This window comes from Trachypithecus francoisi, unplaced genomic scaffold (genome assembly GCF_009764315.1).
Source record: "Trachypithecus francoisi isolate TF-2019V2 unplaced genomic scaffold, Tfra_2.0 Lachesis_group9, whole genome shotgun sequence".
Taxonomy (NCBI): Eukaryota; Metazoa; Chordata; class Mammalia; order Primates; family Cercopithecidae; genus Trachypithecus; species Trachypithecus francoisi.
The window spans coordinates 55,665,334-56,164,008 of NW_022681474.1; the positions used below are offsets into that span (position 1 = coordinate 55,665,334).

The following is a 498,675-nucleotide window of genomic DNA, read 5'->3' on the forward strand; positions in this document are numbered from 1 at the left end:
AGGCTTGAGCCACCATGCCCGGCCAAATTTGCTTATTTTTAAGCTTTTTGATGCTTTTCTGTTTTGTTTTGGTTTATTTCCTATTTATTAATACAAGTTCTTTAGGTATTTTGGATATTTGTTAAAAAGCTTTTCAATTTCTTCATTGCTTTCTTTGCTGTGAAGGTTTTCAGTCTGACATAGTCCCATGTTTAGTTTTGCTTTTCATGTCTCCACTTTTGTGATTCAGTAAATTACTGTCAAGATCCATACCTAGAAACTTCTAGACAAAAACCTAAAAGAAAAGTTTTCTCATCTCAGGTTATTTTATTTTATTTTCCAAGACAAGAGTCTTGCTCTGTTGCCCAGGCTGGAGTGCAGTGGTACGATCTCGGCTCACTGCAACCTTCGCCTCCGGAGTTCAAGCGATTCTCCTGCCTCAGCCTCCTTAGTAGCTGGGACTACAGGCATGCGCTACCATGCCTGGCTAATTTTTGTATTTTTAGTAGAGACAGGGTTTCACTATGTTGGGCAGGATGGTCTCGACTTCCTGACCTTGTGATCCACCCGCCTCTGCTTCCCAAATTACTGGGATTACAGTCGTGAGCCACCATGCTTGGCCACATTTAAATCTTTAATAAATTTTTATTTTAGTTTGGCAAACTATGCCCTCCCCCCAACCCACTGTCGGATTTTGCTAATAAAGTGTTATTGGAACACAACCATACTCATTCATTTACTTACTTTCTATTGCTGTTTTCACCCTACCTCCAATGTAACAGTTGAGTCATGAAGACAGAGACCAGATGGCTCACAGAGCCTCAGATGTTTTCTATCTGACCCTTTTATTTTATTTATTTTTTTGAGACAGAGTCTTGCCCTGTCACCTAGGCTGGAGTGCAGTCATGTGATCTCAGCTCACTGCAACCTCTGTTTCTCGGCTTCAAGCGATGCTCCTGCCTTAGCCTCCCAAGTAGCTGGGATTACAGGCGCCTGCCACCACACCCAGCTAATTTTTGTATTTGTAGTAGAGACGAGGTTTCACCATGTTGGCCAGGTTGGTCTTGAACTCCTGACCTCGTGATCCACCCACCTTGGCGTCCCAAAGTGCTGGGATTACAGGTGTAAGCCACCATGCCTGGCCCTGCCCCTTTACATAAACAGTTTGCTGACCATTGCTCTAAGGCATCCTGTTCCATTCTTGCCTTGTGGAAGTAGCAGAATGAATGTAGGTAATAGCAGGGGGAAGTGCTGAGGATGGAAATGTCAGCCTCTAGAGCAGCACTGCCCCATTGAACTCTGTGGGAATGAAAACGTTCTTTATCTGCATCGACAAAGGCAGTAGCCACCAGCCACCTGGATTGCTGATCCCATTCTAGTCTGTGCTTTTTGGTGCTCTGTCGTCTTGCTGCTATTCAGCCTGTCACCACGGCACAACCTTGTATGCAGCCCAGGTTGGTCTCAGCGATCCTGGAGCTACTGAGTACTTCCTTGGGTACTGTAAGATCAGATGAGGAATTACTCATATCCAGAGTCAAGATCTTTTACAGCTCCCACAGGTCAATCATTTGCCCAAGTCTGCTATGAGAATGACATGATGACAGACGAGGGCACTTGCTAGTTGCCCACTCCTTTCCCCTATTCATTTTATGCATCTTCCTTCTGTCCTTAGGTTATTTGCGCACATAGTTTCTTGCTCTAGGACCCAGTGTGGGTCAGAGTCAGCCTTTGTTAAATATGATGATTTTCTTTTGGAACAACTAAATCTACTCATCAATCAGTAGGATTGATTTCAGGGGATTCAGGAGACAATAAGTTTAGAAAATACGCAAACTACTATTTTGAGAGGCTTGAAAGGGAGAGAGAACTTACCTAAAAAAAAAGTTCCTATGGTAACAACTTTTAATGCCGTTTTATTCAGTCTCCATGGTCTATCAGATAGGTTATGTAGTAACACTAATTTTACAGATGAAGCTAAAATCTGGAAGCGATGTGGAATAATGGAACGAGTTTGGATTTTTGTATTGTGCCCTAGATTTAAATCTGGCTTTCCGACATAGCGCTGTTTGATTATAGGCAAATTGTTCTACTTTAATTAGCTTTTATTTACTTCTTTGTAGACAAGGGGTTTCAATACCAACCTTGCAGGATTGTGATTGGGAGAGAATATGTAAAGACCTTTGTCAACTATCTGGCACTCGAAAAATGGTAGATGATAATGATGAAGATGTTGTAAAGAATGGATGACTTAGCTAGGTAATGGAGCTTCCAGTATTGAGAGCCAAGGCTTTAAACACACCTGCCTGACTCCACAGTCCATGCTGTCAATTCTCCAGTGTGAACGGTTTTTACTCAGTAAGTCTCCTTCACAGGCCCTATTCTAGGCTCAGGAAGGCAAAGATTATTACCAACATAACTGTCCTCAAAGGGCTCCAATCTATTTAGCATTAAGCATATGTAGAGTTTCAGAAGGAACCAGCAGCGAGACTGGTGAATCAAAGCTTAGTGCCTCACCATATTTCCCCAGTGTATGCTCAATAGTTCTGTGGAGATAAGTTGGTGGGTAGGGTCTCAGAAGAATGAGAGGACAGGAGACACAGCTTAGGTGTTTAGTTTCATATTAGACCGGCTCCTCTGAGCCAGAAGTCGAGGATGAGTGAGCCCGCACGGGGAGCGAGATGACATTCTTTGTCAGCTGAGTAACCCACTTAGTGAAGGAGGTTCACGGAGTTGGAAAATCGGTAGGCGGAACGAGGCAGTGGGCTCCCATGTTAGGTTGAAAGGCAGGTGTTGGCTTGAAGCCAGTTACTGTTTACGCCGCAGCTCACTAGCTTGGAAACTGGAGCAGGAGGCCTGGCTGGGCTTACCCAAAGCTGGGATTTGGGCCCAGGGTGCCTACTCCATTGCCTGGCCTACAGTCCTCAGTAAATTGTACGAGGACTACAGAAAGTTATCTGTTTTCACCCTTGTCTTCAACCAAGCACGGTAATGCCCCCATTTTCCAGATGACGCAATTGAGGCCAGAAACAATAGGGGATGGTGAAGCCCGAAGCGGATTTGTTCAGGGCAGGCCGGCCCAAACGCACCAGGAGTGCCCCTGGCTCTGGAGAGGCCACCGACTGGACAGCATCTGCCTGTATCACCTACTCCCAGCAAATCAGGCGCCTGGAAGAGGATCCCCGGTGGGTCTGACGAAGAGCACTCCGGCAACCCCGCCGTTCCCAGCAGGCCGTGCGGCCGCCCTCAAGACGTCCGCGTGGGCAAGAGTCAGGGGTGCGGTGTTGCTAGGAATAAAAGATCAACATCCGGGCCTTGTAACCCACAACCTCCAGGGAATGCCAAGAAGGCCCCAGCGCCCTGGCGCCCCTGCAACTGCCCAAGTCCGGGTCCAGGCCCGCCCCGCCAGCGCTGATTGGAGGGTAGCGAGAGCGCCGTCCAGCGATTGGTAGGTAGTGTCACAAAGGGGCGGGGCGCGGCGGTCGCGGAGCGTTGTCGGTCAGTGCCTTACGTGGAGTTGTTCGTGGGGTGGCTGGGCCCTGTCGACCTGTGGGCGGGCGAGCGAGCCAGCGGACAAGACTGCGGGTGAGGCTGAGCTAGCGAGCGGCCGACAGAGTGGGTGCCCGGGCTGCGAGCCGCTGAGCCCAGCAGCGCTGCCGCCGCCGGCCGTAGTAGGGCCGGAATGGCGCAAGGCCGGAGTGGTGTTGCCGCTTGGCGCCTCACTGCCGGGTAGCGTCCGGTCCCCGCCCCTCGCCTTGCGGCCTGACGCCGGCCGCGGCTGCCCGGGGACCGAAGCGGCGGGTCGCCTTTGCCCAGGACACACGCTCTGGCTTTTGTTCCTTTGGGCGTGACGCCAGCTTCAGCGGGTACCCAGCTTTCCCGACGGGTGCTGATCTCCGAGTCGCTGTTGTCACGCGGTCTGCTGTGCTCCAGATTCAGGACGGTAGGTCTGGGGAGCCCGGATTGGTCTTGGAGGAGCAACGGCTGCGCAGGTGACTCCGTGGCCTCGGCCTCAAGTGTATAGGTATCAGTATGGCGCGAGGAGATGCTGGCTCTGAAATATTTCCCAATTCCGCTTGCAGATCCACTCCGTACTTGAGCTTAGGCTACAGACAAATTAAGCGGTTGATGTGATTCTGTACCTCGTATTTAGAACTTTAGGGATGTTTTCACATATCAGTAAATGAAGATCTGTGTCACAGTTTTAATGGCAGCTTCACATTCTGGATATCTTTATGTTTGGGAAAATATTTCAAAGGTGACTGCTCTTCTGTAGCTAAGCTTTAGAGCAGAGGATGGAGCAAATTCTGAGTTACTGAAAAACAGCGCTATTGCCTGTTTACTTTTAACTTCCATTTCATCTTTGGAGTTGTAATTTTGGAACTTTTTCAGAAGAGATGAGAGAAATGCTTTGGGAATTGATTTTTTCTTTTTTTCTTTTCTTTTTTTAAGTTCTAGGGTACATGTGCACAGCGTGCAGATTTGTTACATAGGTATACATGTGCCATGTTGGTTTTCTGCATCGATTACCTCATCGTTTACATTGGGTATTTCTCCTAATGCTGTCCCTCCCACAGTCCACCTCCCCAGACAGGCCCCTGTGTGATGTTCCCCTCCCTGTGTCCGAGTGTTCTCATTGTTCAGTTCCCACCACTGAGTGAGAACATGCAGTGTTTGGTTTTCTGTCCTTGTGATAGTTTGCTGAGAATGATTGTTTCCAGCCTCATTCATGTCCCTGCAAAGGACATGAATTCATCCTTTTTTTAGTATTCCATGGTGTATATGTGCCACATTTTCTTAATCCAGTCTATCACTGATGGACATTTGGGTTGGTTCCAAATCTTTGCTATTGTGAATAGTGCTGCAGTAAACATACGTGTGCATGTGTCTTTATAGTGGCTTGATTTATAATCCTTTGGGTATATACCCAGTAATGGGATGGCTGGGTCAAACGGTATTTCTAGTTCTGGATCCTTGAGGAATCGCCACAATGTCTTCCACAATGGTCGAACTAATCTACAGTCCCACCAACAGTGTAAAAGTGTTCCTATTTCTCCACATCCTCTCCAGCATCTGTTGTTTCCTGACTTTTTAATGATCGCCGTTCTAACTGGTGTGAGATTGTATCTCATTGTGGCTTTAATTTGCATTTCTCTGATTGCCAGTGATGATGAGCATTTTTTCATGTGTCTGTTGGCTGCATAAATGTCTTCTTTTGAGAAGTGTCTGTTCCTGTCCTTTGCCCGCTTTTTGATGTGGTTTGTTTTTTTCTTGAAAATTTAAGTTCTTTGTAGATTCTGGATATTAGCCCTTTGTCAGATGAGTAGATTGCAAAAATTTTCTCCCATTCTGTAGGTTGCCTGTTCACTCTGATGGTAGTTCCTTTTGCTGTGCAGAAGCTCTTTAGTTTAATTAGATCCCATTTGTCTCTTTTGGCTTTTGTTGCCATTGTTTTTGGTGTTTTAGTCATGAAGTCCTTGCCCATGCCCATGTCCTGAATGGTATTGCCTAGACTTTACTCTAGGGTTTTTAGAGTTTCAGGTCTAACATTTAAGTCTTTAATCAATCTTGAATTAATTTTTCTATAAGGTGTAAGAAAGGGATCCAGTTTCAGCTTTCTACATATGACTAGCCAGTTTTGCCAGCACCGTTTATTAAATAGGGAATCCTTTCCCCATTTCTTGTTTTCATCAGGTTTGCCAAAGATGGTTGTAGGCTGGGTGCGGTGGCTCGTGCCTGTAATCCCAGCACTTTGAGAGGCCAAGGCAGGCGGATCATCTGAATTTGGGAGTTCGAGACCAGCCTGACCAACATGGAGAAACCCCATCTCTACTAAAAATACAAAAAAATTGGCCGGGCATGGTGGCACATGCCTATAATCCCAGCTACTAGGGAGGCTGAGGCTGGAGAATCGCTTGAACCTGGGAGGCCGAGGTTGTGGTGAGCCAAGATCACAACATTGCACTTCAGCCTGGGCAACAAAAGCGAAACTCGATCTCAAAAAACAAAACAAAAAAAAATCGGTTGGTTGTGTTTTTTGCACATTGATTTTGTATCCTGAGACTTTGCTGAAGTTGCTTATCAGCTTAAGGAGATTTTGGGCTGAGATGATGGGGTTTTCTAAATATACAACCATGTCATCTGCAAACAGGGACAATTTGACTTCCTCTTTTCCTAATTGAATACCCTTTATTTCTTTCTCTTGCCTGATTGCCCTGGTCAGAACTTCGAACACTGTATGTTGAATAGGAGTGGTGAGAGAGGGCATCCCTGTCTTGTGCCAGTTTTCAAAGGGAATGCTTCCAGTTTTTGCCCATTCAGTATGATTTTGGCTGTGGGTTTGTCATAAATAGCTCTTACTATTTTGAGATACATTCCATCAATGCCTAGTTTATTAAGAGTTTTTAGCATGAACGGTTGTTGGATTTTGTAGAAGGTCTTTTCTGCATCTATTAAGATAATCGTGGTTTTTGTCGTTGGTTCTGTTTGTGTGATGGATTATGTTTATTGATTTGCATATGTTGAACCAGCCTTGCATCCCAGGGATGAAGCCGACTTGATCATAGTGGATAAGCTTTTGGATGTGCTGCTGGATTCGGTTTGCCAGTATTTTATTGAGGATTTTCGCATCGATGTTCATAAGGGATATTGGTCTAAAATTCTCTTTTTTTGTTGTGTCTCTGCCAGGCTTTGGTATCAGGATGATGCTGGCCTCATAAAATGAGTTAGGGAAGATTCCCTCTTTTTCTGTTGATTGAAATAGTTTCAGAAGGAATGGTGCCAGCTCCTCCTTGTACCTCTGGTAGAATTCAGCTGTGAATCCATCTGGTCCTGGACTTTTTTTGTTGGTAGGCTATTAGTTATTGCCCTCAATTTCAGAGCCTGTTACTGGTCTTTTCAAAGATTCCACTTCTCCTGGTTTAGTCTTGGGAGGGTGTATGTGTCCAGGAATTTATCCATTTCTTCTAGATTTTCTAGTTTTTTTGTGTGGAGGTATTTATAGTAGTCTCTGATGGTAGTTTGTATTTCTGTGGGATTGGTGGTGATACCCCCTTTATCTTTTTTTATTGAGTCTATTTGATTCTTCTCTCTTTTCTTATTAGTCTTGCTAGTAGTCTATCAATTTTGTTGATCTTTTCAAAAAACCAGCTCCTGGATTCACTGATTTTTTGAAGGGTTTTTTGTGTCTCTGTATCCTTCAGTTCTGCTCTGATCTTAGTTATTTCTTGCCTCCTGCTAGCTTTTGAATGTGTTTACTCTTGCTTCTCTAGTTCTTTTAATTTTGATGTTAGGGTGTCGATTTTAGATCTTTCCTGCTTTCTCTTGTGGGCATTTAGTGCTATAAATTTCCCTGTATACATTGCTTTAAATGTGTCCCACATATTCTGGTATGTTGTGTCTTTGTTCTCATGGGTTTCAAATAACATCTTTATTTCTGCCTTTATTTCATTATTTACACAGTAGTCATTCAGGAGCAGGTTGTTCAGTTTCCATGTAGTTGTGCAGTTTTGAGTGAGTTTCTTAATCCTGAGTTCTAATTTGATTGCACTGTGGTCTGAGAGACAGTTTGTTATAATTTCTGTTCTTTTACATTTGCTAAGGAGTGCTTTACTTCCAACTATGTGGTCAGCTTTGGAATAAGTGCCATGTGGTGCTGAGAAGAATGTATATTCTGTTGATTTGGGGTGGAGAGTTCTATAGATGTCTATTAGGTCTGCTTGGTGCAGAGCTGAGTTCAAGTCCTGGATATCCTTGTTAACCTTCTGTCTTATTGATCTGTCTAATGCCAACAGTGAAGTGTTAAAGTCTCCCATTATTATTGTATGGGAGTCTAAGTCTCTTTGTAGGTCTCTAAGGACTTGCTTTATGAATCTGGGTGCTCCTGTATTGGGTGCATATATAGGTAGGATAGTTAGCTCTTGTTGAATTGATCCCTTTACCATTATGTAATGGCCTTCTTTGTCTCTTTTGATCTTTGTTGGTTTAAAGTCTGTTTTTATCAGAGACTAGGATTGCAACCCCTGCCTTTTTTGCTTTCTATTTGCTTGGTAGATCTTCTTCCATCCCTTTATTTTGAGCCTTTGTGTGTCTTTGCACGTGAGATAGGTCTCCCAAATACAGCACACTGATGAGTCTTGACTCTTTATCCAATTTGCCAGTCTGTGTCTTTTAATTGGGGCATTTAGCCCATTTATATGTAAGGTTAATATTGTTATGTGTGAATTTGATCCTGTCATTATGATGTTAGCTGGTTATTTTGCCTGTTAATTGTCGCAGTTTCTTCATAGCATCAATGGTCTTTACCATTTGGCATGTTTTTTCAGTGTCTGGTACCAGTTGTTCCTTTCCATCTGCTTCCCTTCAGGAGCTCTTACAAGGCAGGTCTGGTGGTGAGAAAATCTCAGCATTTGCTTGTCTGTAAATGATTTTATTTCTCCTTCACTTATGAAGCTTAGTTTGGCTGGATATGAAATTCTGAGTTGAAAAATCTTTTCTTTAAGAATGTTGAATATTGGCCCCCACTCTCTTCTGGCTTGAAGTTTCTGCTGAGAGATCTACTGTTAGTCTGATGGGCTTCCCTTTGTGGGTAACCCAACCTTTCTCTCTGACTGCCCTTAACATTTTTTCCTTCATTTCAGCCTTGGTGAATCTGACAATTATGTGTCTGGGGGTTGCTCTTCTTGAGGAGTATCTTTGTGGTGTTCTCTGTATTTCCTGAATTTGAATTATGGCCTGCCTTGCTAGTTTGGGGAAGTTCTCCTGGATAATATACTGAAGAGTGTTTTCCAACTTATTTTCATTCTCCCCATCACTTTTAGGTATACCAATCAAATGTAGATTTGGTCTTTTCACATAGTCCCATATTTGTTGGAGGCTTTGTTCATTTCTTTTTACTCTTTTTTTCCCTAAACTTCTCTTCTTGCTTTATTTCATTCATTTGATCTTCAATCACTGATACCCTTTCTTCCACTTGATCGAATTGGCTATTGAAGCTTGTGCATATGTCACATAGTTCTCGTGCCATGGTTTTCAGCTCCATCAGGTCATTTAAGGTCTTCTCTACACTATTTATTCTAGTTAGCCATCCGTCTAATCTTTTTTCAAGGTTTTTAGCTTTCTTGTGATGGGTTCGAACATCCTCCTTTAGCTTGGAGAAGTTTGTTATTACCGGCCTTCTGAAGCCTACTTCTGTCATCTCATCAAAGTTAGTCTCCATCCACCTTTGTGCCATTGCTGGCGAGGAGCTGCGATCCTTTGGAGGAGAAGAGATGCTCTGGTTTTTAGAATTTTCGGGTTTTCTAAGAATGATGGTTTCCAGCTGCATCCATGTCCCTACAAAGGACGCAAACTCATCCTTTTTTATGGCTGCATAGTATTCCATGGTGTATATGTGCCACATAACCATCATTCTTAGCAAACTATCACAAGAAGAGAAAACCAAACACCTCATGTTCTCACTCATAGGTGGGAACTGAACAATGAGATCACTCAGACTCGGGAAGGGGAACATCACACACTGGGGCCTATCATGGGGAGGGGGGAGGAGGGAGGGATTGCATTGGGGAGGTATACATGATATAAATGATGAATTGATGGGTGCTGACGAGTTGATGGGTGCAGCACACCAACATGGCATAAGTATACATATGTAACAAACCTGCACGTTATGCACATGTACCCTAGAACTTAAAGTATAATTAAAAAAAAAAAAAAAGAATTTTTGGGTTTTCTGCTCTGGTTTCTCCTCATCTTTGTGGTTTTATCTACCTTTGGTTTTTGATGTTGGTGACCTACAAAAGGGGTTTTGGTGTGGATGTCCTTTTTGTTGATGTTGATGCTATTCCTTTCTGTTTGTTAGTTTTCCTTCTAACAGTTAGGTCCCTTACCTGCAGGTCTATTGGAGTTTGCTGGAGTTCCACTCCAGACCTTGTTTTCCTGGGTATTACCAGTGGAGGCTGCAGAACTGCAAATATTGCTGCCTGATCCTTCCTCTGGAAGCTTTGTCCCAGAGGGGCACCTGCCTGTATGAGGTGTCAGTCGGCCCCTACTGGGAGGTGTCTTCCAGTTAGTCTACATGGCAGTCAGGGACCCACTTGAGGCGGCAGTCTGTCCGTTCTCAGAGCTCAGGCACTGTGCTGGGAGAACCACTGCTTTCTTCGAGCTGTCAGACAGTGTTGTTTAAGTCTACAGAAGTTTCTGCTGCCTTTTGTTCAGCTATGCCCTACTCCCAGAGGTGGAGTCTATAGAGGCAGCAAGCACTGTAGCCCTGCGGTGGGCTCTGCCCAGTTCGAGCTTCCCAGCTGCTTTGTTTACCTACTCAAGCCTCAGCAATGGCAGACACCCCCTCCCTGCCGGGCTGCTGCCTTGCAGGTCAATCGCAGACTGCTGTGCTAGCAGTGAGCAAGGCTCCATGGGCATGGGACCCACTGAGCCAGGTGCGGGATATAATCTCCTGGTCTGCTGGTTGCTAAGACTTTGGAAAAACCACAGTGTTTGAGCGGGAGTGTTGCGTTTTTCCAGGTACCGTCTGTCACAGCTTCCCTTGGCTAGGAAGAAAGGGAAATCCCCTGACCCCTGGCTCTTCCCAGGTGAGGTAACGCCCCACCCTGTTTTGGCTCGCCCTCTGTGGGCTGTACCCACTGTCCAACCAGTCCTAATAAGATGAACCAGGTACCTCAGTTGGAAATGCAGAAACCACCTGTTTTCTGCATTGATCACGCTGGGAGCTGCAGACCGGAGCTGTTCTATTCCGCCATCTTGGAACAAACCAGGAATTGATTTAGAAATCTTTTTGGTGTCGTTACTCTTAATAGCTAGATATATAATTATAAAAATTCTGGAAGTACTTTTTTCTCTACCTGCCCCCAATTTTTTTTTTTTTTTGAGACAGTGTCTGTCTGTGTTGCCCAGGCTGGAGTGCAGTGGCATAATCATAGCTTGCTCAAGCTTGGAACTCCAGGGCTCCAGTGATCCTCCCACCATACCCTCCTGAATAGCTGGGACTACAGGTGTGTGCCATCATACCCAGCTAATTTTTTTTTTTTTAATGTTGTAGAAACAAGGGTCTCGCTATGTTGCCCAGGCTGGTTTCAACCTTCTTGCCTCAAGTGATTCTCCCACCTTGACCTCCTGAATTGCTGGGATTATAGGCATGAGACACCGTGGCCAGCTTTTTTTCTGTTTTCTTTGTTTCCTGTTCCCCTTCTTTTTTGTTTTTGTTTTTTTTTAGCTGTTTTTCCATCCCATCTTGAAGTCTTCATTGCCCCCTCATTTTCCAAGATCACGAGTCCCACAGTATACTCAGCTAAGCATGACCACACACCATTTCAAGAAGCCATTCATGGACCTCGCTTTTAGTACTGGCTGGGTCTTTGACCTGCTGCAGCTTCCATTTGCGCCTCAGCTACCCTCTAGGCATCCAGTCTGGCTTAACCAGATTTCATGGCCTCATTTTGTCCTCTGCTACAGTGATTTCTACTCCTGAGGAGAAGCATAACTATTTAGAGGGAAGCATTTTTGCTTTTGGTTATCAGCCTTGGTTCTTTTGGGATATTGGAAATTACCCCACTGACTGGACCCAGACTTACAGTGGAAGTTCCAGCACAATTAATGCTATTCGGGGTTGTTCTTTTTCTTCTGGCTTGTAGTTACATTATCCATTCTCATTATAGATGAAGAACTTCCAATTATGTTTGTTACCTTCTACCCTCCCTCAGCCTATTATTTTCAGGGTCTCACTATGGAAGAACACTGTGGTGAAGGAAACACTCTGAATTCCTTGGGCAGGCATAGTCACTCATGTCTTTATTTCTGTCATGTTCATTTTGCAGTCCTGACACCTGACTTCTGTTGCTAGAGCTGCAACTATGTAGGTAGGAGTACTGTTGGCTTCGGGGATACACACACTGGCAACTCTATAGTACACTCTTATTTGATATAGCATAAGTATGTTTTTAATAATTCATGTTATCCAAAATTATAAAAGCAGTTGCTTAAATGAGTGAAAGAAAGAGGATTAAGGTTAGAGAGCTCCATACAAAGTCATATATAAGCAATGCAGCTTTTTAATTTAGCTTTTATTTAAGAGCAATGACCCTTTACCACTATCACCAACAGTATTATTGGCCTGGTACTTTGTGTTACTCTATTTATTACCCATCATTTTGAAACATGTGTAACAACACTCAAGAGCTGTGCAGGCGAGGCATGGTGGCTCACGCCTGTAATCCCAGCACTTTGGGGCGCCAGTGCAGGCGAATCACGAGGTTAAGAGATCAAGACCATCCTGGCCAACGTGGAGAAACCCTGTCTCTACTAAAAATACAAAAATTAGCTGGGCGTGGTGATGTGTGCCTGTAGTCCCAGCTACTCAGGAGACTGAGGCAGGAGAATCACTTGAACCTGGGATGCGGAGGTTGAAGTGAGCCGAGATGGTGCCACTGCACTCCAGCCTGGCAACAGAGCCAGACTCCCATCTCGAAAAAAAAAAGAAAAAAAAAAAAAAGCTGTGCTACAAGCAACAACTTTCTTTTCTGTAACTCCATCTCTTTTAGGATCATTAACAGTCTGTAAAATGCAATTCAAAAATCCCAAATTAATTAATTGTATTTCCTATTAGTGTTATAAAAACTCATAGTAGATTCCTGTATGTGCATGTATGTTATGAGTTGGATAAACGTTGGTGGACTTCATTTGGAGTGGATCAGAATGGGATTCCTGTAAAAGCCAACATCCCTCTAAACAAACTTTTGGAGCATGACATGGCTTGGGTGTTTTGTCCCCTCCAAATCTCATGTTGAAATGTGACCCCCAGTGTTGGAGGTGGGCCTAGTGGGAGGCGTTTGGATCATGGGGGTGGATCTTCATGAATGTCTTGGTGCTGTCCCTGTGGTAATGAATGAGTTCTCACTCTGATTTCACAAAGATCTGGTTTAAAAGAACTTGGGGGCTGGGCGCGGCGGCTCACGCCTGGGCGACAGAGCAAGACTGTGTCTCAAAAAAAAAAAGTTGGCTGGATGCGGTGGCCCACACCTGTAATCCCAGCACTTTGGGAGGCAGCGGATCACGAGGTCAGGAGTTCGAGACCAGCCTGACCAATATGGTGAAATCCTGTCTCTACTAAAAATACAAAAATTAGCTTGGTGTGGTGGCGTGCACCTGTAGTCCTAGCTTACTTGGGAGACTGAGGCAGGAGAATCACTTGAACCCGGGAGATGGAGGTTGCAGTGAGTTGAGATCATGCCACTGTACTTTACCCTGGGTGACAGAGGGAGACTCTGTCTCAAAAAAAAAAAAAAAAAAAAAGAACAATATAAAGAAGTCATATTATGTAGAATTGGGCCTTTCTAGGTCTCGTGGGGTTGGAAGAAAATCCAAAATGATTGACAGATCATTTTGAGTGACAGCATGAAACGTGGTACTCTTTACCAAGATGGGGACTACAGTAAAGCAGGAGGTTTGTGGGAAAAATGATAAGTTTTGAGTATGTTGGATTTCAGATGTTTGTGGCACATACAGATTTCAGATGCCTCCGGAATATCATGCTTATGAAGTGGAGATTACTAACCAAACCACAATCTTTAAAAATATCTGCTTCTTTAAACATGCTTATATGAAAATTGTAGTGAGTTCAGTGATATCTCATATCCTTTGGTAGAAAAAAATGCAAAAAATGTGTGTATGACACATTTCTATGACTCTTGCACTTTCACAGTGTTCACTTTCTGTTTACCTAGATTTACTTACTGATATTCTTCTCCTACTCTCAGGCTTTACCTGTCCTGAAATACATTTAAAAATTTACCCGTTTTGGGCGTGCGCAGTGGCTCACGCCTGTAATCCCAGTACTTTGGGAGGCCGAGATGGGCGGATCACGAGGTCAGGAGATCGAGACCATCCTGGCTAACACGGTGAAACCATGTCTCTACTAAAAATACAAAAAAAAAAAAAATTAGCCGGGCGTGGTGGTGGGCACCTGTAGTCCCAGCTACACGGGAGGCTGAGGCGAATGGCGTGAACCCAGGGGGCAGAGCTTGCAGTGAATCGAGATCGTGCCACTGCACTCCAGCCTGGGCAACAGAGCAAGACTCCGTCTCAAAAAAAAAAAAAAAAAATTTTACCTGTTTTGGAAACACTTCCCAACTCTTATGGCTGGTATTACCCTGATACCAAGTCCAGACAGACATAACGAAAACTACAGATCATCATCTCTTATGATATAGACACAGAAATCCTGAGAAAATGCTTTCAGACCAAATCCATTAACATATGTAAAGGATTACATACCATGTACAAATGGGATTTATCCCAGTAATGCAAGATTGATTTGACACATAAAAATTAGTGTAATATGTGAATAAAAAGGAAAGAAAACCAAATGATTATTTCAATAGACAATGAAAAAAGTGTTTGACACAGTTCACACCCCTTCATGATTAAAAAGAAAACCCACCTAAAGCAGGAATAGAAGGGAAACTTATCAACCTTATAATGGTAATCTATGAAAACCTCACAGTTAACATTTTACCTAAAGACTCAATGCTTTCCTTCTACAATCAAGAATAAGACAAGGATATTCAGTCTCACCACTTTTATTCAATCTTGTACTGAAGGGTCTAGAGCAGGGCAATTAGGCAAGAAAGGGAAATAAGCCCAGTGCGGTGGCTCAGGCCTGTAATCCCAGCACTTTGGGAGGCCGAGGCAGGTGAGTCACCTGAGGTCAGGAGTTCGAGACCAACCTATCCAACTTGGTGAAACCCCGTCTCTACTAAAAATACAAAAATTTGCCCAGTGTGATGGCAGGTGCCTGTAATCCCACCTATTTGGGAGACTGAGACAGGCAAATCTCTTGAACCTGGGAGGCAGAGGTTGTAGTGAGCCAAGATCATGCCATTTCACTTCAGCCTGGCCAATGGAGTGAGACTGTCCCCCACCAAAAAAAAAAAAAAAAAAAAAAGAAAAGAACAGAAAGTTTAGAAAGGGAGAAGTAAAACTCTATATGTAAATGACGTGATCTTGTATATAGAGCTTTTATAGAGAGCATTTGTTTAGTAACTAAATGAACTAAATAAATAGTTCAGCATAGTTGCAGTGTACAAGATCAAGATATTAAAATCAGTTGTGTTTCTATATACCAGCAATGAGCAATCTGTAAATAAGACAGTGATTCCATTTATAGTAGCATTTAAAGGAATAAAATACTTAGGAATAAATTTAATAAAAGAGAACAAAACTTGTGCTTTAAAAATTATAACATTGTTGAAATAAATTAGATATAAACTGAAAAATAGTACGTATTTATGAATTAGAAGACTTAGTATTAAGATTGCAATACTCTCCAAATCTATAGACTTGATACAATCGCTGTCAAAATCCCAGCTGACATTTTTGCAAAATGGGCATACTTAAAATTCATATGGCAATTCAAGGAGCCCAGAATAGCCAACAATCTAAAAAGAGAAGCAAATTGGAGGCCTCACACTTCCTGATTTCAGAACTTACTACAAAGTTACAGTAATTAAGATACGGTGGTACTGGCATAGGTAGATCAACAGAATAAAGAGTCTGGAAATAAACCTTCACATTGACAATAAATTGGTTTTTAACAAGGATCCAAGACAATTCAGTTGGGAACAAATGGTTGTTCTGACAAGTAATACTGGAACAACTGGTTATCCACATGCAAAAGAATAAAGTTAGACCCTACCTCACACCATACACAAAACTAAATTGAAGTTAGACAATAGACCTAAATATAAGAGCTAAAACTGTACAATTCTTAGAAAAATACATAAGTCAATCCTTATTACCTTGGGTTAGGCCAAGCTTTTTAAGTATGATAAAAGAAAAATAGCCAAATTAGACTTTAACAAAATTAAAAACTTTGGTGTTTCGGAAGATACTATCAAAAGACAACCCACAAAATGAGAGAAAATATTTGCCATTCATATATCTGTTAAGTGTTTTTGTCTAGAATATGTAACATACATACATATCAATACAATATCATACAACCCAATAAAAAATCCAATTAAAAATAGACAAAATATATGAATAGGCATTTCTCCAAAGAATGTATGCAAATGGCCAATAATCACATAAAAAAGATGTACAATATAATTAGTTTTTAAAGAAATGGAAATCACAGACACAGTGAGATACTACTTCACACCCACTAGGATAGCTTTAATCAGAAAGACAGAAAGAAGTATTGGCAAGGGTGTGGAGAAATTGGCACCCTCATTCATTGTTGGTGGGACTCTAAAATGATCCATACCATTTAGAAAACAGTTTGGTAGTTCCACAAAGTGCTAAACATAAGAGTTACCACATAACCCAGCAAAGCTACTTCAAAGAGGAAGGAAAACTTATGTTTACACAAAAACTTGCAGTTGAATGTTCATCTTAGCATTATGTGTAACAGCCCCAAATTGGAAACAACTCAAATGCTCATCAACTGATGGATGGATAAACAACATGAGATGTATTGCTACAAGGGACTATTATTCAATAGTAAAAAGGAGCGAAGTACTGATGTATCTTAGAACATGATGAACTTTGAAAACATTATACTAAGTGAAAGAAACCAGTCACAGAAAGTCATATGTGATTCTATTTATGTGAAATGTCCGGAATAGACCATTTTGGAGATAGAAAGTAGATTAGTGGTTGCGCAGGGTTGAGTGGGGAACTGGGGGAATTTGGGAGTGATGGTTACAGGGTATGGGGTTCCTTTTAGAGGTGATGAACATTTTTTAAAGCGAATATGGTGATGGTTGCACAACTCTGTGTATATAATAAAAACCATTGAATTTTAGACTTTAAATGAGTGACTTTTATGGCATGTGAATTACATTTCAATAAAGCTTCTTTTTTTTTTTTAAGATGGAGTCTTGCTCCATTGCTCAGGTTGGAGCACAGTGGCGCAATCTCAGCTCACTGCAACCTCTGCCTTCTGGACTCAAGCGATTCTCCTGCCTCAGCCTCCCGAATAGCTGGGACTACAGGCATGCACCACCATGCCCGGCTAATTTTTGTATTTTTTTAGTAGAGACGGGATTTTGCCATTTTGGCCAGGCTGGTCTCAAACTGCTGACCTCAGGTGATCCGCCCACCTCAGCCATCCAAAGTGCTGGGACTACAGGTGTGAGCCACTGTGCCTGGCTCTCAATAGAGCTATTTTTAAAAAGGCTTACTCTCCTCACCAGAAAGATGTGTATCATTTGTCCTAGTTTAAGTTCAAGGCCCTCCTGTATAGAATTTTCACAATTAATAGCAATAGCAATTTGATAATTTTGTGCTCCTAGTTCTGTACTTGTCATTTAGTTTACTACTACTATTTGTTGAGCTTACCACTCATACTCATTAGCCATTGTATGTATGTGAGCAGAGATTGTCTAATATTTATTACCAATTTTAATGTCATCTTAATGCTATGATATCCTCTGGAAACTGTTGATGATTTAGTGAGTACTACTTTATTTTTTTGAGACGGAGTCTTGCTCTGTCGCCCAGGCTGGGGTGCTGTGGCATGATTTCGGCTCACTGCAAGCGCTGCCTCCCAGGTTCATGGCATTCTCCTGCCTCTCCCGAGTAGCTGGGACTACAGATGCGTGCCGCCACACCCGGCTAATTTTTTTTGTATTTTTAGTAGAGATGGGGTCTCACCGTGTTAGCCAGGATGGTCTCAATCTCCTGACCTCGTGATCCTCCCTCTTGGCTTCCCAAAGTGCTGGGATTACAAGCGTGAGCCACAGCACCCGGCCTAGTGAGTACTATTTTTAAGCAACCTATTATGATGGTTGGCATTCCTGTTATCTAGTATGATTCAAATATACAACAGGAGTAGGCATGGTGGCTCATGCCTGTAATCCCAGCACTTTGGGAGGCCTAAGCAGGAGGATTGCTTGAGCCCAGCAGTTTGAGACCAGCCTGTGCAACATAGAGATACCCTGTCTCTACAACAAATACAAAAAAATTAGCCGGGTATGATGGTGCATGCCTCTAGTCCCAGCTGCTTTGGAGGCTGGGTGGGAGGATCGCTTGAGCCCAGGAGGTTGAGGTTGCAGTGAGCTTAATCATTGCCACTGCATTCCAGCTCAGGGCAACAGAGCAAGACCCTGCCTCAAAAAAAAAAAAAAAATATATATATATATATATATAAATATATGTATACGCACACACACACACACACGCACATATATATGTTAAATGACTGGGCACGGTGGCTCACGCCTGTAATCCCAGCACTTTGGGAGGCTGAGGTGGGTGGATCATGAGGTCAAGAGATCATCCTGGCCAACATGGTGAAACCTTGTTTCTACTAAAAATACAAAAATCTTCTGGGCATGGTGGTAGGTGCCTGTAATTCCAGCTACTTGGGAGGCTGAGGCAGGAGAATTGCTTGAACCCGGGAGGCGGAGGTTGCAGTGAGCCAAGATTGTGCCACTGCACTCCAACCTGGTGACAGAGCGAGACTCTGTCAAAAAAAAAAAAAAGTCAAATGTACAATGGTTGTGAAGTTCTGCTTTGTATGGTATAGAAGACATAATTTGTATGTTTTAGAAAAGGATATGAATAAATTTTTCAAAGCCTTGCAAAAATGTACTGATGTGTTTGTTGAGTTTGGTTTATGTATCATTTAACAACGAAAGTATTTGTTGAGCATGTACTATATATATAGGTAACTGTGCTGAGCTCTCGTATGGTACATTATAATATAAAAAATATACCTATTCTTAATAATCTTATGGTCTAGATAGGAGAGTGATTTCGGAGACAAATGTGAAAAGTTCAGGATTAGACATAGTTAAAAGCACTAAAGTGAATTCTGGGGCTGTCTGGAAGATTGATATGGACCACAGGTACATGAAAAATCTTTATGGACAAATACGACTTTCAGATAGGCTTGTTAAAAAAATTCTTGTTTTTTTAGGTACAAAACTCAAAACATGAACAACAATATATATTACCAGTCTTCAAACCTGATTTGGCTAGAACTGGAATACAGTTGCCTACGACATATTTTAGAAGAACTAGAAAAGTCAAAGTAATGGATAACAGAAAAGAGCCTCCATTCTTCAATGATGATAACATGGGACCATATTACTACAGACTTCATTTCTATGATACCATGGAGCTCTTCATTGAAACATTAACTGGAACATGTTTTGAGCTGAGAGTTTCACCTTTTGAAACTATTATTTCTGTGAAAGCAAAAATTCGAAGATTGGAAGGTACTCATCTTTCTTTGTTTTTAGGATATGAAAATTAAATTTGTTCATCAATAATGTCTAGTAATTTTTAAAGTATTTTAATGGAGACAATTTCAAACATATATGATGTTAGAAAGAATAAGATACTGAACCCCCTTCTACTCCCTCTCTCCGACATTTATCAGCTTATGAACTATTTTGTACCCGTTGCTGTGTTCACCAGATTCTTTGGAAGCAAATCCCTGGCATCATGCTGTGGTGTGAAATAATATTTTAGAGTAACTTTCAGCAGGTTATGGTGACATGCAAATTCTGCCTTAACTATTTTATGGTTACTTTTAATGTTACTTTATATTTTACTTTTAATGGGAAATAGTAATTATATTCCCTTCTAGGGATCTTATTTCCCTTTTTACACTGCTTTGCAACCACGCTTTTTTTTTTTTTTTTTTTTTTTTTAATGCGGAGGTTTTCCGAAAAGAGTTTTTGGCTTACATTTATATACATTCAAAGTTCCCTTAGTATAGCAGGGGTGCTGAATAATGTGTAACGTCTCTTTTGTGGTTTGTATATTTGCAAAAAGTGCCTAAAAGTGCACTTTTTAAACATTAAAAATTAAAATTAGTCTTTTTCTTTTCATTTTGCAGATTTCTGCAATAAGTAATGTTTGCCATTTGTAGTTGTTAAAAATCCAGTTTTAAGTAGAAAATTAAATTGTTCCATATAACAGTAAATGGATCTTTGTTGATGAAACCAGCTGGAACTTGCTTGTAATATAAAGGTAGTGACTAGGGTTGCCCTCCAGCTGGTTTAAGTTCAGAATTGTAGAAGGATGAGGAGGGTTAGAATGTTTCATTTTCGTGAGGTCAAGGATTCTGATACGTGAGCTCCTGAATATTTGCTATTTCTCTAGCCCCAGGAGACATCCTACTGAAGTAAGTGGCTGGCCGAGTCCAGTGACCACATCAGCACATTCAGTAATGGCTCTTGAAGCTTTTGTCTGCCCTAAATGATTTGGTGAGGTCTAGAGTCATAATAGTCTATTTTGACTTTGTTTTGCTTTGCAATTTATATCATAGTTTAGAGGATACCGAGCATGAAGATGAAATCCTCTTGTATTGTAAATTATCTCTGTATTTTTTATCTCGTTCATGAATTTTAAATAACCTCTATGCAGCAAAAGCACTTTAGAGAGAATTCTGTTTCAATCTTTTTATGTCAGAAGAGTCAACTTGGGTTTAGAGGAGATTAATAACTCATCCAAGGGGAAATATTTAGTTTCCACGAGTCAGAACCAGAGCCAAGTTATAGATTCCTTGTCCTCTGTAGGAGGAGACATTGTGGGGACAAAAGCAGTGGCTTTGTGGTTATTAGACAATTGAATCTAAGTTTAGATGTTTATGAACAAATACAGATATTAGGAAATTAAGTAAGGTAATATGTAAAATACCCTACTATCTTAGTCTCCTGGAGCTGTCATAACAAAATACCACAGACTGGTGGCTTAAACAACAGAAATTTATTTCTGTCTGAAGGCTGAATATCAGGGTACCAGCATGGGCAGGTTCTGGTGGGGGCTCTCCTCTAGGCTTGCCCACTGCATTTTCACTGCATCTTCACATGGCAGAGAGAGAACATAGTTTTCTTTTTTTTTTTTTTTCTCTGACACAGAGTTTTGCTCTTGTTGCCCAGACTGGAGTGCAATGGCACAGTCTCTACTCACCACAACCTCTGCCTCCTGGGTTCAAATGATTCTCCTGCCTCAGCCTCCCGAGTAGCTGGGATTACAGGCATGTGCCACCATGCCCAACTAATGTTGTACTTTTAGTAGAGATGGGGTTTCACCATGTTGACCAGGCTGGTCTTGAACTCCTGACCTCAGGTGATCCACCTGCCTTGGCCTCCCAAAGTGTTGGGATTACAGGCATGAGCCACCGCACCCAGCCGAAAAATACATTTTAAGCCCTTTCTGGGTGATCTTTATACCCTGGAAGACATTGGGGGTCACACAGTGTGAGTCAGACTCTCCAAGTTAGAGGGATATGGAATACGGAGGGCAGAGGTGAGGCTGCTTGAGTTTGTCCTGCCGGGAAAATGATTATTCTGCCAGACTGCTTTTCCTTTAGGGGAAGTTTTTGGTGAGTTGAGAACTAGAGCCTGGTGGGGAGAGTGGGGAGGATGGAGGGGCTAGTGGAGAAAGGGCTGAAGGAGTGTGCTGCTGTAGGAACAAGGAGGCTACAGCAAGGGAGGAGCAGGGCCTGCTCAGGGACTTGCAGTGGGCCTCGAAAAAGGGAACTGGAGTGCCGAAGCCTTGCTGCTCGGCTTCAGATTACTGGCTGCCCAAATTACTTAACCTCTCTTTATCTTAGGTGTCTCAGTCTAAAATGGAAGAATAATAGTGTTTATCTCAAAGGGTTGTTCTCAGGATTAAATGAGTTAAAGGTGAAGTGCTTAGCAGAGCGATCCTCCTGCCTCAGCCTTCCAAAAAGCTGGGATTACAGACATGAGCCACCATGCCCAGCCCTCTTCCTTTGTTTATGTAGATCTGAGTTTCTGACCTACATCCTGTTTTCTGTGAATAATGTCTTTTAACATTTCTTGCAATATGGATCCACTGGCAACAAATTCTACCATGCTCAGCCCTCTTGCTTTCTTTATGTAGATCTTAGTTTCTAACCTACATCATTTTTTCTGTGAATAATGTCTTTTAAGGTTTCTTGCAAAAAACTCTAGATTTTAACGTTTCTTGTTTGTCTGAAAAAGTATTTCTCCTTCATTTCTGAAGGATAATATTTCAGGGTATAGAATTCTAAGTTGGTGTTTTTTTTCTTTCAATACTAAATATTTCACTCCACTCTTTTCTTATTTGCATGATTTCTGATGATAACTCCCCTGTAGTAATTATCTTTGCTTCTCTTTAGGTAAGGTGTTTTTTTCCCTTTTCTGCCTGATTTAAGGATTTTGTCTTTGTCTTTGCTTTTCTACAGTTTGATATAATATGTTGAAGGTGTAGATTTTTTGGTAGTTACTGTGTTTGGTATTCTCTGAGCTTCTTGGATCTGCGGTTTGGTATGTTTCATTAATTTTGGAAAATCGGGCCATTATTTAACTATTTCTTCTGTCTCATTTTTTCTTCTGATATTCTAGTAGCACCTTTTGAAATTGCTACAACTTTTGAAATTGTCCCACAGTTAATAGATGTTGTTTTTGTGTGTTCTTTTTTCTCTTAACAGTCCATTTTGCCAAGTTTATTTTCTTTTCTTTGTTTCTTTTATTTATTTATTTTGAGATGGGATTTCCCTGTGTTGGCCAGGCTGGACTCAAATTCCTAGACTCAAATAATCCTTGTGCCTCAGCCTTTCAAGTAGTTGGGACTACAAGTGCATACCACTGTGCCTCTCCTAGGAAGTTTCTGTTGCCATTTTTCAAACTTCCCGATTCTTTTCTCACCACATCCAGTCTGCAGATGACGAATCAAAGGCATTCTTTATTTCTGTTAGTGTTTTCATTTTTAACATCTACTTTTTATTCTTAAAGTTTCCATCTCTGCTTGTATTATCAATCCGTTATTTCATGTTGTATACTTTTCCATTAGATTTCTTAGCATATTAATCTTAGCTATTTTAATTTCCCTGTCCGATAATTTCAAGATCTCTGCCATATCTGAGTCTATTTCTGATGATAGTTTTCTCTTTTCAGACTGTGTGTTTTCATGTCTTTTAGCATGCTTTGTAATTTTTAGTTGAAAACCAGATATAATATATCAGGTAATAGGAATTGAGGTAAATAGGACATTAGAGTGAGGTTTTATCTTCAACTGGCTAGAAATTGGGCTGTGTTTAATGTTTGCTATAGTTGCAAGTGCTAGAGGCTTCAAATTCCTCTCATTTTCTTGTTTTGTCTCCCCTGATGCCTTTGAGTTTCCCTGAAGACTCCTCCTTAGAGTTTGTGTCTTACAATTCTTTCAGTTGTAATCCACTGTTGCTATACTGGAGCCTTGTTAGTGTGGTGGTGAGATATTGGGAAAAGGGGAAACATTCTGTAATCAAAGCAAAACTGAACAAAAGGTAAACCAAAAAACCCCACTGTCATTTTCGTTCTAATCTTACGATTAACTCTTTCAGTGGGTCTGTGCCTCTGGGCTGGGACCTTCAAAATGTGTCTTAGCTTCTCTTCTCCCTCAGCTTCTAGTAGTTCAAGTGAGGTAGGGAGGCTAGAGGGGCCTGGTATACTGGCCCTCAGTAATTTCCCAGTGTCATGCTAGTCCACACTCAGCCTCTATGAATTCATCAAAATTACCATGTAAGTGTTCCTTCCAATTCATGACTGTAGAGGCTTCTGCTTCACGTAAACGGATCTTGACTCTGGCTCTCTGGGTTTGCCTATCTCAACAGATTTTTTTATGGTAGTTTACCTTACTACCTAATTTCTCTGATGGCACCAGGAAAAGTTGTTGGTTTTCAGTTTGTTCAGCTTTTTTTCTTGTAAGAAGTGGTGAATTAAAAGTTCTCCACATATCAGAGCTGAAACTAGGAGTCTCAACTTCTTAAAAACATAACTATTTATTTTAAAATTCCAATAACTGTGTTAGCTATATCCTATAAGTTTTTGGTAAGTTGAATGTCAGTGTTACTAAATTCCAAGTATTTGTTTTGCTAAAAATATTTTTTTGTTTAAAAAATTGTAATAGTTACTTAAGGGCTTTGTAATCACAGCAATGTATACGATTAGATAGCTTTGATCATTTTTTGTAGTTTATACACATTGTTAATTTGCTAACTAATAATACTGAGCATGTTTTCATTTGTCTCCAAATTCTAACAAACCATGTTTTAGGAAGATATAATTTACATATCATACAATTTACATATTGTATTAGTTTGCTAGGGCTGTCATAGCAAAGTATCACAAACTGGGTGACTTAAACAACAGAAAGTTACACAGTTTTGGAGGCTGAAAATACGAAATTTAGCTGGTGAGTGTCAGGTCCTTCTGAGGGCTGTAGAATCTGTCACATGCCTCTCACCCAGCTCCTAGGGATTTGCTTTCAATCTTTCTAGTTCATTGGCTTATTCAAGGCATCACCTTGGTCTTCTTACGTGATAATCTCCTTGTGTCTATGTGTATCTGCCTCCAAATTTCTCCTTTTTATGTGGATACCAGTCATATTGGATTAGGGCCCTCCCTAGTTACCTCACTTTAACTTGAATACATATGTCAAGATTCTATCTTCAAATTAAGGTCACATTCTGAGGTATAAGGGGCTTAGACTTCAACATAAGAATTTTGAAGGGACACAGTTCAACCCATAACAAGTATATCGTTCTGTTGGTGTTGGCAGACATTTACTATCATACAGTCACCACTGCAATCAAGATATAGAACAGTTCCATTACCCATCAGAATTCTCCTGTACCTTTTGTGGTCAATCCCTTCCTCTATTCCAAGCCCCTGTCGTACTCACTGATCTGTTTCTGTTCCTGTAATTTTGCCTTTTTTAGAATTTTATATAAATGAAATCATATACTTTATAGTCTCTTAAGTCAGGTTGTTTTTCACTTACGCATAATACATTTGAGACTTATATTGTTACATGTATCAGTAGTTCATTCTGTTTATGGCTGAGTAATGTTCCGTTATAAGGAAGTACCATAGTTATTCATTCCCAAGTTGAGGGACATCTGGGTGGTTTTTAGTTTTTGGTGATTACAAATAAAGTCATATAAATTTTCACATACACATTTTTATGAAAGCATAGGTTTTTGTTTCACTTGGGTGAATACTTAAGAGTGGAATTGCTGAATTGCATAGGAAGTATATATTAACTTTATAAAACTGCTAAATTATTTTCCAGAGTGGCTGTTACCATTTTGTGTTTATATGAGTAATACGTAAAAGTTCTGGTTGCTCTGTATCCTTATCAGCACTTAATAATATTGTCTGGGTTCTTTTAGTTTCAGTTTTTGTTTCATTTTTGCTATTATAATATGAATTGGCAATATTTCACTGTGGTTTTAATTTACATTTTCCTAGTGACTGATGATGTTATGCATCTTTTAATCTGCTTGTCATCTGTCTTAATAAGTTCAGGCTGAGAGGCTGAGCCAGGTGGATCACTCATGTCCTGGAGTTCAAGACCAGTCTGAGCAACGTTGCGAAACCCTGTCTCTACTAAAAATACAAAAATTATCTGGGCATGGCGGCATGCCCCTGGAGTCCCAGCTGCTCAGGAGGCTGAGGTGGGAGGATCGCTTGAGCTCAGGAGGTGGAGGTTGCAGTGAACTAAAATTGCGTCATTACAGTCCAGCCTGGGCAACAGATGAGACCCTGTCTCAAAAAAAAAAAAAAAGTTCAGGTTTCTGTCACAGAATACCATAGATTGGATGGCTTAAACAACAGAGTTTTATTTCTCACAGTTCTGGAGCTGGGAAGTCCAAGATTACCCACAGGTCTAGGGTCTGGTGAGGGCACTCTTTCTGGTTTGCAGACAGCTATTTTCTTTCTATATCCTCTCATGGTAAAGAGACTGAGAGAGGGAGATCATCTCTCTTCTAAGGACGCTAATCCCATTCTTGAGGACCCTACCCTCATGACCTAATTACCTCCAAAGACCTCCAACCTTACCTCTGATGCCATTATATTGGGTATTTAGGCTTCAGCATATGAATTTGAGTGGGGGAATACAAACATTCAGTCTGTTGCATCATCTGTATCTTTTCTGGTGAAGTATCTATTCAAATTTTTGTTGTTTTCTTGTTACTGTGTTTTGAGTTCTAGTGCTTTTAACTTTTCCATTACAGGTTTTTTTTTGTTTTTGTTTTTGAGACAGGTTCTCACTTTGTTACCCAGCCTGGAGTGCAGTGGCACGATTACAGCTCACTGCAGCTTTGAGCTCTCAGAGACAGGGTTTCAACATATTGGCCAGGCTGGTCTCAAACTCCTGACCTTGTGATCTGCCCACCTCAGCCTCCCAAAGTACTGGGATTACAGGCATGAGGCGTGAGCCACCTCGCCTGGCCAATTCCCTCTTTTTCAGTCTTTTGAAATAGTTTGAATAGGATTGGTACCAATTCTTTTCTTTTATTTTTTTTTGAAACGGAGCCTTGCTCTGTCACCCAGCCTGGAGTGCAGTGGTACGATCTCGGCTCACTGCAACCTCTGCCTCCCAGGTTCCAGCAATTCTCCTGCCTCAGCCTCCCGAGTAGCTGGGACTACAGGTGTGTGAACCACACCCGGCTAATTTTTTATATTTTTAGTAGAGATGGGTTTCACTGTGTTAGCCAGGATGGTCTTGATCTCCTGACCTCGTGATCCACCCATCTTGGCCTCCCAAAGTGCTGGGATTACAGGCATGAGCCACTGAGCCTGGCCAGTACCAGTTCTTTGAATGTCTGGTAGAATTAGTCTGTGAATCCATCCAGCCCTGGGCTTTTTTTTTGTTGGCAATTTAAAAATTACTGATTCATTGTCACTGCTTGTTATTGGTTCAGGATTTCTATTTCTTCCTTACTTAAGGTAGGAGGATTGTATGTTTCTAGGAATTTATCCATTTCATCTAGATTGTCTAGGTTGTGTGCATAAAGGTATTTGTAGTAGTCTTGAATGATCTTCTGTATTTCTGTGGTGTAAGTTGTAATGTCTCCATTTTTATTTCTCAGTGAGTTTATTTGCATCTTCTGTTTTCTTTTCTTGATTGATATAGCTAATGGCCTGTGGATTTTGTTTATATTTTCAAAGAACCAACCTTTTGTTTATTGATCTTTAGTATTTTTTTGTTTCAATTCAATTTAGTTCTGCTCTGATCTTTATTTCTTTTCTTCTGCTAGCTGTGGGTTTGGTTCATGCTTGTTTCTTTAGTTCCTTGAGGTGTGATGTTACACATCAAACTGTGATGTCAGTTTGTGACCTTTCAGACTTTTTGATGTAGGCATTTAGCACTATATAAACTTTCCTCTTAGCACTGCATTTGCTGTATCTCAGAGGTTTAGATAACTTGTATCACTATCATTCCTTTGGAAGAATTTCTAAGTCTCCATTTTGATTTCAAAATGTTAACCCAAAAATTGTTCAGCAGCAGATTGTTTAATTTCTGTGTATTTGGAGTTGATTTCTAATTTTATTCCACTGTGGTCTGGGGGCATACTTGATAGAATTTTGATTTTTAAAAATTTTTTGAGACTTTTTTGTGCCCTCTCATATGATCTTGGAGTTTCATGATGAGAAGAATGTATATTTTTCAGTTCTTTGGTCGAATGTTCTGTAAATATCTGTTAGGTCCATTTGTTCTAGAGTGTAGTTTAAGTCCATTGTTTCTTTGTTGACTTTCTGTCTTGATGACCTGTCTAGTGCTGTCAGTGGAGGGTTAAAGTCCCCCAGTATTGTGTTGTTGTCTATCTCTTTTCTTAGTAGTAATTGTTTTATGAATCTGGGAGCTCAGGAGTTAGGTGCATATGTATTTAGGATTGTAATATCTTCTTGTTGGACTGATCCTTTTATCATTATGTAACGACCTTCTTTGTCTTTTTTTTTTTTAATGTTGTTGCTGTAAAGTCTGTTTTATCTGATATAAGAATAGCTATTCCTGTTCGCTTTTGATTTCCATTTTAGGCCTTAAATATTAAACTCTTCAGGCCTGATTCATGATGTCTTTTTTTTTTTTTTTTTAAGAGATGGAGTCTCACTCTGTTGCCAGGCTGGAGTGCAGTGGCGCAATCTCGGCTCACTGCAACCTCTGCCTCACAGGTTCAAGTGATTCTCCTGCCTCAGCCTTCCGAGTAGCTGCGACTACAGGCGCCTGCCACCATGTCTGGCTAGTTTTTGTATTTTTAGTAGAGATGGGGTTTCACCATGTTGGCCAAGATGGTCTCGATCTCTTGACCTTGTGATCTACCTGCCTTGGCCTCCCAAAGTGCTGGGATTACAGGCATGAGCCACTGCACCCAGCCCAAAACCTTTTTTTTTTTTTTTCAACTTTTATTTTCGGTTCAGTGGATACATGGGCAGGTTTGTTACATGGGTAAATTGTGTGTTACTGAAGTTTGGTGTATGAATTATCCTGTCACCCAGGATGTGAGCATAGTACTTGATAGGTAGTTTTTCAACCCACATCCCCTTCCCTCCCCATGTAGTCCATAGTGTCTATTGTTCCCATATTTGTGTCCATAAATACTCAGTGTTTAGCTCTTGCTTATAAGTGAGAACACATGGTATTTGGGTTTTCTGTTCCTGCATTTGTTCTCTTAGGATGATGGCCTCCAGCTGCATTCATGTTGCTGCAAAGGACATAATTTTATTATTTTTATGGCTGCATGGTGTTCTGTGGTGTATATGCACCACATTTTATTTGTCCAGTCCACTGTTGTGGGGGCGTCTTGATTGATTTCATCTCTTTGGTATTGCGAATAGTGCTGTGATGGACATACCAGTGCATGTGTCTTGCTGATAGAACGATTTATTTTTCTTTGGGTATATACCCAGTAGTGGGATTGCTGGGTTGAATGGTAGTCCTATTTTAACCTCTTTGAGAAATCTCCACATTGCTTTCCACAATGGCTGAACTAATTTGCATTCCCACCAGCAGTGTATGCGTTCCCTGTTCTCCTCAACCTTGCCAACATCTGCTATTTTTTGACTTTTTAATAATGGCCATTCTGACAGGTGTGAGCTTGTATCTCATTGTGGTTTTGATTTACATTTCTCTAATGATTAGTGATGTTGGGCTTTTAAAATATATTTGTTGGCAACATATATGTCTTTTTTTTTGAGAAGTGTCTGTTCATGTCCTTTGCCCATTTTTTAATGGGATTGTTTTTTGTTTGTTGAATTAAGTTCTTTGTAGAATATAGATATTAGACTTTTATCAGATGCATAGTTTGTGAATATGTTCTCCCATTCTGTAGATCATCTCTTTACTCTGTTGATAGCTTCTTTTGCTGTGCAGGAGCATACTATCTTGCCTTTTTAAAGGGCTTTCTATCTTATACCTTGTTTTAGGACCAGAGAGTTGTTGCAACACCTGTTCTTTTCTACAGTGAATGGATTGGACTATATCTCCTTTTAGGCATGCCTTCTGTAAATTTTAGCACCTAGCATTCAATTTAGAACAATGTTTAATTTATTAGTACTCTTAGTTCCTTAATGAAATAGATTTGTATCATACTCTTTTGGAGATGCTATTGAATTCTTTTAACACTTTTTTTTAAATAACTTTCCCTTAAGGTATTCCCATCTGTCGACAGCACTTAATTTGGAATAACATGGAACTTGAAAATGATTATTGCTTGAATGATTACAAGTGAGTGTAATTGCATATTGGCTGTTTTGTAGGCACTTAGTATTATGACTCCATATGCTAATATTTGTCTTTTGAACTCTTAGATCATGTCTCTTTTTCTTCTGAATAGTTCAGATTCCTAGATTTCATCATACATCCTGAACTTTAGATGCATTAGTTTGGTACTCTATACTACTTAACCTTTATCCTCTGATACGTTTATGTTCCCTTTTCATTTTTCATGTCAAGCTGTTTATCTCTTGCCTTTTGAAATCCTCCTATTATCTTCTTGCCTACTTTGCTCCTTTCTTTGAATATTGAACCATTCCTTCCTGGCCATGTTCCTTTTCTTTCTGTTTTTACAAGAGTTTTGGATAAGAGAGAATTGTTCTTCCCAAAGTCTTTCCTTTCTCATTAAGCCCTGCTTTTGTTACTAAGCAATGCTGTGTGCACCAGTGACTACCAACATACTTTCTGACACTTTGTCTCTCTTATTTCTCCCCTCTTTCACATAATTCATCACTCCTTTCTTAAGAAAAGGGCAAAAGGATAAGAGGCAGTGTGTAATAGCCGTAAGAGCACTGAGAGTCAGGAGACCTTGTTATTGTTCTGTTTTCTATTTTATTAAATAGATTTGCTATTTTCTACACTTTGGGTCTTGGGCAAGCCACTTTTGTTCTCTGGGCCTCCTTTTCCTTAACGTGAAATGAACAAGCTAAAACGCATAATCACAGAGGTCTTTTCCAGTATGTTTATTCTTGGATTTCTTTATGGCTTATGAGAATTTGTTTCACTTCTTTTATTATTTGTACCAGTAAATACGTTAACATTTTATATGTATTTATATTGCTATATTTTTATATTTTAGAGAGTAGGCACTCTGCCTGATAAGCCGGCATGTAATTATGTGTACATTTAGCACTGAATGCATTTTGATGATTATGATTTATTTTTGTGTTAACTGTCCACAGCATTTCAGAAGGGTGTACCTTGAAGCTAGTTTTGGCTATGCGTGGCGGACCTATAAATACTAGAAGAGGTAGGCATATATATATATATAAAAGCAATTTGACAGTAACATTCTTTATGTCAGTTAATATTTTTATAGCCTCAGGTTTCATTTAGGTTTCCTTTCTGCTATTAGGTCTTAGAAAAATCACATTTGGTTCTCTAGGCCTTGTTCTTTAAAACCTAATGCCTAGAGGCTGAAACTCTAAAATACAATTCAGAAAAATCACCTGATTCCTGATCCAATTCAGGGAGATTTAAAAATAAACCTTTTGCCAATATAGGGAACAGAAATGGAATGACTTACTGTAAGTATTATGTTACCATTGTGTTTAGTTTCATAGGAATCTTGTTTATTTTTAAATCTACCAGATCTTCAATTCCTGAGACTATGATTGTTTTGCAAAATTCCAACGTTGCCTGTTTACTTGGTTTGTGATGCATCTGGGTTTCATGGATATTATCATGGCCCTGTTGCATCATTTCTCAGAATATAAGTAGTTCTGAAATCCAGTCATTCATTCAACAAATACATATTGAGCATCTACTAAATGGTCAGTGCAATGTTCCAAGTATGGTAGACATGGGAGAGAAAGTCTCTGCTTCATGACAGTGCCTACAATAAATGTGTAAAGAGTCGACGTAACTCCTAATGGTTGTAAGTGCTATGCAGAAAACAGGGTAGGAAGGGCCCTCAAAAAAGATGACATTAGTGGAGACTTGATTGATGAGAGGGTTTTATTAAGCATAAGAAGAGCAGGCAGTATTCATATTGGTCCCTGAGTCAGGTGTGTCACATGAATTCCCATCAAGTGGAGGAGACTAGTCAGAGTGTCCTCTTCTGTGGACCTCATTTTGAGGAAGGCCTTCAGATTTATTTGATCCTTCACTAACCAGAAAACTGGAGGATAAGTATTGATTCTACTCCTGGCTTGCTTCCACATGTCAAATTATATCCCTATGTTTCATAATTTTGGTTAGAAAATAGGATTATTGCCATCTTTTTCTTAGCTACTTCAAGAGGATTTAATGAGATATGCTACTTTGACTGTTGAACTGCTTTTTATAGGTTAGAGAAAAACAAAGTTAGTAATGTTAGGGCCTGTTAGTGCTCCTGATATCAGAGACTTTTAAATAATTTGATTTAAGTAATTGTCCTATGTGACATTTACGGTAATAACTATGTGATGTTTATAGGAATAACTCTTGAGAGTAGCACAAGAACCCTATGTTTACTGAGCCATTATATTAAGAGAGAATTATATACTGTTTAATGCCATGTGAATGCTATTGTATTACATTTTTGAAAGTTGGTTATTTGTGTGTAATACTACTTTAAACCAGAGTGTCTAATCAAAACACCTTCTTTTCTTATTAGAACTAAAATTGTTTTATATGTTTATGAGGAGTGTGATACAGACTCTGAGGTAAACTTTTTTTTTGAGATGGAGTCTTGCTCTGTTGCCCAGGCTGGAGTGCAGTGGCTTGATCTCAGCTAACTTCAACTTCTGCCACCTGGGTTCAAGTGATTCTCCTGCCTCAGCCTCCTGAGTAGCTGGGATTATAGGCACTGGGATTGAGGTCAGGAGTTTGAGACCAGACTGGCCAACATGGTGCAACCCCATCTCTACTAAAAATTCAAAAATTAGCTGGGCATGGTGGCGGGCTACTCAGGAGGCTGAGACACAAGAATTGCTTGAACCTGGGAGACACAGGTTACAGTTGAGTGGAGATTGCGCCACTGCACTCCAGTCTGGGCGACAGAGCAAGACTCCATCTCAAAAAAAAAAAAAAGAAAAAATATGTTTGCCTCAGAATCTGTATAACACTCTTCATAAACATATGAGTGAGTGAGTGAGACTCTGTCTCAAATAAAGAATACAAATAAAAAGATAAAAATTGTTTTTGAAATAACCATTATCAAAGCAGCATAGAAAGATTAAAATTAGTTTCTTTTCTAAAACTAAATTGTGCCCAATGCATATCAAACTTCATATACATTGTTTTATAGCTGGTAAAATCTGAAAGACTTTCTGTTGTGAGAAGATACACACATACACCTGCCTGAGTAAGGCGCCCTGTGCTGGTTTAGGAAAGGCTTTCATGTGACTGTGGTAATGGCTATAGCAATATCTAAAAAAATAGGCATCATTTTTATTTCTTTTTTGTTGTATTTTGTTTTTTTTTTCCCCCAAAGGTCTGCCCTCTGATCCAAATTTTTATCTCTGGATGTAATATGGAAAGTGGAACATTAACTTACAAAGGGCAAGAAGTTGTTTGAAAAGTGTTTTTTAATATTTATACATTTTGGGCCTATGAAAGTAAATAAAAACATCCAAATAACTATTTTCATAAAGCAAGCTAAATCATAAGATTTTTGTGTTAGTAATAGTGTTATTGAATTTAGGCTATGGAAACATCTTTGATGTTTTTACCTTACTGCTTTCCAAGTTTAATACTTTCCTATTGCTGCAACTTCTTTTTAAAGGATTGTAGAGCACCACGATTCTGTTAATAAATAAATAAAAGTTATGCAGCTTGGGAAATCTTTGCCTCTTTTAGGAGAAAGCAGATGTTTCTGCAGTGTGATGAGAATGTCTTTGGGAGAGAACTTTTATTTTTTCCTGGAACTGTTGCAGTTTTAGTACATTAAGTGACCCCCTCCTGTTCTGTTATTATGTACTTTTAATTACTTACTTTCACGTCAAGAAACAGCTCTCAGAATCAGCTTTTATATAAAACCAGAAAGAAAGAAAAAAAATACTTCTAATTTCTTAGATATGTCTCCTAATTATGTATTTGTGTGTGTGTGTCCCTTTTTTTTTTTTTGAGGTACAGTCTCCCTCTGTCGCCAGGCTGGAGTGTAGTGGCGCAATCTCAGCTCACTGCAACTGCCGGCACCTGGGTTCAAGCAATTCTCCTGCCTTACCCTCCCGAATAGCTGGGACTACAGGTGCACGCCACCATGCCCAGCTAATTTTTGTATTTTTTTAAGTAGCGACGGGGTTTCACCATGTTGGCCAGGATGGTCTCGATCTCTTGACCTCATGATCTGCCTGCCTCGGCCTCCCAAAGTGCTGGGATTACAGGCATGAGCCACCACACACGACTGTGTCTGTGTACTTTTAATCTAAAGTAAGTGGGATTTATGTTGATTTTAATTATTGTTGGAACCAATATTTGAAAATATAGGGAGTAAAAAGTATATGGTAAAAGAATTGTTGATAGTAATGTCATAGAATCAGCAAATATACAGACTCTAGTGGCATAGGGAAAAAAATATAGACTATAATGGCATAGGACAAAAAACCCTCATGTTTTGGTTTAGCTCTGTCTTTTAACATAGTGACATAATCATGCATTTCGTTTGTTTCTTATTAATACAACATGAAGCTATATTAACTCTAGAAAGATCAGAAACTTATTTAAAGAATATCATGTTCATATTATATGCACAGGGCTGTTGTTCAAATTCAGTACATTATATCCTGTTACTACTGTGCCCAGATGCATAAAACTTGATCCAAATCGAAGACTTATCAATTTTCCATTTGTAGTTCCTACAGAAGATCCAGTTAGGAAGATGGCAGAGTACTTGGATTCCAGTCGAGTTGAGGTCTGGGAGAAGACCTCCTGCAACAAACAAGTTACATTTTTGGTGTACCAAGAAGGAGATCAATTGAATTTCTTTCCTGCAGTAGACAGGGGAGATGGCACTTTAACACCGTTATCTGACTCTTCAAAGAAAATAGGTTTTCATTTGCATGTCTTACGGAGAAAAGGAGAACATCGTATGAGGTACTGCATAAACTTTTGTTTACCTTGTGTTGTCAAAATAATCTATATATATTAACAAATGTCATGCATCTTATTCCTACTCCAGCCCCCAATATATAAGTCTGAAATTGTCCTTCATATGATTAATATGATAAAACTGAGATTTTTTTACAGAGTGGGATGTTTTCATAAAAAGATTTGTTTCTGTTACTCTGTGAAACTCTAAGATGCCTAATAGAGTATAGAATCCTGTCATAATAGTGTGTTATTATACAACCTTAGCATAATAGAAATGGTTAAACCTGAAGTTGATACCTTTTTTTCTAAATTTAAGTCTGCTGCTTAAAGGCGCATAAATCTCTTCTCTGATCTTGTTTTCCTATTCTATAAAAGGGAGAGAAATTGTAATATTCTAAAATCAGGACGAAAAACCCTACAGATATTTAGCTAAGCAATAGACAAGGCAACCTCTCAGTTAGTTGCTATGCATTCTGAGTTACTATGATTATCTTCTTTCACTTCAAGTTATTAAGCATTCACTCAGTGAACTTCTATGGCCATTCATTGAGCAAGGCACTGATGTTGTAAAGATGATTGTTCCTACCTTTATGGAGCATGCAGTCGGCTATAAACAGTATCGGTGATATAATGTTGGTGATGTTATAAAAAGATATCAGGATTTCTGGGAGAATAGGTGAGAGGGCCTTTATTATGCATGAAAAGCAGAGAGTTAGACACAACCTCTGAGAAGCTGTGACCCTAAAAGGAGAGTGGAGTTTGCCAAGCAGACAGAGAAAGGGAAGGTGTTACAGGTCCTGCAAAATAAAAAGGTAGTGGTGAAATCATTTAAAGAAAAAACAGCTTGTAGTTTGGAGAACAGTTTCTGTGGGTCAGGAGTCCAGGCACAGCATCACTGTGCTCCGAGTCTCACAATCTGGAGTGAAGGTGTCAGCAAGTCTCTTATCAGGAGGCTTGATTGGGGAGGAGAATCTACTTACAAGGTCACTCTTATTGCTGGCATAATTCATTTCCTTTCAGTTACATGATGGAGGGCCCAGTTTTTTGCTGGCTGTTGACTAGAGGCTGCCCTCAGCTCCCTCTTGATGAATTCAAAACCGACTGATTTAGGGCCTAAATTACATCTGCAGCATCCTTTGCCATATTCAGTTGGCTAGAAGCAAGACGTCCATCATGCCCAGGCTCAAGGGTAGGAAACCATATGTGATGTGAACACCAGGGGTCAAGAGTCAGAGAGATTTTCCTCGGATTCTGCCCACCACAGAGTGTTATGTGAAAGAAAGATTAGACTCAATTTTTTGTGGCCTCAGAGAGCAGACTGTGACACATGGGTGTTACCTGTTGACTTTAATATGTCAGCATCTGGTTAGCACTGCAAACTTGGCATAAACCATGGGCAAGAAATGGAGGAGGTAGCAGTGAGGGTTACAGCCTTAGGCCATTAATAGAATGTCTTCATACCACTTTTGCCATGTGCTGGCTCACTGTTTAGTTTTCTTCCCTAGTACACACTCTTTTGGCTCCCTTTTCCTAAAGGAAACCCAAGCTCCTCAGCTTAGTGTATGAGTCCTTTGACAACCTGTCACCATAGTTTTCCAGGTCTTTTCATTATGCTGTGTTTTTATACACCTTTTCCCTTTGTCTTAAAACGTCATTTTCTCCTCTTACTCCGGCTTCTCCTCAGCCAACTTCTATTTGTTTTTATGACTCAGCTCAAATGTCATCATGGAATTTAATTAGAACTGTCTTATTGTTCATCACAAGATAATTTATTTATTTTTTCTTCCTCTGTATTCATTTACAATAATTGGACAAGGAAAGGGATGGATAAATGAGAAAGAGGAGTAGAAAACGATCTGGTCATACCATGAAGGACATTTATTTTTCCTGTTCTAGAAGAGGCTTTCCTAGTCTACAACAAAGGTAGCAAACTTCTTCTGTAAAGGTGTGCAGATAGTAACTATTTTAGGATTTTTAGGCCAAGATACAGCATTAAGGATATTAAATAGGTACTTATGTAACAAGAGAGAAAACAAATCTCCACAAAACTTTTACTAACAAAGTTCAAAATATAAGACTAACAATTGGGTACTTTTCTTCTGTTTGTACCACAGAATTCCAGAGAAGAATGGAATTCTTTTTCATGGGAATAATGTTTTACCTAATTGAGGTTGAAAGTTAGTGTTGCCCATCAAATTTGCAAGGTCAATTGCAAAAGTTCACTTGTTAATACTGATCTGTAATGAGATTTTGTGTATTTTATCTTAGAAAAAATTTTTTTCACACACATAGGTACTGTCAGATACTGCTATCAGTCCATGAGCACATTATTTTATTGAGCATATTGATCATTGGTAAGACATTTATAAAATTCTATCAGATCTTCTCTTGCTGTTTGCCCTGGAAGCTCCTCAGTTGCACATTTAAATGAATTTTGAAATAGGACATTTTTTGGAAATTGCCCTGAGGTATAAAATCACTGCTAGACCTATAGCTTGAGCTCAGAAATATATCTGCTGCAAATTTCTATGGGAATAGAGATATTACCTAATTTCAACTTTTGAAAGCATGGGAATGATTGCTGCTTGCTATTACATGCAATTCAAACATTAGTTGTTGTTAACATGACATTATTGCAGTATATGTTTCACATATAAACATCGTTTTATTTTGTAATTTTAGGTTAAATTCATTACGAAACATTATGAAGTCCACAGTAAAAATTAATTTCCAAAGACAATTAAAAAATTTAAAAAGTGTTTTATAATAGTAGTTAAGGCCAGTTCTTCTCATTCAGAGTTCCTGAGCTGAAAAAAGTCATAATAAAACTTTATTACCAGTAAGCCACCAAACTGATGATGGATAAGTCCATGAAACAATTGAAGTTTACCATTAACACTACTGGTTTAATAACACAGGATAGATTCAGATATTTACCATGAAATACCTGCTGATGAATAACTGTATACTTTAAAGACCTTACATGTTTAAGGGGCATGGTGGCTCACACCTGTAATCCCAGCACTTTTGGAAGGTGGGTGAATCTCTTGAGTCCAGGAGTTTGAGAAGCCCAGGCAACACAGTGAAACTCCATCTCGAAAAAAATTAGCTGGGCTTGGTGGCACACACCTGTAGTCCTAGCTACTCCAGAGGCTGTGGTGGGAGCATTGCTTGAGCCCAGGAGGTAGAGGTTGCAGTGAGCCGAGATCGCACCACTGCACTCCAGCCTGGGTGACAGAGTGAGACCTGTCTCAAAAAGACAAAAAAAAAAAAAAAAAAAAAAGGCCTTACATGTTCACTAACTCTATAAATTTGTCCAACTAAGTTTTTTTTTTTTTCTGTTCCACACATCACCCCATCAGTCATAGCAGAGTTCACTTAAAGTTATACTAAATTAATGTTTTAGCAATTTATTTGAAAATATTCTCACCTGTAGTAGCTTCATGCAGACTATTCATAGGGGCCAACTCTTCAGTCACTTCAAACTTGGAATGATGCCCTCAATAAACAGTAACACAGAGCAATATGGGTGATATATGTCAGCCCATCAAAAAACAAGGAAAATGACTCAATCATTTACCTTATTTTTAAATCAGCTGTTGACGTTGCTTCCAATGCTGTCAACTTTTTGAGAAATTGTTCCTGCTGAAAAAGTAACCTTTAAACAAGTTTATTTTCTCAGGACATACTTCCTCAACTGCTATGATCAGTAGTGAATTAATTCACTATTGATAAGTAGCTTTCCTTGCTTGGCTAGCAGATATAAACAATCGGAAACTTCTTTGGTTATAGCTTCATTTTCATTTTTTAATTTTTGTAAAGAAATTCTGCTGTGATGTAAATTGTACTATGATGTAAATTGTAAATTTTCTAATTTTTCTGACTGTTGCTTTCCTGCAAGTTGGGAATATTGTGATGAACGCCTAACTTGGTAATGCTTATTTATGCTGTTTTCCTTTAGCATAGCTATAGTGTCACTCAATAATAAGCATCATGCTTTGCTATCTAATTGCTAACAAATAATCCACTCTATGGAACCTTAAAATGGCAACATTTGAAGTCTACTTTTCTTGTTTGACAAGGTTGGGTATACACTACTAATAAAAAAAGTTACAGAATAGCAATATACATGGCAGTCAAAATGCTGTTGAATTATGACTATGTCACAATGATTTGTAGTTTCCCATATCACAATGTAGAGCAACGAGAGAACCACATAAAATCTGTCATAGCTACTGAATTCTGCCATTGTAGGCAAAAGCAGCCATTTGTAATACATGATTGGGTGAATGCGGCTGTGTTCCAATAAAACTTTATTTATGAACACAAATTTGAATTTTATTTACTTTTCATGTGTTATGAAATACCCTTATTTTGAGTTTTTTCGACTAATTAAAGTTCATAAACCATTCTTAGCTCATGGGCCACACAGAAATGGAAATAGGTGGTGGGGCAGATTTGACCCACGACCATGGTTTGCTGGCTCCTACTCTAGAAAGGAAGAGGTAGAATTGAGTGTTAATTTGTTTCATTCTGACACAAAATTCAGCATCAGTCTTTTCTTAGTCTCAAATCTTTTTAGTGGATCATGCCACCTTACTGGGATTTTTTTTTTTTTTGAGACGGAGTCTTGCTCTGTTGCCCAGGCTGGAGTACAGTGGGGCTATCTTGGCTCACTGCAACCTCCACTTCCCAAATGGAAGCGATTCTCCTGCCTCAGCCTCCCGAGTAGCTGGAACTACAGGCACATGCCACCACACCTGGCTAATTTTTTTGTAGTTTTAGTAGAGACGGGGTTTCACCGTGTTAGCTGGGATGATCTCGATCTCCTGTCCTGGTGATCTGCCCGCCTCGGTCCCCCAAAGTGCTGGGATTATAGGCGTGAGCCACTGCGCCTGGCCTGGGATTTTTTAAAGCAGAAAGATAAGGAGACAGGTAAATTGTGAAAGTTAAAAGAGGTCTTGGCTTTGGGATGTACAGATTTCATGTTTGAATAATATTACATTTGCCCATCTTGTATCCTTTAATCCTATCATTAAATCAAAAGATTTAAATATGATATTTAAATATAAAGAAAGCCATTTCAGATTAAATTTATAAATTACCATGTTAACCTAATCTAGTTACATTTTTCATCTGAAAAAAATTTGTGATTGGCTTCTAACTCATCTCATGAATCTATACTTCATGGGAGAAAACACAATAATGTGGTTCTTTGAAAAAAAAGGTGAACTTAAAAGTGCTTTTATGCTCTAAAATGAGTCCAGTGATTTATCATTATTGTTCTTTTATATATGTATATAATACATATTATATATATAAAAGATATATATGTATATATGTGTGTGTATATGTATATATTCCATGAGAGAATAGGTCTTTTCATGACAGTAATGTTGAATCAGAAACTTTTTTCAGTATTCAATAAAGATACTGAAAATGCCACAGGGTAACTCAGAAGTATTTAAGATTAAAATATTGCAAAGTAACTGAGAATAGTGTATACTTGAGTTATTCCTTCTAACTCCACAGGGTGAAATGACAAAAATCTTCATGCACCCTTCCTCTTCAGGTATTGTGTAGTTGGCCTTGAGACAAAAGCCTTCACACAGTAGAAGTTCTGGCACTCATTTGGGTGCACAAGCATGATGCAGTAAGGCCTGTCATTTGGTGCCTGGGGAAGCAAGGAGTGGTAGTAGGAAGAATCAGCTTGGGAACCAGACACATGGGGGATTTGAATCTTAGGTCTGCTGTCGATAGCTTTCTGATCTTGTGCCAAATCACTTAACCTCTCTCACCTGGAGTTTCTTCATTAGTAAAATCAGCTATAATATCTACCTTATGTAGTTTTGTGAGAATTAGGAATAATGTGTGGGAAGTGCCTGGCAGAGCAGGCATTCAGTAAATGGCAGGCAGTGTTATTACTTCAGTGTTGTACTTGTGTTGGTTATCATACTGTGGTAGCCATGCTGTAGTAGGTAACTGTGACTTTCACAAGTCAAGCATCACAGACTGAATTGGTTGTGGAGACCAGTCCTACATTCTTCCTTCTGATGCTACCCATGCGTGTAGTGCGTGTAATTAACTCACAGTTTCAGAGCATTTCATGTTTCACCATATAAAATGTAGGAATGGGGCTGTCTACTCTCTTTTTTGCCCTTGTGTGGCGATAATATGTGCTTCAGAAACATCCTATTAAGGCTATCCTAAATTGTTTCCATTTCTTACAACCATATAAAATGGGAAATTTTATTAACCCTCATACTTCCATAGTGTGGATAACCTAGTTTTCCTATAAGTAAATCTGCATAAAAACTAATATGTATTCTTATTCTGCTTTCTTTAACGTTTTAATCATTCTCCAAATGTGCTGAGCTTGTATTTTATCAAATCCTTGCCATTCTAATTTTCCCATTATAGAAAAGATAAATTAAATTTCAAAATCTTTGTGTTCAGTTCATCAAACATTTATTGGCTATGTGCCAAGCGCTGTGCCTGGAGCAGACTAAGAAGATAAAATCTAATATCTGCTTTCAACTTGCTTACATATGGGGGAATAAGGGGCAAAACAAACATGTAAATATAAATATGAGAATAGTGTGATACATCATTATGCAATCAAAGAGGAAGGGTTCCAAATATTAATTACATTGAAATATGAATAACATCACTGTGGTTGATCAGTAATTAAAATGTTTAACCTGTTTAATAGCTTGTATCATGACTTGACTGGATGTCTTTTTTCTTGTTAAAATCTATGCTATTCTAGGTTTTTACATTTTCAAACATACTTAGACAAATTTTAAGTTGTTTCTACTTAAGAAAATTTATTAGCTGGGTGCAGTGGCTCACACCTGTAATCCCAGCACTTTGGGAGGCCGAGGTAGGTGGATCACGAGGTCAGGAGATCAAGACTGTCCTGGCTAACACGGTGAAACCCTGTCTCTACTAAAAATACAAAAAATTAGCCAGGTGTGGTGGCACACACCTGTAGTCCCAGCTACTCGGGAGGCTGAGGCAGGAGAATCGCTTGAACCTGGGAGACAGAGGTTGCAGTGAGCCGAAATTGCGCCCTGCAGTCCAGCCTGGTGACAGAGTAAGACTCCATCTAAAAAAAAAAAAAAAGTATCTATCTCTCTCTCTCTCTCTATATATATACACACACACACACACATACATACACACATATATATATATTTGCTTTTTAAGAATATTCTTAAGAATAGAAAGTGATGACACCTGTGCATGAATTCTTTTTTTTTTTTTTTAAGTGAGAATCCCCTCAGGATGACTAAAAATCTGTACTTCTCTCCCGTGCCAATTTTTTAAAAATTCTGATTCATGGAAATCTCATCAACCTGTTGTCTGGGTTGTACAATTATCAGCCTTGCCTGATAAAATGAAATCAGACATTCTCAGGGAAATGGATTTTGCTCTTTGGGAATGATATAACAGGTGCCAAAACATCTTCATTTATGATATGCTGAATTCGGAGAAGCTCAGCTATACTAGATTTTCAGTAATGCTAGATCATAATATTTATTCCCATTTCATTTTTTCTTTTAAGAAGTACATTATTTGAAATATATTTTCCTTGCATTGACATTTACATTGACAAAATGGAAGTAGTGTTTTATCATTAGTAACTTCTATAGATTGCTGTTTCATATAGAGCATTTTTTTTTTTTTTTTTTTTTTTTGAGACGGAGTCTAGCTCTGTCGCCCAGGCTGGAGTGCAGTGGCGCGATCTCGGCTCACTGCAAGCTCCGCCTCCTGGGTTTACGCCATTCTCCTGCCTCAGCCTCCCGAGTAGCTGGGACTACAGGCGCCCGCCATCTCGCCCGGCTAGTTTTTTGTATTTTTTAGTAGAGACGGGGTTTCACCGTGTAGACCAGGATGGTCTCGATCTCCTGACCTCATGATCCACCCGTCTCGGCCTCCCAAAGTGCTGGGATTACAGGCTTGAGCCACCGCGCCCGGCCTCATATAGAGCATTTTTAGTCACTGAGCAGGTATCAGAAAAATTTCAAGTAGTTATTGTTTTCTTTTCAGTGGTGGTTCTGTGTATAGTTCGGATACAGATGAGGATGAAGAAACTGAGCCTTCTTCTACTGGGCAACAGATAATTGAAAATTCAATAACTATGAATAAGATGAAGCTGCTGAAGGCTAAGATGAAGAATATGAATCTCAGCAAAAAGGTGAAGCTGTTGGCATTTGGCCAGGCTTATGTCTCTCTTACCCCTGCAGGGCACTCAGCAATGAGGTCTGTTGGTCATTGTGAAAATATTTTAAAGTATTATTCCTTTCAGGTTTCTGGCCTCAGTTATTTATTAAACTTCTAAAAGGGATAAATTTTTTTTTTAGATTAGAAGCACACCTGAAGGGATTATACTGCACTTAATATAATTCATCATTTTAAAGATCATTCTGGGTCTAAGAAGGATAAAAAAAGAGAGCTTAATCTTTTTTTTTTTTTTTTTTTTTTTTGAGACGGAGTCTCGCTCTGTGGCCCAGGCTGGAGTGCAGTGGCGCGATCTCGGCTCACTGCAAGTTCCGCCTCCCGGGTTTACGCCATTCTCCTGCCTCAGCCTCCCGAGTAGCTGGGACTACAGGCGCCCGCCATCTCGCCCGGCTAGTTTTTTATATTTTTTTAGTAGAGACGGGGTTTCACCGTGTAGACCAGGATAGTCTCTATCTCCTGACCTCGTGATCCACCCGTCTCGGCCTCCCAAAGTGCTGGGATTACAGGCTTGAGCCACCGCGCCCGGCCGAGAGCTTAATCTTAACCTTGCAATAATTACTTTTTAAAAATATGTTAATAGTTATTTATTATGGATAAAGATATCTACTATTTAGTAGATAGTGCCAGTTTTCTAAAGTGATTGAACCGTTTACATTCTTTACAACAGTGAATGAGAGTTGCCGTTTTCCCATATTCTTCCCAGTATTTGGCATGGTCCTTTGTAATTTTTGTAATTCTGCTTTGTAGTGGCACCACATTGTGGTTTTAATTGCATTTCTCTGATGAGACCTGGAAGGTTGAGCACCTTTCATATGTTTATTGGGCATTTGGATACGCTTTTTAATAAAACACCTATATTTTTCCATTTTTCTATTGGGTTGTATGTTTTTTGTTACAGAATTTTTTTGGAGTTTTATATATATTCTAGATAAAAGTCCTTTGTTTCATATTACCACTTTATTGCTTTCCTTTTTACTCTATTAATGGTTCCCTTCCTTTTCATATATAATAAAATTCAAAAATCTTTAATATACCACATGATGAATTTTTACATTTATATACACTCATGTAGACACAACCCAAATTAAAATAGGACCTTTCACTCCAGAATGTTACCTCATAATATTTCCCAGTTAATATCTACCTTTTCCCACTCTCAGAAATAACTACTATTCTTACATCTATTACCATAAATACGTTTTTCCTATTCCTGAAATTTATATAAATGGAATCATAGAGAATATGGTCTGGTTTCTTTTGTTCAACATATTTGTTTGATTTATCCATGTGGTTGCATGTATCAGTTAATTCTTTTTTATTGTTGTATACTATTGTACTATGTGATTGATTTACCTCAATTTGCTTCTCTCTTTTCCTTTTGATGGACATCTGAGTTGTCTCTAGCTTTTGGCTTTTATCAATAAACCTGCTTTGAATATTCTCATACATTCTTTGGTGGACATATGCGCTTGTTTCTTTGGAGCATATACCTAGCAATGGACTTTCAGAGTCAGAGGAAAGATATGTGTTTAACTTTAGTATTATGCCAAACAATTTTGCCAAGCATTTGAACCAATTTACACTCTTACCAGCAATGTGAGAGTTCTAGTTTATGCCACATTCTTGCCAACACTTGATATTGTCAGTCCTTTTAATTTTAACCATTCTGGTGACTGTGTAAATGGTTTTCATTTATATTTCTCTAATGAGGAATAATGCTGACTTTTCATGTGATTATTGACCATTAAGATATTTTTTTGTGTGAAGTGCCTGTTCAAGTCTTTTGTTTATTTTTAAATTGAGTTCTCTGCCTTTTGCTTATTGATTTCTAGGCATTTTTGTATACTGTGGATACAAGTCCTTTGTCAGATATATGGGTTGCAGATATTTCTAACACTCTTTGGTGACTTGTTCTTTTAGTTTCTTACTCTTTTGGTGAATGTTTTTAATTCTATTCTAATTTATCAGTTTTGCTTTTGTTTTTTTTTTTTTTGAGACGGAGTCTCACCCTCTTGCCCAGGCTGGAGTGCAGTGGTGCGATCCCTGCTCACTGCAACCTCCACCTCCCAGGTTCAAGCAATACTCCTGCCCCAGCCTCCCGAGTAGCTGGGATTACAGGCGCGTGCCTCCGCGCCTGACTGATTTTTGTATTTTTAGTAGAGACGGGGTTTCACCTTGTTGGTCAGGCTGGTCGCGAACTTTTGACCTCGTGATCCACCCGCCTCGGCCTCCCAAAATGCTGAGTTACAGGCGTGAGCCACTGTGCCCAGTTTGCTTTTGTGATTATCATTTTTGATAACCTTTTCATGAAATATTTTCCTACCACAGGTCTTAAAGCTTTATGATTGTTTTTCTCTCACTTAGGTTTAGTCCAGCTGAATTATTATTATTTTTTTTTTTGAGACGGAGTCTTGCTCTGTCACCAGGCTGGACTGCAGTGGCACAATCTTGGCCTACTGCAACCTCCACCTCCTTGGTTCAAGCAGTTCTTCTGCCTCAACCTCCTGAGTAGCTGGGACTACAGACATGTGCCACCATGCCTGGCTACTTTTGTATTTTTAGTAGGGATGGGGTTTTGCCATGTTGGCCAGGCTGGTCTTGAACTCCTGACCTCAGGTAGTCCTCCCGCCTTGGCTTCCCAAAGTGTTGGGATTACAGTCGTGAGCCACGCGCCCAGCTGAAATTTTTTTGATATAATGTAAAGTGGGGTAAAGATCTTTTTTTTTTTTGTTTCAGTTGGAGAACAATTGACCTAGCTCTATTAAGAAAAAAAATCCTTTCTTTACAGTCCTAAATGTTTATGCACCTAATAATAGAACTTCAAAATACATGAAGCAAAATCTACAAAGAAATAAACAAATACTTTTGTTCAAAGATTCCTACATCCCATTCTCAAGAATCGATGGAACAGATAGAAAATCAGTGGATTTAGGAGACTTGAAAAACAATATCAGCCTACTTGACCCAACTGCCATTTACAGTATACTCTACCCAAAACAGCAGAGTACACATTTCTTTTTAAGTGCATGTAGAACATTTACCAGGGTAAACCATATTGTGTGCCATAAAACAGGTTCAATTTTCTTTTCTTTTCTTTTCTTTTCTTTTTTTTTTTTTTTTGAGACAGAATCTTGCTCTGTCCTCCAGACTGAAGGTCAGTGGCACAATCTTGGCTCACTACAATCTCCACCTCCTAGGTTGAAGCGATTGTCTTGCTTCAGCCTCCCGAGTAGCTGGGACTACAGGCTCATGCCACCACGCCTGGCTAATTTTTTGTATTTTTAGTAGAGACGGGGTTTCATCATGTTGGTCAGATTGGTCTTGAACTCCTGACCTCAAGCAATCCTCCTGTCTCGGCCTTCCAAAGTGCTGGGATTACAGGTATGAGTCACTGCGCCCAGACCAGTTTCAAATAAATTATAAAAGATTCCAAATAATACAAAAATGCACTCTGATTACAATGGAATAAAATTGGAAATCAGTAATAGATATGTGGAAAACTGTCTGATATTTGAAAATAATACACTTCTAAGTAACTGATAGTCAAAAAGTCCAAAGAGAAATAAGAATTATTTTACACTGAATAAAAATGTTCTGATACTGTGATGAATTGATTTTTTAAAAATATGAAATATTCTTGCATTGTTAGAATAAACCATTCTTGGTTGTGATGTATTTTCCTTTTCATTTCTTTAGATTTAAATTATTAATATTTTCTTTAGGATTTTTGCATTAAGATTTTGTTCATGAGAGAAATTTTGATCTATATTTTTATTTCTTTTCCAATATACAGTAAGGTTGAAAGAATTTTACCATGAGCATTTATTTATCTAATACCTAGATTCTACTATTAAAATTTTTAAAATTTTGTTTAATTGTGGTAAAATACATATGACATAAAATTATCTTGACCATCTTAAGTGTACACACAGTTCAGTAATGTTAAGTGTATAACACGTTGTTGTGCAACCAATCACCAGAAGTTTTTTATCTTATAAAATTGTCATAATGTGTCAGAATTTCCTTCTTTTCTAAGGCTGGATAATATTTCATTGTATGACTGTATACCATATTTTTTTAATCCATTTATTCCTCAGTGGACACTTGGTTTGCCCCCATCTTTTAGGGCTATTGTGAATAATGGTGCTGTGAACATAAGTATACAGATATCTCTGTGAGACCCTACTTTCAGTGTTTTCTTTTAGTAGTTTCATAGTTTCAGATCTTAGAGTTAAGTCTTTAGTCCATTTAGATTTGATTTTTGTATATGGTGAAAAATAAGGGGTCTAATTTCATTCTTCTGCATGTGGATCCAGTTTTCCCAACATCATTTATTGAAGAGACTATCCTTTTCTCAGTGTATGTTCTTGGTACCTTTATCAAAAATAAGTTCACTGTGGGTCTGTGGACTTGTTTCTGGGTTCTCTATTCTGTTCCACTGGTTGTGCATCTATGGTCATGTCAGTACCATGCTGTTTTGATTACTGTAGCTCTGTAGTATAATTTAAAGTCAGATAATTGCGATTCCTCCAGTTCTGTTCTTTTTGCTTAGATGGCTTTGACTATTCTGTGTCTTTTGTGGTTCCATGTAAATTTTAGGATTATTTTTTCTGTTTCTGTGAAAAATGTCATTGATATTTTGAAAGAGATTATGTTGAATTTGTAGATTGCTTTGGGCAGTATGGACATTTTAACAATATTAATTCTTCCAACTCATAAACATGGAATATTTTTTCATTTTTTTGTGTCCTCCAATGTTTAATAGCTTTCATTATAGAGATCTTTCACTTCTTTAGATAAGTTTATTCCTAGGTATTTTATTTTACTTTATTTGTAGCTATTGCAAATGAGATTACTTTCTTGATTTTTCTAGATTATTCACTGTTGGCATATAGAAATGCTACTGCGTTTTATACGTTGATTTTGTATCCTGCAACTTTACTGAATGTGTTTATCAGTTCTAATCGTTTTTTGGTGGAGTCTTTTGGTTTTTCCAAATAGAAGATCATATTATCTGCAATCAAGGATAATTTGACTTCCTTTTTTCAAATTTGTATGCCCTTTATTTCTTTCTCGTCTGATTTCTCCAGGTAGGACTTCTAGTACTAGTGCTTCCATTTAGGGTTCCTGATGATATTTTCTCTCAGCATTTGTCCGAAAACTTATTTTTACCTTTTCAATTTTGAGAAATGTTTAATTCTTTTTTTTTTTTGAGATGGAGTCTTGCTCTGTTGTCCAGGCTGGAGTGCAGTGGCGTGGTCTCGGCTCACTGCAACCTCTTCCTCCCAGGTTCAAGCGATTCTCCTGCCTCAGCTTCCCGAGTACCTGGGACTACAGGCATATGCCACCATGCCCAACTAATTTTTGTTTTTTTAATAGAGATAGGGTTTCATCATGTTGGCCAGGATGGTTTTGATCTCTTGATCCCGTGATCTGCCTGCCTCAGCCTCCCAAAGTGCTGGGATTACAGGCGTGAGCCACTATACCTGGCTGAGAAATGTTTAATTATTTAGAAATGTTATAAGACTAGATTCATCAATTAATATTTTCCCACATTTGCTTTCTGTTTGGATTTTTTTTTAGCTGATCTATTTGCGAGTTATCATGACACTTCCCCCAAATACTTTATTTAGCATGTGTCTCCTAAGAATAAGTGCCACCTTTTACATGATTATGATACAGTTACCATACTCATTTATGATTGATACATATTATGTCATCTATATTCATATTTCTCAGGTCTTAATAATGTGCATAATAGCATTTTATATTGTTTTTGATCTGGGATCCAATCAAGAACGATGCATTGCATTTCATTGTAATGTTTTCATCGTTTCTAAGCCTTATTTGGACATTCATGTAAAATATTTTTGAAGAATGTAAATCAGTTGTTTTGTAAAATATTCTTCAATTTGGAGATTTGGCTGTTTCATTATGATTAGATGGAAGTTGAACATTTTTGGTAGGATACTCACAGATGATTTATTCTCAGTGCAACACATCAGAAGGCACATAATGTTAATTTGTAGTAGTTTCTTTTTCTTTTTCTTTTTTTAAAGAAAATTTGCAATTTTAGTTGGTGTTTCCTCATTAGTCCACGAGTAGTTTAATATAGTTTGAAAATGTTCTGGTGGTAGAGGCTTTTTGGTTTTTCTTTTTCTTTTTCTTTTTCTTTTTTTTTTTTAAGAGGTGGGAGTCTTACTATGTTACTGAACTCCTGGGATCAAGGGATCCTCCAATTTCAGCCTCCCACATGGCTAGGACTATGTGTGCAGAACCATGCCGTGCTTGATTTTTCATTGTTTTTAATTTCTAGTTTTATTGCTTGGAACTCAGAGAATATTGTTTGTATTTCTACTTTATAGCATTTTATTCTTTGGGATCTAATAGCACTTTTCATGAATATATACCTCAGAAGACAGTTTATTCTCTATCGTAAAGGTAAAAGTTCGCTAGATATTTATAAGATAGACCTTATTGATTGAACTTGTGCCATGTTGGTGTGCTGCACCCATCAACTCGTCAGCACCCATCAGTTCATCATTTATATCAGGTATAACTCCCAATGCAATCCCTCCCCCCTCCCCCCTCCCCACGATAGGCCCCAGTGTATGATGTTCCCCTTCCCGAGTCCAAGTGATCTCATTGTTCAGTTCCCACCTATGAGTGAGAACATGCGGTGTTTGGTTTTCTCTTCTTGTGATAGTTTGCTAAGAATGATGGTTTCCAGCTGCATCCATGTCCCTACAAAGGACGCAAACTCATCCTTTTTTATGGCTGCATAGTATTCCATGGTGTATATGTGCCACATTTTCTTAATCCAGTCTGTCACAGATGGACATTTGGGTTGATTCCAAGTCTTTGCTATTGTGAATAGTGCTGCAATAAACATACGTGTGCATGTGTCTTTGTAGTAGAATATTTATAATCCTTTGGGTATATACCCAGTAGTGGGATGGCTGGGTCATATGGTACATCTAGTTCTAGATCCTTAAGGAATTGCCATACTGTTTTCCATAATGGTTGAACTAGTTTACAATCCCACCAACAGTGTAAAAGTGTTCCTATTTCTCCACATCCTCTCCAACACCTGTTGTTTCCTGACTTCTTAATGATTGCCATTCTAACTGGTGTGAGATGGTATCTCATTGTGGTTTTGATTTGCATTTCTCTGATGGCGACTGATGATGAGCATTTTTTCATGTGTCTGTTGGCTGTATGAATGTCTTCTTTTGAGAAATGTCTGTTCATATCCTTTCCCCACTTTTTGATGGGGTTGTTTGTTTTTTTCTTGTATATTTGTTTGAGTTCTTGGTAGATTCTGGATATTAGCCCTTTGTCAGATGAGTAGGTTGCAAAAATTTTCTCCCATTCTGTAGGTTGCCTGTTGACTCTGATGGTAGTTTCTTTTGCTGTGCAAAAGCTCTTTAGTTTAATTAGATCCCATGTGTCAGTTTTGGCTTTTGCTGCCGTTGCTTTTGGTGTTTTAGACATGAAGTCCTTGCCCATGCCTATGTCCTGAATGGTACTACCTAGATTTTCTTCTAGGGTTTTTATGGTATTAGGTCTAACATTTAAGTCTCTAATCCATCTTGAATTAATCTTCGTATAAGGGGGTTTTTTCTTTTTTAGTACTTTGTTTTTTTTGGTTTATTTTCGTTTTTGGAACTTTTTTTTTTTTTTTTGAGATGGAGTCTCGCTCTGTCGCCCAGGCTGGAGTGCAGTGGCGCGATCTCGGCCCACTGCAAGCTCCGCCTCACAGGTTCACGCCATTCTCCCGCCTCAGCCTCCAGAGTAGTTGGACTACAGGCGCCCGCCACCGTGCCCAGCTGATTTTTTTGTATTTTTAGTAGAGACAGGGTTTCACCGTGTTAGCCAGGATGGTCTCGATCTCCTGAACTGGTGATCTGCCCATCTCGGCCTCCCAGAGTGCTGGGATTATAGACGTGAGCCACCGCACCCGGCCTTTGGAGCTTATTTTTTACGTAAGTTAGAACGTCGTTGTCGTCGTCGTTTTTTTTTTGTTTTTTGTTTTAGAGACAGGGTCTTGCGGTGTCACCCAGGCTGGGGTGCCATAGCCTGAGCTCACTGCAGCCTCCAACTCCTGGGCTCAAGTGACCTTCCTGCCTCAGCGGCATGAGATACCCTGCCTGCCCTGTTAGAACTTCTATGTCTAATATACAACCACCTTCTCTCTTATCCTTTTACATTCTTTATTTTTATTCTTTTGGCTGTTTTCATACCTTTCTTCAGTATTCTTTCTTAAATGTTCAGTAGAATTCTAGTCCTCTGTGGGCACCTTGTAATTTAGTCTTCATTTCTGAGATGATTTTGTTTTCTGCAGAGTATTTCTGGGTTTGCTCACCTCTCATTTCATATCTTCCTATTACTTTTATCCATTCTGCCTTGAGTTTTTGCATTTGTGATTTGATGAGATTTTAAAAAATATCTGCAAATACTAACTTAAAGATACTTAATTTAAGTTGGGATATTGTGATGTAGTTTTCTTTTGTTTCATTGTTTTAAGGAGAATTTTCATTAGCTCAAATGTCTGATTCTCATTTTCTGTTTTATTTTTATAGCAACTTTACATGGATTTGGTCTGCCTTTTTCTGTTTATTTTCTAACTGTATTTTCCATAATTTTATTTACTTAGATGAGTATTAACAGTTATATATTAATACACAGAAGCGAGGATTTTGTATAGGGAAGTTTCTTATTTCAAGAGCACTCTCTTCCTTTGGTGTAGTGAAATGCAGGTTTTTAAAATCAATGACACACTTTTGAGATGGGGTCTTGCTCTGTCACCCAGGCTGGGGTGTAATACGTGGCATGATCTTGACTCATTGCAACCTCTGCCTCCTGAGCTCAAGCTATCCTCCCACCTCAACCTCCCAAGTAGCTGGGACCACAGGCTCCTGCCACTATGTCCAGCTAATTTTTTTGTATTATTGGTAGAGATGGGTTTTTGTCATGTTTTCCAGGCTGGTCTTGAACTCCTGAGCTCAAGCGATCTTTCCAGCTTGGCCTCCCAAAGTGCTGGAGTTATGGGTGTGAGCCACCATGCCTGGCCCAAATCAATGACACTCTTATTGGAGGGCAGTGTCAGTATGTTTTCTAAGTTATGATTCACTATTGTTTTTGTAGGATCCTTACTTTCCCTTTCCTGCTTCTTTCTTTACTTTTACTATCAAAGTCTCAATGGGTGCCTTTTCCTTTCAATTTACCCCTTCTGCCTCCAAAAGTGATGCCTTCTTGAAGGTACCTCCTTTATCCTGAACAACTTTAAGGCGGGGTGTGTTGGCTCACGCCTATAATCCCAGAACTTTGGGAGGCCAAGGCAGGAGGATCACTTGAATCCAGGAGTTTGAGACCAGCCTATCAACATAGGGAGACCCCGTCTCTACAAAAAATACAAAAATTAGCTGGGCGTGGTGATGTGTGTCTGTAGTCCCAGCTACTCAGAGGATCAATTGACCCTGGGAGGGCAAGGCTGCAGTGAGCCATTATTGTCCACTGCACTCTAGCCTGGGTAACAGAGCCAGACCCTGTCTCAAAAAATACACATAAAAATAAAGTCAATTCCTTTTAATTTCTCAGTAACGTGTGTTTGATATCCCATATCTTAGTCCTATTTTTAGTATCTTCATAATCAAGTGGGATTTTTGTCTTTTGTGGATTTTTCTTTGTTCCATCAGCTGTAGGTTATGCAAACCTCTCCTTTTCTTTCTTTTTCACTCCCCCCCTTTTTTAAATTTTATTTTGGTGAAGCTCTTACTCTTGCCTGTCTCTCACCACAGGCATAGGCTTTGCAGATGAGTTTCTCGGATTGGGAAATATTTTGAAGTTCATATTATATGTCTCCCAGTTTTTCTGAGGCATGGGTTATGAGTGATTTTATTTGTGTATGCTGTTGATATGTGTAGTTTTTCTGGATCATGGAGAAACTCAGTTTTAGGCAGCTGTCATTAATTTTGACAGCTCAGATGTCATATCCTTCATTTTTGAAGAATTTTTTGCTAGATAAAGAATTGCAGATTGGGCCAGGCGTGGTGGCTCACACCGTAATCCCAGCACTTTGGGAGGCCAAGATGGGTGAATCACCTGAGGTCAGGAGTTCGAGACCAGCCTGGTCAACCTAGAGAAACCCCATCTCTACTAAAAATACAAAAATTAGCTGGACATAGTGGCGGGTGCCTGTAATCCCAGCTACTCAGGAGGCTGAGGCAGGAGAATTGCTTGAACCCGGGAGACGGAGGTTGCAGTGAGCTGAGATTATGCCATTGCACTCCAGCCTGGACGACAGAGTGAAACTCTATCTCCAGGATAAAAGCATCTACAGGAGCCAGCTCATCTTTCTAAGGTTCTTCTTTCTTAGCTCCTCTGATTTTTCTTGCCTCAGTTGGTATCCACTGAAGTCTCCAGCTCTTCTTATATTTTCATATATTTTATATTTTCTATAAGTGGGAGCATTGGTATGTCATAAGATATTCCATCCCATCCTCATGCCTGCTTGCTACCATTTTTGCTTACTTTTAAGAGCTGAGATTTCTTATGTTTAGTTCTCAACTTTATTCATAAGATCTTGAAGCTTTATGGTACTTTTATTAAAATCTACTGTGCCAGAGGGCCCCAGGACCCACCCCAGGTGTGATGGTTTGATAGGAAGATTCACAGGACTGTAGTATGTTGTTGTATATAGTTGTACCTATTGCTAAGATTTATTACAGCAAAAAGATACAAGGCAAAACCAGCAAATGTAAAAGGTGCATAGAGCCACGTCTGGAGGAAACCAGGTACAAGCTTCCTAGAGTCCTCTTTCAGTGGAGTCTCATGAGATGTGCTTAGTCCTCTATCAATGAGTCATGACAACATATGTGAAATGTTGTTTACCAGGGAGGCTCATTAGAGACTCTGTGCCCAGGGATTTTACTGGGCCTCTTCATGTAGGCACCCTCTGCCTAGCGTTTGCAGTTCAGACTCCCAGAAGGAAAGCAAGTGTTCAGCATGAACTGTATTATTGCATAAATAGTTTGGCACAATGAGCCACTCTTATCAGTTAGGTTCATGGGAACCCTCCTGAAATAGATGTTCCCGGAAGCCAGCCAGAGGCCAGTGTTGCCAGCAAGTCTTTTCAAGGATAGCAGTTTAGGCCTTTTAACTCTTTCTTTCTTTCTTTTTTTTTTTAGGGTTGATAACTTTTTTTCTGTATACCAATCCAATGAAACATAGTAGGAAAAATTGTTGGAGATCTAAAATAGGTCAGCAATGTCATATCTAATATAATCAGTTCATTTTCTTTATAGTAAAACTCTGAGAAACAGTAGTAAGCAAAATAGAACAAAATTATTTTTCTTTAATATTACTGGAAAAGTATACTCAGTGAAGGAAAATAGCATCTTCCCTACCATAATCTTAAGATTTTATTCTTCTTAAACATTTTAAATTGAGATAGTAAAAGTGCCAGTATGTTATGGTAAGTAACGTTTTCTTCCTTCACTAATTTTTGTTAATGGGCAGAGAAAACGACTGTATAAAGAAACTGTATATTCATTCCTTTTAGCCTAAGAAAGCTGTCAAGATAAAACCTCACCCACCTATAGCTCCTCGACCTTCTAGTGGTTCCACTGCACCATCTTGCCACCGATTGTTAAGGGTCCTCCCCAACATTGGTCAATCTTGTTTACCTGCTTTTGGGAATGCATATCTGCCCGAAATCTCTAGGAATGGAATTTCAAGTTTGGCAACTCAACTCCCTGCTGAGAGATCCATATCTTCTATCACTGGTGAATTTCTTAAGGAAAATAATAGCTGGGAGAATAACACACTGTCTCACTCCAGTAGCAACGTCAAACTACCTCCTCAGATACCCCATTTGGAGTTGGGAAATGACCAGGAGCTTGCTGACTCTGTTCTCCATCTTGGATCATCCCTGCCTACGCAGACAAAACACTTTTTAGGAAACTTGCCATCTAGTAATGAGGACACTGTCTTACCTTCAGAAGAATGTGTAATCGAAGAATCACTTCTACCTGAAGTGGGCTCACTGGCTTCATTTGCAGATGGAAATGCTGATGAGCAGAGCAGCGGCTTAGAAGATGCATGCAAAGTGAATCCGGAGTTGTCACTCACTAATGCTGATAAAGGATTGAAAGCTCCAGAGCAGCATCTTAAGCATGTTGCGGGAGTGCTGAGTGGGGAATCAGTAGAGACTTCAGTTCTTAACTACCGGGAATTAAGTCCTTACAAGAATAGACTCTTGTCACCTCTTCGCTGTTCTGCACCAATGTCGCTACATAATTCTCTGGTGAAACCACAGAGACAGTCCAAATGTTTTGAATTTGGGAAACTACAGCCTTCTTCTCGGTCACTGGATGTTCAAAACATAACTGATTGTTCTTCCTCTAGGACTCTTCGCTTTCAGGGTGTTAAAGTTGATTCACCTGGGAAAAGATCTGATGTTATTTCCAAAGTTGAGGCTCGGGATATCACAGAAATGGCTAACAAGGCTTCCAAAGAGCCTGTTGATTGTGTAAATAATATCAGTTTTCTTCCTTCACTGGCCCGGAGCACAAGCAGAGATAGATTACAGAGCACACGTGGGGCAGGCAGGCTTCAGACCTCTGGAATTGGGCTGTCTACAAACCTCCAGCATTTTCAGGAAGAAAACCTTAGGAAAAGTTCTCCCCAGTTAGAACATCCAGAAGTTTTTTTGGTCAGTATTTTCCTTTCAACATGGTCTAGTAGTTATGCTTGTAGTGATCCAACTTACTTAAAGTTTGGTTTTTGTTTACATAAATAAGGAAGGCTAAAATTAGATTTTTTCATAAGTTTATCTGAGAATGTTTCTTTAATTTGTATAAAATCTTCTTGATGGTTGAATTTTGAATGCTGTTTTAGTCCTGAAATGAGAATAGTAATTTGAACATAAATTAATGTAAACAGTTTATCAGATATGTATGTATATGTTGAACTCCTCGAACTCCTGGGCTCAAGCAATCCTCCTGCTTTAGCCTCCTGAGTAGCTGGGAATATAGGGACATGCCAATACACCAATATTTTTAAATACATATTAAAAATATGTATTTTTAAATGCTAAATCTTTTTAATGTTTTTTTCCATCCCAAGTAAGAACTTTTTATTTGAGTCATCAAATTTTACTCTCTCTCTCCCTTTTTTTTTTTTCTTTTTGAGACAGGGTCTCATTCTGTCACCCAGGCTGGAGCACATTGGCATAATCATGGTTCACTGCAGCCTTGACCTCCCGGGCTCAAGCAATCCTCCCACCTCAGTCTCTCGAGTCACTGAGACTACAGGCGCATGCCACCATGCCTGATTAACTTTTATATTCTTTGTAGAGATGGGGTTTCACCATGTTGCCCAGGCTGCTCTCAAATTCCTGGAACACAGTGGTGCAATCATAGCTCACTGCAGCTGCGATGTCCTAGGCTCAAGTGATCCTCTTACCTCAGCCTCCCAAAGTGCTGGGATTATAGGCTTGAGTCACCACACCCAGCAAATTTTACCCTCTTAAAGATAAATAATAAGCATGATATTGCTAGATGTGGAATCAGGTTCTGAGTTAATTTAATTAAACAAAAATTGGATTAAATAATTTAAAATGAAAGCCCAACAGCATGTTAGTGATAAAATACAAGTATTTCATGTTTGTTGATCATTTCTGTTCTTCATTGACCTCTATAGATGTTTTGTGTTTTAATTGTAGTCTACCCATGGTGTTGGAATGAATGGAAATAATGCAGCAACAGGGAAAAGTGTAGGTAAGCTACAGATAATTTTGAAAACAATATAAGGCTGATAATTACATAATTATGCATCCGGTTGAATTTTCAAAGAGAAATGGGAAGAACCTTCTCTGTGGCATGTAAAGAGTAAATTCTCTCCCTAAATGTTTTTTCCAATTAAGAAAATAATTACGAGAACGGACTGTAGGACACATATAAAGAACAAAACAAAAATTGAAATGGAAATATCTTGTCTTGGAAGAGGTGTCATCTATGTCAAAAACCCACAAGATTATTGAAGAATGAACATGTAGTTCCCAACCACCTTAGTTACTGGCCACTCTACAGCCATGTGGGTTTTGAAGAATTACCCTAGAAAGATGTCTTTCAACATCATGGCCAAACATCAGAGGTGGTGGTAAGAATCTCTTTTTGATGATCTGGTCATTTCTGGATAAAAGAAAGGGACCGTCTCTAGGGCCAGCCCTTTCCACGGCATACTAGTAGAAGTGACTATAACATTAGCACTTCTTTCTACCAATATAGACAAACATTAAAGATGCACCGGCTGGTCCTTATTTTCAAGGAGGAAGGAAACCATCTTTTTAAATGTTTTAATACCCAGACCAGGGATGGGAAACTCGTTACCAAAGATGTGCCACCTTTGTAGCCCCAAGGTTTTAAAAGATATTTGTTATGGTTGTCATGTGAGTTTTATGTTTTTATTGAAGACATTTAGGGTTTGTTTTTCATTCCTATGTAAGGCCCAAGATTATAAAGTCATAGTCTATTTGCATATTTTTTCAATTCTTTTGTACTGTGGTAAAATAAACATAACATAAATTTTACTGTCATAACCATTTTTAAATATAAAGTTCAGTGACTTTCACATTGTTGGGGATCCATCACCACCATCTTTCTCCAGAACACTTTTCAAACTGAAACACTTTTCCCCCTCCCACCACCTTGGCAACCACCATTTCATTTCGTAATTCAATGATTTTTTAGGTACTCTAAGTACCTCATGTAAGTGGAATCATACAGTATTTGTCTTTTTATGACTGGCTTATTTCACTTATCAGAATGTTCTCAAGATTTACCCATGTAGTAGTACATATCAGAAATTTTTTTCTTTTGGGGGCTGATACTCTATTGTGCGTGTGTGTGTACACACACACACAATATACACATACACACAGAGCACATTTTGCTTATCCATTCATCCATTAATAAACAGTTGTATTGCTTCCATGTTTTAGCTATTGTGAATAATGGTGCTGTGAACACTACTTTCAATGATTTAGAATATATACCCAGAATGAAATTGTGGGATCAGAAGGTATTTCTATTTTTAATTTTTTGAGGAACCATCATATTGTTTTCCACAGTTGCTGTACCATGTTTCATTCCATCAACAGTGCAAAAGGATTCTAATTTCTCCACATCCTTGGCAACACTTGTTATTTTCCTATTTTTTTGCTAGTAGCCATCCTAATGGGTGTGAGGTGATGTCACTGTGGTTTTGATTTGCATATCTGTGATGATTAGTGTTACTGATTATTGATTCCCTAATTAGTGAAGTTGATTTCCTAATGAGTAGTTTCATGTGCTTATTGGTCGTTTGTAGATCCTCTTTGGAGAAATGTCTTTTCATGTTTCCCCCCCAAACCCAAACTGTATCCAGCTTTATTAAAGATACTTTCCATAAACAATCATGGTATTTCAGGCAGGATGTGGACAGACAGTCGTTAACAGTATACAACAACTTTCAAACTCCCTTCTTCAGTGGAATACCAAAAATCAGAAAGCCACTATAAAACCCAATGAAATATCTGATGTTCTGAACAGGGGAAGTTTAGAGTGAGGGTTGACATTTCACATTTAGCATGTTGTTTAACAACTTTTCACAAGCCGACCCTGACTTTCAGGAAGTACAGTAAAAATGGCAGAATTTATCTGAAGATACACAATCTAGAAATGGAACCACTGCTTTTTTGACAGGTGCCATCTCAGTGGCATCACTGGAATGTCCAGAATGCCTGACACATTAGGAAATCCAGTTTGTTTATTTTCTCCTTTTGTTACCTGTGCCTTTGGTGTCATATCCAAGAAATCACCACCAAATCCAGTATCATGAAGCTTTTCCCCTAATTTTTCTTCTAGAAGTTTTATAGTTTTAGGTCTTATGTTTAGGACTTTGATCCATTTTGAGTTAATTGTTATATAGAGTGTAAGGTAAGGGTTCCACTTCATTCTTTTGCATGTGAACATCCCATTTTCTTACTAACTTTTGTTGAAACACTATCCTTCTTCGTTGAATGGTCTTGGCACCCGTATTGAAAGTCATTTGATCATGTATATGAGGATTTGTTTCTGAACTCTCTACTCATTGGTCTGTGTGTCTGTTTTATGCCAGTATCACATTGTTTTCATTACTGTAATTTATTGACTTTTAATGTTATAGTTGTTGTTTTTCCTTGACACATAACTCTGTCCTGCCCTAACACACAGCTAATCTTCTTGGAAATTTGCATTACACCCATCCCTACTCACTCAGCTCTAGTTCAGTCTTCAGTGATGGTTCACGTCTCGCTTGCTACTCTTCTGAAACTGCTATTGCTGTGGTCACTGACGATCTCCATAATTTCAAATCCATTGGATGCCTCCGTATCTTTATCTTGCTTGATTTTTGTGTCCTTCATTCTTGAAATAGTTTTCTTTTTTGTTGTTGTTGTTATTCTAGGCTATCACATTGTTATAAATTCTTTCTTTTGTTTTAATCTTTTTTTAACCTCAGTTTTCTTCTGTCCTTTTTTTTTTAACCAGCCCTCTGCTTGTCACCAGATACATGCTCTTTTTGTTTGATTTCATTTAGGTTTGAAGTATCAGCTGCTAGCTGCAGTAGAGCTGTGTAACTTGCTTCCATTTTCTCTCACCATAATAACTATCATTCTGAATTATCTAGAAGAGTCTGTATACATTTTGATGCAAATTTCATTTAATTGACCTCCTAGATTCCTCCATTGGTCCTCTCTTCTTTTCACTATAAGGTTTCCCTTGGAAACTGTATCAATTATTGTAGTTTTAGCCATTGATTTTAGGCAGATGACTACCAACCTTGCGTCTGAAACACTAATTTATTACTTTTTGCTGCCTTTCTGTTGGGTCAGTTTTTGTAGATTCTGTTAGATGTTAGATCAAATATGAGACTAGGAAATGGCAAACAAGTGCATTACCTCAAGTACCTTTCATCTTGTTCTGAAAAGCAACTCTTCCCATCAATATGATTTTATGGATTTTTTTCTTTATTCATCTGTTCAGTACACGTTTGAGAGAAGGCGTCAGAGAGGAGTTGATAAATTGATGATGTCTTACAGGACAAGTCAAATGCTACTGGGTTGACAGGTAGAGTTTATTTTAGAAGAGATTGCAGATGTAGAAGGACTTGGTACCTCCTTCAGGGTGGGTTTGGCATGGTAAATTACGATGTCTCTGGATAGTTAGAAAGGCATTGTATTGGACATAATAATACCTTAAATGCTAGTCCAAGGAATTTATATTTTTCCTGTTTATAGTGGGGAATCAATATGTTTAGTGATGGTTCCTAGCACACAGTAGTTGACTAATAGTTTTCTCTGAATGGTAGAAGGATGTATGGAAGCTGCTCTCATAGAATACTGTACTTATATTTTTGTGCTGCCTCATTACTGTCACTAATGTATTCTCTGTCTCTACACATTCACAAGGATTTTTTTTTTTTTTTTTTTTTGGCAGAGTCTCGCTCTGTTGCCTGGTTAGGCTAAAGTGCAGTGGCATGATCTCAGCTCACTGCAACCTCTTCCTCACGGGTTGAAACAATTCTTCTGCCTCAGCCTCCTCAGTAGCTGGGACTACAGACATGTGCTACCATGCCCAGCTAACTTTTGTATTTTTAGTAGAGACGGGGTTTTACCACGTTGGCCTGACTGGTCTCGAACTCCTGACCTCAGGTGATTTGCCAACCTTGGCCTCCCAAAGTGCTAGGATTAGAGGTGTGAGCCACTGTGCCCGGCCTCACAAGAGTTCTTGAATGAAAAAAAGTGTGGAGAATACTGAGTTAAGCATCCCCTAAGAAAAGAAAAAAATGAAAATGTGACTACAGTGAATTAAATTATCAGAGATTCTTCACCATTGTTTAAGGAAGAATATCCTAAGCCTGAATTTTAAAGATAGTTTCGAGTAGATAAACTTCCATTGGGCATCATGTAATATATGCCTTTCTTTGGTGTCCTGTGCAAGTGCAAGTAAATATCTTTTTACAAATATTTTAAATAATGGAATTACACCATCACCTTTGTGAGATGTTCTTGGTATCTCTAAGTGCACTTGAGAAAGAAAATGTTTATTAACTGAGTTGGTACCCAGGCACTATTAGGAGTCATTCCAGTTGTTTCAAATTTTGTTTCTAGTTTTGGCAAGATCTGGGAATGTATTTTAGACTGGTAATAAAGAAGATTTAATTTTCCCGGGCTTGTGTACAAATTACCTAATCTCTGTTGTGACAAAAGACATAGAACCAATTAATTGTAAATCCAATTTTTTGAACCCTTTAAGACATTTCAGACTTTTAGCTGCCAAATAAATACCAAACTTAGGCCCCCCAAACCTTTTTCAGTAGTGGAGAAAAGGTCCCAGCACTATTGACACTACCAGTTTTTACTCACTCCTTCCACTTGTTCTTGCATTTTTTCTTTGCCTCTTGCTTCTTAGCCTTTGAGTGACACCAAGCACATGTGTACTTATGCTGTTACTTTATCAACTATGGGCAGGAACTTTGAGTCTCTCTGCTTATGACTGGGGTTTGTTGGCATTTTGATCAGTTCTAAAAGACATTTCACTTAGTAATTAAAGAAATTGATTTGGCCTGGCACAGTGGCTCACACCTGTAATCCCAGCACTTTGGGAGGCCGAGATGGTCGGATCATGAGGTCAGGAGTTCAAGAGCAGAACAGACTGACCAAGATGGTGAAACCCCATCTCTACTAAAAATACAAAAAAATTAGCTGGGCATGGCAGCGCACACCTGTAGTCCCAGCTACTCGGGAGGCTGAGGCAGAAGAATCACTTGAACCTGGGAGGCGGAGCTTGCAGTGAGCCGAGATCTTGCTACTGCACTCCAGCCTGGGCAACAGAGCGAAACTGTCCCAAAGAAAAACAAAAAACAAAAAACAGATTTAATTCTTTCTTATGTAATAACAGATGTGCTCTTATTTTTAAGGTAAAAACTCAAGTTGATACAGTAGTACAGAATTCAGTAAATATTTTTGGAAAACTAGTAGTACTGTGAAATTGATCTGTGTACTGTGTTAGTTACTTTTATTAATATGACATTTTATGTAATTATAACATGCCTAAAACTTTCAGAGTGCTTTTTACATATGTGGACTGAACTGACCTTAAAGTGCTTATTAATCTAGAGAGAAAAATACATGTTCTATTATGTTAAAAATAAACATATTGAAGTTTTGAAAGAATAAATGACTTGCTCGTGGTTTGATGAACTTACTGTCTGTGGTGTAATAGGACTAAAAGGCATGTTTCATGATACTCTGGTACTCCTTTTTGGTGTGAACAAACAGAATATTTGTATTGCAATCATGTTCTCAGAGGATTCATCAAATATGATTTTGAAGCAGACATTTTTCTTTATTCTCCGTCAAAATTTGGTATACTTTATATAAACTGATTACCATTAGAAATAATCAGAAAAGTGGTGTGTGTATAAAAAGTTCTAAAAATATAAGTGCTAATCAGTGGAAACCTACCACATCTTAAAAAAAAATAGTTCCACTGCAACTTGACCTGTAGATTTTATAAATAATTTTAGATATAAAAATAGCACAAATTAATTTTTATGGCATAGATATTTACTTTGATAGGACTATGTTTTGGGTTTTGCTTAATAGTTTCATGTTTAGGATTTTATGCCTGTGTTAATCAAGATGTCCTTTCTCTAAACAGGAGAATGTACTACTCATCACTTCCCACCTGTGAAAGCCCCGCTTCAGACAAAGAAGAAAAAAACAAATCATTGTTTTCTTTGTGGAAAGAAAACAGGACTGGCTAGTAGCTACGAATGCAGGCAGGTTGGCCAGCTGGAGAAGCTGAGATGCTTTCTCTGTGATAACCCAGCTTGGGGATTATGCAAAATAAAATATTTAAATTGCCTATTTATAACATCATTAAGATGATGTTCAAATAGCTGTGTTCAATTGAACTTCTAATTGGCTGAAGTAAAGAACAAGTAGATAGCTCATGGGTTTCCAAAAGATAAAAACAGATCCTTCCTTGTCCTTTAAGTTAGGAGGCTTAAACTAATCTGAGAGTGTACCTTTTTTGTCTTATGGTGAACCTGCTTGGATTTTGTTTGAATAGCACCTTGGAAGAACCCTTGCCTGAATATTCTATTAAAAATTTAACAAAAAAATTAAAAGTTAATATAAAATAGATGAATAATATATTTCCAAAAATTATGAAATTTTTCTTTCCGTAATTATTTATTTCATTAGTATTGATGGATATCCTCCAAGGATGATATGTCATATTTTCTTGGATGTCAGCCCTTAGATTGAGGCTAGGCTTGAAAATAACTGCTGCTGCGGCCTTTTTTTTTTTTTCAGTACTGCGATCATAGCTCACTGGAGCCTTGATGTCTTGGGCTCAAGCGATCCCCCTGCCTCAGCCTCTCTAATAGCTAGGACTATAGGCATGTGCCATTATGCCTGGCTAATTTTTTAAATGTTTTGTAGAGACAGATCTCACTATATTGCCTAGGCTGGACTCAAACTCCTGGCCTCAACTGATCTTCTCACCTTGGCCTCCCAAAGTGCTGGAATTTCAGGTGTGAGCCGCCACCACACTCAGCCCAATCCCTGCCTTTTAGAGTGTATTCTGTTCAAATGAAAACAACTTATCTTGCTACTAGAGATATTCTTAAAAATTCTTTCATGGCATAGTTAGATTTTACTATTTTAATTTTATCATGAGACTGAATTTCTCAGAAATTCAGAATTCTTTGAGGTTTACTAGGTATAAGAGAAATGATGGGCATATTTATCGGCTTTTTGCAGTTTTACTACTGATAGAGTTCTACACCCTGTTTCATTCTTTTTTTTTTCTTCTTTTTGAGACTGAGTCTTGCTCTGTCACCAGGCTGGAGTGCAGTGGCATGATCTTGGCTTACTGCAACCTCCACCTCCTGGGTTCAAGCGATTCTCTTGCCTCAGCCTTCCAAGTAGCTGGACTACAGGTGCATGCCAGCACGCCCAGCTAATTTTTGTATTTTTAGTAGAGATGGGTTTTCACCATGTTGGTCAGGATGGCCTCGAGATCCACCCGCCTCGGCCTTCCAAAGTGCTGGGATTACAGGCATGAGCCACCGCACCTGGCCTACCCTGTTTCATTCTATAATGACTTCTTTATCATAAATTGTCATATTCATAGACAATTAACTTGTTCTTTTTGGGGGGTATTTATGTTTGTTTACGAATGAAAGGGACATGTCAGCAGTGAAACTGCTAAAAAGAACCAAAGGGCCCCTGTTGGACTACCTGAAGTCAAGCTCCTCTCTCCCAGAGAGATGAGCCTTTCATAGAAATACAACTATTCACGTAAACTTTTTTTGTGCTTTAGATGTGGAAACAACTTCTGTGCATCTCATCGTTATGCAGAAACTCATGGCTGTACCTATGATTACAAGAGTGCAGGGAGGAGATACTTGCACGAGGCAAATCCTGTGGTTAATGCACCAAAACTTCCAAAAATCTAACTCTTCCTCTACATCTTACTGTTCTGCCTGGGAATCGTATTATAATGACAGAAGAAATATTGTTTAGACTATTATTTTTGTTTGACTCTAAAAGATTTGCCTAATAACAAAAGCATACAATGCATACTGTTGGAGAACAAGAATGCTACTGTATTTTACATCTTTATTTCTTGGTGAAACAAAAGTTTTAAAAGTAGTTTTAAAAACTTTACAGTGGAATGATTTAGCTTTGTTATTGCATGTCTTGTGTTAAGTGTTTTATATATGATATTGCAGTTTTACTAGACAAATCTTCAAAAGATGCACTTGAGGAAACGAAATATTTCCTAAATAACCAGCCTTCCACATTGTACAGAATGAGCAGTCATGTAATGAATGGCTCTACTCAAATTGACCATATGGTTTTTTTTTTCTTTTTCTTTCTTTTCTTCTTCTTCTTCTTCTTCTTTTTTTTTTTTTTCAGAGGTGGGATGGGTGGAGATTTTTAAAAATTCCCATACATGAAAGTTTACTGGGTTTTTAGCAAGTTCCTTTTTACTTCAAGCTACTTTTTTAAAAAAGAACATTTTTCCAGTGTGGTTTTTAACAGATATATATTTCTTCCACATTCAGATTAGTATTCAGACATGTATCCATTCTAGAAAACACATAATGTTCATGATAGTGTATATTTTACTACTTTTTGAATGTTAATTTTAAAATAGAAGATGTCCCACTTGCCATTAAATATAGAAGCCAACTTTTTACCTTTTGAAAAATGGCTACATTTAAAACAAAATCTCACAGCTTGATTTTTCTTACTTGTTGAGAGCTATTACCAGGAGAAATTCAAATAAATATTCAATTTCATTATGAGTTTTATTATTTATTTATAATAGTTTTTCTTTTATAAATAATTTTTCTTTTATAAAATCATTTAATTAAATGAGTGATTTATTTTACGTGGATAAAATAACTATCAGTATAAAAGTATTCTTTTAGGGGATTAAGGATCCTGTTCCCCAGGTGTAACCAGAAACCATTAAGGCATTTGGGAGGCCACTTGCTGTATAGAAGCTCAGTTCAGACTGATGCTGAACCCTGGTGAACAACTAGCACCCAACCCAGGTAGATTCTGCAGCCCTGGGGTAGCAACTCTGCTAAGAGTACCAGAAGCCTAACTTAGGAGCTGTGAGGGGCCTCTTCCTCCACTTAAGGTTGAATGAACCAGAGAGCTCACTGCCCCTGCTCCTGTAAGAAATGAAATGTTGATGGAGACAGATGCCTTCAGACAAAGAGGGCAGTAAATTTATAAGAGGTAATGGCTAAAAGTTAGCAGAGGAGCTATGCAAATGGGGGTTGAAGGCATGCTTTTTAAGAAGGGTGGATATAAGTAGATGAAAAATACTTTCATCTGTGTTATGAATAATTCAGTATTTCCTCACGTATCATGTGTTTTAGACACTTAAAATATTAGAACTACATTACAGAGATAGACTGCTGAGAAGTGGACCATAGCATATTTATTCTGCAAACAAATATGAATGCTTAGGGCATACTTGATGTAGTGTACTATGCTTTTTAAACCAAGACTATAAGTAGAAGTAAGTCTCATTCTAAGTTTTACTAAAGATTGTGGTGAAAGTTAAGTCTTTTTACTAGTTTTAAATAACTGAGAGCTGAACTATTTTAATTCAACAAGTTATATCATTATATTGAGGGGCATTTATTTATGCTTTAAATTCTTATACAGACACGTTCCAAATTTTAGAGACATTGTATCTGTCTTTGCATTTCCAGTAATTAGCAGAGTGGGGAGTGGGTTGCATATAGGTACTGGTTAAACATTTTTTTAACCATGTTTTTTTTTTTTTTTGAGATGGAGTCTTGCTCTGTCACCCAGGCTGGGTGCAGTGGCATGATCTCAGCTCACTGCAACCTCTACCTCCTGGGTTCATGCGATTCTCCTGCTACAGCCTCCTGAGTAGCTGGGATTACAGGTGCCCACCACCATGTCTAGTTAATGTTTGTATTTTTAGTAGAGATGGGGTTTCACCATGTTAGCCAGGCCAGTCTTGAACTCCCAACCTCAAGTGATCTGCCTACCTCGGCCTCCCAAAGTGCTGGGATTATAGCCGTGAGCCACTGCACCTGGCCCATGATTTTTTTAAAAAGGCATTTATGTTGTTTTATTTAGCTAAGCCCATTTTATATGACGAAGTTCAGTTCTGGATTTTTTAAAAACAGCATTTAGTTTCACAGCACTAAATGTTTAAAATTTTTAACTTTTGGCTATGTGAAATATTTTCAGGTTATATTTAATGTAATCATTCTAAAAGGGGAAAATCCAAATACTCAGATGTTCTTAAAATTCTATCAGTGTACGTGTAACTTGTAGAGAGAATTATTTTTTAAAAGACAGGAATTCATTTTCTCATATATGTTATTAGGTTTTTCTTTTTTTTTTTTTTTTTCAGACAGAGTCTCACTCTGTCACCAGGCTGGAGTGCAGTGGTGTGATCTCGGCTCACTGCAACTTCTGCCTCTGGTTCAAGTGATTCTCCTGCTCCAGCCTTCCGAGTAGCTAGGACTACAGGCACACACCACCACGCCCAGCTAATTTTTGTATTTTTATTAGAGTCAGGGTTTCACCATGTTGGCCAGGATGGTCTCAATCTCTTGACCCCGTGATCCACCTGCCTTGGCCTCCCGAAGTGCTGGGATTACAGGCGTGAGCCACCATGCCCAGCCTGTTTAACGTTTTTAAGCCATCAAGACAAATAATCAAATTTTGTATCTAGTCATGTTTTTCAAAGTGTAAGCCTTCTACCACTCCTGGAACGTGAGATAATTTTAGGTATTATATGGGTGAACATTTGTAATAATTATATATGTTTAATGTATTGGAAAATATAAGTATAAGCAGTTTAAGTTGAAAATAATGTAAAATAAATTGATTTAGGTTAAAAACGGTTTAAAATTGGCAAGGATTAATATAGCAAAAATTATAAAAGTAAAACAGAATGACTGAAATTTAAGGAATGAAGGCATGATATTTTAAGTTTCTTTGAAAATTAAGTTAAACTTTTGAAATGGTTGATGAAACTAATATACATGGTTTTAGTAAAACTAAGGGTTAAAAAGTAAAATTTTATCATTGACATCCCCCTCCAATTTCTTCAATAATCAATTTTAGTTTTTCTAGTTGTTACCATCATAACACTAGCCAGTATATTTTAGACATTATTTTATTCTACTCTACTATTAAAAATGAGGAATTAGCTTAACAACACATTACCCCAATACTTCCTAATTTTTATCAGTGTATTACTCTGTTCAGGCTGCCATAACAAAATACCACAACGTACAGAAATTTTTCTGAGAGTTCTATAAGCTAGAAGTCTCAGATCAAGGTCCAACAGGGTCTGTTTCTGGTGAGGGCTCTCTTCCTGGCTTGCAGATAGCTGCCTTCTTGCTATGTCCTCACATGGCCTTTTCTCAGTGTGTACACACAAAGCGGGTTGTGGGTGGGAGAAGAGCATGAGTGCTATCTGGTGTCTCTTCTTAAAAGGACACTAGTCTTGTCAGATCAGGGCCCCACCCTTATTACCTAATTTAATCTTAATTGCTGTCTTAATCCAAATGTAGCCACACTGGGGGTTAGGGCCTCAAAATGGGAATTTTGAAGTGGGGAATACATGCATTCAGTCTATAACATACTGGCCGTGGCCTGCCAAAATCTATGTTCTTGTCACATGTAGATATATTCCATTCTATCCCAAGAACACTAAAAGCCTTAACTTGTTTAAGTATCAACTCTAAAGTCTAAAATCCAACGCCTAATTTAAGCATAAATCAGGTATGGCCAAGACTTTTGGTACCATTCAGTCTGAGGCAAAATTCCTCTCCAGCTGTGAACCTGTGAAACCAGACAATATGCTCTTCCAAAACACAATGATGAGATGGGCATAGGAAAGACATTCCATCTCAGAAAGGAGAAAAAAGAAAGAAAAAAAGGATGACAAGTCCCAAGCAAGTCCCCAAACCTGGCAAGGCAAATCCCATTAGCTCTTAAGGCTGTAGAATTATTCTTTTTGGTTTGATGCAGTGCTCTCCAGGCCCACTTAGGTGGCATTGGGCTTATGGCACTGGGCCTCAGCCTTGTCCCTGAGACACTGGTCAGTAGGATCCTGGCCTCCCATGAATGAAAAGGCCTCATCCTTTGAAATGGAGGAGGAACAAGCCCTGCGTCTTAGGCCTGTGGTGACAGTAGCAGGCTGTGGTTCATGGACAATATTTGAATCACTTTTGGGGCCATTCTTCACTTTTTAAAAGGATAGCTCATGCTCATAGCCAGATAGCTCTGTTGTCTGTTTCTGTAGAATCTGAGAAGTCCTACAGCTTTCTTTCATTCCATTCTGATTTTCCTGTCCCCTTTAGTCCCAGCTGGCAATATCTCTGTTGGTACAATCCCATCTCTATTCTTGGCTCCTGCTCAGGTGGCTGATTAAATCTGTGGTTCACACCCACACTAATGTTATCAAATGGTTGTTCAGCCACACCTTTAATGTTCTCTTCAAAACAGGCTTCTCATTTCTTTGCAGTGTGGATAGGCTGAGAATTTTCTGTATCTTCAAATTCTAGTTTCTCTGCTTAAAATTCCTTCAGTTTATCTCCTTGCATTTTAAGTGGTAGAGAAACCAAGTTTCTCCTTCAATATTTTGCTTAGAAATCTCTTTAGCTAAATTTAGATCCAGTTTCATTGCTCACAATTTCCGCCTTCCACAAAACACTGGAACACAACTCAGCTAAGTTCTTTCCATTTTATAACAAGAATCTCCTTTGTTTCTATTAACCTGTTCTGCATTTCTACCTAAGACTTCACCAGATCGGGCCTTTAAAGTCCATCATGCCCATGAACATTCTGTTGATGATGATATATATATATTCTGTAAGAATATGGAGACTTTCTCTCTGGCTCTCCTCTTTTCTTTCTGAGTCCTTGTAAGAGTTACCTTTAATCCAATCACCTGTTGGACCATAGCTATCAACAGTCCTTCAGGACACTGTAGACTATCTTTTTTTAGCATGCATGTTAAAACTACTCCAGCCCCTCACCATTACCCAGTTCCAAAGCCACTTCCATATTTTTAGGTATTTGTTAAGAAATACTACACTTTTTGGTACCAAAATCTGTATTTATCTGCCCAGGTTGCCACAACAAAATATAGTTGGTCCTCCATATCTAAGGGTTCCACATCCATAGATTCAACCAACTGGGGATAAAAATATTTCAGCTAAAAAAGGGTATATTTGCATCTATGTTGAACATGTACAGACTTTTTTCCCCTCTCATTCTCTAAATAAGGCAGTGTAATTACAAGAGGATGTGCAGCAGGGTTGGGGGCAGTGGGGAGAGAGCAAGCTCTTCAGTGTTCTTTCTTATAAGGATATCAGTCCTATTAAATTAGGGCTCTACTCTCATGACCTCTTTAGCCTTAATTACTTTCTTACTCCAAATACAGCCACACACAGGTTAGGGCCTCAACATAGGAATTTGGGGGAGGGGGGACACATACATTCAGTCCATAAGTCAGTTATTTCAAATTCCCTACTCTACTGCAGTTAGACTAGTCCATGTTACCAAGCTTTTACCTGAGCTATTGCAATAGGTTCCTAACTAGGCTCCCTGAATTACTTCTATGCCCTTTACAGCCTGTTTCTACACTTAGCCAGAGTGAGCTTACAGAAACAAAACTTTGAGCACATCAGTGTTTGAAATATTTCAGTGACTTGCTTTGTTCTTAGGATAGACCCTGTGTTACTCTGTTTGGCCTGCTATAACAGAATGCTATAAAAACTACAGAAATGTATTTCTTACAGTTCTGGAGATTGGGAAGTCCAGTATCAAGGCACTAGCAGATCTGTTGTCTGGTGAGGGCCTACTTCTTCATAGGTGACCATATTTTCATTGTGTCCACGTGGTAGAAGGCACAAGGGGCCTCCCTCTTGGGTCTCTTTTATAAGGGCTCTAATCCCATTAATGAAGGCTCTGCCGTGATTACCTAATCACTTCCCTAAGGTCCCATCTCAAAATACCATCACACTGGGAATTAGATTTCACCCTAATGAATTCAGTGAATTTTGGGAAGACATAAACATTCAGTCTGTGGCAGAGCCAAATCTTTAAACTTTCCTCTTCCTAGTAAGGCTTCTTCGGTGTAGCCCATTCTTACTTCTCCAGCCTCATCTTGCACTATTTCCCTAGGTTTCCTGGGATTTGCCTAGATTCACTTTCTTTTAGCTTTTCCAGCCTGTTTTCTCTTGTTAACACCCACTCTTCTTTCAGATGTCAAATCCATCATTACTTCCTGAAGGAAGCCTGCCAGGATATATTCCTATCTAGGTCAGTGCCCTTCCTCTTTAAACCATTTTCCTTCCCTGAAAGGAAATCCACAACAGGTTTAATTGTGTGAGCCTTTGAGTTGCACAAGATGGCAAGTCCATGAGAGCAGGAATTGCTCTCCTGCCCATCTATCCATCCTTGCTCCCAAGCTATCACCAGGCATTGTGCTTAAGCCCTCAATAAATATTTGTTGAATGAATGAAAATGTTTTCAAGAATGTACTAAGTCTCGGCTGGGTGTGGTAGCTCACGCCCATAATCCTAGCACTTTGGGAGGCAGAGGCAGGTAGATCACCTGAGGTCAGGCATTCGAGACCAGCCTGGCCAATGTGGTGAAACACTGTCTCTACTAGAAATACAAAAATTAGCCAGGCGTGATAGTGGGTGCCTGTAATCCCAGCTACTCAGGAGGCTGAGGCAGGAAAATCGCTGGAACCCGGGAGGCAGAGATTGTAGTGAGCCAAGATCATGCCACTGCCCTCCAGCCTGGGCAACAGAGCGGGACTCTGTCTAAAAAAAAAGAAAGAGCCAGGCGCGGTGGCTCACGCCTGTAATCCCAGCACTTTGGGAGGCCGAGGTGGGCGGATCACAAGGTCAGGAGTTCAAGGCCAGCCTGGCCAGCATGATGAACCCCATCTCTACTAAAAATATAAAAAATTAGCCAGGTATGGTGGTGTGCACCTGTAATCCCAGCTACTTGGGAGGCTGAGGCAGGAGAATTGCTTGAACCCAGGAGGTAGAGGTTGCAGTGAGCTGAGATCATAAGAAGACTCCATCTCAAAAAAAAAGAAAAAAGAAAAAAAAGAATGTGCTGTCTTTTTAGTGATCTATCCACTTTAAGTAGTATCTGTTAGCCCTAAAGCATATTACATTCTATTAAATTATAGCCTTTTCTGCCTTGTTTTTAGAATTGACTTAAAATCTGACACTAATAAAGTTAAAATATTACATTTTTGGACATATTTACTGAAGATCTAATTAGTATGAGAGTATGATATCTTTTCTGTAATCCAAGATCACTAAACCTGTGATAGGCAAAGGTTCATTTTCTAAACAGAGAGATAAAACTGATTCCCCGTAAATTCCTTCATTTACCTAAAATTATGCCATAGTTTATTTTGCTTTTTAATTTCTTTTTATTGTGAAGCTCATGGGTTTTTGTTTTCCCATTACTTTTCTTGTTTATTAATGTCAGGAAAAATATCCTGGATCTTATCATCAGATTAAGACTGTCCTTATTAAGGCTACTAATCATATAATTAATATATTGAGAATTATTCTTCTTAAAGACATTTTTCACATAATCATTTGACTTTTGTCTTAATTTAGTATTCTTATAATTTATTTTGAAATACTTTCAACTTTATAGAAAAGTTATAAGTGTAGAAAAAGAACTTTCTTGGTTCCCAGCTATTAATATTTCACCATATTTGCACTCTCTGTCAACACGTTTAGCAACTACCATTAGCCTTTTTCTGAACCATTTGAGAGTAAGATACAGACATCATGCCCATCCATCTGTATGTATTTCTAGTATGTGTTTTCCCTGAACAAGGACACACTCTTACCTAACTCCTCCTTTCTTTCTCTTTCCCCCTTCCTTCCCTTTCCCTTTCCCCTTTTCCCTCCCCCATTTAGTCCCCTGGGGACTGGCTTTTGTTTATAATTTCTCATATCCTCCTCCACACCTCAGGTTCCCTCTCTACCAGCCTCAGAGTACCCTTCTTTTGCAGACTTGGGGGTTGCGAGGTAGAGTGGGATCCCAGTTTTGGGGAGAAGAGGGTCTTCCTTAGGTGACATTGAGCTTTGACTTCTGTCTCCCTGGCTTTGGGAAGCCATGGGAATCAAAGTCACACTACTTGGTTTGTCACATGCACATAGGACACAAGATTTCAGTGCTCTGTGTACCATTTTGGATGCATGCTTTCACTTAGATTTTATCCCAGTGATTCTTGAGAGTTGTCCCAGTTCTTTGATTCTTTAAGCATATATACTTTTAAATTTTTTTATCCAGCATTTTCAGTTTGAGGAGTGGCTCAATTAACCTATTCAGCCTTATTCCTAGAAACGGATGTTTTATTTTAATTGAATTTTTTCCAATTCATTCTCTTGAATTCTTTGTCAGTCATAATTTCTTTCTTTTGTACTGTTGACTTTTCTCAAATGTTTGAGAATTTTGTACATAGCAAGGAAGTAAGAATATGACCGATTAGCATGGGTGGGGCCTAAGGATAAGAGTGGAAGTATTGCTTAACTTATATACTTGGTAACTATGCTTTATTTGGTAATCTTTTGCAAATTTATTCATTCAGATGTTTATGGAGTGCTTCCCAGGTGCACGGGACTGTAATTAGTGTTTGGAATATAGTAGTAAATTAGACAGGTGGAGTTTACATTGCAATATAGGCAGGCTTTAAGCAACTAAGTGTGTCATTATATAATTATAATTTTGATAAATATTATAAAGGGGAAGTATGTGGAGCTATGCAAGTATGCAACACAGGCACCTGACCTAGTACAGGACTCTTGAAGTTGAAACTTCTGAAAGAGTAATGAAAATTAGCTAGGAAAGTGGTAAGGGAGGTGATGGGGGAGAGGCCTAGGGGAAAAAATATGTATAGCCGGCCCTTCATATCTGTATTAGTCTGTTTTCACGCTGCTGATAAAGACATACCCAAGACTGGGCAATTTACAAAAGAAAGAGGTTTATTGGACTTACAGTTTCACGTGGTTGGGGAGGCCTCACAATCGTGATGGAAGGTGAAAGCCACCTCTCATATGGCAGCAGACAAGAGAAGAAGAGTTTGTGCAGGGAAATGCCCATTTTTATTCATTTATTATTATTATTTTTGAGATGGAGTCTTACTCTGTCACCCAGGTTAGAGTGCAGCGGCACAATCTCAGCTCACTGCAACCTCCCCCTTCAAGATTCAAATGATTCTCCCACCTCAGCCCCTCGAGTAGCTGGGACTACAGGCATGCGCCACCATGCCTGGCTAACTTTTTTGTACTTTTAGTAGAGACCAGGTTTTGCCATGTTGGCCAGGCTGGTCTCAAACTCCTGACCTCAAATGATCTGCCCACCTTGGCCTCCCAAAGTGCTGGGATTATAGGCATGAGCTACCACGCCTGGCCAAAACTCCCATTTTTAAACCATCAGATCTTGTGAAACTTACTATCATGAGAACAGCAAGGGAAAGACCCACCCCCATGATTCAGTTATCTCCTACAGGGAATTATGGGAGCTACTAGATGAGATATCTCCAACAGGGAATTATGGGAGCTACTAGATGAGATATCTCCAACAACACATGGGAATTATGGGAACCACTAGATGAGATTTGGGTGGGGACACAGAGCCAAATCATATCAGTATCCATGGGTTCCATGTTCATGGATTCAACCAAGGATTGAAAATACTCGAAAAAATAGATAGTTGCATCTGTACTGAACATGTATAGACTTTTTTTTCTTGTCATTATTCCCTAAACAACACAGTATAACAACTATTTACATAGCACTTATGCTGTATGAGGTATTATACGTAATCTAGAGAAGATTTAAATTATACAGAAGGATGTTTGTAGGTTATGTGCAAATACTATACCATTTTATATAAGAGACTTAAGCATCTGTGGATTTTGGTATCTGTAGGGGATCCTGGAGCCAATTGCTGACAGATACCAAGGGACAACTGTATATTCTGAAGGACTTTTTCTTAGTCAAACTTTATTCCCTTTATTTAGGAATGGGTGCCCTGCTGAGAGACTTCATCCTATACTTCATTTATCAGAATCTGTTAAAAGGGTAACCTTTCCATTATAGCAGTTTCAATCAAGGGAGAACAAGTTTGGAAAAAAAGATTGAGCTAATGATCTACAATATCTGCTACAGATGATGATTTGATTCCAAAAGAGTATTTAAGGTTTGTTGAGATGGAAGGAAAATGTAAAGAACAAAATCCTAATGAAGAGAATGTAGGAACACTAAATCAGCCCCAAAACTCATATTCAATTTGCCCAAGAAAGAAATGAAATATTTTATTAAATGCATAGAATAGAAAAAAAAAGAATAAGGTTGAGGTTTTAGTCTATATAGTATTTTTAAATTATAATCATATCATTAGTATTTAATGATACTCAGTTCTACTTTACCACAACTAATATCAATAGAATTACTTATAAAACAAAGACCTTAAGGGGAGAAAAGGTTGATAAAGGATAGAATAAATACTAATAGACTTTAGTCTTTAATAAAAATAAACAATTACAGATAGGATTAAAAAAATAAAATCTGGTACCTTGCTGCCTGTAAGAAACACCTGAAGTAGAAAGATACAGACAAATAGTAGGCTAATCTTTTACTGTTAGCTCATTTCTTTGTACTGGTAAATCATGTTTTTTTTTTGTTTTTTTTTTTTTAAGTTTGAATGTATATTTTGAAATAAAAATGGAAAATAACAACTAGTTTTTTGTATTTTTTAGTAGAGACGGGGTTTCACCGTGTTAGCCAGGATGGTCTCGATCTCCTGACCTCGTGATCCGCCCGTCTCGGCCTCCCAAAGTGCTGGGATTACAGGCTTGAGCCACCGCGCCCGGCCAAATCATGTTTTATTATGTGAATATATTTCATTGTGATGTCAGCTGAGAGGACCTAGACACAGCAATGAGCACAGGTAGTGCCCATATCTTACTTTCTAATACCATTCTCTAAAGAGGGCACACGCCTCCTTGGAGAGATGCCTGCTTGTGGAACTGGGGCAGGACTTTTTTTTTTTTTTTTTGAGATGGAGTCTCACTTTTGTTGCCCAGGCTGGAGTGCAATGGCGTGAACTCGTCTCACCACAACCTCCACCTCCTGGGTTGAAGCAATTCTCCTGCCTCAGCCTCCCAAGTAGCTGGGATTTCAGGCATCTGCCACCATGCCTGGCTAGTTTTTTTGTATTTTTAGTACAGACAGGGTTTCAACATGTTGGCCAGGCTGGTCTTGAACTCCTGACCTCAGGTGATCTGCCCGCCTTGGCCTCCTAAAGTGTTGGGATTACAGGCATGAGCCACCGTGCCCAGCCAAAAATATGTCTTAAAGTGCCAAAAAGTAAAGAAGTACTGAAAAAAAACCCCAAGATAGCAAAAACGTAAGAATGATGGGGTATGCCAGGGGGACACAGGAACCAAATGAAAGCATTCTCAATGGCTAAATCTAAAACAATTTGAGCAACAAAATACAGTAGTATTGGTTTATAACTCAGTATAAAATAAATATCCACGATTCTATACTGGTATAAATAAATAGATTAATAAATAAGGGAGAAGGGCCGTATTCTCCACGCAGAAGAATTCTGTAGATACTCCACTCTCAAGGAGGAGGAGGAGGAGAAACGCCTCAAGCCTTAGGTGTGGGCTATGCATAATGACTTTCTTCCAAGGAGTACAGTCTGGAAATGGGGAAGAGTAACTTTATTTTATTTTTATTTATTTATTTTTTTGATACGGAGTCTTGCTCTTTGCAAAGATAGTTGAGCTCCCATACATCTCACACCCATGCTCCCCTATGAACATCTTACGTTACTATGGTATACTTGTTACAATTAATGAACCAATAATGAGACATTATTTAAAGTCCATGCTTTCTTCAGATTCCCTCAGCTTTCCCTTTTCTGTTTCAGGACCCCATCCAGGGTACCACATGATATCTGTCAGCATGTCCCCGTACTCTTGGCTGTGACAGTTTCTCAGACTTTCCTTCTTTTTGATAACCTTGACAGTGTTGAGAAGTACTGGTCAGGTATTGTGTAGAATGTGCCTCAATGGACAGTGTCTAATGTTTTCCTCATGGTTACACTGGGGTTGTGGGTTTTGAGAGGAAGACTACTGAAGTGTCATTCTCACTAATGGTATCAAGTGAACACACTAGCAACATGATTTATGCCTGCTGATGTTGACCTTCACTACCTGGCTGAGGAGTTTGTCAGGTCTCTCCATTATAAAGTTACTCTTTTCCGGCCGGGCGAGGTGGCTCATGCCTGTAATCCCAGCACTTTGGGAGGCCGAGGCGGGCAGATCACGAGGTCAGGAGATGGAGACCATCCTGACTAACATGGTGAAACCCTGTCTCTACTAAAAAATACAAAAAATTAGCCAGGCGTGGTGGCGGGCACCTGTAGTCCCAGCTACTTGGGAGGCTGAGGCAGGAGAATGGCATGAACCTGGGAGGTGGAGCTTGCAGTGAGCCGAGATTGCACCACTGCACTCTATCCTGGGCGACAGAGCGAGGCTACATCTCAAAAAAAATACATAAAATAAATAAAGTAGTACCTATTAAGTTGTTGAGAGCACCATCAAAGCTGTCATTACCAAAATATTTATACTGGTATATTCTTTGTTCCAGAAAGGATTGAATATGGAAATGTCCATGTTACCAAGAGAGAAAAACTATAATCTAAAACGAGAAAAGACGTCAGAAAACCAAAATAAAGGAGGAAATGGAAATTAGAAAAAAAGTGAATACTGGAAAATGAATAAAATTGCAGTTGTCCTGAAATATTTCAACCAAATTCACATCAACCTTACCTTAAGAAAGAAAAGCAAACTAGCAAAATTAGAAATGAAAATAAAGTTCAATGCAGAGGAGTCTAAAAATTTATTGGAGAAAGTTAGCAAAATGAGTACAGCCCCAGAAAGATTTTCTTTGAACTTTTTCATTAAAATACAGTATTCAGTCATTTAATAGATATTGATTAAGCCTCTGGTAGGTGTCAGGCTCAATTAAGTACTGTGGATACAGTGTTGGAACTAAACATCCTTGCTTTCATCACACACTTACATTCTAGAGGAAATAAAACAAATATGCCAGATGGTGTTAGGATTCTGCATTCATTTGTGGGGCTGCCGTAACAAAGTATCACAGACTGAGTGGCTTCAGGGACAAATTAATTTACTTACATTTTTGGAGGCTATAACTCTAAGATCAAGGTGTCAGAAGAGCTGGTTTCTTCTGAAGCCTCCTTGCCTTGCAGATGACCGTGTTCTCCTTGTGTGCTCTCATGGTTTTTCCTCTGTGTGTGTCTGCGTCCTAATCTCCGGGTTTTTGTTGTTGTTGTTGGTTGTTGTTTTTGAGATGGAGCCTTGCTCTGCCGCCCAGGCTGGAGGGCAAAGGTGCTATCTTGACTCACTCCAACCTCCGCCTCCCAGGTTCAACCGATTCTCCTGCTTCAGCCTCCTGAGTAGCTGGGATTACAGGTGCACTCCACCACGCCTGGCTAATTTTTGTATTTTTGGTAGAGATGGGGTTTCATCATATTGGTTAGGCTGGTCTCGAACTCTTGACCTCGTGATCCATCTACCTGGGCCTCTTTAAAGTGCTGGGATTACGGGGATGAGCCACCACACCCAACCTAATTGCCTTTTCTTCTGAAGACATCTGTCATATTGGATTAGGGCCCACTCTGATCTCCTTTTTTAATCTCCTCTTTAAGGACCCTATCTCAAAATGCAGTCACATTCTGAGATCTGGAAGTTAGGACTTCAACAAACGAATTTTGGGGGTGGAGGGACATAATTTAGACCATATCAGATAATACATTATGCTGCGGTAACAAATGAATCCCAAAAGCTCAGTGATTTAACACAACAAAGTTTATTTTTCCACCGTGGAAAACTCACTGAGCCAGGCAACTTCCCAGGACAGCTGACCTAGTCAGTGACTCAGTGATTCAGGCTGTGTCCACTCTGTGACTTCGCCACTGCAACATGTGGTCTAGATCACTGCAGCAGGCCATTGGTTATAGGGCCTGACCTAATTGCAAGGGTTATATGAAGAGGGCTGGTAGCAAATAGATACTTAATTTGCTATAAATATCTCTGCCAGAGATGGCAATAAGTGCTAATAACAAAAACCAAGCAGGGGAAGGTGACATTGATAGGAGTGCTGTTTCACAAAGAATGGTCAAAGGCAACCTGAGAAAGTCACATTTAAATAAGCCACAAAGGAAGTGAGGAAATGGAAGGAAATGTTCTACTCTTGAGGAAAGTAAGGAACAGCAAGGAAGCCAGGTGGCTAGAGCAAAGCAAGTAAGAGGACGATGAGAAGTAGGGGCTAGATCATGCAGGACTTTAGAGCCAAGCACTTTTGGATTTTATTCTGAATTGGGAAAATATTGGGGTTGACATGCTCTGACTTAGGTTTTGAAAAGTCACTTTGGTGATTGTGTAGAAAAAAAAAAAGACTGTAAGGAGGCAAGGATGGAAGTCGAGAGAAATATACAGCAGACCCACGTGGGAGGTCCTAGGGCTGGGTTTGGCTGGGCTGTAGCACGCTCCTGGATGATAGTTACATGTTCTCCTCCTTTCTCAAACCACCAGCACCTCTCTCCCTCTCCTCACACTCAGCTTTTATTTTATTAAACTATCAACAATCAGTAGAGAAATTCCACGTGCATCCGTTACAGAAACATCAGGGGTTCTGTCTACGTCTTGCAGGTTACTGCTGAGGAAGAAGAGTTTAATCACGTGTTTTAGCCAAGGAGATGGGGAGGTCAGTCTCAAATCCATCTCCCTGACTGACTAAAATTTAGGGTTTATATAGCAGGGAAGAAGTATAACCATGTGTTAGAAAACAGGAACTATGGAGGGGTAAGGAAATAAAAGTAAGGGTCTGGCATCTCATTGTCTGAATGTGGTGATCTGGTAAGTTTCAGTTCTTTGATACTTTTTGAGAGGCCAGGAGTCCTTTCTGAGAAAGGAACTCAGATAAAACAAATGTAAGTTTTGAGCTTTAAGAAAAGAAGGGTCACTTTCTATGTTTGGCCAAAAGAACTGTCTGTGGGACTACTGGGTCAGTTTCATGTTCAACAACAAATCTACCAAGCTATCTGTATCTGTGGCCAGCCATTCCCCTTCTCTTGTTTTTTCCTTATCTTAGGATGACTCCTCCAATCTACTCAAGATTTTCCTTCCTACAGTTGTCACTCTCTTGTACATCCAGTTACTACAGCATTTGTATTAGCATATAAATATTTAAACAGAAAACCTTAATCCCACATCTCTTACCTGCTATGATCCTATTTCCCTGCTCTCCTTTACAGCAAGAGAACAATGATTGTATTTACTTGTCGGCACCATCTATTATCTCAAGAATCAGGCTTTTAACCCTACCACTTTATCTTAATTGCTTCGTTCCCAAGGTCTCAGTGATCTCTACACTGCCAGTTCAGAGGTCAATCCTCATCTGACTCAGCCTCTCAGTGCAAATGACACCTTTAGGCACTTCTCTCTTGAAACATTTTCTTCACGTGATCAGGACTCCTCTGTTCCAGTTCTCCTCTTACCTCTGATAGCTTCTTCTAAGTTTCCTTCTTATCTCTACAGTGCCACATGTCTAGCCTTTCAGTCTCTTTTGCTGCAATTATGCAATTCGGACCTGTGAAAGTCCTAGATCAGTAATTTTCAATGATTTTCAAACTGTAGGCCACAATTATTACAGGGTTAAAAAAAATCAATAGAGTTGGGAGTGAAAAATTTAAACAGAAGAAATCATGCATCACACGTAGGAATGGTAAATTTGTTTCTGGAAACTTTTAAATTATATACATGTATTCGGTTAACATGTAAAATGTATTTTGTATTTTGGGTTGAGGTCAAAGATACGAAAATTACTGCTCTGTGTGATCGCATCCAATCATGTGGCTTTTTGAATACCACTGCCTAATCTTCAATTTATATCTCTATATCTCTCCTCTGAATTCCAGTCTGGTGAACTGGAGTCTGGTGAAACTGTATCTTTATAAAGGTTATTAATAAAAAGGAAAAAGTCTTATATCAAGGCAAAAAAAAAAAAGGCATTTAGATTTGGGACCAGGAAACGTGAATTCAAGGTTGGCTCTACCACATACATAGCTTTTCAACACTTTAGTAGGTTATTGCTAGTTTCTTTCTTTCTTTGCAAGCTCCCCATTAGTCCTTACATTCATCTATTCTAGTGGGAACACTAGTATATCTGCTGTATTAGATTGGGTGCCTTTATACAGCCATGCACTGTATATTTATAATCTATTTTGTCATACATAACACATTTTATTTTTTGCAATTAAACTCTTTAAGAACTAGAACATGGCTGGGCGCAGTGGCTCACACTTGTAATCCCAGTGGGAGGTGAAGCTGGCTGGATATCCTGGCTCCAGTAGGGACTTGGAGAACTTTTTTGTGTCTAGCTAAAGATTGTAAATGCACCAATCAGCACTTTGTAAAAGGGACCATTCAGCACTCTGTAAAATGGGCCAATCAGCACTCTAAAATGGACCAATCAGCACTCTGTAAAATGGACCAATCAGCAGGATGTGGGTGGGGATACATAAGAGAATAAAAGCTGGCCACCCCAGCCAGCAGAAACAACCTGCTTGTGTCCCGCTTCCACAGTGTGGAAGCTTTGTTGTTTTGCTCTTCACAATAAATTTTGCTGCTGCTCACTCTTTGGATCCATGCTACCTTTAAGAGCTGTAACACTCACTGCAAAGATCCGCGGCTTCATTCTTGAAGTCAGTGAGACCAAGAACCCACTGGAAGGAACCAACTCTGGGCACACCAGCACTTTGGGAGGCCAAGGTGGGCAGATCACCAACGGTCAGGAGTTCGAGACCAGCCTGGCCAACATGGTGAAACCCTGTCTCTACTAAAAATACCAAAAATTAGCTGGGTGTGGTGGTGGGCACCTGTAATCCCAGTTATTCAGGAGGCTGAGACAGGAGAATTGCTTGAACCTGGTAGGCAGATGTTGCCGTGAGCTGAGGTCGCATCATTGCACTCTAGCCTGGGCAACAAGAGCAAAACTCATCTCAAAGCAAAAACACCACACACACACACACACAAACTAGAACAGGGTTGAATGGGTTCATGTATTTAACCATTTGGTGGGGAGTCAGTGTGACTGGCTCTGGAGATAACACTGGTCATTTGGCTGAAGCCTGAATTCTTATCTCTTCATGTCCCACAAACTCTAGGAGAGGGTAGGTAATTTCCCTATGTCGGTTAAGGCTCAGGAAAGGCAGTGTATTAGGAGTCCCCATTAACACAAGCAGGGAGGATTTGGAATTAAGCTGTTGCCACAAGGCCAGGATGCCTCTTGGAGTGAGTACCTAGTGCCCTGTGAGCAATTCCCTTACTGGCTGCCTTACATTCTGAGTGCAACAGTTTTATCCCAATTGTGCTTTGTTTCCTTGCTGGCAATCCCTTCCTTTTTTTGGAGACGGAGTCTCACTCTGTCACCCAGGCTGGAGTGCAGTGGCATGATCTTGGCTCACTGCAGCATCTGCCTCCGAGGTTCAAGCGTTTCTCCTGTCTCAGCCTCCCGAGTAGCTGGGATTACAGATGCCTGCCACCATGCCTGGCTAATTTTTGTATTTTTAGTAAGGAGGAGGTTTCATATTGGCCAGGCCATGTTGGCCAGGCTGGTCTTGAACTCCTGAGCTCAGGTGATCTGCCTGCCTCAGCCTCCCAAAGTGCTAGGATTACAGATGTGAGCCCCCACACCTGGCGGGCAATCCCTTCTTGAACTGCACTCCAGGTGGCAAGAATCTGGACCCAGGACCTGGACATGTTCAAGTTGTCAGCTCCCTTTCCCTCAGGACTCTGACCTCCTATACTAATACCCGTTGCCAAAGACTATATATGGTTAATATTTACCCAGCACTGTATGTGTTGGGCACTTAAAAGTGTTATACAGGCATTACCTCATTTTGTCTCATAACCACTCTATTCAGTAGATGTTTTTTAGATAGCCGAAGAGAGGCTCGGAAAGGTTAAGAAAATTGCCTAGACAGTAATGGCTGAGCCAGGACTCACCCTATCTTTGCCTCCATAAGTACTGCTTATCAGCCCTGCTTAGCTCACAGATCCCTGTTAAACTACGAAGGTTCTGCCGCTTCCTGCAGAAGGATGATAGGATTTCATATCCATAGATCAGTCAACCAATTCTTTTGCTCACCAAGACTGGTCTAGGCATAAGCTATACCAATGGAAGATATTGGTACTGCCTTCATGGAACACCTGCTGCCAGAAGCAGTAGAGTCAACCAGATTGTGGCAACGGGCCTTGATAACCTATTTTCCATAGTAAACGACAAATGGAGAAAATTCATCATTTTCTGCTCTTTGTAATACTGTATTCTAAGTGTGTTACAGCAATGAAGATGTTTTGACCTTGCTGATCTAAAGGATATTTTGAGCACACTGTTTTGAACCTGACAATCTGCTCTTTACTTAGCCAACAATGCAAAGTGGTCACAATTGTAGGGAGGAATTGATTAGCTATATAGATCACTCCTGGACAACAGAACTGTGGAATATTTGAGAGGATTTGCTTATAATTCACTCATGAATTTACTAAGAAATACAAATTAGTCATATTTTATGCATTATTATGGGACAAATAAAATTAGCAGTGGTTGAAACTATTTCTGGGAAGTTTGATCTAGGAAAATTGGATTTGGTAGACAATGATGAAAGTGACAGAGGAATAATAAAGTTTTATGTGGACAAAAGATGAATGCAGAATCAAATACTTAGACGTGTATGTACACAAAGATGATTCCTGATAAAAATTAAAATACAATTTAAAAGTAGGAAGTCGTATAAACCTCTTTCACACGCTTTCTCTGGCTGAGAGGGCTATGCTGTGGGCATCTATCCTTCAGTCCAGATTAGAGAGCGAAAGCAAACAAAAATCTGTCAGGGCAAAAACCGTTACCACTTATTCCTTCGCTTTCCCTCCCGTTTGACAGCCTCAAGTAAGAAAGTATTTTCCACTTTCTTCTCCAAGTACAACGTCCTTTTGCCAGACAAAATTTCCTTTTCCTTCCAAAACACTAGTATTAATAACATATGTAGTCAGGCCCACGACACACTAAACAACAAAGGCAGAGCTGGGGAAGTCTTCGGTTCCAAGCCTGGTGGGTCCTCGCCTGGGCACAGCGAAGGGGTGGAAGCACAGAGGTGTCGCGCAGCCGCACCCGCAGCAGCCGGCCCCCAGCGCGCTGTGGCCGCCCGGGAACGCCTCCACCCAACCCGGCCGGACACGTGACGCCCGCGTCACGTGACCTGCCAGTCGGCGTCCTCACGCGGAGGGGCGTAGGGTGTACACAGGCAACGCGCTGGCGGAGGTTCGGCCCTGCTGCGTCCGCGTCTGGGGCATGCTCCAGGAGGGCCGGGGCCGTTGCGCCGCCAGCTCAGAGCCCACCTGAGGTAACTCTTGCGGCTTCTAGGCTCGGCTCTTCCAAGCCGCTCGCAGCTGTCCCTGCTGGCCGCCAATAAGGGCGGCCGAGCCCCCGGCCCGGGCAGGGGGTGTGGCTGCCGGCCGCGCGGTCAGCGACAGGTGGGCCGCCAAGGCGCCCGCCCTGCGCTGCCCGTGGGCTGGGGGCCCGGCGTGGAGCCCGCGGAGAGGCAGCGCGACTTGGGGCCGTGGGTCCTTCTGCCCTGGTGCTGGCGTCTGCCCCTGGGGCCGGGCCGAGTCGAACCAGGAACGCAGAAGCAGTCTGTGCCAAGGGCCCTAGGCCGGCCGCCCGGGGTGCCAGGTCTTTTCCCTGAGGGCCTGTGAGACCTTGAGCCCGTCAGCCGTCGTCCTTGGCCTGAGTTTGCGCATCTGTAAAATGGAAGCTCGGACTAGTAATCCGTGAGGACCTTCCACGTCTGACGTGTGATCTCGAGAGACCTGCGTGCATTGGGAGTGCCAGAAGGAAAGCATAGGTATCCTTTAGTTGCTAACTTTTCGTTGATCTTTAAATCTGTTTTCATCTTAAATGATTCGTATTCCCGTTCACCTGGCTGAAGTTTCTAATAGGAAACTTATTGGGTGGGGGTTATAATGGTTTATGTTACCGTTTTCATGTTTCTTTAATGCAACAAAACCTTTTTTTTTCTTAAAATCTATTTGGAAGCCCAGATTGTAAAAATAAATGGAACCCTTTTCTGCCTCATTATCACTATTCTCACGACCCACCCCCACGCTAACTACCCTTAAGGACCCAGGGAAGTCATAGGTTGGGGAGCTCCGTATGGAGTTGAGGAAATGTTTTGTGTATTTTTTAATTTGATAGGATCTGGAAAATGAATTCTTTGCATATGTGTTTTCTATTATCTTTCTCCTTATTTTGTTCGATTGCATGCTATATAATTACAGAGACAATTAGCATAACCCTCACATACCATACTTCGGGGCCTTTTTTGGCCCCGAAATTTCTGATAAAGACGTTTCTCGAATGGTTCCATCTTTCCTTGCATCCCAGTCCCTGGGGAAGTAAGTGTATGTTTATAATAGTGAGACTTCATGCCTCATTGCTGATTTAGTTGCTCAGATACAGAATGGGAATGGAAGACTTTTGAGACCAACCGGATAGGTTAGGACATACCAGAAAAACATGAAAACTCTAAAAAATATGAAAACTGAAGGAGTATATGAACTCAAGTCGTTGAGAGTCATGGAATAATGTGAACATGCCTTCGTGTGAAATCTTGAGACCCTGGAGCAAGAGAATTTTGGATTTTGAGAAAACTGAGTTTAAGAGAAAAAGATGTCCTGTTTCATATGGTGAGTGAACATGTAAACAGTGTGAGGTGGTAGTGTGTAGACAACATTTTCAGGATTTTTTTTTTTTTTTAAAGAGGAACACATAGTTTCCTAATGGATTTTGGAGACTATGGTTTTAAGAGATGTACTGAAACTTGAAGTTTAATGTTAAAAGAGGGAAACGATACCCTTTTACAGTTTGTCTGCTTGATGCTTCTGTGAGCTGAGCAAGAATTGGAAGTGGAATGGACTATAAGTGGTACCCAAGGTGACCTAGTGGAAAGGTTTTCTCTTTTCAAAGCCAACTTACTTCCCTGATCTTTGGCTTAAGCTTAAGCAAGTCATTTCCTTTCTTTGGTTCTCAGTTTCTGCTGCAAAATGAGGAAATTGGATTGATTACTCTTCTACCTTTTGGCTCCAGCTAGGTTTGCCAGATAAAACACAGGATGCCTAGTTGATACGAATTTCAGATAAAGTGAATACATTTTTACTATAAATACTACATGGGGGCATACTTGTACTAAAAAAATGATTCGTTGTTTGTCTGAAATTAAAGTTTAACTGGGCTTGCTGTATTTATATTTGCTAAATCTGGCAGCCTTAGCTCCAACATTTATGTTTCCTTTAAGTTAGTGCCAGCTCAAAGCAGAGCTGGGAATGAATTGATTTAAGCAGCCAGGAAACGCTAATTGTTGTCGGTAGTAGCGTCTGGTTCTTGAGGAATGTCGTTGATTCACTTGTGGTTTGTTTCTTTTTCCCTTATGTAGCAGTTCCATTTCTACCATAATCACATAATGTTTAGGTTTATACTTTTGGTGGTAAGTAGTTTAAAATATCTGAAAGCAAGTTAAAAATATTGCTGAAATTTCTAAAAGTGGCTTCATTTTTTTGAGCCTTGAAATGGTATGTGTTTTTTCCGCCTCCTGCCACCCCCCGTAAAAGATGCTTTACAACCCTACCTGTTCCCCAGGTTTGTGGTTGATTAAAAGACATTTTCTAAAGCCGTGGACTGTTCTGATGCCAAGTAATCAGGAAGTTCTTCTTATGCCTTCTAATTTTGTCCCCTGTGAATATGGAAAATTATCAGTATATACAGTATAAACATTTTATATTTTATCTGACGGTTGTCAGCTTTGTCTTTGCTGTATTGAAGGATTTTCAATTTTGAACTTCTTTTTCAAGAAGTGTAATTTTAAACTTTTCATTTTTTGTTTTAAATAACTAGACCAGATCCAATTTCTTAACTCACTTGGAAATGCCTGAATTTTCTAATTCATTTATTCAATCAATAGTCAATAAAAAATTTGCTTTTGGAGAGTCAGTTTGATGATGTGACCAGTGTTCTAGTTCTCCAGGTGCTTATTTCTGATAGAGGAGTTAAAACGTGTAATCTGAGGATAATATGATGAAGGCTTTGAAGAGGTACAAGTGCTATGGAAATTGAGAGGAAGGATGGGTGCTCATCAGATTGACATATTGAAGAGAAAAACTCTGGAAGAGGTAGAAGTGGATTCAGGACCTGGAGGTAAAGGTGGGATCAGGAAGACAGAGGTGGACACAATGGTGGAAAGAAGCGGATAAGGGCAGGGAATCTGCCTTCTCAGTTCTACAAAACATACACTGTGTTGGATTTAAAATACTTTATAAATGTTGTGTATGTGTGGTTTTTGGTTCACTGTGATGTTCTCATCTGCTTTATATTTGCTTTGAACTGCTTTGGTGTCTTTCTATATTAAAAAGACCTTCAGTTGTCTGTGAAGCTCTTTGAAAAAGTGTTTATTAAATGTGTCACGCGTATAAAGTATGTATTGAAAAAATAGAACATTACCAATAGCATTGAAACCTCCTGTGTACTTCTTCCTTCCTCTCAAAATAACCAGCATGCTGAATTCTGTGTCTATCATTTCTTTGCTTTCGTTCTTTTTTTTTTTTTTGAGACAGAGTTTTGCTCTGTCACTCAGGCTGGATGGAGTGCAGTGACGCCCTCTTGGCTCATTGCAACTCTGCCTCTTGGGTTGAAGCGATTCTCCTGCCTCAGCCTCCTGAGTAGCTGGGACTATGGGCACGTGCCACCATGCCCTACTAATTTTTGTATTTTTGTAGAGACAGGCTTTCACCATGTTGGCCAGACTGGTCTCAAACTCCTGACCTCAAGTGATCTGCCTGCCTCAGCCTCCCAAAGTGCTGGGATTGCAGGTGTGAGCCACTGCACCTGGACTGCTTTCTTGATAATGTTATTTTACTTTATACATGTATATCTCCCCAAAATACTGTTTGCTTATGCATATTTTTAAACTTTATATAAATGGCATCATGCTATGTGGATTTTTTTTCCTGCAACTTTTTTTTTGAGACGGAGTCTCGCTCTGTCGCCCAGGCTGGAGTGCAGTGGCCGGATCTCAGCTCACTGCAAGCTCCACCTCCCGGGTTTATGCCATTCTCCTGCTTCAGCCTCCCGAGTAGCTGGGACTACAGGCGCCCACCACCTTGCCCGGCTAGTTTTTTTTGTATTTTTTAGTAGAGACGGGGTTTCACCGTGTTAGCCAGGATGGTCTCGATTTCCTGACCTCGTGATCCGCCTGTCTCGGCCTCCCAAAGTGCTGGGATTACAGGCTTGAGCCACCGCGACCGGCCTCCTGCAACTTTTTAAATTAGTTACTAAGTTTCATCCATGTTTTTCTTCAAAGGTAAGAATTTCTCTGGAATATACATCTAGGATTGGAGTTGTTGTTTGTCAGGTGTGTACACCAGTAACTTTACTAAATACAAATTGCTTTCCAATGTAGTCGTACTGTTTTACTGTCCTATAAGCAGTGTGAGAGTTAACTGTTTTTATCCTGTCTACATGCTCCCCAGTGTTTGGTATGAGAAACCGTGTATCTATTAAAGGTCTAGTATCCAGAGTATTTAAGGAACTCTTATACCTTAGTCATAAAAGGAAAAATAACTAAAAAAAATGGACAAAGGATTTGAATAGACAGTTTTTCAGACAAGACATACAAATAGCCAGTAAGCACATGAAAAGATGTTTTACATCATTAGTCACCATGTAAATGGAAATCAAAACCGCAGTGAAATACCATGTCACACCAAGTAACTAAGACAGTTACTAAGTGACCATCTAAGTAACCATCTTAGTAAACTAAGATGGCTATGTATAATAAAAAAGACAGGTAATAATAAGTGTTGGTGACCTGGAGAAATTGGAATCTACATGTTGGAATGTAAAGTGGAGCAAGTGCTTTGAGAAAGTCTGGCAGTTCTTGAAATGGCTAAATATGGGATAAGGCATGACAAAGCAGTTCCACTCCTAGGTATATACCCAAAAGAAATGAAAACATATCTATGCAAAAATTTGTATGTACATGTTCACAGTAGCAGTAGCCATAATAGCCAAAATGTTGAAACAACTCAAACGTACATCAACTGATAAATGGTTTAAATAATGTGGTTTATCCATGCAGTGGACTGTTATTCAGGAATAAAAAGGAATTAAATACTGACTCATGCTACAAATGGATGAACTTTGAAAACTTTCTAAGTGATAAAAGAAAGTCACAAAAGGCCACATATTGTGTGATTACAGGTATATGGAATGTCCAGAATACAAATATAGACTCAGATAATAGAATACTGGTTGCCTAGAACTGGTGTTGGGGTAGGGGTTGGGGAAAAATGGGTTTGACTGCTAAAGAGGACTGAGTTTCTTTTTGGGGTGATGAAAATATTCTAAAATTGATGATGGTGATGGTTTTACAATTCTGTGCATTTGCTAAAAACTATTGAATTGCACACCTGCAAAAAAGCCATTGATGGAAAGAAGGAAATTTTTTTGAACAAAGATGCCATGTTGTATGCCTCTTGGAGAATCCCAGGTGGTAGGGACTGAGACTTGCCTATAGCCATGTGAGTGAGATGGGAAGCATATCCTTTTCATACATGGAGGCCTTCAGAGGATCCCACAGCTTGGCCAGCAGCTTGAGTGCAACCCCATGATAGACTTTGACCCAGAAGTACCCAGCTAAGCTGTGCCTAGATTTCTGGCCTGTGGTAACTGTGAGATAATAAATGTCCATTGTTTTAAACTACTGAGTTTTGGAGTAACTTGTATGCAATAGTAAATCACTCATACATAAGTAGCAGCATTGCAATATATATTTTTTAAATTTTAGTTTTCTGGAAAACTGGTGGCTAAACTACTAAAATTATAGAATTATAGTATAATGGATTCTTTTTCTTTTTTTTTTTTTTTGAAACAGAGTCTCGTTCTGTGGTCCATGCTGGAGTGCAGTGGTGTGATCTCGGCTCACTGCAAGCTCCACCTCCCGTGTTCACACCATTCTCCTGCCTCAGCCTCCCGAGTAGGTGGGACTACAGGTGCCCGCCACCGTGCCCTGCTAATTTTTTGTATTTTTAGTAGAGACGGGGTTTCACCGTGTTAGCCAGGATGGTTTCAATATCTTGACCTCGTGATCCACCTGCCTCGGCCTACCAAAGTGCTGGGATTACAGGCATGAGCCACCGCGCCCGGCCTATAATGGATTCTTTCGTTCCTTATTTTGTTAACCACAATTCATAACCAATAGGCAATGATACACACATTTATTGAGATATCGTGTAAATTGTTGGGGATAAATTATACTTAAAATGGCTAAAATTCCTTTTATTACAATTTTAAAAGTGTGTTATCTCTGTAAAATACATTACAAGTCTTTATCAACCAAAACAGGCAATTTTAAGACGGTATAGCAGTACATAACATTTCACATATTGTAATGGTTTTCTGGTAACTGTTTTATATTTAAAACTTATAAGTAGTATTAATACTTATAAGTTGGGAGATTTATTTACAACTTCAGCAAAGGCACTCAAAAAAGAATCATCGAGGCAAAACTACAATCTCATAGAAGCCAACCCATTCTTATAGGAACTATATGAAAGGAGGTTAAAAAGATTTTTGTTCTTTTCCTTTGTGTATTTCTGTTCTTCAGTTGAAGAAATGTTGTATGACCATATGAATAAGGAAAGCATTTCGAAATTTCATTTAAGAAATGAGATGTTTTCAAAGTTTGTAAGGATTTTCTCCTTTTCTTCTTACCTTTGACAAAGTGAAAAAAAATATTTATTAGCATGTAAGGATAGCTGAAATGTTGTGTGAAAAAAAGCCTGCTGAATTTTCTCCTGTGTTTTATTCTAGAGGTTTTATAGTTTTAGCTCCAATATTAAGGTTCATGATCAATTTTTAGGGGTTGATAGAGTGTTTGGTATGAGCTATGGGTCTAGGTTCTTTATTTTCCTTTATGAATAAACAATTTTTAAATTTAAATTTAAATTTTATTTTTTGCCTGAGGAGGCCTTGGGCTCAAGCTAGCTGGTCTAATATACATTTTAAAATATCATTTGTTGAAAAGGTAATTCTTTCCCTATTGAGTTTCTTCCCCTTTCTGTATTCTTTGCCCATTGAGTTCTCTTGGCATTTTTGTTGAAAGTAAACTGGTGATGTATGTGTGGATGTGCTTTTGAACTCTCTCCTGTTGCTTTTGCTGTCTGTTCTTATGTTGGTACCACATTGTCTTTATTTCTATAACTTTATGTAAAGTTTGAAATTGGTTAGTATAAATCCTCCAATTTTGTTCTTTATTTTCAAAAATTTTCTGGGTATTCTAGGTCCTTTGTGTTTTCAAAAGTATTTTAAAATCGGCTTGTTAGTTAAAAAAAAAAAAAAAAAAAGAACAACTTGCGGTTTCAATTGGGATTGCCTTGACTCTGTAGATCAGTTTGTGGAGAATTGCTATTTTAATGTCATTGAACCTTCCACTACATAAACATGTTATAGCTCTCCATTTATGTAGTTCTTTAATTTCTTTCAACATGTTTTTTAGTTTTGCAGTGTACAGGTCCTGTGCATATTTTATTGAATTTATATCTTAATATCTTACATTTTTAATGCCATTGTAAATGGGATTAAAAAATCATTTCTCAAGTATTCCTTGCTAATATGTAAAAATACAGCTGATTTTTGTATATTGTCTTTGTGTCTTGTAGCCTTTCTAAATCCACTTATTAGTTCTGGTAGTCTTTTGGTTGGATTTTCTCCACATACAGTCATTGAATGAAGACAGTTTTACATCTTCCTTTCCAAACATGTGCTTTCTGTTTCTTTTTTTACCTTATTACACTTGTGAGGACCTCAAGTCCAATATTATGATAGAAGTGGTGAGAGCAGATATCCATGTTTTGTGGTCAATTTGAGGGAGAAAGCATTTAGTCTTATATATGGTACAAAAAGCACTAACTACAACATTTTAAAAATGTTAAATTAGACTCAATAAAATTAAAAAGTCTGCACTTTAGGAGACATTGTTAAGGAAAAGAAACAGTATACTATAGACTGGGAGCAAATGTTGACAATTGATATATCTGACAAAGGACTTTTACCCAGCATTATATAAAAAACTTCAATAAATTAGTAAGAAGTTAGAGAACTCAAATGGCAAAATTGGTAAAAAAAAAAAAAAAAAAAAAAAAAAAAAAAAATTGTGGAGCAACTTATTAAAAGAAGGTATTTGAAATTCCAGTAGACATATTAAAAATTCTTGACATATTTAGTTATTAAAGAAAATTATAATTATGAGCAACTTTTTGCCTACAAGAATGGTCAAAATGAAAAAGACTAACAATACCAAGTGTTGGTGAGGACGTAGAGCAATCAGAATTTTACATAAATTGCTGATAGGAGTGTACAGGCACTTTGGAAAACTGTTTAACAGTTTCCTATTAACTTAAACTTGCACTTACTGTATGACCTAGACATTACACCCCTGGGTATAAAATAAAACCTTAAATTCACAAATGATTTGTACAACAGTACTCAGTGCTCAACACTGGAAACAGTATAGTCTATCAACAAATCTGCAGTGGAATATTAGGAGAAAAAAGGAATGAATTTGCACAGTGTCACTCTATGAAATTAAAAACATTATATTGAGCAAAAGAAGCCAGACAAAAGACTACATTCTGTATAATTTGATTCACATGTAATTCTAGAACCACCAAAACATTAAGAAAGCAGATTAGTGGTTGCCTGAGGTTATAGGTGGGGGTGGGGATTGACTGCAGAGGAGCAGAAAAGAACTTTCTATGGTGATGGAATTACTCTGTATTTTGATTGGGTGGTGGTTATACTAAATATACACTTTTTATACACTTTTATCAGAACTTAACATTATACTTAAGATGGGTGCATTTTGTTTTATGTAAATTATGTCTTAATATGGTTGTTTTTCAAAAGGGTCTAAACATTTATAGACAGAATATATACCTATGTGTATATATACTGAGATTTTATGTAAAATATTTAAATGTATGTATACTCATAGGAAATGCTTAGAAGGATGTTAAGCAAATTGTTACGGATTATGTCTAGGTGGTGAGAATTTTAGGTGATTAAAAAAAATGATTGGACTTTTTATATTATTTGAATTAGTCCTTTCAATGAACACATCTTTGCAAAAGAAAAGAAGAAAGTTTTTTTGTTATGTAGAAGTTTGATTATCTAGATGTTTTCATCTTTCAAATATTGAGTAGATATTACAATATTTATAAATTATGTATAGAATGTAAGTGCTGTTATTTTGTGTGGTTTTTTTTTTTTTTTTTTTTTTTTTTGAGACGGAGTCTCGCTCTGTCACCCAGGCTGGAGTGCAGTGGTGCCATCTCTGCTCACTGTGAGCTCCGCCTCCAGGGTTCACGCCATTCTCCTGCCTCAGCCTGCTGAGTTGCTAGGACTACAGGCACCCACCACCATGCCCGGCTAATTTTTTGTATGTTTAGTAGCGACAGGGTTTCACCGTGTTAGCCAGGATGGTCTCTATCGTGATACATCCGCCTCCGCCTCCCAAAGTGCTGGGATTACTGGCGTGAGCCACCGTGCCTGGCCAAGTGCTGTTACTTTGTAATCACCAGTTAGGAACAATGTACATTACTTTTGATGCCCTTGGTCTCTCTTCTCTGATCCCATTCTGTTATGTCCCCAGAGACATAACTGCTACCCTGAATTTTGTTTTTATTGTTTAATTGCTATAGTTTTATCACATTTGTATCTTGAAGCTGTGTTGTTTTGCCCTGCATGCTGTTGAACTTTATAACTAGAATTGTATTGTGTGTGTACTTCTTTCATTTGCTTTTTTATTCTGTATAATGTGAGATTTGAGACTCATTCATATTTTTGTATGGCTGTAGTTCATTGGTATCTCCTTGTCTTATTGTGTTGCATTATGAATATTCCACAGTTTGTCCTTTGTAGTATTGATGAATGACTGGATTGTCAATTTTTTAAAATCTGTCATGAGCAATGGAGATGTGAACATTGTGCATGTCTTTTTGTGCTCTTGGGCAAGAGTTTCTCTTTGTGTATGGTCAGGTGTATAGCTGCTGGGTTGTAGGATAATGCATTTCTTCAACTTTTCTAGAAGTGGTAGTTTTCTGTTGCTGTGTAACAAATTACCACAAACTTAGAGGCTTAAAACAACACACATTTTAAAATCTCATGGTCCTATAGGTCAGAAGTGCAGTAGACTTGGCTGGTTTATCTGCTATGAGTTTTACGAGGCTGAAATCAAGTTGTCAGTAGGGCTGCATTCTTTTCTACAGGCTCTGGAGAGAAATCAACTCCCACACTTATTTGGGTTGTTGGTAGAATTCATTTCATATGGTTGTTAGGACTGAGGTCCATGTGTCCTTGCTGGATGTCAGCTGGTGGTCATTCTCAGCTTCTACAGGCCACACATTCCTTGCCTTGTGACCCTCTTTCTTTCTTCGTCTTCTAAGCTGGCAGTAGGAGGTTGAATCTCTCTCATGCTTTGAATCTAATATTTTTTTCCTTTTCTAGATGGAGACCATTCTCTGCTTTTAAGGACTCATATGATTTGATTGGGTCCACTGGGATAATCTAGATTACTCTTTCTGTTTTATCTCCATGGTCGTTTCACAGCTATACTCAAATTAGTATTTGAATAACCAGGGGCAGGAATCTTGGGGGACTGTCTTTAGATTTCTGACTACCACTCTATATAATATGTTGTTTTCCGCAGTGGTGGTGCCAGTATACATTTACCTTAGCAGACATTGGAGTTCTTGTTCCATGTCGTTAATATTGTCACTCAATATTGTCAGATATTTAGGCTGAGAAGTGGTATCTCATGGTGTTTTTAATCTATGGGTCCATATTTATAAGTAAAGACAGTTTTGTTTTGTTGCTTTTTAAAAAGTTTTACATAAATAATTTTATTCTGTATGTACTCTCTAACATATGAGGTTTTCCCTCAGATTTGTGCTTTTGTGGTTTGAGTTTTAATAACTACTGTATGGTGTTTCATTGTATGAATAGATCACAATTGGTTCATTCTTTCATTGATGAAAATTTGGATTGTTTCTTAGTTCTCCTTGTGAATGTGTGAGAGAATTTCTTGAAGATATATATAAAGACTGTATATACATTGGTAAAATCTAGAAGTGAAAATCATGTGCATCTTCCCTGTTTTACTGTATAGAGAGACTTACAAAAAGTAGATTCTTTCCTTCCCTCCATTCTTTTTTGCTTTCTTTTGTTACTGCTTTTATCCAGTCTGACAAGCAAATGTCTTTATTGTCTTTAAAGAAGCTTACACAGGTAATATTACAGTGCTAAAAAATTCAAATACTGTAAGTACATAAAGAAAAAGTCTCATCTAGTTATACTGGGTATTTTAATAAAAGTGGGATCATACTACATATAATATTTTGAAGTATGCTTTTTCACCTAGATCAATACATACAGATCTGCATTCTCCATTTTAATAATTAGGTAGTATTCCTTTGCCGGTTGACTTTTGTTTACTGTTCTATACTTAGTACCTAGCAATCAATAAATATTTGTGGGGTGAATGAAGAATATACGGGTACATATATTTGTGAATTATTCAACCCTTCCCCTGTTAGTGGATATTTAGTGTGCTCTGATTTGTATTTTTTAAAATGGTGTCACAGTGATCATTCTCATATATATGTTTTTGAACATTTATGGATGTATTCTTATAGTCTAGAGCCCTAGAAGTGGAATTGCCTGGTCAAAGGAGATTTAAATTGGATAGTTGGTTGTCCCATTTTTATTTCAATCTGTACTCCGACTAATGGTGTTTTGGTGCTCTTTCCCCTGTTCACCTGCCTACAACATTATCTATTACCAATCCCTTATTTTTCTGTATCTTAAAATTAATGTTGAAATTTTTATCAAAATAATACTTGGACATTGTTTAAAAATAGGGAGCATAAAGTCTTACAATGAAAAATAGAGGCAAACTTTTCTTGTTACAGTATCTACTTTTAATATTTCTAAACATGTTATTCCACTGTTATTTATTTATCCACTTTAAATATTATGCATTGCCTTCTTATTTTGATAGTTGAGGATTTGGACATCTTAAACTCCTCGTTTGCCTTTTCCCACTCTGACTATAGTTACATCCCTATTTTTAGTGAAATCAATAAGAAATATTTAGTGACAACTATTCATCTGCAAATCAGGTAGTAGTCTGTGACTACATTTCCTTTCTTATGTAATTTTTAAGTTAAATTACCTAGTTTTTTTCACCTGCATCACTTTTTAATACAGATTCTTGCTAGACTGATCATCTTTTCTCAGTCTGTATATTTTCATAAAACAAAAACTGTCAGTCCTTACAACATCTGTACAACTTGGTGTACAGTTCTGAGGGGCAAAAGAGTTAGGAAACTTGAATTCTGCTTCTGACTTTTCTGAATAGCTTGACCTCTGACAAGCAGCCTTGCTTCTCTCTGCCTTGTTTACTCATTTTAAAAAATGGCATTGGGTTTGAACTGGTTGGTCTCTGATTCCTTTCAGTTCTGCCATTCTGGTTTTTTTGTTCTCCTATTGAATCTTAATTGTATCACTTAAATAGCTAACTGTAACAGCTTGTGGGGAGAGTGCATTTTACAACTTGGAGAAGAAAAAGGCTTGGGTGAGAAAGACAAGATAATATGGAAACTTGAAGGGCTGCTGTATAGAGAATAATTAGGCTGGTTTCACGTGATTCAAAACTAATACCTGTAGTTGAATGGGAGGTTCTCTTGCTTCAGCGTAACAGACACACTCTTAACAGTTAATTCCTGTCCAACATTGAAGTGGGCCACCCTAAGTGATGGGTATTTCCTAACACTGAAAGGACAGAGGTCAAGGTAGATAGGCAAAAATGATGCTTTAGAGACAGGTTGAAGTTATTTAAGCCCCAGCCAGCCAGGGATACTACCAGATGACTTCTCTAACCTTCTGGCCTCCCACAGGTGGAAATCAATGGCATAAGGTTGTTAAAATAATTTTTAAAAACCTATTGTGGCTTGACTCATTGGTCATGACTTTAACCAAATTATAGTAATGATGATTCATACACTTTTAAAAAAAATGTGCATTTTTTTTTTTTGTTTGAAGTGCCTAAGTAGTGTTCTCAGTTTTAAAATGTTACTCTTCTAAGTCTTGTGTAGTTCTTGATGATTCATCTGGGAAAGCAGCCCTTTTCTTCTTCTTGAGTGATCTTTGAAAACTTGACACTTTCCACTTAAACTAAGCTGGGAACTTTGAGTTTGAGTTTTTAGGTCCTGTTGAGATACACAACTAAATTTGTCATTGACTATGTGTGTTGCCAAGTTTTCTGGAGATGTTTACCAGTCTGGGCAATTTTGATAGTATTATCTTACAGTTTTTGCTGTGAAGCAGTCTTTAAATATAAGATATTTATAGGAGCAAGCCCTTGGGGGAAAAAAGCATTCTTACTAGTTTTATTAAATTAATTAATTAATTACAATGCCCTCATTCCCAATTCTTGAGGTAGAATTTTGGTCACCTTAGCATCTGAGTGAGGAGGTAATGTGTGTGTTTACATTTCCTGAACTACCTCAGGTCTCCTCTAACTGCTGGGTGTCTTGTTCCTGCTGAACTGTACTGTACAGTAGACTGCACTGTACTAGTGAATGCATCAGTCTGTGGTAGGATTTCTTGACCTTAGTTCTGTTGAGAGTTGGGGTTGGATAATTCTTTGTTGTGGGGAACTGTTCTGTGTATTGTAGGATGTTTAGTCGCATCCCTGGCCTCTTCCTACTAGGCGCCATTGGCACCCCCACAGTTGTGGCAATTAAAAATATCTCCAAGACACTGGCAAAATCCCCTGGGGTGATAAATTGCCCCTGTTGAGAACCACAGACTTAGGAATGCCGCTCAGTTGGCCCTCTGCCACGTTAAGGTCTTCCTACTCTTACCTGGTTTCTCCATGTTCCCAGCGTTGCTCACAGCCTCGTCTCGCCTGACTGTGCTCTGCTCAGCTAATTAGGCAGAAGTTGCCAAGTAGAAGGTGGAATCAGTGGGGAATAGGGTGGAGCTGGAGTCAGGTGTGGCCCTGGGTAGTGGCTGAGCACTACAGCACACAGATGGGTGTGTGTGTGTGTGTGTGTGTGTGTGTGTGTGTGTGTGTTTGTGGTAGCTAAGATTAGACTGCTAAAGCAAATGTTCTTTGACATGAAAATAAACCGACGACACCACTGCTGGTCCTAGCGCACAATACTAATCAGGTATGTGGTATCTTTATATTGTCTTAAGCCTGCCTTGGATTCTGTTGTTAACGAAAGAAAGCTCCAAGCATGTTTCTTCTTTAATGTTTTTATTTGAAAGAAGCAGAGAAAAGTGAAACCCGTTCTTGACGAACTTCATGTTCAATATAGTTTCAATTTTCAGGTGACTTAAATAGCTAGATCCATTTTTTACATGTATGAAATGAGGTGGGAGAGTTTGTAAATTTGAAGCAGCAGCAGTTTACTGAATGCAGCCAGGTATGATACTGTGCCCTCAAGAAATACTTGGAGTGCACAGGGAGTGAGACAGGCACCGTCATGTAAGCAGTGGTAGTTCACAGGTGGTGAGGGCTAAGATCTCATAAACTGGAGACTGGGACAAGTGTTCACATTCCCTGCTTATATTCATTTTCAAACAGTCACTGTTTATAATATGTCTGTTCTGAGCTTTATGAATTTTTTTTTTTTTACTTAAGATCATCCTAACTGCCCATTTTGTAAACTTTATTCTCTTAACATTTATTATGTCATATTTTCTGATTTTAAATAACTTTTAATGACTGCATATTGCATTTTGTGGTTATATCCTAAGTGGTTTACTTAATGATTTCTGTATTGTTTAACGTGGATTGTTTTAAAGAATTTTGCTATTATAGTTATCATTTGATGAATATCTTCAGCATAAATTTTAGTCCACAGTTTAGATTATTTCTTTCAGGTAGTGTTATTAACTAGAATGGTGTGGATTTTTTTTATTTTTATTTTTATTTTTGAGGGGGACGGATTCTTGCAGGCTGGAGTGCAGTGGCATGATCTCGGCTCACTGCAACCTCTGCCTCCCGAGTTGAAGCAATTCTCCTGCCTCAGCCTCCCGAGTAGCTGGGATTACAGGTGCCCACCACCGCATCTGGCTAACTTTTGTATTTTTAATAGAGACAGGATTTCACCATGTTGGCCAGGCTGGTCTCGAACTCCTGACCTCAGGTCATCCACCCGCCTCTGCCTCCCAAAGTGCTGGGATTACAGGCGTGAGCCACTGTGCCTGGCCTGGTGTGGATATTTTTAAGGCTATTGATCCATATTGCTGAACTGCTTTCCTAAAGGATTCTAATTAATGCTTCCACTAGCAAGGTGTTGAGTGGCCATTTTAGGGCATCCTTGCCAGTGTTGATGTTTTCTAAAAAGAAAACATTATCTGTTTAGTGGGTGGAAAACATCTCATCTTTCATTGACTTTTTGTTTTTGTTTTCCTTTAAAAGTTCATTAGCTTCTTTTGTGCAATTGACTGTACATGTCCTTTTCCTATTAATCTTTTGGAGGTGTTATAGTGTTTTTTAAAAGCAATTTGCTTTATATAGCTTCTTTATATATGAAGGGTAGGGCTTTTTGTCTATCATTTTTGTAAAAAAAAAGCTTACCTAGTTTTCCGCTTATGTCTTTTGCTTTATGTGTAACTTACAAAAAAAGTACACAGGCTGGGTGCGGTGGCTCACGTTTGTAATCCCAGTACTTTGGGAGGCCCAGGCACGCGGATCACCTGAGGTCAGGGGTTCAAGACCAGCTTGGCCAACACAGTGAAACCCTGTCTCTACTAAAAATACAAAAATTAGCTGGGCATAGTGGCAGGCTCCTGTAATCCCAGCTAGTCGGGAGGCTGAGGTAGGAAAATCGCTTGAACCTGGTAGGTGGAAGTTGCAGTGAACTGAGATTGCGTGTCTCAAAAAAAACAGAGTATAGGGAATTACTACGTATTATTTACTAAGATTCACCAGTTGTTTGTATTTTACCTCGTTAGCTTTATCACTCTTTCCCCCTTTCTTTATATGCATATATTAAAATGCATTTTTTTGTGATTCATTTAAGTTGTATAGGTCCTAAGAACACTTCAACATGTATTTCTAAGAGCCAGGGTATTCTCTTGCGTAACCACAGTAAAATTACCAGTCAAGAAATTTAACAATTGGTACAGTGTTGTTATCTAATTTATAGTGCAATTTCAACACTATAATGTCCTTTATTGCCCTTTTGTTTTCCATGTCCAGTATCCAGTCCAGAATCACTGTGAAATTAATTGTCGTATTTTAGTCTCCTTTAATCTGGAGTACTTTGTTAACCTCTCATTGTCATTCTTGACATTGATCTTTTGGAAGATTACAGATCAGTTATTTTTTTAGAATGTCCCTCACTTTTTACTTGTCTGAAATTTCCTCATGGTTAGATTCAGTTCATGCATTTTATGCAAGGATAACAAAAAAGTGATTTTTATTTTTCTCAGTGCGACATATTAGGAGCAACCTCATGTCAGTTTGTTCCAATATTGCTGATAACATCAAACGGTTGGTTAAGTTGGAATCTGCCAGATTTCTTTACTGCCGTGATACTGTTTTCCTCTTTGAAGTTAATATGTATTGACACTGTGTTAATATCGTGTTCCTCATCAAACTTTCACCCACTAGTTTTAGCCTCCAGTGATGACTTTCCAACTGCATGCTTCCTTCTGTAGCTATTGATTGGCATTCTACTGTAAGGAAGACCTTTCCCTCCTCCCTCCACGTCCCATTTATTTATTTGTTCAATTATTTATTTGAATGATTCATATACGTATTTAGTGGTCTGTAATTCATTACTGTGATTATTTTGATACTAAAATCGTCCCAAATTTGGTCTGTGTAAACTCTTTCAGACTGGCTTCTGTGTTCTTTTTATATGTCTCCACAATTCTTTGAGTACTTATTTACCTTCTGGTGCAAAAAGATGCTTTGGGCTCATTTTGTATGACCCACCCCTCAAATCAGCTTTTCTTTTTATTTATTTATTATTTTTTGAGAAGGAGTCTTGCCCTGTCCCCCGGCTGGAGTGCAGTGGCGCGATCTCGGCTCACTGCAAGCTCCGCCTCCCGGGTTCAGGCCATTCTCCTGCCTCCGCTTCCTGAGTAGCTGGGACTACAGGCACCTGCCACTACACCTGGCTAATTTATTATTATTTTTTTTTGTATTTTTAGTAGAGACGGGGTTTCACTGTGTTAGCCAGGATGGTCTTGATCTCCTGACCTCGTGATCTGCCTGCCTCGGCCTCCCAAAGTGCTGGGATTACAGGCGTGAGCCACCGCACCCCGTCTCAAATTAGCTTTTCTTAGAGGAGCATTGTTACTATTAGTGAGGAATGAATGGTATTTGGAAATCAAGATCTGGATATATGACGTGCTTATTGCAACTGGTGTGTCATTATTTCTAGGCCTACTCAGTGGCCACAGCTAGGATATGTTTGTGTGTGTGTAAATACATATATGTATATCCATGTTTTAATATTTTATTAAACAATTTTTTTAGAGATAGGGTCTCTAAAGAGGGAGCTAACTCCCTCCAGCCCTTTTTTTAAATAATATTTTTAATTTTTAAATTTTGTGGGCACATAGTAGGTATGTATATATTTATGAGGTGCATGAGATGTTTTGATACAGGCATGCAATGTGAAATAATCATATTGTGGAGAATAGGGTATCCATCCCTTCATGCATTTATCCTTTGTGTAACAAGCAATCCAGTTACACTCTCATTTAAAAATATATAATTGTTATTATTGACTATAGTCATTCTGTTGTTCTATCAAATAGTAGGTCTTATTCATCCTTTCTATTTTTTTTTGTGCCCATTAACCATCCCCACCTTCCCCACAGCCCCCCATTACCCTTCCCAGCCTCCAGTAACCATCTTTCTACTCTATGTTCATTAGTTCAATTGTTTTGATTTTTAGATTCCATAAATAAGTGAGAACGTGTGATGTTTGTCTTTTTGTGCCTGGCTTATTTCACCCTCTGGCTCTTTTATGAGGTCCCTAATCCCATTCATTAAGGCTATGCCCTCGTGATTTAATCACCTCGTGAAGTCCTCGAGTCTTAATATTAGCATTGGCAATTTAGTTTCTTTGTTTTTCTTTTCTCTTTTTGTTTAGAGACAGTCTCACTTTATCACCCAGGCTGGAGTGCTAGTGCTCACTGCAACCTTGACCTCCTGAGCTCCAGTGATCCTCCCGCCTTAGCTTCCTGCATAGCTGGGACTTTTAAGCTGGGATGCTTTAAGGTGCATGCCACCATGCCTGGCTAGTTTTTTTTTTTTTTAATTTTATTTTTATTTTTAGTAGAGATGAAACCTCACTGTGTTATGCAGACTAGTTTTGTGTTCCTGAGCTCAAACAGTTCTTCTGCCTTGGCCTCCCAGAGTGCTAGGATTACAGGCTTGAACCAGGATACCAGACCGTGATTAAGTTTCAGCATGAGAATTTCGGGGGACACATTCATACCCTAGCAAGATCTATGTATACACACTTATATATTAACAACTATGAGTTCATATTGATTCTACCCGTATTAATCTAACACCATGAGGGGGTGGTACTTCTTGCATCTTCCTTAGGTTGAATTTCGTCAAATGCTTTTCTTGCATCTTGCCCACACTCTGTGCAAATATATACTATACTTATTTCTAGAAGTTTTATAGTTTTTGACTTTAGGTTTAGATCTATGATCAATCTCAAATTATTTTTTGTTAATAGTTTGAGATAGGGGTTGAAGTTCATCATTTTTCTGTATTGGATATCCAACTGATCTAGCACTGTTTGTTGAAAAGACTTTTCATTCCCAATTGAATTGCTTTGATGCCTCCTCTGAAAATCAGTTAACTGTATATGTGTGAGTCTGTTTCTGGACTTTGTATTCTGTTCTCTTGATCTGTTTGTTTGTCTTTAGGGCAGCACAATATTCTCTTGATTATTGTAGCTCTGTAAGAAGCCTTGAAGTCAGATAGTTTAAGTCATTCAACTTTGTTCTTTTTCAAGATTGTTTGGCTGTTCTAGGTCCTTTGAATTTTCATATACATTTTAAAATCAAAAGCCTAATTTCTATAAAAGTGCCTAGTGGGAATATGGTTGGAATTGTGATTTAGGCAGAATCAACATCTTGACAGTGTTGAAAATTTCAAATTACAAACATGGTATATATCTTCATTTACTTAGGTATTTAATTTCTTTCAGTAGTGTTTTGAGGTTTTCAGTATATGGGGCTTCCATGTCTTTTGTTAAATTTATTCTTAAGTAATTTGCTTTTTGGTATTAAGAAATGTTTTTAAAATTTCATTTTGTTGGTGGAAGATAGAAATACAATTGTTCGGCTGGGCGCGGTGGCTCAAGCCTGTAATCCCAGCACTTTGGGAGGCCGAGACGGGCAGATCACGAGGTCAGGAGATCGAGACCATCCTGGCTAACATGGTGAAACCCCGTCTCTACTAAAAAATACAAAAAACTAGCCGGGTGAGGTGGCGGGCGCCTGTAGTCCCAGCTACTCGGGAGGCTGAGGCAGGAGAATGGCGTGAACCTGGGAGGCGGAGCTTGCAGTGAGCTGACATCCGTTCGCTGCACTCCAACCTGGGGGACAGAGCGAGACTCCGTCTCAAAAAAAAAAAAAAAAAAAAAAAGAAATACAATTGTTCTGTATATTGACCTGCCATCCTGCAACTTTGCCAAACTTACTTAGATGAATCTTGCTAGACTGACATAATTCTTAAGAATTTATTTGTTAACAATTAGCCTCTGAAAAGAAAGTTTTATAATTTCCTTTCAAATATTTATTCATAGTATTTCTTTTCCTTGCTTATTACATTTAATAGGATCTTCTGTATACTATAATGTTGGGTAGACTTGGTGCAATTTCTGTCACCATCTTTGCCATCTTGCCAGTCTTTGAGGGAAAGTCCTCAGAATTTCATTATGTTATTTGCTGTAGGTTTATATGATAGAGGAAATTTCTTTCTGTTTATAGGTGTGCTAAAATTTTTATTTTTTTTTTAACCCAGAGTGGATATGGAACTTTGTCAGGTGCTTTCATCACATCTGGTATTATGGTAAATGAAATTGCCTTTTGTACATGAATCCTTTTATATTCCTGGAGTAAATACTGCAGTATCGTGATATATTATTATTATTTTTGTAAGTTAACTGATTTTGATCTTTCCATTGTTTTGCTGAGGATGTTTTCATCTGTGTTAATCAACTATGGTCATGTTTTATAGTTTTTTTATAATTAAAAATGTTTTGGTAATGGGTTTATGCAGACCTTCTAAATGAGTTGGGAATTGTTTACTCCTTTATTTTCTTCCACATGTGTCTGATAGACTTCACCAGTGAAACCATCTGAGTTTTGAGTTTTCTTTTTGTAAAAGGGTAGGCTAACCATTTTAACTTACTTAATAGATATATGGCTATTTAGATTTTAAAAGTTTTATCTTGTGTCCGTTGTGGAAACTGTTGTGCTTTTCAGCCTATTATTAGTGCTGTGTGGTTTATCTTTCCATCCTCTTTATTTTAACCCGTGTCTTTATATTCAAAAGATATCTCTTGTAGACATAATTGGGTCTTGTTTTTTTCTTCTCCCCAATCTGAAAAAAAGCTACATTTTAATTGGAATATTTATTTAGTCTCCTTAATGATACACAATTGATCCTCATTATTTGAGGATTCCATACGTGTGAAAATTGCAAAATTTATTTGTAACCCCTAAATCAATACTTGAAGTGTTCCTGTAGTCATTCACAGACATGCACAGAGTAGCGAAAAATTTGAGTTATCTTGACACATTTTTCCCAACTGAGGTCAAATAAGGTGACGCTCTGCCTTCTTGTTTCAGCTCTCATACTTTGAAAAACAAGGGTCCTTTTCCACACATCAAGAAAAGAAAACTGCAGGCCAGTATCTCTGAATATTGAGACAAAAATCCTCAGCGAAATACTAGCAAACTAAATGAACAATACATTAGAAAGATCATTCAACATGACCAAGTGGGATTTATCCCTGGGATGCAAGGATGCTTCAGCATATGCAAATCAGTTTGTATGGTACATCATACCAACAGAATGAGATAAAAACTGTGTGATCATTTCAATTAGTGCTGAAGAAAACATTTGATGAAATGTAACATCTCTTTATGTTGAAAAACCCTCAAAAAACTGGGGATAGGAGGAACATACCTCAACATAATTAAAGCCATATATGATATACTCACAGCTAGTATAATACTGAATGGGGAAAAACGGAAAGCCTTTCCTCTAAGGCAAGTTTGTCCAATCCATGGCTCAAGGGCCACATATGGTCCAATACAAATTTGTAAACTTTCTTAAAACATTATTTTTTTTTTAGCATTTTTTTTTTAAAGCTCATCAGCTATCATTAGTGTTAGTGTATTTTTTTTTTTTTTTTTTTTGAGATGCTCTGTCACCAGGCTGGAGTGCAGTGGTGCGATCTCAGCTCACTACAATCTCCGCCTCCCGGGTTCAAGTGATTCTACTGCTTCAGCCTCCTGAATAGCTGGAATTACAGGTGCACACCACCACACCCAGCTAATTTTTGTATTTTTAGTAGAGATGGGGTTTCACCATGTTGGCCAGGATGGTCACGATCTCTTGACCTTGTGATCTGCCTGCCTCAGCCTCCCAGAGTGCTAAGATTACAGGCGTGAGCCACTGCATCTGGCCTAGTGTTAGTATATTTTATGTGTGGTTCAAGACAATTCTTGCAGTGTGGTCCAGGGAAACCAAAAATTGGACACCACTGCTCCAAGATCTGGAATATGACAAGGATGCCCACTGTCACCACTGCTATTCAACGCAGTACTAGAAGTTCTAGCTAGAGCACTCAGACAAGAGAAGCATATAAAGGGTATCCAGATTGGAAAGGAAGAAGTCAAATTATCCTTGTTTACAGATGATACAATCTAGTATTTGGAAAAACCTAAAGACTCCACAAGAAAACTATTAGAACTGGTAAATTCAGTGAAGTTGCAGGATACAAAATTAACATACCAAAATCAGTAGCATTTCTGTTTGTCAACAGTGAACAATGTGAAAAAGAAATAAAAAAGTATCCCGTTTGGAAGCCACACATAAAATAAAACACCTAGGAATTAACCAAATAAATGAAAGCTCTCTATAATGAAAACTATAAAACACTGATGCAAGAAATTGAAGAGGACCCCCCAAAATGGAAAAATATTACATGTTCATGGATTGGAAGAATCAGTATTGTTTAAATGTCCATACTACTCAAAGCAAATCCTACCTAGATTAAATGCAAACTACTCAAAGCAAATCCTACCTACATTAAATGCAAATCCTACCAAAATATGAATGACATTCTTCAAAAAAAAAAAATCCTAAAATTTTTGTGGAACAACAAAAGACCCAGAATAGCCAAAGCTATTCTAAGCAAAAGAACAAGACTGGAGGAATTACGTTACCTGACTTCAAATTATATTACGGAGATACAGTAACCAAAACAGCATGGTACTAACATCAAAACAGACCCATAGACCAATGGAACAGAATAGAGAACTAAGAACCCAGAAATAAATCCACACATGTACAGTGAGCTCATTTTTGACAAAGATACCGAGAACATACTCTGGGGAAAAGACAGTCTCTTCAATAAATCGTGCTAGGAAAACTGGATATCCATATGCAGAAGAATTAAACTAGACCCCTATCTCTTACTGTATACAAAAATCAAATCATAATGGATTAAATACTTTAAGACCTCAAACTATGAAACTACTACAAGGAAACATTGGGGAAAATCTTCAGGACATTGTTCTGGGCAAAAATGCCTTGAGCTATATCCCACAAGCGTAGGCAACCAAAGCAAAAATGAACAAATGGGGTCACATCAAGTTAAAAAGCTGCTTCTGCACAGCGAAGGATACAGTCAACAAAAGGAAGAGACAACACGCAGAATGGGAGAAAATATTTGCAAACTACCCAGCTGGCAAGGGCTTAATAACCAGAGTATATAAGGAGTTCAACTAACTCTATAGGAAAAAATAATGTAATAATCCAATTAAAAATGGGCAAAAGATTCTAATAGACATTTCTCAAAAGAAGTACAAGTGGCAAACAGGCATATGAAAAGGTGCTCAACATCGATCATCAGAGAAATGCAAATCAAAACTACAATGAGATATCATCTTACCTAATTAAAATGTCATATCCAAGAGACAGGCAATAATAAATGCTGGTGAGGATGTGGAGGAAAGGAAACCCTCATACACTGTTGGTATGAATGGAAATTAACCACTGTGGAGAACAGTTTGGAGGTTCCTCAAAATCTAAAAATTGACCTATCATATGATCTAGCAATGCCACCGCTAGGTATACACCCCTCCCTGCCATAAAAGAATGTCAAAGAGATACTTGCACTCCTATTTTTGTTGCAGCACTTTGCATTAGCTAAGATTTGCCAGCAACCTAAGCATTCATCAGCAGATGAATGGATAAAGAAAATGTGGTACACAGTGGAGTACTTACTATTCAGCCGTCAAAAAGAATGAGATCCAGTCATTTGCAGCAATATGGATGGAACTTGAGATCCTTATGTTAAGTGAAATAAGCCAGGCACAGAAAGACAAGCCTTGCATGGTCTCACTTATTTGTGGAATCTAAAAATCAAAACAATTGAACTCATGGACGTAGAGAGTAGAAGGGTGGTTACCAGAGGCTAGGAAGGGGAGTGGGGGGCTGAAGAGAAGGTAGGATTGTTAATGGGTACAAAAGAATGGAATGAATAAAACCTACTGTTTGATAGCACAATAGCGTGGTTATAGTCAATAATAACTGCACATTTTAAAATAACTTAGAGTATAATTGGATTGTTCATAACTCAGAGGATAAACTCTTGAGCGTATGGATACCTTATTCTCCATGATGTACTTATTTCACATTGCTTACCTGTATCAAAACATCTAAAGTACCTCATAAATATATACACCTACTGTGTACCCACAGAAATTTAAAAAAGGGTTCTTTCCCAGTCTGTTCAGTGCCACATTTTCCACATTTTTATACTTCTTTTGGGGTGATTTTGCTGTTTAAAATGACCCCAAATGTAGGGCTGAGGTGCCACCTAGTGATCCCAAGTGCAAGAGGCTGTGATGTGCCTATGGAGAAAATACATGTATTAGATAAGCTTCACTCAGACAAGAATTGTAGTGCTGTTGGCCATGAGTTTAATATAAGTAAATTAACAATAGATATTAAATGAAGTGTTTTAAACAAAAACACATATAAAACAAGATTAGGTATTGATCAGTTGACTAAGGTAGCAGGACCAGAGGCTTGCCGGGACTTAATACTATTTTCTTGAGAGCAGTGGTTCCATATTTGGTAACTCAGTGTTCATGATGACTGCTATGAATAATGAGAATTCACTGTAGTTGGGTTTAGATCTACTAGTTTACTGTTTGTCCTCTGGTGTCCTTTTTTTGTTTTTTTTGGGCTAATTGAGTATTTTTTAGTATTCCATTTAATGACTTTTTTTTTTTTTTTTTTGCGGTTGCATCCTTATCCTTGCCTACTTAGAATTAACATACTACTTCTCATAAAATGTAAGAATTGAAATAACACAGTTCCATTCCCTACCCGGTCATTGTGCTGTTGTTGTCATAAATATTTATATTTATTTTTGTATTTATGATGTAGGGTCTTACTCTCTCGCCCAGGCTGGAGTGCAGTGTCACAGTCTTGGCACACTGTATCCTCCACCTCCTGGGTTCAAGCAATCCTCCCACCTCAGCTTCCTAAGTAACTGGGACTACAGGCATGCGCCACTATGCCCGGTTAATTTTTGTGCTTTTTGTAGAATTGGGATTTCACCATGTTGTCCAGGCTGGTCTTGAACTCCTAGGCTCAAGTGATTCACCCCCCTTGGCCTCCTAAAGTGCTGGGATTACAGACGTGACAGCCTACTGTCATGTATTTTATGTACACCTACATTATAAGCCCCGTGATACAGTGTTGTTATTGCTTTCAACAGCCAGTGAGTGTCTTCTAAAGAAATTAAGAGAGTAAATTGAAAGATAGTTCTTTACATTTATCCACACATTTAACACTTCTAGTACTTTTTTTTTTTTTTTTGGTGGATCCTAATTTTTATATGTTATCATTTGCTGGAGATTAATTTCCTTAGTTTTTGTTTATCAGACCATGTCTTTATTTTGTCTTCACTGTTGAAGGATGTTTTTGCTGCATGTGGAGTTCTGGGCTGATAGTTCTCTTTGAGCATTATAGATGTTGTTGCATTACTTCCTGACTTGTTTTTCCGATTAAAAAAATCAGCTGGCCATCGTGTTACTGTTATTGTCGTCGTTGTTATTGTTTATTCTTAGTTACTTTCAAGATTTTTCTCTTTTTGGTTTTCAGCAGTTTATCTACAGTGTGCTCAGGTGTATTTCTATTTGCATTAATCCTACTTAGTGTTCACGGAGTCTTTTGGATTTATAAGTCAATATTTTTTGTTGAATTTGGAAAGTTTTTGGTTATTGCATCTTCAGATATTTTCTCTGCTAAAGTTTCACTTTCTTCCCCTCCACCTGCATTTCTGATTATATACATGTCATAATGATTGATATTATCTCAGAAGTGTGTGAGAGTTTGTTCATTTTTCTCCAGTCTTTTTTTCTGTTTTTCAGTGTGGATAATTCCTACTGGTTTGTTTTCTAGTTCATTGTGTCATATTCAGTCTGCTGTTAAGATCATAGAGTGAATTTTTTGTTTTAATTTTCAATCTTTTCTGTTTTTGAATTTATATTTGTTTCTATTTTATACTTTTTTTTGTTTTTTAATTTTCTTGAGATGGAGTCTTACTCTGTTGCCCAGGCTGGAGTGCAGTGGCACAGTCGGCTCGCTGCAGCTTCCGCCTCCCAGGTTCAAGCGATTCTCCTGCTCAGCCTCCTGAGTAGTTGGGATTACAGGTGCCTGCCACCACATCTGGCTGATTTTTGTATTTTTAGTAGAGACAGTGTTTCACCATGTTGACCAGGCTGGTTTCGAACTCCTGACCTCAGGTGATCGGCCCCCCCATGGCCTCCTGAAGTGCTGGGATTACAGGCATGAGCCACCACGCCTGGCCACTTTTTATTTCTTTGCTGAGATTTCATACCTGTTCCCTCATTAAGACCATGTGTTGTTAACTTTCTCTTACTTTCAGTGGGTAACAGCTGAAATAAGCCTTATTCTGATATGGTAATTCTCGTTTACTTTTGACTGGTGCTTACCTAACCTTTTTAGTCCTCATTTTAAACTTTTTGTGCTATTCATTGGGTATGTCTTATGTAAATAATATGTAACTGAAGTTTATGTTTTATAAAATAATCTTATTTGTCTTTTAATTGGCAAGTTTAATTCATTTACATAGATTATGATTATTGATATATTTGTAATGAATATTTGCCGTTTTACTTTGTGCTTTCTGTTTACACTTTCTGTGCTCCTTTTCTTTTTCGTTCTTTTTAAGAATACAATTAAGGTTTTTTCACTTGATTTTTTTTCTTATGGTATTTTTCCTCTGTATTGGTTTGGAAGTCTTTTTGTGGTTTATTCTTGAGATATTGTCATAGAGTTAAGTTAACAAAGCTGAATGAACCTTATCTTAATTGCCTGCCAAGACAAAGACTTTGTCATCTCTCACATATGCAGAGGATTGGTTCCAGGACCCTCGTGTATACTACAGCCTGCATGTATTCATATCCTGTTGTTGACCCAGCAGAACCTGCCTTTAAGAAAAATCGGGGCTGGGCACAGTGGCTCACGGCTGTAATTCCAGCACTTTGGGAGACAGAGGCAGGAGGATTGCTTGAGGCCAGGAGCTCGAGACGAGCCTGGACAACAAAGTGAGAGAGTGTCTCAACAAAAAATAAAAAAATTAGCCAGGTATGGTGGTGCAGGCCTGTAGACCCAGCTACTCGGGAAGCTGAGGCAGTAGGATCACTTGAGCCCAGGAGTTCGAGGCTACAGTGAGTTATGATGGTGCCACTGCACTCCAGCCTGGGTGGCAGAGTGAGACTCTGTCTTGGAAGGAAGGGGAAGGAGAGAGGAAGGGAGGGAGGGAGAGAGACTTTCTATATATATGTGGGTTTTGCATCCCTCATCTGTGTTTGGTTTTAAAAAAAAAAAAAGCCCACATTTAAGTCGGCCTGCACAGTGCAAACCCGTATTGTTCAAAAGGTCAACTGTACTTTAATGACCTCCCCTTCCTCATGCCCTTAGATTAAACACTGATTTTTGAGATTTTTATTTTCTTGCTGTTGTTTAAATCCTGTTGCAAACTATTGTTATTTTTGCGTGGGGAATGTTTGCTGACAGATACTTTAATACTTGAACGTCATTTCATCTGACATCTCAGATCTCCATTCTGAGCTCATTTTCCATTTTTCTACAGTATATTCTTTTGAAGTTTCTTTTTTTTTTTTTTTTGAGACGGAGTCTTGCTCTGTCACCCAGGCTGGAGTGCAGTGGCACGATCTCGGCTCACCACAACCCCCGCCTCCTGGGTTCACGCCATTCTCCTGCCTCGGCCTCCTGAGTAGCTGGGATTATAGGCACCCGCCACCACGCCCGGCTAATTTTTTGTATTTTTGGTGGAGACGCGGTTTCACCGTGTTAGCCAGGATGGTCTCGATCTCCTGACCTCGTGATCCACTGGCCTCAGCCTCCCAAAGTGCTGGGATTACAGGCGTGAGCCACCGCACCCGGCCTAAAATTTCTTTCTTTTTTTTTTTTAAATAAACTTATCTAAGCACGAGGTTTCTTTGGTGATCGTCTGCTGATCATAAACTCTGTTATTTAGCTGGGAATATCTTGATTTCATCTTTGTTCTTGAAGGATAGTTTTGCTGTGCATATGATGACACTTGACAAGTTTCCTTGATAGTTCGAAGATAATATTCTACTGTCTGCTGGCTTGTTACTGGTGAGAATTCTATAGTCAGAGCTAACTGTAGTAGTCTGTCTTTGCTCTCTGTGCTTTAAAATATTTTCTTTGGCTTTATTTTGCGATTTACCACAATGCCTTTGAGTCTAAGGGTGGATTTCTTTTTGTTTATATTGGTAGGTGTACGTTGTGCTTCTTAAATCTAGATTTGAGTCTTTTATCTGTTTTTGAAAATTCTCAGCCCTTACCTCTTCATGTATTGCTTCTCTTCTATTCTCTGTATTGTTTCCCACTAGGACTCAAGTTAGTCATGTGTGAGTCCATCTCAGTCTATTCTCAGTATCCCTTAATCTCTTTAGTATTTTTTATTTCCCTAACTGGGTAATTTCTTCCAATTTGGCATGTAGTTTGGTAATCTGTCTTTAGCTGTGACTAATACGCTGTTTAATTAACTCATTTGGTTTTCATTTTAATACTTAGATTTGTAATTTGTGAAAGCAATGTTTTATTGTTTCAAACTGGCTGTTCTTAGTACTTTGTTGTTTGTTCATTTCAAAATGTCTTTATTTACATAATTTGCTATTTAATAATTTGTTTTGGCTGGGCGTGGTGACTCACGCCTGTAATGCCAGCACTTTGGGAGGCCGAGGTGGGCGGATTACCTGAGGTCAGGAGTTTAAGACCAGCCTGGCCAACATGGTGAAACCCCATCTCTACTAAAAATACAAAAATTAGCCGGGCGTGGTGGCACACGCCTGTAATCCCAGCTACTTGGGAGGCCGAGGCAGAAGAATTGCTTGAGCCCAGGAGACGGAGGTTGCAGTGAGCCGAGATCATGCCACTGCATTCCATCCTGGCCGACAGAGCCAGACTCTGTCTCAAAAAAAAAAAAAAAATCTGTTTCATAATTACATTATCTGAAATGGTAGTGAAGGCAGTATCTGGTATTTGGTATTTGTTCTTTCTGCTTGCTCTGGCTCATAGAGATTTACTTCTCTATGTATATGGTAATCTTTTTATTGTAAGCTTATTTTTCCAGCTTTATTTTCATTCCCTTTTTGACATATTTTGTTATTACCATATTTGAATGCACTAGACAGGTGCCCTGCCATCATAGAGAACTGAAATTCTTTTCCTGTATATGGAGATGACATGGTTTTATCATAAAGAACTGGGAAGGGACTGTTACCTTTTTCATACTCCTTTTTCTCTTTGCCTTATTTCCCTTGCATATTTAAGTATATCTTATCCTTGTATGTATCTTATACGAGGTTTTTTTGATTTTAAGGAACAGAAACTCACATCAGTGTTCTTTAAGAATAAAGCGTTTATTTTCAGATTACAAGGAAACTGGAGCTGAATAGCTGTAAGGATCCAACACAGTTCTAGGGAACAGCTACACTTACTGCTCATTGCATTTCTGCTGTTCTCTTCTTGTCTGCTACACTCTTCCCATGAGGCCAGATGCTGGGTCTGACCCGCAGACCCTGGCTGAACAATGGATGAAAAATGCACTCACGCAGGTATCCAGTGAAAGAATGGGCTAGCGAAGCGGGCTAGGGGACTGGGCCGCTCACAGACCCCGAGGAGGGTGCTGTAAAAAGTCAGCAGCCTCGGCCATGGCAGGCTGGCACTGCGGGCATTTATTCAGCACAGATTTAATGACAATGGCTTTGAGTCAGCACACTTGTGGGTAATCAACATGGTCGCCCTCCCCGGGGAGAGCAGTCCTGTGTGAGGATGATTAAAGGCCAGGTTCCGAGGCCTAAGTAAACTAACTTACCTAAATCAGTTTATTTACATCCCCTTGTTGTCTAACCTAAGCTTTCAGGCACTGGATAAGAGAGTCTGGCTGCCTTCCGCCAAATCCTTTTCCAAAGCTTTTGTAAAACCTCCTGGCCTTCCAAGAAAGTTTGCATCTTTCTACAATTGTTCCTACCACTCTGACCTGTCTTCTACAACCAGAAGGCTTCCTCATGTTCACATTATTTTTTCTCTATTTCATATCTCGTTTTTCTGGTCCTCAGCTCCCTCTCACCTCATCCTTGCTTGTGAATCTTTGAGGATCTTCCTTCACTCCATGTATTCTTTCAGCTTCACCTCCCTTTTAGTGCCTAATTTGCCAGCTTGCCTAACTAGCCTCTTCCCCAGCCAGCAGATTGGCTCTACTTGGAGCCTGTCTCTGTGTTGAGGGGAGGAAGGATTCTGTGTTCAAATCTCACTGCCAAGGCCCCCTCCCTTGGAAGGGTGCTGTGATGTATACTTAGGGTGTATACTTCTAAGGTATTTAAAATTATTTTTGAAGCCACAAAGGTTATAAAATAAAAGGCCTCTAACTTAGAAAATGAATGACCCAGTTGCAGAAAGATGTTTGGTGAATTAAAAATTTTTATACCATTCATTCTTGTGTGAAAACTATTATGAGTCTAATGCACACTTGGAATTTTTTTTTGTTTATGGGTTTCTAGCCAAGAAGGAAATGCAGGTTTCCAGTTATATTTATGGAGGTTTTAATCTCAAAGATTTAATGTTCATGTTTCTTGAAATATCAGTATACATAAGAGCATCTTCAGTTAAATGAAAACAAATTATTATGTGTATGAATTAGTAACATAAGAAACGGCCAATGAAACCCCATCTCTACTAAAAATTACAAAAATTAGCTGGACGTGGTGGTGCATGCCTATAATCTCAGCTACTCAGGAGGCTGAGGCCGGAGAATCGTTTGAACCTGGGAGGCAGAGGTTACAGTGAGCTGAGATTGTGTCACTGCCCTTCAGCCTGGGCAACACAGTGAGACTCCATCTCAAAAAAAAAACAAAACAAAAAACAACAACAACAACAAAAGGGCCTAAGGGACCATTATATTTCTTAAAAATTCATTATATTGTGTTCTGTATTATAAAGTCAGATCAAAAAATTATAGCACATTTGTGATGGTAGACACTTAACTATCATCTGTATACATACCACCGTATAGTTTACAAGTGATTTTCACGTTTGTTATGGCATTCATTCTTACCCAGAGCCCTAAGTTGAAAAGCATACAGGCAGGTTAAATTTATAGTATGTTTACTGACTTCTAATTTCTGGATGATGACAGGGCTAAAGTTATTCATTCCTTTCCTAAAATTCATATTCCTCCTGAATAATTGAAATTGGCCTAAATTGCTACATTTTAAACTATACCTTTTCTATTTTTAAAGATGTATTTACTTGGAATATTACTCAGTTTAAAAGGCAAGAATTGTCAAAGCACAAGTGGGACTTTATTATAAATTCTATATTAAATTTTTCTGATTTTACTACATATTTTTTCCCTTTAGGCCTCGATGTGTTCTATTTTATTCAAAATAGAAGTTTTATTTGTGGTACTACATAATTATTTTAAAAATCAGTTAATATTGAAAAGGTGAAAGATCATTTGTACTTCTACTCCCATTTTCTCTCCGTGTGCTCTCCGGTCTGACCGTCAGTAGATGTATGTGTGTTTGTATGCACACACAGCCTGCTAGTGCTGGAGGCAGAACTGAGAGCCACCACCTTGTGCCTGGCACCGGAAGTGCAGCCACTGTTGTAGTGCAAAGGTCATTGTATTGATAGGGCAGCTGTCATGGCTGTGGCCATCAGGATGTTCCTTATTACCCATGCTGCTGTCAGTCCTGTGTCTGACAGCTGCTGCTTTCCATGCTACTGATTCCTTGAAGTTTTACTGTTCTTCAGAGCCTGTTGAGAATGTCTTTAATTTGATTGTTTTTCTTAGAATGAATCACACAATACCACTCTATCATCCCTTGCTTTTATGTAGGATAGTGTGAATGACAGATACCATGTTGTTCTCCAAGCCACTACTCTGTTCTCATGGTCTGTGGCTTTCTTTAGATTAAACCTGGACTCTTGCTGTAGAATGAGTGTCCATTCCCCAAGATCCCTGCCCCTGGAGATTTCTAGGTGCTTTTGGTAAACAAGTCGTTGTCTGCCTTGACCCTGCTAGTATCCTCAGTCATGTACAAAATCTCTGTCTTTCCTGGAGTTGTCCCAGTGCAGACTCAGCCTGGGAGTCATGCTTCTGAAGAATAATGTATGAAAGTGATTTTTGAAAAAGGAGTGATTGACTAAGAGTTCATCTATTACCAAAGATAATTCGAACTTTAGTAACACATGGAAAAATATCAGTGATCACTGGTCACTGATACTGATCATTGGTATTTCTTACATAATATACTAAGTTACTACCAAATTTATAGCCAAGTCATTTTTTTGTAGACCTGCATAAGCATATTTAACTAAAAGTCTGTTGAATTCGAGATTTGCATAGTGCTTCCCTAGGTACCTGACCTAAGGCCCATATTAATTTGATTCTATGTGCTTACCAGAGGCCTTTCCATCATTGTTACGGGGCTGCCTAAGCAGTGATAAGCCTTTGTTAAATGCAGACATGGAATGAGTCCTTCTGCAGCCCATGCAGCCTCCTCTTAGCTGTGGGCCTGCCTCTTCCTGTCTTGGTTCATCACTTCCATTTACAGTGACCCTGAAACCACATTCCAGCCCTATCTTCCTTTCCTCCGCACAGGAGGTCATATGGTCTTCTGTTCACAGTCAGACTTCACACCTTTCCTATTTTCTTTAAGGACTGGTTGTTTTCTATTTGATGTTATTGTGCTGGTGATCCACAATGTATATTGTCAGAAAATAATACTTTGAATGCTTGTGGTAGCTAGAGGTCTGTGTAGGATAGAGTAGACAATGGGTAGGAAGTATTAAGAATAAACACCTTTTGGGCCAGACGTGGTGTCTCACACCTGTAATCCCAGCACTTTGGGAGGCCGAGGCGGGTGGATCACCTGAGGTCAGGAGTTCAAAACCAGCCTGGCCAACATGGCGAAACCCCATCTCTACTAAAAATACAAAAATTAACTGGGTGTGGTGGCACACACCTGTAATCTCAGCTACTCGGGAGGCTGAAGCAAGGAGAATTGCTTGAACCCAGGAGGTGGAGGTTGCAGTGAGCTGAGATGGTGCCGTTGCACTCTAGCCCAGGCATCAAGAGTGAAACTCAGTCTCAAAAAAAAAAAAAAAAAAGAATAAGCACATTTTGTTGTTTAATGGTTATAGTTTTAGTTTCGCAAGATGAAAAAAATTCTGGATATCTGTCTCACAATATTGAATGCTGTACACTTACAAATAGTTAATTTGATAAATTTTATGTTTTGTATTTTTTACCACAAGAAAAAACAAGCATTTTTTAATGGAACATAGACTTAAAAGCTTAAGTATAGGGTTTTGGATTTTTTATCTTTTTAATACTTGGTTCTATTTACTCATCCTTTACTACAAATTGGATCAATAGATTAGGATTTTGGAAAGTTTAGCAGAGCAGAGAAGTATAGCAAACAGAATGCATTCATTTAACATTTATTGAGCACTTCCTGTGTAGCAGGCCCTGTGCTTTTAGTTGATAATTCAGAGAAACAAGGGACATGACCCCCAGATGTCTCTTGCGGAAAGAACTGGAGAAGCCATTTGAACTTAAAGCAGGAAATCCTGAAAAATTTTGTATGCCATTAACATTTTATTATTAAAGCATACAGACGTACAGGCATACATCAAAGTTTCAAAACTTTTATTATGGAGAATTTAAAACATACACAGAGGTAAAGGAGGAATACAGTGAATTGCCTTGTGCCTGGCACCAGCTGGCGTCCACTCATAGCCTCTTGTTTCTTTATATTCCTCTCCCAGTCCATTTTTGAGGGTACATTCTTGTTCTTTTCATTTTATCTGTAAATATGTTAGTACTTTCACTGAAAGATAAGGGCTGTTTTTCTTAGAACAAATCACACAATACCACTGTCATCCCAGAGTTATTTCACAATTTTGTATGTGTGTTTGTGTGCACTGTGATTTTTGCATCAGGATCTAAACAAGATCTACACATTACATTCAGTTGATAGATTTTCTTTAATATCTCTTAAGCTATAGGTTTATTTTCTTTGTTCTTGAAATGTTATTTACTGAAAAAATCATGTCATTTATCTTGTGCACTTGCTCATACTGTTATATATGAATTTTGCGGAATGACTTTTTTGCTTTGAAACAGTAGTGACCACTTATTCTTCACTTGGATCCATTATTTAATCATGGGCATGCAAGATGTTACAATTCTAATTTCATCATTCCTTTTTCATTTATTTGCTGGAATACTACTATAGAGAAGTTTCTTTTTACAAACTATTCAGTTACCCAGAGGTATAACTTATACAGGGAAGTCAGGTTAAATGAGTGACTCTTTCTCTTTACTTATAACTCTTGGAGGGTCCCTAGCATTTCCAAAAATGGCCAGTGTTTTTTCCTTTATTTAAAAAAGTATCATTATAAACAGATGCTCTTTTCTTTTCTTTTTCTTTCTTTTTTTTTTTTTGAGACAGGGTCTTGCAATGTCCCTCATGCTGGAGTGCAGTGGTGTAATCATGACTCATTGCAGCCTCAACCTCCTGGGCTCAAGTGATCCTCCTGCCTCAGCCTCCCAAGTAGCTGGGACCACAGGCATGCACCACCAAACACAGCTAATTAAAAAAGAAATCATTTTAGGAGAGGTGGAATCTCACTATGTTGCCCAGGCTGGTCTTACACTTCTGACCTCAAGAGATTTTCCCACCTCTTCCTCCCAAAGTACTGAGATTACAGGTGTGAGTCATCACGCCCCGCCAACATGTGAATTTAATATATTTGATGATTTCTTAAGTTCATTGCAGTTATTCTTTAATGAATTAATTACATTAATGACAGTCTCACTGTGTTGCCCAGGCTGGTCTCAAGTGATCCTCTCTCCTTACCCTCCCTGGTAGCTGGGAGCTGGGACTATAAGGCACAAACCAGTGTACCCAGCCGCAGGCCGCTGTTGTTCTTATTAATGATCAAATGGTCCTGTTTTTTTTTTTTTTTTTTTTGAGACCAAATTCGTTCTTGTTGCCCAGACTGGAGTGCAATGGCATGATCTCAGCTCACTGCAACCTCTACCTCCCAACTTCAATCAGTTCTCCTCCCTCAGCTTCCTGAGTAGCTGGGATTACAGGCATGCACTACCATGCCCACGTAATTTTGTATTTTGTATTTTTTTTTTTTTTTTTGAGACAGAGTCTTACTCTGTTGCCCAGGTTGGAATGCAGTGGTATAATCTCGGCTCACTGCAGCCTCCACCTCTGGGTTCAAGCGATTCTCTTGCCTCAGCCTCCCAAGTAGCTGGGACAACAGGTGCACACCACCACGCCTGGCTAGTTTTTGTATTTTTAATAGATACGGGGTTTCATCACGTTGGCCAGGCTGGTCTTGAATGCCTGACCTCAGACAATCCACCCACCTTGGCCTTCCAGAGTACTGAGATTACAGGCATGGGCCACCACACCCCGCCCTAATTTGTATTTTTACTAGAGATGGGATTTCTCCATTTTGGTCAGGCTGGTCTCGAATTCCTGACCTCAGGTGATCCACCTGCCTTGGCCTCCCAAAGAGCTGAGATTACAGGCATGAGCCACTGCACCTGGCCCAAATTGTCCCTTCTTTGGCCAACGGGAGTGTCTTTACATTAGCTCCTGGGTCGTTTTGGCATGAGTGCCTCTGATGGCTTCTTGCTTTCTTGTGTGACAAGATGTCCAGGTTCATCTTGTACATTAACAGCCATAGATCTGGAATTATCCCTTTCTTCAACCAGCCCTGGTTCCTTTCAGAGGGAAATTGTATTTAGTGACCACAGTCTGAAAACTACAGATTGGTTGTTACTTCTAGGTCTTTTCAGAGGATGGGGCTAGGAAATACGTTGTTTTTAAGGTAAAATATTTTATGAGTTTCATACTGATTTTTCCAGTATAAACTTAGGAATAGATGATTTTGTTGAATTTCTTTAATTTTATATTTGTCTCATGCTAAAAATTTTGGTTCTTAATCATATTGATACCATTACTTATCAGTGTTACTGCTAACAATATGATTACTGAAAATAGTTTAAGAATTAAAAGCACTTTTCCAAATTCTTTTCATTTTTATGATAGATTCCTCTAGGGATGTCTGGTAAAACTATTTTAAGTCATTTGAAATAATTCCTTTTTGTATGATTGTACCACTAATTTAATAAATATTTAGGTTCATTTCATGTTGCTCTTGAATTTTAGAGATGATAGTTTTTCAATTATTTTTTAAACAAGTAATTGTGGAAAACATGTACATGGTTCCAGAGCTAAATGTGTAAAACAAGGCAGAATCAGAAAAGTCTAGCTCTGATTGTGGTTCCCTCTATTTTTCTTCCCTACATTCCATTTAAAACATATGAGCAAGAGTGTGTGTGTGTGTGTACACATCCATGCATGTGCACACATATATAGTTTCTGCCTCCTAATCCCATCTTAGGTGAATGGTAGCACACTACACATAATTTTCTTCTTGCTTTTTTGTCTTCTTATTATTTCCTGCTGATTACTCCATAGAAGTATATAGGGGCATTCTTTATGCCTTTTTTCTATTTCATTGTGTGAATTTACCATAGTTTATTGTCAGTCCCATATTAATGGACATTTGGATTGTCTTTAGTGTCTTGCTGTTAGAAACAGTGCTGCAGTGAATACCTTGTACATACATACTTAATTTTGTTGTTGTTGTTTTTTAGAGGGGTATTTCAGTTTTAAATAAAACAACTTGACTTCAGGAGGTATTCAAGTGTAATGTTACTGCTACTGATGGATTGTTCTGGGAGTAGTGGAGGATGCAAAACGCCAGTCTTGTAATCTAGGGTAGTAATCTTTCTTTGAGTATTATGGGTCCTCTCAGTTCTGTATTATTGTTAAAAGCCACATTTATAGAGTAGCTTTTGTGTTTTCTAGTTTCACTCTGTTTAAGACTTCAGGAATGTTTGAAGCAATTGGAGCATAGAATTCTATCTTTTTTTTTTAATGAAAATTTTTTTTTGTAGAGATGGGGTCTTGCTGTGTTGCTCAGACTGGTCTCAAACTCCTGGCCTGAAGTGATCCTTCTGCCTCAGCTTCCCAAAGCACTGGGATTACAGGTATGAGCCACTGCACCTGGCCAGAATTCTGGTATTTTAGAATTGTTTTCTAGTCTTTTATAGTTGTTTTATATATAATCAGTTTGTCAAAAAATTTTAAGGAAAGTAATATGCCTGGGTGGATGCTTTCCAAAGTATTCAACTTAGGTTTTATAGAAATAGTAGCTTCTTACTTTTGTAACCACATTTTTGTCCATTTGTGATCAGTTTATGTAGTATTCAATTATACCATTGCAGAATGAGTACAACTGACATAAACAGGTTTGGAGATTAAACGATAGGTTTTTGATAATGTACACAACTGGTAGTAGCAGAAATATGCACATTGTAAGAGAGTAGCTTAATAAATGTGAGCATTCTTTATTTTCTGGGCATTCACTAATATATTTTAAGGGAGGAACGATAGCACGAGTTCACTTCTAAAATTTTCCAGTTCCTAGCAGGAGCCTGGCACTTAGAAGATGCTTGGAAAATGATGGATGAACCAATTCATTGTTTGGGTCAGACTATGAAAATACATGCTTGTCCATTTGTTTGCTTAGGATAAATGAATGAAATTTTCTAGGTCTTCCCAAAGGGATTTAAAATAAAGTGAAAATCTCTAAGACGTGGTAGCTGACTTTAAAAACCATTTCCTGATTTACATTTATATTACTTTAAATTTGGTCTTGGGTTATTATTTTGATGATCGACTACAACTTTTTTTGGCTTTTATTATAGTTTTTTCACTAAAAGGTGTTTTCTAGGTGGAGAAAATTAAAAAGAATGGATTCCAGGATCATAAAGCAAATAATAGTTTGTAGTTTTTTTGTTTTTAAACATTCTACCACCTGTGTGCCAGTTAGTGATAAAACTACTAGTTTTTAATAGACATTACCCACCTTTGGGATTTCACCATGGGAAAATGGGAGCAGTATTCCTTTTCTTTCTTTCAGCTTCTTTAGTATATATACATATCACAGTCAGTGGTGCAGAAAGGTTAGGAAACTGGAAGGATACAAGGTTTAGTCATAAGGAAGAACAAATTAAAGTTCCTGGAATATTTTACCCCTGCTCTGTATGGAACACCTTAGGGAATACTAAAGAAACATGATGGTACAGAAGACTGCAGGGATTGCTAAAAAATATGCAACAGTCCAGGGAGCATATAGCCTTTTAAGTAGGCCAGGCTTTACACCCTGCAAGGAATGATCTAAACTGTGTGATATATTGTGTCAGAGTTCTCCAAGGAAACAAAACCAATAGGGTGTGTGTGTCTGTGTGTGTGTGTGTTTGTGTGTGTGTGTACAGATATACCTGTATATATATATAGATAGATAGAGATCGGGAGAGAGAGAGAGAGATTTGTTTTAAGGAATTGATTCATATGATTGTGGAGACTGACAAGTCTAAAATCTGTAGGGTGGGCTGGCAGGCTGGAGGCTCAGGGAAGAGTTGATTCTGGAGTTGAAGACTGAAGGCAGTCTGCTGGCAGAATTCCCTCTTCTGGGGGAGGTCAGTCGTTTTTATATTAAGGCCTTCAACTGATTGGTTGAGGCCCACCCACATTATGGAAAGCAGGATGTTTTACTCAGAATCTACCAATTTAGAAGCTGGGTGTGGTGACAGGCACCTATAGTCTCAGATACTTGGGAGGCTGAGGCAAGAGGATCACTTGAGCCTAGGAGTTTAAGTCCAGCCTGGGCAACATAGTGAATCCCCATCTCCTAAAAAAAAAAAAAAAATTGCGTCTCTTAAAAAAATGTTGAACTCAAACCAGGGGCAGTTGACCGAAACTCTTGGTATCGTTTCTGTGTTATCTTCCCACTCCCAATCTGCACCATGGTTTTATGTTCCTAATAACAGACTTCTGACTTATGGTAATATTATGTGCACAGGGCCTGGTGAATATTTACTTTCCAGTTGTCAGAAGAATTAGAATAAAACAGTTTTCTTGTACATATCTGTTTTGAGAAGCAGGTCTGGCATTACTCCCATTGTGTATACATCTAGGGGAGGAAATTTCAGCTGAGTCATGTATTGACTTGAGACCTAGAGCAGGTGGATCACTTGACCTCTCTGAGTTTCTTCACCTGTAAAATGGGAATAAATCCTGTCCTGCCTTAAAAAAAAGTCTACCAATTTAAATGTTAATCTTATCTAAAAAATACATTCACAGAAACATTCAGAGTAATGTTTGACCAAATATCTGGATATCATGGCCTAGTCAAGTTGACATGTGAAATTAACCACCACTTATATTGAAAGACTGTTTTTATATGATTAATGTCCACCTGTAAAGAAATTGGGTAAGTGCTATAGGTAGTAAGGAAGGGAAAGGGGAACGTGTTTTGCTTGTAGAGAAGAGATACTTTGAGGTATGGTCTGAAGGCCAGAGAATTTTGGGCCTGATAGGCAAAGAGGGAAGAACATCCCAAGAAGGTGGGACAGAATGAACAAGGGTAAGTTTGACCATGGCATGTACAGGGGTCCTTGAGAAGATTTGTCCTACCTGGGCAGACATATCTCGGATGGTCAGGGGATAAGGTGAGTAGTGAGGCAAATCCTGTTCTGGTTTTTCTGGTTTACTGCAGTATGTAGAGAATATGCTTGTTCCTGCCTGAGATGACAGCTGGCTGGTGCAGAGCAGTGTATGCCATTGTCTTTATATGCTGCGTTGTACAGTGGCATGCTGAGAATTCTTTCTGCAGGAAGCACTTCAAATGGAGTATAATTGCCTTCGATTTTTCTATTATAAACTTTGGCCACAGTTTTTCCTCTGTCAGCCTACTAAAGATGCTTCACAAGATCCATGTGTTTGTTAAGGAACATAAGATCTTCAAGAGGTATGGATTGCTAGAGGGAATTCTAGTCTCTAAACCTTGGGAATATTTTTGGATCTATTTATTAATGTTATTCTGTAGTAGAAATAGAGTTGAGCACCTTTTCCCCCATATTATAAAGATCATAATTAACTTTGAATATATAATAGGTATGAAAACGCCTGAAAAAAAATTCTACTGATAAAATCTATTATTATCAGAGGCAAAAGTAGGGAAAACAATATGTGGTAAATTGTTACAAAATGGCTCCTAATGAATCACCACCCCCCAACCCGCACCGCTCCCAGCTCTGCCTGTTGGCAGTGTGACTTCACTTGTTTCTCCCATTGTCTTAGTCCGCATTGTGCTGCTGTAACAGAGTACCTGAGATGGGGTAATTAAGAAAGTACAGACATTTAGTTCTTACATTTCTGCAGCCTAGGAAGTCCAAGGTTGAGGGGCTCACATCTGGTGAGGGCTTTCTTGCTGCATCATCCCATGGTGGAAGGCAGATGGGCAAGAGAGCACGTTCATGGGACGGAGAGAAGGGAAGGAGGCTGAACTAATTTTTCTATTAGGAACCCATTCCCATGATGACTAACCTACTTCCTCAATAACAGCATTAATCCATTAGGGAGGGCAGAGCCCTCATGGCCTGATCACCTCTTACAAGTCCCACCCGTCAACACTGTTGCATTGGGGATTAAGTTTCCAATACATGAACTTGGAGGACACATCCAAACCACAGCACCCATCAAGTGGTAGAGTCTCTTTTCCCCCTTCTTGACTTTGGTCTCAATCATGTGACTTGAATGGGACATCAGCGGACACAGTGTAAGCAGGGGCACCATGTGTAGTGGGTGAACTGTCTTGGGATGCTGCTGCCACAGTGTGAAAAAGCCTAGAAGAAAAGGCCACATGGAGAAGGCCCTGCCTTGCCTGCTGAACCCAGCGAAGCAGCCTATGTAAGTCAGGTAAGGGCAGCAGAAGAGCTGCCTAGCCAATCCATGGAATTACGAGAAATAGGAAATCATGGATGTTCAAGCAACAAAGTTTTGGGTAGTTTGTTGCATAGCAAGAGAAAATGGAACATCTTTTGATAAGTGGCTGGAATCCATGCCTCCAGTTCTAATCATGGCTTCATTACTGAACCTTCAAGGAGGGAGGCAGAAAAGTAAATAGCTTTCTTCTCTAATGGTGTGGTGAATACCCAGGGAGAACTCTGGGCTGCTGGAGCCTTGATCTCTCCTTCCCTTTCCTTATCTATAGGGATCAGACACTGTTCTCTGCAGGGCAAGCACTGAGGAGCTCTTGGAGGAGTTCGAGAAGGTAGACTATTTCTTTTCTCTCTCTTTCTTCCTTTCTTTCTTTCTTTCTTTCTTTCTTTCTCTCTTTCTCTCTTTCTCTCTTTCTCTCTCTCTTTTCTCTCTTTTCTCTCCTTCCTTCCTTTCTTCTTTCTTTCTTTCTTTCTTTCTTTCTTTCTTTCTTCTTTCTTTCTTTCTTTCTTTCTTTCTTTCTTTCTTTCTTTTCTTTCCTTCCTTCCTTCCTTCCTTCCTTCCTTCCTTCCTTCCTTCCTTCCTTCCTTCCTTCCTTCCTTCTTGAGATGGAGTCTTGCTCTTGTCACCCAGGCTGGAGTGCAATGGCATGATCTTGGGTCACTGCAACCTCCACTTCCCAGGTTCAAGCAATTCTCTTTCCTCAGCCTCCTGAGTAGCTGGGATTACAGGCGCCCGCCCCCATGCTGGGCTAATTTTTGTATTTTTAGTAGAGACGGGGTTTCACCATGTTGGACAGGCTGGTCACACGAACTCCTGACCTCAGGTGATCCACCTGTCTCGGCCTCCCGAAGATTATAGGCATGAGCCACCGCACCTAGCCAAAGGCAGACTATTTCTGTGTTTGATGGATTGAAGGTGTTTTTCAACTCCAAAGGCAGTTAGACTCATACTTCTGTTTCTCAGAAGTGAAATGCTAAAAGAACCCTAACAAATCTTCTCTTTTCCCTTTTCTTAACTTTGAGTGTTTTCAGTATTTTTGTATTCTATTACCAAGGGAATACTATGGCTATTCCATAATTTCCCTGAGATGCAAAATCTTTCAGAAAGCCCAGGCATTAGTCCAGGCCCTTTTCCCAGTAATCACACCTTGTTTACCTAATTCACATACCTGCCAGAGTGGTTGTACTGAGGTCTTCCCAAGTTGTGGAAGGAGTCCCGATAGCATGCACTGTCTGGAGCTGAGTCCTGCCTGCCCCACATTAGCATCTCACTCTCACGCAGCTGTGGTCTCTGTTAGTCTGGGGATTCTAAATTACATACACTGCCTTTCAGTCTACAGCCTGACAGCTCTCTCTTAGCCAAGCACTTGCATTTGGACAAGACTTCCAGCTTTAGGCTTTGTTGTTTTCCTTAGGGGCCCAGTTTTTATGGAATTTCTTCCTACTGGGTAGCATTGTTGGCACACCTGGAATTCATTCTGTCACTCTTCTTGGCTTCAACCTCTAAGGTTGTGTGTTGGAAATACCTCGCATAGTCTACTAGAATAAAGATGAAAGAACATAAGGATATGGGCTATAGTTTTTAAATGCAGTGTTTCTTTTCTGCGGCTTGTGATACAAATTTGTAAGTGCATTCAAAATGATACAGTTAAATATCTGCCATGAATTAGACCTAACTGCTTGAGGCATATCTTAGTGCCTTAAAATAACCCACTTTTGAAATATCTAATTTATTATCTTTGCCAAATTTTAGGCAGATATAACCATTGCTTTAGTTAAGTGTCCCTCTGTATAGACAAAAAAGGCAGCAAAAGCCATGTCACTCTTTAATACTTCAAATGTGAATTCCATGTTGTCTTCTATATCCACAGGGATTATAATAACTCTTCTTTACTACAACAAAGACAGGAACATACCATGTTTTATCTTAGTCCTTCCCGTAGCAGTGCCACTGTGAAATTAAAAAAAACAAAACAAAACCACTACATATTTTAGGTTCACCTGATAGGTTGCTGCACGCTATCTTATTTAGTCAAGCATAAGTTGTGCATTTTTATCCATTCTAACATCTCTGAAAGTGGCACCTTGGAATCCCAGGTTAGTCAGGGGCAATTACGGTCTAGTTGCATAAAACTTTTTTGTTGGCACCTTCTGTAAGATCAGGCAAATGCTAGCAGCTGAGAGTCCTTGAAATATGATTGTGAAAACTTGGGCAAGTGGATTAATTTCTTTAAGCCATGCATGAAAGGGAGATAAAATTTTGTTTCTCTCCCTCCTAGCACTGCTGTGAGATTTAAATGAAAGATGCATGTAAAGTACTTACGATTTGGAAGTGCTTTCATCTAATTTTTTCTTCCAGCATTATTACTCACAGGCAGTATGTTGATACTTTTTAGTTTTTTCAGATACTTTTATCTGTTTAAATCATTTATGTTTTGGATTTTATTTTCTACTTATCTTCAGCACTTCTTATTTATTATTGTTTTAACATTTATTGTACCCTTTATTACCTCTAGTAATGATCTGAATTTTTTTGGTGGGGGACAAGGTCTTACTATGTTGCCCAGGCCAGTCTCGAACTCCTGGCCTAAAGTGGTCCTCCCATCTCAGCTTCCCAAGTAGCTGGGACTACAGGTGCAAGCCACTGCACCTGCTAATGCTCTAAATTACTCTAGGAGAGTTAAAAACTAACAAACTTCAGTCTTTTGTGTCTGGGTAAACTTTAGTCTGTGGGATGTATTTGTCTTATGATTTCTTCACTCTTGGTAATTGTATATATTTTTTATGGTAGTTACTTTTTTTTTTTTTTTGAGACAGGTTCTCCCTCTGTCACCCAGGCTGGAGTGTAGTTGTACGATCTTGGCTCACTGCAACCTCTGTCCCCTGGGCTCAAGTGATCCTCCCAGTAGCTCCCTGTCTCCCAAGTAGCTGATACCACAGGTGTGCACCACCATGCCCAGCAAATTTTTTTGTATTTTTAGTAGAGATGGGGTCTCACCATGTGGCCCAGACTGGTCTCAAACTCCTGGAGCTTAAGCGATTCACTCACCTTGGCTTCCTAAAGTGTCAGGATTATAGGTGTGAGCCACCACTCCTGGCCTGCTTTATTCTTGTTGCATTAAAAAATTTCAGTTCATGGCCAGGCTTGGTGGCTCACGCCTGTAATCTCAGCACTTTGGAAGGCCGAGGTGGGCAGATTGCCTGAGGTCAGGAATTCGAGATCACTCTGGCCAACATGGCTAAACCCCGTCTCTATTAAAAATGTAAAAAATTAGCCAGGCGTGGTGGCGTGCGCCTGTAATCCCAGCTACTCAGGAGGCTGAGGCAGGGCAATTGGTTGAACCAGGGAGGTGGAGGTTGCAGTGAGCCAAGATCGCACCACTGCACTCAAGCATGGGCAACAGAGAGAGACTCCTTTTCTCAAAAACAAAAACAAAAGTTAATTTTTATATTTTAAAATGAACTCATTGTTTTTAAAGCTAATCGTTTTAACAGGCCAGCCCACATAACAAAATTTGTATCAGATTTGTTTTTAGTGGATAACATACGGAGACCTTGTGGTGTTTCTCTGTCATCTTCCTGAAATTTCTCAGAGCTTTCAAGTTTAATTTTGGTCTTCATTTCAGTAAAAGGCAGGAGCAGAGCAGTCTTTATAGCTTTATAGCTTAAGGCTAGCCTTGCTAACCAGTGGTTAAGTGATAGTGAGACAGAGGGTGAGATGTGATGTGGCAGGGGGAGCCTTCTTTCCTGGGTGAGTGAAGGGAAGAAGGCTTTGAGGTGATACTAGTGCAGTAGCATATTTGGGCTCTTGTTCGACTGTTTGATAGCAAGCTTCTGTAACTTGCTATTGTGTCCGGAATTGGTGGGTTCTTGGTCTTACTGACTTCAAGAATGAAACCACGGACCCTCGCGGTGAGTGTTACAGTTCTTAAAGATGGTGTGTCCGGAGTTTGTTTCTTCAGACATTCAGATGTGTCTGGAGCTTCTTCCTTCTGGTGAGTTCGTGGTCTCGCTGTCAGGAGTGAAGCTGCAGACCTTTGTGGTGGTATAGCTCTTAGAGGCAGCGCATCTGGAGTTGTTCGTTCTTCCCGGTGGGTTCGTGGTCTCACTGGCTTCAGGAGTGAAGCTGCAGACCTTCGCGGTGAGTGTTACAGCTCATAACTGCAGCGTGGACCCAAAGAGTGAGCAGCAGCAAGATTTATTGCAAAGAAGGAAAGAACAAAGCTTCCACAGTGTGGAAGGGGACCTGAGCGGGTTGCAGCTGGTTGGCTGGGGCAGCCTGCTTTTATTCCCTTATCTGGCCCCACCTACATCCTGCTGATTGGGCCATTTTACAGAGAGCTGATTGGTCTATTTAGATAGAGTGCTGATTGGTGCATTTACGATCCTTGAGGTAGACACAGTCACAGAGTGCTAGTTAGCTAGATACAGAGTACCAGTTGGTGTATTCACAAACCCTGAGCTAGACACAGAGTGCTGATTGGTGTATTCACAAACCCTGAGCTAGACACAGAGTGCTGACTGGTATATTTACAATCCTTGAGCTAAACAGAGTCACAGAGTGCTAGTCCTCCAAGCCTCCACTAGGTTAGCTAGATACAGAGTACCAACTGGTGTGTTCACAAACCTTGAGCTAGACACAGAGTGCTGATTGGTGTATTTACGATTCTTCAGCTAGAAATAAAAGTTCTTCAAGTCCCCATCCAGTTCAGGAGCCCAGCTGGCTTCACCCAGCGGATCCTACACCAGGGCTGCAGGCGGAGCTGCCCCCCAGTCCTGAGCCACACCTGCACTCCTCAGCCCTTGGGCTGTGGATGGGACCGGGTGCCCTGGAGCAGGGGCGGTATCTGTAGGGGAGCCCACCGCAGCAGGGGGAGGAGCTCAGACATGACAGACCATAGGTCTGGAGCCCTGCCCCGTGGGAAGGCACCTAGGGCCTGGGGAGAAATGGCTGGCCGGCACCGCTGGGGGACCTGGCGCAACCTCCGCAGCGGCCGGCCTGGGTGCTAAGCCTCTCACCGCCCTGGGCCAGCGGTGCTGGCGGGCAGCTCCGTGTGCTGGGCCCTCCCAGCCGGCGCCCGCCCCCGCCCCAGCCAGAACTCACACCGGCCCCCAGCTGTAGCCTTCGTTCCCACCCGCTGCCTCTCCCTCCACACCCGCAAGCAGAGGGAGGAGGCTCCGGCCTCAGCCAGCTCAGAGAGGGGCTCCCAAGGTGCGGTGGCGGACTGAAGGGCTCCTCAAGCACCGCCAGAGTGGAAGCCAAGGCCGGAGGCGGAGGAGGCGCTGAGAGTGAGGGCTGCTAGCACATTGTCACCTCTCACTAACACTAGCAATTGGGTTTTTGACTCAAAGGTTGAAATTTCTCATCCATAACTTAGGAAACTTAAGTTTTCCTCTGTCTTAAAATGCTTTGATCAGTAATTCTAAACTACTTATACTTGTCATCTTTTAAAATTATTCTTAAAGATACTTAGACTACATTCTGCTATATTTGAATTCCATTTCAATTTTCAACTAAGTGCAGTGTGGTCAATCTGCTGCAGATATTTAAAGATCAATGGGTTTCTTCCCATTTGAAATGAATTGTACTGGGTTGACAAATATTGAATTTTTGTTAGTTATTTTCAAATCTCCACTAGGGTACTCGATCAGGATTTGAGACAGAGAACAGTGTTGCTTAATAGTTTGAGTTGCAAATGAAATTCTCAGCCATTTTTGGCTGCTGTCTCAGAGAGATTGATCCAACCAGCATTTATTGAATAGATCTTATGTGATAGGCCACAGAGAGAGAGATACAAAGGTGAGCGAAATGAGATATGCTGCCTTGGGGGAGCTTACAGCTGAATAGGGGAGAAAGTCGTTAATTAAATAACTCAATAAATGTAACATTCTAACTGTGAACATTGTTAATGAAGTAGAGGTTCTTCATTAATCATATAAAGAACTATGAATGTGGAATTTCCTCTGTCAGGATGGTCAGATGGTTGAGGAAGAGTTAGTTAGCCTAGAAGGGGAAGGAAGAGTGTTGCAGGCAGAGAATACCATATAAATAGGCTGTGGTGGGAAGGTGCTGGGAGATCTGAGGGGACTGAAGAAACACTGCTTTTGCTGGACTATAGAGAGAGGGGTAGTACAAAATGAGGTGGGATAGATACATAGGGCCTTGTAAGCTGTATTAAATGAGTATCTTGAGGTGTAATTTAGGCACCATAAAATTCACCTGTTACAAGTGTACAATTCAGTGATTAGTAAATTTGAAGCAGTGCATCATCATTGTAATCCAGTTTAAGACATTTCCTTTGCCCCCAAAGTTCCCTCTTGCCCATTTGCAGGTCATATCATACCCACAACTACACCCAACATGAGGCAATCACTGATCTGCCTTCTCAGCCTTCTCAAGACACTTTATAAAAACAGAATTGTATAATATATAGTCTTTTGTGTCTGACTTGTTTCAATTTGCATAGTCTTTGAGGTTCATCCATGCTGTAGTGTATATGATTGGTTTGTTCCTTTTAATTGCTGAATAGAATTTCATTGTATAGATAAGCCACATTTTTATCTATTCTTTAGTTGGTGGACATTTGGGATATTCCCAGTTTTGGGCTATTATGAGGAATGCTGCTATGCACATTCATATGTTTGTCTTTGTGTGGACATATGTTTTCATATCTCTTGGATGAATTCCAAGGACTGCAGTTCCTGGGTCATATGATAAGTTTATGTTTAACTTTTCAAGAAACTGCCAGACTGTTTTCCGAATATCTATACCACTTTATATTCTCACCAGAAATACATGAGAGATCTAATTTTTCTATGTCAAACAATTAGTATTGACTGTCTTTTTGATTGGAGCCATTCTAGTGTTTTTGGTAGTAGCCATTCTAGGGGGGTATAGTGATATATTATTGTGGTTTTAATTTGCAGCATCTTTTTGTGAGTTTATTAGCTATTCATATGTCTTCATTATTTTATTTTTTTTTTTAGAGACAGGGTCTCACGCTGTTGCCCAGAATGGAGTATATTGCTCACTGTAGCCTGGAACTCATGGGCTCAAACCACTGTATTGCCTCAGCCTCCCGAATGACTAGGACTACAGGCACATATATATGAGAGCCTGGCTGTCATATATCTTCTTTGATGAAACGTCTGTTAATATATTTTGTTTATTTTAAAATTATGTTGTTTGTCTTATGTAGGAGTTCTTTATTCTAAATACAAGTCTTTTATCAGATATATGAAATTGTCAAGTATTTTTTCCCCAGTCTGTGGCTTATCTTCTGTTTTATTAATGGTATCTTTTAAAGTACAAAAGTTTTGAATTCAATAAAGTCTGATTTATCAATATTTTCTTTTTAAATAACATCTGCAAAGGTGGGCATTCAAGCCAAAGTTATGGATTAAATCACCCAGGAAAAGGGAGCACAGAACGAGAATCAGAGAGGGTTAAATGAAACTTTGAGGAATCTCTGCATTCAGTGTCATACTATAGGAGATAGATCTGCAGAGGTGGAGATGGAGCAGGACCACTAGGATGGTGTTATATCATTTAAGTCAAAAGAGTATTTTAAGACTAGGAAGAGAGTAAAAGTATCAAGTCAAATAACATGAGGGCTGCAAAACAATTTTTAGGCTTAATATGGAGAGCATTAAAGACCTTACTGTACGGAAGCCAGATTGTAGTTAGTTGAAATGTGTATAGAAAGTGAGGAAATGTTGAATGTGAGTGTAGACACCTTTTCCTGGAAGAGTAGTGTAGATGGGACAGTAGTGGGATATGAATGAGGAGTAAAGTAAAGTTTTCTTGCCTTCTTTTTCAAATTTTTAATGAGACAAGGTAATCTTTTTATTTATTATCTAAATAATGATCCAGGAATAATGCCACTTTTGGAAAGTGTGTGGCATTAGGTGTTGATCCCTTTAAGGTCACATGAGTCTCATACCTGTTATTCTTTTTATACTTTCTCTCCATTGAGTTCTTCAAAATATCTTCAAAATCTAAAAAATAAAAGTAATATGTGTACTAAAATACATGTAATAAAAGGAATACATTTCATTTTGAAAAATGAATTGTAAGCCCAAACTCTCTTATTCAAAACTCTAGGATTAGAAATATTTTGGAATTTAGAAATTCTCAGGTTTTTAGACAAGTAATCTGCTACATATACTGTAAATTATCAGATACTCCTATCGAGGCTTGGAGTAAGATGCCTTACTCAAATGTGTTATTTCTGCATTGAAGTATATATAATATTTACACTAAGTAGCATAAGTATAGTTTTGAGTAGCTTCCTGTCAGTTCAGGTCAGGTTTCGGCCCCAAGGATTTCAATAAAGTTTTTTTTTGTTGTTGTTGTTGAGATGGTGTCTCACTCTGTTGCCCAGGCTGGAGTGCAGTGGGGCGGTCTTGGCTCACTGCAAGCTTCGCCTCCTGGGTTCACACCATTCTCCTGCCTCAGCCTCCCAGGTAGCTGGGACTATAGGTGCCCATCACCATGCCCGGCTAATTTTTTGTGTTTTTAGTAGAGACAGGGTTTCACCATGTTAGGATGATCTCGATCTCCTGACTTCGTGATCCACCCGCCTTGGCCTCCCAAAGTGCTGGGATTACAGGCATGAGCCACCGCGCCTAGGAGTTCAATTAAGTTTTAGTGTTAAATAAGTAAAGAAAGGGTAGAGTGGTTTTTAAAAATTTTTAATTTTTGATAGTTTTCTGAATTTTAGAACTGTGATTAGCAACTTGGTGTACCTAATGTCCTAGAATGAAAAACAGTAGTCCTTTGCTCTGGTCCTCCACAGTCCAAAGCATTGTTGTTGGAATGGGCAGAATCTTCCCCATAGGCAGCCGCATGTGTCTTCTGAGAGTTGCTTCCATGTTTCCAAATAATATGTTCATACTGTTTCTTGACTCACAAACATTAGCTATTATCTGTTGACTTCCTTTTTTACCCAACCTTCCCTCTTCCCATCCTCCCAATTTGGTTATGTCAGTGTTGCTTATATCATTGTAATGTTTACACTGTTGTCCATGTTGAAATTTGTAGTGTTCATTTTAAAGCCAAATTATTACATTTTCTTTCTTCTATAGTTTTTTTTGTTAGTAATTGCTTTATATTTTCACTTGCATAATTTTTATTATTCATATCATTAGTTCTTTTTAGGTATCCATGATTGTACATGTCACTGCATCTTTGCTGTTGAGCTACCATGCCTGGCCCAAGATAGAGGTTTTCTTATGTTAGGTATTGATATTGTATTTTAGCATTTATTTGTAGTACGTAGTGACATAAATGACTGATTCTACAGGTTCTACATAATATCATAAATGACATAAATGACTGATTCTCTGTCCATGTATGTTCATGTGTCTTGATATACTGGTGACTCCCAATATGCATTTGTGAACATGTCTTTATTTTCTTTTTTTTTTTTTTGAGATGGAGTCTTGCTCTTGTTGCCCAGGCTGGAGTGCAGTGGCGCATTCTCCGCTTACTGCAACCTCCGCCTCCCAGATGCAAGTGATTCTTCTGCCTCAGCCTCCGGAGTAGCTGGGATTACAGACCACCACCACCACGCCCAGCTAATTTTTGTATTTTTAGTAGATACTGGGTTTCACCACATTGGCCAGGCAGGTCTCAAACTCTTGACCTTGTGATCTGCCCGCCTTGGCCTCCCAAAGTGTTGGGGTTACATGCGTGAGCCACTGCCTGGCCTATGTCTTTGGTTTCTTAAAGGCATGTGAAGCTCGGTCTGTCCACGTTGAGCTTACCTCCTTCCCCTGCTGCTTTTCTGTGCATCCCTGTCGTGTGAGTACACAGCCAGAAACCATGGGACAGTTTAGATCCCTCACTAGGTTATGTTAGTCCTGCTTTTCAAATGACCTCACTTCTCCCTCCATATCCACAGCCTTAAGTCTGGCTTTGATCATTCAGTGCTGATATCTAGAATTGATCTCCTCACTCCTTTTACTGCTTTTTCTCTTTCTGTTTCTGCTAGCTGCTGTGCATGGACTTCTCATTTTTTACATGAAATTTACTCCTTATAAAAACAGGCTTAGCTTCAAATTGTTGATTCTAACAATGCCAGTCAGGATGTTAAGATACAATTTACAGCAGGGAGGAGCAGGGTGCTGCTGGAGAGTCTGGCACCCTGCAAACAAGGGTACAGGGAGGCATGTGAATGCTTCCTGGGGTGGCCGTTCCTCTGAGATGCTGCAGCTGGCATTTGTCTTCTCCTAGCTCCCCACATTGTTATCTGTATTTGTCCAAAGCATTGTTTTTGGAATGGGCAGAATCTTCATTTATGTTAATCATCTGGAAAGAGCATAGAACAGTTTGACTATGAAGCCATACTGGTTGTCTTCAGCATTGGCCTTTCCTACCACTCTCCTTTTAGGAAGGGGATTGTCAACCTTGCTTCCTCTCAGAGTCAAGCTGCTTATGTATTGTACATAAATGTTAGAAAGGATTCACGGTCCCAGTTGTGTAAATCTGTGTTTGACTGAGGCATAGGGGGTCAGAAAATAGTTCTGGAAAAACAAAGCAAACCTGCAGGTTTTTGTAATGCAGTGAGAGAAATCACTGCAAATGCCTGGAAAAGCCTGCCGGCAGATGTGCTGATGTTAAGAGCATCTATGTTTCACTCTTGTCACCCAGGCTGGATTGCAATGGCATGATCTCGACTCACTGCAACCTCTGCCTCCCGAGTTAAGCAATTCTTCTGCCTCAGTCTCCCAAGCAGCTGGGATTACAGGCACCCACTACCACACCTGGCTAATTTTTGTGTTTTTAGTAGCGATAGGGTTTTGCCATGTTGGCTAGGCTAGTCAAAAACTCCTGACCACAGGTGATCCACCCACCTTGGCCTCCCAAGTGCTGGGATTACAGGCGTGAGCCATCGCACCCAGCCTGGACACCGTCTTATTTGATCTTCACAGAAACCCTGTGAACTGAGTGGACATGATTACCCTTCTCTTTTACAGACGAGGAGACCAAACAGCTTAGAAATGCATCAGTTTGCCCAACATCCACAATTAGAGCCAGGATTTGAACTTAGGTTTCTGATTGCTGACTTTGTACTCTTTCTATTGCCTTCTCAAAACTGGAAGGGTGAGTGAGATAGGGCAACAGTAGCCATCTCCTACTTAGGAGGCCTACTTAGCATAATTTTTTAAAGGTTCATCCATATTGTGGCATGTGTCAGTACTTTATTTCTTTTTATTGCTGAATATGGTTCTGTTGAATGGATATAGCTTATTTGATTTATCCATTCATCATATGATGGACATTTAGGTTGTTTCCACCTTTTGGCTATTAAGAATAATGTGATACATTCATGGACAAGTTTTCGTGTGAGGAAATGTTTGCATTTCTCTTGGGTGTGTATACCCTAGGAGTGAAGTTCTTGGGTCATATGATATTTAACATTTTGAGAAAGAGCCAGACTATTTTTCATAACTGCTACATAGATCCCCACTAGCAGTATATGAGGGTTTCAGTTTCACAACATCCTTGCCAACACTTAACTGTTTGTCTTTAATTATGAACATAATTAAAGTAATATCTGATAGTTTTGATTTGTATTTCCATGATGGCTAATGATGTTGATTAACCCATTTTTCATTGGGTTATTTGTCTTTATTATTATTATTATTTTGGTGGAGACGGGGCCTCGATATGTTTCACACACTGGTTTTGAACTCCTGGCCTGAAGCAGTCCTCCCACCTCAGCCTCCCAAAATGCTGAGATTATAGATGTGAGCTACTTGCACCTGGCTTTGTCCTTATGTTATTGAGTCGTAAGAGAGTTCTTTATGTATTCTAGATACAAGTCCCTTATTACATATATGATTTGTAAACTTTTTCTTCTATCAGTTGTCTTTTACACTTTTTTTTTTTTTTTTTAAATAGAGGTTGAGTCTTGCTGTATTACCCAGGCCTTTCTTGAGTTCCTAGCCTCAAGATATTCTCTTGCCTTGGCCTCCCAAAGTTCTGGGATTATAGGTGTGAACCACTATGACTGGCTGTTTTTTCCCTTTCTCAGTGGTGTCTTTTGAAGCACAAAAGTTTTTATTTTGATGATGTGTAGTTTGTCTATTTTTTCTTTGTGTGAGGAAGAGATCCAAATTTCTTTTGCATGTGGCTATCCAGTTGTCCCATCACCATTTGTTGAAAACAGTACTCTTTCCCCAAGGAGTGATCTTGGCACCCTTCTTGAAAATCAGTTGACTATAGATACGTGGGTTTATTTCTGAAGTCTAAATTCTATTCCATTGATATATCTATTCTTATTCCAGTACCACACAGTCTTGATTACTGTTCCTTTGTCTTAAGTTTTGCAATCTGGAAATGTGAGCTCTCCAACTTTGTTCTTCTTTTTCGAGATTGTTTTGGTAGATCTGAGTCCCTTGAATTTCATATAAATTTTCAAATCAGCTTGTCAAATTTCTGTAAAGAAGTCAGCTCAGTTTTTGATAGAGATTGCTTTGACTCTCTGTATCAACTTGGGAAGAATTGCCATTTTAACAATATTAAGTATTTTGATCCATGAACATGGGCATCCATTTCTAGTTTCTTCAACAACCAGCTTTGGCAGTATCTCTTCTAGATGTGGATGTTCATGTTAGGTGTGCTGTATTTTGCAAGTTAGCATTAGTCAAATTGAAGCCCTCATGCCTGGATTGTCAGGCATAGTGCTGAGGTTTAACTGTTACTCTTATGTAAAGATGAATTTAGTTGATATAAAAGATGTCTGGAGATTATGCAAAGAAAATAATGTGAATAATATATGATTATACTCTTCATGTAAATCTTCACATAAAAAATGGCATGGCCTGTTTTATGGTTTGTTTGTAAACTCATTTTTATCCTAAATATGTCTGGCATAGGAGAGAGATTGTTTCAGGCAAACTTGTAAGGCTGTTGCCTTGTGGTGTTGGTACATATCAGAAGACTAACTTCAGTGGCAGTGAGGAGGGATGTCCTTCAAAACCGCAAAAATTTTGAGACCCTCTTGCATCTGTGTTTCCGTGCCATAAATAGCCCTTCTCAGGCTTGTCATGGGCATGTACCAATGATGTAATAATGATGATTATATCAGAAGCACCACAGGTAGCTATTGGCATGATAGGTATAGGGCTTTGGATATGGTCAGTTTGACTAAGTATTCCAAGAGGCCCCATGGAGTTTGTCATCTGTAACAGAGGACTTTAGTGCATTAGTGATGAAAAAACTGCTTACCACTGCTATTGTGATCTCTCAGGGAGTACAAGGCAGCTCCGCAGTAAGTGCCTCTTGTCTTGTGTGATGTGCTTGAATACAAACATTCAGACTGTTTCTTGGGCACAGTAGTGCTCCATCTTGAAGCACTGAAGTAGTGCTCCATCTTCCTCATCAAAGGCTTGAAATAGAGTAGATGGTGTGTGATATCTAGACACTAACATCACCTGTTCTATTTTCCTTTTTTTGTTGTTATTATCAATGATCACTCACCCACTTACTGTAAAACTAGACTTTATGAACAGATTATTGTTTTAGCTAATTTTCTTCTATGTGTTGTTCCCTCCCAGTTTTGTTCCTTTTTGTTGTTCATTGATTCTAGAGTTGTGTGAAGGAAGCCATTTTGTGAGTCCTGGTGCTCCTCTGCTTGTTTAGGGACACTACCAAGAGTTGGCACCAGTCTTACAAACGCCTGCCTTTGATCCAGAGTAGAGTTTTGGGAGAGGTAGAGTAAGTGACTGCTTATCAAATGTGACCTTGGGGTTGTCAGGCCCTGTTGTTTACCCTGCCTTTTCCTACTGCCTCACTTGTCCCCACCCCCTACCCCACCACACGGTTAATAAATGAAAATCTCCAAATTCAAGATTCATTCTTTTGGTTGAAGGCTTCCGTTTTCTGTTAAAATTTGAACAAAATGAAACATTTTACTACATTAAATCTTCTGGATAATTTACATTTAACTGGTTTTGTATACAGAGTTGGATAGATCTCAGCTGGTAAGTGGGGAGAGAGAACAACAGACAATTCAATTATTAGACATTTTGGGGGATGTGTAAGAGAAAACCAGAAAAAGGGCAGGGGTACCTGGAATCACTGAAGACGTCTTATGCATACACTGTTATTTTACCTAAAGGCAGCCTTTCTCATGGTTCTCAGGCATGTCATGGTGACCCTTCATATTCTCTAGGAAACCCTTTACAGCAGTGTTTGGCAAACTACAGTCTTGTGGGCCAAATCTAGCCTGCTGCCTATTTTTGTAAATAAAGTTTTATTGGTACATAACTACTCTCATTCATTTACACACTCTCTCTCTCTCTTTTTTTTTTTTTTTTTTTTTTTGAGACAGAGTCTTGCTCTGTTGCCCAGGCTGGAGTGCAGTGGTGCGATCTCGGCTCACTGCAACCTCTGCCTCCTGGGTTTGTGCCGTTCTCCTGCCTCAGCCTCGTGAGTAGCTGGGACTACAGGCGCCTGCCACCATGCTAGGCTAATTTTTTGTATTTTTAGTAGAGATGGGGTTTCACCGTGGTAGCCAGGATGGTCTTGATCTCCTGACCTTGTGATTCGCCTGCCTCAGTTGCCCAAAGTGCTGGAATTACAGGCATGAGCCACTGCACTTGGCCCATTTACACACTTTCTGTGGGTGCTTTCATGCCACAGTGGCAGAGTTAATTAGCTGGAACAGACTTGGACCCCAGTGCCTAAAATATGTATCTTGCCCTTTATAGGAAACGTTTGTCAACAGCTCATGTAAAGTCTATACTTTTGGAAGGTTAATTATGGATCATAGATATCTTGAATTTAATTTGGACTTCCTAACCTCTGATCTCACCATTATGTGGACTCACAGGCAGTGGTTTTAAGGAAAGATCACTGCTTATTTCAGGATAAATGCTTGGTCATGATAAAAAAAGTTTAACTTCAAAAATATTCTTAAAATAAATGGTGTCACTGCCTTGTTTTAAACCTAAGTAGCCAATGGAAGATTAATCTCTGATTATACATATACATCATCCACCTGCCTCTTTCAGGTGGTCCCATCTTATTATGAGAAATGTTAGAATTTTCCCCTTAGACATTCATCTTCTATTGTTTTTGAAGACCAAACATTTATGTCACCATAAGTTATTTAAATATACATATGAATATAAATATAAAATGGTAAGCTCACTCTTGGAAATTTAAAGTGTTTTAGCTGAGTTATGTTTATTCTCTCTTCATTTTCTCTCAGCTTGAAATCCATGGCCCAAAATGACTCTACCAGTGGAGATTCTCTTCTGTGAAGACAACGACCAGATAGGAGGTTGGGATGAGCATGCCACTGCATCAGATCTCTGCCATTCCATCCCGGGATGCCACCTCTGCTAGAGTCCACAGAAGTAAGACCAAAGAAAAGGAGAGGGAAGAACAGGTACTGGGAGAATATCTTTTTTAGTTTCATTACTTTTATTAAATTTTTATTAAAGATGACCTAGAACAATGCTTAAACTCTAAAGGTCAGGTTTTCACTGTTAATATGCTGATAAGCACACAAATAGTTGTACTCAGAAGGAATTGTCTTTTTGTAGATTTCTAGGTTTTCAGATTTTGGTGTAAACTATTATGCTTATAAATGGTTATAAATGACTTATCTTCATTGATTAAATCTGCCTGATTATTTTTGATTAATCACTGTGACTAAGTTCTTTGGATTCTCAGAACATGATGCTGCTAGGTCCCTATTCATTGTAGTGTGAAATTTGGACACCAGATGGCTGGAATTTCTTAATGTGTGTCTTAGTCTGCCTTAGTGGCTGTAATAAAATGCCATAGCCTGGGTGGTTTAAATAACAAGCATTTATTTCTCAGAGTTCTGGAGGCTGGAAGTCTGAGATTAGGGTGCCAGCATGGTTGGATTCTGGTGAGGTCTTATTTCCTGACTTATAAACAGCTGCCTTCTTGCTGTGTCCTCACATGGCATGGAGAGAGGAAGGAAGCGAGCTGTCATGTGGCTAATCATATAGGAGAACTAATCCCATGGAGAGGGTTCCACCCCCAGGTCCTAATTGTCTCCTCCAGGCCCCACCTCCAAATACCATTACATTACGGATTAGAGTTCCAGCATAAAAATTTTGTGGGAAACATAAACATTTAGTCCATAGCAGGGTGTATATGAGGAAGCTATGCAAACTTGTTTGGAATAGAAAAAGGAAAATGTCCAACGGTGAGGCCAGGAAGGGAGATTCTTTCTGATATACACCCTCACTGCAGGTTTACTGTAGGTGGATATTTAATAAAGCCTTATTGAATTTATCTGTTTGATGGGATTTTTAAAGTCTAAATAAATAGCATTAATCAATTATTTGTAGAATGGGGATTTTGATTGGTATTGGGAAGAAAGAGAAACTATTCTGTCTCACCTTAGTGTGGGGATATTTTGAACATCCAGTGGCAGCCTGACAGTTCAGGGTGTCATGGAGCTCAGATGAGGTGGCAGAAGTGGAAGAGCAGTTGAACCAGGAACTTATAGGACCCCATGAGAGCTTCAGCAGCAGTGGCACAGGATGAAAATAGCGGTTGTGTTTCTAGGGTCTCAAATGTGGTATCAGGATTGATTTGAAAGGTAAATTTTTGTCCAGTGGAACCTATTTTTATTTATGCAGCTTTTCCTGGCACAGGTTCAACCCAAAATCTTTTGCTATGATTTCTGATCCTCCTCTGCTTGGGAGATTTTATTCCTTCTGAATCCCGTAAGAAGAGCTAACTCTTGCATTTTACGTAGACGCAAATAATCCACCTGTTTGCTTAGTCTAATCTGTTAATACACCCTCGCTGAAGCCCATAACTGTAATCTTCTACAGAGGGTTAATGACTTTTATACAGTTGTCAATACAGTTGATGAATGAATGAATATGAATTAAGTTTCAGTGATATGGGATTATGTCACTGTGGAGATGATCTATTATTATTATTATTATTATTATTATTTTTGAGATGGAGTCTTGCTCTGTCCCCCAGGCTGGAGTGCAGTGGTACGATCTCGGCTCACTGCAAGCTTCACCTCCCGGGTTCACGCCATTTTCCTGCCTCAGCCCCCCGAGTAGCTGGGACTACGGGCACCTGCCACCTCGCCCGGCTAATTTTTGTATTTTTAGTAGAGACAGGGTTTCACCGTGTTAGCCAGGATGGTCTTGATCTCCTGACCTCGTGATCCTCTGCCTCGGCCTCCCAAAGTGCTGGGATTACAGGCGTGAGCCACTGCGCCCGGCGAGATGATCTGTTATTTCAAATACAGTATGAGAACCTTACAATAGTATACTTTCATTTCTTTCCTTCTGGCCTTTTCATTATTGTCTTTTAATAAATTTTAAACCCTAGAATATATTTTTAAAGAAATACTTTAAATAATTTTCTTTTAAATAATAGTAGATTCATGTACTCAGGTAATTACCATTTCTCGTGTATTTCCATCTATCATTTTTCTTTTGTCTAAAGGACTTTAGCATTTCTTACAATGTGAGTTGGCTGATAGTGACTTCTTTCAGCTTTATTTAAAAAATATTTTTTATTTGTTGCTTGTATTCTGAAGTTGTGTTTGTGGATCAGTGGGTTTACAGTTTTCGTAGAATCTGGAGCTTTTTGGCTATTCTTCAGATACTTTTTCTGTCCCCTCATTCTTTATTTGGGGACTCCATTATACACATTGACTGGCTTAAAGTTGTCCACTGCTGCACTTTTAATTTTTTAAGTTTTTTTTTTCCTGCATTTTATTTTGGATATTCCGATTACTTTGTTTATAATTTCATCAATATTTTCTTTTTCCATATCTACTCTGCCAGTAATTCCATCTTTTGTATTTTTCATCTCAGACATGTTTTTATCACTAGACATTTGGCTTGGATCTTTTTTATATCTTCCATGTCTCTATTCAGCTTTTTTAGTATATGAAATAACAGCTATAATGACAGTTTTAGTGCTCTTTTCTGTCATTGCTGGCATGTGTGACTATTCTGAGTTTGCTTTTCTCCCTCACTTGATAACTTCAGTCAGTTTTATTTTCATTTTTGTTATTATTTTTTACTTATTTTTGAGTACAGATCTTGCTCTGTTGTCCAGGGTAGCATGCAGTGGCATGATCACAGCACACCGCAGCCATGAACTCCTGGTCTCTAATGATCCTCCTGCCTCAACATCCCAAGTAGCTGGGACTATAGACCAGCTATATGTATATGGCCTGGATAAGTTTTTCTTTCATTTTGTAGATTCGGGGTCTTGCTATTGCCCAGGCTGGTCTTAAACTCCTGGGCTTAAGCAGTCCTCCCATCTTGGCCTCCCAAATTGCTGGGACTGCAAGTGTGAGCCACTGCACCTGGCCCAGTTTCGTTTTTAAGTAAAAATTTACTTTAGTTTTAGATTTATAGAAAAATTGTTAAGCTAGGATGGAGTATTTTCATATACCCAACACCCAGTTTCTCATATTATTATTTATAGATTTAGTACAAGTACAGTGTTGTTACACAGATACATTGCATAGTGGTAAATATCACCTTAATAGTGTACGTAAACATCCATGAGGTAATTTCTCATCCCTCACCCACTCCCATCCTCCCACCTTTCTGAGTCTCCAGTGTTATTATTTCACTCTGTATGCCCGTTTACACATTTTATTTCACTTAAGATGGTTACCTCCAGTTCTATCCATGTTGCTGCAAAAAACATGAGTTCTTTTTTTTTTTTTTTTTATAGCTGAGTAGTATTCCATGGTGTGGATTACTTTGTCCAGTCATCCGTTGATGGACACTTATATTGATTTTATATTTTTGCTATTGTGAGTAGTCATGCAATGAATACTTGAGTGCAGGTATCTTTTTGATATAATGATTTCTTTCCCTTTAGATAGATCGCCAGTAGTGGGATCACTGGATCAAGTGGTATTTCTATTAGTTCTTTGAGATGTCTCCATATTTTTTTTCCATGGAAGCTGTACTCCTTTACACTCCCAACAACAGTCTATGAACATTCCTTTTTATCTGCATCCTTGCCAACATCTGTTACTGATTTTTTTTGACACTTGAATGATAGCCATTCTGACTGGTGTGAAATGGTATTTCATTGCTTTTATTTGCATTTCCCTGGTTATTAGTGATGTTCAACTTTTTAAATGTTTCTTGGCCATTTGTATGTCATCTTTTGCAAAATATGTGTTCATGCCCTTTGCCCATTTTTTAATAAGATTATTTTTTCCTTGTTGAGTTGAGTTCCTTATAGAGTCTACAGATTAGCCTTTTGTAAGATACATAGTTTGCACATATTTTCTCCCGTTCTATAGATTGTCTGTTTTCTCTGTTGATTATTTATTTGCTGTGTAGAAGCTTTTTATTTTAATTAAGTCCCATTTGTTTGTTTGCATTTTTGTAGCTTTCTTTTTGAGGTCCTAGGCATGAATTCTTTGTCTTAGACCAATGTCCAGAAGAGTTTTTCGCAGGTTTTCTTCTAGAATCTTTATAGTTTCAGGTCTTTCAGGTCTTTATACTTTCAGGTTTTTAATCCATCTTGAGTTGATTTTTGTTTATGGTGAGAGATAACGGGTCCAGTGTTATTCTTCCAATTCTCCCAAGTACCACATATAGACTAGGGTGTTCTTCCACTAGTGTATGTTTTTGTTGACTTTGATGAAGATCATTTGGCTGTAGGCATGTGTCTTTAATTTTGGGTTCTATAATCTGTTTCATTGATCTACATGTCTGTTTTTATAATAGTTTTGGTTATTATAGCCTTATAGTACAATTTGAAAGTCAAGTAATGTGATGCCTCAAGTATTGTTCTTTTGCTTACCATTGCTTTGGCCATTCAGGCTCTTTCCTGGTTTCATATGTATTTTAGGATTGTTTTTTCTAATCCAACTATGTTAGTATTTTTATAGGAATTGCATTGAATCTGCAGATTTCTTTGGGTAGTATGGTCATTTTAATGATACTGATTCTTCTAACCCACGATCATGTTTGTGTCATATGCGATTTCTTTTATCAATGTTTTGTAGTTTTTCTTGTAGAGATTTTTCACATCCTTGGCTGAGAGTATTCCTGGGTATTTTGTTATTTTTTGGTAGCTATTATAAATGGGATTGACTTCTTGGTTTGGTTCTTGATTTGGTTCTCAGCTCGATTATATTATTGTTGTATAGAAATGCTACTGATTCCTCCTCTCAACAACAAATACAAAAATTAGCTGGGTGTGGTGGCACGTGCCTCTAGTCCCAGTGACTTGGGATGCTGAGGTGGGAGGATCACGAGCCCAGGAGGTCGAGGCTGCAGTGAGCTGTGACCGCGCCACTGCACTCTAGCCTGGATAGCAGAGTGAGACCCTGTTTCAAATACAAACAAACCTCAACTAAACAAAAGAAATACTACTGATTTTTGTAGGTCGATTTTGTATCCTGAAACTCTACTGAATTAATCAAATTTAGGAGTGTTTTGGAGGAGTCTTAGGGCTTTCCGGGTATAAAATGATACCATCAGCAAACAGAGATAGTTTAACTTCCTCTTTTACAATTTAGATGTCTTTTCTTTCTTTCTCTTGCCTTACTGCTCTGGCCCGATAGAACTTTTAGTACTGTGTTGAATAAGAGTGGTGAGAGTGGAGATCCTTGTCTTGTTCCATTTCTCAAGGGGAATGCTTTCAACCTTTCCCCATTCAGTATGATGTTGGCTGGGGAATTCTTGTATATGGGTTTTATTATTTTGAGGTATGTTCTTACTACACCAAGTTGTTGAGTGATTTTTATCATGAAAGGATGCTGAATTTTATCAAATGCTTTTTCTGTATCTATTGAGATAATATTATGGTTTTTGTTTTTAATCCTGTTTATGTGGCATATCACATTTATTGATTTTTATGTGTTAAACCATACTTGTATCCCTGGAATATAACCCACTTGATTGTGGTGTACTATCTTTTTTGATGTGCTGTTGGATTTGGTTTGCTAGTATTTTCTTGAGCGTTTTTGCATCTGTGTTCATTAGGGGTATTGATTGATTCTGTTTCTGTTTTTGTGTGTCCTTGCTTGGATTTGGTGTTATGGTGATACTGGCTTCATAGAATGAGTTAGAGAGGATTTTCTTCAATTTGGGGGAACAGTGTCAATAGGATTGGTACCTGTTCTGCTCCTGGTAGAATTTGGCTGTGAATTCATCGGCTCCTGGGGATTTTTGTTGTTGGGAGATTTAAAAAAAATTTTATTACTAGTTAAGTCTTCTTACTGGTTATTGGTCTCTTCAGGTTTTCCCTTTTTCTCGGTTCATTCTTGAGAGGATGTGTGTCTTTAGGAATTTACTCATTTCATCTAGGTTTTCTAGTTCGCGAGTGGAGAGATGTTCATAGTAGACTCTGATAATCTTTTGTGTTTTTGTGGGTATTATTTGTAATGTCTTTTTCATTTCTGATTGTGCTTATTTGAATTGTCTTTCTTCTTGGTTAGTGTAGCTAGTAGTCTGTCAATTTTGTTTATCTTTTCAGTGAAGCAACTTTTTGTTTCTTTATCTTTTGGGTTTTTATGATCTGAATTTCACTTAGTTCTGCTCTTCATCATTTCTTTTCTTCTGCTAGCTTTGGGTTTGGTTTGTTCTTGTTTTTCTAGTTCCTTGAGGTGCTATGTCAGGTTAACTTGTGGTCTGTTTTTTCAATTTAGGCATTTAACACTATAAACTTTTCTTTCTTGAATCCGTTTACAGTCAACATTATCAGCTTTTGCTGTATTCCAGAGGTTTTGGTGTGTTGTGTCTCTACTTTTATTTGTTTAAAAAATTTTTAGACTTCCATCTTAATTTCATCACTGACCCAAAAACCATCCAGGAGCAGGTTAATTTCCATGTATTTGTATAGATTTGAGAGTCTTTCTTGGAATTGACTTTAGGTTTTTTCCACTATAACCTGAGAAGCCACTTGAAATGATTTCAGTTTTTTAAAAATTTATTGAGACTTGCTTCATTCATTAAGATAAAGTCTGTCTTGGAGAATGTTGCACATGCTCATAAGAAGAATGTATATTCTGTGATTGTTGGGTAGCTTGTTGTATAAACATCTGTTAGGTCTATTTGTTCTACAGTCCAATTAAGTCCAGTGGTTTTTTTTTTTTTTTTTTCCTATCTCAGTGATCTGTCTAGTGCTGTCAGTGGGGTGTTGAAGTCCCCTCTTGTGCTATGAAGGAATGCCCAAGGCTGGGTAATTTATAAATAAGAGATGTTTATTTGGCTCACCATTCTGTAGACTGTACAAGAAGCACAGTGCTAGCATCTGCTCTGGTGAAGCCTCAGGATACTTTTACTCATGGTGGAAGACAGAGAGGAGCCATTATATCACTTGACAGTAGAAGGAGCATGACAGAAGGAGGAAGCGCCAGACTCTTTTAAACAACCAGTTTTTGTGTAAACTAATAGAGCGAGAACTCATTCCTTACTACAGGGATGACACCAAGCCATTCATGAGGGATCTGCCCCCATGACCCAAACACCTCCCACTAGGCCCCACCTCCAACATAGGGTATCTCCTTTCAACATGAGATTTGGAGGGGACAAACATCCTGTATCTCCCACTATTATTGCATTGCTTTCTAGCTCTTTTCTTAGGTCTAGTAGTATTTGCTTTATGAATCTGGGTGTTCTGGTGTTGGATATATACATATATAAGATTGTTATCCTGTTGATCTGTTTATTACTATATAATTACTTCTTTTATCTTCTATTACTGTTGTTGATTTATATTGTCTGTTTTATCTGATGTAAGTATAGCTACTCTTGCTTGCTTTTTTGGTTTCTTTTTGTGTGGAATATCTTTTTTCACCCCTTTGCCCTGAATTGATAAGTATCTTTACAAATTAGATGGTTTTTTTTTTTTTGGTAAGCAGCATATGATTGGATTATAGTTTTAAAATCCATTTAGTGGATCTATATCTTTTTTTTTTTTTTTTCTTAAGAGACAGGATCTTGTTCTGTTGCCCAGGTTGGAAACTCATGGGGTCAAGCGATCCTTCTGCCTCAGTCTCCCATGCAGCTGTGACTACAGGTGTGGCACAATGCCCAGCTAATTAAAAAAAAACTTTGTCACTGTGTTGTTCAGGCTGGTCTTAAGCTCCTGGTCTCGAGTTATCCTTCCCCCTTGGTCTCCCAAGGTGCTGGGATTACAGATGTGAGCCACTGTGCCTGGCCCCAATCTGTGTCTTTTAAATGGTGCATTTAATCCATTTACATTCAAAGTTGATATGTAAAGTTTTGTTTCTGTCATAATTTGATCTAGTTGCTTTATAGTCTCATGCATGTAATTGTTTTTTTTTTTTTTTTTTTTTTTTTTTTTTTTTTTTTTTTGAGAAGGAGTCTCGCTCTGCCACCCAGGCTGGAGTGCAGTGGCCGGATCTCAGCTCACTGCAAGCTCCGCCTCCTGGGTTTACGCCATTCTCCTGCCTCAGCCTCCCGCGTAGCTGGGACTACAGGCGCCCGCCTCATCGCCCGGCTAGTTTTTTGTATTTTTAAGTAGAGACAGGGTTTCACCGTATTAGCCAGGATGGTCTCGATCTCCTGACCTCGTGATCCGCCCGTCTCGGCCTCCCAATTGTTTTTTAAGACCCATGTGTTTTATACTTTTGTGTATTTTATGATGGCAAGTATTAACCTTTCATTTCCATGTTTAGAACTCCCTTGAATGTTTCTTGCAGATCTGGTCTAATGATGACAAATTCCCTTAGTGTTTGCTTGTGTAGGAAAACATTTATTTCTCCTTTATTTATGAAGTTTATTCTAGTTGGATATAAAATTTGTGGTTGACTGTTTGCTTTTTTCTTTAAGAAGTCTGAGAATAGTACCCCAGTTTCTTCTGGCCTGCAAAGTTCCTGCTGAGAAGTCCACTGTAAGTCTGATGTGATTCTCTTTATAGGTGATTAGGTGGTTTTTTAGGATTTTTCCCTTCACATTGACTTCAGATAGTTTGATGATTATTTTGGTGAAGTCTATCTTGCAGTGCATCTACCTGGAGTTCTCTTAACCTCTTGTAGGTGATTGTCTAAATCTATAGGAAGACTAGGAAAGTTTTCCTTCAATTATTTCCTCAAATAGGTTTTCCAAACTTTTTACTTTTTCTTTTCCCTCAGGAATACCTAGCACTGATAGATTTTCATGTTTTATTTAATCCCATACTTTTTGAGGGCTTTGTTCATTTTAAAAAATTCGTGTTTCTTTAGTTTGTTCTGACTTTGTTAATTTGAAAGACCTGTCTGCACTCTCTGAGTTTCTTTCTTTTGCCTGGTCCAGTTTATTTTTAAAGCTTTCAACTGTATTTCATAATTTCCTCAATGAATTTTTCATTTTTAGGAGTTCTGTTTTTTCTTTTTAAAGAAAAATCTATTGCTTTGCTAAATTTTCATTAAAATCCTGAATTTTAAAAAATTTCTATGTGTTGGATTTCAATTTTCTGTTGGATATCATTGAACTTCTTTAAAATCAATTATTTTGAATTATTTATCTGCTGTTACAAAGATCTCATTTTGGTTAGGATCCATTACTAGAGTTAGTGTGATCCTTTGTGGGTGTTGTAACAGTTTTTTCATATGTCCAGAATTATTTGGTTTCTTCTCGTCTGGATAAACTATCTTTTTCTTATTTTTGAAATTACTTTTATTTGGACAGGATTCCCCCCCTTGAGGATATGACTATAATTTATGTCGTGTAGGGTCTTCTGACTTTGATTCTGTGTACTTTCAGGTGGCAAAATATTTCCTTGGTTATAAATAGCCTTAGTGGGTTGACTTTCTCAAATGCCCGTTGTAGTAGCAATGTACTGGGTGTATGAGCAGGTTCATAGTCTCCTGCAGAGCTAGGGTGGCAGAGGTTTTGATATACTTATTCCTATGCTGTTTGCTTATGTCAGCAAATTTTGTATTGGGTTGTACAGTTGGACCTCCAGGCTAATAGGTGGTGCTTGCAGGTAAGAGCAAGCTGAGGTGGCCACAGAAGTGTTTATGCTTGATCTTTTAATTTTTTTAAAAAGAAACTGCGTCTCACTTTTTCACCCAGGCTAAAGTGCAGTGATGCAATCACAGCTCACTGTACCCTTGACCTGGGCTCAAGTGATCCTCCTGCCTCAGCCTTCTGAATCACTGGAACTACAGGCATATGCCACCTTGCCTGGCTAATTTTAAAATTTTTTGCAAAGATGGGGTCTCACTTTGTTGCCCAGGCTGGTCTCAAACTGTTAGCCTCAAGCAATCCTGTGTTGTGGGTCTGCCACCAGGAAGAGTAGGCTCCTCTCAATGGGAGCAGCTAGGTAGGCATCTGTGGGGGAGGTAGGCAGTTGTATGGAGTGTGATTTGCTTACATCTCAGTACCACAGCAGCCTGGAGCAGCAGTGATGGTGGCATCATTTGCCCTTGGGTTGTGTAAAAGTACCTGGCCTTCTCTCTTCCAGCCTGACTTGCTTTCTGATAGCAGCAGCTTCTCAGGGCCCGGAAACCTGTGTACTCCATGTGAGTTTGAGCAATGCCTCTGTTAGTCTGCAGGCAACTCACTCTGTTAGGCTGGAGACCTGTGAGGGTCAAGGGGGTCTCCCACAGCTAGCATTGCAAAAGTCCATGGTGAGAATGTGGAACCCTGGGAGTCTCTCATCTACCCTTTACCAGCATCTAGAAGCTTCTTCCATCTCTCAACAATCCTGACTGAGCACCTGCTTTGCTTCCTTCTCCTTTGTGATCAGTGATTCCTGTTACTTTTCAGTTGAATTCCAGTGTTCTGTTTTGGATTACCTATTTGAAGGGTGAATATCTACTTGCCGGTTTGGAGCTTTCCATGGAAGAGGCATGTACTAGCTGCATCTAGTTAGCCATCTTGAACCGAGCTTCCAGTTTCTCATATTATTAACATCTTAAAATAGTGTGCTGCATTCATCATAGTTAGCGAACTAATGTGAATACGTTTTAGTTTTAAAGTCCGCACTTTATTCAGAGTTCCCTACTTTTTAACTTTTTACTTTTTTTGTTCTAGGATCTCATCTTAGGATGTAGCATATTACATTTTGTTATTGTATCTCCTTAGGCTCCTCTTGGCTATGACAGTTTCTCAGATTTCCTTGTTTTAGATTACTCTGACAGTTTTGAAGAGTACTGATCAAGTATTTTGTGGAATGTCTTTCTGTGGGAATTGTCTGATATTTTTCTCATGACTAGACTAGGGTTATATGTTTTGGGATGAAAGTCCCACAGATACAATGTACCAGTTCATCACGACAAATCGTGTACACTATCAACATGATTTGTGACTGATTTTCTTGACCACCTGGCTGATATAGTGACTGTCAGGTCTCTCCACTATAAAGTTACTCTTTTTCTCCCCTTTTGTACTTTATTCTTTGGAAGGAAGTCACTATGCATAGCCCACTTTAGAGAGCCGGGATTTGTGCTCTCCCTCCTTGAAGGTGGAGTCTCTACATAAATTATCTGAAATTCTTCTACATGTCTGGAACCCAAGTTGTAAGATTGTCCAAAAAAACACATTTTTCAACTTTCTGCCCTATACTCCTTGATAATGAGATCCTGAAAGAAATGATCTGTATCCCAGGATTCCTGAAAGATGATAGGCAAGAAGGTAATTCAGTGATTAATTTATTTTAAAGTAAGCTACATAGAAAATAAAAGTGGTATTTTATATATTTATAAACAGTCCTATTTTGGCCCTGTTGTCCTACTACTAAGGTTAAAAGGAGATTTTACCATGCAGCATCAGGATGATGGTCATGTAAACACATTTCATATTTGCCCTAAAAATACATGAGTGTTGACAGATCATACTGTATTCATTTGTACCTAACATCTTTTGAAAAAATGACCTCACAATGTTCAAGTGATAACAATATTTTTAGACAGAATCACCACACTTTTACTATTAAAAATTATTCTCTTTTCTCTATTAAATTCTTCCCTTTTAAATAATAAAAACCTAATATAAGGAACCTGGAGAAAACCTCTTGAATTTTAACATTGCAGTATCTCCAGAGCCATGTGGACAAACTCCCAGTTTAATGCTTGAACCTACTCTGTACTGTCATGGCCAGTTTGTTTTTAGGGCACCAGTAGGGCATCAGCCCTGATGCTAACCCCCTACTTCCAAAGGCAGTTGTTTTGTGTCTTTTTTTTTTTTTTTTCCGCTACCAGAGATTTGAGATCCAGTATAAGAACAAACTGTCTATAGCTTTCTCTTACTGACACTTTTACTTTTTGCTTCCAGGAATTGCTAGTCTTATTCTGCAGGATAAAAATCCTTTATGTCACGTATTATTAGTTGAGTCTCTCAACATTCTAGTTACTGTCTTTTAGACCATTTCTAGCTTTTTTATAGAAGTATGTTTACATGAAGAGATAAATATGCAAATAAACCTGTTGCAGATTACTGTCTGGTTAGGGATCACCATCTGTGAGATCATTTGCGTGGCTTCTTGAATCATCCATCTACCTTACCTGCAAAGGCCGCAAGAGATTAATATTCTCATACTTGGAAACCAGAATTTCTTTGTCACCTGTTTACCTCTCCTTGGTCCCTGGAGTGATTCTTTCACTTCTACTTCCAAGCATGTCTTTCCTGTTTGGTAATCACAGCTATCACTGAAACCCCTTGGGAGTATCTCCTAGTTGGCTCAAACATGTATACAAAGTTGTAGCATGCTTAACATTTAAGAACCAAAGATGACTTCTTTACTAAATGGTCATTTTCTGCTTTGTAAGCTTGTTTTCTTTGAGAATAAAGATAAGTTTTGATGTTTTTCTAGAGATTAAAAAAGAGCATGCTATTATAAAACATTAAATTCAAGTTGACCCATTTGAGCAGCTACATCTACATTTTCTTTTGCATATGTAGATTTTTGAAGCTTAAATGCAGATAAAATTATGTGCAGCTTTGAGGTCCTGCAATTTTAAATATTCTTAGTAAAAAACCAACAATATCAATTCCAGCTATTTTATATATTAGCAGCTTACCTATCTCAGCATAAAACTTGAGAACTGGTAATGGTTTGCTGTTTATTTATTTAGAGTTTAGAGATGGAAGGAATGCACAGAATAACTGTAGCTGACTTCTGTGGATGTTGGTCTAGTGATAGTTTGCTAGTTAAGAGATCACATAATCTAGGTAAAACCAAGAGTCTTGTCTGGTTATGTGGTAAGTGAAGCATTTGCAGTTGGTTTCAGTATGTTGCATATAAGTTGAGTCAAGGTGGTATATGAATACGTTTGTCTAGGTATCACTGTAGGACTTGATGATTGTAATTTCTTGGTTGTCACTACTGTCTTGTAGCTGTCCTGTGTGAATTGGACAGCTAGGTGGCAGATAATTTTTCACATTGTCTATCAGTAACTTGAAAATAAGAAAACCACTCAAATATATTTATTTTTCACTCTTTTTTTTAAAATTTAGTTTAGAGACCGGGTCTCACTCTCACAGGCTGGAGTGCAGTGGATGATCATAGCTCACTGCAGCCTTGAACTGCTGGGCTCAAGTGATCCTCCCATCCTAGCCTCCTGAATAGCTGGGACTATAGGCATACGCCATCACGCCTGGCTAAATTTTTTATTTTGAAGAGATGAGATCTTGCTATGTTGCCAAGGCTGGCCTCAAACTCCTGGCCTCCAGCCACCCTCCCACCTTGGCGTCCAAAGTGTTGGGATTATAGGTGTGAACCACCCTACTGGGCCCCTAATTTATTTATTAATGCAGAGATTGCAGTAAATAATACTACAGTCCTAGTATCCTGTAATCATTGTTAACGGCTTTCGATATGTGATGTTATTGAGATGACTTCCTTATTTTACACATGAATAAAACAGCTCCAAAGATAAATGCCTTATTCATGGTCACCTGACTGTATATTTTTTTCCATGTTGTTTTGTTTCCTCTAAAAAAAATGCTTGCACATGAATATGGTCTGCACACACATATTTTTTCATTCATTTGTGCATCAAATAGTTCTGTGTTTTTAAGAGACGGGTCTCATTCTGTTGTGAAGTGCGGAGGTGCAATTATAGCTCACTTGGGAGGCCAAGTGTTGGGATTATAGACACGAGCCATCACACCTGGCTTGGAATGTTTCATATCTTCCATACCACTTTTGCATAGGGAATGAACTGTCATCCCTTTCATCCAGTCATCCTAATGCTGAATTTATGTGTTTTTCATGTTTGTTTCTGAATAACTCAATTTTCCACATTTCAGAAGCCTGTTTTTTTAAAAGCAGAGTAGGGGACTGCTGTTGGATTCACACTGTTCAGGTAATACGTGAACAGTGGTTGAGTTACAAGGACATCTTAATAGCATCTTTTGCCTCAGGGCTTTGGTTTTGAGTTAGGCTTAGGCTGATTAAGGTGTAGTGTTTATGTATTACTAGCTGTGTACATAATTAGCACTTCTAAGCAGAGTCATACACCCACACTGGGAAAGATGTGCTCAATTGATTTGTATTACACCCCAGGATTGTTAACCAAGGTGTGTAGATGTCTGTTCCCTGAGAGGAAAGGCCTTTTCACCTAATTAGCAGTGTGACCTCGGGTTCTTATTGAACTTGGAGGAGGCTGCTTATTTTCTGGAAAGTGGAGATGAAATGGTTACTTTGTGGTTACTCTCACAGTGTGTCCACTCCCAGGTAGTGTCCTTCTGGCCTCAGTGGCCCTCCCACACCAATCCACTGAGAGTTGTCACGCCAAATCTAACAGTCACAAGGCTAGCGTCTTTTACCAACAAAACTTTGATAAAAACTGAAAATATTATTTTGTAAAATTAATACGAAGAGTTTTTTGGGGGAAATTTGAAATTTGAACTCCTGGCTTTGAAAAGTTGTTTATCATTAAAAACAGAAAAATGTGGGAGGACTATTTTAGATTATAAAAAACTAAAAAGACAACCAGTAAATATGTGTACCTTGATGGAACCTGTTAGAAAACATAAATAACTATAAGTTGTGTTTTTTGGACAACTGGGAAAGCTGAATATTTTCTATATATTAGATGATAATGATAGAATTATGGTTAATTTTATGCATCAGAATATGTATATCAGAGAAGGAAAAAGTAAATGGGCAAATTTTGTAACAGTTGATGCTTCTAGGTGAAGGACAGACAGGTATTCATTATACTATTCTTTTAGCTTTTCTGTAGATTTAAAGTTTTTCAAATCAAAAGTTTTGGGAAATAAAAGAATTTGCTTGCCAAATGTGAGCTGAAGAAAGAGCCGCAGTAGACAATAGTAAACAGCAAATTATATGAAACAATTTAAAGGCCAATGGGCAAGTTATCTCACACTTCCTAGGTATTCATATAATTTTAAATCTGATTCCAAATTTTTTGTTATCTTATGTAAATGTTGGTTTGTGCCGTGTCTGGGAGGCATAGGCAGACTTTCCAAAAGGAGCAGAAGCATGGGCAGTTTTAAGGAATCCAGTTTCAGATCTTTACCTTCTGCATACACTTGAGCCTAAAACTGTTCATGCACCCACATTTCTGAGCAGCGAGTTTTCCACTCTGAAGAAGGAAAGGCCCCTACGTTTTACTTTGTCCCTGAATTTTACTGCGCTGCATTGTCCTAGGGAATAAAAATCAGGTCATCAAACAAAGGAATACTTGGAATTATTGGTTTTGGGTAATCTTTTTACTGATTAATCAAATCATGATATACCTGCCTAGGCAATTTATCTTTTCCTGTCTTATTCAATAGGCTTCAAAACGAAGATATTTGGGCACATTGTGGATTCAGGTATATCATAGGTAGATTGATAAAAGTGACTTCATTCCCCATCAATTGTTCTTCAGTGAAGAACTTTTGGGGGAAATGTCCGGAGCCATGAGGCCCGGAATTAGCCGACCTCGGCAAGATTTACAAGACCAGGTAGATTCTCTGGCAGAAGTAGTGCTCCAAAATAGAAGAGGCCTAGATTTACTAACTGCAGAACAGGGAGGCATCTGCTTGGCTTTACAGGAGAAGTGCTGTTTCTATGCCAACAAATCTGGGATCGTCAGGGATAAAATCAGGCGTCTACAAGAAGACCTAGAAAAACGACGAAAAGAAATAATCGATAACCCGTTTTGGACTGGGTTCCATGGACTCCTTCCCTATCTTATGCCATTCCTGGGCCCCCTGCTTTGCCTATTGCTCTTACTCTCTGTAGGACCTTTGGTCTTCAATAAGCTCCTAACATTCCTTAAGCAACAAGTCGAGGCCATCCAAGCGAAACCTATACAGGTCCATTATCATCGCCTAGAGCAAGAAGATCGTGGTGGTTCATACTCACACCCATTATGACCACCTTCCGAATGCGCTGAACTGGACAGCCAATGACGGGTAAGAGAGTGTCATCTCTCACTAACCTAAGACAGGAGGGCCATCATAAGCTACTGCCTAATCCCATGACGGGTACCAGTGATGAGATGTATTACTCCAACCTAAGACAGGCGCAGTTCCCGAGGGACAATCTTCTAGCCATAATTATATATAAAAAAGGGGGACCTGTCCGGAGCCATGAGGCCCGGAATTAGCCGACCTCTGTTGCTTGATCTCCGAAAAGCGGAGACAAGACGGCACATTTCTGGGTTCTTTATTGCGGACCCTTCCCGCGCGCGCCTAAAGCTTTTCCCGCGCGCCTAAAGCTTTTCCCGCGTGCGCCCAAACTGTTCCCGCGTGCGCCTAAACGGTTCCCGCCCGCGCCAACCTTTCCCGCGCGTGCGCAAACATTTTCCCGCCCAGGAAGATATGCAGCCTAGGGCGCAGGCGCGATCCCGTGCCCGGGAAAAGTACAAACCCACGGCGCATGCGCGATTGTAATTTGAGAAGAACCGGCCCCCCCGTCACCGCCCTGGCCCAACCTCTTCCCCTGCCAGCCTATATAAGGCATGACCCTGCATTCAATAAACGAGACTTGATCAGGCTATTTGTCTTGTCTCCATTTCTCGTGTTTTCTTGTCTCCTGCATTCCCACTCCCCCTTCCAGGGCCTGTTCCACTGTCCTGTGGGTCGGGACAGGGAAAGACCCTTAAAAGCAAAGCAGAGTGAGTTTCAAGTGATGAAAACAGTTTTCTAAAAAATGTAACGTAATTAAAGATAAGTTGATTGTTTTTAGCTGTTCACAGGTTTAGTTGCTAGGATGGGTAATTAGAAAGCAATATACCTTTGAACAGCAACTTTTCAAGATATTACAGATAACAAAGTTAAAAATATGTGATTTTTGTGATTTCTTGCAGTTGAAATGTGTATCATTCAACAAAGTAGTTAATGCTTTTTATCAAATCATATGAAATACTCCAATTATATTTAATCCTCGTAAAATATTTTGTATTTCTATCTCCTAATAAAAAATGTAATTATATTCTTGCTGTCAGACTGATTTGTTTTTAGAAGTACAGTAATTGCAGCAGGTTTTAAGCTCACATTGGTATTTGCTTCATGCCCCCTCGTGTGGCAAAATGGAATTTGTAGACTAGGTAAGTGCTTAGAACATAACAAAAGTGCCTGATGGAGTCACCCAGAAATCTGGTGACTAGCCCAGGCCAGAATTGTACTTGTCACCTGTTTTAGACCCTTGTCCAATTCTAACTCTCAAGACTGACTTTGCTTTGCCCTGAACCACACATACCTTTTTTTTTTTTTTTTTTGAGACGGAGTCTCGCTCTGTCCACCAGGCTGGAGTGCAGTGGCGTGATCTCGGCTCACTACAAGCTCCGCCTCCTGGGTTCAAGCCGTTCTCCTGCCTCAGCCCTCCCGGGTAACTGGGACTACAGGCGCCCGCCACCGCACCCGGCTTATCTTTTGTATTTTTAGTAGAGACGGGGTTTCACAGTGGTCTCGATCTCCTGACCTTGTGATCTGCCTGCCTCGGCCTCCCAAAGTGCTGGGATTACAGGCGTGAGCCACCGCGCCCGGCCACACATACCTTTATACAATTTATCCTGGCCAGCACTACTTCAGCATTGATTTTTTTTCCCCCAGTATGAAAGGAACTTAATTTGATATTTAGCTTAAATGATGCTGTATACTATGTCAAGTATTCACAGGTGGCTTAAATGCTTAAGAATGTTTATTACTGTGAATACTGTTTTTTACTGTATTTAAGTAGGCCAACATACAGTATTTATAAATTGCCTCTATAACTTATATTTATGGATTAAAATTTTTTTATTTCGAATAATGGCTAACACTTACATATCATTTACTGTGAGCCAGGCACTGTCCCAAGAACTTTCCATATGTTAACTCACTAAATGGAATCGTCACTGCAACCCTTTGAAGTAGGCATTACTGTTGTTGTCTCGATCACTTTATGGATTGATTTGGAAGCTGAGAATCAAAAAGGTTGGGTATGTGGTAACTGATGGAGGTGGGATTTGAGTCTTGGGTCACTGCTGCTGAGTTTGCGTAGTTCTCATCACCTGGGCAGTGAGTGGTGTACTCCAGGTGCTGTTGTCCTCCTCAGGTGAAGGAGAGCTGGTGCTCTCATTTGTTCATGACATCCTCTGAGTCACCTGGGCTAGAAACTAGGGACCTCCCTTTGCTGTCTTTGCTCTTAACGCCCCACTCATCAATAAGTTTTACTGATTCCACCTCTGAAATGTTTTCTTTGTCCGTCCTTCCTCTCTGCCCTGGTGCTACTGCCCTATTTCAGGCAGCTGTATAGGTCGGGGTTGGCAAATCATAGCCCATGGTCCAAATCCAGCCACTGCTGTTTTTTATGACTTGCCAGCTAAAAATGGTTTTTACATTTTTAAATAGTTGGAAAAAAGTCAGGAGATTAATATTTTATGATACATGAAAATGATATGAAGTCAAAATTTCAGTTTTCATAAATACAGTTTTATTGGAATAGAGCCATGCTCATTTCCTTGTGGCTACTTTTTTCTGACAATGGCAGAAGTGAGTAGTGTAATAGAGAATATGACTTTTAAAGCATAAAATATTTACTCTCTGGCTCTTTGCAGAAAAAGTTTGCTGACCCTGGGTCTAGATTATTGCAGTAGTCTACTTACTGACTTCCCAAACCTTCCCTTACGTCTCCTTCCTTTCTGTTCTCCTTCTGGTTGGATGGGTGGTAGTGGGAGGATATGAGAAACTAATATCTATATCTCTGATTTGGTGTTTATTTGATTTTGCCACATAGTCATACCTGTTAGTTGTTTACATGTTTCTCTCATGGAATAGAGTAGGAACTCCTTATTGTACGGATATCTTATTCATGAACAAAGGGATGGTATCCACATGATACCCATGCTTGATAGAAGATTTATTCAATCCTTTATGAATGGCACTTTAAATTTTTACTCACATATTTTATATTTTCATTGTAAGAGCAGATCAAAAAAGACAGCAGTTGGTAAAATCTGTCAGAAGTTTTTTGTGTGTGCAGACACCCTTCCAGCATATCTTTGAGAACTTTTATAGTGGTGGGATCCTTGTTACTTATTTTGTAAGACTGACAAAAGAAGTGTTAAGAAGGAGTTACTAGGTCCTCTGACAAGTACAGTGGTTTAAAAGCTAAGCCATTTTGATTGGTATATAACACATGCTTTATTAGAACCATTCTGGCCTAGAACAATGATAGGCTACTGGTAGCTTTGGGAATGCTCTTGAAAGTTACAAGAGGGCTCTAGAACCATACCAGTGTCCAAGGGTTACAGTTTGCTGCTAAACTGAGATCAGCAGGATTGGCATTACAGAGATAATGTGGAAATGGATTTCCATTCTACAGGACGCTCCCTTGGGCAATCTGTTAGGAGTTGAGGAAGTCCCAATATTCTGGAAGGACCAAACAGATGTACAGTAAAGGTCAGAGCAAACTGGATGTCTCGTCTAGAGTATTAGGCAATGTTTGAGGAGGCAGGTTTTGAAGATCATGGAAAGCAAAAGTTCTTCAGGTCGGAGTCTTTAGAGCAGTGGTCTAGGCAGGGAAAATCTGGGAATGAGTGAACTGCAGGCAGATAGGTTGTTGATACTTTCCTACTGCCTCAAGGACATACCGTTGTTGTCTTAAGAGTTCTGAGGTCTTGGTTGTAATGTCAGCAGTGCGAGAATACACACGTCATCAAGCTGCAAACTGCATTCTGTGTCATCGGAGCTCTCTTTTCTGTATTGATGTGGCACTGTGATCATAGAATCACAGATACTTGGGGGGTGTCCAACTTGAATGCAGAGTTCTTCTGAAGGTTGGAAGGACTTGCCTGATAATCATCACCTTGCCTTCATTGGTAATTCTTATGAAAGCCTGCCCCTCTAGTCATCAGGCCTCTTACCTTAGACAACCAAGAGCAACCAGAATTCTTTATGAGACACCTGGAATATGATGTGCGCTCATCACCTTTTGTATTAGCTGCCAGGAAGGCTAGTCTCTGGGAGAAGTACCTGATAATGCAAAAAAATTAAGTTTTAACTTAAAATATTCAAGAAACATAGATTGTTAAGATCATGATTATCTTAAAATTGGAGGGTTACTTTATCACTTATAATTAATATTGCCTAGCAGTCCCTTATGTTTGTTTGCCATTTGTCATGAAAAAACATTGCAAATCCTTGCCCATGTTATGTATTTAAGATTTGTTCACCCAGACATCAGTCTGCTAAGGAGGACATGAAGAATATAGACTTTCATTAAGGTATACAAGAAAATGTTAAGGGCACTGTATTCGAGAGTCTTTTTTCCTGAAGTTTTAGTAATAGCAGTTATAAGCCCTTAGGTTAGGCTGTCTTGTTGCTGTAAATAAATACCTGAGACTGGTTAATTCATAAAGAAGAGGTTTAATTGCCTCATGGTTCTGTAGGCTGTACAGGAAGCATGACACTGGCATCTATTCAGCTTCTGGTGAGGCCTTGGGCTGCTTACAGAAGGCAGAGGGAGAGTGTTGTCTCACATGGTGAGAGCAGGAGCAAGAGGTCAGGGGAGGTGCCACACATTCTTAAATGACCAGATCTCCTGAGAAATCACTGTATCATGAGGACAGCACCAAGGGGATGGTGCTAAAAACCATTCGTGAGGGATCAGCCCCATGATCCAATCACCTCCCACCAGGCCACACCTCCAACATTGGGAATTAGATTTCAACATGAGATTTGGTAGAGACAAATATCCAAACTATTATATGAGCCCTTTTTATAGAAGAGGTTCTCCTTTTACATTATATTCATATTACTACTCTTGGGATGGGGAATGGAAGGAAGCCCTGAAACATCGGTAGAACTGTTCATGTGTATAGTCCATAAGAAAAGTTTTTAATAACTTGGTTAAGTGCTAGTAGATTTACAACTCTTCTGTCAACTAGCTGATACTCCAGGGAAATTTGGTGTCTATGTTTTGACTTGTTCATGTTGTACTACTCACCACTGTTGCCACCATTGTGCCAAACTGTCCTTTTAATTTGCTTTTACAAGCCAGTATTCCCATACATACTGCAGGCCAAAAAGGATGAGCCTGACTGTAATAAGGAGATACATATATATATCTTAGCAGAGTGAATAGATTTAGCTGCCTTGGCAGGTGACTGGAGAGCTGTCTGGGAGTGCTGAGAGAAACAGCTGGGGCTGCCATTTTATAGGATTGAGGCTTTGGAGTGGGTTGGACTAAATGATCTTTATGTCACTGTTAATGTCTGTGGATTTTTTTGAGCACTCTTGGCCACACTTGATTCTTTTTTTTTTTTTGAGACAAAGTCTCATTCTGTTACCCAGGCTGGAGCGCAGTGGAGCGATCTCAGTTCATTGCAACCTCCGCCTCTCAGGTTCAAGCGATTCTCCTGTGTCAGCTTCCTAAGTAGCTGGGATTACAGGCGTGTGCCACCATGCCCAGCTAATTTTTGTAATTTTAGTAGAAATGGGGTTTCGCTATGTTGGCCAGGCTGGTCTTGAACTCCTGACCTCAGGTGATCCACCCTCCTTGGCCCCTCAAAGTGCTGGGATTACAGGCCTGAGCCACCGTGCCTGGCCCACACTTGATTCTTAATCAGTTTGAGCCAGGCACGGTGGCTCACACCTATAATCCTACCATTTTGGGAGGCTGAGGTAGGAAGATCCCTTGAGGCCAGGAGTTTGAGACCAGCCTGGGCAACATAGCAATACCATGTCTCTACAAAAAATAATTAACAAAGTGAAACACACTGGAGATCACTGTTGTAGTGATCTCCTGTGTCTAGGCTGGGAAGGAAGTAGAGAAGACAAGAATAGTGATCAACCTTAGAGCTGATTATCTTCATCAGGAAACTGGGAATTAGCAGAATGTAGGGCAGAAGAGAACATCAAGGAAATAAGTCTCTTTAGAGAACAGGAAGTGGAAGAAGGGACACGTTGTGAGCCTCAGGTGATAGGCCCTCTTATCCTCTCATTCATGGGATGGGGTAGGGGAGTGGGTGGTCAGGATTGGGAGAAAAAGGAATGTCACTTCAAAAGGGGAAGAGAACAACTTGGGCTAGACACTTTCTGGTGGACGTGAAATCTCATAAGACATTGAGGGGATTATAGAATGTTGAGGAAAAGGGTATCCCTGAGAGAAGAGAGCAGAGTTAGGGCTTTCAATAGAGACTGGTTCCTTTGTCTCTTTACCACACTCCATGAACTGCCCTCTCCCCAGCACACCTGCAGAAAGCTGCTTGAATGCGGCACCAGCTCCCAATAGCTGGAAGAGGAAGGGTTCCCCTAGACAACACAGCATCACATACACACAAGCCAGATCAAATGTCCTTGTGAAGTGGAAGGCAATGAAGGGGACATGGCGAGGCCTCTGTACACACGTCAGGACGGTGAAAGGCTCAGTGCGTGTGGAAGGTTGCAGAGTCTGTTCTGGAAGAAATCGTGATTTCCCTGCAAAAAAGGAAGGGAATTCCCAACTACTGTGGAATAGTATAGTAGGAACTAGAAGTTTATAAAACATAAGTTCAGAAGTGATAAAATAACAGAAGGATATGAAAAGGGAAAATACAAGGCCAAGAAAACAGTTAGGGAACTTACTTGTTGCAGAAGAAATAAATTAGAAGCAGCGAGGAACAGAATACTCATGGCTGAAAAATTACCTTACTGACAGCAGAAGCTTGAGATGTTTACAGTGAGTTCAGAAGAAAAACATTGCAGCAGTGAGAAAAAAAGGACGGCTATGAGAAACAGGTGGAGAACATTACAGGTGATTGGACTGCCTACAGGTGCAGCTGAGATGATAACCATTATGGGCTTTCCCTTCTCTGGTTGAAGTTTGTCTTGGAATGATGATTTTAAGTTGCAGAAAATTGACTTCTTTAGATACGATTCATTTGGAAATAGGTAAGCATGGACAAATTGGTGAAAATGAATATTCATGTACTTCCTAGAAGAATACCAATGAGACTAACGATTTATTTATAGCCTGAGACCAGGAAAATTCCCCCTTGAAGCGGTTTGTTTCCTGGCATTGATACGCAGAGCTCCCTTCCCCCACCCTGTGATGATGGTCTGCAGGAACTGATCTTTTGCTAAATGTAAATACTGACCTGCTGATCACAGGGCAAGCATTTTGCTGCTTTTTCTGCATCCAGAACTCATTGTGTAGGGTGGATTTTATGGAGAAAAACATTTTTGTTTCGTTCTGTCAGACATCTGTGGTTAATCATTTACCTTTTCTACATTAAAAAAAATTACAAGTAAGTCTGGGTGACAGGTTAGCATACAGGAAGAGCAAACACATCCTGTAACATTTACTGTCATTGACGGGAAACTGAGCTTTCATTCCTTGTATGGCACCAAGTAAGTCTTAGAATCTTTACATTGCAGATTGCTATGGAGAGACTATAGGCAGAGGCGAAATTGGTTGCTGGAATGGACTTGTCATGAATTATTCATTCACTACCTCGTTCCTTGAAAATCAGCTGGAGGAAGTAGTCCAGTTTGATGGCAGGAGTAGTATGCTGAGGGCTTCAGCAAGCCCTCACAAGTCCAGCTGCGACGGCCAGCCATGTGCCACTGTTGGCAGCTGTAGGGTAGCAGCTGCTGTGCAGGCAGCGCCTGTCCCCTGGCGTCAAGCACAGGGACCATGCTGTGGGGAAGCGCTGCACTGAGCACACACCAATGCATTCTTGTTGGAAAATGAAGCTTCAGGTAGGAGACATGCCCTATCAGCTGTGCCTGGTTTCTCACTGATTCAGGGATGCCATTAGGCTTTATGGAACAGATGTGTAGAACCTGGAGTTGCTCAAGGATGCCTCACTCTTGAGGTTCCCAGCCAGAAAAACTTAACAGTTTAATTTTAATTTCATTTTCAAAGATATACTTTGTTTCTAACAAAACTGTTTCTTGAAATTGCGAAAAGTATTCTTAAGCCAGTAAGCATTTAAATATATAAATTATAGCGTTTAAAAATGTATCGTCTTATTCTTGATGTAAAAAATTTTTTTTCATTGATATAATATTGCACACTTAAATTATGGAGTTATGGCTTTGAAAAACCCCGAGAAAGACAACTGAGTTCATAATTAGAATAAACACAGCTTCAGGCTCTATTGCTATTTTCTAGAGGAAGTATTGTTTTCAGAAGTCACTCCAATTCTTTCTGCTGGAGCATTCATTCTGGGAAGATCTTTTAGCTTCTCATAGGATGGAAAAATGCATAGAAGACAGAACAAAGGGTCTTTGTTCTGTTTGGTGGTATTATTTCTCACATGTGTGTATAAGCCAGACATGTAATTTCATTTGGCAGGTCCGTTCCAGTGTTGCCACTCGCTCCCTCTGTCTGATTTTGTGTGGATGCCGTCTCTGTTAACTTTGCTGAGGCTATGAGATGTTCTTGAGCTGTGGGGACATGCAAATAATGAAAAGAGCCAGAGTATGAAGGAATCCAGGCCAAATTGAATATACTGTTTCGTCAGTAAATATATCATTTATAGTTTTAAAAATCTAACAAACGTCCTCTGAACACATAAGCTCTGAGCTCTGAGACAACCAGAGAAAATGGACAGTCTCTTTCTACACTGTTTTCATAAGCTCCACCACAGCAGGGATCTTTGTTTTATTCACTCACCATTCCCAGGGGCTGGACCTGTACTTGGCTCATAGTAGGTGGTTAATAAATGTGTTCCTGAATGAGTGCATTCTGCACTAAAGACCATTAACTGTCTTTCTAGAAAGGTTACTTGCTAATATAGCACTGTATGAAGTAGTTGCAGTGTTATAATTTCTATAATTTTTACAGCAAATGAATTCTGACTTGTATTGACATAGATTATTTCAAGGTTTTTGTGTATTTATTGGATACATTATTTTAAAATGGCAGAAATTTGTTCATTTTACTAATGTATAATGTATAAGATTTTTAAAAAGTCAGCAGTGAATACAAAGACCTTTGTTTTCAGCAAACCCTTATTTCATATTCAGAAAATGAAAATGAAAAATACTTAATGGAGAAAGCATTTGAAAAAGATTGTATTCTTCAGTACATTACTAAAAGATTATGATTCTAATCATATGTTATATGTAACTTTTAAAAAGCATTTATCAGTCTATATCAGAAAGGCTTGGGGAACTACAAATCCATTTATTCATAACTTTGGGGGTGAATTTTTAGCTGCAATGTGTGGTGCTAGGCAGGGCAACATATTCCCCATAGATATTTAACTCTCAGAGAAACCAAAGGGGTCATCTTCATTAACTACTCCTCTCCTCCTTCCACTTCCATGTAGTCCACTTTATAGAGGAGAAAGCTGAAATCCAGAGACTCTAGATGAATGGCCTAGAACAAATGGGTGGCTCTTATGGTCTTGTGCTTGGTTGTCTCATATTTTCTAGTTGCTTGTTACTTTGCTATTGCCACAGTAATGTTTAAAAAAGAAAGCAGTGGTGGAAACGGATAATCACATTACTATAAATTTGGACTATACTATTATACTGAAGACAAATATTGATGCATTTTGACGTTACTTTAAATAAATTACCTTAGTTTGTTGAAATACAGTTTTGTAAGAACTAGATTTTCCTGTCTTAACTTCCGTGATGTAATTGCTTTTTTCCTGAGTTAAAATTGTAGTGACTCAAATATGTACTAAATTTTATTTCAAAATTGAACTTGTAAGAACTTGCCATTTTTGTTGTTCCTTAAGACGACTTGGCTTTTGCTTTTATATTTGAGATAGATGTAGATTATGTCATAATTTTCCTGAATTCATTTTACTAACTGTATTAGTCTGCTTGGGCTACCATAAGAAAATACCACAGACTGCATGGCTTAAATAATGGAATTCATTTTCTCAAAGTTCTAGAGGTAGGGAAGTCCAAGATCAGGGTCTGGCAATGTGCAGTTTCTGGGGGGGCCTCTCTTGCTGGCCTGCAGACAGCTGCCTTCTCTCTGTGTCCTCACATGGCCTTCTCTTTGTGTACAGACTAAAAGCATCTGCAAGCTGAATAATTCTAGTTTCCAATCTCCCGATGTTAGAATTTGTTTACAAATTTGAGAGACTGTACTGCTGTCTCACATTCCGTCTTCTCCCTAGCCTACGCTTCAAGTCAGGCATGTGTGAGATGTTTAGTCTTCTTTCCCCAGAATCACTGGTTACAGGTGATATTCAGCTGGGCACAGCAAGAATGTTAAAAGTTCCTTAAAGTTCTTAAGTTTACTGTGCTGCACATTTTCTAAAGGAATTTCAGATTGGATTTTTTTTTTTTTTTTTTTTTTTTTGAGACGGAGTCTTGCTCTGTGGCTGAGGCTGGACTGCAGTGGCCGGATCTCAGCTCACTACAAGCTCCGCCTCCCGGATTTACGCCATTCTCCTGCCTCAGCCTCCCAGGTAGCTGGGACTACAGGCACCCACCACCTCGCCCGGCTAGTTTTTTGTATCTTTTTAGTAGAGACGGGGTTTCACCAGGTTAGCCAGGATGGTCTCGATCTCCTGACCTTGTGATCTGCCCGTCTCGGCCTCCCAAAGTGCTGGGATTACAGGCTTGAGCCACCGCGCCCGGCCCAGATTGGATTTTTTAAAGCCTCTTGTTACTAGTGATCTTAAGGCTAGGAAGCCATGCCAATAAGTCTATATCAGATTTCACCTGTTTTATTTATAAGAATTTCTCACTTCTTGAGGTCCCTAAAATATCCTAAGACTCCTGGGCCTCCCAGGAAGTGGCTTTTCTTACTCACTTGCAAGGCTAGGAACTCTGTAAGCCAGTTTTTCCAAAGAAGGCTTTGTAAGCATGACTCTGTAAAATCAATCTTGGTTCCTTAGTTCCAGAACACTTTCCTTAAAAGTGTTTAGTCATATTTGATTGAATGAGCATCATTTTCAAACGTGAGTTTAGCTGCAAAACCTGTATTTCCACTTAAGTCCTAGTAAAAAGGAGGACAGATTCTTATTTAATCCATACAAATAACTTTCTTGCCCTGAAAATAGATATTTATTAAGTTTCTGAACTTTGGAGGGCTCAAGCAGGGAGAATAAGATGTTTACAAGTGTTTCATTTCAGTATACAAAAGCACAGTCTACTCAATTATGAGTTATACATAGCTTTAAGAAGAAAGAGAAAAGGCTTCGTTATATGTCTGGAAAATACATTCGAACAGTATCAACAATATTCCAGACAAAAACTACAGTCATCCCTCATTAGCTCATTCAGCCATATCTACTTAATTTTTGTTCCACTGGATGTGGGGTTAGTAGTATTATCAACCAATTGGCTTCCTCATAAAAGTCCTGGAAATTCTGACTTAGGCCACGGGTATGGTCTGAAAGTTGTTTAAGCAGTGTCATTAGAAGCCTGTGCCCCGAAGTACCTGGCATAGTCCTTTTCCATGGGTTCTGATTCCTTCTAGCCTGTAGCTGATTGAAAAGGCTCTGAGGGAAGCATCAGAGTAAAATAGCAACAAATAGGTGTCTGTGGATAAAAACACTTAAAATGGCTGCAGTTAATTTTTTACTGATCATTTTCAAAAATAAAGGATCTGATGAGAGTTTATTTCGAGAAAAATGTAACTGACAAGGAAATCTGGTTTCTGTGACATGCAAGACAAGATAATAAAGTCAATCAAAAAATTTTAGGCAATTTAAAATGTAATAACTCTATAAAGGATGTAATAAACGTTATATCTGATTTATAAAAGCAGATGAGCATAAACTTTACAGAGAAATGAATCTTGAAATATAGCAAAAATCCTAGATATTACGTACCAATAATGTATCCAGAGTATCAAGTGAAAAGATCTAGTAAGTCTGGAGTAGGTCCTAAGCTTCTGTATATTAATGAAACTCCATCTCCGTAGTAAATTATGTGAATGCCTAATTGAAAACCCCTGGCCCATAAGATGATGCATTCACGTTTAAAAAGTGAAGTTGTAACCAAGTTAACATTTTAAAACATAAGACTGATAACAGCTTTACAGTGCAGAGTGTCAGGGCTTTGATAAATAGAGACTAATCATGACAGTGAGAGCATTGACAGATCTCTTCTGATTTGCTAATTCCTCCCATGCAATTTCATCAGTAGTAACAAACACAATTGTTTCCAGTACTTTTTTTTTTTTTTTTTTAACTGTGAAAGAATAAATTTTTGTCATCTTTCATGGGCCCTCTTAGAAATCTCAGAGTTTTAGGCCCAAAAGTATCTCAAATTTATTTTATTTTGCATTTAGGATTTGAATTTGTAAAGACATAAATGAAAAGTTATCAGGAGATTTCAACACTTAGGAATCAGATCACAGGTGCCTGAGAAATACTTGCCTACTCATTTCAAAGTGACATCCAAACATTTGAGAATAAACTGAAGGTTACATGATTATAAAGCATTTGACTCTTTCATAAGTGAGAAATATTTAATCAAGGACATTGTACAATCAATGTGAAAAGCACCGAAAACTACTTTGGTAAAACACAGAATCTTTGTTATTTAGACAGCAGATATCTTACAGTCTCTTACTAAGGGCGGATCAATAATTGAAGAAAGTTTTCTAATTTCTTTTTTTTTTTGAGACGGAATCTTGCTCTGTCGCCCAGGCTGGAGTGCAGTGGCCGGATCTCAGCTCACTGCAAGCTCCGCCTCCCGGGTTTATGGGTTTACTCCATTCTCCTGCCTCAGCCTCCCGAGTAGCTGGGACTACAGGTGCCTGCCACCTCGCCTGGCTAGTTTTTTTTTTTTTGTATTTTTTAGTAGAGACGGGGTTTCACCGTGGAAAATTTTCTAATTTCAACTGAGAAAACCAAACTTCAGTTTTGTATCAGTGTAATATTTGATACTACAGGAACTACAAGCACTTTTATAAAATCTTACGAATTAGCCCATCAGAACTGAGCTAACTTTGGCCAAGGCAAGTAAAATCATCTTTTCTCAAATCTTCTACAACTTTCTCTATCAATTTAAGTTTTGTCCTTCACAGCTGATGTAGTTTCGATATTTGTGCCCTCCAAATTTCATGTTGAAATGTTATCCCCAGTGTTGGAGGTAGGGCCTGCTGAGAGGGGTTTGGGTCATAGAGGCGGATCCCTCATGAATGGCTTAATGCCCTCTGGGTAATGCATGAATTCTCACTTAGTTGCTGTGAGATCAGGTTGTTAAGAAGAGCCTGACACCTCCTTCCTTGCTCTCTTGACCTTTCGTCTTTCTTCTCACCTTGTAATCTCTGTTTTCCTTAAGATCACTAGTAACAAGAGGTACATCCTGTACCATGAATGGGAAGCTTCTTGAGTGTCTCTCCAGAGGCAGATCCTGGCACCATTCTTGTATAGCCTGCAGAACCATGAGCCAAATAATCCTCTTTTCTTTATAAATTACCCAGCCTGAGGTATTCCTTTATAGTAATGCAAACAGACTGAGACAACCCTCTTTCTCATTCTGGAACAACCAGCCCTTTTGTTTTAGGACAAAACTATTTTTTTTTCCCCTTAATAAACAAAACCCATCCTACTACCTTACACAGAGTGTTTGTTGTACCTGCCTGCCACCATTGTTCTAGTAGTCTCATTCACATATTATTGATAACTTTTAGCCAAAGTAACTTCTATTACACAGAGAAAACTAGGGAATGGATAAGTGTGAGCTGTTGCATGCCACTGTTTTAGCAAACTGGCAGAGCTAACATCCAGAGCTAACACAACTTTAACTGTGTGTGTACACTTTCATTGTGTACAAGTCTCAGAGTGGCAAAAATGAACACATTTTACTGACTAAAAAAGCCAAAGACACAGCCTCTTTGTAGCATATAACAATAAGAAACAAGTGTATTTGTCAGATCTCTGAGCCGAGGCCTGCACGTATACATCCAGATCGCCTGAAGCAACTGAAGAATCACAAAAGAAGTGAAAAATTTCCACTACCTACCCAAATCCTATAAAACTGCCCCATCCCTAACTCCCTTTGCTGGCTCTCTTTTTGGACGCAGTCCATCTGCACCCAGATGATTAAAAAGCTTTATTGCTTACACAAAGCCTGTTTGGTGGTCTCTTCACATGGACGCACGTGACAATATTAACTTAAATTTATGCTTAGTTATAAATGTCTCAGCATTCAGTCTTACTTAGAAATGAACTTGGTATTGAGTGCATATTCATTAGTTAATTCAAATTAATGCCAGTTCAAGCTTTTAAGTTTCGTAAAGATCTTGGAAATTTGTCTTCAAGCTGATATATTGCAAGACATAATTACTATTGAAATACAAGGTCATCAGAATAATGATTTTGTTTGGTTGAACACAAATTGCCTTTTCCATAATCTTAAACATTAAGTAGAAATAATGCTAGTTTATTCAATCAGTAAACCTGTATAGGTTTATGAATGACATACTCAAATAGAATGAAAAGCTATGCTTATACTTAATATTGATAAATCAGTAAAGATACAACTGTTTGTATTAAACTATAAATATTAAACTGGTCCCATTTCCAAAGATTTGCTTTTTTTATGTGAACTTGATTTCTTACCACAGCTCAATAATTGGTTTCTTGAAAGAGTTAGATCTTCAACCTCCTTATTTTCTGGGAAATTTAGGAATATTCTGTTTATATATGTACTTGTTTACCTCTATGAGTAAATCAGAATATATTACTTTAAGAGATATCATAATGTAATAGATTTTATAATCTAATATGTTAATCCCATTCTGAGGTAGAAAATTATTGCACCTTCACGCAATGAAAGACAACAGCCTTTCTGAATTACACAGACACGCAGATGCAGAAAGAGTTTATGACTTCAATTCTGAAATTTCAACTCTGGGGCCATGGCAAATACAGAATTAGAAAACTCATCAGTCCCTGTCAAAGAGCTGCTCTCTTCCCAGTGGGCATGAATTCTTAATTGATTGGTGGTGAGAACAAATAGACAAACAGAAAAAACTAACCAACCAGACTATAGTTGCTCACCCATTAACCCATTCACAAAGATTAGAGATTTTTATATAATGGCCAGACCATAAAACCAAATCCCCATTGGGAAATAATCTGTTGGAGGTCCCAAATTTCACAGCCATGTGGTTTGAATAGGATAGAATCACCTGTAGCTCTAGGAGATGTCTCTAATTGGCCTGAAGCAATTAGTGTTATCCTGTTCTTCAACCAGTCACTGTGGGAAAAAGTAGGGGTAGAATGTTGCTGGGAAACAGAAGTTTTCTGGCTCAAACAGAAACTAGATCACATCTGGCAATTAATTACAAGCCTGTGGTATTGATTAAAAACAAATAAACGGATAGCAACTTAACAGTAACAGAATTTGGCAATAGCAACTGGGTAGTTGGAAGTAACACACCATAATATGTGAAATTGGCTTCATAAATATAAGTGAAGTCAGGCAGTCTCTTGCCACAGCGATTGTTTTAGGATAGTGTCTACCCCTAGAACTGGGAGTGGGGACCCAATCCTCCTGAAAGTCAATGCTGAGAAGTTCAGTGCTCTTCAGGGGAAGGTAAAGGAGAGAATAGTGTCGGAAACTCTGATTTGTGATATGGAGAAACTGAGCCATGGAGGGAGCCATTGAGGCAGGTCTTGATCCTGGGCTGTGAAGTAGGCAATCCTTGTTTCTTCTTCAGGAGTAGCTGTATTAATAATATGACTTAGTTTTTGAACAGTGAGATCTTGATGAAAGGCAAGAAGGCATAAGTGCTCAATTGTATATATAATTAACAGCTCAAAAGCAATAAAACAAAATGTATGTCTCTTATAAAAGTAGAAATGCAGAATATAGAGCCACCTTTGTAGAATGTCAGAATTGTTAGTGATCTCTGGCCACTCAGTATAAGCTCCTACTCAAGATGAAGAGGGACACAGTAAGGGAAATACTTGTGCTAAAAGTGACAGTATTTTCACCAAATTGGCATATTTTTCATTTAAACATGCCAGATACATGAACATGAATCTTGACATCCTTAACTATGATTATAGCCATTAGTATCCTCTTTAAATTTAGGAAACACCATCTAGAAAGAAAATTGGCTATATTTATTCACCATGTTTACAGTATAAGAATGAAATTCATACTGTATGGTGTTTTGTTGTTAGATTCTGAGTGTCCATTCACTTAAATTTCCAATATCCACTGCTAGCTTTGTGCTAATGGCTTATAATTAGATAGCTGATGTCCTGTATTGATTAGCTTATATAGAAAAAACACTGGAGTTATTTACTCAAGGTGTATAGCACAGTGTTTTATATATCATAGGTTATTTTTTGGATTTTAGTTTTTTTTTGAGACGGAGTTTTGCTCTTGTTGCCCAGGCTGGAGTGCAGTGGTGCGATCTCGGCTCACCACAGCCTCTGTCTCCCGGGTTCAAGCGATTCTCCTGTCTCAGCCTCCGAAGTAGCTTGGATTACAGGCATGTGCCACCTTGCCCCCTAAGTTTGTATTTTTATTAGAGACGGGGTTTCTACGTTTTGGTCAGGCTGGTCTTGAACTCGCAACCTTAGGTGATCTGCCCGCCTTGGCCTCCCAAAGTGCTGGCATTACAGGCGTGAGCCACTGTGCCAGGCCAGATCTTAGTATTTTTTAGAAGTTGAGATACAGCTTTCATACCATTAAATCACCCTTTTAAAGTGCCCAATTCGTAGATTTTTAGTGTATTCATAAATTTGTACAGCTGCCACCACTGTGCCAGTCCAGAACATTTTCATCACCCCAAAATGAAACCCTCTAGCCATTAGCAGTCAGTCCACATTCTCCCATCCACACAGTCCTTGGCAACTGCGAATTTACTTTTTGTCTTTGTGGATTTGCCTATTTTGGACGTTTTATATAGATGGAATCATACAATATATGATCTTTTGCTACTGGCTTCTTTCACATAGCATAATGTTTTCAAGGTTCATTCATATTATATATATCAGTGCTTATATCCTTTTAATGACTGAATAATATTCCATTGTATGGATAATACCACATTTTGTCTCTCCATTTATGTGTTGATGGACGTTTGAGTTGTTTCTACTTTTTGGATATTTTTATTTGTGTTTGCTTGGTATATATTTTCCCATTCCTTTATTTTACACTACCTATATCAATGAAGTGAGTTTCCTATAGATAACATAAAATTGGTTGTTTTTTAAAAAGTCAGTTCTCCACATTTGTGTCTTGTAATTGCAGTGTTTATGTACACTTAATTGCTATGTTTATCTACTTGGGAGTTTGACTGTCTCTTTGCTTTTTTAAAAATGAGTTACAAAATACATCTCAGCGTCTATTTAGAATCAATATTTTGCTACTTCAATTGCAGTGTAGAAACTTTACTCTAATATGGAAAATATACCACAACTTTCACTTTCCCCCTTTCTGTTATACTTATCTTACATTCTACATTGCATACTTTCAAAGCCCCTCATAGGATGTATTATTATTATTATTATTTGCTTTCAGCCATCAAATGTAAAGAATCAAGAGAAAAAGAATAGTCAATTGTTTTTGTCTGAATGCTTAGCCTTTCTGTTGCTCTTTCTTTATTGCTGATATTACACATTGTTTTCTGATAATCATTTTCCTTCCATGTGATGAATTTCTTTTAAGCAGATCTGTTGGTTGCTAATCTTGTTACTGTTTGTCTGTGACTGTCTTTATTTCCCTTCATTCCTGAAATATATTTTCGCCACATATTTAATTTTGGGTAAACACTTCTCTTTTGTCAATATTTGAAAAATGATGTTACTTTGCCCACTTTTTGATGGGGTTGTTTGTTTTTTTTTCTTGTATATTTGTTTGAGTTCTTTCTAGATTCTGGGTATTAGCCCTTTGTCAGATGAGTAGATTGCAAAAATTTTCTCCCATTCTGTAGGTTGCCTGTTCACTCTGATGGTGGTTTCTTTTGCTGTGCAGAAGCTCTTTAGTTTAATTAGATCCGATTTGTCAATTCTGGCTTTTGCTGCCGTTGCTTTTGGTGTTTTAGACATGAAGTCCTTGCCCATGCCTATGTCCTGAATGGTACTACCTAGGTTTTCTTCTAGGGTTTTTATGGTATTAGGTGTAACATTTAAGTCTCTAATCCATCTTGAATTAATCTTCGTATAAGGAGTAAGGAAAGGATCCAGTTTCAGCTTTCTACTTATGGCTAGCCAATTTTCCCAGCACCATTTATTAAATAGGGAATCCTTTCCCCATTTCTTGTTTCTCTCAGGTTTGTCAAAGATCAGATGGCTGTAGATGTGTGGTATTATTTCTGAGGACTCTGTTCTGTTCCATTGGTCTATATCTCTGTTTTGGTACCAGTACCATGCTGTTTTGGTTACTGTAGCCTTGTAGTATAGTTTGAAGTCAGGTAGTGTGCTGCCTCCAGCTTTGTCCTTTTGACTTAGGATTGTCTTGGCAATGCGGGCTCTTTTTTGGTTCCATATGAACTTTAAAGCAGTTTTTTCCAATTCTGTGAAGAAACTCATCGGTAGCTTGATGGGGATGGCAGACATTTCTCAAGAGAAGACATTCATACAGCCAACAGACACATGAAAAAATGCTCATCATCACTCGCCATCAGAGAAATGCAAATGAAAACCACAATGAGATACCATCTCACACCAGTTAGAATGGCAATCATTAAAAAGTCAGGAAACAACAGGTGTTGGAGAGGATGTGGAGAAATAGGAACACTTTTACACTGTTGGTGGGATTGTAAACTAGTTCAACCATTATGGAAAACAGTATGGCAATTCCTCAAGGATCTAGAACTAGATGTACCATATGACCCAGCCATCCCACTACTGGGTATATACCCAAAGGATTATAAATCATGCTGCTATAAAGACACATGCACACGTATGTTTATTGCAGCACTATTCACAATAGCAAAGACTTGGAATCAACCCAAATGTCCATCTGTGACAGACTGGATTAAGAAAATGTGGCACATATACACCATGGAATACTATGCAGCCATTAAAAAGGATGAGTTTGTGTCCTTTGTAGGGACATGGATGCAGCTGGAAACCATCATTCTTAGCAAACTATCACAAGAAGAGAAAACCAAACACCGCATGTTCTCACTCATAGGTGGGAACTGAACAATGAGATCACTTGGACTCTGGAAGGCGAACATCACACACTGGGGCCTATCGTGGGGAGGGGGGAGGGGGGAGGGATTGCACTGGGAGTTATACCTGATATAAATGATGAATTGATGGGTGCTGACGAGTTGATGGGTGCAGCACACCAACATGGCACAAGTATACATATGTAACAAACCTGCACGTTATGCACATGTACCCTAGAACTTAAAGTATAATAAATAAATAAAAAAATTTAAAAAAAAATGATGTTACTTCTGACTACTGACCTTGAGGGTTTCCTGATGAACAAGACACAGTCATTTGAAGCATTGTTCCTCTGTAAGTAATGTATCCTTTTTCTCTCTACTTTCCAGATTTCTTCTTGTCTTCATTAATTTGACTATGGTATGCCTGGGCACAGGTTTCTTGTAGTTCATTCAGTTTTTTGAATGCATAGGTTTATGTCCTTCTCCAAACTTGGGAAAATTTTGACAAGTATTTCTTCAAATATTTGCCAGCACCGTACTTTCTCCTTTGTTGTTTGAAATAATTTGTAGCCATTTGGGATTGGCTTTTAAAATTAAGTGTAATTCTCTGGAGATTTCTTCCGGATTTGTGTTTATATCAATAGTTTGTTCCTTTTTACTGCTGGAGTAGTTTTCCATGGTATGCATGGACCACAGTTTTCTAACCGTTTACCTGTTGAAGGACATTTTTTTGAACAAAGCTGCTATAGACACCTATAAGTTTTTATGTGAACATAAATTTATGTTTTCATTTCTCCAAGGTAAATCTTTAGGAGAGCAATAGCTATTTCATGTTTAATGTTTAAAGAAACTTCCAAATTTTTTTCCAGGGTGGTAACTGTCTTTTGGTTTTCCTGCAAGCAATATGTAAGTGATCTAGTTTCTCTGTATCCTCATCAACATTTGGTGATGTCATTATTTTAAAAAAAAATTTAGCCGTTCTGATGGGTGTGTAGTAATATCTCATTGTGATTTTAATTCAATTTATCTAATGGCCAATGATGTTGAATATCTTCTCATGTGCTTATTTGCCATCTGAGTATCATGTTCATTAAAATGTCCCTTATATCTTTTGCCTATTTTCTAATTGGATTTTTTAAAATGTTCAGGTCTAAGAATTCTTTCTACATTCTAAATACTAGTCCTTAATTGGATATTCATTTGCAAATATTTTCTCCCAGGCTATAGCTTTTATTTTCAGCCTCTTAACAGGGTCTTTCATGGAGCAAACGTTTCTGATTTTGATGAAGTTTAATTGGTCAGTTTCTTAAATGGTTGCTGCTTTGGGTGTCTAGTGTAAGAACTCTTTGCCCAGCCTTAAATCTTGATGATTTTCTCCTATTTTAAAAATGTTTTATGATTTTAGATTATACATTAAGTCCCTTAACTATTTTGAGTTAATTTTTATATAAGTTTGAGATTCAAGTCAAAGTTTATTGCTTTGTTCCAGGATCATTTGTTGAAAATCCTCTTTCCTCTATTGAATTGCTTTCTTAAGAATCAGTTGGGCATGTTGTATGGGTTGATTTCTGGATTCTCTATCCTGTTCCATTGATGGTTATGTCTGGTTCTTCACTAGTACCACACAGTAGTGATTACTCTGTCTATATATTAGTTCTTGAAATTGGATGGATGGATTTCTCCCAGTTTTTTATTCTTTTAGGATTCTTTAGGATTGTTTTAAGTATTCTAGTTCCTTTGCCTATCCATATAATCTTAGAATAACCTGTCTATATCTAAAAAAAAAAAAAAACTTGCTAGAATTTTGATAGGAATTATGTTTAAGCTGTTTATCAGTTTGGGGAAGAGTTGTCAGCTTTCATTATGTTGAATTTTTCATTCCAGGAACAGTATGTCTTTTTATATGTTGAGGTCATTTTTGATCAATTTTTTTTTGCAGTGTCAGCAGTCAGATTCATGTTTTGCTTGATGTGCACCTAAATATTTCAGGTTTTTTAGAGTGGCTGTACAATAGTAATTGTGAGTTCTTTTGTTCATTACTATGTGTGTGTGTGTCATATATGTATGTATACACACACATATATATATAGCAATACAGCGAATTTTCGTATGTCTATTTTGTATCCTCTGACTTTGCTGGACTCATTCTAGGACTCTGTTGTTGCTCTTTATTGTTGATTCCTTAGGATTTTCTACATAAGCGTTCATGTCACTTGCAGATAGAGATTTTTATGTCTTTCATTCTGATATATATGCCTTTTATTTCCTTTATTTTCCTATTGTGGTGGCTAGAACTTTTGGCACTATGATGAGTAAGAATAGTAGAAAACATTCGAGAAACTGGGAATAGAGGGAAACTACCTCAACATAATAAAGGCCATATATGAAAAGTCTGCAGCGGACATTATAGTCATTGGCAAAAATCTGAAAAATTTTCCTCTAAGATCAGGATCAAGATAAGATTGCCTGGTTTTGCCACAGCTGTTCAACACATTACTGGAAATCCTAGCCAGAGCAATTAGGCAAGGAAAAGAGGTAAAAAGCATCAAAATTGGAAAGAAGTAAAATTATCTCTCTTTACCTATGACACAATTTTTTATATAGAAAACCCTAAAGATTCCATGCAAAACAAAAAACCAGACTAAATGAATTCAGCAGTTTCAAGTTATAAAATCAACACACACACAAATCAGCTGTGTTTCTATATACTAATAATGAGCAATCCAAAAAGGATATTGAGAAAACAGTCCTATTTACAACGGCATCAAAATGCATAAAATATTTAGGAATAAACTTAACCAAAGTGGTAAAGACTTATACACAGAAAACTACAATATACTAATGAAAGAAATTAAAGAAGACATAAAATAAATGGGAAGACATCCTGTGTTTACTGGAAAACTTAATATTGTTAAAATGACAGTACTGCCCAAATCAATCTGTATATTCAGTATAATCCTTATCAAAATCTCAGTGAATTTTGTTTTACGGAAATAGAAAAATCTGTACTATTAATTTATATGGAATCACAAGGGATCCTGAATAGCCAAAACAATCTTGAACAAAAAGAACAAAGTGATGGTTTGATGCTTCCTGACTTCAAAACTTACTACAAAGCTACAGTAAACAAGTTAGTGTGGTACTGGCATAAGATAGACATAGAAACCAATGGAATAGAATAGAGAGCCCCAGAAATAAAGCCTCACATATTTGACCGAATGAATGATTTCCCACAGTGGCGCCAAGACTAGTCAGTGAGGAAAGGGCAATCTTTTCAACAAATGATATTGGTGGGAGATGGCAGGGGTCTGGATATTAAGATGCAAAAGAATACAATTGGAACCTTACTTTACACCATGTAGAAAGATGAACTCAAAATGGATCTAAGACTTAAAACTATACAATTCTTAAAAGAAAACATAGGAAAGGAAGCTTCTTGACGTTGGATTTGGCGCAAATTTATTGGATAGGACACCCAAAAGTGAAGGCAACAGAAGTGAAAAATAGAGAAATTAGACTACATCAAAATTTAAAACTTTTGGGCATCAAAGGATACGGTAGACAGGGTGGAAAGGCCACTTAGGGAATGGGAGATGATATTTACAAATCATGTATCTGATAAAGGGATAATATCTAGAATATATAAAGAACTTCTACATCTCAACAACAACAAATAATCTGATTCTAAAATGCTTGAATAGACACTTTTCCAAAGAAAATATATGGATGACTGGTAGGCATATGAAAAGATAGTCAATATCACTGATAATTAGGGAAATACACATCAAAACCACAGTGAGATATCACTTTACAACCCTCAAGGATGGCTGTTATATATATTTTAAAAATGTGTTGAGGATCTGAACAAAGTGGAACCTGATTGTGCACTGCTCATAGGAATGTAAAATAGTGCAACCACAATGGAAAACAGTATGAGAGTTCCTCAAAAAGTAAAAGATAATTATTAACTGTATGACCCAGCAGTTCCACTTCTGGGTATATACCCAGAAGAATTGAAAGCCAGGTCTCAAAGAGATATTTGTATACCTGTGTTCATAGCAACATTATTTACAGTGCCAAAGGCTGGAAGCAATACAAGTGTCCATCAGAGGTTGAATTAATAATTAAAATATGGTACATTTATTGCATATAGTTTCATATTTGTCTTAAAAAGAAATGGATTCTGGTGAGGCACAGTGGCTGACGCCTGTTGTCCTAGCACTTTGGGAGGCCGAGGAGGGAGGATCGCCTGAAGTGAGGAGTTTGAGACCAGCCTGGCCAACATGGTGAAATGCCATCTCTACTAAAAATACAAAAATTATCTAAAGTAGTCAGAATCATAGAAACAAAGTAAAAATTTTTAAAAATATTTTGGGGGTAGGAAGATATAGGGAATTGTTTAATGTGCATAGAGTTTCAGTTTTTGAAAGATAAAAAAGTTCTGTAGATTGTGCAACAATGTGAATATACTTAGTACTGAACTGTACACTTAAAATGGTTAAGATGGTGAATTTTGTATTACGCATACTTGATATGATGGTGTATTTACATTATGTGTATTTTGCCACAGTTAAAATTTTAAAAAGAAATGGTGAAAGCAGATATAATTGCTGTTATAATTTAGGGAGTAAGCATTCAGTCTTTCACTTTAGGTATAATGTTACCTGTAGTTTTTTTAGTAGATGTTTGTATTAGTCTGTTCAGGCTGCTATAACAAAATACCACAGGCTGGGTGGCTTAAATAACAGAAATTTAATTTCTCACATTTTTGGAGACAAGAAGTCCAAAATCACGTTGCCAGAAAATTTGGTTTCTGGTAAGCTTTTCTTTCTGACTTACGTATGACTGCATTTTCTCTGTACCTTTCTTTAACCTTGTCATTTACAGCTGTAAATATCCCCCCAAGCACTATTTTAGTTGCATTGTGTAAGTGTGGTATTTTGTGACTTCATTTTTATTAATCTCAAATAAATTTCCTAGTTTTGTTTTGGTGAGTTCTTTTTTGACCTACCAGTTATTTCAGATTTCGTTGTTTGATTTCCACATTGTGAATTTGGTAATTTCTCTCTACTGTTGATAAACAATAACATTTAACTCTAAAGTTTAACTCTGTTGTAGCCAGAATCATACTTTATATGATTTGAGTCCTGTTACATTTACTGATGTTTGTTTTGTGGACTACTCTATAGTCTGTTGTGGAGACTGTTCCATGTGCACTTGAGAAGAATGTATAATCTGTTGTTGGGTTTTGTATTCTATGGATGTCTGTTAGGTCAAGTTGGTTTAGTGCTGTTCAAGTCTTTTACATAGCTCGGCTGTTCATTGTTGAAAGTAGTATTTTGAAGTCTGCAAGTATTCACCTGTTTTTCACTCAGCTCTGTCAGTTCTTGCTTTGTGGTTTTCATGTTAGGTGCTTATATATTTATAAATATTATACCTTCATGATGGTTGACCTTATCATAGTAAAAGTCCCTCTTTAGCTCTAGTAAAATTTTCCTAAGTCTTTTTTATCTGGTATTAATATAATGACTGCTCATTTTTATGGTGGTTGTTTTTGTGCTATGTGTTTTTTTTTGCTGCTTTTACTGTAATCCTGCTTATAATTTTGAGTCTTAATTGTGTCTCCTGAACTTAGAATACATCTGGATTTTGTGTTTTTGTACATCCTGACAACCCTTCCTGTTGATTGGTTAATCCATTTGCAGTTCATGCTATTATTGATATGGTTTGATTTGTTTGCCATTTTACTTTTTGTTTTCTATGTGTCTTTTGTTCCTTTTTCCTTTATTACTTTCTTTTGCATTATTTTGTATTGTAATATTTTAATTCCTTAAATGATTTTTAAAAAATTATTTCTAATGCTATTTAAAAGTTATTTTCTTAATGGTTGTTTGAGGGTTTATAATATATATGTATTTTTCTAACAAACTCTTCTTCAGATTCATATTGATTTAATTCCTGTAAGACATAAAATGATTCCTCCTATGTACCTCTGTTTCTTTGCTAATAATTGTTTATACATATCTTTATATGTTACAAACCCAACAATACATTGTAGCAGTTATTTATATAACTGTTTTTCAAAGACATAAAGGAGAGCGTTATATGTTTATACAGTTTGTTATTTTAAACTTAGCACTCCTTATTATCTTCATTTGTTTCAGTGTATTTGAGTTTCCATGTGATGTCGTTTCCTTATGCCAAGCTTTCCTAGTAAAAGTCTCTCTTTATCTCTGGTAAAATTTTCTGAATTCTGTTTTGTCTGATATTAGTATAATGATGACAGCTTTGTACCCACCTATCTCTTATTTTTAAATACATTACATTTCTTTATGTTATAGGTTTAACAATACGATTATATACATAGTTTTTATATAATTGTTTTTGAAATTATTTAAGAAAGGAATATATATATGCATTTATTTTGTCTTTTGTAGTTACACAGTTGCTTTTGACTACTGTTTGGCAGTACATGCTTTCAACTCAAAGAACTTCCTTTGGTATTTTTTTTCAGGTGCATCCACTTGCAATGAATTCTCTGAGTTTCTGTTTATGAATGTATTTTTCATCTTCATTTTTGAAGATAGTTTTGCTGAATATAATTATCTTGGTTCACTTTTTTTCTTTCAGTTCTTTTTTTTTTTTTTGACATGGAGTCTCGCTCTGTCACCCAGGCTGGAGTGCAGTGGCGCGATTTCGACTCACTGCAAGCTCCGCCTCCCGTGTTCAAGCCATTCTCCTGCCTCAGCCTCCCGAGTGAGTAGCTGGGACTACAGGCACACACCACCACACCCAGCTAATTTTTTTTTGTATTTTTAGTAGAGATGGAGTTTCTCCGTGTTAGCCAGGATGGTCTCTATCTGACTTCGTGATCCACCGCCTCAGCCTCCCGAAGTGCTGGGATTACAGGCGTGAGCCACCGCGCCCAGCCTTTCTTTCAGTTTTTTATGTCCTTCCACTGTCTCTGGCCTCCCTGGTTTCTGAGGATAAGTCAGCTATTAATCTTTTTGTGGTTCCCATGTACCATGGAGAATATGATGTGTTATTTATTTCCTGCTGCTTTTGGTTTTTCTTTTCTCCCCTCACCTCTCCTCTCTCCTCTCTCCTCTCTCCTCTCTCCTCTCTCCTCTCCCTCTCTCCTCTCTCCCCTCTCCCCTCTCCCCTCTCCCCTCTCCCCTCTCCCCTCTCCCCTCTCCCCTCTCCCCTCTCCCCTCTCTCTCCCCTCTCCCCTCTCTCTCCCCTCTCCCCTCTCTCTCCCCTCTCCCCTCTCCCCTCTCCCCTCTCCTCTCTCCTTTCCTTTCTTCTGTTTTTTTCTCTTTTCTCTTTTTTTCCTTTCCTTTCTCCTCTCCTCTCCTCATTCTTCTCTTTTGTTTTTTTCTCTTTTCTCTCCTTTTCTTTCTCAGCCCTCCCCTCCCCTCTCCCCTCTCTCTCTCTCCCCTCTCCCCTCTCCCCTCTCCCCTCCCCTCTTCCCCTCCCCTCCCCTCTTCCCCTCCCCTCCCCTCTTCCCCTCCCCTTCCCCTCCCCCTTCCCCTCCCCTCCTCCCCCCTCCCCTCCCCACCTTCCTGCCTGCCTCCCCTCTCCTCCCCTCCCCTCCCTTCCTAACAAATCAAGAGATAAGAAAGCTTGTGATAATGTTTGTGCAAATGGGAGTGTCTTTTCTTCTTCTTCATGGCCATAAAAGTCCTCCTGGACAGGGGAATTATGGTAGATTTACTCTTGATCTCCTTCCTGGGAGTAAACTCTTGAAGAGGGAATTTGTGGCAGCCTCATTTGTCACAGTTTCTGCTTTTAATCATATAAGGGAAGTATGGAGAAGGCTTCTTCCTGCATTCATTGAATATCAGATGTCTTCAGCTTCAAATCATGATTATATCAACTCTGAGTTTTGAATGGGTCCTCACAAAAGCAACAGATCAGAAGAGATTCAATACAAAAACAGATGCAGGAATCTAGCTGTCTTCTATTAAACAACGCGATTTACAGAAATGTAAAAGAGTACCACTCTGCTCACTAATTTTTGTTTTTTTGAGAAGATAGTTAACTTCATTGAAATGTTACTTGTATTTACTGGGTTTATTGCTAATGCTAAATGAATTAAGAGATATATTTTTTACACTGTTAATTTTAATTTCTAATATGACAATATCCATAGATAAAACCCTACATAATCCAAAGGTTTTGGGAGTCCTGAATTTTTTTTTTTTTTTTTTTTTTTTTGAGATGGAGTTTTGCTCTTGTTGCCCAGGCTGGAGTGCAGTGGCGTGATCTCGGCTCACTGCAACCTCCGCCTTTCAGGTTCAAGTGATTCTCCTGCCTCAGCCTCCCAAGTTGCTGGCATTACAGGCATACACCACCACACCCAGCTAATTTTTGTATTTCTAGTAGAGATGGTGTTTCACCATGTTGGTCAGGCTGGTCTCGAACTCCTGACCTCAGGTGGTCCTCCCACCTCGGCCTCCCAAGTGCTGGGATTACAGGTGTAAGTCATCATGGCTGGCCCTTAATCATTTTTTACAGGATAAAGGGGACCTGAGACCAAAAGTTTTCAGACTTCTAGTAACTTCTTCATAGTCCCAAAGTGAATTGCTTTACTTCCTGGTATTACATCTATTTTCCAGGCTGGTTGAGGGAGGAGGAATTCCAGAGAAATGGGCAATGGCAATATCAGGAAAGCAAAATGTTTTCCCAGAAAATCTTTAGTTAATTTCTTTCAAAAGAACTTTTTATATATTTAATATTTTTCCTTAACTGCAAAGTAGTGTGGGAAAATGAGAACTTTTAACTGAGTTTGTTGCTGCTCGGGACAAAGTCAGGGTTCTTTTGGTGGGGACAAAGGGAGATGGGTATTGAGTATGCACTAACTAGCAGTGTTCATTGCCCACATATTTTGTTTGTTTTTTAAGGACCAGTCCTGGTCAGAGTTTCAGGAAAACCCCACATAATGAAGTCCTATTGTTTGACTCTTTCATACAGAATCCCAAAAAGTTGCTTAGGCATCTCACCTCATTGTCTTCTTGATAATTATTGGTTTCTACTTTCCAGGGTGTATTTGGTTTATGTGAGTTTTATGCCTTGACTCTCTCCACAAGTACATTCTGTTGGAGGCACATATGGACTTGCAAAACATCATTGACAGCACTGATTAAATTGTAAAGTGTGCTTTATTCTTCAGCATAGCTTCTCTTTGTGATCTGGTAGCTTCTTACATTAAGAAAACTTTGTTTTCTCACACCCTCAGACTCAGTCTTTCCCAATCTGTATCGCTGTGTTGCCTGATTGATTTATTTCTTCTAACTCTATTGTGGGCTCATAGCCATCTTTTACATAGGAATTTACTTTTAAAATAGTCATGATTTGCTTTTTAAAACATGAGTCATAAATTGGATGTAGTAGTATGCCTGTAGTCTCAGCTACTTGGTAGGTTGAGGTGGGAGGATCACTTGAGCCCAGGAATTAGAGACTGTAGTATGACATGATGGTGCCCATGAATAGCCACTGCCCTCCAGCCTGGACAACATGGAGAAACCTTGTCTTAAAAACAAACAAACGAAACTCATAGCCTTTATTGATTTTTCTGGTTCAGGATTTGGAATAAAAACTTGCACCCCAAACTGTGGTCTGGGGACAGCAGCATGGGAGTCACCTGGGAGCTTTTTGGAAATGCAGAAATCTCAATCCACCCTAGATCTAACAAACCACAATCTACATTTATCAGATCCCTAAATGATTAAGTGTCCAGAGTTGGAGAAGCACTGGCTAAGGAGAAAACAGATGAAATCTAGAGGGCATGGGGCTGTGTTCTGAGGAGCTCATGTTTAATGTAGATGTAAAGAGCCCACCAGAGGGATGTGGAGATGAAAGCCAGGGAAGTGTGTGGCATCTCCTAGTACCTTTTCTGAGGAAGGAAGGAAGGTGCAGTGAGGCTTCCATCTCTCCTGGGGTCACAAGATGGTGGTATCCAGTAAGCAGTGACTGAATGTGTTAAAGAGCTGTAAATAATTTGCCAAGATTTTTATTACTTGGGCATTGAAGCTTAGTTTGGGCTTGAACTGGAACTTTTTTCTCTTTGGTATGTCTAATTCCACTTCTTTACATCATTGCTTGGCAAACTTTACTTCTCATTCAGAACCAAGATACCATTCTGACTATAGGGCAGAGTGGTGTCATACTTGTATGTGCTTCTTTTATGTCGTTCTTAAGCTCTTCCCTAGTTTGGACGTTTCTCACCAAAACACTTTTTCAGAGGAGTTCAGTGGTAATACACATTGAGCATCCCTAATCCAAAAACTCGAAATCCAGCATGCTTCAAAATCTGAAACTTTGGAATGCCAGCATGACACTCAAAGTAAATGCTCATTGTCACCTTTCAGATTTTGAATTCTCAGATTTGGGATGCTCCACCAGTAAGTATAATGCAAATATTCCAAAGTTCAAAAAACTCAGAAATATGAAACACTTCTGGTTCCAAGCATTTCACATAAGGGATTCTCAATATTATCATTGGCACATGGTTAGGAGTGAGATTTTTGTCCATATTCTGTGCCTGACACAGTTTGTTTGCACATAGTAGTTGCATAGTAAGTAAGTGTGGAAAGAATGACTGATTTGAATGAGTCTTGGGATTTGCTTTCTGGAAAATATCTCTGTTGTCCTGAACTATATATTTTAAGTCCAAATAAATGGACATTTAAAGAGCAATGTTTAGGCTGGGTGCAGTGGCTCACGCCTGTAATCCCAGCACTTTGGGAGGCAGAGGCGGGCGAATCACGAGGTCAGGAGATCGAGACCATCCTGGCTACCACGGTGAAACCCCGTCTCTACTAACAATACAAGAAATTAGCTGCGCGTGGTTGCGGGCGCCTGTAGTCCCAGCTATTTGGGAGGCTGAGGCAGGAGAACGGCATGAATCCGGGAGGCGGAGCATGCAGTAAGCCGGTATCGCACCACTGTACTCCAGCCTGGGCAACAGAGTGAGACTCTGTCTCAAAAAAAAAAAAAAGCAGTGTTTATTGTGGGAAAATAAAAGATGATCTGCTGGAACTGAACTGTTGAGATCCTACCAAGTAGTGGATCTTGTCAAATATTGACAGGTTTCAGGCTTTACAACATCTGTGTTTTCTGGGGCTTGTTACTTATTTGGTTTTACCAATGTAAAATATGAATTGTTCTAACAAGAAAACAAAATAAAAGCTTGCATTATCTAATTTATTTCTTAAAGGGTAAGGAACAGCTTTAGCTCTCAATCTGGATTTATAATGTTAACTTAGCAGGTAGGTCTCCCTCACCCAAATATCCATTCTCTGTTGAATAATTAATGTCAAAAAGGTCTGAGGATATGATTTATCGCTTCTCTTAGTATTTCTCTGTAGATTTCCAGATGGTGTCAAACCAACCATTCCTTGTGATAGTAAGTAATGTGGCAGTGGTTATAATTGGTTTTCTGTATAGATAATCCAAGGCCTATGGTATCTTTGTTTTAACTTAGTAGACTACACTAAAAGTTAATAGTAGGTCACCAGTAGCTTGGCCTTAAAATTGAGACTCACAGCAGTGCCCTGTGTTTACCTATAAGTACATTCTTGACTAATGAATGAAACTCAGATTACTTGTTCTCTGGACAGGGGGCTTTCATTCCCAGTGAATGAATGTGTGAATAACATGATTGAATTAAATTGCTAGTTAAACTTGGTCCTTTTTTTTTCTTTTTTTTGAGAAGGAGTCTCGCTCTGTTGCCCAGTGGCGCTATCTCAGCTCACTGCAACCTCCGCCTCCCAGTTTCAGGCGATTCTCCTGTCTCAGCCTCCTAAGTAGCTGGGATTATAGGTGCGTGCCACCATGTCTGGCTAATTTTTGTATTTTTAGTAGAGACGGGGTTTCACCATGTTGGTCAGGCTGGTCTCGAACTCCTGACCTCGGGCAGTCTGCCCGCCTCGGCCTCCCAGAGTGAAACTTGGTCTTTTAGAAGCATTCTTTGGTGACATTCTCCCAGCACCAATTTGAGCATACTTTATAATTTACTAATTGACTGCCTTAAGATGAAGAAACAGGTCAAGTATGGTGGCTCACGCCTATAATTCCAGTCCTTTGAGAAGCTCAGATGGGAGAAGTACTGGAGGCCAGGAGTTTAAGACCAGCCTGGGCAGCATAGCAAGACCCTGTCTCTACAAAAAATACTTAGACGTGGTAGCACATACCTGTAGTCCTAGCTACTCAGGAGGCTGAGGCGGGAGGATCACTTGAGCCCAGGAGGTTGAGGCTTCAGTGAGCCATGATTGGGATTGTGCCTCTACACTCTAGCCTGGGCGACAGAGTGATCCCTGTCTCTACACAAAATATTTAGTCAGGCAGGATACTAAAATACTAAAAAATATTTAATAGTCCCAGTTCCTCGGGAGGCTGAGGCAGGAGGATCACTTGAACCCAAGAGGTCAAGGCTGTAGTGAACCATGGTCATGCCACTGCACTCCCAGCTTAGGGAATAGAGTAAGGAAATACAAGTAAGATCTTCTCTTCTTTAGGCAGCAGTAGTTTTTGTTACTCATTTGGGTTTAGAGCAAGAATGAGTAGATGCAGGAAAATGGCTTTATTTTTAAAAATCAGATTTATGTTTAGAATGTTCACTTTTTTTTTTTTTTTAAAGAAAGTTGTAGGATGGAAGATGATCATAGTTGTTTGAGGGTTACCATAACAAAGTGCCATACAGAAGGTGGCTTAAACAACAGAAATTTATTTTCTTATAGTCTGGAGGTTGGAAGTCCAAGATCAAGGTGGCAGCAGGGCTGGTTTCTCCTTGGCTTGTAGATGACCGTCTTCTCCCTCTGTGTTCACATTGTCTTTTATCTGTGTGTGTCTGTGTCATAATCTCCTCTTCTTACAAGGACACCAATCCTATTGGATTAGAGTCCACTAGGATTAGAGTCACCTCCTGAGTAGCTGGGACTACTATTGATGTCATGTAAACTTAATTACACCTTTAAAGGCCCTATTCCAAATAATTATGTTCTGAGGAACAAGTTTAGGACATCAACATCTAAGTTTTCACAGAAGGGAGGGGAATACACAGTGTAGCCTATGATAGTTGTGTATCAGGGAGGTCAACCTAAAGGTAAAAAGGCCAGGTGGGACGTTATTCTTCAAGAATTCTAGCTGAGAAATGAAGAGAATCTAAACTAAAGCATTGACAATAAAAATGAAAATGAGTTGTGATTGAGAGGAGGAAGAATTTGATACAAGACTATGTGACTGAATGTGGAGGGGCATGAGAGGAAGGAGGCTAGCGTGGCTCCCAGATTTCCCTGCTCCAGGAGGAGAAACTGAGTTGAAGGAGATGTGAGCTGTGTGATGTCCCTATTGAGTATTCAGCACTTTGTTAGCCAGACACTCTAGGGCTGTTCAGCTGTCCCACTTTTTTCGCTCTTTCACAGTGGCTCCTCATAATGTGGACTGTGTCACATACAACTGAGCATGCAGCCTCTCCACTTGAAATGTGTCTTAAGACACTTATCACCATCTGAACCTCCACATCAAGTGTGACTTAAGACACTTAATACCATCTTATTTTGACAGCGAATTCTAAACTCTTATTTTTTCCTGATAATAAAAAAATTTAAATCTTTTAAATAAAAAGTTAAATCCTTTAGGACAGGGACTATTGTTTTATTCATTTTGCCCAAATGTGCAATATTTACTGCCTGGCTACATAGATCTAGTATATAGTAGGTTGTGCTTTGCAAATTCTAGTTCAGGAAATGATTTGTCAGTAGGGTTGTTATGATCAATTACTTATTCTTTGCATATTTTAATCAAAGATTTATAATTAAAACCTGTTTGATTTTCTTGCAGAATGAGAAGACTTTGGGACATTCCATGAGTCATTCAAGCAACATTTCTAAGGTAGAGTGCCACTGAAAAATGTTATTTATTACCTTGAGGCTTTTGTGTTCTTACGCCTTACATGTTCATACTCTTTTTTTTGAAAAGACATCAGAGTTCTCAATACATTTCTATAATCTGTTCTGGGACCATAAGAGGTATGTGGCAGTTATGTTTTTCTGGTAAGGCAATTTTGAGTGTGTGTAGGGGGAAGTGATTTCTAGGAGAAAATTCCATTTTTTCCAGAAAACCATTTTTAAGGCAGAGAAATCTCAGGCACAGGAGAGTCTGTTGCCACAATTAGGAATGCATTTGACTGAAAGTAACAAAAAGCTAAATATGGTGACTTAAATAATTATGGATTTATGTGGTTCAGTTGACAAGGTGTCTGGAGGTGGGTGGTCCAGGGCTGACTTGCTCACTGATTGTAGTGTACCCAATTCTGTGGCTGTTCGGGGTACCACTGTGTAACCTGCATGGACCTAGGGGGACTGAACAAGGGGCAAATGCAGGAATAAAAGACAAGAGACAAAAGTTTATATTTGGAAAAAGGGGTCGGGAGCACCTTGGCTCTAGTGGACAAGGGCCCTGAGCTTTACACAGCCCTCCGTATTTATTAGGCAAAACAGATAGTGAGAAGGGGGGTGGAAGAAGTGGTCAGCTGCTCAGTCTAGAGTAGGCTTGCAAGACTGCATTCCTCAAACAACAGGCTCTAGATGTCGCAGTAGCTAATCTCGGCTCCAGGAAGTGATTGCCTCCACCAAACCTTCTGTCAGCAGCAGTCGGCAGGAGCAGTCGTGAGTTTGCTCATATCCTGCATTCATGATAAACGGTTTGCTCTTTGATCATATAGCCTCCAGTGGGATGCTGAGTTGGTCACGTCCCATGGGCCTTCGGCTCCCTGCAACAGATGTTGCCAGGGACTCAAGCTCTTTACTCTCTGTGCTACCTCCTACTTGACAGATGGTCTCACGATGAGAGCTGGACCTTCAGGCATTGTGGTTGTGGCCTTGGCAGGAATTAGAGGAATGATCAAGGATTAAGAGGTCTGTTAGCTGAGAGTCACCATTTTCAGCAGGAAGGCAAAAGTTTTCCCAGAAGTCCCACCTGGCCGCCTGAAATCTGCTTACATCTCCCTGGCCAGAACTGGATCACAGGCCACCTCTAGCTGGAAGGCAGCTAGGGAAAGGAGGGCTTGGGAAGTGAATCAGCCATCCAACAACATCTGCTCACCTGTAGTGTGGTCACTTTAGCCCACCAGCAGCACACTGGCTGCCAGGGTATGACCTAGGAACCAGCAGAGTGTATCTGATGCAGTGCGCTTGCTCCCAGGCAACGCTCCTCTCACAGCCCAGACATTGACTCTGGCCAACCCCTTTACCATACAGTTATGGCCATGAAAGTTCTTTGCAAGGGTGAACCTTTTCCCCATGTTTTTGGCATATGGCCAAACACAACATAGATTCAGCTGGGAGGATTTGAACAAGTGACAAAATCTGCTGTCTCAGGCCTTCTAGATACTCTGAAATCAACAGTTACATTATATGCCATTTTAATGTACTGACTACACATATGTTTTCATTCAGGTCACCTTATTTTTTAAAACTAAAAGTAAACTCTGGCAAACCTTCTTAAGACATTCATCTGTTCTTAGTCATATTTGTAATCTAATTATATTATTTTTCCACTTAATTTTGCATTAAAAATAGGAATACCTTTCACAAAATATTTTTTCCCATCCAACCTCCATTTCTTTTCTTTTGCTGTCCCTTTGGCCAGCAATGCTGCAGTGCTAGAACTATGCAGTGGTAAACCATTGCTGCCCATTTTTACACCTTCCAAAGGAGCTGATCAGTGTCTAAGCATGGAGAAAAGTGAGAAGGTGCAGCTGCAGATGGCCTGTTTGCTTAAGTTGAATTAAACGTGTTAAAAAACACTTAGTAGTACATGTTGCCTTGCCCTAGTAGCTAGTAGCCAAGGGCAGTTCTGAAGGAGGACATCTTATGCCTTAAATATGTACCTGTTCATTCATGGATTTCAGTCACATTTTATTTAAAGGAAACTTCTTCTTATAGTTAAAAAAAAACCGTTTGCAAACCACCACCTTAAAAAGTCTAGAGGAAAGGCTATCGTCTTGGCTTGGGTTGTGGGTATTTTGAACTTTGTAAGGGTTTTGGAGTTAACATGGATGATGACTTACTAGCCATGTGATTTTGAAAAAGGACATCTCTGAACTTTAATTTAGTTACCAGTAAAAGTAGGGTAAGCCAGGCAGGGTGACTCACACCTGTAATCCCAGCACTTTGGGAGGCCGAGGTGGGCAGATCACCAGAGGTCAGGAGTTTGAGACCAGTCTGGCCAACATGACGAAACCCCATCTCTACTAAAAATACAAAAAATAGCCAGGCGTGTTAGTGCACACCTGCAATCCCAGCTACTTGGGAGGCTGAGGCAGGAGAATCGCTTGAACCCAGGAGGCGGAGGTTGCAGTGAACTGAGATCATGCCATTGCACTCCAGCCTAAGCAACAAGAGCAAAACTCTGTCTAAAAAAAAAAAACACACAAAAAAAGGTAGGGTAATAATATAACCTTCAGGGTTGTTCCGAGTCTTGGGATTAATGTTTGCATGGAGCCATGGGGCAGCTCACCTATTACACTGAGCCAGCAAACCTGACTCTTGTCAAACTTCGTTGAATCCTGGTGATGTTAGGTTGATTGGGCCAGGATAGTTCATTTAATGGTAGCTTTATTATTTATTGCTGAACAATGGAGAACCATATGTTATTTTTTCCTTCTCGCATACTTTTTTTTTTTTTTTTTTTTTTTAAAAAGACAGAGTCTCGCTCTGTCACCCAGGCTAGAGTGCCATGGCACAATCTTGGCTCACTGCAGCCTCCGCCTCCTGGATTTAAGCAATTCTTCCTCAGCCTCCTGAATAGCTGGGATTACAGGTGCATGCCACCACGCCTAGCTAATTTTTGTATTTTCAGTAGAGATGGGGTTTCACTATGTTGGTCAGGCTGGTCTCAAGCTCCTGACCTTGTGATCCACCCACTTTGGCCTCCCACAGTGCTGAGATTACAGGTGAGCCACTGTGCCCAGCCCCTTCTTGCATACATTTTTACTGTGTGCTGTTTGTGAGTGGACACTTACTGTGTCCAATGAGTTCCGGGATGCTTACTAGGGTCATTGGAGAGAATCTGAGTGGAGTGAGCCTTTAGAACATTTAGAACATTTGATTACTCACAGCACTTCCTGGTTAACCTGTCAACATGAAATTCTCTTGCAAAGTGTACCCCTTTGTAATGAAGATAGTTAGCATGCTGTATAAGGTGGTTAGGCATGAACCAGTTCAGTGGGACTGAGGAAGGGAGGGCAGGCCCCCTGTGGAAGATAACTGTTTTTGAGAAGTCAGTTTTTTTTTATTGGAGTATTTATTAAATGAACCTGCTGTTTGAACCCAGTTTTAGGCAGTGACATGTAAAATCGCATCTTCAGAATAGCAGACATACTCTTGAGATTAAAGGAGGCCACAATGTGGACATACTTTATGCTACCTGAAATCCCCGTTGTCGCTGTCAGGAGACTTTTTCTGCTGACTGTTAGACCCCAGCTGTGGTCAGCACATTAGCCAGTCACTGCAGTCTGCTTTATGCTTCTGCAGTTCATCTCATGCTGGCATAAATTTAGAGGCTGAAAAGAGGTAAAAAATAAACCTTTAATCCTGCCTCCTAGTATTCCATCTAGATTTTATTACAGAGTGTCTCAGTGTGTATTGCAAGCATATTGACTTTAAAAACCAGGCTCCATTTTCAGAGAAGGAAGCAGGTAGGTTGGATGGGATGTTTATGAGGCTGCTGGGTCTGTGGTGGCTTGCCTGTCTTCAAAATGGGCAGCTGGATTTGATCCCCTTAAAGAGTTAATAAAAGAAGCATATTGGGATATTTAAGCAATTACAATGACGAAGTCTTCACCCAATACTTATTTTGTATTGATAGTACAATGTTAATGGATATCATTTGTTGAACCTCTGTTACCAAGGGATTTCATGAAATTTGTCACCTCCAATTAATGTCCTAAGGGGTCCAAAGACACCTTTTCCTTTTATTTTTCAAGATCTCACTTATCACTGCCTGGGTTTTCATGAATTTTTTTCTGTTGCGCCTTCACCCCGCATATAACCTCCACGAGTGTAGAGCCATGCTTTGTTTACCCCTAAATCTGCAGAGCCAGTGATGGAATGGAGCCCTGGAGGTTGTCAGTATATGTTGAGTGAATGTTTGCATGGTGTTCTGCTAGACACTTGATGCCCAGCCCATTGTTCATCCCTCTTCATCCCAGCCACTTCCCAGGCCCAGGCCTCCTAAACTCCTGCAGTAGCTTCTCAAGAATCTATCACAAACCATCTGGCATCCAGCAGCCAGTAAATAGAATCCTAATGCTTCTGTTTTCAATTCTTCAGTGTTTCTGATTACACTACCTTTAGCTGTCAGATCTAAGGTGACCTGGGCCTGGCCACTTGGAACCTGATCCTGTGCAATATCCCCTTGGTCATGATGATCTAGGTATGGTGACTACCTTGACGATTTTCAAACAAGCCAAATTCCTACCTGCGCACCTTTGCACATGCTGTTCTGTCCGAGAGGCGTCTCCCAATCTTATCCCTTTTTTGCATGAATGGCTAAAATTCCTAACTCATTTCTCCTTCAGTTCTTAGCTTCTTTAGAGGCGCTTACCCTTGACACCCTCCCTTAATCTAAATTTTATCACCCATTTGGATTTTGTTATTCTTTTTCTTCATAGCACCTATCACAGTTTGTAATGATAGCAATGTGTAGAATATCTTGTATTTTTAGAAGCAGCAGAATGTCCTCCCTAGGAAAAAAATCTGTTTAATTGACTGAGTGCTTGGAGAAGTTTGAGGCAGTTGGAGTCCCACAGGTGACATGCTTATACAAAGATGGACACTGGAATGCAGCCCCCATGAAACCCCCATGCATCTTGCCCAGGCCTTCACCTCACTGCAGTGTCCTTGACCTTGTGGGCCAGCTGAGCTGTTCTGGAGAATGTTCCCCAGATCCCCAGTCCACACTCAGTCCTCACTCTATGTACTTTCCTTGCTGCTGTTTGCTTAATCATTTTCTAAAGAACAGACTCAAAGTTTTATATCATTGTGTAGTCACATTTGATTGGTTTTCTTTTTTTAGTTTATTTGTACATATTTATGGGGTACCTCTGATATTTTGTTACATGCATAGACGATGTAATGATCAAGTCAGGGTATTTGGGGTGTCCCTCACTGTGAATATTTATCATGTTTATGTGTCGGAAACATTTTAAACCTCTCTTCTAGTTATTTTGAAGTATATAATATATTGTTAACTGTAGTCACCCTACTCTGTTGTTATTGAACTTTAGAACTTATCTAACTGTATTTTTATACCCATTAACCAACCTCTCTTTATCCCCCACTCCTCGCTCCATGCACACCCTTCCCAGCCTCTGGTACCTATAATTCTACTTTCTACCTCCATGAGATCACATTTTTTAGCTCCCACATGTGAGTGAGAACATGTAATATTTGTCTTTCTGTGTCTGGCTTATTTCACTTAACATAATGACCTCCATCCATGTTGCTACAGATGACATGATTTCATTCTTTTTGTATGGCTGAATAGTATTTCATTGTGTATATATGTCACAAATTCTTTACCTGTTTGTCCATTGATGGACACTTAAGCTGATTCCATATCTTTTGCGAATAGTGCTACGATAAACATGGGACTACAGATATCTGTTTGATAATACTAATTTATTTTCCGCTGGGGAAATACTCTGTTGTGAGATTGCTGTATTATATAGTAGTTCTATTTTTAGTTTTTTGAAGAATTCCCATACTATTTTTCATACTGGCTGTACTAATTTACATTCCCACCAACAATACGTAAGAGTTTCCTTTTCTCTGCATCTTCACCAGCATCTGTTATTCCCTGATGATTAGTGATGCTGACCAGTTTTTCAGGCAGCTGTTGGTCATTTATATGTCTTTTTTTGAGAACTGTCTGGTTGTGTCCTTTGCCCAGTTTTTAATGGGATTGTTTGTGTTTTTAATGTTGTTTGAGTTTCTTACATATTCTGTATATTAGTCCCTTGTTCGATGGCTAGTTTGCACATATTTTCTCCCATTCAACAGGTTGTGTCTTCACTCTGTTGATTGTTTCCTATGCCGCGCAGAAGCTTTTCAGTTTAATAGAGTCCCTTTTGTCTGTTTTTGGTTTTGTTGCCTATGCTTTTGAGGTCTGCCCCATAAAATCATTGCCTAGATCAGTGTCTTGAAGTGTACTCCCTGTGTTTTCTTCTAATAGTTTTATAGTCTCAGGTCTTATGTTTGAGTGTTTAATCCATCTTGAGTTGATTTTTGTGTGTGATGAGAGAAAGGACTTCAGTTTCATTCGTCTGCGTATGGATCTCTAATTTTCCCAGCACCGTTTATTGAGAGGGTGTCCTTTCCCTAATGCATGTTCTTGGTAACTTTGTTGAAAATCAGTTCTCAGTAAATACATGGATTTATTTCTGTGTTGTTGATTTTGTTCCATCATTCTGTGTATCTGGGTTTTGTTGTTGTTGTTTGTTTGTTTTTTGAGGCAGAGTCTTGCTCTGTCACCCAGGCTGACAAGAGCCACTATCTTGACAAGTGGCACTATCTTGGCTCACTGCACCCTCTGCCTCCTGGGTTCAAGCAGTTCTTGCCTCAGCCCCCTGATTAGCTAGGATTACAGGTGCACACCACCAAGCCCGGCTAATTTTTGTATTTTTAGTAGAGATGGGGTTTCACCACGTTGGCCAGGCTGGTCTTGAACTCCTGGTATCAGGTGATCCACCTGCCTTGGCCTCCCAAAGTGCTGGGATTACAGGTGTAAGCCAGCACTCCTGGCCTGTATCTGTTTTTATAACAACACCATGCTATTTTGGTTTCTATAGCCTTGTAATATCCTTTGAAGTCAGGCAGTATGATCCCTTCAGCTTTGTTTGTTTTTATTAGGATTGTTTTGGCTATTTGTGCTGTTTTTTGGTTCCATATGGTTTTAGGATTGTTTTTTCTGTTTCTGTGTAAAATGACATTGACATTTTTATAGTGATTGCATTGAATCTGTAGATTGCTTTAAGTAGTATGGTCATTTTAATGACATTAATTCTTTTGATCTGTGGACATGGTATATCTTTCAATTTGTTCGTGTCCTCTTCAGCTTCTTTCGTCAGTGTTTTGTAGTTTTTCTTGCAAGGTCTTTGACCTCTTTGATTAAATTGATTTCTAGGTATTTTATTTTGTATAGCTATTTTAAATGGGACTGCCTTTTTTATTTCTTTCTCCACTAGTTCATTATTGGTATATAGAAACACTACTGATTTTTGTATGTTTATTTTTGTATCCTATAACTTTTCTGAATTTATCAGATCTAAATTTTCTAATGGAGCCTTTAGATTTTTCTAGGTATAAAATCATATCATCTGCAAAAAAGGACAAATTAACTTACTTTTTTCCAATTTGAATGCCTTTTATTTCTTTCTCTTGACTGATTGCTCTGACCGGGACTTCCAGTACTGTGTTGAACAGGAGTGGTGAAAGTGGGTGTATTAGTCTGTTTTCACGCTGCTGATAAACACATACCTGAGACTGGGTAATTTTTAAAGAAAAAGAGGTGTAATGGACTCACAGTTCCATGTAGCTAGGGAGGCCTCACAATCGTGGCAGAAGGTGAAAGGCACGTCTTACATGGCAGCAGACAAGGGAGAAATGAGAACCAGGCGAAAGAGGTTTCCGCTTATAAAACCATCAGATGTCATGAGACTTATTCACTACCACAAGAACAGTATGGGGGAAACCACCCCCATGATTCAGTTATCCCCCACTGGGTCCCTCCCATGACACATGAGAATTATGGGAGCTACAATTCAAAATGAGATTTGGTGGGGACACAGCCAAACCATATCGTTCCGCCCTTGGCCTCTCCCAAATCTCATGTCCTCACATTTCAAAAGCACCCATGCCTTCCCAACAGTCCCCTAACATCTTAACTCATTTCAGCATTAACTCAAAAGTCCACAGTCCAAAGTCTCATCTGAGACAAGGCAACTCCCTTCCACCTGTGAGCCTGTAAAATCAAAACCAAGTTAGTTACTTTCTAGATAAAATGGGGGCACAGGCATTGGATAAATATACCCATTCCAAATGGGAGAAACTGGCCAAAACAAAGGGGCTAAAGGCCCCATGCAAGTCCAGAATCCAATGGGTCAGTCCCTTCTTAAAGCTCCAAAATGATCTCCTTTGACTCCATGTCTCACATCCAGGTCGTGCTGATACAAGAGGTGGGCTCTCACTGCCTTTGGCAACTCTGTCCCTATAGCTTTGCAGGGTATAGCCCCCCTCCTGGCTGCTTTCATGAGCTGGCATTGAGTGTCTGCAGCTTTTCCAGGTGCACAGTGCAAGCTGTGCACCTGGATATACCATTCTGGAGTCAGGGAGGATGGTGGCCCTCTTCTCACAGCTCCACTAGGCAGTGCCCCAGTGGGGACTGTGTGTGGGGGCTTGCAACCCACATTTCCCTTTCACACTGCCCTAGCAGAGGTTCTCCATGAGGGCTCCATCCTTGCAGCATACCAGTGCCTGGACATCCAGACATTTCCATACATTCTCTGAAATCTAGGCAGAAGTTCCCAAATCTCAATTCTTGACATTTGTGTACCTGCAGGCTCAACACCACATGGAAGCTGCCAAGGCTTAGGGCTTGCACCCTCTGAAGCCATGGCCTGAACTATACCCTGGCTGCTTGTAACCTTTGGTTAGAGTGGCTGGGATGCAGGGCACCGAGTCTCTAGGCTGCACACAGCAAGGGGGGCCCTGGGCCCAGCCCTTGAAACCATTTTTTTTTCCTCCTAGGCCTCTGGGCCTGTGATGGGAGTGGCTGCCACACAGATCTCTGACATGCCCTTGAGACATTTTCCCCATTGAGTTGGTGATTAACATTTGGCTGTTCGTTACTTATGCAAATTTCCACACCTGGCTTGAATTTCTCCTCAGAAAATGGGTTTTTCTTTTCTTTTTTTTTTTTTTTGAGATGGAGTCTTGCTCTGTCGCCCAGGCAGGAGTGTAGTGGTGCGATCTCAGCTCACTGTAAGCTCTGCCTCCTGGATGGATTCACACCATTCTCCTGCCTCAGCCTCCTAAGTAGCTGGGACTACAGGCGCCCACCACCATGCTTGGCTAATTTTTTGTGTTTTTAGTAGAGATGGGGTTTCACCATGTTAGCCAGGATGGTCTCGATCTCCTGACCTCATGATACGCCTGCCTCAGCCTCCCAAAGTGCTGGGATTACAGGCGTGAGCCACTGTGCCCAGCCCGGGTTTTTCTTTTCTATCACATCATCAGGTCACAAATGTTCTGCTTTTATTTTCTGTTTCTCTGAGAATGCTTTTAAAACTTTTTAAAACTGAATGTTCTTAACAGTACCCAGGTCACTTCCTGAATGCTTTGGTGCTTAGAAATTTCTTCCGCCAGATACCCTAAATCATCTCCCTCAAGTTCAAAGTTCCACACATCAGGGGCAAAATGCTGCCAGTCTCTTTGCTAAAACATAGCAAGAGTCACCTTTACTCCAGTTCGCAACAAGTTTCTCATCTCCATCTGAGACCATCCCAGCCTGGATTTCATTGTCCATACCATGATCAACATTTTGGTCAAAGCCATTCAACAAGTGTCTAGGAAGTTCCAAACTTACCCATATTTTCCTGTCTTCTTCTGAGCTCTCCAAATCGTTCCAACCTCTGCCTGTTACCCAGATCCAAAGTCGCTTCCACATTTTCAGGTATCTTTATAGCAGCACCCCACTTACTGGTACCAATTTACTGTATTAGTTTGTTTTCACACTGCTGATAAAGACATACCCAAGACTGGGTAATTTTTAAAGTGAAAGAGGTTTAATGGACTCACAGTTCCACATGGCTGGGGAGGCCTCACAATCATGGGGGACGATTAAAGGCATGTCTTACTTACATCGTGGCAGACAAGAGAGAAATGAGAACCAAGTGAAAGGGGCTTCCCCTTACAAAATCATCAGATCTTATGAGGCTTATTCACTACCATGAGAACAGTATGGGGGAAACTGGCCTATGATTCAGTTATCTCCCACTGAGTCCCTCCCACAACATGTGGGAATTATGGGAGCCACAATTGAAGATGAGATTTGGGTGGAGACCCAGCCAAACCATATCAGTGGGCATTCTTGTCTTGTTGCAGTTCTTAGAGGGAAGGCTTTCTTTCACTTTTCCCCATTCAGATTTATGTTAGCTGTGGGTTTGTCATATATGGCCTTTATTAATATTGTGGTATTTCTTTCTTTGCCTAGTTGGTTGAGAGTTTTAATCATGAAGGAATGTTGAATTTTATCAAATGCTTTTTCTGCTTCTATTGAGATGATCATATGGTTTTATCCTTCATTCTGTTTACGTGATGAATCACATTTATTGATTTGCATGTGATGAAAGACCCGTTGCATCCTTGGGATAAATTCCCTTAGTACTGTCTTTTTGATGTGCAGTTGGATTTGCTTTACTAGTATTTTGTTGAGGATTTTTGCATCTATGCCTATCAGGGATATCGGCCTATAGTTTTCTTTTTTGTTGTGTCCTTGTCTGGTTTTGGTGTCAGCATAATGCTGGTAGAATGAGTTGAAGAGAATTCTCTCTTTCAATTTTTTGGAATAGAAGAATTGTTCTTCTTTGAAAGTTTGGTAGAATTTGGCAGTGAAGCCATCCAATCCTGGACTTCTCGTTGTTAGGAGGCTTTTTATTACTCTTTAAATCTCATTACTTCTTATTGATCTGTCCAAGTTTTCTGTTTCTTCCTGATCAATCATGGTAGGTTATGTGTTTATCCATTTCCTCTAGGTTTTCCAGTTTGATAGCATATTCATAATAGTCTCTGGTGATCTCTTGTATTTCTGTGTTATCATTTGTAATGTCTCCTTTTTCATTTCAGATTTTATTTAGATCTTCTGCCTTTTTTTATTGGTTAGTCTAGCTAGTCTATCAGTTTTCGTTTTTCAAAAAATTAATTTTTTGTTTCATTGATCCTTTTGTATGTTTTTTGGCCCCTATTTAGTTTAGTTCTCCTCTAATGTTTATTATTTCTTTCCTTTTACTAATTTTGGATTTGGTTTTTTCTTGGATTTCTAGATCCTTGAGGTGCATCCTTTGATTGTTTGAAATTTTTCTACTTTTTTGATGTAGGTGTTTATTGCTATGGACTTCCCTGTTAGCACTGCTTTTGCTGTATCCCATAGGTTTTGGTATGTTTTATTTCAATTTTTATTTAAGATATTTTTATGTTTTCTCCTAAATTTCTTCCTTCACCCAGTGGTCATTGAGGAGCATGTTGTTTAATTGCCATGTAATTATACAGTTTCGAGTTGATTTCTAGTTCTAGTTGATTTTTAGTTCTTTTTTATAATGTATTTTTGGAAAATGTTTCATTCATATCCTGAATTGCATTTCTCATTTCTTTGTATTGTTTTTCTGTATTCCTGTGTATCTCACTGAGCTTCTGGATCTTGCTCTGTTGCCCAGGCAGGAGTGTAGTGGTGTGATCATAGCTCACTGCAGCTTCCAGTTCCTGTGCTCAAGCATTCCTCCCACCTCAACCTCCTGAGTAGCTGGGCCTACAGTCACACATCACCATGCCCAGCTAATTTTTATTTTTATTTTTTATAGAGATGTGGTCTTGCTGTGTTGCTCAGACTGGTCTCAAACTCCTAGCCTCAAGCAATCCTCCTGCCTGGGGCTCCCAAAGTCTGGGATTACAGGTGAGAGCCACCATGCCCAGTGTTCACTGAGTTTTAATATCATTATTTTGAATTTTTTTTTTGGGATTTCATAAATTTCTTTTTGATTGGAATCTACTGCTGGAGAATTATTGTGTTCATTTATGGGTGTCATATTTCCTTGATTTTTCATTTCTTGTGTCCTTATGTTAATCTCTGCACATCTGGTGTAACAGTCTCTTACTAGTTTTCTTAATTTGCTGTTGTAGGAGAGGAGTTTTTCCTGAGGGTATGTCTATGGTGTTGATTGTGCAGGGCACTTTAGCTTTGATTCTCATTGTGTGTAGTAGTGTAGTCGTGGTATTATTTCTTTGGCTATGAATCATGTCAGTGGTGTCTGTGATTTCCTCAGTATCTTAGGGTATGGTGGAGGCTGTAGTGAAGTTTTGCTGGGGACAGGGATACCAGGTTGGCCTGTCCTTGTTCCCAGTAGTGGCAGTAGTGGGGTGAGTATGCCTGCCCTTGGGCCTCAGTGCAGTTTATACTGGCACCAGTGTTAGCGGGTCAGATGGGTTAGTTTTGGGGGGCCTCCATATAGCTTGCTCAAATGCTGGTAGTGGCAGTGGCGAGCTGGGTGGGTGGGTGAATTCTTGGGCCCCTGGGCAGCAGGCATGATATGGGTGATGGCAGCAGCAGTGGCAAGACAACCCTCTGGCTCCCAAGCAGTTTGCACTGATGTCGGCAGTGGCTGTGATGGGCTGGGTGAACCAGTCTTCAGGCCCAAATGTATACTCAATTGGGTGCTAGATGTGGTGGTAATGGTAGGTTGGGTGTGCCTGACCTCAGATGCCCAAGTGGAATGCTCAGGTTCCAATAGTGGTGGAATGAGCTGGGCAGGCCCCAGGATGGTTTACTCAGAAACTGGATAGGACATACTTCAGTCCACCCAGGGATGCATTCAGGCTCTAGCAGTGTTGGGCGGGGACTGGGTGATTCCAAGGCCCTGGCAGAATGCTGTGGTGGAGGCAGCAATGGCTGTACTGCAGCCCTACTACTGGGGAGAGTGGGGTTGCTTTCAGTGGCAGTAGCTGTATGGCAGTGGCTGGGGAGTGCACACTTTGCTCACTTTGTCTTTGGCGCTTGTGAAAGCGTGCAGTGGTTTCACTGCTGGGGGGCAGCAGGGTCTTTGTCAAATGGCTTGCCCTTCATCCCTGGCAGCAGCAGCTAGCTGCTGCAATGGTTGTGGTGAGGAATGTTAGTGGGGTTCCAGAAATGTGGAGAAGCAGGGATTGTTGGGTCCCCAGCAGGATGCAGTCTCCTGAGGATTGGGCTCTCAGTATGGTGTCTTCTTGCAGCTGCCTTGGACTCCAGGGGTATGTGGGACCCATCATGAGCTCTCTCCCTGGAGCAATGCCTTCTCTTCATCTCCAGGAAGCTCTGTCTGTTAGCCTCAAGGCCTGTGAGGGTCTAGGGCTCTGTCATGGCTGGGATTGCAGGAGTGCATGGTGGGAATGTGGACCGCTGGGGATCACTTGCTTCCCCTTTCCCCACGCTGGGGAACCTCTCGGCTACCTTGCCTGACTTCCCTTTCCTTGCCTGCTCTAGGTGTTTTCTGTCACTTCTCTGTTGAATGCATGTTCTCTCTTAGATGATTTATTCGAAGTCTGATTCTTCCTGGCTATTTTGGTTCTTCTTTGTAGAGGAGGTAAGTACCAGATGCCTCTAGTCAGCCATCTTGAAGCCCCTCCTCTAGATTTTGATTGTTTAGCTTTTTAAGGTAAAAATATAACTATTAAAAAACATGTTCTTCAGTATATCACCTAAACTCATTGTGACAGCCCTTTGTGAGATAGAGCTCTGACAGAGACGGGTATTCAGGAGGCTGTGTGGTAGAGAGAAGGGAGGGGTGGGGATGGGCCAAGCCCACTTTCCATCTCTGCTGTGAGCCTTTGCCTATCAAGGGGCCATTGTCTCAGGGGTACCAGGAAGCCATAGAGCATGACTGGCAGGGGTAATGCACAGTGTACTGGGCATGGCCTCAGGGTGGACTTAGGTGACATGAGGTGACTGCCTGTTCAGGACATTGTGTCCTGTGCCACCACTGCCCCTACCTGTAGGCTGTCTTAGCATTTGACAATACATCTCATCTCTAACATGGAGACAAGGAGGCCATGCAGAGTTTACGAGGATTGCATGCATTCAGATTTTATCCAGCACCTAACTGTGTGCCAGAAATTGTGCTTTGAATGCTGAACCAAACAGAAGAGGGAAGTACGCAGACCTCCATAAGATACCACGGATGGAGAGAATTCCTACAAAAGGAACAGTAAGGAGCTTAGGTAGAGAATTACCGGGAACCCAAGTTGAAGGGCTGCTCAGAGAAGATGTGGCTCAGGATAGGATATGTAAAGCAGATGTGAGGGGTGGAAAGCAGCCAGCCAGGATGAGGTTAAACTGTAGTAGAAAGATCATTTGTCACCTACTTGGAAAGTCCAGTACTTTAGGTGGACAATGAAAGGCATCTTCAGTGGTGGAGGTGATGGCTCTCATTTCACCCCATTGCGGGTGCCTGTAACCACAAGATTGTGTTGGCTGTGGCTGTTCGTGTGAGTACTTTGACCTAAACTCCTTTAGAGGCCGATTGAAATTCCCTGAGGAGGCTTATACCCACTCTATTCAGCTGGAATTTCTTTAATACCAGGAATTGGCCTAGGCTAGGCTAATCATAGGGGCTGGACTTCTTGGAGCCTCTCTTGATGCCTCTCAGAAGAAGATTGTGGTGCAAAAAGGGCAGTACATAGACACAATGTTATTTTACATTCAGAGAAGCCTTCTCATTCAACCCTGGGAATCAGACTTGGTCCAGGTGACACAATTTCTTGAGCAAGTTCATGATTGGCAGCACTTACCCAGGGAGAAGGCAGTGGAAGCCCGTAGCACAGGCATCTCTACCAGCCAGCCCGGCTCTGTAGGCTCTGGCAGTTGCCCAAGACTGGGGCCTTGCAGACTGTGATATGTACCTCTTGTTAATCAAATATTCCTGGGTCGAATCAGACTGGACATGTTTAATGAGCACTTAAAATGATTGCTCTATTGCTTGGCAAGCACATCTCAATGAATTTGAGCACTGACCCTCCTAGGCCTCCTGAATATTTTCTGGTTGTTGTTGCCGTTAGACAGGGATGAGATACAGCAGAATGTCACATATCAGATGGACATTCCTTACAGGGAATTCTTGCTGACCTACTTTTACTACACGAGGGCAGGCCTGGATGTGATTGTCAAGACCAGAGTTTGCTTCTTTCTGTTTCTGAATGCAGAGCTGACCAGTGACATGCTCAGGTTACTCAGACCTTACGGATTACAAATAAGGCAAAATGTGCTTTATTAATTTATTCTGAAGAAAACAGCTGTACCAAAACAGGATACTTATTCCTAAGTGACAGAAACAAGGGAATGAATTGGAGGAGTTGCATGGCATCAGGTGGCCTCAGCACCACTGAGCCTCACTTGAATCCCTGACAGAGCACTGAGGCAGTTGTTTCTGTTCAGCTCCCCTTTTGCAAAATTTCTGACTGTCTTTGCAGTACTTTTTCATCTGACTGGTTACAGTTTAGTTTTTGGCTGAAGTTTGGTTCAGTCTCCTGAAGGTGGAAGAGGGGCAGGTTTAAAACAATTTCCCAATTATACTAAGATTATATGCATTTTTGACTCTCATTCTCCCACAAGCATACAGTGGAGTTTCCAGAAGCTAAGCAACATGCAAGATAGCATCTTCCTTAGCTGGTGGAATATGTTCCTGTGTTTTAAGATGTTCTAATATAGCAAAGATGGAGAGATGGAACCTGTGTAAACAAAAGCTCTTTGTGGGGGCCTCAGTAATTTTTAAGAGTGTTAAGGAGGTCCTGTGGCCAACAAGTTTGAGTATCTCTGTTGTAGAGGCACAGTCTCCCCAGAGGGTAGCTATTTAGTTCATTGAGCAAATGTGCCCTAAACACCTACTGTATACCAGACCAATCAGTAACAGCTTCTAAGTTAACATATCCCAGTAACATCTTCTCATAAACCTTGATAGGTGCAATGAAAGAAATGAACAGGGTACAAGGATATCATAACAGGGATGAAAAGCCCTTTCTAAGGAGAAACCTGAGGAGGGGCCAGTCATGCTGGGTTGGGATGTGGGAGTGTTCCTAGGAGGAGGAGGAGAGGTGGGAAAGGCCACCAGTTGCTGGGAAAGGAGGGCCTAGGTCGAGAGGAAATGAGGGTCATCTTTCCTGCCTGCCATGTTTTTGTCAGTAGGATGCTCCCTGGCTCAGGGTTCACTCTTAGAGCTCTGTGCATCTTGGGCCAGGGCTGGCCAGATGAGTAGCCTGAGCAGAAGCTGTTTTCTTCCCAGGTGGGTGGACAGTGGTCACCTTGGTTGGAATGAGGTGTTTTGTAGCAGACATGAGACCTGCAGGTTTACTTTCTAGGTCATCAAGAATCAAGAGTGGTAGTCACATGGAAGTCTTCCTCCACACTGGAGGTGTGCCTGGAGTGGTGTGTGCTGCATTTCTGCATCTCCTCTGACTTATTTGATCCTGGTGGCAGCCCTGTAGATTGTTGACCTCATTCTTTAAATAATTAAACTCCTGCTCAGTAGTGTGCTCAGTGGACTGGCCCCAGAACATAGAGGGAAGACTTTGGGGTCAAAAGCCAGTGCTTTGGCCACTGCCCCAGAATTCTCTCAGAGGAAATATTTTATTGCCTCTTGGCAATGAAAATGTATTTTGACTATATTTGAAAAGGTCAATATTTAAAGGAAATCAACAGTAGTAAAGGATCCTTTTGAGTGATAAGTAACTCACAAACACAGCCCCTTTCACCATGTTATTTCTGGTGATTTTGAATTTTTATATGGTTACATCTTTAGTTTCTGGGACTGTGAAGCCACCTTTGCTCAGAAATCATTGTCTTCAATGTAATTTATTGAAAACAAATTATATTTGCAAGATCCTCAGCTGTAGCATGGAGGAAGACAGCCCTGAAAAAGCAGCTTCAGCTGTGGCCTTCTGTCCCCTCCACCAGTGCTGTAATATATGCCCCTCATTGTTCTGGGGATTTATTGCTACTCAAGTATTCTAACTCCCTTTAAAAGGCCACTATAGAAAAGAATTCCATGTTAATGCTACTTGCTAAGCAATGCTAATGAGAGTCATTTATAATGGAAATCATTTTAGCATTCAGTAGTTTTTATTGTACATGCTTCTCTGTGAATCGTATATTGTATATACTTACTTTTTTAATGGTCAGTTTTAATTAATTGGCTTTGTGAAAGCTTGTTCTTGGCACAGCCCTTCATATGCCAACATGTATTTATCAGAGCAAGCCACAGAAAAGCCACAGAATGGCCTCTTTTCTTTTAATTGTGGCTCATTTTTGAAGTTGAATACAACTAGATATTTATTTATTGAAAGCAGAGTTACTCATAATGAAGCATTGGTTTGACAGAGTAACTTCTGTGCTAAGCAGAAAGTTTGGTAAGATGTAATCTCAGTCTGCACAGTGCAGTGTTTAAACACCAAGTGAGTTTATTTGGCTCTGTGGTATGAAGTCAGGCCTGCTGAGTTGGCAGTTAGGAGCAGATCCCTATCTCTTAGTTTGGAAGTGGGAGGGCAGTAACCGCTAGCAACCTCATGAGCAGGAAGCACAAATAAAAAAGTGATCTGGTGAGCAAGATTTCTAAAATGGCCCCCAAAAATGTCCCCACAATTGCCTGGAACCTGGGAATGCATTGCTATTATTACTCCTATGATCATGTTGTGTTGTGTGGCACAGTTGACCTTAAAATAAGGGAGATTATTTGGGGTTATAGATAAGGGCCCAGTGGAATCCCGTGAGTGCTTAAAAAGCAGAGAACGTTCTCTGGTGGCAGAAAGGGAAGTCAGAGAGATTGATAGCACAAGTGGGCTTTGAAGATGGGAGGGGTCATGTGACTGCAGATGCATGTGGCCTGCCCCAGGTGGAGTCAGCCAGCAGACCGGCCCTCAGTCCTCAAGCTTCAGGGAGCTGTGTTCTGCCAACAACCTGAGAGAATGTGTAAACGCAGTTCTCCCGAGGCCTCCAGGAAGGAGGGAGACTGACCAGAGCACAGAATCTCAGCATGCGCTAGTCTATGGGAACTGTGAAGTGATACATTTGTGTAGTTTTAAGCCACTAAGTTTTGTTTACATAGCAACACACCCCTTATATGGGTGGCAAATGCTTTCCATGTAGAGGAAAACCTTCTTTCTAGAGATCTGTAAGAGCCATTTGTGTCTAGAGCCTCTGGGCCAACAGCCAACATGATCTCTTGATTTAGCCACCTTCTTCTTTTCTTTCGATAGTTTGTATTTTCTTTGTAGAAATACAGTCAGGCAGTGACTTTCAAGTGACTTTGACCATCATCCAAAGTAAGAAGCAGCTTTTATATTGAAACCCAGTTCACTTTTACATACACATCTGAGAGACAGAATTACCTCAGAAGACTTTATCCTTTTTATGTCAGATGCATTCTGGCATATTCTATTTTATTGTACTTTTAAAAACATAGGTCATCACCCACTACATTGATTTCTTTACCTGTCATCCCAAAGTTGGAAAGTCATTGCAGTTGGTTGTGCTTCTGCAGTTTTGTTTTACTTTTTTAAATCATCAATCACATGTTATTTTAAAAATGAATTTCTGTTTGGGAAATGTAGCTCAGTGTAAAGTAGCATTATGGTTTTGTGGGTCTCTGTGACAAGTCCATGTCCCTCCATCCAGGTTCCCTCGTCTCCTTCCTGGGTAGTCTGTGCAACCCGAGCACAGATGGCAGTGGTGCCTCTCTCTGCTTGTTTAACTTCGTGTGTTCATTACTGGACATAATGAGAACTTTTCCCATTTTTTTAATGACTACTAGTATTTCTTTTTGTAGATGGAACAGTGTTGCCTCAGCTCCAAGGTGATGGGCATTTAGGGTGATTCCAGCCTTTGCTGTCACAAACTAGTGCAGTGTACAGACCTCTTCCCACAGGTGTGTGAGAATGAATTCCTAAAAGAATTGCCGAGACAGAGTATATGTGTCTTTGTTTTCCTGAGGGCAGTTGTCATCCTGAGGAGGTTTACCATTTGCTTTCCCACCAGCAATGTATAAGCATACCTGCTTCCCAACACTTCTGCCAACACATATTATTTGATAAATTTTCTTGGCTGATGATGGTATCTCATTGTAGTTTTAATTTGTATTTCTCATTGTGAGAGAAGTGAAGCATCTTTTCATGTTTTGAGAGCCATGTGTGCATCTTTTCCCATTGTTTCTGCTAAGTCATTGATTTGCAGTACTGAAATTGGTGGTCATTTGTAACCATGAGCTCTTCTGGTCTCTTAACCTTCCTTATCTAGCCCCTCTTCACGTTCCTCCTTGCCTAAAAACAAGCTCACCCAAACAGATCATTCCTGTGGCCCTCTCCCTTTTGAGATAAATCAGATGGGCAAATCTGCTTTTGTTAGGCATCTGAGACCCAAATGTTTAAAAGTAGCTTTGCTGGTAAGTGAAAAGAAGGCCCAGTCAGGGGTTGCACAGAAAATGAGGGGCGTGGGTAATAGAGGAGGCTGGGCAGTAACCTGGCAGAAGGCACTAGAGGCCAAGGAAGGCGCGCTGGTGTTCTGCAGTGAGAAGGATGTGTGCGATATCAACTGGGTAAGCACACTGCTATAGCTGCTCCAGTAACAGCAGGCACTCTCAGAAGGGAACTGAGAAAAGGGGAATGCCAGTTTTTGCCAAGGATATATGGAAAGGTTTTTATTCCCCATATGTTCTTTGACAACTTTGTTAAAGTCATTTAAAACTGAATTTGATAAGAAAGCCAGCCACTAAGAGACTTGGATGTAGCAAAACAAATTGTTGAAAAGTATTTATCATTTCTAAGGAATAAAATAAACTGGGATTTAGGCTTGGATAGAAATCCAGAGGTTTGTTTTGGCATAATTAATAACAACATCTTAAGAAGGGGGAATTTTTAGAAGAATTTTTTTTTTTTGTAGTGAGATTGCTTTATATTCCTTTTCATGACTGAAAAGTCTGTCATTTGGCAACCCACAAAAAACTTCAGGAACAGAGGGCCTGAGTTTTCTTGAAACATTTGGATTTTTGCATGATGAACATTTGCAGTTTTATTAGTAATTGTCGAGTCATGTGTGGTCTGATCCTATGGAGAGGAGAGTGTAGGTGTTCGCCGGAGTTTTGTGTGGTACAAATGGCTGAGGCTAGTACTGCCCCCAGCTCCCACATGTCACACTGCCTGCTGCTTTGAGAAAGAGCAGAACAGGCTGGTCCTGTGCCATCTAGTGAGGTCCTGTCCCATCTAGTAAGGTCCTGTCCTATAGAGCGCCTAAGAGGGGATTGCTGGCCTTTGACTACACTAGCTTCCAGAATCTGACCATGGAACCATATTTGAAGCTGTCAGCTTCATTTTGTTGTTGATCAGCTAGTCTTTTAGATCTTTGTTGGTTGATAGATTTCTCTCAGGTCTATAGCAGCAACAAATAAAGCTCTTTAAAATTGTTTTCTTGACCGTTCTGTATATGGATTGGTTCTGACCTTTGAAATGTTTGCTGTTCTTTAGATAGTGACAGAAGGAGCCTCTTCTGGGAACTGTGGTGACCCCACAAATCTCACTGGTTTTCTTGCATTTATTGGAGGAGTTAGCATTTGTTGAAGTTTATATTTATGTAAAATAACAATAAGTAGATTTTTAAATTTTTCTTGAAATTTTATGATCTAATAAGAAGAGAGACTCTTTGTCTGTCATTGGGAGGCTTGATGAGGATTGGACTGGACATACCTGCTCAGAATATCCTGTAATGTTTTCATAAGATTGGAAAGGGTGAAATGAGAGCAGAAATGTAGGCAGAGGATGCCAAGGCTGTTTCCTGTTTCCTATGTAAAATTGAGCAGGACAGAATCTCCCCAGCCCTCCCTGAACTCTTTTCCTCCTTTGGTCTTCTCTTACTGTCATGCTGGCCTTGACATCTGCTATAAGTGCACACACACGGGGAATCACACAGGGAAATGAACATATGTCCTGCCATGTGTGTGCCTGGCATGGCTGCTTCCTTGATCCAGGCTTTGTTCTGTTACGAGGCTCTGCCTTCCTACCTTCAGGCCTGGCTCCTCATCATGGGCATGCAAGAATGGAATCGTTATCCCAGAGTACACTTTTTGACATGGATTACTTGTAGTTTAGTACTGGAGTTCAGAACTTTACTTTCCCATCAGAAACCTGCCTCTTCTCAGGACTGACCCTGATTGGGCACGATTTGCCAGATGAGACCCCACCTCCTCCCACAGGGTTTGCCTTCCCTTCAGAATACAGGAAAGTACACGTGCTTTCAAGAGGACCATGCTCTTACCTTAGAGGTACTTTCCTCTGCTGCCATCCCTTGAAGGGAGGGGGCTTCCTTCAGTACCTCAGTTCCAGGGACTATGCTTAACCCAGCAACACAGAGGAAGAAGCGACCTCATAGCAATGAGGGGCACGCATGTTGATATTGCTGGGTATTTCTTCCTCAAAGTCTATCTGGGGACAGATGATGAAGACACTCACTTCTCTGCAATACACCATGATCAGGCTGTGGTCTTCATGACACATTTCAGCCTTGCCTATGTGTGTTGAACAGAGCTGGTCATCCTCAGAAGTAACAGAAGAGAGCAATAAGTACAGGAAGACTTTCAGTCCCAGAATAGTGTTAGGACTAAATGTCAGAGAACAGGGGGACTGTAGGAGTTTGGGGACCTTAGCATGGATATACTCTCAGTCTGCTCCCTTGTGGTATAAACAGTAAAGCCCATGATACTAAAAGGCCTTGAGTGCTCATCTCTGGGGCAGGTGGAGCCAGTGATGTGTGCCCCGAGTGGAGGATGCTGGAGAAAGAGGATAGTGTCTAAGGCAGTTGGAGAAAGAGGACAATGGCTTATGCAGTCAGGCCTAGAGGATGCAAGGGATGTCATAGCATAGTGTCCACAGGCATCCAGAGATGTCTCTCATTTTGTTTTAGGGAGAATATTGACAAAGGTAGTGATGGGAGGGTTATTTCAAGGGTGTTATTTTCATGTGTTCAAGTAAACTTTAGATTCCTAAGAACTTTGACCTCTAATGCTTTTAAAGACCGTATACCTCATGCCCGTATGCACATTCAGTTAGAAAATAAATGTAGATTATTTGGTGAATTCAAAGATGTGCTCATGGAGTGGCACAGCGTGATCTCAGCGTACACTGAAGCATGCTGATGAGGAGCTTCTTGGATCTTGTTTCTTCAGGTGGACTTGGATTAAAGTGGTGTTGAATCTCTGCACTGGGAGTGGGAGCAGCCATGGGATGGGTGCCTTAATCCGAGTGCTATCCTGGCTCTCTCCAGGCTGCTTCATTTGCTGTGAGGGGTAGCAGGAGGAGGAGTTTCCAGGCAATGGCCATATCTGTTCTGGTTGCTGACCAAGGTCAGGGGTCCCATAGGTGGAGTTCCAGGATGAGAGTGCACCCTTGGGGATGGCACTTAGAAAGAGTGGGGACTAGGCCTCAGTCGGGGAATGGTGGGCCAGGGTGGAGCTCCTTTGTATCAAGGAGTCAGGGCCAAGGGCCATGCAGGTGGGCCTGCAGAAGGTAGGTGGTGATGCGGCATTTCCAGTGATAACAGACTCATGGCACTGTTTTTCTGGGGCTGTTGGGGTTGCATGGAGCAGATTCTCACTCAGGCTCACTGTCTTAAGGAGAGACGAATGCTTTTTTATGAATATGCATAGGTCTGTGGGCCTGTGGAGCCTGGGAAATCCGAGGCTGGCGTGGGAGTCTGGGGCCCTCTAGCGGTGGTGGCACATCCTCAGCTCAGTGCCACTCACTGTCCCTATTTCTCTCTGTCCATTTCTGTCCTCACTGCGGTGCTTCCTTTTCTTCCTAGATTTTTTCTCTAAGTTTGACTATGCACCACCTCAGAGGCTCTATTCTATCCCATGACCTCTTGCTGTACTTCTTTCAAATCTAAATTTTCTTGATGATTTTTCTTAATTTACAGTTTCAAGATTAGACTTATTGAGAGCATTCTGTGCTCTACCTTGGCCCCTGGTTGAGCTATGGATTGGCGTCCCCCAGTGTCAGGTGGTCTGGACTCCGTTTTATGTGAAGAGCTGTGGCAAGACAGTGAGGTTTTGTGGAACACAGGGAGCATCTGGCACTGTGCATGAGGTTGTGAGGTGGGAGAGAGCTCTTAAATGTACCAGCCTTGGTGATCTCCGGAACTAGGAGAGAGTGCTGGGGAAGCCAGTGCTGGCAGTCCTGGAGCCTCATATTTCTTTGGAATTTGTATGATAACTTGTAGTACTTGGTGTCTTGACTTATGTATGAACTAATTCAATTTAGATGCTAGAAAATAAATGGCCACTGGACCTGCAGGAGATTAGTAGTGGTGTTCCATAGCCTCAGATATTTCTTACACTTTTATCCACAGATAAGAAAAAAATAGCGATATTTCATTTGTTTTGCCAAGGCTTAGAGGGATCTAATTTGTGTTACTCATTGAGCAGTGGGAAACAGCAGACATTTCTAGGGTTTCTACCTGTCACCGTTCAGGAGACAATGCACACAGTCCCCTTGGCTCTTCCCTGAACACTGACCAGAGCTCTGTCATTGCAGGCTGGGAGTCCTCCGTCAGCATCAGCTCCGGCTCCGGTGTCGTCCTTCTCTCGCACTTCTATCACGCCATCCAGCCAGGACATCTGCAGGTAACACTCTGCTTCAGATGCTGCCATGATCAGTGTGCAGCCAGAAATAAGCATTAGTGTCTGTAGGTCCTTGAATTTCCATTTGCTTATTCAGTGTGCCTTTGGTCTAAACATTTGGCCCAGTTTTATGTGTGGTTTGCTCACCAAGTTACCCATGCTAGTCTCATTTCTTCACTATGATGTCTATTCTCTTTTAAAATTGTTTTTACTTTCTGTGCTTTTATCCCACTGTTCTGCATGCAGTTCCAGTGCAGTGTTTTCTGAGTGTTGTCACCACAGTTCCGTGCAGTCTGCTGTTGTCTTGAAAGCTCCTCACTACCAGAGTTCTCTGACACAAGGGTTCACTGTGACAGTTGTCTGTAAGGACACGTCACAGGCATCAAAGAGAAATTCCTTTGGTTCAGAATGGGTCCAGGCCTTGAAGCCTGCTAAGAATACCAAAGCCAGAAGAACACTGAAGTTCTCAAGGTCCCTCAATGATGTGGGTGAGAAGGCGCAGGATACTTCAGAAAGTTTTGCCTATATGGAAAGAACTTGTTCTGAAGGAAAATTAATACTCCCTCAAGATCCGTGTCTCAGAACTAACAGGTTTCATCATAAAGAAAAAAGAACCGTGAACCACAAACCTCTTGGCAATTCCAAACAGTCTTGTGTTTCATGCCTTTCTGCCAGTCGCTCAACTGCCTCAGAGGTGGAAGCTGGCAAGCGGGGCAGGCCTGGCCTGCTGCTGGAAGAGAAGGCAGATGGTGACGCCACCTCCCGAAGCCGGCGACTGCTCCGGTACCTATTCTCACTCTCGCACGGCTCGAGCGCCAGCAGCCTGCACAGGTTCCATGAGCTGGAGAGCTGTGCCGCTCGCCTGCACACTGCCAAGTCCTCCAGCGGGCTGGCAGGGAGTATGGGCTTCTGCTCTGACGAGATGGGAGATGATGATGTCTTTGAGGACAGCACATCTGCAAAACTGAAGAGTAGGATTCTTCGGGCGCCTCTCTGCTCCACGGAAAAGGACAGCGACCTGGATTGTCCTTCTCCCTTCTCTGAAAAATTACCCCCTATATCTTCCGTGTCCACATCAGGGGATGTCTGCAGGTTGGTTTGCCAGGAAGTGCCATTCTAGCCATCGCTGCTCACATCGGGAGCCTCATCTTGCTTTAATATGTGAAGTTTCAGGAAAATGAAGTAATAGGAAGTTGTAACCAGTTGTGGGTTAATCGTTTTCTCCAGAAGAATGGAGTATCAGTATCATTTGAAAAACTGAATTTTTATGATGTGAGTCCCAAGATAGTTTCACAAATGGTAAAAGAGGAAGAAGCTGGCTGGGTGTGGTGGCTCAAGCCTGTAATCCCAGCACTTTGGGAGGCTGAGGCAGGTGGATCACGTGAGGTCAGGAGTTTGAGACCAGCCTGGCCAACATGGCAAAACCCTGTCTCTACTAAAAATACAAAAATTAGCTGGGCGTGGTGGTGGGCGCCTGTAATCGCAGCTACTCAGGAGGCTGAGGCAGGAGAATTGCTTGAACCCAGGAGGTGGAGGTTGCAGTGAGCTGAGATTACACCACTGCACTCCAGCCTGGGCAACAAGAGTGAAACTCCGTCTAAAAAAACAACCACCAAAAAAAAAAAAAAAAGGAAGAAGCTACACATATTAAAGGCCAAGCTGACTCTTCTAAACTAAAAATAAGTAGACTTTACATAAAGAAACTGGAAGAAAGAAACTAGTATCTCCAGCTTTCCAGCCTGATGGTCCAGATTTTAGGCATTGTTGCATCTCCCAGCCTCTTTTTTAACCCTTGCTCCCCACCCACCCCCAAAATGTGTGTGGGGACTGGCTGTTCTCCAGTAGCTCCTTCCTTCCTTCCTTTTAACTGGGGTGTAGCCAACCTATGTCCCGTCCTAACTCTGTTTCTCCCCTTTGCCTTCCCTTATGCAGCATCCTTGTCTGGCCTCCATAATTCACTTTTTGTCATGACTCTTGTGCCCTCCTCATTCTGACCTTCCCCAGTCTCCACTCCTTAGTGCCAACTGTCATCATTTCTAACATTTGGATCAGAGACCCCCTCACTAAAACAAACAGCCTGAGAGCCTGGCTCGTTCCAGAGGACGGGTGCCCCAAACTGTTCTGTAGCTGCTGGAAAAGACCCCTCTGTTTCTTAAAAGCCTGTTAAGTTCCTTCAGGCTAATAGCTACATCTTGGTGCATACTTCCTTGGAAATAGAGAGTGCTTTCAAGTTAATTTCTCACTTACTGCTGTTAGTGGTCCCAAGAAAAAGAGATGAAATTGCAGCATCTTGTAATGGTGTTTTAGGTCTAGGAGAGGTACTGTAATCTTTGTTTACTTCCTGAGAGATGACAGAAATACATAGTTGTGGGGTATGAAGGTAAAGTCAGTGATTATAGCTAAAAAGCAAGTATCATTTAAAGTCACTAGTATTTTTGGAAGTTGGAATGCTGGTTTTATTTTACATAGAAATTTTTCCTCTAATTATTTTACCATCTTATGTTCTTGAAAATGATTCCATGTTGCTTTAAATTCATCTTTCAGTGAAGTTCTAATGTCATATCAAAAAATGACTGCTTTGTCATTTCTTACATCATTTTTTCCTTTCTGTTGCCAAATGCCCTCCAGACTTTCCATGTTGGTGCGGTAAGCTAGAAATTTTTAGTTTGTAGTGATTGTTTTCATTTGTGTTTCTATGTTTTTGTGCCTGTAGTCACTTCTGTAATGTTTGTTTCTGAGTTTCCTTTGGGGGGATTGACCTGCCACTCAAGCATCAGCTTCCCTGTCGTGGGACTCTCCTTGGAATGATGGGTTTTCCTTCCACTATAGGATCTGCCACTGTGAAGGAGATGATGAGAGCCCCCTGATCACCCCCTGCCACTGCACAGGAAGCCTCCACTTCGTGCACCAGGCCTGCCTGCAGCAGTGGATCAAGAGCTCCGACACGCGCTGCTGTGAGCTCTGCAAGTATGAGTTCATCATGGAGACCAAGCTGAAACCGCTGAGAAAAGTACGTGGGAGGAAGGGATGCTTCACCCTTCCTGAAATCAGTGACCCCCAGAGAGCTGGTGTCTCAGGTTATGAGGTCATGGCTTGCCTATGTTCATTTCCTTAAAAAGTTGGGGCTGGTGCTTACATTTGCATTGTAGAGATTGTTGTTTCTGGTGCCGATTTTCAAGTCCCTCTCCTCAGGAAGAAGCTCTTTCTGACCATTCATAATCCTTCTTTTCCCTTTAAAGTAAGACTGCTTGCTTGTCGGTGTCAGTCATGTGGCCTTTGACCACAGACTGTTTGTGACATATCTTAGTCAGGACCTAATTTTATATGTACTAACTGTTGACGTCCTGCCTCTCTGGTTAGGACTGTCTGTTGGAGATTAGTATCTCCTCAGCACCCAGCACAGTGTAGCACACAGTAAATTTATTTGTATATACCCGTAAGTATTTGCTGGACGGGAGCGTGAGTAGGTGGATAGGGAAAAGAAAGAAAGCACAAATGTTGCAAGATATGCAGCTGTCTTCAGAAAGGACTCACAGGCTTTGCATGACACGCAGCTGTCTGGAGGCCCATGTTGCTGTGCCCTCTGAGAGGAGCTTTGTCCAAAGCACTGGCTTTCTGTTTAAATGTTGACTGTTTCATACATCTGTCTAGATGCCCAGCACAAAAGGTTTTGTCTGGAAGAATAAAAGACTGTTCCTATCCCAGAACATTAATATATAAATTGCAAGATAAGTCACATCATCAAATACTAGCCAATTAAATACTAAATGATGTGCTGGTAGAGCATATCAGTCATTCAGAAAAGGAAATGCTGGTTATGGGCTAGAGTGCTGGGGAAGTGGAGCGATGGTAGCCTCACAGGGTGTTTGGGTTTTAGAGCAGTTCTTGAAGGATAACTAGAATTTGCAGGCAGAGTGAAAGGAGTTTAGAGAGATCAAGCTGTCTGTGGAGTAAAGCATACCCTAGAAAGGTGAGGGAGAGCATTAACAGGGTGTCAAGCTATGTGTGTTGTAGGAGTAGCAGGAAGCATGGGGCACTGAGGCACTGACTCTGTGTTATAGGTAGGAAGACCAGGGAACTTGCTAGTGTATAAAATCCCAGCAGAAAACGACCAGATGTTAGAGAAGGCTTGCGCAAACTGCTTAAAAAAATGTTTTGCCCAGTAGAAGCCTTGTAATTTATTGGGTGCCTACTCTATGCTAATCTCTCAATATAGGAAGTCTTTGAGGCTCTATTTTCAACTACCCTGCATAGACCCATCTGGAAAGAGGCTGTGACTAGGGTTGGCAAAGGATATGTGCAGAGTGTTTACACATTGTTCTTTCTCTCTACCTTTATGTGTTTTCTCCTGATTCGGAAACCAGTAAATGAAAAAGAAAGTCTGGCTATTTGGAGTAAATTAATGAGCTCCTAGAGGAGATGGGACTAGCAGAGTCTGCTTGTACCAGGAACTCTTAGCGTCGATTTCGAGCTGTTGCTGCCAAAGTAGCAAGGACCAAAGAGTGAGCGTCTTCTGCCATTCACTTTCACAATGTAGTGTGACCCATCTGCTAGTGTGTTGTGGCATCATCAACCCTCTTCTTCCGCTCGTCCATGCCAGTCAGCACATTAGGGAGACTTAAAACGTAGCACCTGGGTCCTGGGCCAACATACTGTTTTCATTAGGACTGAAATCATAGAATTCTTTATCAGGCCATTTTTTGTCTGCTTGCAAGAGTAAGCAGACAAGGGGATTTTTGATGGTAGTTCAACATTCATCTTGATCCCGGCTTCTTTTCATTGCATAGAATGTTGGCTGCACCTGGTACCTGGTTGAAGCCAAATGGTTTTAGGAGAACAAACTTGTGGGAATGCATCTAGTTTGGGAAGGGAGAAGTGGGGCGGAAAGCCAATCTTACCTGCCTACAATGCTCTCACCCCACCGGAGCCCTTTTCCAGAAGCCTGAGCCTCACACTTTGTGTTGTTTTTCTAGTGGGAGAAGTTGCAGATGACGTCCAGCGAGCGCAGGAAGATCATGTGCTCAGTGACATTCCACATCATTGCTATCACATGTGTGGTCTGGTCCTTATATGTGCTCATTGACCGTACCGCCGAGGAGATCAAGCAGGGGCAGGCAACAGGTGAGTTCTCAGGCTGAAGAGCAAGCCCAGCACAGGGGCTGGGATAGCTCACAGGAGTCCTGGGGTCAGAGGATTTTCCAGTCAGCCAAAAACGTCTGGGTTTCTGGAGGAGGGACATCAGTTAGAAGGCACCAGACCCCTTTTTGGCGTTTCTTTTGCTGTGGTGGTAGTTTTTGAAACCCAGTCAGGAGAGTTCATATTCTGGAACATGAGAATCTGCAAACTGCGTCCTGGAAAAGCAGGAAGTAGCTGGACACCGTCTTCCACTCTTCTTTGACTAAGCAACATTGGATGAGTTGTGAATCCATTGGTCAGTTGTGCAGTCTTGTAGTCCCAGATACTTAGGAGGCTGAGGGATGGAGGATTTTGGGGGGCTCAGGAGTTCAAGGCTGTAGTGTGCGATGATCACACCTGTGAATAGCCACTGTGCTCCAGCCTGGGGAACATAGCAAGACTGCATCTCTTAAACAACCACAACAACAGAATCAGTTGATTATGGGAAGTTCAGAAGTTGTGTTTTTCTTTACTTCAGATCTTAAATAAAATCTGATAGGCTGAGTTTTTCCCTTCCAGGAATCCTAGAATGGCCCTTTTGGACTAAATTGGTGGTTGTGGCCATCGGCTTCACCGGAGGACTTCTTTTTATGTATGTTCAGTGTAAAGTGTATGTGCAATTGTGGAAGAGACTCAAGGCCTATAATAGAGTGATCTATGTTCAAAACTGTCCAGAAACAAGCAAAAAGAATATTTTTGAAAAATCTCCACTAGCAGAGCCCAACTTTGAAAATAAACATGGACGTGGAATCTGTTATTCCGACACAAACTCTTCTTGTTGCACAGAGCCTGAAGACACTGGAGCAGAAATCATTCACGTCTGATTGTGTGTGGGTTGTCATATTCCTGGACATCCATGAAGAGCCGAAGGAAATTGTTTACTGCCAATTGTGTACCTTTCTTATGTCCTTTAATAGCATAGACTGGACAGATGACTATAGTGGCTTCTCTTTTTCTAAACCTTCCATAGTCTCCTAGAAAATCCTCCTGTGGGCCGGGCATACCTGGGTACTGCCTCTGCCTGGCAGCTCTGTGGGAAGGTGGAAGACCCCCATGATGACCTGATGGGGAGCCAGCAGAGTTCCTGCCCATGGTCTTGAGCAGAATGAGAGAATAAAATGCCAATCCCAAGGGAAGAGCAGGAGCAGGGGCGCCCAGGCCCTGATCCGCAGCTGCCTCCAGCTTGCAGCAGTCCCCAGCCTGGAGCAGGGCATTGGGGAATGTCTAGCCACGATGAGAGGATTCCCTCTGCACCACGGTGAACCCCAGGAGATGGTATTGAAACAGACCCCCAAACATAGACTCCTGCCCGCCCTCTGCCGATGCAGCCTCCTCCATACTCTTGAGCAGGTGGGGCTGTGGTGCTCTGTGGTGGCGCATGATTCACTGAGCAAACAGCACTTTACAGAAGAAAATCTTTATTTTGTAATATGTGTGTCCAGTGGGATTGACACTCAAAAAAAGTCTCATTTAAAAATCTTTCCTTCCTTACCTTTGTATCTCCTTTACATCATGAGAGATCAGAAACCCATTTTGCCTTATATATGCTAAGAAGCGTGGCATTCGTTTTGTTCATAAAACAGACTCATGACTTTAAGACAGGACAAGCAGGCCAGAGGCTTTTTAAATCACAGATCTCATGAGAATTAATGGATGCTAAATGGCAATTAAAGCATGATTCCTATGCTTTGGGGCCTGTTTTATGACAAGGTGTTATTGCGTAGACCTGCCCTGTATGTTTCTTTTTTGTCAACACTGAAAAAGAACAGTTTATGAGATCTAAATGGAAAGAGAAGAAGTGAACAATGACAGCAAAACTGAATATTTTTAAAATATTCCTTTATAGTTAAATCTCTCCAGTTGGTGCTGGCTTCACATTGAAAGAGCAGCCATGTGCCACCCTGGCCGGGGTGTGTGCACTGCAGGTTCTCTCTTGCATGCAAGATGAGCGCTGGCCCACCATGCGGTTTCTGCTCGGGGAGGTTCTGTGGAGTCACTGCCAGGGCCAAGAGGCAGGCGGGCTGGCTCTGGGACGAGGGCCAGGTGTGAGCAAACTGCCAGGGTCTGCTGTGCCACTGCTCCCCAGCCACACGCCCGCCCAGCTGTCGCCTTAACCGGACTGAACAGACAGGATCGTTCAGGGCCCTTGGCCCCACTCTCGGTCCATTCTGTCATCAGGGATTACCACCTGTACCATTTTCATAAAACAAAACCAAAATCACTACCATCAAATGGCCTTGTCCCTCTAAAAAGTCTGCTTAAAATTATGTTTTTAAAACCCAGTTTCCTAGTTCCAGGCAAATAGTTACCTCCAGGAAAGTTGCCGGGGGGCCTGAAACCCAATGTAAGTAGCGCAGATGCTTCCTTTCCAGGCCACTCTCTCACCCAGCCTGCAGGGAGGAGATGGGAGATGCTGGGGGTCCTGCCCTCAGTCTCTCTGGGCCTTAGGCATTTCGTTTGTCCTGCTAAGGGGATGAAGCAGACACAAGGTGATTTCTTTGCCTTTCAGAGTGAAAGCCCTGGAGTTTGTTTTGAAGGCCAGGAGGCTGAAGGATCTCTAAGCTATGATGTGGGCTTAAAAGCAGCAGGCTTTATCCTTCTGTCTTCTCCAAGCCAGTGTCTGATTCCTTGGCAACACAGGTCTTAGTCTGTGGAGTGGCTCTGCTGTGGCCTTCCTCTGGCCAGACAGGCACTGTCCAGCCATAGCCAGCTCCTGAAAATAGGGCAGCCTCCCCTTTCTGTCTCCCAGGCCACATCCAGCCCGTGCCTGTGTTCACTGTGCCCTGAAGTGCAATTACCCGTACCCCTTCTCAGCCTGGGGGCCCCAGGCAACCACAGACTGTCCACTCAGGGGAGCTGAATCCCAGGTCAGCCCTGCCAGTGTCCCTTAGGAACTGTCCAGGCAAGGCCCCTGGTTTTGTGTACTTGTTCCTGCCACCCAGCAGTAAATGAGTGTTTCAGGTGAAGACCAGGATAGCTTTCCTAAGTGTGAATCCCCACTTCACAAATGGAACCGCTTATGCTGAACTTGAAAAGCACCAAGACATCCTGTAGATAGGAAAGTAGGTAGGGACAGCCCCTGGGCAGCCCACCCAGTGTAGCTGGCACCCCACGATGGCAAAGGTGCCTTGATAACTGAGCCCTGTATCCCTCCCATGCCCAACCAGATTCTCATGGGAAGCCCTCTCCCTTCTTTTCTGCCTAACACCATCTCATCATTTCTGGCCTCACTGTGGACAGTCCACACACATTCTTCTTTCCCCTCCTGGTGGGGCACAGAGCCACCCCCTTGCCTTTTCTTTTCTTGAAGGTTCTAGTTCAGCTCCTGATTCATCAGACCCTTCTAGCCCCCTGGGTCTAGCAGTGAAGCATGAAGCCTGGCGGGGATGTGGTACTCCCATCTGGTGTGGCCACTGGCTCTGCCAGTGTTCCTATAGCCTCGGAAAACTTGCTCTCTCGGTTCTTTTGGGTGCTGTGTACTCACCAGCTTCCCCCCGCCCCCTATTTTGCACCTGGCTTTAGTGAAAGGATGGCATTTGGTTGACCCATATAGAAACCCAGAATGAGGTCTCAGGGCCAGGAGGCCTGGTACTTGTAGGCCAGGAAAGGGGAAGAGGCAAGTGGTCTGGGGTATCACTAGCCAGCCCTCTGATTTGGCCTCTACTCCCCATAAGTCATAGTACCATAAGTAGGCTTCTGGCCTCAGCAATTTGGTCTTTGTGCCCAAGTTTATTGTGAGAATTTCCTGAAAACTTTATAAAAAGGTCTCTTCCTACTCCAGGCCTTTAATGTTTTTCCCCTTTTTGCTTCAGTCCACTCGCAGTCGTGTAGGCTTAGTTTTCAAACCTGCGCATGTATCCTACCTGGCCACAGGCGTGCAAGCCTCAGGCAGCTGGGCCAGTTTGGGAGCCTCAGGTGATGTCTGCATGATCTGGGGCTGCCTCTGCACCCTTGGTGTGGGCTTCAGGGTTGGAGAAGGGCTGGGACCAACCAGGTGAGATCCACACGGCTCTGGATGTGGCTGGAGGCAAATACGCGATTGAATTGCTTTCCCTTTTGAATCTGGTGTGAAATATGCAGTTTCCATTTCTAGCCCAAGGAAAGACCAAAACATAGGGAAATAAAAGCATTTATCTTTGTCTTGGAAGTAGCTGTTGAAGTTGTGCAGTTGATCCAATGCACAGTTAGATGCAATGTTTATAGAAATTGGTAAACCAAATTTACACTGGCATGTGTGGTGTAGTTTCTAAAAGGCACTTCACATTTGAAATTTTTATTACCTTAGAAAGTTTCTAGTGATCTAAATGTCTAGTTTTGTATTCTTTTGTGTATGTTCACTGTTTCTCAGTATTACCACTTGAAAAATTCTCTGTACAGGGGGGTTTGTGCTATACACTGGGATGTCTCATTGCAGCAATAAAGCCTTTCTTACAAAGGAGTTTTGCCATGAGAGTGTTTTCCTGCAGGGAGACTGGGGATGTTGGCAGGCACTCCAGTTCCCTGATCCCCTTTCCAGGGTTGTCTGGCTTGCACATCCGGAAATAATACGTGGCTCCTGGAGGTATCTGTTTTCCTCAGCCTCCCTCAGACACGTGTGTCGGGCGTGGCCCGGCGGTGTCTGGTTCAGTGTGTGGGATGGGAGTGAAAACAGGCATTTCTCACAGGTGTGCTTGCTTCAGACACCCAGATCCTACCTGCGCTCACCACCCTGAGGGAAGGCAGACTTGAGTCTCTGTCACCACGTGACTGTGGAGCACTTGATTATGAACCAGCCTTATCCATAGAAACTCGCTCCTGACCCACAGCCCAGCTGAGAAAGCACCAGGGAGACCAGCAGGGTTGCCGATGACAGCTCTGCCATGCTGTATCCCCTGGCTCTGGCAAGGCCTCTGAGGGAAGGCAGTGCCACGATCCTCAGACAGCAAACTGCCCACAGGGCTGCTTGCAGCTTCCCTACCACATGCGTGGCCAGGGTCAGGGGTTGCGCGACGGGAGGGGAGGGAAGCCAGGCTTGCCCAGATGTGCTGCTGCCTCAGAGGTGATCCACAGAACTCTTCCATTCTGGGCTGCCGGCTGACTTGGGAGCTAGGCGCAAGGCTGCTTTGCAGAGCCATGGTCACAGCTGTCCCCAGGAGTGGAGGCCTCTGGCTCCAGGTGGGGGACAGGCCCGCAGAGCTGCTGAGCCTGTGTAGGAAGGACTGTGCTTATGGCCAAGAGGAGGCGGGGATGGCCCCTGAGCTGTGTGCTGAGGAGGGTGGAACTGGAAGAGGAACCAGCCCCTGTAAGGTGAGGGCGGTGGCTCTCAGGGGGAGCCACTATGCTTTTGGGGAATTTTGGGAGTTTTCCTGAAGGCACACCTGACAGGGTCTGGGTGTGGGCAGGCTTGAGAGGATGTAACCGGCCACACTGATGAGGTACTCTGCCGCGAGGGACTCCCCACAGTCTGTGTCGGGATAGCAAACTGCTCAAAAGCAGCTTTCTGTTTTTGTCCATAAACTTTATTAGCAAACAGCCATGTACATTCACTTAACATATTATCTACAGTTGATTCACTGCTACCGTGGGCAAAGTTGAATCGTTGGGACAGATTGTATGGCCTACAAAGCCTACAATATTTACCGTGTGCCCCTTTATAGGAAAAGCTTGCCAACTCGTTGTCAATGTGAAGGGTGTCCCTAGAGTTGCTGGTGCACAGCCTGTGTGATACCTTGATAACAGAGGCGTTGAGTCACTCTCCAGGACCTTGGAAGTGCCACTGTGACCTGCAATCCTGCCACACCTCTGAGTTGCTTGGCCTCGAGAAAGCCAAGAGGCAACTCCTCACCACTGGGGTATCAGGCTGGTGGGAGGCACATGATCCCTGGGGCTCACCTCGAGCTCAACCTGATGACCAGGGAATGCAGCTGGCTTTTCTTTGGAGAAGAGGGAGTCTCTGATGAAGCATTAAGGAGAGCTTCTGTAAGGTAAAATCAGTACAGTGGAGGGAAAGGCATATGACAAAGCTGTCAGCATGGTGATAAAAAAAGAGATTGAAAATCAAACCTGGTTCCTTTCCCAGGGAAAGTCCCCTTGGGGCAGTCAGGCCCTGTTACAAGGTCCTGCTCCCAGAGCCACAGCTATGCAGTTGGAGGCATCACGCTCATATAGGTAAATATATAGAAAGTACTATATATATGTGTGTGTGTGTGTATGATGTATTTTGCTTACTGCATTTACACATTACATCACTTCGCAGCTTGCTTTTTTCTTCTAACAACCAGTTTATTTTCTATGTTAGAACACAGGCATCGACCTTATTCTTTCTAACTCATGCAGGATTTCTTTAAATCCTCCTGGATATAGATTTTTAGGTTGTTTACTAATTTTTGATACTAGAAATAAGGCTGCAGTCCACATCCATGTCATTTATTTTGGTACACTTGGGGGTGTGTGAGGGAGGGAGGGGCCCTTCTGAAGATAGATTTCTAGAAGTAGAAAAAGGGTAGATGCATTTGATCTTCTGAGTTGCAAAACTAACCTCTAAAGTGATTCACTTACCTTCCTACAGTGAGAATGAATCTTTCCTGAGCCACATCACAAGTGTTATTTTTAAAATTGTTCCTAAAATGATTGTTACTCCTTTTTATGTCACTTAAGTTTTATTCTCCATTTCTCAGATATATGAAATTGAGCATTGCTTGTTTACTGCCTATTTACTCCTGTCCCTACACGTGTACAGCCCCCCAATTATCAATATCCCCCCCACAGTGGTGCATTTATTACAATCCATGAGTCTACATTGACTCATCCTCATCCAAAGTCCATAGTTCAAGGTTCACTCTTGGTGTTCTACATTCTGTGAATCTGGACATGTATCCAACACTATAGTGTCATACAGAGTTGTGTTACTGCCCTAAAAATCCTCTGTGCCCTGCCTATTCATCCCTCCCACTGCCCTAGCCCCTGGCAGTCTTTTCTATATCCACAGTTTTGCCTTTTCTGCAATGTTGTATCTTTGGAATCTTATAATATGCACCCTTTTCAGATGGACTTATTTTAGTGATGCACACTTAAGTTTCTTCCACGTCTTTTCATGGCTTGATAGCTCATTTCTCTTTAGTACTGAATAATATTTCCATTGTCTGGATATACCAGTTTATTTATTTACTCACCTACCAAAGGACATCTTTGGTTGCTTCCAAGTTTTGACAGTTATGAACAAAGCTGCTCTAGACATCCATACGAGGGTTTTTGTGGGGACGTAAGTAAATACCAAAGAGTGCGATTGCTGGATGGTGTGGTAAGAGTATATTTAGTTTTGTAACAAACTGCCAAGCTGTCTTCCTAAGTGGCTATACCGTTTTGCATTCTCTCCAGTTCCTGTTGCTCCACATCCTCCTCCATATTTGGTGCTGTCAGTATTCTCAATTTTGGCCATTCTAATATGTATTTAGTGGTATCTCGTTATTGTTCTAATTTGCATTTCCCTGATAACGTATAATGTGCGGCTTTTTTTTTTTTTTTTTGAGATGGAGTTTCACTCTTGTTGCCCAGGCTGGAGTGCAATGGCGCAATCTTGGCTCACTGCAACCTCCACCTCCCAGGTTCAAGCGATTCTCCTGCCTCAGCCTCCCGAGTGGCTGTGATGACAGGCATGCACCATCATGCCTGGCTAATTTTATATTTTTAGTAGAGACAGGTTTTTCTATGTTGGACAAGGCTGGTCTCAAACTCCCAACCTCAGATGATCCACCCACCTTGACCTCCCAAAGTGCTGGGATTACAGGCGTGAGCCACCACGCCCCCAGCTGTGCAGCTTCTTTTCACATACTTACTTGCCATTTGTAGATCTTCTTTTGTTTGTTTAAGTCTTTGGCCCATTTTTCAATCAGATTATTTCCTTACTGTTAAGTTTAAGAGGGCTTTGTATATTTTAAGTAACAATCTTTTATCAGTTGTGTCTTTGCAAATATTTCCTCCCTCTTCTAATGTGGTCTTTTGCAGAGCAGAAGGTTTTAATTTTAATGAAGACTAACTTACCAATTATTTCTTTCATGGACCATGTTTTTGGTGTTATATCTAAGAAGTCATAGCCATACCTAGGTCATCTGGGTTTTATCCTATGTTATAGGAGTTTCATAGTTTTGGATTTTACATTTAGATCTATAATCCATTTTGAGTTAATTTTTGTGAAGAGCATAAAGTCTGTATCTAGATTCATGCTTGTTTGTTTTTGCATGTAGATATCCAGTTGTTTCTGCACCATTTGTTGAAAAGACAATCTTTGCTCCATTGTAGTGTCTGTGCTACTTTGTCAAAGATCAGTTGACTGTATTTATGAAGGTCTATTTCCGGGCTTTCTATTCTGTTCCATTGATCTATTTGTCTATTCTTTCACCAATATGGCACTATTTTGATTACTGTAGCTTTATAGTAAGTCTTGGAGCTGGGTAGTATCCATTTTCCAAATTCGTTGTTTTCCTACTATATTGTTGTGTTAGCTGTGCTGGGTCTTTTGCTTCCATATCTAAACTTTAGAATACGTTTGTCAATATCCACAACATAACTTGCCAAAATTTTGATTAGGATTGCATTAAATCTGTAAGTCAGGTTTTGAAGAACTGACATCTTGACAATATTGAGTCTTTCTGGGGAATATTTACTTATGTCTGTTTATTTAGTTTCTCTTTGATTTCTGTCATCAGGGTTGCAGTTTTCCTCATAAAGATCTTGTATGTATTTTATTAGATTTAAACCTAAGTATGTATTTTTGGAATGTTAATGTAAACAGTACTTTGTTTTGAATTTCAATTTCCACTTGTTCATTACTGGTGAATAAGACTTTTGTATATTAACCTTGTATCTTACAACCTTACTGTAACCACTTATTAGTTCCCAGGAGTTTATTTGTCCATTCTTTTGGATTTTCTACATAGATGAGCATGTCATCTGTTTTATTTCTTACTTCCCATTACGTATACCTTTTATTTCCTTTTCTTGTCTTACTGCATTAGGTAGGATTTCATGGTTTTTCAACATTTTATTATAAAATTTTTTTTTTTTTTTGAGGCGGAGTCTCGCTCTGTTGCCCAGGCTGGAGTGCAGTGGCCGGATCTCAGCTCACTGCAAGCTCCGCCTCCCGGGTTCACGCCATTCTCCTGCCTCAGCCTCCCGAGTAGCTGGGACTACAGGCGCCCGCCACGTCGCCTGGCTAGTTTTTGTATTTTTAGTAGAGACGAGGTTTCACCGTGTTAGCCAGGATGGTCTCGATCTCCTGAGTTCGTGATCCGCCCGTCTCGGCCTCCCAAAGTGCTGGGATTACAGGCTTGAGCCACCGTGCCCGGACATAAAAATTTTTAAACATAAAAAAGTTTAACTATATAGTAAGAATATATATAAACCCTAGAATCTACAATTAACATTGTTCTCTGTATGCTTTACCACAGATTTCCATCTATTAATCACTATTCACCCATCAACTTAGGTTTTTATATATTTCAAAGTCAACTGCAGCCATAATTATACTTCACCACAAAAGTTTCAGTGTGCATATCATTCACTAGAGTTCAGTATTTGCTCATGGTTCTTTTTGATTTTGGGTTAATATTTACGTACAGTGAAATGCGTACATCTGAAGTGTACCATTTGATGACTTGATAAATGTATCTATCAAGGTAACCTAAACCCCTATCCAGATATAGAACATTATCCCAATCCTGAAAACTTCTTTTTTTTTGGAGACGAAGTCTTGCTCTTGTCCACCAGGCTGGAGTGCAATGGCGTGATCTCGGCCCACTGCAGCCTCCGCCTGGGTTCAAGTGATTCTCCTGCCTCTGCCTCCTGAGTAGCTGGGATTACAGGCACCTACAACCTCTCCCGGCTAATTTTTGTATTTTTAGTAGAGATGGGGTTTCACCGTTTTGACCAGGCTGGTCTCAAATTCCTGACCTCAGGTGATCTGCCTGCCTCAGCCTCCCAAAGTGCTGGGATTACAGGCGTGAGCCACCGCGTCTGGCCCCTGAAAACTTCTTAATGCTGCTTTCTAGTCGACCCCTGTCCCCATCCCCACTCCCACCAAAATCAAACCCTGTTCTTCTTTCTTTCCCACCAGAGATTGGTTTTAGCCTGCTCCAGAACGTAATTGTAAGTCATACAGTATATACACTCTTTTGTGTAATGATTTTTTCAGTCAGCATGTTTTTGAAATTCATCCATGCTATTGTATCAGTTATCTGTTCCTTTTTATTGTTGAATAATACTCCATCGCATGACTGTACCTTTCTTCATCCGTTTTCTTATTACTAGATACTTCAACTATTTCCAGTTTTTTTGGCTACTATGAAGTGGTAAGAATATTTTTGTGGCTGGGCGCGGTGGCTCAAGCCTGTAATCCCAGCACTTTGGGAGGCCGAGACGGGCAGATCACGAGGTCAGGAGATCGACACCATCCTGGCTAACACTGTGAAACCCCGTCTCTACTAAAAAATACAAAAAACTAGCCGGGCGAGGTGGTGGGCGCCTGTAGTCCCAGCTACTCGGGAGGCTGAGGCAGGAGAATGGCGTGAACCCGGGAGGCGGAGCTTGCAGTGAGCTGAGATCCGGCCACTGCACTCCAGCCCCCGCGACAGAGTGAGACTCCGTCTCAAAAAAAAAAAAAAAAAAAAAAATATTTTTGTATAGATATTTTTGTGGACATATGTTTTTATTTCTCTTAATTACCCGGGAATGGAATGCTGTTTCAGAGAGGGTAGGGATATGTTTAGCTTTATAATAAACTGTGAGGTATTTTTCCAAAGCAGGAGCACCATTTTACATTCCCACCAACAGTGTGTGAAGGTTCAGTTACTCCATATCCTTGCCAACATTTGGTGTTGTCAATCATGACCTTTTTTGACATTCTGGATGTAGATTAGTAGTTGTAATAGTAGTCTAGATTTGTAGTTGTATTTCATTGTGGTTTTAATTTGCATTTTTCTAATGACTAATGATGTTGAGCATCTTTCCATGTACTTATTTGCCATTTGCAAGTCTTATCTGTTTCTTTATATCAAGGGCCAGAAAATGCCAGCCCACTGACCAAATGTAGTCCATGGCCTGTTTTTGTAAGGCTCTTGAGGTAGGGTTGTTTTAAGAATGGCGATCATTAAAAAGTCAGGCAACAACAGATGCCGGCGAGGCTGTAGAGAAATAGGAACACTTTTACCCTGTTGGTGGGAGTGTAAGTTAGTTCAACCATTGTGGAAGACGGTGTGGTGATTCCTCCAGGATTTAGAACTAGAAATACCATTTGACCCAACAATCCCATTACTGGGTATATCCCCAAAGGATTTTAAATCATTCTACTATAAAGACATGCACTCATATGTTTATTGCAGCACTAATTACAATAGCAGAGACTTGGAACCAACCCAAATGCCCATTAATGATAGACTGGATAAAGAAAATGTGGCACATACACACCGTGGAACACTATGCAGCCATAAAAAAGAATGAGTTCACGTCCTTTTCAGGGACATGGATGAAGCTTGAAGCCATCATTCTCAGCGAGCTAACACAGGAAAAGAAAACCAAACACTGCATGTTCTCACTTATGAGTGGAAGTTGAACAATGAGAACACATGGACACAGGAAGGGGAACATCACACACTGGGGCCTATCAGGGGGTTGGGGGGCAAGTGGGGGAAAAGCATTAGGACAAATGCCTAATCCATGTGGGGCTTAAAACCCTAGATGATGGGTTGATAGGTGTAGCAAACGGCCATGGCACATGTATACCTATGTAACAAAGCTGCACATTCTGCACATGTATCCCAGAACTTAAAGTAAAAAAAAAAAAAAAAGAAAATGACAACAAATTGTATGTGGCCTGAAAAACCTTAAATATCTGACAGAAAAAAATTCTGCTTCTATTATGCATTTATAGTGTATATCTTACATATAGCATATTGTTGGGCATTAATTTTTAAAATGCATTGTGATAATCTCTTTTAGTTTTGAGTTTTTAGTCCATTAACATTTGATGGGCCAGGTGTGATGGCCTATGCCTATAGTCCTAGCACTTGGGTGGCTGAGGTGGGAGGATCACTTGAGCCTAGGAGTTGGAAACCAGCTTAGGCAACATAGGGAGACCCTGTTTCTACAAAAACTAAATTAAAAATTTTAAAACATTTGATATCATTATTGATAAGGCTAGAGTTATGTCTACAATTTTATTATTTGATTTTTGTTTTTACCTCTGTTTTTATTTCTGTTTCTTTTTCCTGTCTTCACTATTTATGAATTTTTAGAATTCCATTTTAAGTCCTTGGTTGCTTTTTATCTATATTTCTTTAAATTATTTTTAGTGGTTGCTCTAGGGATTATAATCTACCTCTCTAAATGTTTACAAACTACCTAGAATTAACACTGTACCACTTGATATAAAATGTAGAAACCATGTAACAGAGTAAGTCCATTTACTACCCATTGTGTTTTATGCCATCTTCATGTGTATAACATTTACATGCATTATAAATACCACATGACAATATTATAATACTTGCTTTAAATAGTTATATATATTTTAAAGAAATTAAGAAGGGGAAAAGTCTTTTGCATTTTCCAAATATCTACCACTTCTGGTTTTATTCATTCCTTCCTGAGGATCTGAGTTTCCATCTAACATTTCCCTTCAGCCTGAAGAATTTCCTTTAGCATGTTTTTGTGGTGCAGATCTGTTGGTGACAGATTCTCTTAGTTCTATGTTACCTGAAATTTTTGTTTTCATACTTGAAAGATATTTTTGCTGGTTACAGAATTCTGTGTTGGTAAATTTTTTTTCTTTTAATGCTTTAAAAATACTGTCCCACTATATTTTGGCCCCACACAGTTTATGATTAAAAGTTAACTGTAGGGCTGGGTGTGGTGGTGCATGCCTATAATCCCAGCACTCTGGGATGCTGAGGCAGGTGGATCACCTGACGTCAGGAGTTGAAGACCAGCCTGACCAACATGTGAAACCCTGCCTCTACTAACTACAAAAAATTAGCCGGGTATGGTGGCGCATGCCTGTAATCCCAGCTATTTGGGAGGCTGAGGCAGGAGAATCGCTTGAACCCAAGAGGCAGAGGTTGCAATGAGCCAAGATCCACCATTGCACTCCAGCCTGGGCAACAAGAGCAAAACTCTGTCTAAAAAATAAATAAATAAAAGTTAGCTGTAATTCACATTTTTGTTATACTCTATGTGTTATGTTTTGCTGCTTTTGAGATTTTTCTCTTTAATTCTGGTTTTGAGCAGTTTAACTCTGAATTATGTAGGTATGGTTTTCTTTGTATTTGTTTTAGTTGGGTTTGACTGAGTTTCTTGAAGCTTTAAATTGACATCTTTCACCAAATTCAGGGAAATATTGGCCTTGGTCTCCTCAGATATTTGTTCTGCCTCATTCTCTTTCATCTTCCCTCTCCGAAGACTTCAATTATATGTATGCCAGTTGTTTTGATATTGCCTCGTAGATCTCTGTGGCTCTGTTTATTTATAAGAATTATCTCTGTACTTCCGACTGGATCATTTCTATTGCTGTATCTTCAAGTTCACTTTCTCTTTACCCTGTCATCTCTGCTCTGTTATTCAGTTATTTTTTCAGTCCACTTATTTTTTTCTCCAATATTTTTTAATTCTAGGATTTTCATCTTCTTTTCCTTCTTATGACGCATAATTTATTGTTGATGTTTCCAATCCTTTCATAAATTGGAGCATATTTCCTTTAACTCACTGAGCACAAATAGGAAAACTAAAATAATTGTCTGCTAATTCCAACATCATCTTGGGATTGGTCTCTGTTAATTATCTTTTCCTTTGAGAATAGGTAACATTTTCCTAATTCTTTGTATGTTGAGTAATTTTGGATTATGTTCTGGCTATTATGAATGTTATTTTGTAGAGATTCTTATATTATTATATTCTTCCAAAGAGTTTTGATGTTTCTCTTTTTTCTTTCTTTTTTTTTTTTTTCTTTTTTGAGATTGAGTTTCACTCTGTTGCCCAGGCTGGAGTGCAGTGGTGTGATCTCGGCTCACTGCCACCTCCGCCTCCCAGGTTCAAGTGATTTTTTGGCCTCAGCTTCCCAAGTAGCTGGGACTACAGGCATGCACCACCATGCCTGGCTTTTTGTTTTTTTTTGTTTTGAGACAGAGTCTTGCTGTGTTACTCAGGCTGGAGTGCAGTGGCACAATCTTGGCTCACTGCAACCTCCGCCTCCCAGGTTCAAGCAATTCTCCTGCGTCAGCTTCCCAAGTAGTCACCAGCTAATTTTTGCATATTTAGTAGAGACAGGATTTCACCATGTTGGCCAGGATGGTCTCAGTCTCTTGACCTTGTGATCCACCTGCCTCAGCCTCCCAAAGTGCTGGGATTACAGGCGTGAGCCACCACGCCTGGCCTTGTGGCTAATTTTTGTATTTTTAGTAGAGATGGGTTTTCACCATGTTGGTCAGACTGGTCTCGAACTCCTGACCTCAAGTGATCTGCCCACCTTGGCCTTCCAATGTGCTGGGATTACAGTCGTGAGCCATCGTGCCCACCCGTGATTTTCTTATTCAAGCAAGCAACTAACTTAGTTGATCTCAAACTGCAAACTATTTGAAAGTTCAAATATTACTTTGGTTCTGTTATGATTTGAATGCATGTGTCCTTCCAAAAATCATGTGCTGGAACTTAAACCCCAAGGTGATGGCCTTAGGAGGAGGGGCCTTTTGGGAAATGATTAATTTATGAGGGTTCTGCCCTCATGAATGGATTGATGTCCTTACAAAAGAGGCTTTAGAGAATGTTTACCCTTTTTTGCCCTTCTGCTGGGTGAGGACATAGCATGGAGGGCACCCTCATGGGAGCAGACACTGATCCCTCCCTTACCAGACACTGAAACTGCTAGTGCCTCATCTTAGACTTCCGCCTCCAGAACTGTGAGAAATCAATTTCTGTTCTGTATAAATGACCCAGTCTGAGGTATTTTATTATAGCAGCACAAACAGAATAAGACAGGCTGTTTTGGCCGGGCGCGGTGGCTCAAGCCTGTAATCCCAGCACTTTGGGAGGCCGAGACGGGCGGATCACGAGGTCAGGAGATCGAGACCATCCTGGCTAACACGGTGAAACCCCGTCTCTACTAAAAATACAAAAACTAGCCGGGCGAGGTGGCGGGCGCCTGTAGTCCCAGCTACTCGGGAGGCTGAGGCAGGAGAATGGCGTAAACCGGGAGGTGGAGCTTGCAGTGAGCTGAGATCTGGCCACTGCACTCCAGTCCGGGCGACAGAGCGAGACTCCGCCTCAAAAAAAAAAAAAAAAAAAAAAAAAAAAAAAAAAAAGACAGGCTGTTTTATCCTGAATTGGGCTGTTTGTAGTTTGCCTTATGTACACGTATCTTAGGGGTCATCCAGACATTTAGACATAGTCTATGCACAGAATTTGGGATTCTCCCTCTCCTGTGGTAGCAGTGGAACTGCTACTCAGATACCCTGCCCCAGGGAACCAGAAGGACCAGCTGCAGAGAACATAATTGACTGAGGATCTCAGCTGCCACACGTTTGGATCCACTGTGGGGTTCATGCCAAACCATAACTGTCATTTCTGCCAGATGTAAGATTTCTGTAATGGTGACTTTGAGGACTCTTCATTAGCTGGCATGAGACTTTCAGAGGTGCTCTGCCGTCTGAAGCCCTTCCAACCCAATCCTCCTCTCTCTCTTTTGCTCATGTCAGACCTGCTTCACCACCCCCGCCTACTCCTATTCGTTTCTCCTCTCTCCTTGACCACACAGCCTTGTTGTTCTAAAAGCTGGTATGTTCATTCTCACAGTGGCATGGAGCTGAATGCCTCGACCATGGCTATACGTTTATGTCACCTGTCCCGAAGATCATTCGTAAGTGTGGTGGGCAATTCTCCAAGGGATGGCAGGGAGTCTGTGGCATTAAGGGGTTGGACCTCAGTCTCTAGTACCCACTCCAATAGTCAGGTCTCCTCAGAAGGCCTTGTGGCTTCAGGAACGCATGCACACTTCCCCTCATGCCATGCTGGCCCTATAGAAGCCTTTACCCAGACACTGAGCTGCTGGCCTGCCACACTGGAAGCACCTTCCAGAGACATGGGAGACCCTGACGACATGATTCCGAAGCCAGGGGCTGGAGGGCTGGGAGTTGGGCATGTGAGCACAGGGGGAGAATGGGTCACCATGCCCAGGCTCAGAACTGGCTCTGCTACTTGGGCCTCGGGAAAGAGAATGCATTTTTATTTACTTTATTTATTATTTGAGACACAGTCTCACTCTGTTGCCCAGGCTGGAGTGCAGTGGTGCGACATCCACTCACTGCAACCTCTGTCTCCCAGGTTCAAGCAATTTTCCTGCCTCAGCCTCCCGAGTAGCTGGGATTACAGGTATCTGCTACTATGCCCGGCTAATTTTTGTATTTTCAGTAGAGATGGGTTTCACCATGTTGGCCAGGCTGGTCTCGAATTCTGACCTCAAATGATCCACCCACCTTGGCCTCCCAAAGTGCTGGGATTACAGGCGTGAGCCACCGCACCCTGCCCATTTTTATTTTTTATATCATGTTAAGAACCCTGCCCCAGGAAAAAATAAACCCCCAGCTCCCAAGACAATGCCTAATATCCATTAGCTAGGTGCCCTGCCAGGAGGAAAAGAAGGGAACAGCTGAGTGCTGGTGCCTTATGCCAGCCCTGGGGCACAGACATAAATAAAGTGGGTTTTCTGTCCTTCCAGGGGCTCCAATCCCAAGGGAGACCACAGAGAGGGCAACAACAGAGGTTCTGACAAATCTGGAGGAGAGACAGGAACCAAGGATGCCTTCACAGAGGTGCTGGCATTTGGGATGTGTTCCACAGAGAGCAGATACTGCTTGGGGGAAAAAGCACCTTCTATCCAGACTTGGGTGGGGAGGCTTTTGCCTTGATAAAATCACGGTGACTATGGCTTTTTTTTTCTCTTGGTGTAGGAGATGACAATGAGCTGTTTGGGGTGACTGGAACATAGCATGTGGAACAAGACCTGTTTTAAATGAACCGCTTTATTTTTATGGCAACCAATTCTTAATTCATTCAATAATAATTGAATTGGGTACCTGTTATGTGCAAGGAATTGGACTAAGCACAAATAGAACAGAAAATAATCATCCAGTGTCTCCAACAAGAACAGACATCTATCAGTGGTCGTGATTTGCTGTTGCTGCTTGGTGTGGAAATGCTGAGCTGGGTGTGGACAGGACACTGCAGTCCTGCTCTGTGTAGAATGGGTCCCTATGGTGTTTACACTTTGATCAATCTATGGGGTTCCCTGAAGATCAAAGAATAAACGGAAAGGTACTAGCCTCGGAAGAAGAGACGTGACTGCCAAGAGGCCTGGCCAGAGCGCCTGCCAGGCAGGCTGGAGTCCGGCTGGCTGGGGCAGCTGGCCTTCCCATAGTGAGACTGGCAGTGTGCTCAGATGGCCACACTGTTTGGAATCCGGTCTGGGGACAAGTAGTAATATGGCAGCTGCTTCTTCTTGTTGCGCTCAGCAATCACGCTGACAATGGCCTCGAGGTTCTTGCGGAATCGGGCCATAGCTTCCTTCACAGGCTTCTCGATAAAATGCTCTTCTGGGTACATGCCCAGGAACAGCTGAGGGCCCAGACATGGATACACACACACACATAGGTCAATCTGCTACCCATGTAAACTGACAGGCCTGTCTCATCCCAAGGGGCCAGCCACCCTTTGGGAGATGAAGGAGGGAGCATCTATTCGCCTGCCCATATTCACCCTCTGCTGCCTGACAAGAGGGTCTTGGGAAGGCAAGTGTCGTCGCCTCCAATCTGCTTCCCTAAGGAAGGCTCCAGAGCTGGGCTTCATGGATAAGTGGGAAAAGAACTGCCTGCTACCAGGTGGTTACAAAATGATGCAGATGAAGCTGGAGGGTGCTGGTGGTTGCAGCCATGGTATCCTGCTCTCTCAGGCCACCCCTACGCAGCACTCCCACCTCCCATCAGGGGCGCTGGGGCCAGTGCTGGCCTCTCCAGCCCGGGAAGGCAGAAGGCAGGCCAGGGAGCCTGAAGGGATGGCTGCCCTGTTGGGGTGCTGTGCTTATTTGCATGCTCACACAGATGTCTGCAGGGTAGAGCTAGACATCATTTTTAAAAACTACTGTATTGGATTAAGATCACAAAGCTTCTGAGCTGGACAGGTCCAAAAAACATAGGCTACTGATAATGGGTCTTGGATTTAGTCCGTGGAGGGCAATTCAGTCTCAATATTCTTTGACCAAGGAATTTGTCTGCTAGGAATGTGTCCGGTCATACTGAACATGTGTGCAAAGGCACAAAAACAAGGATGTCCAGTGAGGGACCAACACATTAGCTGGGAACAACTCAGACGACCAGCAGTCTGGAGCAGGTTGGACTGCAGCGGCCATTCTGTGCAGTACCAAAGCGAGTGCATCCACCAAGACACACCAGATTCAGTTGTTAGGTTAAATGAGATGCACATGTCCTGAAGGAACCCAGGAAACTCTTGGTCATTCCTTCTGGAGTACCAGGGAAAAACACATGTGCAAGAGCTTTGTCAATAGCTGGGGGGAGGAGGTGTCACACACGACCCTCTGGTGACAGTGAGCAGAGCCTGGGCTGTGTGCTCTCCTGCCGTGCCCACCCTGAGCTCTGTCCAGGCTCAGGCTGGGAGACCTGGTGGCAGCTGCAGCCCTCTGGGCCCTTCCAGCCTTGGAAGTCAGGATTCCTGGCTCCAAGTGAGCCTTGAGGCCAGAGTCACAAAGCCCTGAGGCTGAGGAACTGGTTAACCTGGGGTGACCTGGGTCTGTGCCCCACCCTGCCCAGCCTCACCTCGTTTTCCTGGAACTGGCTCAGCGCCCACACTGCACCCAGATGCCAGCAGGAGCGGCCGCGGTCGGGCAGTGTGTCCACGATCTGCTCAATGGTCACCACGCCCTTGGCAGTCGGCGGCGGGGCTCGCATGGTTGGGGGCGCATTGGGGATCCAGGAGCACCAGTCGTACTGAGGAGACGACCGCCAGCGAGCGTGGGCACCCCCGAAGCCCTGCTGCCCAGCTGCCCCCTGGGCCCCGTCCTCCCTGTGCCCCCCAACTCCAGCGGGCCCTTCAGTCCATCCATCCTCTTTCCCTGCAGCCAGCGCCCTCGGCTGCGCGGGCAGAATCCATCCTGCAAGTCCCATGCCAGACCCCGAGGCTGCCCGAGGGTGCAGTACCCGTGCAGAGCTGGGGCGGGGGAGGAGGCAGCGGCCTTGGGGAGGGAGCTCTGCCCAGCGGGCCGGGCCCCGCCTACCTGGCCGAAGTTGACCGCCGCGTGCTGGGCGGAGGCGGTGAAGATCACCACGGTCAGGTACTCCGACAGCTGCTCCCGGCTCTTGACCGACTTGGGGAAGCCTAGGGCGGAACCACCGGCGGGTTGAGGCCCAGTCCCTGGGGACCCCAGGGCCCGGCGCCCACCCCGTGCCCGGTCTCCCTGCCCCGACGCCGGAGGGCCCGCTGGGCAGGACACCCCGGATGGACGGCGGCTGCGCCCGCGCTGCCGACTGCAGGGGAGCCGGTCCGGAGACGTCCTTGAGTCCCTACCTGAGGACTTGCGGCCCCGCATGCCGTACACGTAGACGTCGTTCACGAAGTCCTGCAGCTCCAGGTCCTCCTCCACCACCTGGTCGCTCTCGTAGTAGATGCCCACCACCTCGGCCGTGAACCTGGCTCAGGGGGCGCAGCCAGGGTGGGCGACCCAGCCAGGTCTGCGGAGCGGTGCCCGGCGGCAACCCCCTCACGGACGCTGGGCACCCTCCACCCCTTCCCCATTCAGCGCCAGCCGCCGGTGGCCAGGCCCGCCCCAGGTAGTCAGGCAGGGGGCCTGGCTCCTCCCCCAGGACCACCGCCCCGCGGGCGCTCACATCCTAATGGCTTCCCACACCAGGAGCCCGTCGTCTCGGTAGAAGTAGTAGGGGATGTCCTCTTTACTCTCCATGCCCCGGGCCTTGATGGCCTCGGGAAAGCACAGGGAGGCGTAGGTCAGGTCCTTCATGGCCCTCTGCACCATCTGCACGTGCCCACCGCCCCCTGTGGCGTTGGCCTGGAGTGGGAGGTAGAGTGCCCTGAGCGGGTGGCTCCTCCCACAGCTGTCCAGACCCATCCCTGAGGAAATGTGCCAGGGAGATGAGGAGGCCAGGCAGGCAGAGGGGCAAACCCTTGCCCTGTGAGATGGGGGAGGGATGTTTAATGCAGAGAATGACAAGGGCAGCGGGTGGAGAGGTGACAGGGAGGAGCCTCCCGCCCAATCCAATGCAAGGGACTGAACCGTGGGGCTGCAGAGCGCAGGAGGGAAGGGTGCGCTCCCAGCCACAGGAGGGCAGCAGGCATGGGCAGGTGTGTGGGGGACCCCAGTACCAGTGGGCCTGGGCTGTGAAGTCTGCTCTAGTGCTGAGCACAGGACCCTCAGTCATTGCTCTCAGTGACCCTCAGTTTCCAGGCCCCATGCAACTCTGTTGAGGGCCTGTTGTGTGCTCAGGTGAGGGCTGGAGAGACCCACAAGGAGGGATCCTGGTCCTGATCCCGGTTGCTGACCGATGCAGACACACACGCTGACTGGCATACATGTGTACACATGCACACACACATGCAAATACACCCAGGGGGCTGGGCTGTCGGTGCCACAGAAGGTTTGAAGATGGACTTGGGTGTTGGGGTGCCAGAAACTGGTCCATGGTAGGCATTCAGCCCAAGCAGGACCAACCAGAGCTTCCCCCCAGCACTTTCTGTTTGGATGTGGCCAGGAGATAATGGCCACATGGGAACCTGAGGTAGAGCTACTATGATGAGGTCCTGTGCCCTCTCCCATGGGGGCCTGTCTGCAGCAGGAGAGTGTGATGCCAACACAGGTGAAAGTGAAAGAGGGAGCCAATGTGCCTATACCCTGGGGCATTGCTTGAGTCCCTGGATCCATTTCTGGCTGAGGCCCTGGCCCCTCTACTGTGTCCAGGTATTTGAGATAAGACATGTCTTGTCCAGCTGCAGCTGGTTTGAGTTGGGTTTTGTCATTTGCAACCCAAACAGTGTTTCAACTTCAGTGGTCTCTGGCCTGGTCACTAATGGGCTGGGGAAAGGAGGAAGGTTGGGGCAAGGGCCCATGTGAGAGTCCAAGCTTGGTAAGGCTACAGGGGGCTCAAAACGAGGTGGGGTGCTGTCTGAGGGATGCGAGGGTTGGGCAGGGCCTGGAGGCCCTGATGCAGGAGACAGTGGGTTGGGAGGGTTGCGACCCGGGAAGCAGAGTGCTGGGGAGGTCTGGGTCAGGGTGGCAGGGGTGCGGCAGATTAAGAGGCAGACACAGGTTCCTGGTGTGTAGGAGGTCAGGGGACCATAAGGAGTGTGTTCCAGAGGGGGTTCTACACCCAGGTCCCAGAGGCTAGGAGAGGGGAGGAGTGGGAGGAGGGGACCGGGAGCCATCAGTGAGAAGGAAGAGCTGGTGGTGCACCTGGAGGCGTGCTCCTGGCTGAGTGGCAGGGGCTGGAGACATTAGGAGGATGCTGGACCCAGTGCTCTGAGCAAACTCCAGCTTTCACCCTTCCAGGCCTCCTGAAAGGGCGTCTAGATTTCAAATAGGGAGTGAAGGTGGCCAGGCTGGGCTCTTCCAGGCAACAAGTAGGGTAGGAGGGCACCCACCTTGTCAAAGAGGCCACACTCACAGATGAGCTGCTCACGGGCCTTGGTGTTGATAGCGATGGTGAATCTCACGTGTGCCACCAGCAGCTGGGGAGGGGAGAGGAGGAGGCCTCAGAGGGGGCCCAGCCAGGTGACCTGGTGCCCCAGGGACCTGCAGCTCCCCCACCCAGGCCTGCCCTACAGGATGGTGCTGGCCGCAGGGAGGAAGTGAAGGCTGGGTGCTGCTGATCTTTCTGCTGAGTAAGTGCTGGAAGCCTGCACCCCTCTGATGCTTACTAAGCATGATAATGATTCAGATGGTCCTGGCCAGCACTTGTACAATGCTTACCTCTTTGCTCCCTGAGTTCACTGTCTTAATCCTGACCATCATTCTGTAAGGCAGCTGTACTATTTGACCTGTTTTACTGGTGAGGAAACTGAGGCACACAGGAGTACTTTTAGCCTGCAGTCACCCTGACAGCCAGTGCTTGTAAGATTCGGGAACAGGGAAGGAGAGTGATGGCAGGGGCGGCCATCAGCACCAGCCGAGGATCACCGTGAACTCATTTGCCTTTTCCAACTCTACTGGCTGGCCAGCGAGGCGCCTGTGTCAGGCCCACACCTTGGCCTCGTGTCCTGGGGAACAGCAGGCTCCCAGCTGTTTTCTTCCTTTGGGGACATTACTGACTCTGAGAACATCTCTCCAGGGGTCCCTTTCTGCACCCACTCCCAGCCACAGGTCCCCCTGTGGGATGTCAGCGATCCCTCCCACTCCACATCTCAGATGCCCTCCCACAGCAGGTGGGGCAGTAGCTGGCTATACCTTGAAAATGGGGTGCACGGCAGGCAGCTGGCGGTACATCGCAATGCCAAAAACCTCAGACACCAGATGTGTTCGCAGAAGGTGGGTGATGGTCTGGTGGACATGGAAGTCACTGGAACGCACCCAGATTTTGGCCAAAAGCCAGTCGTATTTTGCATCCGAAGGGAGGAAAATAGGGTTCTCATCTCCCGGGATTTGGTTGAGCTGATACATTGGGGGAAAGGAAACACACCGCTGTGTTTCACTTCAGATTATAGTTGTTGGAGAACTTCGCCTCTTGGGAAGTTCCAGAAGTATCTGAATTTCTTTAACAGTGACTTTGGAATCAGAAGAGCTTGGAGGGGGTAAAAGGGCCCTGGGGTGATGTTTCCTGTCCCAGCCATATTACTTACAACCTGCATGACTCTGGATGACACACTGGGCTTTCTAAGCTCCGGCTTCAGCATCTGTGGGGACAGTGATCCCTAAGGCTCACAGTTACTGTGGGAATAGCCTCAGGAGCTGGCAGCATGGAAGGAGTGGGCAGGCAGAGGGCCCAGCAGCGGAGGGGATCCCTGCCCCCCTTCCCTCCTTGCCCTGCTCCCTCTTCTACTGCCTCTCATTGATCTCCCATACTTTCCTCCCTCTCCTCTTCCCTGAAATGCTGGTGCTCCCCAGGGTCTGCCCTGGTGCTCCTGTCTTCTTTTCTTGCCCTAAATCAGCTCATCCTGTCCAAAGGCTTGGGCCTTCCTGGTGCTGAGCCTCCCAGATCAGGGTCTGCAGCTTGAACTCTGCCTGGAGCCCACACCTGTGCCCAGGCGCCTCCTGTAGCAGAGGCTGGGCCTGTCTTCCCTTTCCAGTTTCCACTCCACACTGGGACAAGGTGAGTTTTTTCTTTTCCAAAATGCAAATCATGTCACGTTAACTGCCTCCTCAATCACCTCTTAATGCCAGAAAATAAAATCCCCAAGCTCTGTGGTGACCTGGTTTGCTGATGCCTCTGCACACACAGCTTCACCTTCCCGCCCCCACCCTGGCACCCAGCCCCAGGTCCCTCCACGCCAGCAGTCCCAGGCGTCGCCCCCTTACTGAAAGGCCAGCACAGCCTCAGCACCTGACAGTGAGCTCTCACAGGAGCCTGAAGCAGGTGCTGGCATTGCCCATTTTTAGATGAAGACATGAGGTATTGGATGGATTGACAGAATGAATGAGGGGGGTGGCAGGGCTCCAGCCAAGAGTGACCAGGAAGGGGCGTGGCCAGACTTTAGGTGCTGGGAAAGCACAATGGCCATGGCTGGGGAGGGAGAACTGTCCCAGAGCACACAGCTATGTCACTTGCTATAAGTATTGTGGAAAGTGGGGTCCTTGGGCATCTCTCCCTCAAAAATAGTGCTGTCCAATAGACATATAATGCTACCCACACATGGAATTGTATGTATTCAGGAAGCCATATTAATAAAAGTAAAAGGAAAGAGGTGAAATGCAGGTTAATACATTTTGTTTTACCCAATATATCCAGAATATTATCACTTCAACATGAAACCAATCTAAAACTATTAAATGAGATATTTCACATTCCCCACCTCCTTATTCTAAGTCTTAAAAATCAAGTGTGAACTTTGTACTTGCAGCAGGTCTTGGTTTAGATGAGCCAAATCCCTAATGCTCCAGAGCCCTGGTGGTCAGTGACTCTACCCTGGTCAGAGAGACCCCAGCAGCCCCAGAACTCCCTGAGGACCAAGGAAGGGGGAGGGAGGAGGGACAGCAGAGTGTGACTTGCACACTAGGCGTGCCTGTCTGTTTACACATGAGATTAGTTGACTGCTTTTAAATATCAGACAGTTCCACATAAAAATTTGAATGACCTGGTTTTCCTGAAAAATTAGAAGGTCTCAGAACTCTGTACATATTCTCACAGAACTACACTCTTGTCCCTTTTCTACAGTCCCAGCTGTCAGGGTCCCCACTGCCACACCTATTTACATGAGCTGCCTGGGCCACTGATACCTGATCTGTGCCCTAGAGTGTTGGGCTGCCTGGCATGCTCTGAGACACTCTCTGACATGTTCTTACGTGCTCTGACATGTTCCTGATGGCTCTGGGACACTGACATGTTCCTGACATCCTCTGGGGCTAAGGAGCCCCCTGTTGTGTGCTAGGGGCTTTACCCATACTATCTCACTTAATCCTTACTTTGACCCTGTAAGGCAGGTATTCCTTGCTGTACCCATTTTACTTGGGGGGAAATTGAGGCTCCAGCTGGTTAAGCAACTCTCCCAAGTCACACAGTAGGTAAAGAGCTGAGCCGGCAACATGATATTTAACAGGCAAAAACTGAAAGCATTCCCCCTAAAAACTGGAACAATGCAAGAATGTCCACTCTCACCCCTCCTATTAATAGAGTACTGGAAGTCCTATTCAGAGTGATTAGGCAAGAGAAAGAAATAAAAGGCATCCAAACCAAAAAAAAAAAAAAGGAAGTAAAATTATCTTTGTTCATCCATGATGTGATTCTACACCTAGAAAACCCTGAAGATTCCTCCAAAAGACTACTAGATTTGATAAACAACTTCAGTAAAGTCTCAATGTTATAAGTAAAATGCTTGTGAGAAACAGAATGCTTGTTCCTTGGTACTGCAAGGAAAAATCAGCATTTAGACAAAAAGTTTTTTTTAGCAAGGCAATTTCACTTTCTGCAGAAAGGGTGCTCCTCGTAGATGGAACAACGGCGAGAGCACACCTGAATAATGGAGAGAAGCAATTTTCATTCCTTACACAGCTTGTCCCTGCTACTGTGTCCTGTCTCCACTGGCTGGAGCCAGACCTCACAATCTAAACTAAAACTCGACTGGCTAATAACTTAAAACTTTTCTAAACAGGTAAAAGCAATGGAAAGACAAAGGAAAAGAGGAAGTTGCTTATGAAAGGACTTAGAAAAGTAGTAACATTCCCAAAAAAGGAAGGGGCATAGGCTGCAAACTGGGACATGCCTGTAAGCACGTCCAGCGCAAATATCTTGATTAAAGTACAAGGACATAGAATGTACTAATTCCCTTATATCTCACAGCTATATATGATAGGGCTTAATAAAAAGTTATTAGCACAAAGCAAAAAGGCTTTAAAAAAGTCTTTAGAAAAAACAATTATTTCTTACACTTATAATTTATTATTTGACAAAAAAAACCTTAAAAAAACCTTTTGACTTTCTACACTTAAGATACAAAATCAATGTACAAAAATCAGTAGCGTTTCTTTTTATTTGAGACAGAGTCTCATTCTATCACCCAGGCTGGAGTGCAGTGGTGCGATCTCAGCTCTCTGCAACCTCCACCTCCCAGGTTCAAGCAATTCTCCTGCCTCAGACTCCTGGGTAGCTGGGATTACAGGCATGTGCTACCACACCTGGCTAATTTTTGTATTTTCAGTAGAAATGGGGTTTCACTGTGTTGGCCAGGCTGGTCTCGAACTCCTGACCTCAGGTGATCTGCCCACCTCGGCATCCCAAAGTACTGGGATTACAGGCATGAGCCACCGTGCCTGGCCTAAAAATCAGTAGCATTTCTATGCACCAACAATGTTCAGGCTGAGAACCATATCAGGAATGTGATCTCAGTTACAATAGTCCCCTACACACAAAAATAAAATACCAAAGAATACATCCAACCAAGAAGGTGGAAGAGTTCTACAAAGAGAACCATAAAACACTGATGAAAGAAATAATAGATGACACAAAAAAAATGGAAAAACATCCCATGCTAATGGGTTGGAGGAACCAATATCATTAAAATGGCCATACTGCCCAAAGCAATCTACAGATACAATGCAATTCTATCAAATTATCAACATCATTTTTCACAGAATTAGAAAAAAATCCTAAAATTCACATGGAACCAAAACATAGCCTGAATAGCCAAAACAATCCTAGGCAAAAAAACAAAGCTAGAGGCATCACATTACCTGACTTCAAACTATACTACAAGACTATAATAACCAAAACAGTATGGTATACTGTGTGCCAAAAATAGGCACACAGATCAATGGAACAGAACAGAGAACCCAGAAATATAGCCATGTACCTGCAACCAACTGATTTTTGACAAAATCAACAAAAGTAAACAATAAGGAAAGGACATCCAATTCAATAAATGGTGTTGGAAAAACTGGCTACCTATATGCAGAAGAATGACACTGGGCCCCTTCCTCCCACCATATACAAAATTTACCTCTAGATGGATTACAGACTTAAATGTAAGATCTCAAACTTTAAAAATGCTAGAAGAAAACCTAGGAAAAATTCTTACGGACATTTCCTAGGCAAAGAATTTATGACTAGACCTCAAAGGCATATGCAACAAAAACACAAATTGACAAATGAGACTTAATCAAATTAAAGAACTTCTGCACAGAAAAACAAACTATCAACAGAGTAAACAGACAACCTACAGAATGGGAGAAAATATTTGCAAACTATGCATCTACAAATGACTAATACCCAGAATCTATAAGGAGCTTAGGAAAAAACACCACCATTAAAAAGTGGGCAAAGGACAGGAGCAGACACTTCTCAAAAGAAGACATACAAGTGGCCAACAAACACATGAAAAAATGCTTAACATCACTAATCATCAGAGAAATGCAAATTAAAACCACAAAGAGATACCAGTCAGTATGGCTATTATTAAAAAGTAAAAAAAGGATAGATGTTAGCAGGATACAGATAAAAGGGAATGCTTACACACTGTAGGTGGCAGTGTAAATTACTTCCATCCCCATAGAAAGCAGTTTGGAGATTTTGCAAAGAACTGCAAATAGAATTACCATTCGACCCAGCAACCCCATTACTGTGTACCTACCCAAAGGAAAAGAAATTGTTTTACCAAAAGGGCACATGCACACGTATGTTTACTGCAGCACTGTTCACAATATCAAAATCATGTAATCAACCTAGGTGCCCATCGATAGTGGCACCGGATAAAGAAAATGTGGTACATGTACTCCATGGAATACAACATAGCCATAAAAAAGAATGAAATCATGTCCTTTGCAGCAACATCGGTGCAGTTTAGGGTTGGCACTTAGGCCATAATCCTAAGTGAATTAACCCAGAAACAGAAAATCGAATACTGCATGTTCTTATTTATAAGTGGGAGCTAAGCATTGCCTACACATGGACATAAAAGTGGGAAAAGAAGACACTGGGGACTCCAAGAAGGGAAGGGAGGGAAGGAGGGAGGAAAGGGTTGAAAAACTAGGTATTGGGTACTATTCTCAGTATTTGAGTGATGGGTTCAATGGAAGCCTAAACCCCAGCATCATGCAATATAACCATGTAACACACCTGCACATGTACCTCCTGAATCTAAAATTATATTTTTATATATATAAAAAACTGTTTATATATATATATAAAACTGTTCTGACCAGTAAAAAAAGAGCTGAATGAGGATGGGCCCAGTGCTCTGCCTATTTCAGCCCATCCCCTTGAGCTCTTGTACTACTGAGCTGGGCCTTCCCAAACCCATCCTTCACATCCTCCCACTCCTGTTCAGGGTCTTGGCCTGCCATGGGATGCCAGAACTTGCTCTGAGCAATTTGTGTTTCTTAAATTTGTTTTTTGGGTAAGGAAGTAGCTTTACGTTTCTGATTAGAAAAGAATATGTGCTTATTATAAAAAGAAATTCGAGTCATGACAGGAGAGCCTGAGAAAGAAAGAAAACATCATCTCATCTTCCAGCCCCCAGTGATAACCACTAAATTCTGGGGAGCCTCCTTTCATAGGTCGTTGCACGTGTGCACATTTATCTGTCCAATTTTCCATCAACTGAATATGATTATAATCAGTATCTGTCTCTTTGTTTTGCTCACCTGTCCCCCACTGGGTCATTACCGTGTTCCTACCTGGTGACACCACGTCCATGTGTTCCCATGCCGGCACAGTAGGCCTGCTGCATCCTTGCATTCATTTTACATAAGTCAGACCATGCCCATTGCCTTAGTAGTTTGAAGGAGCTATTTGTATATGACAGATACGTATTCTTTATTGGTCTTTTGTGTCTTGTTTTTCCACTTTATTAACTCATTGTGGAGACCCCTCCAGGTCAGCTGGGAGGGAACTAAAGCATTCCTTTCAAAGATGCTACAACGTTTTATGGTGAGGACATGGAAGGGCTCACTCACTCAATCCTCTTCTGCTGTTAGACTGTTTTCAATTTCTTTTCCCCCATCACAAACTATGCTCCTGCTGCTACGCACATTTGTGCTTTCATTTCTGCTGAGTGGCTGCTAGCGAAGGCTGAGCCTTGCGGGTGTGGGGGTGTTTTCTTTGAGTAGACACTGCCTGCCCTACTGTTCCTCGGACACGTTCACTCTGCTGGTGCACACCTGTTCAGTGCTACTGGCTGTCAGAACACTTAAACAATAAAGTCCCCTCCAGTGCCCCTCCAATTGAGATGGAGCAGGGGCCTCCTCTTAGGGCACTGTAGCCCCCCAGCCCCCCAACAAGGCATAGAAATGAAGGAAAATTCTGAGTTCCTTCAAGGGAAATTCCAGGCACCCAGCTAGCCCTGAGAAGTAAATGAGCAACTTGACAAGCAAGAGGATAACAGCAGCCTAAAACAGCCAAGGAAGCCAGAGTCCTGGGATGTTTGGTTCCCTCTGGAAATTAAAGAGAACACCTGAACTCGTGACTCTGAGTTGTTTTTCAGAAACCCGGACCCCCACCAAATGGATCCACTGGTACAGAGACCTCAGAGAAGAGGGAGCTGAGGCCTGAACTCTGAGTGCGGCTCTTTGTTCTAAATTTCTTCCTGGGGGGCCTGGGGGAAGTCCCGCCTACAAGCCACAGCTAACATTCCTTTCTGGTAACTCAAAATTTTAAACAAAACTTCTCTTCCTTAACCAACTGCAAAACAACAAATTTTTGAATCTACCTATGACCTGGAAGCCCACCCCACTTCAAGATATCTTGCCCTTTTAGGCTAAAACCAATGTGTGCCCTCCATGTATTGATTAATGGTTTTGCCTGTTAACTTCTGCTTTCCTGAAATTTACCCCGCCTTTAAAAACGCTTACCTGCAAGCCATCAGGGAGTTCCAGTCTTAAGAGGAAGTTGCCCAATTCTCCTTTTTTGGTCCCCGCAATAAATGCCTTGTGTTCTAGATTCTATCCCAATCTCAGTGTTTTGTTTTGCTGCACTGGGCAAGCAGACCCCAGTCCAGCTCGGTAACACAACTGTCCTCACCACGACAGCCCCAACCCCAGGATCCTCTGACCGCCCACTCCAATGTGCACCTGGTACAGCAGGTACTGTGGGATCTGCTCCGGTACTGGCCCAAGCTCTGACCTTGGGCTGCCCAGGCCCACCAGTTATCCCATGAACACTGCCAGGCTGCAACAATTCATGGGCAGTGCATGGGGCTCTATCCTTGCTGGTGTTTGGGAGTTACCCCTTTGTTTTTCCAACCAGACAGGTTAGAAATGATATCTTATTGTTAACTTTCATTTGCATTTCCCTAACTACAGGTGAATTAGGAGTTTTTCCATATGCTGGTTGCCCATTTACATTTCTTCTTTTGTGAATTGCCTATCCATATTCTCTGATCATTTTTCCACTGGAGTATTTGTATTTTCCTGTCAATGTAAAGGAGCTAATTGTATGTCATAGATAGGCATTTCTTAGCTGTCAATTCTGTTACAGTTATTCCCCCCAATCTCTATTTTGCTTTTTGGCTTTGTTTATGGTTTATCATTCAAGTTTTAAAACATTACACAATCAAATATGCTTAGCTTTCCCCTTCTAACTTCTTGGTTTCCTTTTCCTTCTGAAAGTCTTCTGAGTCTCTGCATAGTTTTTCTAAATTCATGTACTTTTTTCATTTTAATTTTTATTTCATCTGAATTTTTTTTCTTTTTCTTCTAAGCAACTCTACATGATGAGATTTATTTTTGTAAATGGCATGACAGAGTAGTCCAACTTAATTTTCTTCTTATGCAAAGTGTGATAGCACCATTAAAATAATATCCCCTTTTCACTGAGTTGAAAAACCTCCATTGTGATACATTAAATTCCTCTGTAGGGGAGTCTATTTCTGGATCTTACTCTATACTGTCCCCCAGTTCTCTCTGTTTTCAAGCACAGCTTAACAGTAACCTTACAAATCCAGCAAGGAAAGTGTTCCCTCTGTGTTTTCTTTTCTTTTTGTTTGTTTTTTTTAAAGGCAGGGTGTCACTCTGTTGCCCAGTGTGGAGTGCAGTGGAGCTTTCATGGCTCACTGCAGCCTGAACTCCTGGACTCAAGCCATCTTCCCACCTCAGCCTCCTGAGCAGTTGGGATTACAGGTATGCACCACCATACCTAATTTTTTCTATTAAATTTTCTTTTCTTTCTTTTTTTTTTTTAGACTTGGTTGCCCTGCCTCTCTATGTGGTGTTTATTTTTTTCAAAAATTTTTTGGCTATGCCAGATTTCTTTTTCCATATGAATCTTTCAATTTTTAAATTGTTTTCTCTCCTTTTTAGTTCCTCTTCACCACCACCACACCTCCACCAAGAAAGATAAAAAATTCTGGCTGAAATTTTACTTGAAAGTGCATTAAGTTTTTATAATAGAATTTGGTAGAACTGACATTATTATGATATACAGTTTCCTCCCCAATATCAAATCACTGTTAAGAGTTCATTGTATATCCTTTAAAATAACTTCCTGGTTGGCCAGGTGCGGTAGCTCACACCTGTAATCCCAACATTTTGGGAGGCTGAGGCAGGCGAATCACAAGGTCAAGAGTTCCAGACCAGCCTGGTCAACATGGTGAAGCATCGTCTCTACTAAAAATACAAAAAATTAGCTGGGCATGGTAATCCCTGCTACCTGGGAGACTGAGGTAGGATCATTGCTTGAACCCGGGAGGCAGAGGTTGCAGTGAGCCGAGATCATGCCACTGCACTCCAACTTGGGTGACAGAGCGAGACTCCATCTCAAAATAATAATAACAATAATAATAATAATAACTTTATAGTTTTTCCTTATATGGATGTTATATTTTATTGTTGGTATGGAGAAAGGCTATTTTTTTCGAGAAATATATTTATCTAAACTCTTTGCCAAATGAACTTATTAATCTAGTAGCTTTTTAAAAAATTAGAATCTCTTATGTTTTCTAGGTCTACCATAGCATTACCAGAAAGGATAATGTTGCCTGTTCTTTGACAATATGTTTATTGATTGTTTTCCTGTTTTATCACGTGGTATGACCTCTAAAATAATGTCAAATAAAAACAGCGATATCAGCATTCTTATTTATTATTTTAATGGAAATGGCATTAGAGTTGCACCTTTTTGATGTTAGCTATCTTTATCATATAAAGTAAGGTTCCTCCTATTAATTTTTATTTGTTGTGGCTATTAAATGTTATTAAATTCACCTTGTGTGTGAATTGATATAATCATAAACTTTATCCTTATTGGTAAAATAAATTATGGTGGTAGCTCTCTTGATATTGAAATATCTGGAATAAGCCCTGCTTGGTTATTACATATAGTCATTTAATACACTGCTGCACTCACTTTGCTAATATCACCCTTAGATTTCTCTTCAATCTTTATTTAATACTTAGATTGGTCTTCAGCCTTCTTTTGAAGTCTGCCTGTGTCCAGTTTCAGAACTAAGCCTACGCCAGCTTTATAGGATCAATTTGGGGCTAATAAAGAGCCCTGGAAATGTTGGCTGTTTAGTAGCTGGGTGAGACTCAGCTGCTCGCCAAGTGGGTCTGTTTCCAATCACTATATGGAAATTGGCCTATTTTCTACAATTTCTTCTAATTTATCTTTTCCTAGGTTTTTAATCCATTTCCTCTAGTTTTTCAAATGTGTTGCCATATTACTCTCATTAAAAAAATATATAATCATAATTACTCTTTTTTAAGAGACGGGGTCTTGCTATTTTGCTCAGGCTAGAGTGCCATGGCTATTCACAGGTGTGATCATAGCACACTACAGCCTCAAGTGAGCCTCCTGCCTCAGCCTCCCACGTAGCTGGGACTACACTTGTGCACCACCATGGCTCATGACAATATAATTACTCTTTTTATGACTCCTTTTTTATTCTGAATCTTGAATATGTTTTTTTTCTCTCTCTCTTTTTTTCCGTCAGCCTCATGAGGAGGTTATTATTATTATTTTTTGGACCTTTCAAAGAACTAGATCTTGGAGTTACTATCCTCTGACTTTTATTTGCTTGGGTCTTTATAGTTTGCGAAGTTTCCATTTTCAGAAGAAGAAAGAGACCCAGGAACAGTCTGTGGCTTTCTCAAGGTCCCACTGCCTGTCAGCAAGTGGCTGAGCTGGAATTTAAGCTAGGCCCCTGACTCCAGGCTGCTCCAAGAGGTCTCTGAGCCAAGCTTTTGAAGGCACAATTGGTGGTGCCTGGGATCTCCGGGGATCTTGCAGAAATTTCATCTTCTTTTAGGTCACCTGTCCCTTTACCTACTGCTTCAGTTTCTTTGGCACAGGGCTTCTCTCTGGTAACAGATGGGAAGCTCCTCTGAGGGCACATGCCCCTAGGAGACCGTGGGGAGCCTGGAATCTAGAGAGTCAGATGACCTGGCTTGAATCCTAGCTCTGTGGCTGGCAGTGGGCACCTGTGCCTCAGTTTCCTTATCTGGGTAAAATGATCAACATCAATAAAGCCTACTACCTGGGAGGGTTGTGGTGATGATTACACAAATAAAGATAGGTTATCTAAAACCCCAGTGGTTAAATGTGCTTCAGAATCCAGAATTTTTAGGATTTTAGCAGTGGGTATACTTCATTATGTGCCATACCCCCTCCCACCCCAGGTCTAGGGCAACATACTATTTTACAATCAAACAGAGCAGTATTTCTGCAGTGATCCACATGCATATCACATTGAATGGGAAAAAGGCTCTAAATAACCTCACCTATTGCTTCAAAGAAGGTTTGTTCACAAACAATGAATTTGCTGCACAGTTTTGAAACATGCAGCAATTTTCAGATTCTTTAGATTTAGAATCGAGGGTGAGGGATTGTGGACTGTGCAGGTTAACCCGTAGGATAGCCTTGGCATGTGGCTGGTGCCTGACCTATCCAGCTGCTATTGTGTCCACAGCTCCCAAGGTCCAGTTCATGGACATTATTTGCTGAATGCTCATCTGCCAGTCTCCCACGGCATCCTCTGTGCAGTTCCTTCCTACCCCCAGGGACCTATGCCCAGTCCAGTCCTGGCCTTGGTCCCTGCTGTCTGCACACCAGCTCCCAGACTGGTAGCAGGCTGGTGCCAGGAACAGGTGGAGACAAAGCCCTGTGCCCACGTGCCTGTCATCCAGGGTCTCCCTCCTCCTCCTCCCTCATCTCAGGTGGACGTAAAAACTCACATCATTATCAAAGGTGGCATACCAGGACTGGCCTGGTTCCTGACCCCAGCACCCACGGTGCCCCTCAGTGGTTTTGGTCTCCAGCTCAGGCCACAGCTTCACCTGCCTGGCTCCTGGCAGCACCTTGACTGGGGGCCCTTGGTCAGGGCGCTGGGTGGAGAGTGAAGAATATCATCCCAGCGCAGGTCGTCCACAGTGTGCCTCCACCGGCCAGGGGCTTCTCAAGTGTGCCTTGGGGAGTACAGCCCTCTCCGCCCCTATGGACAGCCCACCTCAGGGCCGGCAGGAAGCCCTAGTGTCTTTCAAGACATAGCTTCCTGAGCTGGAGTGTGAGCGGAGCCACCTAGGAGCCCTGGATCGCGGAGGACTGAGCTGCTCAGAAAGGTGTGCCTGGAGGCAGCTTACCTGGATGGCAATGGGGACGATCTTGTTGGCCAGGTTCTTATACAGCAAGCAGATGGGAGCAGCCAGGAACTGGAGTGTGCAGGGGTCTGTTTTGTTGGCATCGATACCATCCAGTAGCTCAAAGTCCACGATGAAAATGTTCCCTTGCTGCAGGAGGCAGAGAGATGTGTCCAAATCAGGCTAAGCAGATGGGCCAAAAATCAGGCCTGAGGAAAGAGTGATGATCTCTGGGGCCCCCTCTCCCTTTCCTGTGACTCAGCGGAGTTTAGAATGTGTCAAAGGCTGATTGATTCACATGGAGGGTGTTCACAGGTTGTGGTAGTTCAGGGTAAGGTGAAGGAATGGCAGCAGCTCACTCTGCATTTGTAGTGTCTGAAACCTGCTTCACTGGCAGGAAAGATGAGAGACCGCACTGAGTGTCAGATTATAAGAAGAAAGGAGAGGTTAGGTGAAATAGATGTGACCAGTTAAATGTCAAAAAATGATGCTGCCGGACTCTACACAGAGGTCAAAACTGGGCGAACTCAACCCCAGTCAGAGCCAGGACAGGGATCTGCCTTGGGAGGAAGAGACAGGAAGCAGGGCAGGGCTGTCCACCGGGTCGGGTAGGGAGGCTGCAGGTGAAGGGAGAGGGGGTTCTGCATGGGCAGGGGAATCTACAGGGGTTGGGGGGGGGTCTCCAGGAGGTAGGGAAGGTCTGCGGGGGTGGGAATGAGTGTATGGCGGGAGAGGGGCTGCAGAAGCAGAGGGGGAACGGGCAGTGGCTGGGGAGGTGGGGGTGGTCTGCAGGGTTGGCCTGTTGTGCCCTGGTCTGAGACTGGCGACACGGGCGGGTCATTGGTGTAAATTCATCGGGCTTGCTGACCCTCGGATCCGTGCCCTTTTCTGTAGGGATTAACACCCCTCGACACACACAACAAGCGTGCCCGTGAAATGGGAGGCGGGCGACCGCTGCGAAGAGGGGCCCCTAGGAACGCCAGGTGCAGGGCAGGCCTGCTGGGCCGGGAACGCAGCGCTTAGGCCGGGGGTATGGCCGCTCCTTCTGAAGCCTTTTCTGTTTCCTGAGTGATGACGGAAAGGGTGAGGGTCCCGACTGCGAAGGGGTCAGGGTCTACTCCGCCTGGAGACATCCAGAGCGCCCCGCTACAGCTTCACCGATCGCGCCCGCGCGCAGGACCCCCGGGCTGCTCGGCGGCACGCAGGACTGAAGCCACCCACGCAGGACGAAGCCATCCACCCAGGACGGCGGGAACTCGGAGCCTGGCCACCGCCCTCCTCCTTTGTGTCGTTTGACACCAGGGATGAGCTCTGAGCATCTGTCGCGATGGCAGGGGGCGGGGGGGCGGGGAAACGGGGACTTTTCCCGCGGAGGCGCTCAGGGCACCTTGTGTTGGGGAGGGAGGCAGGTGGAGACCCTCGGGCTGGTCAGGCACACTGGTGTCTTGCCTTCTAGGACGACGGCTGGACAGCTGGACTTTGAGAGCTGAAGTGACCATCAGACTCTACCCAGAAGGAATGGCTGCTAATCCAATCTTGAGACCACCCAGGCTGGTGAACGTGATATTGGGAACAGGAGGCCTGGGATTTGGGGCCACTGCCTGCAGCATTTCTCTGTTATTCCAGGCCTCCCTTGCATCTTTCTGGAAAACGAGGGGCAGGTCTATTTCTCAGTTCTGACGTTTTAGGATTCTGCTGCTGACACTGGAGTTCTTGCCTGTCTAGAGTCCCTGTCCCCTCTGGTCAGCATATTCCATTCTCCTGGCCATGGGCACGGGCTCACAGAATCAGTGAGGCCCGATGATGGCCTAAGACATCTGCTGGGAGTGTTAGGAAACAGGGTCTTTCTTGCTGGGAGTGGGTGGTGTTTGCTAAGCTGGTGGAAGGTAAATCTGAAGCTGCTGGCGATCATTCTTTACCTCCAGGTAAGGAAACCCTCCTAAGGAAAAATCCACCAGAGGCAGAGGATTGAGACATGGAGAGAGAGAGACAGTGCAGGGGATGATCTGAGCCCTGGTCTGGTCCCAAATGAGTTAGCATTGCTTTTTACTGTTGCCTGAGCCAATAGAGTTCTTGGATTAAACCAGATGGAGCTGATTTTTGTAATCTGAAACCAAAGAATCCAAATACAAAGACTAAGAACTCAAACAAACTTGAGCTGTAACACTGAATCAATACCAACAACAGGGATACGATTTCCCTATTCATGTTCCAGAAAATAAATGCACATTTTACAAAACAATGTAGGCATTTTTAGTAGGCCACAAGCTTGCTGTAGATCACTAATGTGATTGTGGGGATTAAGAATCATGCTGGTGTGTAGGAAATGGGACGGTGTGTGTGTTAAGAGTCTAGTCAGTGTCCCAGCTACTCGGGAGGCTGAGGTAGGAGAATGGCCTAAACCCGGGAGGCGGAGCTTGCAGTGAGCTGAGATCCGGCCACTGCACTCCAGCCTGGGCGACAGAGGGAGACTCCGACTCAAACAAAACAAAAACAAAACAAAACAAACAAAAAAAAAGCGTCTAGTCAGTGAGGGGTAGGTCAGCTCAAAGGAAAGGCAACCCATAACCCATGTGCCCTGGAGGTGGCCAGGACTCCCTGTGGGAGGCTGTTGCCCTGCCCAAGTGCTGAGGACGGCCACTCCTTGGCTGCTGGGTGCACAGATGGCTGCTCAGAGTCTTCCAATTCTAGGATTCTATATGGCTTAATCTCTATGATCTCTGACTTGAAGTTTGAAACCTATAGCCACCGAATCAATGTTACTAAGTCTAGCAATTCAGTCCACTCAGGAACACAGATGCTGTCTCAGTGTATGGGGTATTGTAACGGTGAGCTGTTCACATGACCAGGAAGTGTTCTGGGCCTGGTTGGGTGCAGGAGGAGGAGGTTAGGAAGCACTGCCTGCACTGGGGCAGAAGACTTGTCCAGGGACTTCAGCTGGGTGGGTGACCCTCTAGATTCAGATGGGCCAGGTACTGGGGCTGTAGGTTTATCTCTAAAGGGCACCAACCATCCCTCTCCAACTAGGACCCCACAGTAAGCTGAGCTTAAAAGACTGGAAGCAGCAGAGGCCACCTGGACACCTGGGCACAGGCAGCAGGGCCTGGGTGGCAGAAGGCCCCGTCACACTGGTTCCATGGGGAAGAGGCAGGCTGATGGGCTAGCACCTGTTGCTGGGCCCCACCAGATTCACATGGAGCTGGTTTGAACTTCTGTCTCAAGACTAGGTCAGCCCTGCAGCCATAGGCAGCTGAGTCTGCAGGTGAGGATGGGGAGGAGGGTGCGACAGGAGCACAGGCAGCAGCATTTCTAACGAGAAAGTCAAACATTCTGTTGGGTTTCTCCTCGTGCCCCTTTTTTATTCTCACACAAGATCTACTTCTTTCTCCAGTGTTCTCCCCTTTGCAAGGTGGGTGATAACTGATGACTGTGTATATAAAGCACCTGTCACAATGCCTGTCCCACCACAGGCCCCTAATCAAGGATAGCTCCTGTAATTATTGATACTGATAGTGAAAATATTGACATTATGTTCCCAGACTCGAGCATCATGGAGAAACATTCCACGCAATTCCTCCTCTGATGTTGTACAAGACAGTCTGCATAATGCCCAGGACCCTGGCTGACACTGCTGCCAGGAAAAGGAAGTGGCTGCTCCAGGCCAGATGGGCCTGCAGTTAGTGTCTTGGGGGTCTATGAGCATTGGCCAGGAGGAAGTGGCTTCCACCTGACAGACTGTGACCTTGACCACTTCCCCAGCCCATCAACCCCTACCTGGACCTCCTGCTCCAAGCTGAGCTGTCGCTCCAGGCTGCACTCCACCATCTCCGTGGTCACCGGGAGCTTCTCCGGCAGCTCTGTGCAGCGCCGGATCAACACAGGGTTGCAGCCATTCAGGAACTGGTAGCCAAACATCAGGTCTTCCTGCCAATGATTCATGACTCGCTCTACCAGGAGAGAAGCGAGGCCCACCCTGAGCTCTGAGCAGAGGGCAGACAGGGCCATGGCCCTCCTGACCTCACCTGACCCCTGCAGAGCAGAGTCCCTGCTTGGTCTCCTCCCCCAAGATGGATGTGCCCTCCCTGGATGGGCACAGCTCCAACTGCTGCCCCCTGCCCATCACTGGGTCAGGCTGTGGCACCATCTCATCATCCCTGAGCTGGCCCTTAGTGGCTCAGAAGCCTCCCGGGGCACCCGTCTCTCATGAACTCAGGTTCTTCAGCCCAGCATGGATGGTCCAGGATGAAAGGAGGAGGGGCGTGGAGGAGAGTCCCTGGGGGCAGTTTTCCAACTTTGGTTCCCCATGTCCTGATTTCAGCACCTCCTCTTGTCCAGCCATTTCTGCCTCCTTAACGTCCTTCCCATGCCATGACTGGCCTCTATAAAGCTAGTGCTCTCACCAAACACATCCTAATCCAAAGGAACCCAAAGTTGCTTTCGTGTAAATGCCTAAAACACAAGCCAAGTTCTGCCTTTGCTCTGGTCAGAAGCACAAATGATTGATTTGTGCCAAGAAAAAGTTCTGATACTTTTCAGATTTTGATGGTGAAATGAGGTCGAGGGTACTGCAGCTTGAATATCTGAGGAGGAGAAACCACTGGGCACAAGTGTGACCACAGTGTGGAGTGTAGGGGGTGCCAGCCAGGGTGGCATGGTGGCAGCGAGGCCCACATGCTGCAGCAGGCAGGAAAGCCCTTGTCAATTTTGTGGTAAGTCTCAGACAAAAGAGCAGCATCCCCTGTCCCCAGCACCACTAGAGCCCCCAGAGGCACACTCACCAGAAATAGTGTTGCTGATCTTGACGAAGATTTTCTCAAAGTCGGCAAAGTCATTCCAGGAAGACTGGAACATGTGCATGAAGCGGTTGATGAACAGGTTCTCCATCCTGCAGACCAGGAGAGAGGTCACCTTGTACACACCAGCCATGCCTCCCTCTGCAGAGCCCCTTCACAGTGAGCTCTCAGAGGTCCTCACAACACACCCCCCCATGGCCCCAGGCAGCTCTGCAGAGAAAGGTGATTGGCTTTTCAGAACCAGGATTGAAACTGGCATCTATACAGGATGCTGTTCCTACTGCACCTCACCTGTCGAACAGACAGGCCAGTACCCTCCAGAATAGCCCACAGTGCCTTGAATTCCATTCACACATGTGTTCATTCATTCATTCATTCACTCATCAGACACTTGCTGTCCCCCACTCAGTGGGCCAGTCCCTGAGAAAGCTTCCAGGAACAGAGATCCAGCTGCTCTACTGTGTTGCCTGGATTTTGGGAACACGAACAGTTCAATTGACTTGAAAACTCATTTATTTTCTGCTTAATGGCTCCATGCTTGGTGCTGAGGACAGAAGTTTCCAAATGCTCACTGCACAAGACGAGAAAATAGAAACCCAAGGCCAGAGCTTGCTAAATTCAGAATGCAGGTTGCAGGTACCAAGGGGTGAGATGTGTGTGTGAGCAACCCCCAGGGCTTCCTGGAGGAGGCAGGGTTTGGGATGGGTCCAGGAAAGCTGGAAAAGAGGGGAGAGGCATCCCAGGCTTCCTCCATTGCCCTGCAGGGTGCAGCACAGGAGCGTGGGAATGCTGCCCAGTGTTCACCATGACACAGGCTGCCTCAGTTTCTCTCTCTGGCACACAAAAGACGGAGATTAACAAGTTAGCCTGTTTCCTCCCCACTGTCAGTGCTCAATTACTGCCCACTCTTCAGCCTTGACTCTGGCTGCCCCTCAGAGCTCAGGCCTTTGCCTTGGGCCTTTGCACATCTGTTTCCTTCAGGCTGGAATGCTCGGTGCCCCTTTCTTTTCTGCTGTGGACTAAATTGTGGCCCCCAAATTCGCATGTTGAAGCCCTGACCCCCAGTGTGATGGCATTAGGAGGTGGGGCCTTTGGGAGGTGAGTAGGGTTAGATGAGGTCACGAGGGTGGGGCACCCATGATGGGATTAGCGTCCTCCTAAGAAAAGGAAGGCACCAGAGGGCTTATTCATGCCCTGTCCCCATCTCTCCTCTGCCACGTGACCATACTATGGGAACACAGAGAGACATCTGCAAGCTGGGAAGAGGGCCCTCGCCAGCAAGTGGATTGGCTGGCACCCTGATCTTGGACTTCTAGCCTCCAGAGCTGTGAGAGACAAATGTCTGCAGTTTAAGCCATCTGGTCTGTGGTATTTTGATGTGGCTGTCCCAATAGGCTATGCCATTCTTCTACTGCGCATATGGGGTGAGTGTGTCTGGAGAGCTCACTGGAGTGATGCTGTCTCTGTTCATTTCCTCTGTAGCTCTTACTGCAGCTTAGGTGCAAACTCATGTGTGTGAATCGGTGCCCGCTGCCCTATGCATGCTGAGGGCACGGTCATGCCTGCACTTTATTCAGCATTGAGCCCAGGCCTCCTAGTGTCCAGAGGGGCTCATGCAGCATCGCCTCGTGGACTAAAAGGTGACCTCACCTGGTGCAAGGGATTGTGCCCGGGGCATTCCTCCAGTGGCTCCTCTTCCTGCCTACCCCCGAGGAGGCAGCCCTACGTGGCCAGGATCCCCCACTTCTCAGGTGGAGTCTGGCTGGGTCTGAGCTGTAGACACACACACCTTGTCATGGGAAAATCTGGGGAGTCAGGGACCTCCCCACATCCTCCTGATCCAGCAGAATCAGAGAATGGAGGCTGGGGAGAGCCTGGCTGATGGGACACAGGGCTTGGTGACATCCCAGCTCTGTCGTACCAGGGGAATTACCCTGTGACCATGCATGAAGGCAGCAAACTGGAGCAACCACAGGGGGGATCTCTTAGGATAAGCAGGAGACACTGGGGGTCTCTCCTGCTTGCCCTGCCAGGCCTAGGGGTGCATCCAGGCAGAACAGCAATCCCTTTCCATTCTTCCTTAGCTTAGCAAATGCTTCTCTCCTTTGTCCTGGCTACCCTGGGTCTCCGAGGAGGCCATGATGCTCAGGAGAGGGTACTGGGACCACAAGGCTGGAAGCCTTTGTGAGTACTGTTTTTTTCTCCTCATGTGTCAGGACAAAAAAGCAGCCTGCAGGTGGCCAAGAGGGTGTACTGCTGGAAGTTGCCATGGCACAGTCTGGGCAGTGTGGCCAGCTTTGTGATGGGCTGCATACAGTAGGTGCTCAGTGCTACAGCAACCTGGAGCTGTCGAATAATGCCAGCATCATCTTCCAGTCCTTCTGGTACCTTCTTCACTTGGATCCAGCCCCTCATGGGGAAGGAGGGTCTTTTACCCAGATTCTTGCTGCAGCCTTTCAGGGAGGCCGCTGTGGCCTCACCAAGGCTACGACCAGCAGCCAGGCACCGGAATACCCAGAGAAGCTTCTTTCAGCCTTGCTGCCTCCTTCCTCCCCCAGCACCTCTTGTCAGCTGAGTGTCCTGGGCTAGGAACGCTCGTCAAACTAGAGGAGTAAACCTCACTGTAGCATCTGGTGTCAGTCTGGGTGGGGAAAAGAACTTATTTCTGGGAGATGAGAGTCCTTCCCAAGCCCCGAGAGCCCTGTAGGGCCTGAAGATGGCCCAGCACCAGATGGTGCTCCAGAAAGAGGTCCTATGTTGGGGCGCCTGAGGTCCCAGGTGGTCGCTCACCCCTGTTCTTTGGAGGAACCAGGAGTGAGTCGTCACCATCTCCCCAGCTGGGTCTGTTTGACCTCAAAACAGGAGGTTTGCTCTGAAAACAGGGTGGGTGTGACGGTTCTCAGAGGAAGCCACAGATCCAGGAAGAAGTGGAGTTAGGAGGAACATATTTGCGTGTCATCTAGGGGCAAAATATTTCTATATCCTTACAGATAACTGGAATATTCAGGGCATCAAAGATCCGCTTTTGTAAAAAGAAGGAACCTGCAGGCCAGAGAGGGCACCAGGTAAGGTCACAGGCAGGTAACAGCCACCTTGGTCACCTGGTCTCGGGGTGGTGACCGAGCTTTCTCCTGAACCTTCAGCTTTCTCCTGTGTCAAACCGTGGTCCAAACTGGGCACCAGCTGTTGGCCGTGTGCCAGGTGAGCCCCAGCCCTCGCCCCTACTTCTCCCAGGACCGGCCTCATTTCTGTACTGTTCCTCCTCACTCGAAGGAAACTCTCTTTCTCAATTTCCTTTAACAAGGCCATGGAGGTTCACCTGACCTCTGTCTCCCTGCTTTTTCCTTCTGCTAATAGCTTTTCCATTTTTCATGCCACAGTTGTGCTGTGCAGGGCGGGGGCAAAGCCTGCTGAGGAGGGCTGGCCCCCTTCCAGGCACAGCAGGTGGCTAGGAGGAACTGCGTGCCAGAGTTACTCAGAAGCAGCCAGGAAACCAAGCTGTCCCCAGCCAGAGGTTTAACAGGGAAGGCCTCCTCGGTGATTTCAGCCAGGAGTTTCAGTTTCCTGCCAGTGGGCACTGAGTTTAACCCACACTAGGGGGTGAGTGTAGCCATCAGATTTTAACAAGGGCCCCAGGGGATTCTGACGCAAGCTATACTTTGACAACCACTGCTGAAGAGGTTGCAATATTTTCCAAATTAATTTGACTACAGAACAGATCGTTTTTGTTGAGGGAAACATGACTTCATGTTTTGTATTAACTCTTGGTCTTATTTTATGACGCCTTTTTAACAACAATATGATGCTACCTTAGCAAATAACATTGAAATTTTCTAGCCTTGTCTAAATTTTAGATGGGATTTCCCCCCTACATTTTCCAAACAAATTTATTTTACAATGGGACCCATCTCTGATTTCATAACAAAATTTAATGAAAGTCAGTACGTTTTATAGGCATCAGTTAATAGGAGAGGATTATTTTGAAAATTTCCAAGGATTTCAGAGGTTTTAGGGTAGCATTTGGGAAGTTAAGTGGGAGAATTCTACTTGTGTCACAGGAAAAGCGGTTCCTATGAGTGCTTTGGTGACGGGGCCAAATGGTTTCTGAGCTGGAATGACGATAAGAGGGGAGGGGGTCTTCTTCCCATATACAAACCCACGCTTTGCTTTCCAATGCCTGGCCAGCAGGCTCCCTCCTCTTCCCGCCTCTTTCCTTCGCCATCACTTCTCCCGACACCCAGCCTGGGCCCTCACCCTTCCTGGTGCTCGGGAGTCCCTGCCTTCCTCCACACGCACTCTGCCCTTCCACTGAGCTCAGGGCCCTTATCTCCTGGCCTGGCCCCTCTGCAGCCTTCCTTGCCTGGGGGACTATAGCTCCTTCCCTGCACCCGTGGTGCCTTTTGTTTTTGTCTTTTGAGACAGGGTCTCACTCTGTTGTCCAGGCGGGAGTTCAGTGGCGCAGATCACTGCAGCTTCCACCTCCCCGGCTCAAACGATCCTCCCGCTCGGGCCTTCTAGAACACTGGGATTACAGGCGTGAGCCTCCGCACCCACTCCCTACCCCTCATCCCCCTTCAGGACGCTGCCATCCATGTAGCTGGGTCGCCTGGAGCACAGGGCATGTGGCCGGCCTGTGGGGCTGGGGCAGGGCCAGTGGGAGGGGCTGCCCTCAGAGCGCACCCCCCAGGCCTCTGCCTGCCCCCAGGCCCCCTCTCCCCCGTCCTTTACCAGGAGTCCCTCGTCACCTTCTCCGCTCAGCGCCGCTGTACAGCTCCCTCAACCCAACCCCTGGACTCAACTTCGCCCCAGCCTCCTTCGTGCCCAGCGTCCCTTGTAAATGACCCACCGGGCCGGGCGCCCGGCGTTCTCTCTCGGCCTCTCCCCAGTGGCCTGCTCTCCGCCCACCGGCGCTCGCCCGGCCTCCCTGCCTCTGTGCCTTCACCTGACCACAAAGGCGGCCAGGGCAACTTCCGCGCGGCTTGACTGTCACGGCTCCCTATTTATCCCTGGACGTGGGAAACTCGGGCTCATAGTGCCTCTACTTACACTGCGGCACAGATTGGCGCTTCCTATGCCGCCTTCACCGGAAGACACCCCTGGGATCCTGGGGTGAGGGCGGCTCCATCGGAGACCCTTTCCGGAGCTGCTCCCGCCCATTCTCATAGAGGGAAATAACAGGGCGTGGGAGCCCCCCACCCCTCGCCCCCACCTCTTCCAGGACCTGCCGCATATCTGCACTGTCCTGCCCCGCTAGGAAGGAAACTCTCTTTCTCAATTTCCTTTAACGGGGACATTGTCTTTTCAGCCCTGCCACCCCCTGCAGTTGTCTTCCAGGCTGCAAACAGGGTGTGGGGTGGTGAACACATCAACTGCTCCTCCCTCCACACCACCAGGAAATTTCGCAAACCACTTGGCTCTCGGCGGCCTGGCCTCGCCACACCTGTGCCCACAGTCTCTCTCCGCTGCCGTCCCCTGTGCCATTCTCCAGGTCCCACGTACCTCTCTGCCTGGGCCCAGTAAGACCTGGACAGATGGCCCACGGCTGCAAAGCCTTCCTGGGCCCCATCAGAGAGAATGCCCAGGTGGAGCGAGGGTCCCCTGCCCACCCCGCAAGCGCAGGGGCCCTTCCAAGAGTGCAGCCCTAGGCCGGTGTGTGATGGTGGAGATGGGGTCCCAGAGGGCCTGAACCAAGAATGGAGAAGACTAAGGCTGTCTTTAGGGAGAAACTTCTCTGAGGGTCTGATGTATGCGGTCCCATTTTAATCTCATAACAACCCTGAGGAGGAGCTGGGGCCGGGTCTCATTGTTCATTTGAGGACACTGATGCTCCGGGAACTTAGATGACTTCCCTAGGGTCCCCCCCACCCTCACCGGCCCAGAGCCCTCTCCCAGGCACCCCTCATCCCCACAATGGCTCCTCTAAGCTGCTTCCTTGTGGTCCAGCCCCCTTGGCTCAGCTCCTCAAATGCAGGGACACCTCTTCTCTCCCCAGCAGACCTCAAGGGTCTCCATCCACTGTGCCGGCACAGAGGCGGTGCTCAGAGGTGGGGCTAAGCTTACTGCACAGCCTGCTGCGCCAAGAGGGGCAGAAGGGCCCCTTTCAGGATTCCTTTGCTCTTCTCCTGTCAATAGGCCATCACTCAAGGGGCTAAGTGACAGGACGATGTGGAGAAATGTGGGCTGCAGCACTTCTGGGGCCGAGGGCAGGGTGGGCGGCACTGGGGAGCACAGGGGAGGGGACCTCACTGAGGCCAGGGGCTTCTAGAAGCTTCTGCAAGAAGGGGCTCCTCACCCATGTCTTAGCCAAGAAGTGGGGCAGGCAGGTGTGGCACAGGAAACAGCCAGGTCAGAGATAAGAGATGCTCTGCAAAGCCCTGCTGGATCCCCACGATGGAGCGTCCTATGCATGTAGGACCCGAGAGACGGCAGGGGCGGGCGCATCCCTACGGATGTGTCTCCATTTCTGGGCAGAGACATCTGGGCTCTCACCTGCAGCTGAGCCAACCAAGAAATTATATTTACTTTTTAGAGCGAGCCTCCAACAAATTATACATGCACTTGAGAATGAGCCCTCCCCATGTCTTGAGAGATGGAGTCCAGGGAGGCAGCTGGAAAGATCCTCCTGCCCTCACTCAGGAGAGATGGTGGAGCTGGGAGAGGAGGAAGCACTCCCTGGGACCCAGCAGATGGACTTGACTCAGCAAATAGATGCAACCTTATGTGGGGGGTGGGGAGGCCCAGGGAGGCATACAGGCCAGTGGTCTTAATCCTGGCTATATACTGGAATCCCCCAGTAGCCCTAAAATATAACAGTGCTGGACTGTGCCTCGTTCCACGGTTTGTGCAGAGTGGGCAGTATGGAGTCTGTAACACTAAACACACAGGATTGGGAACCATGTATCTAGGCTGTTGTTAGCCATGATGGGGATACATGAAAAAGAGGTGCACAGATACCTTCTATACCATAGGATAGGCACTCATTAAATGCTGTTAAAATGGAGAGTGACCCAGTTGGCACTCAGGGGCACTCAGGAGCCAGCTGGGTCACACTTTCATTTTAATAGGATTTAATGAGCACCTGTTCTTTGACAGCTGCTAAGATACAGAGGCTCCTGAGATACAGAGATGACAATGACCTTCAGAAACACTGAGCAGACATAAGAAAGGCAGTCTGGCCTTCACTCCACCATTCATTCATCCATCCATCCATCCATCCATCCATCCATCCATCTCTCTGTCTACACTTCCATCTATCCACTATCCATTCGCCATCAATCCATCAATCCATCCATCCACCCATCTGTCCATCCATTCATCTCAGTATCCATCCATCCATCCATCCATCCACCCATCCACCCACCCACCATCCATCTATGAATCCATCCATCCATATATCAATTTCTCATCTATCCCTCCATCCATCCACCATCTACCTCTTCTTCCCTCCTTCCTCCTTACCTTCATCCATCCATTCATCATCCATCTCTCAATCCATCCATCTGCTTGTCCATCTGTTTGATTGTCCATCCATCCTGTATTCCTCCATTCCCTCCTCCACCATTACTAAGCCCAGGTGGCACTACTCTCCACCTTACTACCTCACCATCTTTATCATCCTTTCCAAACTGTCTCTTTCATAGGGGCCTTCTGTCCTGTTTGTCCCCTCCTGGTCTGGGATCTACCCCACTAAAGCTACATGGCTTTGATCAGCAATCCCAATCCCAGAGCAGGGGAAGGGAAGTGAGCCCTTAACTGCCATGATGTTTCCAGGGAGATGTTGGGTGCTGCTGCATTACCAATCCAGATGTTTGGTTTTAATTTTTCTCTCTAGGAGACCTCGATTGTGGTAGGAGAAAAATGCCCCAGCTTTGGACACAAACAGACCTGGATTCAAATCCTGGTTTTGCCAATTTCTGCCTAAATGACTTTAGGCAAACTCCTTGACCTTGACCCTTGGAGACTCAGTTTCCTCACCTAGAAATGGTCAATAATATTATTTACCTCCCAGGATGGCCATGAAGCTTAAAATAGATGATTGTACCCCCCAAAACAGCTACAAAATGTTTAGAATAAATAATATTATTTTAAGCTTTGAAGACTGGCTGAGTTCTCAGCCCTGTCTACTTGCTGGGTGGGCAGACCCAAGGCCAGGGTCCCACCCTCGTAGACTGTCATCTGTAGGTGTGGGGTTGGCCTGGCACTGGGAGGTGCTAATGCTCCTCAGAGGATTCTAGGTATAAGAGGAAATGAAAATCTTTGGACCCCAATTCACTCTGCCAAAAGGGAAAAATTAAGGTGAAAGCTGAGTCATGCAAGGAACTAAGATAGCTACAGATAAAAGGTAAAAACCCCCACAGGTAGCTCTCAGTGTTCACCTTATCAAGTGCTGATGTACTGAGTGCAAGAGGAATACATAACTGACTATTCCCCTACCTGCTCCTTTTCTTTTGCAACATGTGGATTCAGTAATGTGACCATGCCCTCCCTTTCTTCCCTCCAGCCTGCTTTTCTCCTTTAAATATTGATGCCCTTAAAGGCATCTTTGGAAAAAGGCAGAGACCACCAATTGTTCCTGTGGATTTGTGTTCCTTTTTTCCATGTATGTCTTTAACCTTAGCAAAATAAACCTCTAAATTGATTGAAATCTGTCTCAGATACTTTTTGGATTACATAAGGGTCAGTCCAGTTTCAGAACCATGGATTTAGGGTTTGCCAAACTGACATGATTTTTACAATTCCCTACAGGGTCAATGTGCAGATTTAAAGACCCCCTCCACTACACCTGGGGTAGGGTCAGAGGATCCATATGTTTAACAAGCAGCCTGGAGTCTCCTGATAGCCTGGGCAAGCTTTAAAATGCCCTGCAGACATTCAGATGAAACAAAGGTGCACAGAATCCATATCTCTGCCATTTATTAGCTGGGGGCCTTGGACAAGGAAGGTACTCGACCTCTGTATTCCTCAGTTCCTCAACTGTAAAATGGAGACAATGACTGTGATTCCCTCGTGGGGTTGTGACGGAGGAACAGGGGATATATGTCATGGGATCAGCACTGGCATTTTGGCCATTCTTACCATAGCACCTGCCATCTTGGTGACAGCCTGGACACAAAGCCTTCACACCTTTGAAGTGGCCACAGAGGGGATGAGATGTGGACGGGGAGGAGGCATTCCAACTAAAGACCCCTGCTTTGGGCCAAAAACACATGTATGTCTGGTGTCTGGAGTCCTCTAGGTTGTGACTTTTTTAGATACTGGTTGTCCTGCAATTGTGCATTGAGAATCCACTCTATGGCCAACATATCATCAAAGCGTTTGGCTCAGCTAGGCTGTTCCCCCAACCCAAGGGCCCCATAAGGAAAGGAGTGAGGGCCCCACCCCCAACACCAGCCGCTGGAGGGGCTGCCCAGAGTCCCTCAGTTCTCATAAACTTACGCTTTGGAGTAATTCAGAACAAAGTCCACTCCTTTTTCACTATCAAACTGAATATCACGGGGTAAATCCTTGTGGCATTTGGCATCGATGCTCAAGGGAAAGCCAGGGTTCCACTCCATCCATCTGAGCATGAGAAAGGAGAAGAAATTGGGTTAAATGCCGGCCTTTGGTCTGCCCCTTCAGCTGAGCGCTGCCCACACTGTCAGACGGTGTTACACAGGGAGATTGATGTACCCACAATTAAAGTCAACACATCACAAGCTGACCCTGGGTCCAGTAAGCTTCTGGGACCTCTTCCAAAGTCCAGTGGCACCAACTTTGCTGTGCCCTGAGCATCAGAGTGGGAACCCTGAGACTGAGCTTACAGTGGTACAGGTGCGCACCACTGCATAAAAAGTTCTGAAGGTAGTCTAGGGAGACCTCACTTACTAGAGGTGACACTGAACAGCAGAGGCCTGCCTTGCCAGTCACTGGAGGTAGAAGGCGTTAAGGCTGCCCAGCCACGCCCAACCTGGACATCCACCATTCTGCCAGCTTGGTCAGTGTGTGCCCTGGACTGCATGCATGTCCTGCATGTGGCATTTGGGGAAATGGGACAGTTCCTATGACTTCACAATAGGACGACAAGGCAGCAGGTGGCTTGGGAGAGGGACCCAGACACAGACGGCTAAAAGGCTTCCTCTCTCACCTGTTGGTTAATAGCAGGTTTAGAGATTATTACAATCAAAACAGCTTCCCCAAAGACAAGCCATGCACTGCATCCAATAAACATGCTCAGATTCTGGCATCCTTGAAACTTATCCTGTGGCATTGGGCATTTGCGTTTTCAAAAATGTTTATTTTGCTTTTCTTTTTGTTTACTTATTGACTAAACTTAAGCTGTGAACATGTCAGAGGTGTTTGAACCAGAGCAACTCCATCTTGAGTAGGGGCTGGGTAAAATAAGGCTGAGACCTACTGGGCAGCATTATCAGGAGGTTAGGCATTCTAAGTCACAGGATGAGATAGGACGTTGATGCAAGATACAGGGCACAAAGATCTTGCTGATAAAATGGGTTGTGATAAAGAAGCTGGCCAAAACCCAATGAAACTAAGATGGTGATGAAAGCGACCTCTGGTCATCCTCACTACTCATTATATGCTAATTATAATGCATTAGCATGTTAAAAGACACTCCCACCAGTGCCATGACAGTTTGCAAATGCCATGGCAATGTCAGGAATTTACCCTATATGGTCTAAAAAAGGGAGGAACCCTCAGTTCCTGGAATTGCCCAACCTTTTCCTGGAAAACTCATGAATAATCCACCCCTTGTTTAGTACATGATCAAGAAGTAACTATAAGTATGCTCAGTCAAGCAGCCCATGCTACTGCTCTGCCTATGGAGTAGCCATTCTTTATTGCTTTACTCTCTTAATAAACTTGCTGTCTTCCACAATGGTTGAACTAGTTTACAGTCCCATCAACACTGTAAAAGTGTTCCAATTTCTCCACATCCTCTCCAGCACCTGTTGTTTCCTGACTTTTTAATGATCGCCATTCTAACTGGTGTGACATGGTATCTCATTGTGGTTTTGATTTGCATTTCTCTGATGGCCAGTGATGATGAGCATTTTTTCATGTGTCTGTTGGCTGCATAAATGTCTTCTTTTGAGAAGTGTCTGTTCATATCGTTTGCCTACTTTTTGATGGGGTTGCTTGTTTTTTTCTTGTAAATTTGTTTGAGTTCTTTGTAGATTCTGGATATTAGCCCTTTGTCAGATGAGTAGATTGCAAAAATTTTCTCCCATTCTGTAGGTTGCCTGTTCACTCTGATGGTAGTTTCTTTTGCTGTGCAGAAGCTCTTTAGTTTAATTAGATCCCATTTGTCAATTTTGGTTTTTGTTGCCATTGCTTTTGGTGTTTTAGACATGAAGTCTTTGCCCATGCCTATGTCCTGAATGGTATTACCTAGGTTTTCTTCTAGGATTTTTATGGTTTTATGTCTAATATTTAAGTCTTTGGTCCATCTTGAATTAATTTTTGTATAAGGTGTAAGGAAGGGATCCATTTTCAGCATTCTACATATGGCTAGCCAGTTTTCCCAGGACCATTTATTAAATAGGAAATTATTTCTCCATTTCTTGTTTTTGTCAAGTTTGTCAAAGATCAGATGGCTGTAGATGTGTGGTATTATTTCTGAGGGCTGTGTTCTGTTCCATTGGTCTATATCTCTGTTTTGGTACCAGTACCATGCTGTTTTGGTTACTGTAGCCTTGTAGTATAGTTTGAAGTCAGGTACCGTGATGCCTCCAGCTTTGTTCTTTTGGCTTAGGATTGACTTGGCAATGCGGGCTCTTTTTTGGGTTCCATATGAACTTTAAAGTAGTTTTTTCCAGTTCTGTGAAGAAAGTCATTGAATCTATAAATTACCTTGGGGATGGCATTGAATCTATAAATTACCTTGAGCAGTATGGCCATTTTCATGATATTGATTCTTCCTATCCATGAGCATGGAATGTTCTTCCATTTGTTTTTGTCCTCTTTTATTTCACTCAGCAGTGGTTTGTAGTTCTCCTTGAAGAGGTCCTTCACATTGCTTGTAAGTTGGATTCCCAGGTATTTTATTCAGCTCAGAGTGACTTTGATGCTGCCTTGTAGTTGGACAGGATTTATGGGCAGAAAAAGGAACGTGATGTACAGAAAATGGAAATGAGGTACAGAAAGAGCCAGATTGGTGATGGCTCAGCATTTGCCTTACTTGAGCCCAGTTTGAACAGCTGGCCACTGTGAGTAGCTGAAGTCTGGCTGCTGTGATTGGCTGAGTTACTTGCTATGAGAGTAGGTGACAGTCTGTTTACATGTCCAGTTAGGTTACAGTTCATTATGTACAGAGAAACTTTTAGGCTGAATTTAAAATATGTAAGGAGAAAGGTTTAAGCTAAACTCATTAACACCTAGAAGAGAGAAGGTGTTCATTCAATAACTAATTATGGAGCACCTACTACGTGCCAGGAAGTGCTTTGTGCAAAATAGAAGAACATGTAACCCCAATACAGGGCAAAACTACAAAGAAATGGAAGCCATAAATGAAACTATGAGAGACATATAAACCAAAAATAAAATTCTAAGCCCCGCAAGTGACTGATGGACCCTTCCCTTGACCAAGGGCATTCCAAAGTTTACCTGAAAAATTAGTTCAGGCCATAATAGGGATGAGTGGCTAAACATACCTCATTGTACTCTCCTCCTTCCTGGAATTCAGGCACAGCTGATCAGCATTCACATCAACACAGAGATGTTAAGTCCGATAGAACAGACTCTTTAAGATTGATAAGAAACATTTACAATTGATTCTACCTGAAGCCTGCTATCTGGAGGCTTCATCTGCATGATAAAAACTTTGTTTCCACAACCCCTTATCTTAACCAAGACATTCCAAGTTTTTAGATAATAATTCTTTTAAACAGTTGCCAATCCGAAAATCTTTGAATCTGCCTATGACCTGGAAGCTCCCCTCCCCCAAGTTGTCTCACCTTTCCAAATTGAACCACTGTCCATCTTACATGTATTGACTGATGTCTTATGTCTGTCTAAAATGTATAAAACCAAGTACCCCAACCACCTTGGGTGCATGTTCTCAGGATCTGCTGGGGCTGCATCATGGGCCATTGGTCAGTCATATTTGGCTCAGAATAAATCTTTTCAAATACTTCACAGAGTGTAACTCTTTTCATTAACCAACATGAAAGTCAGATACAGATGTAATAAGCAAGGACGAAGAGCTCCAAAAGGAGAGAGGGTAATATATGGAGAAGTGAAAAAAATCAAAGAAATAAAAGAACTTCCTTAAGTTGAAAAATACTTCAATATCTTAAGTCTGTGAAAGGAAATTAAAGTTTAGGACCCCAGACTCATTTAGTCAAAGGAAATGTTGAGCTGGGAACTGTGTCATGCAAACCTGCCTCCCACTTTTGGTTCCTAAATAAGATGTCTATGATGAAAAGCTGCATGTCTCCACCATATTTTGCTCACAAGGAAATTCCTAGTGAACTGTTAAAATTTCACCATGGCAATGCAAATTGATCACTTATCTTTACAAGCGCAGTCACCCACCAGATACAAATGCATATCTGATTGTTCCCCTGCCCTATTTTGTCTATTTTCTCTTATGTAAAATGCAGATGCCCTGCACTTTTCCTCTGCCCCATTTGTTTATATCATCTTATGTTAAAAAATGCAGATTCACTGAGCCAGACAAAGGCATGAATGACTATTTTTCCCTGCCTTGCTCTTACATGAAAATTGTGTACTTCTCAATATCCTGTCCTTTCCCCTATAAATTTGGAACCCTCAAAATCATCTTCAGAGAAAGACATAGAGCTGTCTCCCGGGCGTGCATCCTTAACTTTAGCAAATAAGTCTCCTAAAATGATTGAGACTCATCTCATTATTTTTCTCAATGACAAGTCCTAGGTGGAAAAAAAAAAAAAAGCAAAAAGATACACCTAGGTATATACTGATTAAAATTTAAAATGTCCAAGAGACAGGAGAACATGAGCGAAAGAGAGAGAGAAGGAAAGAGATGCAGAGAGTGAATGAGAGAAGAAGAAAGTGGAGGAAGGAGGGAGATAGAAACTCTAGGAAAAGAAACAATCAAACTATCATTAGATTTCTCCTTTGTCATTCTGAAAATGGGAAGACTGAAGTGTATACAGACTTTTTTTAGATCTTCATCTAAGCCTCTCATATTGTCATCAATGAGGGCAGGGGAATTTGTTTTGAGGGGATGGGTGGGGGCACAGGAGGACAAGCACAGACTCAGATCTTACACTACACATGGACCTTCTGAGGAAATTAATTGAACGAGTTCAGCTGAACAAAAATTAAATTAGAATGAATCTATAAACTCCTAAATACAGCAAAGAATATTCATTATAAAACTACAGGAAATATAATAGTAAACAAAGAAACAAAAATATGAGAGTGATGTTCATCACTACCACCACTACTTGTTTTGGGAATTCCAGCCATGCAATAAGAAAAGAATATCAGTGGTGTAGATAATGGAAAGTAAGAGACAAAATTATTATCATTTAGATAATATGAGCACATTAACTAACCAGGCTCACTAACAATAAACAAACAAGAACAAGTGATTAGAACCAATGAAATAATTCAGTAAGAGACCAATGTACAGTAAATGTAAGAAACAAGTAATTTACATTTATCCCAGCAACATTTTTGCAAACAGAAAAATATCCTGCTCAGAACAGCAAATGCTACATGTAGAGTAGCTAGAAAGATGACTGTTATTTCCCCCATTTTATAGCTGAGGGAACTGAGGCACAGACAGATTAAACAACTTTCACAGGACTGGAGAATGTGCCGGTTAAGTGTGAGTTGAGCCCAGACACTCAACTCCAGAGCTCATGACTGCCATCCTATGCCAGCTTGTACTGTGGGTGTCATCATCCCTGTCATCCAAGTCAGGAGGAAGGACGTCATCCCTGTCATCCAAGTCAGGAAGGGATGCTACCGGGAGAGTTCCACCCCTACTTTGCAGCATGTATGAAAATGTGGCAGGAGTGGGGCATGGTGGTGCACCATGCTACTTGGTGCTCCCCACCATGCTACTTACACTCCCCAGCTACTTGGGAGGCTGAGGTGGGAGGATGGATTGAGCCTGGGAGTTTGAGGCTGCAGTGAACCGTGATCATGCCACTGCACTCCAGCCTAGGAAACAGAGCAAGACTCTGTCTCAAAAAAAAAAAACAAAAACCCAAAAAAACCCCAGAAAATAAAAAAAGGTAGATGAATGAAAGGTGCAAACTCAAAGAGGAAATTATAAAAGTATCAGACAAAATTACAGGGGAAGTATTTGTGTAACGCTGGGGTGGAGAGGGCTTTCTTAAGCAAAGTAGGAAACCCAAAAGTTATAGATGTAAACAATACATAGTTAATAAAATAAAGAACCAAAATCTCCTGTGGCAAAAGCAACAGAAGACAAATAATAAATGCTATACATATGTAACAAACGGATACTATCCTGATATAGAAAGAGCTCCTTTAGATTAATAATTGAAAGAACAATAGGGAAGAAAAAAAGCTTATAAACAGGCAATGCAGTGATGCTTAACTTATTAGTGGTCAGGGGAGTGCAGATTAAAACAACCACAAGGTCTTAGGGATTTGTAGACTGTCAAACAAGGTCATCGGGTACTGATAAATGTATGGATGGGTAAAAGTATCTTTTCATACACAGTTGGTAGGATCGCAAATTACTATACAATTTTGTGAAAGGATTTTTGTTGGTATTTCTTAAAATGAAAAAAATGCTGATTTGTTCCAGCAATCTGCGTTCTGGAAATGGATCTGCCAGTAACTAAAGCACCAGTACATCAAGATGTTTGTACAAGATTGGTTCTGGCAGCATTGTTTGTACTGCAGTATCCAAAACAAACAGACACACCTACAAATGGGAAATGAACTGAATGTCAGTGAATAGGGGAATGGCTGAGTAAATTATGGTGCATTCCCAGAAGGCAAGAAATAAGTAGCAGTTTAAGAAGAGGAAAATAAATGAGATACTATTTCACACACAAGAATGAAAACATCTGAAGATGCGAAGTGTTGGTGATGCAGGGAAACAGTGAATCTCAGAAACAGAAACAGTTGCTGGGGTGTCCACTGGCAGAATGCCTTTGGAAAACAATCAGCAATATCTAGAAAGCTTAAAAATACATGTGGTCTGCAACCCTGCAACTCTACTTCTTGGAATATTCCCTACGGTAACTCTTCCATGAGAGCACAGAGAGACGTGTGAGAAAGCTCATTGTAGCTTGGTTTGTAACAGCTAGAAATTAAAGACAGCCTGCATGCCCATCAGCAGGAGAGCGGATGAGCACGTGGGTTATTCAGATACTAATGTTCCATGAAGAAGTTAACTGCATGAACCACATCTGTTCGTGTCAACCAGATCCTCTTCAATACGTAATGATGAGTGAAAAGTGCAGGTCACAGAATGATTAGATTAAATTACATCGATTAACAAACACCCACACTTTGCCATTTACTGCTGTGTGTGAGTGTGCATGTAACACAGACAGATGTGGTCACAGTGGGAGAGTACAGGCTGTGGGCTATGACCTGGGTCTGCTTCTCCTTCTCCCTGTGTGACTGAGTGAGTAAGGAGGGCTGGCGAGAAGCACCAGCTTTCTGACATAGTGGGGACTATTCTTAGTCATTGCTTTACTTCCAAACTCTGATCTAGAAGCCTGAGAAATCTTGTGAGAAAGAGGAACTCCAGGATTGTGCAGACAGTGCAAAGTTCAGTGTTTCCTGAACGGAAGCAAAGGAGGGTTTCTGAAAAGGACAGATGAGTGGAAGGAGGAAGAAAAAAATGATTAAATCTAAGAAAGGGGGAAACTATCTCACCAGAAGCCCCCTGCTGCAACATTGTGATAATGTTAAGCAGCTCCCAGAGAATTGGGCTAGTTTGTGTTATCTTAGATGAGTAGATAGCAAAGTTTAATTAGATTCCCCACTAATTCATACTAAAGTGTCAAAGGCTTATAACAAATTAAATGAATTTTACAGGCATTTTATCTTAACCCAGATTCACAGGCCAGAAGTACTCCAAGAACTGGCTGCAGGGGCTTTGCCAGAGGTGGCTGAAACAGCGAGGGAAGTCGAGGAAGAAGCATCGAAACAACAGCCCTTTGGGATGGGAGGCAGAGCTCAAGTACAATGTGTGCACTGCACCAGGTACAGAAGTCTGGAAACACATCATATGGTGCCTGAGCTGAGAGGCTTGTGCACAAATACTCTAAAACAAATCACACATTTATATACCCTTAACATGACCCACAGCACAGCAGGTTACTCTCCCACACTTGACACTAATGGCATATAAGTTTTATTTTTGATTTTTCAATGGGGAAATAGAATATATAAAATATGTATGGATATGTATATATGCACACGCACACTCACACATGCAGAAAAATGTACAAAACACCTGTATGACCACCATCCAGGTCAAAAATCAGAACGTTGTCCGTACCCTCATCCCCTACCTTTCCCAATCAACCCTCCTTCCACCCCCGGTAATCACCATCGTCAGCTTTATGATAATCATTTTCTTGTTATTGTTTAAGGTTCCGCTATGACACACCTCCCTAAACAATTTAATTCCAAAGTTATGAATTGGCCAGACATGCTCCTGGCTTCTTTCCTTCAACACTGCGTCGGTGAGGTTTGTCCATGTTAGCAGCAGTTTGTTGATTTTCCTTGCTGTGTAGAATTTTCCTTGACAATTTATTTATCTATTCTACAGCTGTTGAACACTGAGTTGTTGCCATTTTTTGGCCATGATGAGTAACGCTGTTGTGAGTATCCAGGTGCACATGCACACAAATTTGGATCCCACTATAGGATTTCTGGGTCATAGATTATAGTGTAGCTTCAGTTTTACTAGATATTGCTAAATTGTTTTCCACGGAGGTCATATCAACTTGTCCTCCTGCTGGGCAGTACGTGAGTTCCCAGCCCTCTGGATCTTCTTTAATACCCAAGTGTTGTCAGTTGTTGAAGTGTAGCCCATCGGGGGGGCATGTGTGTGGTAGTAGCAGCAGTTCACTGTGATCTTCTGATTCCTAATGAAGCTGAACACGTTTTGTATACTTGCTGCTTATATTTTGTACAGTGAGTACTCAAACCTCTTGCCCATTTTCTAGCAAATGCAATCCCCTTCTTAAAGATTTGCAGGTCCAGGCCGGGTGCGGTGGCTCAAGCCTGTAATCCCAGCACTTTGGGAGGCTGAGACAGGTGGATCACGAGGTCAGGAGATCGAGACCATCCTGGCTAACATGGTGAAACCCCATCTCTACTAAAAAATACAAAAAACTAGCCGGGCGAGGTGGCGGGCGCCTGTAGTCCCAGCTACTCGGGAGGCTGAGGCAGGAGAATGGCGTAAACCCGGGAGGCGGAGCTTGCAGTGAGCTGAGATCCGGCCACTGCACTCCAGCCTGGGTGACAGAGCGAGACTCTGTCTCAAAAGAAAAAAAAAAAAAAAAGAAAGAAAGATTTGCAGGTCCTTCACATGCTAGGAATAATTCTCGTCAGTCACTCCATGACTTGCCTTCACTCTCTCCTGGTGTCTTTCAATGAACAGAGTGTCCTTAACATACCAATCTTTTCCTTTGTGTTTAACATGTTCTGAGCCTTGTTTGAAAAATCCTTTTAGCTTGAGACCTGGAAGAATAATCATCTGTAGTCTAAATGTCTTACAGTTTTGTCTTTAACTTTTCAGTCGAATCAACCCCAAGCTGAGTCTCCTGAATGGCAAGAGGTGGAGTCCGATTTCTTCTCCTTCTCCTTCAGCCCTCCGTGCTAGCAGGCCCCTGTCCTCATGATGCCTGTCTAGTAGCCCAGTGCCACCCATCAACTGAGCCCTCCATAACAGACCCAGTAACCACATATGTGTGGCTGTTTCTTGTTTCTTTATTCTGTTTCATGGAATGTTTTTGATGAAAAGGGGGATGGAGCTAAAGATAGTTTTGAGGATGGGGCAATTGTGTTCTTGGTGTGGGATTTCTCACCCCTTGACAGGGTGGCTGGGCATAGGGGAAGAAGGAGCTACAGGGCTGAGAGATGCTGTTGCAACTTAGAAAAATTAAGAAAAATGAAGATACTGCTCAGCTATGGCAAGTGTTTGGTGAAATAGGGACCCTTACATGGCTCATGAAAACTGGTTAAGATTTTTGAGGAGAAATTTGTCAATGTATACTAATAACTTTTATTATTTGGTAATGTCACATCTGGGCATCTATCCTAGGAAAATACTTAATAATGCATACAAATTTCACATACAAGGGTTTTCACATTGCTTATAAGAATATAAAAATTAGAAACCTCCTAAATATCCAGGGAGGCCGGGTGTTTAAGTGAATGATGAGGCATTCATTCAATGGAATATTACATAGAAACTAGAATAATGTTTATGAGGAGATTTTGAAAATATGGGAAAATGATTTTGCTATACTGCTAAAGTGCAGCAAGGAGGATGCAAAGTGGTATATATAGCACAATCCCACATTTAAAAAGTGAATAAGACAAAGTGAAAACAACTAAACATGAATTATAGGTATTTTTCTGCTTCTATATTGTTTTCCTTCTTTTACTTTTTTGAGTCAAAAAAAAAAACCCCAGATATACTACATATTCCTTGTAAGAAGTTCAACTATTGAGGAATATGTAGAAAAGTATCACAATATTGGCTCCCAAAGGCCCCTCTGCAGCCCAGGCAACTTCACTGTCCTTACAGAATGATTCCTCCCACTTCCTTCCCTTGGAAGGAGACACAGACTCAAATGTTTCCAGGGGCCAAAGCAGGAAATGAAATGAGAGAAAACCTTGATATAGACAACAGACAGGTGTAGACTGGGGAAGCCTGAAGAATATCTCTGTTTACTCAAAAGTCAGCAATGATCCATCAAACACTTGTAGAGGCTGGATACAGCCCATCAGCCACCCATTTCCAGAGGAGCACTCTGTAATGTGTTATTATCTTCCAAAAAGCTTTATCGAGATACATTTACATACCATTAAATTCACCCCTTAAAAGTATGCTATTGAAAGGTTTTAATGTATTTGCAGAGTTGTGTGTGTAACCATCATTATAACCTAATTTTGAAATAATCTCATCCCCAAAGGACACCTTGAACCCATTAACACTCACTCCTTGTTCCCCCTCCCCAACTCCTAGTCCTAGGTAACTACTCACCTACTAATCTGACCCTGTGGGTTTGCCTATTCTGGACATTTCATACAGATACAATCATACAATATGGGGTCTTCCGTAAGTGAGTTTTGCATTTAGCATATTTTTGAAGTTCATTCAGTGTTTGGCATGTATCTGTAGTTCATTTCATTTCTTTTTTTTCTATTTGAAATGGAGTCTTGCTCTGTTGCCTAGGCTGGAGTGCAGTGCGGGAATCTAGGCTCACTGTAACCTCTGCCTCCTGGGTTCAAGTGATTCTCCTGCCTTAGCCTCCCGAGCAGCTGGGATTACAGGTGCGCACCACCACGCCCAGCTAATTTTTGTATTTTTGTAGACACAGGGTTTCACCATGTTGGCCAGGCTGGTCTCAAACTCCTGACCTCAAGAGATCTGCCCATCTCAGCCTCCCAAAGTGCTAGGATTACAGGTGTGAGCCTCCGCGCCCAGCATTCATTCCTTTTTAATGCCAAAAAATATCCCATTGTATGGATAAATTATATTTTGTTTATTCATTCCTCAGTTAATGGAATTTAGCTTGTTTCTACTTTTTGGCTATTGTGAACAATGGTGCTATAAATACGTGTGTACAAGTTTTTGTATGGATGTATGGTTTCATTATTCTTGGGTAGAGGACTAGGAGTAGAATTGCTGGGTCATATTGTAGCTGGGTTTAAGATTTTGAGGAACCACTAAACTGTTATCTGAAGTGGCTGCATCATCTTACATTCCAGTAGCAGCATCAGGGTTCCAGTTTCTCCACATCTTTGGCAGCACTTATTACTGTCTTTTTTATTCTAACCATTTTAGTGGGTGTGAAATTGTATCTTGTGGTTTTGATTTGAAATTTCCTGATGATTAATAATGTTGAGCATATTTTCACATGCTTATTGGAGATTCACAAATTTTCTCTGGAGAACTATTTAATTAAATCCTTTGCTAATTTTTAAACTGGGTTATTCACACAGAATATTTTTAAATTGAGTTGTCAGAGTTCTTTATATATTCTGGATACAAGTCCCTTATCAGACATATGATTTAGATATTTTCTCCATTCTGTGGGTTGCCTTTTCACTTTATTAATGATGTCTTTTGAAGTACAGACCTTTTACATTTTAATGATGTCTAACTTGGCTACTTTCTTTTGCTGCCTGTGTTCTTGGTGCCATATCTAAGAGGCTTTGCTGAATCCAAGATTATGAAGACTTACTCGTATGTTTTCTTCCAAGAGTGTTATGCTGCTAGCCCTTACTTTTAGATCTATAATCCGTTTTGAATTTTTAAATTTCTCTAGCAGCGTTATTGAAATATGTCACATACTATAAAATTTATCCATTTAAAGTGTTCAATTCAAGGATGTTTAGTATTAATTTTTACACAATGGACAACCATCAGTTGTAGAACATTTTCATCCCCTGCAAAAGGAACACTGTATCCATTAGCTGTCACTCCCATGAACACTTCCTCACTCCCTGCCCCTAGACAACCAGTAATCTACTTTCTGTCTGTACAGATTTTTCTCTTCCAGAAATTTCATATAAAAGGAATCATACAATATATGATCTTTTGTGACTGATTTCTTTCACTTAGCATAATGTTTTCGAGATTCATCCATGTTGTAGCAAGTGTCAGCATTTCATTATTTTTTCATGGTCAAATTATATAGATATATTATATTTTATCCATTCATCCATTAATGGACATTTGGGTTGTATACACCTTTTGATAGTTATAAGCAATGCTGCTATAATCATGCATGTACAAGTTTTCGTGTGAGCATATGTTTCCATTTCTGTTGGGAATACGCTTAAGAGTGGAAATGCTGTCATATTGTAACTCTGTTGAACAGTTAGGAGCTAGCAGACTCTTTTTCACGCAGCTATGCCATTTTACATTCCCACTAGCAGTGTATGAGGGTTCTGATTTCTCCACATCCTTGTCAACATTTGTTCTTGTCTGACTTTTTGATTCTAGCCATCCTAGTGAGTATCAAGTGGTATCTCATTGTGGTGTTGATTTGCATTTCCTAGATGACTAATGGGTCCTTGGAGAATTATCTATTCAGATCCTCATTCATTTTTTTCATTTTTTAATTGGGCTATTTGTCTTTATTGAGTTTAAGAGTTCTTTATAAATTCTGGGTGGAAGGCCCTTATCAGATATACAATTTGTGAATATTTCTTCCATTCTGTGGTTCATCTTTTCACTTTCTTGATGGTGTCTTTTGAAACATAAAGGTTTGTAAATTTGATGACATCATTTTATCTATTTTTCTTTTGTTGCTGATGCTTTTGGTGTCATATAAAGAGTCCTTTGTCAAATCCAAAATTATGAAGGTTTACTCCTGTGTTTTCTTAAGAGTTTTATAGTTTTAGCTCTTACATTTAGGTAGGTATTTGATCGATTTTGTGTTAATTTATGTATGTGGTGTGAGCTAAGGATCCAACTTCATTCTTTTGTATGTGGCTATCCAGTTTTGCTAGGGACCTTTTTTGAAAAGACTATTGTTTCTCTGTTAAATTGTCTTGCTGCTTCTGTCAAACATTAATTGGCCATAAGTGTAAGGGCTTATTTCTGGACTCTCAAGTCTATTTCATTGATCCATATATCTATCCTTATGCCAATATCACATTGTCTTGAATACCATAGCTGTGTAGTAATTTTGATATTGAGAAGTGCAAGTCCTCCATTTTTGTTTTCTTTTTATCAAGATTGTTTTGGCTATTCTGGATCTCTTTCATTTCCGTATGAATTTTAGGAACACTTTGTCAGTTTCTGCAAAGAAATCAGCTAGAATTTTGATAAGGGTTGTGTTCAACCTGCATATTACTTTGTTATGTACGTACAGGTTATTACTTTTTTAAAATTGCTGTTTTAACAAAATTAAGTCCTCTGATTCATGAACATGAAATGTCTTTCAACCTATTTAGATCATTTTTAATTATGTTAAACAATGTTTTGTAGTTTCATTGTACAAGTCTCAGACTACTTTGTTACATTTATTCATAAATATTTATTGTTTTGATGCTATTGTAAATTGACCTTTTTTTTACTTTTATTTTCACATCATTGGTTGTTAATACACAGAAAAACAATTGATTATCTTGTATCTTGTAACCTCACTTGTTTATTAGTTCTGATAGTTTCTTTTGGTGAATGCCTTCAGATTTTCTATATATAAGATCATGTCATTTGTAAATTGTGATAGTTTTACTTACTGTACTCCAGTGTGGATGCCTTTACTTATCTTTTTCTTCCCTAACTGACCTGGCTAGACCCTCCAGTACAATGTTGAATAGAAGTAGCAAAAGTGAACATCCTTATCCTGTTTCTGGATTCAATCTTTCATCATGAAGTATAACGTTAACCATGAATTTTCTTTTTTTTTTCTTTGCTCTGTCACCATGCTGGAGTGCAGTAGCATGATCTCAGCTCACTGCAACCTCTGCCTCCTGCATTCAAGCGATTCTCCTGCCTCAGCCTCCTGAGTAGCTGGGACTACAAGCACATGCCACCACACCCAGCCACTTTTTGTATTTTTAGTATAGATGGGGTTTCACCATGTTGGCCAGGATGGTCTCAATCTCTTGACCTCGTGATCTGCCCACCTAGGCCTCCCAAAGTGCTGGGATTACAGGCGTGAGTCACCGCGCCCAGCCTAATTGTGAATTTTCAAACCTTTATCAGGTTGAGGACATTCTCTTCAATTCCTATTTTTTGAGTGTTTTATCATGAATGGGTGTTGGATTTTGTCAAATGCCTTTTTTTGTATGTCTACTGAAATGATTATGTACTTTGCTTTGTTCTTTACTCTATTGATATAGTGTATTCAATTAATAGATTGATAGATTTTTGGATGTTAAACCAACTTTGCATTCCTGGGCTAAATCCCACATGTTCATATTGTTTAATGCCTTTTATATATTGCTGAGTTAGGTTTGCTAGTATTTCATTGAAAATGTTTATATCTATATTGCTAAGGGATATTGGTTTATAGTTTTCTTGTGATGCCTTTAGTTTTGGTATAATACGGGTATGAGACAATGAGTTGGGAAGTGTTCCTGCTATTTTGTAAAAGAGTTTATGCAAGATTGGTATTAATTCTTTAAATGTTTGATGGAATTAGCCAGTGAAGTTATCTGGGTCTGGACTTTTAATAGTTTGAATCCTCTGGTCAGTTGGCTGAAGAGTTGTCAATTTTGTTGCTGATCACATATCACTTTTATAACTGAATTGTTATAAGAAGACATAAGAAGTAAGAGGCAACTCCCACAATGGAGAACATTAAGGTACACTCAAGCTTTTCTGCCCACTCTTCCTACGTGCCAATATGGCTGATTCAAAGTTCTTTTCATTACTCTCCTCTCCATCTCTTGTCTGGAGTTGTAGGTAAGGTGAAGTTTGGGGATTGTGCAGCCACACTGGGAGTTGGTGCCTTGGTGACTTTCCAGCAGTGACAGGCCATACGCCGTGGAAAGGGTTTATTTCATACCATGCACTTGAGCTAGAAGAAATCATGGCCCCCGTGACCACCTGATCTGATGTCATAACTCACCGATACTGTTTTTGCCGTGTTTCCAGTTCTTTACGTCGGTGTTGCTTGAGAATGTGTATTTGGTCATCTCGGGCCAACTTTGCTGTAAAGAAAGAACAACATGAAAGGAGCCTTAAGAAGAACAATAACAATGCCCAGTGCACATGTGCTTGGACTTGGGCTCCGTCACTGAAGTTGTGTGACCAAGAGTTGCCCTGACCCTTTCACATGTAAAATGGAGATGATAATGCCTACTTCTCCGGGTCATGGTGTGCATTTGGGGAGAGAATGCAGGAAAGCCCTCCACACAGCACCTGGCATGCAGCAAATGCCAATAGATGGGAACAATGACCATTATCATGCCTATAGTCATCATTGGCCTGAGGGTTCTGCTCCTCCCTCTAAGCCTGGCTCTGAGAGCATCTTACCTCTCAGCGTGTCTCTCACTGCAGGAGTTGGAGCAGGTAGCTAAGGGCAGGGCTGCTTCTCAGAGCCTTTACAGCAGACCAGGTCATATCATGACCACTCTTTAAACTATTGCTTAAGGCCAAGCCTGTGAATGCAGCCCATAGAGCTGTGAGTAGGGGGAGCCCAGATCTCCTGAAAACAGATCCTGAAATAGTTTCTGTAGCTCTCGTGGTGAAGCATTACGTTTTAAAACTTTCTTTTCAACACAGATTGATATTTTTGTAAAATATAATAACAATTAATTACTAGAAAAAATGAAAATGAAATTTACAAAACCCAAAGATATTCAAAATGCAAGTCATTTTTTTCTTATTAAGTACAAAAGTCATAAAATTGTTCTGTTAAGTTGCTATAAAAGTTTCCAAAACCCCTACTCTGAGTCTTTGTATTTTATTTTGTATTTATTTTAATTTTTTTTAGAGACAGGGTCTCCCTCTGTCTCCCAGGCTAGAGTGCAGTGGCATGGTCATAGCTCCCTGGAGCCTTGAACTTCAGGACTCAAGTGGTTCCCCAACCTCAGCCTTCTAAGTAGTTGGGACTATAGGCACACCCCACCACACCTGGTTAATTTTTTTTTTTTTTTGAGATGAAATCTTGTTCTATCACCGAGGCTGGAGTGCAGTGGCCCGATCTCAGTTCACTGCAAGCTCCGCCTCTGAGTTCATGCCATTCTCCTTCCTCAGCCTCCCGAGTAGCTGGGACTACAGGTGCCCCACCACGCCCGGCTAATTTTTTGTATTTTTAGTAAAGACGGGGTTTCACTGTGTTAGCCAGGATGGTCTCAATCTCCTGACCTCATGATCCGCCCACCTTGGCCCCTGGCTAATTTTCAATTTTTTTTTTTTTTTGTAGAGATGGGGTCTCTCTACGTTACCCAGGCTTGTGTCAAAATCCTAGACTCAAACAATCCTCTCGCCTTGGCCACCCAAAGTGCTGGAACTATAGGCTTCAACCTCTGTACTGATCTAACTGCAGACCTGGACTCAGTTCTCGGATGACACCCAGGCCACACTCTGAGCTGTCCACCCCACAGCACTTCCAGGCTGAGGCATCTTCATCCCTGAGCTTGGAACTGGGGCCCAAAAAGGAATATTAGTGGGATACCTCTGCATTCTCCCCTGGGGATGTAAGGCCAGCCAAGAGGGGAGGCTTGAGGCCACGGAAGGCAAGGTGAGTATTAATGGTGACAATAACTGTTATCATTGCTATGGGGGTAATTCTGGAGGCACTCAACATTCATCATCTCTTATATACCTTAAGGAACCAGCTAATCTCTTGGGCACCTCAACTCTGAGGTGCTGGATCTCTTCAGTTTCACTGGTATGAATAAGTCAGTACATGCAGAATTGCAACATGCCAAGTTTCAAAAAGAGAATGGTCCTTCTCCCCTGACCCCAAAGGTGTTTGAAGAATCTACCCAATGGCTGATGAAGTTCTGGGAGTACGACAGGATGAGAAAGCCTGGACTGATGGCAGGCTCAGCAGGGCAGGTTCCAAGGACTGACACAGCGCCTTAATGAAGCTGTCCCTTCACACAGATGCTCTGGATCCATGGGGCCACAGTAATGGCCCTCTGACATTCATGTTCACCCAAGGTGTAGTGGTGAAATATTAGATTTAAGGGGTGATCATATGGTGAGTAACTGAATCACTTGTAGGTTGCCCCCCCCCACCATTTCCAGGTTGTTCAAGGGATTGGTTGTTGTGCCATGTGGTGGATTAATAATTGGCCACAGCTGGGCATGGTGGCTCACGACTATAATCCCAGCAATTTGGGAGGCCGAGGCAAGTGGATCACCTGAGGTCAGGAGTTCCAGACCACCCTGGCCAACATGGCAAAACCCTATCTCTAGTAAAAATACAAAAATTAGCCAGGCATGGTGGCTGGAGCCTGTAATCCCAGCTACCTGGGAGGCTGAGGCAGGAGAATTGCTTGAACCTGGGAGGCAGAGGTTGCAGTGAGCTGAGATCGTGCCACTGCCTTCCAGCTGGGGCAACAGAGCGAGACTTTGTCTCAAAATAATAATAATAATAATAATAATAATAATAATAATAAGCCACAAATTCTTTGACATTCCTTCCATTGAGAGATGGGGGGTCTGCATCCCCTCCTCTGGAGTCTGGGTGGGCTCTGTGACTGCTTGGACCAGTAGAATATGGTGGAAGTTACAGTGTGCCAGTTTCTAGGCCCAAGCCTGAAGAGACTGGCAGCTTCAACTTTCTGTCTCTTAGAAAACTTGCTCTTGGAAGCCAGCCATCATGTAAGAAATGTAAGCACCTAGAAGACACCATTCTGTGAGAAGCCTTAAAGAATGAGACTCCATATGGACAGGGATGCCAAGGAGCCTAGAGAGAAGAAGCCCCAGTTCCCTAAGCTGATGCTACATGGCCACAGATGAATCGCCCAGTGAGGCCTTTCCCAAATTCCTGACCTGCAAGAGCATGAACAAAATTAAATGGCTATTTAAAGCTACCAAGGAGGTTGGTTTTACAGCAGTAGAGAGAGTGAAAATTGCTGGACAGCTTCTCTATGCTCACCCTCCAACCGGTGCTATCCCTGAAAGTGACTAGAATGAGATGCCTCAATGGGCTTCCCACTGGGAACTCTGACCAGAAAGGAGGGAATATGTTAGAGCAAGGAGAGGCCAATTACTCCCCAGCACCTTTCTACTGAGGGCCGCAGCTCCTCCAAGGGTGCTGTCTCCAGGATACTTCTGGATTACTCCCACAACCTTCTCCCTCCCCCTGCATCAGGACTAGTGGTGCTGATGGCCCCACACTCTGCCTGGTCCCTCTGTGCATGGGCCCACACCTTTGTGATGCCCCTTTCTTAAACCCTCATCCTAGTGTACCATCTGTTTTTTGCCAAGATGAGCTGAAGGGTCTGCAGGAAGAAGGGCTTCATGACTGAGACCTTGGGCAGATGCACAGGAGGGAGTTTCAGAGCCAGCATTTTCTAACTACCAGAAAAAGAGAAGTGCCCTGTCCACAACTTTCCACATTCTGACGACCACAAGAATAAATGAACGTTGTGATTTTTTTCCTGTCATTAGGTAGGGGGACAAAAATCCTCTTATCTCCATGTTCAGAAATATTCTGGAAATTTGGTTTCTTAAGTCAAACTCCACATCAGAAACGATGGGATATGGCCTGGTAGCTTAAGAACAGCAGGTACATAATAACTTTTTTATCCTTTGTCTCAGTTTTCTTAGCTATACAATGGGGGTAATAGTCATTTCTTCCTACCTACCCCACCAAACTTCTGTGAGAAACACACTAGCTACAGGAAACTTGGCAAAGAGGAAGAGTTCGATGCTGTCATGGCAGAAGCAGTGGCTTCCTCTTATTATTACAGTGGCTGCCTGGCCTTTGAAGGCTTATCTTTCCAGGTTTAAACTGAGAGCAAGCAGAAGGGTTATGACTTGAAGTGAAGTAGGATTTTGCCAGGCACACTAAGAGGGTGGGTGTGCAAGGCGGTTCATTCAGGGAGAGTGGCCTTGGCTGACCTTGATGCCTACTTCTCTCTCTGATGCTCTGTACCAGGTCAGCTGTGTGTTCCTTACAAAGAATGGCCTCCTGACTGGGATCTGACCAAGGGGAGCAGATTTGAGGTTCTTTTCTCTTTCAGCGAAAAGTGAGACTTGGGGTTGAAGAACTGGTAACTGTGATTTGCAGGCCTGTCCATCGCCCCTCGGAACTGGCACTTGGGGTGCTCCTTGTCCACCCCTTTCCTCCCCAGGCCCACAAGGACACCCTGAGCTTGCCTGAGCCCTACTGTGATCTCAGAGAGGGCAGGCTATGAACCTAGAAAGTGATGTCACACCCTGGCAACTGGAGAAGTGCCCATCCAGGGGCATGTCCCATAGCTATCTGCCTCAGTGGACCTTAGTTACCCACTGACAAAAGGGGGGCACAACCCTCCCCTGTAGAACTGTAGCACAGAGTGAGGACATGATGGCAGTGAGGCCTAGGGCCACCTGCTCCACCCTCAGGGGATTGTATGAATCCCAAAGAAAGTCACGCCTCCCGCAGGTGCATCGAGGCACAGGGCAGAGCCCTCCCACTTCCCGCCCCTGCACAGCAGTGTCATTCCTCCTATGACTACAGTGCTTTGAGGACAGGAAGAACTTTCGGTTCTCAGGAAGCCCAGGGCAGAAGGGGCCTGAGCTGCTCACCGCGTCCATCCCTCAGGACTACCTCGCCATCACCGGTGAGCCAGCGGTAGCAGGGGAACTCGATGTAGTCCCCGTGGGGCGTCTTCAGCGTGATGTACTTCAGGTACCAGTCGTCATGCAGCCAGTACTTGCGCTTCTCGATTTTGACCAGCTGGATCTCGCCCAGTTCCTCATCCACAGTCACATCGTACGAATCCACCTGGGAAGAAGAACAGGCAATCAGGCCATGCGTGGTCTCCTGTGCCTTTGTTCTGGAGGTGTTAAGAATTTGTCACCCCAAAGTATGCTGCTCTGGCATAGGGACTATGTTGAATGAAAAGCACTTAAAAAAACAGCAGGTGCAAGATCACTCTGACATTCGTGCTGTTTCTTAGAAGCAGGAGAGGAAAGTCCCCCGTGAAAGATGTCCTCCCTGCACCAAAAGGAAAGTAACACTTTTCATCAAGGTTGGGAAGCTGAAGCCAAAAGAAATCCAAACAAACAGATCTTGTACAATGAGCCCTCACCGCCCGAGTCACTTCTCTGCCCAATTACCTGCCCTAGCCCAAGCCCCTTGGCCTTATCAGCTTTCACAACTAATCATCCAATGCAGTATTTAAGGGGGATTGACTCTAACTGCTTCTTGGGGTCTTCATCTTTTTAAGAGGGCTCCCATGCCACATACAACTTGTACTAAAGAAATCTGTATGCTTTTGCCCATGAATCTGTCTTATGCCGATTCTCAGGCCTAGCCAAAATGGGAAGAGGTAGAGTTCTGCCTCCACTAAAGTTCATGGAGCCAAGATGCTTCATGAACACTTTAAACGAGCTCCTGAATTCATTTAGCCAAGACACTCACTAAAGGCCTGCCCCTGACAAGGCTCAGTGCTAAGACCCAGGCAGGTGACAGAAATGGACAAGTCCTGGGCCCTACTCTTGAGGAGAGAGAATCCAGTGAGCCAGGACAGTGCCGTGCTGCTCAGAGGGCAATGTCTGTTGTCTGCACTTAGCTCAGGCTGGAGGATGGGGAGACGCCCAGGCTCATGCCTGCACCTGTGAGGCTGTGCCCAGTGAGGGTCCGCAGTAGCCCCCACATGGGACAGCCTTGTGGGAGGCCTTTACAACTGGTGATGGGCTTGCTGAAAGTGGATCTCCACAACGCCGCTGGGAGTGCAGGGGAGTTATGACCCCTTCCACAGATGAAGACAGCGAGGCTCAGTGACTCCCACCTCTGCCACTTAGAGCAGAGCTGGAGCCCCACCCCAGGCCTTTCCATCACAGCCACTGCCTCTCTTTCGAGTTATCAGTGTGGCTAATAAGTGAGTGAAAATGGTGAGGCTTAGATACAGGGAACTTGCATGGATTTGAGTCCTCCTGGGACATCTGCAGTTCACAGCCACATGGTGATGCCTAGAGAACAGTGAGATCAAGCGGCTCTGGCTGCACCTGTGGTATTACTGGTGGCAGGGTGAGACTGGCCTTGCAGCTAGAAGGCACCACCCCAGGCTGTGTACAGCACTGCTGCCCAGGCCTCCGGGACAAGGCTGCTTGGCCTCCTCCCTGCCAGGCTCCTGCTTCCAGGACACAGGTGGCTCTGAGGCAGCAGCCATAGCTTCTAGAGGGCTTGAGTCTCTGCAGCAACGGATGGCAGACAGGAAGGTGGGATGAGAGGCTCAGGCATTGCATTACATGTTCTAATGACCAGCAGGTTTGGAAAGCCCTGGACTTGATGCCCTCCAAGGCACTTTCTTTTTTATTTTGAGGTGGAGTCTCACTGTGTTGCTCAGGCTGGAGTGCAGTGTCTCGATCACAGCTCATTGCAACCTCCACTTCCAAGGTTCAAGTGATTCTTCTGCCTCAGACTCCCAAGTAGCTGGGACTACAGGCACCTGCTACCACATCTGGCTAAGTTTTGCATTTTTAGTAGAGACAGGGTTTCACCATGTTGGCCAGGCTGATCTCGAACTCCTGATCTCAAGTGATCCACCTGCCTCGGCCTCCCAAAGTGCTGGGATTACAGTCATGAGCCACTGTGCCTGGCTCTTCCAAGGCACTTTCTAAGCCAGATTCATCAACCCTTGAGCTGTATCCCAGGCGGCAGAACCTAGACTTCTGAGCACGATGGCAAAGTGGAAGGGGTGAGGGGTATCATCCTTTGTCTGAGCCCAGGCATCCCCATTCCATGCCCTGCCTCCAAGCTGCCAGGAGGACCCCTGGAGGGCTTCCTAAGAGTAATGGGAAGTCAGGTGTTTTCCGCAAACCTCTTGGCTCTGAATGCTGTGAGCAGTTTGGGGTGGCTGACACTGAGGCCAGACGCTTGTGGTCAGAAAGCGGAAGCTTCCTCTCTGTGCTCTATGGTTTAGGCCAGAGGTCCTAGGAACAGTTTCTGATGGCAGAGGAGCCAGGCCTATGTGCTGGGATGACATGTCTTGGATCCAGTCACATGTGGACCAGCCTCGGCCCCACGAGAATGCCCCTCCTGCAGGCAGAGTACCAGCCTCACCTGCCACCTCTGAGAAAGAGCCTTCCTGCCACAGCTCATCCTCAGGAGAGCAGGGCCACGGACAAGGCCTCGTCCATCATGGGCAGGGCGGGCAGGTTGTGATGGGACAGGACTCTCAGCATCTCAGGGGCTCAGGCCCATCTGGAGGAGCAGAGTGGGGGCTGAGCGGCCCAGGACTGGATACGCATTGGGCCTGCCCCACACCAGGCCCTGCACGACACAGGGATATACAGAGGCCTCAGCTGCAGATTGTGAGCCAAGACAGAGATTCCTGGTCCCACTAAGGAGTGGGAAGAGGGCAGTGAGGGGCAGAAGGCTGGGTGGGCCCTGGGGTCTGGAGCTCTGAATTCACATCCCAGCTTTAGGCAACTAGCTGAATGGCACATTGCTTCATTCTCTGAAGCTGTTTCTTCATCCACCCAAGGATGATAACCCCTCACTTACAGGACCATTGAGAAAACGAAGTGACACCATCCTGGGTGGCCTCCTTTCTCCAGAGGCACAGGCCACCGCTTGTGGGCGGCAGAACCACCGGTGCCCCTTCCTGAATCCAGGAGGTTGCAGGACACCAGGCCCCGCACTGCCTGCGAGCTAGCATGGGCCCCTGCGTCGCAGCCCCTTCGTGACTACATGTGCCAATCCAAGTAACCAGAGCACACATGGGAGGAGGAAACTGAACCTGTGACCTCAAACCCCTTTGCTCAAAGCCCAGAAGGAACTCCTGAAAGGGTGGAGACAGGGCTGTGAGGACAGAGGGAGAGTGGGAGGCATTCTGAGTGCTAGTGGGGCAGGCAGAGCAAGTTCATGTGCAGTGAGGACTGAGGGGCGGCCACCAGAGGCCTGGGCCTGGGCCAGAGTGTGGCTGCTGCAGGGGAAGTGGCTTTCCTGTGGCTCTGAGGGGCTGGAGAGGGAGGAAGGTGTCCCTGGGGGATAGATGCCAGGAAAGCTGGAGGAGGGGCAGGAGAAGCTGAAGGGGACACTCTCATAGGAGGGAGGCTCCCAATACCTTGGACTAAGAGGAGAGGGAGATGGGCTGAGGAGGTATTCCAGGACTGTGCAGGTCCCACAGGGAGAGCCTGTTGTCTGCCTGGGGGTGATGACCCACACGAAGAGACTGAGAAGCTTCTCTGAAGAAGCGGACAGTGGGGTGACCCTCCAGCACATCTGTGGTGCAGTCACAGGAGACTGGGATACTCCTGGCCCCCTACTCTATCCACACCTGCAGGCACCTGGTGGAGAGCCCCTGAGTTTCACTTGGAGTAAAATCACTAGGCAGATTTACGAGGACTCCATCTGCCATCTGACGGGGCCTTCCACATCAGGAGGGGGCCAGGCCTGCAGTCTGGCTGGTCTATGGCCAGCCCAGCCACTTTCCTGGTGCTGCTTCAGGCCTGAATGTGATAAGAGGTGAACAAGAGGCGGAGGGCTCCAGCCTCGACCCAACTCAGGAAGTAAAATACAAAGCTTGGTGGCTGTGGTTCCAACATCCCAGGGGGTACTATTGGAAGAATGACAGCTAGAGAAAGGCCTCTCTCCAGGAAAATACCAGGGTCACATGTGTCAAACTGCAAAGTAAGGTCTTTGGAAGGTGTGTGGAACTACAGTGCCCATCTTCCTCCCTCCTCTGTGGGCCAAGTACACTGGGCTGATGCTGTATTTGTCTATTTGCTGTGACACACTAAATTTCAGGTGACACATTGAATTATGGTGGGCACTATCAGAAGTGGGTGGCCTGGTGGTGCAGATGCTGGAGAGAGACAAGGGAACACCTGCAACTCACCGGCCTCCTTTCACAAGGGGCCACTTTGCTGATTTTGCTTATCGCTTTTAACTTTTTATTGGATACGTAGTTTTAAAGCTTTTGAATATTTCAGCAAAGTGTGAGTTGGTCGGTTTTCATGTGAGCTTTCTATCAGCATTTTAGGAGAGTTTTCATCTGTCTTTCATCAGATTTCTGCTGTTGCTGGGACAGGGAAATGGATCTCTCTGAGGAAGCAAGGCTGTGTGCCCCACCCCCAGGCTACCCATATTGGAGGGGGACTAATGAGGGGCTTGTGGGAGGAGGAGGCTGTAGAATAGCGAGGAAGACTGAGGTTCAGACAAAACAGAGACTCGGGATGAGAGAAGGGGAGGTTATGGGAAGAGCTGAGGAGAGCAAGGGATGGAGAGAGGGATGGGGACAGTGGATAGGGAGACCAAGGGGCAGAGAAGGAGAAAATGTGGGACAGAGAGCCGGAGATTGAGGGAGCAGAGAAGGGGCCTCCGAGAGGTGACTGGAAGACAGTGTAGAGGAAAATTCAGAGTTGAAGAGAAGGGACAGTTGTAAGGCGGAGAGAGAAATGGGGAGCATTGAGGGGACTGGGAACAGGAGAAGGAAGAGGAGGCAGAAGGGGGGCAGAATGTAGGGAAAAGATGACTCAGAGGAGAAGACTGGGAGATGAGAGAGGGATTGAGGGTCATAACAGAGAAATATTTATGCTCCACTAATATATTTCCATTCACAAGAAAGAAGTATTCTAGAATTAATTTTTCATGAATGTTAGAATACTCACTGACTATATTTAAGAAGCATGTATCATTATAAGACTTTTCTACACTTGTTGAACACATTCAAGTATCACATATTAAACACCACCCTATTACCCTTAGCTTTCTTAAAAGTACTAGCACAGAATGAAATGGGCAACTAAGATTTCTCAGAAATCTTCAGATCTGTTACAGTCATGGTATCTGATCTGAATTACTTTAAATTTACAGAGTTAAAGAAACAAATCAACTTGTTAAATTTGCCTAGACTTGGGTTAGCCTCTGGAAATAAGGTCATTCTGTGTAGGATCCTGGCTTTCTCCAGCAGACAGTGGGGAGCCAAGGAAGACACAACTGTTTATAGGATAATCCCACCTGTGAAGAACTTGATTCCCAGTCCTGACTGAATCACTATGCAGAACTCTGATGAGAATAACAAGGGTCTTGTGACTCACTTTTATCAAGGAAAAAATCAGTTCTATTCATTATTCAACTGAACTATGCCCTAGAGGAGGGGGATGTGGACCTGCCAATAACTTGGAAATGATTGAATTGTGTGGCAATACCTTTATTGTTATTGCTATCATTGCTACTGTTAACAATACAGATTTTAACACTTTTCCCTGTAAAATGGGATAACCTTGTCTTCTCAGCAAGTACTTCCTCTAGGGTTTTTCTTTTACCTTTACCCAAAAAGGATGATTGTCTTTACAGATACCAAGCTGGGAGAATGAGGAAGTAGTTTTGGGCTGGGCAAGAGAAAGTGTGGAGTAACTTTGCATCAACAGGAACTTTCTCAAAAGCTGAATTTTTCAAGGAAACTTTCAGCCTTAGCTGGTTCCCCACCCTGCGGTAGTCCCCACCCCCACCCCCCCACCCCCTGACTCATAGCCCTCTCAACCCAATGGAAATGTGACATGCAAACCTCTCCTGAAATTTGCGCCCGGGATTCCGGCTGAGGTGTTTAATTATAATGTCATTTGAATGACTTCTCAGGGTGGGGAAGACAGATCCAGAGAGGGAGATAGTGGACAAAACAGTGCCTTCACTCTTCGTCCGAACAGCCCGCTATGGCCACGTTAGGGTGTCCCCTCCAGGGGGAATGTACACACAGGGTGCCCGTGCCATGCAGTGTGAGCACACCGATGGCCTGTGCTTCTAGAACCTTATGATGTGTGGAGGAGAATGGGGAGGGGGAAGCACTTACAAAGGGGAAGTAGTCTGTATCCTGTCCTTCTCCCCTAGGTGTGGGGGAATCCATGAAATAACGGAAGTAAATGAAGATGCATCAGAAATGGCAGAGCGAGCCATCACCCTAAATGGATGACACATTAACTCCAAGGCACAGCAGTCCTCAGGGCCAGTTCCCTGACTGGGGCAACTAAGCAACTGAAGGTTGCTCTTGTACTCAACGCCTAACTCTTCTTGAAGGGAGCTCAAGCCAGGTTGGTAGTGACCTTGGCTGAGGACCATGTTGTGCTGCAGCGAGGGTCTGAGGCTCCCGAATAGGAATCGAGCCCATGGAGAGATTGGAATCCATAAAAAGAGTCATTTTTACTTACTTCAGGCTCTGCACACCTAAAAGATGACAAATTTTATCCAAGAATAATCAGTTGAAACATGAACTTACCAGTTGTATTTGTCCATTATGAGCAATTTCATACGGTTTGATCAAATAGTAAACTAAATGGTGAGAAGGCAGCTTGGTAAAGTCTAAATCTTTTTGGCCCAGTTAGGAGCTGGGGTGGGGGTGGAAGGGAACTGATATTCCCTGTGCACCTGCAGTATGTCTGGGACTATTACCAGTCATTTATGGAGCGCTTCCTCTGCCAGGTACTGAAGTAGGCACTTCATTAAAGGCTCAGTGAGAACTGCGACCTGCCCATGCTCATGGAAAAGAGCCGTGGGGCTGGAATTCAGGTCCAGATCAGCATTAGGAACTAGCTTCCAAATGCTGAGAGCTCCCCCGAGTCCTCACACTTAGCGTGGAAGTGTTCCCTGGTGTACATTCTGCTGGGAGGGAGTGCAGCCCCTCCATTTAAGAAAGGCCTCTTCTCGCCTGGGTTCTGTTCCTTCCCTTTGATTTCCTCTGGGGCCTGTCCTGAGAATGTAAGCTGCCCATGTGCTGGCTGAGCCACCAGATGGGCCTGGGCTCACCCACGACTCATGGACCAGACTTAAGTCAATCCTCCATTTTACAGCTGGGGAAACTGAGGCCCAGACTAAAGGTAGAGTGAGCTGGTGGTCATGTCTGGACGAAACTCAGGCCTCTGGACCCGCTGACCTGCACCCTCCCCCACGGCTCACAACAGGCTGCTCTGAGGTGCCCTCAGAGTTCTGTGAGCATGACCCCTCTGCCTCTCCCTCCCAGTGCCACCTGCGGAAAAAGCCTGAGGAAGCGGTGGCACAAGAAATGTGGACCAGTGAAGGGGGCTCCAGAGCCTCGGAACCCAGATCTTGAAGTGGAGAGGAAACCTTGGGCCTTCTCCTCCCAGGGGAGACGTGCGGCGCCCTGCAGACGGCACGCAGGAAGTCTCCCGTTTCCCACGCGGGTCGCGGCCGCAGTCAGGGGTCCTGGACGCTTCCCCACCGGGGTACCTACCGGCCGCTGGGAGCCCAGGGCGCGCCCCACCGCCGTTCTGCCCGCCCCGACGGGGTCCTAGAGGCCCCCAGCACTGCCCGGGCCGCCCCGACTGGCCCTCAGCGCCCCCGCTCAGGCCTCTGCGGTCCAGACCGGCTCCCGGACGCACCCCAGCCCGCGCCCCGCCCACGCTCACCGCGCCGCGCTCAAAATCGTTGTAGAAGGGCTTGTCCAGCAGGTGCTTCTCGCTGCAGCCCGCCGAGCCCAGGAGGCTGAGGTAGATGTAGTCGTCAGTGCCGGCGAACCACTGGCTGCCAGTGGCCACGGTGACCGTGTAGGAGGGCATGGCACGGGCCACGGGCGCAGCGAGCGCAGGGAGCCTCGGCGAGGCGGTCCAGGCCACCGAATCTGGCGCCGCAGCCTCCTCCCACCACTGGTCGGGGCCCAAGTCCCGGCCCCGGCCCCGCCCCCGCCCCGGCCTGGCCCCCGGCTCCGGCCGCCCCCGCCCCCACAGTACTTCCCTCCCACCCTTCACGCGACGCCGACTGCGCTAGACCTCGCCTCAGACTGGGCAGGGGTCCTCGCTCCTGGGTCTCTCCTCCTCAGCGAGGTGTCTGTTTCCGCAGCCAGGGGACTGGGGCAACCTCGGCTGCCATCCCTCATCCATTCGTTCACTGGGTCTCTCCTGCATTGCTTCCACCCTTTGTCCTGCCTGCCTGCCTTGGCTTCGCCTGTAGGCGCTGGGGTGGAGCTGCGGGGATCCCCTAGAAATGTAGCCGCAGCCTCTGCTCTCCGCAAGTTCTCACTGCCACGCCGCGGTATTTAGAGCAGGGGTGCTCCGGGAGTCCGCAGGGGAAGAGCGACCCATGGGGGAATCAGGAGGGCTTCCTGGAGGAGGCCACCCCAGCGCTGATACTAAGGATGGATTCTGGAGCACAGAGGCTCCCTCAGCGCCGGCGTCCTCACTGGCTGAACCTGCGGCTTCTGGCCGGGGGGCAGGCGGGCGCCGAGACCGCGCCTAAGCCCGGAGATGGTCATTGCTCGCAGGAGGCAAGCTGGACGGGGTCACCACACCTGGACGTGCGAGGCTGTCTAGGGGAGGCCAGGGGTCACGGGTCGGCTCTCTAAATCGCGCGGGCAAATGCTTGGAAGGGATGTGGAATGTGGAGAAGGTTTTGCGCGCCCTTGGGCGGCTTCCCGCGGCTGGGGCCTGACCCCCAGGTCCCCTCCCACTCCTGGGGCCCGCCTCTCCCAGCCCCGTCGGCAGCGCAGGGTCTGACGGGCACACACTCAATCGCGTGTAACGATCTCGGCTAAGTTTAAACATGAGCGCACCATGCGTGAGGCGGCCGGAATGTGAAATTCCCAAAGGCGGCTGCCTACGCTCTCACCAACGCTTCACGTCTGTGAAGCAGCAGAGTCCCTGTAACGTCTCCTCATGCTATCTTGGTTTTGTGCACCTGGCAAATGGCGTTGAACATATTTTCAGATGCTTATTGGCTATATCTTTGGAGAGATGTATATTCAGATACTTGAGTCTTTGGAAAATTAGGCTATTTATCTTTTTTATCATTAAACTGCATTGTTTATATATCCTGGATAGAAGTCTCTGATCGGATATATGACTTACAGGTATTTTTATTGCTTCTGCGGGTTGTGTTTTCACTTTCTTGATGATACTTGAAACACAAAAATATTTAAGTTCAATTTATTTTGTGATTTTGGGGTCATATCTAAGAAACCACTGCCTACAATAAGATCTTAAAGATTTACTCGTACGTTTTCCTCTAGGATTATTATAATTTTAGCTTTTCATTTACATCCGTGATCCGTTTTGAGTTAGTTGTTATGCATGGTGTGATAGAGGAATTCAAATTCATTGTGTTGCATGTGCATGTCCGGTTGTCCATGAATCATTTGTTGAATTCATTATTCTTTTCCCATTGCGTTGTCTTGACACCTTATTAAAAAGTAATTCATTATAAACATAACGGTTTATTTCTGGACATTTGATTCTAGTCCATTGATCTGTAATGTACATGCTATACAGTGCGACACTACTTGATTACCTCAGTGTTATAGTAAGTTTTGAAATTGGAAAATGTTAATCCACCAATGCTGTTCTTTATTTTTCAATATTGTTTTGGTTTTTCTGGATCCTTTGAGATTCCTTATAAATTATAGAATCAGCTTGTCAATTTCAGCCAAAAAGCAAGCTGGGATATTGATAGGGGTTGAGGTGAAGCTACAGATCAATTTGGGGAATATTGTCACTTTAACAATATTAAGTCTTCTGATCCATAGAATATGTTTCAGTTTCTTTTTTTTTTGAGACGGAGTCTCGCTCTGTCACCCAAGCTGGAGTGCACTGGCCAGATCTCAGCTCACTGCAAGCTCCGCCTCCCGGGTTTACGCCATTCTCCTGCCTCAGCCTCCCGAGTAGCTGGGACTACAGGCGCCTGCCACCTCGCCCGGCTATTTTTTTGTATTTTTTAGTAGAGACGGGGTTTCACCGTGTTAGCCAGGATGGTCTCGATCTCCTGACCTTGTGATCCGCCCGCCTCGGCCTCCCAAAGTGCTGGGATTACAGGCTTGAGCCACCGCGCCCGGCCTCAGTTTCTTTAAATATTATCTTTCCCTCCCCTCCCCTCCCCTTCCCTTCTGTTCCCTTCCCTTCTCTTTCTTTCCTTTTCTTTTTTTTCGAGATGGAGTCTCCCTCTGTTGCCCAGGCTGAAGTGCAATGGTGCAATCTCGGCTCACTGCAACCTCTGCTTCCCAGGTTCAAGTGATCAATTTACTTAAATATTTTCTGATTTATTTCAAAATATTTTGTAGTTTTCAGTGCACTCTTTTTATTTCTAAATAATTTATTTTTGATACTATTGTAAAGAGAATTTTAATTCATTTTGGGATTGTTAATTGCTAGTGTATAGAAAAACACTTGATTTTTGTACATTCATTTTATATTCTGCAAACTTGCTGAACTTGTTTATTAGTTCTAATGGTTTGTGTGTATGCACATATGCATATTTTCTATATGCAAGATCATGTCATAAGCGAGTAGAGATAGTTTTACTTCTTCTTTTATCTGGAAGCCTTTTATTTCTTTTTCATGGATAATTGCCCTAGCCAGAACCTCAGTACAAGGTTAAATGGAAGTGGCAAAAGTAGGCATCTTTGTCTTGTTCCTGATTCAAGAGGTGAACGCTCAGCCTTTCACTATTAAGTTTGATGCCGGCTGGGGGTTTTCACAGATGTCATTTATCAGGTTGAGGGAGTTCCCTTTTATTCCTTTTGTTTTAAAGTGTTTTTATCATGAAAGGATACTGACTCTTATCAAAATAGTTTTCTGTATCAGTTGAGATATGCAATTTTTCCTGTATGCTATGTAAACACTATGATTATTTTTATTTTAAAATATTTGATTGACAAAAGTTTCTATTTCAAGGCGTAAAATGTGATGATTTGATATATTTATATATTGAATGCTGATTGTCACAGTCAAATTAACATATCCATCACCATCTATAGTTACCGTTTGTGCATGTGTTTTTGTAGGGGGTGCTGGGGATGCTTAAAATCTGCTCTTATCCAATTTAAAGTAATAACACAGTTATAAACTATGGTCACCATGCTGTACATTTGATCCCCAGAACTTATTCATCTTTTTTTTTTTTTGAGACAGGATTTCACTCTGTCACCCAGGCTGCAACGCAGTGGCACAATTATGGCTGACTGTAGCCTTGACTTTCCAGTTTCAAATGATCCTCCCACCTCAGCCACCTGAATAGCTGGGACTACAGGTATGTGCCACCACTCCCAGCTAATTCTTTTATTTTTATTTTTTGTAGAGACGAGGTCTCACTTTCTTGCCTAGGCTGGTCTCAAGCAATCTCTCCGCCTCAGCCTTCCAAAGTGTTGGGATTACCAACATGAGCCACTGCACCTGGCCTTCATCTTATAACTCTGAAAGTTTATACTCTTTGCCCAACATTTTCCTTGTTCCCCACATCCCCTAGCTCCTGATAAATACTGTTCTACTTTATAGGTCTTCAAGTTTGAAACTTTTAGATTCCACATGTAAGTGAGATCATACAATATTTGTCTTTCTGTGTCTGGCTTATTTCACTTAGCATAATGTCCTCTGGGTTCATTCATATTGTCACAAATGGCAGGGTTTCCTTCTTTGTTATGGCTGAAAAATAGTCCATTGCATATGTATAAATTCACACACACACCCACACACACCCACCAATTTTCTTTATCCATTGGTGGACATGTAGATTTTTTCATTATCTTAGCTACTGGGAATAAAGCTGCAGTAAACATGGAAGTACAGCTATCTCTTTGACATAGTGATTTGATTCCTTTAGATGTACATTCATAAGTGGAATTGCCAGATTGTATGGTGGTTCTATTTTTATTTTTTGAGGAACCTCCATTCTATTTTCCATAATGGCGTTGCAATTTACATTTCTACCAACAGTGTACAAGGGTTCTTTTTTCTCCATGCCCTTGCCAGTATTCATCGTCTCTTGCATTTTTCATAATAGCTTTCCTAACAGGTGTGGGGTGATAGCTCATTGTGGTTTTGATTTGCATTTCCCTGATGATTAGTGATGTTGAACGTCTTTTCCTACACTCGTTGGCCGTCTGTGTGTCTTCTTTGAAAAAATGTCTGTTCAGGCCCTTTGTCCATTATAAAATAGGTTATTTTTTTTTGCTATTGAGATATGTGAGTTCCTCACATACTTTGCATATTTTGATATTAACTTCTTATCAGGTATATGGTTTGCAAATATTTCCTTCCATTCTGTAGGTTGCCTTTTCATGTTGTTGACTTTCTTTTGCCATGCAGAAGCTTTTTAGTTTGATGTAGTCCTACTTGTTTATTTTTTCAAAAGTCTGTGCTTTTGGTGTAATATCCCAAAAAATTATCGCCAAGGCCAATGTCAAGGAGCTTTTCCCCTATGTTTCCCCTCTAGGAGTTTTTGGTTTCAGATCTTACATTTAAGTCTTTAATTCATTTCAAGTTAATTTTTGTATATTAACTTGGGTCCAGTTTTGTATATTAAAAGGGTATAATTTTATTCTTTTGTATGTGGACATGCAGTTTTCCCAACACCACTTATTGAAGAGATGAGATTATTATTAATTTTATTTATAGCTATTGCAAATGGGAAATGGGATTACTTCCTTGATTTCCTTTTCAGATTGTTTGCTATTGGCATATAGAAATGCTACGGATTTTTGTATGTTAACTTTGTATCCTGAAACTTTACTGAATTTATCAGTTCTAGTCTTTTTTTTATGGAGTCTTTAGGTTTTTCCAAACAGATCATACTATCTGCGAACAAGGGTAATTCGACTTCTCTCTTCCCAGTTTGGATGTCCTTTATTTCTGTCTCTTGTCTGTTCTAGCTAGGACTTTCAGTACTATGTTCCACTAACACTGATGAAAATCAGCATCCTTGTCTTGTTCCAGATCTTAGAGGAAAGGCTTTCGGTTTCTCCCCGTTTAGTATGATTCTAGCTGTAAGTCTGTCATATATGTCTGTTTATTATGTTGAGGTATGTTCCTTCTATCTCCAGGTTTTTTGAGGGTTTTTGTCATGCAGAGATGTTGAATTCTCTCAAGTACTTTTACAGCATCAATTAACATGACCATATGGTTTTTCTTCTTCATTCTGTTGATATGATATGTTACATTGATTGATTTGTATATCTTGAACCATACTTGCATCCCTGGGATAAATCCCATTTGGTCGTAATGAATGATTTTTAATGTGTTGTTGAATTCAGTTTGCTAGCATTTTTTGAGGATTTCTGCATGAATATTCATGTGAGATATTGGTCTATAGTTTCTTTTTTTTTTTTTTGATGTGTCTTTGGTTTTGATATTGGAGCAGTAACAGCCTCATGGAATAAGTTTGGAAATATTCCCTCCTCTTCTATTTTTTGGAATAGTTTGAGTAGGATTGGGATTAGTTCTTCTTTAAGTGTTTGATAGAATTCAGCAGTGAAGCCATTGGGTCTCAGGCTTTTCTTTGTTGGGAGAATTTTTATTATGGCTTTGATTTTGTTACTTGTTTTTGGTCTGTTCAGATTTTGAATTTCTTCATGGTTGAATCTTGGTAGGTTGTGTGTGTCTAGGAACTTATCCATTTCTTCAAGATTTTCCAATTTTTGGTATATAGCTGCTCATAGTAGCCACTAATGATCCTTTGAATTTCTGCACTATCAGTTATAATGTCTGCTTTTTCATCTCTGGTTTTGTTTATTTGGATCTTCTCTTTTTCTTAGTCTGGCTAAACGTTTGTCACTTTTGTTTATCTTTTTAAAAACATAATGTTTCATTTTTGTTGATCTTTTGTATTGTTTTCTTCATTTCAATTCTATGTATTTCTTTTTTGGGGGTTGGAAAGTTTAGAGAATGGATTGGTAGAGAAGTTTAATGGTATACTTCACTGATACTTAAAAATTGTACAGTCTAACAAGTGATCTCACTCTTTCTAAACTGCATTCTACTATCCTGATGTGAAAAAGGAAAATGGAAACTTTTTCACAGAATTAAAATGTAGATAAGAAAATCTAAACTTAAGGCTGCTATTTTTGCTATTTACTATTGTGATGTGGTGTTACCCTGGCACCATGGAAAGTGCAAAATTGAAAGCCATCTGCTCCCCAGCCACTCCTAATGTTGGCAGGGGATTTATTTTTAACAATTTGGTGTGTATGCCTGAATACTTTCCATGTGTATCCAGACACATGTGTGCACATGCAGAGTTATATTAGTTATACCCATCTACAATTTGCTAGTAGCATTTTCTTTTTTTAATTTTTAATTTTTATTATACTTTAAGTTCTAGGGTACCTGTGCACAACGTGCAGGTTTCTTACATAGGTATACATGTGCCGTGTTGGTTTGTTGCATCCATCAACTCGTCATTTACATTAGGTGTTTGTCCTAAAGCTATCCCTCCCCCAGCCCACCACCCCCCAACTGGCCCTGGTGTGTGATGTTCCCTGCCCTGTGTCCAAGTGTTCTCATTGTTCAGTTCCCACCTATGAGCAAGAACATGCGGTGTTTGGTTTTCTGTCCTTGTCATAGTTTGCTGAGAATGATGGTTTCCAGCTTCATCCATGTCCCTGCAAAGGACATGAACTCATCTTTTTGTGGCTGCATAGTATTCCATGGTGTGCATGTGCCACATTTTCTTAATCCAGTCTGTCATTGATGGACATCTGGGTTTGTTATAAGTCTTTGCTATTGTGAACAGTGCCACAATAAACATATGTGTGCATATGTCTTTATACTTGCATCATTTATAATCCTTTTGGTATACACCCCGTAATGGAATGGCTGGGTCAAATGGTATTTCTAATTCTAGATCCTTGAGGAATCGGCACACTGTCTTCCACAATGATTGAACTAATTTACACTCCCACCAACAGTGGAAAAGCATTCCTATTTCTCCACATCCTCTCCAGCATCTGTTGTTTCCTGACTTTTTAATGATCACTATTCTAACTGTTGTGAGATGGTATCTCATTGTGGTTTTGATTTGCATTTCTCTGATGATCAGTGATGATGAACATTTTTTCATGTGTCTGTTGGCTGCATAAATGTCTTCTTTTGAGAAGTGTCTGTTCTTATACTTTGCCCACTTTTTGATGGGGTTGTTTTTTTCTTGTAAATTTGTTTAGGCTCTTTGTAGATTCTGGATATTAGCCCTTTGTCAGATGGGTAGATTGCAAAAATTTTTTTCCCATTCTGTAGGTTGCCTGTTTACTCTGATGGTAGTTTCTTTTGCTGTGCAGAAGCTCTTTAGTTTAATTAGATCCTGTTTGTCAATGTTGGCTTTTGTTGCCATTGCTTTTGGTGTTTTAGTCATGAAGTCTTTGCCCATGCCTATGTCCTGAATGGTATTGCCTAGGTTTTCTTCTAGGGTTTTATGGTTAAATGGTCTTACATTTAAGTCTTTAATCCTTCTTGAACTAATTTTTGATAAGGTATAAGGAAGGGATCCAGTTTCAGCTTTCTACATATGGCTAACCTGTTTTCCCAGCACCATTTATTAAATAGGGAATCCTTTCCCCATTTCTTGTTTTTGTCAGGTTTGTCAAAGGTCAGATTGTTGTAGATGTGTGGTGTTATTTCTGAGGCCTCTGTTCTTTTCCATTGGTCTACATATCTGTTTTGGTACCAGTACCATGCTGTTTTTGTTATTGTAGCCTGGTAGTACAGTTTGAAGTCACGTAGTGTGATGCCTCCAGCTTTGTTCTTTTTGCTTAGAATTGCCTTGGTTATGTGGGCTCTTTTTTGGTTCCATATGAACTTTAAAGTAGTTTTTCCCAATTCTGTGAAGAAAGTCATTGGTAGCTTGATGGGACTGCCATTGAATCTATAAATTACCTTGGGCCGTATGGCCGTTTTCATGATATTGATTCTTCCTATCCATTAGCATGGAATGTTCTTCCATTTGTTTGTGCCCTCTTTTATTTCATTGAACAGTTGTTTGTAGTTCTGCTTGAAGAGTTCCTTTGCATCCCTTGTAAGTTGGATTCCTAGGTATTTTATTCTCTTTGCAGCAACTGTGAATGGGTGTTCACTCATGATTTGGCTCTCTGTTTGTCTGTTATTGGTGTATAGGAATATTTGTGATGCTTGCACATTGATTTTGTATCTTGAGACTTTGCTGAAGTTCCTTATCAGCTTAAGGAGATTTGGGGCTGAAACGATGGGGTTTTCTGAATATACAATCATGTCATTTTATTTCTTTCCATTGTCTGATTGCCCTGGCCAGAACTTCCAATATTATGTTGAATAGGAGTGGTGAGAGAGGGCATCCTTGTCTTGTGCCAGTTTTCAAAGGGAATGCTTCCAATTTTTGCCCATTCAGCATGATATTGGCTGTGGGTTTCTCACAAATAGTTCTTATTATTTTGAGATATGTCCCATCAATACCTAGTTTATTGAGAGTTTTTAGCGTGAAGGGCTCTTGGATTTTGTCAAAGGTCTTTTCTGCACCTATTGAGATAATCATGTGGTTTTTGTCATTGGTTCTGTTTATGTGATGGATTACATTTATTGATTTGTGTGCGTTGAACCAGGCTTGCATCCCAGGGATGAAGCCTACTGGATTGTGGTGGATACGTTTTTTGATGTGCTGCTGGATTCGGTTTGCCAGTATTTTTTCTTTTTCTTTTCTTTTCTTTTTTTTTTTTTTGAGACGGAGTCTCACTCTGTTCCCCAGGATGGAGTGCAGTGGCACAATCTTGGCTCACTGCAAGCTCTGCCTCCTGGGTTCACGCCATTCTCCTGCCTCAGCTTCCCAAGTAGCTGGGACTACAGGCGCCTGCCACCATGCCTGGCTAATTTTTTGTGTTTTTAGTAGAGACGGGGTTTCACCGTGTTAGCCAGGATGGTCTTGATCTCCAGACCTCGTGATCCACCCGCCTCAGCCTCCCAAAGTGCTGGGATTACAGGCGTGAGCCGCTGCACCTGGCTGGGTTTGCCAGTATTTTGTTGAGGATTTTTGCATCGATATTCATCAGGGATATTAATCTAAAATTCTCTTTTTTTGTTGTGTCTCTGCCAGGCTTTGGTATCAGGATGATGCTGGCCTCATAAAATGAATTAGGGAGGATTCCCTTTTTTGCTATTGATTGGAATAGTTTCAGAAGGAATGGTACCAGCTCCTCTTTGTACCTCTGGTAGAATTCGGCTGTAAATCCATCTGGTCCTGGAATTTTTTGGTTAGTAGGCTATTAATTATTGCTTCAATTTCAGAGCCTGTTATTGGTCTATTCAGAGATTCTACTTCTTCCTGTTTAGTCTTGGGAAGGTGTATGTGTCCAGGAATATACCCATTTCTTCTAGGTTTTCTATTGAATTGTGTAGAGGTATAGTATTCTCTAATGGTAGTTAGTATTTCTGCGGGATCAATGGTGATATCCCCTTTATCTTTTTTTTTTTTTTTTTTTGAGATGGAGTCTTACTCTGTCGCCCAGGCTGGAGTGTGGTGGCCGGATCTCAGCTCACTGCAAGCTCCACCTCCCGGGTTCTCGCCATTCTCCCACCTCAGCCTCCTGAGTAGCTGGGACCACAGGCGCCCGCCACCTCGCCCGGCTAGTTTTTTGTATTTTTTAGTAGAGACGGAGTTTCACCATGTTAGCCAAGATGGTCTCGATCTCCTGACCTCGTGATCCGCCCGTCTCGGCCTCCCAAAGTGCTGGGATTACAGGCTTGAGAAACCGCGCCCGGCCCCCTTTATCTTTTTTTGTTGTGTCTATTTGATTCTTCTCTCTTTTCTTCTTTGTTAGTCTTGCTAGCGGTCTATCAATTTTGTTGATCTTTTCAAAAACCAGCCCCGTCTCTATTAAAAATACAAAAAAAATTTAGCTGGGCGTGGTGGCAGGCGCCTGTAGTCCCAGCTACTCAGGAGGCTGAGGCAGGAGAATGGCGTGAACCCCAGAGGCGGAGCTTGCAGTGAGCCGAGATTGCGTCACTGCACTCCAGCCTGGGCGACAGAGCAAGACTCTGCCTCAAAAAAAAAAAAAAACCAGCTCCTGGATTCATTGATTTTTTTGTAGGGTTTTTGTGTCTCTATCTCCTTCAGTTCTGCTCTGATCTTAGTATTTCTCTGATCTTAGCCTTCTGCTAGCTTTTGAATGTGTTGCTCTTGCTTCTCTAGTTCTTTTCGTTGTGATGTTAGGTGTCAATTTTAGTTCTTTCCTGCTTTCTCTTGTGGGCTTTTAGTGCTATAAATTTCCCTCTACACACTGCTTTAAATGTGACCCAGAGATTCTGGTACGTTGTGTCTTTGTTCTCATTGGTTTCAAATAACATCTTTATTTTTGCTTTCATTTTGTTATTTACCCAGTAGTCACTCAGGAGCACTTTGTTCAGTTTCCACGTAGTTGTGCAGTTTTGAGTGAGTTTCTTAATCCTGGGTTCTAATTTGTTTGCACTGTGGTCTGAGAGACAGTTTGTTGTGATTTCTGTTCTTTTACATTTGCTGAGGAGTGTTTTACTTCCAATTATGTGGTCGATTTTAGAATAAGTGCGATGTGGTGCTGAGAATAATGTATATTCTGTTGATTTGGGGTGTAGAGTTCTCTAGATGTCTATGAGGTCTGCTTGGTGCAGAGCTGAGTTCAATTACTGGATATCCTTGTTAACCTTCTGTCTCGTTGGTCTGCCTAATATTGACAGTGGGGTGTTAAAGTCTCCCATTATTATTGTGTGGGAGTCTACATCTCTTTGTAGGTCTCTAAGGACTCGCTTTATGAATCTGGGTGCTCCTGTATTGGGTGCATATATATTTAGGATAGTTAGTTCTTCTTGTTGCATTGATCCCTTTACCATTATGTAATGGCTTTCTTTGTCTCTTTTGATCTTTGTTGGTTTAAAGTCTGTTTTATCAGAGACTAGGATTGCAACTCTTGCTTTTTTTTTTTTTTTTTTTTGCTTTCCATTTGCTTGGTGGAACTTCCTCTATCCCTTTATTTTGAGCCTATGTGTGTCTCTGCACGTGAGATGGGTCTCCTGAATACAGCACACTGATGGGTCTTGACTCTATCCAATTTACTCATCTGTGTCTTTTAATTGAGGCACTTAGTCCATTTACATTTAAGGTTAATATTGTTATGTGCGAACTTGATCCTGTCATTATGATATTAACTGGTTATTTTGCCTGTTAATTGTTGCAATTTCTTCATAGCATCGATGGTCTTTACAATTTGGCATGTTTTTGCAGTGGCTGGTACTGGTTGTTCCTTTCCATGTTTAGTGTTTCCTTCAGGAGCTCTTATAAGACAGGCCTGGTGGTGACAAAATCTCTCACATTTGCTTTTCTGTAAAGGATTTTATTTCTTCTTGGCTTATGAAACTTAGCTTGGCTGGATATGAAATTCTGGGTTGAAAATTATTTTCTTTAAGAATGTTGAATTTTGGCCCCTACACTGTTCTGGCTTATAGGGTGTCTCTTGAGAGATCCACTGTTAGCCTGATGGGCTTCCCTTTGTGGGTAATCCGACATTTCTCTCTGGCTGCTCTTAACATTTTTTCCTTCATTTCAACCTTGGTGAATCTGACAATTATGTGTCTTGGTCTTAGAGTTGCTCTTCTTGAGGAGTATCTTTGTGGTGTTCTCTGTATTTCCTGAATTTGAGTGTTGGCTTGCCTTGCTAGTTTGGGGAAGTTCTCATGGATAATATTCTGAAGAGTGTTTTCCAACTTGATTTCATTCTCCCCATCACTTTCAGGTACACCAATCAAACGTATATTTGGTCTTTTCACATAATCTTACATTTCTTGGAGGCACTTTTCATTTCTTTTTACTCTTTTTTTCTCTAATCTTGTCTTCTTGCTTTATTTCATTAATTTGATCTTCGATCACTGATATCCTTTCTTCCACTTGATTTAGTCAGGTATTGAAGGTTGTGCATGCATCACGAAGTACTCGTGCCATGGTTTTCAGCTCCATCAGGTCATGTAAGTTCTTCTCTAGACTGTTTATTCTAGTTAGCCAATCTTCTAACCTTTTTTCAAGGTTTTTAGCTTCCTTGCGATGGGTTAGAACATGCTCCTTTAGTTCAGAGTAGTTTGTTATTACCAACCTTCTGAAGCCTAATTCTGCCAACTTGTCAAAATCATTCTCCATCCAGCTAAGTTCTGTTGCTGGCAAGGAGTTGTGATCCTTTGGAGGAGAAGTGGTGCTCGGTTTTTAGAATTTTTAGCTTTTCTGCTCTAGTTTCTCCCCATCTTTGTGGTTTTATCTACCTTTGGTCTTTGATGTTGGTGACTACAGATGAGGTTTTGGTGTGGATGTCCTTTTTGTTGATGCTGATGCTATTCCTTTCTGTCAGTTTTCCTTCTAACAGTCAGGTCCCTTAGCTGCAGGTCTGTTGGAGTTTGCTAGAGGTCCATTCCAGACCATGTTTGCCTAGGTATCACCAGCAGAGGCTGCAGAACAGCAAATATTGCAGAAAAGCAAATATTGCTTCCTGATCCTTCCTCTGGAAGCTTCGTCCCAGAGTGGCACCCACCTGTATGAGGTGTCTGTTGGCCCCTACTGGGAGGTGTCTCTCAGTTAGGCTACATGGAGTTTAGGGACCCACTTGAGGAGGCAATCTGTCTGTTCTCAAAGCTCAAATTCCATGCTGGGAGAACCACTGCTCTCTTCAGAGCTGTCAGACGGGGACGTTTAAGTCTGCAGTTGTCTGCTGCCTTTTTTCAATTATGCCCTGCCCACAGAGGTGGAGTCTACAGAGGCAGTAGGCCTTGCTGAGCTGCAGTGGGCTCTGCCTAGTTTGAGCTTCCTGACCACTTTGTTTACCTACTCAAGCCTCAGCAATGGTGCACACCCCTCCCCGCACCCAGCTGCAGCCTTGCAGGTTGATCTCAGATTGCTGTGCTAGCAGTGAACAAGGTTCCATAGGCAGGGACCTCCTGAGCTAGGCATGGGAGACAATCTCTTGGTCTGCTAGTTGCTAAGACTGTGGGAAAAGTGCAGTATTTGGGTGGGAGGGAACTAGTTTTCCAAGTACAGTATGTCATGGCTTCCCTTGGCTAGGAAAGGGAAATCCCCCGACTGCTTGTGCTTCCTGGGTGAGGCGATGCCCCACCCTGCTTCATGTCACCCTCCATGGGCTGCATCCACTGTCCAGTCATTCCCAATGAGATGAACCAGGTACCTCAGTTGGAAATGCACAAATCACCTGTCTTCCGTGCCAGTCACACTGGGAGCTACAGACTGGAGCTGTTCCTATTCGGCCATCTTGGAACAGAAGTCCAATTTTATTTATTTCTACTCTGATATTTATTATTTCTTTTCTTCTACTAATTTTGGGTTTGGTTTACTCTTACCTTTTTACTTCTTTAAGATGCATCATCCAATTATTCACTTGATGAATAATTTCTTCCTTTTTGATGTAGGCCCTTATCTGGAACTATCACTCTTGGTACTGCTTTTGCTATATCCCATAGGTTTTGGTGCATTATGTTTCCATTGTCATTTGTTTTTAAAAATTTTTAATTCATTTCTTAATTTCTTCATTGACCCACTTATCATTTAGGAGCATGTTGTTCAATTTCCATGTTTTTGTGTAATTTCCAAAATTCCCCTTGTTATTGATTTCTAGTTTTATTCCACCGTGGTCAGAGAAGGTGCTTGATATTATTTCAGTTTTTTGAATGTTTTGAGACTTGTTTCATGACCTAACATATGGCCTCTTCTTGAGAATGATGTATGTGCTGAGGAGACAAATGTGTTTTCTGCAACCTTTGGATGAAATATTCTGTAAATACTTATTAGGTCCATTTGGTCTATAGTGCAGATTACATCTGATGTTTCCTTGTTGATTTTCTGTCTGGAAGATCTGTCCAATGCTGAAAGTGGAGTGTTGAAATCTACAACTATTACTGTATTGGGGTCTATCTTTCTTTAGCTCTAATAATATTTGTTTTATTTATCTGGGTGTTCCAGTGTTGAGTGCATGTATATTTACAATTGTTATATCCTCTTGCTCAACTGATCCCTTTATCATTATATAATGACCTTCTTTATGTTCTGACCATTCTAACCATTCAACATGTTCTAAATGTTCTTAACCATTTTTGTCTTGAAATCTATTTAGTCTGACAAAAGTACAGCTAATCCTGTTCTTTTTTGGTTTCCATTGTCATGAAGTATCATTTCCCATGTCTTTATTTTCAGTCTCTGTATTGTTATAAGTGAAGTTTGTTTCTTGTAGGTAACAGATCATTGGGTCCTTTTTTTTTTTTTTTAAATCCATTCAACCACTCTATATCTTTTTATTGGAGAGTATGGTCCATTTACATTCAATATTATTATTGACAAATAGGACTTACACTTGCCATTTTGTTATTTATTTTCTGGTTGTTTTGTGATCTTCTCTCCCATCTTTTCTTACTTCCTGTCTCCTTTTTAGTGAAAGTAATTTTTTTGGTGTTATGTTTTAATTTCTTGCTCTTCACTATTTGTGTATCCATTGTATATTTTTAAATTTGAGGTTACCATGAGGCTTGCAAATACTATCTTATAACCTATTATTTTATGCTGATGAAAACAACACTGATTGCATAAACAAACAAATACACAATCAAGCAAAATGAAACTAAAAAAACTCTACATTTTAACTTTGTTTACATGCTTTTAAGCTTTCTGTTATTTATGTATCTTATTATACTATCTAAGTCTTGAAAAGCTGTTGTAATTTTTTTAATCAGTTCATCTTTTCCTGTTTCTACTTATGATATAAGTGGTTTACACACCATAATCACAGTGTTATAATGTTCTGTGTTTTTTGAGGACTTACTATTGTCAGTGAGTTTTGTATCTTTAGATGATTTCGTGTTGCTCATTAATGTTCTTTCTTTCAGATTGAACTCCCTTTAGTATTTCTTATAAGACAGGTTTGGTGTTGATGAAATTCCTCAGTTTATTTTATTATTTTTCCCTCTAGTGCAAATCTATTGCTCATTTCCTCTAGTAAAAATTTCTTATTGTTGCTATTTTACTTTTAAGCCCCAGAATTTCCATTTGGTTAATTAACTTTTGAAATAAATATTTTTAATCTATTATTGGTATTTTTGAATTGATAAGAAATTATCATCGGCCGGGCCCGGTGGCTCAAGCCTGTAATCCCAGCACTTTGGGAGGCCGAGACGGGCGGATCACGAGGTCAGGAGATCAAGACCATCCTGGCTAACCCGGTGAAACCCCGTCTCTACTAAAAAATACAAAAAACTAGCCGGGCGACGTGGCGGGCGCCTGTAGTCCCAGCTACTCGGGAGGCTGAGGCAGGAGAATGGCGTAAACCCGGGAGACGGAGCTTTCAGTGAGCTGAGATCCGGCCACTGCACTCCAGCCTGGGAGACAGAGCGAGACTCCGTCTCAAAAAAAAAAAAAAAAAAGAAATTATCATCATACCATCCTTTATTTTTTAAGCACATTTTCTTTTAGTTTTTGAACATATTGATAATAATTACTTTGAGGTTTTTTTTTCTGCTATGTCTGACATCTTGGCGCTCATAAAGGCAGTTTCTCTTGCTTGCCTTTTTTCTGGCAAATGGCTCTGTTTTTTCCATATCTCTGCTTAACTCATAATTTTTTTGTTCAAAAATATGTTCTAGCCAGTTGCAATACTCATTTCTGCCCCCCTCACTATGTTACTGTTGTTTAATTGTTTATTTGTTTAATGGCCTGACTAGACTATATAGTGAAGCCAATTTCCTCCACAATTTGTGGCCTCCGATGTTGTTCCTGAGGGGGTCACAGCACTGGGCACATTTTCTCTCAAATTGGAATTACATTGCCTTTAGCAGTGCTCTCTTTGACTTTCTCTTTCTCTGATCTGTTCAGTTGTTTTCCTCTTGGTATCATGCCCAACTGTTAACCTCCAGCAATTGCCAGATAATTGCTTTTTTGTTTTTGACAGCTTTTTAGGGACATACATTGCTCCACAGTCTGATCCAAATATATTTCACTTCCTTTGCAGGAGCAGTTTTTCAGACAAGACTTTGATGTTTGCTTTAACCTCAGGAAGGCCCTTTTTAGCTGTCTCTTTCTTTGATTTTTATTGTATATTTCTAGCTGGTTTATGGTTTAGTTTGTTGCTTTCATTAAGCTGCCATTAACCTATTAATTGCTTACCACCAAAATATTCATTGTTTTTGACAGTGCCCTTAGGCTTGAACTTCCGCATGTTCTGTTGCAAATAAAGTCTGTCCCTTTGGGGAGACCTAGAGACTTTTCTTATTATGGCCTACCTCTCCCTCTAGGCAGGTCCTCTACTCCCCCTACTGCCTCTACTGCCACTACTCTGCAGGTAGTGTTGGGGACAGTGTCATGCTTTTCTCAGATGTCTTCCCTTCTCTATGGGTGGAGCACTGGATTGGGCAATAATTTCTGTTTTTCTGCCTTTTCTGGAATGGAAACTTCACTCCTGCCATGGAATCTCTGCCCTATGAGTGTAGTGGAGCGAGGACATTCAGCATCAGTATTCTTGGCCTGTGGTACTGGGGATAGAACTTATGCCTTAATAGTAGAGGCTGAGTGGAAGAAGGAAGCCTCAGATTCTCGGTCAAACTTTCTTGGAATAGAACTTCTGCAACGTAGAGCCAGAGATGGGCTTGGGAAGTGCTGGTAGTCTCCCTAGATTGGGAGCTGAGGGGAAAGGGCACCCTGTCTTTTTGGCTGCACATCTCTGGAGCAGGGTTTCTGTTTCATTGAACTGATTGCAGGAGAGGGAGGAAATGAACATAGCTTAAACACCATAGACTCTCACTCCTCTCACTGAAATTGGTAGGCTTTCTTGGATTTCTTCATTTGCTGTCTGCTCTTAGAACAATTTCCATATACTCTAACATTTTAAAATTTTGTTTGTTTTTAATTTTCACCAGTTATGGTTGTTTTACTCTGGAGAATATCTGCAGAGCTCTTCAGGTTGTCATTCTGTAAGTGCTTCTCTCATACTTGATTTCCAACACCTGAAGAGTGAATTCCCTTTTTCAAATGAAATCTTACAAGGAAACAGATAAAAGTGGAGACATACTAGTTGAACATAAAGTGAACTAACACAGCATAGGGCTGGAAGTTTTGACTGATTGACTTTTTTCTTGTTGTTGTTCCATGTTCTCCTTCACCCTCATCCTCCAAGCCCTAGATGTAGATGACAACACTGTTGGAGAATCATTTACCTTTGGGATGAAGTGGATCAGGTCCACTCAGATAATACAGAATCATGTCCTTTAAATAGAATCAACTGATTGTAGAGGTTAATTGCAATTACAAAATACCTTCACAGCAATACCTAGATCAGTGCTTGGTTGAATAGTTGAGTACTATAGCCTGGCTAAGCTGATGAGCAAAACTGACAATCACACCATGCTTCAGCCACTGTAAAGAGCTTTAATCATGGTTTTTCCTGAGCAGTTTACATCTTCTCATTCCCATGAAATTTTGGCACATTTCCTTCCCTTCACCTGGAGTGCTGTTATCCTCCTCTGTGTCCTAGTCTCCTCCTGTACAAATGTTGCTTCTTCCATGGAGCCCTCCTTGACTCTTTCAGGCAGAGTGAGTTGCTCCTTTTCTGAGCTCCCACAACCTTTGTTTAAATCCATATTTTGGCCCATCATCACTCGTCCCACCAGTATTTGCTTCTGTCTCCATTCCCCCACCATGTTCTGAGCTAACTGAGGGCAGGGACTATATTATATGTATTTCTTGATCTCCAGCCTGATGCCAGGAGAAAAGAAGCTGTAAATGTATCCTGGTAGGTAGGTTAAGTTTGCAAGGAGCCTGCAACTTGCTATGAAACTATGGTTTTGTGGTTTGCAAAGCAAACACACAGCATAAGGCTAAGCTCAAGAGAGCAACCCTAACTTCCCCCCAGCTGACCGCATGATCTCCTGACTCATGGAGTGGAACTTGTGGCATGTCCACAGGAAGCCCTGGAGCCACTGCCCCCATGACAGCAGCAGGACAAATGTACTTCTTCAGCAGGACAAAATACTGCTGGTCCTTTTGCTGGTCAGGAAAGTGACTTTCCTGACTGTTACTTTTCTCCAAGGGTATCTTGTGTGACTACATCTTCTTTTGGCCAGCTCCAAACATTTATAGCCTATTTCAGTTTCTTCTGGCCTGTTTGCCTAATGAAGCAGAATTAAGCCCTGTCTACCACTAAGCACTAAAAAGAAAAACGTATTCATTGGGGATTTAGAGAAAGAAAGGTTAAGAAATCAGTTGTCAAGACCCTATTTTCCCAGCTCTACCCTAGGACAGAGGAAGCTCATAGCTCTGACAGACTTCTCCTTAGGATGGATGTTGACAGCTCCTCCCAGGCCACTCCTTGTTTAGTTTTCATTCATTCTATCCCAGGAAGAATCAGAGGAAGAGGGATACATCTTAAGATGTCTCTGTAACTTTGTAAGGATACTGCTGAAAAGATATTAATGAAATGTTGATTGCAGCTTCTTTTTAAAACATTTTTATTTTTATTGATACATAATATTTGTACATATTTAAGGGGTATATGTGGTATTTTGTTACATGCATAGAATGTGTAATGATCAAGTCAGGGTATTTAGGGTATCCATTACCTCAAGGTTTTATCATTTCTATGTGTTGGGAACATTTCAAATCTTCCAGTGTAACTATTTTGGAGTATATAATATATTATTAACTATGGTTTCCCTACTCTGCTGTCAAACATTAGAACTTATACCTTCTGTCTAACTGTATGTTTGTACACATTAAGCAACCTGTCTCAACACCCCCATCCCACAACTGTTCCCAGTCTCTGATAACCATCATTCTATTCTCCATGAAGTGCACGTTTTTAGTTCCCACATGAGTAAGAATATGCAACATTTGTGTTTCTATGCCTGGTTTATTTCCCTCCAGTTCCATTCATGTTGCTTTTTGCGGCTTCTTGAGTCTGAGGTCGGAGCTGAGTCATTTTTGGGTGAGTTTCCCCCAATCCTCCTCCCCCTTGTACTTTTCAGAGCAAGACCAGGCTTTTACCCATTGGCTCCTTTCCCTCCCTGCAAGGCTATGTCGTCAGAAGTAGGCAGGGCAACCAGTGCTACTTTTCCATGGTGTGTGCTTTCCTAAGTAGATTTATCATCCATGGCTCATTTCAACTACTCTATTGCACTTAGGATGTTAAGAAGCATTCTTCTCACTGGAACTTCTTGACTAAGTGCAAAGATACACTTCAATCCATGATGCACACAAGACTCAAATAGGCTTGATGTATTTTGTGATTAGTGTGAACTCAATTCCTATTTTTTCAAAAGGGAGACCAATTCTCATACTCATCTTGAAATCCATCTGACATTGTTCCTCCCAAGATTAGATAATCACAACAGAGCATATCTACAAGCCCTAACTGAACACGCATAAGAGAAATAATTCCATCCAAGTCTGAGTGTGGGTCTCTCCCCAGAGGTCTACCCTAATTCCCTGCATGAAAGAGCCACTGGTTATTCTCCTCCCTTCATGCTCTGGGAGCTTCTTCATTGCACTCACCACTACCTAGCACTGTTTTTGTCTTTTCCTGTTTGTTGCCTGTGTCTCTCACTAGGGGCTAAGCGATGTGTGATGTGATCTTCTCAGTTTTGTTCACTTTTACATGTTATCCCCACAACAAGGTTTGTGGTGAGGCGTGGGTGGGATAAAGGGAAATAATAACTCTTTTCTTTCTTTCCTTCTCTCTTTCTTTCTTTCTTTCTTTCTTTCTTTCTTTCTTTCTTTCTTTCTTTCTTTCTTTCTCTTTCTGTTTCCTTCCTTCCTTCCTTCCGTTGCTCTCTCTTTCTTTTTTTTGACAGAGTTTCACTCTTGTTGCCCAGGCTGGAATGCAATGGAGCAATCTAGGCTCACTGCAACCTCCACCTCCCGGTTTCAAGTGCTTCTCCTGTCTCAGCCTACCGAGTAGCTGGGATTACAGGCTCATGCCACCACACCCGGCTAATTTTTGTATTTTTAGTAGAGACAGGGTTTCACCATGTTGACCAGGTGATCTTGAGCTCCTGACTTCAGATGATCCGCCTGCCTTGGCCTCCCTAAGTGCTGGAATTACAGGCGTGAGCCACTGCACCTGGCTGGGAACTAATAATTTCTTAAGCACTCTGTGCTAAGACATTTTACATACTGTAGCTCATTCGTTCTTACAACAGCCCTGGGAAGTGACTATCATTACTCAGTTTTATAGAGAAGGAAACCCAACTTCCAACATCTCCTAAATAGCACCTTGTGCGTTTGAATGTTTCAAGTCTGTGAGGAGTGCAATCAGTAGCCAAGAAAGTGTCACTTAGAAAGAAAAAGGCTTAAAGAAGGAAAATACTCCGGGATGATGAAAATCTAATACCTAAAGATGTCAATCGTGGATGTGATGTTAACTAATCTTTATTGGGCTTCATGCTGTTGGGCACTGCATTGGGCACCTTATTTGGTTAGATATTATTCTCATCCGCATTTAACAAATGGAGAAACCAGGATAAACAGGGATCAAGTAACATTCCCAATGTCACATAGCTAGTACTGATGAAGCTGGGATTTGAATCTTGGTCCTTTAACTTCAGGGTCCAGATTCTAAACAAAGATGTAGGGAAAAGGGGAGGTCTAACTTGTAAAATGAATGAAAAAGAATGCTTTCCTTTCAAGTGTTAGATTTAGGGTTCAAGCATTTTTGATCCGTGAGACTAATTATAATAGCATCAACTAATTTGCATGACACTTCTTACATTGCCAAGCATTTTCTCACCTGCAAGTTTGTGGTAATCCTCATGTGGCTTTGAGATGACTTTGAGAAATAGGAGAAGTCAGTGTTCATTGTTTTTCTCAATTGACAGTTGGGAAAGAGAAGCTCAGAAAGTTAAAGTGACCAATATTTACATAACAAGTGTATTCCACAGTGAGTCTATTCCATGAGGCTCACTTATCCAGGACTGTAGGGTGGTGGAATTTCACACACCCTATAGCCCTGGATAAGTGCCAGAATGCCAGTTTTTCAAGTCTGGAACTAAAGGTTCTTCTTAGGGAGGAGGAAGAGGGAGGCCTGAGGTCAAAAAGTGGGTGGCGAGGTTGAGCCTTGCTCCTCTTCACCCAGTCTTGGGGACAGCAGTTTACGTCTTTGGTCTCAGTAGGCTGGTGTGGCCATAGCCCTGAGATTCTGAGCTGGTGGCAAAGTTAAAAGCTACTCCTAGTAAGAGTGGTGGAGTGGAGGGAGGAGCACAATCCGGAGACTGGTCCTCCTGATTTTCATCTCAACAGTGGGCTCCCAAATGTAGCAAAAGGGGCAGAATATGGAGGGTGACTCTAGAATGAGGCCACCTTTATCATGTGGCTGGAGGTCTCCTTGATACCCCAGATTGCTGCTTGAGGTGTCGGAAATGTCTCTGAAGCTTCCTGCGTTTTGAGAAGAAGCTGACTTTATTACTAACCACTCAGCACTTAGAACTGGATTTGCACATAGTAGATTAATAAATGTTGACTTGATGAATTTATTTCTTGCTTAAATCCTGATTTTTGTAATCAGGCAAGCCTCTTTGTCCTTTGATTATTTTGCATTTTGTTCCCTCTCATTTAATATTGTCTAATAAACCCAAATATTTTACTTGTGGAGTAGTTAGCTGACAACAGGACAGCTAAGTCTCTGTATCAGCCTTGTGACTCAGTTCACGGATGCTCAAGGCATCCTCCATGCGTGAGCTATCTGCCTCCAGACTTCCTTTTAAATTTCATTTTCTTTTTAAAATCCTTAATTGACAAATAAAATTATATATATTTAATGTGTACAATGTGGTGATTTGGTATACATATACACTGTATACTGATCACTGTAGTGTTTACTTGAAATTTGATAGGATTTCAAGTGTCCTTAACACACACACACACATATGCATATACACACACACAAGTGATAATTATGGGTGGTAATGGATGTGTTCATCAATTTGATTGTGGTAATCAGTATACAGTGAACGCATATATTAAATAATCATACTGAATCCAGATCTTAATGCTGAAGGACACCATTTCTCATTAAAAGGACCCAGGGCTCGTTGGAGAAATGGTTGTTTTCAGGTCTAGGGCAGGAAATCTTCAAGATGAGTCTGGAACTTCACATGGAATCAGAAAGAAAGGAAGCTGTCTGGCTATTGGGATTCTATCAAAGACTCATAGGCCAACTGCAAGAGGCTCCTACAGGGTCAATTTGGGCATCAAAAGAATAATAACTAAAATGAGTAAAAACATATGGAATAGATTAAACCTCATGTGTTCATAATGCTACAAAATTTTTTTAAAAAGCTTGTTGGTCACATTTGGAGATTGCTAAAGCAACTCTGAACACAGGTGAATAAAGGAAAATAAAATAAAGCAAATTATCACCAGTTTTTACAGTGCTCTAAAATAAAACATAGATGCTTAGAGACTCAGTGCTAGTCCAGAACTCTTCCTAGGACCACAAGGAGCATAGGAATTTGAGGTCCTAGGACAGAAGGAACTGTGAGGATAGCTCAGTCTCACTGTCTGGTATGTTAATCTCTCCTGTAAAATCTCCAGTAGGGTTCTGCCTAGAGCATACTTGAACACTACTTGGAATGGGAAGTTTACCATCCATAGGTGACCCATCACCTCTCTGATTTGATCTGAGTATTTGGAAGCCTTTTTCTTATAGTGACCCCAAATATGTCCCTCTGAAGCTTTCACTCATTGCTCCTAATTAATTAGACCTTTAAAGCCATATGCACTCACAAAACTAGCTCATAGACTTTATCAAGACCCATGGCTTTTTACTGACTTGTGTATAGAGATTGCTCAAGTAAGACTTTGGGCTCTGACATCAGCCATCACTTGGGTTCAAATCCTAGGCACCCTAGCCTGTGTCCTTGGGAAAGTTGTTTAACCGCTGCAAGCCTTGTTTTCTTCATCTGTAAAATGGGGATAATTTCTATGTTGTAGGCTTGTTATAAAGAGACGGTGCATGCAGAGTACATGTTACAGAGCCTGCACACTGCAAACTCTTAAGAAATGCTTGTTTTATGTCGTTAAATATTGCATAGATATAATTTTTATAAAATATGTGTACAGAATGAACATAACAATAGAATGAATAACTGTATTCAACAGCCAGCTTAAGAATACAACATTAACACTACCTTTGAAGGCCTCTGGTCCCCTCCTGGTCCATCACCTTTCCTTTCCTTAGGTAACCATGATATTGAACTTTGTATCAATCATTCCCTTGATTTTCTTTGTAGTGTTACCTCATATGGGTTCCTGATTAATGTTTTATTCAGTTTTACATGATTTTTACTTTTTCTTAAATGGACTCATACTATGTTTTTTCCCTGTAACTTTCCTTCCTTAATGTAAATCCTGATATCTGTTCATGTTCAGGCTTGTAAACTATACTTCTTTTTCTGTATAATCAACTCTACAATTGGCCAGTGATGATGAGACCACCATTCAATACCTGTTATAACATGACAAAGCTGAATTTATTGCTTCTTATTGTAAGATAGAGCTATGCTGGTTAGGCACAGTCGCCAGAGCAGAGCAGACAGCTGATGAAAGTTCTGTGGGATTTGTGGGAAGCATAGAGCTCAGTGATTGGTGGACTTTCAGAGGCAGTTGCAGGTGATGCCATCTGCAGATAGGTGAGCCTGCTATTGATTGGTTGGCACTCAGAGGTGTGTTTACTGGTAAGTCCATCCTTGACTGGCTGGCATCCAGGAGGGCAGGACTGACACTGAATGATAGACTTACAAAAGGTGTTCACTGAGACGCTGATCAATTGAACAGATTTAAAACTGGTTTTGGTGGCTATTTGTTACCAAGGCTATAGAAAAACAGTCTTTTTCTGAGTTTATGACAGTATTTTCAGTCTCATAATATTCTATCAAATGAATATATACTAGCATAATATCCCCTCCCCGGTTGATTTTTTTATTTGCTATGTTGATCAATACTGCTGTGAATATTCTTGTTCAAGTCTCTTAGCACATGTGTATAAGAGATTCTGAAGGTATACATCTAGAAGTGAATTGCAGGGTCAAAGAGCATGTATATCGTTAACATTATTAGATGATGCTAATAGATTTATGCTCACAACAGCAGCGTATAAGAGTCTGATTTCTCCATATTTTCAACAATATCAGATTGTCAGATTTGATGTCCTCTACCCAAATCTGGTGGGAGTAAAATGACATCACAGTTTGGCATTAATTTATCTTTTGATAATTAGTGATGTAATTGAGAAACTTCATTCATTTAATGGTTGTTTAGATCTCCTCTTTCAACTCTTATGCCTGTCTTTCTACTGTCTTTTTAAAAAAACTAATTTTAAGGATTCTCAGATACATTCTGGATATGAATATTTTGTTGGCAATATGTGTTTTAAGAGCTTCCTCTTGTTTGAGGCTTTATATTTTTACGCTCTGACACTTTATTTTTTGATAAGGACATTTTCTCAATTTTAACGTAGTCAGATTCACCAATATTTTCCTCTCTGGTTTTGACTTATTTTGGTCTCAAGATGACTTCACCTACCCCAGGGACTTAAAGATATTCTCCTATATTATGTTATAAAAAGTTATAATTTTCATCGTTTAAAATTTAAAATTGCAATTTATTTTTATATATGATATGAAGTAGGGGACTGAATTGATGCCAACTGTCACAACACAATATGAGTAATAAATTCTTTTTCTCACTGACTAGCCATGCCAGATCTGTAATAAATAGAGCTACACAGTCTCTTCTTGTGAAATCAGAAATAGAAGAAAACTTTGGTGAACCCAAAGGTTAGAAAAAGATTTTTATATATGAAATTAAAAGTACAATCCATAAAGAAAAAGAATAAATATTGAATGAAAAAGAATAAATATTGGATTTCATTAAAATAAAAAATGTCTGTTTTTCACAGACATTGAGAAATTGTTATGACAATGAAAAGACAAGCCCCAGACAGGAAGACTATATTTGCAAATCATATCAAAAAAAGACTTGTTGGCCAGGTGCGATGGCTCATGCCTGTAATCCCAGCACTGTGGGAGGCCGAGGTGGGTGGCTTGAGCTCGAGCTCAGGAGTTCGAGGCCAACCTGGGCAACATGGTGAAATCCTGTCTCTACAAAAATACAAAAGATGGTGCACGCCTGTAACCCCATCTACCTGGGGGGCTGAGATGGGATGATGGCTTGAACCCTAGGAGGTTGAGGCTGCAGTGAGCCGAGATCATGCTACTGCACTCCAGCCTGGGTGACAAAGTGAGACCCTGTCTCAAAAACAAACAAACAAACAAACTTGTATACAGAATATATAATTCATTAACAAATTAATAAACAAACAACCCGATTTTTAAATAGGACAAAACTTGAACACTTGATCAGAAGCAGTACAGATGACAAATAAACACATGAAAAGATGTTCAAGATCATAAGTCATTGGGGAAATGCATGTTAAAACTACAATGAGATACCACTGCAGACATTTTAGAATGGCTGATATAAAAAAGATTGACCATACCAAGTGTTGACAAGGATGTGAAGCAACTGGAACTCTCATATGCTTCTGGTGGGAAGGTAAAATTAGGCAACCACTTTGTAAGACAACTTGCCTGCTGTTCTTAACTAGACCCATTCTACTCCTAAGTATTTACTCAAGAGAAACAAAAACATTTGTCCATGCAAAGTTCGTACATAAGTGTTCACAGGAGCTTTATTTTTACTGGCCAAAAACTGGAAAAAAGATATGAAGTATGAGTCTCTCAAAAATTTTGTTTTTATTTGATATGCCAGACTCATACATATAGCCACACCCATAATTTTCGACACACGTCTTCCATCTAAACTTATAATTAATTATGAGTATCTTGAGTTAAACATGTTGTCTCCCCATGGCTTCTTTTTCTGAGCCATTTTGTCCAACTAAAGGATGTGTTTGGTGACTCCTTAATACAGCCAGCCTTAACATGACACTTCACATGAGATTCTGTTTTAACAAGATTTTGTTACTCAGAGCTCTTCCAAGTTTCACATTTTGCTCATTCCAGGTGAGAGATTGTTGCAACTTTCAATGCTGCAAGTCCTGGAATTTCTGGATTCCCTTTATTCCTTCTGGTTAGTTACTTCCTGGGCTCATTTCTTTCATGTAGTACTTAGTAAGTAAGTATTTTACTAAATACATTTTTAATAGTCTGTTTTTCCAGTTATTCACTTGAAAGCACAGATAATGAGTACATTATTTGCCTTCCATATTGTCACAGGTGACATATTTATGGCTTCATCACTATGTAACAGGGGTTGTCATCATTTCAGTCTCCAGCAACTGCTTCCTAGCTGCTCACCCCTTTAGCCTATCCCTTATGTTTTAATGGCTTATTGTCATTGCTCTTGTTTTTGTTAAATCAGCATTCCATTTCTAGGCTTTCATTTGTTACGCAGCAGTAACAAGCAAGCATCAAACTTCAATGTTGTGTAATAACAAAGGATTTTGTCTCACTCATTTTACATGTTGGCAAATGATTGGGCTTAGTTCTGCTCTACATTATTTTTGCTTTGGAATGTAAGTTAAAGGAGCATCCTTATCTGGGGCTTTGATGTGCTTGTGGAAAAGGGAAAAAGTGATGGCAGAAACCAGATATCATCAAATATAAGTTACATACTTTTGTAATGTTTGTCATTGCCATATCTTACATATATTAAATAAATATGTATATACTTTTATTTTAGTAAGTGTTTAAATCAGGACTGTATATTAAACATTACTAAATAACTTGTAAATTTGCTGAAATTATATATTTTTTCCTTCAGTTGATTAATATAATTTTTATTAATAGTTTTCTTTATTTTAAAGAGTATGTGCCTCCTATAACAAAACTTACTTTTAGTCACTAATTTTTATTGAGGTTTTGGATTTATATTAATTAGTGTGTTTTCTCTGTGGTGTGTGGGTGTGTGTGTGTTTACATAACATCTTTGTCATTTTTACTTGGATGTCTCTCAGGCACCTCAAATTCAACATGTTCAAATTAGATTCATGGTCTTTGCCCCCAAGCCAAGTCTTCCTCCATTCCCCCATTCTCCATAAAAGTCAGCAACAATTGTGAAACTGCTCAAGCCAGAATTATATGAGTAATTTCTGTATCACCTCACCTACTGCAGTCAGTCATCAGTGCCAGTTCATTCCACTTCCTAATATTGCTTAAAATCACCCGTGTCTCTATATCCCTACTGCTGCAGCTCCACCATTTTTAACATGACCACTCTGCTTCCATTCTTGGCCCTTTCCCATCCATTCTTTCAAATGCATCCAGATTAGTCTTCTAGAAATGAGATTGTTATTATATTACCTCATAGTTACCACCACCAATGCTGTCTGCTTAAAATACTTCAAAGTATCCGTCGTTCTTTCAGTATAATGTTCCAAATCCTTAAACTCTCTTCACAGACACTCAGTGATCTTTCTGTCTGTTTATCCAGCATCATTTGACGTCACTCTCTTCAGTGTTCTATGTTCTGGTCACACATTTTTTGGTCCCCCAAGTTGTCATTCTGCCTCCTAATTCAGAGCATTCTCTATGCCCACAACATCATGACTCTATCCTATTACCTCTGATTCATCTTTTAGGTCTCAATCTAAACATCACTTCCTGTAATTTTCATTATATCAATGTCAGAAGCTATATTAGTCAGTGTTCTCTAGAGGGACAAAACTAATAGGATGGATACATATACGAAGGGGAGTTTATTAAGTATTAACTCACATAATCACAAGGTCCCACAATAGGTCGTCTGCAAGCTGAGGAGCAAAGAGAACCAGTATGAGTCCCAAACTGAAGAACTTGGAGTCTAATGTTGGTGGCCAGGAAGCATCCAGAACTGGAGAAAGATGTAGACTGGAAACCTAGGCCAATGTCATCTTTTCATGTTTTTCTGCCTGCTTTATATTCTAGCCATGCTGTCAGCTGATTAGATGGTGCCCATCCAGATTAAGGTGGGTCTGCCTTTCCCAGCCTAGTGACTCAAATGTTAATCTCCTTTGGCAACACCCTCACAGACACATCCAGGATCAATACTTTGCATCCTTCAATCCAATCAAGTTGACACTCAGTATTAACCATCACAAGTCCACCCCTTGTCAATATGAACCTATGCATAGCTCCTGAGATCATAATCTTCAAATAATGACAGTAATGAGGTCATAATTAGGCCTAACATAATACAACTATCCTTTGTGCAACTGGAAATGCCCCAATACCCAACCCAGATACTATTACATAAACTTAACAATACTTAAATGTGAATGTGAAGTCAATAAATCTTATGTCACATGAAAAAGGAAAAAGGAAATAAAATGAAGATATTTTCTTAGTACAAGTGTATGCATGCACAAACATGTTTTTAACAAAAGAAGGAGGAAATACTTATTACAATTACAGTCCTCCTTTCTGCAGCTGGTCACATACCTTCTTCTACTACTCATTGTATATTCCCTTTGCCTTCAGCAAGCACTTCAGCAGGTTATTTTTTTTTTCCTGGTGAAGTGACCCAAATCTTCATTCCTGAGAGATCTGGGCCATTTGTAGTCCTGACGGATTGAGCTGTTTTAGTTTCTCATTGACTGTAATCACAGGGCATAGTAATACTAAGAGACACCCTAATGGATCTCCTGTGTTCCATGCATGCTCTTCGTTACTTCCATTGTGGAGTAGTAGACTGATCTCATCTTGATAGTCCAAGTCAATCACCCCAGGCAACACTGTAACTCCCTTCTTAGCCTGTTGACTTAAAGGTAGGAGGAGCCCTGACGGTCCAGGTGGCAATCTTATCTTCCAGTTTATGGAAATCGTTGTTGTGTCTCCTGGTGGCAGTGTTCCTCCCTTTGAAACTAAGACCTCTAGGCCAGCAGAATGTAATGCTGTGGGAGCAGGAAGCAAAAATTTTGCTAGTGGATCACTAGGGGTGATGGTGAATGGTGCCACTTTCACTTCCACCCCTTGATTCCTGGATCCATGAATCCTGTCTGTGGAAGAAACAGTACCATATATTGGACACTGATTCAGCACATACACTGTCTTGTGGAGAACTTTGCCCTAGCCCTGAAAAGTATTGTCACCTAGTTGGGGTTGTAATCGTGATTTCAAAAGGCCATTTTGCCGTTCTATTAATCCAGCTGCTTCAGGATGATGGGGAACATGGTAAAACCAATGAATTCAATGAATATGAGCCCACTGCTCCACTTCTTTAGCCATAAAATGAGTGCCTTGGTCAGAGGCAATGCTCTGTGGAATACCATGACAGTGGATAAGGCATTCTGTAAGTCCATGGATGGTAGTCTTGGCAGAACATTGTGTGCAGAATAGGCAAATCCACATCCAGAGTAAGTGTCTATTTCAGTGAGGATAAACCTCTGCCCTTTTCATGATGGAAGAGGTCCAATATAACCAACCTGCCACCAGGTAACTGGCTGATCACCCCAAGTAATGGTGCCATATTGAGAGCTCAGTATTGGTCTCTGCTGCTGTCAAATTGGGTTCTCAGCAGTAGCCGTAGCCAGGTCAGTTTTGGTGAGTGGAAGTCCATGTTGCTGAGCCCATGCATAACCTCCATCCCTGCCACCATGGCTGCTTTGTTTATGGGCCCATTGGGCAATAACAGCGGTGGCTGGGGAAAGAGGCTGAGTGATGTCCACAGAACAGGTCATCCTATCCACTTGATTATTAAAATCCACCTCTGCTGAGGTCACCCATTGGTGAGTGCTCACATGGGATACAGATATCTTCACAGGTTTTGACCACTCAGAGAGGTCCATCCACATACCTCTTCCCTAAATTTCTTTGTTACCAACTTTCCAATCATGCTTCTTCCAAGTCCCTGACCATCCAGCCAAACCATTGGTTACAGCCAATGAATCAGTATATAATTGCACATCTGGCCATTTCTCCTTCCATGTAAAGTGCACAACCAGGTGCACTGCTTGAAGTTCTGCCCACTGGGAAGATTTTCCTTCACCACTGTCCTTCAGGGATGTCCTACAAAGGGGCTGTAGTGCTGCAGCTGTCCACTTTTGGGTGGTGCCTGCATATCGTGCAGAACCATCTGTGAACCAGGCTCTAGTCTTCTCTCCCTTTGTCAACTGATCATAAGGAACTCCCCATGAGGCCATCGGTGCAGGCGGGGGAGAGAAGGCAGGGTGGCAGGAGTGGAGACTATGGGCATTTGAGCCACTTCGTCATGTAACTCACTTGTGCCTTCAGGACCTGCTCAAGCCTGATCACATATATACCACTTCCATTGGGCGATAGAATACTGCTGTGCATGACTCACTTTATGGCTACATGAGTCAGAAAGCACCCAGTTCGTGATAGACAGTTCAGTTCACATGGTGACTTGATGACTCATAATCAAATGTTCAGTTTCCACCAAAGCTCAGTAACAGGCCAAGAGCTGTCTCTCAAAAGCACAGTGGTTACATGCAGAACATGGCAGGGCCTTGCTCCAAAATCCTAGAGGCATCCACTGTGATTCACCTGTGGGGGCCTGCCAAAGGCCCCAAACAGTATCCCTACCTGTCACTGATGCCTCAAGCACCATTGGATCTGCTGGGTCATATGGCCCAAGTAGCAGAGCAGCTTGGACAGCAGCCTGGACCTGTTGCAGAGCCTTATCCTGTTCTAGATCCCACTCAAAACTGGCAGCTTTTTGAGTCACTCGATAAATGGGCCTGAATAACATACCCAAATGAGGAAAATGTTACCCCCAAAATCCAAGTGGACCCACTAAGCATTGTGCCTTTTCTTAGTTGTAGGAGATGCCAAATGCAGCAACTTATTTTTCATCTTAGAAGGAATATCTTGGCCGGGCGCGGTGGCTCAAGCCTGTAATCCCAGCACTTTGGGAGGCCGAGACGGGCGGATCACGAGGTCAGGAGATCGAGACCATCCTGGCTAACATGGTGAACCCCGTCTCTACTAAAAAATACAAAAACTAGCCGGGCGACATGGCGGGCGCCTGTAGTCCCAGCTTGGGAGGCTGAGGCAGGAGAATGGCGTAAACCCAGAGGCGGAGCTTGCAGTGAGCTGAGACCCGGCCACTGCACTCCAGCTGGGCGGCAGAGCGAGACTCCGTCTCAAAAAAAAAAAAAAAAAAAAAAAAAAAAAGAAGGAATATCTTGACAGGCCCCACACCACTGGACCCCTAGAAATGTTACTGAGGTAGAAGTTTCTTGAATTTTAGTTAAATTTATTTCCCATTCTCTGGCACACAAATGTCTCACAAATAAGTCCAGTGTGTTTGCTACATCTTGCTCACTGGATCCAATCAGCATAATGTCATCAGTGTAATGGACCAGTGTGATATCTTGCAGAAGCAAAAAGTGATCAAGATCTCTCCAAATGAGATTATGATGCAAAGCCAGAGTTTATATACACTTGAGGTAGGATAGTAAAGGTATATTTCTGGCCTTGCCAGATGAAAGCAAATTGCTTCTAGTAGGCCTTATGAATAGGAATGGAAAAAAAAGGCATTTGCCAAGTCAATGGCTGCGTACCAGGTACCAGGAAATTTGTTAATTTGCCCAAAAAAGAAACCATATCTGGTAGAGCAGCTGCAATTGGAGTCGCCACTTAGTTAAGCTTATGATAATCCACTGTCATTCTCCAAGATCCATCTGTCTTTTGCACAGGACAAATGGGAGAGCTGAATGGGGCTGTGGTGAAAGTCACCACCCTTGCGTCTTTCAAGTCATTGATCATGGCACTAATCTCTGAAGTCCCTCCAAGAATGTGGTATTGTTTTTGATTTACCATTTTTCTAGGTAGAGGAAGCTCTAATGCCTTCTATTTGGCCTTTTCTACCATAATAGGCCTTACCCTACCAGTCAGGGAGTCAATGTGGGGGTTGTTCTAGCTGCTAAGAATGTCTATGCCAATTATGCATTCTAGCACTGGGGAAATGAACACAGCATGAGTCTGGGGACCCACTGGATCCATGGTAAGTCAGACCTGACCTAAAACTCCATTAATTACCTCACCTCCATAAGCCCCTTCTTTAACTGGAGGACCACAATGACGTTTTGGGTCCCTTGGAATTAATGTCAGCTCAGAACTAGTATCGAGTAATCCCCAAAATGACTGATCATTTGCCTTTTCCCAATGCACAGTTACCTTGATAGAAGGCTGGAGGTCTCCTTGGGGAAAAATGGGAGAAAGACTAACAGCATAAATTGTTGGTAGTGCAGTGGGGTCCTTCCTTTAGGGGATCCAACCTCCCCTTTAGTCAAGGGGTTCTGTGTCTGTAAACTGGCCCAAGTCGGGAAATTGATTGAGGGGCCATGATTCTCTGTTTTTATAATTCAGAGTAGTGTTTTGTTTGTTTGACCTGGAAGTTTTCTGCTTATATAAATTAAGTAGGGGGGGGAGCACCCAAGATGGCCGAATAGGAGCAGCTCCAGCCTCTAGCTCCCAGTGTGAGTGACACAGAAGATGGGTGATTTCTGCATTTTCAACTGAGGTACCAGGTTCATCTCACTGGGGCATGTCGGACAGTCAGTGCTGGTCAGTGGGTGCAGCCCAACCAGTGAGAGTTGAAGCAGGGCAAGGCATTGCCTCACCTGGGAAGTGCAAAGGGGAAGGTAATTCCTTTTCTTAGCCAAGGGAAACCGACACACACAACACCTGGAAAATTGGGTAACTCCCACCCTAATACTGCGCTGTACCAAGGGTCTTAGTGAATGGCACAGCAGCAGATTATATCCCACACCTGGCCTGGAGGGTCCCATGCCCATGGAACCTCCCTCATTGCTAGCACAGCAGTCTGAGATCTAACTGCAAGGTGGCAGCAAGGCTGCGGGAGGGGCATCTGCCATTGCTTAGGCTTAAGTAGGTAAACAAAGCCACAGGGAAGCTCCAATTGGGTGGAGCCCACCACAGCTCAAGGAGGCCTGCCTGCCTCTGTAGACTCCACCTCTAGGGACAGGGCATAGCTAAACAAAAAGCAGCAGAAACCTCTGCAGATGTAATTGTCCCTGTCTGAGAGCTTTGAAGAGAACAATCGTTCTCCCAGCATGGAGGTTGAGATCTGAGAATGGACAAACTGCCTGCTTAAGTGAGTCCCTGACCCCTGAGTAGCCTAACTGGGAGACATTCCACACCAGGTGCAGACCAACACCTCACACCTCACACGACTGGGTACACCTCTGAGACAAAGCTTCCAGAGCAAGAATCAGACAGCAACACTCGCTGTTCAGCAATATTCTATCTTCTGCAGCCTCCGCTGCTGATACCCAGGCAAACAGAGTCTGGAGTGGACTTCAAGCAAACTCCAACAGACCTACAGCTGAGGGTCCTGACTGTTAGTAGGAAAACTAACAAACAGAAAGGACACCCACACCAAAACCCCATCAGTACGTCACCATCATCAAAGACCAAAGGCAGATAAAACCACAAAGATGGGGGAAAAGCAGTGCAGAAAAGCTGAAAATTCAAAAAATCAGAGTGCATCTCCCCCTCCAAAGGATGCAGCGCGTCGCTAGCAATGGAACAAAGCTGGACGGAGAATGACTTCGACAAGTTGAGAGAAGAAGGCTTCAGTCGATCAAACTTCTCAGAGCTAAAGGAGGAACTATGTACCCAGCACAAAGAAACTAAAATCCTTGAAAAAAGAATGGAAGAATCAATAACTAGAATAATCAATGCAGAGAAGACCTTAAACAAACTGATAGAGATGAAAACCATGACACGAGAACTACATGACAAATACACAAGCTTCAGTAACCATCTCGATCAACTGGAAGAAAGAGTATCAGTGGTTGAAGATCAAATGAATGAAATGAAGTGCGAAGAGAAGTCTAGAGAAAAAATAGTAAAAAGAAATGAACAAAGCCTCCAAGAAATATGGGATTATGTGAAAAGACCAAATCTACATCTGATTGGTGTGCCTGAAAGCGAAGGGGAAAATGGAACCAAGCTGGAAAACACTCTGCAGGATATCCAGGAGAACTTCCCCAACCTAGCAAGGCAGTCCAACATTCAAATTCAGGAAATACAGAGAATAGCACAAAGATACTTCTCAAGAAGAGCAACTCCAAGACACATAATAGTCAGATTCACCAAAGCTGAAATGAAGAGAGAAAGGTCGCATTACCCACAATGGGAAGCCCATCAGACTAACAGCATATCTCTTGGCAGAAACTCTACAAACCAGAAGAGAGTGGGGACCAATATTCAACATTCTTAAAGAAAAGAATTTTCAATCCAGAATTTCATATCCAGCCAAACTAAATTTCATAAGTGAAGGAGAAATAAAATCCTTTACAGACAAGCTAATGCTGAGAGATTTTGTCACCACCAGGCCTGCCCTACAAGAGATCCTGAAGGAAGCACTAAACATGGAAAGGAAAAACTGGTACCAGCCATTGCAAAAACATGCCAAAATGTAAAGACCATCGATGCTAGGAAGATACTGCAACAATTAACAGGCAAAATAACCAGTTAATATCATAATGACAGGATCAAGTTCACATATAATAATATTAACCTTAAATGTAAATGGACTAAATGGTCCAATTAAAAGACACAGACTGGCAAACTGAGTCAAGACCCATCAGTATGCTGTATTCAGGAGACCCATCTCACATGCAGAGACACACGTAGGCTCAAAATAAAGGGATGGAGGAAGATCTACCAAGCAAATGGAAAACAACAAAAAAAAGCAGGTGTTGCAATCCTAGTCTCTGACAAAACAGATTTTAAACCATCAAAGATCAAAAGAGACAAGGCCATTATATAATGGTAAAGAGATCAATTAATCAGGAAGAGTTAACTATCCTAAATATCTATGCGCCCAATACAGGAGCACCCAGATTCATAAAGCAAGTCCTTAGAGACTAACAAAGAGACTTACACTCCCATACAATAATAATGGGAGACTTTAACACCCCACTGTCAACATTAGACAGATCAACAAGGCAGAAAGTTAACAAGGATATCCAAGAATTGAACTCAACTCTGCACCAAGCAGACCTAATAGACATCTACAGAACTCTCCACCCCAAATCAACAGAATATACATTCTTCTCAGCACCACATCGCACTTATTCCAAAATTGACCACATAGTTGGAAGTAAAGCACTCCCTCAGCAAATGTAAAAGAACAGAAATTGTAACAAAGTGTCTCTCAGAACACAGTGCAATCAAACTAGAACTCAGGACTAAGAAACTCAGTCAAAACCGCTCAACTACATGGAAACTGAGCAACCTGCTCCTGAATGACTACTGGGTACATAATGAAATGAAGGCAGAAATAAAGATGTTCTTTGAAACCAATGAGAACAAAGATACAACATACCAGAATCTCTGGTACACATTTAAAGCAGTGTGTAGAGGGAAATTTATAGCATTAAATGCCCACAAGAGAAAGCAGGAAAGATCTAAAATTGACACCCTAACATCACAATTAAAAGAACTAGAGAAGCAAGAACAAACACATTCAAAAGCTAGCAGAAGGCCAGAAATAACTAAGATCAGAGCAGAACTGAAGGAGATAGAAACACAAAAAACCCTTCAAACAATCAATGAATCCAGGAGCTGGTTTTTTGAAAAGATCGACAAAATTGATAGAAGGCCAGCAAGACTAATAAAGAAGAAAAGAGAGAAGAATAAAATAGAACCAATAAAAAATGATAAAGGGGATATCATCACTGTCTCCACAGATACACAAACTACCATCAGAAAATACTATAAACACCTCTACACAAATAAACTAGAAAATCTAGAAGAAATGGATAAATTACTGGACACATACACCCTCCCAAGACTAAACCAGGAAGAAGTTGAATCCCTGAATAGACCAATAGCAGGCTCTGAAATTGAGGCAATAATTAATAGCCTACCAACCAAAAAAAGTTTGGGACCAGACGGATTCACAGCCGAATTCTACTAGAGGTACAAGGAGGAGCTGGTACCATTCCTTCTGAAACTATTCCAATCAACAGAAAAAGAGGGAATCCTCCCTAACTCATTTTATGAGGCCAACATCATCCTGATACCAAAGTCTGGCAGAAACACACACACAAAAAAAGAATTTTAGACCAATATCTCTGATGAACATCAGTGCAAAAATCCTCAATAAACTACTGGCAAACCGAATCCAGCAGCACATCAAAAAGCTTATCCACCATGATCAAGAGGGCTTCATCCCTGGGATGCAAGGCTGGTTCAGCATACACAAATCAATAAACGTAATCCAGCATATAAACAGAACCAAAGACAAAAACCACATGATTATCTCAATAGATGCAGAAAAGGCCTTTGACAAAATTCAACAACCCTTCATGCTGAAAACTCTCAATAAATTCAGTATTGATGGAATGTATCTCAAAATAATAAGAGCTACTTATGACAAACCCACAGCCAATATCATACTGAATGGGAAAAAACTGGAAGCATTCCCTTTGAAAACTGGCACAAGACAGGAATGCCCTCTCTCACCACTCCTATTCAACATAGTGTTGGAAGTTCTGGCTAGACCAATCAGGCAAGAGAAAGAAATAAAGCGTATTCAGTTAGGAAAAGAAGAAGTCAAATTGTCCCTGTTTTCAGATGACATGATTGTATATTTAGAAAACTGCATTGTCTCAGCCCAAAATCTCCTTAAGCTGATAAGCAACTTCAACAAAGTCTCAGGATACAAAATCAATGTGCAAAAATCACAAGCATTCTTATACACCAATAAAAGACAGAGAGCCAAATCATGAATGAACTCCCATTCACAATAGCTTCAAAGAAAATAAAATACCTAGGAATCTAACTTTCAAGGGATGTAAAGGATCTCTTCAAGGAGAACCACAAACCATTGCTCAGTGAAATAAAAGAGGACACAAACAAATGGAAGAATATACCATGCTCATGGATAGGAAGAATCAATATCATGAAAATGGTCATACTTTCCAAGGTAAATTATAGATTCAGTGCCATCCCCATTAAGTTACCAATGACTTTCTTCACAGAATTGGAAAAAACTGTTTTAAAGTTCATATGGAACCAAAAAAGAGCCCACATTGCCAAGAAAATCCTAAGCCAAAAGAACAAAGCTGGAGGCATCACACTACTTGACTTCAAACTATACTACAAGGTTACAGTAACCAAAACAACATGGTACTGGTACCAAAACAGAGATACAGACCAATGGAACACAACAGAGCCCTCAGAAAAAATACCACACATCTACGGCCATCTGATCTTTGACAAACCTGACAAAAACAAGAAATGGGGAAAGGATTCCCTATTTAATAAATGGTGCTGGGAAAATTGGCTAGCCATAAGTAGAAAGCTGAAACTGGATCCTTTCCTTACTCCTTATACAAAAATTAAATTCAAGAGGGATTAGAGACTTAAATGTTTGACATAAAACCATAAAAACCCTAGAAGGAAACCTAGGCAATACCATTCAGGACATAGTCATGGGCAAGGACTTCATGTCTAAAACACCAAAAGCAACGGCAACAAAAGCCAAAATTAACAAATGGGATCTAATTAAACTAAAGAGCTTCTGCACAGCAAAAGAAACTACCATCAGAGTGAACAGGCAACCTACAGAATGGGAGAAAATTTTTGCAATCTACTCATCTGACAAAGGGCTAATATCCAAAATCTACAAAGGACTCAAACAAATTTACAAGAAACAAACAACCCCATCAAAAAGTGGGCAAAAGATATGAACAGACACTTCTCAAAAGAAGACATTTATGTAGCCAACAGACACATGAAAAAATGCTCATCATCACTCACCATCAGAGAAATGCAAATCAAAACCACAATAAGATACCATCTCACACCAGTTAGAATGGCAATCATTAAAAAGTCAGGAAACAACAGGTGCTGGACAGGATGTGGAGAAATAGGAACATTTTTACACTGTTGGTGGGACTGTGAACTGGTTCAACCATTGTGGAAACAGTGTGGGGATTCCTCAAGGATCTAGAACTAGAAATACCATTTGATCCAGCCGTCCCATTACTGGGTATATATCCAAAGGATTATAAATCATGCTGCTATAAAGACACATGCACACGTATGTTTATTGCAGTACTATTCACAATAGCAAAGACTTGGAATCAACCCAAAAGTCCATCAGTGACAGACTGGATTAAGAAAATGTGACACATATACACCATGGAATACTATGCAGCCATAAAAAGGATGAGTTCGTGTCCTTTGTAGGGACATGGATACAGCTGGAAACCATCATTCTCAGCAAACTATCGCAAGAACAGAAAACCAAACACCGCATGTTCTCACTCATAGGTGAGAATTGAACAATGAGATCACTTGGACACAGGAAGGGGAACATCACACACTGGGGTCTATTGTGGGGAGGGGAGAGGGGGTAGGGGGGAGGGATAGCATTAGGAGATATACCTAATGTAAATGATGAATTAATGGGTACACACCAACATGGCACATGTATACATATGTAACCAACCTGCACCTTGTGCACATGTACCCTAGAACTTAAAGTATAATTTAAAAAAATTAAATAGGAATGCAGTAGGCATCCTATCAATTTCACTTCTAGGAACACTGTTATTAATCAGCCATTGCCAGAACTCTACATGAGTCAGACTATTCTGATTGCTGCTTTGCACTGCTGTCTGTTATGGTATCTATGCTCACCTTGCCTTTGATGGTTGAGTGCTGCCACTTGGCCTCCACCACCTTGGGATCCAATTATTCCCATTGTATTTACATTTTGTAGTTGAGCGACTGTGGTTCCCACTGTTAGATCTGACATACAGAGAATTACAGGACTCTTCAAAGATGCAAGTGCTGCCCTCACAGATCTTTTGCAAGGTATTGGTCAAGGGTGTATCTTCTGAGCCCTTCCATCTGGGATGAGTAGATCTGGATCCCTTCCTCTACATTAAACCAAGGGAGATCAAACATTTACAGTTCCCTCACAGTGGGCCATCTTTCAATCCATATTTCAGCTAACCATGCAAATAAAATATGAGATCCTTTTTTTTTTTAACTCCCTGAGCTGCAATATTAAATGCAGAGTCTCTACTTAGTGGGCCCAAATCAACAAATTCAGCCTGATCCAACTCTGTGTTCCTTCCACCATTATCCCACACCCTTAATATCCATTCCCATGCCTGTTCTCCAGATTTCTGTTTATGTAAATTAGAAAGCTCAAGCAGTTCTTTTCAAGTGTAGTTAACTTACTTGTGGGTCTCACTCTCAACCTCACCTCTTGGGGCCTATCAGGACTTTAGTCTAGTTATAGGTCTAGAAGCGAACAGGGGTATTGGGGGTAGCTCCTGAGGAGAATCAACATTATTTTGTCTGGCAACTGTCTCAGGAGAGTCCATCACTGTTACCTTAGGCAACACAGGGTTTATCTCCCCAGACCAAGGTGGAAAGGCTGATGGCCGCATGGGTCAGGGAGAGGATGTCAGCACTACTGGGGATGGAGAAGCTGTTTTTTCTGGCAAAAAACGTTCATCAGAATTTACAAACTCAATGTCCCCAGCTTCATCAGGGTCCTCCCACATGTCCCCATTCCAAGTTGCAGGGTCCCATTCTTTTCCAATCAATGCCCTCACTTTAATAGGAGATACCTGGCAAGGCTGTGCATGCACCCTTCATTGCAGGTCAGCCACTCGCACAATAAGAGCTGTGTCTGTTTTTCCACAATTTTAGCTCTTTCTTTGCAGGGGATAAGACTTTCACTCAGGGCAATCTCAGCAGATTTGAGGTTCAGTATCTGCTTCTGAAGCCAGGAGTTAGAATCCCTAAGTTCATTTTCTTTCATTGCTTTGTCCAGTGAAATTAGGAGTAATGAACGAGTTTCATTATGTTTCTTGGTTCTCCACATATGGTCAAAGGTATTATTTATAGAATCACTAAACTCCTTGCCTCTCATGGGCCGTGAACCAGGAATGTCAAATGCGTTTATTTTGCATAACTCTCTAAACTGTTCACACCAAAGAACACTGAATCAGTGTTCTCCACACTATAGAAGTAGAGTCCTTAGCATTTTTGAGTCTAATCATATCAAACAGCCAACTCCAGAAACCCTAAAACCAATGACAGAACTCCATCTTTAATATTCTGTTCCTCTGGAACCACTTCTGGTACCAAAATCTGTGTTAGGGTTCTCTAGAGGGACAGAACTAAGAGGATAGAGATATATAAGAAGGGGAGTTGATTAAATATCAACTCACATGATCACAAGGTCCCACAATAGGCTATCTGCAAGCTGAGGAACAAGGAGAGCCGGTCCAAGTCCCAAACTGAAGAACTTGGAGTCTGATGTTCAAGGGCAGGGAGCATCCAGTACCAGAGAAAGATGTAGGCTGGGAAGCTAGGCCAGTTTAGTCTTTTCATGTTTTTCTGCCAGCTTTTTATATTCTAGCTGTGCTGGCAGTTGATTAGATGGTGCCCAACCAGGTTAAGGGTGGGTCTGCCTTTCTCAGCCCACTGACTCAAATGTTAATCTCCTTTGGCAACACCTTCACAAATACACCCAGGATCAATACTTTGGATCCTTCAATCCAATCAAGTTAACACTCAGTATTAACCACCACAGAGCATTATCTATTAATACCACCATATAAAAGATGCAGATGTTAGCACAATTATCACACTGTTTCCTCACACACTCCACTACCTATGGCTTGGTTTTTATGTACATATTATTGGATTTGAGCCAACTTATTATAATGTTTTAAATAATATTCAAGAATTGTTATGATTGCATTTTGAATTGTTATTATTTAAATATGGTCCATTTCTAAATATTCTTGTCCATAGTCAGTTGTTTTACATGATGATTTCCACACTCATGACATTTAAAAGTTTATTTTTAAAATTTAGTCTATATATACAAGTCTGCATTTGTGGATGGGTAATTGAATGTCATTTTTAGTTTTTGGATAATGGAGACTTTTTAATGTTGCCTTTATATTTGATCCATAACTTGGCCGTGTAGTACATTTCTGGGTCAAATCTCTACTGCTTTAAAATTTTACGGTTCTTGCTTCATTATCTCCTAGTATCTACTGTTACTGAAGTGATGCCTACCACCAGCTTTGGACATGATGAATGTTTTAGGCTAAAGACTTGGGTGTTCTTTGGTCCATGGGAGTTTTCTTTAATACTCTCTTTAAATTTGTCTGATTGCACTTCTTGGTTCCCTTTTCAGGAACACCAAGTATTCATGCAGTGGATAGTCATCTGTCCTCTACTTCTAAAATTTTGTTATTTTAAAAAGTTATATAAGTAGGATCACATTTATGTAACCTTTCAGGATTGATGTGTTTTGCTGAGCATCATTTCCTGGCAATCCATCCAAGTTGTTTCATACATCAAGAATCCATTCCTTTACATTGCTAAGTAGTATTCCATGCTATGTATTTACAACAGTTTGTTTATCCATTCACCTATTGAAAAACATCTGGGTTGAATCTAGTTCTTAGCTATTAATATTATAAGTAAAGTTGCTATAAACTTTGGTTTGACAGTTTTTTGTGTGAAGTTTTTATTTTTCTGGGATGAATGCATGGAAGTGCAATTGCTGGGTCATATGATAGTTGTGTGTTTTTTTCTGAGAAACTCCCAAAATTTCCTAGAGTGGATGAACTATTTTATGTTTCTATCAGCAATGTATGAGTGATCCGGTTTCTACACATCCTCACCAGCATTTGGTGTTGTCATGATTTTTAATTTTAGCCATTCTGATAGATGAGTAGTGATAGCTTACTTTTGTTTCAATTTGCATTTCCCTAAAAGCTAATAATTTTGAACACCTTTTCATGTGATTACTTGATCTCCATGAAATATCTGTGGAAACAGTGAGTAGAAGGATGCTTTCTACAGTCTGAGGACAGCTTGGAGAGGTGGATGAAGAGAGATTGGTACATGGGTACAAAAATACAATTAAGAGTTCTGGCCCAGGCTGGGCATGGTGGCTCATGCCTGTAATCCCAGCACTTTGGGAGGCCAAGGTGGATGGATCACCTGAGGTCAGGAGTTTGAGACCAGCTTGGCCAACATGGTGAAATCCTGTCTCTTCTAAAAATACAAAAATTAGCTGGGCATGGTGGTGCCTGCCTGTAATCCCAGCTACTCAGGAGGTTGAGGTGGGAGAATCACTTAAACCTGGGAGGTGAAGGTTGCAGTGAGCCGAGGTCACACCACTGCACTCCAGCCTGGGCAACAGAGCACTCCATCCTGGGCAACAGAGCAAGACTCTGTCTCAAGAAAATAATAATAATAAAAAGAGTTCTGATCTGGCAGAGAGTGCAGTGAGATGGTGCGGGACCAGCTCCCTGGGCCCTCTGAGCCCTCACCCTGGCCAGTGGGGGAGCTGGAACCAGGATAGGCTGCAGCCTCTGCCCAGTGACACCAGGACCCTTGTGGTGGCTGCCACCAGGACCATTGTGGTGGATGCCTGGGCCTTGAAGCTGCAGCAAGCCTCCCTTCTCCGCACACCTCAGAGACTGAGGGTAGTGGCGGCCTCTCCCAGGCCGGAATCTGCTGGGTATAGATGAAGTCCCCACTGAGCCTGGATGCAGCGCCTTTGGGTGTTGGTGGGAATGGTGGGGGCAGCTTGGTGGCTGTCTGGGTGTGGGGGTTGGGAAAGTGCTCTTGGGATGCAGGACACAGGCTCAGCCGCCTCTTTAGGCCACAGCACTGCCAGATCCAGGTCCTGGTGACCACTCTGTCCCAGCTGGGTGAGACCTACCTAGTTCTGAGGACAACAAACAATGGACTTAACAGGCCTGGAAGGTGAGCGGAGGCCCAGAGTAGGGCAGTGTGGAACAGTCAGCAGCCATTGGGTTGTTGGTCTTCCTTCTGCCAGACCTTGAAGGACCTCACATTTGGCCCATGGGAAGTGCCCACCACACTTTGGGAAGATTTACTGTCTGCTTCTAGAAGCCTGTGTGTATATTATGAAAAAGCTATTCTCAACTCACTCCCAACCTTTTAAAAGATATCTGTGGGGACGCTGGCAAGATGGCTGAATAGGAACAGCTCTGGTGTGCAGCTCACAGTAAGATCAATACAGAAGGTGGGTGATTTCTGCATTTCCAACAGAAGTACCTGGCTCCTCTCATTTGGACTGGTTAGACAGTGGGTGCATCCCATGGAGGGTGAGCTGAGGCAGGGTGAGGTGTTGCCTCACTCGGGAAGAGCAAGGGGTCAGAAAATTCCCTCCCTTAGCCAAGGGAAGCTGTGAGGGACTATGCCATGAGGAATGGTGCATTCCGTCCCAGATATTATGCTTTTCCCATGGTCTTTGCAACCCACAGACCAGGAGGTTCTCTCCAATGCCTATGCCACCGGGGTCCTGGGTTTCAAGCACAAAACTGGACGACCATTTGGGTAGACACTGAGCTAGCTGCAGGAGTCTTTTTTTCATATCCCAGTGATGCCTGGAATGTCAGCAAGACAGAACTATTCACTCCTCTGGAAAAGAGACTGAAGTCAGGGAGCCAGGTGGTCTAGCTCAGCGGATCCCACCCCTGTGGAGCAAGCTAAGATCCACTGGCCTGAAATTCTTGCTGCCAGCACAGCAGTCTGAAGTCGACCTGCGATGGTGGAACTTAGTGTGGGGAGGGGCATCTGCCATTACTGAGGCTTGAGTAGGAGGTTTTCCTCTCACAGTGTAAACAAAGCTGCAAGGAAGTTACAACTGGGCAGAGCACAACACAGCACTGCAAGGCCCGCTGTAGCCAGCCTGCCTCTCTAGATTCCTTCTGTTTGGGCAAGGCATCTCTGAAAAAAGGCAGCAGCCCCAGTCAGGGACTTATAGATAAAACTGCCATCTCTCTGGGACAGAGCACCTGGAGGAAGGGGCAGCTGTGGGGACAGCTTCAGCAGACTTTAACATCCCTGCCTGCCAGCTCTGAAGAGAGCAGCAGATCTCCCAGCACAGCGTTCAAGTTCTGCTAAGGGTCAGACTGCCTCCTCAAGTGGGTCCCTGAACCCTGGGCCTCCTGACTGGGAGACACCTTCCAGGAGGAGCCAGAAGACACCTCATACAGGAGAGCTCCAGCTGGCAACTGACAGATACTCCTCTGGGACAAAGATTCCAGAGGAAGGAACAGGCAGCAATCTTTGCTGTTCTGCAGCCTCCACTGGTGATACCCAGGTAAATAGGGTCTGGAGTGGATATCCAACAAACTCCAGCAGACCTGCGGCAGAGAGGCCTGTTAGAAGAAAAACTAACAAACAGAAAGGAATAGCATCAACATCAACAAAAACAACGTCCACTCAGAAACCCCATCCGAAGGTCACCAACATCAAATACAAAAGGTAGGTAAATCCACAAAGATGGGGAGAAACCAGTGTAAAAAGGCTGAAAATTCCAAAAACCAGAATGCCTCTTCTCCTCCAAAAAAATCACAACTTCTTACCATTGAGGAACAAAACTGCATGGAGAATGAGTTTGATGAATTGACAGAAGTAGGCTTCAAAGGTGGGTAATAACAAACTCCTTTCAGATAAAGGAGAATATTCTAACCCAATGCAAGGAAGTTAAGAACTTTGAAAAAAGATTAGATGAATTGCTAACTAGAATAACCAGTTTAGAGAAGAACATAAATGACCTGATGGAGCTGAAAAACACAGCACAAGAACATGAAGCATACACAAATATCAATAGCTGAATTGATCAAGCGGAAGAAAGGATATCAGAGATTGAAGATCAACTTAATGAAATAAAGCTTAAAGACAAGATTAGAGAAAAAAGAATGAAAAGGAATAAACAAACTCTCCAAGAAATATAGGACTATGTGAAAAGACCAAACCTAAATTTGATTGGTGTACCTGAAAGTGACAGGGAGAATGGAACCAAGTTGGAAAACACAATTCAGGATATTATCCAGAAGAACTTCCTCAACCTAGCAAGATAGGTCAACATTCAAATTAAGGACATACAGAGAACACCACAAAGATACTCATCAAGAAGAGCAACCCCAAGACATATACTCATTAGATTCACAAAAGGTTGAAATGAAGGAAAAAATGTTAAGGGCAGCTAGAGAGAAAGGTCGGGTTATCCACAAAAAGAAGCCCATCAGACTAAAAACAGATCTCTCTGCAGAAACCCTACAAACCAGAAGAGAGTGGGGGCCAATATTCAACATTCTTAAAGCAAAGAATTTTCAGCCCAGAATTTCATATCCAGCAAACTAAGCTTCATAAGTGAAGGAGAAACAAAATCCTTTACAGACAAGCAAATGTGAGAGATTTTGTCACTACCAGATCTGTCTTACAGGAGCTCCTGAAGGGAGCAATAAACATTGAAAGGAAAAATTGGTGCCACCCACTGCAAAAACATGCCAAATGGTAAAGACCATTGATGCTATGAAGAAACTACATCAACTAATGGGCAAAATAACCAGCTAGCATCATAATGACAGGATCAAGTTTACACATAACATATTAACCTTAAATGTAAATGGGCTAACTGCCCTAATTAAGAGACACAGACTGGCAGATTGGATAAAGAGTCAAGACCCATCAGTTTGCTGTATTCAGGAGACCCATCTCATGTGCAAAGACTCATAAGCTCAAAATAAAGGGATGGAGGAATATTTACCAAGCAAATGGAAAGCAAAAAAAGCAGGGGTTGCAATCTGAGTCTCTGATAAAACAGACTTTAAACCAACAAAGATCAAAAGAGACAGAGAAAGCCATTACATAATGGTAAAGGGATCAATGCAACAAGAAGAGCTAACTATCCTAAATATATGTGCACCCAATATAGGAGCACCTAGATTCATAAAGCAAGTTCTTAGACACCTACAAGGAGACTTAGAGTCCCACACAATAATAGTGGGAGACTTTAACACCACACTGTCAATATTAGACAGGTCAATGAGACAGAAAATTAACAAGGGTATCTAGTACTTGAACTCAGTTCTGGACCAAGCAGACCTAATAGACATCTATAGAACTCTCTACCCCAGATCAACAGAATGTACATTCTTCTCAGCACCACATTGCACTTATTCTAAAATTGGTCACATAATTGGAAGTAAAACACTCCTCAGCAAATGCAAAAGAATGGAAATCATAACAGTCTCTCAGACCACAGTGCAATCAAATTATAACTCAGGATTAAGAAACTCACTCAGAACTACACACTTACATGGAAACTGAACAACCTGCTCCTGAATAACTACTGGATAAATAATGAAATGAAGGAGGATAAAGATATTCTTTGAAACCAATAAAACAGCATACTAGAAACTCTGGGACACATTTAAAACAGTGTATGCAGGGAAATTTATAGCACTAAATGCCCACAAGAGAACACAGGAAAGATGTAAAATTGACACCCTAACATCACAATGAAAAGAACTAGAGAAGCAAGAGCAAACAAATTCAAAAGCTAGTAGAAGGCAAGAAATAACTAAGTTCAGAGCAGAACTGAAGAAGATAGAGACATGAAAAACTCTTCAAAAAATCAATGAATCCAGGAGCTGGTGTTTTGAAAAGATCAACCAAATAGACTGCTAGCCAGACTAATAAAGAAGAAAAGAGAGAAGAATCAAAGAGACACAATAAAAAATGATGAAGGGTATATCACCACTGATTCCACAGAAATACTAACTACCATCTGAGAATATTGTAAATACCTCCACACAAATAAATTAGAAAAACTAGAAGAAATGGATAAATTCCTGGACACACACACTCTCCCAAGACTAAACCAGGAAGAAGTCAAATCACTGAATAGACCAATAACAAACTCTGAAATTGAGGCAGTAATTAATAGCCTACCAACCAAAAAAGTCCAGGACAAGACGAATTCCCAGCCGAATTCTATCAGAGGTACAAAAGGAGCTGGTACCATTCCTTCTGAAACTATTCCAAACAATAGAAAAAGAGAGAATCTCCCTAATTCATTTTATGAGGATAGCATCATCCTGATACCAAAGCCTGGCAGAGACACAACAAAAAAAGAAAATTTCAGGCCAATATCCCTGATGAATATTGATGCAAAAATCCTCAATAAAATTCTGGCAAACCAAATCCAGCAGCAAATTAAAAAGCTTATACATCATGGTCAAGTTGGCTTTATCCCTGGGATGCAAGGCTGGTTCACCATATGCAAATTGATGAATGTAATCCATCACATAAACAGAACCAAAGACAAAAACCACATGATTATCTCAATAGATGCAGAAAAGACCTTCAACAAAATTCAAGAGTCCATGCTAAAAACTCTGAACAAACTAGATATTCATGGAACATATCTCAAAATAATAAGAGCTATTTATGAGAAACCCACAGCCAATATAATACTGAATGGGTAAAAACTGGAAGCATTCCCTTTGAAAACTGGCATAAGACAAGGATGCCCTCTTTCTCCACTCCTATTCAAGATAGTATTGGAAGTTCTGGCCAGGGCAATCAGGCAACAGAGAGAAATGAAGGATATTCAATTAGGAAAAGAGGAAGTCAAATTGTCTCTGTTTGCAGATGACGTGATTGTATATTTAGAAAACCCCATCATCTCAGCCCCAAATCTCCTTAAGCTGATAAGGAACTTCAGCAAAGTCTCAGGATACAAAATCAATGTGCACGAATCACAAGCATTCCTACACACCAATAACAGACAATCAGAGAGCCAAACAGTGAGTGAACTCCCATTCACAGTTGCTACAAAGAGAATAAAATACCTAGGAATACAACTTACAAGGATGTGAAGGAACTCTTCAAGGAGAACTGCAAACCGCTGCTCAAGGAAATAAGAGAGGACACAAACAAATGGAAAAAGATTCCATGCTCATGGATAGGAAGAATCAATACCGTGAAAATGGCCATACTGTCCAAAGTAATTTACATATTCAATGCTATCCCCATCAAGCTACCATTGACTTCCTTCACAGAATTGGAAAAAAACTACTTCAAATTTCATATAGAACCAAAAAAGAGCCAACATAGCCAACACAATCCTAAGCAAAAAGAGCAAAGCTGGAGGCATCACAGTACCTGACTTTAAATTATACTACATGGCCGCAGTAACCAAAACAGATATAAAGACCAATGGAACAGAATAGAGGCCTCAGAAATGACATCACACATCTACAACTATCTGATCTTTGACAAACCTGACAAAAACAAGCAATAGGGAAAGGATTCCCTACTTAATAAATGGTGTTGGGAAAACTGGTTAGCCATATGCAGAAAGCTGAAACCGGATCCCTTACTTCCTCTATATACAAAAATTAACTCAAGATGGACTAAAGAGTTAAATGTAAGACCTAAAATCATAAAAACTCTAGAAGAAAGCCTAGGTAGTACCATTCAGAACATAGGCATGGGCAAAGTCTTCATGATTAAAACACCAAAAGCAATGGCAACAAAAGCCAAAATAGACAAATGGAATCTAATTAAATTAAAGAGCTTCTGCACAGCAAGAGAAACTATCATCAGAGTGAACAGACAACCTACAGAATGGGAGAAAATCTTTGCAATCTACCCATCTGTCAAAGGGCTGATATCCAGAATCTACAAAGAACTTAAAACAAATTTACAAGAAAAAACCAAAAAACTCCATCAAAAAGTGGGTAAGGGATATGAAGAGACTCTTCTGAAAAGAAGACCTTTATGCAGCCAGCAAGCATAGGAACAAAAGCTAATCATCACTGGTCACTAGAGAAGTGCAAATCAAAAACACAATGAGATACCATCTCATGCCAGTTAGAATGGCCATTACTAAAAAGTCAGAAAACAACAGATGCTGGAGAGCATGTGGAGAAATAGGAACGCTTTTACCCTGTTGGTGGGAGTGTAAATTAGTTCAACCATTGTGGAAGACAGTGTGGTGATTCCTCAAGGATCTAGAACTAGAAATACCATTTGACCCAGCAATCCCATTACTGGGTCTATGACCAAGGGATTATAAATCATTCTACTATAAAGACTTATGCACATGTATGTTTATTGCAGTGCTGTTCACAATAGTAAAGACTTGGAACCCAAGTCCCAAATATCCATCAATGATAGACTGGTTAAAGAAAATCTGGCACATATACACCACAGAACACTGTGCAGCCATAAAAAGGGATGAGTTCATGTCCTTTGCAGAGTCATGGATGAAGGTGGAAACCTTCATTTTCAGCAAACTAACACAAGAACCGAAAACCGAACACTGCATGTTCTCACTCAAAAGTGGGAGTTGAACAATGAGAACACATGGACACGGTTGGGGGGGCATCACACACTGGGGCCTGTTGGTCTGTGGAGGGCTGTGGGAGGAATAGCATTAGGGGAAATACGTAATGTACATGACAGGTTGATGGGTGCAGCAAACCACCATGGCATGTGTACACCTATGTAACAAATCTGCACATTCTGCACATGTACCCCAGAATTTAAAGTAAAATAATGAAAAAAAATTTAAAAGAGATTAAAAAATAAAAGAGAACATTTGCCACATCCAGTCCTTCTACATGGAAAGAGGTTGCCGACATATGATAGAGTTAGAAAATCATACCTCTTGTAAATTCTCATTTGTTTAAAAAGAAATCATAGAAATTAGATGTCTTCTGGAGATGACTTTTAAAAGTAGAGTCGTTAGATCACCTCTGCAAGGGATATGTCTACATCTGTTCAGTAGGTTAGGGGACATGGATCTGGAAAGCCTGGGAAGGAAAAGAAGAAGGTTCTATGCCGGTCTTGTGATATTTAGACATTTTCATATTCTATCCATTGTCTTGTGTGCATTTTATTCCTCACTGTTGTATATATAGTTGACAATGCTAAACTTTTTTGTCAATTCTTTCTGTGTGTTTTGAATGCCTCATATATGTTAAAATTAGAGGTAGTAAAATAACACATTTTATAAATATATTTTTGTTAAAATTCATATGAAACGTTGTTTTTGGAGGGGAATGGCCAAACTACCTCTTGAGTAATACCGTGTTTGTGCCCTGGTTCAGGGGAGGAGGAAGGAGGGAAAAGTGCAGAGAGCTCTATGCCGCTGTGTTTACAGTGAGGCAAGATTAACCATTATCTCTTATGTCTGTGCATTTTGTTTTACTTATCTGTGTATGTAGTGTATATAAAGGACAAACGAGTCCTAATTTATAACATCTAGTCTTTTTAGATGTCAAAGAGGTTGCCAGTGTATGACAAAGTAGAGTTAGTAAACTAATATATTTTGTATATTTTGTTTTAAAATTCCTAGGAAAGATTGTTTTCCTATCTTTGAGCATTCTTGCACACTGGGTTGATGGAGATGGGAGAGATTCTAGACTAGGATGTTCTTATTTGGAAGCCTCTTTCAAATGATAACTATAGTTACATGTATGCAGTTTATTTGAGACTGCTGTGTATATAGTGGACAAATGAACTCCTTACTTGAAGCATCTAGTCTATCTAGATGTTTAGAAGTGCCTGATGTATGTTAAATGTAAAGGCAAGAAAATACCACTTTGTGAATATCTTTTTGATAAAATTCATAGGAAATACTGTTTTTTGGAAATTGAATTGTTAAGCCACCTTTGTGAGCAGTATAGTGCTGTCTATACTTGTTCAATGGTTTAGAGGAGGTGGGAGGGAAGAAAAATATGTGACTGACATTTCACTAAGCATAATGTCTTTAAGTTTCATTTACGTTGTGGCATATGTCAGAATTTCCGTCCTTTTTAAAGCTGAATAATACTGCATTGTATGGATATATTACCTTTTATTTATCCATTTATCCACAATAGAAACTTGGGTTGTTTCCACATTTTAGCTATCATGAATAATGCTGCCATCAGCATGTTGAGTTCCTGTATTCAACTCTTTGGGTAATACCCAGAAGTGAAATTGCTGAATAAGTCTGGTAATTCTCTGTTAAATTTCTGAGGAGCTGCTGATTCATAGTTTTATGTACACAATATTAGACCTTAAATGTATTATGTAAAAACACTAAGTATTTTTAACATTCTAGAGTAAAGAAGGTGTTTCTTAGCAAGACAGAAAAGCTGAAACCCACAATAGAAAAGCCTTGTTAATTTGATCACATAAAATATTCAAAATTTCTGAAAACACAGACACATACACACTAAAGAAAAGCTATTTACAGTTTGTGTTAGATGATGAAATAATTTCTTAACATCGCAAGAACCCACACAAATGATTAAGAAAAAGAATGATCATACAAATTTAATATACGTGAGAAGCTGTTCAGCCTTTCCCATTAATTAAAGAAGTAAAACATAAAACAGAACATATCATTTTTCCCTTAGCAGACATGAGATACCAAAACAGATGGGTATAGGTATGGAACATACTTCCTTGGTTGACAGTTAGGCAATATCTATTAAAATCCCTTGCCACAGTAATTTCAGTTCTAGACATTTATCTTATATTACTATGTTTATTCTGTCCTGTAACCATAAATTCCACAGCTGCCTAGTGATGGTTCTATATTTAAATGGAATGCTTACTCTCAGTATTTTTTTTTTTTTTTTTTGAGACGGAGTCTTGTTCTGTCACCGGACTGGAGTACAGTGCCATGATCTTGGCTCACTGCAACCACCATCTCCCGGGTTCAAGTGATTCTCCTGCCTCAGCCTCCCGAGTAGCTAGGACTACAGGTGCGCACCATCACACCCAGCTAATTTTTGTATTTTTAGTAGAGACAGAGTTTCACCATGTTGGCCAGGATGGTCTCGATCTCTTGACCTCATGATCTGCCAGCCTGGGCCTCCCAAAGTGTTGTGATTACAGGCATGAGCCACCACACCCAGCCAGTATGTTTTGTTTGGTTTTGTTTTTAAACCACAGCTTCTTCATTTTGAGTCATCTCTAAATAGCTGCAATTTACTATAACTTAGGGTTTACAATTTTTAAAATTGTGTGTGTTAAGGTATACAACATGATGTTTGATATACTTCTTTTGATATACATATACACAATGAAGTGATTACTACAGCCAAGTAATGATTACCATACCCATTATTGCTGGTGTTTAGAAACACAACTGACATTTTTGTGCTGATATTGTACCCTGCAACCTTACTGAATTTACTAAGTCTAGTAGTTTTTTCATACATCCTTTGGGATTTTCTATTAATAGAATCATGCCTTCTGCAAATATAAGTAATTTATCTGCTTCTTTTTAAACATGTATGCCTTTTATGTATTTTTCTTGGCTATGTTCTCTTCTCTGGCTAGGACTTCTAGTACAATGTTCAGTGTCAGTGTTGAAAATGGGCATCCTTGTGTTGTTTCTGATTTTAGGAGTAAAGCTTATGGTTTTACTACCACTGAGTATTATTTTAGTTGTGAGATTTTCCTATATGCCTTTTATCATGCTAAGAAAGTTCCCTTTTATTTTAGTTTACTGATTTTTAAAATCATGAAAGGGCATTTAATTTTATCAAATACTTTTTTCTGTGTCTATTGAGAGTTTAGTCATTTTTTTTCTGTTGAAATGGTGTATTATGGTAGCTGATTTTTGGATGTTAAACCAACCTTGTGTCCTTGGGATAAATCCCACTTAATCATGGTGTATAATTCTTTCTATGTATTGCTGGATTTGGTTTGCTAGTATTTTGTTGGGAACTTTTGTGCCCATAAGATAAGATGTATTGATCTATGGTCTTCTTTTCCTGTGATGTCTTTATTTGGTTTTTGTGTCAGGGAAACAGTGGCTTCATAAAATGATTCAAGAAGTGTACCCTCCTCATCTTTCTGTTGGAAGAGTGTGAAAAATTGGTATTATCGAATGTTTAGTAGAATTCACCAGTGAAGCCATTTGCTTTTCTTTGTAGGTAGTTTTTGATTACTAATTCATTCTCTTAATTTGTTTTAGGTCTATTCAGATTGTCCATTTCTTCTTGAGTCAGTCTTGGTAGTTGTGTCTTTCTCGACATTTTTTCATTTCACTTAAATTATCTTATTTGTTAGTGTATAATTATTTTTGATATTCCTTTATAATCCTTTTTATTTCTGATGAAACTAAAGTTTTGTCAGTTTTGCTTATTTTTTTCAAAGGATCAAATTATTTCATTTATTTGTGCTGTTAATATTTCCTCCTTTTGCTTGTTTAAATTTAGTTCGTTTTTTTGTAAGTGTCTTAAGGTAGAATTTTAAGTTATTGATTTAAGAACTTTCTTAATACAAGTGTTTACAGCTGTTGATATTACTCTACTTTTTTAGCTGCATCACGTATGTTTTAATGTTGTCTTCATTATTATTCATCTAAAAATATTATCTAATTCCTGTCTTGATTTTTTCTTTGACTCGTGAAGTGTTTTAGAGTGGAAATTTAGTTTTAAATTTCCAAATATTTGTGAGTTTCCCAAATTTCCCCTGTTGTTGATTTCTAATTTTATTCCATTGTGGTTAAGAACATACTTTGCATTATTTCTATCCTTCAAATTTACTGAGGTGTGTTTTATGGCCTAATATGTGGTCTGTCCTCTAGAATGTTACATGCTCACTTGATATAAATGCATACTTTGTTGTTGTTGTTGAGTAGAATGTTCCATACTCTTTGAGGTCTATTTGGTTTGTAGTATTGCTCAAGTCCTCTTTTTCCTTGTTGATCTGTCCAGTTACTCTATTCATTTTTGAACATGTGGTATTGAAGTCCTCTACTATTTCTGTTGATTCGGTTGACTTGTCTATTTCTTTCTTTTCTCAGGTAAGTTTTTGCTTCATTTATTTTGGTGCTTCATATATATAGGTGCATATATGTTGATAACTGTTATATCTTCCTAATGGATGGATTCCTTTGTAATTACAAAAGGCCCCTCTATCTCTAGTAACAATTTTTGTTTTAAAGTCTATTTATCTGATATCAGTGTACTGACTCCAGTGTTTTTGTGGTTGCTGTTTGCATAATAATACTTTTTCCTATTCTTTTACTTTCAGTCTGTGTCTTTGAATCAAAATTGTGTTTTCTCTAGATAATATATACTTCATGTTTTCTTATCCAATATAACACCTTTGCCTTTTGATTGTACTGTTTATTCCATTCACACTGCATATTATTATTTAGTTAGATTTATGTCTGTCATTTTAGTTTGTTTTTGTTTTTGTTTTTGAGACAGAGTCTCACTCTGTCCCCCAGGCTGGACTGCAGTGGCGTGGTCTCAGTTTGCTGCAAGCTCTGCCTCCTGAGTTCACGCCATTCTCCTGCCTGAGCCTCCCAAGTAGCTGGGACTACAGGCAGCTGCCACCACGCCCAGCTAATTTTTTGTATTTTTAGTGGAGACAGAGTTTAAACCTGTTAGCCAGGATGGTCTCGATCTCCTGACCTCATGATCCGCCCGCCTTGGCCTCCCAAAGTGCTGAGATTATGGGCCTGAGCCACTGCACCTGGCCGTTTTGCTTTTTATATGTATCATGTCTTTGTTGTTCCTGTTTTGTCTTTACTTCTTTCTGTTTCATTGAGCTAATATTTTCTAATATAGTGTTTAAATTTTATTAATAATTTTATCACTGTGTTTTTTATTTTTAGTGGTTTCTCTAGGATTTTCTGTATATATCTTATCAGTATGAGTTTCAGATTCACACTAGCTTATTTCTAGTAATATGCAGAAATGTTACTCATGTAGTACTTAATTCTCTCATTCTTTTGTGGTTATGTTATTTATATTATATCAATTAATGTTACAAAGACATACACTGTTTAAATTATTATTGGTGCTATTATTAGCAAACATACCACCCATATATTAAAATTATATATATTGCATATATGTATTACAGAATTGTATATATTATAGGGCCAATAGTATATGGTATACATGTTATTTTATATAATTGTTATTAAAATGAGTTAAGAAAAAAGAAAAATGCATTTCTACTGTCTATTACAGACAAATAATTACATCATACCAAACACACAAAAACTGGAAGCATTCCCTTTCAGAACAGGAATAAGACAAGGGTGCCCTCTCTTCCCATTCCTCTTCAACATAGTCCTGGAAGTGCTATCCAGAGCGATCAGGCAAGAGAAATAAATAAAAGGCATCCAGATAGGAAAAGAAGAAATAAAACTCTCTCTCTTTGTGGATGACATGATTCTATGCATAGAAAAGCCTAAAGATTCCGACAAAGCCTCCTGGAATAAAGAAATGACTTCAGTGAAGTTTCAGGATACAAAATGAATGTGCAAAATTAGTAGTATTTCTATAAACCAATAACATTCAGGCTGAGAACCAAATCAAGACTGCAATCCCATTTACAATAGCCACAAAAAATTAAAATGTGTAAGAATACAGCTCACCAAGAAGGTGAAAGATCTCTACAGGGAGAACTATAAAACACTGCTAAAAGAAATCAGAGAGGACACAAATAAATGGAAAAACATTCCACGCTCAGGGATTGGAAGAATCAATATCATTAAAATGGCCATACTGCCCAAAGCAATCTATCTACAGATTCAACGTTATTCTTACCAAACTACCAATGTCATGTTTTTATAGAATTAGAAAAAACTATTCTAAAATTCATGTGGAACAACAACAACAAACAGCCCAAAAAGCAATCCTAAGCAAAAAGAACAAAGCCAGAGCCATCAAATTACCTGGTTTCAAACTATACTAATAAGGCTACAGTAACCAAAGCAGCATGGTGCTGACCAATTGAACAGAATAGAGAGCTGAGAAGTAAATCTGCACACCTACAGCCATCTAATCTTTGACAAAGTTACCAAAAGTAAGCAAAGGGGAAAGGACTCCCTATTGAATGAGTGGGTCCTGGGATAGCTGGCTAGCCATATGCGGAAAAATAAATCAAGACACCTATCTTTTGCCACATACCAAAATTAACTCAAGATGGATTAAAGATTTAAATATAAGACCTTGAAGTAAAAGAATCCTAGAATAAAACCTCAGAAACCACCATTCCAGACACCGGCCTTGAGAAAGAATTTATGATTAAGTCCTCAAAAGCAATTACAACAAAAACAGAAATTGACAAGTGAGACCTAATTAAACTGAACAACTTCTGTACAAGAAAATACACTATCAACAGATTAAATAGACAACCTACAGAATGAGATAAAATATTCACAAATTATGCACCAAACAAAGGACTACTATCCAGAATCTATAAGGAACTTAAACAGCTAGACAAGGAAAAAACAAATAATCCTATTGAAAAATGGGCAAAAGATATGAACAGACACATCTCAAAAGAAGACATACAAGTGGCCAACAAACATATGAAAAAAGGATCATCATTACTAATCATCAGAGAAATGCAAGTCAAAAGGCTGGTGAGGCCAGCCACGGTGGCTAAAGCCTGCAATCCCAGCACTTTGGGAAGCCAAGGCAGGTGGATCACCTGAGGTCAGGAGTTAGAGACCAGCCTCACCAACATGGCCAAACCCTGTCTCTACTAAAAATACCAAAATTAACTGGGTGTGTTAGCAGGTGCCTGTAATCCCAGCTACTCAGGAGGCTGAGGTAGGAGAATCACTTGAACTCAGGAGGCGGAGGTTGCAGTGAGCCAACATTGTGCCACAGCCTGGGTGACAGAGTGAGACTGTCTAGAAAGAAAAAGGAAACCCCAATGGACTACCATCTCACACATCAGAATGGCTATTATTAAAAAATCAGAAAGCAATAGATGTTGGTGGGGCTGAGGAGAAAAGGGAATGCTTATGCATGACGGTAGAAATGTCAATTAGTTCAACCTCTGTAGAAAGCAGTTTGGAGACTTCTCAAAGAACTTAAAACAGAACTGTCATTTGGCCCAGCAACCCCATTACTGGGTATATGTCCAAAACAGAACAATTTATTCTACCAAAAAGGCACATGCACGCACATGTTCATTGCAGTACTATTCACAACAGCAAAGTCATGGAATCGACCTAGGTGCCCACCAACAGTGAATTGAATAAAGAAAATGTGGTACATATACACCATGGAATTCTATGCAGTCATAAAAATGAAGAACATCATGTCATTTGCAGCAACATGGATTTGGCTAGAGGCCATTATCCTAGGCAAATTAATACATGAACAGAAAAATCAAATACCACATATTCTCACTCATAAGTAGGAGACAAACACCGGGTACTCATGGACATGAAGATGGCAACAATAGACACTGGGGACTACTGGAGTGGTGAGGGAGGGAAGGAGGAAAGTGTTGAAAAACTGTTGAGTACTATTCTCAGTATCTGGGTAACGGGATCATTCATACCCCAAACCTCAGCATCACGCAATATACTCAGGTAACAAACTTGCATAAGTGCCCTCTGAATCTAAAATACAAGTTGAAAAAGTAAAAACAAAACAGTAAATAACAACAACAACAAAACAACATAACCCTCAATAAATAAATTAATGAAAACATAAATAAATATCTTTGCCAGAGCTTTTTGTTTTTTCATGTGGCTTTGAGTTAGTATCTAGGGTCACTTTGCTTTTAAGCTGTTTGCTATCAACTGCATCCTCTCTAATATTTCTTTTTTTTAAATAGTAAACATCTCAGTTTTTGTGAGGAGATATTACATTGTGGTTTTGATTTACATTTCTCTAATGATTTCCTTTCCAGTTTGGATGTTGAGCATTTTTTCTTATGTTCGTTGCCCATTCATATATAATTTTAAAAGAAATGTCTATTCAGATCCTTTTGTCATTTTAAAATTATATTATTTTTAAATATTGTGTTGTAGAAGTTATTTATATATTCTGGATATTAACTCTTTATCAGATATATACTTTACTAATATTTTCTTCCATCCACAATTTTTTTTTAAATCATTACTATGTCCTTTAATGCATAAAAGTTAAAAAGTTTGATGTAGTCCCACTTGCCCATTTTTTCTTTTGTTGTCTGTACTTTTGGTGTCATATTAAAAAATAATTGCCAAATCCAATGTTATGAAGATTTTCCCCTATGCTTTATTTTAAGAGTTTTATAGTTTTAGGTCTTCCACTTAAATCTTGAATCCATTTTGAGTTAATTCTTGTATATGGTGTAAGACAAGGGTTCAGCTTCATTCTTTTGTATGTGGATATCTGGGTTCAGCTTCATTCTTTTGTATGTGGATATCCAAGTTTCCCAACACTATTTGTTGAAGAGAATGTTCTTCCCTCATTGAGTGGATCTGGAATGCTGTAAACATTATTTGACCTTATATGTGGAGTTTTCTTTTAATGGGTTCTTTATTCTATTCCATTGGTCTATATGTCTCTCTTTATGCCAGTGTCATGCTGTTTTAATTACTGTAGCTTTGTAACATGTTTTGAAATCAGGGAGTGTGAGATCTTCAACTCAGTTATTTTTCAAGATTGTCTAGTCAGAATGTATATGAATATTTAGATAAATTTTTCTATTTCTTCAAAAAATGCAGTTTAGATTTTGATAGGGATTATGTATAATTTGTAGACTGCTTTGGGTTCTAGGGACTTTTCAAATTAATATATATAGTTGTATACATCTGGGGAATACATCCGATATTTTGGACATTTTTATTTATTTATTTTATTTATTATACTTTAAATTCTAGGGTACATGTGCACAACATGCAGGTTTGTTACATATGTATACATGAGCCATGTAGGTGTGCTGCACCCATTAACTCATCATTTACATTACGTATATCTCCTAATGCTATCCCTCCTCTCTCCCCCTCCCCAAAATAGGACCCAGTGTGTGATGTTCCCCTTCCTGTGTCCAAGTGATCTCATTGTTCAATTCCCATCTATGAGTGAGAGCATGCAGAGTTTGGTTTTCTGTTCTTGCGATAGTTTGCTGAGAATGATGGTTTCCAGCTGCATCTATGTCCCTACAAAGGACACGAACTCATCCTTTTTTATGGCTGCATAGTATTCCATGGTGTATATGTGCCACATTTTCTTAATCCAGTCTGTCAGTGATGGACATTTGGATTGATTCCAAGTCTTTGCTATTGTGAATGGTGCCGCAATAAACATATGTGTGCATGTGTCTTTATAGCAGCATGACTTATAATCCTTTGGGTATATCCCCAGTAATGGGATGACTGGATCAAATGGTATTTCTAGTTCTAGATCCTTGATGAATTGCCACACTGTTTTCCACAATGGTTGAACTAGTTTACAGTCTCACCAACAGTGTAAAAGTGTTCCTATTTCTCCACATCCTCTCCAGCACCTGTTGTTTCCTGATTTTTTAATGATTACCATTCTTACTGGTGTGAGATGGTATCTCATTGTTGTTTTGATTTGCATTTCTCTGTTGGCGAGTGATGATGAGCATTTTTTCATGTGTCTGTTGGCTGTATGAATGTCTTCTTTTGAGAAGTGTCTGTTCATATCCTTTGTCCACTTTTTGATGGGGTTGTTTGTTTTTTTCTTGTGAATTTGATCGAGTTCTTTATAGGTTCTGGATATTAGCCCTTTGTCGGATGAATAGATAGCAAAAATTTTCTCCCATTCTGTAGGTTGCCTGTTCACTCTGATGGTAGTTTCTTTTGCTGTGCAGAAGCTCTTTAGTTTAATTAGATCCCATTTGTCAATGTTGGCTTTTGTTGCCGTTGCTTTTGGTGTTTTAGACATGAGGTCCTTGCCCATGCCTATGTCCTGAATGGTATTACCTAGGTTTTCTTCTAGAGTTTTTATGGTTTTAGGTCTAACATTTAAGTCTCTAATCCATCTTGAATTAATTTTCATATAAGGAGTAAGGAAAGGATCCAGTTTCAGCTTTCTACTTATGGCTAGCCAATTTTCCCAGCACCATTTACTAAATAGGGAATCCTTTCCCCATTTCTTGTTTTTGTCAGGTTTGTCGAAGATCAGATGTCTATAGATGTGTGGTATTATTTCTGAGGGCTCTGTTCTGTTCCATTGGTCTATATATTGGGCTGTATATTCCTAGACATTTATCTACTTCTAAGGTATCCAATTTGTTGACTTAAAATCAACTGTTGATAGTATTTTCTTATAATCCTTTTGATTTCTATGGCATAGGTTTTAATGTTCTCTTTTTAATTTCTGATTTATTAGTTGAATCTTTTTTCCTTAGTTAATCTAACTAAGCATTTGTTAATTTTGTTGGTGTTTTCAAAAACCACCTCTTAGTTTTGTTGATTTTTTTTCTGTTGTTTTTATATTCTACATTTCATTTATCTCTGATTTAATCTAATCTTTAAGATTTTCTTCCTTCTGCTAACTTTGGGTGTAGTTTTTTTCTCTCCTAGTTTCCTGAGGTATAAAGTTAGGTTGTTGATTTGAAAACTTTCTTCTTCTTCTTCTTATTTTTTTAAGTTGTAGAGATGGGATCTTGCTTTGTTGCCCAGACTGGTCTCAAATTCCTGGCCTCCAGAAGTTCTCCTGCTTCAGCCTGCCGAAGTGTTGGGGTTGCAGGCATGACTCACCACGCCTAGCCACTTCCTTCCTTTTATAATGTGCATATTTATAGCTACAAAATTCTCTGTTAGCACTGCTTCTGCTTCATCTTATACGTTTTGGTACACTGTATTTTTATTTTCCTTTATCTCAATGTATTTTCTAACTTCTGTTGTGATTTATTCTTTGACTCATTGTTTGTTGAAAACTGTGTTAATTTTCACATATTTGTGAATTTTTCATTTTCCTTCTGCTATTGATGTCTAGTTTTATGTCATTTTCATCAAAATAGATACTTTGTATAATTTCAATCTTTTAAAATTTGTTAAAACTTTTTGTGGTATAACATGTGATTTATCTTTGGGAATGTCCCATGTACACCTGAGAAAAATATATATTCTGGTTTTATTGGGTGGACTGTTCTGTACACGTTTGTTAGCACTATTTATAGTGTTGTTCAAGTACTCTATTTCCTTATTGATCTTCTGCCTTGCTGTTCTAGCCATTATTGTAAGTGAGAAATTGAAGTCTCCTACCATTAGTGTGTTGTTTATGTTTCCTCTCTGATCTATCAATGTTTGCTTAAGATATTTAGGAACTCTGATATTAGCGGTATATATATTTGTAATTGTTATATCTTTCTGCTGAATTGACTTTTTTGTCTTGTGGCTATTTTTGACTTTAAGTCTATTTTGTCTGATATTAGTATAGTCACTTCTGCTTGCTTTTATTTACCATTTGCATGGCATTTACTTTTCCTTTTTTTTTCATTTTAAGCATATGTGTTTCTTAGATCTAAATGATAGGATAAAGTTGAGTCCTTTATCCTGTCACTTGTAGACAGGATAAAGTTGGATCCTTTTTACAAATCCATTTTCCAGTCTATGTCTTTTGATCCAGGAGATTAATCCATTTACATTTAAAGTAATTACTGATAGGGAAGGATCTACTCTTGTCATTTTGTTGTTTCCTGTATGTTTTGTAAATTTTGTTCTTTATTCCTTTTCTTAATGATCTCTTTTGGATTTGTTGAATTTTTTTTGTGGTGACATTTTGATTCCCTTCTTATTTCCTTTTGTTTGTATTCTATAGATATTTTATGGTTACCATAGGGATTATAAAAATATCTTAAAGATTTGACAAGCTGTTTTAAACTGTTAACAGAATAACTTCGATTGTGTACAAAAACTATTTCTTCAAATCTCCTCCCCTCACCTTAGGTTACTTATGTCACAGTTACATTATCATATATAATATATTCATTAACACAGATTTATAGTCATTTTTAAGCCTTTGTCTTGCAAATTCTACACAAGAATTAAAACTGCATTTATGTACCAAAATTGCATAGTAGAGTCTCTATATATGTCCATATATTTATCTTTACTGGAGAGTTTTATATTTTCTTAAGACTTCATGTTACCATTTAGCATCCTTTTGTTTCAACTTGAAAGACACTACAGCACATCCAGCGGTAATGAACTCCTCCAGTTTTTGTTCATCTTGGAAAGTCTGATTTTTCCTTTATGTTTGAAGGATGGTTTTGCTGGATATAGTATTTTTGGTTGAATTTTTTTTTCTTTCAGCTCTTTGAATATATTATCCCCCTGTCTTCTGGCCTGAAAGGTTTCTGCTGATAAATCCACTGATAATTTTACAGTCTTCCTTTTACATGACAAGTTACTTTCTTTTGCTGCTTTCAAGATTGTCTCTTTGTCTTTGACTTTTGACAGTTTGGTTATAGTGTGTCTCATTGTGGGTCTCTGGGTTTTCTTTAACATTTTTTGTTGTTGTTGTTCACATCTTCTGATGATGAATTCCTTTAACTTTTATATTTGTGAAAATTTTTTTCTTCATTTTCAAAAGGTATTTTTAGTGAGTGTATAATTCTACATTGACAGATTTTTTTCTGTCTGTACCATTTAGTGTTTCTCTACTGTTTCTTGCTTGTATTGATTATATAGAAAGTCTTCTGTAATTCTTATCTTTGTCTCTTTGTACTTAATGTGCTTTTTAACTCTGACTGTTTTTAAGATTTTATTTTTATTATTGATTTTAGTCATGTGGCTTGGTGTGAGTTTCTTCGTATTTATTGTGCTTGGGGTTCATTGAGCTTATTAAGTCTGTAGGTTTATATTTTTCATCACATTTGGAAAAATTGTAGCCATTATTCATTCAAATTTTTTTCTGTTCTTCTCCCATTTCTCATGCCCTTATGAAGTCTAATTATATGTATAACAGGCTATTTGAAGTTGTCTTATAGCTCATTCACAGTTCTTATTTTTTTTCCATTTCTATTTCATTTGGGCAGGTTTATTACACTTTTTCCTAATTTGCTAATTTTTTTGCAATATCTAATCCACTGTTAATCTCATCCAATATATTATTAATTTCAGACATTGTAGTTTGCATCTCTAGAAATTCTGTTGGTCTTTTTGTATCTTCTTTGTCTCTATTTGATATGCTAAGTCTTTTCTCTAGCTTCTTGAGCACATGAAATACAGTTATGACAACTATTTTATTTTATTACAACTTTTACTTTAGGTTCAGAGGTACATGTGCAGGTTTGTTATGGAGGTAAACTCATGTCACAGGAGTTTGTTGCATCTTATTTCATCACTCAGGTACTAAGCCTAGTACCCAATAGTTGTTTTTCTGTTCCTCTCCCTCCTCCAACTTCCACCTTCAAGTAGGCCCCAGTGTTTATTTTTCCTCTGTTTGTATGACAACTATGTATCCATTAGTTATCTTATTTTTGTCATTTCTGAGTTGATTTTATTTTCCCACTATAGCCATATTCTCCTACTTCTTTGAATATCTGGTATGCAAATTATGCCTAGTATGGATATTATATCAATACTGTGGCAATATGGATACCTAAAAGAAAAGAACAATGTTTACCAGTTTGCTCTAAGCCTTTCTTAGCTCTTTTGCTTGTTTCTCAAGAACAAGCACAGAGGGTGGGACTCAACCAAGACTGAAGTTAAAGATGTAGAAAGATTGAGGTGGCAAGTAATGAAGTTGAGAAGCTCTGATAGGATGGTATTTCTCTTTTTAAGCACATAGGAGGCAACCCCAAGAGAATAGGTTGGAAAAGTTGAAGGGGAATGTCTTGAGAAATATGAAATGTACCCAAGGCTATGGCTGGGTGATAGAAATAACTAAAAAGTATTAGCAATCCTTTTAATTTTCCAGGAATAGGCCTGGGAAAATTGAACAGTGGTTTTGCCCAGGCAGGACTCCTCATGACATTTTCTAGATTCCTAAGTTTTTTCAAGTTTCGAAGTGTTTCCTTGGCCAGCAAGGCATCTCACAGCACAGATCTTACTCTCTTTCAGTCAGTCATTCCACAACTCTGCAAAGCATTCTTCTCTATCAAATGGGAACTTTTGGGGTTCTGCATAATTTTTCAGGGTTCCACCACTTTGTGACTCTTTCTGGAAATCTCATAAGGATATTAGAACTCTTAAATTCATGTCCTTGATTTTCTCTTTTAACTTTCAATACTGGTCATTGCCTGTTTATCTCTTTCACCCTCTTCTTTTCACTTCCTGCCTCTTTCTTGTACAAGTATACAATCATCCTTTTTTTCTTCCTTGAATCTCAGTTATTTGGAGTAACATATACAATTCATTCTTACTTCCAGTCTTTTTTCCTAAGTCCCTTATCTCTAGTTGTCTTGCATATTTCTGGCAATTATCAGTTTTTTTCCAAAAGTCCATTCTCCCTTTTTCCTATACATATATCTTTCCAGCTTGACCACATTTCCCAGCTTTCCTGGCAGCTAGGTGAAGCAATGTAATGAAATTTTTGCCTGTAAAATATGAGCAGAAGTTATGTGTACAATATCTGCCTCACTTGCTTAAAATAAATTGCTTTTTTTGAGCTTTCTCTATTGTCCCTTTTTACAAGCTAAAATGTAGAGGTTATGGCAACTTTTATGGTAAAGAGAATCATTGCATAGATCAAGAATCATTGATTTGAGAGGAACCTAAATCCTTTAATGACTTAATGGAGCAAGACTACCCCATCAGTCTGGAAGCTACCCTACAACTTACGCATGTCTTCAGATTGTTGAGCAAAAGAGAAAAATGAAGCCACTATATATTTGGGTCTTTTCATTTTAACAGTTTAGCTTTTAACCTAACACACATTTATTCCTGAATGGTTAACATATTATTAACATCATAGGAAGGGAATTTCTTGTTCAAGGATCTTTTATTTTGTTGAAATAAAGGTAATCTGCTTGGGCTTAATACTGCCAATGCAGTTTTTTTTGGAGTAATTATTTCTATTGATGACCCATTTATAATGACAACTAACATGGTTTCTAAAATGGATTCATATACCTCATCTTATTTAATCCCCGCAAAAATTCTGAAGGTAGGTATAATTATTCCCATTCTATATATTGAAAAATTGGGATTCAAAGAGACTATGGACTTACACAAGTTTCTGCAGCTATTTAAGAAACAGAGTAAAGTCTCAAAACCATTAATGAACTGTTTATTTTAGTGCTGCTTAGTAAAATTAGAACTGTTTGAAGTGCCTTTAAATAGTCAACCCATAGATATTTAGTCAGCTCTCTGCTTGCTGTAATATGGAAGAAAAGACATATATCTACATAGATCCTGAATTGGGAGAAGGGAAATAAAATATTGCCAACCCCCTTTCCCGTATTAGGTACTATGATAAGGAAGTAAGGCTTTTCATTACTATAAATGAGTCCTGGAGAGGTTAAGAGATTCACCCAAAGTCACATGACCAGTAACTTTCAGAGATCTTACCTCAGGTCTGGAAAGACTCTGAAGCCATGTTATTGCCTCCAGAGCCTGGTGGGGGACCCCTGAGTGAGACAGAGACTCAGCAGACAGAGTGGTCCTTTCCTTCCAGGGAGTCAGAGAAGGCTTGGTAGAGGAGATAGAGTTAGATCTGGGTGGGATTTGGATGAAATGAGATCATGTTGGGATAAGATCCAAGCTGTTCATGAGGGACAGGGAGAGGCCAGCTCTGTTAGTAAGGGTGGTTTATACAGAGAAGAGTGGAAACATTTGCTCCATGCCTTGTCTTCCATGGATAGCAGTCCAGAAAAGCTAGTTGCTTGCCTGACAGTCTTTCTCCAGTCCCCAGGTGTGGACACATTCTGAGCACCTGAGTCTGGGTTTGCCCTGACCCAGTTTCTGTGAGCTGGGACAGAGAATGTGTCCCGCTGTCCTTCCTCCCCCGCTTGGGCCCACACCCTTTTCTACACATTTGGATTAGAAATCTGAATTGGCCTTTCTGTGAACCCAGATGACAGGCAAGTACCCAGTAAAGAAGCACTTAATTTAATTGCTCCTTCAGGGTCCACTTACAGTAACAGTTGTGAACAACTCTCCCCAGTGTCTCCCACAGGCAGTGACAAATGTTGCTAAAGATGAATCACAAATTCTTGGCAAGGCCATCTTAAATATGGGAAGGAAATCTTCGTCCTCTCCAGACTGATCTTATCACAGGTTGCACACTGCCTCAACATCACCATGTTTCTACCCTCAGTTGTGCTTGGCAGAGAGGACAGCTATACATAAAGTCTGTTCACTCCACAAAGGTGAAATCATTTTTTAAGGTAATTATGATTGTTCTGAGGATGGTGATTGAGTGACATTTAAAAAATGGGAAAAGTTCTACTCATAACTCTGCTTAATTTGCTTATATAAAAGACTTAATGGTTTTTGTTGAGTTGATCCAGAGTCAGTAACAGTTGAATATTTCTCCCTGTGTGTTACTGCCATTTGATCAGTAACAAAACAACAGGGTAAGTGGGATGCCAAATGTGGCTGAGAGTTTAGGCTTTGCATTCCACACCCCAGCCTTAAATATGATCATGTAAATTATTGGTTGATTTTTCTTTTTCATGGCTTTTCTTTGACATTTGCGGGGGCTGGATTTATGGAAACAACCAACAAAATACACGGCAATTAATTCTGGACTGTAGTCCCACAGCTTTGAGCCTAGATACTAGCTGTGTCACTAATACTCTGATTAACCAGGGTAAGTTATTTAGATACATTTATGACTTTCCAAATCAATAGGTTGGACAAGGTCATCTTCAAAATGTCTTTCAGATTTGACCCTGAACATATGTGATTCTGGCATGTTCTGATTTTTAGTTTTCTATTCTTGAAGCATGTCTGCAACAAAAATGCCTACCTTCATATATAATAAAAGGACATTAGATTAATACGATGTCTGTGAAAATCATTGAACAGCTTTAGAGATAAAAATAATGAAATGAGTCCAGTTCTCCATTATTAATTAAATCTTTTAAAATTTCTGTTTATGAAACTATGAACAATAAATTGGAACAAAGATATAATGTCACTACAAGTAAATTGTATTTTATGTAAAATACAATTTGTTTTTAGAAAATGCTCAATGAAATTACTTTTTTAATTTCAGAGATTTTGAGGACTATTATCGTCATTTCTTTAAAGTGATAAATATAATCCAACATGCTTTTTTTCCCCCTTCAGAAGCTTGAGTGCCCAAGGGTTTGATAAATGTGGAAAATAACCACAGTTCGAACATCCTGTTGGCCTGCTGGTGATATGTCTGAATGCAGTGTGCGTTTAAACTTGCCAGTTGTTACCTGAAATTGTGTTATTTTCCCTCACACCCTTAGTAATAATCTTGTAATGCTTACTGAGAATTGAAGCAAATGCCCTATGAAACTCAGGGGAGCAAGGTCTTTGTTATTTTCAGAAGAAATGACTGGCTGAGGCTCTAAAGAAATCTTATAGTCATTCTCACGGAAAGAGGGTCAGAGCCCTGATTCTTTGATCTCATTATTGACCAGCTGGTTGAGAAGACAATCCTCCTGTACTGGAAATCACAGTGAGTGGGTAAGTACCCGAGGGCTAATTTATTCTGACTGTGAATATGTTTGTTGAAATTTCCTTGTGCTCAACACCTGTTCAAAACATCCATTTGTATTGCAGTGTTTTTTTTTTTTTCTAATCTCACTGTGGAGCTGAGTTAAGAGAGATATTGTGTTTAAGATTTCCTTTGTAATAGGTTTTCTTGTTCTAGGAAGGCTACGTGACAGACCCTGCACACTGCTGCTTGGTAGGTGTTCAGTGATGGATGTGTTTGCCATCTCCCAGGTACAGCTGCAGCTGTGCTGACTCTGGTGCATTTGTAATGTGTACTGTGGAGTGCACCATGATCTCGTGATGGCTGGAGAAATCTGGTGGCTAGAATTCTACGGAGGAGGAAATCAGTGGGAAGTGCAGAAACCTCACACTGGGATGTTGATGGAGAAAATCCAATTCTGTCCCTGGAGTTAAAGAGGAGTCACTCACTGGGCCATCATAAGAGCAAGGTTACAGTTATTTCTTCAGATCCACAACTCATACTGAGCAAAAGTAGTTATTCACTCTTTTTGTCCCAAACAATAATGAAATTAGCTAAAGCATATTGTATTTGTGACTTCCACTCAAATTATTGAGTTGTTCTGACACCTTGTTGCTGGGAAGATACATAGATGAAACACCATCATTTCCATTGATTCTGATCATACCCCACGCTAATATAGCCTTATTGCTCCGAGTCATAGGGATTTTATGCTTGTCTTTTCAAAAAACCATCATTTCCTTACTAAAAGGTGATATGACCTGAGCTGGAGATGATGTTTGGTCATTTTGTATAAACCTTTTAATATGCTAGTGGTAAATACATTTCTTGAATTTTGACAAAAACAGAATTAAAATGAACATATTTAAAATGGACATCTTCCAAATGTTCATTTTAAAAATGAACATCTTCCTTAACTTTTAATCAATAAATATCAAAAGGAAAAACCAAATGTACACTATGCTGATTTTATCTTGAGCTGTACAGAATATGTAGTATCTTAAGACTATAAGTCATCCTGCTGTTATCATACTAGCCTGTTCTTTTTTTTTTTTTTTTTTTTTTTGTTGAGACGGAGTCTCGCTGTGTCGCCCAGGCTGGAGTGCAGTGGCCGGATCTCAGCTCACTGCAAGCTCCGCCTCCCGGGTTTTACGCCATTCTCTCGCCTCAGCCTCCGAGTAGCTGGGACTACAGGCGCCCGCCATCTCGCCCGGCTAATTTTTGTATTTTTTTTTTTTAGTAGAGACGGGGTTTCACCGTGTTAGCCAGGATGGTCTCGATCTCCTGACCTCGTGATCCGCCCGTCTCGGCCTCCCAAAGTGCTGGGATTACAGGCTTGAGCCACCGCGCCCGGCCATTTTGTATAAACCTTTTAATATGCTAGTGGTAAATACATTTCTTGAATTTTGACAAAAACAGAATTAAAATGAACATATTTAAAATGGACATCTTCCAAATGTTCATTTTAAAAATGAACATCTTCCTTTACTTTTAATCAATAAATAATCAAAAAGGAAAAACCAAATGTACACTATGCTGATTTTATCTTGAGCTGTACAGAATATGTAGTATCTTAAGACTATAAGTCATCCTGCTGTTATTCATACTAGCCTGTTCTTTAGCATTATTTAAACACACATATTTGAGTGTCTACCCACTGCCTGATAGGCAGGGGGCTGGGTGTCAAGAAGGGATATCCAGAGATAAATGGGCATATGTGTTAACCTTATAGGACACAGTTGAGTAACCTGATCAAGGAGTGACTTGTATTGGATACTAGGATACAAGTCAGTATTAGAGGGAACACAAAGGAAAGAGTGGTCCTTTCTCCCCAGGGAAGGGATGCTCAGAAAGAGGGGACTGATGATGGCCCTGGTTCATGAGAAAAGGGCATTCCTGGCTCAGGAGGTGGCAAGAACAAAGTCAAGAAATCCTGGAATGACTTGGTGCGTCAGCCAGTCTGTGAGTGCAGGGCATGACTGGAGTTCTGGCTTTAAGATGAGTGGGAAGAAAGGCTGGAGAGGAGGTGGATCCAGGAAAAGTTGCTGGGAGCATTTATTATTTTGGCAATGGGAAGCCATGGAAGAACTGTTGTAAGGAGGATTCTGTGTGACACATCTGCCTTTTAGAGAGGTCATTTTTAGAAAAAGTAGAAAATACAGACCAGTAAAAATTTAAAAAGTGAAAACAATCACTGTTCAAGCTCTGGTCTAGCACTCACCAGTGTATTCCTACAGGTGCATATACAAACGTGCTTTTACATTTTATTTTATTTTTTCATTTAAAATTTTTCACTATCCTCAATTTCAATGGAAACAAATCTGCTTTTTAAATATTTTTTAAAAAATGAGATTTGATTGTACACATTATTTTAGTATTTTTTTCATTCTCTCTCTTTTTTAATTAAAACAATTTTCTTTGAGACAGAGTCTCGCTCTGTCACCCAGGCTAGAGTGCAGCATCATGGTCTCAGCTCACCGAAATCTGGCCTCCCAGGTTCAAGCGATTCTCCTGCCTCAGTCTTCCAAGTAGCTGGAATTAAAGACATCCACCACCACCATGTCAGGTTAGTTTTTGTATTTTTAGTAGAGAAAGGGTTTCGCCATTTTGGACAGGCTGATCTTGAATTCCTGGTTTCAAGCAATCTGCTTGCCTTGGCCACCCAACATGTCATTCTCTTTTTAAAAGCATCAGTAAAACACTTCCAAAGCATTATTTTGATAATTGCACAGCATTTATGTTATATCAATATACCATAATATACTCACGTTTAAGAGTATAGATTGTTCTAAATTCCCACTATGATAATAGTGCTGCTCTAACACCTTCAGGATGCATTCTATTATTTCCTTAGGATACATTTCTGGAAGAGAAAGTTCTGGCTCAAATGGATACATATTTTAAAAGGCCTGCATCTTTGCAGCCATTCTAAAACTAGTCAATATCATGCTTTTCTAACTTTGCCAACTCATGGATGATCAAGAGTGGATTATGGATTAAATTGCATTTCTTTGAGGTTGAATGATGCTTCATGAGTTTAACTGGTCGACTGTATTTATTTTTTATAACCTGAATGTTCATGCCTTTTTTCCATTGTAATATTGGGGTGTTTATCTTAATCAACATGCCCTAATGCATCTCTATCATTCTTGCCGTGATGTGAGGTGTGGAAGAAACATAGGAGCAGCTCTCCCCAGGACACCTCTTGTTTATCTCTCTAGCTCTGAAATCACATGAAGCTGTGGATGGAGATTCACCTGATATTCCCAGAAACCCCTCCCAGCCCAAGGACCATGAGTAACCAGACATTGGTAATCGAGTTCATCCTGCAGGGTTTTTCAGAGCACCCAGAATACCGGGTGCTCTTATTCAGCTGTTTCCTCTTCCTCTGCTCTGGAGCCCTCACAGGTAATGTCCTCATCATCTTGGCCATCACCTTCAACCCTGGGCTCCACACCCCTATGTACTTTTTCCTGTTCAATTTGGCTACTATGGACATTATCTGCACCTCTTCCATCATGCCCAAGGCACTGGCGGGTCTGGTGTGGGAGGAGAGCACCATCTCTTATGCAGGCTGCATGGCCCAGCTCTATTTCCTCACGTGGGCTGCATCCTCAAAGCTGCTCCTCCTCACAGTCATGGCCTATGACTGGTACGCAGCCATCTGCCACCTGCTGCATTACAGCAGCATGATGGGCAAGGCGTTCTGCAGTGGGCTGGCCGCAGCCGTGTGGCTGCTCTGCGCTGTCAACACGGCCATCCACATGGGGCTGATGCTGCGCTTGGATTTCTGTGGCCCCAATGTCATTACCCATTTCTTCTTCGAGGTGCCTCCGCTGCTGCTTCTCTCCTGCAGCTCCACCTACGTCAACAGTGTCATGATTGTCCTGGCGGACGCTTTCTATGGCATAGTGAACTTCCTGATGACCATCGCATCCTATGGCTTCATCATCTCCAGCGTCTTGAAGGTGCAGACTGCAGCGGGGAGGCAGAAAGCCTTCTCCACCTGCTCTTCCCACCTCACCGTGGTATGTATGTATTACACCACTGTCTTCTACGCCTCCGTAAGCCCAGTCTCCGGCTACAGTGCGGGGAAGAGCAAGCTGGCTGGCCTGCTGTACACTGTGCTGAGTCCTACCCTCAACCCCCTCATCTATACTTTGAGAAACAAGGAGGTCAAAGCAGCCCTCAGGAAGCTTTTCCCTTTCTTCAGAAATTAACTTGCGTCTTCTGAAGTTCTGGTCCTTGGAGACTGAGTTTTAGTGGAGTCTGATGAGCAAGTTTCTGGACTGGGAGGTAAATAGACTTGTTTCTTCTACCCCAGCAGAACGTGTGCATGGATAAGCTGGGAGTGCCGAGACTGGGTGATGGGGGGATTGCAGTAGGTGTGACCCACCAGCCTCTGAGACACGGGATCTCTTGGTCTGACTCCAAGGTGGTGACAGTGCTGAGTTGGCAGAGAAACACAGGTCCCTAGGAGGAGAAAAGCGTTCCTTGTGTTTTCAACTCATAGCCATATCAAATGTTTTCCTTTTGTATATACAACGCTCAGGGTGTAAATTCTAAAATCACACCTAGAATTCAGGTGTGTGGGTCTAAAAAGTTAGGCAGGACTGTGGACCCCACAGCCCGTGAAGGGTTGTCAGAGTGAAGCATTGTTTTAAGGTGACCAGTGGCCTCTAGGAAACCTTCTACCCCCATTATCTTACCTCAGCTCTTTCCTCTGAAGCCACTTGGACTTCAAAAATAGTTTGATTTTAATGTAAACTGTTGTTTCTGCTTTTGTATTTCTTCTTACTAATACTTAAGATAAAATGTATTATTAGGACCATCCATTGCTTCCAGTGTAGAAACTCCAACTTTAGCACCTGAAAAAATGCCTGAGATTTCATCACCCCTTGACTTTGTTCTCAGGTCCTGAGTGTCTGACCCACCTAACGGGCCTGGAGCGAGGACAGCTGCCATGAGTCAGCTCTAATAAGTTAAACAGCATTGTAATAAGGCATTGCTATCTTTCCATTGCTTCAGATAAAACTGGGTGAACAAATCCTCTGTGTCTAATAAAGACAGGTCTTGTGCTTGTGCTCCATGCTATTACAAAACTGCACTGGGAAATCCATTATCTTTATCGTGATCCAGTAAAGACGACAGAATTAAGATGTGAATGTTTAGTTGTATCTTGGAATTGAATAGAAACATATCATTTGATATGTGTGTGAAGCTGAGAGTAGAGTTTGATATTTGATTTAGATGGGACGGTTCTTCATCCAGTATTCTCATTATCATTCATCAGAAGCTCATTGATTTAAGTATTTGGTGAATTGCGGCTCACTGTGGCTTTGGCACGTAGATTCTTACAGACAGTTTAAGTTTAATCTCTTCTAACTGAATTCCGACTCCCAAATAACATTTTGAAACCCTCAGTGGTCTCAGAGACTTTCCAATAAACATGGCTTTGAAAACTACTACCAGTGACTCTGTGTGATTACTAATAGATTTTCAACTTGCAATGAAGAGAGTTTATAGTGTTATTCATCTTAGTTTCTTATCATTTTTTACATTTTATATATTTTACAATGGATTTGTAAAGTAACAAAGACTTAGACATGCATTGAGAGCTTAAGAGAGCATTAGCAATTCCGCAAAATAGAATTACAAGACTTGATTGACATTCTTACAAAGCTGGTAATCTAATTAAACAGACTTGCACCCATGACGATGACTATAAAAAGAAAGACATAAAGAGTGTTGCATTTCGGAGGACCTGGCAAGATGGCTGAATAGGAACAGATCCGGTTTGCAGATTCCAGCGAGACCAACATAGAAGGTGGGTGATTTCTGCATTTCCAACTGAGATACCCTGTTCATCTCATGGGGCTGGTTAGGCAGTGGGTGCAGCCCACGGAGGGCTAGCAGAAAGAAGCAGAGTGAGGCACAGCCTCACCCGGGGAGTGCAAGGAGCCAGGGGTCTCTCTCCTGCAGCCAAGGGAAGCTGAGGGACTGTATTATCCAGCCCAGATACTACACTTTTTGTATGGTTTTTACAATCCACAGACCAGGAGATTCCAGTGTGTGCCTACAGCACCAGGGCTTTGGGTTTCAAGCACAAAACTGGGCGGCTGTTTGGGCAGACACTAAGCTAACTGCAGGAGTTTTATTTTATGTTTATACCCCAGTGCCACCTGGAATGCCAGCAAGACAGAACTGTTCACTCCCCTGGAAAGTGTGCTGAAGCCAGGGAGCCAAATGGTCTTGCTCAGTGGGTCCCACTCTCATGAAGTCCAGCAAACTAAGAACAACTGGCTTGCAATTCTTGCTGCCAGCACAGCAGTCTGAAGTCAACCTGGGATGATAGAATTTGGTGTGGGGAGGGATGTCTGCCATTACTGAGGCTTGAGCAGGTGATTTTCCCCTGACAGTGCTAAGGAGGCTGGGAAGTTGGGACTGGGCAGAACTTATCATAGCCCAGCAAAGACGCTGTGGCCAGACTGCCTCTCTAGATTCCTCCTCACTGGGCAGGGCATCTCTGAAAGAAAGGCAACAGCCCCAGGCAGGGCTTATAGATAAAACTCCCATTTCACTGGGACAGAGCATCTGGGGGAAGGTGCAGCTCCAGCTGACTTACATGTTCCTGCTTGCTGGCTATGAAGAGAGGAACGGACCTTGACAAGGAGGATTCACCCAGCACAGTACTTGAGCTCTGCTAAGGGACAGACTGCCTACTCAAGTGGGTACTTGACCCCCATGTCTCCTGACTGGGAGAGACTTTCAAACATGGGTTGACAGACACCTCATACAGGAGAGTTCTGGCTGGCATCAGGCCAGTGTCCCTCTGAGAGGAAGCTTCCAGAGGAAGGAACACGGAGCAATCTTTGCTGTCCTGCAGCCTCCACTGTTGGACCCCCAGCAAACTTCAGCAGACCTGCAGAAGAGGGGCCTGACTGTTAGAAGAAAAACTAACAAACAGACAGCATTAACATTAATATCAACTAAAACAACCCCAACACAAAACCCCCATCCAAAGGTCATCAGCCTCAAAGGTTAAGTAGATAAACCCACAAAGATGAGGAAAAATCAGTGCAAATATGCTGAAAATTCCAAAAACCAGAATGCCTCTTCTCTTCCAAATGATCACAACTCCTCTCCAGCAAGGGCACAAAACTGTATGGAGAATAAGTGTGATGAATTGACAGAAGTAGGCTTCAAAAGGTGGGTAATAACAAACTCCTCTGAGCTAAAGGAGCATGTTCTAACCTAATGCAAGGAAGCTACGAACCTTAATAAAAGGTTACAAGGGCCGGGCGCGGTGGCTCAAGCCTGTAATCCCAGCACTTTGGGAGGCCGAGACGGGCGGATCACGAGGTCAGGAGATCGAGACCATCCTGGCTAATACGGTGAAACCCCGTCTCTACTAAAAATACAAAAACTAGCCGGGCGAGGTGGCGGGCGCCTGTAGTCCCAGCTACTCGGGAGGCTGAGGCAGGAGAATGGCGGAAACCCGGGAGGCGGAGCTTGCAGTGAGCTGAGATCTGGCCACTGCACTCCAGTCTGGGCGACAGAGCGAGACTCCGCCTCAAAAAAAAATAAAATAAAATAAAATAAAATAAAATAAAATAAAATAAAAGGTTACAGGAACTGCTAACTAAAATAACCAGTTTAGAGAAGAACATAAATGACCTGATGGAGCTGAAAAACACAGCATGATAACTTAGTGAAGCGTACACAAGTATCAATAGCTGAATCAGTCAAGCAGAAGAAAGGATATCAGAAATTGATGATCAACTTACTGAGATAAGGCATGAAGACAAGAGAAAAGAGAATGAAAATGAACAAACGTTCCATGAAATATGAGACTATGTGAAAAGACCAAACCTAAGATTGATTGGGGTAACTGAAAGTGACAGGGAGAATGGAACCAAGTTAGAAAACACACTTCAGGATATTATCCAGGAGAACTTCCCCAACCTAGCAAGACAAGCCAACATTCAAATTCAGGAAATACAGAGAACACCACTAAGATACTCCTCAAGAAGAGCAATCCCAAGACACATAATCATCAGATTCTCCAAGGTTGAAATGAAGGAAAAGATGTTAAAGGCATCCAGAGAGAAAGGTCAGGTAATCTACAAAGGGAAGCCAATCAGACTAACAGCAGATCTCTCTGCAAAAACCCTACAAGCCAGAAGAGAGTGGGGTCCAATATCCACCATTCTTAAAGAAAAGGATTTTCAACTCAGAATTTCATATCCAAACTAAGCTTCATAAAAGAAGGAGAAATACAGTCCTTTACAGACAAGCAAAGGCTGAGAGATTTTGTCACCATCAGGCCTGCCTTACAAGAGCTCCTGGAGGAAGCACTAAATATGTAAATGAAAAACTGCTACCAGCCACTGCAAAAACACACCAAAATATAAAGATCAATGACACTATGAAGAAACTGCATCAGATAATGTGCAAAATAACCAGCTAGTATCATGATGACAGGATCAAATTCAAACATAACAATATTGACCTTAAATGTATATAGGCTAAATGCCCTAATTAGAAGACACAGACTGGCAAACTGGATAAAGAGTCCAGATCCACCAGTGTTCTGTATTCAGGAGACCTATCTCATGTGCAAAGACACACATAGGCTCAAAATAAAGGGATGGAGGAATATTTACCAAGCAAATAGAAAGAAAAAAAAACATGGTTGCAATCCTAGTCTCTGATAAAACAGACTTTAAGCCAAAAAAGATCAAAAGAGACAAACAAGGACATTACATAATGGTAAAGATATCAATGCAACAAGTAGAGCTAACTATCCTAAATATATATGCACCCAATATAGGAGCACCCAGATTCATAAAACAAGTTCTTAGAGACCTACAAAGAGACTTAGAGTCCCACACAATAATAGTGGGAGACTTTAACACCCCACTATCAATATTAGACAGATCAACAAGACAGAAAATTAACAAGGATATTGAGGACTTCAACTCAGCTCTCGATCAAGCAGACCTAATAGACATCTACAGAACTCTCCACTCCAAATCAAAAGAATATACATTCTTCTGAGCAACACCTAGTGAGATGTGACAGCCTGCTGGCAACCCTCACAGCCCTGCTCACTCTCTGCACCTCATCCGCCTCCGTGCCCACTCTGACTGCACCTGAGGAGCCTTCTGGCTGGCCGCTGCACTGTGGGAGCCCCTCTCTGGGCTGGCTGAGGCTGGAACCCACTCACTCTGCTTGCTGGGATGTGTGGAGTAAGAGGTGCAGGTGGCAACTGGGGCTGCCAGCGTGCTCACGAGCCAGCGTGAATTCTGGGTGGGTGAGGGCTTGGTGGGCCCCTCACTCAGAGTGGCTGGCTGGTGCTGCTGGCCCTGGTCAGTGAGGGGCTTAGCACCCAGGCCAGCAGCTGTGGAGGGTGCACCAGGTGCCCCCAACACTGCCAGCCAGCCTGCTCAGTGCTGGAATTCTCAGGGCCTCAGCCACCTCCCAGCAGGGCAGGGTTCAAGACCTGCAGTCCACCATGCCCCAGCTGCCTCTACTCCATGGGCTCCCACGCAGCCCCTCGAGCCTCCCTGATGGGCACCGCCCCCTGCTCCCTGGTGCCTGGTCTCATCCACCACCCAAGGGCTGAGGAGTGCAGGTGCATGGCACTTCTTCCTCATATTCATGTAGATAATAGCTCCAGCCTTGGCTAATATATTAGCTCAGGATTGTAAATGCACCAATCAGCACTCTGTCAAAATGGACCAATCAACTCTCTGTAAAATGGACCAATCAGCTCTCTGTAAAATAGACCAATCAGTTCTCTGTAAAATGGACCAATCAGCAGGATGTGGGTGGGGTCAGATAAGGGAATAAAAGTAGGCTGCCCTAGCCAGCAGTGACAAGCCGGTCAGGTCCACTTCCATATCATGGAGGGTTTGTTCTTTTGCTCTTTACAATAAATCTTGCTGCTGCTCACCCTTTGGGTCCAAGCTGGCTTTATGAGCTGTAACACTCACCGCAAAGGTCTGCAGCTTCACTCCTGAAGCCAGCGAGACCACGAACCTATCAGGGAGAAGGAACAACTCCAGATGCGCTGCCTGGTTCAGTTGAGCCCCCTACCTTAGTCTTGGCTTATCTTGTCCTTTAAGCCCTATGTAAGTAGCAGGTCCTTCGAACTGTAACTGTCTTGGTGCAGGCAGGGCATCCCTCCTTGCTAGAATGCTATCTTGCTTGGTGGTTTGCCTTCTCAGGAACAAATGCATCCTTTTTCTCCAACTGACCTAACAACTAAGATTTTGTTCTTTTTGTGGATGCTTTTGCAGGAACTGGTGCCAATTTGCCTCCTTTAGCTGAGAGTGGGAAGCAACTCTTGCTTCCTCATGATGCTATGGCTTAACATTAGTCCTGTGATTAAACAAGACAATATTATGACCCTATAGGCATCCAGCAGGCAGTACCTTCAATGAGTGGCTATGACTTCACATCATCATGTCTTCAAGAGTCATGGAGAAGTGACAGAACTTCCATTTTACCCATTTCTCTGCTTTTTGTCTTTCATAATGTATATTAGTCAAGGAAAATACATTCTTTCTTTCAGCGATTTTCCAACCACAAGCCCTTATCTTTTTAGTCTTCCTGACTGAAGCAGATCTCCTCTAAATGAAGTGAACCTGATTGGTTTTCCAGCACCAGCAACCATATGTTGCTGGTCTACCTGGTGGACACAGGGTGTGAGTCTGCAGTGCATCCAGCTCCCTCTCTGCAGAGGCTACTTCATGCGTTGAAGTCTCAGTCACATTTCTATCCTTTGGTCCCAGACAAGAAGGTAGTTGTATTTTTGTGTTTTATGTTGACGTTTTCTTAAGTTTAGGAATTGATTCTTGGATGCAATTACACCTTGGATGTAACCTTGACACTATTGACATTTTGGGCTGGATACTTGCTGTGGGAGATGTCCCAGGTATTATAGGAGTTTAGCAGCATCCTTGGCCTCTACTAGTTAGATGCCAGTTGCACTGTCCCACTTGTGACAACTGAGAGTGTCTCCAGACATTGCCAAAGGTCTCCTGGCATGGGAAGAGGGAGGATCCCTGAATGAGAACCACTGACCTACAGCCAATCAGAGATGGTCTTTTTCACATTTAGAACAATTTTTGGTTGCTACTATGCCTCTTCACCACTATGATGACTGCCTTTAGCTAACATGAGAGTTGCTAAATGCCAGGCATGGGGTTAAACACTACCACAACTTGTTCCTAGTTTTCCACTATGAAGATAAGAGGCTGCATAATGTGTCCAAGTTGCTCAATGTGTGGGTGGTAGGGGGAGATTTGAATAGAAAGTCCACAAAACTCATAGCCAACAAAGTGTATTATAAAGCCCATCATGGTTATAGCCTCTGGGGCTGTCTGTAGTTGGGACAGTAATGAACTTTGTTACCAAGCAGCAAGCCCTCTGCAGCTCTTGCCCAAGCAGACCAGCGAATCTAAGAGCAATCTTGAAAGGTTACAACTGGCCTCAGGAAAAGACACAAGATTTAGATCCTATCGACTTTTGTCGGAGCGACTGAATTGGTGCAATGATTTCTGCCAGTTAATTAACAGAGACAGGAGACCTGAGTCATTTCCCCAGAAACAGATGTCTTAGGGCCCTGTTTGGCAGGTGTAGGCATTTATCCCAGAAAAAAGGCACCTCCATATGACTGGGAGGGCCCATCACATTTAATTCTTATTTCAACTTTTAAATTTAATATAAGGACCCTCTTTCTCTTGGAAAATGATGCTGGTGGAGGAGGAGTTATTGTTATCAAAGGCAAGCAAGAATGGCATTTGGCTCACCCCATTTGGGAGGGGACATAGCCCAGAGGCAGAGCTAGGCTTTCATCCTTCACCACCAACTTAGGTGAGCCCAGTTCCCTCCTTGAATCAGAGCTCTACCCATAAGACAGGCACCACAGCTGCATCCTGGCATCTCAGCAGCCCAGCTAGACAGAGCCCCTTGCACTTTTTATACAAGCATGGTGTGAGGAAGGGGACTGGGGTCTTGAAGATAACATCTCCTTATGCTGGCTCCATGTCACATTCGAGAGCCAAGTTGTGATGGGGTCTTGCTTTTGTCCGGTTTTAGGGTGAGTGAGCCTCATGTCTTTGGCAGACCATACATCTGAGTCGGAACTTGTTGGTAGTTTGATGCTGAATTGATCTGTGTTTGCATGCTCCTATATGCTGTCTTTTCCCTCTTAAACACTTGTCCTCAGCGTATAATAGACAAATCAGAAGTATTAGACTCATCAGAATGCTTCATTTTTCTGAATTAGAATCAACAGTCGTGATTAGATAGCACTGCTAATGTGTGATTTCTAAGATGGAATTGTCACCTTTGTTAGATGTATCATAAGTGGAAAATTTCAGAGCCCAAATGATGATCCAGCCTCCACTCAGCTTCCCTGGGATGCTACTTTGGCTGCCCACCAGCATCCTCCTGCTTCCCTCTGCATTTGGGTAGCTGCCTGAACCGGTCCAGAGCTGAGGGTCCTGAGTTCCTTGGGCAACAACTGTGCTCACTCTTAACCTATTGTCTTTCAGTTCCAAACCCAGCTCTGCAACTCTGAGCCTAGGATGCTGTAAACCTTATTTTTCCTTTGCAGCTGGATTTCTGTTAGTCTCTCCGCAAAGGGGGCCCTAGAGGGATACTGGAAGGCTGGGAGACAGCAGGAACTTGCTCTGTCCCATTTGCTTCCAACTTCTGTCAGCATCATCCTGAGGATGGTTCCTTAGCTTTGCAGCAGTGATTTGGTCCAGGGGCAGCAGCTGGTCTCAGCTTTTACACTTGCAGGAGCAGCCTCATTTGGCCCCTCAGAGATGCTGGCACATAGTGACCGGCGTTGCCTACTCAGAGGTTTCAATCCCTGTCCAGGGTGGCTCTCTTCCAAGCTGCTAAGGAAGCAGCACACACTGAATAGCATGGGTCCTCAGGCTGAAGCCATGTGGGATCTCTTTATGCCACAGGAAGACCAAGGCCACCCAGGAAACCCACTTTCCTCAGGGGTCTCTGGTCCAGCTCAGTGCAGTACCTTCTCTGGCTTTCTCACTGACCATGGCCTCAAACTCTCTTTGCTCCTCCAGTCCCAGGATATAAAGCTGCTTTTTGCAGTTGCTGTTTTTGCAGCATGGCAATTTCTTTTTCTTTTTCTTTTTTTTTATTATACTTTAAGTTCAAGGGTACATGTGCACAACGTGCAGGTTTGTTACATATGTATACTTGTGCCATGTTGGTGTGCTGCACCCATCAACTCGTCAGCACTCATCAACTCATCATTTACATCAGGTATAACTCCCAGTGCCATCCCTCCCCCCTCCCCCCTCCCCATGATAGGCTCCAGTGTGTGATGTTCTCCTTCCAGAGTCCAAGTGATCTCATTGTTCAGTTCCTACCTATGAGTGAGAACATGCGGTGTTTGGTTTTCTGTTCTTGTGATAGTTTGCTGAGGATGATGGTTTCCAGCTGTATCCATGTCCCTACAAAGGACATGAACTCATCCTTTTTTATGGCTGCATAGTATTCCATGGTGTATATGTACCACATTTTCTTAATCCAGTCTGTCACTGATGGACATTTGGGTTGATTCCAAGTCTTTGCTATTGTGAATAGTGCTGCAATAAACATATGTGTGCATGTGTCTTTATAACAGCATGATTTATAATCCTTTGGGTATATACCCAGTAATGGGATGGCTGGGTCATATGGTATTTCTAGTTCTAAATCCTTGAGGAATTGCCATACTGTTTTCCACAATGGTTGAACCAGTTTACAATCCCACCAACAGCGTAAAAGTGTTCCTATTTCTCCACATCCTCTCCAGCACCTGTTGTTTCCTGACTTTTTAATGATTGCCATTCTAACTGGTGTGAGATGATATCTCATTGTGGTTTTGATTTGCATTTCTCTGATGACCAGTGATGACAAGCATTTTTTCATGGCAGCACGGCAATTTCCCTTGTGCCCTACAGTCTTCCCAAACGTCTCTGGCCAGTTCCCTACATTAGTTCTCATCCAGATGCCAACTGATGCAGGCCTCCCTTCTGAGGCCTGTAGGCTCCATGATCCTGTGCTGCTCCCTGTGATCTCTCATGTGAGTTCTTCAGGCTCTGACAGATCCAGTTCCCACTCCAGCTATTTCAGCCTCAGACACAACAGTGAGCTGAATCTGTGCCCATAAAGGGCTGAGCTCATTCAATCCCAGGAGCGAGGAGAGCTCATCCTGAGTTTGTTAACACCTCTCTTGCCCTTGGATGGTATTTTCTATAAAAGTTAAAAGTTCTTTCAGACTTCCTCTTCCAGATTTCCCAGAACCTCTCTTCAAAGAAGTCAACATGCTCCTCATCGTGGGGCTGGGCTAGAGAGGAATCTCTTTGAATCCACCCATGGTTTAGCGTATCATCAAGAAGTAACCATAAAAATGGGCAACCAGCAGCCCTCAGGGCTACTCTGTCTATGGAGTAGCCTTTCTCTTATTCCTTTACTTTCCTAATAAACTTGCTTTCACTTTTCTCTATGGACTTGCCCTGAATTCTTTCTTGTGCAAAATCCAAGAACCCTTTCTTGGGGTCTGGATTGGAACCCCTTTCCTGTAACACTACCACTGGGGATGCAAGGGGTGCAGATTTTATCTCTCCTTCTTTAGACATGTGATTATTTTGGTGCCTGGAAGCCTAACCATTGCTTTACATTCTCCTTCATCCTCCTATCCAGACGTCCTCCCTATGACATTCACTCATTTCCACCCCTTCCTATATATCACATAGTTTCTATGGTTCCTATGTGCAAAGCAGTTCCCTTGGCTGGACCTTGGGGTCCAGTCACCATGACAATGGCCTTGGTCAGTCATTTGGTCAAAGGATGAGGACTACAGTTCTCATATTGCTCAAGGCTAACTTTACCTTTTGGAGGACTCAAGATTACAATACAGTATGCATAAATCAAGTGAGAGCAAGAGGCTACTAATTGGATTCATATATGTCATAAAGCCTAGATTTACCCCTGAAAATATTGTTTTCCTGCTGGTTGGGTTGTTTGGTGAAGATCAATCACATAATAATCTCAGTTCTGACTATGTCATTGTAGACTTTCATTATTTCCTTCCTCTTATAATAAATCCTTATTCTGCCCTCATCAAGCCCTGTAATACTTGCTGAGGATACAGCAGTGAGCAAGATCGGTAAACATTGCCTGAGCTTCTAGTTTTGAAGGCAATATCATAAACAATGACAATAAAATCCCCATAACAAGGGAAATGCTTGTGGGGGTTAAAGAAGGCCTCCAGTGGCACATGCCATTTAGGCTGTGCTCCTAAGGATAAGTAGCAGACAGACAGGATAACTTAGTGTTGAAGTGGGGAGGGAGAGAGTATTATAGGCTCCTGGCAAGAGTGTCTGGCGAGAGTGAGTGTGGCTCATACACCCAATTGAAAGAAATCAAGAGTGGTTGATCTGGACTAAAATCATAGAAAAACGACTATCACTAACAGTTTTATATCATGGGTATTGGGAGGGATTTATTCTACCTGTTTTCTTCAGTTAATTGAAAAACATCATATCCCTAAAAACAATTACAAATGCTTACACCTACAATTTCTCAGCAATGAAAGGGGCCCCATTAATTAATCATATTAATTTCTCTTGATGTCAGTAGAGCCCAGTCTCTTACTGATAATCTCTTGAGGCTTTTACATGGTGGAGACTCTTGGACCTCTCAAATGTGGATGAATAAATAATGCTCTCAGAACTGATGACATCTCTCTCCCTTTGTGCGTGTGTGTGTGTGTGTGTGTGTGTGTGTATATCAGTCTACTATGCGAATTAAGTCTTTATTTTCTTTTTCCCACAGAGGATACATTATGTCCTAACACAACCCAAGAAGTGAAATAAAGTAAGGCCAATTTGTAATTGCATCTTTTTCTTACATTTGAACATGTGGCCCCTCTTGAGAAAAGCATACCATTTGAGTTGATTTTTACTGATATGTAAACAGATTTTGGTTTATCTAAGTGACTTTAGTTCCCACTCAACTCAACTTCCCACTGATACAATTCCAACATACGCACCCCCAAACTGGCCAGACATAGAGAGACACAAAGCAGAAATCCATGTGAAGACAGAGGAAGAGCTTGGAGCGATGCCTTCATAAGCCACGAAACAACAGGGATTGCCAGAAACCACCACTAGCCATAAGAGGCAAGAGAGGACCGTTCCCTAGAGTGTTCAGAGAGAGAGCATGGCCCTGCTGACACCTGATTTCACACTTCTAGAATCCAGAACTATGGCAGAATAAATTGCTGTTGTTAATTAAGTCACCAGTATTACAATTTTTAATGACAGCTCTAGGAAACTAATGTAGGTGACTTCTAGTGGAAGAGAAGTCTCAAATTATGGCTTATCTGTTGTCAATAGTTCCTCACATCCACAAGCAATCAGCCACTCAGGGGTCTCTTTTACCTAAGCATTGTTACCTACTAACACAAGGCTTTCCATAGTTACCAGATTTCCAGAGGAATCAAGCTAGAAAGTAAACAGAAGGTCAGTGCCTCTTGCAGAAAGGCAGGGTTTTGTTAAACCTTTACCCACAAACAGAGGAAAAAATTGCTAAGTAAATCCAAATGCTTATATCCTTTTTTGCATTTAGTGGAGTTAAAACCTCACAATTTTCACGGTTTTTGGTAATTTTTTTTTTTTTTTTTTTTTTTTTGTGATAATGCTGCGTACTTACCCCCTGTACTTGGAGGTGAGTAAAGCTTATCCTCAAGCTGTACTCAGCAGTTTGCAAAGACAAACATATCTGTTTTCTCATTCACTAGTTGGTGGTTTGGCTGGGCTCCACTAGGTTCCACTGGGATTGGATTGGTGAGGCTGTCATTGAAGGTTGGTTTCACGTATGTTCCATGTGTCTTTTCATGCTGGGGTCTGTGGCTACCTGTGGCATGTTCTTTTCATGGCTGATGGATGTAGTGGGAGAGACAAACCAAACCAAGCAAACCTATTTAAACCTCTACTTGTATCATGGTTGTGTAATTGTTACAGGAAAGGAACAAAGAATTGGGAGCAACAGTCTAATCTACCACAATAACCCTTGTAAACCAAAAAGTATCTGAGACAGGGTTCAATCAATTTAGAGGTTTACTTGGCCAAGATTAAAGATCTTGGTCCATGCACAGCCTCAGGAAGTCCTAAAAACATGTGCCTAAGGTAGTTGGGTTACAGCTTGGTTTTATATATTTTAGGGAGCCAGAAGTTACAGGCAAAGACATAAATCAATATACATAGGGTATATGTTGGTTTGACCCAGAAAGATGAGACATCTTGAAGCAAAGTGGGTGAAGATTCATGGTCATAGGTGGATTCAAAGATTCTCTGATTGGCAGTTGGTTGAAAGAGTTAAGCTCTGCCTTAAGAGTTGAATTCAGCATAAAGAAATGCTTGAGTTTGTTAGGAGCATTTGAATCAGAGCAACTCCATCTTGAGTAGCAGCTGGGTAAAATAAGCTAAAACCTATAGGTTGCATTCCCAGATAGGCATTCTAAGACACAGGATAAGATAGGAGGCTGGCACAAAGATTCAGCTCATAAAGATCTTGTTAATAAAACTTGCAGTAAAGAAGCTGGCTAAATCCCACCAAAACCAAGATGGCAATGAGAGTGACCTCTGGTTGTCCTCACTGCTACACTCCCACTAGTGCCATGACAATGTACAAGTGTACAAATGTAAACTGTCATGGCACTAGTGGGAGTGTAGCAGTGAGCTGGGCCCATGCCTATAATCCCAGCTACTTGGGAGGCTGAGGCAGTAGTGTTCCTGGACCAAACTGAGGGTTGGGCTGCTATTTCCTGCTGCCAATAATGAGACGCAGATGAACTCAGGAAGAAGAGAGCTTTATTTTCTGCAACCAGTTACAGGGAGAAGGCCCAGAAATTTTCACCAGACCACCTCAAAATTACAAAGTTTTTCAGAATTTATATACCTTCTAAGCTATATGTCTACATTTAAGTGTTAAGTGTGCATTCATCTAAAGACATAAGTGGTTGATTTCTTTTAATCTATAACTAAGGTCTGAGTCCTGAAGACCTTCTTCTACAGCCTCAATAAATTTACTTAATCTAAATGGGTCTGGGTGCTGGGGTGATTACCCTTATCTTGTCTCTTGCTATATCACGGAAGTTTGGCAAGTTCCCTCAGATCTCCAATAAACTTGATTGTGGAAGCCTGGGGAGTGTCTTCAGACCCCTAATAAAACTTATTTAATCCTAAAAGGGTCCTGCTAAGAATTTCTTTGTTATTTTATAATGCTTTAAGGCCCAGGAAAGGCCTGGGCAAAATTTTTGTTGGACTTTTGCTACTTTCCAGCCTTTATATAAGGGCACTGACTTTTTAGCTTTTAATATTTAACCACTCAGTCAGTACTGAAACAGTTGTGATGGTTGACAGAGCAGGAGAATCACATCTTGGACAAGCACCACCATTTTAAAGTTCACCTTGATTAAAAACTGCCTAAATCCAAAGGGCATCAGCCTAATGGCTAAGGTCAGCATGACCATAAACCACAAATGTCATCTCTGACCAGAAACATTCCAACCATAAGATAAACCCCTCCCTGACCAAAGACATGCCAGCCCTGAGATAACCTCCCCTCTGGCTGGAGAGATGTCAGCCCAAAGATAACCTTCTCTCCAACCAGAGATATTCCAATCCCACAATAGACTTCTCCTCGACACATAAACATTTCAAGCCTGTGATAAATTCTCTCACCATAAAACCAATAAATACTCTTAGTCTGTAAGAGAGAGTGCTCATGACTGAAATCAGCCAGAAGCCCCTCTCAGGTTTATTCTCCAAAATAAACCTGTCTTTGACTGTTGAGCCACTTTTTGTGTTTCTTTTCTCTTTCTTTAACTCTTACATTTGGTGCTGAAACCTGGGATGGGTGTTGGGGGTAGAGGCTGTCTTGCAACCCAGGAAGCAGTGGACAGCAGCCACTCATCCCGATACACCCACCCCATCTTGTCTCTCACTTCACTTTTTGAGTGATTTGTGTGAGGAGGACAATTAATCTGAAGGGGACTGCGAGGCTCAGGGTAGGGTTACCCTGCAGTGAGCCCTCAAAACCCTCAGGTGCCGCATACCCTGGTGGACTGAACAAAGGAGGACAAACGCAGGAATAAAGACAAAGACAAAAGAGCATGTTTGGAAGAAGGTGTCAGGGGGCTCCTTGCTTCTAGTGAACAAGGGCCCTGAGCTTCTAGAGCCCTTCATATTTGTTAAGTAAAGGAGATAGGGAGCAGGGGTGGTTGTCGGTCAGCTGCTTGGTTTAGTGCAGGCCTGCATTACTGCTTTTTTAGAACAGGAGGCTCCAGATATTCCAATAGAAAACTTCAAGGAGCATGGCACCCAGGAGCATGGCACCAGGGAGTGACTGCCCTCAGCATACCTTCTGGAGACAGGTGCAGATATGAGTTTGCCTATATCCTGCATTCATGATAAACAGTTTGCTGTTTGATCATATATCCTCCAGTGGAATGCTGAGTTGGTCATGACCCTTAGGCTTTTGGCTCCCAACAGCTCTCCCTTTCTGTTTTTGCATTAATTGAATGAATGTAACACCAGGCTGGGCAGCTCTCATTTTCCAATTGGCAGTCCATCTGACTTTACAATTTACGAACAGAAAACAAGAGACAGAACAGCATTATTTCCAGAACTATAGATGAGATGTTAATATGGCACTTTAGATAGGTCCAAGGATTGAGGGTCTCCAGACCTTGCTGGAATTCAGTCCAGGCTTCTAAAGAAGGCTAAAACTCTTGAGTTTGCTTATTTAAATCAAGAATTTTGTTTTGTAATTCACCAATGTCAAAGGTGATGTTGGATGTGAAAACTTCCTGCAAATGAGCTTTCACAAGGTCCTGTGGATACTCACTTTGGTTGTATTCTAAGTTGGTTACACAAATGTGAGTGTGATTAAAATGACAGCACAATTGCTGTTGCAATTGTAAGCTTTGTACTTGTTCCCCTAATGATAGAACTGTAGATTTCAACATTGCCACTTCAATTTGTAACTCAGTGTTAATTTTACTCTGAGGTAGCCCTGCTTGGTTGGCTGTATGCATCCAGTTCTCCACATACTGAGTCATTTGAACAGAACTATGCAAAGCTACAGAGGACATTACAACAGAAGTTATTAGTGTGACTAAGGAAACAATAGCAAAAATTATCATGCCTAAGGCTCTACGGGCACCATGAGTAAGTTGAGTTAAAAGAAGTTTCATGAAGTGCAAAGCAGGGGTGGTGGCCCAAGGCTGGACAGATTAATGGTAATCCATAGCCCAGGGATGTGACCCAAAATGATCAAAGTAGAGATATTATGTGTTTGCAATATGCTATGATTAATGCAGTGATATAACTGACAAGATTTACAGGTCAGTTGGATATCGTTTACCTGAGCTGGTCCTTCTTAGCTCCCAAAAAGACATAAGGATTAAAAACACAAACTGTAAATTGAGTGGTGATACTCTTTACAAATGTAACATCAAAACTATGTCGAGTAGCAGTACTAGTATTAGAGAGTACCCCTACCCAGATACTACCATTTGTGAATGGGAATGCAGCTTTCCATATTGTTTCTTGAATTGGACCTTTCCTCCCTAGATATTGTTACTGAGGAAGAGGCAGGCTAAAGCCTGCTCCATGCCAAGCAATCTGGGTGACAGACTGGGATTGGATCCCAGTGTGGCATAAAGAAGAAACATTAAAAGCCTGCCACCAATGCCAACAAAGTTTGTGCCATGATGTCTGATTTTCATCTTTTCCATCTAGTTGAACTTTAAGTCCCCAATTCAGAATGTCTCCAGTTAATACAGATTGTTTTCTAGCCGGCGGGCCAAGACACTGGGTCCATGGAGGCAGGTAGGAACTATTGAAGGGAATCCATTCCATATAGTCAACACAGTTGGGGTGATTGGGCCAGGAATGGTTGGTTAGCACACTAGTTACATTAGTAGAACTAAGACCTAATAAGTGCATGACTTTTCCATGGCAACTCAACCATGCTTGAGCTTAAATTGTAAGACAACTATGGTTTAGTGAGGTCTTCGTAGTGATACACAAGGGGAGTCCTTCCAGTGGGGCGGTATAATTGATGACATTGTTCTGAGAGTCTAGCTGTTCTATGTCAGGGGGAGTTAGGGGTCCTGGAGCCCACACTCCCTGATCATGATAGATGTCAGGCAGAGTGTCACTCCAAAATACAGGTCATACTACTGGGGGATTAGGGACATATGCCCAGTGTTTTTGCCTCTGCACAGGGAAAACATAGCATACAGGACATTATGGCTAATATGGCCAAGAACATGGAATCAGGGGTTTATGCCTGGCCCTGACACTCCAGTAGTTTCTCAGCTTCCTGCATTGTTTTCTTGAGTTGCCCCCCGTTTATGGGGCTTGATGTCATCATGACTCCAGCTGGCTTTCTCTCAGTCTTCACACTCAGGATCAGCTGGCTCATGGCCCATACCGGAGGGACCAGGCCCATGGTTGGTCACCATGGGTCCCCCCAGTCTCCCGTTCCATGGTTGCATGCACCTTGAGGGCACCCACATGGTTTGTCCATCTCCTGTAAAAACACAAGAATACCCTCATCCCCACATTAGTAAATCCACCAGACCTTTCCACTGTCTTTCTCCTGGGGATTTCCATAGCACTTTCGGATAACGTTTCCTCTCTTCCTCCAACACTTGCCAATGTCTTTCTGCTGGAGTCTTACCATCCGTACCAGAAGTCAAACAATTTAAAGTAAATAGGGCTAAATGTAGTTTTGTTTGAGGTGGCAGCTGGTCTCCTATTCCCCTTTTCTGTTTTTTCAACATTCATTGTAATATTTGAGGTGCCTGCTCTATAATTCCTTGTCTTCTAGGGTTATAAGAGATTCCTGTTTTGTGAGTAGTAGCCTAAAGCTGTAGGAAATTTTGAAAAGCATGATTAGTATAAGCAGGTCCATTGTCAGTTTTTAATTGTTTAGGGACCTCCATATGAGCAGATGACAACAGACAATGTCACTGTACATGACCAGCTGTCTCGCCTGTTTGGTATGTAGCATGCAGCATATGAGAATAAGTGTTTATAGTCACTTGAACATAGCTAAGCTTGCCAAAGGCTGGTATATGTGTAACATCCATTTGCCAGATTTCATTTGGAGCCAAATCTTATGGATTACAGCCTTCTACAGGGACAAGCTAACAAGTGGGACAGGCTTGCACAATAGCTCAAGCCTGGCTGCGAGGCAGATGAGACATACAAGTAAGGGCAGAAGTGTTTTGATGTAGTAATGCATGAGAAGCTTGAGCTTGTTGAAATACAGAACTGATCGGTTTGTCTGCCTAAAGATAATGGTTCAGGGAGTTGAGTGTGAGAACGGATATGAGAAATATAAAAAGGAGCAGTATGAGATCAAACAGCTTGTTGAAGTCTTAGAAACAAGTTAAGCAGTTCTGGCTCTAGTATACTTTTAATTGTAGCAGTTTCTATGTGACTGGCAACATTTACAGCATAAGCTGAATCACAGACAATATTTATAGGAGTTGAAGCTATGAGCTCTAAAACTAGAATACTGCAATTAACTCTAAGAGTTGAGCCGAAACCCCGGAGGTCCTTATTTTCTGAGTATGTTTAGGTACATAAATAGCTGTGCAACCTTTGGAAAAGCTGTCAGTAAAATAGGTCTGGCCACCTGGAATAGGCTTGTGATGAATAATCACAGGGAGAATGAAAGAATGGACTTTGTAAAACTGCACAACTTTGTCTGAGGGATAATGATTATCTATTGCACCTACAAAATCTATGAAAGCAATTTGCCATGCAGTCGACATTTCCCATGCTGCAGCCAGTTGCTGGGAGTCTAAGTGAACAATAATTTTATCAGGGTCATATCCTGTAAGCATTTTTGACATATGCCTGCCCATAATCACAATTTGTGTAATTAAGGAAAGATAGACTTGCAAAGTTTTTACTGTTTGATTAGTTAAAAAGAGCCATTCTATCATTCTTGCAGATTTGTCTAAACATAGGCCCAGGAGTCCTGTTGGAGAATGGTGGGGGGGGCGGATAGGAAGAATAAACAAAAGCAAAGGTTTTTGTGGCGGTAGCTGGGGGGCATGTCTCTGCTGAAGCATCTGTTTTACAAGTGGTAACTCAGCTTCTGCCTCTTTCATAAGCTGCTGCAGGGAATTTAAAGAAGAATCTCCTTGCAGGGTTTGATAAAGATATGTAAGTTGATAAGTAGCAATACCTAGCATTGGGTGTGGCCAGTTAATATCCCCTAATAACTGTTGGAAATCATTTAAAGTCTGTAACCTATCTTTACAGAGAACTACTGTCTGGAGGCCATACATGCCTCTCTGTAACAACAGTTCCTAAGTAATGGTATGGGAAGTTGTTTGCACTTTCTCTGGAGCAATTTTGAGATTCCATTTAACAAGAGCTCACTTTACTTCTCTGAATATTGATACAATATTTGATCTGTAGGAGTGGCCAAAAAAAATCATCCATGTAATGAATGATATGTGCAGTGGGAAACATATTTTGAGGCTCTTTTAATCCTTTTCCCACAAAATGCTGACATAATGTGGGACTGTTAATAATGCCTTGAGGTAAATCTCTCCGTTGATAGCGAGAAACAGGTTCTCTTTGATTAATAAAAGGCATGGGGAAGGTGAATCGAGGCTTATCCTCCTCATGTAATGGTACAGAAAAGAAACTGTCTTTAAAATCCGTTGCTACAAGAGGCCAGCCTGTAGGAATGGCTTCTGGAAATGGCAAGCCCTGCTGTAATGCACCCATTGGCTTAATTTGTGCATTAATAGCTCTCAAATCATGCAGCAGTCACTATCTTCCGGACTTTTTTGGGATAACAAACACTGGTGAATTCCAGGGACTAACTGTCTCCTCTATATGTCCTGCATCCAATTGTTCTTTCACCAACAGATGAAGTTGAGCTAGCTTCTCCTGTGTTGGGGGCCATTGATCCACCCACACAGGTTTGTCACTGAGCCATTCTAATGGTAAGGCAGTGGGTGGAGAAGAGGTATCAAAGACCCCAATCTTAAATCCTGATGTCCCAATGCTTTCTGTCTGTCTTTCCAGTTATTGATATTGGGTTAGGCTTTCCTTGTAGGAATTTTCCTAAACTTTTCCCACTCAGATATCCCATGTCCTTCAACATTTTAAATCCTGTGTTATCAAAGTTTTCATTTGTAAGTCTCATATCCTATGCTGTAAGTCAGTCTCAACTCCATAAATTGATAGCTATATTTGCAACATAAGGCTGGAAAGTACATGATTGTGCATCCAGACCAAAACAGGTAAAATCTCAGCACTTTGTCGAATGCTTCGACCTGCACCTACTCCCACTATGGATGTGGAGTTAGTGTGAGGGGCCAGGATGGGGACCAATCCTTACTGGATATCACTGACACATCAACTCCTGTGTCCATAAGCCCATAGAATTTCTTTCCTTTAATTTGTACTACACTGGTGGGTCTAATAGAGGCTATGGGTTGTGATAGATTTCTCAGGTAGTTGTGCTCCCAAACCCTTTGTTTCCTCTTTTCTCCTTTCATGGTGAAGGGTATAATTTACAGGAGATAAGCAGTAATTGCACTATATATTCCCCTGGTTCAAAAATCCAAAGGTCTTGTGACATTAAAACTACATGAATTTCTCCTTCATAATTGGAGTCAATTACTCTGGGGACTACAGCGATGCCTTGCAAGTTGAGGTGGCTTTTGCCCAAAATTAGTCCCATGTATCCTGCTGGTAAAGGTCCCCAAATGCCAGTGGGAACTTTGGTAGATTTGTCTCCTCCAACTAGTGTAATTCTTTCTCTGGTGGGGAGATCTAATCCTGTGCTTCCTGGTGTTCCTGGGGAGAGGGAATCAATGTTCCTCCTGAGACCCACCCCTGACGTGGAGTTGTGGTTTGAACTAGGAATGCCCTCTTTGTTTGGGGGGTCCAGGCCCCATCAGAATGGGGGTGCCATTCTGATGAAGTTTTGAGTGGCATTGATTAGCCCAATGATTTCCTTTGTTACAGCAAGGACAGAGTCCTGGCATTTTTTCCACTAGGGGTGGTGGAGCAGGAGGCATCACATTGTAAGGTCCTTTCTGTTCTGAGATCTGGTGGCATTCCTTTTTAAAATGTCCAGTTTTTCCACAATTATAACATTTTCCCACTTTAGGATTTGACCCTTGGCTCCTTTTAGATTTGTCAACTACTAAACTAGCCATTGCTTGAGCTAACATCGTAGAACTATAAAATTTAGTTCCTACATCCTGACAGGTTTTAAGGTAATTCCCACGCTTGCAATTTGCATTCATGTTTTTATAGGCTAGAGTTATGGTAAGCATTTCTGCAGCAGAGGCATGAGGGACCTGACGCTGTACTGCCTCTTGCAGCTGTGCAATAAATTGTGCATAAGGTCCCCGTGATCCCTGCCTGACATGTAGAAAAGACTGCATTGGAACTCCTTCTTCAGGAATTGTGCTCCAAGCATGCTTCATGGCTAAGGCAGACTGGTAGTAAGCAGCCTCTGGGAGTGTTAATTATTGTACCAGATCTGAAAAAGCGGCCACTTCCTGTCAGCATTTCCTCTGTAATGTTTCCTCGACCAGCGGCAGGATTCAGCCTAGCCTGGTCTGCAAACATTTCTTGCCAATTTAAACTCCTTGTCAGATATGCATTGGCAGATAAGCAAGTGTGAGCCAAATGTTTTATATCAAAGGGTGGGAGGTACATGGCTCCGAACACCAATTCTAGCAGCTCTATAGTAAATGAGCTTTGAACTCCATAATTAACCACACTAGCTTTTAATTTTTTTAGTAATTTAAACTCTACAGGAGTGTGTTCATGTAAAAGATGTTGTGGATCGTTCGGATTAGGCCTTATAGTAATAGGAAAAGCACAAGGTCCTAAAGGTTCCCCAGCCATAGCAACAGTGCACAAAATTTTTTGTATGGGGGTTTCTACTTCTGTTATTGGAGGGGGTGGCAGAGGCCAATTCTCCTATCCTTTTTCCTGCTTAGCAAGTGGCCAATTCTCCCCTTTCTTTTGCTCATTATTTTCAATAAGTGCTGTCAGAGGAACAAATGTTTTTTTTTTAATTCTTGAGACTCAGAACCTGACTCCTGTTGTCCGACAGAATAAGAAGAAGACAATGGCAGTAGGACCATGCAAACCAAACCTCAAGCAGAAGAAACAGAAGGGTTTACTTTGAAACCTTTTTGATGAGTCCATTTCAATCCCTCTCCTACTCTGTTACAATTTCCTACGTAGAGACTGTCCGTCTGCAGAAACCATGGGTTATGCATAATAATCTCCTGCAGAAGCTTAGTTAGTGTCTGTGAATTAACTTGAGCTCCAGACTGTTTCAACAGAACTTTAAGCAACTGCACATAATGTTTTTCTTCAACAGAGAAATTCTGCTTCATGTTATCCTGATTCAGAAAGTTCTCATTCCCGGTACTTCTTTTTTTTTTTCTTTTTTTTTTTTTTTTTTTTTAATTATTATTATACTTTAAGTTCTAGGGTACATGTGCATAACGTGCAGGATTGTTACATATGTATACTTGTGCCATGTTGGTGTGCTGCACCCATCAACTCGTCAGCACCCATCAATTCATCATTTATATCAGGTATAACTCCCAATGCAATCCCTCCCCCCTCCCTCCTCCCTATGATAGGCCCCAGTGTGTGATGTTCCCCTTCCCGAGTCCAAGTGATCTCATTGTTCAGTTCCCACCTATGAGTGAGAACATGTGGTGTTTGGTTTTCTGTTCTTGTGATAGTTTGCTGAGAATGATGGTTTCCAGCTGCATGCATGTCCCTACAAAGGACACAAACTCATCCTTTTTTATGGCTGCATAGTATTCCATGGTGTATATGTGCCACAATTTCTTAATCCAGTCTGTCACTGATGGACATTTGGGTTGATCCCAAGTCTTTGCTATTGTGAATAGTGCTGCAATAAACATATGTGTGCATGTGTCTTTATAGCAGCATGATTTATAATCCTTTGGGTATATACCCAGTAGTGGGATGGTTGGGTCATATGGTACATCTAGTTCTAGATCCTTGAGGAATTGCCATACTTTTTTCCATAATGGTTGAACTAGTTTACAATCCCACCAACAGAGTAAAAATGTTCCTATTTCTCCACATCCTCTCCAGCACCTGTTGTTTCCTGACTTTTTAATGATTGCCATTCTAACTGGTGTGAGATGGTATCTCATTGTGGTTTTGATTTGCATTTCTCTGATGGCGAGTGATGATGAGCATTTTTTCATGTGTCTGTTGGCTGTATAAATGTCTTCTTTTGAGAAATGTCTGTTCATATCCTTTGCCCACTTTTTGATGGGGTTGTTTGCTTTTTTCTTGTAAATTTGTTTGAGTTCTTTGTAGGTTCTGGATATCAGCCCTCTGTCAGATGAGTAGATTGCAAAAATTTTCTCCCGTTCTGTAGGTTGCCTGTTCACTCTGATGGTAGTTTCTTTTGCTGTGCAGAAGCTCTTTAGTTTAATTAGATCCCATTTGTCAATTTTGGCTTTTGCTGCCGTTGCTTTTGGTGTTTTAGACATGAAGTCCTTGCCCATGCCTATGTCCTGAATGGTACTACCTAGGTTTTCTTCTAGGGTTTTTATGGTATTAGGTCTAACATTTAAGTCTCTAATCCATCTTGAATTAATCTTCGTATAAGGAGTAAGGAAAGGATCCAGTTTCAGCTTTCTACTTATGGCTAGCCAATTTTCCCAGCACCATTGATTAAATAGGGAATCCTTTCCCCATTTCTTGTTTCTCTCAGGTTTGTCAAAGATTAGATGGCTGTAGATGTGTGGTATTATTTCTGAGGGCTGTGTTCTGTTCCATTGGTCTATGTCTCTGTTTTGGTACCAGTACCATGCTGTTTTGGTTACTGTAGCCTTGTAGTATAGTTTGAAGTCAGGTAGCGTGATGCCTCCAGCTTTGTTCTTTTGACTTAGGATTGTCTTGGCAATGCGGGCTCTTTTTTGGTTCCATATGAACTTTAAAGCAATTTTTTCCAATTCTGTAAAGAAAGTCATTGGTAGCTTGATGGGGATGGCATTGAATCTAAAAATTACCTTGGGCAGTATGGCCATTTTTATGATATTGAATTTTCCTATCCATGAGCATGAAATGTTCTTCCATTTGTTTGTCTCCTCGTTTACTTCATTGAGCAGTGCTTTCTAGTTCTCCTTGAAGAGGTCCTTCACATCCCTAGTAAGTTGGATTCCTAGGTATTTTATTCTCTTTGTAGTAATTGTGAATGGGAGTTCACTCATGATTTGGCTCTCTGTTTGTCTATTATTGCTGTATAGGAATGCTTGTGATTTTTGCACATTGATTTTGTATCCTGAGACTTTGCTGAAGTTGCTTGTCAGCTTAAGGAGATTTTGGGCTGACACGATGGGATTTTCTAAATATACAATCATGTCATCTGCGAATGGACATTTTGACTTCCTCTTTTCCTAATTGAATACTCTTTATTTCTTTCTCCTGCCTGATTGCCCTGGCCAGAACTTCCAACACTATGTTGAATGGGAGTGGTGAGAGAGGGCATCCTTGTCTTGTGCCGGTTTTCAAAGGGAATGCTTCCAGTTTTTTTCCATTCAGTATGACATTGGCTGTGGATTTGTCATAAATAGCTCTTATTATTTTGACATACATTCCATCAATATCTAGTTTATTGAGAGTTTTTAGCATGAGTGGCTGTTGAATTTTGTTGAAGCCCTTTTCTGCATCTATTGAGATAATCGTGTGTTTTTTGTCATTGGTTCTGTTTATGTGATGGATTCTGTTTATTGATTTGCATAAGTTGAATCAGCCTTGCATCCCAGGGATAAAGCCAACTTGATCATGGTGGATAAGCTTTTCGATGTGCTGCTGGATTCAGTTTCCCAGTATTTTATTGAGGATTTTCACATCAATGTTCATCAGGGATATTAGCCTAAAATTCTCTTTTTTTGTTGTGTCTTTGCCAGGCTTGGTATCAGGATGATGCTGGCCTCATAAAATGAGTTAGGGAGGATTCCCTTTTATTCTATTGATTGGAATAATTTCAGAAAGAATGGCACCAGCTCCTCTTTGTACCTTTGGTGGAATTCAGCTTTGAATCCATCTGGTCCTAGACTTTTTTTGATTTGTAGGCTATTAATTATTACCTAAATTTCAGAACCTGTTATTGGTCTATTCTGAGATTCAACTCCTCCCTGGTTTACTCCTGGAAGGGTGTATGTGTCCAGGAATTTATCCATTTCTTCTAGATTTTCTAGTGTATTTGCATAGAGGTGTTTATAGTATTCTCTAATGGTAGTTTATATTTCTGTGGGATCAGTGGTGATATCGCCTTTATCATTTTTTATTGCATCTATTTGATTATTCTCTCTTTTCTTTATTAGCCTTGCTAGCAGTCTGTCAATTTTGTTGATCTTTTAAAAAAAACTCGCTCCTGGATTCGTTCATTTTTTGAAGGGTTTTTGTGTCTCTGTATCCTTCAGTTCTGCTCTGATCTTAGTTATTTCTTGCCTTCTGCTAGCTTTTGAGTTTGTTTGCTCTTGCTTCTCTAGTTCTTTTGAATGAGATGTTAGGGTGTCAATTTTAGATCTTTCCTACTTTCTCTTGTGGGCATTTAACGCTATAAATTTCCCTCTACACACTGCTTTAAATGTGTCCCAGAGATTCTGGTGCATTGTGTCTTTGTTCTCATTGGTTTCAAAGAGTGTTTTTATTTCCTCCTTCATTTCTTTATTTACCCAGTAGTCTTTCAGGAGCAGGTTGTTCAGTTTCCATGTAGTTGTGTGGTTTTGAGTGAGTTTATTAATCTTGAGCTCTAATTTGATTGCACTGTGGTCTGAGAGACAGTTTGTTGTGATTTTTATTCTTTTACATTTGCTGTGGAGTGTTTTACTACCAATTATGTGGTCAATTTTAGAATGAGTGCAATGTGGTGCTGAGAAAAATGTATATTCTGTTGATTTGGGGTGTAGAGTTCTGTAGATTTCTATTAGGTCTGCTTGGTTCAGAGCTGAGTTCAAGTCCTGGATATCCTTGTTAACCTTCTGTCTCATTTATCTGTCTAATACTAACCGTGGGTTGTTATAGTCTCCCCTTATTATTGTGTGGGAGTCTAAGTCTCCTTGTAGGTCTCTAAGGATTTGCTTTATGAAACTGGGTGCTCCTGTACTGGGTGCATATATACTTAGGATAGTAAGGTCTTCTTGTTGAATTGATCCCTTTACCATTATGTATTGGTCTTCTTTGTCTCTTTTGATCTTTGTTGGTTTAAAGTCTGTTTAAAGTCAGAGACTAGGATCGCAACCCCTGCTTTTTTTTTTTTTTTTTTTTTTTGCTTTCCAATTGCTTGGTAGATCTTCCTCCATCTCTTTATCTTGAGCCTACATGCGTCTTTGCATGTGAGATGGGTCTTATGAATACAGCACACCAATGGGTCTTGACTCTTTATCCAATTTGCCAGTCCGTTTTTTTAATTGGGGCATTTAGCCAATTTACTTTTAAGGTTAATATTGTTATGTTTGAATTTGATACTGTCATTATGAGATTTTAGCTGGTTATTTTGCCCATTAATTGATGCAGTTTCTTCATAGCATCGATGGTCGTTACCATTTGACATATTTTTGCAGTAAATCGTAATGGTTGTTCCTTTTCATGTTTAGTGCTTCCTTCAAGAGTTCTTGTAAGACAGGCCTGGTGGTGACAAAATCTCTCAGCATTTGCTTCTCTATAAAGGATTTTATATCTTTTTCACTTAGGAAGCTTAGTTTGGCTGGATATGATAATCTGTGTTGAAAATTTTTTCCTTTAAGAATTTTGAATATTGGCCCCCACTCTCTTCCTGCTTGTAGGATTTCTGCTGAGAGATCCACTGTTAGTCTGAGGGGCTTCCCTTTGTGGGTAACCTGACCTTTCTCTCTGGCTGCCCTTAACAGTTTTTCCTTCATTTCAACCTTGGTGAATCTGAAAATTATGTGTCTTGGGGTTGCTCTTCTCAAGGAATATCTTAGTGGTGTTCTCTGTATTTCCTGAATTTGAATGTTGGCCTGCCTTGCTAGGTTGGGGAAGTTCTCCTGGATAATATTCTGAAGAGCATTTTCTAACTTGGTTCCATTTTCCCCATCACTTTCCAGTACACCAGTTAAATGTATGTTTGGTCTTTTCACATAGTCCCATATTTCTTGGAGGCTTTTGATAATTTCTTTTCACTCTTTTTTTCTCTAATCTTGTCTTCTAACATTATTTTATTAATTTGATCTTCAGTCACTGATATCCTCTCTTCCACTTGATTGAATCGACTACTGAAGCTTGTGCATGCGTCATGAATTTCTCCTGCCATAGTTTTCAGCTCCACCAGGTCATTTAAGGTCTTCTCTACACTGTTTGCTCTGGTTAGCCATTCGTCTTACTTTCTATAAGGTTTTTGGCTTCTTTGCATTGAGACAGCACATGCTCCTTTAGCTTGGAGGAGTTTGTTATTACCAACCTTCTGAAGCCTATTTCTGTCAACTCATCAAATTCATTCTTCATCCAGTTTTGTTTCTTTGCTGGCATTGAGCTCAGATCCTTTGGAGGAGAAGAGGCACTCTGTTTTTTGGAATTTTCAGCTTTTCTGCTCTGGTTTCTCCCCATCTTTGTGGTTTTACCTACCTTTGATCTTTGATGTTAGTGACCTACAGATGGGGTTTTGGTGTGGATGTCCTTTTTGTTGATGTTGATGCCATTACTGTATGTTTGTTAGTTTTCCTTTTGACAGTCAGACCCCTCAGCTGCAGGTCTGTTGGAGGTCCACTCCAGACCCTATTTTCCTGGGTGTCATGATCGGAGGCTGCAGAACAGCAAATATTGCTGCCTGATCCTTCCTCTGGAATCTTCATCCCAGAAGGGTACCCACCTGTTTGAGGTGTCTGTCAGCCCCTACCTGCAGGTGTTTTCTAGTCAGGCTACACAGGGGTCATTGACATGCTTGAGTAGGCAGTCTGTTCATTCTTGGAGCTCAAACGCTGTACTGAGAGAATCACTGCTCTCTCCAGAGCCATCAGACAGGGATGTTTAAGTCTGCAGAAGCTGTCTGCTGCCTTTTGTTCTACCATGCCCTGCCCCCAGAGGTGGAATCTATAGAGGCAGTAGGCCTTGCTGAGCAGAGGTGGGCCCCACCCAGTTCATGCTTCCCAGTCTATCCTGGACCCTTTGTTTATACTGTGAGCTACTTAAGCCTCAGCAATAGTGGACTCCCCTCCCCCCACCAATCTGCAGCATCTCAGGTCAATCTCAGACTGCTGTGCTAGCAGTGAGCAAGGCTTCATGGGCATTGGCCCCACCGCGGCAGGCACAGAGGGTAAATCCTGGTCTGTCAGTTGCTAAGACTGTGGGAAAAGTGCAGTATTTGGTCAGGAGTGTACCATTTCTCCAGGTGCAGTCTGTCATGGTTTCCCTTGGCTAGGAAAGAGACATCCTCCACCCGTTGGGCTTCCTGGGTGAGGTGACACCCTGCCCTGTGTCATCTCATTCTCCATCAGCTGCACCCACTATCCAATCAGTCTCAATGAGATGAATCACATACCTCAGTTGGAAATGCAGAAATCACCCATCTTCTGCGTTGATCTCACTGGGAGCTGCAGACTGTAGCTGTTCCTATTTGGCCATCTTGGAAGCAATCTCCACATCTTTTTGTATTGTGTATTTCTTAACAAATTATTGTAGCTGTCATTATTTTGATAGTTTTGTCTTTTCACCTTCATACTAAACATATGTGATATATACCACCATCACAGTATTACAGTGTTCTGAATTTGACTGTGTTTTTACTTTTACCACCAAGGTTTTCATGTTCATAATTTTTTATGTTACTAATTAATGTCCTTTAACTTTCTACTCAAAGAAGTCCCTTTAACATTTCCTATAAGGAAACACCTCAGCTTTTTCTCCCCTTCATTTCTGAAGGATAGCTTTACCAGGTAAAGTATTCTTGGTTGAGTTTTTTTCCTTTAACAGTATAGAGCATTCCACTCCCTCTTTGTGTGTAAGGCTTCTATTGAGAAAGTTGCTACTATTCTTATTGGGATTCCTGTATATATAATATACTTCTTTTCTCTGGCTATTTTCAGAATTCTTTCTTTGTCTTAAATTTTTGATGGTTTGATTACAATATATCTTGATATAGTCTTGTTTGGCTTGAATCTGATTGGAGTCTTTTGACCTTCCTATGCCTGAATATTTATCTCTTTCCTCATATTTTGGGAATTTTCAGTTACTATTTCTTTAAATCAGTTCTCTATCCTTATTGCTTTCTCTTTTTCTTCTCTACCTAGCATAATTTGAATATTAGTTCCTTTGATACTGTCCCATAAATCTTGTTTTTTTTTTTTTACCAATTTTTAATCTTTTTTTCCTCTAACTGAATGTTTTCAAATAACCTATCTTTGCATTCAAAGATTCTTTCTTTTGCTTGATTAATTATGCTGTTGATGTTCTCTCTGTGTTGCATTTTCTTTTTCATTCGTTTTATTCTTCTGGTCCAGAATTTCTGTGTTTTATTATTATTTCAATATCTCTGTTAAATTTATTATTTGAGTTGCTTAATGTTTTCCTTATCTCATTGAAGTGTTTCTCTGTATGTTTTGAAGTTACCTGAGCATCATTAAAAGGAGTACTTTGAATTCTTTGTCAGGCAGTTTGTAGATTTCCATTTCTTTGGGGTCAGCTAGCAGGATATTATTGTGTTCTTTTGGTGGCAATATTTCTTCTTAGTTTCCCATGTTTTTTGTTGCCTTACATTATGTCTGTAACCCTTTCCAGACCTTATAGGCTGGTTTCTGTGAGGAAAGATCTTTACTATGCAGACACATTGGGTTCAAGGGCACTTGTTGGGTGGGGCACAGCAGTTCCAGCATTGATGATGGTACAGCAATGTAGTCCCCATGCAGCTCTGTCAACTGAGTTTGGTGTTGAAAAAGATTGCAAGGATCCAAAGCAACCAACACTGTGGATGTCTGCAGTGGCAGTGAGGGCTAAAAGGGTCTCCAGTGGTAATGACTGTTAAGTTCCTCTGAGTCTCTTTTTCTCCCACTGGGAAAGTTGGGGCTTAGGGTATCCTTTTGACACTGAATCTGGCTTGTATGCCTACTTGCAGTAGCAGCGGCACTGGTGTCTGATTAGTGGTACCTGTGGAGCAACCACAAAGCCTACTCCTATAGCATGAATATATGTGGAGGAAATACAGGTCTGAGGTCTGAGGTGGTAATGGTAACAGTGCCCAGGGCACAGGCACCACCATGGACAAATTGGTAATGGTATGCCATGTCACATGCTTGTAGAGCAGCCAGGGATCTGGGAATGAGAACATGGACATGCACAGAGCTACAGTTCCTCTCGGATCAGGTTAATCCTAGTTCTCTATGGCAGCTGAACTGGTGCCCTAAGCACAGGCATGCACAGAGAGACCGTGGTTCCAAGGACCAGAGTGCAAACTAGCTCACAATGGTGGTGGCTCTTGTGTATGAAGCATGGGTCTATGCAGCCTTGCTTCAGAGACAGATCCAGAGCATAGGCTAGCTCACAGTGGCAGCTGAACTGGTATCTAAACTGTGGGCACATGCAGAGAGACTTCACTCCAGGGTCCAGGATGTGAACTGGTGTCTGAGGCATAGTCATGTACAGTACAGCCACAGAGTTGGAGTCTGAAGTGTGGAAATTTATGGAGCAGTTGAGGCTCCGAGGTCAGGGACATACACAGAGTTGGTTGAGATGGCAGGTCTGATCCCAGAGTGGCATAACAGCAGCTGCTTATGGGAAAACAGCTGTGTACAGCCCCATCTTCCTCTTTGGCAGGAATGTCAGTATCCTCTGCAGAGCAGGTCATTGGGAGCCATGGTGGTTCCCACCACATGGCTGATACCAATAGATCCCACCTTTCTTATTTGTTCCTAGCCATCTACTTGTATCTCAGGTAAGCCAGTCTCAACAGTGATCCTTTCTGTGTGAATATTCTCTTTTCACTCCATGGTATTGCTGTAGATTATTAAATGGGCCTCTGTGTCCTCTCAGGGCCATTTGATTTGTGGATACCTATCTATGTTTGTTTTTTGGAGGGAGGTGAGGGCTGAAGGGTGATGTCTTTTACTCTGCCATCTTGGTAAAGAGAGACTATTATTTTTCATTATAAAACTTTCAACAATATGTAAAACTTTCAGAACTATGGAATTTTTTATTAAGGTAAGTGTACATATAAAATCATTTAAAAGTGAACAATTCAGTGGCATGCAGTACATTCAAAATGTTATGCAACCACCACCTCTATCTAGTTCCAAAACATTTATATAATATCATCTCCAAAGGAAACCCCATACCCATTAAGCTAAAATTCCCCATTCCCCCTACCCACACAATTTCTCTCCCAAGTATATACCCCCAAAGACTTGAAAACAAGTACTCAAACAAATACATGTACACATATGTTCATAACAGTACTGTTTACAATAACCAAAAGGCAGAAATAGCTCAAATGTGTATCAACAAATAAATGAATAAAAATTGTGGAATATCTTTAGTATACTAAATTGTAGTAAACAAACTTTTAATCACAAACAATGCAATTATTTTTAAGCGATGTAACTTTATATGTATAGATAAAAGTAAATAAAAACATTGTATATATTTTCCATTTATTTCAAAGTAGATAATCAAATATGATCCACTGTGTCAGACTACTAATGTTTAAACATTTTAAAGGCTAAAAAAAGCAACGACCACTCAGTTCATTTGTATTGCTTTGTTATTTCCTTTAGCAATGTGAACACTGCAAATGTGAGAAAAAGAAACAAGCCTACACAAAGTTGTATGGAAACCCTTATATACACATAGGGTGAGCAAAAATTTGGGTTCTGCTAGTTGAATGAAGTGTGTTTTTCTAATTCTTACATAATTATGTCCCTCAAACTTTCCCATCATAGTCTTTTAATATCACCACTGTAGTGGGATTGATAAGGAATCAGAGAGACTGATGGGGTTGAGGAGGATATTTATTATTTAGGTGTGCCAGCGCAGTCGGATTAACATCCAAGGGAACTGAGCCCTGAAAAAACAGTTAAGTTATCTTTTAAGCATTTTGGGAGGTGGGGGGAGATCTGTGCAGGGGGACGTATATTACAGATGCAAGAAACAAAGAGAGTTATTCAATTAATTGAGACATGCATTACATTTCTTACTTTCCAAGGAAAAACATGTTTTATGACTTGAGTTTATCTGTCTAGTGACCTTGCAGCTGCACAGCTAGAGAAACAGGGTCTTCACAATGCCTGGGAAAGGAGGAGAGATAAGGCTCACTAGCCACAGAAAAACAGGCAGTTAATTTTTAAAGCACTCCAGCTCTTTCTCTTTCTCAGGGGAATTGGGCTTTCTTACATACAGCTGAGTTTCTGCTTACACATTCTTTAATTTCTTTTAATTCCTGTTCCACCACAATCACAGAAATATGTGGTCAGAACAAAACATGATCATTGCCGTTAACCAACTACACAAAACAAATTCTAGTTCCAGGGTTTTGTCTCTAATTCATTTCCTATCAAAATCTTGAAAAACTAAATTTCAGTTGTAGCATAAATGCTTCCATTAAAACATCTCATCATCTTCTCTATGCCATTCTCAAATTATATTTCTGTTACAGCATGTTTCTGTGTCACATTCAGTATCAACAGTGTCACTTCACATTAGTACTAAAATGAACATCCCAAGGTGACACAACAAAACCTCTCATTCCACAAATGAAGAGACTTGTTCATACATTCACTTGGAGAGATTTCACAGTCACAGACTTCTTCCCACTTGTGATTATATTTCTCCCAATTCCTTTAAACTTTCTGTAGTATGGAAACAAATATTAACTATTTAATTCCTTGTTCCAAAAATTGTAGTGTTTCTCTCCCCGTGCTGCTTCATTTTCAGGTCTGTGGGCTCTGAAATCAATCTTGCAAACCAATGAAACCAACAAGGACTTGCAATTTCATCTAGATACAGTTGTATGTTTTTATCATAGTGGGAACAAAAAGTGTAAAGATTTATATACAGAATATTCAACATTGAAAGCAATTGTATTGAGTCATCTTAAGTAATTATATTGATATCCTGATAGTTGTGTATATATGCGTCCTTCCAAACTTCATACAATGATCATGTTATATCTACCCTTGAACTAACTTGATACTCTTAATACTTATAAATTTTGTTCTTCATCCCTTTGCACTTACCACAAGTAGATACTTAAAACTACATCATTCCAGCTTTGAAATTCCACATGCATCAAACATATTCATGTATATGAGGTTCTTCACTAAAATTTGTTGAATCCTATTGATTTAAAACTAGTAAAAAGATTCAGGAGATACTTTCATCCCAAAATAAAGATAATGTAAGAACTTTCAGGTTGAATTATTACATAAATTAGCCCTTATTCTAAGAATAAACAAACAGAACCTGAAGAATAAACAAACAGAACCTGAAGAATAAACAAACAGAACCTGAAAAAAACCATGTTTGCACATTTTTAATAAAGGATTCCAGAAACAGAAGAAAGATTAGATTACATCAAGGAGAAGGTCCATTTCTTCACTGGGAGGTTGTGATTCTGTTTTTAGAATTTCACTCTGGACAGAGCATCCCTCAGAGCCTGGTGGACCTGCTTGTTCTGCAGAGTGTAAATGATCGGGTTCAGCAGTGGGGTCACCACCGTGTTCACAAGAGCAGCTTCTCTGTTGGAGTCCTGCCTGTCTATTTGCTTTGGCTTCACATATATGAAGACACAGCTGCCATACACCAGAGAGAGGACAATGAGGTGAGAGGAGCACGTGGAGAAAGCTTTCTGCCGCTCCTTGACTGATGGAAGTCGTACAATTGTGACTACTATATTGCCATATGCGATGATGGTTATAATGAGGGATGTAAAAAGAATGAATGAAATAAGGTCAAAGGCCAACATTTCAATAGATCTGGTGTCAGAACAGGAGAGTTGGATCAGAGGGCCGAGGTCACAGAAGAAGTGAGGGATGACAGGGGGTCCGCAGAAAGACAACTGGGAAACCTTTACCATGAGACCAGTGATGAGAGTGAAGCCCATGACAAAGCAGGCAGTGACCAGGTGGAAACAAGTCCTCAGGCTCATGATGGTGGGGTAATGCAGAGGCTTGCAAATGGCCAAGTATCGATCCAAGGACATCACAGCCATGAGGAAGAAAATTGTTGACCCAAGAAATAAAAAAGAAAAGGCTTGCATGAGACAAGTAGTAAAGGGGATTGTTTGCCTGCCTGAAAGAAAGATGACCAGCAGTTTAGGAATAACTGTGGTGATAAAACAGCATTCACAGAAGGAAAAACTGCTGAGGAAGAAATACATAGGTGTCTAGAGGTGATGGTCAGCCCAGGTGATGGTGATTATGAGCATGTTTGCCGTGATGGAGGCCAGGTACGCCAGAAGGTGCACCAGGAAAAGGACATTCCCCAGATGCTGGACAGCAGGAAATCCCTCCAGGATAAACTCCTGGACTGCTGTCCTGTTTGTTGTTTCTCCCATCATTGGTTTTCCATTTCTTCAATCAGCTTTCAGTGAGCTATTTTACAGTGTCATGACTAAAGAATGGAGAACTTTATTAAACATATAAAACAGTATCCATGTGGCAATTCGACTTTTTTATTTTCAAACATTATATTTTATGTAATTTTTGTTATGTAAACATCATGATTTTTATCTATGAATATACTTATATTACATGTAGCACAAAATAACTGTGCATATAGCTATAAGCCTTCATAAAGGATAATGTAATTTTAAAAGTATTAATCATTTTCCTATACAGTTTATTGCCAAACAGGAAAAGAAACTCTTCTTTAACTTATGTATCAGATCATTTAATACATTGCTGAGAAGATACCACTCATGGCATGCAGTCACAAGATGAATATTGTAAAAATAAATGTGTAACTTTAAAAAAACTTAAGGTCGTTGAAGTCTGTCATCCCCCCCAAAAAATATTTCATCACATCTTAGTTTGTTTCCATTTTGGGGGGATCATAATAGCATATATAGGAAAAATACTCTGGCCCCAACTGCAGCCCTCTGAAGTGAGTTAGACTAAAAGAGTCAGAGACAAACTCTATCTAGGCCATTTTGACCTTTGATGAATTTGGTTTTCCCTTCATGCCATGCTAAGTGGTCAGTCCAGGGAAGAATATATTCTGACCCTTCAAGTTCACTAGTTACACTTTCGTCTAGAACAAAGCCATCTAGAGATCAATGTCCCTCTAGGATTCCTGGTGGTTGCTAATTGGGCCTGTTGGAAATAGAAATTTATTACACAAGCATCATAGTTAGACTTTCATTATGTGTGCAAATATATCTAAGGAATGACAACCACAATGTAAAAAGAAGGGTTGTGGCTGAGCACGGTGGCTCATGCCTGTAATCCGAGCACTTTGGGAGGCTGAGGTAGGCAGATCATGAGGTCAGGAGTTCGAGACCAGCCTGACCAATGTGGTGAAACCCCTCTCTACTGAAAATACAAAAATTAGCTGGCTTTGGTGGCACATGCCTGTAATCCCAGTTACTCAGGAGGCTGAGGCAGGGGAATCCCCTGAACCCAGGATTTGGAATTTTCAGTGAGCCAAGACCATGTCACTGTACTCCAGCCTGAGTGACAGAGCAAGACTCTGTCTCAAAAAAAAAAAAGGTTTTATGACTTGACCACAGCAATTATTTTCTGATTCATCCTCCTGCTATTGTCCACCTAGGTAGAATAAAAACTATTTCTCATATGTTTAACATTGGACTGTCTCTTGACACCAGTCAGTATCCACCAGGACCAATGGGCAGACTCCAGACACACCAGACATCATTAGGAGATGAACAAAGCCATCTAGAGACCAATGTCCCTCTAGGATTCCTGGTGGCTGCTAATTAGGCACCGTTGGAAATAGAAATTTATTATACAAGCATCATAGTTACACTTCCATTTTATGTGCACATATACTTAAGGAATGACAACCACAATATAAAAAGAAGGGTTGTATGATTTGAATGCAGCAATTATTTTCTGATTCATGCTCCCTGCTATTGTCCACCTAGGCAAAATAAATATTATTTTTCATCGTTTGAATTCATAAACTTCTCTTAGGTGAGCTTTTGTCATTCTGATCAACTAATGTTCATCTCAGATCTCTGAACTCCGTCTAGTTTAGCCAAACCCAATACTCCTACTCTTTTCAGTGTGTGAGATCAGATTGAAGAGGAACAGAGTCTGTTGGAGTTCACAGCAAATGAGTGGAAAGATGTTCCAAACACACTAAGGCCATGTACTCACCCCAAGCAGCTCACAGCAACCAGAGCTCTAGCCCCTGCTTTCCAAAAAACCAAGATGCTGTTCTAGGCCATTGGAAGTGTAAGAAAATAAACACTTGCATTTGAGATGTCCCTAATTTGTACCAGAGAAAGGTTCAACATGTGCATGATGCCTGCTAAGCATCATTCTTCAATGAATTCAGAGATTTCCTAAACTGAGATAAGTGAAAGTGATAGCTTCATGGCCATCCTGCTTGATGAAATCCTGGGAAAGAAAGGAAAGAGCATACTTTCCCAACATCCTGCTGGAATCTGGGAGTGAGATCACTTGGAATTCCAAAAAGCTTTCATGCTCTCTTTGTAGGCCCTAGGTCCCCCAGACTAACCTCCTCCTCTTGAGCCTGCCAGCACCAGCAGGAGAGGGTAATTGCTGGGCAAACACTCCAGGGCAGGGTAGGAGAAAACATCCTCACCTAAACTGGCGTCTCATACATAAATAGTATCTCTCCAAAGTGCATGCAAGCACACTGAGTTTGGCACTCCCTGATCTCTCCAGACTGGGAAGAATACCCACACTGTTGAAAGCAGAAATAAAAGTGATATGAATTTCCCTTACGATATGTTTAACGTTGGACTGTCTCTTGACACCAGTCAGGATCCACCAGGACCAATGGGCAGATTCTAGACACATCAGACATTATTAGGAGATGAACAAGGCCATCTAGAGACCACTGTCCCTCTAGGATCCCCGATGGCTGCTAATTGGGCACTGTTGGAAATATAAATTTATTCTACAAGCATCATAGTTACACTTTCATTGTGTGTCCAAATATTTTCATGTGAAAATGTCTGAAAGTGTCCTCCATGAAAATCTTTAAAAATGGAGCACATATAATAATTCCCCAAGTTTATAAAGTTCCAGATTACATTATGTTACTAAGATGGGGTTGAAAGGTCAAGTGAGGAACTTAGACCTTCACCTGGCAGTAATGAGATGGATGTCCCCTTTACTCTGCCAGAGCAATGTCAAAGAAAGCCAGATAAAATGTAAGGTTTAAATAAGAGCCAGTGCTTCATAACGTAATACCCACAATGTCCAGGTTTTATTTGAAAACCACTTGCTATGCCAAGAACTAGGAAGATCTCAACTTAAATTTAAGAAGACAATTAATGGACACTAACATTAAAATGACAGAGATATTAGAACTATATGACAAAGAGTTTAAAGCAGCCATCACAAAAATGTTTCAATAAGCAATTAGAAATACGCTTGAAATAAACTTTTAAGAATAGAGTCTCAGCAAAAAAATAGAAAGTTTCAGCCAAGATAGAGAAAACATAAAGAAGAACCAAATAAATTTTTTGGAACTGAAAAATAGAGTAAATTAAAATTTTAAAACAGTGGAAGGATTCAACAGCAGAATGGAGAGAACAAAGGGAAAATCAATTAACTGATAGATAAAACAATAGAATTTACTCAATTTGGGCAACAGAAAGAATATATACTGAGGCCAAATGTGGTGGCTCATGCCTGTAATCCCAGCACTTTGCGAGGCCAACGTGGGTGGATTTCCTGAGCTCAGGAGTTCCAGATCAGCCTGGGCAACATGGTGAAAAACCCATCTCTATTAAAAATACAAAAACTTAGCCAAGCATGGTAGTGCGTGCCTCTTGACTACTAGAGAGGCTGAGGCAGGAGAATCGCTTGAGCCTGGGAAGCGGAGGTTGTAGTGAGCTGAGATTGTGCAATTGCGCTCCAGCCTGGGTGACAGAGCAAAACTCTGTCTCAAAAAAGAAGAAGAAGAAAAAAGAATGTATACTGAAAAAAAAAAAAAAAGGAAATAATAGAGCCTCATGGGCCTGTAGGAATATAACAAATGATCCAATATTTATGTAATATATATATATTCTATATATGTTATATATATATTCTATACATTCTATATATATTCTCTCTATATATAGAATATGTATCCCAAACAATGGAACGGCAAAAGAACTGAAACAAAAGTGGTTAAGAATTAAATGGAGAAAAAAAAATCCACAATTATAGTTTTAGATTTCACCATTCTTCTCTCAATAACTGATAGAACAACTAGGCAAAAATTATCAAGAATACAGAGTAACTCAATACCTCCAACAACCAATAAAGCCTATCCAACAAAATAGAACACTCTACCCAATGACAGTAGAATTCACATTCTTTTCATGTGCCCATCAAACATACACCAACCACACACACTACACTACAAATAACATACACTAATTACATTCTGGGCCACAAAACAAGTTCCAATAAATTTTTTAAAAAATGAAATCATACAGAATGTGTTATATGACCAGTATTCAATCATTAACAAAAAGATAACAGGAAATTAACAGAAATGAATAGCAGAAAGATAACAGGAAAAAATCTCCAAATGCTTGGAAACTAAACAACATACTTCTGACTAGTCAATGGGTCAAGGAGGAAGTCTCAGGGGAAACAAAAAACAAATTGAACTGAATGAAATAAAAATATAACACTTGTGTGGCACGTCCGAAGTAGTGCTGAGAAGGAAATTTATAGCACTAAAAGCATATATTAAAAAAAGGAAAAGCCTCAATAACCTAAGCTCCCAACTCAAGAGCCTGGGGGCTCTTTAGTCAGCAGGTGATGAACCCTGACAGGTCTCTCTGTGTGACATAGCAGCACTGAGTTCAATCCTCCAGTCACTGTGCTCTCCTCCCAAGTGAACAGATTTCTCCACATTGCATGGCTGCTACTGGGAGCAGGGGAAGGGGTGGTTCAAGCATTCCCTTAGCTGCTCCAGCTTGTGTTTAGTAAGCTGCATGCCCCACCAGTCCACCGGCTCTCAGCCCAGCTCAACACTAGGACATGCCTGGGAATTGCAAACCTTGTGGCAAAAACAGCCCCTCAAGTTCATTTAGGGCCCCAGTTACTTTAGCAAGTCTTGCTGGAACTCAAGCTCTAACTCCTGAGATGGGAAATTTCCCTCTAGTCAGGACCAGTCAAAATTCTTCTGTAGGCAGATGTCAGCTCAGTACAGCTCCCTTCTGCTTTCCACTGTGACAAGGTAGCACTGAGTTCAATGCAAAGCCTCACAATTGCTGTGCTCTCCCTCTCCAAAGTGCAGATTCTCTACGCTGTGTGCTGCTGCTGGGGGATAGGGGAGAGGGTGGCATCTGCAATACAAGATGGTCTTTTCTGCCATTTTCTATGTCTCTTTCAGCAATATGAAGTTAAAGTCAGATATTGTGATTGCTCATCTGATCTGGGGTTCTCGTGATGGTGCTTTATATGTGTAGTTAGCTGTGAAAATTTGGTGTTCCTCTAGGAAGGATGAATGGTGTAGGCTTCTATTTGGCCTTCTTGCTCCATTCTCTTTCTTCTTCTTTGATTTCTTTCATTAGCATTTTATAGTTTTGGCATACACATTCTGTACATGTTTGATTAGATTCACATTGGAGTATTTCATTTTATTTGGTGATTGTAAATGGTAATGTTTTAGTTTCAATGTCCACACATTTATTGTTAGTATACAGAAATATAATTAATTTTTGTATATTGATCTTGTGTCCTGCAGCCTTGCTGAACTCACTCATTGGTTGTTGATGTTTGTAAATGTTTTGTGTATATAAATTTGTTGGAATTTTCTAAATAGGCAGTCATGTCATCTTCAAAGAGTAGCAGTTTTATTTTTCCTTTTGATCTGTGTGCCTTTTGTTTCTTTTTTATGTCTCATAGCACTGGATAGACTTCCAGTGCTATGTTGGATGAACGTGGGGAGTGGGCATTCTTACCTTGTTCCTGATCCTCAGGGGAAACCATTCAGTGTTTCACTCTTAAGTATGATGTTAGCTGTGGGTTCTTTGTAGCAAGTTGAGGATGTTCCCTTATATTCCTATTTTTCTGAGAGTTTTAATATAAGTAAAACTTTGACAAGTGCTTTTCTGTAGCCAAAAATAGGATAATGTGAATTTTCTTCTTTAGCTTCTTAATATGGTAGATTACATTGATTTCTGAATATTAAACCAGCCATGCATACTTGGAATAAACCCCACTTTGTCATCATATATAGTTCTTTGTATATATCACTGCATTCTATTTTCTAATTTTTATTAAGAATTTTGTATCCATATTTATGAGAGACATTGGCCTCTAGTTTTCCTTTTGTACTATCACTGTCTAGTTTTGAAATAGAGTAATAATATCTTCATAAAATGAATTGCAAAGTGTTTCTGCCTCTTCTATTTCTTTGTAAGATATTTCATAAAATTGGTGTTAATTTTTTTTTTTTTTTTTTTTTTTTGAGACGGAGTCTCACTCTGTCACCAGGCTAGAGTGCAGTGGTGTGATCTTGGCTCACTGCAACCTCTGTCTCCTGGGTTCAAGTGATTCTTCTGCCTCAGCTTCCCAAGTAGCTGGGATTACAGGTGCCCGTTACCACACCCAGCTAATTTTTGTATTTTTAGTAGAGATTGGGTTTCATCATGTTGGCCAGGATGGTCTTGATCTCTTGACCTCATGATCTGCCCACCTCAGCCTCCCAAAGTGCTGGGATTACAGGCATGAGCCACCATGCCTGGCCAACTTTTCTTAAAACATATGGAGATTTCTTTTTGGGAGTTTTAAAATTTTGAATTCAATTTTCTTATTTGATATAGGGCTATTTAAAGAATTTATTTCACATTGAGTGAGTTGCGGTATTGGTTCATCTCCTTAAAGTTGTCAAATTTATATCTGTAGTGTTTTTAGCATTCCCTTATTATCTTTTTAATGTTTGTAGGGTCTCTATTAATGTCTCCTGTTTCATTAGTGATAATGATAATTTGAGTCTTCTCTCTTTTTTCATTGTCAGTCTTGCTAGAGTTTTGTCAAGTTTATTGATTTTTTTCAAAGAACCAGCTCTTTTTAATTGATTCTCTCTTTTATTTTTCTGTTTTAAATTTTATTGATTTCTGCTCTTATAACTATTTTTTTTCTTGTTTTTGCTTGCTTTGAATTTATTTGGCTCTTCTTTGTCTGGGTTCTTGAGGTAGGATTTTAGGTCATTGAGATTTTTTCATGTTTTCTAATGTATGCTTTTAGAGCTATACATTTCCCTCTCAGCACGCTTTAGGTTGTGCTTCACAAATGCTATTTTTATTTTATTTTATTTTATTTTATTTTTAGACAGAGTCTCACTCTGTCACCCAGGCTGGAGTGCAGTGGTGCAATCTAGGTTCACTGCAACCTCCGTCTCCTGGGTTCAAGTGATACTCCTGCTTCAGCCTCCTGAGTAGCTGGGACTACAGGCATGTGCCACCATGCCTGACTAATTTTTTGTGTGTAGTTTTAGTAGAGACAGGGTTTCACCATGTTAACCAGGATGGTCTTGATCTCCTGACCTCATGATCCACCCTCCTTGGCCTCCCAAGGTGCTGGGATTGTAGGTATGAGCCACTGTGCCTAGGCACAAGTGTTGTATTTTTATTCTCTGAGAATTCAAAATAGCTGTTCTGAGGAAACTAAAAGAAATTCAAGATAACACAGAGAAGCAATTCTGAATCCTAACAGATACATTTAACAAAGAGATTGAAATTATTAAAAAGGATCAAGCAGAAATTCTGGATTTGAAAAATGCAATTGACCTACTGAAGAATGCATCAGAGTCTCTTAACAGCAGAATTGATCAGCAAAAGAAATAACTGGTGAGCTTGAAGACAGGTTATTTGAAAATACATAGTCAGAGGAGACAAAAAAGAGTAAAAAGAATAAAGCACACAAAACAATCTAGGAAATACCCTCAAAAGGGCAAATCTAAGAGTGACTGGCCTTAATGACAAGGTAGAGAAACAGATAGGGGCAGAAAGTTTATTTGAAGGGACAATAACAGATAACCTTCCATACCTAAGAAAGATTCATATTCAAGTACAAGAAGGCTACAGAACACCAAGCAGATTTAACTCACAGAAGACTACCTCAAGGCATTTAATAACCAAACTCCTAAAGGTAAAGGATAATGAAACTATCCTAAAAGCAGCAAGAGAAAAGAAACAAATAACATACAATGGAGTTCCGGTACATCTAGAAGCATACTTTTCAGTGGAAACCTTACAGGCCAGGAGAGAGTTACATGACATACGTAAAATGCTGATGGCAAAAAACATTTTCCCTGTAATAGTGTATCTGGTGAAAACATTTTTTAAGCATGAAAGAGAAATAAAGACCTTCCTGGAGAAACAAATACTGAGGAATTTCACGAACACCAGACATGTCTGACAAGAAACGCTAAAGAGAATTATTCTGAACGAAAAGGACGTTAATGAGCAATAAGAAATCATCTGAAGGTACAAAACTCACCAGTAATAGCACACAGAAAAACACAAATATTATAACGCTGTAATTGTGGTGCGTAAAATACTCTTAAGCAGAAAGACTAAATGATGAGCCAATCAAAAATAACTAAAACAACTTTTCAAGACATAGACAGTACAATAAGACATGAAGAAAAACAAAAATTAAAAAGTTGGGGGCACAAAGTAAAGTGTAGTGTTTGTATGGGTTCTCTTTTTGCTTCATTGTTAGTTTGTTTCTGTAATTAGTGTTAAGTTGTGGTCAGCATAAATAATGGGTTGTATTATTTGCAAGCCTCATGGTAAACTCAAATAAAAAAGCATAAAACAGATACACAAAAAAATGAAAAGCAAGACATTAAATCTACTACCAGAGAAAATTACCTTCATTATAAGAAAGACAAGAAGGAAGGAAAGAAGAAAGAGAAGGCCACGAAATAACCAGACACAAATAACAAAATGGCAGAAGTAAGTCCTTACTTATAATTACATTGAAAGTAAACAGACTATACTCTCCCATTAAAAGACATAGAGTGGCTGAATGGATAAAAAAGCAAGACCCAGTGATCTGTTGTCTACCAAAACACACTTAACCTATATAGATACACATAGACTGAAAATAAAGGGATGGGAAAAGATATTCCTTGCCAATGAAAACCAAAAAAGAACAGGAGTAGCTATGTTTATATCAGTTAAAATAGATTTCAAGACAAAAACTCTCAGAAGAGACCAAGAAAGTCATTATCTAACGATAAAGGGGTCAATTCTGCAAGAGGATATAACAATTGTAAATATATATGCACTCAACACTGGAGCACTCCGATGTATAAAGCAAATATTATTAGAGCTAAAGAAAGAGACAGACCTTAATACAATAATATATGGACACTTCAACACTCCACTTTCAGCATTGGATAAATCTTCCAGACAGAACATCAACAAAGAAACATTGGGCTTCATTTGCACTATAGACCAAATGGACCTAATAGATATTTACAGAACATTTCATACAATGGCTGCAGAATATACATTTTTATCCTCAGCATATGGATCATTCTCAAGGACAGATCATATTTTAGGTCACCAAACAAGCCTTACAGCGTTCAAAAAATTAAAATAATATCAAACCTTCTCTGATCACAATAGAATAAAACTAGAAATCAACAAGAGGAATTTTAGAAACTATCCAAACACATGGAAATTAAACAGTATATTTCTAAATGACCAGGGAGTCAATGAAGAAGTTAAGAAGAAAATTGAAAAATTTCTGGAAACAAATGATAATGGAAACACAGCATACCAAAACCTATGGGATACAGCAAAAGTAGTATTAATAAAGAAATTTACAGTTATATGTGCTTACATCAGAGAGGAAGAAACACTGCAAAAAAAAAATAACCTAACATTGCATCTTAAAGAACTAGAAAAGCAAGCAACCTAACACTGTAAGTTAAAGAACTAGAAAAGCAAGCCAAATCCAAAACTAGTAGAGGAAATAAATAACAGAGAAGAAATAAATACATTTGAAATAAAGAAAATACAAAAGGTCAATAAAATGAAAAGTTGTTTTATGGAAAGATAAATAAAATGGACAAACCTTTAGCTAGACTAAGAAAATCAAAAAGTAGACTCATGTAAATAAAGTCAGAGTTCAAAAAGGAGACGTTGCAACGGATGACAAAAAAATTCAAAGGATCATTAGTGGCTACTATGATCAACTGTATGCAAACAACTTGGAAAAGTTAGAGGAAATGGATAAATTCCTAGACACAACCTACAAACAGTGAACCATGAAGAAATCAAAAAACTGAATAGACCAACAACCAGCAAGAAGATCAAAGCTATAATTAAGTCTCCCAGTAAAGAGAAGCCCAGGGTGCTGCTTCCAAGATGGCCGGATAGGAACAGATCTGGTCTGCAGCTCCCAGCGAGATTGATGCAGAAGATGGGTGGTTCTTGCATTTCCAACTGATGTACCTGATTCATCTCATTGGGACTGGTGGGACAGTGGGTGAAGCCCACAGAGGGTGAGCTAAAGCAGGACAGGATGTTGCCTCAACCAGGAAGAGCAAGGGGTTGGGGGATTTCCCTTTCCTAGCCAAGGGGAGCCGTGACAGATTGTACCTGGAGAAACGGTACACTTCTGACCAAATACTGTGCTCTTTCCACAGTCTTAGCAACCAGCAGACCAGGGTATACCCTCCTGTACCTGACTTGGAGGGTCCCACGCCCATGGAGCCTTGCTCACCACTAGTGCAGCAGTCTGAGATCAACCTGTGATGCTGCAGGTTGGCAGGGGAGGGACGTCCACCACTGCTGAGGCTTGAGTAGCTCACAATGTAAACAAAGAGGCCAGGAAGCATGAACTAGGCAGAGCCCACCCCAGCTCAGCAAGGCCTACTGCCCCTATAGATTCCACCTCTGGGGGCAGGGCATAGTAGAACAAAAGACAGCAGAACAGCTTCTGCAGACTTAAATGTCCCTGTCTGATGGCTCTGAAGAGAGCAGTAGTTCTCTCAGCACAGTGTTTGAGCTCCAAGAACGAACAGACTGTCTACTCAGTCAGGTCCCTGACCCCCGTGTAGTGTGACTGGGAAACACTTCCCAGCAGGGGCCAACAGACACTTCAAACAGGCAGGTGTCCCTCTGAGATGAAGCTTCCAGAGGAAGGATCAGGCAGTAATATTTGCTGTCCTGCAGCCTCCACTGGTGGTACTCAGGCAAACAGGGTCTGGAGTGAACCTCCAACAGACTCCAACAGACCTGCAGCTGAGGGGTCTGACTGTTAGAAGGAAAGCAAACAAACAAAGGAATAGCAATAACATCAACAAAAACGACATCCACACAAAAAGCCCATCTGTAGATTACCAACATCAAAGACCAAAGGTAGATAAAACCACAAAGATGGGGAGAAACCAAAGCAGAAAAGCTGACAATTCGAAAAAACAGAGTGGCCCTTCTCCTCCAAAGGATCGTAGCTCCTTGCCAGCAAGGGAACAAAACTGAATGAAGAATGAGTTTGATGAGTTGACAGAAGTAGGCTTCAGAAGGTCGGTAATAACAAACTTCTCTGAGCTAAAGGAGCATGTGCTAACCCATTGCAAGGAAGCTAGAAACCTTGAAAAAAGGTTAGGCGAATGGCTAACTAGAACATACAGTGTAGAGAAGACCTTAAATGACCTGATGGAGATGAAAACCATGGCACAAGAACTTCGTAATGCATGCACAAGCTTCAATAATCGATTCAATCAAGTGGAAGAAAGGATATCAGTGACTGAAGATCAAATAAATGAAATGAAGCTAAAAGACAAGATTAGAGAAAAAAGAGTGAAAAGAAATGATCAAAACCTCCAAGAAATATGGGACTATGTGAAAAGAACAAACATATGTTTGATTGGTGTACCGGAAAGGGATAGGGAGAATGGAACCAAGTTAGAAAACACTCTTCAGATATTATCCAGGAGAACTTCCCTAACCTAGCAAGGCAGGCCAGCATTCAAATTCAGGAAATACAGAGAACACCACAAAGATACTCCTGGAGAAGAGCAGTCTTAAGACACATAATTGTCAGATTCACCAAGGTTGAAATGAAGGAAAAACTGTTAAGGGTAGCCAGAAAGAAATGTCGTGTTACCCACAAAGGGAAACCAATCAGACTAACAGTAGATCTCTTAGCAGAAACTCGACAAGCAAGAAGACAGTGGCGGCAATATTCAAAATTCTTTTTTTTTTTTTTGGTTGCTCTGAGCTTCCTTTATTTTATTTTTTAAAATTGAGGTATAATTCATATACAGAAAAATTCATCTTTTTAGGGTTACAGTTCTATGAGTTTTGACAAATGAATACAATCATGTAAGCTCCACCAAGATTACAATATAGAAAAGGAAAGAATTTTCAACCAAGAATCTCATAGCCAGCCAAATTAAGCTTTGTAAGTGAAGGAGAAATAAAATCATTTACAGAGAAGCACATGCTGAGATATTTTGTCACCACCAGGCCTGCCTTTCAAGAGCTCCTGAGGAAGGAAAGGAAAGGAACAACCAGTACCAGCAACTGCAAAAACATGCCAAATGGTAAAGACATCAATGATATGAAGAAACTGCATCAATTAATGGGCAAAATCACCAGCTAACATCATAATAACAGGATCAAATTCAAACATAACAATAATAACCTTAAATATAAATGGGCTAAATGCCCCAATTAAAAGACACAGACTGGCAAATTGGATAGAGTCAAGACCCATCAGTGTGCTGTATTCAGGAGACCCATCTCACATGCAAATATGCACATAGTCTCAAAATAAAGGGATGAAGGAAGATCTACCAAGCAAATTGGAAAACAAACAAAAAAAGCAGGGGTTGCAATCTTAGTCTCTGATAAAACAAACTTTAAACCAACAAAGATCAAAAGAGACAAAGAAGGCCACTACATAATGGTAAAGGGATCAATTCAACAATAAGAACTGGCCGGGCGCGGTGGCTCAAGCCTGTAATCCCAGCACTTTGGGAGGCCGAGACGGGCGGATCACGAGGTCAGGAGATCGAGACCATCCTGGCGAACACGGTGAAACCCCGTCTCTACTAAAAATACAAAAACTAGCCGGGCGACGTGGCGGGCACCTGTAGTCCCAGCTACTCGGGAGGCTGAGGCAGGAGAATGGCGTAAACCCGGGAGGCGGAGCTTGCAGTGAGCTGAGATCCGGCCACTGCACTCCAGCCTGGGCGACAAAGCGAGACTCCGCCTCAAAAAAAAAAAAAAAAAAAAAAAAGAACTAACTATCCTAAATATATATGCACCCAATACAGGAGCATCCAGATTCATAAAGCAAGTCCTTAGAGACTTACAAAGAAACTTAGACTCTGTCACAATAATGGGAGACTTTAATACCCCACTGTCAATATTAGAGAGATCAATGAGACAAAAGGTTAACAAGGATACCCAGGACTTGAACTCAGCTCTGAACCAAGCAGACCTAATAGACATCTACGGAACTCTACACCCCATGTCAACAGAATATACATTCTTCTCAGCACCACATCACACTTATTCCAAAACTGACCACATAATTGGTAGTAAAACACTCCACAACAAATGTAAAAGAACAAAAATCACAACAAACTGTCTCTCAGACTGCAGTGCAATCAAATTAGAACTCAGGATTAACAAACTCACACAAAACCCCACAACTACATAAAAACTTAAAAACCTGCCCATGGATGACTCTGGGCAAATAATGAAATGAAGGAGGAAATAAAAATGTTCTTTGAAACCAATGAGAAAAAAGACACAACATACCAGAATCTCTGACACACATTTAAAGCAGTGCATAGAGGGAAATTTACAGCCCTAAATGCCCACAGGGAAAGCAGGAAAGATCTAAAATCAACAACCTAATATCACAATTAAAAGAACTAGAGAAGCAAGAACAAACAAACTCAAAAGCTAGCAGAAGGCAAGAAATAAGTAAGATCAGAACAGAACTGAAGGAGACAGACAGAAAGAAACCTTCAAAAAATCAATGAATCCAGGAGCTAGTTTTTTGAAAAGATCAACAAAATAGACCACTAACAAGACTAATAAAGAAGAAAAGAGAGAAGAGTCAAATAGACATAATAAAAAAAGATTAAGGGGATATCACCACTGATCCCACAGAAATACAAACTACCATCATAGAACACTATAAACAGTTCTATGCAAATAAACTAGAAGAAATGGATAAATTCCTGGACACATACACACTCCCAAGACTAAACCAGGAAGAAGTTGAATCTCAGAATAGACCAATAAGAGGTTCTGAAATTGAGGCAATAATTAATAGCCTACAAACCAAAAAAGGTCCAGGACCAGATGGATTCACAGCCAAATTCTACCAGAGGTACATGGAGGAGCTGGTACCATTCCTTCTGAAACTATTTCAATCAATAGAAAAAGAGGGAAACCTCCCTGACTCATTCTATGATATCATCCTGATACCAAAGCCTGGTAGAGACACAATAGAAAATGAGAATTTTAGGCCAATATCCCTGGTGAACATAGATGTGAAAATTCTCAATAAAATGCTGGCAAACTGAATCCAGCAGCACATCGAAAACCTTGTTCACCATCATCAAGTTGGCTTCATCCCTGGGATGCAAGGCTGGCTCAACATATGCAAATCAATAAACATAATCCATCACATAAACAGAACCAACGACAAAAACCACATGATTATCTCAATAGATGCAGAAAAGACCTTTGACAAAATTCAACAGCCATTCATGCTAAAAACTCTCAATAAACTAGGTATTCATGGAACTTTCTCAAAATAATAAGAGCTATTTATGATAAATCCACAACCAATATCATACTGAATTGGCAAAAACTGGAAGCATTCCCTCTGAAAACCAGCACAAGAAAAGGATGTCTTCTCTCACCACTCATATTCAACACAGTGCTGGAATTTCTGGCTAGGGCAATCAGGAAAGAGAAAGAAATAAAGGGTATTCAATTAGGAAAAGAGAAGTAAAGTTGTCTCTATTTGCAGATGACATGAGTGTATGTTTAGAACACCCCATGGTCTCAGCCCCAAATCTCCTTAAGCTGATAAGGATCTTCAGCAGTCTCAGGATACAAAATCAGTGTGCAAAAATCACAAGCATTTCTATACAGCAATAATAGACAAACACAGAGCCAAATCATGAGCAAACTCCCATTAACAATTACTACAAAGAGAATAAAATACCTAGGAATCCAACTTACAAGGGATGTGAAGGACCTCTTCAAGGAGAAATACAAATCACTGCTCAACGAAATAAAAAAGGACACAAATAAATGGAAGTAGATTCCATGCTCATGGATAGGAAGCATCAATATCATGAAAATGGCCATACGGTCCCAAGTAATTTATAGATTCAATGCTATGTCCATGAAGCTACCACTGACTTTCTCAACAGAATTGGAGAAAACTACTTAAAAGTTAACATGGAAACAAATATGGCCAAGGCAATCTTAATTAAAAAGAACAAAGCTGGAGACATCATGCTACCTGACTTCAAACTATACTACAAGGCTACAGTAACCAAAACAGCATGGTACGGGTACCAAAACAGATATATCGACCAATGGAACAGAACGGAGGCCTCAGAAAGAACACCACATGTCTACAGCCACCTGATCTTTGACAAACCTGACAAAAACAAGCAACAAGGAAAGGATTCTCTATTTAATAAATGGTGCTGGGAAAACTGGCTAGCCATATGTAGAAAGTTGAAACTAGATACCGTACTTACACTGTATACAAAAGTTAACTCAAGATGGGTTAAGGACTTAACTGTAAGATGTAACACCATAAAAACCCTAGAAGAAAACCTAGACAATACCATTCAGGACATAGGCATGGGCAAAGACTTCATGACTAAAACACCAAAAGCAATGGCAACAGAAGCCAAAATAGACAAATGGGATCTAACCAAACTAAAGAGCTTCTGCACAGCAAGAGAAACCATCATCGGAGTGAACAAGCAACCTACAGAATGGGAGAAAATCTTTGCAATTTACCCATCTGACAAAGGGCTAATATCCAGAATCTACAAAGAACTTAAACAAATTTACAAGAAAGAAAACAAACAACCCCATCAAAAAGTGGGCAAAGAATATGAACAGACACTTCTCAAAAGAAGACATCTATGCAGCCAATAGACATATGAAAAAATGCTCATCACCACTGGTCATCAGAGAAATGCAAATCAAAACCACAATGAGATACCATCTTATGCCAGTTAGAATGGCAATCATTAAAAAGTCAGGAAACAACAGATGCTGGAGAGGATGTGGAGAAATAGGAACACTGTAACACTATCGATGGGAGTGTAAATTAGTTCAACCATTGTAGAAGACAGAGTGGTGATTCCTCATGGATCTAAAACTAGAAATACCATTTGACCCAGGGATCCCTTTGGGTGTATACCCAAAGGATTATAAATCATGTTACTATAAAAGCACATTCACATGTATGTTTATTGGGTACTATTCACAATAGCAAAGACTTGGAACCAACCCAAATATCCATCAATGATAGACTGGATTAAGAAAATGTGGCACATATATACCATAGAATACTATGCAGCCATAAAAAGATGAGTTCATGTCCTTTGCAGGGACATGGATGAAGTTGGAAACCATCATTCTAAACAAACTCTCACAAGGACAGAAAACCAAACACTGCATGTTCTCACTCATAGGTGGTAGTTGAACAATGAGAACACATGGACACAGGGTGGGGAACATCACACACTGGGGCCTGTTGTGGGGTGGTGGGCTGGGGGAGGGATAGCTTTAGGGGAAATATCTAATGTAAAGGACAAATTGATGGGTGCAGCAAACCAATATGACACATGTATACCTATGTAACAAACCTAGACTTTGTGCACATGTACCCTAGAACTTAAAGTATACTACTAATAATAAATAAAAATATATAAATTGGGGCATGTAAAATATAAAATGTGGGGACGGGGATTAAAAATTTTGAATTTTGAAAATGTGATCAAAGTTATCCACTTAGAATAACTTCTTATAACTGTAAGAAGTTTTAGTAAGCTTCATGACAACCACAAAGCAAAAAACTATATGGATACAAATAGATAAAAAAGAAAGGAATCAGAGCATACCACTACAGAAAATCATCTCATCACAAGGAAAGACAGGAAGAGGAAAAAATGAACAAAGCATCTACAAAACAACCAAAAACCAACTAACCAAATGGCAGTAGTAAGTCCTTACCCATTAATAAGTATCTTGAATGTAAATGAATTAAATTGCTAAATAAAAATACTCAGAGTGGTTGAATGTACCAAAAAAAGACGCAACTATATGTTCCCTACAAAAGACTTACATCACTTTTAAGGACACCCGTAGACTAAAAGTAAAGGGATGGAAAGGATACTTCATGACAGAAAACAAAGAACAGGGTTAGCTATACTTATATTAGATAAAATAAACTTTTAAGTTGGAAACTGTAAAATAAGGAAAGGAAGGTAATTATATAATGACCAAGGGGTCAGCTAATAGAGAAAAAATAATAATTGTAAATATATATGCACCCAACATTGAGGTACCTAAATATAAAGCAAATATTAATAGATCTGAAGGGAGAAGTGGGTTGTAATACAATAGTTGTAAGGGACTTCAGTACCACACTTTTAACAATAGAGAGATTTCCCAGACAGAAAATTAACAAGAAAACATTGGATTTGAACAGTGTTTTAGATAAAATGGCTCTAATAGACATATGCAGAACATTCCACTCACCAACCACAGAATGTATATTAGTCTGAAGCAGATAAATAAGAAATAGAGAGGGAAATTTAAAATATATTGAGGCAGAAATAAATGAAGCAGAGACTAGAAACACAACAGAAAAGATTAACAAACTTAAAAAAGATGAGTTGGTTTTATGAAATGACAAAAATAAAAAAAATTTAGCTAGACGAACAAAAAACAGTGAACATTCAAATAAAGTAAATCAGAAATGCAAAAGGAGACATTACAAGTGATGCCACAGAAATACAAAGAATAATAAGAGAGGATTATGAACATTATATGCAAACAAATTGGATAACCTAGAAGAAATGGATAAATGTCTAGAAACATGCAGTTTATTAAGAATGAATCATGAAGAAACAGAAATATGGATAGACAATAAGTAGTAAGAAGATTAAATTAGTAATCAAAACCTTCCTAGAAGGAAAATCAGGAACAGATGGCTTTACTGATAAATTGTACTAAATATGTAAAGAAGAACTAATATCGTTATTTCTCAAACTCCTCCAAAAATGTCAAATAGGAGGGAAGACTTCCAAATCCATTTTATGAGGCCAGCATTACTCTGATACAAAACCAGACAAGAACCCTACAAGAAAAGAAAATTATCAGCCAATATCCCTAATGAGCATAGATGCAAAAATACTTTTATTAGCAAACTGAATTTAAAAGAACATCAAAAGGATCATTCACCATGATCAAATGAGATTTATCCCAGGAATTTAAGTATGATATGACAAACACAAATCCATAAATGTGATACATCACATTAAGAGAACAAAAGAAAAAAATGCGTGATCCTCTCAAATACAGAAAAAAGCATTTGACAAAATTCTTTTTTACAGCATTTTTTCATGATAAAAACTTTCACAAATTAGTTATAGAAGGAACAAAACTCAGTACAATAAAAACTATATATAACAAACACACAGTTAACATTGGACTCAATGGTGAAAAGTTGAAAGCTTCTAAGATCAGAAACAAGAAAACGATGCCCACTCTTACCACTTATATTCAATACAGTTCTGGAAGTACTACCCAAAGCTATTATGCAAGACACCAAAATAAAAGGCATCCAAATTGAAAAGGAAAAAGTTAAATTGTCTTTCTTTGCAGATGACATAATCTTATATATAGAAAACTCTAAGCACTTCATAAAAACTATTAGAACTAATAACTAGTAAAGTTGCAGAATAACCTAGAAGAAATTGATAAATACTAGAGAAATCTGTGTCATTTCTACACATTAACAACAAACTGTCCAACAAAGGAACCAAGAAAACAATCTCATTTACTATATCATGAAACTATTTATGTAAATTTAACCAAGGAGGTGAAAGTTCTGTACATGGAGGTTGATAAAACATTGGTGTAAGAATTTGAAGAAGACACAAATATATAAAAATATATCCCATGTTCATGGATTGGAAGAATTAGTATTGTTAAAATACTCATACTACCAAAAGTGATTCAGTGAAATCCCTATCAAAATTTCAGTGACAATTTTTACTTATGCTAACTCTAAAGGATCTGAAAATTCATGTTGGTTAATGTGAATCTATTTAAAATAAAACATTTGGGTACTGACTTTCAAGAAAGGTCAAGTAACAGTCCTACTACCAGAAACTCCCTGAAAAAGAAAGTTTGCTAAGAAGTACTAACCTTTTCAAAATGCTCAAGGTGGGCAACTTATTCTTTATTTATTTGGTTGTGAAAATGGAGAGTATCCCAGAAGAGGTAGGTCTGCCTGCAGGTCTCCTAATGACAGGCACAAGAACCAGTGCCAAAGGAGAATCAAATGTGTAGCCACCAAGCACTCAGAGGTGTGTCTAGGCATGGACGTGGGAAACCTTCCTGGCTCCAAGTTCTATGTATGGGGATTGACGTGAGCCTAAGCATTGATCTCTTTCTGGGCATGGAGTGGAGGGAGTCTCACTGTACCATAATCCATGTTGGAAACGTGCTGAGAAAACAAAATAAGCGAGAGAAGAAAGAAACACATACTGTATTCCATTCAAGAGCACGCAAAAGAAACTTTTGATTATACAAATAAAAAGAACTGTTTTCTTTTGGTGTGGGCTATTGACTGGGTAGGGCCAGAGGAAATTTACAGTGAAATGGGAATGTTTTATAATTTGAGTAGTGGTTACATGGCTGTTTACTTAAGTAAAAAATTATCAACCTTTACAGTTAAGATTTGTGCATTTTACAGTATGTAAATTAGACCTCCATAAAGAAAATACCATATTAGAAAGCAAAAAAAAAAAAGAAAAATTGGGGAAAATAGGGGAAAAAGCAAAGACAATTTAATCATAAAAAAGTATTTCTGTTGCTTAAGCTGCTCTTTCTTAACATATGTAACTAAGTATCTTACAAATTTTATAACCCTGGGACAGGCATGCCAAATCTACCTCTTAAGACTTTCACAGAGGACCATGTTGACTATTGAGAATGATGACAGTATATTACTATATGCAGTGAAATGGTAATTGCAATATTTTTCTGCTGAAATTTCTCATTTTAGACAGTGAACAATTAAATATCCCCTGAGAATCTGTTGTGATTTTAGTTCCTGCTTCCTTTTTCACACTCCACTGATGACAGGTGAATGTTCCAGGGCTTTGTCCTTCCAGACCTTGTGTGGCTTCATTGGTGATAGCAAGTAATCCTGTGCTACCAGAGGGAATTTAAATGTATTTTCATTTATGACTGCAGTGATGCTCACCTACTTAGCAAGGTGAGGAGCAACTGGTTGTGGGGAAAGTGGCTAACAGGGTCTATAAGCAAGTTAGTTTGGCCTTTGAGGTCTCCTTTTCGGGTCTGTTTTGGGATGGATACACATCCAACCAAATTTGACATTAATCATGGTGGACTGTGTCATCATGTCCCATAGAATGAATAAGACTATGTTCAAGAATTCTATATAGTTACACCAGCAAATGCTAATGAAAATTTGGGGCATTTTTATTATCTTAATGTCTAGGATTTATCAGCCAGATTGCCATAGGGAAAAACTATGACTTTTACTCCTCCAGGGTTTGGAAATCTGTCTTCATTGAAAATAACTGGCCTTAACAATTGCCCATTGATTTAACATAAGGCATCGATTGACTTTTTGGAGGTCTAACTTTTACTTTTTTCTTTCCATTAGCCTAGGAGAAAGGTCCTGGCTTGTTGAAGAAAAGAGAAGCATATAACCACAGAAGTTCTATTTCCTATGCACTGCTTCTTGGTGAGTACTTGACTGTAGGGATGATTTGTAATCTAATAGGTTAAATATTTAAACCAGAGGCTGGTCTAAGATATAAGTTGAAGCAATGGGTTTGGACAAATCAAACAATTAAATCAAATACAATTTAATTATGGTATCTTATTCACTAGAGCACTAATTTCCAGCAGATGCCCAGACTCCTTCCCAAAGATTGTATATCAGTTTATCCAGTTTCTAGCTGGACTTTGGCTTTTTAAAAAACTAATGTTCCTCTAGTGATTGCAGTGGGCATCCAGACACAATTCCACTCCCACCGGAATCTTCCAATGTAATAATAATATGCCCAGAATAAGGAGCATTGGAGAGTAATTTATGACTAACAGCAGAAGGAAACACTTCCATTCTGCTAGTTTGATAGAATGAGAAGAATACTGATTCACCTGTTACATGCCTATGCATTGAGTCTGAACAACAAAGTTATGTAACCATTTTTCCCCATCTTTAGACACGGTTTCTTTTAAATCCATGGACTGGATAGTTATGAGATGCTATGATAGTGAACTTTAAGGCTCACTGTAGGGTCTTGGGTAAAGAACTCAAGCTAAATGAACTTCAGGAAAATAACTGGGTTGGAACATGGTAATAGGAACATGGCTTTTTCATGTTTTCTATATTCAGAGGGCCAAAGTGAATGCATAGGGGGACTTTATAGAACACATGTCATATCTGAAGTGTCAAAATTAAAACTGTGATCTCATGAAAGAATATTATCTTGGGAGTGACAGTCTTCATTGTTATCTGTCTGAGAAAAATAATAATTTTTATTTTACATTGTTCACCTTATGGAGTATTATTCAAAGACGTTATTGTTTGGAAAACTTAAATTACACATAAAAATTATTCTCCAAAACAAAACCAAAAAATAAACCTTCAATGTTTGTAATCTAACAATGCAAAATGTTTACAATAATTTATAATGAAATGGTTCTGAAAATAGAAAATGATTTCTCATTCAGAATAGCAACTGCAAGCAGTGTTTTTTTTTTTTTTTTAAGTATGGCCATCAATTAAATTATTTGGTCTTCAGTGAAACTTTCCACCTAGCAGATCAAAAAGTGTTGGTGACAGATGGAGACATGGAGATAAAGATGGACATGAGAAATGGGACAGCAGTCCAGGAATTTATTCTGGAGGGGTTTCCTGCCATCCAGCCCCTAGGGTATGTCCTCTTCCTGGTGCACCTGCTGGCATACCTGTCCTCCATCATGGGAAACACACTCGTAATCACCACCACCTGGCTGACCATCACCTCCAGACACCTGTGTATATTTTGCTCAGCAGTTTCTCCTTCTGTGAATGCTGCTTTATAACTGCAATTATTCCTTAGTTGCTCGTTATCTTTCTTTTAGGCAGGTAAATGATTTCCTTTGCTGCCTGTTTCAGACAAGTCTTTGCCATTGTATTTCTGGAAGCAGCAGCCTTGCTCCTCATAGCTGTGATGTACTGGCTATTTGCAAGCCTCTGCATTACCCCACCATCATGAGGCTGAGGACTTGCTTCCTCCTGGTTACTGCCTGCTCTGCTGTGGGCTTCACTGTCATCACTGGTCTGGTGGTGAAGGTTTCCCAGTTGTCTTCCTGTGGACCCCATGTCATCCCTTACTTTTTCTGTGACCTCAGCCCTCAGAAAGGATTCTAGGCTTTCAAAGAGTATTGAGTGATTGAGGTTGTTATGTCTGAGAAGGCTTGACTATAAGCTACTCTAGGGGTTATGGTCTGTTAAAGACAGGTATGTCTGTGTCTCTCATATTTCCAAAAAAGAAGTTAGATAATTTTAAAACTTCCTAAAGACAGGGAATTTCTGAGAGTGCTGACAATGGGAACCTTCATCTCTGGATGTCAGAACTCTGAGCCACATTCTAGTAAACCCACAATCCAGCTGGAAGAAGTGACCATAAGAACCCATAAGGGAAGAAGATTTGGCCATTCTAGCAAGATGGAATTCTGAGCCTAAGTCATAGCCAGTATCCCAGTGTGGCTCCCAGAGGGTTGGCTTTCCTTAATTTGCACTGAAAAAAAACAAACCCAGAGAGAAATTCTTTAAAAAAAAATTAAACTGTTTATTTTGGGATAATTGTAGATTCACATGCAGTTGTAAGAAATAATACAGAGAGATCCCTGTCCTCTTTACCCAGTTTCCCACAATGGTAACATCTCGTAAAATATAATATCACAGCCAGGATATTGCTGAGAAGGTCAAGATACAGAACATTCCCATCACCACAAAGATCCCTCTTGTTGATCTTTTATATCCACATCCTGTTCCCTCCTGCTGCAACTGCTAATCCTTCTCCATTTCTAGAACTTTTCTATTTTAAGAAATATACATATACAAATATGTATATGTATACGTGTGGGGGTATATATATGTATATATATAACTATATAAGATGTAGTCATTCGGGTTGGCTTTTTTCACGTAATGCAATTCTCTGGAGATTCTTCCAAGTTGTTGTGAAACTACCTTTGCAAAAATTTTATCAGTGAAAAAAAATAACAGTGAGCAAGCTAACCCACCCTTTATCTTGCCTTTCCCTTAATTATTTCTGGGCTTTTGGGCCAAGCTGACTTTGAAAGACATTTATAGTTTAAGTAGTAATAGCCCTTTCCCCAAACTCAACCATCTCTATAAAGCTAATGAAAAGTCATCAGGCTAGGGGGTGGAGAGGAGCCTGATTCTGCTAAGGTATAGACATAAGTTGCCAGCAGTTCCTTCAGATTACACCACTGTTGTAGATTGACCTTTCAAGTTTTTTTTTTTTTTTTTTTTTTTTTTTTTTTTAACATGTCTGAAACTCCATAGTTTTACCTGGACCCCATTATTCCACCTGGACCCACCAACCCTGCACCTGTGACCCCACCTAGAAGCAATTTAGCATGCAGGAAAATGGCTTTGACCCCTGTGATTTCATCTCTCCTCCAATCAATCAGCAACAAGTCTAGCTACTGCCATCCCTTCCCCCAAACTGCTTTTGAAAACTCCTAACCTAGGAGTTTTGGATGAGACTAATTTGAGTACTAACTCCAACTTCCACATTGTGTGACTGGTCTCATGTTTATTAAACTCTCTCTTTACTACAATACTGTGGTCTTTATTTGCACACCAGGCAAAAACAAAACAAAAAACCCTCCTTGGGCTGTTACAGTTGCATGTGTCAATAGTTCACTCCTTTTTAACAGCTGGATATTATTCCACTGTATGTATGGACCATATTTTGTTTAATAATTTACCTGTTGAAGATATATGGGCTATTTTGAGTAGTTAGCTATTATAAATAAATCTCTAAACATTTACATACAGGTCTTTGTATGAACATAAGAGTTTGTTTCTCTTGGATAAATGCCTAAGAATTCAATCGTTGGGTTGTATGGTAGTTGAATGTTTAGTTTTATTAAAAAATGACAAACTATCTTCCAAAGTGGCTGTAACATTTTACATTTCCACCAGCAATGCATGAGTGATTCAGTTTCTTTACATTCTTGGTAGCATTTGGTATTACTATTTTTGTTTCATTACAATTAAAAAATTAAACATCCATTTGATAAAAAAAAACAAACACTTATCTATGGGAGAGGATAAACAAATGGCAGACGGGAAGCAGGACTAACTTGTAGCTCCCACTCAGATGCACAGAGCAGCTTGTGGAGACTCACATTGTGAGCTATTGCTCCAAGAACTACCACAGGAACATACCGGGAAAGACAAGAGAATCCATGGACCCTTTGAAGGAAGTGGTTTACCCCTGCAGGCCCTGTGAGACAGCCGAAAAACTGTGAATGCCCAAAGTATGAGGGCACATCATCGCTGGAGAACCTGAAGGTCCAGTTCACAAGAGAAAGATTTAACCTTACTTGGAACTGAGACGAATTTAGAGAGCTGAGTGAAATATAGGGGTAGAGAAAGCAGTGGAAAGGGTCCTGTGGACACTCTCAATCTCCAGGGAAACCATTCCTGACTTTGTCTCACAGGGGTCCTTGGGAAGAGCTGCCAGTGAACTGGGGAAAGATCACAGGGAGAAGGAAACTTCCAGCTAAACTTAGTAACAGTTTCAACTGAATTTGAAGTTTCTTGGACAGAATGTAGGGAAGGGGTGAACAGGGAGTGCAGATAGTAGCACAGAAACCATGGGCAAGTGGGGAGGCACGAAACCCAAAAGCCCTGCTTACTTTCTCAGCAGGGAGGTCGTCCGGGGCAAGATCTCAGCCCTGCTCACCAGTTGCCTGGATGTAAATTCAGTGCTATTTGCGGGGGCACTTTGGGAGTAAGATTGGCCTTTTGGGCTGCGTGGGAGCTGGGTAAGGCCTGTCACTGCTGGCTTTCCCCCAGTTTCCTAGCGACCTATATGACATAGCAGAAATGCCCTTAATTCCCCTGGGAATGGAACTCCATTGGCCTGAAAACCACACCCCCAACTCCCCACAGAAGCTGCAGCAAGCCCAACCCAAGGAGATTCTGAGCTCAGACATGCCTAACTCTGCCCCCACCTGATGGTCTTTCTCTACCCTGGTAGCTGAAGACAAAGGACATAATATTTTGGGAGCTCTGTGGCTCCACCTACCACCTGAGAAACCTGAATATTTATCTAGGTGACCCTAAGGCGGCTTGTATCCTCCCTTTACTGCTGCAGTTGATGCTCTCTTGAAAGTGACATCTCTTGGCTGCAGGCCAAAAAATACAAGACTATAGCACTAAAAGAAAAACTATAACCAAGGTCCCACACAGAGTCCACCCCATTTCCCTGCTGCCTCCACTGGAGCGGGCGCTGGTACCCATGGCTAAGAGACTTGAAGACGATCACATCACAGAACCTTTGCAGACACACCCCAGTAGGAGTCCAGAGCCTGCTAGCCTCACTGGGTGGCTAGACCCAGAAGATAAATAACAATCACTGGAGTTTGGCTTACAGGGAGTCCCATTCCTAGGGGAAAAAGGAGAGGAGCACATCAAGGGAACACCCTTGTAGGACAAAAGAATCTGAACAGCAGCCCTTGTGTCCCAGATCTTCCCTTTGATATAGTCTACCCAAATGAGAAGGAACCAGAAAAACAATTCTGGTAATCTGATAAAATAAGGTTCTTTAACACTACCAAAAGACCACACTAGCTCACCAGCAATGGTTCCAAACCAATTAAAAAAATCTCTGAATTGCCAAAAAAAGGAATTCAGAAGATCAACCAGGGAAAGATGAATACCAACAAAAACAAATAAAAAACATGTTACAGGGGCCAGGCGTGGTGGCTCATGCCTGTAATTCCAGTACTTTGAGAGGTCGAGGCGGGTGGATCACGAGGTCAGGAGATCAAGACTATCCTGGATAACACTGTGAAATCCTGTCTCTACTAAAAATACAAAAAATTAGCTGGGAGAGGTGGTGGGCCGCCTATAGTCCCAGCTACTCAAGAGGCTGAGGCAGGAGAATGGTGTGAACCTGGGAGGCGGTGCTTGAAGTGAGCAGAGATCATGCCCTTGCACTCCAGCCTGGGAAACAGTGCAAGACTCCGTCTCAAACAAACAAACAAAACATGTTACAAGATAGAGACAGAAAAATCTCCAGAGAAAGAAAGAGGATAAATAAAAAACAATCACTACTTCTGGAAATGAAGGACACACTTAGAGAGTGCAACATACACTGGAAAGTCTCAACAATAGAATCAAACAGGTAGAAGAAAGAACTTCAGATCTTGAAGACAAGACCTTCAAATTAACCCATAAAGAAAAAAGAATTTTAAAAATGAACAGCATCTCCAGGAAGTTTGGGATTATGTGAAACAATCAAACCTAAGAATGATGTGTGTTCCCAAGGAAGAAGAGAAATCTAAAGTTTAGAAAATATATTTTAGGGAATAATTTAGAGAAATTTCCCTGGCCTTGCTAGAAATCTAGACATCCAAATACAAGAAGCTCAAAGAACACCCAAGAAATTAATCGCAAAAAGACCATCATCTAGGCGCATAGTCAACAGGTATCTAAAGTTAAGACAAAGGAAAGAATCTTAAGAGCTGCAAGGCAAAAGCATCAGGTAACCTATAAAGGAAACCCTATCAGATTAACATCAGATTTCTCAGCAGAAGCCCTAACAACTAAAAGGGATTGATGTCCTATCTTTAGCTTCCTTATACAACTACCAGCCAAGAATTTTGAATCCAGTGAAACTAAGCTTCATAAATCAAGGAAAGACGTAGTATTTTTCAGACAAATAAATGCTGAGAGAATTCGCCACTACCAAGCTAGCATTATAAGAACTGCTAAAAGGAACTCTAAGTCTTGAAACAAATCCTTGAAACACACCTAAATAGAACTTCCTTAAGGCATAAATCTCACGGTGAGAGGTGATAATGCACTAGCAGCCCTCACTCTCGGTGCCTCCTCTGCCTCGGTGTCCACTCTGGTGGCACTTGAGGAGCCCTTCAGCCTGCCACCACACCGCGGGAGCCACTCTCTGGGCTGGCTGAGGCTGGAGCTGCCTCTCTCTGCTTGCCCGGAGGTGTGGAAGGAAAGGCTCCAGGGCCACACATGGAGCGGCAAGCCTGCGCCCCTGGCCCAGGGCAGTGAGGGACTTAGCATCTGGGCCAGCAGTTGCTGAGGTTGCGCGGGGTCCCCCAGCAGTGCTGGCCCACCAGCGCTGCACTCAAATGCTGCACTCAAATTCTGGCCGGGCCTTAGCTGCCTCCCCGCGGGGTAGGGCTCCCGACCTGCAGCAGGCCATGTCTGAGCTCCCCCACGGCCCTGGGCTCCTGCGTGGCTGGAGCCTCCCTGAGGGGCGCTGCCCCCTGCTCCATTGCACCGAGTTCCATCCACAGCCCAAGGGCTGAGGAGTGCAGGATTGGCTGGGGACTGGCGGGCAGCTCTGCCTGCAGCCCCGGTGCAGGATCCACTAGGTGAAGCCAGCTGGGCTCCTGAGCTGGATGGAGACCTGGAGAACTTTTATATCTAGCTGGAGGATTGTATGTGCACCAATCAGCACTCTGTATCTAGCTAATCTGGTGGGGACTTGGAGAACTTTTATGTCTACCTAGAGAACCGTAACTATACCAATCGGCACTCTGTGTCTAGCTCAAGGTTTGTAAATACACCAATCAGTACTCTGTGTCTAGCTCAAGGTTTGTAAATACACCAACTGGTACTCTGTATCTAGCTAACTCTGTGTCTAGCTAACCTAGTGGGGACTTGGAGAACTTGTCTGTCTAGCACTCTGTGTCTAGCTCAAGGATTGTAAACGCACCAATCAGCTCTCTGTCAAAACGGACCAATCAGCTCTCTGTAAAATGGACCAATCAACAGGATGTGGGTGGGGTCAGATAAGGGAATAAAAGCAGGCTGCCCAGCCAACCAACTCAACCCACTGGGTTCCCCTTCCACACTGTGGAAGCTTTGTCCTTTTGTTCTTTGTGATAAATCTTGCTGCAGCTCACTCTTTGGGTCCATGCTGCCTTTATGAGCTGTAACACTCACCGCAAAGGTCTGCAGCTTCACTCCTGAAGTCAACCAGACTTCACGGAAAGAACGAACAACTCCAGACATGCTGCCTTTAAGAGCTGCAACAGTCACCACGAAGGTCTGTGGCTTCTCTCCTGACAGCGAGACCATGAACCCACCAGAAGGAAGAAGCTCCAGACACATCTGAATGTCTGAAGGAACAAACTCTGGACACACCATCTTTAAGAACTGTAACACTCACCGCGAGGGTCCATGGCTTCATTCTTGAAGTCAGTGAGACCAAGAACCCACCAATTCCAGACACAATGGGACCTACAAAACAATAACACAGTAATAATAATAAACCTACCAAGAACAACAAGGTGTTCAGGAAACAACTAGCACAATAAAGGGAATACCTCACTTCTCAATACTAAGGCTGAATGTAAATGGCCTGCATGCTTCACTTAAGAGATACAGGATAGCAGAATGGATAAGAATTTTACCAACCAAGTGTCTACTGTCTTCAAGAGACTTTCCTAACACTTAAGAATTTAAATAAACTCAAGGTAAAGGGATGGGAAAAGATATTCCATGCAAATGAACACCAAAAGCAAGCAATAGTAGCTATTCTTATATCACATACAAAAAAGCAGCAACAGTTAAAAAAAACAGAGACTGGGCAGTGGTTCACGCCTGTAATCCCAGCACTTTGAGAGGCCGAGGTGGGTGGATCATGAGGTCAGGAGATTGACACTGTCCTGGCTAACTCAGTGAAACCCCGTCTCTACTAAAAATACAAATAATTAGCCAGGAATGGTGGCACGCACCTATAGTCCCAACTATTTGGGAGGCTGAGGCAGGAGAATCTCTTGAACGCGGGAGGCAGAAGTTGTAGTGAGCCGACACTGGGCCACTACATTCCAGCCTGGGTGACAAAGTGAGACTCCATCTCAAAAACAAAACAAAAAACAAATGAGAAAACAAACAACAAACAACAACAACAAAGAGGGACCTTGTATAGTGAATAGTGCAGCAGGAAAATATATGTGCACCTAACACCAGAGCTCCCAAATGTATAAAACAGTTACTATTAGACCTAAGAAATTAGCAATACAATAATAGTGGGGGACTTCAATACTCCACTGACAGCACTAGACAGGTCATCAAGACAGAAGTAAACAAAGAAACAATGGACTTAAACTATAATCTAAAACAAATGAACTTAACAGATATTTATAGAATATTTTACTCAACAGCTGCAGACTATACATTCTATTCATCAGCACAAGGAACATTCTCCAAGACAGACCATATGATAGTTCACAAAACAAGTCTCAATAAACTTAAGAAAGTTGAAATTATATCAAGTACTCTCTCAGACTGCAGTGGAATAAAATTGGAAATCAACTCCAAAGGAAACCCTCAAAACCATGCAAATACATGGAAATTAAGTAACCAGCTCCTGAATGATCATTGGGTCAACAATGAAATCAAGATGGAATTAAAAAATTCTTTGAACTGAATGGTAATAGTGACACAACCTACCAAAACTTCTGGAGTACAGCAAAAGTAGTGCTAAGAGGAAAGTTCGTAGCATTGAATGCCTAGGTCAAAAAGTCTGACAGAGCACAAATAGACAATCTAAGGTCACACCTCAAAGAACAAGAGAAACGAGAACAAATGAAACCCAAACCCAGCAGAAGGAAAGAAATAACAAAGATTAGAGCAGAACTAAATGAAATTGAAACAAAAAATTTACAAAAGAAAAATGAAACAAAAAGCTGATTATCTGAAAAAAATAAACAAAATTGATAGATCATTAGCAAGATTCACCAAGAAAAGAGAGAATACCCACATAACCTCAATTAAAAACTACACGACATATTACAATCGATACCACAGAAATACAAAAGATCACTCAAGGCTACTATGAACACCTTTGGTGCACCAACTAAAAAACCTAGAGGAGAGGGATAAATTCCTGGAAGTATAAAACACCCCTAAATTAAACCAGGAAGAAATAGAAACTCTGAAGAGACCAATAACAAGTAGCGAGATTTAAATGGTAATTTAAAAATTGCCAACAAAAAGAAAACCCAGAAGCAGAGAGATTCACAGCTGAGTTCTATTAGATATTCAAAGAAGAATTGGTATCAATACTATTGACACTATTCTAAAAGATAGAGAAAGAGGAAATTCTCCCTAAATCATTCTATGAAGCCAGTATCACCCTAATACCAAAATCAAGAAGGGACATAACAAGAAAAGAAAACTACAGACCAATATCCTTGATGAACATAGATGAAAAATCATCAACAAAATACTAGCTAATAAAATCCAACAGCATATCAAAAAAATAATCCACCATGGTCCAGTGGATTTCTTACCAGGGATGCAGGGATGACTTAACATATGCAAGTCAATAAATGTGATACACCACATAAACAGGATTAGAAACAAAAATTGCATGATCATCTCAATAGATGCAGAAAAAAAATTGACAAAACCCAGCACCCTTTCATAATTAAAACTTTCAGCAAAATTGACATAGAAGGGACATACCTTTTGGAAATAAAAGCCATCTATGACAAACCCACAACCAACATTATACTGAATGGAGAAAAGTTGAAAGCATTCCCCCTGAGAACTGGAACAAGACAAGGATGCCCATTCTCATCATTTCTATTCAACATTGTACTGGAAGTCCTAGCCAGAGCAATCAGAAAAGAGAAGGAAATAAAGGACATTCAAATTGGTAAAGAGGAAGTTAAACTGTTGCTGTTTGCTGATGATATGACTGTATATCTAGAAAACCCTGAAGACTTATCCAAAAAGCTTTGAGAACTGGTAAATGAAATTGGTAAAGTTTCAGAATATAAAATTAATGTACACAGATCAGTAGCATTGCTATACACCAACAGTAACCAGGCGGATAAGCAAATCAAGAAGTAAACTCCTTTTACAGTAGCTGTGAAAAAAATAAAATACTTAGGAATATACCTAACCAAGGAGGTGAAAAACCTCTACAAGGATAACTACAAAGCACTGCTGAAAGAAATCATAGATGACACAAACAGATGGAAACACATCCCATGCTCATGGATGGGTAGAATTAATATTGCCAAAATGACCACACTGCCAAAAGCAATCTACAAATGCAATGCAATTCCCATCACAATACCACCATCATCCTTCACAAAACTAGAAAAAGCAATCCTGAAATTCATATGGAACCAAAAAACAGCCCATATAGCCAAAGCAAGCAAAAAGAACAAAACTGGAGGCATTGCATTACCTGACTTCAAACTATACTATAAGGCCATAGTCACCCAAACAGCTTGATACTAGTATAAAAACAGGTGCATAGACCAATGGAACAGAATAGAGAACACAGAAATAAAGCCAAATAATTACAGCCAACTAATCGTCTACAAAACAAACAAAAACATAAAGTGGGGAAAGAACACCCTATTCAACAAACAGTGCTGGGATAATTGGCAAGCCACATGTAGATGAATGAGACTGGATCCTCATCTCTCACCTTATACAAATATCAACTCATGATGGATCAAAAACTTAAATTTAAGATCTGAAACCATAAAAATCCTAGAAGGTAACATCTGAAAAACCCTTCGAGACATTGGCTTAGACAAACACTTTATGAGCAAGAACCCAAAAGCAAATGCAACAAAAACAAAGATAAATAGATGGGACTTAAACTAAAAAGCTTCTGCACAGCAAAAGAAATAATCAGTAAAAAGACTACACACAGAGTGGGAGAAAATCTTCACAAACTATGCATCCAACAAAAGACTAATATCCAGAATCTACAAGCAACTCAATCAAATCAACAAGAAAACAAATAAACAATCTCATCAAAAAGTGGACTAAGGACATGCATAAACAATTCTCAAAAGAAGATATGCAAATGACCAACAAATATATGAAAAATGCTTGACATCACCAATGATCAGGGAAATGCAAATCAAAACCACCTTACTCCTGCAAGAGTGGCACTGACCAAAAAAATTAAAAAAATAGATGCTGGTGTGGATGTGGTGAAAAGGGGACATTTTTATACTGCTGGGGAAATGTAAATTAGTACAACCACTGTGGAAAACAGTGTGGAGATTCCTTAAAGAACTACAAGTACGTCTAGCATTTGATCCAGCAATCCCACTACTGGGTATCTACCAAAAGAAAAAGAAGTCATTGTATGAAAAACACACTTGCATACTCATGTTGATAGCAGCACAATTTGTAACTGCAAAAATATAGAATCTGCCCAAATGCCCATCAATCAGCAAGTGAATAAAAAGATGTGTTACATATATACCATGGGATACTACTCAGCCATAAAAAGCTAATGAAATAATGGCATTCCCAGCCACCTGGGTGTGATTGGAGACCATTATTCTAAGTGAAGTAACTCAGGAATGAAAAACCAAACATTGTATGTTCTCACCCATAGGTGGGAGCTAAGCTATGAGGACACAAAGGCATAAGAATGACACAATGACACAATGGCCTTTGGGTACTTGGGGGAAAGTGTGAGAGGGGTTGAGGGATAAAAGACTACACATTGGGTACAATGTACACTGCATGGGTGAGGCGGGTGCATCAAAATCTAAGAAATCACCACTAAGAATCTATCTGTGTAACAAAACACCACTTGTTTCCCCAAAACCTATGGAAATAAAAAATTAAAATAAAAAATACCATTCTTAGGAAAACTCCTTTATATCTATTGAAATATTAAGTAGAAATAAATATCAGCATATGGAAACAATTTTTATTTGTGATTATCTAACTTCAGAGTTTAAATTAAAGCAACAACAACAAAATGATATCAATCTTTTTGGAAGTATTTCCTCTGAAGTTAAAACAGATGCATTTCTAACCTGGAAATAGGACCTAAAGGCACATAATGGTTAAGGATTAAATAATAAAAAAAGTAATCTTTAAAATAGGTTATCAATCAGAAAATAACCAAGAAGTTGATAACATAAGTCCACCAGAAAAAAATGCTTAATTTGTTTATGTTATTTTCATTAACAATAGGAAGTAGGTAAGCAAATAACGTAGATCCTATTTTCTTGATTTTTTGGAAAAAATCACACAAATGTGGTTTGATATCTTCCTCCCCTGATACACTCACCTCTTCCATAGTATATACTGCCCAATATACAATCTTTCATCATTTAATTATTAAGTGCATTTTGGTAAATAGTAATTAATTCTGCTGAATCCTTTTTATGGCTAGAGATGAAGTGAAATGAAAAGAGTGTAAATGAATATATTTTGATAAATTCAAGCACATGGGTTTTATCAGGAGGAAGAATAAAAATTCAGTAAGTGATTTTATAATTAAAATAGATTGTTATCAACACATGGGATACTGAGGGAGAAGATAGTTATGCACACCAAACAAAATGTGACCTTGAGAAAACAGAGGTTTCCACCTTGCTGGAGACGTGCAGAGAGGTTAAGTGAGCTCCACTAGAGACTCTCCACTGGAAACTCTGTTGACTGCACACCACTAGACTGGGGACAAATGGTTCTCTAAAGCCTTCTGTTCCAAGGCCATGCAATGCACTTTTTAAAAGATCATGGTATCTTCATTCTGCACATAGTCTCCCTTAGGTCCTGGTGGAGTTGCTTGTTCCACACAGTGGAGATGAGCAGGTTCAGCAGTGGGGTCACTACCATGTTCACAAGAGCAGCCTCTCTGTTGGAGTCCAAACTGTCTATTTGCTTTGGCTTCACATATATGAAGACATAGCTGACATACACTAGAGAGAGGACAAAGAGGTGAGAGGAGCAGGTGGAGAAAGCTTTCTGCCACTCCTTGGCTGATGGGAACCATACAATTATATCTACTATGTTACCATATGCAGTGGTGGTTATAATGAGGGAGTAAAAAGAATGAACAAAATGAAGCCAAAGGCCAACATCTCAATAGATCTGGTGTCAGAACAGGAGAGTTGGATCAGAGGACCGAGGTCACAGAAGAAGTGTGGGATGACATGGGGTCCGCAGAAAGACAACTGGGAAACCTTCACCATGAGACCAGTGATGAGAGTGAAGTCCACGACAAAGCAGGCAGTGAGCAGGAGGAAGCAAGTCGTCAGGCTCATGATGGTGGGGTCATGCAGAGGCTTGCAAATGGTCAGGCACTGATCCAGAGACATCACAGCTATGAGGAGGAAGTCTATTGCTCCCAGAAACACAAAAACCAAGGCTCGTATGGAACAGGCAGCAAAGGAAATTGTTTGCCTGACTAAAAGAAAGATGACCAGCAACTTTGGAATAGCAGCACTTCTGAAGCAACACTCAAAGAAGAAGAAAATGCTGAAGGACCAGAGGACCTTCCCCTGGTGCTGGACAGCAGGGGACCCAACCTTGGTGAATTCCTGGACAGTTGTCCCATTTCTCACTTGCATGGGCATCTCTTTCCACAGCAGCAACACCCACTGGTCTTAACCTACAAGAAAGAGATCACAGGGAACATGGAGTTTCTAGGGGAGCACAAGATCAAGTCATTTAACTGCCTGAGGAGAAGACTGGAGAGAATAGCAGAGTGGGCCAGCAAGTTGGTGCACACATCAGAAGGATCTGAGTTCAACACTAGTTCTACCTCCTGAGAGCTGGGTAATCTTTGGAAAGTTAACCTGTGTCAACTTCACCCTCTGTAAAATGAAGACAATGATAGGACCTAAATGTTCATATTGTGAGTATTAAAGCATGTAACTATTTGAAAAGTGATATCAAGGTTATCTACATGATCCTCAAAGTCTACTGTAATATTATGATCATTGTCATATTGTTAAGTATAGCGTATTCAGTAGACAGGGTTATCAACATCTGCATAGTTATAAAACATTTTATTGTGTTTACATACAATCAGTTTGTAAATAAAACATAACAGCAATCTTATTAATATTCTCTTGAACAATACTTTTTAAATTGTACAATAATTCTTTGGTTCAAATCCTTATCAACATGACTTCTTGAAGAGTTTACTAATGTTTAGTACAAAGCTGGTGACCTAAATTCAGTATTTCTATCACTCTCCACTATAATCATGAATGTCAGGTTGCACCTACCGCTTCTTCCACAGAAGTAGAAACTGAGGCTTAGAGAGTATCAAAAAAGTTAAGTTACACAGCCAGGAAATACAGAGCTTGGATTTGGCCAAGGCTGCTCACATCCAAAGCCCCTGCTATTTCCAAACGCTATGGCAATGTTTTTTTTTTTTTTTTTTTTTTTTTTTTTTTTGCAACAGTGCCCAGGCTGGAGTTCAGTGGCACAATCATGGCTCAATGCAGCCTCAACCTCCTGGGTTCAAGCAGTCCTCCTCCCTCAGCCGCCTGTGTAGCTGCGACTACAGGCACACATCACCATGGCTGGTCAAAATATTTTTAATAGGAACAAATCTATTGTTGACATTCAAACTTAAGTGACAGTTAAACTTAATTTATTTTACTTTTACCCATCCTTCAGATAATATTTATTTATTTATTTTAGAAGCATGTTGGTCTTGAACTCAAGTGGTCCTCCTGCCTCAGCCTCCTGAGTAGCTGGGATGACAGGTGCATGCCACTGTGCCTGGTTTAGATAATATTATGGATAATTACTGACTTACGAATAACACAGATTTTAGAGATTACCTATTTTAGCACAACCACGTTACAGAAGCAATCTGAGATCATCTGAGACATGGTAGGGGGTCAAGGGAGGTGGGTAGCTCCCTGACATGGTATGAACTGTAAATCTAGGATTAACTGTGTGGTGTTCTGAGGCTGCATGCTGGCATATCAGGGATGGGGAGTTCACAGGATTAGCCCAGTTAGGAAGGACATTCCAGGGAGCTGGCACCACCCCTCTTATACATCAAAGTCCAATGACCCTTCTTCCCTCTTTAGGCCCCTTAATAGAGTGCTTCTTTCATGATGGCTATTGGGAGCAAGCCCCCCAAAATCTGGCCATAAACTGGCCCCAAACTGGCCATAAACAAAATCTCTGCAGCACTGTGACATGTTCATAATGGCCCTAATGCCCAAGCTGGAAAGTTGTGGGTTTACGGGAATGAGGACAAGGAACACCTGGCCCACCCAGGGTGGAAAACCACTTAAAGGCATTCTTAAGCCACAAACAATAGCATGAGCGAGTTATGCCTTAAGGGCATGTTCCTGCTGCAGTTAACTAGCCCAACCTATTTCTTTAATGCAGCCCATCCCTTCATTTCCCATAAGGGATACTTTAAATTAATTTAATATCTACAGAAACAATGCTAAAGACTGGTTGACTGTTAGTAAATATGTGGGTAAATCTCTGTTCGGGGCTCTCAACTCTGAAGGCTCTTAGACCCCTGATTTCCCACTTCACACCTCTATATTTCTCTGTGTGTGTCTTTAATTCCTCTAGCGCCACTGGGTTAGGGTTTACCCAACCGAGCTGGTCTCGGCAACCGCATTGGGCTCTAGCACTTCAATACTAAGCTAGGGTCTGCAGGCTGGAATGCAACTCTGCTAACCTGCTTTGGATAAGCATTCTCTGAATGTGCTGCTCAGGCCACCAAAGCCCTCACCCCCAAACCACAGGGCCCACAGAGCACCTTGAAGGAGCCTCAGCTTCTGCTCTAGGTGACAGCAGGGCACAATGTTTTCTGCTAAGATCTTTCAAATAAATTACACAGCTTACTTTCCTGAGGATTTTAAAATTCCAATTTGAATGTTGCTACTGACTTGAGGTAAAATGCAGAGTGAAATTTTTGGCATTTCATATGATTTTTATTATTTCTTAATTAAATGAGACACTGAGATGTACCACCAGAAATAGTCACAGCCACTATGGATTCTAAGTAATGGGAGGATATAAATTAAGGCTACAAAGATTGTCATTTGGTTAAAGGACATATAGTTGTAGCCATGAAGAATGGGGCTAAATGAATGGAAGAGCAGCGGAAGGATGGTCCAACTCAGATACTACATACTAGGTCCTAGAGCTGCTTTGAATCTACAACCACTCTCCACCTTCAGTGTCCATGAGGACCAGACCTGTTTTGACCCTTGTTTTTGTTTTTACTCGTGTTTCAAGGTTATTATGAATGAGCTACCACCTGTGAAAATAAACCTCCCTCTTGGCCAAGGTTGACTGAACTTCTATTGGCTTCAAAATGAAGAGTCAAACTAAGATAGATGTGAGGAGAAAGCAGAGATGAGTCTTCCCAGCTCCTCTGTGTTTGGCTGGATGTGTCTTTTCTCATCAGTAGACATGTTGTACAGACGTGAGGCACACTACAAGAAGCAGCCAGCTTCTGCCATCCAGCGCATGCTCACTATGGCAGTGACTTTCTCAATCAGCCTAAGCAAAGGCTCCTCCACTGTAGCTGCACTGGTCCCTTTCCTTCCCTGTCTTGCAGGTGGCCTCAGTAAGGAAGGCAAGACAGAGAGATATCTCTACCAGAGGTTGAGTAGTCTAATCATATAAACAGATTGAAAAACTCAAGAATTCAGATAGTCCAGTGTATCTCCTCTGGCTCTTGAAATCCCGCAGAAGTTGACCTTCAGAAGACAGGACAATGTGGGAAAGTTTGAAACTTCCTGGAGACTTGTTACATGGCTTTGACCAAAAGGCTGATAGTGATATGGACAATAAATTCCAGGCTGAGGTGGTCTCAGATGGAGATGAGGAAATTCTTGGAAACTGAAGCAAAAGTGACTCTTGTTATGCTTTAGCAAAGGGACCGATGGCAGTTTGCCCCTGCCCTAGAGATCTGTGAAACTTTGAACTTGAAAGAGATCATTTAGAGTATCTGGTGGAAGAAATTTCTAAGCGGCAAAGCATTCAAGAGAAAGCAGAGCATAAAAGTTTGGAAAATGTGCAGCCTGATGATGCAATAGAAAAAAAAAATATTTTAAAAGACCAAATCTACGTCTGATTGGGGTGCCTGAAAATGAGGGGGAAAATGGAACCAAGTTGGAAAACACTCTTCAGGATATCATCCAGGAGAACTTCCCCAACCTAGTAGGGCAGGCCAACATTCAAATTCAGGAAATACAGAGAACGCCACAAAGATACTCCTCCAGAAGAGCAACTCCAAGACACATAATTGCCAGATTCACCAAAGTTGAAATGAAGGAAAAAATCTTAAGGGCAGCCAGAGAGAAAGGTCGGGTTACCCACAAAGGGAAGCCCATCAGAATAACAGCAGACCTCTCGGCAGAAACTCTACAAGCCAGAAGAGAGTGGGGGCCAATATTCAACGTTCTTAAAGAAAAGAATTTTCAACCCAGAATTTCATATCCACCCAAACTAAGCTTCATCAGTGAAGGAGAAATAAAATCCTTTACAGATAAGCAAATGCTTAGAGATTTTGTCACCACCAGGCCTGCCTTACAAGAGACCCTGAAGGAAGCCCTAAACATGGAAAGGAACAACCGGTACCAGCCATTGCAAAAACATGCCAAAATGTAAAGACCATCGAGGCTAGGAAGAACTGCATCAACTAACGAGCAAAATAACCAGTTAACATCATAATGACAGGATCAAGTTCACACATAACAATATTAACCTTAAATGTCAATGGACTAAATGCTCCAATTAAAAGACACAGACTGGCAAACTGGATCAAGAGTCAAGACCCATCAGTCTGCTGTATTCAGGAGACCCATCTCACATGCAGAGACATACATAGGCTCAAAATAAAGGGATGGAGGAAGATCTACCAAGCAAATGGAGAACAAAAAAAAGCAGGGGTTGCAATCCTAGTCTCTGATAAAACAGACTTTAAACCATCAAAGATCAAAAGAGACAAAGAAGGCCATTACATCATGGTAAAGGGATCAATTCAACAGGAAGAGCTAACTCTCCTAAATATCTATGCACCCAATACAGGAGCACCCAGATTCATAAAGCAAGTCCTTAGAGACCTACAAAGAGACTTAGACTCCCATACAATAATAATGGGAGACTTCAACACTCCACTGTCAACATTAGACAGATCAACGAGACAGAAAGTTAACAAGGATATCCAGGAATTGAACTCATCTCTGCACCAAGCGGACCTAATAGACATCTATAGAACTCTCCACCCCAAATCAACAGAATATACATTCTTCTCAGCACCACATCGCACTTATTCCAAAATTGACCACATAATTGGAAGTAAAGCACTCCTCAGCAAATGTACAAGAACAGAAATTATAACAAACTGTCTCTCAGACCACAGTGCAATCAAACTGGAACTCAGGACTAAGAAACTCAATCAAAACCGCTCAACTACATGGAAACTGAACAACCTGCTCCTGAATGACTACTGGGTACATAACGAAATGAAAGCAGAAATAAAGATGTTCTTCGAAACCAATGAGAACAAAGATACAACATACCAGAATCTCTGGGACACATTTAAAGCAGTGTGTAGAGGGAAATTTATAGCACTAAATGCCCACAAGAGAAAGCAGGAGAGATCTAAAATGGACACTCTAACATCACAATTAAAAGAACTAGAGAGGCAAGAGCAAACACATTCAAAAGCTAGCAGAAGGCAAGAAATAACTAAGATCAGAGCAGAACTGAAGGAGATAGAGACACAAAAAACCCTCCAAAAAATCAATGAATTCAGGAGTTGGTTTTTTGAAAAGATCAACAAAATTGACAGACCGCTAGCAAGACTAATAAAGAAGAAAAGAGAGAGGAATCAAATAGTCGCAATAAAAAATGATAAAGGGGATATCACCACCGACCCCACAGAAATACAAACAACCATCAGAGAATACTATAAATGCCTCTACGCAAATCAACTAGAAAATCTAGAAGAAATGGATAATTTCCTGGACACTTACACTCTCCCAAGACTAAACCAGGAAGAAGTTGAATCCCTGAATAGACCAATAGCAGGCTCTGAAATTGAGGCAACAATTAATAGCCTACCCACCAAAAAAAGTCCAGGACCAGATGGATTCACAGCTGAATTCTACCAGAGGTACAAGGAGGAGCTGGTACCATTCCTTCTGAAACTATTTCAATCAATAGAAAAAGAGGGAATCCTCCCCAACTCTTTTTATGAGGCCAACATCATCCTGATACCAAAGCCTGGCAGAGACACAACAAAAAAAGAGAATTTTAGACCAATATCCCTGATGAACATCGATGCAAAAATTCTCAATAAAATACTGGCAAACCGGATTCAGCAGCACATCAAAAAGCTTATCCACCATGATCAAGTGGGCTTCATCCCTGGGATGCAAGGCTGGTTCAACATTCGCAAATCAATAAACGTAATCCAGCATATAAACAGAACCAAAGACAAGAACCACATGATTATCTCAATAGATGCAGAAAAGGCTTTTGACAAAATTCAACAGCCCTTTATGCTAAAAACGCTCAATAAATTCGGTATTGATGGAACGTACCTCAAAATAATAAGAGCTATTTATGACAAACCCACAGCTAATATCATACTGAATGGGCAAAAACTGGAAAAATTCCCTTTGAAAACTGGCACAAGACAGGGATGCCCTCTCTCACCACTCCTATTCAACATCGTGTTGGAAGTTCTGGCTAGGGCAATCAGGCAAGAGAAAGAAATCAAGGGTATCCAGTTAGGAAAAGAAGAAGTCAAATTGTCCCTGTTTGCAGATGACATGATTGTATATTTAGAAAACCCCATTGTCTCAGCCCAAAATCTCCTTAAGCTGATAAGCAACTTCAGCAAAGTCTCAGGATACAAAATTAATGTGCAAAAATCACAAGCATTCTTATACACCAGTAACAGACAAGCAGAGAGCCAAATCAGGAATGAACTTCCATTCACAATTGCTTCAAAGAGAATAAAATACCTAGGAATCCAGCTTACAAGGGATGTAAAGGACCTCTTCAAGGAGAACTACAAACCACTGCTCAGTGAAATCAAAGAGGACACAAACAAATGGAAGAACATACCATGCTCATGGATAGGAAGAATCAATATCGTGAAAATGGCCATACTGCCCAAGGTGATTTATAGATTCAATGCCATCCCCATCAAGCTACCAATGACTTTCTTCACAGAATTGGAAAAAACGGCTTTAAAGTTCATATGGAACCAAAAAAGAGCCCGCATTGCCAAGACAATCCTAAGTCAAAAGGACAAAGCTGGAGGCGTCACGCTACCTGACTTCAAACTATACTACAAGGCTACAGTAACCAAAACAGCATGGTACTGGTACCACAACAGAGATATAGACCAATGGAACAGAACAGAGTCCTCAGAAATAATACCACACATCTACAGCCATCTGATCTTTGACAAACCTGACAAAAACAAGAAATGGGGAAAGGATTCCCTATTTAATAAATGGTGCTGGGAAAATTGGCTAACCATAAGTAGAAAGCTGAAACTGGATCCTTTCCTTACCCCTATACGAAAATTAATTCAAGATGGATCAGAGACTTAAATGTTAGACCTAATACCATAAAAACCCTAGAAGAAAATCTAGGTAGTACCATTCAGGACATAGGCATGGGCAAGGACTTCATGTCTAAAACAACAAAAGCAACGGCAGCAAAAGCAAAAATTGACACATGGGATCTAATTAAACTAAAGAGCTTTTGCACAGCCAAAGAAACTACCATCAGAGTGAACAGGCAACCTACAGAATGGGAGAAAATTTTTGCAACCTACTCATCTGACAAAGGGCTAATATCCAGAATCTACAAAGAACTCAAACAAATATACAAGAAAAAAACAAACAACCCCATCAAAAAGTGGGCAAAGGATATGAACAGACATTTCTCAAAAGAAGACATCCATACAGCCAACAGACACATGAAAAAATGCTCATCATCACTGGCCATCAGAGAAATGCAAATCAAAACCACAATGAGATACCATCTCACACCAGTTAGAATGGCAATCATTAAGAAGTCAGGAAACAACAGGTGTTGGAGAGGATGTGGAGAAATAGGAACACTTTTACACTGTTGGTGGGATTGTAAACTAGTTCAACCATTATGGAAAACAGTATGGCGATTCCTCAAGGATCTAGAACTAGATGTACCATATGACCCAGCCATCCCACTACTGGGTATATACCCAAAGGATTATAAATTACTCTACTACAAAGACACATGCACACGTATGTTTATTGCGGCACTATTCACAATAGCAAAGACTTGGAATCAACCCAAATGTCCATCTGTGACAGACTGGATTAAGAAAATGTGGCACATATACACCATGGAATACTATGCAGCCATCAAAAAGGATGAGTTTGCGTCCTTTGTAGGGACATGGATGCAGCTGGAATCCATCATTCTTAGCAAACTATCACAAGAAGAGAAAACCAAACACCGCATGTTCTCACTCATAGGTGGGAACTGAACAATGAGATCACTTGGACTCGGGAAGGGGAACATCACACACTGGGGCCTATCATGGGGAGGGGGGAGGAGGGAGGGATTGCATTGGGGAGTTATACATGATATAAACGTCATGCACATGTACCCTAGAACTTAAAGTATAATAAAAAAAAAAATAAAAATTAAAAAAAAAAAAAAAAGAAAAAAAAAATATTTTCTGGGGAGAAATTCAGGCCTGCTGGAGAAACTTGCACAAGCAATGAGGTGCTGAATGTCAATCACCAAGACAATGGGGAAAATGTCACCTGAGTACATCAGAGACCTTCACAGCAGACCCTCCCATCACAAGCATGGAGGCCTAGGAGGGAAAATGCTTTCCTGTGCCAGGTTCAGGGCCCCCCTGCTATGTGCAGCTTATGGACTCAATGCCCTGTATCCCAGCTGCTCCAGTTGTGGCTAAAGAGGGCCAAGGTATAGCTCGGGCCATGGCTTCAGAGGGTGCAAGCCCAAAGTCTTGGCAGCTTCCATGTGGTGTTGAGCCTGCGGGTGCACAGAAGCCAAGAATTGAGGTTTGGGAACCTCTGCCTAGATTTCAGAGGATGTATGGAAAGGGCTGGTTGTCTAGGCAGAAGTTTGCTGTAGGGGCGCGGCCCTCATGGAGAATCTCTGCTAGGGCAATGTGGAAGGGAAATACGGGGTGGAAGCCCCCACACAGAGTCCCCACTGGCATACTGCCTAGTGGAGCTATGAGAAGAGGGCCACCATCCTCCAGACCCCAGAATGATAGATCCACACACAGCTTGTAGCATGCACCTGGAAAAGCCGCAGATACTTAATGCCAGCCCATAAAAGCAGCCAGGATGGTTGATTTTATGCAGATTTTATGGATCCCAATTTCCTAAAAAATCTCACTAATTCAGTGATTACCAATTTATTGGCCACAGATTCCCAGGTACCTCAGAAATCACTGAAAGGGTCTTTGTAAGTCCACGGGGTCTCCAGGCATCATCTAGAAACAGTCATATCTCACACATACAGATATGCTATTTTTCAAATGTATGTAGATGAGTTGTAATTTAGGAATTTTACAGAGTCAACAGGTACTAAAAGTAATACTTCAATCATATTGGAGGTTTATAAAAATGTTTATAATTTTTTATTAAAATGTAGATTAAGTTAGGAAACCACTTCATTACTCCAGTTGTTATCTAGGTCTGAGCCATCCCGTATGGTAGCCACATGTGACTATTTAGAGTTAGAATGAAATTAATTAAAACCTCACTTTCTTCAGTTTCCCTAAGTACATTTTAAGTAACCACATGAGGCTAATGGCTAAATGACCAAAAAATGCAGATATATAATATTTCCATCCTTGCAGAAATTCATGCTGTTGATGTTGACACTTAAGATGAATAAAAAGTAACTTAACCATGAAATGTAACTTTAGCAGAAGTAAGTCATCTAATTTATAGCATAACAGAGAGAAAAGAAATTGGGGATGGTTAATCAGTTTCTACCCGTGTTTGGTGAACAAATACATCATCTCTTCATAAAGAAATAAATGAGATTTATTGTTTTTTTTCTGGGTATTGCCTGGATTGTAAATGCTTCTCCCACCTTCTTATCCCAATCTTCTTCCTTGTAGGTTAGTTACTTGTTATTGGCAAATGGCAACTACGGAGACTAGAAGAAACACAGAAAGAAAAACAGTGGGTCCAAAGCTGAAAAGAAAAAGAAGTGGCATCTACATGATCTCCAGCTAGGGGATGAAGAAGATGCTGCGAAGGGAAATCCCAAAGCTGTTGCAGTTCAGTCCGCTGTGCAGATGGCTCAATCCTTTCACAGGTGTGTTTAGCTGCAGTCTGGTGCTTCTTCCATTGATTCTTTTTAAATAGTAGGAGCCTTTCACAGGTGACATTTGTATTCACAAGTCTAGTCCAGCTCCAAAGGACAAGGAGATGCATGGTATGTGACTTTTACTAAAATGTGAGAAGCCTTCCCATAGAAGCTGCCTTGCCTCCAGCATCTGCACACTGGTTGGTGTTTCTTGCCCAGGATAAAATAATTTATGGAATTTCTTTGTTCCTAAACTTTAAACTGTTTCTATGGTGATAAGTGTGCTTTCCCCCTTGGATATGTTTTATGTAGTTGTAATATAAAATACAAAAATTACAATATTTAATACTAACATAGCTTTATTTAGTGAGTACTTGTGATATTCTTAGCAGTGTACTTTAAACATTATTCAACTAAATTCTTCCAGCAGCCTCACCAGAGTAGGAATCATTCTTGCCCTCATTTTATGGATAAGAAAACTGAGGTCAAGAAAGCAAGTTACCTCCAATCATATAACCAGTAAGTAGGAGAGCCAAATTTAACTCCAGAGCCTCTGCTCTTATCTGTTACGATGCACTGCTTTGGTATTTACTTTTTGATTTTTAAAAAATTATTAAAATCACTCATAAAACAGTCAGATTTAAGGAGTGTTTAATTTTCAACTCTCTATACTATTGAAGTCATCTTGTTACATCTTTATTAAACAGTAATTATTTGGATAGGGGCCAGAAATCAACAAGCAAATAATTGACAAGTTAATTATACTTATATATTGTCTGTTGTACTCTCTATAAAATACACTACTCATATCTATAAGTATACTAAAAAAAGTCTACTTACAAGGTTGATACCTTTTACTCTATTTTGAAAGTGAGTTTCCTTTTTTTTTTTTTTTTTTTTTTTAATGAATAGGACTCAGGATTTGAACACAAAAAGCATCATATTCCAGTGGTTGATTGAACTCCACTAGAGCCCCCATCAATAGTGGCCATGGTGACGGGGCCTCCAAAGTTGGAAAGAGCACTTTGATATAACCCCTCATTCGGAGCTTCACCCGGCAGAAGTTGACCGAGATCAGAGGCCTCGTGACGATCGTGTCAGGTAAAAGATGCCAGACACAGAGTTGGTGTGGCTGTTGTCATCTGAGGGACATGCGTGTGTTTGTTGTTTACTTGAGTGGAGCATGTTAAATATTGTCATATCATGTTACCTCTCGTATACTTTTACTAAGTTGGCTATAGCTTCAGAAAAGGGTAAGTTCCCAGAGATAAGGATGTGATACATATCTTATCCTGACTGCTCTATGGCTTTACCAAACACGTTCCTTGGAAGGGCCTAGCAGGCCTGGTCACTGTGAACACACCATTTAGCAGATAGCACGTACCTCCTATGTGCCAGGTGCACATGCTTGCCCTTATGAAGCCACATCCTGGTGGAAGTGCGCCTTTTCTCTTTTTCCTGTAAGAATTGTCTGCTTTGGGAGATGGTGACCTTTCCAAGTTTGAAGGAAGATGAAATAAACTTCCAGTGGTAGAATGGCAATGCACACTCTGAAATCTCTTGTTATCGCAGCAATATAGTTAGATTGAGGTTTTTCTTTATCTTTGGAGTATCCATATTTTCTTTTCCTTTTTTTGAGACACAGTCTTATGCTGTGGCACAGACCAGAGTGCAGTGGTGGGATTACAGCTCACTGCAGCCTCAATCTCTCAGGCTCAAGCAATCCTCCTACCTTAGCCTCCTGAGTAGTGTATGCCACCATACCTGACTAATTTTTCTTCGCCCCCCTCCTTTTTTTGAGACAGAATCTTGCTCTGTTGTCCAGGCTGGAGTGCAGCGGCATGATGTCAGCTCACTGCAACCTCCGTCTCCTGGGTTCAAGCAATTCTCCTGCCTCAGCCTCCTGAGTAGCTGGGATTACAGGCGTGCGCTACCACGCCTGGCTAATGTTTGTATTTTTAGTCGAGATGAGGTTTCACTATGTTGGCTAGGCTGGTCTCGAACTCCTGACTTCAAGTGATCCACCTGCCTTGGCCTCCCAAACTGCTGGGATTACAGGCATGAGCTGCTGCACTGCGCCCATCCTCCTTTTTGTTTTTGTTTTTTTTGGAAGGATGGGGTTTCCCCATGTGGCCCAGGCTGGTTTCAAAACTCCTGGGCTCAAGGGATCCACCTGCCTTGGCCTCCCACTGTACCCAGCCCATATTTTCTTGACCATTTTCTTATAACCTTAATTTAGAAATGATTATCGTTATGAATATTCTGTTGCATTATATTTGAGGATTTTTGTAGCTATAGTGGGAATACGGGAAGTTTTGATAAACGTGAAGACATTGGCTTGCAGCTGAACAGCAAGATCATGGTTATCATGGAGCCTGTCAAGTCAGAATTTTCCCTGTTTGAGAGCTTTTATTCATCTGGGTAGACTTTGATATTATTTAAATTTAGAACACAGCAAGGAAAACAGGATGGAATTTATTTTATTTTACCAGTTTTTGCTTATAAAAATGAACTTCTGGTACACTCCTATAAACGTACATGGTGTTTTACTGGATGCAATTACAAAAATGAAAATTAGTGTTGATGGTTACAGTTTTTTCAGGGTCTTTTTAAAGTAAAGTTTTCATCTTTTCTCTTACAGGTAAAAAGTGCAGACTCACCATTATTGAACGTGGGTGTGATATTAACATGATGGTTGATCTGGCTAAAGTAGCAGATCTGGTTAGTCAGCAGGGGCAGCCTGGGGTGCTGATGGAGACTTACAGCATTGTGATAGGTTATTTACCTTGTGATGAAGGGAAGAGAGTTTTATGATTATTAAAGGAAACATGGTCATCATCAGGGATACAGTAGATGTGACTGAATTGATGATAATGATAGTAATAAATGTTATTATATTAATAATAAACATGGAATGTGCACAATGACATGTATTCCAAAATCGTAGAGCACATCACAGGATGGAGAAAACCTCTAATGAACACAGCTAATAAGAGCTCATTAATATGTATACATTGATATGTAAAAATATATCATAGTAAGTGTCATTTCTTCTTGGACCCTTCCTGTCACCGTGCTGACTGCTTTCTACAAACTTGGCTTACATAGACCCTTGATACACCCTTGAGGTGAGTAGGTATTATCTGTAGCTTACAAAAGATGAAATAGAGGCTCCCAGCAGTTAAGTAACTTGTGTGAAGATGGGACCTTTCTTCTCGATGGTTCCAGAAACTTCATCCTTAATGATAATGCTAAAGTACATGAATTTCCTGAAGAAGTGGTCAGAGTTTATCAATAGAAAATCTAGACAGTACTCAGTGTATGGAAAATGTACAAGCTCTTGCATTTATGGAAATGATAATGTTCACTATTTCTGATATTCTATTAACTACTTAGTTTAATCAAAGATGGGCATTTCTGTTTCCATATTTTGGTATTTTTAGTTTATCTATGGAAAGATAAGAACAGAAGTGTATTTAATATTAAAATTAGAAGTTTCCAGGAATCAATTCTGAAATTATTTTGCATCTTTGAAGTGTCTTAAATTTTAAAAATTGGTCTTATCTGCTTATATTTTCTTATAGACTACCATTCATTATAATCTTATGGTTTTTTGACTTAATTTTAAACTGGTACCTATTTAAAAATAACTTTTGAGCAATTGAGTTATACAAGTTAACATACAAGATAGAGGTTTCCACTGCATACTTCTCAAAAAAAAGATTGTTTTTTTTTCTATGAGGATATTGAAACAAGAAATTGGTTTTCTGTACATATTTAATATATTTCATTGATTATCACTTGCTTCCCATTCTTTGGATGTCAGAGACCTGTTATTTGGCTTAAAAGTACATTACAGAAAACTTCATTTCTTTAAATTAGGATTTCTTAGGTAAGGGCCAGGTTAGACCCAGCCTTTTCTGAGTTACTTTTCATGCATTAAAATTCTTAAAATGGAAGTTTATATCCTAGTGGACATTGTCTTATGGTTGCCTTTTAGAGCAAGTAAGAGGGTGGTGGTTTCTCTGTCTGGGTGATGCCTATGTAGTCATTTGATTTAGTCTGGAGTGCGACTTTTCTGTCAAGGACCAGATAGTAAATATTTTCGGCTTTGTGGATCATATCTCTTGCAGCTACTTAGCTCTGCAGTTGTAGTGTACAGGCAGCCATAGACAATATGTAAATGAGTTAATGTGGCTGTGTTCCAGTAAAACTTTAGTTACAAACACAGGTGATAGGCTGGATTTGGCCCGTGGCCAGTTGCCAACCCCTAGTGTAGGTGGTCTGTTTTGGTAGTTTCTTTGAGAAATGATGTGTTCTGTTTGTAGGTACTGATGCTTATAGATGGCAGCTTTGGGTTTGAAATGGAAACGTTTGAGTTTCTAAACATCTGTCAAGTATATGGTTTTCCTAAAATTATGGGAGTTCTCACCCACCTTGACTCCTTCAAGCATAATAAACAACTGAACAAGACAGAGAAGCAATTAAAACACAGGTTCTGGATAGTAGTTTACCCTGTAGGAAGAGAAATAATTGTTGGATACTAACAGTATAATCCTACTAAAGTAGACTGAAGAGGACCGATGCAGTGGTGCATGCCTGTAATCCCAGCACTGTGGTAAGCAGAGGCAGGTGGATCACTTGAGGCCAGGAGTTTCTAGCTCAGAGCAAAATGACCAAACCCTGTCTCTACTGAAAATGCAAAAATTAGTCGGGTGTGGTGGCATGCACCTGTAATCCCAGCTACTCAGGAGGCTGAGACATGGAATTGTCTGAACCTGGGAGGGAGAGGGTGCAGTGAGCTGAGATCGTGCCACTGCACTCCAGCCTGGGTGACAGAGTGAGACTCCATATCACACACACAAAAAAAAAGACTGAAGAGGCATTGCTAAAAGTCTCTCTAGAATTCGGATTCAGCTCCTGAATTCCCTTTGTGTATGTGTTCACAGTCTCTGGAAGGTTTCCCTCAAGAGGGTGCTTATTCTGGGTCTCTTGGTGTATCTCACTGCTGCACCAGGCAGTGTCTGGCTGTTCTGGGGTTGGAACTTAATAGAGTACATCAGAAGTTTCTCCCAGTTACAGGACCAGGCACTGTCCCTTCCTTTCCATGCTGCTCTCTGGTCCATCAGCCACAGAACTGTTTCTGTGCTCAGATGCCTCACCTCCCTCTCCTCACCATACTTAGACAGATGAACCTGCTCAGCTGCAGAGCAGTCTGCCTCTGTGGGGTTCTAATAAGTCCTGAAAGAAACCAGCAAGGCTCTGGAAGCCTCAGAATAGTGGCTTTGCTACAAGTCTCCCTCCTTAGGATTGCTTCTTGTAAACAAGAAGAGCTTTTATTTTGTTGCAGTATTGATGAGAATTTAATTGGAATTTAATTTTCCTTTAATGTTTAGGGTGCCAAGCTGTTCTACCTTTCTGGAATGGTGCATGGAGAATATCAAAACCAAGAAATCCACAGTCTGGGCCGTTTTATTGCAGTTGTGAAGTTTAGGCCTCTCACATGGCAAACTTCTCACCCTTATATCCTGGCAGAGAGGTAAAAAGTGATTGTAAACTTTTTCTTCCTGGGCCATATATTTCAAAGCTAAACAGGCTGGAAAAAGAAGAGTGGTAGGATTTATTTTGTGCCTATTTGAATAGTGGGGGTAGAAGTGTAGTTGATGGGAAATGTCTACTTATATCATTGCTCAAAGATGCTGTGCCTTTGGGAGTAAATTAATTATGAGATGTTTAGGAGAATGGGAGGACTTGGAAGCATTTAAGTCTATAGGATGTGGCCCCATCCTACGTTCATCCTCAGTTTTCAGTGATGCTGCCTTCGTGCCCAGGTGCTTGAGTCCTCGTGTGTGCCTTCAGTTTCCTTCCTTTGTGCTCTTCTTTGAGCTGTGGTTTTCTCAGCCTGGAATACCCTTTCTCCACCTGCCAGAATCCAAGCCACAGTAAAAATCCCAGAGCACAGGCTCACCCTCTTGCAGAAAGGGATTTTCTGAATATGTTCTTCACTCTTCCTTGACCCCAGGTGGACATCATCTCCCTGTCTTGTGTCTTACGAAATGAATGTCCCTGTCTGATGTCTTACTGAATGTCACTTTCAGCCTAGAGACACAGTTGTGTGCCTGCCCCTTTTCCTCTGCTGGATGGTGAACGGTGCTTCCTTATTTCTTCATTTTCTAGTTTTCTAAACGACGTGCTTAGTGGACAAGAGTGTGATGAGTCACTGACACATGAAAGGAGGTATAGGAACTTTGGCATTCATTTCTGCTGTATGATTGAGTTTATTTTTCTAGGATGGAAAATTTGACAAACCCAGAGGATATCCGAACAAACATCAAATGTGACCGGCAGGTGTCACTTTATGGTTATTTAAGAGGAGCACACTTGAAAAATAAAAGCCAAATTCACACGCCAGGTATTCTCTTGTTGTAGAATATACTAGAATTACACATAGGATTCCTGGGATGGCTTCATTTCTCAGAAAAACTGAAAAGTGACCAAACAAGGGAAGATGGCCTTGCTGGAGGTTTCAAAAGTAACCCAGCTATGTGTAGGCCTGCAAAGGTGTTACCGAATCCCCTCTTCTCTGACCTCTTGTCTTGTAGCTAGAGGGCCACTGTTTCAGTGTGGCACAATGCCCTTCTTTAGGGTCATGGGTTAAGCCCTTGGACTATGGCTCGTTTTTAACCCCCCAGTCAACAGTGGATACTTCTGACTTCTTGTCAGCTGAAGCTGGCTTTTTGGATCCTGTCTTCCAGGGGTAGAAGATTTTGCCATGAATGACATCGGTTTCCTTTCAGACCCTTGTGCTCTTCCTGAACAACAAAGGAAGCTCTATTTACATGAGAAGGAGCAGCTGGTTTATGTGCCTCTTTCTGGAGTTGGGGTGTGCTGTATGACAAAGACGCTGTCTATGTTGCCTTGGTGGCAGCCACGGTTTTCAGGCATTGGTGAGACGGGAGTCATTGCTCTGAACTCTCATTACTCTTTCTGAATCTGTTTTTTAATCACAAAAAGTAAGGTACTCAGCTTTTACTTATTGAAGATTTTTCTCTTGTACTTATAATAAAGGCCCAAATGCATATTGTAAATATATAGTATAAAAATAATACCTTTTTTTTTTTTCATTGTACCAAGCAGAAGAGTCCTGTCCTCCAGGCCTCCTTGATCCATGGCCCTGGCGCGGGCCCTGCTGCCATGTGGCACCTGCACAGCCCATCCCCATTTCTACAAAATCAGTGTGCTTTCCAGCTCTCATTGGTCCTTTTCTCATTCACAATGGTCTCCTCGTTCTGTATTTTAAAGTGGATTTTAAATGTTTATTTCTTAGTTCTGTAGTTGAATTTTATTGGGTTAAAATCAGGGTTATTTAAAGATGTTAGAAAAGCTAGCATTGTTGTAGCACTGGAACTGAGATTCTTCTAGCTAGGTGTTTAGGTTATCAGGTTACATACTCCCTGAAGTTTGGAAAAGTTTAATGGAGATGGGGATCCATTTCAAACTTTGCTCTAAGGATTTTCTTCTCTGCTTTTTGAGGCATTAAGAAAGGTTCTCAGGAAATGTGTCTAAGATAATTTTGAGAAACTGAGTGAAACCAGTGTCTCTCCAGGATCTTTGTGCTTTCCTCACGTGCCTTTTCTTGGTGGCCTTGACAGGACGAGGTGGGACCCATCCATGAGCTGGTCCAGAGTCTCATCTCCACCATCTCCACCATTGATGCCAAGATGGCTTCAAGTCGGGTGATGTTGTTTGCTGGTTCCAAGCCACTTGGGTCAGAGGCTATAGATAATCAAGGAGAAGTCTGCTTTTTTTTCTATTTTTAATAAAAAGATAGATTTTAGAAGATGTGTAATTCTGCTATCATAACACATTTTGGTGGGATTCATTCTAGGTTGTTTTGGTTTTGTGTATGTGTGTGCATGTGTCTCTGAGGGCTTTTCACTTATCTGACATTACGAGGGAGTATTTTCTTGAAATAAAATACAGGATGCATTTTTCAACAGACCCCAAATATTCTTCAAATACCACACCATCTTCCATAGGTGACTTTTTGTTTTTTTAACAGACCTAAGGCCACTCTGCTTTCTTTCGGTGGCGAAAACACTAGAACAGTCAGGGAGTTTGTGGCTGTCCAGATGCCACAGGCCTTGTCATTGAAAGTTTTATTTAGATTATGTTGTATTATCTCCCATGGGTAGGTTTCCATGGATGTGGGGCTTATGTGAATTATTTCTCAGTCTGGGTTGGGAATTTGTATGCCTTTATACATAGTGGATGTTTGCAACACATTGGTTTTGTTGGATTGATTGATGACTTCCAGTGAAATTTATCTGAAATTTTTGAGATTACTTAGTATGTAATTTGTTACAGTGTGCATAAACTACCTACCACAGTGCCTGACAGATACGAAGTGTTTGCCGAAAGAGCACTCTTTTATAATGAGTGTTGTTAGCTACTTTCGTTTTTCCATATCCTTTTAGTCATCCTTGTCTACAAGAATACTCTCTTCTAATACAGTTATAGTTAAAATATATAATTTTATTTCTATATTCTGAGCACTTCCTTTTTCTATACAGTCTTCATGTAGTCATCATTTTGTTATTATTGGGGTATTCTTTTTTTTTTTTTGAGACAAAGTCTCACTTTGTCTCCCAGGCTGGAGTGCAGTGGCGTGATCTTGGCTCACTGCAGCCTTGAACTCCCAGGCTCAAGTGATCCTCCCACTCCAGCCCCACAAGTAGCTGGGACTATAGGAGTGTGCCTCCACACCTGGCTAATTTTTTAGTTTTTTTCTAGAGATAAGGTCTCACTATGTTGCCCAGGCTGGTCTTGAACTCCTGGGCTCAAGCAATCCTCCTGCCTTGGCCTCCCAAAGTCCTTGGATTACAGATGTGAGCCACTATGGCTGGCCTATTATTTCTGTATTCTGCCACTATACCTGGCCTATTATTGCTGTATTCTAACTTATCCATCTCTTATGGTATGATTTTTAGTTTTTTTCTAATTTATGTTTGCATAATTTTACATATCTTGCTATGTTAATTAGCTTTATACAGTTTTCTTTCATCCTGTGATTTTAGCCTCCTGATGATTCTTGTCTATCAGTTATGACACTGGTGACTTAAAATGGATGTTCTTCCTCTGTTATTCCTCCTACATTTGTTAGCCAGCATTTTTTATTTTATTTTAATCATTTGAATTACTGCAGTTTTTCTTTTCACTTCACATCATATATCAAGTATCATCACATGATGGTATTTTTTTTATTATTATACTTTAAGTTCTAGGGTACATGTGCATAACGTGCAGGTTTGTTACATATGTATACTTGTGCCATGTTGGTGTGCTGCACCCATCAACTCGTCAGCACCCATCAACTCATCATTTACATCAGGTATAGCTCCCAATGCAATCCCTCCCTCCTCCCCCCTCCCCGTGATGGGCCCCAGTGTGTGATGTTCCCCTTCCCGAGTCCAAGTGATCTCATTGTTCAGTTCCCACCTATGACTGAGAACATGCGGTGTTTGGTTTTCTGTTCTTGTGATAGTTTGCTGAGAATGATGGTTTCCAGCTGCATGCATGTCCCTACAAAGGACACAAACTCATCCTTTTTTATGGCTGCATAGTATTCCATGGTGTATATGTGCCACATTTTCTTAATCTAGTCTGTCACTGATGGACATTTTGGTTGATTCCAAGTCTTTGCTATTGTGAATAGTGCCACAATAAACAAACGTGTGCATGTGTCTTTATAGCAGCATGATTTATAATCCTTTGGGTATATACCCAGTAATGGGATGGCTGGGTCATATGGTACTTCTAGTTCTAGATCCTTGAGGAATCGCCATACTGTTTTCCACAATGGTTGAACTAGTTTACAATCCCACCAACAGTGTAAAAGTGTTCCTATTTCTCCACATCCTCTCCAGCACCTGTTGTTTCCTGACTTTTTAATGATTGCCATTCTAACTGGTGTGAGATGGTATCTCATTGTGGTTTTGATTTGCATTTCTCTGATGGCGAGTGATGATGAGCATTTTTTCATGTGTCTGTTGGCTGTATGAATGTCTTCTTTTGAGAAATGTCTGTTCATATCCTTTGCCCACTTTTTGATGGGTTGTTTTTTTCTTGTAAATTTGTTTGAGTTATTTGTAGGTTCTGGATATGAGCCCTTTGTCAGACGAGTAGATTGCAAAAATTTTCTCCCATTCTGTAGGTTGCCTGTTCACTCTGATGGTAGTTTCTTTTGCTGTGCAGAAGCTCTTTAGTTTAATTTGATCCCATTTGTCAATTTTTAGCCAGCATTTTTAACAAAGAGCTTTCACTTCTCCCCTTTATTTTGGTATCACTGCTCACTAATGCACTTGCATTTTGTTCCATGGGTTATTTTCCATCACTGCCATTGTTCTTCCTGATGCCTATGCTGTCCCAGATTCGGCCGCAGGAGCATTCAGCCTGTCTCCTGTGTCCTTTCAACTGTCTCTGTTAGTCTTTGAGCATTTCTTGTTTTCTGACAAAACAAGAGGATCCAGGCTCATTTTGCCCTTTTCCTGCCTTGGGCCTGGACTCGGCCATTTCTCTTAAGGATCATGTGTTTTTAGCTTAGAAATAAATCAGCTTTCCAAAAGATCTACAAAACACTAACTTCCTTTTTGAGCAATTTTTTTCTAAAATTAGATTTTTTTTTTTTAAAGGCTTATTCCTTTATTCTCCCTATAAGTTCTTTTGAAGTGTGGTGTTAGGGAACCATGCCTGAGTTTGTTTATTAAATGTTCTGATTTTTATCAGATCATTTTTTCCCTATGCTATGCCATCTTAAACAATTCCTTGACATTTTCTATTTCTTTGTATTTTTGTTGACTATATTGCCATTTCTAGATTAACGGATTAATGTACAAGTTAAATTATTTTCCATTTCCTTGGTAATATAGGCTGTTGATGTCAAAGGAGGAAAAACAAATGGACTTGAAAACTGGCCAAATGCGTTGGAAAGCCATTTTTGGAGATGAAGATGAATCTGGAGATAGTGATAATGAAGAAGATGATGAAATGTCTGAAGATGATGGGTTGGAAAACGGCTCTAGTGATGAGGAAGCAGAAGAGGAGGAAAATGCTGAGATGACTGATCAGTATATGGCTGGTAAGGGCGTCAAACGATGGAAACTTGAAGAGTTGGAAGAAGACAGTGAAATGGATTTGCCAGCATTTACTGACAGTGACGATGACCTTGAGAGGAGCTCAGCAGAAGAAGGGGAAGTGGAGGAAGCTGATGAAGGCAGTAAAGAAGAGGACTGCACTGCAGGAGAGGGGGGCATTTCAGGATCAAAGGCTGTTGGAGAAGGTAGTGAAGCAGGGCTATCACCAGTGAATTGCCGGAGTGACTGTGTGAATCTGGAGAAGTCTTTGCCGATGAAGAAAGCAGCCCTCATGACTTCCGATTCTCGGCATTGCACAGCTGAAGAGGCGTTTGCATCTGAAGATAAATCTGAAGAAAGCTCCTCGCTCAGTGCAGAGGAAGAGGACTCAGAAAATGAAGAGGCTATTAGAAAAAAGTTTTCAAAGCCTTCTCAAGTGAGCAATGGTCAGAAACTGGGGTCAAGGAACTTAATAGATGAGACAAGTGATATAGAAGATTTACTCAAAGAGGAAGAAGATTACAAGGAAGAAAATAATGATTCCAAAGAAACCTCATGTACGCTTTAATTTAGTTGGTTGCTGCTATGAACTTGGCTGTCAAAGTGGTACCCAGTGAAAAGTCTACATTTGGGGGTCTGTTGATTTTGAGATTAACTGTTGAAATGCTGCATTGTGGATGGATCTCAAGGGAGGGGAGACACATGAACAAGCCTAACTGGAGGTTGGCATTGGTCATTTCAGGTGCCCTCAAGTGGAAGGAAGACCTTTCCAGAAAGGCAGCTGAGGGCTTTCTGAGGCAGCGGCAAGCAGCTCCAAACCTCTGAAAGCTTATTCATAGGACAGGTAAAGAATTCTGGTTCAGAGCTAGAAACGTTTTAGTTTCTCTGATTGTTTTCTGAAAAGGAGATGAGGGAATTGGTTGATTGGGCTGGTATTGTTGACATCCATAATTGCTGGCCATCACATTTCATATTTGGCAGATTAATCATCAACTTATGAGGACCACACTTTGGTCTTATGAAGTAGACTTAATGGGTTTGCTGTAAAACTTGATGCAAATGCTGTCCATTGCATTATGTTATGTTCCCTATTTAAAAGTCCTTCATGAGAATTTTTTTGTAGATTAGTGCCAAAAAAAATGTCTGTCCATTAAAATATTTACTTTTTTCCTTTCTGAGAATTAGAACACTGTATAACACATTTTGTTCTCCCTTTTGCCCTTGTCCTCTGATTTTTTGCTTTACTAAACTTACCTATATATTCTTTCTGGTAGAACTAATGCAAAAATAAATATATAGTGATGAACTTTACATTGTGCTCCCTGGTTACTGCATGGTGAGATCAAGGCCACATGGTGAGACATTAGGGCTCAGCACACTGCATTGGGAGGGATGTTGTGAACTGATTTTCATTCAGGTTTTGTCTAGGTACTCTTAGTGATGAGAGGCTCAACACTCTTTAGCGCTCTTCTTTAGTAATCTAAAGCTCAGCCTTTAAATGTCCCTTCCTTCCCTCCACCGCCAATATTCTCACTCCTTCTCGGCCTCTTAGCTGCTGCTGTGCAGGAGCGCAGGAGCCCCACACATGTAGAGCAATAGCTTCCTGGCTCTCTTAACCTATGACTGCCCTGCCCTCTCAATGCCTAACTCATATGTGGCTATTGCCATACCCATCACAGACAGAGGCCCTCAGTTCCTGAGTTCGAAGACTCATGGCCTAACTTGTCGAAAACAATGAGTGCTCCAGGGCTGTAGTTTTTGTTCTCACTTTTCTGCCATGGCGTCCTCTTTAGTGGCAGAAGATAATGAAGAGGAAGATCATGATACCCAAGAAGAGCTTGCAGGGTTGTTTCATGTCAACCAGCCTGACAGAGAGTGGAAGCACAAGGCTGACTCTTTGGACTACTCCAGATTTCTTGTGGAGGCCCCCCATGACTGGGATTTAGAGGAAGTAAGGCTGGGTAGTATATTTGATTTATTAGAGGATTGTTCTAGAATAAGATTATCTGATGTCAATATTGCTTACCTGTTGTTGGCTTCTTATTTTTACAGGATTATAGGTCATTCTCCCAGATATTGCAGTGGGCACTTCATGCATCCTAAGCAGTAACATGTTCTGAGTTTAGTTAGACCATGTACGTGGCCCACGGAGGACAGGTTCAGCTTCCAATGTGGACAGTAGTGTGCATCTTCATTTTGAAGTGGCGCACATAAGTTTTTATACATCAGATGTATTTTGTGTCTTATCATTAGGATATACATAGCACTCCTGAGTTAACATTTATAGTTACTGCTATTTGTAAGCATAGAGAAATCTGTGATGCCTGTAAATGTTCTTCCTGCAGCTCACCACTTTGTAATCACACTGGAATTCATTCAGTACTCAAACTCACCACAGCTCAACCTCCTCTGAGACCTCTTCTCTTTCTCTCTCTCTCTCTTTGAGATATGGTCTTGTTCTGCAGCCCAGGCTGGAGTGTAGTGGCACAAGTGTATGATTCAATGCAGCCGCAACCTCCTGGGCTCAAGAGATCTTCCCATCTCAGCCTCCACAGTAGCTGGGACTATAGGCATGAGCCATCAGGCCTGGCTAATTTTTGCATTTTTTGTAGAGAAAATGTTTCACCATGTTGAGCTAGTTTCAATCTCTGGGCTCGAGTGATCTGCCTGCCTTGGCATCCCAGCCTGCTGGGATTACAGGAGTGAGCCATCGTGCCAGCCCCTTTCTCTATATTGTTTTCTGCAATGTTCTGATCTTCCAAAGGTTGCCTTCTTTTTTGTCAATTCAGTTTGGCTTAGATGTCGCTTCTCAGAGAGGCCCAATTGCTATCATACTGCCTATTGTAATTCGCCAGGTAACACATAATGAACTTTATGAGATTTTATTTAACCATTCTTTATGGTGAAATTTAATACAGATGTAGAAAACCACATGAAAACAATTGTTCAACTTAATGGGTTGCCAGAAGGTGAAGACCCCAGCACTCAGGCTGGAAAATCAAGCTTTGCTGCTCAATTGCGACACCAGGCACAGTCCCCTTCCTCCCTGTAGAAGGAGGTGTGGTCCAGCTTCTTATGGGGGCTCTTTCCTTTTCTTCCTGGTTTCCTCCTCCATGCTTCCATAAGCATCATAGTTTACTTTGACCTGAATTTTCATTACTGTTTTTCACTCTATCTTTTAACACTTTTAGTCAACAATCTTTCCTTCCCATTTCTTTTTTTTTGGTTACATTTTATTTAAGAAACCAAGTCTTTGGTCTGCAGAATTTCTTGTATTCTGGACTTTGTGGATTGCTTTGCATCCCTCTGCAGTTTCACAGGCCCTCCTGTATTTCCTGTGAATGAGTATGGAGCAATACTAATAGAACTTCTGTGATGAGCGGAATGTATATCTGAGCTATGAGTTGTGGCTTCTTCTGGCTACTGTGCTCTTTAAATGTGGCCAGCGAGACTAGAGAACTAAATTTTAAATTTTATTCAGTCTTAATTAATTTAAATAGCCACATATTTCTAGTTACCTTATAGACAAAACATCTAATGGTTGGATAGGATTTAAATTTGATTTTTATTTTTTGGCAAAACGCTTCCCAGGTGGTGGGTGGTGTTTTCTCATTAGGAGGCACATAAAGACTAGTTGTGTCCTTTTAATGGCATTAGATGTTATCAATTGTTGGTGCTCAATGCCTAGAACCATCAATTTCTTAAGAACATAGAGTGATGGTGTTCTATTCAATAATTTCTCTTTATTTATTAGCTGTAATACCTATTTAAAGAGAAAATTTTTCTCTTCTACTATTCACTTCCATGTATGTAGGGTAAATGCTTGATTCTTTTTTCTTTTGAGACGGAGTTTCGCTCTGTCACCCAGGCTGGAGTGCAGTGACACGATCTTGGCTCACTGCAAGCTCTGCCTCCTAGGTTCATGCCATTCTTCTGCCTCAGCCTCCCAAGTAGCTGGCACTACAGGCTCCCGCCACCATGCCCAGCTAATTTTTTGTGTGTATTTAGTAGAGATGGCGTTTCACCATGTTGGTCAGGCTGGTCTCAAACTCCTGACTTTGTGATCCACCTGCCTCGGTCTCCCAAAGTGCTGGGATTACAAGAGTGAGCCACTGCGCCCGGCCCGTGCTTGATTTTTTAATCAGTTTTTGGAGTGATTCTCCAAAGGATACTTGTTTGTAAGTATCACTGTGATGTCATGGATATAAATGTAGTTAATGTGCCTTGTGCTCCTGCACCTGTTATCCGTTATTGAAGCTCCTCTTTATCCCACCTGTGGCCTGTGAGAGTCTGTGCACACCAGCTCCTGAGACCTTGTGTTACAATCGTAGTCGTTCTGGATCAATTCTTGCTCTGTGATATGAGAGAGCACTTGGAATCACCCATAAGAAGTCCTGATTTATTTTAGTACAAAATGGTATTTCAACATGACAGCCTAGGTATAGGAATGCTTACTGCCATGAGTTGGTCATTACTTCTAGGCCTTCTCAGTGACCCGAACTAGGAGAGTCCATACAGATATTTCCAGTTCACATTCAGGACTACATCTTATTCATTCTTCCACTAGAGAATTATTCCTTGGTTGAATCAGAAGATGATGAAATTAGAGAATCGCATAATTATTCATTTGCTTTATACTCTCTCATTTCTCTTTTCAAAAGTGACTGTGCCATTTTACTTACTCACTGGCACTGTATGTGGGTTCCAGTTTCACCACTTCTTCACCAGCACTTGTTATTATCTGTCTTTTTGATTATAGCCATTCTAGAGGGGGTGAAGTTGTATCTCATTGTAGTGTTGACTTGCATTTCCCTAATAATGATGCTGAACATGTTTACATGTGCTTATTGGCTGTTTGTATATATTCTTCATATTGTTTGCCCATTTCAAAAATTGAATTACTTAGTTGTATGTGTTGTTTATATATTCTGGATATAAGTCCCTTATCAAATACGTAATTTACAAATATCTTCTCCCATTTTATAGGAATTAAGTTTTCAAACAGACAGGTTTAGATTAACAAATAGCAAGACCAACTTTGTAAACTACTGTCTCATTGCATCGCCTTAGAAACCTTAATACAATTGAAAATTAGTTGAATTAGTAATTATCTGTTTACTTATGAGGTTAGTAGACTAGTAGTATTTAATACTTTCCCTATCTGCTGCTTAATGTGTTTTATCTCTGTGGTTATACTGTCTCCATCAAAGGTAAAGTTATTTCCTGGGCTCATTTGGAATGAGAATATCCATGAAGGTGGGAAATATTTAAAGGCAAGTTTTTGCCTACTGCCATTTCTTAGAGTTGTTTTCCTGAGTGATTGGAACATCTCATCTAAGTGCTGACTTTTCTGCGTAAGGTTATGAACAGTATCAGAGATTGCTTCGTGACTGGAAAGTGGGAAGATGATAAAGATGCAGCCAAGGTCTTAGCAGAAGATGGTAAGTGAAGAGCTGGGTTCTTCAGGAACACTGGCTTCTCTAAACTTTATTTTCTTCTGTATCTTAGATAATAGTCAAATTGAAAATCAGTCACTTGTGAAATGCTTTGGAGAATTCAGACAGGAGTAATGAGCCAGGTAATATTCTGGATTTTCCTTTTATGATGATCTTATTTTCTCAGTTGGCTAACTGATTTACTACATATGGACCTTAAAAGTGAGAAACTTTCCATAAATTTTAATCATGTGTTTGTTAAAAATAGATTTTGTGTGATGTGAAAAATACATACAAATGGCATTTATGTTTTTCTTTTCATAATAAAGGTAGTATGCATTGTAGAAAATTTAGAATGAAAAGTACATAATATACCAGAATTCTACCAACCTATAAGGAAAACTTTGTTAACTTCTTGAAGTATTTACTTCTAGTCATTTAAAAATCATGTGTATAAACGTTTTTAGTTGTACTTTATATAATTTTTGACAGGAGGGTTGCTTAAGTGATGTACTTTATATAAATTTTGTCATCAAATTTTTTCAAAGATTTCATTTTTATTATTTGAATATCATACCATAATTCAAGTCACAATTTTTTCAACATCTAAGTAGTTTTGTACTTTGCTCATTTTGTAAAGAACTCCACACTGAACAACTTTGAAAAAATTATTGGCTCACACTTTTTTCGCTTTGTTACCCAGGCTGGAGTGCTTTGGTGTGGTCATGGCCCACTGCAGCCTCAGCCTCGCAGACCCAAGTCTCCTGAGTAGCTAGGACCACAGGCTTGCATCACTATACCCAGCTAATTTTTAAATTTTTTTGTACCAACAGTCATTTTCTGTTGCCCAGGCTGGTCTCAAACTCCTAGGCTTAAGAGATCCTCCTGCCTCAGCCTCCCGAGTAGCTTGGACCACAAATGTATACCACCATGCCTGGCTAATTTTTTAAAATATTTTTGTACAGATGGGGGTCTTGCCATGTTGCCTAGGCTGGTCTTGAATTCATGGGCTTAAGCAATCCTCCCGTCTTAGCCTTCTAAAGTGCTGGGATTATAGGCATGAGCCACTGTGCCTAGTCTGTAGTATTTTAATGTATTCTTTACATACATACAATTTTTTTTCTGGACTTTCTAGTTTATATCATTGATCTCTGTTGGTTCATTTATTATTTCTATAAATTAGAATCCTATGTAGCTTTATCACGTTATTAAGATACCAGTTATTAAAACTGTGTCTCAACAGTTTCTTTCTCTTTTTTTTCTGCTGGGGGGCGTTTTAAAGGATTCTCCTGACTATTCTCACTTCCTTAGGGTTTTTTCCATAGGAACTTAAGAATCGTCTTTTGTTTTCAAAAGAAAGTGTGGTGGGTTTCTTTTTTAATCACTTTAGTGAGGTATAATTGATGGTAAACTACAGTGTTTAAAGTGTAAAATTTGATAAGCTTTAATATGTGAATATACCATCGCCACAATCAAAATAATGAACACATTTATCACCCTCACAGTTTTCTTACACCACCGTGTAACCCTCCACCCTGTCCTCTTCCATCGCGAGGTACATTCAGCTGCCTTGTGTCACTATTCAGTAGGTATTCCCTTTAGAATTTAATTGAAATGGGATCCTACAGTATGTACTCTTTTCTGTCTAACTTCTTTTTCTCAGCATGATTATTTCAAGATTCATCCATGCTGTTGCATCTTCATTTCTTTTTGTTGGCTAGTGGGTAGTCCATTGTATGATGTGTAGCAATTTATTTATCTGTTAACCTGTTGATAAACAATTATTTCCAGGTTTTGGCTATTATGAGTAAGGTTGCTATGAACACTTTTGTAGAAGTCTTTATATGAACCACCACTTTTGGGTAAATAAGTAGTTCAGAATGGACTAAATGGGTCATATGATAGGTACACATGTAAGTTTTTAAGAAATTACCCAACTGTTTTCCAAAGTGTTTACACCATTTTCCATTGCCACCATAACTTTATGTGACTTCCGGTTGCTTCACTCTACATCTTTGCCAGTACCTGGTAGTGTCAGTCTTTTTAAATTGTAGCCCCTTCTTTTAGACATAGAGTGGTATCTTGAAGTTTTAGTGACTAATGGTATCGGGCATTTTTTCATGTGCTTATTTGCCATCTGTGTCTTCTTTGATGAAACATCTGTTCAAATCTTTTGCACATTATTTTAATTTGGTTACATTCTAAGAAATTTTATGTATTTTTGATACAAATTCTGTATCACATGTGATATGCGATTATTTGTGCCTAGTGTGTGCCTTGTCTTTTCATATTTTTAATAGTTTTTCACAGAGCAAAGTATTTAATTTTGGTGTAGGTCAATTTATCAAAATTTTCTTTTTCTTTTCTTGAGATGGAGTCTTGCTCTGTCTCCCAGAGTGCGATGGGATCTCAGCTCACTGCAACCTCTACCCCCTGGGTTCAAGCCATTCTCCTGCCTCAGCCTCCCTAGTAGCTGGGGTTACAGGCACCCGCCACCACACCCAGCTAATTTTTGTATTTTTAGTAGAGATGGGGTTTCACCATGTTGGCTAGGCTGGTCTTGAACTCCTGACTTCAGGTGATCCACATGCCTCAACCTCCCAAAGTGCTGGGATTACAGGCATGAATCACTGTGCCCTACCCAAAATTTTCTTTTATGGACTATGCTTTTGATTATGTAAGACATCTTTGCTTCATCTAATGTCACAAATTGTCTTTTATATTCTATAAGTCTTACAGTTTCAGGTTTTACATTTAGGCCTATAATCCTTTTTGAGTTAATTTTTTTTATGGTGTTGGGTATGGATTTAGGTTCCTTTTGACATATTGATATCCACTTTTCCCAGCACCATCTGTTGAAAGACCATTTTTTCCCCATTGAATTAACCTGTATTGGTTGGCCATATATGGGTGAATATTTCTGGGCTCTCTGTTCTGTTCTTTGATATATTTGTTTATTTTTATACCAATACCAACATTGTCTCAGTGACTTACAGCTTTATACTTAGTCTTGGAATTAGGTAGTTTTCAACTTTAGGTAGTTTTGCAAACTTTAGTCTCTTTTTCAAAGTGGTTTAGGTTAATCTAGGTTCTTTGCATTTTCATATAAATTTTAAGATGAGCATGTCAATTGCTACAAAAAAGCCCACTGCAATTTTGATTGGGATTTCATGAAACTTGTAAAACAATTTGGGAAAATTGACATATTAACCACGTTGACTTTTCTGATCTATGAACATAGTATCTCTCCATTTATCTTGTTCTTTAATTTCTCTAAGCAAGGTGTCAGGATACAGGTCTTATACAACTCTCAACAATTTATTTTCATATCAACTTGTATTTGTGTATGGCTAACATGTAAGAAATACAATTTATTTTTTATATTGCTCTGTATCCTGCAATGTTGCTAAATTACTCATTAGTTTTGTTGTTGTTGTTGTTTGTTTGTTTTTTTGGGGCAGAGTCTCTCTCTCTTTGTCACCCAGGTTGGAGTGCAGTGGCGTGATCTTGGCTCACGGCAGCCTCTGCCTCCCAGGTTCAAGTGATTCTCATGTCTCAACTTCCCAAGTAGCTGGAATTACAGGCAGCCACCACCATGCCTGGGTAATTTTTGTATTTTTAGTAGAGATGGGGTTTCACCATGTTGGCCAGGCTTGTCTTGAACTCCTGACCTCAAGTGTGTATTTAGAGGGGAGGGGTAAACTTTGACTAAAGAGTGTTGATGGTTTTCTAAGTAAATACTTCTTCCTATCCTAAGGATTATTTTCTTTTATGCTGCTTTTTCTCTTGTTCTGCACAATAAAGCCTGGGGTTCCAACTTCTGCTTTGACCTTTCACTCTGGTCTAATCTCATATGGTTCTCCCAATTTCTGTGCAGGATGGTTCTGGGAGCCGAGCAGGAGCCCTCTTTCTTAGAGAGGCTAAGATAGATACCAGTGGTTTTACTTTCTTTCTTGCCTATCTGGATGACTTAACTTTTCTTGCCTTACTGCCCTAGCTTAAACTTCCAGGACAGTGTGGATAAGAAGTCAAAGTAAAAATCCTTGCTTTGTCTTGATTTTGCTTATTTTCCAAGTGAACTTAAGAATCACCTTTCCTATTTCCAAAAGAAAACTTTGTGGTGTTTTTTTTTCCTAAGAAAACTTTTAATTTTGAGGTAATTGTAGATTGACATGCACTTGTAAGAACGAATACAGAGAGATCTCCTGTATCTTGTACTATAGCACTATCTGTGTATATATGTACTATACGTACTATGTGTACTGTAGTACAAGGTCACAGCCTGGATGCCAACATTGATATAATCTGCTGATCCTATGTAGATTTTTCCAGTTTTACTTGTGTGTGTGTGTTTTACGTGTGTGTGTACTTCTGTGCTCTTTTATCACATGTGTAGGTTTGTGTGTCTACCAACAGTTAAGATACAGAGCAGTTCCATCACAAGGATTGCTTGTATTGCTGTTTTATAAACACACCCACGCCCTTGCTGTTCCCCAGCCCCCAGTTCCTTCCCTTATGAACCATAATGTGTCTTCTGTTTCTACAATTTTGTCCTCTTCAAGAATGTTAAATAAACAGAATCATAACAGTCTATAACCTTTTGTGAGGGGCTTTTTTTCACTCAGCATAGTTTCCTGGAGATCCATTCAAGTTGGTACATATACCATAGTTCATCCCTTTTTATTGCTGAGTAGTGTTCCATTGTATGGATGTACTGGTTTGTTTAACCATTCATCCAAGATCAAGCTGGATTGTTTTCAGTTTGTTTTGTTTTGTTTTCAGACAGGGTCTTGCTCTGATGCCCAGTCTGGGTGCAATGGTGTGGTATTGGCTCACTGTAGCCTCAACCTCCTAGGCTCAAGTAATCTTCCCACATCAGCCTGCCAAGGATCTGGGACCACAGGCATGGACTACTGCACCTGGCTAATATTCATATTTTTTGTAGAGACAGGATCTTACTGTGTTGCTCAGGCTGGTCTTGAACTCCTGGCCTATTTTCAATTTTTGACTATTAGAATTGAGCTACTATGAACACTTGTATACAAGTTTTTGTGTAAATATGCACTTCCCACTTTTCTGGGAAATAAATGCCCAATACTGCAATTGCTGGGTCATATGATAATGGCACAGTTTCATAGGCGACTGCCAGAGTAGTTGGGCCATTTGATGTTTCTACCAGCAATTATGTGAGTGATCCAATTTCTTTACATCCTTGCCAGTGTGTGGTGTTCTCACTGTTGTTTATTCTAGCTATTCTAATAGGTATGTGATATTTTACTTCCCTGATGACTAATAATGGTGAGCATTTTTTCATGTGTTTATTTGCATTTTTATATCTTATATACAGATATAAAATATCTGGGGATGCCTTTGGTTTTTTTTTTTTTGCACTTTTAAAAACTGGGTTGGGTACTGTGAGTTCATTATATATTTAACTCCATTGTCAGATGTGTGATTTGCAGATACTTTCTCCTAGTCTGTAGTTTTCATTTTCTTAACAGGGCCTTTCACAGAGCGAAAGTTTTTATTTTTGATGAAATCCAATTTGCCAGTTTTTTTGGTTTTTGTTTTAGGGAATATGAAACTTGTATCAAGTCTAGGAATTATTTCCTATTCTTTGATCCTGAAGTTTTTCTCCTATGTTGTTTTCTAAAAGTTTTTTTTTTTGAGATGGAGTCTTGCTCTGTTGCCCAGGCTGGAGTACAGTGGCGTCATCTCAGCCCACTGCAACCTCTGCCTCCTGGGTTCAAGGGATTCTCCTGCCTCAGCCTCCTGAGTAGCTGGGACTACAGGCGCATGCCACCACATCTGGCTAATTTTTTGTATTTTTAGTGGAGATGGGGTTTCACCGTGTTAGCCAGGATGGTCTCTATCTCTTGACCTCGTGATCTGCCCACTTCTGCCTCCCAAGGTGCTGGGATTACAGGTGTGAGCCACTGTGCCTGACCCTAAAAGTTTTGTAGTATTTTTCATTTTGTCTTTACACCCATGATCTATTTTGATTTTATGAGATATGAGGCTTAGGTCAAGGTTTATATTTTTGCATGTGGGTGTATAATTTTTCTAGCACCATTTGTTCCATTGAATTGTTTTTGACTTTTGTAAAAATATAGTTGAGGAGCTTTATGTGGATCTGTTTCTGGGTTCTCTTGTGTTCCATTGACTTCATGTGTCAATCCCTTGGCCAGTACCACCCTTGCTGTGTAGGTTCCTGTAGCTTTATAGTGAGTGTTAATGTTGTGTTAGTGTGTCTACTCTTACTTTATTCTTCTTTTTCAAAATTGGTTAAGCTATCCCAGGGCTTGTGACTTTCCATACAAATTTTAGAATAAACTTGTTTATGTCTACAGCAACTTAGCTGAGATTTTGATAGGAATTGCATTAAACCTATAGATCAGTTTGGAGGAGAATCTTTTTCTAGTTTGAGTATTAAAATATATGAACACAGTATACTTATTTATTTTAGTTTTTTAATTTCTTTTGTCAGTATTATGATTTTCAGCACACTGGTTGGAAATATGTTTTGATAAGTTTAGACCTAAGTATTTCATTTTGATTGATTTTCATTTGTCTTTTATCCTGCTAAACTCACTTATTAGTTGTAGGAGGGTTTTGTTTTGTTGTGTTTTTGTAGATTGCCTGGAATCATCTATACAGAAAATTGTGTAGAAAACATAGGGACAGTGTTATTTCTTTTCAATCTGTATTTCTTTTTTTTTTTTTTTTTAATTAAATTGTTTGGGGATAGAGATGGGGTCTTGCTATGTTGCCCAGGCTGGTCTCAAATTCCTGAGCTGCAGTGATCTGCCTGCCTCAGCCTCCCAGAGTGCTGAGATTACAGGTTTGAGCGACCTCTCCCGGCCTTCTTTCTGTTTTAAAATTTTCTGCCTTAATTCAGTGACTGGACTTTTAGTACAATGTGGAGTAGGAGTGCTGAGAGTGGACTTCCTACGTTGTTCCCAATCTTTTCACCGTTATCTGTTTATTATCATGATAGGGTGTAGAATTTTGTCTAATGCCTTTTGGTGTCAGTTGCTACAGTCATCTGGATATGGGTTTCACTCTTTACTCTTTTGATATAAATTACATTGATCTTTTCAATTTTATTTTTTGAGACACAGTCTTCCTCCATCACCCAGGCTGGAGTGCAGTGGTGCGATCATGGCTCACTGCAACGTTGACCTTCTAGGCTCCAGTGATCCTTCTGCCTCAGCCTCCTGAGTAGTTGGGACTACAAATGTGTGCCATCATACTTGGCTAATTTTTTGTTGTTGTTGTTTGTTTGTTTTGTAGAGCCAGGTCTTACTGTATTGCGCAGGCTGGTCTTCAACTCCTGGCTTCAAGCTATCCTCCCACTTTGGCTTCCCAGTGTTAGGTTTAGGGACAGGAGTCACTGCACCTGGCCCAATTCATTTTTTGAATGATGAACCAGATTTGCATTCCTGGAATAACTCTCACTTGGTCATGAATAAAAATAAAAATACAACATATGGAAATGTGTGTGTGTTTTTTGTTTTTTCTTTTCATGTCAGATGGTTAATGTGCTAATGTTGTAACAAGGGTCAAGGGTGGCATATCCCACATACATGCATGAATACCCAGTCATCATACTTATGAACTACGAAAAGATCGCCATGTGAAAATTTTTATACAAATCTTTTTATGTGTTGTTGGATTCCATTTGACAGTATTTTGTTGAGGACTTTTTGCATTCATGAGGAATATTGGTCCGTGGGGTTTGTTTTGTTTGTTTTCTTTTTGTGGTGTTGTGTCTTCGGGATAATACTATCCTCATAAAATGAGTTACAAAGTGTTCCTTATTCTGTTTTCTGGAAGAGTTTGCATGGAATTGGTATGAATTCTTAAATATTTGGTGTAATTCTCCAGTGAAACCATCTGGGCCTGGCGATTTCTCATTCAGAAGCTCTTAATTACAAATTTTGTTTCTTTAATGGTATAGGATGATTCAGGTTATCTATTTCATCTTGCCTGAATTTTGGTAGTTTATGATTTTCAAGGTATTTCAAGGCCTGTTAGGGAAGTGGAAGTTGCACTGAGTGCCTTCTTGAAGAGAACAGCTTGGGTAGTTTGAGGGTGATGTTTAGAGTATTTGCCTAATACTCTTTAATGGCTGCGGGAACCTTTTTGATAACCCGTTTTATTTGTGATGTTGTTGGTTTATGTCTTCTCTGTTTTTATCTTTGTCATAAAATTTATTAGTTTTGTTGATTCTGTTCAAATAACCAGCTTTTTCTTCCATTGATTTTTTTCTGTTTTCAATTTTATTGATTTCTGCCCTTTATTATTTCTGTTCTTCTGCTTGTTTGGGGTTTATTTTGTTCTTTTTGAAATTTCTTAGATTATTGGTTTATCTTTTATCATTTCTAAAGCGAGCATTTAGTGCTTAAATTTCCTTCTCAGCACTGCTGAGCTGCACCCCACAAATGTTCAAATGTTGTGTTTTTATTCATATTTCCTTTGGCACTTCTTTTTGGCCCATACATTATTTATAAATATGTTGTTTTAATTATTAAGTATTTAGAGAGTTTCCTGTCTTTCTGTTACAGATTTCTAGCTTGATTACATTATGTTCTGAGAACATATTCTTATGATTTGAATTCTTTTAGATTTGCTGTGATTTCTTTTATTGCCCCAAATGTACTTTTTCTTGATAGATGTTCTGTTGTCCTCAAAAATGTGTGTATTTTGCTGTTGGGGAGTGGGGTGGAAAGGAGCAAAACTAGGCAGAGGTTGGGCGCAGTGGCTCATGCCTGTAATCCCAGCACTCTGGGAAGTCAAGACAAAGGATCACTTGAGGCCAGGAGTTCAAGCCTGGGCCACATAGCAAGGCCTCGTTTCTCCAAAACATTTTAAATTTAGCCAGATGTGGCGGCACACACCTATAGTCCCAGCTACTCAGGAGTTTAAGTCAGGAGTACTGCTTGAGCCTAGGAGGTCAAGGCTTCAATGAGCCATGTTCATGCCACTGCACTCTAGCATAAGTGACAGAATGAAACTAGGCAGAAAAGGAGCAAAGATTTACAAGAGATCTGAACAGTCAACCAGCAAAATCTGATGATTCCAACATCTGACTCATTTCAGTGTTGGTGTCTTCAGTTGTCCTTTCACATTAAAATTATGATTTTCTCAGTGGTATGACAGGTCATATTGTGTTTCATCCTACATATTTTGGTTATTCTGTTAGGAGGCCTATGTAAATTTTTTATTTTTGCAGGCAGTCCTCCTGTTTAAGTTTAGTCTGTAGGTCCTGGTCTACTTTGTGGGCTGTAATTCCAATGACAATTTAATTTCAGAGCCTTCATGGTGTTATTTTGGTCTGTTTGGGGTATCTGGTATCACTGGGGCTCTCCCACCAGTCCCTGCTGATGCCCACCTGAGGGAACAGGGGAGCTGCCCCAGGCTGGGCCACCTGCTGCAGCTAGGTGGGTGGGGAAAGGTGGTTGTCTTGGTGTGTGAAGCTGGTTTTCTTGTTGTGGGGAAGATCTCCTTTGATCTAGGGGGATTGAGCCTGCCTGGGTTGCCTTCTATTCTAGGTTGGGAGTTGGGAAACACTGGGTCTGGGTCACCTTCCTGTTGGATGGGATCCAGGGAGACACCTGGCCACAATGTATTCTCTAGTCCTAGAGTCCCTCAGCAGCCTTTTTCTTTCCACCTTTAGGAATTCTCCATTGGTCATCTCCTGTCTATTATTTCTAGAGTTTAGGTTACGCCTCTTAGTCAAGAGGGAATAATGTGTTGTCTTCTCTAGACCAGAAATCCTTAGTGGTAGTTTTGGGTTGTAACTGTGCTAAATAAAGAGAGAATTGGCATATTTGTGATGTCGAGTCTTTCTTTTGAAATGAGAACATATCATTATTCCGTAGATAATATTTACAACACCTACTTCCTTGGGTTGAAGAATGTGGTTAAGCTTAGGAAAGTACTTAACGCAGTGCCTGGTGTGGAGAACACTTACGAGTGCTGGTGGTGATGCCATTTCTTTTGTCCTTTGGTAGCATATTAAAGCTTTTCTTCTTTTTTTAATATAAATTTCCAGTGCATTTCTTGTTAGGTTTATTCCTGTTTTATCCTTTTTTGCTTTTATTACAAATAGGAGCTTCCTATCTATTATAACTTCTACCTGGTTCTTTGGTCCTTATGTGAAAATGTTCTAATAGCCTTCTAAATGTTGCTCTCCCAGGCTGAGGCAGGAGGGTTGCTTGAGCCCAGGAGGTCAAGGCTGTAATGCACTATGATAGCCACTGCCCTCCAACCTGGTCAACAGAGCAAAAACTCTACCATCTCTTAAAATAAGAAGAGTAAGTCAGATCATTCCACTGCCTTGCTCAAAATCCTCCTCAACTTCTCATCTCACTCAAGTAAACCCAAAATTCTTACAACGACCTAGAACTGTGCCATCTAATATGGTGGGCATTAGCCACCTGTAAGTAAATTTAAACCTATTTAAAATAAGATAAAATTTTAAATTTTAATTTAAAATTTAATCTTCAGTCTTGCTAGCCACATTTCAAATGCTTAATAGCCACTTGAAATATTGTAATTTGCTATCGAGTTGGGCAAAGCAGATATATAGCATTTCCACCAGCACAAAAGTTCTACTGGAAACAATTGGTCTAACGTCTGGAAAGGTTATTAACTGCCTGCCTGTGGGCAAAACACACTTCCCTGATGCATTTTTTTGGTGGTTGGTTGATTGATTTTTAGATAACTGGAATTTGGTATCAGCAGTTATTTGTGTGATTTAAAATTTTAAAAACTTGTATCTTGAAGAGAATACAGAATATTACAACTAAAAAAAAAGTTGCTCTCCCAAATGAGTTTTAACTTGTCTATGTCTTTCATTGTTTTTTCTTTCCCCTTTTTTTTTTTTTTTTTTGACACAGGGTCTCACTCTGTCACCCAGGCTGGAGTTCAGTGACGCAATTATGGCTCACTGCAACCTCTGCCTCCCCGGCTCCCAAAGTGCTGGGTTTATAGGCGTGGGCCACTGCACCCTGCCTTACTTGTCTATTTCTTTTAAAAATAGAACCTATAATTGAGCCCAGAGCTGCAAAAACAAATGAAGGAATGAATGAGTGAATTAGCTCTTCCCATGGGTTTGGTGTGGTTTGGGGCTCTACTCTTAATCTAAATGCTGTGTTTTATATAATCTAAGATTTCCCCTAGGTGTGTTACATGATTGTGTTGTGTTGAACTTACATTGAGACTCCTTTTCACATGTGCTGCTATCAGCATGGGGCTTTTCTATTCACTCTTTGAACTATTCATTTGGGGGACACAGATAGACCTCTGTGTCTCTCATAAAGAGTATCCATTGGCTGGATGTTTTGGCTCATGCCTGTAATCCCAGAGCTTTGGGAGACTGCAACAGGAGGATCACGAGGTCAGGAGTTCGAGACCAGCCTGGCCAATATGGTGAAATCCCATCTCTACTAAAAATATAAAAATTAGCCAGGCCTGGTGGTGGGCACCTATAATCCCAGCTACTCGGGAGGCTGAGGGAGGAGAATTGCTTGAACCTGGGATGCGGAGGTTGCAGTGAGCCAAGATCGTTCCTGTGCACTCCAGCCTGAGTGACAGAGAGAGACTCTGTTTCAAAAAAAAAAAAAAGAGTGTCCATTATCTATACTGGAAAAATTGAAACTGATTTTGACATGAAGTTGACATGAATGTGGATTGGGTCCATTTAGCCTACCTAAACAGATGATGAAATACTAATTGTTTTACGAAACATTCCCTAGTGCAGTTTTGCCTGTGTCTGTGTGTGCAGTGACGGGAATGATGTGAATAAGGCTTGGAAAGCGGAGCACACTGTGGGCCTGTGGTGGGTGGGGCCAGCAGCACATGCATGCCTGGCTCACCGAGCAGCCTTTGGGTGTGCTTTTCCCAGAGGGGTTCTATGGTGATTTTGAAGACTTGGAAACGGGACATGCACAAGGGAAAATCAGACCCCGATACTCAGGTATGACTTTGCTGTGGCTGGTTGTTCTTGGTCATTGTGTTCTGAGAGAGGCCCACATTGAGAAATGCAAATCTTACTTGTGATGTGTGAAGATTGCAGACTGGATGGATAGATTTCTTACTAAAGGGTGGTGGGAATGTTGGGGCCAGAGAGAAGCTTCCTTGTTTACTTGTTAAGTTTTGGATGACAATTACTACCGCTTCTTGCCACAGTCATTTGCCAAGTCTGCTGTGATTTTTCATTCACAGAAGTCTTAGCTCCTCGGGCTTACATTCCACTGTTGCCATCATTCTCCTCCTCTTAAATTTAAGTGTCATTTAAAAGAATGAAGTCCCTGTTCTCCCTAATATTTCTTTAGAACAGGGTCTGGGAGCATCTCAGTGAGGGACACATCTGTTATTTTTATTCTAGTTTGTGTTCCCAGCCAGCTTAAGGAATGGCAGCTAATTGTAATGCAGATGTAACCATTTCCTATAGCAGTACCATGTTATTCAGAGAGAAAGGTCATGTTATGTTTTGTTTTATTGATAATGATAACAGATTTTTGCTAAGATTTTTGTTTAAATACAACTTTAAAAAGTCTAATGTTTAAAGAAAAGACCTTCATAACTGTACACAAAATTTTTTCTTCTGGAAATTTAAGATTGAAGATGTAGAGAAAGAAATTAAGGAAGAAATTGACCCCAACAAAGACGAAAGTGCCACGAAAAAGCATTTGGATAAGAAGAGAAAATTGAAGGAGATGTTTGATGCAGACTATGATGAAGGAGAAAGCACATATTTTGATGATCTTAAAGGAGAAATGCAGAAACAAACACAGGTGAGAAGCCTCAGTTCCTCTCAGCCCCTTGTCAAGACTATCATAGCACAGGAATCCCTGATTTTGTTTGGGTCTCTGCTTCCTATCCTGCTTCTGTGCCTTTCATTTGGACTCCTGGGTAGAGATGTATGTGAGTGTGTTTATTAATGCAGTGAGCTCATTGTTTCTGCAGTCAGAAGGTCACCAGAAAAAGATCCATACCTATTTTATAACAAGAATTAGGAAACAGAAATGACTGAGGCATGGTCTCTACTTTTGAGACTTTTACAATGTAGTGATCTGAGACTGTGTGTTCATTTCAGTGCAAGCATTGGCTGCCTATTCCGATTGCTGCTCCCTGATTTGAATGGCAGGTGATCAGTGGCCCGTGTGGCTTATGGCCACACTAGAGCTCCCAGGAGGAGTGCTCTGAAAACTCATCCTGGTCAGAGTTCAGAAGGACATGTGGAGTGTAAGGTTCAATGCAGAGATAAAGGGATATGGTGTGGCACTTCTGCCTGGGGGTGCTGAGCAGGTTGCTGGAGGCGGTGATCTCACTCTGAAGGAGACAGACACAGAAACATGTGTGCAGCTGATGGTGAGCATCTGAGTTGCGCCTTGTTAGTGAGGCTAGGAGTGCCTGTGTAAGCTGGAACAGATCTAGGTCTTCATTTAGTCAAAGAACTATCTCCTGATTAGGCATTAGCTTCGTGGTTGCTAGTCTGTGTTGACCTTTGATTGGCATGACTAGGCTAACAATGAAGTTTTTGCTTCACAACATTTACAATTTAAAATTACCTAGAGCCTTGTGGGCCATTGGAAAAGACTGAATGTTTCACTCTGAAATGGGAGTCCTTGGAGGGATTTGAGCAGAGGAGAGACATTCAGGTAATCAGATCACTCTGCCAAAAGATCAGTCGGGTGGCACAAACCAGAGAGCTGGCAGTGGAAATGAGACAAAGTCAAACCCGGATAGACTTTATTTGGAAGCTGGGTCAGTAGGATTTCCTGGTGGACTGAATGTGGGGTGTGTGAGAGAAAATGAGGATGGTGACTGGAAGTTCCTGGAAGGATGGGTTGTTGTAAGTTAGACAGGAAACCCTCTGCAGATGCAGCTTTGGAAAGATGATGTTTGGGTCGGCTGGGTGTCATGCAGACAAGTGGAGTGTCAGGTCTGGAGAGAGGTCTGGCCAGGGACTTAGATGTACAGCCCTCAGCATGTAGATGCCACTTAACGTTGTCAGGTGGCCGGGGAGTGAGTGTAGAGTGAGTGGAAGGAGCAAGACTGGCATGGGCGAGATGGGGCCACTGTGGCTGTGAGGCCTGAGCAGTGCCCAGGCAGGAGAAGCAGTGTGAGCATGCAGGCACACGGGAAGCCAGTTGTACATGGAGGCGAAGCGTTGTTCAGACCCTGCTGCCATGTTAACTATGGTGAAGGCAGAGTTGACCACTGGAAGAGTCCTTCAGTGTGGAGGCCTTCATCAATCTTGGCAAGCACCAATTTTCATGGATGTAGGAGAATGGGAGCAGAGGAACTGGAAGCTGTGACTGCAGAAAACTTTTGTGGGGTTTTGCTGCAGAGAGAAGCAGAGAATTGGAGCAGTTGTTGGTGGAAAAAGTGGAATCAAAAGGTTTTGAGATAAGAGAGGGAACAGCTATTGGAATAAAGTCCAGGAAGAGTGGATGGTGTCTAATGAGGCAGTGATGTGTGGCCCTGAGTAGAGGCCTGGACAAATCATCTGTGCCTGAGCTGCCTGTAGAACTTTCTGTGATCATGGAGATGCACGTCTGTTCTTCCCAATACTGTAACCCTGTCTGCAGGTTGATATGGACCACTTCCAGTGTGGCTAGTGTGATTGAGGAACTGCGTTTTAAATATTATGTAATTGTAATTAATTTTCATTTAAATAGCCACACATAGCTCCCCTACGGGCCAGATTGGAGCTCTGATAAGGTTGGATATGGGAGGAAACCCTGGTAGAGGGTTGACCATGGAGGTTCTTTTGTTTCTGGAGTGAATCAGGAAACAGCCATCAGCTGAGTGAAGGTGAGGGAGGTGGTGGGTGTTTGAAGACAGGGGGAAAGTGTGAAAGAAATATTTGGAGAGGAAGGAAAGAAGGTATGGACTGGAGACATTTCCAGTGTTCGGGCACCCAGGGTTCCACAGAGTTATCTACATTTGCTGTCCCTTGGAGCAGCAGAGAAGAAAATGGGACATATTCTGAGCAGACTGTAGAGGTAAAATGTGTAGGTTTTTTTTTTTTGTTTCTTGCTTTTTGTTTTTTGAGACAGAATCTCGCTCTATTGCCCAGGCTGGAGTGCAGTGGCACAATCGCAACTTACTGCAACCTCCGTCTCCCGGGTTCAAGCAGTTCTCTCACCTCTGCCTCCTGAGTAGCTGGGACTACAGGCACACACCACCACACCCAGCTAATTTTGGTATTTTTAGTAGAGACGGGGTTTCACCATGTTGGCAAGACTGGTTTCAAACTCCTGATCTCATGTGATCCGCCTGCCTCGGCCTCCCAAAGCGCTGGGACTACAGGCGTGAGCCTCTGTGCCTGGCCAAATGTGTAGTATTTTTAATAGGATAAAGCCTACATAATTCTGTCCATAGTTTCTTTATTTAGAAATTGCTCCTTTGTTCATGTTAATCTTATGTTTATTACAGGTAACGGCATATGGGTTTGCTTTTTTTTTTCCTGTCATGTGTAGCTGAATCGCGCAGAATTTGAAGATCAAGATGATGAAGCCAGAGTTCAGTATGAGGGTTTTCGACCTGGGATGTACGTCCGCGTTGAGATTGAAAATGTTCCCTGTGAATTTGTGCAGAACTTTGACCCCCATTACCCCATTATCCTGGGTGGCTTGGGCAACAGTGAGGGAAATGTTGGATACGTGCAGGTGGGTCCCTTTGCTGCATATTTGGTGCCTGAGGCTCTGTGGATTTCCCCTCCATCAATCATCTTACCCTCGTGTCCCCTCAGATGCGTCTGAAGAAACATCGCTGGTATAAGAAAATCCTCAAGTCCCGAGATCCAATCATATTTTCTGTAGGGTGGAGGAGGTTTCAGACCATCCCACTGTATTATATCGAAGACCACAATGGAAGACAAAGGCTTCTAAAGTATACCCCACAGCACATGCATTGCGGAGCAGCCTTTTGGGGTAAAATATGATGACAATAACTTGCCTATTGCCGAGATTAAGCCTTACAAGCTGCATTATTATAGCTTTTTGCTTTTCCTTTCATAAAATTTCACTCCTAAGATTTTTCTCTTTTCTGGGAGCGGGGAGGTGGTTTGGAGTATATATGTAAATCTATATCCAAATCCAAATGTCCATATCCAGTATGTTAAACTAGAATCTAAAATTTGTGGTTTGTTATATTTCTTTTTTTGCTTTTCCTTTAAGGCCCTATCACTCCACAGGGAACTGGTTTCTTGGCAATACAGTCTGTCAGTGGCGTAATGGTAACTATCTTGGATGACTTCTTTTACAGATTGGTTTGAGAAATATATCCTGAATGTGGGTTATATGCATGAGACTTTTAAGTTGAAAAGTACTCATTTTTATTAATATAAAGTAAATTTCCATTTGCTTTTAATCTTCCTACACCCTTTTCAGTAGGGTGTGGGAGTAGAGGAGGTGAGGTGGAAGAATTATAATGGTCCTGAAGACATCTTCTACTTTTGTGCATCTTTTGGATTTATTTATCTAAGCAAGTACTTAAACAGTGTTCACCATGTGATAAGCACTACATGAGGTTGTGAGGAGCCATCAGAGACCAGCCAGACACGAGACTCCCTGCAGCCCTGCTGGGGTAGCAGTCTGTTCACTCCGTTTTCATTTGACCAGCCAGGCAGGGCAGGGTTTATTGGTCCCATTTAACAGAGAAGAAAGCAGAATAATGAGCAGATGGAACCTGCCCTGGAGGTCCAAATTTTAACTTCCCAAACATTGCAACTGTATTTTTCTTTTCCATTTCATTCCAAATAAATCATTATAGTGAAATAACATTCCTCTGAAATCACTCTCGGGAAAGTACTCAAGTAGCCCTTGGTTTTTTGTTTGTTTGTTTGTTTGGTTTGTTTTGTTTTGTTTTGTTTTTTGAGACAGAGTCTCAGTCTGTCATCCAGACTGGAGTGCACTGGCACGATCTTGGCTAACTGCAACCTCTGCCTCCTGGGTTTAAGCGGTTCTCCTGCCTCAGCCTCCCAAGTAGCTGGGATTACAGGTGTGCACCACCATGCCAAGCTAATTTTTGTGTTTTTAGTAGAGACGGGATTTCGCCATGTTGGCCAGACTGGTCTCGAACTTCTGGCCTCAGGTGATCCGCCCACGTCAGCATCCCAAAGTGCTGGGATTACAGGTATGAGCCACTGTGCCCGGCCTCAAGTCACCCTTGTTAGCTTGGCTTACCAACTTTAAAGTTTTGGATTGCTTTTGTCAAACCACTGGGTTGCCAGCTCAAATGGTCTCCCTTGTTTTTCTTAGCTAATTGTAAGTAAAATTCATTTTGGTAATGTATTGTGTCACATAGAATTGAAGTTTTTCTCTAGCTGATATTATTACTATTTTCAAATTTTGGGGTTCCCATTATCCTGGTTTTCAGATAGCTGCCACAGGAGTTGTCCTTGATCTGGATAAATCCATAAAAATTGTGAAGAAATTAAAGCTAATTGGTTTTCCATATAAAATTTTCAAGAACACTTCATTTATTGAGGTCTGTATATCCACATATTCTCATATTTATAAAAGGCCATATTGTTTGAGAAAAGGAATGAAATACTTCTAAAATATGGGCCTCAAGTTTTTAGAAAAGTATTTGAAATCTTTTATAAACTTCATATTTTGTTTGTTTGCTCCTTTATATTCTGTTACTTAACTATGCCAAAGAAAGCAGTAGTAAAACAGCTATTTAGGAATTGAGGCTGTTACTCATGACTTCCATGTGAGACTGCCACAGAAGTCATATTGAAAATATGTCATTTTATCCACTGGGTTTTGTTTCCTACTTTTAAAATTTGTGTTAACAAAGGAAAAAAAATCACAAGTTTGTCTAACCATTCAGCAGAAAAATCGACAAAGCATTTGCAGACAACTTGGCAAGGGTACAGAGAAATGGATGTACTGTTTTTCAGTGTTTGGGGAGGGTGGTTTGAGCAGCATTTATTGACAGTTTCATTAGTGTGGATGTTTCCATTAGAAACACAGAGTTAGGAAGATCATAAAATGTTCTTGCAATATAAGGTAATAATACCACCGGCGTGTATCTTACTGTTTTCATGTTCTAAGTGCATGCACCTGAGTAAAAGGATCTGAGCTGCAGTCCAGTCTGAGAGACACCAGCAAAGGCTGCCTAGGCCAGTTCAGTCCAGTAAATCCCTCTTCGATCTTCTCTTCCACACAGACAGCAGTGATGAGCATGCCCATGAACCCACATGATTATTTTGGGGGAAATGAAAGGGTTGTATTTTTGAGGTATTCCACTTTCAGGGGCAAATACATTTTGATTATTGTATCACCCTTCAGTGAGTTGTTTTTGTCCTTTAACCAAATATGTATCTTTGAAGTAAGAAGTAAAGCATAAAGTATATGATTTTGTGTGTGTGTGTGTTTATCTTACTATACCTATAGGGAATGTTTAATTCTGCCTTGGAAGTGGCCAAATTTGAAGGTGCTGTGATTCGAACTGTCAGTGGGATAAGGGGGCAGATCAAGAAAGCGCTCCGAGCTCCAGAAGGCGCTTTCCGGGCCAGCTTTGAGGATAAATTGCTGATGAGCGGTGAGTGTCTTGAGTAGTGTTCAGGGCAGAGTGTTACCATTCATGCTTGACCTCTAGCCGGTGTGATGAGAGGCTGGAGTCAGGTCTCTAGAGGCTAGAGTCAGGTCTTTAGAGAGTTGAGCGGCTCCAGCCTTAGATCTCCCAGTCTTACGCGGTGTGCCCATTCACCTTGTGTCTGCAGTCCCCTGGCCACACCCAGTAACAGTTCTGTGATCTATGAGAATAGTTTCCTTAGCAAGCTTTCCCTTCAAATACTTTGCAGCCAGGCAGAGAAGTTTGGAGTGAAGGTTTTTTTCTTTGTTTCTTCGCAATATGGATATGAATCTTCTTTTGAAAATGTTAAAGTAAATTACCTCTCTTTTCAGATATTGTCTTCATGCGAACTTGGTATCCTGTTTCCATCCCAGCCTTCTATAACCCAGTAACATCTTTGTTGAAACCAGTGGGTGAGAAAGACACCTGGTCAGGAATGCGGACCACAGGCCAACTCAGGCTCGCCCATGGAGTCAGACTAAAGGCAAACAAGGACTCTCTGTATAAGGTACTCGTTGCGTGTGTGTTAGGGGAGATGAAGCCTGTGCTCTCCAGACAGGGAGTAACACAGATACTTTTCTATAATTTCGTACGTGCTTTGAATGTTCAAGTGTAAAGTCTAACGTTAAATTTGATTGAACAACTGTATATTCATGGAATATTTTGGAATGGAACACCAAAAAATGGTAATAGTGGTTCTTTCTGGATTGAAGACAAACTTATCTTTTTTAAAATAAGTTTTATTTTATATATTTGAGGTTGAACACATGATCTTAAAGGACACATATAGATATTAAACTGGTTACTATAGTGAAGCAAATTAATATATCTACCATCTCACATAGTTTTTTTGTGTGTGACAAGAACAGCTAAAATCTACTGATTTAACAAAAATCCCAAAGACAATACATTTTTATTAACTATAGCCCTCATGATGTACACTAGATCTCTAACTTGTTCATCCTACATGTCTGCTACTTTGTATTATTTTAATGTACGTCTCCCCATTTCCTATTGGTCATTTCCTATTTGGCCCATTTTTCAACTGAGTTTTTTTTGCTATTATGTTATGAGTTCTTTACTGATTTTTGGATATTAACACTTTACCAGATATGCGGTTTGCAAATATTTCTTCCAGTCTGTAGGTTCCCTTTTCATTTCGTTGGTTGTTTCCTTTGCTGTGCAGAAGCTTTTTAGTTTCATGCAGTCCTCCTTGTTTACATTTGTAGCCTGGCTTGTGGTGCGATATACAAAAATTATTGCTAAGGCCAATGTCAAGAGGCTTTTCCCCTTGTTTTCTTCTAGGAGTTTTATGGTTTCAGGTCTTATTTAGGTCTTAGGTCTCATATCTGTTTTGAGTTGATTTTTGTGTATAGTGTATGATCAGGGTCCAATTTTATTCTTTTGCAAATGGAAATCCAGTTTTCTCAGCACTATTATTAAAGAGACTATCTTTTTTTCCATTGTGTTGTCTTGTTTCCCCTTGTCAAAAATTAGTTGACAGTATATGTTTGGATTTATTTCAGGTCTCTGTTCTGTTCCATTGGTCTATTTTTTTTTGTTTTTATGCCAGCACCATACTGTTTTGATTACTATAGCTTTGTAATACAATTTTAAATCAAGAGGTGTGATGCCTCCAACTTCTTCTTTCACAGTAATCTGTTGGCCATTTGGGGTTTTTTGTGGCTCCATATGAGTTTCAGGATTGTTTTTTCTTTTCTTTCTTTTTTTTTTTTTTTTTGAGACAGAGTTTCACTCTGTCACCCAAGCTGGAGTGCAGTGGCATAATCTTGGCTCACTGCAACCTCTGCCTCTGGATTCAAGCAATTCTCCCGCCTCAGTCTCCCAAGTAGCTGGGATTACAGGCACATGCCACTATGCCTGACCAGTTTTTGTAGTTTTAGTAGAGACAGGGTTTCATTATGTTGGCCAGGCTGGTCTCCAACTCCTGACCTTGTGATCAGCCCGCTGCGGTCTCCCAAAGTGCTAGGATTATAGGCGTGAGTCACTGCGCCTGGATTGTTTTTTTCTGTTCTGTAAAGAATGCCATCAGAACTTTGATGAGGATTGTGTTAAATCTGTATATTTGCTTTGGGTAGTGTGAACATTTTAACAATATTAATTCTTCTGATCCATAAACATCAGAACTTTGATGAGGATTGTGTTAAATCTGTATATTTGGCCGGGCGCGGTGGCTCAAGCCTGTAATCCCAGCACTTTGGGAGGCCGAGACGGGCGGATCACGAGGTCAGGAGATCGAGACCATCCCGACTAACACGGTGAAACCCCGTCTCTACTAAAAATACAAAAACTAGCCGGGCGAGGTGGCCGGCGCCTGTAGTCCCAGCTACTCGGGAGGCTGAGGCAGGAGAATGGCGTAAACCCGGAGGCGGAGCTTGCAGTGAGCTGAGATCTGGCCACTGCACTCCAGTCCGGGCGACAGAGCGAGACTCTGCCTCAAAAAAAAAAAAAAACAAAAACAAAAACAAAAAAAAAAACAAAAAAAAAATCTGTATATTTGCTTTGGGTAGTGTGAACATTTTAACAATATTAATTCTTCTGATCCATAAACACAATATTAATTCTTCCATTTGTTCATGTCTAAATTTCTCTCATCAGTGTTTTATGGTTTTCAAGTGTACACATCTCTCACCTTCTTGGTTAAATTTATTCCTAAGTTTTCATTTTTCTTTGATGCTATTGTAAGTGAGATTATTTTCTTGATGTCTTTGTCGGCTAGGTTATTTGTATATAGAAATGTGACTGATTTTTATATGTTGAGTTTATACCTTGCAGCTTAACTGAATTGATTTAGTAGTTCTCACAGTTTTTTGTGGAGTCTTTGGAGTTTTTACATATAGGATCTTGTCATCTGCAAATAGAGATAGTTTTACTTCTTTAATTTAGTTGCCTTTTTTTCTCATCTAATTGCTCTTGCAAGTACTCTGTTGAATAAAAGTGATGAGGCTGGGCATCCCTATCTTGTACTCAATCTTAGTGGAAAAGATTTTAGTTGTTGCCCACTAACTATGATGTAGACTGGGTTTTTCATAAATGGTCTTTATTACATTGAGGAACTTTCCTTCTATACATAAACTATTAAGAGGTTTTATCAAGAAAGGTTGCTAAACTTTGTTAAATGCTTTTTCTGCATCAATTGAGGTGACCATGTGGTTTTACATTTCATTTTGTTAATGTGATATATCACATTGATTGATTTACATATATTAAACCAGCCTTGCATGCCAGGGATAAATCCCACTTAATCATTATGTATAATCTTTTTGATGTGTTGTTGAATTCTATTTGCTAAAATTTTTTTAGGATTTTTGCATCAGTGTTTAATTTATTGGAGAAGTTGACTTGTAGTTTTTGTGTGTGTGTGTATGTGTGTGTTTTGGTTTGGCTTAGGTATTAAGGTGACACGGGCCTGGTGAAATGTGTTTGGAATTATTTCCTCTCGCTGTATTTTTGGGAGGAGTTTAAGAAGTAAACTCCCAGGGGATGGGAGTGACTCTGGACATGGGAGTGACATGATAGTGACTCTGGACCCTGTAGTGGTGGGACACAGCAGCATCCCAGTCTCTGTGAGGCCAGGCGCAGCATCAGCAAGGACCCCAGAATGGTGGAGCACTACTGTGGCTTGGGCCGTTGGGGGCAGGGACCAGTGCAGCAACTACTTCTCTCCCTGGGGAGGCAGGTGCCTGAGCAACTCAGATTCTCCAGGGATAGTCCAGTTTCTAGAAAGCAGGGTTCTACAGTTGTTTGTCCTGAAGGGCAAGGTACCCCAGTTCAGCCAATGCCATTTTCCTGGGATGTGGGGGTGGGTGCCATGTTGGCTCATCTGTGGCAGGTGTGGCTGCTCAGCTCAGCTAAGACTCTGATTCCCTGTGAAGCGGGGCAGTGCTTCAGCTCTCATGCAATGAGAGGTTGTCTGCTCTGGGTAGCCAAGGCACTGATTCCCTGGAAAGCAGGGCACCAAGTCAGCTCAGGCCCCAAGGGGCAGGGCGCAATTGCAGCTGGGAGGGGAGGGGCACAGCAGCCTGGGCCCACAGGGTAGGGTGTATACTGTGATGTGGATGTGTTTGTTCCCACCAGCACTCATGTTGAAATTTGATTCCAAATGTGGTGGTGTGGGAGGTGGGGCCTAGTGGGAGGTATTTGGGTCACAGGGGCAGATCCTTTATGAATAGGTTAGGCCTTTTCATGGGACTGCATTAGTTACCCGGAGTGGATTATCAGAGTGAGTTCAGCTTCCTAGACTCTCGTGTTTCCTCTCTTGCCATGTGAGCCTTTTGCATACACCTGTTTCCCCTTCCACTTTCCCCATGAGATGAAGCAGCACAAGACCCTCACCAGATGTGCTGCCCAATCTCAGACTTTTCAGACACAAGCAGGGTGAGCCAAATAAACCTTTTTTATAAAATAAGTTACTGAGTCTCAGGTATTCTGTTACAGCCATACTAAATGGCCTAAGAGTGTAACAGCAGCTCGGGGGTGGTGGGCTACTAGGCGGGGGTGATACAGAGCAACAAACCCTGAGGATGGTAGAAGGGTGCGGTGGCTGCTCACCCTGGGCGGGACATGCTCCCGAAGTGGTTCCGGGTCCAGGAGGTCACGTTGCAGCAGCAGCTGGTCCATGGGGGTGGGGCGCAACGTCAGTTCCTTTTCTGAGGGGAGTGCTGGGGCTGCTGGGCCCCTCTTGCTTCCTTATCTCCGCAGGGAGACATCCCCTCTGCTTCAGGCTGATCCCTCTGGGGATGGGTGGTGGGGGGCAGATGTTTCCTTCTCTCCTTTATGTGACCTTCCTAGTTTTCTGTGCTCTACTGGATTTCTGCTACTCCTTGATGCACTCTGGGGCTCTCCTTTAGTGACTTTCATCAAAATATAGTTGTTTGCTGCTTTGGCTGTCTTTGTCAGGGGACGAACGCAAGGGACTATTGATTGGCCCCTTGCTAATGTCCCTCCGTCTTAAACTTTTCACTGGGTACTCTTTTGAACTATTTTTTCCCCACCATATACATGTATTTTTAAAACATTAATGTGCTAATTTCTATTGAAGCAATGTGGATTTTTCTGAAAGTTTTAATGTTTTAATAAGCTTTTTATTGAAATGCTAATGTACATACAGAAGAGTGCCCAAATCATAAGTGTGCAGCTAGATGAACTGTAGCACACCAGGCTGCCATGCTCTGGACCAAGCAGTAGCCTCATCCTGTAGCCTCTCCCAGGCACTGCCGCCCCACCCCGTCCCCCAAAATAGCCACTTCCCCAGTTCCTGACATAGATTTGTTTTGCCTGGTTTTGAGTTTTATAAAATACAACACATTCTGTTTAGCCTGGCTTCTTTGCTTCAGTATTTCAGGACACAACCATGTTCTTGTCTATGGCAGACATTGATTTATTGTCATTGTTGAGTTCCACTATATGACTGTGTCACCATTTATCCATTGATAGGTAAAATGATTTCCTATTTTTGGCCGTTATCCCACGGCCCTGAACGCTAGGTCTGGATGTGGGACTTGCAGGTATGCAGGGGCACACACACTTCTGCTGGAGGATCCCTGGGTGGGGTGGAGACTCCAGGGCACCTGTGCTCTGCCTCAGTGTGGAGGCTTCTGTGTCATGTTCTGGGAGCACAGTGGCTTGGCCTCCACCACCAGCAGCAGCTTAAAGAGTTCCTGCTGTTCCACATGCTTGCCGACAATTGGCCTCTTCAGGGTTTGTTTGTTTGTTTTTTTAAGGTTTTCAGTGCCTGCCTGGACTTGTGTTTTCATTTAGATTTTGGTTTCTTAGAACTTTCGTTATTCTCTTCACAGCTTAACAATGCATTTGAAAAGATGTGTTTTCATGTGGAGTATTCAGTTTTGTAATAAGAGGGTTGTTCAAGGCATCAGTCTGCCACGCTGCTAGAAACAGAAGTCTCCCAGGCATTTCTTTTTATATAGAGTAGTTAATGAAATTTTGAACCGTCTTACATGAATTTTTATTAAAATACACTTCAGGATGTGGTGCCCATTATCCATTCTACTCTTTTGTAAGAAGCAGATTTCTCTGAATTCTTGAATTCAAAAACAATTGGGGTTCCTAAACAGAGAATATGGAATATTATTGGGGATGATGTCTTTAATAATACATTTCAAGATAGCAGAAACTTGTTCTATATAGATGACTTTAATAAAAGCCTAGGGCAAAACTTTCAATTTATTAACAGTATTTATGAGGCAGTTAAGAATCTGGGTCATCTCCATCTCCACTAAAAATACAAAAAATTAGCCAGGCATGGTGGTGGGCACCTGTAGTCCCAGCTTCTTGGGAGGCTGAGGCAGGAGAATGGTGTGAACCCGGGAGGTGGAGGTTGCAGTGAGCTGAGATCGTGCCCCTGCACTCTATCCTGGGCAACAGAGCAAGACACTGTTTCAAAAAAAAAAAAAAAAGAAAAGAAAAAGAATTTGGGTCATCTCAATTAAACATAGAATTTAAGATTACCTTGAAAATTCAGTACAGAGTATTTTGCCTTCAAAATTGTTTTTTGAGTCTCCCTTCTTTCACCAGCCTTCCATCAGAAATAGTATAAAGTTAAACTTCTTAATTAGAATCAGGAATCAGGACTCTGGCTGCTGATTGAAGGAAGAACTATCCTTAAATCCAGAGTGGGCCGGGCATGGTGGCTCATGCCTATAATCCTAGCACTTTGGGAGGCCAAGGCAGGTGGATCACCTGAGGTCAGGAGTTCAAGACCAGCATGACCAACATGGTGAAACCCCATCTCTACTGAAAATACAAAAATTAGCTGGGTGTGGTGGTGTGCGCCTGTAGTCCCAGATACTTGGGAGGCTGAGACAGGAGAATTGCTTGAACCCAGGAGGTGGAGGTTGCGTGAGCTGGCATCTTGCCACTGCACTCTAGCCTGAGCAACAGGGCGAGACTCCATCTCAAAAAAAAAGGTAAATCCAGAGTGGTTGATAGTCAAGATGAAAAGCTAGATTATTTTTGTTAGGCTGGGAAATAAGCACCTCAGTGCCCCAAAAATAAGGCCTGAAATTTCCATTAAAAGAAACTGGGATCTATTCATCTGTTCTGTTGAGATCCCATAGTTCCATACCATAGAAATGGGCACAGAGGGCTTTGAGGGGAGAGTTGTAAGTGTAAGCTCTCTGTTACTCTGTATACTGAGAATTGTGGGTGTCCACTGAGGCAGTTCATATTTGGCGGATGATTGAGTCCTGATTTCTCAGGGCCAGTGGACTCTGGTGTTACTGATCTTGTGGAAAAGTTAACCCAGTGAGAAGATTGTATGCAGAAGTTTTAAATGCACATTGATCATAATTTGAATATGTCACAGTCTTTATTTTTCTTTTCAGCCAATCCTGAGGCAAAAGAAACACTTTAATTCACTGCACATTCCAAAAGCCTTGCAGAAGGCCCTGCCATTTAAGAACAAGCCCAAGACCCAAGCAAAGGCAGGCAAGGTGCCAAAGGACAGGCGGAGACCGGCCGTCATACGCGAGCCTCATGAAAGAAAGGTACTGTCGCGCATGCCGTACTGCACACTGCATTTAGATAGGAAAGAATGCTCTCGGCAGCACACTTCCTGTTTCTACTGCAGTCTCAGTTATTCAGGGCACTGGAACTAAAGTCAGAGGAAGAGCCAGAGTTCGTTTCCCTTCCTTTGCCTGGTCCTGCTCTGCCCTGTGCTTTTGATGGGGATAACAGGCACATGGCTGGGAAACTCCTCTGTCTTGGTTAGCTGCACACAGTGTCCACAGAATGATGAACACAGGTGGTAAAGGTAAAATGTGATCACACCTGTGTCTCCATGCCAACAATGACTTCCTAGCGCAGGATGCATTTTCATGCAGTTAATATTCATTTGGATCGTGGGTTGCCTCTAGTCTTAGTGCTTAGGATGCGAGTGTGTCAGGTGACTGAGAGCATTCTGATACTCACTGGCTTTTGTCGTTGTCAGATCCTCGCGCTGCTGGATGCTCTGAGTACGGTGCACAGTCAGAAGATGAAGAAGGCCAAGGAGCAGCGGCACCTGCACAATAAGGAGCACTTCAGAGCCAAGCAGAAGGAGGAGGAGGAGAAGCTGAAGCGGCAGAAGGACCTCAGGAAGAAGCTCTTCCGAATTCAGGGGCAGAAGGAAAGAAGCAACCAGAAGTCCAGTTTGAAGGGGGCTGAGGGCCAGTTGCAGTGAGCCTTTGGACTGGAGGGACTGTCCCTGGATCCGCGGAGGTGGACAGTTTCAAACATCACAGTTTGAATGCCTGTGAATGACAAGTCAGTGGGCAAGAGCTCAAGAGATGTCTGTACCCGGCCGGGCGCGGTGGCTCAAGCCTGTAATCCCAGCACTTTGGGAGGCCGAGACGGGCGGATCACGAGGTCAGGAGATCGAGACCATCCTGGCTAACACGGTGAAACCCCGTCTCTACTAAAAAGTATAAAAAAAAATTAGCTGGGCGAGGTGGCGGGCGCCTGTAGTCCCAGCTACTCGGGAGGCTGAGGCAGGAGAATGGCGTGAACTCGGGAGGCGGAGCTTGCAGTGAGCTGAGATCCGGCCACTGCACTCCAGCCTGGGCGACAGAGCGAGACTCTGTCTCAAAAAAAAAAAAAAAAAAAAAAAAAGAGATGTCTCTACCCAAACTGTGCCTGCAAGAGGAGGAACGGAGAAGCCTGGACTGCTGGGACTGGGTTCGTTCTCACCACCTGGGGCTGTTGAGATTTAAAGTGATGTAAGCTGTGGTTATGTGGATTCTCTTACTTTCCTCTGCCTGCCTCAGTTTAATTATTTTGTGCTACAAAAATTTCATTAAAAATTTTTTTCTGTTAGTTTTGGCTTAGTAGTTTTCATTAGGGATGAATGCCTGACAATTCTTTGTGGATAATTATTTATCCTACTACCTTCATGAGGAGTCTTCCAGAAAAGAAAGAAATATTCACTTGAACCCTCAGCTCTCCTGGAAAATTTTAGAGAAGGGTGTGTAGTGTTTTTGTTGTCTGTTATTTCCTTTGATCACTGGCCCTTGTGGACATTTTCTACCTTATTTCATATGTTTGCACATTAGTATAGTGACAAGGTAACAGTAAGTACATTTTTAAAGCTTTAGACCAGGAGATTGTCTCAGGTGCAGAGACTAAGTAAATCGTATATATCAATGAGATAGGCTCCCCATATTTTGCTCATATGTTATGCCCATATTATGCTCATGCATTATACCTGCCTAGCTGCACTGACTTTTTTTTTTTTTTTTTTTCCAGACAGAATCTCACTCTATCACCAGGCTGGAGTGCAGTGGTGCTATCTGGGCTCAGTGCAATCTCCGCTTCCCAGGTTCAAGCAATTCTCCTGCCTCAGCCTCCCAAATAGGTGAGATTACAAGCACACGCCACCACACCCAGCTAATTTTTGTATTTTTTGTAGAGACGGGGTTTCACCATGTTGGCCAGGATGGTCTCAAACATATATATATACACACATATATATATGTAGAACACTTCATGAATTTGCGTGTCATCTGTGCACGGAGCCCACGCTGACCTCTGTGTTGTGCCAGTTGTAGTATGCGTGCTGCTGACATGAGTACCGCATTGCCTTTACACCATCATAGGGACCAAAGAGGGTCAGCAGGATGTGAGCTCCTGACCTTGTGATCCGCCCACCTCAGCCTCCCAAAGTGCTGGGATTACAGGTGTGAGCCACAGCGCCCATCCCATTGCCTTTTTAAAAAATTAAACATTATATTGATGTAGTCGTACTATTATATAGGCAATGAATGTATTTTATGATTATATGTTGATATAATTATATGCAATCTAATCCTATACGATGTAATCATAGAGTCACATATAGTTGTATATTTTGCCCAATTTCTCTCAGTGATAACGTTTCACACATATCACAATCAGGATGTTGACATCAATACAGCCCATTGATTTTATTCACATTTCCCCAGCTTTACTTTCCCCAACGTATACTCCATGTGTGCATGTGTGTGTAGAAATACGGAACGCAGCTGGGCACAGTGACTCACGCCAGTAATCTCAGCACTTTGGGATGCTAAGGCAGGAGGATTACTTGAGCCCAGGAATTTGAGACCAACTTGGGCAACATGGCAAAAACCTCATCTCTACAAAAAATACAAAAATTCGCCAGGTGTGGTGTTGCACACCTGTGGTTCCAGGAGCTTGGGAGGCTGAGGTAGGAGGATCACTTGAGCTCGGGAGGTCAAGGCTGCAGTGAGCAATGATAGCACCACTGCACTCCAGCCTGGGTGACACAGCAAGACCATGTTTCAAAAAAAAATGTATATTTATATATATCTATATAAAAATATATGTATACACACATATATATAGAACATATATACACACACATATATGTAGAACATATATATATACACATATATACACACACACATATATATGTAGAACATATATATATACACATATATACACACACATATATGTAGAACACTTCATGAATTTGCGTGTCATCTGTGCACGGAGCCCACGCTGACCTCTGTGTTGTGCCAGTTGTAGTATGTGTGCTGCTGACATGAATACCGCATTGCCTTTACACCATCATAGGGACCAAAGAGGGTCAGCAGGATTGTGAGCAGTTGGCCTGGTCTGAGAGGCTGCCTAAAAGTCTAAAGCTGTCAACAGACAGGTGCTCAGCTTTGTGTCTCCATAAGAAGGGAAGGGGAGGTGAGGATCCCGTCAGGGCTGGATCCATCTGGGAAGTGACAGTTGGAACACGCCCAGACCAGACCTTTCTGAGCAACTCCGGGTGTAACTTTTCCTCTATTCCTCAAGAGCTATTATGAATTTCATCATCCAGCATGCTGATAGACCTGGGGACTGACACATAGTAAGCCCATAACAATTATAATTTAAAACCAATTTGTTATATAGCATAATTGATACATTTTAAAATGCAAAACTGTAATTCAGCTAAAATATACAAGGCACTCTAAGTCGTACCATGTTTTACATTTAAGTAGCTTACAGTGTGATCAGCAAGTGTCTTATACAACAAGCAAATTTGTTCAAAGAGAAGCATTGCAAATAAGTATTTATAATTGTATAGTTTTATATTTCAGTCAGAAAAGTGAACTCCTTTAAGCAATGGGAGAAATAAAAGAATGTTTAATTACAGTTGCAGATAATTGTCTTTTCCAAAGACAATATTTGTAGCTAGAAGTCATACCTGTTAATATTCAAAATCTTGGTTTACCATATTTGGAGAACAAGGGAAATAAAAAGTTTGTATATCAAGATTATTTAAAACTAAAATTAAGGAATCTCTAATGTCTGAAAGAAACAATAAATAGCATTTTCTATGTAGAATTTTTATTGATGAAGGTTCCACCTGGCCAGGTTAGTAAAATACATTCACACATCAATTAAGGATGGGGATACATTCTGAGAAATGTATCATTAGGCAATTTTATCATTGTGTAAACATCATAGAGTGACACGCAAACCTAGATGGTACAGCTTACTGTGCACCTGGGCTCTATGGTATGGCCTATTGCTTCTAGGCTACAAACCTGGACAGCATGTGACTGTACTGACTACTGTAGGCAGTTGTAACACAGTGGTAAACATTTATGTATCGAAACATAGAAAAGGCATAGCAAAAATAGGATATGGTGGAACCACCGCCATATATGTGGCCTGTCGTTGACTGAATGTCATGCGGCATGTGGCTGTATGTATACACATAGTTTTTGCTGTGAGTTTGCATCCATCTCATAGGAAGACAGACGTCAAAATGAGGACCACACTGGAGAGTGTGTAAATTACTTTTCAATACTAATAGCTTATTCATTTGATATTGTCAGCAAGTATGTCGCAAAAATAAATTCCACCAGAATGTGAGTTCCCTGAGAGTAGGAACTGGGTTGTTCACCTTGTTGGCACTTGGAGTAAGAGCTACTGAGCTTAGCGCTGCATAAAATTGCTTGGAAGAAAGAAGGGAGGGCATTCCAGATAACTGAAGTATTGCTATGCAGAGTAAGCATTTGCCCTCTAAAACATTTTAACAATTTTTATAGAAACCTTTCTCAATTGCACTGAACTTTATTAATTGTAAAAATTACTCTGTTATACCTTTCTATGTTTTCACTATGCACAAGCAGCCATAGGTGCTGGGTATGTTTTGAAAACATATTGAACCTACAGTGTACGTATCATTCCATGTCATTAAATATTCTTATTTAATCATAGATGTGTTCAGGTGTGTTTGGTTTCCTATTCGCGGATGTACTAGATTGTTTCTTTTTTTTAGCAAAACCTGTGAACTTGCTTTAAGTATTATCATTTGGTGACATGCTCGCCATTTCACACCTGGCTGACCCCATGTCTATTTAAGAAGATTTAATTAAAAAATTTAAAAAAATTTTTTTAAGGCCGGGCACAGTGGCTCACACCTGTAATCCCAGCACTTTGGGAGGCTGAGGCGGATGGATCACAAGGTCAGGAGATCGAGACCATCCCGGCTAACATGGTGAAACCCCCGTCTCTACTAAAAAATACAAAAAATTAGCTGAGCATGGTGGCTGGTGCCTGTAGTCCCAGCTACTTGGGAGGCTGAGGCAGGAGAATGGCGTGAACTGGGGAGGTGGAGCTTGCAGTAAGCTGAGACTGTACTTCAGCCTGGGCGATAGAGCGAGACTCGGTCTCAAAAAGAAAAAAAATTTTTTTAAGAAAAAAATCTGTATGTATGTAGATCCATGTAGTTTGGACTTGTGTTGTTCAAAGGTCACAACTGTACCTGTGGTGACTGATATGAAACAGAGGACCAAAAATGTTAGTTTTATTTCCCCATCTGGTCCCATTTAAAAGAGGTGTTTAGGTCTGAGAATTTTCACATGTACGAGGTTCCACAGTCAGGATGCCGAGGAGCTGCACCCCTCTTGCTGGAGTCCAGCCCTCCCCACCCATCCCTGCTGACTGCTGATGCGCCTTCCATCCCTGTCACACTGTTGTCTCGGCAAGGTCACGTAAGTGGAGACACACAGCATGGGATCTCTGTAACTGGCTGCTTTCACCAAGCATCATGTTTTTGAGCTCCACCCCAATGCTCTGTGTGCCAGTGGCGTGTTCCTTTCGATTGTGGAATGGTGTCTGCCTGTACAGGGAGACACAGGTGGTTACCCCTTCATCCGTGGGAGGACGTGTGGTTGTGTCCAGACTTGGGCGATTATGGATAGAGTTGCTATAAATATTTCTGCAGAGGTTTTCATGTGAACACAATTTTTCCTTATTGCAGGGAAAATCGTTGTGGGACTGCTGGGCTATGTGGTTTAACAGAACTGTCAAAGTGCTTTCCAGAGTCACCTCACTATGGTTTTGATTTGCATTTCCCTAATGACCAGTGTCGATGGTCTTTTATAGGCTTGCTGTCTTCCACATAGAGCGTCCTCTTTGGTGAGGGTGCAAGTCTTTTACCCACTTTTGTTTGGATGGTTTTCTAACTGTTGATTTTGAGCTTTCTTTATATATGTCGGACTACTTTCTTTGTTGGATATGTGGTTTGCAGATATTCTCTCCCAGCCTTTAGCTGTCTTTTCAGTGTCTTTTAATAGTGTCTTTTCCCAAGCTATGTTTTTTATTTTGATCAAGTCTAATTGATGAATTTTTGCTTTTACATGCATTTGGCGTCATGTCTAAGAACAATTTCCCTAACCTCAAGTGATGAAGATTGCTTCCTATGTTTTCTTCCAAAACTTCAAACACTTTCTCTCTCTCTCTCTCGCTCTCTCTCTCTCTCTCGTACCAAATAAGGAGGAAACATTCATGACAATTGCAGTCCTGGTTTCTGTAGCTGGTCACATGGTCCTATAACTACATTCTTCCACTCCCCAGTATGTATTCCCTTTGCCTTCAGGAAGCCTCTGCTGGTTGCAGTTTTTAACCTGGTGGGGAACCCTCATTCCCAAAGGCTCTGGACCATTACTAATCCTGACTAGATTGGGTTGTTGTGCTTTTCCATTGATCTTAATCACAGTACATGCCCCAAGAGCCCTCCTATACCCCAGACATGCTCTTCCGCAGTCTGTTGTGAAGCAGCAGAGCAATTTCTCTTTGGTGTTCTGGACCAGCTACCTCCACCAGCGTAGGAACTCCTTCTTTACCTGTTGATCCAGAGGCATGAGGAGCTTGGTGCTGCCAGGTGGCAGCCTAAACTTCCAGTGCAATGGATCATCACTGTGTCTCCTGGAGGCAGCATTCCTCCCTCTGGAACTAAGACCTCTAGGCCAGCAGAGCATAAGGTGGTGGGGACGAGGAGCAAAACTTTTGCTGGTGGATCGCTAGAGGTGATGGTGAGTAGTGCTATGCTTGGAGTCCTGGCTATGGGAGGAATAGCACCATGTATTGGACACTGATTCTGAGCATATCCAGCCTTCTGACAGCCTTGCCCCAGCCTTGAAAGGCACTGTCACTGAGCTGCACAGTCACTGAGTCCTCCACAGGCCATTATTCCACCATCTGTCAAGCCAGCTGCCTCAGGACGGTGGGAGCCTGAAAGGCCAGTGAATTCCATAACATTGGGCCATCGTGGCATTTCTTTTGCTGTGATGTGAGTTCCTAACCAGAAGAAATGCTATGTGGATACCATGACAGTGGAGAAGGCGTTCTGTAAACCCACAAGTGGTAGTTTCAGCAGAAGCACTGTACTCAAGGAGGGCAAATCCATATGCAAAGTGTGTATTCCACTTAGAACAAATACTGCCCCTTCCATGATGGAAAAGGTCGTAGGTAATCAACCTGTCACTGAGTGACTCACTGATCACTCCAGGGGATGGTGTCATACTGGGGACTCAGTGTTGGTCTCTGCTGCTGGTAGACTGGATGCAGTGGTGGCTGTAGAAAGGTTGGCCTTGGTGAATGTGAGTGCACGATCCTGAGTCCATGCATAACCTCATCCCTGCCACCATGGCCACTTTGTTTCTGGGACCCTGCGGTGATGACAGGGGTGGCTGTGGAAAGAGACTGACATCTACAGAATGGGTCATCTTATTTACCTGTTGTTAGTGTCCTGCTCTGCTGAGGTCACCCTTTAGTGAGCATTCACATAGGACACACATATCATCACAGTTTCTGCCCCTTCGGTGAGATCTGTCCACATCCCTCTTCCCCAGGCTTCTCTGTCACCCATCTACCTATCATGTTCCCTGCAAGTCCCTAACCAGCCAGCCAAATTATTGGCCACAGCCCATGAATTGGTATATAATCTCGTGTCTGGCCATTTCTCCTTCCAAGCAAACTGCACAATCAGGTGCACTGCCCCAAGCTCTGCCCACGGGGAGGGTTACCCTTCACCTTTGTCCTTTAGGGATGTCCTAGAAGGGGGATGTCATGCTGCTGCTGTCTGCTTTCAGGTGGTACCTGGGTATCACACAGAACCATCTGTAAGGGCCAAGAGAAGGCCTAAGCCTTCTCTTCCTCTGTCATCTGATCCTAGGGAACTCCCCATGAGGCCATCAGTGCAGGCTGGGAGAGAGAAGGCAGTGTACCAGGGGTGGGGACCATGGGCATTTGGGCCACTTACGTAGCTGACTTGTGCCTTCAGGGCCTGCTGGAGCCTGCTCACACACAGACCCCTTTCCTCTGATGATGGAGCACTGCCATGCATGCCCACCTCATGCTTGGTGGGTCAGATATAACTCAATTCACGCTGGGCAGCTCAGATCACATGGGAACTTCATGATCCCCAGTTAAGCGTTCAGCCCAGTGGCAGACAAAGAGATGTTTCTCAAAAGGAAAATAGTTATCTGCAGAGGATGGCAAGGCTGTGCACTAAAATCTTAAGGGCCTGCGCTGCAACTCACCTATAGGGGCCTGCCAAAGGCCCCAAAATTATCTGCTACTGATGCTTCGAGCACCATTGGATCTGCTGGGTCACATGGCGCCTGTGGCAGACCAGCATGCATGGCCACCTGGACCTGCTGCATGGCCTTCTGTTGTTCTGAGCCTCACTCAACACCAGCAGCCTTTCAGGTCACTTGTTACATGAGCTGGAGCAATACACCTAAATGAGGAATATGCTTCAAAACTCCAAATAGGCCCACTAGACTCTGTGTCTCTTTCTTGGTTGTAAGAGGAGCCAGATGCAACAACTCACCCTTCACCTTAGAAGGTATGTCTCAGCAGGCCCCACACTGCTGGACTCCTAGGAACTTCACTGAGGCAAGGCCTCCGAGTTTTTGCCATTTTTGTTTTGTTTTGTTTTTTTTGACAGACAGGGTCTCACTCTGTTGCCTGGGCTAGAGTACAGTGGTACAATCATAGCTTATTGCAGCCTCAAACTCCTGGGCTCAAGGAATCCTCCTGCCTCTGCCTCCCAAGCAGCTGGGACCACAGGTGTGCACCACCATGCCCAGTTAATTTTTTTAACTTTTTGTAGAAATAGGGTCTTGCTATGTTGCCCAGGCTGGTTTTGAACTCGTGGCCTCAAGCAATCCTCCCAACTCAGCCTCCCAGAATGCTGGGATTATAGGTGTGAGTCACTGTGCCTGGTCTACTTTTGCCAAATTTATTTTCCATCCTGTGACACACACAAATATCTTACCAGTCATTTAGAGTTTCTACTTCTTGCTCACTGGGTCTCGTCAGAATGATTTCATTAATGCAACGGACCACTGTGCTGTCCTGTGGAAGGGAAAGGCAATCAATATCTGTGAGAATGACATGATGATGTGGGCTGAAGCATCAGTAGACCCCTGAGGGAGGGCACCAAAGGTGGAGGTTGGGCACTGAGGGTGGAGGGTTGCTGGCCTTGCAAGCTGAAAACAAATTGCTTCTGGTGGGTCTTATTCACAGGAATGGAGAAAAACTAATTTATCAGCTCAATAGCTGCCTACCAGTACCGTGGGATATCTTAATTTGCTCAAGCAATTACCACATTTGGTACAGCAGCTGCCATTGAAGTTTCCACTGTCATTCTCCAAGATCCATCTGTCTGCACAGGCCAAATAGGCGAGTCGAATGAGGATGTGGCAGATTCAGTATGTGGGAATCACCACCCCTGTGTCTTTCAATTCATTGATGGTGACACTAATCTCTGAGATCCCTCCAGGTGTGTGTTTTTGCTTTTGGCTTGCTATTTTCCTAGGTAGAGGCCATTATGGAGGCTTCCATTTGGCTTTCCCAACCATAACAGCCTTCACTCTATAGGAACCCAAGATGGGGAAGCCACCGGCTGCTGAGCAGGTCTGTTCCAATGATGCATTCTGAAACTGATGCAGTGACCACAAGGCAGGCTTGTCCACCATGAGACAATCCTGAGCTAAAACTCCGTTGGTCATCTGACATTCATAAGCCCCTATTTTGTCTGGTCAACCACAATGACATTTTGGGTCAGTCCAGAGCCCAGCAGTCCCCAAAGCATCTGATTATTTTCTTTCCCCCAGTGCACAGTTACCCTGGTTAAAAAGCCATAGGTCCCTTTGGGGAAGGCCGGAAGAAATGCTAATGGTATCGATTTTTGGCAATGTACCAGGGTCCTTCTTGGCCTCTGCTATGGCCTGAATGTTCGTTTCTTCAACATATTTATATGTTGAAACCAAACCTAAAGTGCAACAGTATTAAGAGATGGAGCCTGCAGGAGGTGACTGAGGCATGGGGGCTCTGCCTTCATGAATAGGATTAGTACCCCTATAAAAGAGGTGAAAGGAGCTAACTTACCCCTTCTGCCATGTGAGAACACAGCAAGAAGCACCATTTGGGAAGCAGAAAGTGAGCCTTCGCCAAACACGGAAGTTGCTGGCACCTTGATCTTGGATTTCCCAGCCTGCAGAACCGTGAGAAGGAAATTTCTGTTATGTATAAATTACCCTGTCTAAGGTCTGAGTGGCCTAAGATAGTCTCCCCACAATTCAAGAGGTTCTGAGTTTGTAAAGTGGTTCAAGTCCAAGAATTGGTTAAGAAGCAATGACTTTGTTTCCATTATTCGGGTTAGACCTTTGTTCACTCAACCTAGAGCTTTTCTGCTTATACAGCTCAAGTAGGATTTATAGGCTTCATATCTGCTTCACTTCTAGAGCCACCATGATCAACTAGGAAATGCCATAGGTCTACGTAAGTTAGAATATTCTCTCTGGTGCTTTGACTCTACTGTCCATCATAGTAACCACACCCATCTTGCCTTTGGTGATTGAGTGCTGCCACTTGCTCCTGACACCCTGCAATCCAATGAGTTCCATTGCATTCAGGTTTCCCCATTCAGTGAATGAGTTTCCATTGTAAAGTCTGACTTACAGAGAAGAGTGATCACAGAACTCTTCAAAGTTGTTGGAGCTTCCCTCATGAATTTATTACTCATAGTCATGGCGAAAGGTATGTTCTCTGGGCCCTCCCAGTGTGGGTGAGTAATTCTTTTTTCTTTTTGACAGAGTCTGTCACTCTCTTCCAGGCTGGAGGGAAGGCAATGGCGCCATCTTGGCTCACTGCAACCTCCACCTTCCAGGTTCAAGCGATTCTCCTGCCTCAGCCTCCCAAGTAGCTGGGATTATATGCACCTGCCACCACACTCAGCTAATTTTTTGTATTTTTAGTAGAGACAGGGTTTTGCCATGTTAGCCTGGCTGGTCTCAAACTCCCCTCAGGTGATCCACCTACCTTGGCTTCCCAAAGTGCAGGAATTACAGGCATGAGCCACCGTGCACGGGCAGGTGAGTAGTTCTTAAATGACAAATCCAGGCTGGGTGTGGTGGCTCACACCTATAATCTTAGTACTTTGGGAGGCAAAGACACAGGATCTCTTGAGCCCAGGAGTTTGAGACCAGCCTCGGCTACAAAAAATATATATTTTAAATTAACCAGGTGTGATGGTGAATGCCTGTGGTCCCAGCTACTCAGGAGGCTGAGGCACGAGAACCACTTGGGTCCGGGAGGTCGAAGATGCAGTGAGCTGTGATTGTGTCACTGCACTCCAGCCTGGGTCTCAAAAAAAAAAAAAAAAAAAAAAAAAAAAAAAAAGAAATCCACTCTAACATTCCAGTCTCTTTTAGCTTTTGAATCCTTTTCTCTGCATTAAATTAAGGAATTCCCAGCATTTCCAGTTCCCTCACTGTGTGCCACCTTTTAGTCCATGTTTCAGCCAACCACCAAACAAATTGTTAGAGCTCTTTCTAACTCCCTCAAGCTGCAACATTAAATGCAGAATCTCTCCTTAGTGAGCATAGTGATCTGACTTTACGTTTCTTCCACCATCATCCCACACACTTAATATCCATTCCCACACATCCAATCCCTGGATTTCCATCTGTAAATTAGGACACTCAAATAGTTCTTTTGGAGCATAATGTACCTCCTTTTGGGTCACACTTGTACCACACCTTATGGGCCTGCTGGGACTTGAATTTATTTATACGTCTAGAAGCAAGTAGGGGTGACAGAGATGGGTGCTGAAAAGACTCAGCATTTTCTTGCGTGGCTACTGCCTCAGGGGAGTCCATTACAGCTTCCTCAGGCAATGCAGGGTTAATCTCTAGAGGCCACTCCCACAGGGAGTAAGGAGGCCTTCTCTCCTGACAAAGAATCATTAGAATTTAGGGGCTCAATGTCCTGGGCTTCAATGGG

General features: G+C 41.1%; 7 protein-coding genes and 1 non-coding gene across 35 annotated transcripts; 4 read left to right on the plus strand and 4 right to left on the minus strand.

The window, feature by feature from the left end:
- The first annotated feature begins 2,126 nt into the window (after nt 1-2,126).
- ZFAND4 (zinc finger AN1-type containing 4) lies at nt 2,127-64,917 on the plus strand. Of its 10 annotated transcripts, none has more exons than XM_033208562.1 (10): nt 2,128-4,000; nt 18,911-19,211; nt 29,409-29,484; nt 30,435-30,502; nt 34,029-34,269; nt 42,319-42,466; nt 54,074-55,225; nt 56,237-56,291; nt 62,256-62,376; nt 63,927-64,917. In XM_033208562.1, exons 2-10 carry the CDS (start codon nt 19,028-19,030, stop codon nt 64,060-64,062), a joined length of 2,181 nt encoding a protein of 726 aa, XP_033064453.1. In that variant the 5' UTR covers nt 2,128-4,000; nt 18,911-19,027; the 3' UTR covers nt 64,063-64,917. The 10 variants fall into 10 exon arrangements, 9 of the variants coding, with proteins under 9 accessions (XP_033064457.1, XP_033064460.1, XP_033064458.1 ...); XM_033208565.1 differs by having other exon boundaries at nt 2,128-3,919; XM_033208561.1 differs by having other exon boundaries at nt 2,129-3,968.
- An 18,557-nt stretch (nt 64,918-83,474) lies between these two features.
- MARCHF8 (membrane associated ring-CH-type finger 8) lies at nt 83,475-234,398 on the plus strand. 18 transcript variants are annotated; one of them, XR_004436439.1, is made up of 12 exons: nt 83,480-84,178; nt 139,436-139,615; nt 149,940-150,020; nt 188,446-188,496; nt 211,977-212,065; nt 212,309-213,154; nt 214,691-214,708; nt 214,892-215,072; nt 217,036-217,183; nt 233,051-233,114; nt 233,973-234,066; nt 234,205-234,249. XR_004436439.1 is itself a non-coding variant. In XM_033208584.1 (11 exons), the coding sequence occupies exons 2-11, from the start codon at nt 139,514-139,516 to the stop codon at nt 234,209-234,211; spliced, it is 1,617 nt and encodes a 538-aa protein (XP_033064475.1). In that variant the 5' UTR covers nt 83,475-84,178; nt 139,436-139,513; the 3' UTR covers nt 234,212-234,398. The 18 variants fall into 18 exon arrangements, 16 of the variants coding, with proteins under 16 accessions (XP_033064475.1, XP_033064477.1, XP_033064476.1 ...); XM_033208584.1 differs by lacking the exon at nt 233,051-233,114 and having other exon boundaries at nt 83,475-84,178; nt 234,205-234,398; XR_004436440.1 differs by lacking the exon at nt 233,973-234,066 and having other exon boundaries at nt 234,205-234,398.
- Nucleotides 234,261-293,692, minus strand: ALOX5 (arachidonate 5-lipoxygenase). Of its 2 annotated transcripts, XM_033208572.1 has the most exons (15): nt 293,436-293,692; nt 285,651-285,849; nt 281,029-281,110; nt 265,715-265,837; nt 256,265-256,371; nt 255,261-255,433; nt 251,490-251,636; nt 239,718-239,921; nt 238,916-239,002; nt 237,151-237,329; nt 236,831-236,952; nt 236,541-236,641; nt 236,083-236,253; nt 234,996-235,093; nt 234,261-234,868 (listed from the first exon to the last, which is right to left on the minus strand). In XM_033208572.1, exons 1-15 carry the CDS (start codon nt 293,583-293,585, stop codon nt 234,820-234,822), a joined length of 1,992 nt encoding a protein of 663 aa, XP_033064463.1. In that variant the 5' UTR covers nt 293,586-293,692; the 3' UTR covers nt 234,261-234,819. The 2 variants fall into 2 exon arrangements, with proteins under 2 accessions (XP_033064463.1, XP_033064462.1); XM_033208571.1 differs by lacking the exon at nt 234,996-235,093.
- A 70,441-nt stretch (nt 293,693-364,133) lies between these two features.
- Nucleotides 364,134-365,264, plus strand: LOC117082074 (olfactory receptor 13A1). The gene has a single exon (XM_033208590.1). The coding sequence runs from the start codon at nt 364,207-364,209 to the stop codon at nt 365,191-365,193; it is 987 nt and encodes a 328-aa protein (XP_033064481.1). The 5' UTR covers nt 364,134-364,206; the 3' UTR covers nt 365,194-365,264.
- A 33,437-nt stretch (nt 365,265-398,701) lies between these two features.
- Nucleotides 398,702-399,637, minus strand: LOC117082260 (olfactory receptor 6C2-like). The gene is given in 1 exon segment (XM_033208887.1): nt 398,702-399,637. A coding segment is annotated over 1 exon segment (936 nt).
- A 33,700-nt stretch (nt 399,638-433,337) lies between these two features.
- On the minus strand, nt 433,338-434,179 carry LOC117082261 (olfactory receptor 6S1-like). The gene is given in 2 exon segments (XM_033208888.1): nt 433,338-433,648; nt 433,651-434,179. Coding segments are annotated over 2 exon segments (840 nt in total).
- A 2,827-nt stretch (nt 434,180-437,006) lies between these two features.
- LOC117082262 (ribosome biogenesis protein BMS1 homolog) lies at nt 437,007-487,908 on the plus strand. The gene is given in 29 exon segments (XM_033208889.1): nt 437,007-437,117; nt 443,764-443,921; nt 444,825-444,838; nt 444,841-444,921; nt 444,924-445,013; nt 446,554-446,633; nt 448,241-448,429; nt 449,309-449,451; nt 450,203-450,324; nt 450,668-450,790; nt 450,793-450,825; nt 450,828-450,853; nt 451,565-451,703; nt 454,840-455,601; nt 455,787-455,888; nt 456,838-456,995; nt 460,404-460,485; nt 472,391-472,424; nt 472,426-472,462; nt 473,106-473,282; nt 475,977-476,165; nt 476,249-476,429; nt 476,676-476,734; nt 477,865-477,987; nt 478,902-479,049; nt 479,415-479,590; nt 486,447-486,608; nt 487,052-487,388; nt 487,714-487,908. Coding segments are annotated over 28 exon segments (3,930 nt in total). The 3' UTR covers nt 487,283-487,388; nt 487,714-487,908.
- On the minus strand, nt 468,006-468,109 carry LOC117082919. The gene has a single exon (XR_004436841.1). It is a non-coding gene; the product is annotated as a small nucleolar RNA U13 (small nucleolar RNA).
- Nucleotides 487,909-498,675: the final 10,767 nt, after the last annotated feature.

What these genes read in the sequence shown, in the direction of transcription:
- MARCHF8 (XM_033208573.1), top strand. Translation starts at nt 139,514, where the DNA reads ATGAGCATGCCACTGCATCAGATCTCTGCCATTCCATCCCGGGATGCC. An exon ending in AGCTGAAACCGCTGAGAAAA is followed by an intron (nt 215,073 to 217,035) that starts GTACGTGGGAGG and finishes TTGTTTTTCTAG; the next exon opens with TGGGAGAAGTTGCAGATGAC. An exon ending in CAAGCAGGGGCAGGCAACAG is followed by an intron (nt 217,184 to 217,756) that starts GTGAGTTCTCAG and finishes TTTCCCTTCCAG; the next exon opens with GAATCCTAGAATGGCCCTTT.
- ALOX5 (XM_033208571.1), bottom strand. Translation starts at nt 293,585, where the DNA reads ATGCCCTCCTACACGGTCACCGTGGCCACTGGCAGCCAGTGGTTCGCC. An exon ending in GTTCTGAATTACTCCAAAGC is followed by an intron (nt 256,372 to 265,714) that starts GTAAGTTTATGA and finishes CCTGGTCTGCAG; the next exon opens with GATGGAGAACCTGTTCATCA. An exon ending in TCGTCCCCATTGCCATCCAG is followed by an intron (nt 239,922 to 251,489) that starts GTAAGCTGCCTC and finishes CCAATGTATCAG; the next exon opens with CTCAACCAAATCCCGGGAGA.
- ZFAND4 (XM_033208562.1), top strand. Translation starts at nt 19,028, where the DNA reads ATGGATAACAGAAAAGAGCCTCCATTCTTCAATGATGATAACATGGGA. An exon ending in TATTGCTTGAATGATTACAA is followed by an intron (nt 29,485 to 30,434) that starts GTGAGTGTAATT and finishes AACTGTCCACAG; the next exon opens with CATTTCAGAAGGGTGTACCT. An exon ending in AACATCCAGAAGTTTTTTTG is followed by an intron (nt 55,226 to 56,236) that starts GTCAGTATTTTC and finishes TTTTAATTGTAG; the next exon opens with TCTACCCATGGTGTTGGAAT.
- LOC117082074 (XM_033208590.1), top strand. Translation starts at nt 364,207, where the DNA reads ATGAAGCTGTGGATGGAGATTCACCTGATATTCCCAGAAACCCCTCCC.